A 549,877-nucleotide genomic window follows, 5' to 3' on the forward strand; every position below is an offset into this window, starting at 1 on the left:
ACAATTTTATCACATATATGGCTTCATGTAACTACCACCACAATCAAGAGATGGAATTTTACTGTTACCATAGGACTCCTTGGTCTACTCTTTTATAGCCATACCTGCTTCCTGTTCCACCCACCCGCATCCCAACACCTGGTAAACACTAGTCTGCTCTCCGTCTCCATAATGTTATTATTTCAAGAATGTTATATAAATGGAATCAGATAACATCTAGGCTTCTTAGATTGCTTTTTCAAAACACGGCACAATGCCCTTAAGATTCATCCAAGTTGTTGCATTATCAATAGTTTGTCTTATATGTGAGTAGTATTCCAGAGTATGGCGATTCCTCAGTTTGTTTAACTATTTACCTTTGTGTAGTTTCTAGTTTTTCCATTATGAATAAAGCTGCTATGAACATTCTTGTACAAACTTCTGCATGAATGAAAGAACATATAGTCTCTAGGATATATGTCCAAGGATTCAATTGCTGGGTTGTATGGTTAGTCTGATCTTAGTTTTAAAAGGAATGGTGAAACTATTCAGCAGAATAGTTGAATCATTTTACATTTCTACCAGCAATGTATAAATGACACCGTTTCTCTGCCTCCTTGCCAGCGTTTGGTGTTGTCACTATTTTTACTTACACATTTTGATAGGTGTGTTTTGATAGCTCATTATAGTCCTAATTTGCATTCACTTAATGGCTAATGATAGTGAACATTTTTTCATGTGCTTATTTGCCAGCAATAAGTATATACTATTTGGTGAAACAGCTCTTCGTTTTTTCCTTGATTTTCTAATTGGATTGATTGGGTGGAGTATTTCTTCATCCCCCCCTCCCCATTTTCTAATTGGATCATTTGTTTCCTGTTGAATGTTAAGATTTCCTATATGGAATGCTTGTATATTGTTTGTTGGTGGGAGTGTAAATTAGTTCAACCATTGTGAAAGTGCAGCGATCCCTAAAAGAACTAAAAACAGAAATACCATTCAACCCAGCAATTCCATTATGGGGTGCATACCCAAAGGAATATAAATTGTTCTATCATAAAGACACATGCATGCATATGTTCATTGCAATACTATGGTATCAACCTAAATGTCCATCAGTGATAGACTGGATAAAGAAAATGTGGTACATATATACCATGGAATACCATGCAGTCATAAGAAGACAGAGATTATGTTCTTTTCAGGAACATGGATGGAGCTGGAAGACATTATCCTTAGTAAACGAATGTAAGAACAGAAAACCAAATACCACATGTTCTCACTCATAGGAGGGAGGTAAATGATGAGAAGACATGGACACAGAGGGGGACCACACACACTGGGGCCTATTGGAGGGTAGAGAGGGGAGGAGGAAGAGGTTCAGGAAAAATAACTAATGGGTACTAATAGCTTAATAGTTGGGTGATGAAATACTCTGTATAACAAGCCCCCATGTCACAAGTTTACCTGTATGATAATCCTGCACATGTACCCCTGAACTTAAAAGCTAAAAAAAGAGTTCCTTGTGTATTTGAAATACAAGTCTTTGTCAGTTACAGAATATAAAAATATTTTTTTTTCCAGGATGTAGTTTGTCTTTTTATCCTCTTAATAGGGTCTTTCATGAAACAAACATTTAAAATTATAATGAGGTCCAACTTATAAATTTTTCTTTTTGCTTACCTTTTATTCAACAAATCATTATTGAATACCAACAATTTATCAAGACACTGCTCCAGGCACCCTGTAGAGATCAAAGATGTGACATAGCTTTAACTTCAAGGTACTTCAAGTCTAATAGGGGAGACTGGAGAGCTATGCAAATAACTAGTACTACATAGCAAGTGCTAAGCAACACGGAAGAGGTCCAGATACATTTTTGGCTAATAAGGAGGTAGTGAGTGAAAGTTTTATTTCACCACTTTTATGCCAGAAATGTCACAAAATAGCATACAATCTTCTTTTATAAACTCATTTTCCAGGTTGAAAATGATAGTTTTAAAATAAGTAACATATAATAAATCTCATGTGCAAAATGATTCCACATACATTGTATCAACGAATAACAATCTTATGGGGTGGTACAGAGGATTAAAACATATTTCATATTTGGAAAAATCTTGGGTTCAGCTAAGTTAAGTCACTTTCCCAAGGTCATGCAGCCAGGAAGTGGTGAGCTCAGACTGGTACCTCAGTATTGTGCTTAGTGTTCTTTTAATTCTACCCAGAATCCTCCGGAGACATGTCCTTTTCTTGCTAGTATAAACTCATCAATCTTCTGGCTAAGAAATGAACTGTCTGATTCGAATTTTAAAAGAAGATGGGGTACAAGTTCCTTGTGCACACAAATGTCAAAGAGCTCTTATTGACAAAGGAATAATCCATTAAAACTCTTACAGTGGTCATGATCATGCAGAAATGGAAAAACAAGCCCTGCCTGTGCGTTATGAGGTGATGCTATGGCTGGATTCAACAACATTTTACCAGCTGACTGCTCAGGATGGGGGAATTGAAAACATGCTACTTTAGGTCATCTTGTGCCAGGCACACTGTTACCCAAAATCATCTTCAGATGCCAGAACTTTCACAGGGAACATTAAAAAGCAGTCAGTATTAGCTCTGGTGACGAATGAAAGGTGGACCTCTTTTGAACCCAAAGGACTACCTACCAATAGGAAACTGGGGCTTTTCTTCATTCCTCTGTCTCTGGATTTCCAGCTGTACTTTCTTCCTGCCTTATTTGTGACTTTGCTCAACTCATTTAACTATTCTGCATTTGTTTGTCCTTCTTTTAAAGTGTTTATAACTTAGGTAAGATGTTAGGACTTCGATTCTGAGTGTCTGTAAAGAAGTGGATTTACTAAGTAAGTCAGCTTTGCAAACATCTGCATAATGCCAGAAGAACTTTGAACCCAGCCCCCAGACATGTCATGATGCAGCCCCTGTGGGGCCCATGTGGAAAGTAACCCTCTGACATTCTACATTCAAACATTTATCCTGTTGGCCTGGCATCCAGCTGAAAAAGCTGAAATCTTCACTGGATCTGGACAGAAATGAATTCCAGCATTTATATGTGGCTTACCATGTATCAGTCAGGAGGCACATGTAGGAAGTATGTGAGCTGTGGTAAACTTTTCAGCTGAGTTACTCCAACCTCTGTGTCTATCTTTACCATCTTTGCTACTCAGAAACGTAACACCCTAGTCTTTACACTTCTCAAGGGCTGGACTTATGATTGGAGCAAGACAAATGAGTTTTTATGGGCAACTTAATGTGCACTGTGGAAGGGAAGATTAGCCTCATCCTTAGGTCCTGGCAACTGAGTAGAAGATAATTCTGGAGCTGTCACATGCCACTGCATGAAGTTAATGAAACCCAAGGGAGAAAGCAGAGGGAAGTAGTGGAGAGAGAGGGAAAAGAGAGAGAGGGAAAGAGAGAGAGCAAACAAGATAGAGAGAGGCTGAAACTGTAGTTCTACTTCTACTGACATCACCTGAACCCCTGAATCCAGAGCTGCCTGACATTAGACCGACATCTAGACTTTGCATTTAAATGAGGCTATGTATTTCTTTTCATGCCTAAGTCTTCTAGGGTTGGGCTTCTGCCATTTGTAACTAAGAGTTCTTGAGACCTTTTAAATAAGTTATAATAAATCCTATTCAGTAGAATATCATATAGCTGGGGAAAAAAAGAAAGGAAGGCGGGAAGGAAGAAGGAAGGGAGGGAGTAAGGAAGGATGGAGGGAGGGAGGGAGGGATGAAGGAAAAAAGGAAAGAAGGAAGGAAGGAAGGAACAAACGAACGAAGGGAGGGGGACTCCCTGTAATGATAGGGAATGATTATATGATACATTGTTTAAGGGAAAGGCCAATCGATTTGTTACTATAATTTGCACTTGTTGATTGCAACAATTCAGAACAATAAACATCACTTAACATAAGTTTGTTTTGTCTGTCCAGGTGAATTATCAATTCCTGAACATTCTTGTACTATTTTTTCTCCCCTCCACAGCAATCAACAGGCTGACAGTACTGTTTTTTGTTTGTTTGTTTGTTTGTTTTAAATTGGACACTGCTCCCTGAGGTAAATCATACTGAAAACCTAGTTTCAAACAAACATTTTTATGAAATTTGTCACTGGCAGGACTTAGTTTCACAATTAAGAACCTATTGGTCTGACAAAAGTAAACCAAAAAAATGGGCAAAGGATATGAAGATAGAGCTTAAAAGGAAAGACAAGTGGCAAAATGTAAGGTGTGCCTGTTTCTAACCCACAAGACTGCCTTCCAAGAGGAAATGGGGCTCTTCATTCCTCTGTCTCTGGATTTCCATGAGACTACCTCACTTTTCATAAGACAAATGCAAGTCAAGCTACTGCGACCATTTTTCATAATTGGCAAAGATCTGCAAGGTGGATAACATACCGTGTGAAGGAGTGTGTCAGTGAATCAGAAAAGGACCTGTCAGGTACAACTAGAAAAACAGAAACCACTTGGAATATTTAAAATAGGGGGAATTTAAAACATAGAGTTGGTTACACAGAGGATGTGAGAGGCTGAAAGACTCCCAGGAAACAGTGAGACCACCAAAGTTTAGCAACCGTAGGATATCCTGTTACTTCCAGGCCCACGGGACAAGAGGGGAAGGTGTTGCCAGAACCTAGAGAGCTGGGCACATAGGGAGCCTGTCCTACCAGACTTGGGATCACCCAGGAGGAGCAGCTGCTGCCCCATACACCCTTCTATTCCCACCACCCAGGCAGAAAAGGAAGAATGGGAAATACCCTGGCTTCTCCCCTTCTCCGTCTTATTCTCCTACTGCTGAGTCCCATTGGCCAGTTGATAGGGGAGTCCGGGAAATGAAGCCCCCACGAAGCAAGAGTCGGAAAGTCTACGAAAGGATGTGAGGGATAACAGGCTCAGAACCATCAGAGGGATGGGTGTGTGAAATATGCAAACACATACCTTATGTGAGATCATGAGTTTATATATCTGTGAAGGGCATTTGACATGATCCAAATTATAAATGCACATCACCTTTGAGCCCACGATCCAACTGCTCGAATTTATTCTTTCTTAAAGGTTTTGTTTTGTTTTTGTTTGTCTGTTGTTTTCCTGCTGTGGACTGATCAGCAAACAAGCCGTTTATTTCTACTGCGCAAATTTACACGGAGAGAACAGCCTCAACCCACCGGCTTGAGAGGATTTCCAGGGATTTGGAAATGCGCAGCGCAACTCCACAAACGCTTCATTTTCATGGAGCGACTTCCACCCTGCAGCTAAAATGGACAATGTGTTTTCACAGCGGAGTTGCTGGGTTGATTCCCGGCTTGATGGACGCAAACGCGCAGTGAAGTCCCGGCCTGGAGCGGAACCCTTCAACCCCCCCGTCCTTCTCCAGAACCGGGAACTCCCGGCCCGAGCCCGAGCGCGCTCCTCACTTGCCCAGTCTTGGGGCGTTCTCCCGGCAGCGCGGGCTCCGAACCCGCGGCTCCGCAGCGGTGGGGAGTGTGTGTGTGGGGGGGTCTGAGAGGCTCGGGCGGGCGCGCAGCAGCCTGCACAGCTCCCCGAGCGCCGACCCTTCCTGCGTGTTGAATGAATGAACTTGCGTCGCCCGCGTAGTAAACTCGTGGGAGGATGAAAGCAATGCAGACCCGGGCGCCGCGGCGACTCTGACCGCTCGGGGACTGCGCGGTGGGAAGAGCCGCGGTTGAGGCGCCGCGCCGGGGCCGGAGTCGGGAGGACCCGGATCCTGGAGACCCGTCACTCTGCGGTCACGGAGGGTCCGGGCCCGGCACTCGGGCCGGGGACAGAAGCCCGACAGAAGCCCGACAGACTCGGGCAGGACCGAGAGTCGCACCCGGGGGTCCGGACCCGCGGCCCCAACACCGCACTGCGCCGCAGGGAAGGGCCGCGGGTCCCCGCCCCGCGCGCGCAGCCCCGCCCGCCTCCCCCCGTGCGCCCCGCCCCCCGCGCGTGCCGCCCGCGCGCCGGAGGTGCTCCCTCGGGAGGAACCGGCCCGCCCGGCCCCCGGCCCCGGCGCACGCGCGCTCGCCCCACACGCGCCCCCGCCCCGCCCCCGCCGACCCCGCCCCGGGCGCCGCTGATTGGCTGTCGGCCGAGCCCGCGGGTGGCGGCGGCGGCGGCTGAGGCGCGGCTGAGGCCCGGCCGGCCCTGGCGTCTCCCTGTCAGCCGCCGCCGCCGCCGCCGCGCTCCCGCCTCCTGTCGGTGGGTTCTCGGCTCCCGCTGCGCTGCGGTTCTGGCAGCCGAGCCCCCGCGGTGCCGCAGCCCGGCCCGAGCGCGCAGACCGACCCGCGCGGCTTCCTCGCCGCCCGCAGCGTCCGGTCCACGCGCCGCGCTGCGGCAGGTGCCCGGGCGTCCTGAGGCGCGGTGGCCCGAGCCCGGCCGCCATCGAGGATTCGGCGCGGACCTGCCGGAGGCCGGCCACCCCGCGTGAGTACCATCCGCTGCCCCCGCTCCCCGCGGGCGGATTTGCGCCGCTCCCCCCGCCGCGGTGCCGCAACTTCAGGGGTGGGTGTGTGCGGCTGTGGGGGCGTCGCTCGGGCTCCCCCGCGCCCTGAGCGTCCGAGCCGGGAACCCGAGGCGCGGCCGGTCCGCCTCTGCGGGGGGCGGGGGCCTGGAACTTGCTTCGGGGTCCCGGCGGAGTCGGAGCCGCCGCTTTCCCTCGCCGCCGGGGCTCGCCTCTGCGTTTCGCTCGCGTTTCCCGGTCGCGGCTGGCCGCGTAGCGCCCGGACTGCGGCTCACCGCGAACCCACTGCGCTGCGGGCGCGCGGGCGAGAGCCTCGAACCACCGGGGAGCGCCCCGCGGCGGACCCGACGCCGAATTTCTTCCAAACTCTTAATGTCTGCGAAGCGGGGCTAGTCAGGGGCTCGCTCAAGGTCACGCTGGCGCTGAGCGTGAGAACCCGGGAGGACTGCGCCCGGCCCCCGCCCCGGGCCGCCTGGGAGGGCGCGCTGTCGGCCGCGAGGTCCCCTCGGCTTCAGCCCGGGTCCTCCTCGGGCTCCTTTCCCCGCAGCCGCCGGACTGGAGGAGACAGGCAGCCAATCCCGGGGGGTCTACACGGATTTGGAGGTAACGGCGGGGGATCTTCCTCGTGGGCGCGTGGGGCGGAAGGATTCCGTGGGGGGAACCCCAAGACCTGCGGCGTTTCGGAGCACTTGCTCCCCTTATTGTTCCTGAATTGACGGACGTCTCAGCAGGGTGGGGGAATTTGTTCTTAGATCCGTCCTGCTGCTCCTCTTTTTCCAAATGAGCGCCGTACCCGAGGTTAAGTACCTATCCCAAAACTCTTAAACACACACACCGGTCTGGGCCTCGGGACTTCCTAAGAGAAGCGAGTGAGCTGTGGGCTGGGTTCGCTAGCGTGAGCTCCTGTCTGCTCCTAGAAAACGCTTTGATTTGAGTCTGGCTTTCATGTCCATGCTCTCCATCTCCCTGACCGTGATCTTCGTTTCTTCATTTTCTTGACACTTTCTCAGGGGAGGAAGACTGAGACTGAGCTGGCCAGTCTCGGGGAGGTAAATGATGTCGGATGTGATTCTTTTACTCCAGGTCCTTTGAGGCAGCTACATTGCGGCTGCCTGTGGTCCTGTGGGTGCTTCTCAGAGCTCTGGGCTGGGGAGAGGGTCGCCTAGCCTCTCTTGCCATTATGTCCTTGTCCCTTCGACTCAGCCTCCCCCACCCCAACTCTGAAACTCAACCGTGAGATCACTACTTAGTTTTGTGATGACTGACCAGCATCTTTGAACCTGAACTTTTTCATTTATAAAATGGAATAATCCCCGCGTTTCAATCTTCCCAAGGAACTTGGAGTTCAGAGGATATGATAAATGTGAAAACGCACTGGGGTTTTATTAAAAAGTCGGAGTAAGATGGTTCAAGGCATCTGGGGCTATGGGTGGAAATGGAAGTAATTTAAATTTTTTTTACTGCAACATCTGGGACCCTATTCGCAGATCTCAAAATCTTCTTTTTAGAGAAATTTAGTTTGCCAAGACTTTGAAGATAGATACTGCTTTCCATCTTCCTGCTCATGTTCCTTTGCCTGGCCATGGGCAGCTGCATCTCTCGTAATTACCCACCCCTACCTCCATCTGCGAGCTGCCTCTGTGGGCCAGAAGCTGTGTCTGTGGGGACCGTTCCTGGAGAGTAGGGGGAGGCTGTGTATGTGTGTTGTCTCTGAGGAGTCACAGTGTGTCTCTGCAGAGATGGCGTGTATCTCTTTGCGGCGCGAGTCTCTGTGTTGTCTGGGTTTCATTTGTCTGCGTGTATGGTGGGAGAAGGGGGAGTTGTCTGGCTGCAGAATTTGTTCACTTTTGAGAAAGTGAAGGGTTAGCCATACTCAGCTCAGTCATTTAAACTAGCAGCAGTATAGATTATGTCCTGTCTCCTTTCTCCCTGCCCGGAGGGATTCCCGATGGCTAAAAAATATCCCATAGAAAACAAGAACAAGGCTTCCCCCGATTTTACCTTCCAAGTTATTATTGTATATGCACAGACTCTTGTCTAAAAGGCAAGTTAAAGGGAGATGACTGATCAGACCTTAGTGAATTTAACAGTCTATTGAAGTATAATTCCAGAAAATAGTGCAGTTCTGAAGGATACACTCAGTTTCACAAACTGAGCACACCTGTGAAACCAGTGGCCCTGATTAAGACCTAGAATATTTTCAATCTTCCCATTACTCCTACAGGCAATATCCTCCAAGGATACTCATCATCCTGCTTAGTTTTAGCTGTTATTTTAATTTTGATTACTATTATTATTTTATCATTTTATTTCTTAAACTAGAATGAAACTTCTTGATGATTTTCTATCTCCTTTTTAATAAATGCAAATCAAGAGTTTGGCCTTACAATCTGGGCTGAGAATGAGTTGGTTGTCCCACCACACCCTGATCATTAGTTCTGTGGTGGTGTAACAAACCCCATCCCAGATGTAACAGAGCTGACATTGGTCAGTGGAGGCTGGTTTGTTCCCTTAAGAGCTTTTTCATAGAGTGAATTCAAGTAATGCAAATATGAAATTATGTGATATTAAAGTATGAATGAAAAACAATAAAAGGATTCTCATTTGATACATAAAAATGAAATATTTTGAATTCCTCAAAGATAAGAATTTGATGGAGAGTCACAGAATTTCAAAGTTTACTGATTTATGAACTGTTGGTGTTGCCACGTGGTGGCGCCAGGTTGGCTGGAGAACTGAAATACCTACCGTCTTTTCCCAAGCTCTCAGAAAGGAATCCCAGGAATAAAATCCAACAACTCAGTATCTTCAAACATGACTTCCAACTACTGTTTTTCATATCCTGGCAGGTCAATCTCTTGGGTGGCCCCTACTGCTAAATCCATGGGTAGAACTCTATCCCAGCTCTTTATGAAGATGCCCTGTGGAATGGGGGCAGGTGCCTGTTGGAGGGAGCTAGAGGTGAGACAGTTGCCGTTCCCTCAGCAAGATGGAGTTAAGGTGGTGTGTCCTTGTGACTTTAAAGAGGGTTAACTGATAAGCTTAGGTCACCACATCCTATCCCAGAATCTCTTTGGAGGTTTGAGGGAAGGAGTTCTCATTCCAAAGGCTGGTATCTCTTTTCACAAAGCCCTGTCCATGCTGAACCTGGAAAAATACATAGACAGAGCTGTAGCCACGTTATGATTGCTGGAAGACATGTCCCAACATTCCACAGAGTGCACCCAAGTTACCCAGGAAATGTGGGAACGTTGTATCCAGATATGGAGAAGCCTAAGTGGACCCAACTGATGCCCTTCTCCCACCCATCACCTTTTGTTTTTATTTTCAGTATGACTGAGATGCTGTTTAGAAGATTATTCATTTGGTGGCTTCCATGCCCATAATCACCAATAGTGTTGAGTGTTTGCCATGTGCTGGACACAATAATTATATTTTACTCTTCACAATAGGAAGCGGATGATATTCCCATTCTGTAGATAAAGGAACTGCACCTTGAAAGTTACACACTTTAAGTTTACACACTATGCAAGCCAGAGTGAGGGTTAAGAGCCAAGTCCCTGAGACAACTTCCCTAGCTGAGTTGTACTCTTCTGCAGGGGCCAGGAGGTGGAGGAGAGTCTTCTATATAACCCTTTTGTCCTCCCTGGCACCTACTGTAGCACTTTACATGTAGCCACTTAAGTGTAAGTATGGAATTGCTGAAAATTGAAAATTCTGTCATAAGCAAGAAGAACAGTGGAAGATGAGAACTTGGGGTCAAGTCCATACAACCTGCAATTCTGGGACTCAGTGTGCCTACTAGAGTGTGTAGTTTTACTATGTGTTTAAAACACCATGTTAGGAACACCTGTCTTACCTATTTTTGTGATTTTTTTTCACCTAACATTTTTGACATGTATTGATAACATGTTAATCATTGTAAATCTGGTTGATTCATTTTAGCTTACCATTTCTTTGCTATGCCAGAGTTTATCTACTGATGGATAAAATATTTTTCTACCTTTTGCTAATATAAAATATATTCCAAGGAATATCCTTGACAAGATCTTGCAGAAAGGTACAAGAGTGTGTCTTGGACATATATCCCCAGAAGGTGAATAACTGTGTAGTAGGATATGTGTGCTTAAATCAGCATTCATCTGTTACTCTGGCTCTCCTAGGATTGGCAGATCACCCTCCCACTGCATTGTGTTGGAGTTCCTTGTATTCCCAAGTCTTTGGCTGTGACTGGTATTAATCTGATGTTTTAATTTTGGCTAATCTGAGAAACATGAAATGTATTTCACTGCTCTTTTGCTTTGCATTTCCCTTAGAGATTATCTTTTAAATGTAGTTTGGTTTTCAAGTTTTCTTTTCTGTGTATTGCCTTTTTTTTTTTTTTAAACTGACAAAATTTTGGTTTTCATAGTTAGGTCTTTGAACTCCTTTGAAATTTATATATCTATGTTGTTGCAGGGGTATAATTGTTTTCCATATTGAAAACCATTAACTCCATTGTCATTTAATGAGTAGTTTATTATTTTCTCATTTATTTTGTCGCCATCTCTGACATTTGCTAATTTCTGTTATATTCTGGGATCTGTCTCTTGACTTTCTGTACATCTTTTTGTGATTCCTGAGCTAATATCATTTCATTTAATTATTAAAGCTTTATAATAAATATTCTCTTCTTACCCTTTTTCCTTAAAACTGTCTTGGCTATTCTTGATGCTTTAGACTTCAACATGAACTTTAGGATCTATCCCTTTTTGTTATAATTTATGTCAGAAATTCCTGTTATAATTTACATTGAATTTAAAGGTTAATTAGAGGAGGCTTTTTATCTTTTCACTATTGATATGTTCCTTTCATGGACATGGCCTATCCCTATACATCATCTTTTAGGTCATTCTAAAAGGCTTTGTAATATTCTCCATAAAGGTCTGAAACTTGTATTAGGTACCTTACAGGTTTTGATTGTCATTTTTCAGTTAACAGCTCTATTGAGGTATAAATCACATACTATCCAATTCACCCATTCGAAGTTTACAATTCATTGTTTTTAGTAAATTCACAGGATGTGCACCATCAACACAATCTAATTTTAGAATATTTTTGAATGCTGCAAAATAAACCCTGTACCCATTAGCAGTCATTTCTCAATTCTCTTCCCTCCACACACCCTGCCACACACCCAGCCCTAGGCAGCCTTACCAATCTACTATCTAAGTCTATACATTTGCCCATTCTGGATATTTCATATAAATGGAATCATACAATAATACTGTAGGTGGCATTTCATGTCTGGCTTCTTTCACTTAGTGTAATGTTTTCAAGGTTATCTATGTTGCAAAATGTATTATTGCTTAATTCCTTTTTACTGGTGTATTTCATCCTATATATATATATCACATCTTAGTATCCCTTCATTAGTCTTCAGAAGTTTTATTGCTCTTGTGAATGGGATCATCTCTCCTCTAGCTACATTTTTAAAATTGGGCATTGCCAGTATGTAGTAAGGGGGCTGGTTTTTTGTATTCTAATTTTCTGTTTAGCATCTTTGTTGGTTTGTAGATTCTCTGGATATTCTGTAGAAAGCCATCGATACTACAAATAATGGTGATTTTGTTTCTTCTGTTTTAAAACTGTGTGTGTGTATATATATATATATATATATAATTTTTTTTTCTTGGCATATTACACTGCCTAGGCTCACTGGCATGATAAAGAGTAGTAGTGGTGATAGTGGATTTCCCAGTCTGGTATCTGATTTTCTAATGATTTTAAATATTCACCAAGAGTATGATGGTTGCTTTAGGTTTATGGTAGATATGGTTTAACATGTTAAGACATTTTATGCTTTTGGTATTCTAATAGTGCTTTTTTTTTCAATTATGCTTATGTTAATTTTTATCATATTTCTTTTTTTATATCTTCTTTAACAAAGTTGAATTATTATTAGCTGTATCAGTTCATTTTGTTTTCTTCCAAAGTCTATGTTATGAGAACATTATATATATTCAAATATAAAATTATATTTTAATATTGAATTTACTTTTTCAAATTATACTGACACCCTATCCTGAGAGTAAGCTCCCTTTTTAGAGAGGGATTTTTGTTTCTTCTCTTACTTGAGGATCAGTGTCTTGAGGACAGATCAGACTGACAGAAGAGTTTACAAGGTCTAATAAATATGAAGTACTCTGAACAGTGCCTGGCACATAAGTATTAATCATAATTATACAATGCAGTTAGTAATAAATTATCAGCAAGCATCGATTTGGAGTCCTGAGGAGGAGGCTTCACTAGGGGGAGGCCTCCCAGAATGGAGTGTTTCATGGAGAATGTAGGATTTGACCTGGCATTTGAAATTAAATTAAATTAAATGTGTTAATATAAAACATAATAATTATGGGAATATAGGCAAACAGAAGAAGGTAAAAATCACCTATATTCCCACCACTCAGTTGCTTTTGAAATTTTTATATATTTTTCCCAGAGGTCATTTGATATTATATACATAAATATAAACCTTATAAAATACTGATTTTCTGAATCTCATAAGTTATTAAGGCTTCATAATAATAGCAACCTTCATATCATCACATGAAAACATTCATTAATGAACTGTCCACTTACAGGTAGATCCCCATTCTGATGTCTTAATATAGCACTAATGAGTGTCTGGCTACCTAAGCATCATTTTCTTTATGGGCCAATTGCTCCTCAGTTATATAGGATTTCATTGGACATGATAGTGCAAATTAATTGTAGAGTAGAATTGCAAATCTTGCAGAAGATGGAGAACTTCATGAAATTGATGAAACTGGGTTGACAATCTGCAGAAAACACTTGCTCATTGTTGAACACATTGATTGCTGACAGCCTTAAATCTGGTAAGGACTGAAAAAGAGAAACAGTATCTGCATGCTCCAGAAGAGAATGAGTTGAATTACAAAATAGAGGTCCTTTTGATGCCCATCCTCAAGTAATTTTGCACAAAAGTGATACTCTTTCTGAGCTTGTCAAAAACGTCAAATGCTCATTGAAGGATGTTTTGTGCTGTTCTTTAAGTTCGCTGGGAAATTTATGCCCCAAATATGAAAACATGATTTATTTTAAGGTAGCATTTTCCAGCAGAAATATAATGTTAGAAATACATGTAGTTTAAAATCTTCTAATTGACACATTTAAAAAGTTTTTAAAAATCATGAAACTAATTTTAATAATATATTTAATTTATTTCATATATCCAATATACTTTTGTATACATTTCAAGATATAATCAGTATAAAGTTATCAATGGAATATTTGGCATTCTTTTTTCTATACTAAGTTTTTGGAATCTAGAATATATTTTATATCCACAACACATTTCAACTGGAGTAGTCACATTTCAAGTGTTCAGTAGCCACATGTATTGGATAGTGTGTTTCTGAGAAATAGTGTAAAGTTGTATATCAAAATTTGGTAGAACATTAAATAAAATGTATCTTCTTGTTTTCTTCCCTTAAAATATAATGCTAATCAAAACTTTTTATTTCCCACTATTTACTGTGATATTTCGAGTGGATTCACTTTTGCTGACTTTTTTCTGGTAACAAGTATCCTTGAAATAATAAGGACAATATGAATAGTATCTTTTAAACAAAAATAAAGTGACACTTTAAGAAACTTAACAACATAAAAGCAACTTTAATGCCAGTAATTAATTATTCCTCTGTCATTATTTTCATCCACCTAATAATCTGTTTAATCTATGTACCATAATTTGTTTAATTAAAGCATTCTTTTAAGACATTAGGCACTTTAGACTCTTTACTGTTGAACTTCCGTTTCGTCGACATTATTTTCTTGAGTTGAAGTACTTTTTCAAAGTTTACTTTAAGCTTTTGATATATATTTTCAAATAAACCTGCAGAAAAATTTATAAATTTATCTTGCCATTAGTAGTGTTATGAGTATGCCAGATTCCTATGCCTTGCCCTTGCTATTTTGATATGATTATTCAATAACCATGCTAGTTTTTTGGGCAAAAAGAAGAACCCCAGAATCTTGCTTTTTATTTCAACTTTCTTTACTGGTGAGGCAGAATATACTTGCATATTTACTGGCTCTTCATGGCCGACTTCACTATAGAGTTATCCATGGAAGTTGCTTTTTATTTCCTGTGGATTCTGTAACTTGCATTTATTACTTGGTGTTTTTGAAACAATTGTTAAGTTGTTTTACCCAGATCATGTTCATATTTTTAACTACTAAATACCATTCTATCACATGAAATAACATGTTTTGTTAATATGTTTTTCCATGATAGACTTTTGATTATTTCTGTATTTTTTTTTGGCTTTTACACAGATGCATTCAGTAAATATCCTTAAAATGTATTTATGTACGTGTACAAAAATTCTTAAAGATATATGCCTAGAAGTGGAATTGTAGGGTCATATTTTATGTAAACTTTGAATTTGACCATTTGATGCCAAATTACTCCCCAAAGTGGCAATACTAATTTAAATTTCTATAGCAATATAGATGGATAGTATCTGTCACATGAAATAAATAATACTACGGAAGGAAGAACAAAGATGTTAAAGGAGAAAATATATAGGTATATATTTTTGTGCACATATAAATATCCCAAAGTTCAATTAGAAAGCTCAGAAGTTTTTGACCTTTTCATTTTGAACATTGCATCATATAAATGATTGTATATAAATATGTCGCAAACCTCATATAAATATTTACCAGCTGGGAACAGTGGCTCATGCCTGTAATTCCAGTGCTTTGGGAGGCTGAGGTGGGTGGATCACCTGAGGTCAGGGCTTCCAGACCAGCCTGACCAACAGGGTGAAACCCCGTCTCCACTAAATATAAAAAATTAGCTGGATGTGGTGGCACATGCCTGTAATCCCAGCTACTTGGGAGTCTGAGGCAGGAGAATCACTTGAACCCAGGAGGCAGAGGTTGCAGTGAGCCAAGATTATGCCATTGCACTACAGCCTGGGCAACAGGAGTGAAACTGTCTCAACCAACCAACCCAAAAAACCTAGCAGGGGAGAACCGGTAAGAGTTTAAATGGTCAGCTATTTTGTACTGCCTTTAATGAGGACAGACTGCACGAGAAAGTAAGCACTTACTGGGGAGAACCAGGAAAGCACCTCTGTCCAGCTCTGCCCCGTCTCACCCATCCTAGGGTGTATTGTTCCTTTTTATCTTCTCTTCTGTTAAAATTTGGAAGACTTTAGTTGGGGTAACTCGAAAGTAACGCTGTGATATTAACACCCTAATTTGAATGAACTTATGTGATGAATTGCTAGTGACAGGAAGATCAGAACAGTAAGCATGACACCACCAGAGGGTTAATGAGGAAATGGCTGAGAGGTGGACTTGGTTGGGGATGCGCTGGGTGATTTACTAAAAGAAACCTCACCCACTTCCAACTTACACTGAGGATGAATTATGCATTTCTCTAGGGAAAGTAAAAAGAACTTTATGAAACTGTGTGCCTAAAGGCTTTCAGAAATTGTTTTTGGTTTTTTATTCAACCATTACCTTCCCTAGATAATTATGAGTTAAATTTTCTGTATATATTTATATGTCATCAGCTGGGACAAGAAAAGCACTGTGTGGAATTCCATTTTGTGGCTATGATTTACGATGTGATACCACTGATGAGACAGATGTGTGATCTGCAGCTGAGATACAGAAATCCATGCCGTAGGCTGACAGTTTAATCTTACTGAGCTGACACTGGGTAAGAGAACGCAAGACGTGCATGCTCCAGGAAGGGTGAGTGCCTGGAAAACAGAGGTGCCTGTGACCTGGGGATCTAATGTGGCCATTTCCCAAAGGCTTCAAATAATCTTGACACTGAATCCTGGTGGCTCACGTAACAATGTCCTGTGATATGGTTCCCTCTTTTTGGTGTGAAATGTAACTATCTCAAGTGTGTTGGGTCATTTTCTAGGCTGGCAAGGGTTCTGGTGAAACCATTGGGGAAAAGAAAAATACTCAAGTCTCTTTACATGATGGGTGGGTTTTTGGTTTTTGTTTGTTTGTTTGTTTTGTATTTTTTTATTTGTTTTTTTCCTGAAGAGATCCCAATCTATGTAAGCAGTGCTTCCAGTTCCTAAAACCTCTTTCTGACTTCCTCTTGAAAACCTCTCTCTCCAGCATCATTTTACTTTATCAGTGTAGCTCTAGCCTCAGGAAATATGGCAGGTGTTAACTTTTGTATTCGTGTCATATAAATGTGGTTTCGTTGTTTTCGTCCTTCTGCAAAATAATTTATTAATCATTAGGGATTTTGATTTACAGTGATATGTAAATAGTATTATATTTGAGATTAGTGTCTTTCTTTTACAGCTAATTATAAGAAAAATCAGAAATGTTGTTTTAATTGTTTCAATCTTTGTTCAAAGTCTTTTAGAAACCCAGCAATCAATTTTTCAGCTCTGTGGTCCAGTGGATGTCAAGTGCCTCTTCCAGAACTGCAGATCTTGCAGTCTGGTCCTGGAATGTTGCTGAGAACCTCTAGAGGCTCCTTCATGCTTCCAGGTCTGAATACTTCCTTCTGGAGGTTCCAGGTACCTGATGCTTGTTCTTCCCACTGCCTCTACCACCATTCTCTTCCTGTTTGAGTTCCTCTTCCCTCATGCTGCTGCTGATGGTAGATGGCGATGCAATGCTGACATTTCCTGCTTCTCCTTTATAAATGATTCAAAAGCAACAAAGAGAATGAAAAACAGAAGACAAAACATTTTTGGCAAATATGAAAGATGGTTAAAATTGTTTCCTAAAAATGTGGAAATGTTGCCAGAAGAAGCGGCATCATGGAATGCATGGGAGGTACATGGAAGAAGGCAGAGGGAGGTGCTCTGTATGTTCTGAAAGAGCACTTGAACGTGAGGTTTCTTATTGGAGTGCAACACCCAAGTCCCTTGCAGGTAGTGGGAAAAGGAAGCCTGCAGAGGCAGTGAACACTTACTGCTGTCCACCACTGTCCACCCCGAGTCCCTGCGCCAGCCCACCCTGACAGTGCCACCTTTGCCTCTTAGTCTCAGCAGAGTTTTTACTGGTTCTTTTCAGAATTCCAGAGGACTAACTTTTGGCTTTGTTATCTCTATCCTGTCATTATTTCTATTTATTAATCTCTGTTCTCATCTTTATTATAATTTCTTTCCTACTACTTCTTGGGTTTTTTTTTTCCTAATCTCTTAAATTTACATGATTAATTCATTAACTTACAGTTTTGCTTCTTTCCTATATATGCATTTAGGACTATAAATTTTTCTTTAAGTATTGCTTTAGCAATGTTTATTTTTTCCTCACAAGTTTTGATGTATAGTGTTTTTGTTATTGTTCACATGTAAGTTTTTACAATTTTTATTATAATTTATTCTTTGACTTACGACTTATTTATATGTTTTTTTCCTAGAACTTAAAATTTTTTTTTTCTATTTTAATTCATGGTGACCAGAGAACATGGTCTACATTATTCCAGTTCTTTGAAATTTGTTGTGCTTGTTTTGTGGCCTGGTACATAGTCATTCATAAATGTTCCATAACTTCTTGAAAAGGAAGTTATTGGTTGCAGAGATTTATATCTCTTTATTAGCTTAGGTAAGCTAATTATGCTATTCAAATATTCCATTTTTTACTGATTTTTTTGAAGTTTGGTTATTCAGTTATTGAAGGAGAAGTATATGAAGGCAAATTTATTAATTTCATCTTGTGCTTTCAGTTTTGTTTTGTATATTTTGAAGGTGCATTTTAGTTTAAGTGTATGCCATTCTGAGAAACCCTCTTTGTCTCTAGAAATGCCTCTTGTTTTTAAGGCTGTGTTTAATAGAGCTATACTATATTATATTTTACCTTTAACTTGACATATAATAATTATACATATTTATGATATGTAGTGACATTTCAATGTATATAGTGTATAGTGAGCAGTCAGAGTAATTAGCATGTCCATCACTTCAAACATTTATCATTTCTTTTTGTTAGGAACATTCAGTGTCATACTTCTAGCTATTTGGAAACTCTATAACAAGCTTGTCTGCAGCCCAGAATGGCTTTGAATGTGGCCCAACACAAATTCGTAAACTTTCTTAAAACATTATGATATTGTTTTGCAATTTTTTTCTTTCTCTCTCTCTCTCTCTTTCTTTCTTTCTTTTTAAGCTCATCAGCTCTCATTAATGTTAGTGTGTTTTATGTGTGGCCCAAGACAATTATTCTTCCAGTGTGGTCCCAGGAAGCCAAAAAGATTGGACACCTCTGCTTTATAGCATATTATTATTAACTATATCCATCCTGTAATGCTATAGAACACTAGAATTTGTTTCTCTTATGTAGCTGTAATTTTGTATCCTTAACAAATTTCTCCCTTTCCCTACTCTTCCCAGCTTCTAGTATCCTCTGTTCTACTTTCATTTGTGTGAGGTCATCTTGTTTTAGCTTCCGCAAAGGAGTGAGAACATGCAGTGTTTAACTTTTTGTTCCTGGCTTATTTCATCTAACATGATGTTCTTCAGTTCCATTCATGTTTCCACAAATGACAGGATTTGATTCTATTTTTTTTTAATGGCCAAATAGTATTTCATAGTGTGTATATATACACCACATTTTATTTATCCATTAATTGGATGTTGGACACCTGGGTTGATTCCATGTCTTGGGTGTTGTGAATAGTGCTGCAATAAACATGGGAGTGCAGATGTCTTCTCTCTCTCTCTTTCTCTTTCTCTCTCTCTCTCTCTCTCTCTGTCTCTTTTTCTTTCTTCTCTTTCTCTCTTCCCTTTTTTTTCTTCTTCTTTTTAGACAGAGTCTCTGTCACCCAGGCTGTAGTGCAATGGTATGATCTCAGCTCACTGCAACCTCCACCTCTCAGGTTCAAGTGATTCTCCTGCCTCAGACTCCCGAGTAGCTGGGATTACAGGCACCCACCACCATGCCTGGCAAATTTTTGTGTTTTTAGTAGAGATGGGGTTTTGCCATGTTGGCCAGGCTGGTCTCCTGACCTCAAGTGATCTGCCTGCCTCTGCCTCCCAAAGTGTTGGAGTTACAGGTGTGAGTCGCCGCACCTGGCCAGATGTCTTTTCAATACACTGATTTTTTTTTTTTTTCAAATAAATGCCTAGTAATGGGATTGCTGGATGATATGATAGTTATACTTGTAGCTTTTTGAGGAACTTTCATGCTGTCCTCTATAGTGGCTGTCCTATTTTAGACTCCAACCAACAGTATATAAGTGTATTCTTTCCTCTACATCCTTGCCAGCATTTGTTATTTTTTGTCTTTTTGATAATAGCCATCCTAACTGGGGTAAGATGAAGCCTCACTGTGGTTTTGATTTGCATTTTCCTGATGATTAGTGATGTTGAACATTATAAATATATTTGTTGGACATTTATATGTCTACTCTTGAGAAATGTTTACTTATTATTTGCCTTCTTTTTAATGGAGTTTTTTTTTTTCTGTTGAATGTTTGACTTCATTTTGTATTCTGGATATTAATTCCCTGTAAGAGAAATAGTTTGCAAATATTTTTTTTCCCATTCTGTAGGTTGTCTTTTCACTCTATTATTTATTGTTTCCTTTTCTTTGGGGAAGCTTTTTAGCTTGATATAGTCCCTTTGTTTATTTTTACTTTTGTTACTATGCTTTTAAAGTTTTATTCATAAAATTCTTCCACATCAGTGTCCTGAAGTATTTCCCCTATGTTTTTCTCCAGTAGTTTAATAGTTTTGTGTCTTACATTTAGATCTTTAATCCATTTTGCATTGAATTTTGTTGAAGGTGAGAAGTGAAGGTATACTTTTCATTCTTCTGCATATGGACAACATTTTCTCAGCACCATAATTGAAGAGATTATCCTTTCCTTGGTGAATGCTCTTGGTGCCTTTGTCAAAAATCAGTTGGTTGCAGATATGTGGATTAATTTCTGGGTTCCTTAGTCTATTCTACTTGTTTATTGTTTTTTAATGGCAGTATTATGCTGTTTTGGTTATTACAGCTTTGCAGTATATTTTTAAGTCCGGTAGTGTGATGCCTTCAGCTTTGTTCTTTTTGCTCTGGATTGCTTTGGCTACTTGGGGCCTTTGGGGTTATATATAGTTTTGGATTTTGTTTTCTATTTTTGTGAAGAATGCCATTGGTATTTTGGTAGGGATTATTTCATTGAATCTGTAGGTTGCTTTGGGTAGTATGGCCATTTTAATGATATTTATTCTTTTTACCCTTGAGTATGTGATATTTTTCCATGTGTGTTCTCTTCAATTTCTTTTTATCTGTGTTTTTTAGTTTGCTTTGTAGAGGTCCTTCACCTCCTTGGTTACATTTATTTCTAAGAATTAGGTATTTTGTTTTATTTTTTTGTAGCCATTGTAAATGGGATTGCCTTCTTGATTTCTTTTTCAGCTAGTCTGTTGTTTGCACGAATTAATCCTACTAATCCTACTCATCGTTTTTTTTTGTTTGTTTGTTTGTTTGTTTTAAGAGACAGTGTCTCACTCTGTTGCTCTGGATAGAGTGTAGTGGCAAGATCATAGCTCACTGCAGCCTCAAACTCCTGGGCTTAAGCAGTTCTCTTGCTTCAGCATGCCAGGTAGTTGGGACTATAGGCATATGCCACCACATCTGGCTAATTTTAAAAAAATTTTTTATAGAGACAAGGTTCAACTATGTGGCCCAGGCTAGTCTCAAACTCCTGGCCTCAAGAGATCCTTCCACCTTGCCTTCTAAGGTGCTAGGATCACAGGCATGAGTCACTGTGCCCAGCCAGTGCTACTGACTCTTGCATGTCAATTTTGTATCCTGCAACTTTGTTGAATTTGTTTATCAGTTCTAAGAGCTTTTTGGTAGAGTATTTTGATTTTTCTCTATATAAGATTATGTCACCTGCAGAGACAATTTGACTTTGTTCTTTTCTATTTGGATGCCCATTTTTTCTTTCTCTTGTCTAATTATTCTTACTAGACTTCCAGTACTATGTTGAATAAAAGTGGTGATAGTGGACATCTTCATCTTGCACTAGTTCTTTGAGAAAAAGCTTTTGGCTTTTTCCCATTCAGTATGATGTTAGCTGTGGGCTATTCATATATGGCTTTATTTTGTTCAGGTACTTTCCTTTTATACCTAATTTATTGAGGGTTTTTATCATGAAGGGATGTTGGATTTTATTAAATTTTTTCTCTGCATCTATTCAGATGATCATATGTTCTGGATTTTGTCCTTCATTCTGTTAATGTGATATGTTGCATTTATTAATTTGCATATGTTGAACCATTGCTGCATCCTTGAGATAAAACCCACTTGGGTTTTTTGTTTGTTAAGGATTTCTGCATCTATATTTATCAGAGATATTAGCCTGTATATATTTTTTGTTATTGTTTTTCTGATCTGGTTTTGATATCAGGGCTATGATGGCCTGGCAATTGAGTTAGAAAGAATTCCTTATGCTTCAATTCCTTTGAATAGTTTGAGAATAGTTGATATTAATTATCCTTTAACAGTTTGATAGAATTTAGTGGTGAAACCATCTGATCCTGGGATTTTCTTTTTTGGGAGGCTTTTTACTACTGATTCAATAAGGTTACTTTTTATTGGTCTGATCAGGTTGTCTATTTCTTCTTGATTCAATCTTGGTAGGTTATATGTGCCCAGGAATTTTTATTGGTGTATAGTTGTTTATAATAGTCTCTGATGGGCCTTTGCATTTCAGTGATATCCATTATGACATCTTTTTCGTTTCTGATTTTATTTATTTAGGTTGTCTCTCTTTTTTTCCTTAGTCTAGCTGATGGTTTGTCAACTTTATGCTTTTTTAAAAACAACTTTTTTGTTGATCTATTGTATTTTTTTAGTCTCAATTTTGCCTGTTTCTGCTCTGATCTTTATTATTATTTTCTTTCTACTAATTTTGAGTTTGGTTTGTTCTTGCTCTTCTAGTTTTTTGCGATACATTATTAGGCTGTTTATTTGAGATCTGTCTACTTTATTGACATGAGCATTTATTGCTATAAACTCGAGTCTCAATACTGCATTTGCTGTATCACATAGGTTTTGATATGTTGTGTTTCTGTTTTCATTTGTTTCAAATAATTTTTAAATTTTCTTCTCAGTTTCTTTCTTTATCCATTGATTGTTTAGGAACATGTTTAATTTCTATATATTTGTATAGTTTTGAATATTCTTCTTATTAATTTCCTGTTTCATTCCATTGTGCTCAGATAATGTATTTAATGTGATTTAGGTTTTTAAAAATTTTTTGGGACTTGTTTTATGTGCTAACTTATGGTCAGCCCTTAAGAGTGTTACATGCACTGATTAAAAGAATATGTATTCTGCAGTTGTTGGGTGAATAAGTATTTATTAGGTCCATTTGGTCTGGGGTGCAGTTTAAATCTTTGTTGATACTCTGTTTAAATGATCTGTCCGATGCTGAGAGTGGGGAACTGACATCCTCAGTGATTACTGTATTGAGGTTTATTTCTCCCATTTGATCGAATAATATTTGCTTTATATATTTGGATCCTCCAGGATTGGGTGCATATATATTTGCAATTATGTTATTTTGTTAAATTGATTGGTCCCTTTATTATTATATAATGTTCTTCTTTTTCTATAGTTTTGGTTAAAGTCTGTGTTACTGATATTATATCAGGCAATACATAGAGATAAAGCTACTCCTGTTCTCTTTTGGTTTCCATTCCCAAAAGGGATATCTTTTTTCATTCCTTTACTTTCAGTCTATAGCTGTCTTTACAGGTAAGGTAAGTTTATTGTAGACAGCATATAATAGTGTTTTGTATTTTAATTTTTAATTTTTTAGATGTTTTTAGAGACAAGGTCTGGCTCTGCTGCCCAGGCTGGAGTGCAATGGCATAATCATAGCTCACTCTAGCCTCAAACTGTTGAACTTAAGCAATCCTCCCACCTCAGTCTCCTCACTAGCTAAGAGTATAGGTATGTGCCACCATGCCCAGCTTTTTAAAAAAAAATTTTTGTAGAGATAGGGTCTTACTGTTTTCCCTAGGTGGTCTCAAAGTCTTAGGCTCAAGTGATCCTCCTATCTTGGCCTCCCTAGATGCTCAGATTATAGGCATGAGCCACCACATCAGGCCAGGTCTTACTTTGTTAATCCATTCAGCCAATCTATATATTTTAATTGAGAAATTTAATCTGTTTATATTCAAATTATTAAATAAGTGAGAACTCACTCCTATCATTGTATTGGTTGTTTTCTTAATTGTTTTATATATTTTTTATTCTTTACTTCCTCTGTTATTATTTTTGTTGTTGGTTGGTTTTCTATAGCAGTGAGGATTGATTCCTTTTTTTTTTTCTTTTTTGTGCATTGCTTTTACTAGTGACTTTTGTAATTTCATATTTTCATGGTAGTGGTTACTGTCTTTTCACTTCTCCATATGAGACTCCTTCGAGCATTTTTTGTAAGGCTTGTCTAGTGATGATCAATTCCCTGTGTTTTTGTCTGTGAAAGATTTTATTTCTCCTCCAATTCTGAAGGATAGCTTTACTGAGTATAATATTCTTGATTGGCAGTTTTTTTTTCTTTCAGTACTTTGAATATATCATTTCATTCTCTCCTGGCCTGTAGAATTTCTGTTGAAAAATCTGCTCTTAGTCTCATGGGGATTCCCTTGTATATTACTTGATGCTTTTCTCTTGCTATGTTTAGAATTCTTAGTCTTTTTTTTTTTTTTATTGCATTTTAGGTTTTGGCGTACATGTGAAGAACATGCAAGATTGTTGCATAGATACACTCGTGGCAGTCTTAGACTTTTGACAGTTTGGCTATAACTTGCCTTGGAGAGGCCCTATTTGTTTGTCTATTTGGGGTTCTTTGAGCTTCCTAGATCTGGACATCTGTCTGTCTTCCAAGGACTTACAAAGCTTTCAGCTATTATTTTATTAAATATATTTTCCATATGCTGCTGATTTTCTTCTTCTGGAATACCCATAATGTGACTATTTATTTGCTTAGTGGTGGCGCATAAATCCTGTAGGCTTTCTCCATCCTTTTAAATTCTTTTCTCTCTCTCTCTCTCTCTCTTTTTTTTTTTTGGTCTGCCTGACTTATTTTTAAAAACTTATCTTTAAGTTCAGAAATTCTTTCTTTTGCCTTCTGTTGTTGAGCCTCCATATTTTTTTTTTAATTTCATTAATTATATTTTTCTGTTCTAAGATTTCTGTTTGTTTCTTTTGTTATGATGTCTGCCTCTGCTTAATTTCTCTTTTAAATTATGAATTTTTTATTAGTCTTGTACTGTCTTGTATCTTACTGAGTTTTCTTAGGATCATGATTTTGAATTTTTTCTGGCAATTTATATATATATATGTAACATATTTTTAAAATTTTATTTTTCCAGAAGTTATTGGGGTACAGATGGTATTTGGTTATATGAGTAAGTTTTTTAGTGGAGATTTGTGAGAAGCTGGTGCATCCATCACCCAAGCAGTATACACTGTACCATATTCTTTGTCTTTTATCCCTTACCCCTTCCATCTCCTTCCCACAAGTCCCCAAAGTCTATTACATCATTCTTATGCCTTTGCATCCTCATGACTTAGCTCCCACATATCAGTGAGAACATACGATGTCTGGTTTCTGAGTTATTTCACTTAGAATAGTAGTCTCTAATCTCATCCAGGCCACTGCAATTGCTGTTAATTCATTCCTTTTCATGGCTGAGTTTATAATATTGCTTTATTTTAGGGATCTGGAACCAAGCTCACAATATCTCTGAGGTATGCCAAGTTGTGAATGCAATTGTACATGTACAGGATCTTTCCACCATCCTGGCCTCTCAGTTCTTTACCTTTTCTGCTCAGATTTTCTCTCCTCCACCTGGCCCTGTCACTCACTTCCACAGTTGTAACCTAGGCTTTTTCATTCCTAGCAACTACCAGCTTCACAGGCTGTTTCCTGCTTATGTTCTCTGACAGCCAATCTTCAATTTCTAAGCCTCTCTCTCTGACTTCAACTCTATAAGTTCCTCAGTGTCTCTGACGTTTGGTGTCTGGCCCCTTGCACTTGAGGTTCTCTCCTTTTGCCTTTTTTCAGTTTCTATTTTGTTGCCTACTCTATAGTAAAACCTTTATACACCTTCACTTCACTTATCTCTTTAGGGCAATATTCTACTCTCTTGGATGAACCACATCACTGGTTAAATCCTAATCTTTACCTACTCCATACCTGTGTTTGGGATGCTGAATGTGGCTGGAGAAAAACTCAGTTAACTGTTCTCACATGACCGTGAACCTCAGGTGGATCCTCATTGCTGCCTGATAGTTCGCTAGTCCTTGTACTGTCTTGTTCTCTTCATTGATTGTCTCACATTTTAGCCTGTCTCCTCAAACATCTATACCTCCTCACCATCCTCACTCTTAAACATTGTCCCAGTTTCCTCTCTCACTGAGAAAAGCAAAGCCATTGTGGGGAACTTTCACAGGCCTGCACCACTGTCTGCTCACCTGCCCGTATCTGCTGCCCTTTGTTCTGTGACAAACATGAAATGTTGCTCCCCTCTTTAACCCTGGAGCCCACCTTCTTCAAATATTCAAACATATCACTCTAGTAATTTTTTTCTCTATCCTCTGAATTATCACTTTTCCTCTCTCTACCATTATTTCTCATGGTCTTACAAATGTGTTGTTATTTTTCCTTACTTGGAAAAAACTTCCTTCCTCTTCAACTTCCACTCCTAGCTATGGTTCCCATTTCATTGCTTTCCTGTATAAAAAAGAAAACACTGCTAAAAAAGAGTTGTCTAGACTAGCTATATGCAAATAATCTCCCATTCTTTCTTAAACCCATCCCTGCAGATTGCCAGCCCAGTTTTATCAACTTCCCAGGAAACTTTTAAGATTACAAATGATACCACCTTACAGAAGACAATGTTAATTCTTAATACTCATGATTCATAAAACATTAGCAGCCTTTGAAGCAGCCAGTCTGTTACTCCTACTTGATGCACTTTCTTCACCAGGTCCCAAGGATACACTGCTGCTTTACCTTTTAAATTTCTAGTAGTTTTTTCTCATTTCCTGCTTGACCTCTTCGTGTTGGACTGCCCAGGAATCATTCTTTAATTTTCTTTACCTGTTTATCTTGCTTCCTGTAGTCTCATCTTGTTTCATGGTTTTAAATACCATCTATGCCAATGATCTTCAAATCTATCTATTTAGGCTGGACCTCTCTACTGAACTCCCTGAATGAACTACTTGACATCTACCCCAGGATGTGCAATAAATATTTCCAAATTAGCCTTTTGAAAGCTGCTCTTCCTTGCAAAACTGTTCCATTAGCATTTTTCGCATCTTAGTTGCTTAGGTCCCAATCAATAGAATCATTATTTTCCTGTGAAAACAATACATTCATTTATGGCTTGAAACATTTTCTTAATATAAAATTATTAATGCCATATTTTACCTTCTTTTTAATACTTATTTTTTGAAATCTGGTACTTATTTTTCAATCACGATACATGTCAATTTAGATAAAAATTTTTGTAACAATTACTTGATTTATATCTATATTTCATGAAATATACAGTTGAAAAAGTAAATCTGTATAACTAAGTAATTCTACATGTATTTAAAAGTTTTCTAATAGCTGAATTGAATGTCACTGGAAATTTTAAAATTAATTAAAAATTCAGTTTAGTTGTATTAGCTATATTTTACACACTCAGCAGCCACTTATGGCTGGTAGCTCTCATACTGGGCAGTGCTGGTAGGACCATCTTGTGGGATGATTTATGTTTATAAGTTTTTGGGTTTTTTTTTTTTTTTTTTTTTTTTTTGAGACGGAGTTTCGCTCTTGTTACCCAGGCTGGAGTGCAATGGCACGATCTCGGCTCACCGCAACCTCCGCCTCCTGAGTTCAGGCAATTCTCCTGCCTCAGCCTCCTGAGTAGCTGGGATTACAGGCACGCGCCACCATGCCCAGCTAATTTTTTATATTTTTAGTAGAGACAGGGTTTCACCATGTTGACCAGGATGGTCTCGATCTCTTGACCTCGTGATCCACCCGCCTCGGCCTCCCAAAGTGCTGGGATTACAGGCTTGAGCCACCACGCCCGGTCAAGTTTTTGGGTTTTATATGTATGTGAAGAAATTTTTGATGCCACAGAAAATGTTATTTGAAGATGAGAAAATAACATGCTGTTTGTGAAGGCACACTATAACTAATTAAGGTTTTTTAAAATTATTATACTTTAAGTTCTGGGAAACGTGCAAAATGTGAAGATTTGTTACATAGGTATACATGTGCCATCTTGGTTTGCTGCACCCATCAACCCATCACACATTAGGTATTTCTCCTAATGAGATCCCTTCCCTTGTTCCCTAACCTTCAACAGGCCCCAGTGTGTGATATTCCCCTTCCTGTGCCCATATGTTCTCATTGTTCAACTCCCACTTATGAGTGAGAACATGTGGTGTTTAGTTTTCTGTTCCTGTATTAGTTTGCTGAGAATGATGGTTTCCAGCTTCATCCATGTCCCTGCAAAGGACATGAACACCTTCTTTTTAATGGCTGCATAGTATTCCATGGTGTGTGTGTGTGTGTGTGTGTGTGTGTGTGTGTGTGTATGCCATATTTTCTTTATCTATTCTATCATTAATGGGCATTTGAGTTAGTTCCAAATCTTTGCTATTGTGAACAGTGCTGCAATAAAAATGCATGGGCACATGTCTTTATAATAGAATGATTTATAATCCTTTGGGTGTATACCCAGGGAGATTGCTGGGTCAAATGGTATTTCTGATTCTAGATCCTTGAGGAATTGCCACAGTGTCTTCCACAATGGTTGAACTAATTTACACTCCTACTAACAGTGGCTTTTAGTGTTCCTATTTCCTCACATCCTCTCTACCATCTGTTGTTTCCTGACTTTTTAATGATCACCATTCTAATGCATGAGATGGGATCTCATTGTGGTTTTGATTTGCATTTCTCTAATGACCAGTGATGAAGAGCTTTCTTTCATATGTTTTTTTGGCCACATAAATGTCTTCTTTTGAGAAGTGTCTGCTCATATCCTTCACCACTTTTTGATGGGATTTTTTTTTTTTCTTGTACATTTGTTTAAGTTCCTCATAGATTCTGGATATTAGCCCTTTGTCAAATGGATAGATTGCAAACATTTTCTCCCATTCTGTAGGTTGCCTGTTCACTCTGATGATAATTTCTTTTGCTGTGCAGAAGTTATTTAGTTTAATTAGATCCCATTTATCAATTTTGGCTTTTGTTGCCATTGCTTTTGGTGTTTTAGTCATGAAGTCTTTGCCCATGCCTGTGTTCTGAATGGAATTGCCTAGGTTTTCTTCTAGGGTTTTTATGGTTTTAGGTGTTACATTTAAGTCTTTAATCCATCTTGAGTTAATTTTTGAATAAGGTGTAAAAAAGGGGTCCAGTTTCAGTTTCCTGCATATGGTTAGCCAGTTTTTCCAACACCATTTATTAAATAGGGAATCCTTTTCCCATTGCTTGTTTTTGTCAGGGTTGTCACAGATTAGATGGTTGTAGATGTACGGTGTTATTTTTGAGACCTCTGTTCTGTTCCGTGGGTCTATACATCTGTTTTGGTTTCAGTACCATGCTGTTTTGGTTACGGTAGCCTTGTAGTATAGTTTGAAATCAGGTAGCATGATGCTTCCAGCTTTGTTCTTTTTGCTTAGGGTTGTCTTGGATACATGGGCTCTTTTTTGGTTCCATATGAAAGCTAGTATTTTTTTTCTCATTCTGTAAAGAAAGCCAATGGGAATAACACTGAATCTATAAATTACTTTGGGCAATATGGCCATTTTCATGATATTGATTCTTTATATCGATGAACATGGAATGTTTTTCCATTTGCTTGTGTACGCTCTTATTTTCTTGAGCAGTGGTTTGTAGTTTTCCTTGAAGAGGTCCTTCATATTCCTTGTAAGTTGTATTTCTAGGTATTTTATTCTCTTGTAGCAGTTGTGAATGGGAGTTCACTCATGATTTGGCTCTCTATTTTTGGCTTGTAATTTTTATACATTAATTTTGTATCCTGAGACTTTGCTGAAGTTGCTTATCGGCTTAAGGAGTTTTTGGGCTGAGACAATGGTTTTTAGAAAACCCCTGAATATACAGTCATGTCATCTGTAAACAGAGATAATTTGACTTTCTCTCTTCCTATTTTAATACCTTTGTTTATTTCTTTTGCCTGATTGCCCTGGCCAGAACTTCCAATACTATGTTGAATAGGAGTGCTGAGAGAGTGCATTCTTGTGCAGGTTTTGAAAGGGAACGCTTCCAGCTTTTGCCCATTCAGTCTGATACTGGCTGTGGGTTTGTCATAAATCGCTCTTACTATTTTGAGATGCGTTCCATTAATACCGAGTTTATTGAGTGATTTTAGCATGAAAGGGTGTTGAATTTTATTGAAGGCCTTTTCTACATCTATTGAGATAATCATGTGGTTTTTGTCATTGGTTCTGTTTATTATGTGATGGATTACGCTTATTGATTTGTGTGTATTAAAACAGCTTTGTATCCCAGGGTTGAAGCCAATTGATCCTAGTGGATAAGCTTTTTAATGTGCTGCTGGATTCGGTTTGCCAGTATTTTGTGGAGGAGTTTTGAATTGATGTTCATCAGGGATATTGGCCTGAAATTTTCTTTTTTTGTTGTGTTTCTTCCAGGTTTGGGCATCAGGGTGATGCTTGTCTCATAAAATGAGTTAGGGTGGAGTCCTTCTTTTTCTGTTGTTTGGAATAGATTTAGAAGGAATGGTACCAGCTCCTCTTTGTACCTCTAGTAGAATTTGGCTGTGAATCCGTCTAGTCCTTGGATTTTTTTCTGGTTGGTAGGCTATTACTGCCTCAATTTCATAACTTGTTATTGCTTATTCAGGGATTCAGTTTCTTCCTTGTTTAGTTTTGGGAGGGTGTATATGTCCAGGAATTTATTCATTTCTTCTAGATTTTCTAGTTTATCGGCATAGAGATGTTTATGGTATTATCTGATGGTAGTTTGTATTTCTGTGGGATGAGTGGAGGTATCACCTTTATGATCTTTTATTGTGTCTATTTAATTCTTCTATCTTTTATTCTCTATTAGTCTGCCTAGTGGTCTATTTTGTTAACTTTTTCAGAAAACCAGCTCCTGGATTCATGGATTTTTTAAGGGTTTTTTTGATTTTGGTGTTTCTATCTCTTTCAGTTTTGCTCTGATCTTAGTTATTTGTCATCTTCTGCTAGCTTTTGAATGTGTTTGCTCTTGCTTCTCTAGTTCTTTTCTTTTCCTTTTTTTTGACGGAGTCCCACTCTTTTCACCCAGGTTGGAGTGCTGTGGTGTGATCTCGACTTACTGCAACCTCCACCTCCCAGGTTCAAGAGATTCTCCTGCCTCAGCCTCCTGAGTAGCTGGGGTTACAGGTAACTGCCACCACACCCAGCTAATTTTTGTACTTTTAGTAGCGATGGGGTTTCACTATGTTGGCTGGGCTGGGCTCAAACTCCTGACCTTAGGTGATCTGCCCACCTCAGCCTTCCAAAGTTCTGGGATTACAGTCGTGAGCCACTAACACCCGGCCTCTAGTTCTTTTAATTGTGATATCAGGGTGTCAATTTTAGTTCTTTCCTGCTTTCTCCTGTGGGCATTTAGTACTGTAAAGTTTCATCTAAATACTACTTTAGCTGTATTTCAGAGATTCTGGTACATTGTATCTTTGTTCTCATTGGTTCCAAAGCACTTATTTATTTCTGCCTTAATATTATTATTTACCCAGTAGTCATTCAGGGTAACTGAACTACATGTTCAGTTTCCATGTAGTTGTGTGTTTTTGAGTGAGTTTCTTAATCCTGAGTTCTAATTTGATTGTATTGTGGTCTGAGAGACTGTTCATTATGGTTTCCATGCCTTTACATTTGCTGAGGAGTGTTTTACTTCCAATTATATGGTCAGTTTTAGAATAAGTGCTATGTGGTGCTGAAAAGAATGTATATTCTGTTGATTTGGGGTGGAGAGTTCTGTAGATTAGGTCTGCTTGGTCCAGAGCTGAGTTCATGTCTATTAGGTCTGCTTGGTCCAGAGCTGAGTTCATGTCCTGAATATCTTTGTTAATATTCTGTCTCATTGATCTGTCTAATATTGACAGTGGGCTGTTAAAGTCTCCCACCATTATTATGTGGCAGTCTAAGTCTCTTTGTAGGTCTCTAAGAACTTGCTTTATGAATCTGGGTTCTTCTTTATTGGGTGCATATGTATTTAAGATAGTTAGCTCTTCTTGTTTCATTGATCCGTTTACCATTATGTAATGCCTTTCTTTGTCTTTTTTTTGATATTTGCTGGTTTAAAGTCTGTTTTATCAGAGACTAGGATTGTAACCCCTGCTTTTTTTTTTTTCTTTTCAGTTGCTTGGCAAATCTTCCTCTATCCATTGATTCTGAACCATTGATTGTATCTTTGCACATGAGATGTGTCTCCTGAATACAGCAGACCGAAATTTGCCAGTCTGTGTCTTTTAATTGGGGAATTTAGCCAATTTCCATTTAAGGTTAATATTGTTATGTGTGAATTTATTACTGTCATTATGATGCTAGCTGGTTATTTTACCCGTTAGTTGATGCAGTTTCTTCTTAATGTTGATAGTCTTTATATTTTGATATGTTTTTGCAGTGGCTAGTACTGATTTTTCCATTCCATATTTAGTACTTCCTTCAGGAGCTCTTGTAAGGCCGGCCTGATGGTAACAAAATCGTTCAGCATTTGCTTGTTTGTAAAGGATTTTATTTTTCCTTCACTTATGAAGCTTAGTTTGGCTGGATATGAAATTCTGGGTTGAAAATTCTGTTTTTTAACAATGTTGAATAATGGCCCTACTTTCTTCTGGCTTGTAGGGTTTCTGCCAAGAGATCTGCTGTTAGTCTGATGGGCCTCCCTTTGTGGGTAACCTGACCGTCTCTTTGGCTGCTCTTAACATTTTTTTCCTTCATTTTAATCTTGATGAATCTGACAATTATGTGTCTTGGGGTTGCTCTTCTTGAGGAATATCTTTGTGGTGTTCCATATTTCCCAAATTTGAATGTTGGCCTGTCTTACTAGGTTGAGGAAGTACTCCTGGATAATATCCTGAAGTGTGTTTTCCAACTTGGTTCCACTCTACCCATCACTTTCAGGTATACCAATCAAACATAGGTTTGATTTTTTTTCACATAGTCTCATATTTCTTGGAGACTTTTTTTCATTTGTTTTCATTCTTTTTTCTCTAATCTTGTTTTCATGCTTTATTTCATCAATCTCCAATATCCTTTCTTTTGCTTCATCAATTTGGCTATTGAGACTTGTGTATGCTTCACGAAGTTCTCATGCTGTGTTTTTCAGCTCCATCAGATCATTTATGTTCCTCTCTAAACTGGTTATTCTAGTTAGCAGTTCCTGTAACCTTTGATCAATGTTCTTAACTTCCTTGCATTGAGTTAGAATATATACTCCTTTAGCTCAGAGGGGTTTGTTATTATCCATCTTCTGAAGCTTACTTCTGTCAATTCATCAACTTGTTCTCCATCCAGTTTTGTTCCCTTGCTGGCGAGGAGTTGTGATCCTTTGGAGGAGTAGAAGCATTCTGGTTTTTGGAATTTTCAGGCTTTTTGTGCTTGTTTTTCCTCATCTTTGTGGATTTATTTACCTTTCGTTTTTGATGTTGGTGACCTTCTAATGGGGTTTTTGCTGTGGAGGTCCTTTTTCTTGATGTTGATGCTGTTGCTTTCTGTTTGTTAATTTTCCTTCTAACAGTCAGGCCCTTCTGCAGGTCTGCTGGAGTTTGCTGGAGGTCTACTCCAGACCCTGTTTGCCTGGGTATTACCAGCAGAAGCTGCAGAACAGCAAAGATTGCTGCCTGCTTCTTCCTCTGGAAGCTTTGTTCCAGAGGGGCACTCTTCAGATATCAGCCAGAGCTCTCCTGTATGAGTTGTCTGTCATCCCCTGCTGGGAGGTGTCTTCCCATCAGGAGGCACAGGGATCAGAGACCCACTTGTTGAAGCAGTCTGTCTCAGCAGAGCTCAAGAGCTGTGCTGGGAGATCCACTGCTCTCTTCAGAGCTAGCAGGCAAGAACATTTAAGCCTGCTGAAGCTGCACCCACAGCCGCCCCTTTCTCCAGGTGCTCTGTCCCAGGGAGATGGGAGTTTTATCTACAAGCCCCTGACTGGGGCTGCTGCCTTCATTTCAGAGATGCCCTGCCCAGAGAGGAGGAATTTAGATAGGCAGTCTGGCTACAGAGGCTTTGCCAGGATGTAGTGGGTTCTGCATCCAGTTCAAACTTCCAGGTGACTTTGTTTACACTCTGAGGGGAAAACCACCTACTCAAACCTCAGTAATGGCAGACGCCTCTTCCCTCACCAGACCGAAGCTGCCCAGGTTGACTTCAGACTGCCGTGGTGGTAGTCAGAATTTCAAGCCAGTGGATCTTAGCTTGCTGGGCTCTGTGAGGGTATGATTCGCTAAGCAAGAACACCGGGCACTTGGCTTCAGCCCCCTTTCCAGGGCAGTGAATGGTTCTGTCTCACTGACGTTTCAGGTGCCACTGGGGTATGAAAACAGACTCCTGCAGCTAGCTTGGTTAGCAAACTTGGCTGCCCAGTTTGGTTCTTGAAACCCAGGGCCCTGGTGGTGTAGGCACCCAAGGGAATCTCCTTGTGTACAGGTTGCAGAGACCATAGGAAAAGTATAGTATCTTGACTGAAATGCATTGTCCTTCATGGCACAGTCTCTCAAGGCTTCCCTTGGCTTGGGGATGGAGTTCCCCGATCCCTTGCACTTCCCAGGTGAGGCAATGCCTGGACATGCTTCTGCTCGCACTCCATGGGCTACACTCACTGTCTAAACAGTCCCAGGGAGATGAATTGGGTACCTCAGTTGGAAATGCAGAAATCACCTGCCTTTTGCGTTGGTTTCGCTGGGAGCTGCAGGCCGGAGCTGTTCCCATTTGGCCATCTTGCCAGCCTCCTCCAATGATTCTTGTCTGTAGAATTCTGTAGCACACATTTAATTATTTTTGAAGTGGCTAACTTTAATTAAAGTTTGTGTCTGAGCCTCCTGCTGGTGGAGCATGAATTACCAGAGTATAGCTGGGTTTGTGAAACCCGCAGTGGATCAGGCAAGGTTAAAGATTATTTAAAAATTTCCCTCCCTTCATGATACTGAATTGGAGGCTCCTTTTTCTTATTACTTAAAGCAGTTTTACACTCCTCTTTGTTATCTATCTAAAAGGATATTATCTAGGGTCAAATTTCTTTATAATGTTATTGCTTATATATGCTTGAATATAGTTACAGTTTGAAAGACTGAGCTGAGCCCAGTAATTTATTGTAAGCTTTTATATTTGAAACTATTTTCCTTTTGAAATGCACACTCCAGTCTAGTTCAAACATTTATTTCAACTTTCACTATATTGAGGCTTCAAACAAAGATAAGAAAGAAAAAGGAAAAAAGAAACTTATTTATTGCATTTGTGCCTTGGGTCACTGAAGAAATCATAGCATAAAAAAGGATCAGATTAGAGAGGTGCTTTGAAAATATCTTGTCCAGAAGGAGCAAACTGGTGGATCCAAAATTATCAGTAGGCCAGTCTACCATTTCACCAAGTGAGATGTTAACATTGGTGAGACTAGTGCATTTCATGGATATGAGTCCATGGCCAAATTGCTGTAAAATGAGTTCCTTGGTTAGTGGGAGGAAACTGACAAGTACTCTCAAGTGATGGATAACAGTGCAAACAGGAGCATTACAGGCAGAGATGGCAAATCCTGCCTAAGTGTCTATTCCTGGGAGAAATCACTGCCCCTCTCTATATCAGGAAGGGGCGTAGTATAATCAATCACTCTTCCCTCATGGGATTGACTGGTTTCCTGCCCTCTACACCCAATAGTGCTAGCCTCTACTATTGGAAAGATAGATCCTCAGCAGTGGTGATAGATTAGGTCAGGAGAGGGGAGCTCCATGAAGTTAGATGCATGCATAGCCATGTTTTTGGCCTCCTAGGAACAGGCTACCATGTCGATTTTGTATGAAGACTCATTGAGCAAGCACTGGGGAAGAGGCTGAGAGACCTCCACAAATGTCATCTTGTCTACTTGATTATTGAGACCTTCCTCTGAAGAGTGTTTGAGCTTCTGCATAGGCGTTCGAATATCACCACATTGATATCCATTCTGAAATGTCCATCCACATGTCTCTTCCCCCGACCTTCTTACCCCCGTCTTCCAGTCCTGTTATTTCCCATTTACCAGTGTTAGCTGCTCCTCACAAATTGGTGTAGGTCCATTTTAGGTATCTCTCAGTCCAGACAATGTGGAAATTTAATATACTGCTGGAAATTCTGCCCCCGCAGAAGGAATTCCCTTTACTGCTATCCTGCAGAGCTACCCTGAGTGGGACTGTCATGCTACAGCTGCCCACTTCTGGTTGGTGTCAGTTATATCTCACAGAATCACTCATAAATCAGACATGAGGTTTCCCTGCTTATATTGGTTGATTATGAGGAATTTCCCATGAAGACACAGGTGTGAATTGAGGAAGAGGAGACAAAGCAGCAAGCATAGGAGGCATAGGTGTCTGAATGCCTGCCCATGCAACTGATATCTTCTGGAACTGCTTGGGCTTGATTCCTTATAGGCCATTACCACTTGACAGTGGGTACCTACTGTAAACACTTAGCATCAGGAGAAGCAGAAACAAAGGCCACATGGTCACTTGATGTCCCATAGTCAGGGGTTCAATGCCAGGGCCTTGTAGCAAGCATGAGCTGTTTCTCAAAAGAACAGTTATCTGTAGAAGAGCATATGGCTCTGTTCTGAAACCCTACGAGCATTTGTGGTACTTGTTCCTACAACTTTGCAAAGGTCCAGCATAGCATCTCTATTTGTTACAGACACATTGCAAATCACTGGATCCGTTGCACTATGCATACCCTCAGGGACAGAGCAGTTTACTCTGCCACTTGGACTTGCTACCCAGCCTTTTCTTGCTTCGGGCGCCACTCAAAACTGATTGCCTTACAGTTTACTTAGTAAATGAATGAGAGCAGGATACTCATAATGTGCTGTGTGTAATCTCCAAAATCCAAAAGAGCCTATTAAGCATCAAGCCTCTTTATTGACTGAAAGGCTAAATGATGATTATAACAACAACAGCAATGAAAGCAACAGACCTAAACTGTCTAGGACAATCCGTTAGAGAAACAGTAGACTCTACTCTGGTGGTTGTGACTGAAGTTGCAGCTGGGGAGGTAGTGTGCTATCACTGTCTCATTGCAGGGCGTGGATGGGCTGCTGCTGGACTGATTTGGACATTTACTTTGGGCACAGATGTATGCCTTGGGATGGTTGGTGTGAAGTTCAGTGGTAGCTGGTTTGGAATTTGACTTTTGATCACATATTTTGAAAATACCCCTAATTTGGGAATTTACTATACATTTTATTTTCTCATGTTTAAGATTATCTATATTTCTGTCTTCTTTTCACTTATGGAAAGCTATAGTTGGGGCATTTTTTTTTCTATTTAGATATATAATGTATCCTTCAGTTTCAAAGTCATATATTGAGTATTAGACACTTTTCAAGTACTTTATGTATCTTATTTGATACAGAATAGTTGATACTGTATTGTTTTAGTAATTTCCATGAGAATCCCAGGTCTCCTAGATCACCCTGCGTTCCCTTGGACTCTGATCCCCACTCTCCTGTGTATACTCCCTCATCTGACCCTGTCTACCATCTTTCCATTTTTCTCTAAGGGCAGTGAAGGTCAGTCATCAGCAGTACCCCCTGGATCATCTTCCCTGATGTGCATTTTATTTCCTTTCCTGTCTGTCTCCCAAGTAGGTACTGTTTCTGTCTGGCTACCACTGGGCCTGTAGAAGTTAGAGGTGCCCTCCTTGTTCCTTATTGTTGCTTTGAGGTTGTTCAGGCTGCCACCTCTATATAGCAAAACAAAAACTATGTCATCAGACTCTGGTATCTCCTATCATCCATTATTGCACTTCCCTGCTGATCTCTAAGTCCTTTCCTCTAATTCTGTTAAGATTGGTGTTAAGGTCTCCAGAGAAACAGAACCAATATGATATGCGTATTAATAGAAATAGATTTATTTTGAAGACTTGCATCCCATGATTATTGAGGCTGGTGAGTCCAAAATATGCAGTGTGGGCAAGCAGCTTCAGACTCAGGAAAGCTGATGGTAAAGTCCCTGTTGGAAGGCTGGCAGGTGGACACCCAGGAGATCCAATGGTGCAGCTGAAGACTGAAGGTGGTTCCCTCTTGCTTGGGGAGGAGAATTCTCTCTTGCTCAGGGAGGTCAGTCTTTTTGTTCTATCCAGGCCCTCCACCAATCGAGTGAGGTCCATTCGCATTATGCAGGGCAATCTGTTTTAACTCAAATTTTAATGCCAATGTCATCCAAAAACACTCTCCAAGTTGACACAAAATTAATAATCATAAATCCATCCTTTATCAACTTGGTAACCATATGCATCTCCTTAACCCATACTTAGTCTCCAAATAAAGACAATAACAAGGTCATACTTCCACATTTTATGATAAAGTTTGCATGCAACTGAAAACTCACTAACATTTTCCCCAGAAGAGGATGCAAAGTCTTGGATGATGTTTACTCTACTCTTATGTATCCCATGACTTTAAATACTGTTATATAAAGTGAACACTACTTAAGTGCTGTGCTATAAAGTCAGTACATGATGAGATAAGAGAGAGAAGAAAACAAAGATATTTGCTGCACACACATATTAATATTAAAATAAGGAGGAAATATGATAGTTACACTTCTTGTTTCTAGAACTGGTTGTATAGTCATAGCTGGTACCCATAACTACCCTCTTCCACTAGCAAGCCATATGCCCTTTGCCCTCAGTGAGTACCTCAACAGGTCATGGTTCTTTACCTTCTTTTCTTGATGACACTGCTTCTGGGTTAGTTCTCAGTGATTTTTATACCCACAGAGATGATCCTTCTAAGGCCCAAGCCTCTTGGCTCCCTGGCCTCCTCTTTCCAGTAGCATTGTCCTCATCTACTGTATTTCTGGAAATTCATTCCTCCTTTTGTATGAATGCTTCCATACATGCTCTCCCTGGGCCTCTCTGGCTGCAGTGCATAGTAGTGTTTTCCGCCTTAGTAATTTCTGTGCAGGACCATGTTCTCTGTTATCCCCTACCCCTCAAAGATTTCCCAGAGTCCCACAGTCTTTCTCTGAGTCTTTCTCTATGTTTAGGAGCAAATCCAGGCATGATGAGGGCTGCATCAATCACACAGCTCTCAGAAGAACTGCTCTGGCTGATACTCATGCTAAGCACCTTCCTACCCTCCAAAGTTGTAATACCACTGAAGGCTAGAGGGTACTGCAAGAGCTTCCTCCAACCTGCTGGTGGGGTTGGGAGTGGAGAAGAACAAATGAGCAGCCTTCTAGTGTTGTAGATGCCAGACTGTGAGTCCCAGCTGAGCCTCACTTCTCTGCAGTGTTGGAGCCACATAGTGTAATGTTGTATCCTGCCTTCCCACTCAGCATTATTTAAATGTTTCCTCATGCTATTGCAGATGCTCATCATAGATGTTCTTAATGGCTGCTTCGTATGTTGTTGAATAATTGTACTGCATTTGCATAAACTTGGAAAAGTATTTTTAATTTTTTTTAAATAAAAGAGAATAAGAACCTTATATTTCAATCATTTATCAAAATACAAGGTTCTGTGTTCCCCTTTAATAAGTTACACTCATTTTTAAGAAAGAAAGTAGAATATTAAATAGTTTCCCTTTGCTTATTTTGACTTTTTACTTTTTCTGCTATTTCAGTGGAGAGGCCTTGCCTTTCCCCTGCAAGGGAAGTTCTACTAATTATTGTTCATACAGAGTAACATGACATTGCTAAGAACATCTGTATGACACAAGTAAGAAAGGAGGCTAAGCTACTTAAGAGCTCTCATGGGTATGTACTTTCAGATGGCAAATATTTAAGGGTGAAATAAAAGTGAGGTATATCAGAAGTCCACGTCAGACATGTAAACATACACTTGAGATTCTTTTGCTATCCTTCAAAATCATCAGTATTTTGATTAATACTTTTAATTACTTTTGAAGGCAAATACATGAAACTTGTAATTTTCAGTTAAGATGACCTCTTCCATAAAAGTATTGCTACATTTTTATGCCAGAGAGAGGGAAGCATTGTGAGTTTTAATAATTTATAGCTCTGTGGTCAGAAGGAGTTGGAAAAAAAAGGGCAGACCTAGGAAAAATATGCCATAGCATGTTCAGACCTGTGTATCAAATGTGCACAGGAGTAATGTATTTTGAAATAAGGGAATTAATTCATTTTAATGTATTCTTCCAGTTCTGTGAGTTTCTGGGAGAATTTTTTATTCTATTGAACACTAGGATGTAGAGAGAACATCTGTCTAACCACAGCATCAAAGTAGGAGCAGACAAAGGACCCAAAGTGATTTGCTACAACTTGCCTCATTCTCTTTCCACAACCACACTGTCCACTGTAATCCTAAAGTGGGTTCCCATATTCCAGTACCAATGGATGGAGGGAGAAGGAAAGAGAAAAAAGATTGTCTCAGGATGCTTTGGGTAGTCAGAAGTTGAATACAAATAGATAAAGCCACCTCTGTACTTCTCATTTATTTCTGAGTCTAATACTGAAACCATCAAAACAACTACATTTTTATGAAGTCGTTTTAACCATTCAGTGTAAGAATTGTGCCAGGGTAATACTGGCAAGTGGTTTTCTCCAGTGCACAGAATATGATGGTTGGCCTGAGGAGACAGAGGTCCAGTCTTTCCAGAGCAGAGATGGTGACAGGTTCTCAGAAGCTACAGGCATGTCATGGTGATCACGCTGATAACTTGTAAGTTATAAATGTGAACTTGTGAGTTGTCTATTAGTTACGTAAGTTTGTCAAAAGGAGGATTTTTGGAGACAGTAAATTGGAGATTTTGTATGCTTGGCAGTTGCTGGTCCTTGGGTTTTCTATAGCTTGATGTCATCTAAGTCAGACGAGAGTTTCTTCTACAATGTAGAGAGAATGGCTCTCCCACAAATAAAACTGAGCTTTAAGGCTCTACGGGGAAAGAGAAAGCCTGAATCTTTTGACTCTTAAGTGTGGACAGGATTAGTGATTCCCAAGAACAAAAAAATTTTCAGCTACCTGTTCCTAAAATGTCCTTCCTCTAACAAATGACTAAGATACAACTTTAAAAATTCAGGTTTGTAACTTAGACATTATCAGGGTGGTCATCATGACACACCTGTACCTACTGCGAGCGAAGGCACAGAGGTTTATGGTGTGTGTTCTGATGCTTCTGTTCTTGGAGTGGGACATCAGAGGGTAAGAGTATGTGTCTCACAGGGAGTCTAATAGAAGACTAGTCTAGGGGAAACTGCAAACCTCTCCAGGAAGCCCTATTGGTAACCACATGTTCTGCAGCCCAAGAACAGCTGTAGATCATTGACGGGGAAGCTGTCTATCAGGTTTCTACCAAGCATTCTCTGGCTTCTGGCCTTCTGCCTCTGTGGGTCAGCCCACATACCCTCAGGGCACCAGCCCACTCTTCTGGTAGTCATTATCACAGGGTCTGCTGGTCCTTTCTTTCTAGCTGTCCTGAGCTCTATTCTAAAAGTGAAAATGCAAAGGAACAGAATTTATCCTGGGTCCTGGGATTAAGTTCCACCATTTGTGACTAGGAGAACCCTCTGAGGTTTGCATATGAAAACGGAGGTTCTGCAGCTGTTATTTGCTTACACTGTAATTGTAGTGTTTACATATAAATTGATACCTCTAAGTAAGTACCTGATAGTAATTTGCTGTCTTTGGAATGTAAATATTCTCCTTTTAAAAAAATCTATTAGTTGTCTTAATCCCTTTATTTTGACAACAAATGAAACAGTAAATTTGAGCCTACTGTGTTTGATCACAAATTCAGAATTGGTGAGGTCTAAGTTAGTGAAGTTTTAATGCATATTTTTTCATGATCTTGCATTCTTTAGTATAATTATGTGGTCTAATTTCAAATGTAGCCAGCTGCCAGCTCTTATATTGACATACTTTTATTACAGACAGAAGAAATGTACCAGACTTTTATATAGTAGCGGGAGCAAAGAGGATCATTATCCAGTTGAAACTGAAAGGGAAATTCTCAGTGGGCTGAAGAGCTGTGTATTTTTATCAAGTGTTCATTAGTGGTTGGTACAGGGGATCCATATTAAAATACCCAAAGAATGTGAAGCAGACAGAGGAAAAAACCCAAAAGGCAGGAGAGACTTCTACTCTGTCCAGACAATCAGGAAACAAAAAGTTGGGGATTGCAGGCATTTCTCTAATGTCAAGATGACAGGGAGATGTTCTGGGCTCTGATACAAACATTGGCCTTTATTGTTTGTTTGTTGTTTTCTCTAAGACCAGTCATTGCAGATAAAGCCAGAAAAAAATGAATCAAGATTCAGAAGCCAGGTTATTTAGTTGCCAAAAATCTATGATGTATGTATGTATGTGTGTGATTTGAGAGCCCAGAATCTCTGCAGTGATGCTGGTCCCTGCAGAGTGACAGCAATGGAGTCTCTTTACCTCCTGGGAGCTAGTAGCACGCCCCCAGTTGCGACCAGATATTTCTCCAGACATGGTTAAATGTCTCCTTTAAGACAGTAGAGTTCCTGGCTGAGAATCACTGGTTTAGACCATAGTTCTCAGGGAAGTCACAACTCCTGCTCTCTTGCCCCACTCCCACACTCCTGCTAACTCTAACTACTTTTTTTTTCTCAGAGTGTGTGTGTGGGTCCCCCATCTAATGCCATTAAAAGTGATTTTGCAGGACCTTCTGTCACCAAGTATGGCCAGCAGAGGCCATGGAAGCTATTCTTGCACCTTTACCATGTTCATGTTCAATTCTGAATAAGGTTCTACCAGGATCTAATAGAAAATACAATAAAAGTTTACAATAAAATGAGATCTCCCCCACCAGTTTCCAACTTCCAGACATGTTCTCATTTGTCAGAAATAAAATCATAGTGTCACTTCTGTTTGATGGAAAAGGAAGTTTTGCCTAAGACAGCATGAACTTGGACCCTCATGGGGCATCAGGAGAGGCAATGGTTCAGAGATCAAAGGGCCTGTAGGAGCTGATGCCTGGTAGTTTTGGGGTGATAGCATTTACACTGTAGAAATGAAGCTTCTCTGCATAGCTAGACTTGGAGCTGGTCAGGCTTCTTCTGCATTGCAGTGATCCTTGGTAGAATGTAGCTCTACAGAGAGTGACTGAGGAGAGCCATTTGCGGGCTAGAGAGCCCCTGGAGCCAGAGGGGACCTCTTTGTTCCTTCTTTCATGTATTTAGCAATCAACAATTTAGCCCCCATGTACCATGAACCAAGCATTAGACAAAGTCATGAGAATTGAACATTTATGGAGACAGATTTGCGAAACAGGAAAAAACCAAAACCAGGGAGCCTGGTCAGTGATCCCAGCCAACCTTGCAGCATAGCTAGCAGCCCTGCCGAATTGTGGAGTCCAGTCTGCAGTTCTGCCCAACTGTGGGACACAGCACACAGCCTCACCTGACTTGGGAGACTAGTAACAACCTGATGGGCTGCTGAGTACATTTTTAGTCCCACCCGGGCAGGGAGTACAACCAGACCCTGCTCAATGACAGGGCTCAGCCTGTGGCCCTGCCTAATTTGGTTTTATTTTCAATATAAAATAAACAAATTTGTGGAACAGGTAGTGTTTGGTTACATGGATAAGTTCTTTAATGATAATTTTTGAGATTTTTGGTGTATCTGTCACCCAAGCAGTGTATACTATACCCAGTGTGTAGTCTTTTATCCCTCACCCGACTCCCGCCTTCCCCCTGAGTCTCCAAAATCCTTTATATAATTCTTATGCCTTTGTGTCCTCATAATCTAGCTCTCACTTACAAGTGAGAACATACAATATTTGGATTTTGATTTCTGAGTTACTTCAGGTGGAATAATGGTCTTCAACTCCATCCAGGTTGCTGCTAATGCCATTGTTTCTTTTTTTTTTTTTGAGTTGGAGTCTCACTCTGTTGCCCAGGCTGGAGTGCAGTAGCATGATCTTGGGTCACTGCAACCTCTGCCTCCCAGGTTCAAGTGAGTCTCCTGTCTCAGCCTCCTGAGTAGCTGGGATTACAGACCTGCACCACCACACCCAGCTAATTTTTTATATTTTTGGTAGAGATGGGGTTTTACCATGTTGGTCAGGCTGATCTTGAACTCCTGACCTCAAGTAATCTGCCCACCTCGGCCTCCCAAAGTACCAGAATTACAGGCATGAGTCACTGTGTCCAGCCTATTTCATTTCTTTTTGTGGCTGAGAAGTATTTCATGGTGTATATATACTACATTTTCTTTGCTCACTCATTGGTTGATGAGCATTTAGGCTGGTTCCATATTTCTGCAATTGTGAATTATGCTGCTATAAACATACATATCAAGTGTCTTTTTAATATAATGATTTCTTTTTCTCTGCGTAGATACCCAGTAGTGGGATTGTTTGATCAAACGGTAGTTCTGCCTTTAATTCTTTAAGGAATCTCCGTACTGTTTTCCATAGTGGCTGCACTAGTTTAAATTCCCACCAACAAGGTAAAAGTGTTGCCTTTTTACCACATTCACTACAGCATCTAATATTTTTTGATTTTTTGATTATGACCATTCTTACAGAAGTAAGGTGATATCTCACTGTAGTTTTAATTTGCATTTCCCTGATCATTAGTGATGCTGAGCATTTTTTCATGTTTGTTGGCCATTTGTATATCTTCTTTTGAGAAATGTCTATTCATGTCCTTAGCCCGTTTTTTTGATGTGATTATTTGTTTTTTTTCTTGATGGTTTGAGTTCCTTGTAGATTCTGGATATTAGTTTTTTGTTAGATGCATGGCTTGCAAATATTTTCTCCTATTCTGTGATTCTCTGTTTATTCTGCTGATTATTTCTTTTGCTTTCTAGTTTAATTGGGTCCTGTCTATTTATTTTTGTTTCTGTTGCATTTGCTTTTGCATTCTTGGTCATGATCTCTTTGCATAAGTCAATGTCCAGAAGAATTTTTCCAATGTTATCTTCTATAGTTTTTATGGCATTTTGTCTTAGATGTAAGTCTTTGATCCATCTTGAGTTGATTTTTGTATAAAGAGATAGATGAGGATCAGTTTTACTCTTCTCCATGTGTTTTACCAGTCATCCCAGCATCTTTTGTTGAATAGGGTGTCCTTTCCCCACTTTGTTTTTTGTTTGCTTTGTTGAAGATCAGTTGACTGTAAGTATTTGGTTTTATTTTTGGGCGCTATATTATGTTCCATTTGTCTACATGCCTATTTTTATAGCAATACCATGCTGTTTTGGTAACTATAGGCTTGTAGTATAGTTTAAAGTCAGGTAATATAATGCCTCCAGATGTTCTTCTTGTTTAGTCTTGAATTGGCTATATGGGATCTTTTTTGGTTTCATATGGATTTTAGAATTTTTTTTAGTTGTGTGAAGAATGATGATGGTACTTTGAGAATTGCATTGTATCTGTAGATTGCTTTTGGCAGTATGGTCATTTTCACAATATTGATTCTACTCATCCATGAGTGTGGGACCTATTGCCATTTATTTGTGTCATCAGTGATTTCTTTCAGCAGTGTTTTGTGGTTTTCCTTGTAGAGATCTTTCACTTCTTGCTTAGATGTATTCCTAAGTATTTTTTTTTTTTTTACTTTTTTGCTGTAGTTGAAAAAAGGGATTCAGTTCTTGATTTGTTTCTCAGCTTGGTCATTATTGGTGTATAACAGGCTACTAATTTGTGAACACTGATTTTTGTATGCTGAAACTTTACTGAATTTGTTTATCAGATCTAGAAGCTTTTTGGATGAGTCTTTAAGGTTTTCTAGGTATATGATTATATCATCAGCCAACAGCCATAGTTGGACACCCTCTTTACTGATTTGGATGCCCTTTATTTCTTTCTCTTTTCTGATTGCTCTGGCTAGAACTTTCAGTAGTAGTATGTTGAACAGAAGTGGTGAAAGTGGACATTATTGTCTTGTTCCATTTCTCAGGAAAATGCTTTCAACTTTTCCTCATTCAGTACAATGTTGGCTGTGGGTTTGTCATAGACAGTTTTTATTACTTTGAGGTATGTCCTTTCTATGTCAATTTTGCTGAGGGTTTTATGGGGATTCCGGATTTTGTCAAATGCTTTTCTGCGTCTATTGAGATAATCATGATTTTTGTTTTTAATTTTATGTGATGTAAATGGAAGACTTGCATATCTTCCATTCCTGCATCCCCGGTATGACACCCATTTGATTATGTTGGTTTATCTTTTTGATAGGCTGTCAGATTCAGTTAGCTAGTATTTTATTGAGGACTTTTGCATCTATGTTCATCAGGGATATTGGTTTGTAGTTTTCTTTTTTCACTACATCCTTCCCTGGTTTTGGAATCAGGGGAATACTGGCTTCATAAAATGAAGGAGGATTCCTTCCTTCTCTATCTTTTGGAATAGTTTCAGTAAGATTGGTACCATTTCTTCTTTGAATGTCTGAAAGAATTCAGCTGTGGAGTTATCTGGTCCTGGACTTTGTTTTTTTCTTGGTAATTTTTCTTATTACTGTTTCAATCTCACTACCTATTACTGGTGTGTTCAGAGTTTCTATTTCTTCCTGATTTAATCTGGGAGGGTTCTGTATTTCCAGCAATTTATTCATCTCCTCTAGATTTTTTGGTTTGTACACATAAAGGTGCTTATAGCCTTGCGTAGTCTTTTGTATTTCTGTGGTATCAGTTGTAGTATCTCTCATTTCTTTTCTAACTGGCCTTATTTAGATTTTCTCTCTTTTTTTCTTGGTTAGTCTTGCTAATAATGGGCTATAAATTTTGTATATCTTTTCAAAGAATCAGCTTTTTGTTTCATTCATTTTTTATATTTTTTTGTATCAATTTCATTTAGTTCTGCTCTGATCTTTGTTATTTCTTTTCTTCTGTTAGGTTTGCATTTGGTTTGTTCTTGTTTTCCTAGTTCCTTGAGGTGTGACCTTAGATTGTCTGTTTGTGCTCTTTAAGACTTTTTGATATAGGCAATTAATGCTATGAGTTTTCTTTTTTTTTTCTTTTTTTTTTTTTACGTTGGACCTTCTTATTCTATTCATGTCTTTTATTGCTTCTGTACCAGCAAGCTTTTGCTGTGTAACAAATCACCCAACATTTACAAGCTTACAATAACAACTATTTATTTAGCTCATCATTCTGTGGATCATTGATTCGGGCTAGACTCAGCTGGGTGTTTCTTCCAGTTTTGGCTGGTTGGCTGGGGTTGCTCATGCATACACAGGCAGCTTCCAGGCCAGCGGGGAGTTGCTGGTCTAGGATGGCGTCAGTTGAAATTTTCTTTTCTTTTCTTTTTTTTTTTTTTTTTTGAGAAAAAGAATAAAGAAGAGGAAGAAGGAGAAAGAGGAAGAAGGAGAGAGAATGGGGGTCTTGCTTTGCTGCCCGGGCTAGAATGCAGTCTAAATATGGGTATGCCTATAATTGTCCTTAATAATGGAGACATGAAAGAAAATGAGGGAAGAGAGTAACAAACAAGGAGCCAACCAACATTTCGTTTAAACTTCTAAGTTGATATGATGTGGTACTGATAAGAGTGTATATTTTGTGTAAAGTGGAGAGTTCTATAAATGTTAATTACATTTACTTGTTCCAGATCTGAGTTCAAGTCCTGGATATCGTTAATTTTCTGTCTCATTGATCTGTCTAATATTAATGTTGAAGTCTCCCACTATTATTGTGTGGGAGTCTAAGTCTCTTTATAAGTCTTGTATGTCTGGGTATTCCTGTATTGGGTGCGTGTATATTTAGGACCTTTAACTCTTCTTGTTGTTGCATTAATTCTTTTATCATTATATAATGTCCTTCTTTGCTTCTTTTGATCTTTGTTGCTTTAAATACTATTTTATCAGAGACAAAAATTGTAACTTCCGCTTATTTATTTATTTATTTTTGCTCTCTGGTTGGTTGGTAAGTCTCTCTCCATCCTTTGTTTTGAGTCTTTGTGTATCCTTGAATGTGAGATGGGTCTGGATGCAGCATACAGTTTTAGTTTTTTGTCCAAATTGCCTGTCTTTGAATTGAGGAATTTAGTCAATTTAAATTTAGAATTAATAATGATATATGTGAGTTTAATACTGTCATTTAATATTAGCTGGCTATTTTGCCCATTAGTTGATGTAAATTCTTCATTATATTGATGTTTTTTACTTTTTGGTATTTTTTAGAAAGGCTGATACTGTTTGTTCCTTTCTATGTGTAGTAGTTCTTTCAGAAGCTCTTGTAAAGCAGGCCTGGTGGTGATGAATTCTCTGAGTGCTTGCTTGTTCACAAAAAACTTTATTTTTCCTTCACTTATGAAACTTAGTTTGGCTGGATGTAAAATTCTTGGTTGAAAGTTCTTTTCTTTAAGGATGTTGAATATTGGTCCCCACTCTCTTCTGGCTTGTAGGGTTTCTGCTGAGAGATCTGCTGTGAGTCTGATAGGCTTCCCTTTGTGGGTAACCTGACCTTTCTCTCTGGCTGCCCTTAGTATTTTCTCCTTCATTTCAACCCTGGTGAATCTGACGATTATGTGCCTTGGAGTTGCTCTTCTTGAGGAATATCTTTGTGGTGTTCTCTGTATTACCTGGAGCTGAATATTATCCTGCCTTACTAAGTTGGGAAAATTTTCCTGAATAATATCCTGAAGCGTATTTTCCAGCTTGGATTCATTCTCTTCGTCACATTCAGGTACACCTATCAAGCGTAGATTAGGTCTTTTCACGTAGTCCCATATTTCTTGGAGACTTTGCTCATTCCTTTTTATCCTTTTTTCTCTAATCTTGTCTTCTTGTTTTATTTCATTGAGTTGGTCTTCGACCTCTGATATCCTTTCTTCTGCTTGATCAATTCGGCTGTTAAAACTTGTGCATACTTCACGTAGTTCTCGTATTGTGTTTTTCAGTTCCATCAATTCACTTATTTTCCTCTCTAAATTTTGTATTCTTGTTGACATTTCGTCAAACCTTTTTTCAAAGTTCTTAGTTTCTTTAGATTGTGTTAGCACAAGTTCTTTTAATTCACAGAAGTTTCTTATTATCCACGTTTTGAAGCCTGCTTCTGTAATTGGAACACACTCGTTCTCCATCAAGCCTTGTTTCGTTGCTGATGAGGAACTGGGATCCCCTGCTGAGGGAGAGGCGTTCTGATCTTGGGTATTCTCAGCCTTTTTTGGCTGTTTTCTTCCCTTCGTTGTAGATTTATCCATCTGTGGTCTTTATAATTACCGTCTTTGTAACTGGGTTTCTGAGTGGACGTCCAACTTACTGATTCTCAGCGCCGAAATCTGAGCAACCCACTGCGCCGACCAAATCAGCGGCGTTAAGATTGATGGTGCTTTTCTGACTCTGCACCAGGAACCGACGCTCCGAGGCACCGCAAAACCGCCTCACCGGTCACAAGAGTCGCGCTGGCGACCCGTGGGGCTCCTCCGCTGGGAATCTCCTGGTGCGTGAGCAACAAGAATTCATGTGAAGGTGTGGCATCCTCTTGTTCTTTGCGTTTTCAGTGGGAGCTACAATCCCGAGCTGCTAGTGATCAGCCATCTTGGATCTCTCTCTCGTCAGTTCGCTATGAGTTTTCCTCTTAGCACTGCTTTTGTTGTATCCCAGAGGTTTTGATAAGTTGCATCACTATTATCATTCAGTTCAAAGAATTTTTTAGTTTCCATATTGATTTTACTGTTGATCCAAAGATCATCCAAGAGCAGATTATTTAATTTCCATGTGTTGGTATAGTTTTGAAGGTTCCTTTTGTAGTTGATTTACAGTTTTATTTCACTATGATATGAGAGGATACTTGATATAATTTTGATTTACTTAAATTTATTGAGACTTGTTTTGTGACCTATCATATGGTCTATCTTAAAGAATGCTTTACGTGCTAATGAATAGAATGTGTATTCTGCAGTTGTTGGGTAGAATGTTCTGTAAATATCTGTTAATTGTTTTAGGGTATAGTTTAAGTCCACTGTTTCTTTGTTGATTTTCTGTATTGATGACCTGTCTAGTGCTGTCAGTGGAGTATTGAAGTCTACTGCTATTATTGTGTTGTCATCTATCATTTCTTAGGTCTAGTAGTAATTGTTTTATAAATTTGGAAACTGAAGAGTTAAGTACATGCATATTTAGGATTGGTATTTTTCCTTTTGTAGTAATCTTTTTATTATTATATAATGTTCCTCTTTGTCTTTTTAAAAATTTACTGTTGTTGCCTTAAAATCTGTTTTGTCTGATATAAGAATAGTTATTCCTGCTCATTTTTGGTTTCCATTTGCATGGAATATCTTTTTCCACCCCTTTACCTTAAGTTTATGTTAGTCCTTGTGTGTTAGGTGAGTCTCTTGAAGATAGCAGATATTTGGTTCATGGATTTTTTAAATCTCTTCTGCCGTTCTGTGTCTTTTAAGTGGGGTGTTTAGTCCATTTGTATTCAATGTTAGTATTGAGATGTGAGGTACTGTTGTATTCATCAGGTTACTCGTTGCTTTTTATTCCTCCATTCTGTTGTTTTATAGGCCCTGTGAGATTTATGTTTTAAGGAGGCTCCATTTTGGTGTATTTTAAGGATTTGTTTCAAGATTTTGAACTCCATTTAGGATTTCTTGAAGTGCTGGTTTAGTAGTGGCAAATCCCCTCAGCACTTGTTTGTCTGAAAAAGACTATCTCTACTTCATTTATAGAGCTTAGTTTTGCTGGATACAATATTCTTGGCTGATAATTATTTTGTTTTAGGAGGCTAACAATAGGGCTCCATTTCCTTCTGGCCTGTAAGGTTTTTGCTGAGAAGTTTTCTGATAATCTGATAGGTTTTCCTTTATAAGTTATCTGATGCTTTGGTCTCATAGCTTCTTTCCTTCATCTGACACAAGAACAGAAAATCAAACACTGCATGTTCTCACTCATAGGTGGATGTTGAACAATGAGAACACATGGACACAGCAAGGGAAGCATCACATACTGGAGTCTGTTGGGAGAACTAAGTGAGGGACAGTGGAGGGTAGGGAGGTGGGGTAGGGATAACATGGGGAGAAATGCCAGATATAGGTGACAGGGGGATGGAGACAGCAAACCACATTGCCACGCGTGTACCTATGCAACAATTCTGCATGATCTGCACATGTACCCCAGAACCTAAAATACAATAAAAATATATATATTTAAAAAAATAACCTGATTACTGCATGCCTAGATGATAATCTTTTTGCAATGAATTTCCCAGGTATTCTTTGAGCTTCTTGTATTTGGATGTCTAGATCTCTAGTAAGGCCAGAAAAGTTTTCTTCAGTTGTTCCCTCAAAAAGTTTTTCAAACTTTTAGATTTCTTTTCTTCCTCAGGAACACCAGTTATTCTTAGGTTTGGTCTTTTAGCATAATCCCAAATTTGTTGGAGGCTTTGTTAATTTTTTAAATTTTTTTCTTTGTGTTTGTCTGATTGGGTTAATTCAGAAGCCTTGTCTTCAGGCTCTAAAGTTCTTTTTTCTTGTTTTAGTCTATTGTTGATACTTTTCAGTGCATTTTGTATTTTTCTAAGTGTGTCTTTCATTTCCAGAAGTTGTGATGGTTTTTTCTTTATGCCATCTGTTTCTCTGGAGCATTTTTTATCCATATTCTGTATTGTTTTTTTAAAAAATTTTAAGTTGGTTTTCTTCTTTCTCTGCTATCTCCTTGACTAGCTTAATAATCAACTTTCTGAATTCTTTATCTGGCAATTCAGAGATTTCTTCTTTGTTTGGGATCCATTGCTGGGGAGCTGGTGCAATCTTTTGGGATACTATAGAACCCTCTTTTGTCATGTTACCAGAATTACTTTTCTGGTTCCTTCTCATTTGGGTAGACTGTTTCAGTGGTGAGGTCTTAATCTCAAGGCCTGCTGCTCAGATTTTTTTGTCTTATTGGGTGATCTCTTGGCTTTCCCCCTTCTCCTTGGGGTGGGGTTTCCTGAGAACTCAACTGCAGTGATTGTTATTGCTCTTCTGGGTCTAGCAACCCAGAGGGGCAACCAGCCTCTGGGCTGGTGCTGAGGGAATGTTTGCAAAGACCTATGTGATGTGATTTATCTTCAGGTCTCCCAGCCATGGATACCAGCATCTGCTCTAATAGAGGTGTTAGGGAAATGGATTAGACTCCATGAGAGTCCTTGATTATAGGTATATGTACTATGCCAATTTTCTTGAATTTTGTTTATGCTAGCAGTGAAGTTGTCACATGGATACATTCAAAATTTCTGGTTAGCCAAGCTGTTGCAGTTAGGGAAATTAGGTGTTGTCTTCTTCCTGAAGTCAAGTTTATTCTGTCATGATTTGCACTAATGGCCTAAGTTGGTTATCTTCCAGCCAGGAGGTAGTGTTTTCAAGAGAGCACTAGCTGCAGTAGTAGTAGGGAAATCTAAGTTTTCCTAAAATGGCCAGGGTAATTATTTTTATATCTCAGGTGATGGGCAGGACTGTAAAGCTCCCAAGAGTTTCTACATTTTGTGTTTGGCTACCAGGACATGTAGAGAAATACCATCAGGTAGGGGCAGGGGTAGGCAACACTGGGCTCAGACTCTCCTTGGATGGGGCTTCCTGTGGCCACTATGAGGTGTGAGGAATTGATTCTTAAGCCAATGGGATTGTGTTCCAGAGGGGATCATGGCTGCTTCTGCTGTGTCATATAGATTGCCAGGGAAGTGGGGGATAGCTGGTAGCAAGAGGCTTCACGCAGCTCCTATGCAATTGGAAAGACTGTTCTCACTCCCACAGTGCCCCATTCAGACCTGGTCCTGGGTTATGAGCTACCCCACTGAGAAAGCAAGCATGGCTTTTGGACCTCACCCTCCCTGTCTTCCCACTCTGTTGGCAGCTCCTGCACTCCTGCACTTGTGTCTGCAGCAGCTCCCACTTCAACCCAAGACTCTGCTCAAAAAAATTTGTGCCCAATAAAAACCACTACCAATTTCAAATGGGAGATTTTTTATTCTGCAACCCCTCTTCAATTCTGCTGGCTGCCTTCCCAAGGCCACCTGTGAGATATAGTCAGAAATGGCTTCCTAGAGCTTGAGCTGGAGACTGGGAGTGTCTTCAAAGTACTTCCTGCTGCTATTTCTACTACTGTATTTTGTACAACTCTTTAAATTCATTTTATCTCTAGGTAAATTTACATTTACATTTAATGCTATTCCTATCAAACTACCAATGACATTATTCACAGAATTAGAAAAAGCTATTTTAAAATTCATACGGAACCAAGAAAAAAAAAAAAAAACCAAAATAGCCAAGGCAATCCTAAGCAAAAAGAACAAAGCTGGAGACATCATATTACCCAACTTTAAACCAAAGATACAGTAACCAAAACAGCATAGTACAAAACAGATACATAGACCATTGGAATGGAATAAAGAGCCCATACATAATGCCATACACTTATAATCATCTGATCTTTGACAAAGTTAACAAAAGCAAGCCATGGAAAAAGTACTCCCTATTCAGTAAATAGTGTTGGGATAACTGGCTAACCATATGCAGAATATTGAAGGTGGTCCCCTTATTTATGCTATATACAAAAATCAGCTCAAGGTAGATTAAAGACTTAAATGTAAAACCTAAAACTATAAAAACCCTAGAAGACAACCTAGGAAATACCATTCTGGATATAGAACCTGGCAAAGATTTTATGATAAAGATGCTAAAAGCACTTGCAACAGAAACAAAAATTGACAAATGGGACCAAATTATACTAAAGAGCTTCTACCCAACAACAGAAACTATCAACAGAGTAAACAAACAACCCACAGAATGGGAAAAAAAAATTGCAAACTATGTATTTGACAATGTTCTAAAATCCAGCATCTCTAAGGAACTGTTAACAAGCAAAAAAAAAAAAAAAAAAAAAAAAAAAAAAAAAAAAAAAAATTCCATGAAAGGTAAGTAAAGGATATTAACAGAAACTTTCCAAAAGAAGACATACACATGGTCAACAAGCATATGAAAAAATGCTCTTCATCACTTATCATTAGAGAAATGCAAATCAAAACTGCAGTGAGATACCATCTCACACCAGTCAGGATGGCTATTTAAAAAGTCCAAAAATAATAAATGCTGGTGAGGTTGCAGAGCAAGGGGAACACTTATATACTGCCGGTGGGAATGTATATTAATTCTGCTATTGTGGAAAGCAGTGTGGTTATTTCTCAGACAACTTAAAACAGAAATACCATTTGACTCATTAATTCCATTATTGGGTATATACCCAATGGAATATAAATCATTCTACTATAAAGACATATGCAGGCATATGTTCATTGCAGTACTGTTCACAATAGCAAAGTCATGGAATCGACCTAAATGCCCATCAGTGGTAGACTAGATAAAGAAAATGTGGTAAATATACACCTTGGAGTAATATACAGGCATAAAAATGAATGTGATTGTGTCCCTCGTAGCAACATTGATGTAGCTAGAGGCCATTATCCTAAGCAAACTAACATATTAATAGAAAACCAAATACCTCATGTTCTCAGTTAACAATAGGAGCTGTACATTGAGTACATATGGACACAAAGATGGGAACAACAGATACCAGGGCCTACTTGAGGGTAGGGAGGGTAGAATGGAGATTAGGAATAAACAAACAAACAAACCAACAAGCAAACCTGTCAAGTACTATGCTGATTGCCTGGGTGGTGAAATAATCTGTACACCAAACCCCCATGAACCACAATTGATCTGTATAACAAACCTGTACATATACCCCTGAACCTAAAATAAAGGTTAAAAAATAAGTGAATTCAGCAAACCTGCAGGGTAAAAAATTGATGTACAAAAATCAGTTATATTTCTATATCATAACAACAAACAGTTAAACAAAACAAGCCCATTTACAATAGTGTCAAAAATAATAAAATACTTAGAAATAAATTTGCCCATGGTGGTAAAAGATCTGTACATTGAAAATCAAAAGACATGGATGGAAGAAACTGAAAACAAATACAGGGAAATATTTCCTGTGTTCATGGATTGGAAGAATTAATGTTGTTAAAATATGTATACTACCAAAAGCATTCTATAGATTCATTGTAACCCCATCAAAATTCTAATGGTGTTTTTGTAGAAATAGAGAAAAGCTTTTAAACATTTATGTAGAACCACAAAAGCCTCCAAATAGCCAAGGCAATTTTGAACAAAAAGAACAAAGTTAGAGGCATCATACTTCCTGATGTCAAACTATATTACAAAGCTGTAGTAATCAAACAGTATAGTACTGACATAAAAACCAGTATGTAGGCCAGTGGAACAAAATTGAGAGCTCAGAGATAAACCCATGCATATATAGATAATTAATTCTTAACAGTGAAACCAAGCATTCACAGTGGGCAAAGGATAGTTTCTTCAATAAGTGGTGTTGAGAAAACTGGATATCACATGCCCAAAAATAAAATTGGGCCTCTATCTTACACTACTTAGAAAAATTAACTCAAGGTGGATTAAAATTAACTCAAGGTGGATTAAAGGTTTAAGTGTAGTACCTGAAACCATAAAACTCCTGGGAGAAAACATAAGGAAAAAGCTCCTTGATGTTGGTTTTAGCAATGAGTTGTTTTTTTTTTTCCCCCCCCCCCGCAAAAGCACAAGCCACAAAAACAAAAATAAACATGTTGGACTACATTAAACTAAAAGGCTTCCGCATAGCAAAAGAAACAGTCAACAAAGTGAAGAGGCATCCTACAGAATAGGAGAAAATATGTGCAAACTACATATATATCTAATAAGATGTTAATATCAAAAAATATAAGGAACTTATATAATGTAATAGCAAAAAAAAAACCTCACAAATAATCTCATTTAAAAAATGGACAAATGACAAATAGACATACAAATGGCCTATAGGTACATGAAAACGTGCTCAACATCACACATCATCACAGAAATGCAAACAAAACCATATTGAGATATCATGTGACTCCTATTAGGATGACCATTATCATGAAACAAGATAACAGGTGTTTGTGAGGATGTAGAGAAAAGGGAATTCTTGTGCACTGTTAGTAGAAATGTAAATTGGTACAGCCATTATGGAAAACAGTTTGGAATCTCCTTAAAAATTTAAACATAGGACTGCCATATGATCCAGTAATCTTTCTACTGGGTATATATCTAAAAGAAACAACATCAGTATCTCAAAGAGATATCTACACCTCCATGTTTATTGCAGCATTATTCACAATACCCAAGATATAGAAACAACCTCAGCATCCATCAGTAGATTAATGGATGAAGAAAAGGTGAGATTGATATAGAATACATTATATTATACAATAATACAATAAAATATTCAGTCACAAAAATGAGGGGGAGTCTTGTCTCTCACTGTCTTTCTGTGTGTGTGTATGTATGTCCACACCCACATAAAAATGTGTAGTTCAGGGGAACACTTCAAGGTGAGGAGGGACCCTAGGACCATGAAGTAACATGTATTCTTGGGCCCTGCTTTCTGGTGGGCTGAGGTCAGTCACAGAGGATGGTGCCTAAGCATGGGAGGTAGAAAGCAGTGGCTCTGTCCTGCTTCTTTGAAAACTGGGCCAAAGCAACAGGCAAAAAATTTGCAATTGTGGTAGTTCTTGTGCTAGGAACCTCCTTGGATATTGTATGTTCTTTATAATGCTGTGTCCATTTGACTTTTTATGGGTATTGAGGTCCCCAAAAGGTAAATTGTGAGGCCATCCCCAGAGGCAGTTTGTGTGGGTTTCACTGGGTTTTCCTTCTCTCCTGTAACACCAACCAAGTGCTCTTCTTGGCTCTGTTGAATAAGGGACTGAGCTCCTGAGATTCAGAGTTCTTTGTGTTCTGCTTGGGAGTTCTGCCCTGGCTACTTCTCCAAACCCTTGACATTTATTGAGCACCAGTTATATGATAGGTAATATGCTTTATCTGGGAGTTTAAAATGCCAAAATAGAGAGTATTAACCATATATTTTATTTCCTGTATTCTGATCCTTTGACATCTGGGGACTTGCTGACTCTAAAGCAGGCATCCCCAAACTACGGCATGGGGGCCGCATGCAGCCCCCTGAGGCCATTTAATCCGGCCCCCAGCCGCACTTCAGGAAGGGGCACCTCTTTCATTGGTGATCAGTGAGAGGAGCACAGTATGTGGCGGCCCTCCAATGGTCTGAGGGACAGTGAACTGGCCCCCTGTGTAAAAAGTTTGGGGACACCTGCTCTAAAGGTCTGCTCCTCCAAGAATTTGCCAGTTCCTAGAGATAATAAACAACTAGTCCAGGGAGTATACCTTTTAAATGCAAACCAACCAATCCAAAGCTCACACCCCAGACACCTCCTTTAGTGAGCTCTCACACTGAAGTGTAAGTCTTTTTAGGTATAAAATTCTTGGTTTATAGTCTTTTTCTTTTATTTCTTTGAATATGTCAACTCACTACCTTCTGTCCCCGTGATTTATTGTAAGAGATCAGCTGTTAATTTTATTGAAGAGCACTTGTATGTGATGCGCCACTTTTTTTCTTGTTGAAAAGACAGAATTGAAAATATTCTGTGTTTTCTTTGTTTTCTGACAGTTTGACTGTGATGTGCCTAATCTTTTTAAGTTTATCCTACCTGGAGTTCTTTTAGCTTTCTGGATGTGTGGTTTAATACTTTTCATCAAATTTGAGAAACTCTCTACATTATTTATTCAGATCATCTTACATCCCTTTCTAAGATCACGCCTGTTTTCTGAGTCTTCCATTAGAAATATTTTGGTATGCTTAATGAACTTCCTCAAATTTCTGAGTCTCTCTTCATTCTTTTTGCATTCTTTTTTTTTTAAATGTACCTAAGAATAATCTGAATTGATTTATCTTCAAGTTCCCTGATTCTTTCTGCTTGTGCAGATATGCTGTTGAGCCCTGCTAGTGATTTTTTAAAAATCCGTTTACTGTACTTTTCAACTCCAGAATTTTTATTCTGTTCTTTTTCATAATTTCTATCTCTCTATTGATATTGTGTGGTGAGGCATCATTCTCATACTTTCCTTTAAGTCTTTAGACATGATTTCTTTTATTTCTTTGCTCATATCTATAGTAACTTATTTAAAGCCTTTGCCTAGTAAATCCCATTTATGGTCTTCCTCAGAGTCAGTCTGTTATTGACTACTTTTCCTCCCTATGTATGAATCATACTTTTCTATTTTTTTACATGTCTCATAATTTTTTATTGAAAACTGGATATTAAATAATATAATGTGGCAACTCTAAAAATCAGATTTTATCTTCTTTTGTGTTTGTTATTTCTCTGTGTGTTTGGGAATTTTTCTGAACTAATTCTATAAAGTCTATGTTCTTTGTCATGTGCAGCCTCTGAAGTTCAGCTTAGTTGACTTACTGGTCAGCTGATTGCACAGATATTTTCTTAGCATATTGAATCAATAAGTCTCCCAGCCTTTACCAAAGAGCTCTATGTCTGTGTTGGAATATGTTTTTAATGCTGTGGTAGGCAGTTTACACCTCTGTTTTAACTTTCAATTCCTGCTTGCTTTGTGTCTGAAGGTTCATGGTGAGGTGAGAAATTAGGACACTTTCAACTCTTTTCTAAGCATATACACAGCCTTGCATATGTACACAGCCTGGTGCATGCATGTTGCCTTGTAGATTTCCAGAAATTTTGTTAGAGCTTTCAAAGTCTTACATGGACATCTCTTTCCCCAGTTTTTCCTTTTAAGGTTGCCATGACTGGAATGCAGTCACACCCAGGGCAAGGGCAGGGGCATAGCAGAGGTCATTCAGATAGGAATGGCTTAATATCACAAGACAGGAAGTTTGGTCTTTTCTTATTGCTGGGAAACCTCTTTAGCTAATGACAGTACTTCTAGACATCCTCACCCTGCCCAGAAAGAGGAAAGAAGGAGAGATCCGACACACACTGAATAATGTGCGGGGATGTGAGTACCAGGAAGAACTGTTGTAGGTTGCAGCAGGCACCATTGTTCCAATTTGTTCTATTCTTCCAAATTGACAGGTGTCATGGCAGAGATTTCTCAAATGATACAAATAGATTAATATTTTCATTTAGCCAGAGCTAAGCCTGAGTTTAATAATTGATATTTTCTTCTGGCCACAGAACTGGCTTAAGGTTAATAAAGATTTTTCTTTTATTTTGGAAATACTTCTCTAAAAGGGCATTTTCACTTGGCATTCATATGTTTTTCCCATCTCCTGTAAATGAGGGAAGCCAAAGGAAGTCAAAATATAAACTTGGATGCAAAATCAGATTTAAATTTCTGGATTAAAAAAATCACCCTTTTTGCCCCCTCCAAATACAACCAGGCATTATTTATGAGCTTAATCTCAGCAGATGTTTTATTATTCCTTGTGCAAAGGGAAATGTGATCACAGGGCTTTCTTTGGGTCTCAGCAGCAACTTAAACTAACTTATACTATAGTTCATGACATACTGACTGATAGGTCATTCAGTATGGAATGAATGATGTCATGTCTTCGGGTTTTCTGATCTTAATTCCTGCCAGAGAAAAGATGAAGTGTATATACTAGCAGAGGATATTATTCTTTCCAGTCAATTTTCCCTTGTAGGTGGGCTGTCAGACCAGCTGGAGATTTACTATGATTTAATGACACACACCTCTGGGACCTTTCATTTATCTGTAGCTCCATCCTATGCTAGAAGGCAGTGAGGGTTAGATCTTTTGGTTTAGCCAAGGACTTCAAGTGTATAGAACTGTTTGCAATTTAGTATGTCACTTAAAATTTAAATAAATGTGGGCTTGTGAATTGAGTTCAAGTTTGAAAACAGCATGGACTTTAGGACTATCCTTTAAAAGTAATTTTTGTATGCATGGAGGAAAATCTTTGGTCAGCATGAGTTCTTAAAATCAAGCTTTGAACAGCAGAGTGGGATGGCAAACAGGTTAGGAGCATAAATTCAGGAGCCAAACATCCTCAACCCATAGCCATTTACTTGCCCAGAGTCAGTGGTCAACTTTTGTAACTAACTTTTGCCTCAATTTTTCTCAATGAAAGAAGAGGAAATATAATAACTATAAAAGGGTTCTTGAGAGACTTTAGAGCAGAATCTGCCAAAATAATGCATTTCACAAAAAAATGATAGCTACTGTCATTATTATTGATTATCATCAGCAATATCACTGAGACCTGCATGGTTGGCTAATGGAGATAGTCTTTTCAGAGGTTGTAATGATGTGTAGAAATTATGTCTGAGTTATCTAGAATTATTTTTTAATTTTTAAAAACAATTTCAAGTGTTGCTAGCATGAAGAGAATAATAATAAACAGTGCTTCTAAGTGCCAAGCATTATTTATATGTGCTATAATATATGCAAAATACGTAGCAAAAACTTAACCCACTACAGTTTGTTGTATATCTTGAAAAGGTGACTGCAGCTGTCATACACCATGGACACTTGAAGCTATTATGTAAGATATTTTTGTATCTCTGTATACTTAGGCCTGGAGCTTCATTTATGAAATAAAGACAACTGATTAATTTTTTCTCATGTTTCAGCTTTATTTTTCAGAAATCATATTTTTCATTTGCTTTTTTCTCCTAATATGAATAGTATAAATAGTGCTTCTGGTTATAACATTAATGAACTTACATAGAGAAATGTAAAAAATATTACTGTCTTAATAATTCCAATGGTCTCTATGTACTTCAGATCTGATTTTTCAACAGTATGTACCTGGTACTTTTCAGAAGGTGCTGAGTGAACATTTTTGAAAATGTAAGTGTATATATATCTATATCTATACATATATATGTATAAACATAGGCATATATATATATATATATATATATATATATATATTGCTTCTGTTTACTCAAATGCAAATAATAGTTTCAGTTCCTTAGGTCTATGACAATGAAACAGATTGATATACATAAATTTGTATTTTTTGTAGCAAATTGACTTTGATACAAATACTGCAATTTCTTTTAAAATATTATTTGATATGTTTTTTTGTATTTTATTCTTTGAGTTCTTTTGTTTTAAATATGAAGAACATAAAGCAGTTGTTATCCTTTCTTAATCCAGCTTGAGAGTCATTTTGGGGGAAATGTTCTTATTTTATTTATATTATAGCTCTTACAAATTACCTGTTGGTCTGATTTTTTTGTCTACTTTTTTCCTGCAAATCCCAACATCTGGGTATTTCTCTTGACCTTGGGTGACTTTTTTTTCTCTTTCTTTACATGTCTAGCAATTGTTGATTGTATATTGGACATTGTGGAGGATATAGAACAGAGACTGGTTTCTGTAGTTTTCTTTCTTCTAAAGAGTTTTGAGTTTTCTTTTTTAAGGCAGTTAAATCATCTTAATTTTATAGAGCCTCATTTTACATTTTGTTAGAAAGGAGCTCCTTCAGGTTTTGTCCTTAGAGTTATGGTGAATATGTTACACCTGGGACATAGTCTGTACTCATAAACTCCTGTTTCATAGGAAAGCTCGAGATATTTATTAAGACCTTCTAACTTGTTAGGCCTCAACACCATACTCTTCTTTCCTGTGAAGGGCAGCAGCTGAAATCTCTGCTCAGATTTTTCACTGTTCACTGGCCTCCTTGACATTTCTCTCACACATACACAGGTCTGGGGTCAGACAAGATTTTGAAGGAAATTTGCAGGTAGACTTTTGAGCTCTCCTCTGACTCCTTTCTTTCTGTGTCCCCACCACCACCTCAATTTCCAGTTACCCTGGCAACCCTGAACTCCATTCTCTGATACTTCATGAGTTCTAGTTACATAGACTGGTGACTGTTTTCATGGAGAAGCATTGTAAATATGGATCTTACCCAGTGCATATGTTTCCCCCTTTTTAAGAGTCAAATTTCTCAAACATCTGTCTTCTTTTGGCTTCTCTCTAGTGCCTTCGAGTACTCATTATATATTTTTTCATAGTTTATAATTGTTATCTCTAGAAGGGCTAATATAATGCAATCTAGTTTTCTATTACTGGAACTCACTTGGAATAACTCATTTTAAAGCTCCATTTGAAACTTTGTTGATGTTTTATTTAAAAATGATAAAAGCTGCGTAATTTTCTAAGGAGTAGGCATTCTCAAATTTATTCAGCCATTCTTCATTGAGGAAAAATTTGACTTTGTTTTTATATTTGTTTCCAGTGAAAACAATGCTGATGCTAAGACGCCTCCCCTGGAACCAAACAGCTCAGCTCATTTCGTATTACTATCTCCTATTTCATAAATGTGTTTGCTTTAACGAGTTACTTAGTGGTTTTTTGTTTGTTTGTTTGTTGTTTTTTTTTTTTGATTCCATTTACTTATCTGCAAATAATAGTTGTTTCTAGCTCCTTAGGTCTGTGACAGTTAAATGGATCAATACACATAAATATTTAAGAAGTTCTTTACCCATAGAATGCAATAAATGGTAGCATATTTTGTTGTTATTATTTATCCCAGGTGTTCTGAAATTTTCTTTGATATATCTTGATGTCATATTTAATTCATTGCATTGGAGACTCAGTGGATTCTTTTAATCTGGAAATCAATATTTCTCAGTTTGAGGAATTTTTGCATAATTTAAAAAATAATTTATTCTTCTCAATCCTCTCTGTTATCCCTTTCTATATTTCTTAACTTTCTTCTTTTAACCACCTATTTTCTCTTTGTTTGTTTTTGGGATTGTTGCCTCAATTTAATCTTCCAAGCTTTTATTGAATTATTTATTGTCGTTACGTTTTCAACTTCCATAAGTATATTCTTGTTCAATACCTAAATATTTGTTTTTCAGTTTAGTTTCCTGTTTCTTTTTCATGGATAAAATCAGTATCTTCTGATATATCTAGACAGCAGGTTTTTTTTTAGGTCTTCTTCAACTCTGAGAATTATACCCATTTCTTCTGTTATCCTGTTTTGTTAGTTTTGTTCTTTGTCTTTCAAGTTGGAGGTTTCCTCAAATATCTAATAATCTTGGGCTGTTTACTCATATTTAAGAATAAGCAATAAAATGCTAATTGGAGGCATGTTAATGAGTGGGGAGGTCGGGATTCATCGTGGAATAAAGCAAGCTGTTTTCTGGCTACTCCCTAGTTGGGAAAATTTCCAAAGTTAGTATCTCCAGGGCTTTCATTTAAACATATCAGGTTTTTTTGTTGTTGTTGTTAAAGAAATGTTTTAGTCTGCTGCTCAAGCGTAACCTAACTAAATGCCACTATCTTGGGAAACAAGTATGGGCAGTGAGTCAGAGACCTCAATGTTCTTGATGTAGATTTTTAATGAATCTTCCTATTTTTAGTGTGACACTACACTGCTCAGCTATGCCTGGTGTCTTTGAATCCAGAGCTTCTCTAGACCAGTCTCTCCTGAGAAGAAGTAATCTTTCTATTTCACTCTTTATCTTCATTTTTGGAGGACCCTGGTGACTCTTTTTTTTTTTTTTTTTTTACCCTTTTAGCTCTTGTGAAACAGATAGCCACTATTTTGTTGCCTTTCCACTCTGTGCAAACTTAGATTTTAGTTTTTTTCATTCTACCAAGTCAGTTTTCCTTAATCTGTGTTCTTCCAGCTTTTAAAATTTTGTTGACATTATTCTTCTTGTCTTTTTCTCTCTGTTTCTTTTTCCCCAAGGGTTTTTTTAAAATAACTTTTGAGAGTTTTTTCCATATTTTTTCATAGAGTTTTGAGAGATAGCATAGGAAATGAATGTTTTAATCCAGCACATTTTACTATAAGTATTTTTGTTAAAATTAATCCTTAGAATTTTATAATATTTAATGATTTATGAGTATTAAACCTGATATCCAAACATGCTGCTTTTCTTGTTAGCTTTTTTTCAGTGAGCTGTAATATCATGAGTGACACAATGAAGTGATCCTTTGCAATTTGAAGACCCATGGGTTCATGCTCATGAAAGGTGGAAGTGGTTGGTGCATTGCATGTTAATTCTTTTCCCTGTGGCCTAGATTCAGTTTAGATATTCAGAGCAGATTTGATCCTCTCCAAAATATCTTTCCCTTTTGCATCTCATAAAAGGATATATTAGGCTTGTGCATTGGGCAACTTCGCATGTCCAGCTGGATACAAATCTTTTCTCCAGGCTTAAGATAGTTTGCAAAGGTGGGTATCAAAATAGAGATTAAGAACCCATAAATGACATTTAAATTATTTTAAATATTATTTTAATTTTTCTATTTTTGTTAGAAGACAATTATGTATCATTTCTGGCTGGCTGATTAATATGATTTTGAGTAATTTTAACTAGGTCTAGTTTTCCTTGATGGTTAAGGTTATGGTCTTTGAAGGTAGTTAAGTTGGATGATCTTGGGTATGTTATTTACTTTCTCATGGCTTCAGTTTTCTTCTTTGTAAAAGAAGATTAATAATAGTACCTGCTTCCTAATGTTATGAGGACTATGTTAGGTTAAATATGCAAAGTTCTTAAAACAGTGTGTGGCTTCTAATAAATATGGTATGTTTGCTATTATATACACTGAATTAGGAATATAGGGTTGGACAATCCAAGGACCATAATCATATAACCCTCCCCACTCTACCTGCCCCCCCCATTAATATAGCAGAAGAGTATGTCTATTAATGGCAGATCAGACAATTGGGATATCCTTCCACTGAGGACATCTTATAAAAGGTGAATAAACTATGAGAGAAAAATAATAAGATACGTCTCTTTAAAGCCATTATAGAGATAAAAAGATACTGAAGAGTCATTGGGCCAGAGCCCATTATGGGGCACAGTGGTCCAAGAAGGTGAGAATAGCATTTGAGGCCAGTTTTTTTCCTGGGGCACTTGCCACCTCGTGAAGCAGAACAGCACTTTTGACAGTTCCTTGGAGATAGTGAGATAGGAATTAGAGGCATTACAAGGGGAGGAATCCTATTGAAAAACGCTTTGAGTTGGAATCTCAAAAAGTCTTACCTATTAAGAGTGAACTGGAGGCTGGGCGCGGTGGCTCAAGCTTGTAATCCCAGCACTTTGGGAGGCCGAGGCGGGCGGATCACGAGGTCGAGAGATCTAGACCATCCTGGTCAACATGGTGAAACCCCGTCTCTACTAAAAATACAAAAAATTAGCTGGGCATGGTGGTGCGTGCCTGTAATCCCAGCTACTCAGGAGGCTGAGGCAGGAGAATTGCCTGAACCCAGGAGGCGGAGGTTGCGGTGAGCCGAGAACGCGCCATTGCACTCCAGCCTGGGTAACAAGAGCAAAACTCCGTTTAAAAAAAAAAAGAGTGAACTGGATATAGAAAGCCTGTGTAGGACTTGCAGCTTAGCTTCAAATTGTCCCAGTCCTGTAATTGCTAATGCATGCAAGCTTGCTGATACTGTAGGCACCTGACAGAAACAAACGTACATCCTTGCTAGAGGAAAATAACTGTGTACAAGTGTAGATGAGAAGAAATAAATATAAAAGAACAGAAGAAATGGAAAACATAAACAGACCTACAGAGTCCCGATACTGAGTTATCAGATACAGATTTAAAAATAACTACATGTTACTACATTTAGGAGATAAAGGAAAAGATTAGGAATTTAGGCAGAAAAACCAGGACCACTGAAAAATGGTAAAACAGAAAATATATCATATGACAGACCTGCACATCTATCCCCCCGGGTCTTAAATAAAAGTTGAAATTACATAAAAGAAAATTTACAATTGAAAAATGCAGTTACAAAATTTAAAAGACTTAAATATGTGTTTAATGACAGATTTAATATACACAATGAGAAAAGAAATTGAAAAAAGCATTTCTGATCTAGGTCAGAAAAATACCCAGAATGAAGTATGAGAAAACAAAAGGATGTAAAGCCAGAAGAGAGAATATCTGACTTGAACAATACAGTAAGAAGGTCTAACTAATGTGTGTCATTATAGTCACAGGAAGAAACAGAGGTTCAAAAAGATGTGTTATTTGAAGAGAAGGTACCTGAGAATTTTCCAAAGCTAATGTAAGTTTATGAAGTCTACAGATTCAAGATGCTTTCTCTATAAACTCGGTACAAAGCAGGACAAAAATATAAAACAAAACAAATTCCAGTCACATTATATTAAAACTGAAAATCAAACCAGAATCCTTAAAAGCAACCAGAGAACAAAAGACAGACAATGGATTGTAGCTGAAATCTGACTAGAAACTAGAATATCTGGAAGACCATGGAATACTATCCTAAAGTGCTGAAAGGAAACAGCATCTACTTAGAATTTCAGAACCAGCGAAACCACCCTTAAGAAATGAGAGGAAGAGACCACAATTCAGACAAGATGGCATGGACTTGTCCCTCCTGGTTCCTCCCTGCTTCATAAAGTTACAAACCCAAGAAAGAAAACACAGTTGTGCTGGTTAATGTTTTGTGTTAAGATGGCTGGGCCACAGTGCTCAGGTATGTGGCTAAACATGATTTTGGATATTCTATGAGGGTGCTTTTTGGATAAGATTAACACTTAATAGTTGGACTTTGAGTAAAGCAGATTACTCTCCACAATGTGTATGGGCCCCATCCAGTTAGTTGAGGGCCTTAATATAAAACATTGACCTCACAGAAGCAAGAAGTTCTGCCAGCTGACTGCCTCTGAACTCAAACTGCAAGTGTGTGTATATAATAGAAAGATGTATTTTGTTTATCCTGTTTTATCCAAATGATAACTTACTAAACCTATTTTTCTGCATCTTGCTTTTTGTACTTAACCCTTTAAATACAAAAATTGTTGAAGAACTTTCTATATTAGCTCATAAATAATTTTTCTTCCTTTTTTCCGTTAACAGCTACATATTTTTCTATTGTATGGTTATACAATTTTTTTTTTTTTTTTTGCGTGAATGTAAGTGTACTGTCTTTGTAGGATAAGTTCCTAGAGGTGGAACTGCTAAAAATAAAAAATAAAAAATAAAAAATTCCCCCCACCTTCTGTCTCCCTATCATATTGATAGATATTGACAAATTGCTCTCCATAGAGGTCATATAAATTTACATTCCTAACAGTAATGTATGAAAGTGCCTATTTCCTCACAGACTTACCAGCACAATGTGATACAAGCTTTTCAATCTTTTCAAAGCCAGTAGGTTAAATAACAAAAAGTCTTTATGTGTATGATCCCTTGTATAATTGTCACTGTGTCTTTTTGGGAAACAAACTGGGTTTTTTTTGAGCCAGCTGATCAACCCCTCCTGTTTCAAACAAGTGCTGGCACCTCAGGTGCTGTCCCTTGCCTTGGAGAAGGGTAGATTTGCTGGTGTTTGCTGATGTCTGCAGCTGCGCAAGCTTTCTCTGTAGCTTTTTATCTCCTCTTCCTCCCACTCCACTTCCACTATTTTAGGTGACTTTCCACATATATTTGGTCTTTGTTGTTTTTTTATTGTCTCCTGGTTTAGCTGAAACGGAATTTACATTTTTGTTTCTTATTTTTCCGGTTGCTTTTTAAACAATTTTCAATGTAAGGGAGAAATACTGACTTTTACCCTTCCAGGTTCAAGCAAGAAATGAGCCTAGGATTTTTTTAAGCTGCCTAAAGGTAATGCATATTTAATTTTAAGTGTTAAGTAGTATGAAGAAAATTTTCATAATCTTCTCTTTCCTTATTCTAAACTGCCTTCTTGAAATATCCAATATTAACATTTGACATGTTTCCATTAACAACTTTCTCTATTTTATGCAAGGTATACAAAGGCATGCATATCCACAAATATAGGCTTCATTGTATATAAAGTTTGTGGTATTCATATTGCTCAGATATTTTTTCTTTTAACTGTGTATAATGAGCATCCCCTCTGTATTAGCAAAAATCCATCTAATTCTTTATAGTATCTGCATAATATTCTAGGGAATAGATGTACCACATTTAATTTAATCATTATCTATTGAAGACTTTCAGATTATTTCCAGGTATTTGCAACCCTAAAAAATGGGGTAGCAAACATTGATTACACATGCTTGTTTTTCTAAGATCACCTTCCAAAATTAGTATTGCTGGATCAATGGTATTTAACTTAAATACATTACAGTCTACTTTTTGAAAAGTTGTATCAGTTCATCTCTCTACTAAATGGAAGAGCTAATTTCCTCATATCTTTCCTCCTGAAATTACCAATCTTATTGCATCTTACTAATTCAGGGTGGAAATATTCTATCTCATCAATAGGGTAACACAAATAAGAATACCTCTTTTTATTATCCTTTGTCAATTTTTAAATTGTCATTTTCTTGTTATTTTGTACAGATTCTTTTAAATTTTAGGACCACTAACCATTTTTCTTGTGTTACACATACCTTTTCTGTTTTTTTTTTCCTTTGAACTTTATTTATGATGACTTTGACTTTGTTGACTTTATGATGTCTTTTATTACTTCAAATTTTTATATAGACAAATACATCTCTTGTTGCATTTGTGGATTTTCTGTCTTCCTCTAGAAAGCTTCTTGTATCTTAAAGTTATAAACATGTTAATAAAATAATTTCACTATTTTTATTTTAAAAAATTTAGATCTTCAATCTGCTTTATATGTGGAGGGAGATCATTACTCTGGCTCTAGGAGTAATGACAATAGGGTGAGGATTTTGAATATAAGATAATCGGGTCATTCTTGCCTAGCCCAAGTGAAAACTGGTGAGAACCTGAAATCAGGTAGAAGTTGTGGGATGGAGATGAGTAGAGATGGCATATTGAAGCATAGAGGTGGAATCTTTTAGGAATTAAAGACTGACTTCCAGTGTGTGGTTGAGTGAGAGGAAGGAAAGTGAGGTCATCTTGGAAATTGGATGACCAAAGTTGCTAGTCTCTAAGGCAGGGGCCCTAGGAGTTAAGCACGTATGGGTTCAGTTGTGGACTAGGTTGAGGACTGAAAAGATAATTGTATATGAGCACATTCCTATAAATTTAGATTTTTATGTTTATATAACTTAAAAATTATGTAAATTAATTTTAGCCCTAACTCTTGCCTGGTGAGTGAACAGACTGCTTCACAGTATGATTTTTTTTCTATTAAGTTAGAGAAGTACATTGTATCATGATTTGAAAGTTGAATAATCAAATTTGAAGAATGATCATTTGACTAACATTAAAAGTAAGTTTTAAATTGTAAAATCAATATAATGATATCATAGAGAACTGGGAAAACGTAAGAAAAGCTACTCATGAATGACTGTTCCTAAACATCTACCACTTCATAATAACCTACTTTCTGCTTTGGTTTTTGGGATGGAAGGTATAGATAACTTTCTGCAGCACTTGCAATAAAATGCCTCTCACACAGTGTCTCTTAGGTGTTCATGTAAATAATTGTGGTCAGCACACTGCTTTTCTTTTTGTCACCTGACAAAACTTTAAAGGGACACATCCCTTTTGTGTTTTAAAAGCTTCTTGCAAGCCAAGTGTGCTAAGAGTTTGTTTTGGTTCCTGTCTCAGCAAATGTTATCAAACCTGACCAAGTGGGTTGTATGGCCTTATAAATGAAACCCAAAAATTCTTTTGTAGAAGGTTTTCTGTCTTCCAGAATTTTGTGAATTGTGCAGTTTACATAAGGCCTGAGGCTGAACTTTGCCCAATTTGTGAGATTCACCTATACGGTTACACGTTGTTGGAGTTTGTCTTTGTTTATTGCTGTGTAGTGTTCCAGTGGGTGAATATACCACAGTTTGTTTTTCTGTTGATGTATACTTGCATAGACAGGTTCATTTGAGTCTACTTTAATAGTGTTGCTGTATACTTTCTTGTATTAACATATTATTTTGGTAAACTGCATGCTCTATTTTTCATCTGACTTTTTACCTTAATATGTCATAAGTTCCTTTTCTTTAAATACATTTATATTGACATAAAATATTCCATTGTATGATTGTACCACAACTTAACCTATCCTACTTTGGGACTTTCAGTTTATTTATAGTATTTTTCTGTAATAAACAACACTGAAGTGAACATTGTGGTATAAACATCTTTGCACATTTTTTCAATTTCTTGAAGAAAATTCTTACACAGATTGAAATGGCTGGGTCAGTATTTAAGGATATTTGATGATTACTGCCAGATTGCCGTCTAAACACTTATACTTACTTATAGTCCCTCTACTAATGTATATGAGTGCCCGTGTTCCCAGAATCATATTAAATGAAAAATTGCAACTATAATTAGCAGCATTTGGTTATTAGTGATATGTGATATTTTATTAAACTGTGTTGGACATACATGGTTGACAAATTGCTTTTTCTCATGAGCTTTGTCATTTTATCTTTTAGAGAGTTCTCTATTTTTCTTATATTTTACAAGGGTGCTTTAATATATTAGGATAATTATCTTTCTTGGTTTTCCCTAGATTGTTGCTTGACTTTTAATTTTATCCATATTGGTTTGTTTTTGTTTGTCTGTTTTCTTCTTGCTCTGCAATCCTTTTATGCAGTAAAAATTTGGGTGTTATTTTTAGTTTATTTCTGAAGTTTTCATAAACTTCTACCAAATCTCAATTCCTTTATGAGAAGAATTAATATTGTAAAGATGGCAATTCTTTCTTAAATCAACTGACACATTTCTCAATCTATAAAAAATTCATTTGGATTTTTACTGCTACTTTGGTAAAATGATTTTAAAGTTCATCTGGGTACATAAATGGACAATATCAAAAAGTCAGACAGTTTTGAAAAATAAAAATGATGAGAGCTTATTTGCAGTAGGCCTTAGATCAACTACTAAGTTACCAGCTTAGAATAGGTCAGGCCAGAAAGTCCTGAGTAAAACCTGTGTGTGTGTGTGTGTGTGTGTGTGTGTGTGTGTGTGTACGCGCACACACGTGCGCATGTGTGCGTGTGCATGCCTATCTATCCCATGCATGGGTCAGATAGATTGATCAATAAATGGTGTTAGGATAGTTGGCCAACCATGCCAGCTCTGTGAGGATCATTTGTTAGTGACTTAAAGAAACTAAAGTGATAAATGGAAACAAAAAACAAAATGGAAAATGTATTTCAGTAATAAAAGGTGCTATTCTCACGCAGGAGAGAAATAGAACACCAAGACTAACATACCCTCACTGAATGTCAAATATCAAATTATCAGGACAGAGGTTCTGACATTTAGCATAAGTCAAGTGGCACCCCTGGTCCAATCAGCTGTGCCCCTGTGGCATGACCCTGTCTGCTCTGGGCCCACTCCTGTGCATAGGTTACAGGTGAATTTCAGAGAAGGGCCAGTTCATGGTAGGGTAACACCCTCAAAGGTGAAAGAATGAAGATCAGCGAGCCATACAGTTCAAGCTCTACTTGCTGCAAAGAACAGTCACAGTGAAAGCACATCTCTCATTATTAGTGTTGTTTTTGTTCTTCACAGGCCAAGTTCATTTTATCCCCTGTCCCTTGAGTGTGAGAGTCTTAATATTTAGGTTTCTCTATAGCTGTAAGAAATCTTTTTTCAGTTCTAACCCAAACCCACTCTGGTCAAAGAGCAAAGCCCCAGGAACATTTACCCTTTATCACTCTTAGAACTTTATAGTTTTACTATAAAGTTCTTTATAGTAGGTGCATTATCACACATGCAAAAATGTACTGTGGGTTTATGAAAATCTCATTCAAGCATTTGTCCTTGACCCTTCTATTTAGGTACTTTTATAGGCTGTCACTTACGTAGACATTGACCTTTTGTGATAAACAAAAGGTCATTATGTATTAAGTATTCCTATAATTTCTCTCTTTTCTTTTTTCATTGTTGTGTTAACCAGTGCCTGTAGACACACATCTGTGCCCTTCCTCATGTTAGTTCTTTTGGACAGGAATAGTGTGGACAATTCTGCCTTTGTTTTAGTCTCCTAGCTTTAAAGTTGCATCCATCATCAGCTTCTTCTAAAGCTCATCTAACTCTGTGCTTCTTATGATAATTAAATTTGAAAAATAGCTAAGTCAATTCAGTAACTATGTTGGAATAGCTACTGGAGTTTGTCATCATTGCTTTGACTTAGTGTAGAGTTTACCGTTTCTTCGAATGTGAAAAGGTAGATGTTATCAAAGAAAGAGGTACCTGCAGACATGAGAAACATCGAGAATGTTTCTCATGTCTGAGAAACATGTTTGAGAAACACAGAGTTAAGCAAAAGCAAACTGATTCTATACTGACAAACTTCTTAGAAGCTCTGATAAGCTAATTTGTCTTGTGTAGCCCCACAAAAGCAATATAATTTGAAATATTTTTCATATTTATTTCACCTCAGAGTCTCTTTTTCGAACTGCTTGTGGGAACAATAACCTGAGAAACACACTTAGGGAAGTGGTGATATAATTAAATGTTGACATATTAATTTTCTCATTAGCAAATTTTAAAACATATCCTCTCTTTTGCCATCTTGGTTGGCTATAAACCAGAGAAATCAATGGGTGGGGGCACAGGTCTGGAAGGGAGGAGCATCTAAACTGGCTAGGTATCTTTGGGAAACTGATTCTCTCTCCTGGGACTGATTGTACTTTCTCATCCTTAAATGACATTGTTATACATACATGACCTCTTATTCATGGACGTGAGACTTGTCCAGCTCTGAGATGCTATTTTATTTGTTGCACAGGGACTCTGATGGTGTTTATTGTAGGAAAAGGAAGAAGCTTTTACCAATTTACAGAAAGTTTTCTCAGTCTCTGACTTGTCCATTTAGAGCTATTTATTTCTTTACAAAACAAATCCTGATGATTTTTTTTAGATTTGATATGATCAAAGCTGCCACTTCAGTCTTTTACTAACTGGGCGTCTTAGAATCTGCTTTAGAATTCTCAGAAACCAAAAGCCAGTGAAATAAAGTGAAAGGAACAGAAATGTCACCTTCCAGGAAACTCAAAAATGCCATTAACACCTTTAATGAGGCTTTTTTAAAAAAGGAAGAATAAGTCTGCATTTTCAGTGGGCCCTTTAGTCTGTTTCTTTCTGCTCATCAGGAAGCTAGAAGATGGCAGCCCATGAGCTTCTTTTCTTGCCTTTGCAGCCTGTGGGTGGGATGTTACTTCTGATTGACTTCTTACTTCTAATTGACTTAACTGAAACCTACTGGAAGTACACTAGGTTTCTTCCTGCCCTCAACCCTAACACCACTTTGGCAAAGTGGACTGATGATTTATTTTTGACAAATAACATTGCTGGAGTAAAAAATGCTTAAAAAAAAAAAGATAGTTGGAATTCCTGTTGTGATTTGTTGGTTAAATCTTGAGATTAGTTTGTATTATGCAGTCATAAGGTTTTAAATCATTTAGCAAAAGATTTCTGGGGATTGAGCTGTTCCCTTCTCTATGTTTACTACGATTATTTATAAATGAAAAGGGCGGATTAGCTTATTTTAAATAGTAACCAACTTTGGGGTCTTCTATTCTTAATCATTACATGCAAGACAAAGAGGGCAGGGAACTCTGGACCTCAGGTTTTAAAATCTTTGGTCCAGAGTTCCCTCTGCCTTTTTCAGAAGACATTTACATGACATTAATGCATGGACTCTGAGTCAGACCAAGACACAGTCAAATCCCAGGTTACCATTGTCTTAGACAGAATATATAATTGTACACTTGTTTTCTAATTTGTAAATGGTGGTGGTAGTGACTGTCAATAGGTTTTATGGGAATGTATAAATTTACATATATATTAATGTAGTTTATATGTATATATAAAATAGAGCGTCTGGAACACAGTAGATATCCAATCAAATAGCGATAGATCTATTATAATCATTATTATTTTTATTGTAATCATAAGTATATTCCTTAAACAATGCTTCAAATATTTGCTTTAGTTATTATTTTTATATATTATATTATTTTATTTAGTTTTAGGTTTATTTTATGCTTATGAAAGATAACCTTGCAGACAATAGTATACTTGACTTCAGTCCTTCAATAGGAAGATGAAGCAATAGCAGCAATACTGTGTCTCTCTAATGAGCTGGAATATTACTGATCACTTTGAAGCCCCTATGTGATTATTCCCAATGAAATCCTTTCTCTTTTTCTAAGAAGTACCACATTTCATTTTGGTTTTACTACACTAATTCCTAGAAAATAGTTTTTTGACTTTCTATGTTTTTGACCCTTATGATCTTAAAAACAAAACAAACCTATATGCATGCTATACATGTATTCTGTACATGTGTTGCGCTTCTCTGTCTCAACATTGTGTTAAGATTTATCCATGTTGATGAATGTACCTAATCTATGTTCTTTGTCACTGTATAAAACAAATATGCCCTATTTTTTTAAATCCTTCCTCATGTTTATGGATGTTTAGTATTTTTCCAGTTTTATTTATTTTATTTTTTGCTATTTTGAATGTGACTACTGTTAATATTCTCCTGTTAGGCTGACTTACGTGAAATTGCCATTTTTATAGGTCAATGATCCAAACTAAAAATTTCATACGATTCAACCCAATTTATGTCTGGTGTGTATTTTTAAGATTATATCTGAAGCATATACCTAAGTGTGGCAGAAATGCTGGTTTATAGAGTATATGAATTTTCAGCTTTTAAAATGAAACTTGATTGTATTACCAAGAGATTATACCAGTTTATACCCCCTAAATGAAAATTGTCAGTGTCCCATTTCCCACCAACATTTGATATACATTTTTACTTTGGTGGATGTAAAATATAGTTTTAATTTGCGGTTCTGTAATTACCATTGAAATTAAGCATCATTCTATATGCTTATTTGCCATTTCTGTTTTTTTGAGATGGAGTATTGCTCTGTCACCCAGGCTGGAGTACAGTGGTATAATATCTGTTCAATGCAACCTCTGCCTCCTGGATTCAAGCAATTCTCCTGCCTCAGCCTCCTGAGTAGCTGGGACTGCAGGTGCTGCTCACCATGCCCAGCTAATTTTTGGATTTGTAGTAGAGGTGGGGTTTCATCATATTGGCCAGACTGGTCTCAAACTCCTGATGTCAGGTGATCCACCCACCTCCACCTCCCAAAGTGCTGGGATTACAGGCCTGAGCCACTGTGCCCAGCCAAAAATTATTTTTAAAAATAGAGTTTCCCATAATTTTTAGGTATGTACTGCTGAGACGTGTTTCCCTACAATACCATTTTTCTGCTGCTGAGAAAATGGCAAAATAAGATTATTTAACTATGTTTTTATCCTTTTGAAAAAGAGGGTTTATTGATTTCTAGTTTGTATTTTATAGTCATATAGTTAAAATTTTAAGGGATGTAGTATACATAAAATATTACTTTTTTTAAAAGTATTAGAATTATTTTATCTTTATAAAAATATTATGTTTTTATTTTTATAAATGATTTTATAATTATTTTATTTGTATTTAATTTTGCAATTACATATAATACTTAACATTTAGAACTTCAAAGCAAGAAAGTTTAGAATTTTTAGATATTGCATTTTGGCATTTGTGGAAAGCCATACTAAGTCTTATGTGTGGTTCATTTTGCTACAAATAATAATTTTCTTATTAATTTAAGAATTGGGATGATGAAACTAGCAGATGACCCATTATTTTCTCTCTTTCTCTGCAGCCTTGCTGAGGTCATTTGTAAATATTTGCTAAGTCCATAGAAAGATACTACCTTACATAAACACTTACATATAAACACTATATTTAACTCTGTTTTAATAACAAAATATATTGATTTTGTCCATGTAGAGCTTTTATCTTGTTCTCAATTTGTGGTCTTTCATTTTGGTTTCCTAGGTCTCATTTTATCATCTGTGTTGAGTATTAAACCATGGGGAGGAAGCTGGACCTGTCTGGTTTGACTGATGATGAAACAGAGCATGTTCTTCAGGTGGTTCAGAGAGACTTCAATCTTCGCAAAAAAGAAGAAGAGCGACTAAGGTGAGATGCCTGTGTTGCCCAACAGGGCACAGCAAACCACATGTGGACTAGTGAAACAGGTTTCCTAAAGGTATTCCCCCCTGCTAGCCCTGAGTTTGGACACACACCTATGTTTGCCAGAAGAATGTCTTGTCCTTTGTAGAAAGGTTTGCCAGTTTCAGAAATGTCAGTTTAGAAATGTGTTGCTCACAATCCAATCAGGGATTTATTGGGGCTGCTAACCCTGTAAGTTACTATTAGCTATAGAATGAGTGGAGCTTGTGGTGAACACGCTGTCTTGAGCTTCCACTTAACCTTAGTTTTTTGTTGGCAGGTGTTATGGAAGGAAAACCAAAGTGTTAACTGAACAGTTCTTGTGAGAATTAGTCTCATCCAAGTACAATGTTCTGTTTGAACTCTTAGCTCTGTGGCGCAGGAAAAGAGCTTTGAAGATCAGATGCAAGGAAACCGACCACCAGGCTGGGCTGGGATCACCTGGCTTAGCTCCACTTCCCTCATTTTATAGAAGAAGAAACTGAAGCCCAAAGAGGTAGTCTCCTGACTCCTCTGCAGTTGATATTTCCCCATGAAATGTTCTTGGGAATACTATGGCAGGTCAATTGGGAAATACTGTGGCAGATAAGTTCCAACTATGCCTAAGTTGGAAGAAGAGTGATAGAAATGAGGTCATGCATTAGGCCTAATGTGTTGAAACCCAGTGGTAGGTCAGTATTAGGCTCCCTCATCTATACACCTATTATTCCTTGGAGTTCCATGGGTTTATTCACAGCACCATCTTCTTCCTTACACACTAAGCAAATACCTGTTTTCTCACTTTGATTATCCAACAGCTAGAACAGTGCCTAGCACATAGTTTTAAAAATCAGTTATTAACAGATTTCTTGTCTTTCATCAAACAAGAATATATTTAATATATTCTATACGTGAGACCAAAAAATGTGGAAATAAAGATGATTACACTAAGGTGCTTATAGCCTAGCAAGAGAGATAACATTGCCAAGAAGTATAAAGTCTGAGGTACTCCAAGGTAGAAGGAAAACAATCCCTTTTTGGTAGTAGGAAAGATGTACCAGTTTAAAGCTGAGTGAGAAAGGGCATGAGTAGAGCTTTGGCATAATCCTGCATTTCTGTGTTTACATCGGGCATATAAAGAAGAACACAGTCAAGTACGTCCCCAAGCTTCTTTGGCTTAGGAAACTGGAAGAATGAAGTTGTCATTCACTGAACATGAAGACAGAGGAGCAGGGTAGTTGGTAGCCAGGTTAAGTTGAGAGCTCTGTCTCAGGTATCTTCAATTTGAGATGAATATTGGACCTCCAAAGGAGATGCCAACTTGGCATTTATGTATTTACAACTAGGAATCAAGTGAGAGGTCCAAGCTGGAAATTAAAATGTCATGGAAAAGGTCACCAGAACAATAGGAGAGTAGATGGAGCAGGGAAACTAGTACCCTTGCTTGGCAGCGCTAAGGCCTGGTCACTATTCTACATTGAGACCGGTTTCCACATGGTAGTGCTTTCCCTGGATTCTTTCATTTTCTTTCCTCTACTGTACCACTGGAAAGAACCATGTCTTGCTGAGTTTTGTGCCCCAATCTCTGGGCGCAGGGCCTGGTACACAGTGGGTGTGCCCTGAAGATTCATGGAATGAATGGATAAATGTAGATTGCTTGCCAGTCCATATGACTAACTTCATGTGTGGTTTGAAGAATCGATCTTAGTATTTCCCTTAAATCATGAAGACTATCTGTGTGTCATGCTGTATCTCCTGGAAAGCATTTTTTCAGATTCTCTTTATTATATAGATTGGGTTAAACCATTTCAAACCATTTCATATATGGGTAAGCCAGAACCTTGTTTTATGTCCTTTTCTGACTGTGGAGACTTGCCTTAGCACCACTACAGAGTCAGGTGCCAGTTCATGTGTAAGAGCAGCTTTAGGGCTTAGTTTGAGGAGGAAAATTTTAAAGAAAGAGCAGCTGTCACTGTAGTAGACCTGACAAAGTGGGCACCATCTTTCTCATGAGAGAGGTAGTCTTAGGGGACGGCAGTCAATAGCCTACTGTAATTCTGTGAAAATGCGTGGTGGTGGGAATCTGCTTGTGCTGGGGGAGATGATGCTTGAAATCATCAGTGACCACAGAGGAGTGACTGCTTGTCGTGGCACCTCTTGTGGTACTGGAACTGGACATTTTTTTCTATGAAGACTGTTGTTGCTGGTGTCCTTCTGCCTGTGACCAGGGACATGCCTCGACAGGTAACCTAGCAAACTGGGATGAAACTCTGAATGATTTCAGCAAAGAATCTTACTATCAAATAAAAAGAGACGATGACACTGCAAAACCACTGAAATTGCCAAATGTTTGTATCACTTTTTCATATTGCTTAAATTTTAGTATGTGAAAGAATCTAGGATTATTAGTATTATTGAACTGAACTTCAGAAGTATTTTATGATTATAGAAAGTATTTTCCTTTAATAAATGTAAAATTCAGAAGTTTTTTTTATTATTATTTTACAGTCTTGAATTAGTTGCCTTTTCCCCCAACCAGCTGTTCTTTATTTAGTTAGTTTCTCCAGCTAGGTTTTGTGAGGGTGGGTCTTGAGTGTAGTAGAGCTTATCTGGTGTTTATAATGATCTGTTCTTCAGTGCAGACATTAAGTATAGTAATAACTAGGAGGTGGAAGTGTGATTTAAGTGTCCTCAGAACATATTATGGTAATATAAAGAGGGATAATAGGGATAAAGAATTCATGCAAAGAGAACTAGAAGGTATAAAGCAGTCAGTGTGAACTAGCACTGTCCTGAGTACTGCACAATTCACCTTATTGATTCCTCACCAAGTCACTATAATATTAGTACCAATTTACATGGGGGTACCCAAGAACAGAGATTACAAAGCTTGCCCAGAATCACACAGTTAATCAGAGTAGGGCCAGTATTTTGTTTTTTCAGGTTCTCTTTATTATGTAGATTGGGTTAAACAATTTCAAAACTGTTTTACTCTCCTTCCCTCCTTAAAATAATTCCTTAGTATCATCTAATGTCCAGTAAATTTATCCCACTGTCTTACATCTACAGTATATTCAAATCAGAATCCAAACAGGGTTCACTCATTAGTCTGGTTGTTTTGAATCTTAAACCTCTTAATTTTGTCATTATTTTTTGACTTAATTCAGGAGGCAACCATGGTATTGGGTGGCTCTGGGAATATTTTCCTTTTTTAATTTGTCATTTTATGGTTAGGCTGATTAGAAGTGGAGCTTAGATTTGTTGTAATTTTCTTCCCTTTTAATAAGGTCCTTTCATTACAATTTAGGTCTCTTCCCAATTCTGCCATTTAAATTAAAAAAAATCAGCTAAGTGTTGGTGTTTTTTGTTTGTTTCTTTTGGGGGAGAGATGGAGCCTTGCTGTGTCATTCAAGCTGGAGTGCAGCGGCACAATCTCAGCTCACTGCAGCCTGTCTCCCAGGTTCAAGTGATTCTCCTGCCTCAGCTTCCTGAGTAGCTGAGATGACAGGTGCAAGGGTCCATGCCTGGCTAATTTTTTGTATTTTAGAAGAGATGGGATTTCACCATGTTACCCAGGTGGATCTTGAACTGCTGACCTCAGGCAATCCACCCACCTTGGCATCCCAGAGTGCTGGGATTACAGGCATGAGCCACTGCACCCAGTCGTGTTATTTCCCAAAAGCATGTATTTAGAATGGATATGATATTTGTACCCATGTGGAAGGGGCAGTGTGACTGTCCTGGCTTTGGCAGGTGAGTGGAGCAGGACACCATGGGGAAAGCTACAGCCCTCATTCTTTACAGGCCTCCTACTGTCCCCCAATCCCTGCTACAGCTCACAGTGAGCAGAGGCACTTCGTGGTTGGTGTGTAGATATCAGCTGCTATGTGTAGGCAGTCACAGGCCTTACTGTGTAAATGATTCTGTCAACCCCTTGTCAGTAAGATGAGACACTTTCTCAGCACTGGAGATGTGATGCATTGAATTTGTAATGTCATTAAAGCTGAGTGTTTATCGCAGGACTGTTGGGGGAAGATAGAGAATTGATGGGCCTGAGAATAGCAGGCATGCAATACCAGATACTGGAGGTGGGGACTTATTTACAAATTCAGTAAAGTGAGTGTTGATTCCATTTCTCCAAGACACACAACAGCATTAACACTATGGATGGAGGATGCTGGGGGACAAAAGGCATGGTGACTTCTGCTCCCATCTCAATTACTCAGAGGCTTTGGGTTTCATCTAGATTACTCAGGTAAATGTATCAAAAAGTTCATATTGTCCTTGGTTAATTTTATTTTTTGCTTTTCTTTTTTATCGATGATTTCAGGCAAATAGTGAAATTATGCAAATGGCAAAGAAGACCTTATAATGAAAAACCTAAGTCCTCTGCTCCATATTTAGTTCTTTGTTCTTTAGGCCTCCTGGAATGACCTTCATAAATCTGAACATGTGCATTTTTTACTATATTTCAATGTATCAGTATTAGACATTTTTTCAACTTTCTGCTCTGAAATTGGTGACTTAGCTCACTTACATATACTACCCTTGTCTTTTGTTTCTTGATGATTATATTATTATTTTTGGCTTGGTTTTCTACTGGTCCTCTTTCAAACTTAAATAATAGATGGAAACCTCTGAGTCTTGTTCTGTCAGCATTCACGATTCTTTTTCGATTCTGACAGTGCAATGTTTAAATAGTGTCCCTGCCCTTACCTCCTTCTGCCCTGTGTTCCAGTTTTCCCTATACTACCTTTACTCTCACACATACAAGGTTGGGGCATTCACCTGCTGTTCCGAAAACATATTTGAGTCTCCAGTTTTGTTCATAGGATGATCCTAACTGTTGAAAACCAATTAAGTAGCCACTACATAGTAATGATTAAAAACATTAATATTGTTTACTGCTCCCTGTTCCTCATTTTCACAGCTTTATTGAAATCAGTAGGCATCTGATTGTTCTCTTCCTTTTGTCTTTACCATTATGAATTAATTATGCTTTTATTTCTTTGCTGTCATTGGAAAGGAGTCTTGAGAGGGAGCAGAGGCTGTTAAGTGTTTGCTTTGTCTGTCATCTGGAACCTAAATGCCACAGTAACTTGCTTACTAGTCAAGGTTGTGTGAGGATCCTGGGGAGAATGCAGAGGTGGAAAGCACTCCCAATGTATAGCATGTGCACCGAGCATGCTTTGGGGTCAAACAGATATGGGTGTGAGTCCTTCTATCATGATTATATTGGGCTGGTTTTCAACATAATCAGAAGTCAAAATGAATCCAGAAAAGGCTGGCTCATTGCTGCACATTAACCATGTCCCATTTGTAGGAAAGTTGACATTTCTGGAAACTTCACCCTGACTACTACTTCACCTCTGTTGATAGAGCCACCTAGGGGTGAGGAAGACCATGCAATGGGCTCTGTTCCATCTGTAACAGCTCTACCCCCAGGTTCTATGAATCTAGGCACTGGTGTAGCCCACTGAGAACATACCTTTTCATGAACTTTCAGGTTTCTACACTTTACTTTGATTGCCCTCTCTGCTTCTAGTGTTCTAGGAGAGTATGGCCTAACATATTGAGTGCCTAAACAGAATTCACTGGAAGTAATAAATTAGTTAGCATAACAACACAGTATCTTCAGCTTTGTTTATAGTAGTCGTGCTTTCCCAGAAATGAAATATATCATAAGACGTTTCTCCATATCTTTTTTCTCTCAATTATGTAACTCTTGAGAAATTTTCAAATAGTAGGGGGAAAAAAGCTGGCATATATGCCACATTTAATTCTATGATGTTCAAAAGCCTTACCCAATCCACTAGATTTCTAATAGAATTTGAATGGGAATGGGTGCCCTCAGCTGGGATTTATACCTGCAGCAGGTACCGTTGGGCCGCTTTTGTTCAAGCATGTTTATGATGACATTGTTCATGGCACAATAAAGTCTTAGAGAAGAGAAGAGGCCCTGACTGGAGGAAGAAATGCAAAATACAGCTTTCTAGGCCATCAACAGACTAGCAGGCAGACCGTTGAGGTTCAGTGTGATTAGGGGTTGGAGAGGTTAAGACTTGTTTTCCTCTGTTGGACCTCAGTGCTTCCTGTGTGACTCAGACAAAGGAGGCCTAGCATCAAAGTGAGTACATTGGTCTCCCCATGGTAACTCCTGGGCTTTGATTTCCACATCGTCCCTACTCCTGAGTACCCCATGTGTCTGCTTGGGCATTGGGCATTTGGTTTAGTGTTCATCCTCAAAAGCCATGTTCCCTCTTCTCCACCTGTCTTCCTGTGTATCTGGCAGACATAATTTTAAGAACTATTTTTTCACATCTGCAGTGTAGCATATCATGATGTTTTGTTAGTATAAAAATATATAGATTAAATTATCAAAATAAAATAGAATGTCACCTGTGTGGTGGAGACAAATAGTGCTCACCAAATATCTTGTGTGCTCATGCACATTCCCAGTGCCCCCTGCAGTTAGGTTGCAGCCATGTGACTAGGTCTGGATAATCGTCTGTGAGAGGAATTGCCTGTATTACTGCCAGGTCAAGGCATTTAAGAGTTGGTGTGACTCTGCTACCTCTCCCCTCACCTTCTGTGGTAGCCTTGGAGGCCTTGTGTGGAAACATGGCACCACGTGACAGAGAGAGCCTATCCCTTTGACACTGGATGGAGGAGAGTGTCTGATGATCAGCAGGGGACTTTGTGTGGGTTTATTGGGTTGAGTCATTGAGGCCTTGGGGTTTATTTCTTAAAGCAACATAGCCTAGTATTACTCTAATATAGTTTTTGAGAGCTAAAAGAGAGCCAAATATTTATCATGCCTCAGCCTTTGACTTTGTAGATGAAGGAGCATGCTCAGAGGGTACAGAGGGAGTTAGTGGTAAAGTCTGGATGGGACCCAAGTTTCCTGATGCCAGGGCTCCCTGTCTTCTACCATCAGGCCTGTCAGGTAGTAGAAGACACCTGTAGCAAGATCTCCAGACTTAAACTGAAATCACAGTTTATACCCTATGATTTTATATCATCAGGCACATTACAAAGTGGTTTTAAAATGACTGTTAACTGCACAATCCTCTGGTGTTCAATTTGAGTCTCGGAGTCATTGATGAGATAGCCACAGGCTTTACAATTTCTCATTTAGTATGTGCTTGCCAAAAGCTAGTTAGCATTTGGATAACTTCCAAAAGTTGCTGGTGCTCTAATGGACGTGGTTTGTGGAGTAGCAGAGGTTAGATTGGATGTTTCTGTAACTGCGACTGGCGCCTAGGCTGGGCTAGGGGAAGGAAGGGAGGGGAGAGGGCCGTGAGTGTGAGATAGCACTTCCTGCTGTCTCTCTCAGGCGTAGCTGCCACAGCCCAGCAGCTGTGCTGTGTCAGTTCCTCCTCTGGCCTGTGTTAAGGAAGGAGAAATAAATGCCTTGGAGACCTGTTTCTGTTGCTGTGATGGTACCAATCACTCACTCGCAGATGTGGCCCTCATCTTCCTTGTCACCTCCGGGGGTAATCTTCCATCCCCCATTGGTCAGGTCTAAGTGTTGTGAGAAAATAAATAAGAGCTACCAGGTTGTGTGTGAGGCCCACTGTGAAGAATCAAAGCCCTTCTCAAAAATTAGAAATAATTTGTCAGTTACACAGAGACTCCTTTGTGGATTAATCACCGTTTTTTAAAGTAGAAAGAACATGGTACTTTAATAAAATGAGTTAGTCATCTTTCTTCATTTAAGATTTATTTTCATTTTAAACAAACAAAAATTTTATTGTAAGAACTTACTAGAAACTCAAAAAGTTTCTGTTTCAAACAGTAACATTTCTTTGTTTTTACTGTCTTTTGTTTTGGACACTTAAACTGAGCTAATGAATTAGCAAATACTTCTGATTATATCCTTCTCTGATGCTGGAAGTCAGATCGCCTTGTATGCAGAAAAAATATGCCTTATGGTTTGTGAAATAACTGTGTATGCATAGAGTCCATTTACCTGAGGTCTCTTCAGGGCCTTTTGTAGCTCTTTGAGAGTCTGCAGTAACATGGTGGCACTAACCTGTCCAGTTAATGAATCTGCTGTCTCAGTGGGGATGCTTCAGGGTAGTTCTTTCTATGGGATTGGTAGATCAAATCAGAGTTGGGATCACGTGCATTTAATGGTGTGATGGGAGGAAGGACACAGCTCTGGTTGAGTTCATTTTGTGATGGGGAAAGGCTCAAGAGGAGACAGAACTGGGAGAGCAGGGGAGAGAGCCTGTAGACTCATGGAGGGTAGGTATGTGTGCTGCAGAAAGTAGGGTGGAGAGGACCAATCTTAAAGCTAGAAGGTATCTCACAAGATTTTTTTTTTAAATTTCTGTTTTACTTAGTATTGGTATTTTTGTTAATAATGGAAGGCCAATATTAATTAAAAGCTGTTGGGTATTCATTAATTTGCTTCAAAATCATATTTTGAATGTCAGGAGCCTTCTGGGAAAATATGAAGGGGGTGGAAGGGCAGCAGTAGGGGGCTCACAAATTTAGTAAGGTTCTTAGCCCTTGAAGAAAAGCCCGAAAGACAAACTAAGTCCTGTATGAGTAACTAGGATACAATAGAGGGTGAGAAATAAAGATATTAAGGCAGACTCATGGGAATACATCTGTCTTGGAGGAGGGGGCTATGAAAAGGAAAAGACTTCCTGAAGACTTGTTTCCCTCTGTTGGACCCAAGTGCTTCCTGTGTGACTCAGATAGAGGAGGCCTGACATCAAATTTGATGTGTGTTTGATTTGACCCTTGAAGAAGGACTGGAGTTTTTAGTGGTTTGACACGTAGGTCTGTGCAGCAGGGAGCATCCTGGGTAAAGTAATATGGACAGAAAAGGAAACATGTTTTCACAACCCCAAGTTGAGACCTGTGGTGGGGCAGGGGAGGAAGAGACTGTTTTACAGATAATTTTACTTCATTGTTGCTAATAGCATTGAATAGAACGTGGTGTCCAGGAATGTCATCTCCTGTTATCCCAACATCCCTGGGAAAAGCACATTCTTATCTATTTGCAAAATGGGAGAACCAAGGCTCTAAAAATGTGTTAAACAATTTGCTCAGGTTGTACAGAGTAAGAGGTGAATTCAAACTCAGGCAGAGCAGACCTGGAGTTGAGACCAGTAAGCAGGGCAGCACACTGCCCTTGGTACTGAAAACAAGGACATCCAGGTGCCATGGGATAGAATAGAAAAGATTAGGACCATCTTGCGAAATCCGGCGCCTGTGCTTGCTAAAATCTGGGATGTGTTCAGGGATGGGAAAGGAGTAGGGTTTAAGTCAGCATATGAGAAGTGTGCAGTTGGGACAATACAGTAGCCAGCTAGCCATATGTGGCATTCCGCACTTTGAATATGTCTTGTCCCCACTGAGGTGCAGTCTAAGTGTAAAATAAATGCTGGATTTCAAAGATCAAGTATAAAAAAAGAATGTGAAATAGCTCAATAATTTTTATTATTGATTATACATTGGAATGTTTCTAAAATCACATCTTAAATATATTTTTAAAGTTAATTTCACCTTTTTTTACTTTTTAAAATGTGTCTACTAGAAAGTTTTTAATTATGTATGGGGCTCACATTATATATTTTTTTGGACAGTGCTGGTCTGAAATGTAAGATTAAGCAGTTTGGGATTTATAAAAAAGTAAGCTTTCTTTCCCAATTTTGTTTAGGATTATTCCTTTTTTATATGTGGTTTTTAGGTGTAAGAGCAAGCTAAAGTTTTAGCTAATTAGTCAGATATAGGCCTTTACTATCAAATATTATTGTCTCTGCACATGAAGGTGGTCACTGAGTCATGCCTCAGTGTTGGCTTTATTACACAGCATAAAAGAAAAGCATTGTGTGTTCATGCCATATTCATGACAGAGAGTTTATGCATCTCAGGACAGAATGACTCTTTCATGTTTCCCTGAAGTTAATGGTTGACCAAATATATCACGACTTTTGAAATAACACATGGCTTTAGAAAGGCCCCCATTCCCAATTTATATCACATCATTGGCACCATAAAGTTATCAGACATTCACCTGTGGGGTCTACCTTTAGAAATGGTCAGGAGAGTTTGATGTTACAAGTGTGTTTGTAATGTAGAAAAAAGGGAATCATGCTGATGCTCTTATTTGCTTTTTAACTTGTGGCCCTTCAAAGATGTACAGTTATTAATTTGGAGATTCGAATATGTTCTCCCCATAATCCCATTTTCTTTAATAACAATTTTTTGCTAGATTGCTTTTATGATTCCAATTTCCTTATCTTATTTACTTTTCCACTGCAAATGTCAGAGGCTCAACTTCTGGGCCCTGATAAAGCTTTTGTGGCGTTAATTCTTGACCTGACCTTCATTCCTCAGACTTCTGGCTGAAGAAAGCATTACTTTGGCATTACATGTGCATAGAATTCAGGACTTGAAAGGGGGCAAGGAGGAAAGTTTCCACAGCAATTTGTAAAGGTAGCTTTCTTTAACTACAGTAATTCAGGTATGTACAAAATCTTTTAGCCAGAAATGTCCTGAGAATGCAGAGGAGGTAAGAACAGATGAGCAGCCTGGAAATCAGTTTTTTCTTCGCTCCTTACTGTGCTGGTGGAATGACAACTTACTTATTCTCTTGGGTTCCTTCAGTGCCTGGGAGCAGGCTCCTGCCTCAGGGTTAAGGAGCTGCCTTCCCCTCCTTACTCAGCTTCTGAAGCCAACAGTTCCACCTCCTGGTCCATTTCCAAGGCTGATACCTAGATAAGGAAATTCATCAACAATCTTTCCCTGTCAGGGTGATTTATAATGAGCCTCTTCTACCAGATGGGGAGATTCTTGTCCTAGCCCAGAGACTTTTTTTGCTGGAAACCAGACTGAAGCCTTCAGTCGCCAGGAGAGACAGCCTCCCTGGCCTGGTCCCAGCCCTCTGTGCTCACCTTCCCCCTGCTGGTTTGACTCACAGGCTCCCATTCTGTGTCAGCTTCTCCTTTATCGGTGGGTGTGGGCCTAAGACTCAGGACTCCTTCCCTGCTAATTCTTATGCCTCAGGCTGGAAGGGCCCAGCTCCTGCATGTCCAGCTGGATCTGGCTCTCCAGATATGGTGATGTGCCCAGTAGGTTGGCAGGATCTTTGTTTCTGACCCCCTGTGGAATTAGTACTAGAATGATATGAAAACAGAAGACACCAAATATCTCAGTGATAAAAGTTACAAAAACTGCTAAAGGCAGTACCTAATCAGTTATGGTCAAAGCCTTCCACTGATGTTGGAAAGATTATCTTAGCTGCTGCAATCAAAATTCAAATACATCTATCAAAACCTCTTCCAAACCTTAAGCAATACCCTTTGAAACCAGAAACTTTAGAAGGAATAAGACCTATGGTTTTAGACTATAGAACAAAAGGCTTCATTATTCCCTGTACATAACAGGTAGTGTATATAACACTTACCCTTCGCATAAGAAAACCAAATGGTAGAGGATGGAGCAGGCGTCCCCAAACTACAGCTCAGGGGCCGCATGTGGCCCTCTGAGGCCATTTATCTGGCCCCCCGCCGCACTTCAGGAAGGGGCACCTCTTTCATTGGTGGTCAGTGAGAGGAGCACAGTATGTGGCGGACCTCCAACAGTCTGAGGGACAGTGAACTGGCCCCCTGTGTAAAAAGTTTGGGGATGCCTGGGATGGAGTGTTGTGCAAGAACTGAGATAAATTAACAATATTCCTCACCATCTGGTAGTGCCAAATCCCCATATGTTGTTGATTGTAGTATCAAAAAGTTAAATTCTTGGCCAGGCATGGTGGTTCACGCCTGTAATCCCAGTCCTTTGGGAGGCCAAGGCAGGCAGATCACCTAAGGTCAGGAGTTTCAGATCAGCCTGGCCAACATGGCAAAACCCTGTCTCTGCTAAAAATGCAAAAATTAGCTGGGTATGGTGGTGCACACCTGTAATCCCAGCTACTCAGGAGACTGAGACAAGAGAATCTCTTGAACCCAGGAGGCGGAGGTTGCAGTGAGCTGAGATGGCACCACTGCACTCCAGCCTGGACAACAGAGCAAGACTTTATCTAAAAAAGAAAAAAAGGCAAATTATTTACTGTGATAAATTTATATAATACATTCTTCAGTATTCAGGTAAATAAAGATAATTTCTCTTTTCCTTCACTTGGGAAGACAGAAATACACATGGAGAGTCATGCCTCAGGGAAACTCTGAGAGCCCCACTTACTTTTCACAAATATGAAAAGCAGGTCTCTCAGATGTTGACTTCTGTAAGAAATCTATTTTAATACAACACATAGATGATTTGCTTCTCTGCTCAGAGGATAGGCAAACCTCTATAGAGGATGAGATTCACTTGTTATAACAGCCCTAAAGGGACACAAGCTCTCAAGAAAAACAAAAACATTAGTTTTGTCACACAAAGATATTTGGGTAATTTAATATCAAAGGAAGGTCATTTTATCCACCTAGACAGTATATTGGCCCTCCCTACCCCCAAAACTATAAAACAACTAAAAAGATTTCTGAGAGTGACCAGATACTATCAGAATTAAATTTCAAACTTTTCCCTAAAAACCTAGCCTTTATATACTCTTCTAAACAAGATAAACCAGAACCCCTGAAATGGAATACAAAAAATCAGTTAACACTAAAATGGTTAAAAAGAGTGTTATAAATGCCTCAGCTTTGGGGCATCCACATTACGATATTCCATTTTCATTGTTTGTTCATGAAAATATTAAAAATGTCTTGGGGCATTCTGACATAAAAACATGGAGACCAAAATAGATCTGAAGGATACAAGACTGCGGCTAAGAAATGGCTGCCTCGCATGAGGACAGTAACTGCCACTGCTGTATTAGTAAGAACAATCAAAGAAATAGTGATGGGCTTTCCAATCACTGTCTTTGTTCCACATTCTGTGGAAGCACTTGTGAATTCATAGCACACTCAACATTGTTCTATCAGCAGATTTGCTTCCTGTGAAGTTCCTCTTCTTTCTATACCTCATATTACAATCTCTAGGTGCAATCATCTACACCCTGCCACTCTTCTGCCTCTACCTTCAGATGACATGCTGCATGGTTGCATAATCTTAAGCAACCAACTTTGCTGTTCTAGAACAGATCTACAAGAGATTCCTCTTAGTAACACTGATGTTATGTGGCTTACAGATAAATATTACTTAAAATTAAATCTGGGACTTCTTGTACAGTACAGTATCTTTAACTGAAAAACAAGAAGTACTTACCTTCCAGAGGCCACCTTGGCTCAATAAATAAGATTGATAACATTAGGCTGGGTGCTGTGGTTCATGCCTGTAATCCCAGCACTTTGGGAGGCCGAGGCAGGTGAATAATGAGGTCAGAAGTTCAAGACCAGCCTGGCCACGATAGTGAAACCCCGTCTCTACTGAAATACAAAAATTAGCCAGGTGTGGTGACAGGCACCTGTAATCCCAGCTACTTGGGAGGCTAAGGCAGAGAATTGCTTGAACTCTGTAGGCGGAGTTTGCAGTGAGCTGAGATTGTGCCACTGTTCCCCAGCCTGGGTGGATCGAGGCCACAAAAAAAAAAAGATTGATAACATTAAGTAGGGCCTGTTAACTGACCAAAAAAGTCTACTAATATACATGTAGACAGCAGAGATACTTTCAGAATAGCTCAAAATTTTTAAATGCTAGGTTTTAACCTCTTCTGATCAGTCCATTTAAAAAAGATACCTTAGTATGAAATTGAGAAAAGCCATATTATTACCAAAATGTCTGGTCATTATTAAAATCCCAATTCATTCCAAATCAGATACTCCAAAAAACAAACAGAAATCACTAGCCAATAATATAGCACCAAGGGGAAAAAAAAAAAAGGCTGCTGTTTCTGCACAGCAAAAGAAACTATCAATAGAGTGAATCAGCAACTAACAGAATGGGAAAAAATTTTTGCAATCTTCCCATCTGACAAAGGGCTACTATCCAGAGTCTATGGAGAACTTAAACAAATTTACAAGAAAAAAACAACCCCAGCAAAAAGTAGGCAAAGGAAATGAACAGACACTTTTCAAAAGAGGGCATTTATGCAGCCAAAAAATATATATATGAAAAAAACCTCATCATTACTGGTCTTTAGAGATATGCAAATCAAAACCACATTGAGATACCACCTCACACCAGTTAGAATGGCAATCATTAAAATATCAGGAGGCAACAGATGCTGGAGAGGATGTAGAGAAATAGGAATGCTTTTACACTGTTGGTGGGAGTGTAAATTAACCATTTTGTGGAAGACACTGTAGTGCTTCCTCAAGGATCTAGAAATAGAAATATTATTTGACCCAGAAATCCGATTACTGAATATATACCCAAAGGATCATAAATCATCCTATTATAAAGGCACATGCACACATGTTTACTGTGGCACTGTTCACAATAGCAAAGACTTGGAACCAACCCTAATGCCCATCAATGATAGACTGGATTTAAGAAAATGTGGCACATATACATCATGGAATACTATGCAGCCATAAAAAGGATGAGTTCATGCCCTTTTCAGGGACATGGATGAAACTGGAAACCATCACTCTCAGAAAATTGATACAAGAACAGAAAACCAAACACCACATGTTCTCACTCACAAGTGAGTGTTGAACAATGAGAACACAGGGACACAGGGAAGGGAACATCACACACTGGGGCCTGGGGGTGGGGGGCTAGGAGAGGAATAGCAGCGGGTAGGGGGACTGGGGAGGGATAACATTAGTAGAAATATCTAATGGAGATGACGGAGCGTTGGATGCAGCAAACCACCACCATGGCACATGTATACCTATGTAACAAACCTGCACTATCTGCACATGTACCCCAGAACTGAAAGTGTAATTTTTAAAAAGCTGCTATTAACTTCTAAACAATCTATATTAACTTCAATCTGTATTAACTTCTAACATCAATGATCTAAAGAACATTAAATTTGATGTGAAACTTTTTAAGTAAAGAACTCCAAAATCCAAACAAACAAAAAAAGCAAAAAGCTAAACAGGAGAAAGCACATATTCTCCCAAAGATAAGGTATGATATGGGCCAAACAATATGCCTCTGCTTCCTGCTAAATTTCAGTCATCATTTGTAAACTTACATATATGATTAAACTCACCAGAGTCCTGATAACATAATTGAGAAAAACAGTATTTCTAAAACACTTTTCCAGCCATAGATCATAGGATATATAATGACATCACATTGGCCCAAAATGTAATACAAAAAATTTAGTTTCCAAAGACATTTTCCCCTTTCTAAAGGCCCCTTTGGAGCATGACACTTAGATTTTATTCAGCTACCACCATCACAAGAATGTGAATATGTTCTAGTGATGATACACATATATTGTTATTGAGTCATAACATTTATATACAGAAGAACAGTGGCCTTCACAGTAAGTAAAATTATCTTTAAAAAATTATTCTAACTTGAAGAATTCCCTTGGAACTTCTTAGCAACAGAGGCACTTGCTTTACTAGACAGATAATTCAATCAGTAAAATCAGTATATAAAATCTGACTCATCCTCCAACATCCATTATACTTATTATTTCCATTCATCTGGTTAATAAAACACACAAACTAAATAATAAAACTCATTTGACAAAATTAACCGAGGCTTTAAAAATTCCTTGGCCAAAAGGTCTTCCATTGAGTTTGTATAACCTGAGATCAATCCCTTTTAATAGACATTACTTGTCTCCATTTATAATTGTAACAGATAAACCTATAAAATTCACTCAAAAAATTATACATCTCTAATATTAAAGGGAGACATATGCAACTATTACAATGGCAGCTAACTAAAAATTATAACTTTTTAGTGAAAAATTATTTTCATGGTGAGTTCCTGAGAGACAAAAATTTAAAGACCATGAATTTCAACCATTTTTTTTTTTGAGATGTAGTCTCACTCTGTCACCCAGGCTGGAGTGCAATGGCACGATCTCAGCTCACTGCAACCTCCACCTCCCTGGTTCAAGCGATTCTCCTGCCTCAGCCTCTTGAGTAGCTGAGATTACAGGCGCATGCCACTGTGTCTGGCTAATTTTTGTATTTTTAGTAGAGATGAGGTTTCACCATCTTGGCCAGGCTTGTCTCGAACTCCTGGCCTCATGACCCACCCGCCTCAGCCTCTGAAAGTGCTGGGATTACAGGCGTGAGCCACTGCGCCAGACCAAAGCAGTATCATTTTAAAAGACTCTCTCCAACCAAAGTAAAAGGGATCTTATTAGGTAATTCTTACTAGTAACTGTTGTGCTGCAGAATTAGAAGACATAGACTCTTAGATTCATATATCTTATCTCCTAAATAGTTGATTTCACCAGAAGGTAATCTTCACTGTTAGATAGGTCAATGCTGGGCCGAAAAAAAAAAAAAAGATGACATCTGAGACAGTCAATCTTCCCAAGACACTAGACCAGGCCAAAATCTAAATAAATTCTTGTTATTAATAATCGTTAGTAGATGAAAAATATTTTCTAAGTTCCTATTGAATTTATTTCTTTTCACCTCTCCCATAATTATTATGTTTTAATGCCACTCTTACCAGCTGTTATCCATAAAACAATCTCTTCTTACAGTGGGCACAAGACTATGCTAATAGACTACAAAAAGACACTTGCTGGGTGTGTGACCTCATGCCTTTTCTGGAGGTTCTGTCCTACCATGATAGATATCTCCTCTCCAAAGACTAAATAAAATAGCAAAAATATATCTGTGTTTTTCAAGAGCAGTTACTGGTACTTAGCACTAATATGACTAAAGATAATATATGTCACTCATCTGTTAATGAAACCTTGCAATATAAAAGACATTAAACATTTTTCAATAAAAACTCTGATTCATTAGCTTTAACAGTGGCACTGCTCCAAGAGATAAGACAGTAACAGTGTCCCAACTAAAAGATAAGACAGCTCAATTTCAAGATGATACAACACAGTTATGAACAATTTTATCTGGTTTACCTGCTCCTCTGGTCAGCTTAGTCAGCTTGCCCCTTTATATTGAGAACAGAAAAAATCACACCAAAGATACCTGGCCAAGTAACACACAAAAAATAAAATAGATACTCCCCAAACAGTATATTCATGCCATTATATTACAAAGTATGGATTGACATGCCACTAAATAGACACAATGACCAAGAATTTTATGGTTAGCTCCAAAAAGAACAGCTTGGCTGTGTGATGCCAATATATGGCCATAGTTACCTCTAAGATGGTTAGGGTAGTGTTCTTTGTGTTATGGGTTATACTTGGACATAAGCATATTAAAGCATATCCTTTCAAACCCCCACATACCTTCCTCATTTGTAATCTTACTAGGTTTATTCTAAATTCAGTTGATTAAATCATTTAGCTTTCATCTTTGTGCCAAAACTAGATATTAAAAATGTCATTTAATATAGAGTCCCTAACCAAATATACAAAAAGGCCCTAAATGATAGCCACATGGATATCTTATTATTAAACAATAAAGTACCTGTGAAAAAGGCTGTATTACAGAACCTTATGACTTTAGACATACTACAGTCCAAGGGAGAACATGCACTATCGTAAATATCAGTACCCCAAATCAAATAATATTATTAAATTAATGGCTGATATAAAAACCCAAATAAATAATCGTTTAAATCCAAAACTCTCCCTGAGCAATTGTCTAAGCAACTAGTTTAAGTCTTGGGAAACTTGGTGACAAAAGTTATTACATATTCTAAAATTCTAATCATATATTTTATCCTGTTTTTGTCTTCACTTCTACAACATTTATTTACAATAGAGTCAACATATGATTTAAAAGACTAAAATGATGGTTAGTCATAAAGATTACATTAATTAGAAATACAGCCATTTAGCCTGACCCCAGTAACAAAGTCACTTCCTTCACATTACTTTAAATTCAGCCTGTACTCCATCAGCTTTATAACTTATCCAATTATTCATTGCCAGGTGCATGACATTCTAGAAACGAGCCTTCATAGCAAAGTAGAACTAAAGTCATAAACATAAAAAGAGTAAAATCTACTGGGTTCATCTAGGATACTCTCTTTGAAAAATCTTGATATAAAGGGGGAAATAGGAAAAGAAAAAAATTAAAAGCTGTTGAAACTTCCAAAACACTTTAAGCCTTGAGGGAGATGTGACTGTGATCTGAGTCACATAACATGTAGTTGCAACTTCTGCTTTTTAGATTGTAAATTAACTCTCTCATTGTTCTTATTCTATAAATGACTAAGAGAGATCAGAGGCTAGACCTCCTGCCCTTCAAATCACAGACCTTTATCATAGATTACCAGCCTCCTTTATTGTCCTACACTTAACTCAGACCAGGTGATGCCCAAAACCTCAAGTCTGTTACATCTTTATCATAAAATGTTAAATATACCTTTCTCAGAAAAAGATCTTCTCGACCAACTGGATCATTATAACTAAATTATTAAAAAGTGTTAAGAATCTATTCACTTTTCTACTTTATATAAATAACCTCCAAAACTTCTCCACTTTGGATTACTGGCTTCCATTCTTTAAAAATCTATATTCCCAGGAAGCCAGCATCAAACTTTGGGCGCAGATAATATCTATATTTAATCATATTTTCTAAACCTCATTATTTAAAGTCAGTAATGACACATTGTTATAAATCAGTGCCTTAGTCTCTGTCAGAGGACCCCCACCCCTGAATGCTCATGTGTGGTCAGTCCCTGAAGCTGTGACAGTTACCCCTAGTCATCCATTTTGAAATGCCTAACTTGTTTTTTTGTATCTGCAAGGCTGAGTATCCTGCATTCCCCATCCTTCCTAATGAGGCCTGAGCTGTGACTTTGCTTCATTCTATGTGTAGGGGCTGAGGGAAAATTTCCCCTTTATCCTCTGTAGGTTTGCTGAAAATCAGCTAACAAAAGACAGATTAATAGGGGAAATGGCATACAAATTTATTAATGTGCATGAAAGTCTTAAAAGATCTCAAGGAAAGATAAGATGGTTGATGCTTTTATACCATCTTGAGATTACAAAAGAATCAAGACTCAGAGCATGACCAAAAAACAGATTACGGTGGTTAGTGAGGTTATGGTGTCAAGATAGGTTACAGGAGGGAGAGGAGAGGAGGGCTGGCTAGCAAAGGTGGTCTACTTATGCAGACTAAACTGCAGCTTTAGCAGCCCTCAGGTAGATGGTAGATGTTTCTTTCAGACTTTTAAAGTGTCAGACTCTCAGTTAATCTTTCTTAGACTTGGACCAGGGAGGACCTCAGAGAAAGCATGGCTGCATCAATGCAGATTTTCTCTATAGATGCAAATCTCTCCCACAAAAGACAGCTTCTCAGCTATGCCTGTATTTTCAGCCCTTCTGAAAAGCAATCTCTAAATGTATCAAAGACATGTATTTTTAGGTGAAATATTTTGGTTTTCTTCATGTGCCAGAAATAGTACCTGAAGTCTGGGCTTCCTCACTTCCCAGGCTGGTCTTGGTCCTGGTTTGGACCAAGGGACACGGTTTTGATTGCACTCAGAATTCCATCTACCCTCTACCTGCTGCCTTATTTATCAGGCTGGACCCTACCTGAGTGCCCCTGCCAGGTTTCCCTCTCCTGCTCTAAAGCCCAAGGCACAGGCAAGGGCCTAGCCATAGACCAATAGCTTTGACTTGTCTCCCTTCTCGTGTAGTATCTCTAAGTGCTAAGAAGAGGTGGTAGGGGCCATCAATCTGCATTTCTCCAGGCCCAGGCTTTTGCTGTGTGGCCTTGACTTGCCCTGTCTGTCTGCCACTCGCACTTCGCTTCCTGCCTTCTCCTTTGTCCCCTCCTGGGTTGGCTTCTCTGGTACCAGGCTTCTCCAATTGTGTGGGTCTAGAATCAGATTTAAGAGCTTACATTTCTATGACAATATAAACAAATTTGTATGGTCCTGAAGTAGGCCTGTAATGGCCCATACTCTGCCATTTTTGGGGGTATGTGTGGTATGTGTGTGTGAGAGAAAGGCAAATTCATTGATGACTGTATTTTTAATCCTCCTTCCTCTGTATACTATTTGTTCATTTTACATGAACTTCAAAGCAGAGGCACAGCGCTGGTATTTAATGCCAGACCCTTTATCGCTTTATCTGTGTTACTGAAAATGTAAGAGGTCAGGGGTTCATTGATGCTAGTTTGTTCTCTAGCTAGAGGATCCTTACCTGACTTGTGACCTTGGGCAGGTTCCTTCATTTTTGTGTGCCTTCACCTTTCTCACCATACAAGAAAGATGATGGGGCACCTTACTGGAGTGTTGTGAGGATTAAATGTCTTTGCCCTCATTTAAAATGAAAGCCCTTTGGGCAGCACCTGGAACATACTCGGTGCTCATAAGAACCTGGGGTAAAAACTCTTACTGGTGTAATCCTGACTGGTTGATCTAGTCCATGAATTCCATAATTACAGATACCTTTAAATTTTTATATCTGTTTAGTAAATTCAAATGTTTTCTATGGTTTGGCTTTTCTTAAGGGAAGGTATATGATTATTATGAGATGATTCTCTACAAGCAGAAAGAAATGCTAGTGTTTGTTTTACAACTGATGTTTAATTGTTTAGACCGTAGATGTTTCTCTTTATTTTGTATATTCTCTCATGTACCAACTTGTGGCTAGAGAGGATTCTTAGCTGCCAAGACATTTTGTTTTTCATTGTAGTTAGAGTATCAGATGTCTTTTATTTAGGGAGTTTTTCATACATTTTCTGTTTCCCTGCATACCTTCTGCAGGAACTGTACAGTGCCTTCTGCTTTGTTTTCTGATTAAAGAAACAAAGCATTTCTATATGAAGTCAAGAATGAGTCAGTGGGCAAATGAGAAAACAATAGTTTCTGCTTTGATTGCTTAAATACACAGGAAGCTTTTTCAGCATGAAGTGGAAGCTTTGCAGCTACTGAGAATGTTTGTTTTCTGCTGGAGAAATATTTCTGTCTTAAAGGTGGTTTCCAAAGCAGTGTGCATCCCAGCTCCATAGTGAGGGAGAGTCTCCCTCCTGGCCTGGTTCTTCATGAGTCACAAGGGCCAGTCCTCCTACACCAGCCCCATCACTTTGAAGCCGTTCTGCTCTGCTGTGTCATTAGAGGCTTCAGTATTGTTGATGTGCTCAAAAGATCACTGGATGTAGAGATGATTCTGGTCAACTGTTGTCATTTTTGGGAATGACAAAGGATGCCTCTGGCAGTAAAATTTTACTTGAAATTTTTGCCTCCCCTTTAGCTGTGGGAAGGCTGTCACTAAAATTAATATTATCAGACCTTAGTTTCCTTTGTGAGGCAGAGAGAATATTCAGGAATAAATGATGGAATTTGAGGGCTAAAGTGGAATTTAGAAATCAGTCCTGAATTTAGGTAAAAATAACGTGCTCATTTTATAAATGTGGATTCTTGGTCCCTAGAATTAAGCATGTTGCAAAAATCACTGGCGAACTCTTCCTGTTTCCGCAACTGTGACAGTAGGTCTTTTGCTAAGTTTCTGTCTTCCAGTGTTCATAGTAGACAGTTAAGTGACAGGAGCTCTACCCCAGTCCCCTGTTGTCAAGGGAATATTTAAACTCACCGTGTTGCCTAAGTATAAACAATCATCATTTAAACCATTTGTTTTTTTTTTTTTTTTTTTGCGGAAGTTGAATCTTGAAAACTGAGAAGTGAATTTGCCGCTTGTGTTATGAAATTGGCACATATTCAGGTGGGAAATTATAGCCCAATTCTAGGTACATTGTAAAAATGTTGACAGCTGGCCAGGTACGATGGCTCATGCCTGTTATCTCCACACTTGGAGAGGCTGAGGCGGGTGGATCACTGCAGGTCAGGAGTTCGAGACCAGCCTGGTCAACATGGTGAAACCCCATCTCTACTAAAAATACAAAAATTAGCCAAGCATGGTGGCATGTGCCTGCAGTCCCAACTACTTGAGGAGCTGAAGCAGGAGAATTGCTTGAACCCAGGAGGCAGAGATTTCAGTGAGCTGAGATCATGTTGCTGCACTCCAGCCTGGGCCACAGAGCAAGACTCTGTCAAAAAAAAAAAAAAAAAAAAAAAAAAAAAGTGGTTGACAGCTGTCTGACTTCTGACTTGTCCTTCTGGGAATGTGCAGTAAATGTACTCTTTTTCCCATTCTTCCCATTAAGTGTAACTAAAAATGCTGAGGGCTCACCATATCTGAGACAAACATAAGAAGACTATGAACAGTGGAAAGAAGGTAGACTGGCTGTGTTCCTTGGGTACTGAGGAGTGGCATGTTGAGTTCCCTGAGGTGTTTTTTATTTTGTTTTGTTTTTGCCTCATATATTTGAGTCTTGAAGGTGAAAAGTTGGCAACCTGGAAATACCAGTTATTATAGATGAAAATGTTCCCATCTTCAAAGCCAACAAAAGCCAAAGGACTAGGAAAAGGGCAGCCAAACAAGACAGACAATTTTTACATGATAAGCGTTCCACTCCAACCAAACAACACATAAAATCTGTGGCCTCCACCACTACCTGGAAAAAGCCAAGCAGGAAGCTGAGACTTTTATCCTTAATGGTCAGTAATGAGCCCTTCACCTCTCTTGTGGTGTAAGGGGGGCCACTTGGAGAACCAGACCAACATGTACCTGGAAGAAACAAGGAAGCTCCCCTCCCAGCCAGTGTGGTGTCAGAGAGGGCCTAGTGGAGAGTAAAAATATTCACCACTGCCCAGCAGAAATGAGGCTACCTCCACTGTAGAGTCAGCAGAGAGCTTGTGGGGACGGAATTTCCACCCAGCAGCAACAAAGAGCTCTCTCCTCAAGTGTCAACAGAGGTCAGAGGAGGACCGTGGACTTCTGCCTCTCTTTGGCAGCAATAAATCCAGAGTGTTGTCAGAGAAAGCCAGTGAAAATGGAGGTTTAAATAAGATTCAGAGTCTCAGAACATAATACAGTAATGCACAAGCATTAATACAGATTTGCTTATCATTTCAAGAACCTGGAATGTCTCAAAGTGAATGAAAAAAACAATCAATATATGCCAAGACTGAGAGGGCAGAGGTGATGGAATTATCAGGCAAAGATTTTAAAGCAGCCATGATAAAAAAAAATATTTCAATGAGCAATTTCAAACATACTAGAAACAAGTTTTATTTAAAAAAACAAACAAACCCTTAACAAGGAAGTACAAAGTATCTGCAAAGGCATAAAGAAGAACCAGGCAGAAATCTTAGATGTGAAAAATGCAATAAATGACGCTCAACAGCAGAATAGAAGAACAGGAGAAAAAAATCAGTGAGCTGGAAGATAGAACGATAGAAATTACCTAGTGTGAACAACAGAGAGAAAGTAGAATGGATTGAAAGTGAATAAAGCGGCTGGGCACAGTGGCTCACACTTGTAATCCCAGCACTTTGGAAGGCCAAGGCAGGCAGATCACCTGAGGTCAGTAGTTCGAGACCAACCTAGCCAACATGGTGAAACCCCATCTCTAAAAATTAAAAAAAAACAAAAAAACAAAAAAAAAACTAATTAGTTTTAAAAAAAGAAAGTGAATAAATCCTCAGGAAACTGTGGGACTATAATACAAGATCTAACTTTATATTATTAGAGTTACAGAAGGAAAGGAGAAAGAGAGTTGAAAAACTACTTGAAGAAATAATGGCTGAACACTCCCCAAATTCGACAATAGACACACACAAACAAAAAGCTGAGTGAATACCAAACAGGATGAACCCAAAGAAGTCCACACCGAGACACATCATAACCAAACTCTTGAAAACTAAATTTAAAACAGCCAGAGAAAAATGATACTATACCTGCAGAGGGAAAACAATGAGAATGACAGTAGATTTCTCAATAGAAATTATACAGGTGAGAACAAAAAATGGCAAGTGTTTTCAGGTGCTGAAAGGGCAAATCTGTCAACTCAGAATGCTATATTTTGTGAAAATTTCTTTAGGAATGAAGAGGAAATCAAGACATTCTCAGTTGAAGAAAAATTAAGAATCTGCTCTCAGGAGACCTTTGCTAAGGAAGTGATAATAGAAGAAATCTTAGGATATCAAGAAGGAAGAAAACATGGTGTATATGTGCCACATTTTCTTTATCCAGTCTACCATTGATGGACATTTGGGTTGATTACAAGTCTTTGCTATTGTAAACAGTGCCACAATAAACATATGTGTGCATGTGTCTTTATAATAGAATGATTTATAATCCTTTGGGTATAAACCCAGTAATGGGATTGCTGGGTATTATGCAGCCATAAAAAAGGATGAGTTCATGTGCTTTGCGGAGACTTGGAGGAAGCTGGAAAGCATCATTTTCAGCAAACAGACACAAGAACAGAAAACCAAACACCACATGTTCTCACTGATAAGTGGGTGTTGATTAATGAAAACATATGGACGCAGGGAGGGGAACATCACACACCAGGGCCTTTCAGGGGGAGGGAAGACTAGGGGAGGAATAGCAGGGAGTGGGGGGATTGGGGAGGGATAACATTAGGAGAAATACCTAATATAGATGACGGGGGGATGGATGCAGCAAACCACCACAGCACATGTATACCTATATAACAAACCTCCATGTTCTGCACATGTACCCCAGAACTTAAAAGTATAATAATAATGATAAAGAAAAGAACATAGCAAGCAAAAATACTGATAAATACTATGGGCTTTCTTTATCCATTTCTAAATGTATTTTTAAAATTATGTTTCATAGTTGAAGCATAAATTATAATACTGTTTGATATGGTTCTAAATGCCTGTAGAAGAAATATTTAAGACAATTATATTGTGAATGGGTGAAGGAAAGTAAGTTTACTATACTTCACTTGAACTGCTAAAATGAGTATACTAGTAGAGTGTGATAAATGTTATAAAATGTCATACCTACCAACCACTAAAAAAAGCTATACAAAGAGATATATTCTAAAATAGTCTACGTAAATCAAAATGAAATTCTAAAAAATGTTCAAGTCATCTACAGGAAAGTAGGACAAAGCAAACAATTTAAAAATAGTAAAAAAATTTCATATTTAAGCCCTCACATATCAATAATGACATTAAATGTAAATGGTCTAAATATACCAATTGAAAATACAGATTTGCAGAGTGGATTTAAAAACTTAACCTTGTCATATGCTATTTACAAGAAACTCACCTAAAATATAATGACATAGATAGATTGAAAGTAAAAGTATAGTAATATATATATCATGCCAAAATTAATTTTAAAAAGCAGGAGTATCTGAATATCCTGCTTCATTTGAGAGCTCTGTTTCAGAGCAAAGAAAATAACCATAAACAGAGAGGAGCATTACATAATAATATGCAGGTTGATCAATGAAGAAGGCATAGTAATTTTAAATGTGTATGCACCAAACAACAAAGCTTGAAAATATGTAAAATTTAAGTTGGTAGAACTAACACTGAAAATAGATAAGCCAACAATTAGAGATGGAGACTTCAACAACCTTTCCCAACAAGCGATATTAACAACGGGCTAATCAGCAAGGATGTTGAAAAAAAATCAGTACCACAGTTAAGCAACAAGATTTAATGGACATTTATATAACACTTCCCCCAACAACAGCAGAACACACATTATTTTCAAATGGCAACAGGACATATATTGAGACCATATTCTGGGCTATAAAATAAAATTAACAAATTTAAAAGTTGTGAAATGATAGAGCATGTTCTCTAACTACGGTATAATCAAACTAGAAATCAGTAACAGAAAAATAAACAGGAAAAATCTACAAACACACTGAAACTAAATAACACACTTCTAAATATTCCATAGGTCAAAGAGGAAGTCTTAAAGGAAATAAAAATCCATTTAACTGAATTAAAATGAAAATACAGTATTTCAAAATTTATTGTTAAAACAAACGCTCTGGATAAAGAGACCCGCCCCCCCACCCCCAAAACAGGCTTTGTGTGAGCACCATGGCTGTTTATTCACTCAGGTGCAGCTGGGCTGTCTGAAAAGAGAGTCAGTGAAGGATGGTGGGATAAGAGGTGGTTTTATAGGTTTGGGGTAAACAGTGGAAAGTTACAGAAGTTACGGTTTAGGATGGGTTTTTGCAAGCTGTGAGGGGGTCATACAGTGTGGAGCCATGAGGTTGACCAAGGTCGTTACAGAGTCCAATGGCCTTGTCAACTGAGACTGGAATAAGGAAAAATAGAAGAATGTCTCAGGTTAGTTAGGGCCCACAGGGTTTGATAGTTCTTCTGTTTTTCATGATCTTCCAGCTACTTCAGGTTTTCTAATTCTGGAAGGCCCTCCAGAGGTGTATGTGTGAGTCACCAGGGTTGCCATGCTGTCCACAGTGTGGTCAGACCTTACATTTATGGGAAACTGCTAAAGCAGTCCATACAAGAAAATTTTTAGTACTAAATGCATACATTGAAAAAGAGGAATCATCTCAAACCAATAATTAGGCTCTCACCATAAGAACTCAGAAAAAAAAGCAAAATAAACCCAAAGCAAGCAGAAAGAAGGAAATGATAAGGATCAGAACTGAAATCAATTAGGTTATAAAGAGAAAAACAATAAAAATAAATGAAAAAAAGGCTGGTTCCTCAAAATGATTTAAAAATCTTTAGCAAGATTGCCAAAAAAAAAGAGAGAAAACACAAATTGTCAATATCACCAAAGACAGAGACAATATCAGTATAGACCCTGTCTACATCAAAAAAATAATAAAGTGAATACAATGAATATTTCTTTTTTCATAATATTCTTTTTAAAGGGTGTGTAGTATTCTATGATGTATGTATACCACATTTTCTTTATTTAATCCACCCTTGATGGGTGCCTACGTTGATTCCATGTCTTTGCTATTGTGAATAGTGCTGCAATGAGCATATGAGTGCATGTTTGTTTTTTTGTTTGTTTGTTTTTGTTTTTGTTTTTGTTTTTTTCCAGAACAACTTATTTTCCTTAGGTATATACCCAGTAATGGGATGGCTGGCCTGAATCGTAGTTCTGTTTTCAGTTCTTTGAGAAATCTCCAAACTGTTATCCACAGTGGCTGAACTAATTTACACCCTCACCAACAGTGTCTGAGTGTTCTCTCTGTACTCCACAACCTCACCAACACCTGTTATTTTTTGTCTTTTTAATAATGGCCATTCTGACTGGTATGAGATGGTATCTCATAGTGGTTTTGATTTGTATTTCTCTGATGGTGAGTGACATTGAGTATTTTTTATATGCTTGTTGGTTGCTTATATGTCTTCTTTTGAAGTGTCTATTCATGTCCTTTGCCCACTTTTTGATGGTTTTTTTTTTTTTTTTTTTTTTTTTTGCTTGTTTAAGTTCCTTACAGATTCTGGATATTAGACCTTTGTTAGATACATAGTTTATAAATATTTTCTCCCATTCTGTGTTGATGGTTTCTTTTGCAGTACAAAAACTGTTTAGTTTAATTAGGTCCTACTTGTCAATTTTTGTTTTTGTTGCAATTGCTTTTGGGGACTTAGTCATAAATTCCTTGCCAAGGGCAATGTCCAGAATGGTCTTTCCCAGGTTTTCTTCTAGAACTTTTATAGTTTGAGGTCTTATACTAAAATATTTAATCCATTCTGAGTTAATTTTTATATATGGTTAAAGATAGGGATCCAGTTTCATTCTTCTGCATATGGTTAGGCAGATATTCCAGCATCATGTATTAAATGAGTCCTGTCTTCATTGCTTATTTTTGTCAACTTTGTCAAAGATCAGATGGTTGTAGGTGTGAGGCTCTATGTCTGGGTTTTCTGTTCTATTTTATTGGTCTATTTATCTGTTTTTGTACCAGTACCATGCTGTTTTGGTTATTGTAGCCTTGCCATATAGTTCGAAATTAGGCAATGCAGTGCCTTTGTTTTTTTGCTTAGGGTTGCTTTGGCTATTTGGGCTATTTTTTGGGTTCCATAATAATTTTAGAACACTTTTTCTAATTCTGTTAAAACGTGTTGGTAGTTTGGTAGGAGTAGTGTTGAGCCTATAGATTGCTTTGAGCAGTATGGCCATTTTAACAATGTTAATTCTTCCAATCTATGAACATGGAATGTTTTTTCATTTGTTTATGTCATCTGTAATTTCTTTCAGTAGAGTTTTATAGTTATCCTTGAGAGATCTTTCACCTCCTTGGTTGGAAATATTCCTAGGTGTGTGTGTATTGTAAATGTGATTGCTTTCTTGATTTGGCTCCCAGCTTGAACATTATTGGTGTGCAGAAATGCTACCAATTTTTCTGCATTGATTTTATATCCTGAAACGTAACTGAAATTATTTATCAGGTCTAGGAGCCTTTTGGTGGATATTTCATGGTTTTTTAGGTATAGAATCATTGTCAGTGAAGAAACATAATTTGACTTCATCTTTTCCTATTTGGATGACTTTTATTTCTTTCTCTTGCCTGATTGCTCTGGCTAGGGCTTCTAGTACTATCTTGAATAGGACTGATGACAGAATGAGCATCCTTCTTCTTTGTGTTCTTAAAAGGAATGCTTCTAGTTTTTTTCTCTTCAGTATGATGTTGACTGTGTTAGATAAATTCCTGGAAATGCACAACCTCCCAAAATTGAATCAGGAAGATTTGAAACTCTGAACAGAGTAATATCAAGTTTCAAAATGGAATCAATCATTAAAAACCTACCAACCAAAAAAATCCCTGGACCAGATGGAGTCACAGAATTCAACTGGACATACAAAGAAGAGCTGGTACCATACTGAAACTATTCCAAAAACCAAGGAGAAGGAACTTCTCCCTAACTCATTCTACAAAGTCAGCTTCACCTTGATACCAAAACTTGGCAAAGAAACAGCAAAAAAGAAAACTACAGGCCAGTCTCTCTGATGCACAGATGCAAAAATCCTCAACAGAATACTGTTAAACCAGCAGCACATCAAAACTTTAATTTACCGCAATCAGGTTGGCTTTATTTGTGGGATGCATGGTTGATTCAACATATATAAACCAATAAATATGATTCACCATATAAACAGGATTAAAAATAAAAACCATGTGATTATCTCATAAACATAGATAAAGCATTTGATAAAATCCAGCATCTCTTTACAATAAACACCCTCAACAAACTAGGCATTGAAAGTACGTACCTCAAAATAATAAGAGCTATCTACACATACAAATTTGACAACTTAGATCAAGTTAGAGAATTTCAGTTTCTTGAAAGTATGTTACCAAAACTCAGTACAAAATAGATCTTTTCAATAGCCCTGTAACTATTAAAGAAATTGAAAAATTAGACCCAGCCCCCCAAAATAAATCTCCAGATCCACTGGTTTCACTGCAAAATTCTAACAAATGGATAAAGAAGAATTAAAATCAATTTACATAATCTTGCAGAAAATATAGAAGGAGGGACTACTTCTCAATTCATTATATAAAGCTAACATTACCTTGATGCCAAAGAAACAAAGACAGTACAGAAAAAAAAAAAAAAGATTAAGGGAGAAAATTACAAACCAATATGCCTCCTGAATATAGATGTAAAAATCTTATGCAAAATATTAACAAATAAAATTTAGCAATATATATACTATGAATAAGTGAGGTTTATTTCAGAGATGGCAAAGCTGGTTCGGTATTAGAAAACAATCAATGTAATTTACCTTATTAAAAGACTACTAAGAAAAATTACATGATTATATTAACCAATGCAAAAAAGCATTTGACAAAATTCAACACACATTACTTTTGATTACTTTTTGATAAAAAATTATCAAAAAATAGGAACAGAAGTAACTTCCTCAACTCTGCAAAGAGCATGTACAAAAAACTTACATCTACTACTGTACTTACTGGTGGAGGACTGAATGCTTTCAGAATATCTACATGTCAAGGATATCTACTCTATCTGCTCTTAATCAGCTTGGTCCTAGAGGTTCTAATTTATGCAATAGATGAGAAAAAGAAAGAAAATGTGTATAGTTTGGAAAGCATGATGCAAGCTACTCTTATTTGCAGAAGTCATGATGGTCTACATAGGAAATCCCAAGGAATCACCAGAAAACCCCTAGAACTAAAAGGAAGTTTTACAAGGTGAAAAGATCCAAGATAAACCTACAAAAATTAATAGTCTATATGTATGTGGTCTGTGTGTGTTTGTGTGTGTCTGTACACACTAGAAACAAACATATGAACACATATGGATACTGTAATAAATTGTATCCAATAACATATGATACTATTTAGAGTCACTTAAAAACAAATGAAATATTTAGATGTAAATCTATCAAAACAGATACCAGACTTACATGCTGAAAGAAACTAAAGAAGACCTAAATAAATGGAAAGACATACAGTGTTCATGGATTGGGAGACTCAACATATTAAAGATCTCAATTCCACCCAAATTTATATGTAAATGTAATATAATTTCTATCAAAATCTTGGCAAGAAATATTAGATATTAACAGATTATTCTTTAATTTATAGTGAGAAGTAAAGAATTAGATAGCTAAAACAATTTTGAAAAAGAATAAAATGTGACCAATAGGTCTAATACATTTTAAGACATTGTATACCTACAGTAATCACAATTGTATTGGCAGAGTGGTAGATACATTTGTTAATGGAACAGAATAGAATCCAGAAATAGGCTCATACAAATATTCCCAAGTATATTTTTAATTGAAGTAAAATTTACATAGCACAAAAGTCATCCTTTTAAAGTGTCAAATTCAGTGGTTTTTCGTATATTTACAGGGTTGTGCAACTATCACCTCTGTCTAATTTTAGAAAAGTTTCATCACTCCAAAAAGAAGCTCCATTCTCTCAACCTCTAGCAATCACTAGTATGCTTTTTTCCCCCTATGGATTTGACTATTCTGGACACGTTATGTGTCCAGATGGAATCATACAACGTGTTGCCTTTTGTGTCAGGCTTTTTCAACTTAGCATGTTTTCAAGGTCCATCCATGTTAAGCATCTATCAGTATTTCATCCACTTTTATGAATGAATAATATTTTCTTTTTTTTTTTTTTTGTTTACTCATTCATCAGTTGATGACCTGAGTTATCATCATGACCACTTTGGCTATTATCAATGATGCTATTATGAACATTCATTAACAAGTTTTTGTGCAGATATGTTTCACCTCTCTTGGGTATATACCTAAGAATAGAATTACTAGTTCACATGGTACTTCTGGTTAACCTTTTGAGAAATCACCAAACTGTTTTCAAAAAAGGCTGCATCATTTTACATTCCCGCGAGCAATGTGTAAGGGTTCCAGCTTCTTCACATCTTCATCAATATTCATCATTACCTGTCTTTTTGAGCATAGCCATCCTAGTGAGCATTATCATTGTAGTTTTGATTTGTATTTTCTTGATGGTTAATGATGTTGAGCATCTTTCCACAGTCTTATTGGCCATTTGTTTATCTGCTTTAGAGAAATGTCTATTCAAATCCTCTACTCACTTTTATTTGGGCTGCTTATCTTTTCATTACTATGTTGTAAGCATTTTTTATATGTTATGAATACAGTTCACTTACTCTGTATGTGATTTGGGAGCATTTTCTCCCATTCTCTGGGTTGTGTTTTCACTTTATTAATAATATCCTTTGAAGCAGAAAAATATTTAATTTTAATTTATCTATTTTTGTCTGGTTGCTTATACTTGAGTTATCAAGTATAAGAAACTATTGCCTAGGAGGGAGAGATCCAAATGGCTGTTTAGGAACAGCTCAGGATTGCAGCTCCAAGTGAACGTACAGAGGGTGAGTGGAGGCCACATTTCCAGATGGATTTTTATTGCCCACAGACCAGGAGATTCCCAGGCGGAGGAGCCCCATGGGTTACCAGCACGGCTGTTTTGGCAGGCATGGCTGTTTTGGCCCACGTGGGTGTTTTGGCTGGCGCGGTGGCGCCCCGGCGCAGCAGTTCTCCATACAAAATACACTGGTCTGGGTGCCCTTTTAGCTGGCAATAGGAGCCCTGGAAGGCATCTGATTAAAAAGCGGACTGAAATAGGGAGCCAGGCCAGGAGATTTCTGGGCAAAAAAAAGCCCCACGAATCTCAGTGCCACTGTTTCAGCTGGGGCAGTGAGTCACCACACGGGAAATTAAACAGATCCTGGCGTCTTTTCAACAAGTGACTGGAACACCTGGGAGAGAGACGACCATTCAACTACCAAAAAAAAAAAAAAATGTTCAGGGGCGGGGAGCCAGGTGATCAGGCTTGGCTGGTCCCACCTCCACAAAAAAAAAAAAAAAAAAAAAAAAAAAAAAAAAAAACACCAGCAATTGGAAATGCTCTGGGTTGAGAGTTTCACAGCAAGGAGAGCTGAACCCGGGACAGTCCAGCTCTGTGGGGGAGTGGTGTCCGCCATTACCGAGGCACTCCACCATTATGGAGGTAGTCCGCCATTGCTGAGACAGCCAGCCATTGTGAGGCAACCCGCCGTTACCAAGGCAACCTGCCATTACAGAGAGAATCCGCCATTACAGAGGTGGGCCACCACTGCTGAGGCAGTTCTTACTAAATCCATAGAAACAGGACTGCAGGGAAGTTCACACAGCAGCTGGGCAGATCCCATAGCAGCTCAGCAAAGCCTCTGCAGGCAGATAGTAACTAGGCTGCCTCCTTGCTGGGCAGGACAGCCCTGAAAAAAAGGCAGCAGCACAAGGGAAACTCATAAATAAAGCCCTAACTCCCTGGGACAGAGCACCTGGGGAAAAAAAGGTGTTTATGAGTTCTGCTGCAGCAGAACTAAACATACCTGCCCAGCAGCCCTTAATGAACAACGGAGCTCACAGCTCAGCACTTGAGCTCCTATAAAGGACAGACTGTCTCCTCAAGTAGCTCCCTGACCCCGTATATCAAAAGAGTCACCTCATAAAGGAGAGATAAGACTGACATTTGGTGGGTATCCTTCTGGGACAAAGATAGCAGAAGAAGAAACTGGTAGCAACCCTTACTGTTCTGCAGCTGCTGCAGGTGATCCCCAGGCAAGTGGGGCCTGGAGTGGACCTCAGCAGCCCTACAGCAAAGGGGCCAGACTGTTAGAAGGAAAACTAAGAAACAGAAGGAAATAACTTCATCATCAACAAACTGGATGTCCACTCAGAGACCCAATCTGAAAGTCAACAACTACAAAGATGACAGGTGGATAAATCCACAAAGATGGGAAGAAACCAGCGCAAAAAGGATGAAAGCACCCAAAACCAGAACACCTCTCCTTCTCCAAGGGATCACAACTCCTCACCAGCAAGGGAACAAAGCTGGATGGAGAATGAGTGTGATGAAATGACAGAATCAGGCTTCAGAAGGTGGGTAATAAGAAACTTCTGTGAGCTAAAAGAACACGTTCTAACCCAATGCAAAGAACCTAAGAACATTGAAAAAAGATTTGATGAAATGCCAACAAGAATGGACAACTTAGAGAGAAATATAAGTGAATTGATGGAGCTGAAAAACAACACGAGAACTTCACAAAGCATGCACAAGTTTCAGCAGCCAAATTGACTAAGCAGAAGAATGGGTATCAGATGTCGAAGATCAAATCAATGAAATAAAACAAGAAGGCAAGATTAGAAAAAAAAGGGTTAAAAGGAATGAACAAAGTCTCCAAGAAATGTGGGACTATGTCAAAAGACCTAATCTACATTTGATAGGTGTACCTGAATGTGATGGAGAGAATGAATCCAAGCTGGAAAATACTCTTCAGGATATCATCCAGGAAAACTTCCCCAACCTAGCAAGGCAGGCCAATATTCAAGTCCAGGAAATACGGAGAACACCACAAAGATATTGCTCAAGAAGAGCAACCCCAAGGCACATAATCATCAGATTCACCAGGGTTGAAATGAAGGAGAAAATGCTAAGGGCAGCCAGAGAGAAGGATCGGGTTACCCACAAAGGGAAGCCCATCAGACTCCCAGCAGATTTCTCAGCAGAAACCCTACAAGCCAGAAGAGAGTGGGGGCCAATATTCAATATGTTTAAAGAAAAGATCTTTCACCCCAGAATTTCATATCCAGCCAAACTAAGCTTCATAAGTGAAGGAAAAATAAAATCCTTTGCGAACAAGCAAGTACTCAGAGATTTCATCACCACCGGGCCTGCTTTGCAAGAGTTCCTAAAAGAGGCTCTACACATAGAAAGGAACAACCGGTACCAGCCACTCCAAAAACATACCAAAGGGTAAAGAGCATCAACACGATGAAGAATATGCATCAACTAACAGGCAGGAGATCCAGCTAGCATCAAAATGGCAGTATCAACTTTACACATAACAATATTAACCCTAAATGTAAATGGACTAAATGTCCCAATCAAAAGACACAGACTGGCAAACTGGATAAAAAACCAAAACCCATCAGTGTGCTGTATCCAGGACACCGATCTCACATCCAAGGATACACAAAGGCTCAAAATAAAGGGATGGAGGAAGATTTACCAAGCAAATGGAGAGCAAAAAAAAGCAGGAGTTGCAATTCTTGTCTCTGGTAAAATAGACTTTAAAGCAACAAAGATCAAAGGAGACACAGAAGGACGTTACATATTGGTAAAAGGATCAATGCAACAAGAAGAGCTAACGATCCTAAATATATACGCACCTAATACAGGAGCACCCAGATGCATAAGGCAAGTTCTTAATGACTTACAAAGAGACTTAGACTCCCACACAATAATAGTGGGATACTTTAACACCCCATTGTCAATATTAGACAGATCAACCAGACAGAAAATTAACAAGGATATCCAGGACGAGCTCAGACCTGGAACTAGCAAACCTAACAGACATTTTCAGAACTCTCCACCCCAAATCCACAGAATATACATTCTTCTCAGCACCACATCACACCTACTCTAAAATTGACCACATAAGTGGAAGTAAATCACTCCTCAGCAAATGCAAAAGAACAGAAATCATAACAAAAGTTTCTCAGACCACAGTGCAATCAAGTTAGAACTCAGGATTGAGAAACTAACTCAGAACCTTACAGCTTCATGGAAACTGAACAACTGGCTCTTGAATGTTGACTGGATAAACAATAAAAGAAGGCAGAAATAAAGATGTTCTTCAAAACCAACGAGAATGAAGACACAACATACCAGAATCTCTGGGACACATTTAAAGCAGTCTCTAGAAGAATATATATAGCAATAAGTGCCCACATGAGAAGAAAGGAGAGATCTAATATTGACACTCTATCGTCAAAATTGAAAGAGCTAGAGGTTCAAGATAAAAAAAAAAAACTCAAAACCTAGCAGAAGACAAGAAATAACTAAGATCATATCAGAACTGAAGAAAATAGAGACACAAAAAATGCTTCAAAAAATCAATAAATCCAGGAGCTGGTTTTTTGAAAAGATCAACAAAATAGACCACTAGCCAGATTAATAAAAGAGAAAAGAGAGAATAACCAAATTGATGCAATAAAAAAACGATAAAGGGATTATCACCACAGATTCTACAGAAATACAAACCATCATCAGATATTGTTACAAGAAACTCTATGCACATAAACCAGTAAACTTGGAAGAAATTGATTAATTCTTGGACACATGCCTCCTCCCAAGCCTAAACCAGGAAGAAGTCGAAACCCTGAATAGACAAACAAGGCCTGAAGTTGAGTGAGGCAGCAATTAAGAGCCTACCACCCAAATAAAGCCCAGGTCCAGACAGGTTCACAGCCAAATTCTACCAGACATACAAAGAGGAGCTGGTACCATTCCTTCAGAAACTATTCCAAATAATTCAAAAAGAGGGAATCCTTCCCAAATTTTTTATGAGACCAACATCATCCTGATACTAAAACCCGGCAGAGACTCAGCAAGAAACGAAAACTTCAGGCCAATATCCATGATGAACATAGATGCAAAAATCTTCAATAAAATATTGACAAGCCAATTGCAACAGCACATCCAAAAGCTTATCCATCACAATCAAGTAGGATTCATCCCCGGGGATGCAAGGCTGGTTCAACATACGCAAGTCTATAAACGTAAGTCACCACTTAAACAGAACCAAAGACAAAAACCACATGATTATCTCAACTGATGCGGAGAAGGCCTTTGACAAAATTCAACAGCCCTTTGTGCTAAAAACCCTCAATAAACTAGGTATTGATGGAACGTATCTCAAAAGAATAAAAGCTATTTACCACAAACCAACAGTCAATATCATACTCAAGGAACAAAAACTGGAAGCATTCCCTTTGAAATCTGGCACTAGACAAGGATGCCCTCTCTTACCACTCCTATTCAATATTGTATTGGAAGTTCTAGCTAGAGTGATCAGGCAAGAAAAAGAAATAAAGTGTATCCAATTAGGAAAGGAGGAAGTCAAATTGTCTCTATTTGCAGACAACATGATTGTATATCTAGAAGACCCCATTGTCTCAGTCCAAAATCTCCTGAAACTGATAAGCAACTTCAGCAAAGTCTCAGGATACAAAATCAATGTGCAAAAATCACAAGCATTCCTATGCACCAATAACAGACTTAAAGAGAGCCAAATCAAGAACGAACTGCCATTTACAATTGCTACAAAGAGAATAAAATACCTAGGAATACAACTAACAAGGTTCATAAAGGACCTCTTCACGGAGAACTACAAACTACTGCTCAACGAAATAAGACAGGGCACAAACAAATGGAGAAACATTCCATGTTCATGGTTAGGAAGAATCAATATCGTGAAAATGGCCATACTGCCCAAAGTAATTTACCGATTCAACGCTATCCCCATCAAGCTACCAATGACCTTCTTCACAGAACTGGAAAAAAACACCTTAAACTTCGAATGGAACCAAAAGAGAGCCCGCATAGCCAAGTTAATTCCAAGCAAAAAGAACAAAGTGGGAGGCATCACACTACGTAACTTCAAACTATACTGAAAGGGTACAGTAATCAAAACAGCATGGTACTAGTACCAAAACAGAGATATAGACCAATGGAACAGAACAGAGGCCTCGGAGGCAACACCACACATTTACAACCATCCAATCTTTGACAAACCTGACAAAAACAAGCAATGGGGAAAGGATTTTCTGTTTAATAAATGGTGTTGGGAAAACTGGCTAGCCATGTGCAGAAAGCAGAAACTGGACCCCTTCTTGACACCTTACACTAAAATTAACTCCAGATGGATTAAAGATTTAAACATAAGACCTAACATCATAAAAACCCTAGAAGAAAATCTAGGCAAAACCATTCGGGACATAGGCGTAGGCAAGGACTTCATGATCAAAACGCCAAAAGCATTGGCAACAAAAGCCAAAATAGACAAATGGGACCTAATCAAACTCCACAGCTTCTGCATGGCAAAAGAAACAGTCAGTAGAGTGAATTGGCAACCAACAGAATGGGAAAAAATTTTTGCAGTCTACCCATCTGACAAGGGGCTGATACCCAGAATTTACAAAGAACTAAAACAGATGTACAAGAAAAAAACAAACAAGCCCATTCAAAAGTGGACAAAGGATATGAACAGACACTTTGTCAGAGAAGACATACATGAGGCCAACAAACATATGAAAAAATGCTTATCATCCCTGGTCATTAGAGAAATGCAAATCAAAACCACATTGTGATACCATCTCATGTCAGTTAGAATGGCGATCATTAAAAAATCTGGAGACAGCAGATGCTGGAGAGGATCTGGAGAAATAGGAACACTTTTACACTGTTGGTGGGAGTGTAAATTAGTTCAACCCTTGTGAAATACTGTGGTGATTCCTCAAGGACCTAGAAATAGAAATTCCATTTGACCCAGCAATCCCATTACTGGGTATATATCCAATGGATTATAAGTCGTTCTACTATAAGGACACATGCACACAAATGTTCATTGCAGCACAGCTTACAATAGCAAAGACTTGGAACCAACGCAAATGCCCATCGATAATAGACTGGACAAGGAAAATGTGGCACATGTACACCATGGAATATTACGCAGGCATCAAAAACGATGAGTTCGTGTCCTTTGTAGGCACATGGATGAACCTGGAAACCATCATTCTCAGCAAACTGACACAAGAGCAGAAAAGCAAACACTGCATGTTCTCACTTATAGGTGGATGTTGAGCAATGAGAACACATAGACACAGGGAGGGCACCATCACACACTCGGGTCTGTTGGGGGGAAATAGGGGAGGGGCAGCTGGGGGTGGGGAGTTGAGGGGAATAGCATGGGGAGAAATGCCTGATATAGGTGAAGGGGAGGAAGGCAGCAAATCACACTGCCGTGTGTGTACCTATACAACAATCTTGCATGTTCTTCACATGTACCCCAACACCTAAAATGCAATAAAAAAAAAAACCTGTTGCCTAAGGTGGTAAAGATTTACAACTATATTTTCCTCTAGGAATTTTATAAATTTTTCTCTTAAATTGAGGTCTTTGGTCCATTTTGATTTAGTTTTTGTATATGAAGTGAAATAGGACTCCAACTTCATTCTTTTGCATGTGGATGTCCAGCTGCCTCAACACCAATTATTCAAAAGACTGCTGTTTCCTTATTTAATTGTCTGGGTGTCCTTGTCTATAACCAATTCACCTTAAATTTAATGGATTATTTCTGGATTTAATTTCATTCTATTGAACTGTGTTTATTCTATGGCAGTACAATACTTGTTTTGGTTATTTTAACTTTGTAGGAAGTTTTGAAATTGTGATATGGAGTCCTCCAGCTTAGTTTTTATTTTTAAAGATTATTTTGGCCATTCTTTCCTTTGTATTTCTTTATGAATTTTAGGATTAGCTTGTCCATTTATGCAAAAATCAATAACAAGAAGAAAACAGCTGGAATTTTGATGGAGATTGTATCGAATCTGTAGATCGGTTTGGAGAGTACAGTACTGCCATTTTATTATTGAATAGTAAGTCATTTAATCCACAAACATGGGATTTATTTGCATCTTTAATTTCTTTCAATGATGTTTGTAGTTTTCCATATACAAGTCTTGTAATTTTTTTGTTAAATTTGTACCCAGGTTTTTTTTTCTTCCAATGATATCGTAAGTGGAATTTTTAAAGTTTCCGTTTTGGATTGTGGTAGTATATGTTTTTTTTAATGTTGATCTTTTATACTGAAACCTTCCTGAATTCATTTATTAATTCTGATAATTTTTATGGACTCCTTAGGATTTTCAGTATACTAGATCATGTCATCTGTGCATGGAGACAGTTTACTTCTTTTCTTCTCTTAATTACTTTTTTTCCTTCTTCTTCCCTGTCTAGAACCTCCAGTACAATGTTGAATAGAAGTGGTGAGAGATCTTTGTATTGTTATTGCTCTTGGGGGAAAGCCTTCAGTCTTTAATAATGAATCATGATTTTAACTGTGAGTTTTTCATATATGTTCTCTATCAGGTTGAGGAAGTTCCTTTGTATCCTTAGTTTGTGTTTTATTATGAAACAGTGTTGGATTTTGTCAAATATTTTTTCTGCATCTATTGACATGACCATATGGTCTTTCTTCTTTAGTCCATTAATATAGTGTACAATTCAGATAGATTTTTAAATGTTATACCAATTTTGCATTCCTGGAATAAATCCTAATTGGTCATAGTATTTGATTATTTTTATGTTGCTGTATTTGATTTGCTAATATTCCATTGAGGATTTTTGCATCTATATTAATAAGGAATATTTGTCTGTACTTTTCTTGTGATATCTTTATCTGCTTTTGGTATCAGGTTACTGCTGCCCATAGAATTAGTTATAACTTATATCCTGAGTTGCATAGTTCTCTAATATTTACTAAGCTGTGTTCCATAGCCTTTGTTCTGTTTATGGCCCCATGCTGGTCCTCACTAGCCCTCCATTGAATGCCAGACACTCCAGAAGAGTGTGTCACAAGATAGGATTGTGGTTTCTAGCCCTGGAAGAACCATTCCAAAACTCCTGTCTTACCTGATGATGGAGAGGGCGGTAGGATACTGTTTAAGGAAGCTTGCACCAATGTTTAAAGAGCTGTCAAAGAAAAGAACAGGAGCTTGGAAGATGCCTCCAAAATGGAAACTGGTCGGTTGATCTATCTGTCTGTCTGTCTATCTATTTATTTATTTTACCTTAACTTCTGGGGTACATGTGCAGGTCGTGCAGGTTTGTTACATAGGTATACACATGCCACGGTAATGGTTTGCTGCATTCATCGCCCCATCATTTACATTAGGTATTTCTCCTAATGCTGTCACTCCCCAATCCCCCCACTCCCTGCTATTCCTCCCCTAGCACCCCACCCCGAGGCCCCAGTGTGTGATGTTCCCCTCCCTGTGTCTGTGTGTTCTCATTGTTCGACACCCACTTATGAGCGAGAACATGCAGTGTTTGGTTTTCTCTTCTTGTGTCAGTTTTCTGAGAATGATGGTTTCCAGTTTCATCCATGTCCCTGCAAAGGACATGAACTCATCTTTTTTATAGTTGCATAGTATTCCATGATGTATATGTGCCACATTTACTTTATCCAGTCTATCACTGATGGGCATTTGGGTTGGTTCTAAGGAAACTGGTCATTCTGTGAGTCAGTTTTGCACCCATAAAATGAGTCTTATCTCTCCCTTCCAGTGTTCATAGACCTGGTCTGTACCGGGCCAGAATTGGTCAGAGAGATCGTTAGTCAAGAATTTTGAGAGTTCATTCAGTCTCACCTCTACTTTTGTAGCCTAATAGCATTGAGGCTGCTCTCCGCCTTTAGGTTTATGACTTAGACATTGGTAGTGCCTAGTGTCAGAGACCAGGAGCCTCACTTCTTAGGGATATGCTTAAACTTTCCCTGGAGCATTGGCATAGCCTCTGAATTAGATATTTTAAAGTAATCATTATTTGGATATAATCTTTAAAGGCATATTTGTTACTGAATGTTGTTAACTCTAATAATGAGTAGACCAGAATTTAAGCAAGGACAGAATGCATACATTTCTAGGACTGCTCTAGAATAAGGGATCTTCTGACAATCTAGATGTAGCAAAATGGGCAAAAGTCTCATGCATTTTGATCTGATTTATTTATTCATGATTGCAAAGTTTGTAGCTAAGCATTAAGAGCCTTCTCGTGTAGGGGTTGGCAAGATACACACTCATGGGTCAAATCTGGGCCACCACCTGTTTTTGTAAATAAAGTTTTATTGAAACACAGCCCCACCACTTGTTTTTGTTTTATCTGTGGCTGCCTCAGTGCTACAAAAGCATAGCTGAGTAGTTATGATAGTAACTGGCCCAAAAAGCCAAAGTATTTACTATCTGGAATTGTACAGAAAATGTTTGCCAACATCTGTTTTAGAATCACAGAATCACTCAAAATATTTCTAACTCACCAAAGAAATCATATGGTTGTGTTCTGCATTTCACTGTCTAAAACTTTGAGGGTACTCGCTGAGAAGAAGCTACCTAATTCTGAATCCCATTCTATAGCAAAAGTTGTTATGCAAAACTCCCATACGTCTTTACTTTTGAATTTTAAAATGACAGCTCATAAACTTGACCTTCAAGAAATATATTCAGGGTTTCAGGCAAGAAAATACCAAACTTTGCAAAATATTATTTAACTTGTTTTAAGACTAGGGAAAGGCATAAGATATACTATTTTGAGAACTTCTGTGTACCAGGCATTGTGCTGGAGACTTTACATTCATTTATTGTTGTTCTCCTTTTGTATATTTTATAGATAGAGAAACTGACGTTCAAGATTAAATGACGTGCCCACCACTAGGTCTGTCTGGTTCTCAAAAGTAGGCTGCTTTTATTACCTCAGTGGTTCTTAAAGGAAGGCTCCTAGAAAACAACACCAGCACTGCCTGGAAACTTGTTAGAAAAGTAAATTCTCGTGCTTTAGACCTGTTGAATTAGAAACTCTGGAGGTGGCATTCAGCAATGTGTGCTCAAGTGAGGCCTCCATAAAAGTCTGAGAACCACTGGATTATTCTATCCTATTATGCACTGGCTAATGTGATATGATAGTACTTAGTACTTTTGTCTTCTCTGGAGAATTTTGGGTATAGTTCAACCGATATAACTTGATGCTGTACCTATGCACTGATTCCTTGCTGTGTCTAAAAGTACAGGCTATGATGTTTCAGGACGTGAGCTCTGAAAGCCTGGGGCTAAGTAGGGCAGAAGAAGCAGATGCAATAGTCTTTGTTTTCCATGCCTACACCCAGGACCTTTTTCTTTAGGGAGGACCCAAGATCACACTTGAGATATGGGCTTCAGGAAGCAAGATGAACAAATGTCATCCCAGCTGGCAGAGACGAGTCTTGGACCCAGGCTGGGAGCTGGAGGAGAGCCAAACCAGCATGCTATGCAAGCAGAATCATGGCAGAACAGGCAAGAGTAACCAGCTCAGGAAAAGAGAAGAACAAGGCCCAAAGGGAACAAACAAGCGTTACCTTCCTTCTTTAGTTTTACATACTTCAGTCTGCTGGACTTCAGGCACACTAAAGGATGCAAAGCTTCCAAGAGAGGCTGGGCATCTGAAGAGAAGCTTTAGGATGTGCACAGTCTGGCTTTGGAGTCCAGCTGGAGAAGAAACAGACAGCAGCAGTGACTGAGTTATTCTTTCTAAAAATTAACGTTCTCATAGATGAGAAATGTCATCAGTATACAGTGAGGCATCCTGACAGGAATTGAGGGTGACAGGAAAGGTTAGAATAATCTGTTGTTCAGGTGTGTTTGAAGACTTCATCTGTTAGACTATAGACAGATAAAATTTAAAGGAAGATGGGCAGTGGACAAAGCACAAAGCAGATGGAAACTGCCTCCCCTCTAACCTCAGCTGTGCTTCCTTCTCGGTGATCCCATGTCCTCCCGTGACATGGTGACATCTTCTTTCATTCAGTTGCCTTACATGTCAGTGACAGCTTCCCTCCCTTGACTGGAGTTGCTTTCTCATGAATTAACTCAGATAAGAGTCCTGGGGCTGATCTGCCCTTGGCATTCAGCTTCCTCCCTGGAAATCACACACCTTGAGTTCAAGTGATGCTTTTTGTGCCTGGGTACAAACACGGACTACACTATTGTTTAAAATTCTTTAATTGTGCTTCTGCAGGGTTCAGGGGTAGGGCACATAAAGAAAAAGTGAAGGTTGTGGAACTGGAAAGTCTCAAGTGTGGTTGTGTTCAGTTGGGGGAGGGTGACTGTCAGTTTTGAAGGTCATGGAAACACTGGGACGCAAGGCAGGCAGGGGTTCTGTAAAGCATGACGGTGCTCAGGGAACAATAGAATTGAAGAGTCAAGTATATTCATGAACTGAGTGGGTTATCAGACAGGTCAGCAATTATGAGGTCAGGAACTCTATAGCTTCAAGGGGAAGTGAATCAGAAAGTCAGGACCATACTTCTATAGGAAGCAAGAGGAAAGCTAGAAGTCTGGCATTCCGCTGAAGACCTTGGCCCATGTTTCCATATGGGAATTTCTTCCCAGCATTATGTTGGAAATTTGCACACTTTCCCAAATCCTAAATCCCAAGAAAAATCAGAAGAAACATCATAAAAATAAGGATAAGTATTATAATTTTTTCTGTGAGCAATATGGTTTTGCAGTCAATGCAGAGATGTTAACTGGTTTAAAGGAATTCACTGACGTCAAGGACAAGTAGGAACAGGAAATGCTGATGCATGGAGTTGAAGATGAAGGTCAGCATTTCTAGCAATCAGGACAGGAGCACTTGGGAGAGGAATGGCCACTATTGCCATCCTGTAAGTGTGTGTTTCTAGCCTCCTTTGCTGCTAACATGAGTCATTTATGCAAAAATCTACAAATATAGGCATTAATATACTTTATACAAATCTTACAAATGATGTTTTGACATATAAAAATTTAAAAAAACAAAGTAAGTATTTAAATTGGCAATTTCAAAACCTACATCTGTGTAATACTGTTAACCTTGCTAGGAGATTCAAATATTACATTATTCAAATTCTATCAAATAATGTTCATCCCCATTTTCCTGTGTTCGGATATTCACTGTAGGCTGAAGTTCTTTGTAAATACTAGTAATCCAAGTATTTCTTCTTGTTAAAGACATTTTTAGGTATCTGCAATAATGATGAAGAGTATACAGATTGTTGGACATGTTTAAGAATTTATGACTTTGGGATTTCCCAAAAATTCTCAGAAATTCTGATTTCTTTCTGAATCCTCAAGATTAATATTTGTGGTGAATTTAGAAACACTAGCCTTGGCTATAGTCCCTTCAACAGAGGAGCCAGAACCATTGTGGCTAGTGCAGCCTTCACAGGGGAGTGATGGGGGATTTATGGGGCTAGAGCAGGCGTCCCCAGACTTTTTACACAGGGGGCCAGTTTATTGTCTCTGAGACCGTTGGAGGGCCGCCACATACTGTGCTCCTCTCACTGACCACCAATGAAAGAGATGCCTCTTCCTGAAGTGTGGCAGGGGGCTGGATAAATGGCCTCAGGGGGCCGCATGCGGCCCGCGGGCTGTAGTTTGGGGACGCCTGGGCTAGAGGAAGCAGGAATGGGAGAAGGGAACATGAAGGCCAACTCCATGGCTCAGATGTGTACTCACAAGAGCCCCAGTATCTCCAAGCAGCAAACAAGATGTGGTAGGGTGGACTGTCAGTTATGGAATAATGATGCCTCTCTGAGAACAGTCACCTTGGCCTCTGCTGAGTTGCACAGCCACATGAGCTGTGGTGAGACTCAGGGAGACACTGTCACAGAAAGAATCAGAAGGCAGAGCATGCAACTGCAGCATGCAGAAATATGCTTACATCGTAATACACAGAGACTCCCTGACACGGAGCTTGCAGTTCTTGGTTCCTTCAAGCTGGCAGATTCTGCCCAGGGCTCTGATTACTCTCTTGAACACTTGTGACCTATATTTAATTTTAAAATGTATATGTGTGTATCTCTGTTGCACTGAAGCCAGCTTGTCATTCTCCAGGTCCTTAAATGTGAAACCCACTGTCTTTGTGATCTGGCTTAGTTTAGTGTCTTATGGAACTTGGTTTAACTTAGTCTTCACATTAATTGTTATCCTCAATAACAATTAATCATTTCCATTGAAACAAAGGTTCCATGAGGTATGTCACTGATCCAAAGTCATCCAGCATGGCAGTGACAGAACAGGCATCCATGCCCAGATCTGCCTGCCCTCCATACACATGGCCATTGTGCTCTATCCCAGATTAAATCATTTAGTGCTTCCAGTCCAGGTCTCTTGCTGTAAGAGCCTTCAAGTGACCATGGATGGCCCATCCCCTGCCTTCCTACGGGCAGGATGTTGTAATCTCTCTATTAGGGATGAGCTGTCTGATATATTAGCTTTATGCGCCTGCCTCACACAAGGTCAAATAGTAAAAGGTGAAAGATAAAATAGAGTCATGAGGGTTTTCCTGTCAAACTGTGTTGTTCTTTTTTTTTTTTTGGCTTTTAACTTTCGCCATTAAGAATGGCTAGTTCATTAAATATTGGACCAGGACATTCTGAACAGCATCTCAGGCTGGGGAAAACCTCTGGACATGGATGCGGACACAGTCATACTTTTTACTCTGACTAGTCTCTGTCTGTGATGTGGCTACTGGGTCCTTGTATATTTGAGGCCAGTCATCCATCAGAGGAACTGGAATTTGCCCAGTAACATATAATGTGGCCTTTGTTTGGGCTTGACTTTCATTTATTGGCCCAAACAAGAAGGGAGCTTGTAAAAGGGACTCAAAGAAGAGCTACGAAATGACCAGAGACCCAGAAGACATGATAATAAGAAAAATATAAACAGCTAATGACAGGTTAACTGCTAAATTATGGCTACTGCTGACTTTAACTTTCATAACAATAGTGAATTTTGTTTAGTGGCACTAAGAGCTTTTAGTGTCCTTGAATTCTAACCAGGGAAGAATGAACTCTCCATTGATGTATACTATATATGATAGCTATATGCTTTGCAGAGGAAGAAGCATAATTTAGAACTATAATGAATTAAATCATAGGTAGAATTACAAAGAGAGAGAAAGTAAAATTCAAATGAGAAGAGGAAGGAGAGAGAAGTAGGGATGAGGGTCCAGAAAAATAGCTTTCAACCATCTTTGGCTAAACTGTGGTCCACCAGGAGACAGCAGGAAGCTTGGCATCTCCCACGAAACTGAAGTTGAAATATTCCTGTGTAACCAGCACACAGATCAAGAAGTGGGAACTGTCTGACTTTCATAAGTCACCCTGTGCTCCCTTTTAATCACTGTTCACCAAGCATAATGCCAATCTTGACTTCTAGTGATGTGAATTAATTTTGCCTATTTTTGAAATTTATATAAATGGAATCATACAATATATCCTCTTTTGAGTCTGCTTTCCCTTGTTCAGTCATGTTTGTAAGATTCACCCGCATGTTGCATGTTGTACAGATTATTCTCTTTGCTCTGTATTGCTGTAGTATTCAATGTATTAATCTGTTCTTCTGTCTGCGGGCATTTGGGTAGTTTCCAGTTTGGATCAACAGATACTTCTGCCATGGGCATTCTGTCTTCTTGTGACTGCTATGTATATACCCTACAGCTGTATTTCTGCTATGTATGTACCCAAAGATGGAATTGCTGGATAACAGAGAATGCATGCATTAGTTAGAGCAGATATTGCCAAATAGTTTTCCTAAGCAGTTGTACCAGCTTATACTCCACCAGTAGCATATAAGGCTTCTGATTATTCCATATCATCACTAAAACCCATTATTTTCTATTTTAATTTTATCTTTCTATTTTTAAAAACATTTAAAATGTTTTTGTAGGGACAGGGTCTCACTATATTGCCCAGGCTGGTCTTGAACTCCTGGCCTCAAGAGAGCCTCCTGCCTCAGACTCCCAGAGTGCTGGAATTATAGGTGTGTGCCACTGTGCCTGGCCCTTCTGTTTTCATTTTATCCATTCTGGTGGTTAATAGGTGCTAGTATAACAGATGAAAAAGCTAAGGCATGGAGAGGTGCCTAACATTCTACATCTCACAAGTGGCAAAGCAGGAGTTTGAGCCCTCTTGGCCGGGCACCAGGGCCATGCTCTTCCTACCTCGTTATCCTCCCTTCTTCATAGAAGATGCTTCATTTCCTGAGTGATGACCCACATCAGTTTACTGTAAGTATCAGCCAGCTCTGGCCAGCCGACAACAGTGTGAAAGCACAATTGGCTTCTGTGGACCCTTGTGTTGAGTCAACTTTAGAATGTCATTTCCAGACCTTAAAAAACCTCAGACTGCCACCAAATCTTACTTTGGCTTCAAATTCAAACTTTCCAATTCCATTAATGAATTTCCTAATGAGCCACAAACTCAGCTCACTTTCGGTTTATCTCTTTGTCTTCTCTAGCCAACCTCTAAGGCAAGAGGCCAATTCCATGAGACGGCTCAAGAAAGAGCCAGTTTAAAGCAGAGCTTTTCAGCAGGAAAACAGCCAGAATAGGCAACATTCTAGAGTGATCTGGCCCTTTCTGTAGCTCTTGAAAACGTTGCACATAACAACTGTGTAGCTACGTGGGAAAAGTTTCATGCAGTTAAAAAAGTAAAGCAAGACAAAAAATATTTTCACTGAAATTACATGTCGTAAAACACGCATGTGTCTACCTGCACATGTGTGTAAGAAAGAAAAAACAAGACCTGATAGTGATTGCCTTAGGCCGATAGGATAATGAGTGTGCTCTGCAAAATTTTTGTATTTGCAGAATTTTTGCAAAGTGCTCATTAGTTTTATAAAGAAAAAAGTCTAAATTTGTAACTTCTAAAAAGATAATTTTTTCTTTCATGTTTTTCCTGCCTATATCTAGGAAAATAACTTAGAATTGTAATTATTTTGAAGCTCTGGAATTACTATGTTCAAAACTCACAGAAACAAAATGTAAAGATTAATGACAGGATAATCTGATGAAGTGAGTAACAGCAGCCAATGTTCCAATGAGGAAATGATTCTGAATCAATAAATAGAATCTGTTCCAGAACTAGAACTAAGAGTATCATTTCCGGGTGTGTATAATTAAAGGGCATGTATGTGTGCATGTGTATGTGTAGATATACACATACATGTTATTTGTCAGTCTGTTTATCCTGATTCTTATTATACACCTGTTTGTAAGATGAGTAGAGGTGCTAAAGAACTGCAAAGTAAAATATGCTTAATGGTTTTCTAATAGTAGATACTGGTCAATAAAACATATGTTAAAGTACATATTTTTGTATATGTGTGTATATTTTAACATACTTGAATCATACATAAATCTGCATGGAAATACGCAAAATGATATCATTAGCTATTTTTTGGTGCATGCATTCTGAATCGTTTTCCTTTATACTTCATTGTATTTGGAGAATTTTTAATAATGAACATACGTTTGTGTTTGAGTGAAAACTGTCAAATGGTGCCAGGTAATGTCTGAAACATTGGCTGCCCCCTTGTACGATGGGTAAAGATACTGGAAAGGAAAAGGAAGTGTGGTAGAAACATGGTGCTATTTTCTATTTTCCAAAGGGACATTGGATTATATTATTCAAACCTCAATTCTTTTTGCTGTTAAGTAGCTAGTGTAGTGGAAGAATTTTGAATGTTTTACTAGATCTTTTGCTAATAATGGGAGTATGTTCTTAGCTTTGTTTGCTTTTCAGTGGTATGTTTTATTTTCTGTAAAATTTATGGGTTTAATAGCTTCTATTTCTTAACAGAGAAAAAAATAATTATTTTATTTTTTAATGGTACATAATTTCTTCTTATTGCTTAAATGTTTCACTGTACTTGGATGGATGGTGAGGCATTATTCATTGTTTGCACTTAATATTAAAGCAAACAATAGAATAAAATGCATATGAAAGCAAATAAACATAATTTGGTTTTTAAAAATTCATTTCTTTAAAAATGCTTTCTTGTTATAAATATATGACAATATAGACAACTAGGAAAAGGACATAGAAGTTTAAAGAACATAAAAGCTATATCTAATTTCACACCTTAGAAATAACCACTATAAAACATTGGTAATTTTCCTTCTTACATATTCAGCATTTTATTACCAGTTACTACTTTTAATGGATATTTATTGAGCACCATGGTATGCATTGCTGTACTTTGTAAAAAACTGAATGAAAAAGGTAAACAGGATCCTGCCCCACATCATTTACTGCCTGGCTGGGTTCACTATATATGTGTATGTGAGGGAGTCTACAAGAAGAAGGAGAGAGAATGGAAGGCAAAATAGAAGTACCTTGGCAGTTTAATGTAAGAAATTCCATTATAGGGGCATATTAGACCATCTGCATTGCTAAAAAGGAATGCAAATACAAATTATTTGAGGCTGGGTAATTTGAAAAGAAAAGAGGCTTATTTGGCTCATGATCCTTGAGGCTGTTCAAGCATCTGCTCAGCTTCTGGTAACACCTCAGGAGGCTTTTACTCATGAGTGAATGAGGGAGAGAGATGTCAGGCTCTTTTAGGAACCAGCTCTTGTATGAACTAACAGAGTGAGAACTCACTCATTTCTGTGGGGAGGGCACGAAATCATTCATGAGAGCCATCTCCATGACCAAAACACCTCCTACTGTGCCCACCTCCAACACTGGGAATCACATTTTAACATGAGATTTGGAGAAGACAGACATCCAAACTATATCAGGAGGAAATGTAGTCTTTTAAAAATGTATATGTGTGCATGTGTGTGATTTTTAAACACACAGTAGATTGATTTTTAAGCAAATTGGCATTCTTTACATTCTATATAGTTTTCCCTCACTTATATTAAACAGTATTCTATACCATTAGATATGGCAGCATTAGATTATATTATAAAATCATATCATAGCATACATTACATCACATCACATTATACCATATCATATGAATACATTTCAGTCCATTAGTTATTCCTTGATTGCTGGATATTTGGGTTACGATTTTTATAACATAAATAATGCTGCAATGAACATCCTCATATATTATAAAATTTTATCTTCTCCAATTGATTTTCCTTAAAATTTATTTCTAAAAGTAGAATTACTAGCTTACATGTGAAAAATAAAACTTCCAGGCTACTGAGACACACCAGCAAGTTGGTTTTTACAGAGTCATATTGGTTACCCATTTAATGTTTACTCACTGGAGAAACATTTTATGTGTGACCCTTTTGAAACTTCCTTCGATAAAACGTTGTGGACAGCATCCAAGAACACACCCTGTGTCGAGTTCTATATGGCAAGTGCTGTTTGGCAACGGTTCTTTAGTTATTGTAAATTAAGCAAATAGAGCTGAGTTTTATGCTTACCATAACAATCTTAGCAACAACTCTGTGGCCTTAATACCTCTCTGTGCATTCAGACTAGGAAATGTGTGTTCAGTGCAGGTCAGAATAACAAAACAGGGCCATGTCACTACAGTTTCCTTAGATCTTATTGTATGTAAGGCATGGAAAGCAGAAAAGACCACCAATAACTATCTAAGAAACAAATAAGCTCTAGAGACTTTGTGCCAAAATAAAAATGTTGTATGAACCTTGCTGCAACCCGTATTTTATATATGTCCTAAGCATTGATCTTTTAGGTCTGACAGGACTGAATTTTGGATTTTATATAAATAGGAATTAGCAAATTATCCTTCTATTTTAGGTATATGAATTTAATCAATGAAGACACATAGGTTTTTTTTCCTTTTCTCAAACTTTACTTTTTACTGATATGTAACAGCTGTGTATATTTTTGGGATAAATGTAGTATTTTGATACATTCATATGTGTAACAATCAAATCATGGTAACCGAGATATTGATCTCCTTAAACATTTATCTTTATGCTGGGAACATTCAAATTATTTTCTCACTATTTTGAAATATGCAATAGATTATTGTTAACTATAGTCATCCTATTTTTTCTATAGAAGACTAGGTTTTACTTTTTCTGTCTAACCATATATTTGTACGTTAATCAACCTCTCTTCATCTCTCCCTCTACTCTCTTCTTCCCAGCTCTGGTAATTACCAATCTATTCTCTATCTTTATGAAATTCCCTTTTTAAACTCCCACATATGGTATGAGTGAGCGCATGTGACATTTATTTTCCTGTGCGTGGCTTATTTCACTTAACACAATGACCTTCACTTTGAAAAAATTAAATGAGGTAGTTGTTTTCTCTGAAGCAGTTTCCAGTTGTGGACATGGTGATGATAAAGTGTGACATGAGCACACTTTTAGTTCTGATGACTTCGACTCTTGTGTTCTGTAGACTTATCTGGGGCACCTATGACTGAGGCCAGGTTGGAGAATATGAAGTGATCTTAATGATCTAGAAATTTTCTCTTTCTAATTGGGAAGAGCTGCATGCAGCTCATTAAACTTTTGGACATAAATGCTTTGATGGCTAACCATAATTTATGACAACATGCTCTTTTGTTCTATAGTTTTTAAACACTATTTAATATTATTTAGTTCTATTTAATATTATTAAAGTTTTTTGGTGACCCATCCAATGAGGAAAAACAAATGGAAGACAACTTGCTATTGTTCCATGTCCTTATTCTCATGTAATGGTCCTGATCTTAGAGCAGGTTCTTAGGATTAAAGTGGAAGTGAACATCCCTGTGCTTTAGGAAAGAATGCTGAGCTGATGATAGTTGACCCAGGGTGGGCTTGGGGTGTCATGACTCTGTATGTTATGGTGCCTCTGCCCTGTGCTTGAGTTTTGATTGCTTTCCTGTCTCTTTTCCTTAAGTTATCCAGTAGAGAAACACTGTTCTGAGATCAGTACATCCCTCTCTTAATTAACTTTACTGGTGCTTAGTCATCAAAAGCCCTATTTAATATTTAGGCAGTGTGAAAAAGAGCTAGAAGGGATTTCTTTTATTAGCAATAAGATACAGACCCTTGGAGCCCTATTAAATCAGTTCTCGTTAGATGTTGATCATAGGACCAAGAGTTCACCAGCTTTCTGTTGCTGTTATGTTGTAGTTTGTATTTAAACAGGCTTTGTAGAGACACTCAAACTTAACAGATTTTGGAGCCTAATCATTTCAGTATGTCCTAAATTTATGAAGCTTCATAACAGTAGGGTGTGTTTTGCAGTAGTCATGTGATTTGAGAAAGAGAGATAAACCGAGATAGTTTGGGACATAAAACAGGGTCCATTTGACTCTTCACACTCTAATTCCGCACAAGTCCACAAAACTAATCAAAAAAGAAAATCATAGGAATTTGAAAGTACCATGTGGTATACCTTGGAACTATTAAAAAAATCATACTATTGTAGGCTCATACATTACTCGGTGGGTGTTTAAACTGTTATTCCATTTATGGAGAGCAATGTGGCTATAACTCAAAATTACAAGTGTCTATAGTCCATAACCTCTAGTGAGTTTGTCCTCAGGAATTACCCTACAGATGTACTTCACAGACCTGAAATGGTATATATTTGAGGTTAATTGTAACAGTGTGTAAAATGTACACCTATACAATACTGAAAAAACATACTATGGTATATCCAGATAATGTAATACCATGTTGTTATAAAAAAACAAATAAGAAGTACTCTATACAGATGTACAATGATCTCCAAGATATGATAAGTGAAAATCAAGGCTCAGGAGAGTTTTGTTCATTTTGGGAGGAAAAAAAAGGGAGAACAGGAGAAGGGGAGGGATATTCACATACAGAGAGATATTCTGTATATGCACAAAATACCTCTAGAAGCATATCTGTGAAATACACACTTTGACTTGGGGGAAGGGAATTGGGTAGCTAGAGGACAGAATTTAAGCGGAAAACTTTTTGTTGTAAAATTCTTATACTTTTCTAAATTTTGAACTATGCTATTGTAAAATCTAGTCAAAACATTTGCAAATGGAAGCTAAAAAATGCTTGTGTGATATTGTTAGATTAATACTATGAGTTCATCAAAAGTTTATTTTTTTCTTAGACTTTAAAATAACACAAATGTGTGTACAATTGCAAGAAGTATTGTTTATGAGTTTCTACTTTTTATTCTAAGGGTACCAAGAGAAATATTCATTTTTACATTTTCTGCCTATCACTATATGACCCTAAACTATAAACATACATAAGTAGACTTCATTAAAATATTACTGGAATTTAATCCTTCTGCTTTTATGGGATGGATAGTATGTTGATAAAATATTGATTTTTGTATTAGTTTTCTGAGGTCTTGACTGGGACATCTGGAAAGAGTGTCAGAGATTGTTTGGTCAAATGTCTTGCTGAATTGGACTCAGTACTCCATCTATATCAATCCCTTGTCTATAATAAATGAAGTTTGATGTAAATTGATTTTAAGTTGTAACTCAGCCACTTACTGTGTGACTTTGAACATAATACACTCAATGTTGAAGTGCCTCATTTTTTTCGTCTATATCATGGTAATAAAATTATATATTAATAACTTATTGAGGTGTTAGGACTAAAAAGAAAAAATATCTTAGAAACATTTGCTACATAAAATGTCACACACAAATCATTATCTGTCAGTGATTTCTAACTTGTTAGAATCTTTTTCCCTTCAAGTGCTCATTCATCACCTGTTTCATTAACTTTCTTTCCAGAATTTTATTGGCATTGATTTTAAGCAGAACCCAGTTTTCTCTTTTGAAACGTGGAATGACATTGATCTGACTTTGAGCTCTTAGAGCCTATCCTCAGATGGTTTGCTATCATATTTGGAAGTTATTTCTGGGCCCTGGGTATGATCTGACACAATTGGCAACTTGGAGTCAGTATAAAGCACCTGTGTGCTTTTTTGTTTTAGTTTTATTTATCTCTTGCCTTGGGTTCCAGTTTCTTATTTTAACTGGAAAATTGTCTCTTATACAGAGAAGGTGGAAGAAAAAAGATGTTGAAGAGGTCTGATTTTTCCACTAGCATCTGTTATCTAGCATTATACCATCTGCCCCAAGCAATGTTGTTGTTTGTTTGTATTGCCCTGGAACATAATTTCAGACAGCATTTTTGAATGTCTTTTATAATTATGAGCTTTTCTGTATATGTTCTTATAGATCTCTGCCATTTAATTTTTTTTTGTCTTTAGGATAGGCTTTTCAAAAATATGAATTCTTCCATCTTTAGTTTGTGCTTTTTACTACATATATAGCCTCATTAGAGGACAGTACTTTGCACATGACAGCCATTCCATGTTTGTATGTTTATAAGAGTGATTGCACAGATGAATGAAATAGAATTTTCCATATAGCCATACTGGTGACTTAAGATGTCTTTCCTTTTCCCTTTTATTAAGGTCATTCACAATTATATTATCAATTGCTTTTCATTTATACATTCTAATCCTTTTGAAGTTGTATTCCATCATGAATTTGACCTTTTGATCATGCATACATTTTTCCACATTTTAGAAAAATAGGCTTTCCCGAAATCCTTTTCTCCATCTGATTATGACCAGCTTTTCATTCCTTCAGTGTTATGAATTCTGAGATACCGCTTTCTCTAAAGTCTCTGTCACTTCAGTGTCAAAGTGACTCTTATTTTTGGTGTCTGATCTTGTGGGGACAGCTAGGATGACTGGATTTCTCTTTCCATTTGTTCTTTTATCCTGAGCTGCTTCATAGTGTGATGGCCTTTGGATTCCAAGAAGAACATGAGTAGAAGCTGCAAGGAATGTTGAAGTCAAGGCTCAAGGTTAGGCTGATAGACTCCAACTCGATAAGGGGTGCTACAAAGAGCTGGTAGCCACATTTAACTTATAACATATGCTATTTGTTACTCATTTTCACGTACCTTTTCAATAGTTGTTGATTGTACTGTGCTATGTGATCTAGAAACCTACGATAAGTAAGAGCAGTGGAATAATCAACATTTTAGCACTCTTTTATTTTCAATTACACCTTTTTGTATTCAGGTTTAGTGCTCTTAGCAGAAATCCTCCTTCTGGTAGTCATTTGGCACGGAGAAACTGGTTATTAGTGATAAACTCAGTTAATATATTTTGGAAACAATGACTGAGAAACAGTGGCCACATGGGTCCCTTCTCTTCAGGAGACAGAACAACAAAGTAGTTCTGTCGCATATAAGCTAATTACACCTGACAGTGGTTTCGATAACTGTTCTAAATTTGTTTTACTTACTAATTTTCAAACCTTGATGTGATTTCAGTGTATTAAAATAAAACTCAACCCCTGCCCCCCCGGCTTTAGCTCCGTGGATGATCCAGAACAGGGATTCCTAATCCTGACTGGACATTGAAACCACCTATAGAGCTTTTAAAAAACTACACTGTCCAAGATTGTCATGTAGTTGGGTGGGTTAAGGGGAAGGAGATTGGTGGAATTCATTTGGGAGTGTTATTTTTCAAGCTTCGAAGTAAATCTAAAGTGAATTCAGAATAGAGAAGCACTACTTTAAACAGGGGTTTGAAAATTTTTTCTACAAAGGGCCAGAAAGTAAATATCTTAGACGTTGCAAATCATGAGCTTTCTGCTGTAAGTACTCAACTTTGTAGTACAAAAGCAGCCATAAGTCTTAGGTAAACTAATGAGTATGGCTATCTTTCAATAAACTTTGTTTATGAACATTAAATTTTAGTTTTATATATGTAATTTTCACATTATGAAATATTATTCTTTTGGGGTTTTTTTCCCCAACCATTAAAATATAAAATGATTCCCAGCTAACAGACCATACAAAAACAGGTGATGGGCCTGATTTGGCCCACAGGTTCATAGTTTGCTGACCCCTATTCTAGATAACTCTGACTAAAGGTCTCTCTGCTTTCACTAAAATGTTTCTCTCAGAGACAGGGAAGAGGTTTTCATCATCTTTAAAAAACTGTTACTTTTCAGTCACTATGATCTTTTTCTTTGTAAACAGCTTTATTATGATACCATGTACATGCCATAGATTTAACCTATTTTAAATGTACAATTCTATGATTTCTAATAAATTTATAGAATTCTGCAGTCATTACCACAATCAGATTTAGAATACTTTCACTCTCCTCAAAAGTTCCCTTTTGACCATTTGCATTCAGTCTCTTCCCACCATGGCCCCAGGTCTCCACTACTCTACCTCTTTCCTCTGTAGATTTGCCTTATCTGGACATTTCTTATGCATGTGATATAATACATCATCTTTTGCCCATGGCTTCTTTCATTTAACCTACTGTTTTTTAGTTTATCCATGTTGTACTATGCATGAGTCATTTATTCCCTTTCATTGCCACATAGTATTCTATCGTATGGATATACCTCATTTTGCTTATCCATTTACTCAATGGATTGTTTTCACTCCCTAGGTATTATTGAATAATACTGCTGTGAAGAAATTCCTTTCCATTCCATTTGTTGAGAAGTTTTATGAAGTCGTGTAGGATTTTGTGATATGCTTTTTTCCGTGTCTATTAAAATGATGATATGGTTTTTACCCTTTTTTTCACTAATATGGTATATTACATTAATTAGTTTTTAAATGTTACAAATCCCACTTAATCATGGTGTATAATTTGTGTTTCTGGATTTGTTTTGTAATATTTTTAAAGATTTTGTGTCTGTATTCCTGACAGTCTCTAATTTTCTTTAATTGTGACATGTTTGTTTAGCTTTATATCAGGTTAATATTGCCTCATAGAATGAAGTAGGAAGTGTTTTTTTCTAAACTCTGTTTCCTCAATAAGGAAACAGAAGGATTGTGAAGGATTGGTAGTAATGAATTTTCCCCCTCTTAATTTATCTTGGAATGCCTTTGTTTTGCCCTTATTTTTGAAAGATAGTTTTGCTGGGGATTACATTATTGGTTGATAGGAAAGCGGGAATAGCTAGGGACTTTGCAGTTGCCACTGAGTATGTCTGCAGCCTCCCGCATATGTACAGCCTCCCAGACCACCAGGGATATATAGGAGCTTATCAGGGTTCATACAGCTGTCTCATTGCCCAGATCTCCTTGTTACATTTCTGGCTTGTCTGCATGTTAGTTGTCCCAAATAGGATCACAGCCTCATTGTCTTCCCCTATTCTTTTGCCTCTGGAATTGCTGCTGTTTCTGACAATGCCCTGGGGCATGAGGTTTTGCTGTGCTCTGTTCCAAATCAATCTGGGTTCATTCTGTAGCAGAAACTGCAGGTTTTCATGGCTTGTCTCACTCTTGTAGAACTACCAGCTGGCAGGTATTGGGGAAGTGTTAGAGGTGATAAGGTAATAGGAGCAGTCCCAACTAAAATTCCACAGACTTCTACTGAGGTTCAATAGTTTTACTTGAATAAATGCTTCTCAACTTGTTACATGCCTTTGGTCTGTTGTTTCCAAGGTCCTGAAATAGTTGTTTTTGACAGTTTTTTCTAGTTTTAAAAATCATTGCTTTTTGGAGAAAATTTGCAGAGTATTTTGCTCTGCCATTTCAGATATCCTGCATTACAGTGTTTTTAATTCCTTGATTAATGCTTTCATTGTTAGGCAACTTATGGAAAACCAACTCTTTTTCGGTTGCTATCAACAAAATCTGTAGCAGGTTTATCAGCTTTAGTAAACCTACTGCATTTTAGTTTATAATATTTAAAAGCAACACTAAAACAGCAAATGGATTGTATAGAAGAATGAAAATTTTAAGTATTAATGCAGTATAACTAAATGTTGTATAATATATGTTGAATAACTGAGAGCAGAGTTCAATAGATTCATATCCGAAATAGGTTTTCTTCTGAATGGCAGTGCTCCCATCTAGCACCATGGTGTCAGTGGTTCCTTATCAACTTAGTGTCCCCCTTGTGAGCAGACTGAATTGAGCACTTGCAATATCAGGTACAAAACAGGTAGGAAAATGACTTTGTGATGTATAGCAGACAAAGAAGGAACTGGCATCAGCTTCCTGAGCCTTCATGCATCTCCCATTCCCAGTCTTAAAGAAGGCCTTTCTCTTGGTCCTGGCCTATCTCTGGGAATGAGTAGGATCAGCAGTAGATGTGGCAGTGACTTGTTGCTCCAGTTTCCATCACTGGCTTAGGGAACATCAAAAGAGCCAGTGGGTTTGAGTCTTAGAAATAGGTGAGCAGTGAAACCCACTAGTCCCATCTCTTGCATTCAGTTCAGTCTGTTTATCATGTCACTCTTTTCCCCCCATTCTTTCCTGTACCTCTCCAGAGGCCACTATATCCAAAGTGGGAATCAATTCTCACTGAGCGTTTATTCCTGAGACTTTTTTGTAAAAAGTATGAGTCCTATTAATAGCAAAATTATTTAATTTTACTTAGGGAGGCAAAGTTTAATAATAGCATGCAGTCAACTTTTTGCTAATGATTATGAGTGGTTTTTTTCCCTTTTTTTTTTTCCTAATCATAGGGAAAAATGTAGTTTATTAGCAAGTTGACCTGCTGTCTTGTTTTCATTCACCAAACAGAAATCTAAAGAATTCATGCACCTTTGCAGAGGAACAATATTAAGACAGCACTATTTCTGTAGTTAAACTAGCATGACTAGCTTATAAATCAAAGCAACACTATTGGCACCACATATATGTGTTGTGTATTTCTTTTGGCAAAGTTATAACTTTAAAGAATTGACATTTTGGATCACCATGTGGTAGTTCAGCCATAACAGGTTACTAATGAGGGAATCAAGACAGAGGCAGATGTTTCCTTAAATGTGAGCTTACATAAGCCACTTTAGTCAGTTCTGGTTTTAAACAATTGCATTTCTTAGGGAGCAAGTTGTACACTGGATCTTCCTTCTGAAAATCAGTGCCTCCCCCTCATGAGCGGTATGCTGTGCAGACAGGAACCTCATGGTGAGAAAAAGTGTAACTTTGATTGTTGCTGCTCTTTTAATGTCATGCTAAATGGAATGGCACTTCGCAATCTCTCAACCGCAGCAGTTTCCTCTTCTCGTTCAAATCTAAGATACAAGCATTTCCCTAACTACTGTTTGAATCCAAAATGTTTATTTGGCAGACTAGTGCAAGTTGAATTCTGGAAGGAAATCTAGTTTTAAAAATGTCTTAGGACATTATGTTCAGGGTTAAAGTCAAGGACCATATTTCCCACACATGTTTTCCAGGCAATTTTCTTTGAATTTTTTGCAGAAGAAACCAGGATGGTGCTTATAGGTGGAAGGGAGATGGTGGCAGCAGACCCAGAGAGCAAAGAGACCCACACGCATTTCCCTGATTATTACTTTATTTATTTATACTTCCTTCTTACTTCGGAAACTATTTGAGATGGCTTACTGATGTAACCACAGTTCTAGTAGAAGAGATAAGGCCAAAGGAAAGAGATCAACCCATGTTACTCTAAACTGAATCACTTACAGTCCCCACCATTTGCGAATCCCATTTTCCTCTCATGTTCTGGGAGTCCAACCAGGAAAGGAATATGTTGAGTCTGGATTGTTGAGGCCCATGAGTAAGGCACTGGATTTGAAGGACAGTATCAGCCACACTGCCCTTCCTTCCTGATCTCGCTCTCTGGGAGACCCCAGATTTGGATTTTGGAATAACCCATTTCTAGTTGAGATCTCTAATGTCGGAAGACCACAAAACTTCATCTTTTAGTCCTATTTCATTATGTCTACTCTTGAAATTAGCTGCCTCAACATGATACATTTTCCTATTTTGGTTTGGGATATCTGCTTCTCATTCTAGCATCAGCCACATGTCTTACATTAGGATCTTTAAGTCAACAAGTTGGAGATTAAAGGGAATTAAAGGCAAGCATTTCAGGTAGGCCCAGGGAATAAGGGCATTAGGTGGCAGTTAGTTGGATGGTTCAGCAGGGTTAAAATTATCCTTCCATAATTCTGTTTCATGAACGGAAGATTAATGGACTTTCTTAAAATATTTTACAAGGCCAGTTAAGAGCAGCATGGTACAGCATGGTAATTGACCCCCTTGTCTAATTAATTCATCTGGGTTCAAACTGGAGATTAGCCATTTTTTAGCTGAATGATCTTGAACAAGTGGCTTAACTTCTCAGAGCCTGTTTGCCCATCTGTAGGATGGTTATAACAATACCACCTATCTCCAGATTGTTATGAAGGTCAAGTAAAATTATGCACATAAAAATTCAGGCATCACTTGAACACATGGTAATTCCTCAGTAAATGTCAGTGGTTATTGTATCTAAAACCCTCAACCTGTTGTCATTGTAACTCTGCAACTTCATTGTTTAAGGAACTGAGTGATTATTAGGAGGAATTAAATTCCCTGTTAATCTGCTGGGAAATAATTTGCAGATAGATAAGGACCCCAAAGCACTAATGGTTATAAGTTCTCTGGGCTACAGTTTTTTTACTTGTTCAATGAACAGATGGGAATTGAGGATCTGTAAAGTTCATTCTCGTGTGAAAATTCTCTCTGGGTGAAAGGATGCTTCTTTGCTTGTCTAGAGATATATATTTCCTCTGAGAAGGGCCTCAATTGCATTGCAAAATGAAGAGATTAAAGGGCTGTTGTACAGTTACTTCTACAGAAGACATTAGCCCATAGTGTCCTTCCACCCAGGGCTTTCCAATCCTTGGATGAGGGAGTAAAGGCATCCCTCGGTCTTGGAGAATCAGGGCCTCATGTTTTAGAGCCCTAAGTTGCTGAGTGTGGCTGTGACTTAGAATCGCTGTGTAGGAAGGTGAAAGAAAATCTGCCAGCCCATTCTTGGCCAAGAGGCTAGATTTGGAAGCCAAGATTTACTTGACTTGCAAACAGTTTGTGTGTTAGAGTGGTAGAATTATGGATGATTGATTTTTTTCAATTCAGTTTTATATTTTCAAGTTCTCATACATCAGTATTATGAGAGAACATACACATAACACAAAGCAACAGTAAATTAATAAAATTATTTGCAAATAATTGAATAAGCTCATGTATGAGAAGTGCCTCATATCATCTAGATGTTATAGAAATGTAAACAGAAAAGGCACACACTTTGGACTACAAAGGGTATGGATTTGAATCAGGTATCAGCACTTTCCAAGTGACCCAGTGTCAGGGCATGTGTTCTTGTTTTCTGTAAAATGGGGAATGCTTACCTGATTCAGCAGCTGTGCAGATTAAATGAGATGATGTGAGTGAACAGCCTTGCAAGGTCAGTTTCTGTTTCTTCTCTCTGTCGGGGGAGTATTTGATGGTGTGAGAAATGAGCTGTGCACAATTCATCAGGACTGATATTTAAAGTGAGGATAACTCACTTTGTTGTCAATTAAGCCTATCCCCTTTTTTCTCATCCATCCATCATGTTATTTATTTATACGTGCATGCATGCATTCATTCACTTATTACTTTATCCCTGTTATATTGCATGTCCTATAGTGTACAAGATGCTATTGATGCAGAGATGAATAAAATAGGTGACTTTGCTTGGAACTTGTGAATTCATATGCCGATACAGGGATGCCCCCCTGCTCCTTAAACACTATCTTGTGTTGGCATTTAAATACAAAAACATGATCACAGTAAAAACATAAAGATTAGTCCTTGAATTAAAGATACTAGAAGTTTGATATTCTACGTGTCCAAAGTTGACAATATTTATGTATATGTGAACATGCATATATTTCTAATATATATCTGTATTAAAAGCAAAAGCAATATTTTTATGTTTTTGCAGGTTATTTTACTAATATAGTGACATATTGATATATATTAGAAATCTACATTTGCAAAGATCAGCTAAGTTTATGTTTGAGAGTAGTCTCGAAGGATTGTGTCTAGGCAATTACATTTTTATTCTTAATTTTAAAACTCAGTATTAAAATAGTTCACTGTCTTCTATTTTCTGTATACTATCTGGGGCAGTATGTGGTGCTGAGTGACTTAATAGTTTAGGTTTCTTTAGCTGTACATTTAAATTCCTTTCTTCTTTTAGTGCCTGGCATTTCACCCAAGAATGTTACCTGATGCATTTAAAATGGGAAAATATTCATTTTCATCTTCTTTAGCTTTCTTATCTTTAATTTTTAGCTCTTAATTACTATTATGAGCAACGTGGATTCTATTTTGTTTCACTTCAGAAAAAACTTTGCTTTCTACTATTTCTGAAGTGTTATAAGCAGTATGAAGAATTTTAAGTGGTATGCCTGATACTATAGCAGGTAAAGAATTGCTGGCATGAATTTCAAACCTAGGAACAATAAGACGTTGTGCAGGGGACCACTGATAAAGAGGTGGCAGCATGGGGCTCCTCACAATTGTGTTAGTTATTAGAGCCTGAACGTGAGAAGAAATCACTCTCTGCTCTCTACCAGCCTTTTCTATTTATTAGGTTACTATGGATAAATTCTTAACACCTATCCAAGGTCTTGATTCCTCTCTTTCAAAACTGGGTGCAAGTCGATTTTTGTTAATGACATAGTCTTGTTTTGGTGTTAAACTCGTTGCAGAATCAGTCTGAGGTCTGGCTACAGTGTTGTTTATAAAATTCTTGCTTCAGGATCAGGCTGCAAGTAAAAACATCATTTAGAAGAGCTTTTGGCCCTTCACAAAATTGTCATGAACCTTTGAAGAAGAACTTGGAATTATATACTGCTTTGGAGAATACTGCAGTAGAATTTCATGATTGTTTTTATGTGCCATGACAATTTTTGAAGGTGCTTTTTTCTTGTAATCTTCATTTAATATGTGTATTCATCTGATCATTATAACTGCTCGGAGAATCATTGGAAGTGTAAATATCTTGGGTCATTTTGATACAGACATTTTCTAGTTGTGAAAGGAAAAGGGACTGGCATTGAGTAATAGTTTGATAAAGTATTAAATGTGCAAGTATAGAGCAGTAATAATTCTTTGTAATTTTTTCTCCATGTCTTTCCATGAATTTTCTAAGTGAACATGTTACATGTTAAATTGATTAATATTATGACCCAATTGGATTTTACCTTCTTTATGTACCTATCTGTAGATCCACAAAGCCTCCAAGTATACTGATTTGGATGAATTTATATACGTTCCTTAGGACCATTTTCTGGTAGCAATATAACTCTGAATTGCATTAAAGGAAAAAGTAAACCATGTTGTAGAACTGTGATTTTTCTCAATTTAAACCCTATATTCTTCCTATTTGGAGCTACTTAATGATTTGCTGTGTCATTTCCACTCCTGAGTCAGTACAGCTTTGTTTTTTACTTAATTATCATAATTAAGATTATAATTTAAAATCTCAACTCTTTGATCTTCCTAATAGATATTTTTATTGGTCAGTGTCAAACAGATCGAGAACCTGTAGGAGAATATGTATTAGGGGATTTATTGCAAGGAATTGGCTTATGTAATTTTGGGAACTGACTAGGCTTGGCCATAATCCCTGAGGCAGGTCGTCCGGAAGGGTAGGTTGGAACCCTCAGGCATGAACTTCCACTGACTTAATCAGGCTTGTTCAGATTATCCAGGATAAGTCTTCTTACTTTAAAATCAACTGATTGTTGGCTATAGTTATAGCCACAAAATAGCTTTACAGGCACACTTAGGTTAATGAATACCTGGCCAAGTTCACACATAAAATTGACGATCACAAAATTTAAATGCAAAATTTCAAATTTAGCAAAATAATATAGATTTATGCATAATTATATATGTTTGATGTTGAAACTAGTTGTTCCTTTCGTGGTTGCAATGAAATGCACATTGTGAAAGTGAATGTTCAAGTCCCTCGAATGTTGGGCAAGGGAAAGAGCATGAGCAAGATGATGTAGGCAGCCGCCCATGAGATTCTATTCCCATGGCTAAGCCACACAGGTGATTATTCTAAGATCTCGAGGTAAGTACACCCCAGCCTGTTCAGTCTTCTCTCTTGCTTCTCAGACCTAGGCTTTCTGAAGGGCTCTGTCCAATAAGTGGAGAGGGATTTCCTTGGCTGTTTAGAGTGTGTCTGTTGCCGAATAATGATCAGAAGCAGCCAGACTTAAGCCCAGAAGCTTTGGAAGCCAAGAGAGGGCACTCTGAGTTTTACCAAGAATGCTGATGATATTAAAAAAGAGGTTCTCCAATGGTTACCAGAAAACAGGTCACAGAAAATACACATCTGAAAACTCTGAATGACCACTATATTTTCTTGCTTCTGCTCCAACTTCAAGGATAAAAGCTTCTTAAAAGCACAGATTATATATACTCAGAACATGTCATAGTGAATAGCATAGATGTCAGTTAGTGTCCAAGCAAGAAATAGTACACTCAATAAGGTGAGGAGGATTTAACTAAAAGTTTTGTTTAAAAAGACGTGGGCCACCTCCTGAGAACCCCCAAATGATAGTGTAGTACTCTACAGTCATTATCATCCTCAGTCTTGGGGGGTAGGAAGGGAGAGATTACTGAAAGCATAAAGAGGAAGTCTAGGACTGAGAGCTACTACCCTCATAGGTACTATGACCTTTGCTGAAGCAATGTAATTAGTACTCTGGAGAGGGAACCAAAGAAGAAGAAATACAGTACTCTGATTCTGAAAATCCACCTCACTCTCTCACTGTAATCACCTGCCAGGGTTTCCAAATGTCTGAACCCACAAAATATCAGAGGGCCAATGGTCCACCAATGTGATCCTTCAAAATCAGCCATCTGAGGCTACAATGGAGAGTGGGTCCAGAGGGGCACACAAAAGATAGGAGGCCCTCCACTCACGTTATACAGCAGCTCCAAGCATGTGAACATAAATAAGCTGTGTCATTTCTCTGAGTCTCAGTTTTCTCACTTTATAATAATGTAATAATAGTTATCTGGCTGGGTTATTTAGGGGCAGACAGTACATGTAAATGTAAATTACTCTTTGTTTAAACTTTTATTTTAGGTTTGGCATATATGTGAAGGTTTGTCACAGGGAATTGTAGAGATTGTTTTGTCATGCAGGTATTAAGCCCAGTACCCAATAGTTATCTTTCTGCTCTTCTCCCTCCTCTGATCCTCCCCGCTCAAGTAGACCCCAGTGTCTGTCGTTTCTTTCTTTGTGTTCAAAAGTTCTTATCACTTAGCTCCCATTCATAAGTGAGAACAGGTGGTATTTGGTTTTCTGTTCTTGCATTAGTTTGCTAAAGGTAATGGCCTCCGGCTCCATCCATGCAAAAGACAGGATCTTATTCATGTTTATGGCTGCATAGTATTTCATGGTATATATGTACCACATTTTCTTTATCCAGTCTGTCACTGATGGGCATTTAGGTGGATTGAAGTCTTTGCTATTGTGAATAATGCTTTAGTAAACATTTGCATGTGTGTCTTTAAGGTAGAATGGTTTATATTCCTCTGGGTATATACCCAGTAATGAGATTGCTGGGTTGAATGGTAGTTCTGCTTTTAGCTCTTTGAGATATTAACATACTGCTTTCCATAATGGTTGAACTAATTTACACTCCCACTAACAGTGTATAACTCCCATTTCTCTGCAACCTTGCCAGCATCTGTTAATATTTGACTTTTTAATAATAGCAATTCTGATTGGTGTGAGATGGTATTTCATTGTGGTTTTGATTTGCATTTCTCTAATGATCAGTGATAGTGAGCTTTTTATCATATGCTTGTTGGCCAAATGTATATCTTCTTTTGAAAAGTGTCTGCTCATGTCCTCTGCCCACTTTTTAGTGGGTTTATTTGTTTTTCTCTTGTAAATGTGTTTAAGTTCCTTGTAGATGCTGACCATTAAACCTTTGTCAGATGCATAGTTTGCAAATTTTCTCCCATTCTGTAGGTTGTGTTTACTTTGTTGACGGCTCTTTTTCTATGCAGAAGCTCTTAAGTTTAATTAGATCACACATGATTTTTGCTTTTGTTGCAATTTTTTTTGGTGTCTTTGCCATGAAACCTTTGCCCATTCCTATGTCCAGGATGGTATTGCCTAGGTTGTCTTCCAGGATTGTTATGCTTTTGGGTTTCACATTTAACCATTTAACTCATTATCATTATTATTATTATTATTATTTGAGATACAGTGGCATGATCTCAGCTAACTTCAACCTCCACCTCCTGGTCTCATGCCTCAACCTCCCAAGTAGCTGGGACTACAGGCATGTGTCACCACACCAGACTAATTTTTTTTTGTAAAGATGGGGTTTCACTGTGTTGGCCAGGCTGGTCTCAAACTTTTGGCCTCAAGTGATCCACCAGCCTCAGCCTCCCAAAGTACTGGGAATACGAGTGTGAGCCACCATGCCTGGCCACATTTAAACCTTTAATCCATCTTGAGTTGATTTTTGCATATGGTGTAAGGAAGGGTCCACCTTCAGTCTTCTGCATGTCGCTAGCCAGTTATTCTAACACCACTTACTGAATAGATAGTCTTTTATCCATAGCTTGTTTTTGTCAGCTTTCTTGAAGATCAGATGATCGTAGGTGTACAGCCTTATTTCTGGGCTCTCTATTCTGTCTCATTGTTCCGTGTACCTGTTTTTTGTTTCAGTACCATGCTGTTTTGGTTACTGAAGCCTTGTAGTATAGTTTAAAGTTGAGTAACATGATACCTCCAGCTTTGTTCATTTTGCTTAGGATTGCCTTGGCTATTCAAGCACTTTTTTTGGTTCCATATGAATTTTTAAATAATTCTTTTCTAGTTCTGTGAAGAACGTCATTGATAGTTTGATGAGAATAGCATTGAATCTGTAAATTGCTTTGGGCAGTATAACCATATTAATGATATTGATTCTTCCCTATCCATGAACATGGGATGTTTTTCCATTAGTTTGCATCTTCTCTGATTTCTTCGAGCAGTGTTTTGTAATGCTCATTGTAGAGATCTTTCACCTCCCTGGTTAGTTGTGTTCCTAGGTATTTTATTCTTTGTGTGGCAGTTGTAAATGGGCTTGCCTTTCTGATTTGGCTCTTGGTTTTATTGCTGGTGTATAGGAATGCTAGTGATTTTTGAACATTGATTTGATATTCTGCAACTTTGCTGAAGTTGTTTATCAGCTGGAGGAATTTTGGGGCCAAGACTATGGCATTTTCTAGATATAAAATCATGTTGTCTGCAAACAGATAGTTTGAACTCCTCTTTTCCTATTTGGATGCCCTTTATTTCTTACTCCTTCCTGATCGCTCTGGCTAGGACTTCCAATACTGTGCTGAATAGGAGTGGTGAGAGAGGGCATCCTTGTCATGTGCTACTTTTCAAGGGAAATGCTTCCAGCTTTTGCCCAGTCAGTATAATGTTGTCTGTGGGTTGTCATAGATGGCTCTTATTATTTTGAGGTATATTCCTTCAATAAGTGATTTATTGAGAGTTTTTAACATGAAGGGGTATTGAATTTTATTGAAAGGCTTTATGTGTCTATTGAGATAAACATGTGGTTCTGTCTTCAGTTCTGTTTATGTGGTGAATCACATATATTGATTTGCATATGTTAAACCAACCTTGCGCCTTGTGGATGAAGCCTACATGATCATGGTGGATTAGCTTTTTGTTGTGCTGCTGGATTCCGTTTGCAAGTATTTTGTTGAGGATTTTTGAATCAATGTTTATTATCAAAGACATTGGCCTGAAGTTTTCCTTTTCTGCTGCGTCTCTGTCAGGTTTTGGTATCAAGATGATGCTGGCCTAATAGAATGAGTTGGGGAGGAGTCCCTCCTCAGTTTTTTGGAATGATTTCTGTAGGAATGATACCAACTCTTCTTTGTACATCTGGTAGAATTTTGGCTGTGAATCCATCAGATCCCAGGCTTTTTTTTTGGTTGGTAGGCTGTTTATTACTGATCCAATTTTGGAGCTTGTTGTTAGTCTGTTCAGGGAATCAGTTTCTTCCTGGCTCAATCTTTGGAGAGTGTATGTGTCCAATAATTCATCTGTCTCTTTTAGGTTTCCTAGCTTGTGTGCATTCATTACTCTTAACAATAAATGGAACTTTGCAAAGTAGCAATTGTTGTAGCCAATGAGGTTTATCTGAGGCACAATTATTGCTAATTGAAAACTTTTCCCAGTACCTCTCTGTGACGACTTGCAATATAGTTGGCATTGGCAATTTTGACAGTCTCCACAGAGACTAAATTAAAAAATACATAATAGATAGCTTTCAGCGTAATAGCTGCTACTGTTACAATTGTCATCACTGTTGTTACCTCAACTAATTCATAAAATAGATATGAAGTTCATTTGACAGCAGGAAAGAGGTAAGAGATTCATGAGACACTTTGAACTGTGTTAGAGTAACTGTAGCATCTTACATAGGTATATGTGTTAACCTAAACTCTGATCATAAGACAAAACCCCCATTTCCTCTCAATGCTCCTAGTGATCATACATTTCTACTTTTTCCCACTTATTTTCCAGAGATAAAAATAAAATTTGTAAACTATCCCAGTTTGAATTTCCCTCTTGCCTACCTCATGGTGGAGAATTTCATGTCGGATAAAATGGCCAAAAGATTTGAGATTGGGGGGAGAAACTGAGACTAATGCACATTGTCTGACTTCATATTTACTACAATGCAATTTGATAAAAACTGTATTGGGCAGATAATAACATTGTGATTTAGTAATTGTGTCTACATCTGTAATTTCTTTTCTCTGTGGTATTTAGGATTACAAAGTAGGATTTATAGATATGTAGGGGAAAAGGTAATTTTTTGCTTAACCTTCATATGTTCTTAGTTGAAACAGACTCTTGTAACAACAGCAACAATAACAAAAAAGCAAGAGAAATAATTAACAAGAGAAAAACAGAAGTTTGCTAATGTGTATATTTCCTACATACATGGGAGGTACCTAGAGAAGGAGTAATTATCAAAGAGGTTACTCTGAGTTCTACTTTATATAATATCTTGAACAAAAAGCAGTAAATTTTTGGAGAAGTGACAAAACAAAGGAAATGGACTTTGAGTCTCCAGAGCCAGCAACTTGTGGGAAGGTAAACAAAGGCTAGTTAGTAAAGCTTGTTATTGTAGATTCCTCTGATGCCATCTCCAGGCCCATAAGGGTCTAAAGTTGTTTTCAGTAATTAGCTTTTGTTCTTCCTGGTAAAAAGGGGAGACAGGATATATTATTTCTTTGTAAATTTATGTCCTGATTTTAGACAAATGGAGGGCAGAGAGCTCTCATGTATCTGCTTCTTTCTTGACTTCAGCTCAGCAATCCTGTCAAAAATGTGTATTTGGGGGTGGCATATTATGGCCTCTCACACTTAAAACAGTATAGATAATAGTGTATATATTAATAGTCTAGATTACTGTGCTTTACTTATAAGTACAATTTAGATCGTAAGTCAAATAAAAAGCCAGATGGAAACATTTTAAGAATTTATCTTGGAGAAGGTTCAAAAGGTGTCTGTTGTCCTCGCACGAAAGAAATCTGTACCTTCAAGGTCCTGGGGACACCAGCAGTGGCACACTGATTTAGCATAAGACTGACCATGTGCCGACTGGGAACAGGACTTCTTAGAGATCACCAAGAAATTACTTCATTCTTCAGCCTTTGTCACATAATTAAATTTGAGTCTAATGCTCTAATCTTTAGATGTTTTTGAGTGAAATTCTTATTTATTCCTTATGACAAGTACTCTGTTCTGTCTTCATAGATGAGACTCCTAGCTGTGAATAAAACCAGGTCGGAGGTTTTGCTACAGTTGATCATATTATACCTATGAATGATTCATGTGCCATCTGTTGATCATAAATCCAATTAAGGAATTCTAATAAATGTATGATTTTTACTTCCTAGAGTAAAGCAGAATTGGCATTTACAACCTTCCTGAGCAATAAAATGCCAGTAAAAATTTAATTGACACTTACGGGTCTTTGCTATTCCTAAGCATTAATCACCTTAAAACACAGTATCAGGTGTCTGTATTTCCATGACTATTAGCTACAAAATGTTGGCAACATGTTAAATTTCAATTACTTTTTATAATATCTTTTATTCACATGAGCAAGATTTAATGACTCACAAAGACAGTTTGGAATAAATACAGATATTCACCCTGGATTTTTCTCTTTCAATGGGAATAATTATTAACACTGGTTTCTTCTCTGAGGTTGTAATTTTTGGTAGTTTAGTTCTTATTCAGAATGCACTGACAATGTGATTGTGATTAGTATCTCTGTCTTTCCCAGCATGCAATTATTTGCATATTAATTTAACTTTGATTTTGGGTGAAAATAGCACCATATCAGCAGAGGGATATGATTTTAAAGTATCCGTGACATAAAATAATTTTAATGTGGACGTAACTTTGCTATAATTCTAAATTTACTTTTAAAAATAATAAATATTGCTTTTTATGACTCTGGATTATGCTGCACAAACTAAGGGAATAAGTCTACCCTAAGAAGTATAAAACCTCAATGCTGTATCTGTTATTTTGACATTTTTTATTTGAATATTTACTCTCAGGATTTTTTGACATGGGGACATGTTCTGATTATGCTTCTGCAGATGAAAATGGTAACACATGGGAAGGTCATACAGCTGGACTAGGAAATAGAAACAGATGTTGCATTCACTTGCCATTTGTTTCTTTTTCCCCTTTCAGTTTTCTCTTCTAAAATAAGAGAATGAGTCCTTTTCATATTGGCAGTGAAGCTAGAGTACATTGATGGGGTTCTTCCTTGGACTGAAAAATAGTCCATGCCCTGCAAATGTTGATCGTATCTCTTGGTGCAATTGATGAGTAATGTAACTCTTTATCATACTGTCTTTGTGTTTTGGAAGTAGAAATAATAAAATGCAATGTACATTATGTGTGTTCATATTGATTTTTAAAAGATCTGGAGGGAATATTCATAAATATTAAAAATAATTGTGTTTTTGTTTTCTCTTTTGCACTTTATATTCTAAATTTACTGTAATCATAAAAATAGTTTTTCCAAAAAAGGTATAATAAGTAAGTAAAACTGCTCACTTTCCTCCTCACGTTATCCACTAAGGAATACCTTCAAAGAAAACATTATAGAAGTGAGAGAGGAGGTGTGCATTAAGGGGGAATCCATGCTGAAGACTAGGAGGGAATGAGAGGGGCAAGTCTTCAGTCCAGGCTGAGTCTGAGTCAGCACACTCAGAGCAGATTTCTTGGGAGAAAATGGGAGGATTCACCTGAATCAGCTTCCAGAAACTGACAGGAAAGTCAGACGCCCCCCAGTTGACAATGGGATTGTTACCACCTTTGGAAAAGGATGCTCTTGTTGACATGACCAGTGTATTCTCTGATGCTTGTTTAGTGCCCACAGAGCCAGAGCAAGACTCACTCCTACTGCTTTTGGCATCCACCTCCAACAGGACAGATGTACTGTCTCTAGTAAAAGTGTTTGGCATGGTAACTTTGGGTTAAACACAATTGGGTGGAAGCTAGTCTTGTGAAATGGAGATCTGCATAAAACTTGAAGAGGCAGAACAAACAAGGATCAAATAGAGTCAAATCCATAAACCTTGAGGCTATTTAATTTCTAGGTCAACATTTATTCTTCTATGTACCTTCTGCCCTCCTCCTTTGTAATTTCCTTAGACCCAACCTTCCAGGCCCCTCATATAAAAATATTTCTCTCCTTTTCCCCAGATGGTCAGTGGTGTTCACTACCTTGCAATGTAAGGTTCAGCTTTATTCAAGAAATCATTCAGTGTCTGTGGAGCCCCTATTATATATGTCTGACTTCATGATTAGGGTAAATGTTGTCAAATATCCATACAAATAACCTCCATTTATTAACAAAAAAAGACTTTTCAACCTTATCTCAACAGGACCCTGATATATGAATTCACTATGTAGTTAGATAAAATACCTAGGAATACAACTATCAAAAGACATGAAGGACTTTTTTAAGGAGAACTACAAGCCACTGCTCAAGGAAATAAGAGAGGACACAAACAGATGGAAAAACATTCCGTGCTTATGGTTAGGAAGAATCAATATCATGAAAATGGCCATGCTACCCAAGGTAATTTGTAGATTCAACACTATCCCCATCAAGCTACCAATTACCTTCTTCACAGAACTGGAAAAAAACACCTTAAACTTCATATGGAACCAAAAATGAGCCCGCAGAGCCAAGACAATCCTAAGTAAAAAGAACAAAACTGCAGGCATCATGCTACCTGCCTTCAAACGATACTACAAGGCTGCAGTAATCAAAACAGCAAGGTACTGGTACCAAAACAGATATATAGACCAATGGAACAGAACAGAGGCCTCAGAAATAATGCCACACATCTACAACCATCTGATCTTTGACAAACCTGACAAAAACAAGCAATGGGGAAATGATTCCCTGTTTAATAAATGGTGTTGGGAAAACTGGCTAGCCATGTGCAGAAAGCTGAAACAGGACCCCTTCCTTACACCTTACACTAAAATTAACTTCAGATGGATTAAAAATTTAAACATAAGACCTAACACCATAAAAACCCTAGAAGAAAACCTAGGCAGAACCATTCAGGACATAGGCTTAGGCAAGGACTTCATGACTAAAACACCAAAAGCATTGGCAACAAAAGCCAAAACAGACAAATGGGATCTAATTCAATGCAAGAGCTTCTGCACAGTAAAAGAAGCAATCATTAGAGTGAACCGGTAACCAACAGAATGGGAAAAAATTTTTGCAATCTACCCATCTGACAAAGAGCTAATATCCAGAATCTACAAATAACTAAAATTTACAAGAAAAAAGCAAACAACCCCATCAAAAAGTGGGCAAAGGAAATGAACAGACACTTTCAAAAGAAGACATATATGAGGCCAACAAACATGAAAAAATGCTCATCATCACTGGTCATTAGAGAAATGCAAATCAAAACCACATTGAGATACCATCTCATGTCAGTTAGAATGGTGGTCATTAAAAAATCTGGAGACAGCAGATGCTGGAGAGGATATGGAGAAATAGAAACGCTTTTACACCGTTGGTGGGAGTATAAATTAGTTCAACCATCGTGGAAGACAGTGTGGTGATTCCTCAAGGATCTAGAAATAGAAATACCATTTGACCTAGCAATCCCATTATTGGGTATATACCCAAAGGATTATAAATCGTTCTATTATAAAGACGTGCACATGTATGTTCATTGTGGCACTGTTTACAATAGCAAAGACTTGGAACCAACCCAAATGCCCATCAATGATAGACTGGATAAAGAAAATATGGCACATATACACCATGGAGTACTATGCAGCCATAAAAAAGGATGAGTTCACATTCTTTGCAGGGACATGAATGAAGCTGGAAAGCATCACTCTCAGCAAACTGACACAAGAACAAAAACTAAAAACCGCATGTTCTCACTCATAAGACAGTGTTGAACAGTGAGAATACATGGACACAGGGAGGGGTACATCACATACTGGAGTCTGTTGCGGGGGTGGGAGGACTAGGGGAGGGGTAGCAGAGAGTGGGGAGATTGGGGAGGGATAACATTAAGAGACATACCTAATGTAGGTAATGGGGGGAATGGATGCAGCAAACCACCATGGCATTTGTATACCTATGTAACAATCCTGCCCAATCTGCACATGTACCCCAGAACTTAAAGTGAAAAAAAAAAAAAACAAAAAACAAAACTGCAAACTTTAGTTCGTCTAGTGTGGTTCTAAATCCAGACATATTACCATGTTGCTACTGATGAGGACTAGTCTTAACTGATGCCCTTGCATTGAGACTGGTGTGGCATACAATGCATTCATAGAAATTAGCAATGGTTATCCTAGTCCTCAAGAGAAACTTAGACAATCTGTATTCATTGCATTCACATATAGCAGACTCATGTTACACTGGAGATTTTATTTTGCCTGGATAAAGTTACTGAACAAGTAGCATCTCAGTTTGAGACACTAAGTTTGCCAGCGGGTTATGAGCACTGTGGACATGAGCCATCTACCCAGTGGAGTGTGGTCGGTAGAGTGTGGCAGTGTTTCCCATAGCAGTCTCTCTTGTCTGCCTGTCATTAGGGGATCTTGAGGCTGTGCAAAGTGAGTTATACAGCCGCTCCCTGATTAAATGCATCCTGTCTCTCTTACATTGTAAAAACAATTGTGGACTCTGTTCCTCCTAGGATTATAATTCCTCAGTGCCATATGTTTGTGTTGACATAGTCTTCCCAGAAATTTGGCACAAGCCTGACCATGTGCTGATTGGGAGTGAGACTTCTTAGAGATTATCAAGAAGTCAATTCATTCTTCAGCTTAGGGCACTAAACCCAAATTTAGTGCCCTAATCTTTAGATGAGTACCTCCATGATCTTGTTAAAGACATTTGTTTGCAAGGAAAGTGCTTCACAGTTTATCTGTGTATTTTACTGGACTTTATATATATTTTTAAAAACTGTCACCAGAATATATCACTTATGTCTCCGGTCTCCTTTATCTTCTAACTTGTAGCATTTTTTTCACTTTCAACATGATATTTGATGTAAGATTTGCTTATTACCCCCACTTTTGAAAAATAGTATAAATTAAGAGGAAATTACATAGAAGGTGGAGAAGCCCATCTGTAGAAATGCTGATGGCTTCATTGTACAATAGTGTTGACTCTCGAATGAAAATGAAAAGCTCATAGCTGTGGAATGCCTAAGTCCTAAAGTTTTTCATTCAGCAGAGCTCTGCGAAGCACCAACCCAGATTTTTTTTTTTTTTTTTTGAGATGGACTCTTGCTGTTGCTCAGGCTGGCTTTGTTTGAACTCCTGGACTCAAGCAATCATCCTCAGCCTCCTGAATAGCTGGGATATACAGACACATGCCACCATGCTTAGTTTAGGATATTCAATGTTTGGTAATTAAAACTAAGCAGCTGACTTGGCAGATGTGGTCAAAGGAACGACCTTTTTTTATGCGTTCACTGTGAGATGCAGGCAACGTTTGATTTCACGGCATTTAATAGGTAATTTTAAAATGGCAAGTAAATTGGCAATTGATTATATTTTCAAATAAACGCAACCATCACATAAATACTTTGTCACCTTTACACAGCATGAACATGATGCTTTTTAATGAAAAATAAAGGCAGTACGGAAAAGACTTTTACAAGATCTGTTTTAAATCATTCACTGGTTGGTGTTCAGGAAGGAAAGGTGAGCACAGGAGCTTACATGCCAATGGGGAGGCAGAAATTACTCAAAGAATCACAGAAATCAGTGCAAAATTACAGCTGTAACACAGGGTATGAAGGAGAAAGATCACAATGCTGCCTAGGTCGGGTTTTCTAAAAGCAAAGCCTGAGACAGGGGTTCAGGTAAATATGATTTATTGTAAGAATGCTCTCCAGGGGAAAGGTAGTGTCCAAATCTGAGGCAGGGGAAGTGTGTGGTCTCAGATGAATGGAGCTTAAGCCTGGCTCCTTGGGAGCTCAGGAGCATGAATTGCACCACAGAGTTGTCCCACCTTAAGACAAGTGGCTGGCCTTTCATAGCTGTTCTCCCATGCAAACCAGGCATGAACCAGAGTTAACCAGTGGTGGGCATGGCCCTTGGGCAGAGGAACTCCCATAAGGCCAAAGGCAGTTTTCAAAAGAAGGGGGACAGCAACAGAGAAAATGAGTGCATCAAGTTTAAGGCACTCTAAGTGTAGCACCATCAGCATCCACCACAGATGCTAAGAAAACATACAATACAATGTTCTTGGTTCAAAATCCTCCAAAGGCCTCCTCTGTCACTCAGAGTCAGACCCAAAAGCCTAAAAATATCTGCAAAGACCAGAGGGATGTGGTGCCTCCTCTCACTCCATATCATACATGCCTCTGAATTAAAAGGCTCATTGCTCTATATGATACTCATTGTTGCTCTAGTTACCTTGTACTGGCTGGATTTTCAGTTACCTTATCTGTTTAAACAATGCATATTTAAGACATGTTTCACATCTGATCAGTGTATGTTGAGGCACCCACTTTTATTTTCTTACATTTAGAAATACCTATATCTATAAGTGCCTAGAGTAATCAAAAATCATAAAGACAGAAAGTAGGATGGTAGTTGCCAGGGGCTGGGAGGAAATGGGAATTGGAGAGTTATTATTTAATGGGTATAGAGTTTAGTTTTACAAGATGAAGAGAAATTACAGAGATGGATGGTGGTGATGGACGTGTAACAATATAAATGTCCTTCATGTCACAGGACTGTACATTATATATTTTACCACAGTTAAAATAACATCTATAAGTGTCATGGAATTTTGCTTTAAGTTAAAGCTTCATATATGGCATATGACTTTTCTGGCTCCAGAGAAATCTTTCGCCTTTACCAAACATAATCAGAACTAGTATCTGCATTTGAAATTGGCCCAGAGTTGAAGATAAATGAAAAGAGATTCTTTGAGGCCAATTTAGTTTGTTAATTTTACAAAAAAAAAAAAAAAAAAAAAAAAAAAAAAAAAAAAAAAAAAAAAAATTGGCAGGTACAGTGGACTTCCTTATCTGGGTTGTATTCTTCCCTGTTACATCTGCCCTTCTTTCTATATTTAGGTCTGTGTCTTAGATCTCTGCTGTCTGGGCTCTTTTTATGGTTTTTTTTAAAAAATACTAATACTTCTGCTATTTTATATCTATTAATTGTTTCCCTCCTTGCATTCTTCACCTTTTTTGAGTTATATTTTAGCACTTGGTTTCCATTATATAGCAAATGTGGGGAGGTCATCAAAATCTGGCTCTGTCAAAATAGTAGCTCCCTTCTGCATTGCCTGGTACTTTGGAAGACCATTACTCCCTTTCATGTTGTTGGGGTCCTGGTGCAGAATTTCCCAGCTGTGAGTCTTCCTTTGAGATGTTTTGAGTCATTTTCATTGTTAGTCTGGCTGCTGGATTGGAAACACTGCCAAGTTCCTGAAAAGACAATTTTATCTAACAAATTTCTTCCAGTTGCAGGAACATATGTTATGTGTAAGACATAAGCTAAGAGCCAATTTAACATTGGAGGTTAGCACATATCATTAGATGTTTATGGAGGGCCCACTGTATGCCAGTCTCTGGGGAGGCCTTAGGCACATGGGAGGAACTCAGGAAATATAAATAGGTTAAATGAAAGTGAAAATATTGGATTGAAGAACACATACACTCAAAGCCAAACATAGTTTTAAAGAACTCAAAGTACTAAAAGAGGACGTGGACCTGCAAACACATGACTACAGTAAACTGTAATATGCCTCAATTTCCTCAACTGTAAATTAAAGACAACTCTGTCTTATTAATGATTTCCAAGATCATTCAAATATATGTAAAGTACTTCACAAAATGGCAGACAGAGCAAAGTTAGAGTGCTACTTAGTATCAAGATACACCCAACAGGAAGAAGTAATGGGCTCTGTAGAGAGTAGTAGGTGGGTAAGTTTATCCAAGTCAACTTAATAGAGTTGGTAACAGAGTTGAACAGGGCTTTGTGGATGTAGCCATCCTTTCCGTCTGTGGCAACAGAAGCCTCCATATGTCTTGGCAGCACCATAAACGTGTACGTACGATGAGAAATCAGACCCCTATTTATTGGTTTGATCTTCTGACATTGCTTGAAATTTTCATTAATGGAAAATGTCAGTTTTCCAGTTTTCTTGCCAAAGGAAATTACCAAATGAACCACTTAAAAGCTACTGTTAAACATTATTTATAAATACTCAATGACTTTGATTTTTGTTAAATAACAGTAATTGCTAATCATTCTGTTTCCGAAGCCTGAGGCCTGCCAAGTCTTTTGGGAACTACACAAGATTTTTTATAACAAATCTAGTAATTTCAACATCATAAAATATCTAGTAGGAAAAGCTAACCAGTAAATATTTTTATTCCTTAAAAACAATTTCTAGTGGAAGAGGTTCCTTTTAAAAATCTCTCTATGGTTAGTTTGTTATTGTTATTGCTTAAATCACGGTCCTAATTACCATGCCTTGTTTCCCCTGCAAACAGAATTTTGAAAACACTTTCTGATTTCTAAGGCAGGACTATATTGTGGTGCATTATCAAAAAACTTCTCAGGATTATTTACCCAGTAATGTCAAACTCGCAGATAAAAGGATATGTCAACAGTATTTTCCATAAATTTCAGTTGTGTAGAATATTAGTTGTGACCTATCATAAAAAGGATTTATTGTGATAGTAGGTGGGTATTAAGTGTTTAACCAAAGATTAGAAATATTTAAAATCTAAAGCAATCATAGAAACTTCTTCAGAAACCTTTTTGAAATTTACTTTTGATGAGGCTTAATCCATAACCAAATACTATGGCCAAATATAAACTTGAAATACAGGTTTCTGATATTTGAAAAGGTGGGCCTGGATTACATTTCAGCCTTTCTGTGGCCCAGTTCCTTTATCCCTGCCAGTGGCTGTGCAGTATATGGAACACTGAGTAAAACCATCAAGTCAGGAAAATAGGGAAAGCAAATCTAAAACAACACAAAAGGCAGTATTTGTTTACTTGGTCAAGCATTCTCCTTTGCATATCATGTATACATTCATATTATGTGCTATATAACATAATTTTTAACCCTAAAGTTTGAGTAATATGAGTTACTGGTTAGAAATACTCTCCATCACAAATTAGGTTTTATTATTATCCTGGACAATTTTGACCCTGATAATATTGGTTACTAAATCCTCTCCTGGCACACTACATCACCATGATGCTTGATCTATTATTCTGTTTACTTATTTATTCAACAAATAGCCTGCCACTGGACCCCAGGAGAGGGCTGGAGGTGCAGTGGTGAGCCACATAGACAAAGCCTCTGCCCTTGTGAAATTGACATTCCAGTGGAGGAGAAAATTGGCAAGTGAACAAATGAATAGATATACAGAGTCACCATTATGGATTATAAGGACCAGGAAGGGAATAAATAGAGCTCTAAGAAAGATACTAGTAGGGACATACTGTTTATAAAATACTTGAGAACATTCACCTTCATGTTACTTGATTCCTCAGTATAAACACCCACATGATAAATTTAATCTAGAATTAAGTGTCAGGAAATACTACCTCCTGTTATTATTAACTAGTGAGTTTCCTTTCTTCTTTGTGAAAATGAAAATTAAATAATTTACCATATTTTCCTTTTTTTGCTCTGGCTGACAGAAAGCTTGGAAAAAATTTTGATGCCCAGTGAAAGCATTAAATTATCTCTTCTGGTTAGTATATTGGTGCAGCAGATGCCCGAAACACGAGCCTGGCCCCTGCTTCCCAATCTGAGTTGAAATAGTAAGTGGTTGCAGGGCAGGCCAGGCCAACTTAGACAGACTAGGAAAAAGACTCTTCAGTCCAGGGCAGAGAGGTTGTAAGGAAAGTTTTTAAAACAGAAGTCTTTCAGTGTGATGTGCAATATTACTCACACCTCTATTTCTGCGCAAATTGATATTACTATTACTTGCTAGTGTTAGGTGGGAATTGGGCTCGTATTTTTGGTGGATATCCGAGCATTAAGGCTGACCTGAAACTGTTTATAGAGTCAGAACACGTGTCTCCAAAGGGCTAACCTCATTCTGGTTACACTTGGTTCCTGCTACTTTTATCTCTTTTCCTCATTTCTTCTTTTCCTAGTTCATTGATTTTGATGTATTTTTACATTTATATATGAGAACATTGGCAATAACTACAAACATCTCTCTCCCTCTCCCCCGCCCTTTCTCTTCCTTTCCCCCTTCCCCCCACTTTCTCTCACCTTTCCTAAGAGCATAAGGTGTTAAAGGCAAACATACCTGGGTTTGAAGTCTTGCTGTGACATTTACCAGCAGTACCTTGGAAGGGTATTCCACAGTGGATGCTGTGGTGCCATGCCCATTTTCCTTTCCAGTCCAGTGCACCCATATCCCATATCTCTGAGTGAACCGATTGGTCCCTAATGGCTTGCAACAACTCCTATCTCTGGAGAGCTTTCCTTGATAGAGATTATAACCCCCATGGGTATGGGGTGGAGTGGCTTCCTGCAGACAAGACTTGCTAATTCAGGGGCACAAAAGTATATCTTCTTTTCTCAAGGTGGGAGCAACTCTGTAGGACAAAGAAAGTTCCAGAGCTCTCATGGGGTCTAACCAAAGCAGACTCCAGCTGAGGCCATATCTCTACTTGTCTCTTCTCTCTTGTATTCTGCTTTCTTTGCTCCCCTTCTTCTGAGGCCGCTCTTACAGTAAATCATTCGAACAAGATGTGTGGTATTATTTCTGAGGTCTCTATTCTGTTCCATTGGTCTATATGTCTGTTTTGGTACTAGTACTGCATTGTTTTGGTTACAGTAGCCTTGTACTATAACTTGAAGTCAGGTAGCATGATGCTTCCAGCTTTTTTCTTTTTGCTTAGGATTGTCTTGGCTAGACAGGCTTTTTGGGGTGGGGGGGGTGGGGAGGGAGTTTCTGTATGAAATATAAAGTAGTTTTCTCTAATTCTGTGAAGAATGTCAATGGTAGCTTGATGGGAATACCATTGAATGTATAAATTACTTGGGGTAGTATGGTCATTTCATGATATTTATTTTTCCTGTCCATGAGAATGGAATGTTTTTCCATTTGCTTGTATACTCTCTTATTTCCTTGAGCAGTGGTTTGTAGTTCACCTTGAAGAGGTCCTTCACATCCCTGTTAGCTGTATTCCTGGGTATTTTATTCTCTTTGTAGCAATTGTGAATGGGAGTTTATCTATGATTGGGCTCTCTGCTTGTCAGTTGTTGGTGTATAGGAACACTTACACTTTTTGTGCATTGATTTTGTGTCCTGAGACTTTGCTGAAGTTGCTTAGGGGGTTTTTGGGATGATATGATGGGATTTTCTAAATATGGAATCATGTCATCTGCAAACAGAAACAATTTGACTTCCTCTTTTACTATTTGAATACTTTATTTCTTTCTCTTCACTCCTATGTTGAATAGGAGTGGTGAGAGAAGGCATCCTTGTCTTGTGCCAGTTTTCAAAGAGAATGCTTCCAGCTCTTTCCTCTTCGGTATTCTGACTGTGGCTTTGTAATAACTAGCTCTTGTTATTTTGAGATACGTTCCATCAATACCTATTTTACTGAGAGTTTTTAACATGAAAGGATGTTGAAGTTATCCAAGACCTTTCTGCAGCTATTGAGATGATCATGTGGTTTTGGTCATGGGTTCTGTTTATGTGATAGATTATGTTTATTTATTTGTGTATGTTGAACCAGCCTTGCATTCCAGGATAAAGCTTGATCCTGGTGGATAAACTTTTTGATATGCTGCTGGATTCAGTTTGCCAGTATTTTATTAAGGATTTTTGCATTAATGTTCATTAGGCTTATTGACCTGAAGTTTTCTTTTTTTTGTTGTGCCTCTGCCAGGTTTTGTCATCAGTGATGTTGGCCTCATAAAATGAGTTAGCGGGGAGTCTCTTCTTTTCAGTTGTTTGGAATAGTTTCAGAAGGAATGGTACTAGTTCCTCTTTGTATGTCTGGGAGAATGCAGCTGTGAATCTGTCTGGTCCTAAGCTTTTTTTGGTTGGTAGTCTATTAATTACTGCCTCAATTTCAGAACTTGTTATTGGTCTATTCAAGGATTCAACTTCTTCCCGGTTTAGTCTTGGGAGGGTGTATGCAACCAGGAATTTATCCATTTCTTCTAGATTTTCTAGGTTATTTGCATAGAGGTGTTTATAATATTCTCTGACGGTGGTTTGTATTTCTGTGGGGTCAGTGATGATATCCCCTTTATCATTTTATATTGTATCTATTTGATACTTCTCTCTTTTCTTCTTTATTAGTCTAGCTAGTGGTATATATTTTTTGTTAATTTTTTTTTGTAAAAACAGCTCCTGGATCCACTGATTTTTTTGAAGGGTTTTTTGTGTCTCTATCCTTTTCAGTTCTGCTCTGATCTTAGTTATTTCTTGTCTTCTGCTAGCTTTTAGATTTGTTTGCTCTTGCTTCTCTAGCTATTTTAATTGTGATGTTAGGGTGTCAACTTGAGATCTTTCCAGGTTTCTGATGTGGGCATTTAGTGCTATAAATTTCCCTCTATACACTGCTTTATCTGTGGCCCAGAGATTCTGGTACATTGCCTCTTTTTTCTCATTGGTTTCAAATAACTTCTTGATTTCTACCTTAATTTTATTATTTACCCAGAAGTCATTCAGGAGCAGCTTATTCAATTTCCACATGGTTGTGTGGTTTTGAGCGAATTTCTTAATCATGAGTTCTAATTTGATTGCACCATGGTCTGGAAGACTGTTAATATTTCAGTTCTTTTCCCTTTGCTAAGAGGTATCTTACTTCCAATTATGTGGTCAATTTTAGAATAAGTGCCATACGGCACCGAGAAGAATGTATATCCTGTGGATTTGGGATGGAGAGTTCTGTAGATATCTATTAGGTCCAGTTGATCCAGAGCTGAGTTGAAGTTCTGAGTATCCTTGTTAATTTTCTATCTCATTCATCTGTCTAATATTGACAGTGGGGTGTTAAAGTCGCCCACTATTATTGTGTGGGAGTCTAGTCTCTTTTTAGGTCTCTAAGAACTTGTTTTCTGAATCTGGGTGCTCCTGTATTGGGAGCATATATATTTAGGACAGCTAGCTCTTCTTTTTTTTTTTTTTTTTTTTTTTTTTTGAGACGGAGTTTCGCTCTTGTTACCCAGGCTGGAGTGCAATGGCGCGAGCTCGGCTCACCGCAACCTCCACCTCCTGGGTTCAGGCAATTCTCCTGCCTCAGCCTCCTGAGTAGCTGGGATTACAGGCACGTGCCACCATGCCCAGCTCATTTTTTGTATTTTTAGTAGAGACGGGGTTTCACCATGTTGACCAGGATGGTCTCGATCTCTTGACCTCGTGATCCACCCGCCTCGGCCTCCCAAAGTGCTGGGATTACAGGCTTGAGCCACCGCGCCCGGCCAGCTCTTCTTGTTTAATTGATCCTTTTACCATTATGTAATGCCCTTCTTTGTTTTTTTCAGTCTTTGTTGATTTAAAGTCTGTTTTGTCAGAGACTAGGATTGTAACCCCTGCTTTTTTTGTTGTTGTTGTTGCTTTCCATTTGTTTGGTAAATCTTCCTCCATCCCTTTATTTTGAGCCTATGTGTGTCTTTGCATGTGAGATGCGTCTCCTGAATACAGCACACCAATAGGTCTTGACTCTTTATCCAATTTTCCATTCTGTATCTTTTAACTGAGGCAATTTGCTCATTTACATTTAAGGTTAATATTGTTATGTATGAATTTGATCTTGTCATCATTGATGCTATCTGATTATTTTTGCACAGTAGTTGATGCAGTTTCTTCATAGTGTCATTTATCTTTATATTTTGGTGTGTTTTTGTAGTGGCTATTACTGGTTGTTCCTTTCCATATTTAGTGCTTCCTTCAGGAGCTCTTATAAGGCAGGCCTGGTGGTGACAAAATCCCTCAGCATTTGCTTGTCTGTAAAGTATTTTATTTCTCCTTCACTTAATTTTGCTGGATATAAAATTCTAGGTTAAATTTTTCTTTTAACTAATGTTGAATGTTGACTCCTACTCTCTTCTGACTTGTAGTGTTTCTGCTGAGAGATCTGCCATTAGTCTGATGGGCTTCCATTTGTAGGTGACCTGCTCTTTCTTTCTGGCTGCCGTTAACATTTTTTTCTTCATTTTTACCTTGAAGAATCTGATGATATTTGTTTTGGGGTTGACCTTCTCATGGAATATCTTCGTGGTATTCTCTGTATTTCCTGAATTTGAATGTCAGCCTGTCTTGCTAGTTTGGGGAAGTTCTCCTGGGCAATATCCTTAAGTGTGTTTTCCAGTTTGATTCTATTCTCGCCATCTCTTTCAGGTACTCTAATCAATCTTAGGTTCAGTCTTTTTACATAATCCCATATTTCTTAGAGTTTTGATCGTTCCTTTTCATTCTTTTTTTCTCTAATCTTGTCTGCATGCTTCATTTCAGCAAGATGGTCTTCAAACTCTGATATTCTTTCTTCTGCTTGGCCAATTCAACTATTGATACTTGTGTATGCTTCACGAAGTATGTTTTTCAGCTCTATAAGGTCATTTATGTTCCTCTCTAAACAGATTATTCTAGTTAGCAGCCCCTGCAACCTTTTATCCAGGTTCTTAGCTTCTTTGCATTGTGTTAGAACATGCTTTGTTAGCTCAGCGGAGTGTGTTATTACCCACCTTCTGAAGCCTACTTCTGTTAATTTCTCCATCTCATCTTTCATCCAGTTCTGTGCCCTTGCTGGAGAGGCATTGTGATCATCTGGAGGAAAAGAGGCACTGTGGCCTTTTAGGTTTTTCGTATTCTTTTTCATTGATTCTTTCTCATCTTCATGAGTTTGTCTAGTATGATCTTTGAGGCTGCTGACCCTTGGATGGGGTTTTTGTGGGAACTTATTGTTGATGCTGTTGTTGTTGCTTTCTGTTTGTTTTTCTTGCAATGGTCAGGTCCCTCTTCTGTAGGGAGGCTGTGGTTTTCTGGGGTTTCACTTCACGCCCTATTCATCCAGTTCATTCCCATGCCTGGAGATGCCACACGAGGAAGCTGGAGGACAGCAAAGATGGGTGCCTGCTTCTTCCTCTGGGATCTCAGACCCAACTGATGTCAGTAGGAATGCTCCTGTATAGGGTATCTGACAACCTCTGTTGGAGGGTTTCACCCAGTTGGGTGGCAAGGGGAGCAGAACCCATTTAATGAAGCACTTTGTCCCTTGGTGGAGGAGGTATGCTTCACTGGGGGGAAACCCACTCATCTGGGCTCCCTTAATTCCTTAGAACTAGCAGGAGGAAAGACTAAGTCTGCTGGTCTGTGGAGACTGCAGCCACCCCTCCTGCTAGGGGCTCAGGCCCAAGGAGATCAGAATTCTGTCTCTGAGCCTATGGCTGAAGTTGTTGGAGTTCCAGTAGGGAGGCCCTGCCTTGATGGTTCAAGGTCAGGCCTGAAGAGGCACTCTGTCTGCAGTCTGCCACAGCCAGTGTATTGAACTGTCAGAGATACCTCTTGGGACCAAGCCATCTAGCCTCCCCAGCTCCAGCAAGGGAAAAGTGTGACCTGGAGCCATAGGCTGCTGCCCTTCCCCTGCCCTGGGAGCATAGTGTGTTAGGTGGCTGTCAGTCCCAGTGTCAGCTGTCACCCCTCTGCCAAGGAGCACAGCCAGCTTAGACAGCAGGCAACTGCAACTGTGATGCTGGTCACTCTCTCCCAGGGGCTCAGCAGATTTCACTAGAGGGCAGCCCTGATGTTCCCAGAACAGTTCATAGAACACAGTGAGGGCTCTGTAAGTATATATTAGATTAAATAACCTTCCAAAATAAGCTTGTCACCAGTGGAAAAACCACTTCCTTCAATGTAGAAGTGTAACTCTCTGAAGGCTGAGGAGAGATTGAACAAATAAAGACCAGACCACTGCTGCCTTAACACTGCATAACACCAAATATTGGCATCACAATTAATCCAAGAAACTGGTCACAAGTAGGAGTTTGTCATTAGAACTCCTAATCTACTATCTTCTACAGTGCCTCCAGGACCCATCCTACCAAGCCCCTCATTTCCATAAAGCCAAGTCTCTTTCATCCCTGGACTCTTTCCCCATGCAATGGAGTTCGGCTTCTATTCTGCTAACTCTGCTTCCACCACCTTGAGCCCCCAAACTCTGCCCTCTAGAGCTCACTGTCATCATGAGCAGGGCTTTCTGTCCAGATCTCTGAAAATGGCCATCATTGTTTTTGCCTGAAGTCTGCCTCTTCCCCAAGGGTACAGATACCTTGCAGGTTTTTCAAATAGTGACTGTTTATTCTCTTTCCTATTTTAACTCTGGACTTATTCCAGACCAGAACTCCAGGTCCTTTGAAGTGCTTGCCATCTGAATGTACTATCCACCATGATCCTTGCCCCAGCCACCTTTCAGCCTTGTAGCCAGACCGCCTCATTCACAGAACACTTTATTACCTGGGTCACTGATGTGGTCTTGCCCACTAGTCCTATGAATTTCTACTTTGGTGACTCAGCATCCCTTCAGTGACCTATCCAACATCCTAGTCTCTCAACTTTCTGCTTTCTGCTAATCTTGTTGTCCATGGTTCTTTTCTAGTCTTTGTCATTCTCAATAATACCAAGCCTCCAAATTCTTGACCTTAGGCACTCCAGTCTCTGACCTCCACTTCTCATCTTTCTATGGTTCCATTTCAATAATTCTTTATTCCTGTAATCTAGGAAATTTCACTTTTTATTGTCAGGGATTCCTTCTTGTTCTGACTTCTTTCTTATTTAGTTTAGACTCTGTAGTCCATCAGGATATTCATTTATTTGTGTCTCAGCCCATTTTGTGCTGCTGTAACAGAATACCACAGGCTGGGTTATTTATAATGAACAGACACTTATTGGCTCACAATTCTGGAGTATGGCCTGTCTAAGACTGAGGGGTCAGCATCTGGTGAGGGCATTCTTGCTGTGCCATTCCATGAGAGAAAGGCAAAAGGAAGACAAGAGAGAGAGGCAAAAGGGCCGAACCTGTCCTTTATAATGAACCCACTCCTATGATAATGAGCCCACTCCTGAGATAACAGCATTAATCCATCCTCATGGTCTAATCATTTCTTAGAAGTCCCACTCTTAATACTGTTACAATGATGATTGAGTTTCCAACACAGACTTTTTGGGAACTATATCAAACCATAGTAGCTTGCATTCACCTTTAGTCCTTTTGCCCTTTCAGCTCCTTCAGCCATACTCACCTGACAAAACCCCATCCCCGGTTAACCTCTGATCACCCTCAGTGCCTCCCCTGTACCTGAGCAGCTGAGTATGTATGGAGGAAAAAGTACCACCATGTTGGATTATTCTACATTTTTTACTACAACTCAGTGGGTCTTTAGCCCTGCCTGGCAATCTTAAATTATTTTTCTAGTCAATTCACTCATCAGTGTCTATTATTAATGTCTTCTCTCTCCTCAGTTTTTCTCATCCTTGTTACCTCTTCATTCTCAGATAATTATAACTTTTTTAATTCACTGAGAAAAGTATTCAGAAACAAATTGCTTTTTCTTTTCAATACTGAACCTACTTATCTGTCTTCCCCCTTTAAGGCAGATCACTAGATGTTACACATGAGTAGTGATGACCAATCTGTGAGTAGATGCAGTAATTCCCTGTGTTTCAGGGTCTGCAAGGGAAGGATGGGCACCGCAGGTTTGGCTGCCATGGGTTATAAGACTTTCACTGTGGTGTATCCCTTCCTAACCTTCAAAGACTGTCAACCTTCTCATTACTCTCTTTACCATGATTTTAAACAGTGGCATCATTTTCAATCATGTTTCCACTGCTTTTACTCTGCCTGCTAAATAATGTAAAGTATTAACACTTATTTTCAAACAAAGGGGGGGAGGTCCCAGAGTCACAGAACTTATAAATGTATAAAGAACTTTTAAATACAGATTAATAAATGTTATAAATAAATGTATATACCTTGATTATGGCAGTTTGAGTTATTGTCACAATATCATTAACATGAAGACACTTCTGAGTGTTTCCAGGCAAGTTCCTCTCAACATTTCCCTCCAGCAGCACCATTAGGAAGAGTGTAGAGGTCACGTTGCAAACAGCATCTGTTCTTCCTACGAAATGTTTCTTCCCACATCATGGCTGATTTGTGTCTTAAGTTCTAAAGTCAGAATGTCAAGCCAAAAACCCATACAGAATGGCTTTGAAAATCCTTCAATTACTCATAAAGAACTGTACATGTCTTAAAATGTCCAGAGCTGGCAACGGCCATGTCATGGGAAGACATACCCTATATCTTTACACAACTGTGCCTGGAAGGTACTTAAGGGACTTGATGATTTGTGACTTGCTTTCTTTTATTTCCTTAATTTTTTGTGAGTCTTAATTGCATGAGATGAAAGGAGACTACAAGCCAAGAAAGCTGAGACTGACATAAAGCTTCCCCTGCAACCCTTCCTCATGGGCTGGTTATTCTGACAGATGGCCCTGGGAAGCCCATAGCCACCAAGACTCTAGTATTCTGTGAGGTTTAATAGATAGAAGTTATACACACTCGTTCACTTTTCCTAACAATGATCTTAAATTAGAACCATACTAGGTTACCTTCTCCTTTCTCCTACCCTGGATTTGAGTACCTTGGAAAACATGTTTTCTTCCGCATTTCAATGATAACTCTATAAATTATTTGTAGTGGTGTTTCCCAAAGTGTGGCAGTGGACTGCCAGCAGGTAGACCAGATGAATGTGGATGGTGCACTGCTGATTTGATTTTTTTGATTTTTTTTTTTTTTTTTTTTTTTTGAGACAGAATCTTGCTCTGTTGCCAGGCGCCAGGCTGGAGTGCAGTGGCACAATCTGGGCTCACTGCAATCTCTGCCTCCTGGGGTCAAGGAATTCTTCTGTCTCAGCCTCCCAAGTAGCTGAGACTACAGGCACACGCCACCACGCCCAGCTAATTTTTGTATTTTTTAGTAGAGACAGAGTTTCACCATGTTGGCCAGGATGGTCTCGATCTCTTGACCTCGTGATCCGCCCACCTCGGCCTCCCAAAGTGCTGGGATTACAGGCGTGAGCCACCACGCCCAGCTCATTTTTTGATATTAATAGTTATATTTTTGTTTTAATACATATTAGAAAAATTTAACAAACATCTATCCCAATACTTTATGGATATAAATTGCTTAGAATTAGTCAAAATCATGATATTCAAGATTTTTAGGTGAAATCAAAAGAAGAGATATTAAGAAAATTAGTAATAAAGTTGATATATACATTTGGCAAAAATAGTGAAAGCAGTTGCCTGCAGACTTTCAAATGGGGAAGTGTGCGCTCAATGAACAGAGCCATCAGACACAGAGTTTCTTAAATGGCAAAAGATGTGGAAACTTTTGGAGACAATTCTATAAAACAAGAGACAGCTCAGCATGCTCCATATGGAAAAATTTTCTTCTCGGGCTCTCAAGTTTCCCTCACTGGTACATACAGTTGCTGGTGATACTGAGACAGGGTGGGGATTATCTTACTGTTCTTATGCAGCTCTGTCTCATAAAGAAATGGTAGGAATCATTCAGTCTTTCACCTTTTGAGTTAGAGAACAACCACATAATAACTGAATTTCATCAGTTAATCAACAATCACTTCAAAGCACCACTGAATGTCAGGCACTGGGCCGGGTACTGGGATTAGAGGGGTGTGAAGGCCATACACTGCAAGGGTATAAGCCTGCAAGTGAATTAGCATTCTTGAAAGATCATCCTGGAGGTCCCTGTGACTGGACTGGACCAGAGAAAAGCTGATTGCAGTAAGAGGTGATGGTGACTTGAACTGGGATAGTGATGGTGGCAATGGAGAGAATCAGGCAGATGCAAAAGATATTTCAGGATAAATCCATTAGGCTCTGTTGACTGGTTGAATATCATGGGTGAGAGAAAGAGAGGAATCAGCAGAATGCTAGGTTTCTGGTTTCAGAAGCACCATGGAAGGTGATACCAGGTCCTCAGAATTCACACAAATATTGCTGGGGATCACAGTCTTACACTCTAGAAGCACTGCAGTTTGTGGCTGGCATGTCAGGTCCCTCAAGAGTGCAAGTTGTGCCTTATCCTTTTGGTGTGAGGTCAAGCATGCAGAAGGCCTTTGATCAATGTTGACTAAAAGACTAGTTGAGAACTTGAGGTATACGAACACATGGGAAATTAACTCATGATGTAAAGCAGTCTCTCTTCCTTATTTTAAATTTCATTTTAAAAGAGTCATATTGAGGCTGGGCATGGTGACTCGCACCTGTAATTCTAGCACTTTGGGAGGCCAAGATGGGCAGATCACCTGAGGCCAGGAATTTGAAACCAGTCTGGCCAACATGGCGAAACCCCATCTCTACTAAAAATACAAAAATTGGCCAGTTGTGATGGCATGTGCCTGTAATCCCAGCTACTCAGGAGGCTGAGGTAGGAGAATCACTTGAACTTGGGAGGCAGAGGTTGTAGTGACTGAGATCACACCATTGCACTACTCCAGCCTGGGTAAGAAGAATGAGACTCTATCTGAAAATAAAAGAGAGAAGAGAAGGAAAAGAAAGAAAAGAAAAGAATAGAGAAAAAGAAAAGAGAAAAAATAAAAGAAAGAGAAGAAAAGAAAAGAAGTCACATCAAGACAAGACTCCTATAACTCTGCCACTCCCAAGAAAGAAAAGAAAAGAAAAGAAAGAGAAGAAAAGAGTCACATCAAGACCAGACTCTATAACTCTGCCACTCCCAAGACCTGCTCATAAACACAACATAGCTCCACCTTTCTGCCCTGGGGGCATAAGGATGTGCTCAGTGACAGGCAGAGCTAAATCAGATGAGCAGCTTGAGGTAAAATTAAGGACAATAGAGGGAGACTAAAGTTAGTAATCACACACAGACATACACATGCTGTTAAAATGTACATATAGATATAAATATTGACAGATATGTAGGTATTGCTGTATCTATAGTTTGAGTATATATATACACAATCTTTATACAGTATATAAATGTGTATATCTAAAGCTTTAGATAGATGTATGCATATATAGATATCTATAGCTATGTGTTTATCTAAAGTTATATCTATATATATCATCTATATATATCTAGACATCTATAGATATAAATACAGACAGATATAAATACATATATAGATATCTATATATCTAGACATCTATAGATGTAAATACAGATAGATGTAAATACATATTTAGATATCTATACATATCTACATTTATAGATATAAACACATATATAGATATCTATATATAAGTATATCTGTATTTTTATCTATAGATGTCTAGATATATATGGATATAGCTTTAGATATGATATATCATATTTTAAGATATCTACAAATATAAATACATATATACAAAATATAGGCTGAATTTTCCCATTAATCCATGTAAGTCACCCAGATGACTTGCTTACTTGAATCTTAAGTGATTTATCATGACTTCAGGCAGGTAAATGGCATTTTGAAGCTGAAGAATGTGTAGGAAGAGCAGACTGAGGAAGAGGATGGTAAATGGAAATGAGACAGAAGATTTGAGAAAGAAACAATGATTACAACAATGGTTTAGGACTACTCATTAGGATATAAAACAAGCCAGCCATCTGTACCAGCACTCTTGGCTGACTCTGTGTGGGAATCCGTGGCCTCTCTCTGAGTGGCACCCTCTGAGGTGTCTTCAAGGGATTTTTAGGGAGTGAACATGCTCAGGTAAGAGTGGAGCATTAGAAAGAAAACAGGTTTGTGAGTAAGACCCCTGTTGGGGATTCCCAGAAATGAAGGAACACTAAAGACCTACTTGTATGTGGGTTGAGTCTTATGAAATAGGATTTCACTGGTTCAGAACATTAGAGCTGGAGACCAGAGTTGAGAAATTGGCCAGCTGCAGATATTAGAAATTTAATAGACTGGAAAGGGCATACCTACAATGACAGTTTGGATGAAGCATTTTAGGGTGAGAAGACAATGATCAGCTTCCCTTAATGCACCTTTTCTCCATTGCAATTTTTAGAGATTCTATAATTCTGTGGATAGCTGTATATATATTCTTTCTCCTCAAGTCTTTCAGCACTCTAAACATGAATGAAGATGCTTCACCAACCAGTTCATATCCACATTCATTTAGTATTGGGATTGTTGTATTTTTGCTTTTGTTTCTATTTGTTGTATTTTTGCTTTTGCTTTTGTTTCTAAAAAGCTCATACTATTACCTCTGGCCGCATAGTATAACTCATACTGTTTTCCCAACACCCAGCTAAGACTCTCAGAGGTTTATATCTGAATAATTTGCTCAGAGCCAGATAAGTGCTACACAGCAAGTTCAGCCCGAGCCTATCTGTCAAGTTTATGAATTTCCTGCTATGCCCACCAGCCACCTACACAAGTTCAGAGAGTTGATAGATCTCCTGGGTCCCTGCCCTTTGAAAATTCTAGGTGTGCATGAACATATTTCAGTCTAATAGATTTCAGCACAGGCATGTCTGACTGAGTTCCTGAACCTTCTACTAAACACCCTGATGTCTTCTCTTCCAAACAACAATTAAAACATTACATTTTTTTTACCTTTACCTGAGGGGCTTACACTAGTTAAATTCAGCTTCAAAATGCCATTTTGATAGAACTTACGAGTCACAAGGCAGAAACCTTGCCAGAAAGAAATCTGTGATGCCCAGGAAGGGTTTCCACCCTCTGCTGTGATGCTGAGGCAGAACAAAAGTGGGGCTGTGCAATGGGGACAGTGATCAGATGTGGGTCATTGAGCCTGGACCATACCATGTCAGGCCCACTCAGGTAGTTCACATCCTGCTCCTTCCTAATTTCCACTTTGTATTTTTCATTTTTTATTTTTATTTTCATAGGTTTTGGGGGAACAAGTGGCATTTGGTTATGTGAATTAGTTTTTTAGTAGTGATTTCTGAGATTTTGGTGCACGTGTCACTCGAGTAGTATACACTGTACCCTACTACAGTCTTTTATCCCTTACCCACTTCCCACATTTTTTTCCAAGTCTCCAAAGTCCATTGTATTATTCTTATGCATTTGCATTCTCATAGCTTAGCTCCCATTTACTAGTGAGAAGATGTTTGGTTTTCCATTCCTGAGTGACTTCACTTAGAACAATGGTCTCCAGTTCCATCCAGGTCTCTGTGATTGCCATTCTCAAGAGATACATGTGCAGGTTTGTTACAAGGGTATATTGTGTGATGCTGAAGTTTGGGTTTCTATTGATTCCATCACCCAGTTAGTAAACATAATACCTGATAGGAAGTTTTTCAACCCTTGCCCCTCTCCCTCCTATCCCACTTTTGGAGTCCCCAGTGTCCCATCTTCATGTCCATACTTAATGTATAGCTCCCACTTACTAGTGACAACATGCCATATTTAGTTTTCTGTTTCTGCCTTAATTTGCTTAGAATAATGGCCTCCAGCTGCATCCAGGTTGCTGCAAAGGACGTGATTTCATTCTTTTTTACGGTTGCATAGTATTCTGTGGTGTATAGGCACCACATTTACTTTATCCAGTCCACCATTGATGGGCACCTAGGTTGATTTCATGTCTTGGCTATTGCCTAATTTCCATGTTTTGTGTGTCTTGTGTTCCCTGCTCCTACATATCATAGGCTCCTGTCTTACTAACTCACCTTTGTACTCATAGTACCTGACAGAGTACTGTGAGAAAGTCAGTTCTAAGTCAATACTTGTTAAATGTATGAAATAACGCATGTGTATGTCTCTGGTCTAGATATGCCATCAGGCATTATTTCTACAATTAATTAGGTTCATTCTCTGGCTTTATGGGCCATTATACTTCTATCACTTATTCCAAGGTAAAAGTGTATGCACAAAATTAATAAGCCAAAACATTCATGGTTTTCAAATTAATGCAGATGAAAGTATCGAGACATGGAAAATAGATTTCATAGGCAGATGATTTGAAACAATGCAGTTTGAGTTCATGGGCACCAAATGGAAATATTTAGTAATGGAAGTATCAGCTGTGTTGCTTCTCGTGGATAACAACCTTCCTTTTAGCATACCAGTTGTATTGGACCCATGTCATGCTCATCTTTTGAGTATCCTGTCCATACTGTATTTTGTAACACCATATGTATAATATGTAGTAATATCTTCTTTGTAATTGGGTCTATAATGAGGAAAATACATCAAATAAAATATGCAAGATACATAATGCACGTACACGTACACACACACACACACACACACACAAACACACAAACACACAAACACACATATATAATTAGAAATTACAAAAGTCTATTAAGGAGAAAAACTGGAGTCTGTGAAAGCATATTAAGCAGGTGGGTGACCCCATCAAATTTCATTCATGAAAGGTCCTTCTTGCTGTAGTTTAGAGGAGGAAAATTGGAGAAGAGAGGGTAGTACAGTCCCAGCTTAGAAAAAGGCTGTTGTGGTGGCCCCCAGGGCAGTGAGGTGGTATTGAACTAGAGGAGTAACAGCAATGACGGATTCCAGATCTGTTATATTTAGGGGCTAGAATATGTAGACCTGAAGGACTATGACAGGTAAGAAGGCATAATCAAGAAAATGTCCTGTTTCTGGCCTGAGCAGATGAGTGCTAAAGGGGCCATTTACTGAGCCTCTGATGCCTATGTTCTCACTTCAGGAATCTGTGAAAATGTCTCTTCCCAGGAGTTTTCATATTAAATGTTGATCATGCTGCCCTGTAATTATAAAGACTAATGCTTATTCCAGAAAATTCCGTATTTGCAGCATTCATCTTCTAACATTTGCACTTACTTTGACCACTGTTAAGACACAAAATTAGTTGCTGAGTTGAATGGAAAACTGCTGTGAATGTGCTCCCTTAAACAGCTAAATTAAATGGGATGTATTGTTGTGAAGGCCTATTTTTTTTAAGAGTCTGGGTTTTACTCTGTTTTCCTGGCTGGCATGCAGTGGCACAATCATGGCACCATAGTCTCGAGCTGCTGGGCTCAGGCAAATCCTTCTATCTCAGCCTCCAGAGCAGCTACAACAGGCATGCACTACCATGCCCAGCTAAGTGATCATTGCATGTGTGCGATGGCCTCAGCAAATGCTGGGGGAAAATGTCTTTACTTGAAGAAATAACTGATATTAGTTTAGTCTTTGGAGAAGTAACTGATAGTGATTTCATCTTCCGTGTCACTTGAAGACAGACACAGCCTCTTCTTTGTCAGAATTCTGTACAGACTAATGCATCCAGCCATGGCGAAAGCAGTTTCAAAGCAGACCTGATCAGTTGTCAGAGGACCATTCATGTCCTATGACTTGGCCATTATGGTTCTCCTATGAGCTATAGAGCAGGCTGTCCTCTGATTTTTCGTTTGTTTAAATACATGTATATAAACTTGCATGGAGGATCCTTTCTAAAACAGTGATCCAGTGAGGAAGTTATGGGAGGAAAAGGAATAGAAACGCTAACATACCTGAATGCTCCTGGCCTTAGCTCAGGTGTGCTCTCCTCATGAGTGCACCCAGTCTTGATTCAGACTCCCTCCATTCCTCACGGACATTGTGATGAGACAACATGGACTTAACCTCCATGAACCTCAGTTTCTTCTTTTGCATATGCTGGTAATGTGTGTAGAGTATCTAGTATGTCTCCTGGTCCAGAGCAGGCCACAGTGGTTTCTCCAGAGAAAGAAAACCACTAGGATGTGTGTATGTGTGTGCAAAATTGATTGATTTTGAGGAGTTGGCTTAGGTAATTATGAGAACTGTCATATCAAAATCTGCAGAGTGGCCATAAGGCTTGAGAGCTAGGGAAGGGTTGCATTTCCAGTCCACAGGCAGTCTGCTGGCAGAATTCCCTCTTCTTCAGGGAGGTGTCTTTTCCTTAAGTCCTTTGATTGGATAAGGCTCATCTACATTATGCAGGGTGATCTGCTTTACTCGAAGACTGTAAGGTTAAATGTTAATCTTGTCTAAAAAATACTTTGACATGAATACCCAGACTTTTCTGCCCACATCTCTGGGTACTTTGGCCTAGCCAAATTGACATACAAAATTAATCATCACGCAGATTCTCTAAAAATGCCTTGCAGACATGCTCCTGTGTCTTTTGCTGCGTTCAGTTGCTGAGTTCAGAGTCCTCCCAGGTGCTCTGGGGGGACCCTGGGGTAGACTTCATGCTCCATAGCACTTGATTCCCATGGTTATGTGGTTTTTTGTTTGTTTGTTTTTTGTTTTTTTTTTGGCTCTGAACTTCTCTGCACTCAGAATATTGTATGTTATAAGATAGCTTTTTCATATAGGTTTATTTAATAAAGGACCACATAAATTATGTAGGATACATTTAAACAAGCAAAAGACAGAAATTTCAATAAGCTATGTATTTATTTATTTATTCAGTATGAATTTTAAAGCAATGGATAAATTTGGCTATAAGCTTCAGGACAGACTTTTAACATATTTTTAAATGAAGGCTGTTAAACTAATGCTATCCTTCTTTCCAAAATGGTCTTTTCTGTGTTAAACTTTAGACTATTTCTCTGGCTTAGCCAGGCAGTAAGTCTCTGCTTTGTCCCAGTTTTCTCTCCAGGGAAATGGGAGAGTATGGTAGAAGGAAGAGAGTATATTGCAGTCACTCTGTGATTCCAGAATCAAGAGCCAGCTCAGACACAGGGGTACATGAACTGGAGACACAGCTGAGGGGGAGCAGCACTTCAGCGATGCTGGTAATTACAGCAAGACCCTGCGGGACTCCTAACATCACAGTCTCCACACGGCCACTCAACCTCAAGAAGCCTGATAGTTCCTGAACCAGAAAATACACTTATTTCAATCAGCCCCCCAGAGTGATATTGCTAAAAGAACAAATCAAAAGAATTTCAGATTCCCTGCAGTCAGATTTGCCTCTTGTCTTTTCATTTCCTCGTGCCCAGACAGGACCCAGGTAGCCTTAGGGATGCAGACACTGTGTGATGTTTCCAGCAGGTGCACCACTGAGTCCATCTGCTCCTTGTGTGCTTTGTATTTCCTTGCTCAAAGCTTCTCCTGCCTGCCCTTGCTCCAGGCCTGAGGTTGGGGCATCAGGACTTACTGTCATAGAAGCCAAGATAAATGGACGGGCAGGGGAGGAAGAGAAATAGCAATACAGGGTGTTCCCTGAAGTGAGACTTCCAGCAAGGATGGGGTTGTGACAGCAGCAGGGAGAACAGAGCTGTAACGGCTGTAAGTGGAGACTGCTAGACCCTGCCACTGCTGGTGCCGTCTTAGGCATGGTCACTGCAGTGAAGGGATGACCAACTGCTACTTTTTAAGGTGGAGGCTCAGGACTTCCTTAGCAGCCCTGCTGAAAAGCAATCTGAGATGAGTTTCAAGGGCATACATGTCTTCTGGATAAACAGAGCTGCCTCCTGGAATCAGAAACCCTTCACCTTCCTGGGATGCTATGTGCTAGAGAGAGGCTTCATTTCCCAGTGGTTTCATTAAATGGTCACTCTGATGCTATTACTAATGCAATGATAAAACAGTGATTTTATCCCATGCCTATGATGTGTAGGTACTGGGAATGCATACTTTATTTCTACTACCTCCAGCAATTCTACAAAGTAGGCGTTATTGGTCTCATATTGCAGACATGGCAACTGAGGCCAGAGAGTTGAAATAACTTGCCAGGTCTTTTTGTTGCCAAAGCCTGTGTTCTTCATGCAACATTGTCTCAATAAAGATGATTTTCCTTTCTCCTCCAAGGAATGATGAGCCTAGAGAGAAGTTGCTGTCCTGGGAACTCAGAAGAAAATACAGTGAATGAGAGGGTCCTAGGCAGTTGCCCAGTCATTCAAGGGCAAGCCAAGGTGGGAGCTGTATATGCAGGCAGAATATCTGGGGTGCCTGAGGGAATGGAGGCAGAAGGAATGCAGCCAGAAGGAGTGGAACAACACTGCTTGTTCTGAAGCACAGAGCCAGGAGATTTCTGGGAATTTACTAGATAGAAAGGCCAAGAAGAAAGCATTGCCAACACTTGAAGAGTTAGAGCCACATGGAAAGCCTCTGAGAGTAGCAGGTAAGGGGACAGCAGAGCTTCCTGTGCCTCTCAGTGCCTAGAAGAAAGAGGAAAGAGCAGAGGAGCCCTGGTTACCCCAGATATTCTGGAGGAGACAGCCACAGAGGTGACAGGTACCAATAACTGTTTCTAAACCCTACAGGCTTATGAAATGAGAGTTCTTTATTGACTTACTTGCTCCCTCTTGTTTCCAAGAACAGAACAGTACAGCCCATCATAAACCCGTGAGGCTTGGTGGCTTCAGAAGTCCATGTAAACAAAGATGCCTTAAAATAGGGTTGTTTTTAGACGTACCTCAGGGTCCACCTCATTCCAGATACTTTCAGAATGTTTCTACATGCTCTACTATGCTTTGCACTGGTTTTCCAGCCAGTAATGGTTGCTCTAAGCTGCCATACCTCCCCTGCCCCTACTATACATTTAAGGAACCTAAGGGATGTCAGAAATCTCTTGGGATGCCTGGTCCTGGTTCTGGTCCTGGACTTCTTATGCCATCCTACTTTCCTTTCACTGCCATCTTGCTCTGAATCTTGCCTCTCTCTGCTGCCTTATTCCAACTTTATTGCATTCTTGGTGTACTTGACCTTGGCCTGCTCTCCTGTCTCAAAGTTAGTTTGATCTGCATATACATGAATAACACATTTCTCTTTTACATTAAAAAAAAAAAATCAGGGGTGGGTTTAGGACTAGTGGAGTAGTTCCCCCATGTCATTGAGAACCCAAGCTCCTATATTTCTGATCTACACAGCCTCTCAAGGTCAATTCATAGATCAAGATGGCAGCTGGAGATCGAGCCAACATGGACAAAGAGCAAGATGGGAGAGAAAAGGCAGAAGGACAAAATGGTGGCCCTCCTTGCTGAATGAGCTCCTTCTAAGCATCTTATGCTCCATGCATCACAGCCACTTGTATCTCATAGGTCAGGACCTAGTCACATGGCCACACCTAGCTGCAAGCGGTGCTAGGGAGCACAGTCTTTAGTCTGGGAAGCAATGACCCACCTAGAAATCAAGATTCTGTCATTAAGGAAGAAGAGAAGAAGGGTACTTCCCTTCCCTCTTTCTTTTCCTTCTTTCCTTGAGTGACCTAGACTCACCCTTAGTCATGGTTTGGGCTTTTCTTCTGGGTTCAGTGTCTCAGACTGCCAAGTATGGAAGAAAACTAACACACATCTAACCTTAACTTAGTACCAACATCATAGCCAGCCTTTGAGCTTCATCTTTTTCTGCACAGTGTTACTCACCACTGTTTTCCCAAGCCTGTTGCATTGACATAGACACCTGCCTTGTTGTGATTAAGCTCATGCAAAGCACTATAGCAGCTGAAGGCAAATACAGTTTCTGTCCTGAATCCTTTCGCTCTTTTTTTAGTTTAATGAACCAATTTTACAGATAGAATTAGAACAGGAAAGTAGAGTTCCTGGGGCATACAAAAAGTAAATAATCCCTACTTCAACTTTAGAAATTCTTTCAGGAAATGAAATAGTAAGTAAATACACAAAATGAAAAAGCTCAAAAGCTACAGCCTCAAGCTATCCTAGTTTAGTGATTTTCAATCTAATTAGAGGAATCAATTTTAAAAATCTCAGGCTGATTTCCAATATATAAAAGATATAGAATGCTGTTTTAGTTCCACAAATTTGCTTATACATTATAATATATATTTACTTATAAATACTACCAATTAAATGAAATGAAGCTATATTAAAAAGTATAACTATTTGAAACCTGGATTTATAGATGTGGTCTTACAGCAATGTTAATATCAGTTTATTTTTGTGGGTTTTTTGTTGTTGTTTATTTCATAATATCATGGAGATCTGGATATAGAAAGATAAGTAGTTCTAGATGGTAATGCTTTTTACAGTTTATCTCATAGCTTCAGTAATGTTCTTCAGTCTAGTTTAGATGACAAGGGCAGTTTTCTTCTGAACCCACCTAGTACAGAGTGGTAAATGACCCTGGCAGCTCCAGATAACCCACTGGTGGCTTCAAAATATTACAATTCAATACATGATGTGTTTAAATGTGCATGTTTTTTATATTTCAACATTATAAATAGGTATATTAAAATGAAATTAAACCCAATAGTTATGGAACCCCTGGAATACTGGCGTCCATGGAGACATCTCCAAGTGTTATATCTTAGGTTTTTGTCTCACCAAAGTTGCCTGTTGTGGTTAATCTTATGTGAACTTTACTGGGCCCCAGGGTGCTCAAGTTAAACATGATTTCTGAATGTGTCTCTGAGGAAGTTTCTGAGTCAGATTAGCATTTGAATAGGTGGACTCAGTGAAGCAGATCATCTTCCCCAGTTGTTAATGGACATCATCCAACCCATTGAGGGCCTGGATAGAGCAAGAGGCAGAGGAAGGAAGAATTTGCCCCCTTTCACCCTGCCTCATGGACTAAGCTAGAACATCTCATTTCATCTTATTCTACCCTTGGATTGGGATTTATGCCATTGACTTCCCTGGTTCGCAGGCTGGAACTGAATTACCCCACTGACTTCCCTGGGGTTCCAGCTTGCAGGCAGCAGGTCATGGGACTTCTCAGCCCCCATAATTGCACATCTCTACATATAAACACATACACTCTCTCTCCCCTATTGGTTCAATTTCTCTGGAAAACCCACATCACACCTGCATCCCACTCCCTTTCTTCCCCTGCCCTGCCAGCTCCCGTCAAGAAGTGTCGGATCTGCACATACTGAGGGAGGAATCACACTTCTCCCGTTTCCTGCTGATACTGTTGCTATTTGCTGCAAGCCCCCTTTCTGTTTTTCAGCCTATACAGCTTCTCTCCGGTTGCCCCATGTCTTCCTCCTCACACCTTTCTCCATTGTGTGTCTTTGGTGAGGGAGGTCTGGGTGAGACAAGCAGGACATGGGATTAATAGAGCAAATCACGTTTTTGCACTTCCATTTATGACTCTGTGTCAATCCTGGAGAAGTAAGAACCTTAACAGTACCTTGCTTCTGTGATGTGTGGGAGAAGTGAGTGTGCAGAGTGGTCTCTGCTGGAAGACAGAAACCTTTTATTCCTGTGGAAGGAAAAAGGTCATGGAAGTGTCTTACAAAATGCAGCACCCAGATTTGAGGAGCCCAATCCGTGCATGCACTGTGCTGGTTCAGAACAGAAGGAGTCTTATTTGTGTCTGAAACTTTTCCCCAAGATCAGAACATGTGTCTTTATCTAGCACCAACATCATGGAAACAGGAAACCTCTGTTGTTGTCTGTGGAATCTCACCAGCTATGGAAGTCATCTGCTGTGGAAAAGAGAACCTGGGGCTTCAGGATGGGGCTTGGATTCCAGCTTGGGCTTCACACTCTTTAGCTTTGTGAGCCTGAGTTAGTTTTATAACCTCTCTATGCCTTGGTTTCCTGACCTGTAAAATGGAGGGATAATGGCTGCCTGCCTCTACCACACTGTGCAACTAAATGGAATCAGCATCTGCAAAAGTTCTTGGTGTTTGCAGACTGTCATTTTAGCCAGCTCGGGCATATCTGAGAGCCAGTGAGCAGCTTATTTATTTAAAACATAAAGGATGCATAATTTCTCTCTTCTGTTCTCATCCTCTCTGGTTCATATTCTAAACACAGCTCCTGTTGTATTTGGTACCAGCACCAGAGGCACTAAAATATATTGATGTACCATAAGCATTAAATTTATTCATAAGCATAACTTCATTTTCATAAGGAGGAAGAAACATAGATCTCTCATAGGGTGGCATTCTGCATGCTTGATGTTAGGAGGATATTTATAAGGAGGCAGTATTTTGCATTTGCTTTCCTGTGAAACTGTGTGATTATTTAAGATTATTTAATTAAATGTGTGTTTTGCCATTTTTACCCGTATGAGCAAAATTATGAGTGATTTGTAAACATTTCCAGAATTCCCAAGATCAAAATCTTAAAAGGCTTCTTTGGTGTAATTTATTTGAATTTTATCCCTGTGCCAAATAAATCTTAAGAAATAATAAGCAAATTTTTTAATGTGAAAGTTTGTACAATTTACAAAATAATGGTTTTATGTTTCTTTGACTCCCACCGTGCATATTTTCCTGCAAACATCCAGACAGTCAGCAGAACATCCCCAGGATGTTGGGATGAGAGCAATTACCCCCATTAGCATTCTGAGGATGTCATGGAGCAGTGGGAAGAGCCTGGCCCTGTACATGGGACATTCGGACACATACCAGAGTCCACTCTTCCCTGGGCAGCCATCCCTCCCCTGTGCCTCAGTTTCCTCACAGGTACAATGAGGACACCAAGCCTCTCTTCCTACATTCCTGTTCCTGCCACCATTGTGGTCTATGGTAGTTTCTCTCTCTCTGGAAAGGTTTTACATGTTGAGTCATTTTATAATAAGGCTCAAAGGCTGGTGACTTGGGAAACCTGTCCTAGTTACATACATTTTGTTTGATCTGTGTACATGTTTTGAATCTGGAAACTTTGCATAAATATTTATTGAGAAACTAGAGGATTTGCAGTGCTGGGCTTATATTACGTTCTTGTCTGGGCTTGGGTTACCTCTGGCATTTCATTAAGTCAGAAGGTCTGGGCTCTCCTGCTCCCCAACATACCCTGGTCTTTTGCACTAATCTCACCTGTCCAAGCCCTATGCCCAGGGGAGTTTGGTGACCTTTTGGCAGAGTCCATTCTATTTGCCTTTCCTAGTGGGGCAAGGCAGTTAGTGGAAGTGTCTCTAAGAATGAGAAATGACCTCAACTTTTAATGGATCTCTTTCATTAAGCACAAGTTAAGAGGATGCCTGTTTTTCAATGTTGCATTTTCTTCTTGCTGGTTCATCATAGCACAGTGCTATGAGCAATCTGAGTTCTAATTGGCTTATGTGATTACATCTGGAAATAATTAGGTTAGTTCTAAAAAAATATGGCTGCCAGGTGAGTGAGAGTTCAGTTACGAATTTCTTTGGGTTTGTTGTAGGCCTCTGTCCTCCACCTGAGAGCTCCAGGGAGCAAGGGCCAAGTGGACAGCCAGTCAGAGTACTGCAAAGACAAATGAGAGAGGCTTTGATCAGGGTGGAGACGTGACCCCAAGTTACTCTTCGGGCTCACCTTTCACAGAGGCGGCAGTAGCATTCCAAGAATGTCTCCCTCACAGACATGGATTCAGGGGCCAGCAGGGTCATGGCAGGGCCATGCCAGAGAAGGGGAGCTCTAGGGGTTCTTGCATCTCCCTCTACAAGGGAGCCAGATCCTGCACTAGGGTTGGGTACCACAGGCTAGCTCAGTAGCATGGCCTGGTAAGTCCCTTAGCCAGGACAGCCAGGCAAGTTGTCACCATCTGTTGTTCCTCCGTCAGCCCTCAGTCTGTATCTGCAACAGGGGCTTCTGTGCATGCTTGCACTTGGCAAGTGATTTTATTTGGTACTCTGTGTCTTTTAAAGACATTATTATGATAATAATGTTGATAAAACTGAACAACACCTATAACCTACCATCATGTCTATTTTGAAATTTAGTAAATAAGAGAGTTTATTTCACAAACCACTCTTAATTGCAGTCTAGTTTCTATATACTCACCACTTCACTGAACCACTCTTCCTAGTGGTTTTAGTGACTCTAGTGGACACACTGTGGTCCTCGTATTGCTTGACCTCTTTTTGGCATTGAGCAAAGGTGAACATGCTCTCCTTGAAAAATTCCTGTCACACTCTCCTGGTTTCCTCCTACTCTGTCTACTGCCCTCATGGGTGGGCAGTTCGCTTGGTCCTAGACTCCCTTCTTCCTTCTGTCCTCTCTCCTTGGATAATTGCATCCACTCCCATCTCTATGCTGGCGACTCCTGCATTTTTATCTTCTGCCCAGATTTCTCCTTTGGGTCTCAGACCTGTGTTTCCTCTTCCCTATTCCACATCTCTGCTTTGATATTTTAGTTGGTGCCTTATCCAGATCTCATTCACTGCCGGTGTGCCCATCCCCCAGGGCTGTGAGGGTGGGGCAGCTGTGAGCCCTTAGCAGCCCTTTCAACCAGTCTTCCTCCACCAAACAGGATCTGCCTTCTTCAAGCCTTTACCCAACTTGGAGGCAAGATCTCTGCCAATGACCAGCCGATGTGGGATGCAAAAAGCCCAGCCCTCTTGCTTCGGGTAGGATAACTCTGTGCTGTAATCCATGCTCCAGAGCTCCCTGTGGAGTCAGACTGAAGCCTACCACAGCCAAGACCACAGCCTTGCTCAGTGGGTTCTCCTGCCCCATGCTGTTTTTCTCACTTCTCCCCCTCTGAGGGAATTCCTTTCAACACAGTCCCCATCTCAGGCACTGCCTCCTGAATCTGATACCTTTTTTTTTTTTTCTTGTCTGAAGGTGAGCAGTATTAGACAAGGAAGTGACTTACTCTGGAAATTCCAGTTGTACCTAAGATGCCTGGTAGTGCCAGACTGTGAGTTTTTGGAAAAAGGAATCAATTCGGTTTTCAGTTTAGCAGGATAAATGTATATTTTTAATGTGAAGCCTTTTCCTCTTTTCACTATTTAGCCTAATGAGTAATCAGCATGTTGAAATTTTATTCCTTTGTCTTTTGTTAATTTGTGACTGGGTGTTATGTGCATTTTCATTGTGAACAGACAGAAGTGACCTTTTTTTTCATGCAAAGTGAAAGAATTGAGACCTCTATGAACTTTAAACTAGAAGTTGTCTCTTTTCCTTACGAAATGTGTCAGTCATAGTCCAGCAAGATGTACATTAATTACTGTTGCCTATCCCTCTTTTGTAGGCACCTCCTTCTTTGGGTGCCATAGTGCTTCATTCTCCTGGTCTCTGTCTCAACACTCATAGATTTCTTGGTTTCACCATTGCTTTTGTATTCTTTTGCTCCCTAACTATTGGTAATTTCCACTGTTTATCTTCAATACCTTCTCTTTGCTCTTTTACCATAAGAAATTAACTCACAGTTTCAGTTCCCACTTTTTTTTTTTTTTTTTTTTTTAGTAAATGGTAGCTATTATTATCAACTTAGGTTATACATCAATCTCTTTTTTTTTAAATTGCATTTTAGATTTTGGGGTACATATGAAGAACATGTAAGATTGTTGCATAGGTACACACATGGCAGTGTGATTTGCTGCCTTCCTCCCCATCACCTATATCTGGCATTTCTCCCCATGCTGTCTCTCCCCAACTCCCCACCCACTGCTGTCCCTCCTCTGTTTCCCCCCAACAGACCCCTGTGTGTGATGCTCTCCTCCCTGTGTCCAGGTTTTCTCACTGTTCAACACCCACCTATGAGTAAGAACATGTGGTGTTTGATTTTCTGTTCTTGTGTCAGTTTGCTGAGAATGATGGTTTCCAGGTTCATCCATGTCCCTAAAAAAGACATGAACTCATCATTTTTGATGGCTGCATAATATTCCATGGTGTATATGTGCCACATTTTCCCTGTCCAGTCTATCATCGATGGGCATTTGGGTTGGTTCCAGGTCTTTGTTATTGTAAACAGTGCTGCAATGAACATTTGTATGCATGTGTCCTTATAGTAGAACAATTTATAATCCTCTGGATATATACCCAGTAATGGGATAGCTGGGTCAAATGGAATTTCTATTTCTAGGTCCTTGAGGAATCGCCACACTATCTTCCACAGTGGTTGAACGGATTTACACTCCCACCAACAGTGTAAAAGTGTTCCTATTTCTCCACATCCTCTCCAGCATCTGTTGTCTCTGGATTTTTTAATAATTACCATTCTAACTGGCATGAGATGGTATCTCAATGTAGTTTTTATTTGCATTTCTCTAATGACCAGTGATGATGAGCATTTTTTCATATGTTTGTTGGCCTCCTGTATATCTTCTTTTGTAAAGTGTCTGTTCATATCCTTCTCCCACTTTTGAATGGGCTTGTCCTTTTTTTTCTTGTAAATCTGTTATAGTTCTTTGTAAATTCTGGATATCAGCCCTTTGTCAGATGAGTAGATTGCAAAAATTTTTTTCCCATTCTGTTGGTTGCCGATTCACTCTAATGACTTTCTTTTGCTGTGCAGAAGCTGTGGAGTTTGATTAGGTCCCATTTGTCTATTTTGGCTTTCGTTGCCAATGGTTTTGGTGTTTTGGTCATGAAGTCCTTACCTACACCTATGTCCTGAATGGTTTTGCCTAGATTTTCTTCTAGGGTTTTTATGGTGTTAGGTCTTATGTTTAAGTCTTTAAGCCATTTGGAGTTACTTTTAGTGTAAGGTGTCAAGAAGGGGTCCATTTTCTGCTTTCTGCACATGGCTAGCCAGTGTTCCCAACACCATTTATTAAACAGGGAATCCTTTCCCCATTGCTTGTTTTTGTCAGGTTTGTCAAAGATCGGATGGTTGTAGATATGTTGTGTTGCCTCCGAGGCCTCTGTTCTGTTCCATTGGTCTAGATCTCTGTTTTGGTACCAGTACCATGCTGTTTTGATTACTGTAGCCATGTAGTACAATTTGAAGTCCGATAGTGTGATGCCCACCGCTTTGTTCTTTTTGCCTAGAATTAACTTGGCTATGCAGGCTCTCTTTTGGTTCTATATGTAGTTTAAGGTGGTTTTTTCCAGTTCTGTGAAGAAGGTCATTGGTAACTTGATGGAGATAGTGTTGAATCTGTAAATTACTTTGGGCAGTTTGGCCATTTTCATGATATTGATTCTTCCTAACCATGAACATGGAATGTTTCTCCATTTGTTTGTGTCCTCTCTTATTTCATTGAGCAGTGGCTTGTAGTTCTCCTTGAAGAGGTCCTTTAGGTTCCTTGTTAGTTATATTCCTAGGTATTTTATTCTCTTTGTAGCAATTGTAAATGGCAGTTTGTTCTTGATTTGGCTCTCTGTAAGTCTGTTTTTGGTGTATAGGAATGCTTGTGATTTTTGCACATGGATGTTGTATCCTGAGACTTTGCTGAAGTTGCTTATCAGTTTCAGGAGATTTTGTGCTGAGACAATGGGGTCTTCTAGATACACAATCATGTCATCTGCAAATAGAGACAATTTGACTTCCTCCTTTCCTATTTGAATACCCTTTATTTCTTTTTCTTGCCTGATTGCTCTGGCTAGAACTTCCAGTACTATATTGAATAGGAGGGTGAGAGAGGGCATCCTTGTATAGTGCCAGATTTCAAAGGGAGTGCTTCCAGTTTTTGCCCATTCAGTATGATATTGGCTGTTGGTTTGTCGTAAATAGCTTTCATTATTTTGAGATACGTTCCGTCAATACCTAGTTTATAGAGAGTTTTTAGCATAAAGGGCTGTTGAATTTTGTCAAAGGCCTTCTCTGCATCAATTGAGATAATCATGTGGTTTTTTTTGTCTTTGGTTCTGTTTATGTGGTGAATTATGTTTATAGACTTGCATATGTTGAACCAGCCTTGCATCTCTGGGATGAAGCCTACTTGATCATGGTGGATAAGCTTTTTGATGTGCTGTTGCAGTCAGCTTGCCAGTATTTTATTGAAGATTTTTGTATCTACGTTCATCATGGATATTGGCCTGAAGTTTTCTTTCCTTGCTGAGTCTCTACCGGGTTTTAGTATCAGGATGATGTTGGTCTCATAAAATAATCTGGGAAGGATTCCCTCTTTTTGGATTATTTGGAATAGTTTCAGAAGGAATGGCACCAGCTCCTCTTTGTATGTCTGGTAGAATTTGGCTGTGAACCCGTCTGGACCTGGGCTTTTTTTGGGTGGTAGGCTCTTAATTGCTGCCTCAACTTCAGCCCTTGTTATTGGTCTATTCAGGGTTTTGACTTCTTCCTGGTTTAGGCTTAGGAGGATGCAAGTGTCCAGGAATTTATCCATTTCTTCCAGATTTACTAGTTTATGTGCATAGAGTTGTTTTTAATAATCTCTGATGGTGGTTTGAATATCTGTGGAGTCTGTGGTGATATCCCCTTTATCTTTTTTTTATTGCATTTATTTGATTATTCTCTCTTTTCTTTTTTATTAATCTGGCTAGTGGTCTGTCTATTTTATTGATCTTTTCAAAAAACCAGCTCCTGGATTTATTGATTTTTTGAAGCATTTTTTGTGTGTCTGTCTCCTTCAGTTCTGCTCTGATCTTAGTTACGTCTTGTCTTCTGCTATGTTTTGAGGTTTTTTGATCTTACTCCTCCTCTAGCTCTCTCAATTTTGACAATAGGGTGTCAATTTAGATCTCTCCTTGCTTTTCATGTGGGCATTTATTGCTATATGTTTTTCCTCTAGAGACTGCTTTAAATGTGTCCCAGAGATTCTGGTATGTTGTGTCTTCATTCTTGTTGGTTTTGAAGAACATCTTTATTTCTGCCTTCATTTCATTGTTTATCCAGTCAACATTCAAGAGCCAGTTGCTCACTTTCCATGAAGCTGTGTGCTTCTGAGTTAGTTTCTCAATTCTCAGTTCTAACTTGATTGCACTGTGGTCTGAGAGACTGTTTGTTATCATTTCTGTTCTTTTGCTTTGCTGAGGAGTGATTTACTTCCACTTACGTGGTCAATTTTAGAGTCGGTGTGATGTGGTGCTAAGAAGAATGTATATTCTGTGGATTTGGGGTGGAGAGTTCTGTAAATGTCTATTAGGTTTGCTTGGTTCAGGTCTGAGCTCAAGTCCTGGATATCCTTGTTAATTTTCTGTCTGGTTGATCTGTCTAATACTGACAATGGGGTGTTAAAGTCCCTGTATTATTGTGTGGGAGTCTAAGTCTCTTTGTAAGTCATTAAGAACTTGCCTTATGTATCTGGGTGCTCCTGTATTGGGTATATATTTGGGATCATTAGCTCTTCTTGTTGTATTGATCCTTTTACTATTGTTACGTCGTTCTTTGTCTCTTTCGATCTTTGTTGGTTTAAAGTCTATTTTATCAGAGATGAGAATTGCAACTCCTGGTTTTTTTTTTGTTTTTTTTTTTGTTTGTTTGTTTGTTTTTTGTTTTTTGTTTTTTTTGTTTTGTTTTGTTTTGTTTTGTTTTGTTTTGTTTTTTGCTCTTTTGCTTGGTAAATCTTCCTGCATTCCTTTATTTTGAGCCTTGTTGTATCCTTGCTTGTGAGATGGGTTTCCTGGATGCAGCACACCAATAGGTTTGGCTTTTTATCCAATTTGCCATCTGTGTATTTTGATTGGGGCATTTAGCTCATTTACATTTAGGGTTAATATTGTTATGTGTGAATTTGATCCTGCCATTTTGATGCTCGCTGGCTGTTTTGCCCATTAGTTGATGCAGTTTCTTCATTGTGTTGATCTGCTTTACCCTTTGGTATGTTTTTGGAGTGGCTGGTACCGGTTGTTCCTTTCTATGTGTAGAGCCTCTTTCAGGAGCTCTTGTAAAGCAGTCCTGGTGGTGATGAAATCTCTGAGTACTTGCTTGTACAAAGGATTTTATTTTTCCTTCACTTATGAAGCTTAGTTTAGCTGGATATGAAATTCTGGGGTGAAAGTTCTTTTCTTTAAGGATGTTGAATATTGGCCCCCACTCTCTTCTGGCCCGTAGGATTTCTGCTGAGAAATCTGCTGAAAGTCTGATGGGCTTCCCTTTGTGGGTAACCCAACCTTTCTCTCTGGCTGCCCTTAGCATTTTCTCCTTCATTTCAACCCTGGTGAATCTGATGATTATGTGCCTTGGGGTTGCTCTTCTTGAGCAATATCTTTGTGGTGTTCTCTGTATTTCCTGGACTTGAATATTGGCCTGCCTTGCTAGGTTGGGGCAGTTTTCCTGGATGATATCCTGAAGAGTATTTTCCAGCTTGGATTCATTCTCTCCGTCACATTCACGTACACCTGTCAAACGTAGATTAGGTCTTTTGACATAGTCCCACATTTCTTGGAGACTTTGTTCATTCCTTTTAACCCTTTTTTCTCTAATCTTGCCTTCTCGTTTTATTTCATTGAGTTGATCTTCGACATCTGATACCCATTCTTCTGCTTAGTCAATTTGGCTGCTGAAACTTGTGCATGCTTTGTGAAGTTCTCGTGTTGTTTTTCAGCTCCATCAATTCACTTATATTCCTCTCTAAGTTGTCCATTCTTGTTGGCATTTCTTCAAATCTTTTTTCAGTGTTCTTAGGTTCTTTGCATTGGGTTAGAACGTGTTCTTTTAGCTCACAGAAGTTTCTTATTACCCACCTTCTGAAGCCTGATTCTGTCTTTTCATCACACTCATTCTCCATCCAGCTTTGTTCCCTTGCTGGTGAGGAGTTGTGATCCCTTGGAGAAGGAGAGGTGTTCTGGTTTTGGGTGCTTTCATCCTTTTTGCGCTGGTTTCTTCCCATCTCTGTGGATTTATCCACCGGTCGTCTTTGTAGTTGTTGACTTTCAGATTGTGTCTCTGAGTGGACAATCCAGTTTGTGGATGATGAAGTTATTTATTTCTGTTTCTTAGTTTTCCTTCTAGCAGTCTGGCCCCTCTGCTATAGGACTGCTAAGGTCCACTGCAGGCCCTGCTTGCCTGGGGATCACCTGCAGCAGCTGCAGAACAGTAAGGATTGCTACCAGTTTCTTCTTCTGCTATCTTTGTCTCAGAAGGATACCTGCCAAATGTCAGTCTTACCTCTCCTTTATGAGATGACTCTTTGGATATATGGGGGTCAGGGAGCTGCTTGAGGAGACAGTCTATTCTTTATAGGAGCTCAAGAGTTAAGCTGTGAGCTCCATTGTTCATTTAGAGCTGCTGGGTCAGGTCCCTTTAAGTCTGCTGCAGCAGAACTCGTAATCCCCTTTTTTTCCCCCAGGTGCTCTGTCCAAGGGAGTTAGGGCTTATTTATGAGTTTCCGTTGTGCTGCTGCCTTTTTTTCAGGGCTGCCCTGCCCAGCGAGGAAGCAGCCTAGTCACTGTCTGCCTGCAGAGGCTTTGCTGAGCTGCTGTGGGCTCTGCCCAGCTGCTGTGTGAACTTCCCTGCAGTCCTGTTTATACGGGTATAATTAGAACTGCCTCGGCAATGGTGGCCCACCTCGGTAATAGCAGACTCTCTCTGTAATGGCAGGTTGCCTTGGCAATGGCGGGCTGCCACAGCAATGGTGGACTACCTCCGTAGTGGTGGAGTGCCTCAGTAATGGCGGACGCCCCTCCCGCACAGAGCTGGACCTCCCTGGGTTCAGCTGTGCTTGCTGTGAAACTCTTAACCCAGAGCGTTTCCAATTGCTGTTTTTTTGTGGGGGTGGGACCAGCCAAGCCTGATCACCTGGTTCCCTGCCTCAGAGCCTTTTTTTTTTTTTTTAGTTGAGCAGTTGACTCTCTCCCAGGTGTTCCAGTCACCTGTTGAAAAGGCACCAGGATCTGTGTGATTTCCCTGTGCAGCGACCTACTGCACTGGCTGAAACAGCAGCGCTAAGATTCGTGGCGCTTTTCTGCCCGGGAATCTCCTGGCCTGGCTCCCTATTTCAGTCCCTTTTTAATCAGAGGAATGGGCAACTCTGTCTTCCCGGAGCTCCAGTCGCCACCTAATATGGCACCCATACCTGTGTATTTTGTACGGAGAACTGCCATGCTGGGGCGCCGGCAAAACAGCCACGCTGGCCAAACCAGCCACACTGGCAACCCGTGGGGCTCCTCTGCCTGGGAATCTCCTGGTCTGTGGGCAATAAAAATCTGTCTGGAAATGCAGCGTCCACTCACCCTCTGCACTTTCACTGGGAGCTGCAATCCTGAGCTGCTCCTAATCGGCCATCTTGGATCTACATCCTCAGCTCCCACTTTTACAGGGACAATGCCATGATATAAATTGAGTGCTTGTCTCTCTCTCTCTCTCTCCAGATACCCAGTCTGCTTTCCTATCTCCCAGTAAACATGTTCGCTTTGCTTTCATGAATGAGACCTAAATGCACAGTTTGCTAGCCCAGTCCTCATTCTGACTTCTTCCTTTCCACAATGTGATCGATCCCCTTATCATATGGGTTATGCAGACTAAAGACATCAGTGGTCTTTGGATCCCTCATTTTCTGTATTCTGCCATCCCAGGCCTCACATCCTCTCAAATGTTTTATCACCATGTCACTCATGCCCATGTCACCTTTCCTGCTTCCACTGCCACCTCCCTGATCCAGACTTTGCCAGCATTGGTCCTTGTCCCCTTCCTCTCACAGCTTCTGTCTTTCCCATAGGCCCAGTAATTATAGAAATCCAGGGACTCCAAAAGGGATCACTTCCATAGGCAATGCTTCTAACATTATGGACAACTAAATTAATAAACTAGTCACAAAAATAAATAAGCATGAGAAAAATCCTGGAAAGAATTTAGCCCAAATAATAATGCACATCACCTATCTTAAGAGCCCATACCAGAAACCCCACTGGCATTCCCAGCTTCTTACTCTGTCTTATCATTTTTAAGAGATTAAAAATCTCTTATTCATTACTTTCTCTTCATTTCATTACCTGGTCTTCCCTGATGCTCTCAGCCTTTGTAACCATCATTGTTACAAATGTTGTAACCAGTGTCTCTCCTCTGATCCTGCTAGCACCTTCTAATCTATTCTCTTGTGTCAGAGGTTCCTCTTTTTAAAATAGATCGATAGTTTCATTGCCCATCATTGCTCAATGAATTTGTCTTCTTGTCCCATTTACTTTAAAAAATGTTTATTCTTTGGAGTGGCATGCAAGTCCACCTTAGGACCAACCACAAACTTCACCTGCTCCTCAGCTTTTCCTCACCATTTCTGACTCCACCTACTGAACCAACCACTCATCCCTTCTCAAACACACCACATTTAGTTATGTACCTGCACTTTTGTAAAAGATGTCTTCTCTCCCTTCAGTATCCTCCTCCATTCTCCTGCTAGTGAATTCCTGTACATCCTTCCTGGCCTAGTGCACACAGCAATGCTTCTATAAACTGCACCCCACCTCCCTGACTGCCCACCTCTGCTGCCTCTTTTCAGGCCTATTGATGTAGCTGCCTCTTGCACCTCAGATTTTGTTCTGTGGGTATGCTTTTACCTTTGTCTAATCCCTTAGGCCATGAAGTATGATTTATTTTATGTCCCCAACACCTGGCAAAGAGCCAGGCACAAATAGGAGCTTCAAGTCTTGGGTGAATAAATGAATGTTCCAAGAATAAGGGAACCAATTCAATCCCACCCAACTTTTTTTTTTCTTTTTTTTTGGTTAGAGAACATATAATATACCATTACCATCAGCATTGTAAATCATTCAAATTAATGAGAGATACTCTACTTTGGAAAGAAAACTTTTTAAGCATTTGAATGGACTTACTGAACACAGTATCTGCAAGATGATAAGGATACATGTTTTGAACTGACATATTTTAGGATTGTTTTTAAGTTCCTTCTGTATTTGAATCTGCATTTTAAAAAATAACTTCAACTTTTATTTTAGATTCAAGGGATACAAGTGCAGGATTGTTACATGGGTATATTGCATGATGCTGAGATTTGTGGTACATATAATCCCCATTACTCAGATAGTGAGCATAGTACCCGATAGGTAGTTTTTCAGCACACAACTGCCCTCTCTTCTGCCTCTAGTACTCCCCAGTGTCTGTTATTCCTGTCTTTATGCTCATGTGTGCTCAATGTTTACCTCCAACTTGCAAGTGGCAACATGTGGTATTTGGTTTGCTGTTCTTGCATTAAGAATTAGTATCTGTTTGATTCCAATTTATTCTTACCTATTATTACATAAGTTTTAGATGTGTCATAGTCAACAAATAGTTGCAGCTGTTTAAATTACTCAATTGTATTTATTTCTAGAAATAGAATTTGTACATCATTACTTACACCTTCTGAGTTTTGTGCCTTGGTGTTGCATATGCTCTAACGCTCTGGCTGTTTGACAAGTTTTACCAGACAGTGCTTAAATTTCAAGTGAAGAAGAACATTCAAGACAGGAACAGTTAAGTGACCACCCTGTGTGAAATAACATGTGAATAACCACATGTTATTTTGGGGCCTGCTAAACTGTCTATGGGCTGAGGAGGACTGCACTAGGAAGTCATAAGATTTTTCTTGAGCTCAGACATATGGGTACAGGATATCAATTGCAAGGATGGTAGATGCACCCAGGAAGAGGTGTAAGTGTAGCAAATGACAGACTTTATAGGTAAGGCATATAGTCACTTTTTTGGGCCCCTGTGATTTTTCTAATTTACAGTTTTGATATTTGTATCTTATGTTCTTAAACTTGTTGCCCAGTATACCTCTCCAGCATCATTGTAGTTAACACATTGATATCAAGTGCTCATATGAAGAAGCTTCAGTTCTGGAGGCTGTGCAAGTGCTTGGATTCCACCAGGCCCTCAGGTGCACATCATTCCAATATGGGGTATAGCCATGCATGAGCATTTTCCAGAGATCAAGCAGAGTAAAGCGTGGATGCCCCTCTTCTCTACCTCAAAAGATCTTGTAGGGATTAATTCTGCCAAATGCCTCACACACACTAGCATTCCATAAAGGTAATTCCCTTTCCTTTTAATAAAAGCATGACTAAGGCAAAGAAGCCTTTACCTCCCTTTGCTCTGGTAAGGGAGATGTCAAAGAAATGTAATATTTTACAGATGCTTTTAAAAAACATTCTGTAAGATTTTTTGATAGTTTTCTTTTGAACACAAATCTAGGAAGGTGGTTCACTATACAGTAATAAAGGAATTTTCAGTTAGGAGGATCAGCTATAGACAGACATCAAAGGGGTAGCTGGCTTAGCAGCTAGAGGGCATCACCAGTGAGACTTGGCATCTCTCCACAAACTGACATTTACCTTTACAAATATTCTCTTCTAGATGGATAAATCAAATATTAATAAAATTAAAGTAGGAGTTCACATACAATGCATGATGCATTAAATGTCAGAAAATGTGTGATGAGCTGAGCTGTAGATATCCTCTGAGTCTGTGTTCATCCTAGGTGAGTGACAGAATGAAGTCTGGAACATTTCTATCTTGTTTACAACAACCAAGAGAGTGATGACAGTTTCATTTCTCTTGGGAGATAGTTTTTTTGATCAAGGTCAGATCTACATCAGTATGCCCAACAACAGGAAGAAAATACTCTAGGGCAAAAATATCTATTTCTGTGAACACCATGTGATATAGGTTTTGACCAACTCTGGAGGAGTGCTTGTACTCAGCCAAAGGCTTGATTTATTTGTATATATTACTATGCAAATAAGGAATGTAAACATTTTAAATTCTGATATATTGTACTTATCTTTTATTCAGAAATAAAAAATAAGAATCCTATCCCTTAGTGGCACTGAAGATGTGAGAACCACTTGTCATTATATGTGTCTTAATATTATTTAAGCTTTTCTATGGTGCTTAGTTTCAGGTAGATTGAAAGCAGACAAAAAGCAGAAAGTTTTGCCCTATGCATGATGCAGATTCGCAGATGCAAAGGAAGAGTTGCTTGAATGTTTAGTTGTTTTGCCTGCATATTTTTTATAGTGTTAGCAGCCTAAGCAGTTAATCCTTAAGAAATTTTCATTTTATCTGTCCAGTGCTTATGCTTTATCATAATCCGTTACCCATTGGTTGAACTTGTATTTGGGAAGAAAGGGCATGTGCACCCAGCTACATGATTCAGGGCAATCCTCCTGTAGTAGGGACAAAAGTAGCCATCCCTGTCCTCCTCTTCAAGGAGTTCATTGTCCTGTCAAAGGTATATAAAGGATTAAAATTCAGGGTGGTATAGGCTATAATCAAGTTAGGTACAAAGCACTGGTTATACATGACAGAACTAGATACTTGGTAGACAAGGTGACATTTGAAATGTGAGTCTTGGAGGAAAAAGAGGAGAAATTTGTCAGTAAGGCAAGGAGGGAATGGCACAGCATGTGGAGGAAAGGTCATAGGCATGCACAGGGATAGAGAGCTCTTTACAGCTCAAGGGATCAGCACACAGTTAGGAGTCATTGTCATATGGGTCCAAGTAGTCATAGCGGCATTATTTTTGACACTTATTTTGAGGCAGATAACTCTGCCTCTGGTCGTTAACGGCAGCTTGGAGTAGTCTAGTGTGCAATGCAGGTCGGGAATGTAGAGGGTCCAAGCTAAGGTAGTGGCAGAGCAGGAGCAGGGAAGGTGCCTTTAAGGGTATTTTAGTGCATAATGAATAGGATTTGGTGCAAAATTAAAAGCAGAAGTAAAAGAGGACAGGGAAGTAGAGAACGACTCTTTGGTTTCCAGAAGAATCTTTGGATAGAAGTTATGTTCTTTAGGAAAAATTACAGGAGTAGAAATAATAAATATAATACTAGATATTTTGAGTATTTTAGGTGTTTTGAGTTCAGTTCCGCATAAGGTCATGATCTGGAAAAGAGATTGGCAGTTACAGATCCTAGGAAGAAATTCCAGGCAATGACGATTTCTAGGAGAAAATGTGAGTCTGAAGACATGAGAACCACTGGCACATTAACAGTAGTTTATGACACACATATGGATTACATTCCTTGATGGGGGAATATAGAAAAAGGAAAGAAGAGGTCTAAGGAACAAACTCTGGGAAAGAAAGGATGAAACGTGAATTAATCTGAAGAGAAAGCCAGGTGGCTCTGAGGGAGTCACTGGTATCAGGAGAACAGAATGGTCACAAGTACAGATGTCAAGGAGTCCCTGTGGAAAGTGGACTTTAAAAAAAAATCTGGATTTGACAGTATGTGACTTCAGCTCTGATGCATCAGCCAGGGTTCCATCAAGAAAACAGAAACCCTCTAAATATTTCATACAGAGTTTTGATTTGGGAAATTGCTTACAAGAGTATTAGAAGAGTTGGAAAAGCAACAGGAACAACATTGTGTTGCCCAGAGATTAGCAACCATGCAGGCTGCCCCTGCCTTAGCACTAGAAGAGAAGAAGCAAAGAGTGTAAGTAGGATCCCACAAGCTTGCACTCACTCGATGGCATCACTGCTGCTACCATTCATTCTTGCTACTGATGGGGCCCCCACTGCAAAAAGGAACCAAGTCACATTCACCCACAGTCTCCTGCTTCTGCTGGAACATAAAGCAGAAAAATGATGTCTCCCTTCCACCTCCAGTCTCACACAAATGCCTTCCATTGGCAGAGCCCAACCAACAGCAGCAGGCAAAAGAGTCTAGGAAATGTGGTTTCCAAGCTTCCAGCCCCCTGTGCTACACAGAGGAGACCGTGGAAATGGAAATGGAAGCAAGAGGCTTGGTCCCAACAGTCAGTATCTCAGACAAGGCACTAAGGCAGTTGTTTTTTATATCCTAGATACTGTTCTTTCTGCTTTTTCAAAATGATGAGATGTAGCATGTGCCCATTTTCACAGGACGTAACAGGGTGTCATGGGTTTATCAGTGATTCATAGGTTTTGTGACATTTTTATTTTGACAGTAAAGATTTAGGGCACAGTTTTCTCTACGATTAATGTGGCCTATGTGAGACTAAACACAAAGAAGAATTGGGCTATACATAAGAAAGTGGGTGGTGAAGGAAATAGGGGACTTGCTCTTGCCAAGGACGTGTGGAACCTGACTTTACGGGAAAGGAAGCTTCCTCTACTTGTATATGAAATATTCTCTATCAACCTCCTTTCATTTTGCCCCTCACATCTCCATTCTTCTTGGGCTACTGCTCAAATGAAGTCATTCATAGCTCTTAAATGAAGGATCCTGGTCTGTTGTACACACAGTGGCTGATTTGAGAAGGTGGGAAATAAGATTGACCTTTCTACTTTCAGAGCTGTGTGGAGCCTGCTCTGAGCTACCATGAGGTTAGGGAAGCAGAGATAGCTGGAGATGATTCAGTGGTGGGAGGTGCAGGAAGGCCATGGTGCTGGAGGGCAGGTACAGAGAGAGCTGGGACAGTCATCTTCAGGTAGTGATATCTCCTTCACATGTTTCCACTGGATCTGATGAGCCTATAGACTTGGAAGTGTGTCCCCTCTTGTAGGCTCGATGCTTTTTTTTTTTTTTTAACATGTTCCTGACCAAAGTCTGGGTTTATGATGAAGCGCTGGTATGCTGTGGTATTAATATGAGCGCACAATGTGATGATCCAGCTTTCTCGCAGCCGTTCCCTCATTGCTCTTTTCAAGGAAATACTTGTAATGCCCTTAAGGTACCGTCACTGGTTATTAGAGAGCTTTTCACCTGCTCAATTTGGCCAATAGCCAAAATATACCTGATTTCACTCTCTGGCTATTGGCCAAATATTCCAGGTGATCCAGTGGAGAGATGGGAGCCTTTTCTGAGCACTTGCTGTGGAGCGGAATCTTAGCTGGTTTGAACTGAAATAATTTCAGATATTTGGGGGATTGCTTTTACTTTTTGGTTCCTGCTGTACAATTCTGGTACATTTTCTCATTTATTTCTGCAACAAGCATTTCAGGATGCTGCTGATATCCTTCTTTGCCAAAAAAAGAAACCAAAGTTTAGAAGACTGAGCAGCTCAGAGCTGTGAAGAGCAGAGCTGGAGCCCTCAGCCTCTCCCGGCATCCATGTTGACTGAGCTACTCGGTGAACCTGAGGCTCGTGAGGTTCCTGTATTCTTATCAGACAGTGCTCATGTGGGATGAGCGGGGCATAGCAAGTGCTCCAGCTCCCAGGGCTAAAGGGACTGTCCAGGTTCTGGATTAAAATGGTCTCTTGAATTTACAGCTGGTAACCACACAGCGTATTATTGTGTGTCATTAACATTTGGAGGGAATATTTAAATTTGATTTTCTTTTCTCATAAATCTGTGGTATCAAGGGCTCTGTTAGCCTTGGCTAACTTTTTTTTAATAACACCATCAGGGGGCAGCAAAATGATTCTGTCTGAAAGTACTCAGTGGAAGACTAATATTACCCATGACAAACTAAATGCAAAGCATACTTTTAAATTATCATGAACACTGTCAATATTATTATACTCTAAGGTGGGTTTGCCCTTTGGAGCCCAGCTCTTGAAAGCATTTATAGCATTGCTGGAAGAAGTTAAGTATTCCATGAGGTATCTGCTACCTCACTTCACGTTCACTCTTCATTCCACAGAAGTCTGGCTCCTGCCCAGCTTCCACCACTGCAATTTCCTTTCTCAGGGTTACTGCTGACCCCCGTGGAGCCAAATCCAGTAGATACATCTCTATCCTCACAGCAAACAGTCATCCACTCTCCCCTTCTTGAAATACCCTCTTGTTCTAGCTCCTCCTCAGTCCTTCTGTCTGGCTTCCCCTCTTCAGCCTTTCTGCCTGTGTGTTGAAATGTTTGGGAGTTTCTTTTGGCTTGTTCCTAGACCCTCTTTTCCACTTTTCTGTCCTGTCCTCCTAAGGTGGCTCATCCATTCCCCTACATGTGAAAACATTTATGAAGATGACTTCCCAGCTCACTTAGCTGGCCCAGCCCTTCCTCTGAGCTGCTGAAACTCGCATCCAGGTGTCCTCTTGCATTGCTCTTCCGATGCCTCACAGATTTCACTGAAACTTGCTCCTGCCCATTCTAGTCTTCTCTCTTTCCATGAACAGCTTCACTCCCCACGTGGTTACATAAGCCAGAATCTGGTTCGCTCTCTCTCCTGGCCCTCAACAGATGCAACAGGTCTCAGCCCACTTTACTGTACTCTCTGATGACTCCTGCCCAGCCCAAACCTGTCACCCTCCCCAAGATGACTGCAGTACTCTCCACGCTTCACACATGCAAGGTCCTGTAAGAACTGGGCTTTCCCTGACGGTGGCTGATAGTGCCCTGCTCGCATCTTCAATAACTTCCGCCTTGCACTTAGAAAAAAGTTGACCTTTTCAGAGCCTTTGTCTTGTGGTCCTCCCATCCTTCCCCAATACTAAGCTCTTTTTCTTTGCTGCTCTCTCTGTCTGGGATACTATGTCTTCCATTGGGCTAGCTCCTTCTCATCTTCATGTTTTAACTGAAATGCCACTTCCCCAGAGTAGCCCTCTCTTGCCACCAATCTAAAGTAGGTCCTAATGTTATTCTCAGTCTCAGTGTCCTACTTATTCTATAACATAATGCCTCATAATTTATAGTTACTTTGTTTTGCTTTGTTTTTCATCATGTGAATTCCTACATTAATGTACATTTTATGAAGAGAGGGGCTATGTCATTTTTTAAAAATTCCTAGTACCTGGACTAATAGGTGACTACTAAGTGTGAATTGAGTGAATGATTGACAGTCTAAGCAATGCCCATGGCCATCAAGGAGTGGCAAGAAGGGCTGAGTCAAGAGGACACCTAGATGCAGGTTTCAGCAGCTTAGAGGAGGGGCAGGGCCAACCAAGTGAGTTTAGAAGTCAATTTCATAAACATCTTCGCACATATGGGAATGGAGGAGCCACCCTAGGGGGAGATGGCAGCAAGGGGGAAAAAGAGGGCCAAGCTCACAGCTGTAGTTCAAAATTACCCTCTCTTGGTAACTGAGTTGAAGGATAGCAAACAAGTGATGTATATGCCATCACTTCCTGCTATGCCCATGACAGACACTGCTACCTCATCATGACACCCAACTCCATTGAGCCTGTGTGTATTCTTTCATCACAGAGTGCTTCATCCTCTAACAGCCTGTTAGCTGGCATGGTGACAGACAAAGAGATCATGAAATGTTAATAGGCTTTTAAGATGCCTGTTGTAGGACCAGGATGAGACTAGACCAGATGTAAGAAGATATTGCTAAAGATCAAACTAAGCATATTCAACATCTTTAAGAAAATGCAAATAAAAGCCACAGTGAGCTACCATTTTACACCCCCTGTTACCCAGTGCTCACAGATGCTATTGCAGAAACCTTCTTGACATATAGCCAAATATGTTCAAATGTTAAAGATACTTAGATCACTGAATTTCTTGCTAATCTAGTGGAATGACTAGTATTTGCTTTTGTTGCTTTGCTCATTTAAAACTTCTAGCAACCCTGTGAAGTAGGAATTATAAGTGCCACTCAGAAAAACAGAGCCTCAAAAAGGTTGGGGAACTTTTTGGTAAGTGATGAGCCCAACTAAGCACACTGACTTCTGACATTAAACCCATCACTCTTTCCCACCTAGATGACCATTTGAAGTCCTGGTCCTTCTCAAGATATTTCAAAGCAGGTAGACTGTCTTGTGTGATTCTTGGTTGATCTTTAACCAGTATAAGTCATCCTATACAATTCTGCCCAATGACTTCTTCCATGAGAGCAGGGCAATAGAATCTAATAAGTAAGAGGTGGTCTGAAGAATGGCACTCCATTCCTCCACTGAACCTGAAGTTCATACCACCTCATTTTCTCGGATAAACTCTAGACGGCTTGGTACAGTTATTACTAAACACCAGTGAGCTTTAAAATGCCATTGGAATTTACAGTCCTATGTGTCAGTAAACAAAACTCATAAAACTCAAGTTATCTTATGGATAGAGTTCACAAAGCTTTATGATCCCCAAATAATTTCCTTTCTGGATGTTTTATCCCATTTAATTTAGTATCTCTGAAATATCAATATAAGCCAGTCAATTTGAGGCTCTTCTCATACTGTTGAGAGATGTCAGAACTGTCAGTGAACTTAGCACATCTTCTACCTTCAGTCTAAGGGACTGAATAACATCTTCCTTCCTTGAAAATATCCCCTCTGTTCTGTCTCCCTATAAACATTTTATTCACCCAAGTGTATGTACATGACATTTTACCCTATAGAATTATTAGCTGGTCTGACACAGTCTTCCCTTACAATTCTGGATTCAGCCTCCCTTTATTATACAATCAATAATCAAGCAACAAATAAGTACTGGGCACTTTTGTGCAGAGCAATGAGCCCTGCTAATGTGTTAGAGGATATGTGAGCCAGCTAAGGGTGCCCAAGAGCTAAAGCTGCAAAGATTCTGAATTGTTATGAACAGATGTTTATGATATATTAAGTAAAAAAAGAAGTTGTAAAACCATACATAGATTTCCAAATCCAGTAGCAGAGTAAGATGAGCTGGTGTGATGCTTTCTTTTACTAAAATGAAATAAAAATACTAATAAAATGTAAAGTTGAATATAAGAAAGGGAAAATATTTGGAAATTATGTATCTGATAAGGGTCTTGTATCTAGAATATATAAAGAACTTGGCCAGGCACAGTGACTCACACCTGTAATCCCAGCACTTTGGGAGGCCAAGGTGGGCGGATCACCTGAGGTTGAGAGTTTGAGACCAGCCTGATCAACATGGAGAAACCCTGTCTCTACCAAAAAATACAAAAATTAGCCTTCCTGTAATCCCTGCTAATTGGGAGGCTAAGGCAGGAGAGTCACTTGAACCCAGAGGCGGAAGTTGCAGTGAGCCGAGATTGCACAGTTGCACACCAGCCTGGGAAACAAGAGTGAAATTCTGTCTGGGGGGGAAAAAAAAAAAAACAGTAAAGGACAAATAATCTAGTTGAGAAATGGGCCAGCTGGGCCTGGTGGCTCATGCCTGTAATCCCAGTGCTTGGGGAAGCGGAGATCACTTGAAGCTAGTAATTTGAGACCAGCCTGGGCAGGAACAAAGCAAGACCCTGTCTATATAAAAAATTATTTTTAAAAATTAGCCAGGTGTGCTGGCACATGTCTGTAGTCCCGCTACTTGAGAGGCTGAGGTGGGAGAATCACTTGAGCCCAGGAGTCCAAGGCTGCAGTGAGCTATGATGCCACCACTGCATTCCACCATGGATGACAGAGCAAGACCCTATCTCTACAAAGAGAGAGAGAGAGAGAGAGTGAGAGAGAGAAATGGGCTAAAAATTTGAATGAACTTTTCTCCAAGGAGATGTACAAATGGCCGATAAGCGCATAAAAAGATGTTCAGCCTCATTGATCATTAGGGAAATGCAAGTCAAAAGCATGAGATACCACCTCACACCCCCTAAGGTAGCTGTAATTTTTTAAAATGCAGACAATTACAAGTATTGGGGAGGATGTGGAGAAATTAGAACTCACATCATAATGGTAGGAATGTAAAATGGTACAGACATTTAGAAAACAAACAGTCTGGCGGTTTCTCAAAAAGTTAAAGTGTTACTATATGACCTAGCAATTCCACTTCTATAGCTGAAAATACATGTCCACACAAAAACTTGTATATGAATGTGTATGTCAGCATTCATCATAACCAAAAATTAGAAACCACCTAAATGTTCATAGTGGGTGAATGGATAAATAACATATTGTATATCCATAAATGGAATATTATTTAGCAGTAAAAGGAAATGAAATGCTGATGCATGCCACAACATGGATAAACCTTGACCATACTATGCAAAGTGAAAGAAGCCAGACACAGAAAGCCCTGTATGACAGTATTTCATTTATATGAAATGTTCAGAATAGGCAAATTCATAGAAACAGAAAGTAGATTAGTGGTTAGCAGAGGCCAAGGGCAGGGGAGAATGAGGGGTGACTACTTCATGAATACTGAATTTCTTTTTGATACGATGAAAATGTTACAGAGTTAGACAGTAGCAGTGGTTGCATAACTCTGTGAATATACTAAAAACCATTGAATTGTATACTTAAGAGGAGTGAATTTACTATGTGGATTGTATCTTAATTTTTTCAAAGTCTGGGGAGGGGAGTAAGAAAGGGAAATTCCTAGAGGGTATGTCTCAGTCCATTTGGCCACTGTAACAAAATATCATAAACTGGGTGGCTAATAATTAAAAGAAATATATTTCTCACAGTTTGGGAGGCTGGTAGGTCCAAGACCAAGATGGTAGCAGATTTGGTATCTGTCCACTTCCTGGTTTGTAGATGATGTCTTCTCTCTGTGTCCTCACATGGTGGAAGGGCAGGGCAGCTCCCTGGGGTCCCATTTATAATGGTACTAGTCTCTTCATGAGGATTTTACTCTCCTGACCTAATCACCTCCCAATAGCCCCACCTCCTAAAACCATCACAATGGAGGTTAGTTTGCAATTAAAGAATTTGGGGGTTGACAAAATCATTCAGACCACAGCAGGGTAGAAGTGAAAGAAGGAATTTAAAACCAGAGTGGTCTGCCTAATCCGGTGGGAAACACAGGGTTCTAGGTTCTGATGGCTAGAGGCTGCAATGCTAATTTCTTCATGGGGCAGGAGATGTGGTCTTGAGCCTTTGCAAGACAAGCAGCTAAAAATGAGATGCCCGCTTAGAGTTTGGTCTTGAAGGACTGTATTCGCAGTGAAAGGGGCCCTAGAAAATGTTTACCCATTGGCTTAGGGGATCTGCAGAAAAAGTTTATCTTTACCTCGACCCCTGGGTGAGAGAAATGAAGTTTCCCATAAGAAATCAAAACCTCAAAACCCCCAGCCTCTACCACAACAGAGTATTGAAAACTAAAATTGTATAAATCATGTAGTAATGGATTTCCCAAGATGAGAAACAAATGTGAAGCTGTGACAGAATTGAGGGCTTCTTGGTGATGACTCATGAAAAGATGCACTTACATAAAAAGCAGTCTTGACTGGAGATAATCTTAATCAAAATGACAAACCATGAAAACAAAGGATCTACCTGGAACAAGAGTTAATAGATGCAACCAATAGGAGGATTAGTGCCACCTCTAAGAACTGAATATAAGAATCAGGAAGTGGGGTATAAAAGAAGTATATTTAAAATTATTTTTAAAAGAAAGTATAGGAACTAAGGAATGAATGGCATAAAGAAGAAAAGGACAGGCAGGTTTAAATAGAAAGAAATCATTACAGCTTTTGGAAATGTAAAAATCAGTAAAATTTCCATTAAAATTAGGAAGAAGTTGTAAAAGAAGTATATTTAAATAATTTTTAAAAGAAGGTATTAGGAACCAAGGAATGAATGGCACATGAGTGGGACAGGCATATTTAAATGGAAACAAATCATTAGAACTTCTAGAAATATGAAACTCAGTAAAATGTCGAAAGGATTACATAGTAGAGGAAATGCAAAGAATTATGCAAAGAAAAACAAAGAATTATTAAAATAGAAGCTAGAACTGAGGTACTTTTTCACAATGTGGAATACAGAGAAATACAAAGAATGAAGAAAAAAAGATTAGGAGACATGGAAGAACAGAAAAGTTTTGATACGTAATCATAATTCCGATAGGCGAAAATAGAGCAGGAGACAACATTCAAAGTAAAAATGGCTATAGAATGCTTTAGAATTAACGAAAGTTTTAAAAAATGACTAAGAGACTCAAGCAAAATGAATGCAAAAAAAAATCCAAACTTAGTTACTTCATAGTGAAACTGAAGAACACTAAAGACAAATTTAAAATTTTTTTAAACTAACCAGTGAGAAAAGTTAGAGTCTTCTACAGAGGAAGAATTATGCTGACAGACTTCCCATTGCAACATCTGATACCAGAAGAAAAAAAAAGAATAATACCTTTATTCAGTACTTTTAGAAATTAGCTGTCAACTTGGAATTCTGAAGCCTTCTAAACTATCTTTGAAATGTAAGGGTTAAATAGAGGCTGTTGAAGTTGCCCTTGTTGAAAGAATTACCAGAAGAGGTGAAGCAATACAGAAAATTAACAGAAGAAGGAAAATTAGATGCAAGAAGCAATAATGGGCAAAGAAATAGATAAATGTGTATAAATCTATACAAAATTTAAAATCACAAGAGTTCTGCAATTGATAATGGCTGAGTAAGCTTCTATTGACCCAACACTCCTGCAGACAAAAAATACACTTTCTGGAGGAAGTACATAGTGCCCTATAACACCTATTTGCAACCACATGCATGAGATGCTGGAGAGACATTGACACTTAGATGAAGGAAATGGCACTAGTTTCCTATATTCAGGGCTTTCAGCCTCAGGGTAGGCCCTAGTCATCTTCATGTGGATGGCTAAAACCTCAGCCAAACAATATGAAGCATAATTTTTGCAGTTACAAGCCAACATTAAATCAGTAGCCATGTGGAACACCAGAGGAAATTAAAATTTGTGTTGTTGATGAGGAGACATCTGTTAACTTTATACATTAGTCCAAATTTGCATGTTAATATGTTAAAGCTAACCACTAAAAGAAATGAAACGTAAAATGCCGAATCATAATGAGAAAACAAACAGAGTGTGAAGAAAACTAGTCAATCTGATAGAAAGTAGGAGGAAACAGAAAAGGCATGGTAAATAGAAGAATACCCAAATCTATTAGTAATTTCAATATAAATATATTTGTCTCACTCTCAGTGAATCTGCATTTTTGCATAAGATTAAATAATCATGGAGTACAGAAAGCAGTCAGATACACATTTGTCTCAGGTGAGCCAAGGGATGACTTTTAATTCTGTCCTTTGTCCCGTGCCTGTGAAGATAAGATGTTAATTTACACTGTCAGGGTAAAATTGAACAGAACTAAAGGTCCTTCCTTGTGAGCAAATTGTAAGGGAGGTATGTAGCCTTTTATCTTGTAGCTGCCCATTTAGGAACAAAGGGAGGCAGGTTTGTATGGCCTAATTCCCCGCTTGACTTTTCCCTTTGGCTTAGTGGCTTTGTGGTCTGGGGACTTTATGTTCCTCTTAAAACACATATTCCTTGTGAGCCACCAAATCTTTCAGGATACATATGCCCCTATAAACTAGTCCTAAAACTGAGTTCTGTTGAATCTCACCTGACAAGGTCAATTACCAGCTTATCGTCACAGGTACAGGACAAAGACAAGACCAGAAATCATCCTCCTGCCTACCCTGAGATGGATGCACAACTGACTTTTCCCTATACTTGCTCTTTTCACATGTGCAATATAGGTTTGTGAATGCTACTCAGAGCCTTGCAAGTATGTAACCATTTACCTCATTGCCTACCCTCCCTTCCTGTTTTCTCTCTGGCTCACATTTTCCCCTTTAAATACTGAAGTTCCCAAAAACCTCTTTGGAAAAAACTCAGGTTACAGATGCTCCCGTGACATGTTTTTCCTGGAAGTGTCCTCAACCTTGGCTAAATGAACCTCTATCCATCGAGACCTGCCTCAGTTTTTGGTTAACATGTTGTTATCAGTTGGCAGAGAATAAATTTTCTTTTCAAATACACATGGGGCTTGACACAAATTGGCTATGAACCTATAATGAAAGTCTCAATGAATACCAAAGAATTAATTTTTTGAGCCTCTCTGATCAAAATGTTAAAAGTCAATAACAAAAGCCACATTTGGAAAATTTTAAACCTGAGAATTATAAAATATGTAAGGCTAAATGACTATAAAAATTTTCTTATTTAACACCTGCAAGGTACAATGAAAGTGATGTGTCGAGACAGTTTTATAGCCTTAAATTCATAGATTAGGAAAGAGTAAATGTTAAAAATGAGTTTACTTTTAAAATTTTTACTTTTTAAAGGTTAGAGAAAGAATAAACTCAAACCAATAGAAGAAAGAAATAATAAAGATGAGACTGGATTTTATTGCAATAGAGAGCAAATAAACAATGTAGACGACCATCAGCCTAATGAAAAGCTAGTTATCCTTAAAACGAATGAAATGAGTAAGCCTCTGAACTTACTGATCAAGGGCCAAATAAACAATATTCTGAAAGAAAAGAGGAACATAATGATAGATGTAGCAGAGATCTTATAATCATTAGAGAAATCTGTGAATCACTTTATACCAATACACTTGAAAACCTAAACAAAAATAGACCATTTTTGGGGTTTCATAATTAAAACATTATAAATAATACCATTCTTTTTATTTAAAAATGTGGGGACAGGGGAATGAGAGAGAGGGAACAGGGGGATAGGGGAGAGAAAGAAACATAATTCTCATGATCTTCCTACTTGCTTATCTGTGTCCTGATTCATTTACTCCCATGCTTTGTGAGTCAGACAAGGGTGACCCCTACATATACAGCCATATTTTACCAGTTAGGTCACAGCTTTGGAGAATTTTCCTCTTATCACCCATGAAGGGCCCTGGATCAAAAGAAGAGAGGGGACGTGTGGAAACCTGGATGGGCAAAGATGGCATAGCAACATGTCCAGTGACAGGGCCTTGGAAGAAATCCCAGAGGTAGTGGCTGAGGACTTTAACTGCAGTGTGCCCACATGAAATGGCTTTCTGTTTTGCCTGGAGCTGGGTTCCTCTTCCATCACCTTCCACTACCCTTTAACTGCAGTGTGCCCACATGAAATGGCTTTCTGTTTTGCCTGGAGCTGGGTTCCTCTTCCATCACCTTCCACTACCCTTAAACCATTGGTAATAAATGTCCATAACCCACCATACCTTAGAGGCTGTTGCTTGGATGAACTGAAAAGAAGGGATTTGTCCATGCTTGAGGAAAGCTGAAGTGAGAAAGGCTACTATTCACATAGACCATGCCTCAAACCATCTATTCAGTAACAGGTTAACATTAATGTTGAAAATAATTTTCATTAGTGAATTAGTATTTTATCATGCCTTAAAAAATCTTGTCTAACATTTAAAAAGTCAGAATAGTAGGAACAGATAACTTGCAAAGGAATTGGAAAAGGGCTGAGGAAAATAAGAGTAACACGAGGAAGGGAAAAGAATATTTCAAAAATGGAAGAATAATCAGGTAAGACAAAGCCTAGAAAGTCCCTTTGGATCTTGCAACATGAAGATCAATGGGGGATCTCAAGTGGAGTTTTTGTTTTCTTTAAGAAAAAGAACAAAAGGCCCATTGGAGTGAACTCAGGAGTAAGTGGGAATAATGAACATATACTGACCATCAGGAATTTTAACTAGAAGAGGTTAGGACTATTAGAGAGTGGTAACTGGATGAGGATATAGTGTTGAGGAAAGTTTATATTTACTGTTTACCTTAAAAAAAAGAAAAGTAGGCTCATACCTGTAATCCTAGCACTTTGGGAGGCCAAGGCAGGCAGATTACGAGGTCAGGAGTTCAAGACCAGCCTGGCCAACATGGTGAAACCCTGTCTCTACTAAAATACAACAAAATTAGCTGAGCTTGGTGGCACGTGCCTGTAATCCTAGCTACTCTGGAGGCTAAGGCCAGAGAATTGCTTGAACCGGGACCCTAGAGGTGGGGATTGCAGTGAGCCAAGATCGCGCCACTGCACTCCAGCCTAGGCTACAGAGTGAGACTCCGTCTCAAAAAAAAGAAAAGTAGAAACTATGTTAGTTTCCTAAGGCTGCTGTAAGAAATTACTACAAACAGGTGGCTTACAACAACAAAAACTTATTGTCTCCCTCTTCAGAGGTCAAAAGTCTGGCCAGGCTCCCTCCCAAGGGTTGAGAGAGAATGTCCCCATGCCTGTTTCCTAGTTTTTGGTGGCTGCTGGCAAACCTTGGCAATACTTGGATTGCAGCCACAGCACTCTAATCTCTGCCTTTGTCTTCACATTGCCTTCTCTGTGTGTCATTGGATTTAGAGCTCACCCAGATAATGCAGGATAACTATATCTCAAGTTTTTTAACTTGTATGACCCCTTTTTCAAATAAGGTAATAGTTACAGATTCCAGTGATTTGGGGCGTGGGCATATCATTTAAGACAGTCAACCTTCAACCTACTGCAGGGGCTAATTGACTATGTATACAAACTGATGGTGTGGTCTCGGCCTTCCCAAGCAATACGCAAAGCCCAGTGTCCATGAAAGAAAAACCTGACAGATTTAACTACAGAAAAAATAAGCATTTCTAAATGAGAATAAACACTGTAAACATAAAAAGACAAGGGCAGAACAGGAGAAAAGATTGGCCGCATACATCATAAATATATCCAGTATGAACTACATAGTCACAACTGGGTACAGAAAAATAGTTATAGTAGTAAAGGATAGTAAATAGCAGTAGTAAAAATAAAAACAGTAGCAAAGATAAAAGGTAATAAAATAGTTATAAAGTAAAATAGTAGTAAAACAATAGTAGCAGTAAATAATCGTAAAATGCTATCAAGTATTATCATAGTAAAATGCTGTAGTAAAATAAAATATAGATGCTTCTTGATTTACAGTGGGATTGTGTCCTAGTAAACCCATCGTAAGGTAAAACTATCACAAGTTGAAAATGCATTCAATACTCCAAATCTACAGAACGTCATAGCTTAACCCAGCAGACTTAAATGTGCCCAGAACACTTACATGAGCCTGCAGCTAGGCAAAGTCATCTGACAACACAGTGAAACATACTACACAGCAGAATATCTCCCCCATGATCTCATGGCTGACTGGGAGCTGTGGCTCACTGCTGCTATGCTTAGCATCCTGAGTATCACTTTCTGCTGCTTTTTAATGAATCCGTATAGTTTCTGCATCATCAGAAAGTTGAAAAATCCTAAGTTGAACCATTATAAGTGGGGGGCTGTTTATGTTTTACTATTATAATGATAGTGTGCAATAGGAGGAAAATAGTAAAAGTAGTAGTCTTCTAGTAAAATCATAAAAACTATAGTCTAGTATTATAGTAATTGCAAAATAGTAGTAAAAATAATCATTTTTCTACTGTTCTTTAGAGGCCCCCATTTTCGTAGCAGGAAAAACAATTCAAACCTGCTGATGCAGAATAATTTGATTTGTTTTTCATTTTTCCCCCAGGTTACTCAGTCTGTTCGCAGTGTATTTTTCTTCTCACTGAGCAGAGAGGAGTGTATGCACCTTCATGTTTTGCATTAATGTGGCTGGCTGTGTGCCCAGTGATCAGGAGATTTTTAGAAGAAGATAATTATTCTTTTATCCAACTCTGAATCACCAGTGCCTCAATCTGCCCATCACCCATAGACTCTTTATTGACTCATATTGATTTGAAAGCTTTTAAAATCCCTGGGTACTTCAGTTTCCAGGGATGTTAAATAAGGCCAGGACTGCATTTATCATATTCCCAGCAGGGCTGAGTGAGGATTAGTGTTTTATCATAAGTGATCTCCTGTTCCTTTAAAAAGGCATTAATTAAGTTAAATGTTTTATTTTTCAAGGATGTGCCTATAAGTTTTTAAATAACTTGTATCTCATCGTAGTCTCTGACATGTAAGTAATAAAGTTTTCATGCTTTCTCATAGAAAATCTGACATACACAAAACTAATCCACAATTAATGTTCTTCTGTGGACATAGTTTTGAGCAGTTGATCTTTCCGAGCTCTCTTGTTCTCCAGGAAGGTCCTACATGGTAGTTTGGCCTAAGGAAGGGACAGTATGGGTGCTTTGGGGAGACTGCTCCTGACCTGGTGTTCTGTTTCTTTTCTCTTCCCCTTTCCCCTACCCTGGTTTTTCAGTGAGCTAAAGCAGAAGCTGGATGAGGAAGGCAGCAAGTGCAGCATCCTCTCGAAGCACCAGCAGTTCGTGGAGCACTGCTGCATGCGCTGCTGCTCGCCCTTCACCTTCCTTGTCAACACCAAGCGCCAGTGTGGAGATTGCAAGTTCAATGTCTGCAAGAGCTGCTGCTCCTACCAGAAGCACGAAAAGGCCTGGCTCTGCTGCGTCTGCCAGCAAGCGAGGTGAGTGGCTGGTGCATTCCCAGGGTCTGCGCTGGTGATTCAGAGATAATCACCTGCCAGCCCTTCATTCAGGTAGGACCAGCTGTGATTGGTAGATCAACACAGAGTATTGATCAAAGTAAATAGCTTGCTGAAGAGAGATGCATGGATAAGGAAACCTGTTGATCTTTATAGAGAGGATGAGAGGGGCCACCAAGAAGCACCTGGGTGTGAATAGAAAAGGGCTTTCTTGGGATTGAAGATGCAGTTCCTACATGTGTTGTTCATCTTTTTGGAATGTCTCAACTGGTCTCATCCTTTCATTCATTCATTCCACAAGCGTGTGTTGGATTCTTAGGAATAATACTGGGTGCAGGAAACATGATGGTGAATTAGACCAATTACGAGTGACTTAGTGGCATAGCGGATGGTGGGATATATAAGTGCTGGCCTCTTATACGTGGAGATACATGCCCTGACTAATTTGTCTATTGGCTGTAAGGGCACTGAGCGAGGAGAGACTAGCCCTGGGGCTTGGAGAAGGCTTCATGGAGGACAAGAAATAAAAGCAAGATTGTAAAAGATAAAAAAGAGTCAATTCTGTGAAAGGGGGGATGAAGACAACCTTGTGAAGGAAATAACAAATATGGCATTTCACATCCTCCCTCAGTGACCAGCAGAGCGCTTCTTTGATCTGTTGAGTATTTGGAAACTGATGAGTTTGATAAACCAGTGTTTGGTATTTGTCTGTGCTGATCCTAGCATCTGTGGTGTACATTATGATTTGTATTTGCTGCATGCTTCCAAAATGCCTGTTACAGTAAGCAAGGCAGCAAGGAGCCGGTCCTGGGAGCACACGCTCAGAAGCCCGTGCCTCCCATGCCCTTTCTTGTTTCCTCCTTTCTCCTCCCCTTGCCCTCTTTACTCACTTGTATCCTTTAATGCATCAAGACCTAGAATTTCCCATAGAGCTAGTTAATGGGGACAGCTGCCAAGTTTCCTTGGGGCCACCAAGGAATCAGTCTCTGGGCTACCAAAAAAAAAAAAAAAAAAAAAAAAGATTCCAGAGACACAAACTGAAACAAAAAGTGGTTTGTTGAACACCCAGTATCCAAGGCTGGGGGCTGCACAGGTCCTGTGCCTGACTTTGTCAGAGCAAGAAGCCCATCTGGGTCTCGCACAGCAGCCTGAAAGGAGGAGAAAAGCGCTGCAATAATGAAGGGAAGGAGGAGACTGGGATTGTAGATGAGCATACATCTGAGAGTGATCAACAGAGAGAGGTTCATCCATGCCTTCTGTTTCTCAGTCAAGGTGGGGGATGGTGAAGCACTTAGAGCGAGACAGCTGGATGCTGGAAGAAAGAAGAGTAGAACTCAATAGGCATTACAGGAGTTGGAGATGCAGACATTCGATCCATGTTCCTGTGTGAATGTCTAACGATGAATCTGTTTTCTTTCAATCTTCCCACAGATTGGTAGTTTTTGTGGGGCTTGGGACAGGTCAGAGGCTAACGGAGTTTAGGATACTGGACAGTGAAGAATGTAAAGACAATCTGGTTAGTACAGGGAGAAAACGAAAGGGTCAGTCAACTAGCAGTATCTGGTGAAGTCAAAGAACTGTCACAGTGGGAGTACTTAAAAAAGAAAATTGGAAAAAATGAAAATTCTATATAGAGAAAAAGAATAATTGTGATTTCTAAAGTATACCAGTTGAGTGGTGACCATGAGAAGATGAGACAAAGTCTAGAATAAGAAGTTAAGGGACCAAAATACCAGTGCCCATACGACTGGAAAAAAAAAAAACCAGGATAGTGGCCACAGTATGGAGGTGAAGAATGAGCCAGGTGACAAGTTTTTCTTAAATGAGAAAAAGGAACTAGGAGGACAGGATGTGAGAGACATAAGAAGTTGGAAAGGGTGAGATGACTACATGTTATGATTCTGTACCTACCAAGTCGGGCAAGTCCTATGTAGCATTTGACTCAAACATATCCCATGGTAACGTTTGTTACCGACTGGTGGTAAACACTGCCAGGAGAGGGACACTGTCTTCTTCAACTTCATTTGTAGCACCAGAGCCTGGCTCATAGAAAGCACATGTATCTTTGTGAGCCAAATAGAACAAGGCAATGTTCAATAGCAGCCAGATACATAGTATGAAATGAGGCTTTAGGAATTTTAGAGGAAAGGACTGAGAGTGTTAGATGTCCTCAAGGGGTTTCATGGAAGAGGAGGACATCCTAGATGGAACTCAGTTGGAGAGGAGGAATCACTAGACACTCTCAGACAAGGTGTGGCATGAGCAAACAAAACAGAGTCCCCCAAGGCATGTGGAGGGCCTGAAGCTGACCACTATTGCAGTGGGATGATGGCAAGTGATTGGGTCAGTTGGTATGAAGAATTGGGGTTTGATCTTTAAGGAGTGGTGAAATCATTGGAATATCAAACCCTAGCAGTTATTAAACTATACTATTCTTTATTGTGCTTCAACATATTCCCCCCACAAATAAAAGGAAATATCAGTACCTACACAATTTTATTTCTTTCAATGTTTCCCTGTTCCTCTTCTCTCCGGGAAAGAAAAATCTCCAAATTTACTAAACCGTAGCAATAAAAGGCAGTCACAGCCTCTCAACCCCACATTCACCATGACTTGTATGCAGGGGTCTATTATCAGTTACAATTAAATGACACATTGCATTTATCCAATACCATTAGTGCTGAGTGGTTCCTGTACCACCTCAGAATCACATCACTTATAAATTGAAGAACCTTGCCTCCCAAAAGCGAGATCTTCTGATTCCAACCATTTGCTATTTCTCTTACACAATATTGTCAAAAGAAATTGTCAAGATATTGAAAAATAAGTTGTAAAAAAGGCAGCAATGGCTGCCAAGACTATGTTTTAAATTTCCATTTCATATTTCTAGCAACTTAATGAGGAGGCAGGAGGCTTAGGTAATCCCATTTCACTTAATCTTGCGTCATGTCCGTGTCAACATTGCACGACAGCTCCTAAGCCTCAGAAGTTGAGCATTAGAAAATAAACAACCATTTATAGAAGGATACCTGCAAAGACATGCAACAGCCAGTGTACCCTTGTTCCATTTTTTTAAATAAGTGAAGGGTTACTGAGGAGTTTTCTACATTCAGTGTGTCTAGCTCAAACAGAAAACACCCACACTTGTCTAATCAAAGCTGGCAGAACGGGGATGCTGAGAAAAAAATTGGAAATGTTGCTGCTTTAATCTTGTATTATGTCTTGAGATTATTATTGGCTGAAACCCAAAGGGATGGAGAAGTTTAAATCATTCCCTATTTTTCTATATTGCTCCAGTCAATCACAGGAACCTGTCTAGGAAAGAAATCCATGAAATATGTGACACGTTTTTGCATCCTGAAATGTCTCTAAGGTCCAGTTTGACGGAGAAGTATGTCTTTCAAAGTACCAACAGATGTATGGCTGATGAGCTGACGTCTTTTATGTTGTAACTGGATCACATTCATATTTTTTGAAGGACACCTTAGAAGAGTTAATTTTATTTATATAGCAACAAGCTGTGTAGCCCTTCAACATTACACAAGAGCCAGAGCCGAATCCATCATGTAACACATTTAAGGATTACGTGACTTGAACACTGTGGCAACGTGGACACTCAGCGATGCTTATCTACTTTGTCCAGTAGCTCCTCTGCCCTTCATTCAATCTGAAACTCCCTTCTCAGTTAGACCTGATTTACTTTAGACATTAGTCTTTGGAACATTCTTTTAGAATTTTCATCTCCAAGCAAGTGGGTTTTTAAAACATTGTATGTAAGATTCTATGAAGAGCACATTTTGTGTTTGTATTCGAAATCTCAATAGTTGATAGTAGATGTGTGAGGTTGCACAGATGACCACTTTTGTGAGGCCACTTTCAGACCCATATTCACTCCCTGCTACCCATGAGGTACTATTCATTTCTGTATGTAGATAAAACCATTTTGCTACATTGGTTTAGTTTCTAGCCATTTATCCAGTGGCTACCACATGCATATGTATTTTGAGATACTATGGGCTATGAATAATTATACTAATAAAAATTCTTGTCCACAAAAAATTAAGGAGCTAGGAATTAAAGGTAGACATTCATCTTACAATATGAATAGCCTCAGAAATAACTGTATCAAATACCTGGGGCTGTCTGTTGTGCAGCTCTAAATGAGAGAGTCGGATTAAAAACATGGCATTCATCAGGAGAGAACCCAGACGATGCCAAGTCCCTAAGCAAAAGGTGGTAACCTGTAACTTTAACTTTCTTCTTTCCATCTCAATGAAAAACAGTCTATATGTCCTACTGTTCTATTAGATTTAGTTCAGTAAAATCATTTTGAGAATTTTAAAGTTGTAATTACAATCATATGGTTCTTTATTAGTCATTTTGCTTTATATATTTTGCATTAAAATGTATTTCTGTTATCAGTGTTAGTCTAAAATGTTTAGCTTTGGGAGATTAAAAAGTTAAATAAATGTATTATAGAATGAATGATGAACTTATTTTGGAAGTTCTGTAGAAAGTGAAATATAGAATGAATGATGAACTTGTTTTGGAAGTTCTATAGAAAGTGAAATATTACTGAATCATCCCCTTTGTCATTTTTTTTTGTTATATACAGATTTATCTTCTTGACAGTTTATTGTATGGATTAATTCCAACATTATGAATAAATATATATAGTGCTTGTATTTTAAGGTCTTCAGGAAGCAAAACCTTTCAGAGTGAGCCCAGACCATACATATCAGTCATAATCATTTTTGGTCTAATTGGTTTGGGAATAACATTCCTACTTTCCCTGGAAACAGATCAGCTTTCTAGCTCTTTGTTTCATTATAAAAGTTGTTCACTCTAATTTTTGTCATTTTGTGCTGTCGTAGGCATATCTCATTTATTTTACTTTGCTTCACAGATACTACATTTTTTACAAATTGAAGGTTTGTGGCAACCCTGCATTGAGCAAGAATGTTGAGGCCACTTTTTCCAATAGCATATGCTCACTTTGTGTCTCTGTATCACATTTTGGTAATTCTCACAGTACTTCAGACTTTTCCATTATGTATCAAACTTTCTTATTATTATTGTTATGGTCATCTGTGATCAGTGATCTTTGATTTTACTATTATAATTGTTTGAGGGCACCACAAACCACACCCATATAAGGCAGGACAAGCTTAATCTATCAGTATTGTGTGTGTTCTGACTGCTCCAGTGACTGGTGGTTCTCTCCTCTTCTCCCTTTCCCCAGGCCTCCTTATTCCCTGAGATGCAACAATATTAAATTTGGTCAATTAATGGTCGTATAATGGCTTCTATGTGTTCAAAAAATAGGAGGACTTGCACACCTCTCACTTTAAATCAAAGTTAGAAATGATTAAGCTTAGTGAAGAAGGCATGTTGAGAGCCAAGACAGGCCAGAAGCTAAGTTTCTTGAGCCAGACATTTAGCCGAGTTATAAATGCAAAGGAAAAGTTATTGAAGAAAGTTAAAAGTGCTACTCAAGTGAAAACATGAATGATAAAATGGAACAGCCTTAATGGTGATGGGGAGAAAATTTGAGTGGTCTGGATAGAAGATCAGACTTGCCACAACATTCCCTTAAGCCAAAGCCAAATACAGAGCAAGGCCCTGACTCTTCCATTCCATGAAGACTGAGAGAGGTGAGGTAGCTGCAGTGGAAAAGTTTGAAGCTAGTAGAGGTTGGTTGACATGAAGACCCTCAACCAACAAAAATATTACAACTTGCTGAAGGCTCAGATTATTTTTAGTATTTCTTTAGCGATAGTTTAATTAGCTATGTACATTTTTTGGGCACAATGCTGTTGCATAGTTAAAAGAATAAAAATAAACATAACTTTTATGTGCACAACATTTCATAGACTATGGTATAGTCTATCTAACTTATATATGCACTGGGAAACAATAAATTTGTGTGGCTCACCTTTTGGTGGTACTTGCTTTATTATGGTGGTCTGGATTGAACCCACAATATGTCCAAGGTGTGCCTATATTACTTTTAACATAGAACAGTTTGGAAAATTGTTTTCAGGAAATGGGAGAAAAATTATTCTTGGAACTGAAATCAAAACACAGCTCATTATGTTTGTGGCATTTGCTTTGGTTTTTCTAAGAAAACTTAAGGCTTCATTTCCTTTCCCTTGGAATTGAGTATTCTTTACTTCTGTTTGGTCACTTATTACTTGGTATTCACGCCACCCACATACTTCATAAATTAGCATCCTGTCCTTTTGAAATAAACTCCACAGTATGATTTACTTATTTATTTATTTATTTTTATTGCTATATCTTAGTTGTATGTATTCTGAGGGCATGTGTGACATTTTGATACCTGTATACCATGTGTCATGATCAAATCAGGGTAACTGGGATATCCATTACCTCAAAGATTTATCTTTTCTTTGTGTTGAGAATGTTACAATTCTTCTCTTCTAGCTATTTTGAGATATACAATAAATTATTGTTAATTATAATTTCCCTACTATATATATACTATTGAATACTATAACTTTTTCCTTCCATTTAACTGTATTTTTGTACCCCTTTAGCCAACTTGTCTTCATCCCTTTCTCCTCACTTCCCTTCCCAGCTTCTGGTAACCACCATTCTACTCTCTATCTCCATAAGGTCCACTTTTTCAGCACCTACATGTGAATGAAAACATGTAATATTTGTCTTTCTGTGCCTGACTTATTTCATTTAACGTAATGACCTCCAATTTTATCCATGTTGCTCCTGGTGACAGGGTTTTATTCCACAGTATGCTTTAGAGACACTCCAATGTATTTGTAATATCCTTGGTAAAAATATATTAAACAATCATCACTGTGGGCTAAGAATATGCACAAGTTAAGAAATAAATGGGAAAATATTGAACCTCATTAGAAATCAAGAGAATAGAGGTTTGTGCTTCAAGTAGTTTTTAAAATTAAATTGGTAGTTTTTAAAAAGATCACTCTGATCAGTGTTGACGAGTAGACTAAAAGTGGCACTCTTTGCCATTGCTGGGGAAGTATAAATGGCCACAACCTTTTACCATCATGTATCAAGAGCCTTTAGCATGTCCAAGCACTCTTTTCCTGGTAATTTTATGTTTCAAACCTATAACTGATGATGTAAGAGAATATTTTTTAAATGTTGTACAAAAATGAGTTATACTGAATTATTTGTAATATAAAAAATGTTCATAATATAAATGCTCAACAGCAAAATGGTAGAAGTAAGTTAGGACACATTCAACTTGACATAATATGATAAAGCCTTTAAAATAATGTATGTATTTTGTTAACATGGGTAAACTCTTATATTAAAATGTTAGATTGAAAACTGCAATGCAAAATGTACATATAGTCACTGTGTAATAAGGAAAACAGAAAAAAGAAAAGGAAGTACACAATTGATGATGTTAAGAGTAATCATTCTTTAGCAGCTAGGCTTGTGGATTATTTTTTTCTTACCTCTGTTTTTCATTTAGTTTCCAAGTTTTCCACATTTTACATGCATACTTTTATAACCAGGGATAAATAAAACGTAAAGAGATGTAGGACTTGCTCCCTCCTCTCCTCCTCATTCCAAAATCCTCTCCTTCATCGCCCCAGTATTGCCCTTCCCCTCTGCTTTAAGCCACAGGGCTGATAACATCTAGCTTCTCAGGGATAATGGAGCCATTGAAGGGGACATGTATTTTGAAGTCCTAATTAATGGGCAATTTAGGTTAAGATACCACCATGTCTAAATCAGATTTCTGTAGAGACTGTAACCACAGTGCTCAATCTGAATCATTGTCAAAGTGACCCTACGTGAGACTGTGAGATGGATGGGAACTCTTTAAAATTTAAATTGCCCTCAGTGAAAGACAAACATATTTTCCATTGACTAGTTCTTTAATATCAATAGATAAAGAATAAATGTATCAAAAGGACTTGTTATGGATATGGGATTGAATTTGCCTTTACAGATGAGTTGTTTCATTTAATCCTTATAAGAACTCTGGGAAGGGCAAGTGATAAACCACATGTAGGGAAATCTGAAACTTGGAATGATTACGTGGTTGTCCCAAGGTTACCTTGTTAGTCCCAAGTTTAGCAGTACCCTTACAATATCCTCAGGAAAACAGTCTGAACCTCTGGGTCCCCTGCCTTCAAGTGTTCAACAGGCCTCCTTACTCAACTAGGCCCTGCACCCTATTTTAAGTCTACAGAGCAATGGCCAGCCTGTGCTCCCTTACCTCAAAAAGAATGGTGGTGATTTCTGCTTCCTCTTTAAGGCACTTGTATCTGCAAGGCACTTAACTTCACGCTTGCATTTCCTGTGCAGCTGTAGTAGTGAGAGCAGACCTGAACAGGGGAGTAACCATCAAGGAACACAGCTCCGACACAGTATAGTGGCCTCACAGCCCATGGGTATAGCATTGGCACTCCTCCCAACTGTTTTGGCACTCTGGCTGCCTTACAGTCCCTCTCACCTGAGGCCTTTCAGCTCTAACATTTATCCTATCTGGACCACAGTGGATGAGTTGGTGGTATCCATTGAATGATTGAATCCTTAGAAGTCTGTGTTCTTAGTGAAAGTACATACCGTGACATTGCACACTAGGGCATGAATTAAATCTAAGTTATTTTGGAAACCCATTGGCCTTCTAATTCATCTTTTAATAGGATTTAAAAGAAGAAAAATGAAGCTTTACCTTGGTATACAAAGTTTGACAGGCTTGTTATTAAATCTGTAATGTCCACAATATCTGAGCATTTAAGATACATTTATAGCCGGATCACCATAGATTTTATTAACATGAGTTTGTTTGCATAAGGGACTATGATGGTTAATTTTATGTGTCAACTTGGCTAGGTCATATCACTTAGGTATTGAGTCAAACACTAGTCTGGATATTACTGTGAAAGTACTTTTTAGATAAATGAATTTAAATCAATAGACTTTGAGTAAAGCAGATTGTCCTTCATAATGTGGGTGAGCCTCATCCAATCCACTAAAGGCCTTAAGAGAAAAAAGACTGACTTTCTCAGAAAAGAGGGAATTCCTCCAGTAGTCTGTCTTCAAACTCAAGCTACAAGATCCACTCTTCCCTGGGTCTCCAGCCTGCCATCCACCCTACAAAGTGTGGACTTGCTGGCCGCCACAATCTCATAAGCCAATTCCTTAAAATAAATGTCTGTCTCCGACACTTTAGCTAGATGTTAGCTAGGATGAAGGGGGAGTGGATGCCTTGGCAACCGTCATTGTCTGCCACAAGGCATATTTTGAAGTTACCGGGGATTTTAGCAACTGACAAAACATCACACTGGCCAAGAGCATAGTTCTTGTTAACTGACTACAAATTTGTGGACCAAGGAACACCACTGAGAGGGCCACATTTTTTGGCCTTGGAGCAATTAGGGTACTTAAGAAATCATGGGTTCTTAAGCTCCGTTTTAACAGTCACCAGTATAGCAGATGGCATCATTGACTTTGCTCATTTACATGGTAGGGAAAAAAATGCCAAATTTTTAACTGCTTTCAACTCTGATATTTAAATTTCGTACCCAGTCTTGAGGCCTTTAGGCATTTCCTAAGCCCTACCTTTTTAGTATATAATCAATCAAGTACATAACCACCAACCACATTAGTGCTTGATAGATCTTAGTGACATTATGATGAAAACTACTTCTGAAAATATAATAAGCTGCAGTCTTAGATATGCCACAATGTGCTTTAAGGTTTTAGGTAAAAAATAAAATAGGAAAGTTTATCTTTTGTTCAAGTGCCAATATAAAAAGGCTATCAAATAGAAAACAAACTGCCATCATAGCAAATGTTCCTCATTTAGTCCCTAATTGATAATAATTAAGAGAGAAAATCAATAGAAAATGTTCTTTAAAATTGAGGCAACAGTTGAACAGCTTGTCACCAGCTGAGGGGGAAAAATGCCAAAAACACAAAAAGCACCTGTGACTCAGATGTTTGATGACTTCTGGAGAAAGAATATGCCCATCTCTCTGGCTTGCTTCTCATTACCCAGCCATACCATACCAAGGACATGAGGAGGCCTTACAACAGATAATCCCCATTATAATAATGCTTCACCTGTCCATAGCACTTTACTGTTTCAAATGTTTTGGTTGAGGAGTTACATACAGGTCAAACAAACCTTGTGACAATGCCTTTTACCATGGAACATAGCTCCTCTACTCTGGCCGGTCTTGGACCAGGGTCTAGACAGCAAGTATAAGCTGACAGCCCCAGAATAGATTCTAATTTTAACATGAGCTGGAGGTTTTCTTTAACTAGTTAATAACAAAATAAGAGAATTCATTGAGAATGACTAAATCCATGCCATGAACTAAACTATATATGATTATTAGCATTCACATAAATATCATTGTAATTCAACAAATATTAAATAGTGTATAGAGGGATTTTGATGTTAAAATCTAATTCCTCCCCACTAAGGAAGTGGTAAAAGCTCAGCCAGGAGGTGTGAGAGGCTCCTTGGCTCTTTAGAGAGCTTGTGTGGTTCTTTGAAGATCATCAGCATGCTCTGGGAACTATGTCTGGGCATTCTTTCTGTTCCCTGGTGTGTAATTAAACAAGAAGCTAGTTAGGCCAACAGGGTACTACCTTTGATGCCACCACCACACATATCTTGTGATTCAGTTCCCTCCTAACAGTGTTTATTCTACAGCTTACAACTTTACTGTCAGTTTTCCTGATTGAGAACATGGGAGAACTTATGGGCTTGGTTTTCAGTTAAGTACTTGCTGACTTTAGACCTTTGGCCTCAAGCTGGAGGCCTGCATCCCACTTCTTGACAACCCTAAGCACAGCAAATATACTCTTTTAATCTTTCTTCAGAGTCTTTCCTACACCACAGCTTCTCTAGGCTCATGGTTTTCTTTTCTGGACAAATATGGCTGTTTCCCAGCTGCTGTAGGGGCAAGCTTTAATTAGAGAGAATTTTATTTAAAAACCACTGCGTGCTAGGCACTGCTCTAGGAGCATTATAAATATTCTTTAAATATTCATAATTATACTAGGAGGTAGGTACTATTATTTTCTCCATTATATTTATAGAGAAACTTAGGCATGAAGAAGCTAAATAACTTACGTTAATTAATAGATTAGATTTCACTAAACAGCTTTAGTTTAAAAGATGGGATTGGATTAACTAAAAAACTGTAGCACATTATAAAATGAAGCAGGTTGGGTACCTTCCTGAACTAGTCAGTCTGTGATGTATGTTGGAATTACAGACTCTGGAATTACATACTTGAATTGAAAGTCACCATTCACTATGCAAACGGTAGGGGTAGCAATGCCCACCCCTTCGAGTTGTTGTGAGAATTAAGTTGAAATTTGCTTCAGTACCTGACATCTATGTGTTTAGTGAATATCAGTTACTTTTGTTAAGTACTGTTGTTGATGTGATAATTACAGTGTTGCTGGCTTCTCTAGGAGCCCTAACAAACAGCCCCTTAGCAACTGCGGACCATGCTGGAATGAACCTCCACACTCCCACCGCCTTCCACACCTCCTCTTCTCTCCTCACTCCACCCTCATGCTTGGTTCTCTACCTACTGGATTCTGATAGTCTCCAGATGCACAAAAAGAACCTCAATTAAGATTCTGAAGAAGCCTGAACAGTCCTATGTCAAAGGCTGCCAAGAGCCAGGGCGTTCTTCACATTTTCCCGTAGCCTGACTCATCAAAACAGGCTTGTTACTGGGATTGCATTTGGGGACTAAGGCAGCTGGTGTTTCAAAGAGGCTGAAGTTAAAAGAAGAAGAATTTAAAAATGTCTATTTTCTGACACATCAGAGCCCTTGAATGGATTAGAATAGCAATTAGAAGCTAATGTGTTAATCTACACAACCTCCATATGTCATGAGCTAGTTGGTGAGAAGAATGATGCTGACCTATAAGGACAGGCACCATATTCCTTGGTAACTCCCATCAAGTCCTGCTCCAAGGTCCCAGTGGCTCTTCACAGACCATCCCTATCCCAGAACTCATGCTTTCTCTGGCATAGTGGTGCACACGTGGAGTGATGGAGCCTAAAATATTATCAAAAAGGTAATGATCTGCACTAGAAACTTGTGTTTTGGGGTGGCCAGAATTTTGCTGTTAGCAGTATCTTCCAGAGGAAGGGATCAGGCTTTACTTTCTTTGGGGGTTCTTTTCCATCCTGTATCCATTCATTAGGTTCATGTACTCTGCATCAGACAGATTAATGGATTTGAATGCTGGTTTAGCCACTTACTTGCTGTGTGATCCTGGTCAAGTTATTCAACCCTTCTGAGTTTGGGAATAACAATACTTTCCTCAAAAGATTACTGTACTGTAGAGGAAAAGAGGGATACAGCATATAAATCAATTAGCAATGCCTTAACTGCAATGACTCAGAGCCATTTCTATGTTGTTTTCATTTTAAAGTTGCTGCATGGGTATTTCCTTTACTTTATAAAATATTTAGCACAATATTATTGCTTATGATCATGAAGCCATTTTCTCAATGTGTAGTACTTCTTTTTTAGTACAGCAAACATAATTTAATTTCTGTAATTAATTCTCACATTTCTCCCAGCATTGACCTAAGGCAGTTAAAGACACCACCACTTGGGAATTGATGAATGAGGAGACTTAGGTACCTTCTGAAAGACTTCATAGGATCATACAGTGAAGGATACTAAGACTCAAGTCATCATTTAATAAACTAAAATGTATATTACTTTAAGTTTTAAAGTCGCTAGAAACTAAGAAAATACGTGTAGAAGACTAGCTCCAAGACAAACATTAAATGAAAACCATTTGTACTGTATTTCAATAGGTATTTCATTTTTTTCTGCTCAAATAAAAATTTTAATCATCAAGCTAAGTCAATATTATATAGCTAACATTTTTTAACTTGACAACATGAATGTCTTCTTTAATGTACAATTTTTTTAAATTTGCTATGTAATATTATAGTTATACCAAGAGAATTAAGAATGATCTAACAAGTACTTATGGCTTCTTTGCCCAGATTATGAACTAAAACATTATTCATGCTATGGAAGCCCCTGAGTCCTCTTTATTGTTGTTGTTTTTTTTTTTGGAGACAGAGTCTCACTCTGTCACCTGGCCTGGAGTGCAGTGATGGGATCTCAGCTCACTGCAGCCTCCGCCTCCTGGGTTCAAGTGATTCTCCTGCCTCAGCCTCCTGAGTAGCTGGGACTGCAGGTACGTGCTACCATGTCCAGCTAATTTTTGTATTTTTAGTAGAGATCAGGTTTCACCATGTTGGCCAGGATGATCTTGATCTCCTTACCTTGTGATCCCTCTGACTCAGCATCCCAAAGTGCTGGGATCGTAGGCATGAGCCACTGTGCCCACCCGAGTCCTCTTTTTTAATTGAATTTTCTTCCCTTCCCCCAGAGGTAATCACCATTTTGAACATGGTACTTGTGTTGTATTCACTAATGGCTTCATACTTTTAATATGACTGTACAGATTCTTAAACAGTACATAGTATTTGGCCTGTTTGTTACCTTCATATAATTGATATTATAATTGGTATTATGATCTATACATGATTGTGCAACTTGAATCGTTACTCAACTTTGTCATATTTATCCACGTTGATATGCATAATTAATTTATGTGGTAGTGCTCCCTTTATTTTTCAGCCTACTTTGCAGATGGATGAAACTATATGATTGGTTATAGACAATAGACTCTGAGCAGAAGTATCACATTCATGTTAAAGCTGAGGCAGTTAACCAAGGTACCTTCTCTCTCTCTTCTCTTTGATGGCTACGTAAAAGGCTTTGTGTTCAGATTGTTCAGCTATAAGATGGTGAAGTCTTCTTTAGCCTTGGTTTCTGGGTGACTGCATGGAACAAAGCCTCCTGCCAACCCACATTGAACATGTAATACAAGCAAAAAAAATAAACTTGTGGTTTTAAGCTGCATGTGATTTGGAGGTTATTATAGTAAAACCTGTTCTACCCTGAATAATGCAGCTGTCTGCATTTCTTTATAGTATTCCATTGTCTAACTCCATCACTATTTCCCTTTTCTTGTTAATGGATGGTTTAGATTGTTTCTCATTTTTGGCTGTTACAGAACAATACTAACAAAACATTCATTCTCACACATTTCTCTTATATTCACATGCAAGAGATTTTGGGGATACATAGCTAAGACTGATTTTTAAGTTGTAGGATATACACATATTTCATTATTAAGTGCAGCCCAACTATTCTCTGACAGGACCATAGCAGTTTAAATTTCCACAATCAGTACAAGAGTTCTCATAGTGTCATGTCCTTGCTAACAGTTGGTACTACAATGTACTTTTATTTTTTGCAAATTTGAAAGATATAAAATAATGCTTTTAGTTTCATTTAATATATAATACAAGTTGAGGTCTGATTTATATTTTGTTTTACAAGTGAACTTATACATCTTATATGTTTCTCAGCCGTTTACATTTCTTCTTTGATGAATTTCCTGTCCATAAACTTTGCTCATTTTTCTATTTTTTATTTTTCCTAATAAAAAGTAGAAGTTCTTTTTATATTATAAATACTTACTCTTTTTTCTGGTATTTGAATCTTCTTTTTTTTTTACATTTTTTAATTATACTTTAAAAAAGCTTATCTTTATATTTAGGTTGCATACATCCTTTCCTATAGTCTCTTTTACTTTTTTTTTAATAAACAGGTTTTAAGTTTTAATGTAGTCAATTTTTTTTATTTTTTACATTAGAATTTTTGTGCATTTTTAAAGTGATATTTCCATACTCTTAAGTGTAGATAGAGCCTTCTACATTTTCTTCTAGAAGTTTTAAAGATTTGCTTTCTATGTAATTCTTTAACTCACCCGAAATTAATTTAAGACTATGATTTGAGGTAATGTGTCAATCACAGCTCAGTGGCAGATAAAAGAGGCCAATCTATCTAGTTTGAGAAGAAAGGTTTTTAATACAGAGAATTAGGTGCTTACAAATTGTTGAAAGGGCTGAAGGAGCAGACACCAGGCTGTTTCCATGAAGGACTCCCAGAACAACCTAGAGAAACTAACCCAGCAAAGAAATGCTTCCTCTACTAAGACCAAGAAGTAGGAAACTTTCAGGAGGCCACCGAAATCAGGAATCTTCTTCCCAATTAAAGCTAATAGATGACCCACCTCAGCCATGGCTCCTGCCAACAAGGTAAAGATCCCACACAGCCACCTCCTGGCACCATGAAGTGAGAGACCAGATACCGGGACCTCTGTCACTACTGCCATGGAAAAGTGAGGTACATGCTTGCCAGCTAGAGGGAAACAGCACGGTTATTAGTTTTCATCCTCTATGTAAATAGAATTGGTGTTTCCTGTCAATCATTTTAACATATTTATCCATTCCTGAGGTCATTATTTTGACCTTGAATCTTTTGGTTCATTGGTTTTAGTTTTTTTTTTCTTTTTTCAAGAAAAATTAAAAACTTGTTAGTGTATAAAATCCATGCTCACCTTTTCTTCTTAGACCTTTATAAATATTGTTTGTGGTAGACATTATCACTGCTCACCATTATTTCCAGCTCTCCCTTCCTAGCACATGGGGAGGTGGCTCTTCATCTTCCTGAGATTAGATGTCACCATATGACTTATTGTGGCTGATAAAATATGAGTGTAAGTGATGATCCACATGTTACTTCTGGATGGAAGCATCCAGTTGTCCTTTCAAGACTCTCCAGAGTTCTTCTCCCTTGTCTTGACGGTTGTGGAATCATGTGCTGGTATGTGGAGGTGTGATACTGAAACTTAACATGAAAGGCTGGAGAGGCTTATGGGCCAGTAGTAGATTTAACATGATCAGGAAATAGATTTTAGGACCAAAACCACTGAGTTGAGGGTCGTTTGCACCAATAGCTAAACGATTCTGACAGACACATGGCTCCACCACAACCTGGCGCTGAATTTGCCCTATTCTTTTAGCCAAAACTTTTCTGTCAGTCTCTCTTGTTGGCTGGATTCTGTTGTTCAATAGTTGTGTTTTTCTCCAAAAGATTTATGGGTACCTCATTTGGTTCTTTTGGACTTGAGAAGGTCTGCCTGATGCCTTTGTATACTATTAATGACAACCTATCTGATGGTGTTTTTTTTTTGTCTGTTTTGTATTACATAAATTTAAGTTGTACAAAACATTATGATATTTTGATATACATAGTGAAGTGAATACTATAGTCAAGCAAATTAAAACATATATCATCTCACATATTTACTTCTGTTTTGTGTGCGTTTGTGGTAAGAGTACCTAAAAATCTACTCTTATAACAAATTTCCAGTACACAACGCAGTAATATTAACTATAGACCTCATGTGTTGGATCACACTTTCTTCCCCTTAGAACACCACAGATGCTGCCCTATGAGTGGCATTGAATGTTTCTTTGGAAAGTAAGTGTCCAAGCCAGACTTACTTTTCCCCCAATTAATTCTCAAATATGTTTCTCTGTGGTTGCCTAAGGAGTTCTGTCCGTATGCGTGAAGTTATAACTCAACCACCATAAGTCTCAATGTGGTAATAATAGTTTTGATTGAAATAGGTTGTTCCTTTTCCATATACAAACTCGATTTCTGATTCAAGAAATGTTCTGCTATTATTACACTGAATATATTTTGGTTCCATTTGTTGCTCACTTGACTTCATAAACAGCAGATATCCTTGTGTTGAATACTTTCTGCTTATCTTAAATATCTTTTATATTATCTTTAATTTTTAAAGCCACTTTTTCTTTTTCCTATGCTTTCACTCTGATTATTTTATGGCTTTTGGTTATGCCCAGTTTTTCACCCTTATTCACTCTGTTTCTTAGTATTTCTAATTATTTTTGTAGTTCTATGATAATGGTGTTTTATTTTCAGGTTGTTTCTTTGATTGGTGACCTGTCTTTTCAAAGACACTTTGTCTTTGAGTTCCTGAGCCCTTGCCTTATTGAGTTCATGTTTCTATTAAGTTTTCCATAGTACAAAATCCTCGAGGAATTTTTTATTTTCCCTTGATTCTCTTAACTTCTAGACTGGGTTTTTCATCTCCTTTTTAGATTATATTTTCTCCTTTTCTACCTTTTGTCTATATGTTTATAATCTTTTCTTTCATTCTTTTTTGTGTTTTGCTTCCTTTCTTTTCTTTTTCTTTGCTATTTGTATTTGCAATTATAATCCTGATCCTTTTTACCATGATTAGGCTTAACATGGGCAGTTCTACCTGGATCTTCTGTTTGATCTAATGCAGTGTTCCTTGACACTCCCCACATACACTTTGTCTGATACTAGCCTGTCTTCCCCTCTATGCTAGAGTTTGAGGCTGGAGTATTGCAGGTGCATTTCTATGGTTAGAGAGCATAGAAGCAGGTTCAGGGGGAGAGGAGCATCTCACAAGGCTCTTCTCATCTTGACTGATCAGCCTGTCTGTTGAGCTTTCAGTTCACTTTCCTGTTCCAGGTGTGTTTCTTCCTAGAGAGCAGTATATCTTTTTCTGATGGTGGAGAGAGGGGAATATTCTAGATCTTATCCTATATCTTACACAGATCTCTGAACAGTGATGGGCCCTGATAAATCTTGTAGTGATGGAGGTGATCAAGGAAACTATATGATCACAAGAAGCAGTAACACACAAGCTTTACTGGGCAGCACTTGGACAGAGTTGCATGAGAGGGAAAGTCCCTCACAGCAAGAGTCTGTCCAGAGGCTACCTCAGTGGGTACTCAGAAGGGGAGGAAGCAGGGAAATCTCAGGGTAAAGAAAGATTGGATAGGGGACTTGTGTGTTTAGATGATGTTGCTCAGCAATGCAGAGGACAGTCTCTGGATCAAAGAATTCCAAAAAGTTGTAGAATCTGGAGGCTTCTAACCAAAAGCTGCGTCTTATCAATGACCAGCAGATGTGGGGTAAAGTTTTGTGAGGTATGCAAAACAGGCAGGGTGTAAATGGCCCAAAATCTGTTTGGTTGGGCTATTTTAAAAATAACTGAATGTGTAAAATTTTGAGTATTGTGCTGGTGAGTTTTTTTTTCTTTTTTATTGCATTTTAGGTTTTGGGGTACATGTGAAGAACATGCAAGATTGTTGCATAGGTACACACATGGCAGTGTGGTTTGCTGCCTTCCTTCCCCTCACCTGTATCTGTCATTTCTCCCCATGCTATCTCTTCCCACCTCCCCACCCCCCATCCCTCCCCCATTTCCCCCCAACAGACCCCAGTGTGTAGTGCTTCCCTCCCTGTGTCCATGTGTTCTCATTGTTCAACACCCACCTATGAGTGAGAACATGCGGTGTTTGATTTTCTGCTCTTGTGTCAGTTTGCTGAGAATGATGGTTTCCAGGTTCATCTATGTCCCTGCAAAGGACACTAACTCATCGTTTTTGATGGCTGCATAATATTTCATGGTGTATATGTGCCACATTTTCCCTTCCAGTCTATCATTGATGGGCATTTGGGTTGGTTCCAGGTCTTTGCTATTGTAAACTGTGCTGCAATGAACATTCGTGTGCATGTGTCCTTATAGTAGAATGATTTATAATCCTTTGGATATATATCCAGTAATAGGATTGCTGGGTCAAATGGGATTTCTATTTTTAGGTCATTGAGGAATCGCCACACTGTCTTCGTTTTTAAGCTGATAAGTCTCAGCTGCAATAAAGAAGTAAACAACCCAAAGGCCCATACACAGAAGCCTTCTGTGGCTCATTTACATAACACCTTGGTTCACTAAGATTTTGAAATTCTTTTGTCATAATGGAGACTTTTCCCCAGACTGCCCATCTAGTGAATACTAATACAGTTAATATTAAAGTTGAGGATTCCGTGCATATTTAAATCAGTTTATTATCAACATTTACTTGGGATGTCATTGTTTCTTCACTTGGGGCCTCAATTGTCTTTTCTCCAAGAATGGGTCTGTAAGTCAATAAATTTATTGAGCAACTAATACATGTCAGGGACTCAGGGACACTGAGGGTATAAAAATGAACAAAACAGACCAAGTCCTAACTCTCATAGATTTTTACACCCTAATAAAGGACAATGAACAAATACAAATACATTTCCGGTGGATAACTTCAATAAAGAAAAATAGAGCAGAACATGGTGGCAGGGGATGGGGTGGGAGAAGGATACTGTTTTAAATAGGGGTCAGGGAAGACATTCCTGAAAAGGTACTCTGATTGATCTGCAGGATACTTTGTAGCTCTGTGAGTGTTTCAGGCTGCTGGCTTGAGTTTCACACTCCCTATTCATGCACGCACTTGTTTGGGGCTGACAATGAAAAGTGACGTGTTGGAAAGCGTAGTCTAGCAGAACAAAGACCTAAGAAAAGCTAGCTAGCTCCTACTACAAAGTAAGATTGTTAGTAATATCCAAAGTGTTAACATATATTTTTAAAGAGTGACATGATGTGAGGGGAAAAGAACTAGGTTTTGCATCACTGATTGTGGCTTTGAGACATGGTTCTTCATTTGCTTGGATTAAAAAAAAAGGGGGGGGGGATCTCTTTTTCTTTTCTTTTGTTATACTTCTCCTTGTTCCCTATCATCAAATGCTGCAGTGGGAAACATGAAGCCAGCCTGATTTTCTTTCTGCCGTTACAGGTGTCTTCATTTTTATTTTTGTCTTATTGTTTTGGACCTGGATATATGTCTTAACATGTATAGATAGATAGATAGATGTCAAGACATATATATATAAATATGTCTTGGTGTTGATTGTTCGGTACTAGATTTTCTTAAACTTCAGTTTGTCATTTAAGCTACAATTTTGTTTTTGGGAAAACTTTTTCTTATTATAGTGAATCTCAAACTTGAGTAAGCATGAGCATCACCTAGATAGCTTGTTAAAACACACATTGCTGGGCTTGAACCAGAGTTTCTAATTTAGTCGGTCTTGAGAGGGACTCTAAAATTTACATTTCTAGTAAATTTCCAGTTGATGATGTTGGGCCAAAGATTCCACTTTGTAGACCAATTCTAAAATATCATTAAACATTCATTTTTCTATTGCTTTAATTTTTCTCTTTCTCAGGGGCACCAATTATGCAAATATGAGGCCTCCTTGATCTTTCTCATCTACCACCCTGTCTCTAGTCCTCTCTAACTCCTTGTTCCTCTCCTTTTCACATTACTTTATTTTCTCAACCCCATCCTCTGTCTCTTTGACAGGAGTTTTCAGCAGTGTCTCTTCTTTTTTTTTTTTTGCCACTAATGCAGCTTTCATTTATGAATTGTGCTTTTTTTTTTCATCTATTTCCTGAATTCTGCCATTTTACTTTTTATCTGTTTCTGTTGTTTCATATTGTCTTTAGAACTTTTTTCTCCCTGTCTGAATTTTTTGGCTGTTTTCATTCTTTTTGTCTTGAGGTATCCTTGAAAAAAATTAAGGTTTCTTTAGGATATTTTACATTTTCAAAAATGATGGTTTCTTTAGGATATTTTACATTTTTGGATAGAGAGCGTTCTTCCTGGATCTCTCCTTTTAGTAATGTTTATGTGGGAAGGGGCCTGAAAAGTCTAGATGGAGTAGCAGTTAGCATGAAATTCTGGTCTGCTACCACGGAACACTTTCTCCAGGGCTAACAAGAACTTCCGCATCGTTATAGTGAGCCCTGAATGCTGCACTGTGGGTGTGTGTGTGAGAGAGAGAGAATGAGATTGAGAGAGAGAGAGAGAGAGTTGTCAACCTTTACTTTTCTAAGAACAGAGTCTCTGGGACATTGATCACCTGTACTTTCCCTCCATCCCGCTGCAGTGACTCCCTGTCATTTGGCCTCTTCTAAACATCATAGATCCCTATGTGTGATCTTGTTCAGCTGCCTCTATCTTACCAATTAAAAAAAAAAATTAAAAGTTCTTGGAGATTCTCATACCTTGGTCTTGCTGGTCTAAGCCATGTGTTTTGTGGTTGCCCTGTGAAGGGCCAGATCAACATTCCATCCAAAATTAGTTTGCATGTTGAGATGATGACTCCAAACCCACTAAGAGGATATAAAAAAGTTCATTAATCACATGATGTGACTTTGTGAGGCAAACTGGAATGCTCACAGCAGTCCTGGTAACAAGCAAGGCAGAAAGAATGGATTGGCCTCTTACAGTGACTAGAGAATGGAACGGGATAAGGCTTTCTGAATGTGGTGTGGGACTCGGGTTGAATGTGTGGGCTTTCTTACCACCTTGCCCAGATACAGGACAAAAGCAGGAGAAAGAAAAAAAAGAGATAGGGCTTCAAAGCTGTCAACTGCCAAACATCAAAAGTTGAGTCTTTTTAAAAGAAATGTTATAAGGTGTCATTAATTTTGTCCCTCAGGAGTAACCCCTGCTTTGGGAAACCCTGTGCTCTGATCATTTTGCCTGAGAACTGTGAGTTCTTCTTGGATGGCTTCAGAGAGGAGAGCAAAGTAGTGATGCTTTTACTCTATCATTTTTAACCAGAAACCTTCTGTCTAAATGCCTGTTTATAAATGATACTGATAAACCAAGAGGGTTCTGCCACTTTTAGTTTGTGGACTGTTTTGCCTGAACTCAGATTTTTTTTTTCTTATTTCAAGGGAAAAACGCTGACAAAAAAAAAGCAGCATATAGTCTGTTGATGATTAGGATTGACATGTGCATGGTTATATTTGAATATTTTAGAGGGCCGTGGTTACATCTTGGAAAACTAAGGATTTGGTTATTAGATTTTTATATTAAGCAAAATAAAAATGTATAGGCTTACATAATTGAATTAGATGTGCTTTCATTATAATTCAACAGGATAGGCATATTGATGTTGTTATTGATGTATTTGATTAAAAACTTTATTATGCTTGTTTTGTTTTGTCTGACGAAGAAAACTTTTTTTCTCCTTTATTTATGTGGCATCCCCACTCCTGTTCAGAGGATGTTGGCAACGTTTTTGCTTAAGGTAGAATTGAGGTTGTAGATGATACTGGTTTCAATGCTTCAATAACAATTTTAATCTATTACTTAAAACTCCTGACAGAAGTGAAAAGCTTGATTCTCTTAAGGTTGTACCTCTAGTTTGAATGAATGTCAGATTAATGAATCATATATCCTGGTTGAATTTGTTCTTTAATTAACGAGTTGAAAATTCTAAAATTTAATGAATGGACTCTGATTACATAGAAGGTTCTGTATTCCAAGTAATTTACAGTTAATATAGTCTGCTCACTTGGATAAGGCTTCAGGTTATGTTATAGGAGCAAATGAATGATTAAAATATAAGTTGTGTAGTATATCTTCAGCAGTTCACATTCCTGCTTCCTTGTGTTTAGTACATTTCTACCGACTATCCCTCTATACCACAATATTAATGAAAATATATTACGTGTATGAGTGACATATTTGTGGATATATGTTTAAATTTTAAAACTGATATTTCTTCATGTAGAAGGCAACTTTTGTGTCCTTTTTGCTTTTCTGTAGTTTCCAAAGCTTCTATGATCAATACTTACTACATATAGAATCAGGAAAACAATGACTGTTATTCATAAACCTATAATGACTTTTCAGAAAACAATTCTTAAAACTAGGCCACAAATAAGCATTTACTATTGATTATCAGAGATTATTAAAGTTGAGAATAGTAAAGAATGATTCTGTCTCTAGACTTCCCAAAAGAGAACTAGACTCACATCTGCAATGAGAAATGATGTGAACTAAGCAAGCATTCGGGAAGAAATGAATCATTTACCCATGAATGGATTTGAGCAAAGGCTCTGTGCCAGTTGTAAAGCAAGACTGGATTCTGCGAGGGAGATAGACTCAGTGGTTTTCAGGGGCTCAATATCGTTGTCTAGAGGGCGTTCAGAAATATCTGTTGTACAAGCATTTTGATTATCACAATGATTGGGCTTACTACTGACCTCTGTCAAAAAAAACTGTATTTATTAATCCTTTCACCAACTTATGGAGGAAGATATAAAATGGAATCAAACACATATAAATCAAGGATAGGACATTCAAGTTATGCAGAACACAAAGGAACAGAACCCCCTAATCTCAGCCCTCTTGGACTACATTGATTCAATGAGCCAGAGAAGTAAACAAGAGGAAAAGATGTGTCATCTCTGGCTTCAGTTCTAAACCATGTGATAGTTTTTCTTTTATGTCTTAGCATGTTGTCTTTACATGTTTCCATGGAGAGCACTGTTCAAGCTTGTATTGACAGTCGCAGGGCAGAACATTCACATCTACTCTGGTGCTGTGGGGCCAGGCATCCTGTGGTAGGTGGGCTAATCACAGGCCAAGAAGAGCTTTCTCCCCCAAAATACCAGGAGGATTCTGTTGAGCAGCAACAATAGACTCTACTGAGTGGGGTTTCCGTGATCATAGAGGAGAGTGAAGATCTCCCGAGTCAAGCTAGGTATTGTACTCAGAATGAAGGATAGGCCTTATTTCTACCCAGAGAGAGCTAGTTAGCTTTTCCACTGATGTGGAAGGAGCTAGTCCACATGAAAGCTAACTTCTTCTCTTTCTAGTATGCACAAGATACCCTGAAAAGAGGCCTAAGAGATGGTGGTAACATTTTCAGTGCTAACAGTTATGAGGTGCTTATCAGATGCCAGGCATTGTGAATAATCACCCAAGATCCTATCATCTTAATAGGCACAGCCCCCATCTTTACCCACCCCCTTACTATATTAAAAAACAAAACACCTCTGAGAAATAAAGCCTTGCCCTGTGCTTCTAAATAAGTAGTAGCATGGTCCTGTCTTTCTAAATAAATGAGCAGATTGGTAGCTGGTACCCATGGGACAAAAGGATTATAGTCTGAGAAGTGGGTTCAGTAACACTACTCCATTGGGAGAGAAACATGTCACCACATGTTTTGGGGATGTACCTGCATGTCTCATCTTCCCCCATATCCCAGCAGTGGTTGTACAGAAGCTATGGACCACCACCTGCTTTTTATCTTTACTGTCATTGTATTTACTCTGACTCTTCAGGTACTTTTCATGTGGTCATTTCATCTAAAACAAAAATTCACAACATTCTAATCCAACATACCTCAAGGCCAAATCTTACAAGATCCACTTTTTTGCTTCTTAAAATGTTATATACATTACATAAAACTTAATATTTTAACCATTATTAAACGTACAGCTCAGTGGCATTAAGTGCCTTCACATTGTGCAGCCATCACCATTCATCTCCAAAAGTTTGTCATCATTCCAAACTGAAGCTCTATGCCCATTAAATAGTAACTCCCCATTCCTTTCCTCCCCCCAGCCCCTAGAAACTACCTCTTTACTTTCTGTCTCTGAATTTGACTACTCTAGGTACCTCATATAAATGGAATCATATAGTAGTTTGCCTTTTATGTCTTACAACAGTGGCCTTCAACCTTTTTGGCACCAGGGACCAGTTTTGTGGAAGACAATTTTTCCACTTATGGTGTTGGGGGAGAGATGGTTTCAGAATGAAACTGTTCCACCTAAGATCATCAGGTTTAGGGTCTCATAAGGAGAACACAACCTAGATCCCTCCCATATGTGATTCACAATCAGGTTCATGCTCCTGTGAGAATCCAATGCTATCACTGAGCTTTTGTGGAGCCCATCCATGGCCTGAAGGTTGAGGACCCCTGTCTTACCAAATACATTTTAAACATTTAAATTTTATGCCAGCTTATGCTGAAAGTGGTTTGCAGTATCTTGCCAAAAGACTTCACTAACTTTGAAGATACATAGAAATAAAACTTTAAATAGAAATAGAAAAATATAAACTAAGTGTAATGCAAAAATGCACCCTGCTGTGAACAACACAATTCCAGACACTGGACCACACATTTATATCTGGGTTCCTTAATGGCCAAGGCAGAATTACATAATTCTGATAGATAAAATAATGACTTCCAAGCAAAGCAGATATTTCAGGGTACTTTAATTCTGAAAGATTTTTCTCCCTTTCATTCTTTGCAGGGGAACATTAATGTGGGGGACTGTATCCTTGATGATAGCCTCCTAGTATTTCACAGGACTGCTCCTCAAAACGTGTAACTCCACAAGAGCTCTGAAAAAGGCCTTGAGAGTGAAGCCAAAGAAGCATGGCTCATGTTGACATTGTTTATCTATGCCAGGCGTCCCCAAACTACGGCCCGCGGGCTGTATGCGGCCCCCCGAGGCCATTTATCCGACCCCCCGCCACACTTCAGGAAGGGGCACCTCTTTCGTTGGTGGTCAGTGAGAGGAGCACAGTATGTGGCGGCCCTCCAACGGTCTGAGGGACAGTGAACTGGCCCCCTGTGTAAAAAGTCTGGGGACGTCTGAAATCTGTACAGTCATTTAACAACAGTTCACCAAGTCACCTGTGAGCATGGATTACAAAGGCAAATGAGATGCAATTCTTATCCTCAGTAAGACTACAAATCATAGCCTAGTGCTTTGGATCAAGGGCCTCAAATCCCCAGACTGATACCAGACCAATACTGGTCCGCGACCTGTTAGGAACCAGGCTGGTTCCTAACAAATCAGTGGCAGCATTAGATTCACGTAGGAGCGTGAACCCTATTGTGGATTGCATGTGTGAGGGATCTGGGGTACCTGCTCCTTATGAGAATCTAATGCCTGGTCCCAAAAATATCCACCTCCTTACCAGTTCATGGAACAGTTCATGGAAAAGTTGTCTTCCACAAAACTAGTCCCTGGTACCAAAAACGTTGGGGACTGGTACTTTTGATGATCGGTCTAGATTCAGGAACAAGAAATCTAGGCTCCATGTCCTTTAACATCCTTACATATCATTTTCTCCAGGCCAGCTTCTGAGAGATGTTGGGCATCTAAAAGCTGTCTTCCCTGGCAAGGATATTATATGTGGTAGATTATTGTGAGCTCCACAAACCTTAAAGCACAAACCAACAAACTGGTGGCTCCCTCTGCCCGAGTGAGACCTCCCACAGGGAGCAAGTCATAAAAGATGTCAGGCAAAGCCAAAGACAGATGCATTTGCCTTTTGACATAAGAATCTGTGGTAAGGGAAGAAGCATGGGAAGAAGTCATTTTGACATTCTCATCTGCAGTAGGAGCCACCTCCCAGCTTTTCTGACCTGACTTGTTCCCAACTGTAATCTCCTGAATATAGAAGTCCCTCAGGCTCCTAGGGAAACTAAGGATCTTGTTGGGGTTGGAGTCAGAATGTGAGCCCTCAGAGAAATGGCTGGATCAGGGACTCGGACAATTATGTGGGGTGCACTAGTTGGTGGTTGGGAGGGATGGCAGGTCAGAAATGAAGACAGGCAAGCTGATAGTCCATCCTGATAGCTCTTCTCAGGAGTTTGACCATAGAAAATGGAGTAAAAGCTGGGGAAGTGGTGGGATCAAGGAAAGGTTGTCAGTTTATTTACCCTGAGTGACTTTAGAACATGTGTGATGATTCAGTAGGAAGGGAGAAATTGATGATTGGGGCACAAGGGTAAACTCCAGGTGTGAGGCTCTTAGGAATCTAAGGAGCTGGGACTCACTCAGAGCAGGAGTGAGCATGAGCGGCTGGCTTCTGATGGAAGGGAATGTCCCAGTCTTTTCAGAGGTTTGGGAGCAGGTTGTAGATGCTGAGGAGGCTGGGATGGAGAGATGAGGCACTTGCACTTGGTGCCTCATTTCTCATAGAGGGTGGTTTGGAAGTTTGAGAAGACAGGACATGAAAGAATTGTGTCAGGAAACAAGAATTTTATTGGTCATTTATTGGTATTTTTTGGTTATTTGCTTTGGAGTGTGGCATGGTGAAATCACTTCTTGCTTTTCACAGGGTATAGCACCTGCAGGGTCACCAGGGAGCTTGCCAGTTCTCTGGTTAGGATACCTAAATCTGAACTGGGAGTAGAAACCAGGGCCAGACTCTCTGCTGGACAAACACAAAGGAATCTCTGGTTAGAATGGCATGTCCATTCAAAATCTATGGCACTTTTTTAATGGGAAACCAGCCGGTTTGGTTGTGCGATTTTTCTGTAGCATATTCAGTGGCATGGGGGCCACATGCAGAAAGTGGGCTGTCAGGCTTGCCTGGGGCAAGCATTAAGATAGGTGCTCAGTGCACTAAGTTTTAACCTTTATTGCTGTATTATGTGCATTTTATTTATTTTAGATTTATTATTTTTTGAGTGGGAGACATTCTCACTCTGTCACCCAGCCTGGAGTGCAGTGTTTTGATCTTGGCTCACTGCAACCTCTGCTTCTTGGGTTCAAGCAATTCTCATGTTTCAGCCTTCCGAGTAGCTGGGACTACAGGTGCACACTACGACACCCAGCTAACTTGTTGTATTTTAGTAGAGATGGGGTTTCACCATGTTGCCCAGACTGGTCTCAAACCCCTGACCTCAGACAATTCATCCACCTTGGCTACGATTACAGGCATGAGCCACCATGCCCAGCCTGCATTTTAAAGAATAAGTTTTTGCTACATCTATATATTTTTATGTGTAATATTTTTATTGTCATTCAATTCAAAATATATTCAGATTTCTTTCGTGATTTCTTTAACTTGTGTGTTATTTAGAAGTGTGTTTTTAGCATTTCCAAGCATGTCGAGATATCTTAGTTATATTTCTTTTTTTTTTTTTTTTTTTGAGACGGAGTTTCGCTCTTGTTACCCAGGCTGGAGTGCAATGGCGCGATCTCGGCTCACTGCAACCTCCGCCTCCTGGGTTCAGGCAATTCTCCTGCCTCAGCCTCCCGAGTAGCTGGGATTACAGGCACACGCCACCATGCCTAGCTAATTTTTTGTATTTTTATTAGAGACAGGGGTTCACCATGTTGACCAGGATGGTCTCAATCTCTTGACCTCATGATCCACCCGCCTCAGCCTCCCAAAGTGCTGGGATTACAGGCTTGAGCCACCACACCCGGCCATCTTGGTTATATTTCTATTACGGATTTCTAACTTAATTGAATAGATAACAGAGAACTCTTCTGTATTATTTGAATCCTGTGAAGTGTTTTGAGACTTGCTGTGTGGTCCAGTTTATGGCTAATTCTTGTAAACATGGTGTGTTATTTTTTTTTAATGTACATTGTATAGTTGTTGGATATAGCGACAATATAGAGGGAGATACAGATATCCTTCCACAGGCAAGGTTCATTAATGATATTAAACTTTCCTATATTCTTTATGATCTTTTAATTTACTGGTTGTATCCTTTTTATAAAAGGTATGTTAAAAATATTCATATTTTGAGTTCCAGGGCTGGGACCTGCTTTCTCATTTGGTATTTTGACAGAATGTACAAGAGACATTAGAACTTTTTGCTGGGAAAATTCTGACTGGTTACAAATTGCAGGAGAAGCTAAAATCCTGACTCTCACAAAAACATGAGTTGGTAGGTTTTAAAAACTGAGACTCGACCTAATGTTACCAGAAGTATGAGGGTTCTGTGTTCTTGTCTTCTTGGAGAAAAGAATTCCACCAAGAGACCAATTAGTAAAGTCGGCAAAAGGTTCATGAAGGAAATAGGAGTACACACCAGGAGAAGAGCAGGATGGCCTGGCTGGGAGCAGTCCCAGTTCTGGGTTGTGGGTTTTTATTAAGTTGGATTCTTCCTGCCTCTGTCTCAAGTCTCTGCCTTTGTCTTACCTAGTTTCCCACTTCTGTCTTAAGTCTCCACCTTTGTCCCCACCTAGTTCCCACCCAGGTTTGTGGGCTTCTGCCTTACTCTCAGTTGATGCACATGTGCAGGGCCCAATGATCAGTAGGAATCCTATCTAATGGCAGCATTGCCCATTACCACCATCCCTGGAAGGTTCTGTAGCAGCCAAATCTATATTTATTACCTCTGCATATCTCTTAGAAATTTCCCTTTGCCCTTCTTATCAGCATGTAGCTACATTCTGACAGGTTACAGAGTAACTGATTACTGGGCATCTTAAGGGATGTTGCAGGGCATTCCTTTCTGCATAGGTACTTTCCTGCCTCTCTGCTCATATCTAGTAGCATGTTTTGGTTGTTTTCTGAGGCCTGAGATTTTCTAGAGGTTTCTCCCCCAGAGGCTCCCCCTCCTGCTCATGTCTAGCTATATGCCTACTCTAACACTAAGGACCTTTCAATTCTACTCTTTAACTTTATAGATCTGAGGTCCGAAGAAGAGCATGACAATCACAGTTGTCGATAGAAATCTGGAATTAGAACTCAATACTCTTTCCATTCTTGTACTCCTTTAGCAACTAGTAGTTTACTATGTAGCATGTTTTAAGATTGAAATATTTCCACTTGAATATTTAGAAACTCTTGCCTATGCATTCTTATGTCAAAGAAGAACTCGCAATGAAGTTTGTGGAATTTTTAAGAAATAGAGAAAATTTAAATGGTACATATTAAAATTAAAATATAGAGCACACCTAAATCTATCCTTTGAGGAAATTTTATAGTATTAAATTTATGTAATTGAATATAAAAGAAGAAGGAAAATTGGGCTAGGCCTCTAACTTAGTAACTAGTAACTTCAAAGAGTAACAGTAAAATAAATCCAAGGAAAGCAGAAAGAATGAAATAAAAGATGAAAGCAGAAATTAATTAATTTAAACGGAAAAGCTCAAGAGAATGAGAAGACAGGCCACAAACTGGGAGAAAAATATTTACAAAACATACATCTGATAAAGGACTTACCCAAGATATACAAAGAACTCTTAAAACTCAACCATAAGAAAATAAACAACCAAATTTAAAAGAGCAAAGACCTTCATAAACACCTCACCAAAGAAGATATATAGATGTCAAATAAGCATATGAAAAGATATTTCACATCATATGTTACCAGGAAAACACAAATTAAAACTCTTTTCCATTGCATGTGATACAAATTCAAAGAGCTAGCTTCCTCAAATTGTAAGTTAATACAAAACAAAGATACTAAAATAGAGAAAGAACATGTGAAACAAGTAGCTTACAGTCAAGGAAATAGCTGTGAATCACAAGAAAAGATGTTTATGTTATAACTGAAACAATACAACTCAAAATGAAAAATCATTTTTCATCTATAAAATTAACAAAACACTTAAGTTTAATGAGACCCAGTATTGATACATGTGTATGGGAAAACAGGCAATCTATCACATAATTACTGGAAATATAAGTGGTGCAAACTTGTAGAGGACAGTTTACAGATACTTTCCCTTTCTAAATATTGACTAAACTTGACCAACTTACAAAAGAGTGGCAAAGATACAAATAAGTACAGTGGTACTTATTAAAGCATTGTTTCTAATGCCCAAGAAAAACTGGAAACTATATAAATGTTCATTAATCAAGGACTAGTTTTAAAAATTAAGATATCCATTCCATGAAATACTGAAATAGATCCATCTGATCTGATGGCAGAGGGGTGAAAGCATGGCTTTGGAGCCAAACCTCCTGGGTGCAAATCCCAGCCTTGCCATTTACTAGCTGTGTGATATGAGGCAAGTTATTCAGTCTCTCTATGCCTCAATCCTCTTGTGTAAAATGTGTGTAGTAGTACCCATCTCAGAGTATTATTGTTAGGTTTAAATAATAAAATGTTTAGAACGGTACCACCACAGAATAATCTTTCAGTAAATATTATTATACATTATTATTAAGTGGCACAAATGCAGGACATAGACCAGGGTGTAATATGGTCTCTTCTGTGGAAGAAAGGGGATGGAGTAAATGAGGGAATGAGGAGACAGAGAGGGAGGGTGGGAGAAAAGCATGGAAATGCTTAAATGTAGAGGGGAAGAGACTTAACCATCTTCAAGTTTTACACTTGTCTGTATTCCTTGAATTGCCTAACTGTATTGTCAGGAAAGCTAATCTGTGATAGCAAAGAAAATCCAAAGGCTGGGCATGTTCACACCTGTAATCCCAGCAATCTGGGAAGCCAAGACATGTGGGTCACTTGAGCCCAGGAGTTCAAGACCAGACTGGCCAACATGGTAAACCTCATCTCTACAAAAAATACAAAAATTAGCCAGACATAGTGGTGCATACGTGTAGTCTCAGCCACTCGGGAGGGTGAGGTAGGAGGATCACTTGAGCCTGGGAGGTTGAGGCTGCAGTGAGCTGTGACTGCACCACTGCTTTCCAGTTTCGCTCCGACACCAGAACAAGACCCTGTCTCAAAAAAATAAAGATAAAAAATTCCCAAAATGTAATGATTTCAAGAACAAAAAGTAATTATCTTTCTCAGGGAAGTCCAAGGAGAGTGTTCCAGGTTGGCCAGTGTGTATGTATATGTTTCATGCAGTCAGTCAAGGCTTCACAGCTCTGTTATCCCCTAGGAGTAATAGTTTTTTCACTTGACTGCATATTAGAATCCTCGGCAGAGCTTTGGAAAAAAATCACATTGCCCATCCACAAACAATATCAATTAAATCAGAATGACTGGGGCAGGCCCTAGGCATTAATGTTTACTCCAAAGGATTCCTGTGCAGCCAAATGCCCTAGGGCTTTATCATCTAATTGTGGATCCTCAGGCCATCTATGATTTAAGCCCTGAGAAGTGGGGCAGAGCATGGAGGAGGACCACCTTCTTTATAAAGGGCCTGGCCCAAAAAAGGCACACATCATTTGTGCTTCCATTCCACTGTCAAGAGCATAATCACACTCTCATGCTCAGCCCGAAGGGGGACTGGCAGCACCTGGCTAAAATTCTCTTTCTAGAAAAGAAGGGTAGATGGGATTTTGGTGGTCAGCTAGCAGGCTCTATGGCATAAACCAAGTGAGAGTGCTACCTTACCTTCCCACACAAAAAATTACAACACCAGAGGGTAGGATTACAGACTAACTTTTTCTTTATATTTCTGTATTTCAGAACTATACTGTTATTTTTTATGTTAGAAAAAGGAAACATAGTTAACCTTTTTTCACTGCATGTGACAGCTTACAATATACTGTTGTATGACTTTCTCATTTCAATTAGAGGATAAAACCATGAGCCCTTTGAATAGTGACTTTGGTACCACATTTAAAATGTGGTTTAGAAATTTGAGTGTACTTACCCCAAAACACTGCTGAATTCAAGATTCTCTTCCTCCCGAAGTTTATATATGGACAAGCCTCCTGCAGGATCCTCCTCAACTGCTGGTAAGAGAAACTCTAGTGGTCTCCTCTCCTTTCCTCACCCCCAAGCCTCCCAGATTAGCACTTGTAAAATCACTTCTTATGCTGCAGAAGGTAGGTTGTTCTGCCAGGAATTGGCTTATGCTTTGGAGAAAAGAGCCCTATTTTAAGAGACGCCACAGACTGCCCGTTCTGCTGAAGGAGACATGGGGGTGCTGGGACTTCCACCTGTCAAAACATGATTTGGAGTTCTTTTGGAAAGTGGAATATGCTCAGAGACCACAAAACCCACTCCCTCCAGCACCTCTTCATTCTCCAGTCAGTTTCACTTCATTTCCCCATCATTTGGAACTCCTTAATCCTGAAGGTGAGGCCAGGTAACGTGATGGATGTTAGAATGGGAAAAGGCTGGATTTCCTAATTTAGCAGTGAAAACCCCAGAAAGAAGAAACAGAAGCTGTTGTCAGTAGAGATGAAGGGATTTAAAATGTGTTACCTAGAAGTTGATTATTCAAAGATCACATGGTTTAGCATTTAAGCCTTCTTAGACATTTGAGAGTAAAAGGTAGTACTCTTCATTACACCGGACTGATAGCCACACCAAGGCTGTCCTGGGCAAGTGGGCTACGTGGTGTCTTACCAGTTAGGTGGCCCCTTTCATTCACAGACAAGCCATCTTTGGTCTATATTTCTAACTTTTTAGTGTCCAATGGGCCTGTGACCTACACATTTATTATGCTGAATCGGGGAAATGCAGCTTCTTCAGGGACAGTTGCCATTAAATCCACTGGGCCAAGGAATCCTGTTGGCAGCTCACACCTCTGTCAGAGACAGCCCAGACCTTAACCTTAGAATAGGTACATTTAGCTTTCAGAGCACATATGAGTGCTAAAACAATCAGGACCTGCCGGGTGCGGTGACTCACACTTGTAATTCCAGCACTTTGGGAGGCCGAGGCAGGCAGATCATGAGGTCCAGAGATCTAGACCATCCTGGCTAACATGGTGAAACCCTGTCTCTACTAAAAATAAAAAAAAATTAGCCAGGTGTGGTGGAACACGCCTGTAGTCCCAGCTACTCAGGAGGCTGAGGCAGGAGAATTGCTTGAACCCAGGAGGCGAAGGTTACAGTGAGCTGAGATCGTGCCACTACCTCCAGCCTTGGCAACAGAGTGAGACTCCGTTTCAAAAAAAAAAAAAAAAAAAAAAAAATCAGGACTTTTCCGGGTTGTACATAAGAAAGAACAACGGATGCCCAAGTTCCGTGCATTTGCTAAGTGCACTCTTTTTGAGGGGCAGGGATTCTAGAACATTTCATTCCAAGAGCCTTTGCAAAAACCAATACAGGATCTGAGAATGCATTTGTGCATGTGTGCTGGCTAAACTGTGGTATAAACTCATACCAGTTTGCCACGCTCAGCAGGCTGGGGACAAGGGAGCTAGAAATATAACATTTTTCACAGCATTGCATGACAGAAGATAGTCAATTTCCATTGCAATACGAAATAACTTTGACTATCTGTGAAGCATATGAGATTCCTTTTAAAAAATTAATTCTAATCATATACAAATTTTTCAAGGTTTTCTAAGAAACTAATTTTACCATATTAAAACAATTTTATTTCTTCCTTTCTTATATGTTTCTTTTCTTTCTCTTGTTTTATTGCCCTGGTTAAAAATCTCCAGTGAAAGCTCTAACATGTTAATCATCACTAACCACCTAGGAAAGTTCCTGATATTAAGGGAAATGCTGTTGCCATTTCACTAGTTTATGTGGGAGTGGCTATAGGGAGTTTTTAAAAGCTCCTTTCCAGAATCTAGAAGTTCCTTTTTATTCCTACATTGCCAAGAGATTTTAACGTGAGTGGGTAGTTTTCCTTCCCCCTTAATGTGGCAAATTACATTAATTAGCTTTCTAAAAATTATACTAACTTGCATTCCTGGCACAAACTCAGCTTGGTTGTGTATTGTGTTTTTATACTCTGCTTGTATTTATTATTATTTTTGTGCCTATATTCACAGGTGAGCTTGGGCTATAATTTTCGAATCTGTTGCTCTTCTTGGTCAGGTTTTAGTTTTTGGTACTAATGTTACACTATCTTCATAAATTGAGTAAGGCACTATGCCTTCTTTTGTTATTTTCTTAAAAAATAAAAAGTATATAAAATTAGATTAGTTGTTCCTTAATTTGTGGTAGAACTTACTTCCTTGAGACTGTTTCTTTAATGAATGTAGAATTATTCATGTTTTCTATTTTATTTTGAGTAGGTTTCTAGTAAGGAACAGATTCTAGACGTTTGTTTATTGCGTCTAACTTTCCAATTAATTTGCAAACTTACTTACAATATTACCTTATTCTCTAAGTCTGTGTGCATCTCTCTGCATCTCTAGTATCATGCCTATTAGTATTTTGTACCTAAAAAAAGATAACCCCCATCTTTCTTTTTTAAGATGGGGGTTATCTTTTTTTACTTTGCAAAAAACCGATGTTTGACTTGTTAGATTTTCTCTACTGAGTATTTGTTTTCTATTCTAACTTACTTTTTTTTTTTTCTTCCATCTACTTTCTTTGGGCTTTTTCTACTCCGTCTAGTTTCTGATGATAGAGGCTTTGCTTATTTATTTTCAGACTTTCTTTTTTTCTCATTAAATGCTTCCCTATATATCATAGTAACTAGATATGTAGTAATTTTATCATCATTCAATTCTCAGTATTCTAAATATCTAGTTTGATTTTTTTCTTTGACCCAGGTGTTATCTAAAAACACATTTTTAAATTAACAAAATATGAGGTTTCTCTAATTGTCTTTTTGCTATTGTTTTCAAACTTAATTGCATTGTGCTTAGAGACAGTTCCTGTATTATACCACTCCTTTGAAATTTATTTAGACTTACCTGCCCATATTATGGTCAGCTTTCCTAAGTATTTTACAGGTTTTTGAAGAGAATATATATTCATGAATTTTTGAGTACAGTGTCTTATGTATGATCTTTATATCAAGCTTGATATTGTGCTACTCAAATCTTCTCATTTTTTGCTTGCTTGTTATATCAATTAGTAAGAGAGGCATTTCAAAATCTGCCACAACAATGGATTCTTCTATTTCCCTTTGCAATTTTGTCTGTTTATGCTTTATACATTTTGAGGTCAAGTTATTAGGTACCTACAAGTTCGGAATTGCTATATATTTCTTTTTCACTTGGCTTTCTGCACTGCATTTTGAAACATTTATTTGCGTCTGTCCTTCATTTTATTAATTCTCTGTCAAGTTGTGTTTAATCTGCTATATAACCTACCCTATGTGGTTTTTGCCATTACTTTTAATGGCAATCTAGCAATGTGATGTTATCACATATGTACACAATGAAAAATAATTAAATGAAGCTAATTAGTATATCACCTCATATATTTACCATTTTTTGTGGTGAGAACATTTGAAATTTATGCTCTTAGAAATTTTGAAATACACAATATATTATTAGCCGTAGTCAACATGTTGTGTGATAGATCTCAGAAATGTATTCCCTCTGTCTAACTGAAACCGTGTACCCTTTGACCAACATTTCTGCTTCTGCTCTCTGCTTCTCTGAGGTCTACTGTTTTATATTCCATGTTTGAGCAAGGTCATGTAGTATTTGTCTTTCTGTGCTGACTTCTTTCACTTAGCATGACTTCCTCCAGGATCATCCATGTTGTTGCATATGACAGAATTTTCTTCTTTTTTAAGGCTGAATAGCATTCATTATGTATATGTATCACATTATCTTTATCATGGCCATTATCAAAAAGACAAAAGAAAACAAGTGTTGGCAAGGATGTGGAAGAAAGAGAACCCTTGTACACTGTTGGTAGGAATGTAATTTAGTATAGCCATTATGGAAAATTATATGGAGGTTTCTGAAAAAACTAAAAATAGAACTACCATGTGATCAAGCAATTCCACATCTGGATATATATCCAAGGGATTTGAAATTGGTGTGTCAAAGAGATACCTGCACTCTCATGTTCATCACAGCATTACTCACAAGAGCCAAGATATGGAATCAGCCTGGCATTTATGAACCTCACCACTGCAGGAGCTGGTGGCTGAAATCCATGCTCCCTGTCAGTCTGAGAAGTCTACATTCAATTGATCACATTCAAATTTCACACACCTGTTTTTTTAATGTATTGTTTTTCATTAATGGCTTAGTCAATTTATATTTAATTGCCCAAAATGATGAACTCCAAGATTATTTATTTTCTGGGCTAGAAATCAACAATTAATCTCTCTAGCATTTAGTGTTCTGTGTGCTTTTTCTGTGATCATTAGGCATAGAACTCAGGAACTTTACAATTCTAATTAGAGCCTAGTTAGCAGATTATTTAAAGCATAAATCTTATTGCTAATTGCAATGGCTGAGGAAAAACAAAAACAGAAACTTTTTCACCATCTTGAAACTGGCCTCCTAATCATGAAGGAAATGGCATGTGTAATGGATACATTTTTCATTTTGATGCTCAGGAAGTCAACTGCATTTCTTTTGCAGGTAAATTTTGGGAAATGGTCCCATAACTCTTTCTATAATAAGATATTTCATAAGATAAAATCAGATTAAAATCAAGGCTTCTATCCATAAAATAGTCCAGAATAATACTGGATCATTCAAGTGGGGACCCCAATTTAAAGAAGCTGAGCATTACTTTACATTTAATAGACGTTTGCGTTTAGCCAAGATTAGAAAACAAAATCTCTTGCTAGCTCATTAGGGAGCTCACAGGAATGTCGTCATTCGTTCAACACCTATTTAATGAGAGGCTGCTGTGTACTAGGTTCCAGCATTAGGAAGTCAGACATGAACAGAACAGGCATAACTCCATGTCTGTAGAGCTCATGGCCTAGAAAAGGAGCAAAGAGATTATTGTGTGATTCCACTCAGGGAACGCTGAAAAGGTCCAGTGCTGTGAGTGGGTCTTCATTCAAACAGTAGGGATGACAGATGTGGCATTACAGTTCTTCTTGAAGGAGTGGGGAGCTGGTTAGGCAAAGTTGGATTTGTCACTGTTGAAGGCCAGAAGGAAAGCAGCACAGTCCTAGAGGCCCTGTTTGGCTAAGATTGCTTCCTTCCTTATTCCTCCTCCTTCCTCTTTTCCCTTCTCTTCATCTTAATTTCCATCTTCTGTAATAGTAAAGCATAGTATAGGTGGTAAGAGGCAAAGAGAAGAATATTGACTTATCAGAAAAGAGTCTCTGCCTTTTAGACTCCCTAGATACCAGACCTGGTACACAACATAGAAAACCGTATACATTCAGACCTGTACCAAGACAAATAATAATAAATGTCTGAAAACTAAAGAAAAAAGCTGGGCGCAGTGGCTCACACCTGTAATCCCAGCACTTTGGGAGGCCGAGGCGGGTGGATCACGAGGTCAAGAGAGTGAGACCATCCTGGTCAACATAGTGAAACCCCGTCTCTACTAAAAATACAAAAAAAAAAAAAAAAAAAAAAAAAAAAAAATTAGCTGGGCATGGTGTCGCGTGCCTGTAATCCCAGCTACTCAGGAGGCTGAGGCAGGAGAATTGCCTGAACCCAGGAGGCAGAGGTTGTGGTGAGCCGAGATCGCGCCATTGCACTCCAGCCTGGGTAACAAGGGCGAAACTCGGTCTCAAAAAAAGACTAAAGGAAAAAAATTGAAAGCACATGGGAACAATTTATTACTTACAGGGAAAGATCAATGAGGGTGACAGCAAAGTTCTTTATCTCAAACCATGGAGGCCATAAGGAAGTAGAACAGTATTTTTTAAGTACCGAAAGAAAAGCATGGTCAACTGTGAATTCCTTATCTAGGGGAACATTTCTTCTGGAACGAAAGAGAAATCAAAACATTCTCAAAGGAAGGAAAACTTAAAAGTTTGCCATTGGAAAATATATTACATGTATGTGTAATATATATTAAAATATATATATATATATATATATATATATATATATATATATATATACTTACACACACACACACACATATATGTATATATTTTGGGATGGAGTCTCACTCTGTCACCCAGTGGCATGATCTCAGCTCACTGCAACCTCTGCCTCCCAGGCTCAGGTGATTCTCCTGCCTCAGCCTCCCAAGTAGCTGGGATCACAGGAGCTCACTAATGCACCTGGGTAATTTTTGTATTTTTAGTAGATACAGGGTTTCACCATATTGGCCATCCTGACCTCAGGTGATCCCCTGCCTCAGCCTCCCAAAGTGCTGGGATTACAGGCATGAGTCACCATGCCCAGCCAACAGATAAATTTTTTTAAAGTAGCTAAAGAACTTCGTCAGGGAGGAAATGGTAAAGAAGGAGTCTTGGATCAGAGCAGCCCCAGCAAGGGAGTACTTAGGAATTAGTGGGTAAGGAAAGAATTGAAAAGACTTATAATGTCCTCAAGAAGGAAGAAGAAAGGAAGGAAGGAAGAAGTAGCAATGGAAAGAGTAAAAATAAAGGTACATACGATAGACTCTCTCTCTCCTCATGAGTTTTATAAATCATATTTGGTGACTGAAAATTATAACACCATGTGACATTCAAGACAATTGTATGGAAAAGTGGGAAGTCAAAGGAACCTAAATGAAAATAAGGTGTCCATACTTCACTTGAAGTGGAAAGATGTGCACACAGTAGACTGTGATAAGGGACAGATATATGTTATAATAACAAGGGCAACCACTACAAGAACCCTGTGAGTAAATTAGGATGGGATCCCAAAACATGTTTAAGCCTTAGGAAGGCAAGGAAGAGAGAAACAAAGGAATGAGAACCAGAAGAAACAATAGCAAAAGAAACTGCTGAAGAATTTTCAAAATCTGGGAAAATTCTTACAAATTTTTGGAAAGTGTTCCTTCTTCTCAGCAGAGCCCCAGTCCAGACTCCATGACAATAATTTCTCACTTATGGATATGATTCCATAAGTGACCTGAGCTACTCTCGGCAGCCACCTTAAAGCATAAAGAACTTTGCTTTTCCCTCTGTAGAGGCTGCCTTCGGAGATTTGGGAAGACTGTGGTACAGAGGGTTTTGCACATTAGACAGGCTCTCCCAACACAGGAGGGGCTTAGCCTAGGAGTCCAAGTGACAGCCACCAGGGTGGATCTTTGTGCTCTGGGGCAGGTGCCAGGACATGCAGTGTGAGTTGGCTTCCCTGGCTGCTTAGACGCCTGCCTTCTGCCTCACACTCATGACCTTTGGTGTTGCAGAAAGAATGCCAAACCTGTCATCAGAATGCCAGGCTCAAATCTGGCTCAGTCCCTTACTAACTTTCTGCCTTCCAGTTCCACTGTCCATCAGAGATAATGCTGGTTCAGAGAGATGCTAGGAGGAATAAATGAGGTACATCAGTACCTATTGCAGGGGACTTCTGATGAATGGTGGGTGCTTCTGATTTCCAGATCTAGATTCAGAGAAATGGTTTTGACAGCTGTGGCCCCCTACGTTCCAGCAGGTAGTACATAGCAGCAAGTGGATCTTGGGGTGGACACTGAAGCTGGTTGGCATTCAGAGCTCTGTGGTAGGAACAGGGAAAGCCAGTGCCATGCCCTATGACCAAGACAATGCTGAGGGTGATTGGGGAATTCAAAATATGCCAGAAGGCATTATCAATTAACTCCTCACATGCCATTGCTACATGGATGAACATATTACCACAGCAGCTATTGCTGGACGTGCACGAAGATATGACTGTCCCCTTGGAGATAGGTCCCAAGAATAAGTGCGGCAAGCAACCCAGTGTGGCTGTGATGAGGAGGTGGTATGGCTGAGTTAGTACAGATTCTGACACCAGCCCCAGCTGCCCATGGACAAAGCTCCAAAGTCACACTTTCTCCTCAGTCAGATGAGTGTAACAGTCCCAGCCTCATAGTGCTGTGGATGAAATTCAGTGAGAGGCACGTGTGAGGGGCTCAGTCCTGTGCCTGGAAAGGACGCAGCACTGGCAGACGCTACCTATTTGATTGCTGTCGTTGTTATTGTTATCACTAGGAAGTGAGATGGGTGAGTAGATCGACAGAACAAAGAATACATACTGCAATGTCTGCTTCAAGAAGGGAGCGTGTTATGAGAAACCAGGCTTTAGTCCTATTACAGAGGGCATTTGTCTGGTGGGAATGTGATAGGTTAAAGAGCCAAAGCAAGAGGGCTGGTCTGTGATCAGTGGCATGCTAGCCAATGTTTAACTCGCTCTCACGGGGAAAAGAAAGTTTTGATTTGTAGTGTGTGCCAGTTTCCACAATGTAAATACTTCTACCTTGTACATTGTTAAGCTTCTAACATGCCATTACTGAATGCAGAGTTGGGGAAAAATGCACACAGAGAGTCTCTGGATCCAGAACAAGCCTGGCAACCACTGACTAGGGTGGAGCAGAGTGTTTCCAAGAAACAATAGGAAAATTCAGATTGGAGACTGTGCTAGGGATTATCACTTTTTCTGTGACCAGCTGGCAAATGGGGATGCCTCTGCTGAGGCATAAAGATGCCTGTGCCTCACTACACTATTGTCTTGTGTTTGTCTGTAAGTGGGGACAGACAGGAAGCCCTATGCTATAAAAGGGAGGGGGATCAAGACCCAGCCACCAGGGAAGGAGGCTGGCAGAAGTGCCAGGCTCTGTGCAGAAAAAGTTAGGCAGCCACAAAGAATGAGACCCAAGCCAAGGGCTGGTTGACCTGGGAGCCAGTAAGCAAGCAGTGATGCTGTGGGAAGACAGCAGGGGTCCCCAAGGCTTTTAGCACCTGCTTTGGTTGTCAGCAAGTAGGGGTAGGAGGGGAGGGGAGACGTGTTGGAACTCATCAGTCTTTATTAGTCTCCAAAACTCAGAATTTTTTTCTCAGTTATTCAGATGGTTATGGTTCTTGGGAAACTGTACTCCTTGTTTTAGTCAGAACTGGCTCAGAACCTAGAGCAGGACTGGAGCTCAGAACATAAGCTGAAGGATCAATCAACACAACTATAAGGAACAGAGTTGGGGATCATTCAGTTACTGGAAAATCAGGAATCGGGCCAATATCAGCTGGATGAATGAATAAAAACTGGTTAACATTCAGGATATGTTAGGATAACAATTCCTGGCTTTCCAGTAACTGAGTGAGTTAAAGACACAGCCCTGAACAAATGAGGCTCCTACTCTTCAGAACATCTGAGTCTAGTATGGGAGACAGAAAACTATCAGCCCCAACCCTACAGAGCTAGTGCTGGTGCTGGGAGGGTATCCGGCAGGCAGTGCAGAGGCCCTTGTGTATGTGAGCCAGGAAACCAAGGCTGGTCTCTATGACTAGAGCCTGTAGCTGGGAAGGAGTGTAGGGTCCAGCCCCAGAGGGCTTTCTCAGCCCTGGTAGTGAATAGGATTATCTTGAGAACAAAGGATAGCCATTAGATGGTTTTGGCAGAGGCTGGCAGATTCATGTTTTTTTGTTTTTCAGTTATACTTTAAGTTCCGGGGTACATGTGCAGAACGTGCAGGTTTGTTAACGTGTGGTTTGCTGCATCCATCCCCCCGTCATCTACATTAGGTATTTCTCCTGTTAGCCCTCCCCAATCCCCCTGCCCCCTGCTATCCCTTCCTTAGCCCCCCAATCCCAAAGGGTGTTGAACAGTGAGAACACATGGACACAAGGAGATTCATGTTTTTAAGACAATGGCTCTGGCTGCTGCATGGAGGCAGGAAGTCAGGAAGGAGGCCACCTAGCGATCCATGGAAGGGTATGAGGACTTGGACTTGGTGGTAACCAGAGGAACCGTAAGACACAGACAGATCTGAGAGAGCTAGGCATGTGGAGGCGTTGGGGAGAGAGGAGTCAGGAGTGACTGCAGCTTGAGCATCTGCATAGATGCCAGTGTCACTCCCAGGGAGTCAGCCCCAGAAAGTAGTGGTTTGTAGGGCAGGTAATGCATGAGTGTGAGGGCCTGGGAGCCCTCTGCTGTACACCACATCTAGGAGTCCAGTTTTTTTGCTATGTGACTACTCGCTTGTGACAGGAGGAAGGGTGGGATGGGGAAAGTAGGCATCTGACTGTCAGATTAATCCCAAACTGGGCTCTGAGTTATTAAGAAGCATTCAGTCTTTCCTTATTAAGCACTTAAGTTTAAGAAGCATTTTTGCTTGCATTATGTTGTTTTAAACTTTCAACTATCCATTAGATGTGTGAAGCCATTATTTCAGTTTTGTACCTGAAGAAATTGATGCTTACAGAGGTTGTTAGAACACCATCCTTTTTCACTTGCAGCCCTTGAAGCCATCTGTAAGCTTGGTGACTTTCCCTGCATGTTCTTCCAGGCATGAGACAGGAGAGTAGTCACATAGCAGTGGAGTGGGATTCCTAGATATGCGGTGCCTAAATGCTAGACCTGTTTATTGGCTTTCTCTGGGGCTCAAAAAAATCAATTCAAATAAGAGCCAAAAGCAAACAAAGGCAAAAAGGAGACATGAGGCTTTATAAAATGTTTTTCTAAAATTTTCAGGAACATAATCATTAACATAAAGCTTTTATATGTTAGTTCCAAGGGAAGTGCCTCTCTCTGTTGGATGTTGCTGGCTTATGATAGAATAATGGCCTTGGTAATGGATCGTTCATGCAGAATTACATTTGCTTTTCTAAAAACCGTTTACTCTACATTTCTATTTTTTTCTTCAAAATTGCGTACATGGCCTTTAGGCCAAGGTAAATGTGGATATGCAAAAGCCTGTGAGTCTGTTTCAGTGGGAAAAGGTCAAGCAAAGTCACACCCTGCACTGCATCTACCTCTACGAATAATATAAAAGTGCTTCTCTCAATTCTCTTATTTTTGACCTTGGGAAAGTCTCTCTTACGAGTTACTGTATCTAGTATGGTGTTACTGGATGCTGAAAAACACTCCATGAGTACTTGTTGCATTCAAAATATCATTAAGAATAATCAACATGTTCAGTTTTATTTCTGATCAGATATTTTTCTTGCATGGTGAGCTTTGAGACCTTGTGCAAAATCCCTCATCTTTCTGGGCCTCACCTGTGAAGATGGCACATTCCTCAGAGGTCCAGGTGCTGGCTGGTGAGGAGCTGGACAGGTGCTCTGTGCTGAGATTCACCAAAGTTGTGAAGGGTATGACTGTGTTCAGGCATTTCCATGCCCTTGGAATTGGAAAGCATCGGGACTCCTTAAGGCAGCTGGGGAAAAGAGGAAAGGAAGGGCCAGTGGGAGACTTTGCCTTTGCATATGACAACTGACCCATCTGGTGTGGGGTGTGAGGCTGAAGTCCTTGAAGGACTTTTTGGCCAGCTGGATTTTCACCCATCACCATTTCTGCTGAAGGATGTCTACTTAGCCTCCAAGGGCAAGTCAGCTGGAAGTATTACAGCATAGGGTTCAGTTTTAAGAAAGGAAACCCTAACTCAGATGACCAGCTTCATTCATTTTTAACCAGTTGTCTGACAGACCTCCTGGCTTATGCATTTCTCTGCCAAGGGCTATTTCAGAATATCTTTCAGAAATAAAAAGCCAATAAAAGCTGACATTTTATGCCACATGTGTTTCTGTGCCTTCCTTCCCTCAGTAGTAGTGTCCTACTTCTACTTGGTGTATGTTTTCTGCATGGCTATTGAGGACATGCAGTGTTGAGTTGTACTGTAGTATGGTGGGCTATGGATCCTTAAGTAGACTGTCTCCTCCAACATGCAGGTGGAACAGAGATGAATCTTCAAGAAGCAGAGGATCCCTTTTCTTTCTTTCAGTCATGGTTTCTTGGGTGTGGACTTGCAGAGGTCTGTATGTGTGCTTCCAGGTAAGCGAGCACATATGGCACCTGCCATAGAAAGGCAGCACCCCTCAGCAGGAAGCAGGCCTCTGCACATCAGAGAGCTGGGCCAGCCAAAGTCCCACTCTGTGTTCGCCACTACTCTGTGGCTCTGGAGCCTCAATTACAGCCTTGGTTGGGTCCACTGACCTGTTCCCCTGGGGATATACCCGCTGTGCCACTCAGGGGGTCAACTATTAACTGAGAGGTTAGGGTAGAAGAGGATCTAGCTATGATGATGAGATGCACATTTTGGGCTTCCTGGCCAGATGCTTCACCTCTGTATAACCTTTCCTTATAGTATTAGCCAATTTTTCTAATTAAAGAATATGGTGTTTCTCTGCAATAGTGAATTTAATGGTCATATGGCAAATCACAAACACCCCAGACCTCCTATTGTCTAATCAAAGTCACTAAGCACACTTTGCAGACACTTGCTGAGTATATTCTTAGCTGGCTTGTGTTTTATCTGAAATACTAGACAGGAATGATTTAATGAGTATTCGCATCATGGCAATAGGGCGTTTTGCTTGTCACTTCTAATTCTCACATCTAATAATGCATCTGATCTACCAATTAGACCACAGGATTCTTGTCCAAGCTGAATCAGGGGCCGGGTGGGTTGAGGGAGAATTCAAAGAAGATAAATGTCCTGTCTCAATTATCTCTTTCTCTTCCCAGAACCTCCCAGAAGGAGCATTTCTGTACTAAAATTGCCCAAAGAAGTCTTCATTTTCCACTCCCTGGTAATGGTGCCAAGTATTGAATTTGCATGGAAAGAGATGATATTGCAAAGAGACACATTAGAATGCATTTCACAAGCTATAAATTGCTTGTCAGAGGATCTGTAAGCCTTGAAATGGACTGTGTCCTGAAGTATCTCTTCTGCAATGTGTGTTTACCTTGTTTTTCCCCACCTGCCAGTCTGTGCTTGTTCTGAAGAAACAGAGCCCCTCAGACTGGAAGACTGTGAAGGGAGGTACGTCTGGAGCTCCAAGTCAGCCCTTGAGCTTTTGAAACTGCCCCTTACTCTTAATTCAGAGACCCTGCGTAAAGTTTTTGCTGTTTGTTCATGGTCAGCACCCTAAAGCCCCCAAGGTGTCTCCCTGGCTGTTCTGCATGCTCCCTGGGCTCCCTCCCTTTTCCCTGATAACAACAGCAACTGCCAGGAAGGGCTGGGAAAGGCATTCACCCACACTGTAAGGAATAGCTATGCCTCCTTAAATCCCTCACCCAGGTGAACATGGTCTTCACCAGGCAAGCCCTTAAGCTGACGGATGAGCATTCAGAAGTCCAGGGCTTTCCTCTGAGATGGTTTGGGCAGTGCTTGGGGCTATCTAGGGTCCCTCTTTTAACATGTGGCTCAGGTTGGTCATCCACAGCCCTGTGAAGGGAAGGCAAAGGTTTTTAAAGTTACGGTACACTTCCTGGGTGCCAAGTATATTGTATACATTAGTTCAACAAATCCCCATAAAGCCGGCAAGGTAGGCGTTGGCCCCCATTTACATGGTAGGAGATGAGCTGAGGGAAGTTTTTGCCTGCTGCAAGTTAAACAGCTAATAAAGCGCTGAGCTTGGATTTGAAACAGTTAATTTGGCTCTGAAATCCAAAATCTTTTCTACCATCTCACTCCGATTACCTGGGAACTTGAGGTTACCACCACCAGCTTCCAGAAGCTAGTCTGTCTTGGGTGCTCCCATCACAGGAGTTTAGTCTGCTGATGGGCTTCATATTCCAGGAGCTCCAGAATCTTTGGTAGATCACAGATTTGTACTCAGTAATGACTCTCTCCCAGAATCTCCCAGGGAGCTGAAGCCGAGGGCTGGTACCTCTGGCCCTGTTGTGCTGGACCCCTCCCTGTTAACCTCAGAAGGGAAGGCACCAGGTTCAAGAGGCCAAAGAAGAGACCCAGAGCCAGCAAACAAGCATGGGGTTTTATTGGGGCTGTTTATGATTCCTCCCCATTTCTCAGGGCCCCTCAGGGAAGACTGCCAGGTCTGGCACTGTAAACAGATCATGGCATCCTTCTTCCTTAAGCAAAGAGGGTGAGTCCACTTCTAGCTGCTGCCTTCACAGGTTTTGCTGCCCTGAGAACCCTCAGCTAATGTGTGACTGGCACATCCAGGTTAGAGTCAGACTTCCAGACACTCAGAGCCTACAAGGCTCGCCCTGAAAAGAGGGGCAGGACCCTAGGGGAGGGTCCTGATCCTCTGTCTTCACACTCTGAGAAGCCAGCCTTGTTTTATAGGCAGTCAGAGGGCGGGGGCAGGGAAGAACTTCCCAAAGCCCCTATTGATGCTTCTCCAGGGAGCTCAGGGAGGTTTCTGAGAAATGTGTGGGTGGGGCTGTGTGCACTTCTCTGGCCTCTACACAGCCACCGCACACACAGAAGCACTATATGCAGACCTGCACTCACACACGGCCAGCACTCACTAACATTGCCATCTCTCTCCCCCTCAATTCTGCCCTTCCTCCCTCTCTCGTCTCCGTCTTTCACGCTGTATGCCCTCACACACGTCTTTCCTGCATCCTGCACAGACCCTCTTCTCTCCTCCTCCTTCCTCCCTCTGCTCTCTCCCACCTGTCCTCCCCTCCTTCTCTTTCTCCTACCACCTCAGTGCCTTTCCTCTCCCCATCCTTTTTTCTCACACACACATCCCCGTTTCTGTCAAATACACATCTGTGATATAGCCAGTCTCTCTCACTCGCACACACTCACCCTTCACACTCCGTACCATAGCATTCCACCATCTCCCCCTCCCCCAGGCTCCAGCACCCACTCCCCCAACCCTGAGCCTTCTGACCATATCTGACTGCTGTTCCTTCAAAGTTTGGCCTTTGTAGGTTTTCTCAGGCCATTCTACCTCTAGATATACCCCACATGGCAGTCAAATCCTAAACCGGTGTTCCATCCTTAAAGAGCAGTCTTGCGCTCTCATAGAGTGCCTCAGATGAGAGGGCTGTGGTCAAAAAAAGGGAGCGACCTGGGCACAGTCACACAGCCACTGCGATAGCGGTGGGGATGAGACCTGGCTCTCTGGACCTGTGGGGCAGTATTTTCTCATGTCTCTCTTCTCACTTGAAGTGCATCTCACACGTTCTGAATCCTCACCATGTAGCAGCAGAAGTGTTGTGAGGATAAAGTCAAATTCAGCATGTGACAAAGGTAACCTCATAAATCAATGTAGGGACCTGTGTGTGCGGGTAATTTTGAGTACATGAGTTTGACTCCCTACAACCACAGCAAAATGACCAAAGAAGTAGATTTTTTTTTTTTTTTGAGACAGAGTTTCGCTCTTGTTACCCAGGCTGGAGTGCAATGGCACAATCTCGGCTCACCGCAACCTCTGCCTCCTGGGTTCAGACAATTCTCCTGCCTCAGCCTCCTGAGTAGCTGGGATTACAGGCACGTGCCACCATGCCCAGCTAATTTTTTTTTTATTTTTAGTAGAGACGGGGTTTCACCATGTTGACCGGGATGGTCTCGATCTCTTGACTTCGTGATCCACCCGCCTCGGCCTCCCAAAGTGCTGGGATTACAGGCTTGAGCCACCGCGCCCGGCCCAGAAGTAGATCATTTTTAATGGATCTGTTTCGGCTCTGGATACAGGAATGGCCGTCCCAGACCAGAATTCCTGCATGATCTTATGCAGAGCACTCCATGGAAGGATACCTAGACCAGTCTCAGAGGCACTGCTATGAGAGCAGCCCAAGCAGTGGGGTCTAGCCTGGCAGATTCCCCAGGGAATCTCAGAGCAGCATGGATCACAATGTGGCATTGGGCAAAGGCATCAGCATCTTTGAAATAATGAAAACTTTCTTTACCAGGCAAAATAACAACTGTAAGAAAAATCTGGGCACTCTGAGATGTAGCTTGGCAAAGCTTGTGCTGCTTGGCAAAGCCCCTAGTTTACTGTTTGGGTGAAGCAAAACGCTCCGCCCATGGGTCCTAACTCCTCGCCTTCTGCATCAGCTTGCCTGGCTATCAGCAGCCCTGCCAACAACCGAGAAAAAGGCTCCTCTGTTGCCATGGAGGCTTTTGACTTCTTCAGTGAACACTAGGCCTTGACTCACTACCTTTTCAAATGAAACCAACCACAACTGAAAAAAAAAAAAAAAGAAAAGAAAAGCTTATGGAAATAGGAAATTAATTGCTTTTCTGAATAACAACTAAAATTACTGAGAGCCAACTCCTATACTGTTCAAAGCACTTAGCTACCCTCACAACAACTCCATGAGGCACATATACTTTACCCATTTTACAAAGGCAGAAACTAAGGAAAGAGAGATCAAGTAACTTGCCCATGATCTCACAGCAAGGAGGTCAGAGTCAGGATTCATATCCAAGTATGCTGGCTCCAAGATTGGCATTTTTATCCTCTGAACTACAGTGCCCTCAAAAAGAGTTCAAAAATCTGTGGGCTTTCCAAAGAGTGGGTTCTAAGGTGCTCAGTTGAATCTTGGTCAGTGTTTTAAATTTTGTTAGGAAAAAAAAAAAAAAAAGTCCCCTCTAAAAGCAATTTATTCAAGCCTTCTCTTGGGAGATATTTCTGGCTACATACAGATGGAGTAGATCTTTCTATTCAAAGCCCTAAAGTCCACCATGGTGGGTAATGTTAAAATTAAAACACACCCCCATCCACCCACACGCACGAGATCTTTGGCCAGGCTCCCACTCTGGAGGTGGGGATTGGGAACAAATGTGCACGATTTCCATTCCTGAGGAAGTGTCCCATAGGGTGGTACCAGAGCTCAGCATCTCTTGAGTGTCTCTGTAGGCAGAAATCTCCAGAGGCATGGAAATGCTGCAGAACCCATTTGGTCGTCCAGTTCGTTCAAGCTATTTGGACACTGGAAGGGGTACTTGAGATCCCCCATTGACAAAATGGACAGCAGGGGTGGAAAATGAGCTCAGTGACTTAACAAGAATGAAGTGTTGCTTACAGGAATTCAGCTAAAAGAGTGTTAGAGACATCTGGTGTTCCTCATCTGCTCCTCTGTGTCAAAGCAACCCCGGATACTCTGATCCAGGTTTAGTACTGCACTCCCTTGTAAATCAGAGTCATTAGCACTTTCACCATCAAAATGAAAAGTCAAAATGGATTAGCGGGTTGGGTGACCTGTGCTGGGCCTCATCAGAGACCATTCCATGATTTCAACTTGTTCTTCAAGTCAAACAACAATAGCCTTTTTGATATTTATATTTAAGTAGGAGTGCATTAACATTGTGTTTTATTTGCTGAATATAAATTCCTTTAGATTTTTTTTAAGAAGTAAGTCATTGATTTTTGCCTGAAAAGGAATGAGGCATTCACCTTTTCCAAGTTTTCGTGTATATCCTGCATATGTGGTAAGAACCCATTTGTAATGTAATACATTCCATGAAATTGTGAGCAGAATTTTGCATGTGTGCATTTGTCTGGAAAAGAGGGACTGTTTGGTAGTGGCTGTAGTTAGTTGGCAGTGGGCAAGAAAGGGCTGATTTTTTTCTTCCCTCTTTAACAGTCTCTGTTTATCTGCAGATCCCTTTCTATCTAAGTTTTACGTAAACAGTGTTGCTCCGTAAGCAAAGTGCCCTGGGTCTGCATGAATATTCTGAATCATGCATTCATATTCACAGAGGAAAGCTAGTGCTGCCAACCTCTTCACAATAAAGGCATGTGCTTATTCTTTCTGATCAAATGTTCTGTGCCTTTTCTTTCTCAATTTTTCTAATCAAATATTCTGTCCCTTTCTCTTCTGGATGTGGGTATCTCTGTCTCTCTCACTCGTGTGTGTGTGTGTGTGTGTGTGTGTGTGTGTGTGTGCATGTGTGTGCGTGTCTGTCTGTCTGTCTTAGATCAGAGGCAAAATGACCTATAGCAGTATCTGGGATTATTATTGACATTTTACAATCATTTGCAAAAATGCAAAACAAACATCTGTCTCCAGGCATGTATTATAAAGAGAGGGAGAGAGAGAGAGAGAGAGAGTCTGTGTGTGTGTGTGTGTGTGTGTGTGTGTGTACATTTGATTAGGAATTTCAAGTCAAGATCTCATGTTTGTTTCATTCAGCACCAGAATGAAATTTTATCTGAAAAATCTATCTGGTTTTGGATAGAAAACAGATTGGCGCAGCTGAGAACTGGCATTTGGAACTGCACTAGACAATCAACCAGCTTTTCCTGTACAACTTTCTTTCTGGTGACCACCTGATTTTGCCCTGCCTATGTAGAAGGGAGGGGGACCCACCTCAGAAGAGGATGGGTGTCACAGGAAGCACATTTCAAGAAAGTGCCTATGTTTACAAAAACTAATGTGTTTCTTCCTATTCTGAGATAGTTTCTTCATGATTTAAGTGGTCTGAGAAAAACATTACGCATATTAATAATAGTACTTTGCAGATGAGAGGGCACTAATATTTGAGCACTATAATATGCAAAGCATTATAATCTGACGGAGTACCAGCATGATGTCTTTAGGCCCTTTCAACAAATTTATGAAATCAGGATGAAGGTGAGAATGATAGCCATTAAAACAAATAAAGATATTGAGGTTCATAGAAGCAAAATAATTAGCCTGTGGTCATAGGGCTAGGAAGTGGTCACATACTCTCCATCACAGTACATGTTTACACATGCACCAGAGTCAACATGAATGGGGCCAAACACATATATACACACACTCTTGAGCTTTTCTTATACCATGGGGAGTGCACTAATTTGCCCTGCCCAGAAAAAATCCTCTGAAACTTCTCTTTCAATTGTTCCCTTCCCTCTGTCCAGTCTCTTGCTGCTCTTTGAAGCATGTTTGTGTTAAGAACATTTATCCAAAGCAAACCTCATAGTCTGTGACTGACAAAGCACATGATAAAACCATGTCTTTGGTTTTTCCATATCATAGGATCTTGAATTTACAAAGCAAGAAAGTGAAAAAAAAAAAAAAGTAAAAATTCATGTATCATTTCCCCTACATATCATATTAAACCGGGCAGCTTTAAATGAGCTTTGGTGCCTCTCCCTTCCTGTTGCACATGTGTTGACGGGTTTTTCTCAGCGTGGTTGTCTGAGATTTCACAGCTCTCTGTCACCTCCCTTCTGAAGCTGGTAATAGAAACAAGCCATTCCTTCACTCTGGTATTGCTCTTCACCCAGAGCCCTGTGTCTTTTCCTAAGAAGACTACCTGGCTTATCCTCTGTCTTTGGGCTTTTCTGGCCATGAGGACATGGAGTAAAGATTTTGGAGCTCTATCCCCTGTGTCCTGGCATTTAATTATTTCTCAAGACATGTGAGCTAAATCTGAGTGGAAGAGCTTGGCAGAAAGAAAGCCATCGGTCACGGTAATTTTAATAATTAAGCAACGTTGACTTGTCCTTTATTTCAAAATTTGCTATTATTGATTAGGTACTATAATCTTTCGTTATACATTGTCTGATTGTTTTCATTGATGTTTTGCAACAGAACTAAGTCAACTTTGTCCTATTTTGTGCATTTTTTAGCATTTTGCTTATGAATATCTGTGCAAACATTAAGAAATAAATCATAAAGGAAGAACATTTTAAACTGTTGGCTCTGTTTCAACAATATAGGTGGAGAAAGTATTTCTCCTCTCTTATTGACTGCTTTACAAAAACAGGTAGAATTTTATTCTTTAATTGATAAAACAGAAACCTGCTGTGGTAAGGGTTGTAGCTGTGGCTGCCTTCACTGCAGATGTGCTATCTCTGAAGCTGGGGCTGAGCTTCTTAGTTTATTCCAGCAGGGAGGGGGAAAGTCATGGGTGAGCTTAAGAACATTGACTTACTTGAAGCTAACCCAACATACATGTTTTTTGAGCAGCAACTGATGAGACATATATGTTCTAGGAAATTTTACTGTGTAAGCTTGGATTTCACAAAGAGTCCACAGCATGATACTATATCCATTACCCAGGAGGGACATTACAAGATTTCTTAGGGTCCTGAAAGATCCAAGGACTTCATTCTTGCTTACTTAATTGTATTTTAATTCAAGTCATGAATTTATAGACTTTAAAACATCGAATAATCCTCTTGATTTAGTGAAAAGAAAAAATAGCCCCTCACCCCATTCCACCCCATCTTTGCTTCTTATATACCACTTTCAGCTTTTAGTTTCTTTCAATATCTACCTCCAGATTTCTAAGTGGTATTCTAACCTTTTTGTTCTTAGAGTTTATACCTTTATTTTCTTCTATGAAAAGCTTTTGTTTTCAGTACCTCCATCCTCTTCAACATATTCACATCCCCCTTTCCTCCATTCTCCCAGTATATCTGCAATGTAGTCTTCGTTACATCAGTTTTCAGTGTTTTATTATTATAAGCATAAAAGGCAGCTTTCTGCTGTTGCTATTGAGTCATTCTGATATTTGATCCTTGTATGTGGCTTTTTCCCCTCTTTGAAAGTTTCTGGGATCTTTCCTTTGGCCTCAATATTATAAAATTTCACCAGTGTGCTTTCCTTTGGGTCTTTATTTCTGACACTGTACGTGAGCTCTTGGAGACCCATTTCATTTTGGATAGCTTTTCGGGCTTGAGAAACTTTCTTCAATTACATCTTTGATTATTTTCTTTCTTCCATTTCTTTGTTTCTTCCTAAGATATTAAACCTCCCAGATTAATTCTCTCGTTTTCTTTTTTCATCTTTTTTCCTCTCTTTGTCCTGTTTTCTGGGAAATATTCTCAATTTTATCATCAATCCTATCAAGTGTTTAATTTACACAATAATTTTGATTTCTGAGAGTTATTTTTGTTTCTCTATTCCCTTTACTATGAAATGCTATTGCCTCATACCTGCAGTATATTATCTACTTAATATATTTTGAAGTTTTTTTCTCCTTTGACTCTCTTTATTCTGTTTGTTTTGGTATTTATCTTCAACTATAGCAACTTTGCTCAAGAATCTGATGACCCAGGACTGGCAGTTTATCTTTAAGAGTGGTGTACTGAAAGCTGATTTGAGGGTCAGTGGGCCTTAGTAGAGCTTATTGACTGCTTGGCTTCAGCCTAGGATCATCTGGCTGGACTGTTTACTGGGAGAACTGTCACCAGGTCTTTTTCTTTAGAGTTGGTTAGTTTCCCCAGAGAGGAATGCTCCAGTCTCCTACTGGGAATGTAGGTCCACTAGTTCAGGGGCACCCAGTGACAGATGGGGGCCAAGGCCAAACCCAGTACTTACTTACACGTTTCCTGTGGGTGTCCCAGCCCTTGATGTGCCTGAAGCCCTGGTCTCAGAGTCCCTTTATGCTAACCTTTCTAAGGAGTAAACCTCAAGTCTTCTGCTGAGATGAGTGAGGGAAGTCTCCTGCCTAAACACAAAATAAAAGGTGACCTGGAGGCCAAATATTTCATCTACCTGCATTCCCACTTCCAAAGGTAACTAATGCTTGTAATTCTTGAGCCTTGATGGGGCTCTGATAGATGAATCAGGCTTCCCACTGCAACATTAGGATTTAGCTTCTTCAGGGTGTTGAGTTATTTACTTATGCTTCACCTGCTTTCCAGCTTCCCAGATGTTATTGCTGTGGCCCTATAAGAGTTTTGACTTTTGTATCTTATTTGTATTTTAATGAGATTTAGGAGAGAACATAGTTAAATGTGTGGATTTAATTTGCCTTGTTCAAGTAGAATCCAATCATTTACTCCTGGTTCCAGTGGTGGCATTTGGGCCAGTTGAGGATGTCCCTGGGAAACTGCAACAACAATGTCAGGTTGTAGAAGTGGTACAAGACGTGATTTCTCTCTAGCAGCCAAGAGGGTTACCTCTGGCATCTCAGAGTTAGGCGTGTACACCCTGGAGAAGGATGGTGCTGAGTGAGGCCTGATAGGGGATTCAGCAATGGATCGCAAACTTATTTTGACCCACATTAAGAAGTTCCATTTAATCTCACAATCAAAGAGGCAGATACCTACACACTCCTACAAATGAAACTGTACAGAAAAGCAAAAGTTTGGCAAAACAGTACTAACCCCTTCTACAGGCTAAGCAATCAGGTATTTGTATTTAAGTTGTTTGTGTGTTTTCAATGATGGTCTTGACCCACTACTGTGTCACAAGCAGAAGATTGAAAATCAGTGTCACTTGAGGTGACATCCAGAAACCTACAGTATATCACTGTTGTCATCTTTCTGCTCTAAAACTTTCCAGGATTCTCCATCAACCTCTGAATATTACATTCAAGGCCTTCAGCATCTGGCTCCAACTTGCCTGTCAAACCACTTCCCACAATGTGCCCACCTTTTCATAGCAGTGGTTCTGGCATGCTTTCTGCCTTCCTCCCTGCCTGTAATTCAAGCTCACCAAGCCTTTTAAGATAGCATTTTCTCTGCCTGGGCACCCTTGCTCCACTGCCTGCCTCGAGAGAGTTCTACATACACTTTAAGACCCAGATGGAATGGCAGAACACCTGTGAACTTTCTCTAATGTACACACTCAGAATCTTGGGAACCTTGGGGCCAGAAAGGGCGTGAATGTTTTTCATTTGTATTGTGAAGATAAACTCTGGCCACAGAAGAACAGGTAGTAAATTAGGAAAACACCAAGGAGAAAATTTTGATATAAAATTGGGTTATTAATTGGCAGGAATTATCTAGTAACTTTTTCTACAGGGCAATGTTTTCATGTAAAAATAATTTCTAGAATGTTTATAGTATGCCATTGTAATATATGGTAAAGATATATTTTAAGTCTTATTAAGCCATACCCTATTATTAGATATATAATTTTATAACTACTTTTATGACTCACTGTGAAGAACTGCTTTGTGCACATCTTTGTATATAAGTCTAAATACCTGTAAGTACTTTGATTGGATTCTTGATGCATACCACCAAGTCTCTCTCCTGAAAGAAAAGATCAGTTCAAACCCCATGTGCAGGAGAATGCCTGTTGGGCTACATAGTGGCCACTTCTAGGTATTGTCATTTTTTAAATATCGTGTCTCTGGTAGTTTTAAATTTTAGTAAGATAATATATCTCAATGTTTATTTTATGGTTCCTACTTTTAGTGTCATACTTAGAAAGAACTTCCAGAAACTCAAAACATAAACCATTTTTTGCTAGAATTTAAAGTCACCCCAAATAATATTCTCGATTTTCTCAATGAGAAGATGAACAAAAGTAGAATTCTTATGTCTATCTTTGATACCTAAACTTTTAGAGGTATAGGTGAAGTAATCAATGTCTACTAATACAGTGACAGACACACTTCTAAAATCACTCATTATGTATAATCATATATTAATTGAAAACTATTGTCATTTTTCTTTTCTCGTTTCATGAACCAGTTTTACTCAAACTCTTGGTTTATATCTTCAGTGTCAACATTCTCATCGTCATCAGACCCACTCTGAGTCATGTAACACAGTTTTCCTGGCACAGCAGGTGCATTTCTGTCTGAGTTATTTTTAATGTACACATACATAATTCTGTCAGTGAGATTTTTAATCCAAGTCATAAATAGATGGTCTTATAACATTAGTTTCTAAACTTGTCTTGAATGCGTATATTGTTCTTGATAATAAGACAACTTATACTGTGCTTTATTTTTACATTGTTATATTTACTAAATATATATTTGCACAGTGCTTAAGGAGTCACTTGTTTTTTTTAAAAAAAAAAAAAAAGTCTTTCAACTTTTTTACATTTTCTTTTTCTTCTCTTTTTTTCATCCCTCTTCTCTCAGCCCAACCCCACCATCCAAAACCATTTTAACTCTTTCACTGATTTTCATGACAACATTTTCCTCTATGTAGGTACAAGATGTATATCTATGTATGTTGCCTGTATTGTTGCTTGTTAATTATTTAGTTTTAGGCATTATCTGTTATACAAGAATTTGGCCTCTTCCACCTCATCCTCCCTCACTTTCCACTCCCATACCTTTCAGTAAAGCCACATTTACGTTGTTATATCTGTATAAATGCTATTATATCTATATAAATGCTTCCCAACTGAGCCAGCTACTAAATGTGGTTAATATTTTTCTACCTTAAAGTAAACTTTTTAAGTTGTTAAATAAGTCCATTCTTGCATTGCTGTAGAGAAATACCTTAGACTGAGTAATTGATAAAGAAAAGAGATTTAATTGGCTCATGGTTCTGCCGGCTGTACAGGAAGTATGGTGGCATCTGCTTCTGGGGAGGCCTCAGGGAGCTTTTACTCATGGCGGAAGGCAAAGCTGGAGTAGACATCTTACCTGGCAAGAGCAGGACTGAGAGAGAGAGAAGAGGTACCACACACTTGTAAACAACCACATCTTGTGAGAACTCCCTCACTATGCAGTACTGTATTAGTCCATTCTCACACTGCTATAAAGAAATACCCAAGACTGGGTAATTTATAAAGGAAAGAGATTTAATTGACTCACAGTTCTTCATGGCTGGGGAGACCTTAGGAAACTTACAATCATGGCGGAAGGCAAAGGGGAAGCAAGGACCTTTGCATGGCAGCAGAGAGAGACCAGTGAGGTGTGAAGGGGCAAGAGCCCTTTATAAAACCGTCAGATTTTGTGAGAACTCACTGTCAAAAGAACCCCATGGGGGAAACTGCCTCCATGATCCAATCACCTCCCACCAGGTCTCTCCCTAGACATGTGGGGATTATGGGGATTACAATTCAAGATGAGATTTGGGTGAGTACACAGCCAAGCCATATCAAGTACCAAGGGGAATGATACTAAACCATTTATGAGAACTTTACCCCATGATCCAGTCACCTCCCACCAGGCCCCACCTCCAGTTCTGGGGATTACAGCTGAACATGAGATTTGGGTGGGGACACAGATCCAAACTATATCACATACCAGAGAGTATATAATATGTATTTGTATAGCTTAAGTAACAATAATAAAGTGAATATCCAGGTTAACAAAACAATTAGCACAGACACATCCCTCTTCCCTTCCTCAGGCTCCCGAGACCAGTCTCACCTACATGTGAAAAGAATACAAAATTGTAGGAAACTCAACAGCATAATTAGATCTGTTATTTCTTCTTGGACAGCAGCGTTATTTAAGAATAATTTTTGGCCGGGCACGGTGGCTCACGCCTATAATCCCAGCACTTTGGGAGGCCGAGACGGGCGGATCACGAGGTCAAGAGATCGAGACCATCCTGGTCAACATTGTGAAACCCCGTCTCTACTAAAAATACAAAAAATTAGCTGGGCATGGTGGCGCGTGCCTGTAATCCCAGCTACTCGGGAGGCTGAGGCAGGAGAATCGCCTGAACCCAGGAGGCGGAGGTTGCGGTGAGCCGGGATCGTGCCATTGCACTCCAGCCTGGGTAACAAGAGCGAAACTCCGTCTCAAAAAAAAAAAAAAGAGAATAATTTTTGTTTTGTGGGTATGGAGATCTGATGTGCAAGTCATTTGAATTTGTATGTTTATGTGTTTGTTAATAATGCCAACTTTTGTACAGTCAGAGAATTTTGCCTAAATAGTATTTTTTGTTTGCTTGTTTATGGCTGCTGGGATGTGATTCATTTTTCTAAATCTTTCTTGCATATTTGGGAGAAAATGTGCCCTTTCTGTTTCAGAGATATTGAATTTTATACATTCTTTCATAGGTATTTCAATCAAGCTAACAGTATCCTCTTTCTTTCTGTGCTTATTTAAAATTATGTGTTTGGTCCATCAAAGAGTGAGAGAGCTTTTAAAGTCCCCCACTATGTTTTTTTTTTAATTTATCTTTGTTTTTCAAACAGATTTTATTATATATGTAAATTTATTCAGCCTATTATATTTTTAATTTTATATTATTCCTTTTTATCACTAGAAACATAAACATCCATGTTATTTGATGGGTTTTTCCTGAATCTTGTTTTGTCTGATTTGCCCTCCTTTTTTCTTTGTGTTTACTTGATGCTCTCTGGTCTTGTTTTCATTTTTAATTTTCTCTATGACTTTTTTGATATGCTCTTATCAACAACACATATTTGGATATTGACTTCACTATTTTTCAAGCATCTGTCTATTAACTAGAAGCTAGATCTATTGACATATAAGATGATAATTGATATGTCTGCCACTCTGTATGTGCTTTATCCATAGATTATGCTACTATTGCAACCTGTGCACTCAACTTTTTAAAAACTTGAATGGTGAGGGCAGCCAGTTATGATGCCTGCATATTACCCTATTCATAAGTTCTGCAAATAGTTATTGAAAACCTGCTGGGGACCAGGCACCAGGCCAGGCACTGGGACTATAAAAGAGAACATGACAGTCCCTGTCTTGTAAGTAGGGCCAGCTTCATGGGATTGCAGTCATTTGATGGCCTTGAGTGTGGTTTAATACTCTGCTGTTGTTGTCTTGAGACTCTAATTTTCAACAAGGGACCCTGAATTTAATTTTTCACTGGGCCCTATAGATTATGCTACTGGTCTTGCCATAAAGTTGTATAAAAAACAGAAAACAGGAAATTTCAGTATGGCCTCATAAATACCTTAATAGGAATCAGCAGCGGAGACTATGAGAGCATAGAGGCGGCTGATCTTCGAGGTCTTATTGACACAGCTCAGCACTAGGCTGAATTAGATAAGGAGTAGGAGTTGGGCTGACTGAAAGAGGGAAGCAGAAGAAACAGCAGGTGTAAGGCCCGTGGTCTTTAGACCTAATGATGTCTCTGGCCAGAGCAAAAATTATAGGTATTCCTGAACAAAGCTAACTGAAAGCATCAAGGCCAGTAGAATTACAATCCAAAGTAATGTTAGGGGCAAGGATTAAAAAAAATTCCAGATATCTGTACAAGATGCTAAACTAACTGACTGCCTTTTAAGTCATGCTGACAAGCTCCTTCCAGAATTGACAGATACTTTATACAAGGTCTAATGCCAAGGTAATGGGAGATGAGGCTAAGGGAGAAACACAAATTACAGACTCAGAAGGGAATGCCACCACAAAACATTCTGCCGTTATCCCAAGTTAATGGGGAGTCATCTTTCTAAAATGCAAAACCAATTGCATCAGTGTCCCATGTTTGAGAATGGCCATTCTGACGTTAGCAGAGAGATAGAAACCTTTTTGTAGTGATCCAAGTGTTAGCAGAGGATATGAAGTGTTAGCAGAGGACATGAAGTCATAGCTTAGTTTCAGCCAACATGCAGGAGAGAAAAGCTGCAGCACTGAGTTTTGAGTAGCAGTGTTGGAGAGAAAGAAAGGGTGAGTCAAAGATGGCAGTCACTCAAGTGCGGGATGAAGGACTACAACCGGCTTGTGTGAAAAAAGACAGTTTATAATTTGAGGCATGTTGTGTGGGAGCTGGGAGACAGAAGCGGGAGTATCCAATGAGCAGGGCTGATGGAGTCTCTAGGGGTCTTGCAGAGAAGAGATGTCAGCCGACACCACAGGCATGACCCTGGGGTCACTCTACTCCTTGTATTGTGCAACTGCAGATATGCGGGTCTGGGAGTGCTGATATTCAACAGATGGGCAGAGGAAGAGGAGTCTTTACAAAAGGCTGAAATGGAGAAGGAACAGTGAGGGACAGAAGGGAAACCATCATTATGGAAGTCAGTGCATTGTGGCAGCCAAAGGAAGAAGCACACTTCAGAAACAACGAGGAGGCTGAACACCTAAAACCGTGGGCTGAAACAATGAAGAAACTAAGACCAGGAAAGCGACCCTTTGATTTAGAAGGTCTTGGGAAGAGCAATTTCAGAGGATTGAACAATGGATTATTGAGGAGGGAGTGGGAAGTACAGAAGTTAAAGTTGCAATTGTGAGCAATAAGATTGTCCTGGTTTCTGCAGTCCATGCTTTGACTTGCTGCCCTGGAGAGACTACCAATTCCTAGAGATAGTAAATGGCTCACGTATGGGTATGCCTTTCAAATGCAAACCAACCCGTCCAGAGCCCACACCCCACCACTTTCTCCATGGAGCACTCACATTCAAGGCCATTGTTCCCTTGCCCTAATCACCCCAGGGCTGGGTACCAGATAGTTAGAGACAACCCTTTACCCCAGAGCCTACTGAAATTATTCAAACTAAGTCAGTTTCCCCTTTCTCATCTATTCCTTCCCATTGAAACCACAAAAAAGATTATTACCCACTTTTTCCCCTCACTCTGTCTCTTGACCAAGGCTGGTGCTTCCCCATGTAGCCCTGTGTGGCACAGTGTGGCCCTTTCTATTGGGATCTGTGAGTAATGAACTATCTTTTCAACAGCAATCATCTTCTGATCTATTGGCCTCACCACACCTGAATAATAATCAAACCTACACCTTAAAGCAAGAGGGAAATACAGTGAGTGAGAGAGGATTGAGGCTTTTGTATGTTCATTTTTAACTGATGAGAGACTTAGTCAAGTTCATGATAATGAGAAGGTGCCAGTTGAGAGGGTGGAGTCAACAATGTAAGACAGAGGGGGAGGAATTTGGGGCAAAATCCTGTAGAGATGGGAACAGATAAGCCCAGAGCCATCGCCTTTCAAGGAGGAGGCAGAGCTGTACACGGTGGTTCACTCCTGTAATCCCAGCCACTCGGGAGGCTGAGGCAGAAGGATTGTTTGGGGCCAGGAGTTTGAGAAGGAGAAGGCAGGCTCAGGCTAGGGAAGGTCGCTGTTGGGAGGCATATGCTCCCAAATATGCAGAGGAGGCCCCATTTCAGAATAAACTCTGTGTCCACATCTTCTTGGCATTACTGCTAAGCCAGACCATGATCCCTAACCTCCTTCCTCTATAGTCTCATAGACTCTTCTGGACCAGCCAGTAATGACCACTGCACGCTCCCCTAGGACTTGGCCTGAGCCATGCATTTGACACTGATAAATCTTGCTGTGGGTTGTCTTTATGGATGATGAAATGCTACAAGGAGGTAGTCTTAGTCATGCCCCTGCTGTCTTAGCTGTGTCCCCAGTGCCCAGCATTGAGTTGAAGAGGACACAATTCCTGCCTATGGAGCTCCTGCAGGAGTAGCAAGCAGATATGTGTAGGGACAAAGAGCAATTATAAGTGCAACTGGAACTGACTGCCTGATGCCGACTGACTGCCTGATGCCGACTGACTGCCTGAACTGACTGCATGGGCCCCAGAGCCTGTTACCTCATTCCTTAACTACTTCTGCCCGCCAGTGGGCCTTTTGGAACAAAGCCCTGCCACACTCACTGGGAATAGAGCCTCAGCCAGGAACGGAGAGGGAGAAGGCCCTGAGAAGCCAGGGAATTTTTACTTTGAAAAGCCCTTTTATCTCTGGCTGTGTCCTTGGAAAGGGCACATTTGCATTCATTTGCAGGTTACCTTGCTCAGAAGCAAACCTGTTTTTATGAACATAATAAAAAGCATTGCCCTTGTAGAAAAAATAGCCTTTCCAGCCTATGAAGAAATGTTCAATTTAAAGCAAGTCTAGTTTAGAGGCAAGAGGCCAAGGCTAAAAGAAGTAACCTCAGAGGATCAGTTACGTGAATAAGAAAAATAAAGAGTAAAAGTAATGTTGATTTCTAACCTCAAAGATGCTCAAGACACTGAGGTTGAAGAGGAATGAGTGACTCTGTTTAACCTGCTCAGCCTGCTGCAGCTGAGGTCAGAAGCCAGGGCATGCGTGGGGATACAACACTTCCCTTTCCAGACACCTGAGGCTTCTCCTGCCAACCACAGGAGGCCTGGGCACCCTGTGTCCTCTGAACCCTCTCAACAGCCCCTCTTTTCACAGACCCACATACATGTCCATGGCTGGGACATGGTGTCAGCTTCCTTTATCACTCCACAGCTTTATTGCATCAACATAGGCCACTGCTGTCCTCTCTTCCTGACTTCCCTGTTCTAATCTCAGCTTCAGTTCTCTCTCTGCAGTTATTCTCAAATAACCACAAATGTCTTTATCTTACCCTGCAGTTCATGAAGGCGTGTGTGTGTGTGTGTGTGTGTGTGTGTGTGCATGTGCGCATGTGTAATGTACTCATCTAGTTTTGAATACAAACAGATCAGTTGTGCATCTTAATTTCCAGATAGACATTTTTGATACTTCTAACAAAGAGAATACCCAGGATATTGAGTCAAAGCATGGAAAACCTTCAGTCTGATACTTGAGAATGGCAAAGTTAGAACCCAGCGTTCCATAGAAGGCAGTTCTTTGCACTTAGGTTGCAGAGTTCCTAGGACATTGCTGGTGGTCAGAGCCACAGAACAGCCCCCTCCTCATCATTACCTGCTCAGGATGGTTCACAAGAAGGAAAGGAGGCAGTTGTTTAGCATAATGGCTGCCTACATGATTTTCTGGTAGCTTTGAGACCAGGTCATCTGTAGACAAGTTAATTTCCCTGGAGTAGAAAACAAAATCCCATCTCTTGATCAGCTTCTTCAACAAATGGTACTTGAAAAATGTTTAAAATGCATTAAACTCCAAAAAGCAATTCTGCTTGACTCGGAGATGGGATCTTCTTTATGTTCACCTAGAAACTGTACAGACTAAACCTTTACAGTCTCAAGGGAAAACAAGATTAAAGACTCATATTTCTAGTATATCCACACTAAGGTTTTGGGATATAAAAGAAATTGTAGAGTTGATGGGTGGGGGCAGTATGTTGATGGGACTGTTGAATCATGAAGGATGTTGAAGGTGGCCAGGGACTGTGTACAGTGCAGGAATCCCAGAGGTTTTTTTAGGGTCTTCCCAGGCCTGGCTTGTGGGCTCTGAGTCCCTAGTCCACACCTCCATAGGATGGTTCAGCTTTTATTTGACATATTGGAGTTCCCTGTAGATTTCATATAAAGGACATTTGGGGAAAAAAATAAAGTTACCCAATTATGTGGTACACTAAGTAATTGACGAATTGCTGTGTTAAAAAGGCAGGCAGATAGTTTTTGTTTCCAGGAGTTGAAGAGAAAGTATACTATGATGAAAGTGAGCCCTAGGCTGGCAGCTAGCGGATTTCCTGGTCTTGCTAACTGGTTGTATGTGCATGAATTAACCACTTTCCCTATCTGATTAGGCTTGGTGATACCAAATGTTCCTTCCTGATCTAAAACTCTGTGATTTTTGTATGTTTGTTACTTATTATTAAGTGTCGATGGCTTCGTTCACAGACTATAGTGGTGAGGATTTAAGAGATTTAAGGTCCTCAGATGAGCCGGGCGTTGGATGGCTGAGTTGTTCCCTGCGGTGCTTCTGTGCACCCTGGGTTCTTAACACAGTCTGGACTAGAGATGGAAAAGCTGGAATCCATCTGCGTTGGTCCCACCACATTTATGCCAGCCCGGATTTCATATGTTTCAGACCAGGCTCAAGTGAAAGGAGGGAATTTAGTGGATTAAGGCCGGAACACACACACATATACCCATAGAATTCTGTAGAAATAGAGAAATTAATATCTCATGGGAGGGATTGGGGGTGGAGGAGAGAAGAAGAGCAAAGGCGGGGAACAGGGGAAGGAGAGGGAAAGAAGAAAGGAGGAAGGGACAAATGAGCAGACACATTGGCCCTAACAGTGTTTGACTCACACTGGTCCTCAGTAAATGTGAGAACTATGGAAGGAATGCATTATTGAACTGAGCCAATTCTCAATCAGCAAATTCTAATTTCTACTCTAGTAGCAGCAAACTAAGAATGGGTTTAGCCCATCACTTCCTAAAGCTGATAGGAGCCATTACCAACCCACTGCATTTTTGAGGAGTTCTAATATTTCATCAAGTTCCGGCCGTTAGTGAGCCTGAACTCCCATGATCCAAGGTCACTGTGGCGTGTGGAAACCCAGAGAAGTCACAGATGTTAGAGAAGAGGGTAGACATACTGGCACATTCATCCCTCCCAGGTCCAAACTTTTGTGCCTCCATAAGTATTTTTCATCTAGTAAGGTAAATGCTAGAAATGTGAACCAGGCTGATGGTCAGAAAGTTCTGTGTGGTAAACAGGCTGCCCTTTCTGTTTCTGAGCAGGTGGCCTCACGATCCACAGGCCACTTTTGTGACTATTGTATAAGCCTGAGAGCAGATGTTTTCCTCTGAAATCAAGTATTAGTAGCCACCCTATCAGATACTGTATTAAAATATATTATAAAACTCAGTCATTAAAACAGTTTGGTTCTGATACAAGAATGGGCCTTCAGAACAATGGAAAAGAAAAGAAAGTTTTTTTAAAAGACTTCAATCTATGGGGAGATTTAGTAAATGAAGTGACATCTCAGAGCCATATGGGATAGTTATTTAATAAATAATGCTGAGACAACTGGTTACCCATTTGGAAACAATGAAGTTAAATCCCAGTTTACATTAAAATAAATTCACAATGGCCCAAAGATTAAAATGTTAAAAAGTAAAAATATGAAAGTATTAGAAGAATATATGGGAGAATTTACTTTTATAATCTTAGTGTGGAAGCAGCCTTTCTGGGAAACACATAAAGCCCACAAAACTTAAAGAAAATAATAATCATTTTGACAACATAAAACATAATTTTCTGCAACACAAATTATAGTCATTCACCACATAACAACATTTCAGTGAACAACGTACTGCATATACAACAGTAGTACTATAGTAATATCATATTTCTACTGTACCTTTTCTATGCCTGGATATGTTTAGGTATACAAATACTTACCATTGTGTTACAGTTGCCTACATTATTCACTATAGTAACATGCTGTTCAGGTTTGTAGCCTAGGAGCAGTCAGTCATACCGTGTAGCCTAGCTGTTGAGGTAGGCTATGCCATATAGGTTTGTGTAGGTACATTTATGATGTTCTCACAATGACAAAATTACCTAACAATGCATTTCTCATAATGTGCCTTCATTATTTAGTGATAATGACTGTATACCATAGCTAACATCAAAAGACAAATAGTAAAATAAAAGCGGGTGGCATTTACAGTCTTACAAATATGGGCTGGCATGTTTATCACAAAGTACTAGTTTCCTTGTTAAAAATTTTCATAAATCAATGGCAACAAGCCAAGAAAGAAAAAAGGAGCAAAGTTCAGAGAAAAAGAAACCTCTGAAAAGGTGTTTAAGTTCCCTAATAAGTAAATGCAAATTAAAAGAACAAAGTATTAAATTTTTTCAGATTAGCCAATATCAGGAGCTTTGGTAGTTCTGTGTTAACAGGAAGGAGGAAGCAGTGCTTGAATGTGCTTTCAGTGGGATGTAAATCAATACAGCTCCTTGCTTGGGAAGACCATTTAGCAATAGCTATCAAAATTACAAATGCACATGACCTTTGAGCTAATCATTTGATTTCTAGAAATACATGATATAGAAATGCACACATGTGCCCAAAAATATTAACTCCAATATTGTTTGTAATAACAAAATAGGAAACTCTCTAAATGTCTTTCATTTAGTAGCATGAATAAACTGTGATACATTCCCATAGAAGAATATTCTATAGTGAGGGAAAAAAGAATGAAGTATTTCTGTATGTCTGATATGAAGTATCGGTATTACAATATATCTGTGCTTAAAAATTTGAGAAATATTCAAGAAAAAGTTGCTCCTGGTATGAGATTGGTCATCTAAAAAAGACAAATGTCTCATTCCTACTCTCTGTGTGTCTATATTACATTATTAGTTTAAAATAAGATTAGTATTTTAACTAAGTGTATTAGTTTGTTCTCACACTGCTATGAAGAAATACCTGGGAACTGGGTAAGTTATAAAGAAAAAAGGTTTAATTGGTTCACCGTTCCACATGGCTGGGGAGGCCTCAGGAGACTTATAATCATGGTGGAAGGCACCTCTTCACAGGGTGGCAGGAGATAGAATGAGTGCAAGCAGAGGAAATGCCAGACCCTTATAAAACCATCAGATCTCATGAGCACTCACTGTCATGAGAACAGCATGGGGAAGCCACTCCCATGATTCATTTATCTCCACCTGGTCCCACCTTTGACCCAAGAGGATTATTACAATTCAAGGTGAGATTTGGGTGAGGACACAGAGCCAAACCATATCACTAAGGATCCAGAGTTAGAATCTAAGAACTGAGCTGAAATCAACCTTAAAAATCTTGTATTTCTATTCTCTTAGTTTACAGAAGAGAAACCTGAGATTTTCAAAATCCAAGGTGATTCAAAAAGCTAGACTCAGGAACAAATTTGGAGTGAGAGTCCCAGTCCCTGGTTCATGGTTCCTTTTTTTATGTGATGCTGTTTGCTGTAGAATTTGTGTCACTATTTTATTACAGAGTATCAGTCTCTCTAAGTGGGCTTCCACAAAAAGTAACGTATAAAACACCAAAACTAGGCTCTGAGGTCCACACCCTCAAAGGTGAGGTCCCAAAGGTGGGACCAGGTGGAGATAACTGAATCATGGGAGTGGTTTCCCCATGCCGTTCTCATGATAGTGAGTGCTCATGAGATCTGATGGTTTTATAAGGGTCTGGCATTTCCTCTGCTTGCACTCATTCTCTCTCCCGCCACCCTGTGAAGAGGTCCTGCCCCTCACTCTTACATGGAGACAGCTCATGCCAATGCAGGTAATGACAACTGCACAGCACAAACAAGGCTGAGTAGAACAGGTGTAGAAATTGGCATGGACTGGCGAAGAATCTGATTCCCAAATGTCATTCAAGAAGTGAGCTGTAATGCTCCTTGGCTCACAGGCTCCCTGGGGCTGACCATCCTTCTGGGTCTCCAGCTTTCATCTTTTGCTTGATCCCTGGATGGGGAAACAGTCACATCCCTGTGACGTACATTGTTTTGCCCCTGATGCTGATACCCCTGGCACCTTACCTTCAGCCAGCTTTAGCCTAGCAGAAGCATTGGTACCTCTTCTGTGCCATGTGTAGGCCTTAGGAAAGTTGGAGGTGGTCTCGTTTCCCAAGGAACAACTTACATTGCCCCCAACACACACACCTGACAACATAAGACACATCTCTGATACTGTCATCTTCAGAAACTTCTAAATGAAAAACATCCCCCTACTGTAAGTAACTCACCCTTCACCACCTATTTATTTATTTCTCTCTCTTTTATTTTCCCTTGCCCCTGAGAGTAGAGTAAGGAAAGGGCTCATTGCTTCAACACTTGGTTTTCTCTGAATTCAGCAATCTTTAACCTCAGCACAATTTAGTCTGGCCCAATTTTGACAAGCATGGGCCTGTCTGTTTGTACTTTTGCCTTGTGCTGAGAGGCACACATGTTGAGCCCGAAGTTTAGAACATGGCATCTTTGTTTTTGAAAGACTGTTAAAGATATGTACAGGGCTGAAGAACTGAATAGAACATCCCTTGTGGCACTGCAGATTCTTAGCCACAAATTAATACACAAAAACCGTTTTAGGTGCATCCCAAAAACCGTTAAAATGGCTTGTTGATGTGGAGAAGTAAAAGCAGGCGTCCCCAAACTTTTTACACAGGGGGCCATTTCACTGTCCCTCAGACTGTTGGAGGGCCGCCACATACCGTGCTCCTCTCACTGACCACCAATGAAAGAGGTGCAGCAGGGGGACGGATAAATGGCCTCAGGGGGCCGCAGTTTGGGGGCGCCTGAGTAAAAGCATTTCTCTACAGTCTCATAACACTATTGATTTTGCTATGAAGCTCTTTTCTCATGAGTCATTTCAAACTATTTTTCAAGCAATTCCCCTTCCATAGTTTCATAAGTTTGGAATGGGTGGAGGCCCAGCCTCTGTGAATCGTTCTCTTGTGTGTTCTCCTTTCTCTCCTGTGAGACTGTCAGTCTCACAGTCTCACACACCTGGCTGCACCGCCGGCTAAAGCTTGTTTGCAGTTTGCTGCCAATGTGACTGGAGCATCAGATGAGGCCACATCTGCCTTTCAGTCCCCCTGCCTCAACATTGTAAAATAAAGCTTTGTTATTTGACATTTTTTTTTAGCTCACTGCACCACCCTTTGGTGGTCAGTTTAGAAAACTTTGATAATTAATGAAGATGTCATGTACTGGTTTGTAAAAGCAGAATGGGGATAACAACAAAGACCCTGTGGCCTGAAAATCAGGAACAGAACCGAGACCCTCAAATTACAAAGTGTATTTCATCAAAGCTACATGGTAGCTTTTGTGTTTGTGTAAACTAGTTTTACTACATTGTGTCATAACCTCCCAAAAGCTCTTCCCCTCTGTAGGTTGAGGCAACCTTCTGCCCATCTATGTTCCCTTCTTTCCAGGTTATTCACACTTCTGCATGCTTAGCTGTTGTGTTTTCAAACTGAAATATTTTATTTACTACTCATGTCCAGTGTCCTCACTTACCTTGGCATCATTTCGTCCCTCAAGAGTAATACTGGCACAACTAAGAAAATATCATCATCCAGTATCATCAGCAGAGCACATTGATGTTGACACAGTCCATCAGTGTAGAGGCAGATGAGCAACAGCAGCCTTTAGGATGGGGTGGACGTAAAGGCAGCTTTATAGCCAGACCTCAGTTCAAATCTTGGCTCCATCTAGAAAAAATAAATAAATCTGGACTCTTACCCTCTACTTGACATTGAAATTAGTTTCCTTCAGAGCAAAGACTTCAGCATAAAAAAAAACCCAAATAAAAAGAAGAAATGATGGGAGTCCTTACTAAGTATGGCCCCAAACCAGAAGCTCTGTAAAAATAAAAACATCTCTTCAGCACGAAAACCACCATTAATGAAGACAAAAAGCAAATGGCAAACTAGGCTAATTGTTTGTAATTTAAATTGGAAAAACTAATTTGTCTTTTTTTTTTTTTTTTTTTTTTGCAATGAAGAGATATGCATAGCTGTAGAATTAGACAGCTGACTCAGTTTAGATGATCCCAGTTTTGTTGGCAACATCCAAAGCATCGTAATCAGGAGCCAGTCAAACACACGCCTTCTTCTCTCCATCAGGCCCAGTCAGGGTGTTGCCCTTGGCCACATCCATGCCCTAGAGCTTCTTCACAGCCTGTTTGATCTGGCGCTTGTTGGCTTTAACATCCACAGTGAACACAAGTGTGTTGTTGTCTTCTATCTTCTTCATGGCAGACTCAGTGGTCAGTGGAAACTTGATGATAGCATAGTGGTCAAGTTTGTTTCTCCTGGGGGCGCTTTTCCAAGGATATTTGGGCTGCCTCCGGAGTCACAGTGTCTTGGGCCGCTGGAAGGTGGGTGACCCGCGGATCTTCTTTTTTTGTGTGGCTGTGGACACCTTTCAACACCGCCTTCTTGGCCTTTAAAGCCTTCGCTTTGGCTTTGGCTTTAAGAGGGGCAGGAGCTTCCTTCTTTGCTTTTGGCGCCATCTTGTGAAAAGGGTCCAAAAACTAATCTTTCTAACATACTCCTATTAATCTAAAACAAAAAGCCCAAAACATAATAGATAAAGGGACAAGAAAAGTAAAAAGAATTTTTAGAAAATGGAACACAAATGGCTCCTTAAACAAATGAAACAGTGCTTAGCCTTTCTCATAATATGACAAATGTAAATTAAAACTATAATGGTGTACCCATGTTCACCAATTGGATTGGCAAAGATCGAAAAACTTGATAATACTATACGTTGGCAAAGAGGCTCATATATTGCCATGGGACTATAAATTGGGATAACTCAACTGGAAATTTTGCAGTGTCTGCAAAATACCTGCCGCATATATCTTTTCAACCCTGCTATGTCATCTGTAGGAATTTTCTTGCAGATATATTTGCCTGTATGCAAAGGGACAGGTGTAAAGACCATTCCCCACAGCACTGATGTAATAACAAATTAGGAAACAATCTAGATGCTAATCAATAGGGCACTGGTTACATTTATTATGAAATGTTCATAAAGTGAACCACTTGCATACCCCTAAACAGGAATGAGGAAACTTTTTATTTACTGATAAGAAATATCTGCAGAATGTGTGCTTATAAAAAGAGCAAGTAGAGCAGTGTGCAATGGCCTGTTGATATATGTGTAGAAAAAGGGTGAAAGGCATTTTTTTAGTATTTTCTTATGTGTGTATAAGTGCACAAGTAACTGATAATATCATTTGCCTCTGGAGATGGGAACTGGAGGGATGGTGAACAGATGAGCAGGAGACTTAAATTTTAAATCCTATGGCCTATCTATTATTTTTATCTTTAAAAGCTAATAGACAAAAAGAGAGGATATTGGCTTCACCATTAACCAGCTATATTTGTTTTCACACAATAATACCTATCTCATAGTTTGGTTTTGATGACTAAAAGGACCCAGCTCAATGGCAAGCTTGTCATAAACATTCAGCAAGTGGCAGATCTTACTAATGAATTACACTGCAACCAACAACTTCAAGCTAAGTATTTTATTGTGAACAAATGGTGAAGTTTTATCCTATTTTTAGCCTAATACAGCAAAATCCCTGCCTTTTAATTTTCACAGTAAACTGAAACACTGTGTGTCTATTATAGCTAAAGTCCAGAATTGCTTAATATTAACAGTAATCAGATCATCTTCTTGTTTCAACAACTAGCTAGGAGCTTAATTTGAAAGGAAGATACCTCACTATATAACTTAACGTTACTGTTAGTCAAACAGAGGAATAAACCAAAAAGGAAATTGTACACATTTTTGGTAGGAATGTAAAGATGTTATCCGAGAAAAACAGGCTCACATCAGTGTGTCAGGACATCAGTGAGGCAGCATTCGATGTAACCCTATGTGTCCCTAGAAATTTGGTTGGAGGAAGATGGGATCATTTATATTCTGAGGATGATGGAGGTGAGATGCATAAAGGTAAATTGATGACTGCAAGACCACACGTTGACTGATATGATTGAGGAAAGAATCTGTATGTCCTGGCTGTTCTTTGCTATCTCAGTTCCCAGATCACACAGATTAGCAGAGGAAAGACACAAGATTGTCCTTCTGGGCCAGCTTAGCTCAGAGTACAAATTTTTGCAGCTACAGCAAGAATAGCAGCTATCCAAATAAACACAGTAAATTCTCTTATTCACTTCAAGCCAATTCTGACAAATAAAGAAGTAAGCTCAATCAGCTTTATAAATAAAAATGCTAAAGAAAGGTTATATTCAAGTGATCTTTATTCCTTCCTCCAAACAACTGAAGCTAAATTGAAACCATTTCATTCCCCATCTCCCAGGCCTGACAACCATTTGGTTGAATGTGAGTCAAGCTCACTGAACCATACAGAGAGGAATTAATGAAGTGTGAGGGTGAAGCCAAGAGCCATGGAGACCAGCTGATAGATGGAGAAGTTCAGGGCAAGGTCATTGCCAGTGGCCTCAAGTCTAGAGCAGGCCTCTTGAGAGCCAGATAGAGACAGCTGGGGAGGTTCCACAGGGGACAGAGTGGCTGCAGAGAGGATGTGCTGCTGTGTCCACATCATGGCAATAGCACCAAGCAGAGTCCTAGTAGGTACCCTCACACACCCACCTCCAAATCAGTTCAGAAACATATGCTCCTATAGACCTATCTTGGGTAATGAAGTTTCATTGGTTTTTATCCCTATTCATACAGGAACCTGTTAATATAAGACCCTGGCCTCCTGCAAAGCTCTTTTCCCACCCCTTTCTGGCAAGAATCTTGACAAACATCTAAGGCAAGCATCTTAACAACTAACTGTGGCATCTGTGGATTTTTTTTTCACTTTTCTTCTTCTGCTGTCCCATCCCAAGAACAATCTGGGCACTATGCGTCCATTCGCCACATCCATTCCCCTGGGTACCACCACTGGATTCTTCAGGTGCCCCCTCTCCTCCTGAGGTCCTCTGCTCCACTAGGCACTATGTCCTTTGCATTGGCACAGCTGCCTTCTACCAGGTGCCCCACTGGTACAAACCCAGCACTGCCCTGTCAGGGACAGGCTGAAGGTGAAGCAAGCAAGGCACTCCCCAGGCAGGCTTGTCACAGGCATTCAGCAAGTGGCAGATCTTATTAGGGAAATATATGTCCCCAATAGTATATGTTTGTGTGTATTTTTAAGGGTTAATTTTTCTAGAATATTAAAATGTCTGAAAGATATTGAAAAAAAAGTAGCTATATTAAACTCACAACATTGTTTTACATTTAAATGTATAATTTATAGTGAAACCAGAATGTTACTTTTTTGGCCTAAAATAGAAGCAAATGAATAATATGGGGTATATGTGATATTTTGATATAAGTATATAATACGTAATAAATAAATGCCATGTTGGTAAAAACATGGCATGCCTTATGCTTTGTACACTAGATAGATTATTTTTGTGTAGTCCTTAAAACCACAATAAAGTAGATTTTTTTTAACTTTTAAAAAACTCAGTAGAGACAGTATTTTAACATAGTATTTTTTTAAAACAAAAATTGATGCAAAAAATTCATAATGAACTAAATTTAAAACTTTTAAGTAAAAACAACTTTCTAATAATGTCATGCTGAGCCATATTAGAGACTGAGACGCAAAGAAATATATGTCCTCAACAGTATATGTTTGTAAGTATTTTTAAGGGTTAACTTTTCTAGAATATTAAAATGTCTGAAAAATATTGAAAAACAGGTAGCTACATTAAACTTACAACATTGTTTTACATTTACATATTTATGGTGAAACCAGAATTTATTGTAATATTATTTTCCTGGCCTAAAATGGAAGCAAATTCATCAATAATATTTTCAAAATTTACTCTTTGCTTGTCTCATTTTCAGTTGAGAGTTTTGAATTCTAATAAATGAGTGATGGTAACTCTCAAAGTGTGATGCACATAAAACTTTTTTTTTTTTTTTTTTTTGAGACGGAGTTTCGCTCTTGTTGCCCAGGCTGGAGTGCAATGGCGCCATCTCGGCTCACCACAACCTCTGCCTCCTGGGTTCAAGCAATTCTCCTGCCTCAGCCTCCTGAGTAGCTGGGATTACAGGCACGTGCCACCATGCCCAGCTAATTTTTTTTTTGTATTTTTAGTAGAGACGGGGTTTCACCATGTTGACCAGGATGGTCTCGATCTCTTGACCTCGTGGTCCACCCGCCTCGGCCTCCCAAAGTGCTGGGATTACAGGCTTGAGCCACCGTGCCCGGCTGATGCACATAAAACTTTAACAAGAGATATGACTATACCTCCTGAATTTGAGAGTGAATGAAAAAGAAACTGGACATGTACGAATTATTGCGTGAGAGTATCAGTTATTACAGGGAAAGTACATACCAATAGAAATTAAGGAGATTATGGATGTCCCAATTTTACATGTGAAGTGGAAATATGAGAAATAAAAGGCCCTTATACATTTAAAATTTTTATTTTTAATAAATATAAATTTATTTTTACGCATTCATTCATGTCTTGTAGAAAATATACAAATACATGTAAATCAAAAGAAAAAATAATCCAGATTGTCTTAAAGATGATCATCTTACTATTTTGTTGTACTTTTTCTACACATTTTTGTCTATATATACATAATGCATAGACAAGAAAGGGGGAGAATTGGGTTGGTGCAAGGCAGCCTGGAGAATTGCCTTGTTCTCAGGGCGTTCAAATAGAGTGCTCCAGGCATCCTGGAATGGAAATGCAAGACTTCTTATGTTAATCTCCTTTGGCAACACCCTCACAGACACAGCCCTGCACACAAACCCTCACCTGACTTAGCCTCAGAAATCCCAGAACCTCACTTGTGCTGTATTCTAGTAAATGAACAACTCACCAAGACCAGCACAGGTTCAAGAGGAGCGGGAACTTAGACTTCACCTCTCTGAGGGAAGCGTAGCAACGAATTTGTGGCCATCTTTTATCTGCCCCATCCCAATGGAAAGACACTTCCGTCAAAGCTCTACTTCAAAGCATCCAGAAGCCCAGAGCTCTGAGTCCCAAACACAGACAAAGCCAAATCACAGACTCACTTGGGCCAGGATTCCCCACTACTCCAAAGGCCCCTTTTGAGTGCTTTCTGTGACATCAAGATCTTTTGATCTTGACAGGCATGAAAGGCTCTGTCTGAGGAAGAAGGAGATTTCACACTTGGTTAGCCCATTAGGAGAAAGATCAGGACTAGTCAGCCTTGTGGCCAGGGCTGGTGTGCTTGGTGACATGGAGGGACAGGAGGGCCAGTTCAGCGGTGACTGGAACCCTGCCTCCCCATGCATCTGTGCCAACTCACACCTTTCTCTCAATGTTTGTTTTTGTTTCTCTATTTAAGGCTTCTTAGGGAGGCTTCTCCTGGAAAGAAAGGCTGGCTTTTCAAGGTGAGTATTTAGGATTTGGTGTACCCCTGGCAGCGGTATTGTTGCAGAGTTATGGGTATGAAGGAAATTGATTGGATCCAGAGAGGGTGAATGCACTGAGACCAGCAGAATGCAGCTGGGAAGAAGGGCAGCTGGGGTCTGCACACAAACCCCCACCTGACTTGGCCTCTGAGGTGTGGCCACTATGCCAGCAGGCATTCTTAAGTATGCTAGCTTGTCATCTCCTCACATCTGCCTGGCTCTGTTTTTTTTCTTTTTTCAATCACCTCCCTCCTATAGAAGAGGTCATACAGTGGTGATGGATTCTGCCTCTTACTGGTCATATATCCTCAGGCAGGTTATGGAACTTCAGGTTTCTCCTCTATGAATAAAGTGCTTACCCCATAGGGTTTTTGCGAGGATTGAATGAGTTGATCATATAAGGCTTTTAGAACCAGGCCTGGCACGCATACCCATGGTACATGTGATCCAGTGGAGGCATGGGGCTTTGCAGGCAGATGGAGCTCAGATCCCAGCCCTGTCACTGACTAGCTTGTATTATTAGTGAGGGTTCTCTAAAGGGACAGAACTAATAAAATAGATCTATAAAGGAGTTTATCAAGTATTAACTTACACGATCCCAAGGTCCCACAACAGAATGTCTGCAAGCTTGGAAGAGCAAGAAGGGCCAGTCTGAGTCTCAAAACTGAAGAACGTGGAGTCTGATGTTCAAGGGCAGGAAGCATCCAGCGCAGGAGAAAGATGTAGGCTGGGAGCCTAGGCCAATCTCTCCTTTTTACATTTTTCTGCCTGCTTTATATTCACTGGCCTCTGATTAGACGGTGCCCACCAGATTAAGGGTGGGTCTGCCTTTCATCCAGACTCAAATGTTAATCTCCTTTGGCAACATCCTCACAGACACAGCCAGGATCAATATTTTGTATCCTTCAATCCAATCAAGTTGACACTCAGTATTAACCATCGCACTAGCTATGTGACCTTGGGCATCTTATACCTCCTTCAGTCTCATTTTCCTTCTCTGTCTCCCTCTAATTGCCGTAGAGATCAAAGAAATTGCGCATAGAGGGCCTGCAAGCAGCTGCTGGTAAATCACGCGCACATCTCCTCTTCTCTTCCAGGCTTTTCTTTCTTCTCGCTTTTTGTCAGTTCCGGCATCTTACCCTTAGCAAGACGCTTCACATTAATGACAGTTGTCATTTATCAACTGAACACGACACTTCCAGCCTCTGAGCCATGTCTGTCTACAGATTCCCAGTTACATACTCAGGGGTCCCAGCGTGAGGGCTGTTCCCTTTCATCCAGACTCAGCTTCTCGTGACTTTTCAAAACTGATTGCTCTGACTCTGTGCTCAAGGGCCTTCCTGCTGTCAGGGCTGAAGGATTCTTACCTTTCAAGCACCTGGATGGCATTCTGTTGTTTTCTTCACAGCACTGAATCAGCACTACCTTCTCATGGGCTCTTTAGGACCTGCCCTATCTACCTCAAACTTCGTGGTTCTTAAAGTGCGATCCGTGGACTTGCAGCATCATGTCACCAGAGAAGCTATCTGAAATGCCAGTTCCCAGACCCCACCCACACCTCCTGAATTGGAAACTCTGCGGTGGGGCCCAGCAAACTAGCTTTAATAAGTCTTCCAAGAGATCCTGATGCATATTCAAGTTTAAGAACTGCTAAAGGTTAAGAAACACCTGAGCCCCCAAATCTAGCGTTTTGGTTAAGATAAAATGTAAGAATCAAACACATTTCCTGCCAAGTCTGTTTTTCCTATTAATTGACTGATTACACCTACATCCTTTCAAAAAGGAGTGAATGAGGGCTTAGGATCAAACAATGATGTTGATGATAACAAAAAAAATAGCATGTATTGAAAAGTTACCTTGGTGAGGCACTGTGCTGAGTAAGTCCCATGTGTTCGTGTCATTTAACCTTTATAAAAATCTGATGAAATATTTATTCTCTTCATTTGCATCTGAGGAAATAAAATTTCTTCAAGGTTAAATACATTGCCTATAACCAAATTTGAAGGAGAAAAAAACTGTTTTTTGTTCTTGGGGTTTTTGTTTTGTTTTGTTTTTTGCAAACTGTGTCACTGTACCGTGAGTTTATTTGAAGATCCCTGTATCCAAGGAACTATTTAGAAATAATAATTCCTAAGAGTTGAGTCTCACTAAGCAGAATAGGAGCGAGTGATGCCAGTAGCAAGGCCATCGCTGGGGCCTCTCCTCAATGCTGAGTAGTCAGTTGGGTGAGCTGCCGACGGCAGGTGACAGACCCAGTTGGAACGTTCCATGCAGACCTCAGCAGGCGGGAGACAGTGCACACGGTCATTGAGGGAAACTGTGCCTGCACAGCTTTACTCTACAAAAACATGTAACAAACATCTGAGTCCCAAATAGATGTCAGTTACTGGCCCTAATGAGTAGTAAACCAAGGTCCTCCTACTGCCCCTATATGGTGGTCCATATAAAAGAGCTTTTATTTTTACTTCATTAGAAAAAAAAAAAGAGCTCTTCTGTTTTACTTCTTTAGAAGAAAACACCTTATAATATGACTTAAATCTAATGAATGTTTTGTTTTTTCTCAGATTAAATGGCTGCCATTTTCTTAGTGCTTAGCTACATTCAGGTTCTGTAGTAGATGCTTAAGCATATTAGGTCAATGATGCCTCATAAAACTCCACCAGATAAAGATTAGCATCTCCATTTTTGCAGGTAAGGAACAGGCACCCGGAGAGGTTAGCGACTTGCTTTTGGTCACTCAGGCAGTAAATAGTGAAGTGCAGTCTGACACCCAGCCCAAGTTCTGGAGGCACCGGGATGCTTTTCACAGGCTGCAAACGGATCCCAGATATAGTTCCTTTCTTCCCTTCTTGTAGGCAAGTGGGTCACAATTCTACAGACTTAGATCTCTACTGGAAATGAAGGCCACTTGCTATAATCTATGAAGTGAGTTTTTAGGGTTACTGAGATCTAGTGCTCATAAGCTAACATCGGTATAGGTGCTAGGCATTTCCCACTTTTTCCTTTCCCCTGCTCTGCTCTGTGTTCCTGGAATTGGACGGTGGGGGTTACGGTGCTGACCCTCACAGGCTGTGCTACACAGACTCCCTTCTCAGCTTGGCCAGTATCAGGCTATGCAAGGAGGTGGGAGAGCAGAAGGAAGACAGCAGACAGGGTACAGCATATTTCCTGTCTCTCTGCCTAAGGCAGCATCTCTAGAAGCAGCTGTACCTTCTCTGTGGCCCCAACTCCCGGCTCTAGGTTACTACTCCTGATAACACTGCCTGTTCCCTCATCCCTCTGGCCTTGAGTTGGGAGAAACTTCCCTATTCCTAGTCTCTGAGATGCCTCACCATTCTCTCCCAGGAGCCTTAGCTGTTTCATCGTCTGTATAACCAATCATCTATATTAGAGTCCCTCTGAAAGGCCTAGAATGCTTTCTCTTTCACTGCTGTTGAGTGTGTTATCAGTGGTTGCTGAATCTTCTCATTCTGTATTCTTAACCCCTGTTAACCTCAGTAATGAAGGCACCAGGTTCAAGAGACCAAAGAAAAGACCAGAGCCAGCAAGCAAGACATGGGATTTTATTAGGGGCTTACATACAGGGGAGACAGTCCAGTGGCAGCAGGCTGGACAGGGGAACTGACTTATATACAGAAACAGTCCAGTGGTAGCAGGCTAGACAACATATCCACCTTCCTATAGTCCAGTGGTGGCGGCCTGGACAACATAGTTGCACAGCTCAGTAGCCACAGGCTGGGCAGGAAAACCACAACCACTTCCAAACAGCATGTAGTTTACGTAACATTTTCACTTAACACCCTCCCCTTAGCGACCTCCACCTAGGAGCCTTCATTTAACCAAAACTCAGGGCCTCAATCCCCAATATGGCATGTGTTCTACAAGACAGGCCAGGGGTTGAGATGTATATCAAAGATAAAGAATGAATCTCCAGGTTAGCAACACCTGGATTCCCCAGCTTGGAACACACATTCATGTGCATCTGCCATACAGGGACATTCTAAGGGGTTGCTTCAATTACTGCCATCAGGTGCATTTGCCCTGCATGCACAAACCAAAGCACAGCTCACAGATCACATGTTTACCATTGTCAGGAGGTATACTTCATTTTTCACACATCATCAAGGTCATTTTAAATTGGTCATGGATTTTAATTGCTGCTGTGCTTAGTTTTTTACCAACAAAAAATGTTAGTTTCACCTCTTCATTCTCAATTTAGTGTGTCACAGATTCCTTGGTGGACCTTCTAAGTAGAATGATTTGAATTTGTCTCAATAGTATTATTAGCATTGTATTTTCTTATAACTATTGTTTCTGAATTTAGGAGTAGTATTTTAATTATTCACTTCTTTAAAACTTTTTATAACCTCGTTCAGTTCTTTTTCCTTAACAAAAAATGACAAGGAGAGAAACAAGTTAACTATCTCTTGTCCTACTAAGTGGATTTTGGTCAAAATTTTAAAGAAAAAAAATTATGGCCAGGCGCAGTGACTCACTCCTGTAATTCCAGCACTTTGGGAGGCTGAGGCAGGTGGATCACTTGAACTCAGGAGTTCGAGACCAGCCTGGCCAGCATGGTGAAATCCCTGTCTCTACTGAAAATACAAAAACAATAAAATTAGCAGGGTGTGATGGTAGGCACCTGTAATCTCAGCTACTCAGGAGGCTGAGGCAGGAGAATCGCTTAAACCCAGGAGGTGGAGGTTGCAGTGAGCCAAGAAAGCACCACTACCCTCCAGCCTGGGCGACAGAGTGAGACTCCATCTCAAAAAAAAAAAGAAAAAAAATCATGTCACCTCCGAAAACACCCAGCTAATTTTGCTACACATGGGAATCTTGCTAAAATGCAGATTCTGATTCAGCAGGTCTCAGTGTGAGTGTGGAGGTCTCAGATTACGCTTTTCTATCTAGCTTCCAGGCTGTGCCCACGCTGCTGGTCCTAGAACCACACTGGGAGTAGCAAGATCTTCAGGATCTCACAAAGTCTCTCCCGTGTAAACTCTTAGTTTGCACAGTGCCCTACTGTGCTGGGGAAAAAGGCCTAGGAATGCCTTGCCTCTTCACTGGCAGCCAGGGCCTGAGCCATGTTTCATGTAGGCTGTCCCCTCCTTCTCATAACTGTATTGTTTTAGTCTAATGAGCCGAAATCAGTCTGGCATTCCTAGGTGAAACTTTAAGGTGATTGTAATTTCAGTGCTGTTCTGTGTGATTCCAGTCTATCTTCTAATGAGAATACACATGTTTATTGATTTACTTGTGTCATAGAAAAAGAAATTGGAAAACTGCTTTCACAACAAGTTCCTGGAAGTAATTAGTATTCGCAGTATGATTTTAAGTAGGTTTTTTTAGGGAAACAACGCAATGATATTAGATTTTATTGTGACTCTTTGATGCATGCAGCTTTCTGTTTGCTTGGACTCTGAAGCAAAAGACCCAATTTGCAATAAGAACACTACTAGGATTTCTGGAAGAAAAACAACCTGATCAGATGTCAAGGCACTGACCCAAGAATGATGTCTACAGTCTGTTCCCAGATTTGCTTCCAGTTTAGTCAGTGACATATCAGCAAATTACTTGTTTGCATTTTTCTTAGTAAAATAAGGATAGTTATCATTTATACCTCCGATATACCCATTACTGGCTTAATACTACCTGTGTACCAAGGAGGTCCTAAATCTATATTTCTAGTCCAAATTTCTACCCTCCTAAGAATATATATATTATACATATATATGTATATATATCCAGGCTGGTATATCCAAATGCTCACCAGGTCTTACTTAGTACCTGAGAATGTGATGGGCACCCCAAATATAATTGTCCTACCTAAATTTTCTGCCTTCCCTCCAAACCTGATCCTCTTCCTATAGTCCTATCCTGGCTAGTTACGTGACCATCACAACCCATTCATCCAAGCCCAGGAGCATCACTTCCTGTTACACCGTGAGCTCACTGGGGCAGCACTTGGTCTTAGCCTCCTTCATAACCCCTGTATTTTGAACTAGACTTGGCACAGCAAAATGCTCAAGAAACATGCCTGTTTAGAACTAAACTCCTTAAAGATGGATGGTCCATACAGACCTAGAAGTTATTTATGAGAATTATGAAGAATTGCCGTTGCGAAAAATTGCAACACTTCCACCTGCCCCCATTCTAAAAAAAAAAAAAAATGGGAATACAGTTTTTCTGTTAGTGATTTCTTTGCCAGGGTATAGTGAACTCCCATGAATCTAAAATCCATATAAGCAAAGTTTGGTAGTGTTTTAATTCTTATTTTTATATTCTGTACTAACTCTTATCTAGATTTATCTCTGTATTTGTTGATGGCTTTTTCTTACCATATTTGTTGTAGCCTGTCACCCTCACTCTCCCATGCATTCCTGCTATGTACCAGTATCGTAATAGGTACTTTGTGACATTGTCTTTAATTTCACAGCCTGTGAGGTAGATTTTATAAACATCATTTTTAAGTGTGAAGCAGGTTCAAAGGGAGTACATGACTCTCCCAATATCACAGACAAGTAAGTGAGGAGGGTAGAGCTTCCATCTTATTCTCTCTGTGGCTACAGGCCTTCCTAATACACTTTAGGGCATATCATCTTCCTTCCTCTTACTTAGAAAGTTTCATCAAAGTTGTAGTATCTTTCTTCTCTGTTCATAAAATAGTATATATTTATGCAATTTGAAAAATTAAAGTTACCCGTAATACCCCATTCAGAGATATCAGCAGTTACATTTTGGTACATTATCTTTCAGAGTTTTCTTTTTCTATTTATAGCTATGTTTTTAAACATACCACACTGTTTTAATTATTATATATTTGTAATATATCTTAACATCTGATAGAATAAGTTTCCCCCTTTCCCATATTTTCTCTTCTCCAAAACTTTTCTTAGCTAGAAAAATATCTAATTTTTTTCAATGAGAGCTTCTCTTCATCTTCTTCTACCTCATGGGAAGGGCCCCTTCTGAATGTCTAGATATACAAGCAAGGGTTCTCTCCATGTAGAAAAGACTTCTTTTGAAGTAGCTTGGGTTGGGAAGGCTGTCAATAAATGATAGCAAAATGAGTCTAAAATGTGTTTATATAATTTTTTAAGGAATCATTTTTTTTAATGCTTAATCAATATTCTTCTGAATTCCTTCCCTGAGCTGGGAATTAGGAAGGGCATTGAGACACCAAGTAATGAGGTAAGGCTGAGAGGAGTCAAAAAAGAGACTTAAAGGATTTAGAAAATCTGCTGTTGTCTCTACAGCTGCAGAAGAGGAGCCTCACTTTTTTTAAAAATTAGAATTTAGTTACAGAAGAGAGCTTTACTCCAAAGCATGTCACCCACCAGTTGCCACCTAAGAAGTTCTCAAATAAATGTTCTTTCCTCATCTTAACTGCAAGCCCAGCAGATAAGCCTGTAGCTGTGAAACAAAAGACTGCTTTTGCTACCTGCCCACCTGTAGCTCCTAAAAACAATGTTGTCACATTTTCCTTCCTCAAGAGCTGGGCTGTTCAGTGGCTAGGCAATTCTCTAGAAGCCCAAGAGCTCTGGGAGTGAAGTGTGAGGCCAAATTTGTATATTTTTCTGGGCCAGGGCCCTGAGCTAGACTAGGCAGGGGCCCTGGGTTCCTCTAGGATTTTGTCCTCTCAGTGACTCTGATATAAGATGAGAGTCTTTGGGAAGCCCCACCCTGGGGGCATGAGAGTACTGCCCAGCCTTCCCTTTTCAGCTTGGACATTGGCCACCCAGAGAAGAGATCAACTATTTGAGGGAAGGAGGAAGTTAGTCTCCTTAATCTGTGAAGATGCTTATTTCTGATGGGAGGGAGCATGCAGTCATTCCTCCTGCTGTTTGTTCAATGTGCAACAGTGCTTCTCACCTCTGCCTCCCAGACCCCACATCCATGTTAAACCCAGCTCTCTTCACCTATTCCCTTAGACACTCTCAGAGAGGGACACCTGATCCTCCCCATCTACATACACTTCCTCTAAAGCATTCTTGACAGTGGTGAAGATAGTGATTGGTTTTATTGTGTCAGAGATAAGTATTTTACTTGGATTCTTCTGTCAACTACTCACAGAACCCAGTGGTGCCATTAGTAGCCCTGTATTACAGGTGAGAAAATGGTGGCAGAGAAAAGTTAAGTGATTGACCCAAAGTCACACCAGTTAAGAGGTGGCAGAGCAGGGACTAGAACCCAGGCTCAGAGCCTGTGCTAATAATGGTGCTACTGATAATATGTACTTCCGACTGCACAGTGTTTTGTGCTAGACTTTGCAATATACTTTATATTCTACCTGTCATTTAATCTCAACAACCAAATTGTAGGAGTAGGAGCTATTGTCGTTTCCCTTTGATGGAGTTCAAGGCACCAAGAGCTAGAATAACTTGGCTGACACAGCACTTTCAGACAGAGAGAGCTCCAGAATTTGAATTCTTTTCTCCCTGGCCCCGGAGCATTGTCGTTATCCATAGTACTGCACTTTTCCAGTGTAATTCCAAGGGACTTGCCCAGCCTGTCCTGGAACACATCACTCACTCATTCCTTCCTTCAAGGGCAGCGTCAAAAGTGAGATGGCCACATCCCAGCCTCTTACCTCTGGCCTTTAGGGCATTCTCTTATCCTGACAACAGTATGAGCTCTTGCAGGACAGATCTGGTCATACATCTATGTTATAAATTTATTTACATTATTTGAGCAGCAGTCTGTCACCCTCAGCCTTGCTTTGTGTCCCATCAGTAAGATGCTTCATTACAATCATTCTCCCTAGGGAAATGGAGTCAAGTGGAAAGACAGGTCACCATAGAACCTCCAAGAACATGTGTGTTTGGGGAAAAACACTTCCTCCAAGAAATGATGCTTTTGCCCACATTGGGGCACATGTACCCTCCTGAGAATAACTCATTTGCAGTATTTGATACAGGACAGATGCACAGAGGTCAGGCAGGAAAGGTGTGTTCACTCACATTCACACTCTGCTCGCACCCTCAGTGGGTACCAAGGGTCTGGCCTTTCTCTGAGAGCTCTCAGTTGAGCTGTCTAATTCTTCCTGTGGCCCTGTAAGGTACAACTTATCCATTTTGCAGATGAGAAAACTGTAGCTCTAAGAACTTAAAGTAATCAATTCTAACTGTGTTGTCATTGGTAAATTTTGAAGGTTTGCTGTTGATTTTTTTCTAAAAGACCATATTAAATTTTTCAATTTTTAGAGGAATTATACCATACCAAAAGATTAAAATCAAGAAATGTTTAAACTTTTTAATAAGCTAGTTCTTAGAAACCATGCCATCTTTCTGTTTCTCTGAGAAATCTTAAGATAGTTAGCGTTTCCCCTTAGTTAATAGAAGTTATAAATTTCCATGCCTTTCTTCTGACATTGAGGTTTTTTATTGACAGGTAATAATGTTACATATTTATGGAGTACACAGTGATGTTTTGATACATATCAGGTGTAGTGATCAGAGCAGAGTAATTAGCATAGCTATCATCTGAAACATCTATCACTTCTTTGTATTCGGAACATTCAATACTCTCCTTCTAGCTATTTGAAACTGTATTATATATTATCATTAACTATAGTCATTAACTATAGTCATCTTCTGGTATAGAACACTAGAACTTATTCCTCCTATCTAGCTGAAATTTTGTATCTTTTAGTAAGTCTCTTCCTGTCACCTTATTCCCCCTACCCTTCCCAGCTTCTAGTATCCTTTGCTCTACTTTTTACTTCTATGAAATCAATTTCCTTAGCTTTCATGTTTGAGTGAGAACATGCTGTGTTTAGCTTTCTCTTCCTGGCTTATTTCACTTAACATAATGTCCTCCAGTTCTAGCTATGTTGCCCTAAATGACAGAACTTCATTCTTTTTTATGACTGAATGGTATTTCATGGCATATATAGACTACATTTTTATATTACACCATCTGTATTTTAAAATTATTCTTTTTGGGGGTTAAACCTTATTGAAGTATAATTTACAAAGAGTATGTTGCATCCATTTTAAGTGTACAGTTCAACGGGTTTTGACAAATATATACAAACATATAATGACAGTACACTCAAGATATAGAACATTTCCAACTTCTTAAAAAGTTTCCTTGTACCCCTTTGCTGTCAGTCCCACGGCTGGCTCCATGTAACCAATGATCTGCTTTTTGTCAGTGTAGATTAGTTTTGCTTTAAAGCCTTATATAAGTGGAATAATACAGTTGTAATTTTTATTTAAGTATTCTTTTATTTAGTGTAATGTTTTTGAGGTTCATTCATGTCATTTATATCAGCAGTTCCTTTTTCCCTTTTTGAGACAGGGTCCTCTTCTGTTGCCCAGGCTGTTGTGCAGTGGTACAATAATAGCCCACTTCCACTTCGAACTCCTGGTCTCAAGCAATCCTCTTGCTTCAGCCTCCCAAGTAGCTCGGACTACAGTCGCCTGCCACCATGCCCAGTTAATTTTTGTATTTTTAGTAGAGGTGAGTTTTTGCCATGTTGCTCAGGCTGGTCTTGAACTCCTGGATTCAAGAGATCCACCCACCACAGCCTACCAAAGTGCTGGAATTACAGACGTGAGCCACAGTGTCCTGCCAGCAGTTCCTTTTTTTTTTTTTTTTTTTTGAGACGGAGTTTCGCTCTTGTTACCCAGGCTGGAGTGCAATGGTGCGATCTCGGCTCACCGCAATCTCCGCCTCCTGGGTTCAGGCAATTCTCCTGCCTCAGCCTCCGGAGTAGCTGGGATTACAGGCACGTGCCACCATGTCCAGCTAATTTTTTGCACCTTTAGTAGAGACGGGGTTTCACAATGTTGACCAGGATGGTCTCGATCTCTTGACCTCGTGATCCACCCGCCTCGGCCTCCCAAAGTGCTGGGATTACAGGCTTGAGCCACCGCGCCCGGCTAGCAGTTCCTTTTTATTGTTGATTAACAGTTCGTTTGTGCATACAGTTTAATTTGTTTATCCATTCACCTGCTGATGGGCATTTAATTGGTTTCTATTTTTTTGGCTGTTATGAATAAAATTGCTATAAGTGTTCTTCTTTTCATTTTTCTTAGAAATATTTCATAGGGACTTGCAAACAGAAGCCATTGTCTGTGTCTTGGGCAGTGGTGAGACAAGATAGTAGATCTCTATGCCCCATGTACAAGTCTTGGTTTAGAAATATCATTTCTGTTGAGTTCTATACCTGACAAATTACTGTATTTTATAGTAATCATTATATATTTAAACTTATAAGAACTCACCAAACTCTTTTCTACTAGCAACATAGGAGAGATCCAGTTACTCCACATCATTACCAGCACTGTGTATTGTCAGTCTTTTCAATATTAGCCATTCTTATATATACCATATCTTTCATCCCTTCATCCGTTGTTAGACACCTAGGTTAATTCTGTATCTTGGCTGCTATGAATACCGCTGCATTAAACATGGGGTGCAGATATCTCTTTGGTATAATGATTTCCTTTCGTTTGGATAAATTCCCAGTAGTGGAATTGCTGAATCACATTTGTAGTTTTGTGAAGGACCTCCACACTGTTCCCCATAGTGGCTGTGCTAATTACAGTCCCACCAGCAGTGCGTAAGAGTCCCCTTTTCTCTGCATCCTCACCAGCATTTGTTATTTTTTGTTCTTTTGATAATAGCCATGCTAATTAGGGTGAGATGCTACCTCATTGTGGTTTTGATTTGCATTTCTCTAACGATTAGTAATTTGAGTATTTTTTCACATATTTGTTGGCCATGTGTGTATGTCTTTTTTTAAATGTTTTATTTTTGTGGATACATAGTAAGTGTACGTATTTGTGGTGCACATGAGATATTTTGATACAGGCATGCAATGCATAATAATCATGTCATGAAAAATGGAGATCCATCCCCTCAAGCATTTATCATCAAAATTAGATTGTGTTACCATCTTAATTTTATGATTTAAATTATTTTAAAATTACAATTAAATTAGTATTGACCATAGTCTCCCTGTTGTGCTATCAAATGCTGGGTCATATTCATTCTAATGATTTTTTGTACTCATTAACCATCTTTATCTCCCTCCTCACCTCCCACTACCCTTCCTTCTTAGCCTCTAGTAACCATCCTTCTAACTCTCTGTCTCCACGAGTCCAACTGTTTTGATTTTTAGATCCCACAAATAAGTGAGAACATACAATGTTTGTCTTTCTGTGCCTGGCTTATTCATAATGGAGTACTTTTCAGCTCTGAAAAAGAATGAGATCCAGTCATTTGTATGTCTTTAAAAAAAAATGTGTTTTCAGATCATTTTCCCATTTTTTAATTGGATTGTTTGGTTTTTTACTGTTGCTTCCATTCCTTGTATATTCTGAATATCAACTCATTGTCCATTTAATAGTTTGCAAATATGTTCTCCCATTCTGTAGGTTGTCTTTTCACTCTGTCAGTTGTTTCCTTTGTGGTGCAGAAACTGTTAATTTAATTTCATTTGTTTATTTTTGTTTCTATTGCCTGTGCCTTTGAGGTCTTATTTATAAAATTCTTATGCAGACCAATGTCCAGAAGCATTTCCCTATTTTTTTTTCCTAGCAATTTTATCACTTTAGGTCTCATGTTTAGGTCTTTGATCCATTTTAAGGTGATTTTTGTGTAAGGTAAGAGGTGGAAGTCTAGTTTCGTACTTCTGTATATAGATATTCAGTGTTCTCAGCACCATTTGTGGAAGAGACTCTCATTTCCTCAGTGAGTGTTCTTGGTACCTTTATCAAAAATCAGTTAGCTGTAGATACATGGATTAATGTTGGGGTTTTCTACTCTGCTTCATTGGTTTCTGTGTCTGTTTTTATGCCAGTACCATGCTGTTTTGGTTACAACAGCTTTGTAGTATATTTTGAAGTCTGATAGTCTAATGCCTCCAGCTTTGTTCTTTTTGATCAGGATTGCTTTGGCTATTTGAGATCATTTGTGATTCTATACAAATCTTGGGAATTTCTTTCTTTTTCAATGAAGAATTTTATTGGTATTTTGGTAGGCATTGCATTGAACCTGTAGACTGCTTTGGGTAGTATGCTGCTGATTTTTTAAAAGCTTTTGCATTTTAAGAGATTATCATGCTTAAGGTTGTGAAACTACACAGAGCTAAGAGTCTTTGTGTGATCATCCTCGAGGATGTCAGAGATAACTTGGAATCAATCTTTCCTTCCTTCCTTTCTTCCTTCCTTTCTTCCTTCCTTCCTTCCTTCCTTCCTTCCTTCTTCCTTCCTTCCTTCCTTATTCCTTCCTTCCTTCTTTCTTTCCTCCCTCCCTCCCTTTCTTTCTTTGTTTTTTTTTTTTTTTGTTTTTTTTTTGTTTTTTTTTTTTGAGATAGGGTCTGGCTTCATCGCCCAGGCTGGAGTGCAATGGTACAATTTTGGCTCCTTGCAACCTCTGCATCCTGAGCTCAATCTGTCCTCCCTCCTCAGCCTCTGGAGTAGCTGGGACTACAGGCATGCACCACCATGCCTAATTTTTGTATTTTTTGTAGAGATGGGGTTTTGCCATGTTGCCCAATCCAGTCTCAAACTCTTGGGCTCAGCAACCTGCCTGCCTCGGCCTCCCAAACTGCTGGGATTATAGGCATGAGCCGCTGCATCCAGCCAACTTGGAATCTTGTAAAAAATAAGTCAGGGAAATCAAGCATGGACAACTCTGGACAGTTCACATTGGAAAGCTTTTCCCTATAAATCTCATCATGAGGAGAGCATCTCCCTTCCTTCCTAAGCCACTTCTCCTACCCACCTACTGAAGCTGAGAAGCAGCAGCTTGATGAGAGAAAATGCCTGGGAAAGAAAGCAGGTAGATTTTGATTTCTCACCCATTTGTGAGAATGATCCAGAACCCAAGACCTGTGGGACACTGATAGTCCAGCCATGCCCAAGATGCCATTGGCCTGGCTTTCCAAACCATCCTTTCCTCACCTTGCACTCTTTGAACAGATTAGTCTGGCAGCACTGTTGGCAAGGGCCCTGGTCTGTTTTGTAATCCTTATACGTCTAACACAGTGCCTGGCACATAGTGGGCCCTCAGTACATAGTGAAAGAATGAAAGAATGAATGAGTGAACAAATGAATGAGTCCATGTGCAGATGCAAGATTCCATTCTGTCTTCTATTTCAGCAGGATGCTGACACAAAGGTTTTTCTCACGTAGCCTTGCCTGCAGTTGTGCATGTTTAGCTGGAAACCAGACACCTGAGCATGGGCCAGGGAGCAGTACAATCAGCCAGTCCACCCTGGGTGCTCAGGTCCTCCCAGCCCTCTCCCCACACCTCTGCCCCATGGACCACATGCATCCTGTGAGTTTCCTCTGAGCCGTGAGTTTTTAAATAAGTGAAATAAAATCACTAATATCAAATGAGGATGATAATAACTGCGCCTTCCCTGGAAGCTCCAGGGAAGACCTTCCAGAAAACCTCTCTACGTTAACTCTAAGTCATATCATAATCTAAAACACATTACTACTTTTTCCTGGCAAAAAGTAAATTTAGTTTTAAAATTGACAATAATTGTGTATATTTATGGGGCACAAAGTGATATTTTGATATATATACATTATGCAGTAATTAAATCAAGCTAGTTAACATGTATGTCTCACACAGACTTATTTTTGTGTGTAACATAAAGCACCTTACTTTTAAGGAAAAGTTTTCTGCTCTCTAAATTGACCTGTGGTTTTGCAGGTCATTCCCCAAGGATTCACTGTTGTCTTCCACCTCCCTGCAGCCCCAGGCTGGTGCCCTGATTCTGCTCTGAGACTTGAGCAAGCTGAGGCATTCTATTTTAAGTTCATTAAAATGCTTCAGAATGCTGTAGAGTTTTGGTATAAGCAGTGAATGGAGAACTCATGTGATAATGCACTTGAAGTCCTCCTAGGCTGTCTAGAACTTAGAACACGGTATTAGGACTCTTGGTTGCAAATAATAAAAACTCAACTCAAAAAGACTTGAAAAAAGCAAGAGAATCTGTTGGCTCATGTAATGGGAAGGTCCATTGATTGACTTCAGGCTTGAGTAGATACAGGTGTTCTAAGTATAACAACAGAATCCTGTCCCACCCCACTGTCAGATCTGCTTTTGCACCTCTAAGCTTTCATTCTGCCATGGAGCCAGCCCTGCAGAAAGGGAGCATCTATTACCAAGATCTCCAGTAGAAACTCCCAGTTCAAGCCCAAAGGTGGGCCTGAGTCATGAAACTACCGCCAGTAGTGCCAGGAGTAGTGCCCACCCTTCCAGAACTACATAGACTAGGTTGGAGAGGGAGGGAGGAGTGTCCCAAAAGGAAAAGAAATGTCCCTTTCTGAACAGTGAGGGAGACAGTAACAACTCTCTTCCACTGATACCATGTGGACCCTTGGAACTGCAGAGCTGAGCCTTTCTGGTGGCCAGTTGCTCAGAGAGCAGGGAAGTATGTGGAAGAGGGACCCTGGAGAGCATTTCTCTTCTGCAGTTGCATTTCTTTTGGGCTTTGAAAGATGTAAAATAAATCATAAGCCCAGAGGACATGATTTCCAGAAGCAAGGCTTTCTCTATTTCCTTTCTTTTCTGTTATATTATTCTAAATTCTGAAAATAGCTTTATCAGTGCTTTTTAGTAAAAATGACAGATGCTTCTTGTAATAAATTAAAATTCTATAAAAAAATAAATTGGAGAGAGAGCACGAGAGCGAGCCTCTGTTCATGCTGGGTGCCTGTGAATAGTACTTGCGCATGGTTGCAAGCTCCCAGTTTTTAATCCCTGCTCAAGTGGTTGCTCCTTTGAGCAAGGAACTCACTCTGATTCTGCATGTTGATTTATGCATCTATGAAAAGAGGATCATTTTAGAGCTATTAGAAGAAATTATCAAGCCCTTTTCTGATGCCAGGCACCTTACTGTTTATGTTATTTAATCTCCAAAACAGCCTGATAAAGTGGTTACTGTCATCATCCCTGTCTTATAATGAAGAAACCAAGGCTTAGAGGGATTAAGTAATGTGCTCAGGACCACACTTGTAGTAAAAGCCAGGGCCTGGGACACCACCGCCAGCACCGCACCCGTGTGCCTACCACTGCACTGTTCCCTGCGAAAATTAAATAGGATGATGCAAGGAAAACTTTTGGCACAGTGCCTCAGGCACAGCAAGCACTCAAAAAATTGTGTTTATTTTTTCTTAATAGTGATACTAACGATATAATGAAGTTTTATGTGAAAGAAATTATGGATTTACTATATTGTGTTCGATAGCTGCTTTTTCTCCCTCCGTAAGGAAGACAAACCTCTCAATTCCATTTTTTCTGTAGAACCAAAGGGGAGAAGATAATGCTTGCCTTCTGTCCTTTCATTCTCCTTCCTAAGCTACATTTGGGGACCAGAAGCGGGCTTTGCTGTGGACCAGTTGGCGACTCTTTCAGGGGTTTCTCTTTAATGTGAGGCCACCTTGAGAGGGACTTTAGAATCTCACACCATGGGTGGGAAGTGTACATTGGTGCAAGCTTCCTGAAAGAGTCACCTCTTTGAACCTGGCTGCTTTACTTCTAGGATCCACAATTGTGGATATGTGAAATCATTTGGCTGGCAGCATATGTGTCACAGAACCATTTTTAATGCAGAAGAAATGGGAAGGATTCAAGGTTCAAAGATTGGAGATCAGTTACGTAAAGCTTGCTGTATCTATACTATGGAGAACTCTGAGGTGGCTGAAGATGTCGTAAGAGAAGATTGTTCAACAACGTTGCAGTCATTCAGGAATACTAAGTGGAAAAAACAAGTTATAAAACAATGTCTATCCATCATGTGCTGTATTTTATTGAGTGTCTACTAGGTACACTTTAGTGGTCTAGGCACATCGGATACAGGAGTGGGGGAAAAAATTCTCTCTTCCTTGAGCTTATGTTCTACCTAAGAGGCTAAATAGATAACAAACAAATTAATAATTAACTGTTAATTAATATGTAGATATAGTGATTATTGTTATAATTACTTAATCATAGACAATTATATATCACTAAAGAGCAGGTACAAAGAAGTATTCTATAAAAATATGAGGAATAAAAATCAGAGTAAGAGGACAGACACGTTGGCATGATGGTGGTGTTTTAGCAAGTGTGATCAGGGAAGGCCTCCGAAGGGAAGTGATATTTGCACAGAGACCTGAATGAAGTGATGGGTTGAGCCTATCTGAGACTATCTATGGAGAATTGTGTTATAGGCAGAGGGAAGAGCAAGATCAAAGCCTGTTTGTTAAAAGATAGTGTGAACGCTGTGTGTACTGAAACACACATGTGCTCAGGAAAACCCATTTGTGGCCTTTTCTCTTCATTGAAGTCACTGTTTAAAAGGGGCACCTCCCCACTGCCACCATCACTGTTTCCTGGCCACTCCAGGTGGCTGCCCTGCTGCTGCCCCACAGCCCCTGTCTGCAAAACTTTGTGGGAAGAGGGAACACATCCTCCTTGTTGCAAAACTCAGTCTCTCAGAGCCACACTGGCCCTGGCGCCCCTTCAGCACCAACCAGCTTTAGACTGACTTCTTGGTCCCTGCCTTCTCGGTCCCTGCCTTCTCCCTGTGCCTGCATGAATGCACACACACAAATACACACACATATACACATGCATGCACACAAATACACATGAGCACATGCACATTTGCATACACACACACACACACACACTCCCATTGAGTTCCAGGACCCCTCCCAATCTTTATGTAAGCTGATTACAAACACTTTGCATGGAAGTCTGAAAGAACACTCATCTAATGCCAGGTTCCGGTAGTTTTCTAAATCTTTTTTTGCTTGTTTTTGTTTCAGTGTTTTACAGGAATACATGTACTTTGTTAAAAGAAATTCAGACAGTAAAAGATATTAAATTAAAAGGATTTTATGTCCCCAACTTTTTGCCAAGTCCCAGTCCCCCAAAGAATCACATTCAAACATTTCTGGGGGCTACCACTATACTCCTAAATAATATGTTTATCTTGCCATTTATTGATTAGTCTTCAGACTTTCATGAATAGTTTACTTTTTCCTATCTCCTTACCTTCCCCTTGAAGTTTTATTAAAATTTTAATTATATGCTGGTGAACTCTATGGCTTTAATAGCATATTAAAACCATTGTGTTTGATATATATACCTTACACAGTCTGTCTTGACTGCATTCTGTAAAATTTTGACTCCATTCTGCAAGATGGGAAAATTAGCATCTCTGAACTGCCCTCGTCATTCTCTTTCTCTCTACATCCAGGTTTCTATCAGGCTATCAATGATTTTTAATTTTTCTTTCAATAACATCCAAATATCTTGACAGTATGCTCCTTTTATGCTTTCTGTAAATAGGGTGAAAATTAAACAGTTTCTAAATTATACAAATATTATTTTCTAGAGACCAAAGTCATGACTTAAAATTCATAAAGAGAAAAAAAGCCTGTTATTCTTGGCTGTAACACTTGGGCTACTGGAAGAAAAATGGATCATCATCTTTCTTCTTCGACTCAATTAGTTTATAAAATCTTACAACTTTTAATTTGCTTCATAGAGCATATTTTCTTGAGCTGTTTTTGGTTTTGGTTTTGGTTTTCCCAAAGTTTCTAATGGCTTCTCTTTAATCTTGTTGGCAAAAGAAAGTTGTGGCTCCTTCTTCACCAATTCTCTTCATCCATGTAGATTCTTAATTATACACTTATTGAATAGCCCATTTGGGCCTACCTTCCAGATCTGCTGCACAATCCCAGGACTTCCCTTCACTGTACTCCTGGGAGTTTCCTTCTTTTTAGAGTCCCAAGATCCTCTTTCTTGGATGGCCTTTGGTTGTCCTGGAATATACCTTGAGAATTTTCTTTTCCGGAAAGCAATCTTACATATCTGAAAATATCTTCATTTTGCCCTCTTGGGATGATGGTTTACCTGAACATAGAAGTCTAAGTTCACATCATTTATTCTTAGAAAATCTATGCTATACTGCCTTCCAGCATTCATTGTTATTGATTAAAAATTTTAGCATCATTATTTTTGTCCATTTGCAAAATATTTTTTTCTGTCTGAAGCCTCTAAGTTCTCCTTATCTTTGAGGATCTGAATTTTCATGAAGATGTAGCAAGGTAGGTTTGTCTGCTTTATTTTATGTTTCATTTATTGTTTGAGCAAATTGGTAGGCCCTCTTAACCGAAAGACTTTTCCCTTTCTTAGCTTGGGGAAATTTTCTTCTATCTGTCTTCGATTTTTTTCCCTCTCTTTCCTTTTCTGTTTTCTCCCTTTTCAAAATTCTGTTAGATGCTGAATCTCCTGAGTTGATCCCCCATGTCTCTTTTCTTTCATATATTCCATGTTTTTTGCTTTCTTATTCTACATTCCAGAAAATTTATGTTTATTTTAACTTTTAGGTCTTCTATTAAATTTTTTATTGATCCTGTTTTCTATTTCCAATAAGTCGTTGCCTGTCTTCTACTTATATTTCACATCACCCTTGCCTGTTACATGGATGCCGTATCTTTTAAAATCATTATGGATAGTAATCAGAATTTAAGTTACTTTCAATACTCTGAGTTACCTTTCTTTGCCCTTTGTTAATTGTTGTTTATGTCAGCTCTTTCTTCTTATGCCATTTTATTGTTGCAAATGTCTGGTGATTTCTGGTCATCTATTCATATTTTTGAACAAAGGACTTAGTTGGTGAATAAAGGTAACCAACATGGGCCTCCTCTGCCATTGGACAGGTAAGTATTCCCAAAAGGGGTTTGGGACTGAAAGGTGAGGGTGCTTACTGAGAGCTCCAAATTTGTGAGTTAGGCAGTCAGTTGTCAGGCTTTGCTCTGTTGTACAGGGATGGCATCTGAGGGCAGGCATGTAGGGGTTTCCCCAGTGCTGAACAATACGGGCTTCTGTATTAGTCAATTTGTGTTGCTAGGAAGGAATACCTGAGTCAGGGCAATTGATAAAGAAAAGAGGTTTATTTGGCTCATGATTCCATAGGCAGTACAAGAAGGTGCCAGCGTCGGCTTCTGGTCAAAACCTCAGGAACCTTTTACTTACAGCAGAAGGCAAGGGGAGCCTGTGTGTCACATGGCAAGAGAGGGAGCAAGAGAGAGGGAGGGTTGTCACACTCTTTTCAACAACCAGCTCTTTAGTGAACTAATAGAGCGAGAACTCATTACCACAGGCAGGACGCCAAGCCATTCATGAGGGATAAGCCTCAAAAGCCCAAACACCTTCCACCAGGCCCAGCTTCATTCCTGGAGATCACATTTCAACATGAGATTTGCAACTGGGACAAATAGCCAAACTACATCAGCTTCACTGTATGGTGTTAATCTCCATACTGACGTCCTAAATCTAAAGTAGATTGTTCAGCTTCAGTAGAGAACCACTTTATCTTTTGGGCCTAAGACAAGTCATCCTTGAACCAACTGCCCATTTGTTTGGGAGTAGGTCTGTTTGGGACCAAGAGGCCTCACTATTATCTACACAACCATTAAATTACCTGAGTTCTGCCATAATCCAAACCTGCTCTCTGAATCAACCAACTCAAAATTTGGCCTTCCAGCTAGAGTCCAAGTTCTTTGATCTGTTCTGAAGGACACTGTTCTTTGTTATCTTTATGCTATCATTGTCAAAATCTCTGATTTTGCTCTCACCCCCATTCTTCCTTTGTATAGATTGTTTTTTACCTTTGGGTATCTTCTCATATTTCACTGGGGTCTGGAAAAGAAGAGCAACTAAATGTGGGCTTGTTCTTCCATCAAGCTAGAAGCTTTTATGTTCCTGCTGCTTTTCTGAATTTTCTAAAATAAGTGTGTATTATTATATTTGTAATAAGAAAAATGAGAAAAACAGCTGTTTTTTAAATGGAAAGGCTTTAGAGATTTGTTCTCAACTGGCATAAAAGAGAATAATCTTGCCTTTTTTTTTTTTTTTTTTTTTTTTTGAGATGCAGTCTCACTCTGTCTCCCAAGCTGGAGTACAGTGGTGCTGTCTTGGCTCACTGCAACTTCTGCCTACCAGGTTCATGCGATTCTCTACCTCAGCCTCCCAAGTAGCTGGGATCACAGGCGTGAGCCACCACACCTGGCTAGTTTTCATATTTTTAGTGGAGATGGGGTTTTGCCATGCTGGCCAGGCCGATCTTAAACTCCTGACCTCAAGTGGCCCACCTGCCTTGGCCTCCCAAAGTGCTGAGATTACAGATGTGAGCCACAGTGCCCAGCATGAACCTTACCAGTGTATCAACCATGATAGCATTAACCTGGAAACTATTTTTCCACAGTGCTTCAATCTGAATGAGAAAGAGGCTGGAGAATTTTGCTGTCTTCCTTGTGCTTTTTATTTTTCCAAACTGAATTAGAAATGTTGTTAATACAGTAAGAATATTAAATATAAAGTCTACTATTAAATGGCCAGAAACTTTGTGGTTTAAAATGGCAAGCATTTATTGGCTTGCTCTTTGGAGTTACTTGGTGGATGGTTCTGCTGGTCACACCTAAGGTCACTCATATGTCCCCAGTCAAACTCGTGGCCGATGGCTTCTTTCACCTGTCTGGTAGTTGGATAGCTATTGGCTGGGGCAAGAGGGATGATAGGGCCAAGTGTGTCTCATCACACAACAGGCTAGCTTGGGCTCACTCATGTGGTAAAGGTTGTGGGATTCCCAAGAGCTGCAACAGAGGAAACTGCAGGGCTCAGAATTCCACACACCACTTTCACTATTTTCCATGGTCAGAGAAAGTCACAGGACCAGCCCAGAATCAAGGGGTAGAGAAAGAAACTTCACATCTTGATGGATGGAGCTGTGAAGAATTGTAGCGGTTTTACAATTCACCATTTAATAATTCTAATTTTCTGTTGTCTATTTCTGTTTTCTTCAGGCTTCTGAGGGCCCAGTCTCTGGAATGGTTCTATAATAATGTGAAGAGCCGCTTCAAGCGCTTTGGCAGTGCCAAGGTTCTGAAGAACCTGTACAGGAAGCACCGGCTGGAGAGTGGTGTGTGCTTCGACATTCTAGGTACTCTCACTGCCTGCTGCTCTTGGAGTCTTTGGTGGGCTGGTGGGTGGAAGGCCTGGCTCAAAGGCCCTGAACACTGGAGCACACTAACCTGGAACAGAGAAATTTGCTTAAATATCTGGCACTACTGAGAAGCAGAAATAGAAGGATGGATGCCAGAGAGTCTGCTAAGTTTTGACTCTTTTGGTTCCTGCATCCCCACTGGGCTAGAGCTTACAAGTTAGAAGCTGCGAAGACCTAAGTACTTCTACATATTGTTACTATTTTAATCTCAGATCCAAAATTAGGTATTCCTGATCATCAGCCCTTAATGATTAAAACATTGTAAAGTTATTTGCCCTTGGCTACAGAGAGACTACCTCTATGCCTGGCAGGCATGCCCTCCACCTTCCTTTCTTCCTACTCCAAAATTCTGTTTGTATGGCCCAGAAGATGATGTAATGGGAGAGTTAGAAAAGTGTCAGCTTCCTCCCCAGAAACTTGGAGGATGAATTTTACCTATGCTGTTTTTATACAGTTAAGACAACCAAGTTAATTGGAATGAGAAATTATATTCTTTAGTCCTATTAGATCAGACAGTAGAAAAGAATGGTAGTCAGAATATGGACAACATGACTTCCAAAAAGGCTGTTACTTTCTATCTAGTGGCAGTTATTTTTTTTTCATCACTTGGCTAACACAGGTAAATGCTTTCTGTCCATGAGAAACAGGGAAGAAAAAAAACAACTCATCCATCTTATTGGGAGCCTTTTCACCATCATTATTTTACATTGTTGTTTTCTCAATAAAGTTTTCTTGTGCCTTATCTAAAAATATGCCAGCCACTTAGAAAATGGGGAAAATCGAATGGAAGCACTAAACATTAAACATGGAAAATCATTAGGGCATTCTGTTGTCATTAGAATCTCTGTCTTTCAGACTGCCCGGGAAAGCTATAGCTAAGAGAGCAGTGCTGGAGTTTTCTACATATTATGTTTATCACCATTTCACCAATTTTTCTAAAAACTCTTTCTGTAGAAATTGAGGCAAAAAAGAAATAAAGCTTAAAAATCATACTGTTAGCAGTTTTTCAACCCAGAAAGATATCTCAAGAAGGTTCATGAATAGAATCGGCTCACTCATTTGCATCCCATCCTCTTTTCCTCTCTTGTACATCCTCAGCTGTGCTGTATGTGCCCCTTTAAATATCACCAAATTCAGATCTTATAGGTGTTCTTTACTACTTAATGCACATTGGGGAATGAAGCAAACATGTGGAAAACCCTGTAGAATAGAGCAGAATTTTTATTTCTTTCCCTTTCTCTCTAAGTCTCCACAAGTAGAGAAAGCAGGCATGAATCCCAAGTGGGGTAGTGCAGGGCTTTGACATTTACAAGGATTGCTTTCAAAGGAGAATTCTTTGCTAAGAATAAATATCTTCCCTGATTGAAGCAGCTTTAGGTTCTAGGCCCTCTGTGATTCAGTGCTTCATTCATCTGAGCCTCAATCACAGCACTTATCACGTATCACATTGCATTCAGGATTACACAGCTGCCTCTCCTGCCAGCCCGTTATATGCAGGTGGTATCTTGTTTATCTGTGTTCTCAAAGTGTGGCTCAGGGCCTGGAATGTCTTATATCCCCATTATTGCACTAGTTCAATCTTAAAAGCATTTTATGGGGCCAGGCATGGTGGCTCACACATGTAATCCCAATACTTTGGGAGGCTGAGTCAGGAGGATCACTTGAGACCAGGAGTTCAAGACCAGCCTGGGCAGCATAGCACAATTTTGCCTCTAGGAAAAAAAAAAAAAATTAAATTAGCCATATGTGGTGACATGCACCTATCCTTTGAGCTACTTGGGAGACTGAGGTGGGAAGATCACTTGAGCCCAGGAGGTTGAGACTGCAGTGAGCCATGATTGTGCCATTGCACTGTAGCCTGGGTGACAGAGCAAGACCCTGTCCAAAAAAATTTTATGAATACCGAGACACTTCATAGAAATATGAGAATCTGTTGCTTTCATGTATTTGTGTATCCATTTAAGTCAAGATTTCCTTTGGAGAAACATGAAGACAAGCAGACAGGGAACAGTTGATGAGATGGTAGTCAAACATATAAAGCCATGGTCATAAAACCACGAGATCTATTCTACAAGCTACATAGGAAATTTAGTTACACTTAGAGTATGGAGAAATCATCCAGGGCCTCAGTGGCCTCCTGGCTGTGTGAGATGACTCAAGAGCCATTCATTAGCTTTTGCCTGTCACCCAATACCCTTTGTAGGTTTGTCATCTGCCATCCTCCATTCGTGACTACACATAAGAATTGCTGAGGCCATTTTGAAAAAAACCTCCGAATGCCCCAAATCATTGTCCACCACCCCCCCATTAATTACCACTGAGTCTCTCTGGAGGTGGGATCCAGTATATACATATATACATATATATATATATATATATATATATAATTTTAAAGCTGCCTGTATTATTCCAAGGTACTGCCAAGACTGAGAGCGAGAGCCTCAGCTAGAACTCAGAGTAATTAGTTCAGCAGTGTTCTTCCAACTCTATCTAACGGTACTTATTTTCAGATTTTTGACTGTCAGAACATGATATGCAAAATCTGCAGTGCACAACGCATGTGCTGTGTTCTAGGACTCTCAGTGTAAAACTCCTTTCACCTACAAAACATCTTCACTACGCGGACCTCTGTGGTTTACCATAAAAGCACTCAGTTCACAGAAGATTCCTTCAATCCAGAGTCTCACATTATCACCCATCACATATGCACCTTGTAGTGCCAGCAGTTGCTCAGCAGTGCTCCCTAGCTAACCTTACTCCTTCTCCTGCAGCTCACAGCGGGTGACCAGATTAGGCCTCAAAGAAGACCCATTAGTTTTATCAGATAAACCTAAGATGTATTGAACACCTACTTATGTGCCCATCTGGCTTGAGTTGTGGGGTGATGAAATGAGTAAGACCTTGCCATTTCTCAGAGCCAGAACTCTAGTGGAGAAAGTCATGCTCACATGGCTTCTCTGATAGACCCAGCATGACATTTTTTAAAATTTAAGTTCCAGGTTACATCTGCAGGATGTGCAGGTTTATCACATAAGTAAATGTGTGCCATGGTGGTTTCCTGTACCTATCAACCCATCACCTAGGTATTAAGCCCCACATGGATTAGCTGTTTATCTGATGCTCTCCCTCTCCCTGCACCCTTAACAGGCCCCAGTATGCATTCTTCCCACTGCTGTGTCCATGTGTTCTCATTCTTCCGCTCCTACTTATAAGTAAGAACACAGCATGACATTTTTTTTTTTTTTTGAGACGGAGTTTCGCTCTTGTTACCCAGGCTGGAGTGCAATGGCGCGATCTCGGCTCACTGCAACCTCCGCCTCCTGGGTTCAGGCAATTCTCCTGCCTCAGCCTCCTGAGTAGCTCGGATTACAGGCACGCGCCACCATGCCCAGCTAATTTTTTGTATTTTTAGTAGAGACGGGGTTTCACCATGTTGACCACGTTGGTCTCGATCTCTTGACCTCGTGATCCACCCGCCTCAGCCTCCCAAAGTGCTGGGATTACAGGCTTGAGCCACCGCGCCCGGCCAACAGCATGACATTTTTAACAGTTATCCTAAAAGAAGTACTACATAAAAAAGGTAAAAGTTGCCATTATTAATATATGTAGTCTTCAGACAATTGGATAAAGAATATATGCTTTTATTTAGTAGTGTTAGATAAATAAATGGGAAACATAAACCTTGCTTTTATTAATCTATATCTAATTTTGACATGATTCTTGAAAAGATCTATTACTTCATCTGTGATTTGATGGACAAATGTGGTCTTTTAAAAATGCTGAGCTATGTAAAATTAGAGTTTCCGCCAACTCATGAAAAATAGTGGTTTCATGTCATCTGGATGCTTAGCTCATGCTTTTCAGAACAATTCAGTCCCTTTCTGCTCTTGAAAAAAAATCACACCATCCTGAATGACACTGACGCTCCCACCTCCGAATTTAAAAGGGAAACAGAGAGGTGTTTTACTAGATTTAAAGTCATGCAAAACCAGGGCTTGTCCTCCGGTGAGGTCAGTCTCCCAAAGACCTTTTCATATCTCCCCTCTCCTCATTGTTTCTCACAACCCTCCCCATCCTTTCAGCAGGCACCCTCAAATCCTCCTTCCCATGACCAACGGGGCATGCCAGGCAGGGACATGCCCCTGTGTGCAGCTGCGGTGGGGGCACCATCTCCCTTCTCTGTTGCCTATCCCTCCTCCTGGTCTTGCATCTTATCCCTCTCACCTTTCAGGAAAGTCTCAAGATCACTTCTTGCTCATTCAATCTCTGTCTTTACTGAGATTTGTAAACACTCCTGTTTTCTAAAACCCTCCCTGACTGTCCTGCCATCTTCTTTTCCATCACAGGTAAACTTAAGAAAGTGAGCTGCATTCAGGGCTTCCATTGTCTGCCCTTCCTCACTACACACTCACCTTCTCCCCATTTCAAGCTGTTCTCTACCCAGCAGCCACAGTACACTTTTAGAGACATCAGTCTTACCAGGTCATCTCTGTGAAACTTCACGTGGCTTTGGGATGAAGATCTAAACACTGATGTGGCCACCATGACCTGCATGGCCTGTGTCCCCAAGTCACCTCACCAGAACTGCTTTTTGTGTCTGCAGCCCTGCCATGCTGCCTCTCATTTAGGCCTTCAGACACACCCTTTCTCCACGGACCAGTCTGCAAGGTGCTTGCTATACCCTTCATGTTCTCCCACTCCATACACCTGTTGGCTGATGCTTCACTGCCTCGGTCTGTCTTTTCTGATGAACAGTTTCACTGTGCTGTAGACCATCCCATCAAAGCACTTAACCTATCTCTAATTTTATATATATTTATACGAGTATTTGATTAATGAATTTCCCACATGGAACTCTATGCTTATCAGAGTGGGCTGGTGGCAGGTTTAGCTTTGCTCATCAGTGTACCCTTAATACCTGGGCTGAAGCCAGGTACCTACTGGTGCTCATGGACGATTTGCTGGATGAATGAATTAATTCTAGATGCAGCCATGCCAAGCCACACAACTAGTAATTTGCAGGTCCAGGAATAGACCTCACATCTCTCAGACTTTAGTCTATTGTTCTGCCGTTGACTCCATATTGCCTGCAAAGAAGGTATGAGAAGAAAGTTGGGGTTGGCAGTGATACTGCACCAGGAATCAGTATGAGAGGAAAAAAGCAATGGGTCAAAAATGTTAGCATTATTGTGGGACCTCATGAGCCCTAAACCTATTTTCAAGGTTAACAATTCAAGCGTGTAATAGTGGTCTGTCAGTTCAGTGGCAGAGTGCGTCAGTGTTCACTGAAGACCTTTGATAATCATATTTATTCTCTTCTCCCATCTCTACCCTGCCAGGAGGAAGCGTTTTTGAGTCAAACCTGGAGAATGAAGGAAGCATTTCTGGCAGTGATTCAGCATTTTATAGGCAGTCAGAAGGTAAAGTTGCTTAAAAGTTTACAGCTACTGGGAAGTTGGAGGAATAGAAACACCTACAGGTATAGGTACTGCCAGGGATCCCCAGCTACACTGTTACCCCAGATGCAACTATCTACTACTATGTGTGAGTCTTTCTAGGTCACTTATTACTGCCAGTGTATGAATCCATCATGAAAATAGGTGAGTATATCCAAAGTGTGGCCAAGAGAACAGCATTCATTACCCAACCATGGATACTTTACAGTCAACTAGTAAATATTCTTCTGGAGTTGGAACATATCAATCCACTCATGCATCTCATATTAAAATATTCCTGTAATGAATGTATCATTTACTGATTAACTTCTACTTTTTTATACCAATATAATCCTCTTAGAGCCGTGGTTAAAAGCAAAACAAACTTCTAATTTCAAATAAAACTTTATCCATCACTTCAGTTCTTTCTCTGAAGTACTGAACATTGATAATCAGTGCTCCCTGAATTGCCTTCCTTTTGCGACCACCACAGCTCATCTGCACCCTCTCCTTTCTCTTTGGGAGCTATGATAGTTAATTTTATGCATCAACTTAACTGGGCTAAGGGATGCCCAGATAGCTGATGCGCCTTTTTTCTGGGTGTGTCTGTGAAGATATTTCTGGAAGAAAATAGCATTTGAATCATAGACTGAGAAAAGAAGATCCACCCTCATCACTGTGAGCAGGTGTCATCCAATCCATCGAAAGCCCAGATAGAACAAACAGGTAGAGGAGGGGTGAATTTACTCTCCCTCTTCTGGAGCTGGGACATCCATCTTCATTTGTCCTCACACATCAGATCTTCTGATTCTTGGGTCTTCGGACTCAGGACTTAAACCAGCAGATCCCCCATTCCTCAGGCCTTCACACTTGGTCTGAATTATACCACTGCTCTTACGGATCTCCAGCTTGCACACAGCATATTATGGAACTTCTCGGCCTCCTTCATCACAAGAGCCGATTCCCATAATAGATCTCCTATTTTATATCTATGTATATCCTATTGGTTCTGTTTCTCTGAAGAATCCTAATACAGGTGCCTTCTTATGAAAAGTGTGTCCTCTGTTATTTTTACTACCTGCAGCTTTTCCATAGGTTACCACACACCATTGTATGACTTCAACTGCACTTCCATTTGCTGCTGAGCCAGAAATGCCCAGCCTTGATTTCATTCCAGAGTTCTAGACTCAGATTTCTAACACTTGGCCATTAGCGCCTGAAGATTCCATAGGATTCTTAACCCCAGCTTGTCCTAGTCAAGCTCTTTAGGCACTTAGGTCCACCAGCAACAGATATGTTTCCTTTAGCCTCTCTCCATTTCCTCCCAGCTACCTAAGTACCTGTCAGTCTGTTTTCAATCTTACGCTTTTCTTTCCATTCTGCAGCCCATATCCTGTATACCTCTCTGCTTGAAACTCTCCCGTATTAGTGTTAATTTTAGTGACCATCTATATCAGAAAGGTTCTGCAATACACTGAATATATGTATGTACATGCACACACACACAGATTCCTTTTAAGGAATTGGCTCATGCAGTTGCAGGGCACAGGATTGCAGGGGACTGGCCAGCCCAATACATACAGGGTAGGCCAGCAGGTTGAAAACTCAGGCAAGAGTTGATGCTGAATTTCTCCTCTAGGAAACTTCAGTTTTTGCTCTTAAGGGCTTTCAATGGATTGAATGAGATATACCCACATTGTGGGGCAACCCTTACATGAAGTCAACTGATTGTAGATGTTAACCACATCTAAAGAATACCTTCACGGTAATACCTGGACTAGAGTTTGATTAAATAACTGGGTAATATAGCCTAGTCATGTTGACACATTGACCATCCTACCATCTTGCTGGTCTTCTGAACCTTGGCCACCTTGCCTTCTTAATCTTCTCCACACCCTTGTCAGCCTTTCTGTCCAAAACACTGACCTGAGACTTCACTTTTTACCCAGTGTACCACATCACTTTCATCCGAGAATTATAATCACGGCATCCAAAGCCTTTCTAGTTACAGCTCCAGGTGCCTGCCTCCCAGGGGTCCATGGAACTTGGTGACTGTCTCTATCACGTGGATAGTTGCGCATGCCTCGTAGTGGTTACTTTTGTGTCTAGTCTTCCAATAGCTCGAAAGGCACATGAGAGCATGGACTCAGCTTGTCCACCAGGTTATCACTGGGGCCATCACAGAGCCTAGCACACAAAAGGCACTCAGTAAACATTTGTTTGAGTCAATGAAAATTTGTAGACCTGTTCTTTGAAAAATACATTGGTGGCTGTCTTGAAGAAGAGAGAAGGGAGATACAGTGTCTGCTACCAGGGAGCTCTTAGTGTGATGACAGCTTAGATCAGTCATCCCCAAACTACAGCCCGTGGGCCGCATGCGGCCCCCTGAGGCCATTTATCTGACCCCCCCGCCGCACTTCAGGAAGGGGCACCTCTTTCATTGGTGGTCAGTGAGAGGAGCACAGTATGTGGCGGCCCTCCAATGGTCTGAGGGACAGTGTACTGGCCCCCTGTGTAAAAAGTTTGGGGATGCCTGGCTTAGATCGTGTAGGCTCTGTTATCAAAACATTGGAAAGACTGTGTGTTCAGCCAGCCACCTGGTGGTGTGCAGAGCCTGGGCTGGGCTGCCCTATGTGGCTCTATCATGACTGTCATAGCTGACTTGTGACATACTCATCAGCCAGCTAGATCACTTTGATGCTAAGTGGGTTGTTTAGAGACTTTATTATGTTTGCAAGTGATATTTTCTGTCTATATTTGTGTCCTTAAGGGTCTAAGAAGCTTGAATTATTTTAATTGAGTGAGTAATTAAAGAATTGATGTATTCACACCCTGTCTCATTCCACAGAGCATTTTCAGCAGCTTACAAGAGATTTACATGTGTTAAATAATATGAGTAGGAGATTATAAATGGAAACAAGAGGTTGAAATTGGGGAAAAGGAGACCCAGGCACCCAACCTTTGCTGACCTACATTCTTGCACATGATGTGACTTGGACTTCGGAGGCAAACTAAGAGTAGGATGATAGAAATTCTCATAAGTAAGAAGCTAAAATCTAGGATCTCAAGGGAAACAGAACTTTTCCCAGCAATTAGCTCCAAAAAGAACTTTGTCACCTGGGAAGTCCTTTACTTTCTCCCATTTGTTGCCATGTCTTAAAAAAAAATAATGTTCACTAAAAATATGATAATACTATATTTTTAAATCATGTTAGCTTGTATTCATCTCAATTTTGTGGTTAAAATGAGGGCTTTGGATTCAAAGGAATGGAATCCAAATTCAAAAATCAAATTTGGAATCACACTGGATTCAAATCTTAGCCTTCTTACTATCTTGCTGTGTAACCTTGGGTGAGTTATTTAACCACTCTGTGCTTCAAATTTACCAACTGCAAAACAGTACCTGTATGGCACCTACTTACCACTGGATTTTTGTCAGAATTAACTGTGATCATGTATGTGAAACTCTTGCCCAGGGCCTGCCATGTGGCTGAGTTCTGGGAGGTTGGCCAGTGTTGTTAGTATTGGTTGATAGTCTAAAAAAATTATACATAGAGTATATATTTGCTTTAAGTCATATGCACAGCCCAATTAGTATATTTAATGACATTTTCCCCATAATCACAATAATATATGTGCAAAATAAAGCATAATCTTTATCTGAGAAAGTAGATGAAGAACCATTATTTCTTTTGTTCAGTCATCTTTAAGCCATTCTGTGTGCTTAGACCAGTGCTTCATGTCAGGATACAACAATGAAGATGATCAATTCTTGCTCTCTGAAAATGACCTGTGGGAAAGGACAGGGGCACTTAGCCTTTTTAGCTGATTAAAGCAAGCCCAGAACCTGAGACAGACCTCCAGCAAAGGGCAGGGCTGAAGGAATCTGAGAAGATTTGTTAGAGGAGTAATTTTGGGCCAAGCCTTGGGGTCCGTGGGAACCAGCCCAGTTAAGGAGCAGGAGACTAAGAGGGAGGGGGAATGAGATGACAGGTCTGAAAGAATCAAATCATTTGTTGCATCTGAGGCACAGGATGTGAATGGTGTGTGGAAGGCAGTAGTGATGCAGGTGGGAAAGGTCAGGGCTTTGTGTGCGACAGTAAGCAGCTTAGAACTTATCCCAGAGCCCCTGAAAAGTTTAAGCAGAAGAGCTTGACCCATCCTTTGACTCATCATTCTCTTTTAGAAATGCTCTTTGTTCTATTTCCTCTCTAGGACATAGTGTGATGGACACCTTGGCTGTGGCCCTCCGGGTGGCTGAAGAGGCCATTGAGGAAGCGATTTCCAAAGCAGAAGCGTATGGGGACAGCCTGGTAGGGCCCCTCCTGCTCCTCTCTGCCTGGGGAGGTGTGGGTCGGGGTCCTGGCTGCCAGGAGAAAGTGCAGGTGTCAGGAAAGCAATGTCCCAGCAGCCCTGACTAGAGCAGGGCCCAACTTCCCTCTGCTTTTGTGGTCGAGACTCTCCTGGGAAAGTAACTGATCGCCAAGTCACCCCTAACCCACCCACAACACACAGCCTTTCTCTTCCCTCCGCAGGACAAGCAGAATGAGGCCAGTTACCTGCGGGACCACAAGGAGGAGCTAACTGAGGAGCTGGCCACGACAATCCTGCAGAAGGTGGGTGGCCCCAGCAGCGGGAAGGCTGTAGTTTCCTGGCTGGGCCGGGAGCAGGGACTCTGGCAAGTAGCAGGTGAAACACGCGGAGTGTGTCTGGCACTGCACCTTCTGTGCCTTCTCACTTTAGCCTTTTGTGCCTTGGGGACCCACACAGAGGGAATGCATCACACTACTCTGCAGTCTCTCCTGCTAGCTCCATGTCCTACACTGTTCCTTGCAAACCAACAACCCCAAAATTCTGGCTTTTGAAAAGGACCTTTCTGTCTTCCACAGCCAATTCTCCAACACCAACTGAGAAGTGAAATTCCATTCTGATACTAACTTCTTCCTGGATTTAGTGCAGACCCCGCAAGTTAAGGGCTTAGTCCCACAAGACTGCCCCCACTTCAGACACTAGCCACAAGTTTCACATATCCCCAAGTCAACACACTTTTCCCTAGCCTGCTACAATTTCAGGAGTTTCCATGACCCTGGACCCTCAATTCAGTGATTTGCTAGAACTCACAGAACTCAGGAAAGTGCTTTACTTACCATTACCAGTTTAATATAAAGGGTACAGGTGCATAGCCACATGAAGAGACACTTAGGGCAGTAGGGTCTGGGGCCTGGGTGTACAGAGCTCCCACGCCTTCTCTGTGAATGCCACTCCCCCAACACATCTATGTATGCACCAACCAGGAAGCTTTCTGTGCCTTGTTGCTTCTGAGATTTTCGCCAGGTTTCACTATCTAGGCATGACTGATGAAATGAGTGATTACCTGACTGAACACACTCTCTAGTCTTTCTGCTCCCAGCCCTCTAATCATGTACTGTAGTTGGTTTTTCTGGCAACCAGCCCCTATCCTAAAGTTACCTAAGGGCCTCCCCTTGAATCACCTTGTTAGTGTAGCAAAGATACTCCTATCACTCAAATAATTCCAAGGGTTTTTGAAACTCTGCCAGAAACTGGGGGACAAAAACCAAATACAGATGCTCCTGAACTTACAGTGGATGGGATTAAGTCCAGATAGTAACCCCATCCTAAGTTGAAAGTATCATAAGTCAAAATGCATTTAATACACCTAAACTACTCTTAATATATCATAGCTTAGCCTAGCCTATCGTAAACGTACTCAGAACTTGCATTAGCCTATACCTGGGCAGAATCATCAAACCCAAAGCATGTTTTATAATGCTGTTTAACAGCTAATATAATTTGTGGAATGCTGTACTGTAGACACACCGCTCTCCCACCCCTTAAGTCAAGGACTATCTGAATATATGTTTTGTTGCACCGCAATTTCTTTCTTGCTCATACGTCTGTAGTGGCTGCGTCTGTAGTGGCTGCATTTCTGGCTGTGGGTTGGGACAAAGTCAGCTGCAGCATGTTCATTCTGGGACCCAACTGAAGGCACATCAGCTGCAGGTGGCCATGACAGGAGCACAAGCCAGCAAGAGGAAGTACACACTGCCTATTAAGGCTGAAGCTTAGCCCTGGCATGTGGCCACTGACTCCCTCTTCACATGTCATTGACCAGTGCAAGTCACACATCAAGCCCAAAGCAGATTCTCTCTCTACTGGGAGGGTCTACAGAGTCACTCAACAAAGTGCCGTATGCAGGAAGTGTTGAAAAACTTCAGTCTTCCCTTTTGGTCACAATAACTCACATCCCTTGCATATGTCAAGTAGACTCACCACACCCAAAGACCCTCATGTCTCATCCAATCATGGTTCAAAGTACATTTGATGCAGTTTCAGCTCCTTTTTTGCTGGAGATCTGTAAACAAAGAAAACAAATGATCTCCCCCCATATACTCCCATACAATGTTGAAAGAGAGACAGGGAGACAGCACTGGCCCCATCCACCTGCAGAGGAAAGACTGGGAGAGACGGGGGTGGGTGTCACTGGTCCTCAGCAATTCTGAAATCCTGCTGGGCAAAGTGGCTGGGTCCCCACCCTGCCATGGGAGATGGCACCTCAGTTCATTGTTCTCTGGGCTCTAAGCCTTCTTTTTATCTGCCTGTCTGGCCTAAAGGAACACTGAAGAACATGCCCATCTTGGTGGCTCAGCACAGTTCTTGGCTGCTTCCTAGGAGCTGAATGGGAACCTGAGAGCCCAGAGGCCCTAGTACAGATGGACTCACTAGATCCAAATGGTTGTGCAGATGAGCTGGATCTGGAGCCATTCCTGATGACTCTTGCTGTCTACCCCCCTGATAGGGCTTCCTTCCAGACGCCTCCTAAAGTCGGGACTTACAGCCAGAGGCTCTGGGTTTGAGATTCAGTGCCATGATTTATGAGCTGTGTGGCCGTAACTAATAACTTAGTCTCTCTGAGCCTGTTTCCTCATCTATAAAATGGTAAGAATTATAGTATGTACCCTCTAGAATTAAGTGAGGTGAAGCCTACGCAATACCTAATGAGGTCTGACACATGCTAGGCACTCAATAAATAGAAGAAACTGTTAACATCATGAAAGGATTGTTTGTAAACTGTGAAATGCTTAGAATGCTCAAGGCTATCGTTGTGCTTGTTTCTCATAAAGCAGGTCTGAAACAGCCTGGTGTTCTGTTGAAATTAATCTTGTAAGTGGCTGAAAAAATTCCAAAGATGGTCCCAGTTACTCCACGTAGCATCAGGAGGGCTTTCCAATAACTTGCCCCTTTTTCGTCCTCTGCTCCCCAGATTATACGAAAACAGAAGAGCAAAAGTGAGCAGCAAGTGGAAGAGGAGCCAAGATGGCCACATCCGCAGAGTTGCAGCACAAAGGTGGCAGATGAGGGGACCTCGGCATCTGCTGGAGGCCACCATGCTCCCACTGCCGTCTGGGTGAGTCCCCAAGAAGTACTGGCCTACCCTCCACATGTACAGGTTTGGAGCACACATTCAACCCTCTGTCATTGAGTCAGGTAGCCACTGGCCTGGGTAAAAATTTCAAAAGGATGGGGAGAGAAATTGAGAGAGAAAGTGAGTGTCAGTGGGGGGCCAGGAGGGGTAAGAGAGGAGAGAAAAACACAGTCTATTGATGATTACAGAGGTAAGTTTTACACAGACCAATTTAGGAAAAACACAAACGCTGATAGGCTTCATTTTTTTATTCACTCTGAAAAAGAATTGTACTAAGTCCAGTGGGGAAATAGCTTTGTGAGGATCAGGTGTATTCTTAGCACCTAGATCGCTTGCTTTACTGAAACTGAAAAGCGGCAGTGAGAAAATTGCCACTGCTGTTTGAACCACCAAAATGGTCACATCTGGACACAGTCAGGAAGTCACAGTGTGGAGCCAACCTTTCTGTCTGTCACCTTGAGTCGGAGCTCAGTGGTCTTCCCACGGCCCAAGGGTTTGGTGCTGTTCCTGTCTGCAGTAAAGTTCACTGAGCCTGTAACATTCTTTGTTATTTGTTTGATTAAACCCAGTTGAGGATATGCAAAGTGCTGGGGAAGGAGCTGAGTGGGGCAGGTTCCACAAGAAACCGAGGGACTGGCAGTAGGGCTCTAGTTCTGCTTGATATTGGTGCCCACAGTCTGAGACAGGGCAGCACACAGATGCAGTTCAAAACTAGAAAGTCAGCCACGGGAAAGGCAAGACCAGGGGCTTACTGCATCCCCACTAGGGGTCTAGTGGCATTCATCCCTGCATGAGCGGATTAAAATGAGGGTGTGCAAACCAGCACATAGTAGTCTTGCAGTCCACAAGGAATAAGCATAGGTCACCTACAGAAACTCCCTCCTCCTCACCAACCGCCAGATGCACAGGGTTACAAAGAGTATCTTTATGGCTTCATCAGAGGTTAAATTTCATTGATTTATCGGCAGAAGCTTTCCTTGTCAACATACTGTCAGCTTGTTTTACTGCTGCTGTCATGCATGCACTCAGCACCAAGGAGAACAAAACAAGTAGAAGACTCCATGCCCACCCTCCAGAGCTTTATAATCTGGTTAGCAAGGCAGGAGGGGACACGGGTAAGGCTGGTAAAAAAAGAGGTAATGGGAGACAGTTCATAACTGGGTGCTGAGTTGAAAGATTGAGAATGAAAATGGATTTGGAATTCAGACAAGGGAGGAGCCTTTCCAGCAGGGAGTGGAAAAGGATCCTACAGGATGGAGCAGGGCAGCAGAAGTCCAAAGAGCCTGTCACTCAGACCGGTCACAAAATCAGAGCTGCAGTTCCTGGGCTCACGCTGCAGGCATGACATCACCTTGCATTTTGGGTGTTTCTGAAGTATCTTCTTCAAACTCAAAGTGTCAAGTCTTGGGGACCTCCAGAAAATAGAAATCCCTACAGCATCCAGACTCAACCATGAGTCAATGAGTCAGAGGCAAGAACAGAGAGCTTGGGCTCTGTCTCTGCCACACCTGGGATAGGATTCTGGACTTGCCCTTGACTACTATGTATGTAACCTTGAACAACAGTTTAGTTTCCTGTCCATAACATGGAGATCATAAGGCCTTCCCTAAAGTATGGCTCTGAAGATTCCTTGTGTGGCCAATACAGTCTTTATTGAGCTTCCCCTATGTGCAAGGGACTGTGCTAGGTGCTTGTATCAGTTTGTTCTCACACTGCTAATTAAGACAAACCAAAGACTGGGTAATTTATAAAGGAAAGAGGTTTGACTTACAGTTTCACATGGCTGGGGAGGCCACACAGTCATGGTGGAAAGTGAAGGAGGAGCAAAGTCATATCTTACATGGTGGCAGGCAAGAGAGCGTGTGCAGGGGAACTCCCCTTTATAGAACCATCAGATCTCATGAGATTTATTCACTACCAGGAGAACAGCATGGGAAAGATCCGCCCCCATGAATCAGTTATGTTCCAGCAGGCCCCTCCTACAATATGAGGGAATTATGGGAGCCACAATTCAAGATGAGATTTGGGTGGGGACACAGCCAGACCATGTCAGTGCTACAGAGACAGTGGTCTCTGCAGATACAGCAGACTCCACCATCTGATGGTGAAACATGCCATAAACAAGTAAATAACAACAACAAACGCAGGGGTACACATTTCAGTAATTGTCACCAAGAGGATGGAGAGGAGGGAGTGCTGGGGACAGGTAGATGTTTGGTTATGGAGGTGTCAGGGAAAACCATTTTTAGGAGATGACGTGAAACCAAGACTTGAAAGATGAGAGATCTGGAGCAGTAAGAGGAAGAGCACTCCTACAGGGGGAACGGAGGCCTGGAGGCTTCAAGCAGGAAGGAACTTGGCATGTTCAAGAAATAGAATAGTGGTTATGTGGCTAGAAAATCAGATAAGGGGCACAGTGGCAACAGTGGCAGGTGACTGAGATGCAGACATAGTTATTGCTCTATTATTACCGTATTTCTACGTTTTGAAATAAGGGTCACTGTATCCTCAAGGATAGAGTGAGTTATGAGTTATGAGCTGTACTTCACTGTGTTTTGGTCAGCTAGGCTCCAGGCCCAGAGAGCAGAGCTGTTGGCATGTCACATACCCACCTGCTCCAGTTCCCTGGCCACCTGCTGCCACCAGCCCAACCCCACTATGGGTCCTCACTAGTGCCCTCTCCCCTTCCTTCCCACACACAGCCAGATGGCATCAGCTTGCTTCTCTTCAAAGACCTCAGCTCACCCACTAGAATATTTCTGTCTACTCACTGCATCTGGGGGCTGTCTCATTCTTCCTTTATCAGAAGTTTAAAACTCTTTCTCTGCCCCTGTCTCATTTCCCATTGCACTAAAGAGACCTCACTTTCCAGAAACAGACCTTTCCTGATTTTTCCTATACGCATCAGCTGACTGCAGCTCTGCACAGTAACTAAAATTCTAATGTAAATCCCGTGAACAGAGAGGCCTGGGGGTTGGGGGTGGGTCATCATAGAAAGCTTGAGTAGTCATGTTAATAATGGAGTGATGGTCAGACATGTATAGTAATAACACAGGACCAATACCTCTTCTTTACATAAATTTTATATGCAAAGGGCTTTCATGCATTGTTTCCTTAGCCCCACATGAGAGCACCCTGCATTATCCCCATTTTACAAAGGAGTATACTGAGTCCAAGCTACTCCAAGCCACTGGAACTAAGTGGATGCTGGACTGAAATGAAGGTCTCCTGGTTCTGAGCATTTCCTGCACTCTGTTGTCTCCTGTGCCCGTGGCAATCTTTGCCGATGGAATGCCTGCTTCCCCACCAGAGGGCCGCTGGATCTCCTTGTTGTGCATATGGTTAAAGCTGGAGATAGTGTCCCTCCCACCTCCTAGAGACCAGAGACGCTCTGTGTGTCATTAGAGATGTGGGAGGGGGGTCTGGTACCATAAGCCAAAACGGTGGGCACAACAGTGATGACAGCCAATAGTGTTCCCGTCCCAGCAGCAGGACGGCACTGGCTGAAAGCAGCTGCATGTAGACAACACGATGCCCTTCCCAAGGGGCATCTCCCGCTTACCACATCATCTCACTAGAACGAATTCAGTCCACCCAGGACACAGGCGTGGCCCCAGGCTGTTTTCACTGAGGAAGACAGAGGCACAAGCCAGAGTCTCATGGGATTTCCCTTTGGTTTACTAAAACAAATACCTCCCAGGATTTTATTTGTTTCGTCAGGAAAAAATCTGCCTTGCCAAACACCTGCCTCCTGCACAGCGTAACTCATGGCTATACTTTGACATCAATGTAAAGAGAACTTAAGCATTTCTTACTTTTTTTGAAGCAAATAGTAGAATATGATTTATTTCTAGATTATTATATAAAAATAGGGCTTAATGGAAGCCCTTCCCTGAATGTAACATATATTTTGAATTTTCGAAAAGCAACACTTCACAAGATACATCCACCTTCCCACAGCTTGAATCCACCTTTGTGGGAATGAGTTGGGAGAGAACCATGCAGCTGTAGTTTGGGAAAGCCGCATCAAGGATGCTGACACATACCCTTGGGGGAGCACCTCTCCCTCTCCTGGCATATAAGTGTAACCACCCAGATCATATGCCTGGCAGGGGTGCAGGCACCTTACAAGAGGAACAAGGTCATCAGCTGGCTCTTTGTTACTGCAGCCTTCACCTTTATCTTAGACATTTGATCAAGAAGGTCCCCTCCTGCCCTCTCCCTGTGAGTTCACACCATCCCAGGATTTTCAATACGTAAACAAAATACTTTTGTCAGGAATATTAGGAAGGAAGAAGCATATGTTCTGTCTTCCCCCAATTTATACTTACACTCTTTGCTTGGGGGAGCTGCCCCAAGCAGAGAAGCCTGAATCTGAGAATAAAGAAAAATCTGTTATGCATCCAGCTAGGTCCCTGACACAACTTGTCCCTTTGAGAAGCCACTATTTATGATTGTCAGTGGTCACGTGTGTTCTGGATTTTCCACAGCTCAGCACTGGGTGTGTAATAGGCATCCTGCAGTACAGGTCCATGGCCAATTGGTGGCAGAACAAGTCAATTAGTGGGGCTTTAATTGAGACTAGACTTGAAACTTTCCCTTCAAGCTTCCAGGATACCTGTGAAGGAGGAAAAGTGTACTGATTAAGGTCCCAGCAAAAACACTGGGATCCATACACTCATAAATGACCATTTTTAGCTCCTGACATGGTTTAAAGACAAGCCCTGTGATTAGAGCTTTTTAAAAATGTTATCAAGACGGAGAACTTGCACCATCCCAGCTGTGGTAGTAAGAATGCGTTGAGTCTTGATTAGTTGGCTCGTTTAGAGAGGCCTATACAAAGTCCTAGCCTGAACACCACCAATGCTTGAAATGGTGAAATAGTTACTCATCTGTCCCCATTGGGCTTCAGCCATCTACATTTAACAGGGCAAGCTAAGGTCAACTACAGAGCCCACACCAGCCAGCCCAGGAAGATGAGCAATAGATACCCCAACAGCAATGACAGGAAATGACCTTCTCTTCATCCCTTCCTCCATTTATCCTTGTCTCTGTCCTGCTACCCTCCTTTCCCACCCTCAGACTCCCATTAGGTGTGGTTCCCGAGGTCTTGCCCCCCAATGGCACTGGCCTGACTTCCTTTGGGCAGGAAGCCTCTCACCAGCACCATAGAAGGGCCCACCTGGTGCCCCCCAGGCATGACACATATGGTAGACAGGGTCAGCTTTCTCAAATGCTGCATAAGTGTGGCTGGGCACACTCATGTAGGCAAAGCCATGGCTTCACCTGGCCCAAATGCCCTGTGATGAAGAAGCCTAGGCCAGGACAGTGAACCCAAATTTCAGACCACTGGTCTAGGGTTTAAGTCCAAGAGTTAATTTCAGGTACAAGAGTTAGGACCCAAAAGGGATTGACCCTGGCCAAAGCCACGATGTGGCACACCTCTGGGACCCCCCGTTCATATGGAATACAATGCTGGGAGTGCCCCTGGAGATGTGCAGCTACTGCTGAGGTGAGGACTGTGGGGACAACCATTGGTTGAGGACCACGCACTGTGTTTGCAAATCACCTGTGACTTCTTTTACTCCTGACCACAACATAAGGACATATATTATTACCCCAATTTTATAGGGGTGGGAACCGAGGCTAAAGCATTAACATAACTTGCCAAAAGTCATACAGGTAGTGATCAGTGGGGTTAGAATTTGAATATCTCGTTCCTGCTCCAAAACTGTTGATCAAGCTTCTTCCTCTGTAAAATGAGATCAGTGGCTCAGTGATCGCCAAGGTCCCTTTCAGCTGAGAGGTTCTGAGGCTGCACCGTTCAGTGTGGCAGCCATAGGTCACAAGTGACTATTTTAATTTACATTAAATGAAACTAAAACTCTAGTTCTTTGGTCACACTGGCCGCATTTCAGGTGCTCAGTAGCACCAGTGCCTGGTGGGGACTATGTTGGACAGTGCAGAACATTCCATCATCCATCAAGTTGTATTTGCACAGCACTGGTCTAGGGATTTAGATAAAAAAGAGATGAAGAAATGGCATAAAAGCAGAAATACAAGGCCAGGTATGGTGGCTCATGCCTGTAATCCTAGCACTTTTGGAGGCCAAGGTGGGAGGATCATTTGAGGCCAGGAGTTTGAACCAGCCTGGGCAATACAATGAGATCCCATCTCTATAAAAAAAAAAAAAAGAATTAAAAAGTAGCTGGACATGGTAGCACATGCCTGAGGAGAATGAGGTGAGAGGATCCCTTGAGCCCAGGAAGTCTAGGCTGCAGTGAACTATGATTGTGCCACTGTACTCCGGCCTGGGCTAACAGAGCAAGACCCTGTCTTAAAAAAAGTCAGAAATACACATGGACACTGGCCAGAGCCAGGACACAAACCAATGGGCTGAGTTTCAGTTCTTGGATACTTCAGAGTACGTAGCTCTCTTCCCTTTCCTCAAGCTGTTCTCACCGTGGACATGCGTCTGCGTCACCTGCCTAAGCCCTGCTTGATGCAAGGGGTCAGGGGTGGAGCCAGGTCTTCCATATTACTAGAAGCTGCTGGGTGATACTGACATGATGCCAGGCTTAAGGATGTGTCTTTATAATATCTTGAACAGAATCCTGACCTACAGGCTGTGGAGAGCCCTAAGCCTATGACCTCCTGATAGATCTTCTCCTTTTTATTCAATTCTCCAATGACCCAGACACCTTTGGCTTAAGAAATAACCATGCAGAATCCCTAAACCCCACCAGCACCACCGCTTGGGCTTGATCGCAATACCCAAACTTAATTCATCTCCATCCAGATGGGATTTCTCATCTCTTCTCTTGAAAGAAGATTCCGTGTGAATGCTCCCTTTTTAATTTCCTCCCTCATTGTGTGCTCTCTGCCGGTATGGAGGTCAGCGCGACCTGACTTTCAAAACCTTAAGATGCAATATCCTAGAAGAGAGCAGTATGGGTGTTATAATTCATTTCATGCCTCTTTGGGTGCATGCATATAAAAAGACCTCTCTGTAATAATATCATGATGTTATTGGCAATAATGATGATGACACCGTGGACCAAACGCTTACCGTATGCCCAGTGACAAAGATGAATCTTTGTTTGGTTTTCTCTGTTATTCTGTCTTTTTTCCCTTCCTATTTTCTCAGCCTTTGTCTCTCATTTTCTTCCTCACATCCCCTCTCTCTCTTTTGAATGGCCGTTGTATAGAACTAAAGTGTATTTTTTCGTTGCTATAATTATCGAATTTACTTTAGTACTTACGTCTGACCCTTAAAACACAAAGCAAAGCCATGTCTCCATTATGTATGCATGTGACCACTCTTCTTGATTTGCCCTCGAATTTTTGATACTAAAAACATTCTCTCCCTGTTTTTTACTGTGAGCTCTTTGAGAGCAAAGACTATTTTAAAGCCGCGGTTGGTGCCACAGGGAGCCTGTCCTGTTGGTGATGATGATAATCATAGCAATCATAGCAGCAATCTATGGTTCCAAGGGATGTAAGTAGAACACGTTGCTGCAGCCCACACAGGAGATGCAGCTACTGCAAAGGAAGGTGTAGCAAAAGTAACAGATGATCACACTGGCTGTTTTGCCCAGAGGTTCAGGACCACTTGGTTTAGATGGCAAGTCCTGCTGGGCTTGGACGCGTTAACCACGAGTGCATTGTTCCCAGGCTTGCAGCAAAGGCTGTCAGGCACACACCAAGAGAGCATGGAGGAGCATCAACTTGGAATCTGACAGACCCAAGCTAAACACTTGCCTTACCCTTGGCCATCCATATGCTTTGGACAAGTTATTCCACCCTGACTCGGTTTACTGATGTGCACTCAATCAAATTGAATGAGAGAATAGATATGTCACATCAGCTCAGTGGCAACATTTAATAAATGCTCTTATTAGGCTGATATTTATTGAGTGCTTTCTCTGTGCTATGCATGATACTGATCCCTTAACATGAGGAAGCTAAGGTTTAGAACACTTGAAGTTTCTCTAAGATCCCACACAGCAAGAGGAGTCGCTGGTATTACCCACTACCTAATGTATCACCCTTAAGTTAGTGCCCAAGAAGTAAAGGGGAAGGCCTGTCTGAAAGCTCAAATTCTCTAGTTCATCAATGCAAGGATTGCTGATGTGCTAACATTCCTGAATCCATGGACTCCCCCTGCAGCTCCCTTGCACAGATGTTCAGACACAGGATAACTCAGACCTGCCCTTCCATTCACCACCCCTGCATCTTCTGTGTACCCTAGGATAAGTAAGACAAGCAGAGGTTGTGGGTAGGAAAGAAAAGTGGGCACAGAGGGCTCCGCCAGGGTTATAAGCCAGTGTAATAAGCAAATAGATTACTCACCAACTAGTTCAGCCAGAGGCTGAAGTAGAACTAGCTGGGGAGTAAAAGCATTGTTCTGGTGCCCTCTGCTGGGCACGTGTTGCTTGTAATGAATTTATGGCAGAACCAGGCCTGGGTCTCAGAACTGTCTTTTCCACCCTGGCTGGAGACTGCAGGCCGCCAGTGTCTTGGGACCTGTTGGAGACAGCGCTGTTGGGCCTTTTGTGATGGTCAGGGTGTCAGTTTTTTCTAGTGTGGAACGATTTGCCTGAAATAGAGTCTTTTTATAGCCTGGCATCCCCTACTCTCCACTACTGGGACCAGAGAGGGACTTTTTATTTGTTAGTCTTGGCTTTTGTAGGGAAGGAATGGGGGAGAATTTTCATCCCATAAAAAATGGACCGCAGCCACCACATATACACACAAGTCTAAGCCACTGCAAAATTAAATATTAAATATTGTTTCTCCTTTTTAAACTTGTATTCGGTGATTTCCGGTGAGAAGCTTGTAGATATTTTTTTTAAGGCCAGATACAGTAAATGGCTTCTATGAGGCTGCAATAATACTGCATCTGGCAACGAGGCTGTCAGCTTCATAAGGCCCAGCACTGTGTCTCACAGCCTAAAAATTCAGTCACAGATATGCCACCAGGCTGACACACAAAAGGCCATCCCTGCCCTCATGGAGTTCACTGTGTGGAAGACACAGCAAGTCAGTGCACATCTGTAGGCAGAGCTGTATGACCACACAGGAGGGGAGGCCTTGCCAAGCCCCGAGGTACAGCAGTGCCAAGGGTGTGTCCCTCTTGATACGTGGAGGTTTGCCATAAAATGTTTTCCTTCACTTTTAATAACTTCACTTGCCAGTTGACCCCCATCCTCAATCTCTGTCCTCTCTGAAAGCTGCTCATTTTCTGTCCAATATTTAGCAAAATTGCAGAATGGCTCTGAATACCTAGCCCTGTGAAAACCTTCAGTGTCATCAACCTGCGTGATCCAAATGGCTCTGAACACTCGGGATAGGGTCCATGCTTGCTGTGCCCTCACAATGAAGGAGGTGACACTGAGCCGAAAGCCACTTCACATGTGTGTTGGCTTGGCTCTCCTCCAGGTAAAACCTTGCTCTCCAGGATGTAAGTGTAGATGATAGTGAGCTCCTTTTTATTTCTTTCTCTTACTTTTCAATTTTTGTCTAAGAAGTTGGAAAAAAAATAGGCACTTTGAAAACCCATTTCGTAACCATTCACTCAACAGCAAACATTCATGATTTCCAATTCTGTACCAGTGACTGTGCCAGGGGCTACAGATGTCACTGCTAAAACAAATTACCCTCAGTTGCTCCACAGTCTAGTGGGGAGCCCAGCTCAGAAAAGAGATGTTTGCAAGAATGCAGTAAAACATAAGTGTAGAAGAATCCCAGGACCCCCAGCCCAGCCTGGAGAAGGGGGCAGTTGGTAGATTTCCCATAGGCCATGGCCTGCTTGAATATTTGACAAACGGAGGCTATGAGTAGGAAACCTTACCAACACACGGTGTCTTGAGGAATTGGTAAGATGGGGAGAGCTCATCACCGCTGGTTGCATTAACCTATGACCATTGCATCAGAAGGCAAGTCTGGAGGCCCATCACGCTCTATCCTCTATATTTGAAGGGATGGAAGCAGGTTGTTAACACTTGGTCACAGCTTTGGGGGTTCCATATTTGTTCTGTATGCCCACCTTCCTCCTAGATAACCCCAAGGTCTCCTGGGGCAAGTAGAGGTTTCCTGTGACTCTTTCTGAATCTTAACTGGTCTGCACCACCATTCTCCAACAGAGTGTACCAGACGCCCTGTATGTGAGGGCTCCTGGGCCCTAGCCTGACCTGTTAAAATGGGATGCTGGGTTTTGATCTTCCTCAGTCTCTGTCTTTCCTCAGACTGGTTCAGAGCCCTTGGGAGCCAAGCCCACTGAGTGCCTCTTCCTCTTCCCAACCCCTCATCTTAAAGCTCAGTGTTGCCACCCAAGTATCCTGTGCTCATTTCTGCTGTCTTTATTTGTTATTCTCTCATACCTTTTTTTTTTTTTTTGGCTGCCATTTATCATGCAGTTTACTGTGAGTGCAGGGCAAGGCTAAGTTTCCACATCTCTCTAGGTAAATTCAGTCACTTGGCCAAGGTAATATAGCCAAGGTGGTCGGGGAGCCCAGGCACAGCTGACCCCGGGGTCCAGCTCCACAGCACCCCGTGGCCCTGCCCACAGCTCTTCTCTAGAGAGCTTGCCTAGGTGCCTGAGGGAAAGAGTAAGTGAGGAAATGAGCACATTTTGCACTGGGACAGAAGGGAGTAGGGGTTGCTGGTGCTGACATAAGCCAGCAGGTGGAAGCCCACTGCAAAGGGGCCTGAGTTTCAGATCAGGACTTTAACACTGTGATCGTAGATGCTTTTGGTAGCTTTGTGAATATGCCCTTTCCCTTCTAAGATTACCAATGTAAAAAGAACACAATAAATAACCAGTAAAATATAATTCCTTCATTAAATGGCAAAGGAAAACTTTAATCTCTTTCTGTTTGATAAAATTCTCTATACAACATTTGAGCTTCACAATACAACATTATACATATAATGTATATATATAAATTATATATATATATATATATAATGCAATTCAAATGTGTTCCTGTCAGTCATTTGAATTTCCATTTCTGCCACTTTTTCTTAGGTTAGAGTTTGCTTTTCTTCCTTTAGTTCAGGGGCTACATGAGAAGATGTTGCAGTAGTCCTTTGCTGTGGACAGATCATCCTAGCTCACTTCTCTATTACAGCATGTACATTGTGCTATAACTGTATCAACACTGTGGGAACTCTTCAGGTTTGGAGGTCTTTGAGGAGAAGATGCTTTCCATTTTGCATGCCCTAGAGTAACTCATCATGCACAGTTGGCCCTGAGAAATATTGGCCACGAAAGTGGTGGATACGAAAGAGCCACATGAGAGCTGGCCCTATAAGATTCCACTACATCTCATTCTTTCTACTAGGCCAGGCTGACTTACAAGGGAAAAAAATTTGTGTCATTACATGGCATTATATTCCGATTTGCAGTTTTTAAGGCTCACATGAGAAGAGCCATTACCATTAAACATGTTTTCTCCGTACTCTACAGTGCCTGCCCCCAAAAGCTGAAGGCACACCTCCCAGGCACTGTGCCTTATGAGCTCATTCCTCCCTTTTCTTTCCACAGCGGTCCCAGTCTGCCTTCTCAGTCACTGGAGAAGATGCCCTGAAGACTCCTCCAGTGGAGGCTGCATCAAGGCAGCCAAGGGACCGAGGCCAACACCCGAGAGCCGAGTCCGCTCTGCCCAGCTGGAAGAGCGTGGACAGACTGGGTGAAACAAGTAACTGTTTTAAGTAGCATCTGGTTGGTCTGTGGGTTTCAGAAGTGTGGTCTAGAGGCTTCTCAGCTATTGCATGGCCACTCAGCTCTTCTTCCCATACGTCTGAACTGGTGTGTGTCCCTCTGGGCCACCAAGTCATGAGGCCTCAAGCACAACACACAGTGTATACACTGTGGTCATGTTCCCCATCCAGGCAGTTTTCTTAGCTGCTCTGGCAAAACGAAGGCTCTTAGGGTGTCATCATATTCTATGGTCTGTGCTGAGACCTATGGGAGGGGGGTGGGAGGCTCCTGGACAAGTATGTTCAAATTACTCCACTGCACACCCCACTTCAGCTGCCTGTTCTCTGTGGACTAGGAGAATGTGTCTTATGTAGGCCAGGAGCATTAAACCAATCTCTCATAGCATTTCAACTTTCAAAGGAATCTGGGTCCTAGCATAGGTCTGGTTTTATGGATGTCCTTTCTGAAACTGGATAAGTTAGGTAGGGTGGCATATGCACTATAGCAAGTAAACTGAATATGTAAGTGGCTTAATGCAATTATTTTCTTTTTCATCATACCACAGTGCAGTACAAGTACCCCTGGCAGGTGGGAGGCCTTCAGATGCCAAGGTACAAGGTTCCCACCTTGTGGCTCTGTCATCTTCCAGGGCCTCTGAGTCTTTTGTGGGCTTATCCACATTCAGATAGCAGTTGGAGGAAGGGAGAATGGAAAAGACAGGCACCTGCTTCTTAACCATCTCGGCAGGGAGAGCTCATGCCACTTTCACTCCCAGCCTTTGAACAGGAACTTGTCGTATGGCCCCACCTCAATGCAGGAGGCCCTGAGAAACGGCATCCTGGCTGGGCAGATGCATACCAGTAACACGGCTGGGCCATGAAAGAGTCTTTGGGGGACAGTTGTCTATCCCCGGCTGAGGGACATCCTGAGGATGGCATTGCTGTTCGCTGGCACCTCTGCTCTTGCTGCTTCCTCCCCATAAAATGTCCTGCCTCTACATGGGGCAAGTCAGCTGCCTCTTTAGAGACTCTTCAACGTGTATGACGTGGTCCTTTATAAAGCTGTTGACTCACGTAATCCCTGAAAATGAAGAGGCTCAAATGAACTGAGTCATTTTCCTAAAGTCTCACATCAGAAGACCCTGAGATGCTTGGACCCATCACCACAGGTGACAGCTGAGGGCCATGAAACCCCGGTGCTCAGGGGGCCTCTTGGTCTACATGAATGTCAGAGTAAATCTTCCCCCAACCCCTGCACAGGTGTACTCCTTTCTACCTGTGTCCTGCATACACACGCTGTGAAGGGAGGCCAGGCATAATTGTCTTCACATGAAGAAACCATAAACAGTATTCTCATCCCATGTCATATCAGATCTACACCCCTTTCCTGCACAACAGAAAAGATTAACAGCAGCTTAGCCATCCCAGTAATAAGCTATTAAAGATTCTGCTATTATTTCTACTCTAAAAGGGAAAAGATCTACGATTAGAGAAACAAAACCCATTGTTATCACAGTGCAAAGTATCAGAAAACATTAAATATCTTTTAACTGTCATTCTAAAGATTTACCAAAAGAGATTATTTTTATATTAACCTTTTAGTACCTATCAGTAGAACCTGCAGGGCCATGACACTGCAGAAATTCTGCAGCACGTGAATGTTTCTTTACAAACGTATATGGTGTTTGTTTTGAGGGTTTTTTTTTTTTTTTTTTTTTTTTGAGACGGAGTTTCGCTCTTGTTGCCCAGGCTGGAGTGCAATGGCGCGATCTCAGCTCACCGCAACCTCCGCCTCCTGGGTTCAGGCAATTCTCCTGCCTCAGCTTCCTGAGTAGCTGGGATTACAGGCACGTGCCACCATGCCCAGCTAATTTTTTGTATTTTTAGTAGAGACGGGGTTTCACCATGTTGACCGGGATGGCCTCGATCTCTTGACCTCGTGATCCACCCGCCTCAGCCTCCCAAAGTGCTGGGATTACAGGCTCGAGCCACCGCGCTCGGCTTGTTTTGAGGTTTTAAGGGCATTTTTCTTTTCTAGATAAGTCTTTCTTTCCTCCCTCCACCCTCCCAGTCTATTCATATTCATATTCATATTCATCCATTAATTCATATTCTCTCTCTCTGTCTTTTCCCTCATTTTCTCACTTCTCTTTCCTTCTCTATGGATTGCAAATGCACAGAGAGAAGGGACTGTTAGATTCCACAGAGCACATGAGAGAATACCACATAATAGAATTTCAATACACAATACCTAGCTTTTAAAAATCACTTTAAAGCATACAGATTCCATATGTAGGCACTATTTTATTTTTTCCTCCAACAGCATTGCTAGACACAGTCATTGTTTGGTTTTGCAGGTAAGAATATTGATGGACAGTGAAGTTAAGTGACTTGTTCAAGACCCCACAGCCAATGTAGGCAGAGCTGGTCCTCAAATCCAACCATCAAGACTCCAATTTGTAGGCTTTCAACTCTTGCATTTTAAGTGTCTCTCTACCATACAAATAAACAAAAACCATCATTTCAAAATCCAGACTTGCAAAGTGATAAATGTGTAGAATATTATACAAACAACTACAAGATGCTCTATTTCACAAAATAGTTTCCAAGTGGATTATAAACATTCATAATAAATTTGCAAAGGAATTTTGTTTTCAAAACATGATTTTGTACATAATCTTCTGTAAAATTAGATACTCATAGGTAATTTTTCAGTTGTATATAAACATAAAACTTAGTTCCACAGCATGACACACCCAAAAAAAGACTTCACATTCTGCTCAAAAATCCATGCATCTCTCAGGATAAAGATTTAAATTTTTTAAAAAAGGACTTGGGTGGAAAACTTCTGGTTTTTCTGAGGAATTTTTAGCCCTTGACATGCCAAACTGTCCATGCCAGCCTCAGAGGTCTTGAGGGATGTCTGAAACGTTTAGCAGGAAGCAGATTATTCCTACAGGCATTGCTCAGTCTCAGTTGAGCAGGAACATCAAACAGAGGAGTCCCGGGGGTGGAGGTCATCTTAGAAAGTGAATGCCCACTGGGCTATATGTAGCAGCTGTGTTTATGCCTCCGGAGAAGGGTTGATTCAGGAGCCTGCTAGTGCACAGCTGGGGTCTGTCTTAGGGACACTGTGGTTTGGGTAAACCATAGTAACTCTGCTTTCAGTCTTGAGAGTGCCTATAGCAGCTAATGGGTTTCCCCCAAATGCATTTTCACTTTGTAAACCTTGTTTGAGCATCTACTGTATACACTGCATATGCTCAGTGTTGGGGAAATAAAGATTGGAGAATTGTCACTGCTCTGGGGCCACTCACTTAACGTTAGTTGTCTGCACAATAATGGAAGAGCAGGAATTTGGAGAAAGAAGAGGGTTGGGGAGCAAGATCCCCGACGGGTGTTCCTGATGGACCAAGAGACTGTGGCATTGGAGCGCAGGTGCAACTTTGATGACGTAGATCAACAACCACTGAAGTTTTCACATGGTTGGGTATTCAGGGAGCCATCTTTGTTTTTGCTAAGAAGGCTGAATTTCTGCAGAGGTAAAAGCTGGCCAACTTCTAGCTTCCACAGAGGCACAAGGCAACCTAGGGTTGTAAAACATAGGAGAAAGGGAGCTGGCAAAGGGCTGAATTCCATCGCCAAATATGGTGGGTGCTAGAGCCCAGGGACCACATTTACAACAGGGTCAACCCTGGAGCCAGGTGCTGAGTGGCATTACTGAGGGATTTCCTTCTTTGGATTCTTCCAAGGGCCCCGGGAGAAGCTGTAGACAGCAAGGCTCATTGAGAGCTGCACGTCAAGAGCCCCTTTGTCCCTGCAGCCTTTAATGCCTATTTTCATTAACAAGTAGCCTTCGTGTTCCCAGGATGGGACACAATGCTGGCCATAGGGGCGCGGCAGTGAAGAAGACTTGGCTCTGCCCTCCAGGAGCTGATGGTCAGGATTGAGGGGTGGGGTAGACAACTGAGAAAATAAACTATAATATAGTTTAAGTGTTAAGCAATAAAAGATGTTGGCAAAGCTCAGAGAGCAGAATAGCCAGCTCCTTGAGGAAGGAAGTCCAAGCACATGCAGCTGACGAGCAACACGTGAGTTGTCTTGAAGACAGTCCAGGTAGCAGCCTCAGTGACAGATTAGAAGGCCCAGAGGACTTTGCCTTTCTTCTCAGAGTGAGCACTCAGCAGCCACGCTCGGAGCCTGCTTTGCATCATGTGGGTGTTTTGGTTTGACTTCCACCAGAAGCAGACCCTAATATCCTAATATAAGAATCTGAAGACCTACAGTTTATTTGGGAGGTGAGCCCAGAAAACACACAGAAAGGAGTAGAAATGTGAGACAAGGAAAGAAAATCAGGTAATAAATGAGTTGTTACTAAGCAGATGGCCACTGTGGGTGGCTGGAGCTTGACCCCACTGGGGACTCTGGGAGCCAGTATAGAAAACTCACCTGCCTGACAGGCAAGAGAGCTGGGATGCTTAGCCACCAGCCCCTACTCACTGGCTGAGGGCTGCTCCCAGGAGGTGATGAATCCTGGGTACTTCCACCTTGCCCCTGGGGCAGGCGTCGCAGGCTCTAGTCACCTGAGCAAGCCTCAAGTGAAGACTTGCAAGTGCTGGCAATTGGAAGTCCAGCTGGCATACACTGAAGTGCTGAGGGCCAAGGTTTAGGCTAGGGCACCCACAGAGCCTGATACAGGAGAATTCAGTATAACTACTTACTAGTCACGCACAGCCTCACTAGCATTCCTGAGGAACCCTTACCCTGACTAACACTCTCCGGACACAGCATTAGGAGAATGCCAGCAAACAGAAATACTTTTCTCAAGAGACCTATTACCAGCACCACAAGCAGAGCCCGATAATAAATGGTAATAATAACCCTAGTAAGCCACTCTTCTGAATAATTCCATTGCCAATGAAAATCGTGTCACTGTATAGATATTAATATGTAATACCGAATAGTGCCTATCAGATATGTATCTCTTTTCTATATACATACATATAGAGTGCATGGGTGTTAATTCATAACCAGGTGTTAAGTACTAATGCTAAATCCAATTAAACAGATATAAGATAAAAATAGCTCAGGGCCCTAAGTATAGCAGGCACTAGGATTGATGCTTTACATGTGTTATCTCAAAATAATCCTAATGACAGCCAAAGATGGGTCACACTGACCCCACTGTTGGGCAAGAAAGTAGACCCGAGCTGCTCTCTAACCAGAGTCACCTACTAGTAAATTCAGTAGCTGAGGATCAGCCCTGCACCTGCTTGAATCCAAAGCTGTTCTTTGCCCTACACTAAAGCAGCCTCCTTCATTTATAGATAAGGGGAAAGGAGCCATCAGGAATTAATCCTGTTTCTGAGCAGGCATGTGTAACACACTCATGAGCATCCCCTCGTGCAGTCCTCTGACAACCCATTAAGATATTAGCTATACCCTTTTCACCAGTCAGAGGACCGAGGCACACAGGATCACATCACTGCCAGGTTACTGAGTAGGGCTTCCTCTCGGCTGACTTCGAGGCCACTGGTCTTTCCAGTGCAAAACCTGGCTCTAGGACAGAGCAGGCTAATTTCCTCTGAGGATGAAGAGATGCCCGAGATTCAGGCCCTGCCTCAGGGATTTTGTCCTCGTGCTCAGCAGTTGTGTTGACAGCCAGAACACATGGAAGAACGTGGAATGAGCCAGCCAGGCCCTCACACCAGGAGAGCTCAGAGAGGAGAGGCCATGTCCAGCAGGGAGATGAGAATACACTCCAGGAAAAGGCCATTCTCACCAGTGGGATGAGGTGTTGTAGGATCTCTAGGGCCTTACTACATGGAAATGGTGGAGGGGGACACTGAAGGCAGGAGCAGCAGGAGAAAGGCCGGTGTGTGGTCTCAGCTTCTTGGAGGCCCCTGCTTACGTCAGCCCACTGCTGGGGCCCAGCATCCTCCTCGTCAGAGAAAGCCCCACTTCCTGACTCTCAAAATAAAAAGAACTCGATGTCCTGCCAATCTGAGCTGCAGTCAGGCAGTGGAAATGGAACTGGGTCACTGTTGAAAACATATGTTCCACCAACATCTGAATTCCCCCAAGGCTGTGGTTCTGAAACAGGCTTAGCAGGTACAATGCTCTGTGGGCAGCACTGTGAAATACTGATAGGTTTCATTTCATTATGTGGAGCAGTGGCAGTTTAACTGGTAGAAAAGCTGTGTGTTTTAAATAACATGAAGGAGGACTCTGCCTCAAGGTCCTACTGCAGCAGAGTTTTAGCTGCTACAGGACTTCAGCCCCGAAGCAGATGCCCACACCAACTTGGGGAGCAGTTTCTTCAAAGCCCAGAGGTCCTCATCACTGCCCCCAGGCAGCCCTGCAACAGTCCTGGTTAAAAAAAAAAAAAAAAAAAAAAAAAAAGACAGCTCCTGCTGGCAACTGCTGTGCCTGAGGCCTCAGTCCTGGGCCAAGTACCCATAGCTAGAGGAACGGCATGTCATCTTATTCCCACCCCACAGACACTTGGGAAGAAAGCATTTTCCTGTTCGCCTTAAACAAGACAAAACCATTTTTTACCAATCCACCCTCGGCATGGAGATCAATCCTTGGGAACATGCTCTGGGCAGACCTGAGCCCAGTTTAGACCACTCCAGACCATAGTCAGGTAGAGGATACACCTCAAACTCACTCTACAAGTTAGCAGCTCTGTGACCTTTGACAAGTCACTTAACTTCGCTCACCTTCATTTCCTCATCTGTAAAATGAGATTGGAAATACCAAAGCTTTTTGACCTCAAGTTCTTTCCACAGTAAGGCATGTTCCTTGAGTTAAAAGGAGTTAAAAGGCTCCTGCCTATCTCAGGAGCTTGTTATGAAGCAGGATCTGTGAAAGTGCCAAGAGCAGATGCGTTAACCTCTGCGGTATGCCAGGGCAGGTGGTGGAGTTGTTTCCCATCAGTGAGGGGAAACTGAGGATCCAAGAGACAAAATTGTAGCCCCAGGTCAAAGAGCCAGAAGCTGGTGCTGCCAACTGTATCCCTGTCCCCTCCCCTTCCAAGTGAGCCCAGGGCAGGAACGGGGCCGTGCTGAGGAGACTGAAGTGGCATCAACCCAGGTGGACTGAAACGGGAGCCAGATCTCTGAGTTTCTCTCCATCTGTGATGCACTGGGACCCTGTGAGCTTTCAGGGGATTCCGTAGGGACCTTTGAACTCTGCCCACCAATTGGGTTTGCCCTCCTGGGCTTCCTAAAGGCAGCTGCTCTCCAGCACCCCCACAAGCCACTCGGGGACATGACAAGTGGCAGCCTCACCTTGCATTAAAGTGATAACGGCCCCTCTCTGCTTTCTCTATCCTCTCCACCCACAGACCTGGCCCCAGTTTTGCAGAGCTCCGACGGGAACTGGGTGGCCCTGAAGGACGGTGCTCCACCCCCCACCCGCCTACTGGCCAAGCCTAAGAGTGGGACATTTCAAGCCCTGGAGGTGGCCTCCAGTGTGGCATCTGCCTATGATGAGATGGGCTCCGACAGCGAGGAAGACTTTGACTGGAGTGAGGCCTTGAGCAAGCTGTGTCCCAGGCCCCAGGGCCTGCCCAGGAACCCCCAGCCTCCGCCCACACAGGCCCAGAGCTCTGACCAAGGCCCCATGGCTGCCTCCCCAATCTCTGCAATCTCCCCCAACCCTGAGGCCATGTGCTCTGACTCGGAGACCTCCTCCGCAGGCTCTTCCCGAGAAGTTGGGCACCAGGCCAGACTGTTCTGGTTACAGAGGAAGGCCCCCAGGAACCCTGCAGCAGAGAAGATGCGCCTGCAGGGAGAACTGGACGTGAACTTCAACCCCCAGGCGGCTAGCGGGGAGACCTCGGATAGCAGCGAGCCGGAGGAGGCCCCCCACACCACAGACCGGCGGGCCAGGAGGTGGAGAAGAGCCCGACTGGGCTCAGAAGAGCCGAGCAAAGAGCCATCCTCCCCCAGCGCCCAGCACCGGGATCTGGACACGCGTCAGGTAATGGAAATGCATGTGTGCAAATGCACACACACTCTTTAGGTAGGATGTGCCCTCCTCCAAGGACGAGTGGCATAGAGAGTCCTGGGTTTGGAATCCACAGACCCAGATTCTCATCTTGGTTTTGCTGCTAAGTAGCTGAGTGACTCCAGACAGGTCACATCAACTCTTTAGGACTCCAGTCCTCTTGGGAGATGACAGCCTAGAATTTAAAGTGTGGTTTGTGAAGTGTGGCCCCCAGACCAGCAGCATCAGCCCCACCAGGAAACTCATTAGAAACCTGCAGAATTGGAGATTCTGGGCATGGGGCCTAGCTGTGTCTGTTAGAATAAGGCCTGCTGTCGACTGTACCGTGCACTCAAGTTTGAGGGCCACCAGCCTTAGGTGTAGGGTGAGGGATCCAGAGTCAGGCTGCCTGGGTTCAGATCCAACTGTGTAGCCTAGGGCAAGGCATCTCTCTAGTTCTCAGTTTCCTCATCTGCAAATGAAGATGATATTAGAACCCACCTCAAAGGATTTTTGTGACAAGTGAAAGAGACATTTATAAAGAGCTAAGCTGTGTCTGAGTGGTGACACTAGGACTCAGTAAACATTATTTCAATATTCTGTGATTCTTTAGTCCACAGCAGACCCCTTCTCTGGATCCTTGGTGGTTCTGTCCACATGGTTTAGTTCATGAAAAATGTGATCAAAGGCATGAATTCAGTATCTTTACAAATGCACTTGTACATACATACATACACACGCACACACACACACACACACACACACACACACACACGGTTTGGTTGCAATTTCAAATAATTCGTGGGCTCCCAACAAGACTAACTTCATATTCTCTAAACACACCCTCATCCCCAGCCTGTGTCTTTATGCTGTGCCCTTGCCCTTTCCCCACCTCTTCAGGTGAAGACTGCGCATCACTGCCCACCCAATACTAAACTGTGTGGGGCCCATTTGCCATGCCCTGTACCCTTAGTTTGGCCAGAAACCGTCCCCTGTGGCTGCAGACAACTCATGCAGGTCCAAAGATACGTACCAAGATTTCACGAGTGTCTTCTACAAGATGTTCTATGAATGCCTCAGACACATCCCTGGTCCTGAGACCCCATGAAGATGACTGTGGACTCAGGTCCTCAAGTCACAGAATGTGGCATCACTCCTGACTGATCTGCTAATATATTGCCTAGCAGGGTCTTTTACTTAGTCCAAGCCTTCATTTTCTCCTCTATAAAACAAGATCATTAAAAAGCTATCTCATGGGGTTGTTATGATCATAGAATATTTGTTTTTTTCATAAAAGTTTTGGTTCAAGTGCGAATCATTACTGTCTAGCTCAAGTGGACACTGTAGTCCAGAAATGTGGAATGACTCGCCTCAAGGGATGTTTTTGAAGGTTTGTCTGCGTGATTCATTTGCAGGCGTAAAATGCCACATCTCCACCTCAACTAGATACCTGAAGCTTTCTGTTTATTCTGAAGTGGCTTAAAATTGGTCTTCTAGTGCTAATCTTTGCCAAGGCATTGATAAGAGAAAATACACTGCCTCTGCCTCCTGGGGAGTGACCTTGAGCTAATGGCAGTATCCACTGCTCTCCACTAGGTGGGGATGGTGCTGCAATTCCAGAGACATCAGAACCCTGATGTGCTTTTAATTGTTAATTATTATGATTTTTTAAATGCAGGGTCTCACTGTATTGCCCAGGCTCGTCTCAAGCTCCTGGGCTCAAGCAGTCCTTCCACCTCAACCTCCCATAGTGTTAGGATTACAGGCGTGAGTCACTACACCAGGCCCTCACCTTTCTAATTCTCCCTTCAATTTCATTTACTAGGGCAGTTTTCTTCTCCAAAATTATGCATTTAAATTATGTGCTTTTTAATTACATAAATTGAATAAAAACAAATATAATATAATGTTAAAAATATATATTTAAAATATACTGATGCAGTTCCCCTTGACCAAAACCCTAAATCCCTGTCATCTCCACCAAAATGACTGCAAGTGCATTGGGTGTGAATCTGCACATCTTGTGCATTCATACAGAAAGTACATTTGGAAATACAGTTCAGTGACTGCGTCTGTGTTTTAGCAAAATTGGCAGCATGCCATCCCTGTGCTTCCACCGCTTTCTATTAACGGTGAGAGAGGTGTCACTGAGGCATCACTGACTTACCCACAACAAATGAGTTCAAAAACAGTCCAATGACCACAACCAAGGAGGAACTAAGGAGGGAATTTTATTGCCTGCAACAAATAAGGAGGACAGTGGGGATAGCTCCTCAAAGCAGCGCCCTCCTGAACAGTGGTGTTAACGGGGCTTTTCTTGGGCTGGTTAGCTGAGTCCTTGTATATAGAAGTGGAGCAGAAGTAGCACTGGTGCTGTCGCCCATCATGCTTCTACATAGTAGCCCGTATAGAAAATGGGGAATAAACTCCTCCCTGGGAGGAAAGTGCACCAAAGTTCATCTCCAACTGTGGCATCTCTGGATCCAACCAGTTTTTGTTTTTTCCTGGACTGAGCTTTTTCCTGGAACTTTTTGAAACAATAAGAACTGAAGGTGGAATAGTAACAAGTGGGTACTTTTTTTTTCCACAGTGCATACCCAAAACCCCCAGGACCCAAAGTTACAAGGCACACAGACCTAGGCATTCAACCTCAAAAAGATTTCATCAGGATGGTGTATCAAAGGGGGACTGTGGGGGTTGAAGAAGTCTATCCAGGTGTGAAATAAGGGATGCGTTGTCTGCAGAAAAGGTTAAAACAATAACAGATCAAATAAAAGTCAGTCTTATTTTCACCTTGCATCATATCCAGGCAATTCTAAGCAATGCCAGTGATAACATATTCTTCCCACCTGGGTCCGTGGCTGCCAACACCCAACTCCTTGACTGCCTTGGTCCACCACTGTTCCATAATGCTGGGGATTTAAAGACTTTTTCAGTGTCTTGATTTTACAAACAATACCACAGAGAATAGGATATTTAAAGAGTTTTCCAATGTTTTGATTTTATAAATGATACCGCAGAGAGTATTGAAGCACAAACCTCTTTATACAAGAAGTGGAACTGCTGACTTGAGGAGTATATGGGTCTTTAGTTTTAAAATAGACTTGCAAATTAAGATTTCACCAGTGTCCAAAACTTCCTAGCAATTTACATAGCCATAACAGTGTGTGAGCATGTTCTCTCATGTTGTCAACAATAGTGTTGTCAGTCTGCTAAATTTTTGCCAATTTTATGTGAAGGCAAAAAACATTCTCTTTGACTAACGTTTTTGTAATTGCTACTGAAATTGAGCATTTTTCCTGTGTTTAAAGCTACTTGCACTCTTCTTTCATGCATCCCACTATACTTGATATGCAATTTACATTTATGTTTTCATCTATTATTTTACTGGACTATTTGTCTTTTTCTTGATTTTTAGGAATTAGTTTTGTTTTCTGATTATATAATAGATTTTAGTTCTTCGATGGTTACACGTGAAACCATTCTCTTGTCTGTCATTTTTGCCTTAAGTATATTTTACATACAAAATTTGTTAATAATTTATCAAGTATTTTTTGTTATCAGTGATTTCCTTTATTGTTTTGTATTTGGTGCCTTTAAAAGGCCTTAAATTTGCAAGGTTATAAGGACTATTTTCCCATTTTTTCCTAATCCTTTGTAGTTTTCTATTTTCAATTTAGCCCTTTAGACCATCTGTACTTTACCTTTCTGGGTGATAGGGGATAAGATCTAACCTTCAAATTAAGCATTTGTCACAAAATTATTACTAAATAATCTGTCATTTATCTGATAGTTTCAGATGCCCCTTTAGTATATTTTAACCTCCTTTTATTTCTGTGAGCCAGTTTGTTTACTTTCTATTTTGTTCCATTGATCTAGAAGCCCTATTCCTGTACAAATACTATTTCATTTTAATTATAATAACTTTAGAATATATGTTGCTATCTGATGGATGGTGTTCACCATCATGGATTTTGTTGATGATGATATCATTTTCTAAAAGTTTTTTTACTTTTCTCAGTCCTTCACATGAATGATTTGTTAAAACCTACTTAAGTTGCAGAAAAGTCTTTTAAGTTTTGACTGCAATTGCATCAAATGTATGTTTCTACTTGAGAATAATTTGTATCTCTGTAATATTAAGCCTTTCCTGTCAAGAATGTGGTACTTATTCCCATTTATTTACTTTCAGTGAAGTTTTATGGATTTTTTTCAGGCTCTTATACTTTTTGTCAAGTAATTTTTAATTATCTTTTACATTGTGTTGATAAGATTCTCTTTATTACATGTTCTAGTTGCTTTTTGCTGGTGTATAGAAATTGTTGATTTCACGTTTACGTCTTATAACTTAGTTCCCTAAGGGATTACTCTTCTCAGTTCTAGTAGTCTTTCAGGTGAACATCACAGCTGTTCCAGATAGATAATCACATTGCCCACAATTAATGACACTTATCTTTTCCTTTCCATCATGTATACTTATTTCTCTTTCTTGTTTTATTGCACTGGTGACAACTTATGCTATACTGTGACATTGTAAGGACATCCGGCATCCTGCCTTTGTTTTGCTGCTGCCCTTAGCAACCTGCTTTCAGTGTTCCACTGTTAAGTGTGATGTTAAGTTTATTAGATATTATAAAGAATATCTAATAGAGATATAGATATCAGTATCTAAAGAATAGAGAAATTATCTATTTCTAGCTTACTAAACAGTTTAGATCAGGAATGTGACTGCTTTTTGGCAGTAGATGATCGTAGGCTTTTTCTCTTTTTATTTTTATTTCATTTTATTTTATTTTTGAGACAGTGTTTTGCTCTGTCACCCACGCTGGAGTGCAGTGGCATAACCACGGCTCACTGCAGCCTTGACCTTCTGTGCTCAAGCAATCCTCCAGCTTCATTCTCCCAAGTAGCTGAGACTGTAGGAATTCATCACCATGCCTGGCTGGGTTTTTTTATTATTTTTTTTTTTCTCTAGAAACAGTGTCTTGCAATGTTGTCCAGGCTGGTTTTGAACTTCTGAGCTTAAGCAATCCTCTACCTCAGCAGCTTTTTCTTCTATAGTCTGTTAAATGACATTAATCAACTTCTCAATTCTGCATCATCTTTTCATTTGTTGCATAAATTTTACTTGATTATGATTTTTTAATAAAAACTAGATTGCGGCCGGGCGCGGTGGCTCAAGCCTGTAATCCCAGCACTTTGGGAGGCCGAGGCGGGTGGATCACGAGGTCGAGAGATCGAGACCATCCTGGTCAACATGGTGAAACCCCGTCTCTACTAAAAATACAAAAAATTAGCTGGGCATGGTGGCGCGTGCCTGTAATCCCAGCTACTCAGGAGGCTGAGGCAGAAGAATTGCCTGAACCCAGGAGGCAGAGGTTGCGGTGAGCCGAGATCGAGCCATTGCACTCCAGCCTGGGTAACAAGAGCGAAACTCCGTCTCAAAAAAAAAAAAAAAAAAAAAAAACTAGATTGCATTTGCTGGTTTCCATTTTTATGCTATCTTGTTCAGTTTGGTATCAGATTATTCTAATAACATGCAAGAATTCTCTATTTTGCATTATTTTTGAACACTTTATATGACATAATAATTTTCTGAAAGTTTGGGAGAATTAATCTATTAACCTATCCAGGCCTGCTGCATCTTTATAGGGGCAGGTCTTTTACTTTCTTTATAGCTTTCTTCTTTGGTTGTTAAAATATTTAGATTTTGTAACTCTTCTTAAATTCACTTTAGTAATTTACATTTTCATAGGCAATCATCTAACTCATCTAGATTTTCAAATGTGTTGACATAATGTTATACCTAATATTCTTATCATGTCTGAAAAAATTTTCTCTGCACTATAGTTCTGCATCCTCTGGTTTTTATAGATTTTTCTCTCTCTCTCTCTTGTTCTCATTCTTATTCTCTCTCTCTATCATCATCTCTTTTCTTACTTGAATTTATCAGTCTTATTTTTTTTGCTGGTGTTCTTGAAGAACCAGCTGTTACTTTCATTCATTTATCCAGGGATTTTTTTTTTTTTTTTTTTTTTGCTTCCTAGTCTGTTCATTTCTACTTTTATATTTATTAACGTCCTCTTTTTACTTTCTTGTTTTCATATATATTTTTCTATATATTCTGATATGTATATTATGATATATATTTCTAATATAGCTAATGAATTTTCCCTCAAATTCAGTTTTGCTTCCTTCCTACTAGCCTTGATATGCAATGTACCCATTTTCAAACTTTTTCGAGTAATTAATCATTTCCAGCGTAATTCTCATTTTAATCAAATTAATTTAGTGAGATGGATAACACTTTGCTTTGTTTTTGCATTTTGTTTTGGTTTGTCACTGATTTTTAGTACGCATTATGAATAATGAATATGGCTTATATGGTTGCTAATGTTGGGAATTTGTTGAGATTGCCTTTATGATTGAATAAATGGTTGGTTTTTCTGAATGTTTTATGTGTGTTTGGAAGGAACACTGTTGTCTGCTTTTTGGAGACAAAACTGCATATGTATGTATGCACTGTTCTGGGCTTTACGAGACGAGGTCTTGTCTCTTGAAGCTCACATTCGTTTCCCTTCATTTCTCTAATTTGCTACACTTATTTATGGTGTCTTTATCGTTCTGTGGTTTTCTGAATTCCTATCTTTTTAGAGTCTTGTGAGGGACTCATTTTAGGAGATGCAAAAGTACATCTGTCATGTCACTCCCTGCTAGATGCTTCACCTCACGAGCCAGGATTAGCAGCCAAAGCCAGCTGAGAGCAGGAGTCCCTTCCCGCAGTCTCTACCTCATCCCTGGCCTCACTCACTGGACACATACTTTTGCACACCTCGCCTCCATGCTAGGGGTCCCCAACCTTTTTGGCACCAGGGATCAGTTTAGTGGAAGACAGTTTTTCTATGGATTGCGGCAGGTGCAGGGAGGTGAGGGATGGTTTCAGGATGAAACTGTTCCACCTCAGATTATCAGGCGTTAGTTAGATTCTCATGATGAGCACACAACTCTCATCTCTCACGTGTGTAGTTCACAATAGAGTTCATGCTACTGTGAGAATCTAATGCCACCCCTGATCTGACAGGAGGCGGAACTCAGGCGGTGATGCTGGCTCGCCCGCCACCTACCTCCTGATGTGTGGCCTGGTTCCTAACAGGCCACTGACTAATAACAGTCTGTGGCCCCGTGGTTGGGGACCCCTGCTTTATGCAATCCATAATCATAAACTGCTGAACACACTCTTCTGTCCTCCTAAACCCAACCCCCTGATGGACTTAGATGGGATAAAACCCCATCTCTTTTGAATATTAATTCTGTCTTTGCAGAATTAATGCAACTGTAATTCTGCAAGTCCAGACTTCAAATGCAAGTCTGTGTCTGCTTCTGTGTTTTCCGTTTTTCTGTAGTCTTTTGTCTTATCTCCCCATTTCACCTTATCCTGTAGTCTTTTAGTGTAAGTGCTTCAATCTTATAGCTTTTTACACTGCTTAATTGAAAATCTGTATTCTTCAGTGAGAATGCAAAACTGCTATTAGACATCGTGTCCTAGTTCTTAGTAAAATTCACATGATGTCGTCAGGCTAACTAGTTTCCTTTTCTCTGCAATATTTTTCCATGGGTTCCACGTTAACTTTTCCTGTTAGCAGTTCTTACATGAAGATAACGCTTTCCCACCCTCATTGTTTGCCAGTATCTAATGCTCTCAAGTCATTTCTACTCTGCTAGCTTAAGATAGGGGATTTTAGTTCTACTCTTACTGCCTCATGTTGTGTTTCTCTGATCAGATGGCTAAGAACCTAGCCACAGTATGGAATATACACACAATGAATGAATGAATTAGAAGCAGCAGACACCGTCATACACTTTGCATGGTTTTTGGAGTCTCTGCCCCAAGGCTTATACTTCATCACTGCACCACCCAGCATGCAACATGGTACCATGACTAGCTCTTCTTCCTACCCACCTAAATATTTTAGGGTAAATACGCTTTTACAGTAGCTATAAAACAGGGAGGCACTGAGGGGAGTTGGAAGTGAGCTTATCCTCTGATGCTTAAAAAGTCCTACTGCCACCATAGAAAGTTCAACCGTGGTGTTTTTGTTTGTTTCGTGTTTGTGTTGCTTTATTTTATGGTGAGCATTTATCTTAATATTCCTGGACCAAGATTTGAGGTGGAAAGAATACTGGAAGGAGGGTCAACAATTATTCTGACTACTTAGAAAAGGGAGAGAGTGAATTGATCTCCAGATGCACTTGTGAGCCTTGTATTTAATTTAAAAAATGTCCCATTCATTTACTGGCAGCAAGCGGCCTTCCACTGCTTTCTAGTGTTGTGGGTTTTCATCTTTTTCTGTATCTTCCCACACAATTTTGGTGGAAATTTTACTTGAAAGGTGTTTGCCAGATACCATTTTAAAATGGAAACCTGATGATTAATTTTTTGTTGATTGTGACTTCAGGATTGCAGGAGGTTGCTATTTTAATTTCCTCCAATATTTCATTTTTGGTTGTACTTATTAGTGAAACTTGTTATCTTGGGGTAAATTTTCTCCCGTCTAGCATTCTAGGTTCTAATTAGTCTTTAAAAATGTGTTCAGATCTTGCCCTAGTGAAAAACTATCAGTTCTTTATCACTAATCATCTGTAAATATTCCTTTATTGAATAAATGTATACCTGCCTTGCTCCAGAAATAATTTGAGGTGGCTTACATAAATATGAAAAGGAGAAAACAAAATAAAATATAATGATAAAAAGGTGGACAAAGGGAAAACCAGAGTAGGAAAGATAAGATGAAGCTAGGAGTAATGTTAGTTCACAAAATGGATGCAATGAATCTTAAAAGATACCAAAAATTTGTCTCTGAGTTTCTGGAAGACAATAGAAGGAGAGTGAGTGACATGAGCAGTTTCCCGAGTCATAGAAGCACTAGCAGAACAATGAGTCCATTCCTTAAAAAATGCTGCTCTTGGACCTAAAATCCAAGAGAAACTCATCCTGTGGATCCTTTTGGAGAGGATATAGACTACAGCAACCCCTGCTATAAACTGTTTCCACAGGATTCACACTTTGAAAGCTGTTTCTCATAATGTCATTCAGTGTTGACCAATACATCATAGCAGGTACAGTTCAATTAAGTCAGGCTGATGAGGGGCCAAAATGCACTAACCTCTGCTGTCCAGGCGTCTCCAGGATTAAGTGTGGGGGTATGGAGAGCAATGGAAGGCTCCCTCCCTATTGGAAATAGATGCTTGGTGCCACAAAGAAAAATTAGCACTGAGACAAAGGATGTTTCAGCAACACAATTTTTACTTTCTGGACTGCAGGAAGGGTACCCTTGCTAGTCATTGTGCCACAAGAGTACAATGAACAAAAGAAAACACACAAATTTATTCCTTATACATTTGGCGGCGTCCTTACTGCTGTGTCTGATCTCCATTGGCTGGAGCCAGACCTTACAATTTAAACTAAAACCCGATTGGCTAATAACTGAAAACTATTCTAAACAGGTAAAAGCAATGGAGAGCTGAGACATGCCTGTGAGCACGTCCAGCACAGATATCTTGGTTAAAGTACAAGGACATAGAATGTACTATGTGGCTGTAAGCATGGCATGTCTAATAGCAACATAGGATAGGGCTTAACAAAGTTATTAGCGCACTTATTCTTTAACAAGAAAGGAAACTTTAAAAAGGAACTTTTCTACTTCCACACTCCCCATGGCTCCCCTTCCTGTTTTGTGAGTCTCGTGGAGCTCTGCATTCGAGGGGATGCTTTCTGACAAGTGCTTGTGAGACATGCGTGTTGGCAGTAAGCTGAGTTGGAGGTAGTAGTGACACTCCCCTGTGAACACTGGGGCTCCCGGAAGGTTTGCCTGCCTCTGAAGTGTGCCAGGAGAAAATCTCCAGGCAAGACCTTAAAATCTATTCAGAACTGTATTGGAATTGTTTCCAGTACACAGACCAAAGGGTGATCATTCCCCTCTGCCTTTCAGTTCTCCACCCTGATTTTCAGATCATTTTAGGCACACAGCCTTCCCTTAAATGAAGTCTCGAGGGAAGACAGGGGAGTGCACTTTCACTTATACCAAAGGTTGTATCTCCCACGAAAAAATAAAAATACTTCTATTTGTAAAAATAAAAATTAAAAAATGCTTTTATTTTACAAATCATCATCTGGCTGAAGGCAGAGCTGCTCTAACTGAGGCGCAGTTGTTCCTGCGTTCCTCCTGCTTACCCCATGTCTGCAGCAGCCCAGCAGGAACAAACAGTAGTGTGGAAGGACTTTAGACCAAATACCCTCAGAAGAAAATCTTCATCACATGTCTGTCACCTGATTTCCGGGGAGCATGACAGTTGTTAGGAGTGCCTTCCAAGATACACTGCTTGCAGAGAACATGTCTAGAAAATGAGACACTTGCTAAAAAACAGTGCTTCTTTTTTTATTTTTTATTTTTTATTTTTTTATTTTTTTGGTCATAGGCCCTTTTGAAGACCTAATGAGTACTCCAGGTCAGGGTGTCCAGCCTTTTGGCTTCCCTGGGCCACACTGGAAGAAGAATTGTCTTGGGCCACACATAATATACTAATGCTAATGATAGCTGATGAGCTACAAAAAAAAAATCGCAAAAAAATGTGTAATGTTTTAAGAAAGTTTATGAATTTGTGTTGAGCTCAATTCAGAGTCGTCCTGGGCTACGGGTTGAACAAGCTTGCTCTAGGTCTTCTCTCTAGGGAGGAAAAAAATGTGCATAAATGCAGTAAAATTTTATGTTCAATCTTGGGGAATATTGGGAGCTTGTCTGGAGCCTTTCTCTATAGGATTTTTACATAGGAGTCTGTTGGATATTAAGGCTTATCCACTGAAAATGATCACTTTAGTGTAGCAATAAATTATTCGGGGCCTTCTTTTAGGTAGATATTAAATAGCACATCTAAATGGTATCAACTAAGGCTTTTACTTATATGTAGCAATAAAACCATATCAACTCCATGAAAGGAAGTGTTGAGTTCTGTATTCTATATGGCAGGGACCCAAGCCCAGCTCATCCAAATGGATGGCAAGTCATCCAAATGGATGGCATCCACTCATTCAAATGGATGGCCAAGCAGAGAAAGGGGTCTAGAGCACACTCAGTCCCTTCACCCCAACCCTTACCCTGCATGTCATCACGTGATTGCCAGGAAACCCTCCTGCTGACCCTGACTCTCGCACTGCATTATGGCCCAGGTTCTGAATCACCACCAAGATCCATGGATCACAGAACTTCCTCTGTGCCTATCACAATCCTGAGTCAAAGATAAACGAAGGTGAAGACCACTGTTAGGGCGGCTTTATTCCTAACGAATTTCTCCACAAAGTGATAGAACAGTTGTGGCCAGTATGAAAATAATTGTCTTAATTATGCCAAGTGTTCCATTATTGGAACATTAAGCATGTGGGAGTTATCCTGCTGCTCAAGGTCATCACCAAGGTCTGATTGCAAAAATTCAAAAAATTGCAACCTCTGGCATAAATGGGTTAAATTCACCTGCTTTTCAGGTGAATGTTACATGAGGAATGGGCAAATTTAACCCATTTATGGGTAGCAATTTTCCAGATATTTTATATGGACTTGCTATAATTCTGGGGAATAAGTGGTTGCCCCTTCAACAAATAGTCTAGTCTAACTCCGTCAGATAGGAGATTAGCAATGAAAAACCACACAGAGGAAGGGCAGACACTAACAGTCAGGGGGTTTTGGTTTCTAAAGTGGGAGATGTGCCCCAGATTAGATTCAGACGTTGTTAGTTGTTTAAATCAATGTAATAATATGAAGGACTCAGAAATCATGGAATCTGTACATCAAGGCAACTGAGCTGTAATAATAAAAGCTAAAAAATAAGCCTTCCAGATGGCATCCTGGTGCTAAGATTCCATAACATCCTTCACCAAATTAATCACCAAGTAGTTAGTCCCCATACCTTCCATGCAATTCCACCAACCAGGCAGGTCCTTCCACATGATGGGTTCTTCGTGAGAGAACCTTATCTCTCCTTGAGAGACTGTCTTTGAGGCAATATGAAATGTATTTTAATATGAATTTCTATAAGATCCCAGATGGTATCTTTCCATTTCCACTGTGTGAAGCTGACCAAGGGTTTGGTGTATATTTGTGTATGTGTCTGGCTGCTCTTATCACACCAATTATAAGGAAAGCAAATGCATTATTCAGAGCATGTGAATAAAACTAGTTTTAGGTGAACAGCAATGCACCAGAAGAGGGACCTTAGGCACCAGGGACAGAAACGCTCCAACTCCTCTGGGAGAGACAGATCAGCAGCAGAGTCCAGCAGCCCCAGGACTCATCCGCTCTCTCCAGCCTCCGGACAGCTGTGCCACAGGATTGGCAAGGAAAGCTGTGTACATTTGTCACACTGAGTGCCCTAGAGTCATTTAACCTGTAAGCTGGAGATTTTCTCTGAAGTCCACTGAAATAAAATCTAAAAGCAAGCCGCAGAAACTTTGTTTTTTAGGTCAGGTTCAGTATCTTTCATCAACAGAAATGAGGAGAGCCACCAGGACACAAGGATATATTCAACAAAGGTTAACACGTGACTGTAGAAAGTTATCCTTTATCTGGACTCTTTTTAAAAGGTAGAGAAAGCCCAAAGCCTTGTCTGCCCTTTGCCTCCTGAAACAACCTAGCAGGTGAAAGACAGCCTCTATGAAAAACTTTTTCCCAGACTGGGGTTGCTTTTTATGGGGAAGATGATGAAGCTAAATAGGAGAAAAAAAAAATTAATTGCAGTAGGCTGGATTTCAGTGTGCACAGATCAGTGGGGTTACTGAGGTAAAGACAGTCTTCTAAGGTAATCTCAGGGTAGTCATCTCCAGGAAGAATTCTAGAAAAATTATCTTCTCCTTTAAGCATTCCCTTTTGTGAAACAAGAGGTTAAACATCTTGCCTCTTGGGTGTTCTCCCTGCTTCATGGTTCTGCTGTTTTCCTTTTAAAGAGCACAGTTTAATTTGGGGCATCCAGCCTTGTCTTGGCATAAGAGAAGAGCTTGGCCTTCAGGGTCAGGTCACCTTCAGCTCAGCCGCCCATTTGTGTGACCCTGGAGAGCACACTCAGCCTTTGTCCTCATCAACACAGCAGGAACTGCTGGGATGCCTGACTGCCATACCTGGTGCACAGAGCCCCGCATAGCATGCACCCACGCAGCGTACTCAGCAGTGAGAAACGTCCCGTACCTTCTTCCCCCACTACTCACATTCCCATCCCCTCCATTTATTTCTATCCCTGTTTCTCAAGCTGAAGAATTCAATAAATTCCTCAAGAATTTTTAGAAGACCTCCAGTTGGAGAAAGTATACATTAAATTTTAAATACTGTCAATTTAAGAAAAATGTTAGCACCACCCTAAATATAAATACAGATACAAGAATGGAAATCTTACACATGTGGCAGCACCCAGCTGTGGGGCCAAGGCCCAGGTCATCCAGAACATGCCTCTTTTTTAGGTGATCAATGAAATGAAAACCAAAATTTAAGGTGAACTTGCAGACCACTGAAAACATACTAGAAATCTCTTGTTTAAGAAACTATACTGGCTTATCTTAAATGTATCCCATTGTTAGGTGTTTAAAGATATGCATTTCTGTTTAGCCAGGGTCTCCAAGTTCCACATACAAGATTTTTTTTTTTTTTTTTTTTTTTTTTTTTTTTTTTTTGAGACTGAGTCTCACTCTTGTCGCCCAGGCTGGAGTGCAGTGACATGTTCTCAGCTCACTGCAACCTCCATCTCCTGGGTTCAAGCAAGCACATCTGGATAATTTTTGTATTTTTAGCAGAGACAGGGTTTCGCCATGTTGCTCAGGCTGGCCTCAAACTCCTGACCTCAAATGATTGACCTGCATCAGTCTCCCAAAGTGCTGGCAAGAGCCACCACACCTCGCCACACACTACATTTAAGTGTGCAAGGAAGAGGCAACTTTTTGTTCTTCAGTAACTGCATTAAACCTCCCCAGTAACCTCCCCATTTTCACTAGCTAGGAATGTAAATCAACCACTTCAAAGAACACTTGGCCTCTTGTGATTTAAATGATTTCCCTTTTTCTTTCCATTTATACCTGCCTTTCTTAGGTAAATAATTGGTCCTGCAACCCATCCACTTTTTCTCCCTTCACTGTCTTAGAGAGCCTATTGGGGGACTTCCAGGGTCCTTGTGGCTGCAGGGACATCTTAGAGCTGGACAGTGTCCTCTGGGTCCTTGCAGGACTCTGCAGTGAAGGGGACCCTGCTCATCAGGTCATTCCCCTGCCTCACTGGCATCTGCTGCTGATGTCTAAGATCTGGGAACCTTGGTCTGTTGCCTGTCTGCTCCATCAGAAGCCAGCACCCCTTCCACAGGCCCCAGCTTGGCTCTCACACTTGTCAGCTCCCTGGCCCTGGCTGTCCAACCCCAGGACAGCTACTTTATTGCAGTGTCACCAGCAATCTTCTATGACCTATGACCCTGCTTCTGGATGCCCTCCATGCCACACAGGAGCCGGGAGGGAGCCTGGAACTCCCTTTGGCCTCCCTCGGAAGCCCCTCATCAGGGATGATTGCCCTCTGATTCTGCTGACCCGTATCGTCATGAGGCGGGGGGTCAGAGGTTATAGGCATCCCATGAAGCTGCTTTTCTCTGAATTTCAGTAGAAGGAGACATGACATTTGGCTTTTGAACAGATTCATCTCTAGAAACTCTCTCTCCATGTTCACAAAATCTGTCTTTTGAGCCTTTTGTTACCCTAAAGAGCAAATAGAGTAAACTGATCAATTATCTTTTGGTTCTGGATCTACATTGACCTTCCCTGGGGTAAAATGCTTATGGTTTAGCCTAAGAAATGAAGACACAAGGGGATGCAGTTTTAATGGGAAATGAAAAGCATTACATTCTTATTTTCAAAATAATGTCCCATTACACATACGAATACCGATTTATAAAGCGGGGAGTTTTGAGAATACCACACCAGTGGGCAAGCAACTCTGATTTTCATATTACTTAAAATATTTTGTGCCCAGAGACAGACATTGCTCATAGTTGCCCACTAAGGAATTTCATTCTTTTTTTCCCTGGCCCCTGCAAAAGCTTCTCAGGATTCTCCACTGAGATCCTATTCTCAGTGATCTGCTTACGTCCCTCCCTGTCCAACACAATGAGTATGTTTGGTGTTTGGCTGAAGTTGTGAAAATCAGGATCCCTTTGAAGAAGAAGAGCATTTTTTGGCTTCAGACTCAGCAGCACCCTTATCTTCTTAAATTCTGGTTTTAAAAACTGAATTTAAAAACCAACCTCCTTACTGCTCTTTTCATCAGTATTTCTTAGCCTTTTAGGGGCACAGAGCCCTGTGCAAATCTAACAAAAACTAGTAATGGTCACCCTAGAAAAGTGTCCATGCATACCAAAGTTTGTGAACAATATCAGGGGTCCTCAGAGGCCCATCCATGCACTCCATGTCAGCCAAGATCCCAACTTGGCATTTATTGTCTCAGCTTTCACGCAAATTAAAATCAGCTCATAAGAAAAAAAAAATGTGTAAGTTTATAAGATAGGGCAGGGATTGCTTAACCCTTTGCAGGCTAAAAACAACTATTTTTCTCTGAAGATGTAAATATTTGTTAATCTACTTGATGAATATCATATGGCCAAATAATACTTTTTTTTAAGTTCTTGTGTCTTTTGATAATGATGCTTCTAGTTATGCTTATGGTATCACATCTGGGCATCTGATTTGTGTGCACATGATTAGTCTTTCTGTGAACTCTAGAACCATCACTTAGGAGTATGATACTTGCTACTCCCATAAAACTTGAGATTTGTCTTGATAATCTTCAGGATTCCATTCTTTAAGATTTGCTCAGTTATCATCTATCTAATTCCCCTTCCTGACAGTGTCCACCTCAACCAACCAGATGAGGGCTTTTCCTCTGAGTCTTGTCAAACCCTTACATGTGCGTATGCTGTTCCCCAGTGTGTTACAATTATCTGGTTCAATGTTCCTCTGTCCACCACACCATCAACTCCAGTAGGGCAGGAACTCTCACCTTTGAGCTCCAGTAAAGCACAGTGATCAGCACATAGTAGGTGCTCAACAGGTGTTTGCTGGATGTGGACTGAATCACAGTAATTCTTCATAATTTCTCGTGTGATAAATAGACATGAAACGTGGATAGACCATGTTAAGCAGGCTTCATCTTTTGGGTTAACTGTTTAGCCTTGTAAATTAGTCTTTCATGATCTGTATATTCAAGCAATAATTAGGCCAAAGCTAAATATTACTAAAAGTAAACTGGAGTTAAGATGAACTGACAGTTCCATGTATTACAAATCTGTTGAGTAGAGTGATAAGAGAGGGTCACCAGGGCTAAATTTGTAACCAGTTGCTAACTTCATGGCTAATTCAGTGCATACCACAACAGTAGCAGAAGATCTATTTGATAGGCAAAGCCCTATTCCTTAGACTGGTGTTTAACTCTCTGCAGACTGACCCAGACCTGGTCTCTCCATACCACCCGCTCCCCACTCACCACTTCTGAGCCTTGTCCCTCTAACTGTGCAAGCAGCTTCATGCTCCCTGGTCCTGTTGGTCCTGCTGCTTCTACATCAAGAATGCCTGTCCCAGCCAGGTGCAATGGCTCATACCTGTAATCCCAGCACTTTGGGAGGCCGAGGAGGGTGGATCACGAGGTCAGGAGTTCAACACCAGCCCTGGTCAAGACGGTGAAACCCCCGCCTCTACTATAAGTACAAAAAATTAGCCAGGTGTGGTGATGGATGCCTGTAATCCCAGCTACTCAGGAGGCTGAGGCAGAGAATTGCTTGAACCCAGGAGGCGGAGGTTGCAGTGAGCCAAGATCATGCCAGTGCACTCCAGTCTGGGTGACAAAGCAAGACTTCATCCCCCCTTAAAAAAAGGCCTGTCCCCTGACGACATACTAAAATGTTCCTCATCCTTTGAGAACCTACTCAGAGGCCATTCTTCCTGTGAGCCATCCCCATATAGCAGGCAAAGGAATTTCCCCTTCCTAAGCATGCTAGGAGCACAGGTTACTTCACATAAGTCCCTCATCATTGATTCTCACTTGGGACCAGAAAAGAAAGAGTCACTTCCAGTAGACATTTTTCTCTTAATTATTCAGTAATGTTTTTTATTTCTATGTCATCTTCTAATCACCTTTGGATAGATATCTGCCTTTAGAGTTTATCCAGTTACAAACTGTCTCAAGTAAAATTGATACACAAATAAAAGATGAAAGAACCTGTCACACATCTTTTTAAAAAAACAAGATATTCAGATTCTTGTTGCAAAATGTGTGATGAAGTCCTTCCTGTTGAATGAGTAACTGGATGAAAAGCCCATACTTCTTTTTCATCCTTATTAATATTGTTCATAATATTTACTCATCAATTCTTGAGCTTGAGAAAATTCACCTAGGACACGATCATCTGAAGGTCCTTGGTCTGAGATTTCAAGAATATAATCAATTTCACCATCATTATTATTATCCAGAGAGCTGCTGTCCTCTTTGGATTCATCTTCTGAGTCATCTAATAACTGTGAAATGTTGTTCTCTGTCAGTTTTTGGAATTTTCAGTTGTATGCAGTGAAAGCTAAAAGCACATTCAAAATAGTGATGATTTATGTTTCTATTAAATCATCCTTCTAGTCAATTTCAATATTCCATTTATTATTTAGTCTTTTTTTAGCATAATTGGGAATAATTGGTGACTAATGATGAAAAATAATTCCCTGGATGATAAAATAGCAAAATGTTTCAAAAGATGGGAAAAATAAGATCACAAAGATCCCATTATATATCATAGATTTATAAAAAGGTCCAGTGAGCCCATATGGTAATTGCAAAATATTGAGTTATATTTTATTTTAAAAATAAGTAAATTTTCTTCTTGTTCTTCAGAAGCCCTCTAATAGAATAAAAGTTATAAAATATCAAACCCTACAAATAGATAGAAGAACTCCGAGAGGAAACTTAAAAAGTAAAATTGGGTTCGGTGACCCTGATGGTATGTCACTTTATGTATATATGAATACTTCAGTACACATCTGTCTAACTGAAGACAAGAATAGAGTAAGAGTCACACTCTCTATGTCTTCCTGGAGTTTCCCAGGCCTGGTAAGGGCTTTACTCACAGAAGGACTTTAGGAGATACTCAGCAATTGGAGAGTTGGAGCAGAAGATATAATTATTAAGGGAATGTCAAACAATATTTCTTACATATATATGTGCAAGGTCCTTGCACTATCTCAAAATCTTGGCCCTTTTCCTGGAATGTTGTTCTTCCCTCTCCTGCTTTTAGCTGGTGACTGTTAACTTTGAATCTCAACTCAAGAGTCCTTTCTGCAGGGAACCCTTCCCTAATCCCCAAACCCTCCCATCAAGTGCTTATTTATGAGCCGTGAAAATCCCTTCCCTTCCCCACATCCCAGCCACACACATCATCTTCTCTGCACTGAACCACCATGAAAAGTTAGTACTCATCAGCCAACCTCTCCTCCTCTCCATTTCCACCCTATTGGTTACTGGTTACAAAAATACAGTTAGATAGAAGGAATGGGTTCCAGTGTTAGATAGCACAGGAGGAGGACTGTAGTTAACAATAATCTATAGTATATTTGGGCCAGGCATCGTGGCATGTGTCTGTAGTCCCAGCTACTTGGAAAGCTGAGGCAAGGAGAACTGCTTCAGCCCGGGAGCTCTGGGCTGTGGTGCGCTGTGCTGCTTGGTTGTCCACACTAAGTTTGGCATCAATGTGGTGACCTCTTGGGAGCCAGATTGCCTGAGGAGGGGTGAAGCAGCCCAGACTGGAAACAGAGCAGGCCAAGCCCCCATGCTAATGAGTGATGGGATTATGTCTGTGACTAGTTAGTGCACTCCAGCTTGGGCAATACGGTAAGACCCTATCTCGAAAAATAATAGTTTATTGTATATCTGGAATGTTTTCAACACAAAGAAATGATAAATGTTTGAGGTGATGGATATCTTAATTATCCTGATTTGATCATTATACAATCTAGGCATGTATCATTCGTCACATGTACCCCAGATTGATACCTGTACAATTATCAGGTATCAATCTTTAAAAATGAAAATAGGAAGTCTGAGTGTGTCTCCTTCATTACAGGGCTGGCCCAACAAGGGCTGGTCGGCTTCTCCCAGCATCCTCTGTACCAGCACAAGGCTGCCCATGGTGGGAGCTCAAAGAGTAGTCCCTGAATGGAAAAAAAAAAAAAAAAAAATGAATTCAGACTCCTTTCTGAGTAAGGAAGCTTACCTTCTCAAATTCATGCATTTGAGAAAGTAAAGGTAAAAAGTAAAAGTCCATCTGAGGAGAGAGCAGACCAGGTAAGAAAGCTGTTACTTTCCTGGACTGCATGTCCCAGTGTTCCTTTATTCAGGGGTTACTGGGAACAAGAAGTAACATGACTGCGGCAGAGGGCTCCTCGACTCATGAGTCCGCTTTCATTTAGGTGTCGGGTGATTTATCAGAGACAGACATCAGCAATGAGGCTCAGGACCCTCGGACTCCCACAGACACCACAGAGGAGAAACGGAGAAACAGGCTGTACGAGTTAGCAATGAAAATGAGTGAAAAGGAGACTTCTTCAGGGGAAGACCAGGAGTCTGAGCCCAAGACGGAATCTGAGAACCAGAAGGAAAGTCTGTCCTCTGAAGAGAACAACCAGAGCGTCCAGGAAGAGCTGAAGAAGGTAAGGGCTGTGAAGCCACCTGCAGACAGCTCAAGCTTCTGCAGTGGAGTATTGGAGAAAGATTCTATATTGGTGCAGGGATGTGCTGGGTCCCCAAAGAGCTGTCTAAAATGCCATCCCTATGCACTGAGGAGAGCCTAAGAGAACCCTTCTTAATTTGCACTGGGTAGTACAATCAGGAAAACAGCACCATGGAAGTTTCCCAAGAACTCTTGGCTTCTACTATCTTTCATCAAGACAATCCCTTGGCTTTGAGTCTGTGATTGAGTACCCCTTATCCCTCTCGCTGGTTAAAAAAAAAAAAAAAACAGTGTTATTTCCTGCTCTACCCTCTTTCTGAAGAATTTTCCCCATGGATTGAGGTCATCTAGCCAACCCCTCTTTTAATCAATGATGAAACTCTGTTCCGTGCTATGGAGCCTTTGTGATCAAAGTGGCCTTCTGGATTGTTTCTCTCTGCAGTTTTCAGATTTTGGTTTGTTTGTTGTTTGTTTTAGCCTCGAAATCCTTTTCCAAACTTTACGTGGAATCCCAGTGTTTCACGCAGATAAAAGTATTGCCGTCTTAGGGTCCCCAAAACCCTAGCCACTTGATTTTTCAGATCCACACTCCTCCTCCCCTTTTCCTACCCCCAGGAGGCCCCTGAGTTCCAAAGGACACAGTTTGAAAACCACAAAAGATAAACCCAACCTCTGGCAAAAAAAGAATCCCACACTCCCTCCCCATAGTCAGTGCTCTGCCCACTGTCCTCCAACACTGGGGTTCCCTCTACAGCTTCTCAAAGCACATTTATGCTAGACTCACCACGTTAGAGGCAGGATATCCCTGCCCGCCTCCAGTGGAAGAGAACATACTGATGTTCGTTGAGTGTCTCTCTGTGCATGTGCCTGTACACATGTTCATTAGGGCCTTAAATAACCCTTTGAAATAGAAGCAACCTATTTTTCAGAAGAGGAAACAGGCTGGGTCATTGAAGTCCTTACCCAAAGCCCACCGCTAGTAAGCTTCAGAGCGAGGCTGCATCACAAACCTGCTTGGCCTTAAATCACAGGCCCCTTCCTTTACAATGAGCCAAAGATTCTATTTTATCTTCAGAGTGATGATTCTGTTAACAAAAGCCTTCCCGGGTGTTTTCTGTGCCCTGAGTGTGTACTGTGTAAACTAACAAGTTGCTAGTATTGCACATGCATGGGTGGAGGATCTGTCTTCATCTGCTCAGCAGCTGAGCTGGGGTCCTGCAGAGGAGTAAGTGGGGACCATCACCCATGGCTGAGCCCCTGAACCCCCCGACACCTCAGACTCTTGTTTTTCACTTTTCTCATCCCACCCTCCATAACTGTCAGGTCCTTACCCATAAATCTTCCCTTGGCTTGTCTGTGAGTTGGAAAGTGGAGCTTGGTCTCCACAAGGAGCCCCTCACTGGGATATGGACTCCAACCTATTGCAAATGGTAAAGGGCTCTGATCCTCTCTGTTACTTGAACTGATGCCGCATATTCAGATTTGTATGCTGGACCTTAGAGCCAGATGGTAACCGGAGAATATCACATTCTTTCTTACAATGGCTCTGTCTCCTACTAGCTTTGCTGCCCCAAAGCTCTAAAAACTCTCACTGTACCAGTGGCATGTAAGGCTGTGAGTCATGCACCCTCACTCTTCATCAGCCTGCAAGGAGAAACCTCCTGGAGGCACAGCCACCAATCTCCGCCATTCTCCCCTGGGCAGAATGTAAGCAGAGAAAGGAGGAGCTAATGGGGGGACATCCTGGGGACTTGGACAAGTACCCCCATCTTGGCCCTACCCTCATCAGACAGGAATAAAGAGGGCTGACTTTATTCAGGTTCCCAAATGTGTCAGCTTCTCAAAGTTCAAGTCTTGCCTTCCTAGTCTACCATGAATTAATGAATTAAATATTCAAATATATATCATCCGTCTGCAGGTAAAAGACCACATAGCCATATATATATGTGTGTGTGTGTGTGTGTGTGTGTGTGTGTGTGTGTGTGTGTGTGTATTTCCCCATCAGGCAGGTACTACTGTAGCTAAGGATAAACAGAAAAGTAGGGTGAAATATTGAATATTATTTAAAAACAGAAAAGTGTTGAGATAGGTTTTAGGATTAGACTGAGTTTAAAGCATAACCAGCCAGGGGCAGTGGCTTGTGCCCATAATCCCAGCAGTTTGGGAGACCAAGGCAGGTAGATTGCTTGAGCCCAGGAGTTTCAGACCAGCCTGGGCAACATGGCAAAAACCCATCTTTACTAAAAATACAAAAAATTATCCAGGCTTGGTGATATGCACCTGTAGTCTCAGCTACTTAGGAGGCTGAAGTGGGAGGATCGCTTGAGTCCAGGAGATTGAGGCTCATCACTGCACTCAAGCCTGGGTGACAGAGTGAGACCCTGTCTCAAGTAAATAAATAAATAAATAAACAAACAAACAAACAAACAAACAAACATGTCAGCCAGGCATGGTGGCTCAGGTCTGTGTTCCCAGCTACTTGAGAGGCTGAGGTGAGAGGATGACTTGAACTCAGGAGGTCGAGGCTGCAATGAGCCATTTTTGTGCCACAGCACTCCAGCATGGGCAACAACAGAGCAAAGCCCTGTCTCAAAAAAAAAGAAAAAGAAACACAACCATGCAGTTTGCAAACTCTGTGGCCCTGGTTAACGGCTTAACTCACTGCTACTACTTAGAACATGAGAGTTCATTTCTGCCTACTTACTCTACCTCACCTCCTAACTGGTCTCCTGACCCGCCAGGCCTGTCTTGGCCCTTCCAGTTCTTTCTCCACTCAGTGGCCTGCACTTGCTCATAGCCTGACGATAGGCCCAAGTCTGTCTTGTTTTTCAGTTGATCCCTAGGACCCAGTCCAGGTTTTCATTGTTGATTGAATAAACACATCTTGGCCTCGTTTGTAAAACGGGGATAATCATACTCCCTAAGAGGGCTGTAAGGAATGAATTATGTAGTGTAGGGTTTAGCACATAGCAGGAGCCCAGCAAATCTTAATTATTGTAGTTTAAGGAAAGTAAACTTCACTGTCATGAAATACCATCCATCTGCTGGTACTGAAGGAACAGCTCAGTGCTGATTTCCAATCAGCACCTGCAGTGTCAAGCTGTGGGTCTGTAACTACATTTGGTGCTCCTTGATTCTGTGCAGAGTGTAAGTATAGAAATCACCACATCAGGCCCCTAGGTTACCATCTTCAAGATCAGAGTTAATTGTGATGGCCCCATGACCCCCAACACCACTAGTTTGAACAGCACACACACACACACACACACACACACACACACACACACCCCACACACACACACCCTGTTTGGGGATTAGATGTAGAGTAACATGACTATTCCAGAAGCTGGCACTGTTCCACCCTGGTTTCTTAACCATGGTAGTGCACACTGGCCCAAAGACCAATACCCAAGGGCATTCTCTGAGTAGCAGGAGTTCCCCTTCTTGTGCAGAAGACTAGCTTGAAGTGCCACAGAAATACCACTCCCAGGAGTGGCACTAACCAGTGACTGATGAGAAGGGTGTAAATATCCCAGCTCCCTTGCTTTGGTTGGGATGGTGACTCTGAGGCTTGAGCCATGCACTGACTCCATCAGCATATGTAGCTCAAGGCACCCACAGTGATAAACTACTTGTTAAACTACAGGATAAGTCAGTCTTCTCTATTGACTCTCTTTCCTTTCCTGTCTCACTTCCCCACTCCTCTGCCACTGTTTTTTGGGATAGCCTCCCACATAAGCCATGTGCACCCCAATTTTTATCTCAGTGTCATCATCTGGGGGAGCCAAACAGAAGAAAATGCAGCATCCCCAAATCACAGATACTCACTTTGGTATTGTGAATAAGCAGTGAGGAAGTCTGACCACCAAACTGGCTGCTGATAGGCCTTATCTCACCAAGAGGAGGCTTGCCTCATACAGAAGGGGAGCTCAGCCAAGACCTCCACCACTGCCCCTGCTGTTTGGGAACCAAAGCAGAGGAATGTGCATATGCCCATGGACACGGTGACATCAGTGGCAGATCAGTGTCCTCAGTATAACATCCCATCTAATTGGAGCTACAGAATCCTGTCTAGGAGCAGCAGACCATTTTAAAAACATAGTTTTCCTGATGGGATTCAAACCTTTGCTGTAGGCAAACATATCCCTACAGTTGGATTAAATGTCTTCCTTTGGCTAGATGCTGGGGCCCAGATGGGCACTGCCACCTGAATTTAACCAGCTGAAGAATGAGCCTGGGGCCAGATCAAAACTTCTTAGGAACTGGATTCCCAAAGGGTTGTTTCTTCTCTAAGTAATAACTTGGTTCCACCAGACCTCAGTGGTCAGCCTTCCAAACCACGTGGTCCTCACAGCCTGGGAATGAGCACTTGTTTCTCCCCATCCACTGAGCAGCCACACCAATGGCACTAGCCATGCCAGTGGTTCTGGAAGAAAGTCCTGGCTAACGTGGTTCCTTTTTTTGCCTCCAGAGACGCAGCTGATGCCCTCCTAAAGAGGGATGCAAAGGAGGACTAAGGACTCCTGGCCTGAGTTTGGAGACTACATTTGGGGCCAGGTCTCCCCTAAAACACCTAATTTTTCCAGGCCTGGAGCAGCAGTCCCCATGGTCCATTCTGGCTCCAAAATTCTGAAGTTCTAGATATGCAGTAGAATAATAGGTTTTTGCTTCTTTTTTTTTAATTACTGCATTTCAGGTTTTGGGGTACATGTGAAGAACATGCAAGATTGTTGCATAGGTACACACATGGCAGTGTGATTTGCTGCCTTCCTCATCACCTATATCTGGCATTTCTCCCCATGCTATCTCTCCCCAACTCCCCACCCCCCACTGTCCCTCCCCTATTTCCCCCCAACAGACCCCAGTGTGTAGTGCTCCCCTCCCTGTGTCCATGTGTTCTCATTGTTCAACACCCACCTATGAGTAAGAACATGTGGTGTCTGATTTTCTGTTCTTGTGTCAGTTTGCTGAGAATGATGGCCTCCAGGTTCATTCACGTCCCTACAAAGTACACGAAATCACCGTTTTTTATGGCTGCATAGTATTCCATGGTATATATGTGCCACATTTTCCCTGTCCAGTCTATCATCGATGGACATTTGGGTTGGTTCTAGGTCTTTGCTATTGTAAACAGTGCTGCAATGAACATTTGTGTGCATGTGTCCTTATAGTAGAATGATTTATAATCCTTTGGATATATAACCAGTAATGGGATTGCTGGGTCAAATGGAATTTCTATGTCTAGGTCCTTGAGGAATTGCCACACTATCTTCCACAATAGTTTAACTAATTTACACTCCCACCAACATTGTAAAAGTGTTCCTATTTCTCCACATCCTCTCCAGCATCTGTTGTCTCCAGATTTTTTAATGATCGCCATTCTAACTGGCATGAGATGGTATCTCAATGTAGTTTTGATTTGCATTTCTCTGATGACCAGTGATGATGAGCATTTTTTCATGTTTGTTGGCCTCATGTATGTCTTCTTTTGTAAAGTCTGTCTGTTCATATCCTTCACCCACTTTTGAATGGGATTGTTTGTTTTTTTCTTGTAAATCTGTTATAGTTCTTTACAGATTCAGGATATTAGCCCTTTGTCAGATGGGTAGATTGCAAAAATTTTTTCCCATTCTGTTGGTTGCTGATTCGCTTTAACGACTGTTTCTTTTGCTGTGCAGAAGCTGTGGAGTTTGATTAGGTCCCATTTCTCTATTTTGGCTTTTGTTACCAATGTTTTTGGTGTTTTGGTCATGAAGTTCTTGCCTATGCCTATGTCCTTATTGGCTTTGCCTAGATTTTCTTCTAGGGTTTTTATGGTGTTAGGTCTGATGTTTAAGTCTTTAATCCACCTGGAGTTAATTTTAGTGTAAGGTGTCAGGAAGGGGTCCAGTTTCTGCTTTCTGCACATGGCTAGCCAGTTTTCCCAACACCATTTATTAAACAGGGAATCCTTTCCCCATTGCTTGCTTTTGTCAGGTTTGTCAAAGATCAGATGGTTGTAGATGTGTGGCGTTGCCTCTGAGGCCTCTGTTCTGTTCCAATGGTCTATATCTCTGTTTTGGTACCAGTACCATGCTGTTTTGATTACTGTAGCCTTGTAATATAGTTTGAAGTCCAGTAGTGTGATGTCTCCCGCTTTGTTCTTTTTGCTTAGAATTGACTTGGCCATGCAGGCTCCCTTTTGGTTCCATATGAATTTTAAGGGGATTTGTTCCAGATCTGTGAAGAAGGTCATTGGTAGCTTTATGGGGATAGCATTGTATCTGTAAATTACTTTGGGCAGTATGGCCATTTTCACGATATTGATTCTTCCTAACCACAAACATGGAATGTTTCTCCATCTGTTTGTGTCCTCTCTTATTTTGTTGAGCAGTGGTTTGTAGTTCTCCTTGAGAAGTTCCTTTACATTCTTTGTTAGTTGTATTCCTGGTTTTTGCTTCTTTTTTTTTTTTTTTTTGAGATGGAGTTTCGCTCTTGTTACCCAGGCTGGAGTGCAATGGCACAATCTCGGCTCACCGCAACCTCCGCCTCCTGGGTTCAGGCAATTCTCCTGCCTCAGCCTCCTGAGTAGCTGGGATTACAGGCACGTGCCACCATGCCCAGCTAATTTTTTGTATTTTTAGTAGAGATGGGGTTTCGCCATGTTGACCAGGATGGTCTCGATCTCTTGACCTCGTGATCTGCCCGCCTCAGCCTCCCAAAGTGCTGGGATTACAGGCTTGACCGCACCTGGCCTGCTTCTTAACATAAGTATCATTTGCAATATTGTATATAAGAAAAGATGTCCTATGTGTCAATCTTTGGGACATGAGCATTTATTAAAGGCCTAAATTAGGAAAATCTTGCACTGTAGTCAAATTTGTACATTTAGTGTCCTTAAAGCATTTTTATTGAGAGTCTTTGTTTTTTAATTATCACGAGTAGCTGAGCCATTGTGCTTTATTTTCACAGGGGAGTCACCAACCAGCAGACGTCTTTGCTGGAATTCAAACTGACTCTATAGTTTCACTTTTTAAAGTGAAACTACATTTATAGTTTCATAGAATAATTTTCATTTTTTTCAATTTTGAAAAGAATTTTATTTATATTTATAGTTTCATACAATAATTTTCATCAAAGTACTGAGATTTCCCTAAACTAATATATGTCTTTCTCCCCCAATTAAGAGAATAATTTGCACATCTTCTTATGGCTGTCCCCCAAGTACTAAGGCCAAGACATGGAAACGCAATCCTGGTCAATGGTGAAGGAAGCAGATTTACTGACTGTTGTCTAAGAAAACACAGAAACTTGGATTTCTCAAGTTGAATGTGCGTGTAAAAAAATGTTGTTGATGTCATGGTGTTAACATAAAATCAAGTATCGTCCATATATGCCGGACTTTCATAAAATTACTTACCATTTATATGAGGCTATAGCACCCTTCAACTCAGGGAACATTTTATTTTAGAAGAGTGCCTCATCTTCACTTGGTGCTAGAGTGAATATAGTATGAGATACTGACTCACAACTTCCAAACTACACTGATTTCAATCGGTCTTATGCCTATAGAGGAGTTAACACCTCTTTCCCAACTTTCTATTTAACTGCTGCCCTAGGAAAAAAGAGAAGCTTTAGCTGTCCACTTAGAGCTACAGCTCTTATCTACAGTGCTTGAACAGGCAAGGTTTCATTCTACTCATGCTCATCTGCACCATTCATTCCCACAACTGTGTCCTGGGGAAGGGCTAGCCAGGCCAGGAAGGTAGAGTTCTAGGTTCTCTTGTGGATCTTCAAAAGAAAGAGGCAGAATATCTTCCTCTCTCGGCAAAAACGGACTGGGCACTAGAGAAAGATTGCCCAGAACTCCAATGCAGACATACCTTCAAGCGTCTAAAATGCAGGTGTTACCTGGAAGGCCAGGATAAGGATATCACCCCAGCCACAGCAGTAGTGAGATGCTGAGCAGATATGGTTTGAAGAAAGAAAGGCAGAGTTACTCCAGAAGGTTGTAAGTAGAAAGGCCTGGCAAGCAAGGCACTGGTTCCAAACGCTCACCCACAGACACCCAAAAGTAAGATACCCTGGGGAGTGGGAAGCAGAAGCAAAGCTGTTATAAATCTGAAGTTCTGTAGAATAAGCAAGATTGTTTTCTTGGAAAACATCTCTGGGTAGAAAATATAAAAACTAAAGAAGGGAAAAACATGTATACCAGTTTCTCCTATAAACAGAAATGCCAAAATCCTAAAGAAAATACTAGCAAACTGAATTCTACAACATTAAGAGATTCACATACCATAACTCATATCTTTTATTCCAAGAATGCAAAATAAAGTGAATAGCAGGAAACCCCACTGTTATACCCATTTAGTAAGTACTGTCTTTTAAAAGCACATCATAATCTCAGCTGATGCCAAAATGTCTTTTGGAAACATTCAACACAAATTCCACTGGGGGAAAAAAGCCTCTCAGTGGAATAGAAAGATAATTCTGTAACATGATGAAGAAAATCCACTTCAAAGCACCAGAAGCCCTGTATTTTTTTTATTGATGAAAGCTCATTTTAAATATCAAAACATCAGGAACATTACATTTTACTACTGTTCCAAACACACACACACACACACACACACACACACACACACACACACACGACAAAGAGATGAATTTGTAAATGCTTTTACGTAAATGTGTATTTTGTTAATCATATAGCCTGTACATACGTGTAAAAAATGTATGTAGCCTTAAGATTTGTTTTAAATTACAGGTGAATATTTGTAGTTATTTAGCAAATATGTATTGTTGCTAAGAAGTAAATGAGCACAACTGACTCCAGAAGGGTTACAAAACCTGGACAGACCATGGAAGAAATTGGCAAAGTGGTCAAAGAATTATTTCTCAGAAAGAAGCTAGTGTCTGGTATCTTTGACGATAAAATCCATCAAATGTTCATGGTGCTAATTACCTTTATACTAATGGAACTGTTCTTGAGCAATTAGAAAAATGGAAACCATTACAGTTCATTTTATTGAATTAAAGCCCCTGAATTTCACACACACACACAAATCACACACCACCAAAAATTTACAAATTATTCACAAGTGAATAAACATTCAAAAATTCTCAATGTATTAGCAAATAGTTTCTAACTATGTATTAAAATAATAATTTATAATGGCCAGACAGGGTATAGTCTAGGAATGTAATAATGTTAATTTTAGGACTCTGTTAACATTTTTGTTATATTTACAGTAAAGGGAGAAAAACATGATTATTTTAATAAATTCTTACCTTGATGTTTGACATAGTAGGAAATTCATAAATACTCATAAATGCTGAATGAAGAATGAATTCCAAAATAACAGCTGATAAAGTTGAGCAACCATTTCTGCTAAAGTATGAACATAAAAACTCAACAGCAGTGACTGGTAGCCTTTTGGGGATTGCAGACCTTTTTATGAATTTCATGAACATTGTGAATTCCCGCTCCATAAAGCATAAAAAAGTGAAATTGATTTTGATCAAATTGGAAAGTCACAGATTGCATGAAGCCCATCCATAAAACCCAAGCCTAAAAATTACTATTAATGACAGAAAGAAAACAAAGATGCCTTCTACTTTTATTATTCAACATTGGTCCAGCATTCTCTCCAGTGCAATAAGAAATAAAAGTTAGCAACATTAGAGAGCAGAAAACAAAGCTATGATGATGACTTTAGATTTCTGAGTTACGATAATAAAATCAGCTGAAAAGATTATTAGAAATAAGTTTGGCAGGGTGAGCTATCACAAAAGAGTAATACATAAGCAAAAATTTCATATATATAGCAATAGCCTCTCAGAAAATATAAAGAAAAAATTGTATTTGCAGTAGCAGCAGAAGTACACACAGCACTGAACATATACTTGGCATTCAACCCAACAATTTGCTCCTAAGTATTACCAAAGAGAAATAAAGACCTATGTCTACACATAGAGACAAACACACAAAACATTCATGATCACCAAAAACTGGAAACAACCCAGCTGTCCACAGCCTACCAGCTGGTGAATAAATATAAGTGCACCAATGTCAGCGAATCTTAAGAGCATTATGCTGAGGGAAAAAAGACTCAAAAAAGTTACGTATTTCTCACTTATATGACATTCTCGAGAAGGTAAAACTATAGGGACAAAACTTGTATCAGTGGTTGCAAGAGAATGGGGTGAGGGGAAGGTTGACATAAAGAGACATATGGGATTTTTTGGCCTGATGGAAATATTCTATATCTTTATTTGGTGGTAGCTACACAACTGCATGCTTTTGTCAAAATTCAGACAACTATATGCCTTTAAAGGCTGAATTTTACTGTATGCAATACACATACATAAACACGTACACATTTACATATATATACATAGTGTCCTTGTATAACTTAACTAGAAATGCATGAAACTCATCTGAATAAAATTAACCAGCTTTGCTAGGAGACATAAAGACTGAATAAGTGTGGAAGCATACTCTGTGTATAGATGGGAAAACTTCACAATTTTATAGAAGTCAGTTTTCCCCAATTCCAGATTCCAGTCAACTAAATGAGATTTTTTGCAAACTTGATGAAGTTATTCTAAAGTTCATCTGGAAAAGTAGTGCATAAAATAGAGCCAAGAAAATGTCCACTGTAATTGTAGCAGTGGTGCTAACACTGGAATAAGCAAATAGATTAATGAAACACAATGGAAAATACAGAAATATAATATGGCATGACAATGGTACATGTAATATCAAAGAAAGATTCTTGCCGGGCGCGGTGGCTCAAGCCTGTAATCCCAGCACTTTGGGAGGCTGAGGCGGGTGGATCACGAGGTCAAGAGATCAAGACCATTCTGGTCAACATGGTGAAACCCCATCTCTACTAAAAATACAAAAAAATTAGCTGGGTATGGTGGCACATGCCTGTAATCCCAGCTATTCAGGAGGCTGAGGCAGGAGAATTGCCTGAACCCAGGAGGCGGAGGTTGCGGTGAGCCGAGATCGCGCCATTGCACTCCAGCCTGGGTAACAAGAGCGAAACTCCGTCTCAAAAAAAAAAAAAAAAAAAGTAATATTCTTTAAGGAATATTATATCAACAAATTATGTAGCACAAGCTGGTTAATCATTTAAGAAAAAACTAAATTAGATTCATACATCACACTATATACGAGAACAAATTCTCAACGGGCAGGAGTTTAAAAGGTTAAGTAAAAGAAGCTATGCAATTACTAGAGTAAATTATAGATGAATATTTTGTAACATTAGGACAACAAAGGCCAGAAACCTTAAAAGCCTGAAACATAGGCCTGATGCGGTGGCTCGTGCCTGTAATCCCAGCATTTTGGGAGGCTGAGGCGGATGGATCACGAGGTCAGGAGTTCAAAACCAGCCTGACCAACCTGGTGAAACCCCGTCTCTACTGAAAATACAAAAATTAGCCGGGCATGCTGGTGGGCAACTGTAATCCCAGCTACTCAGGAGGCTGAGGCAAGAGAATTGCTTGAACCCAGGGGACAGAGGTTGCAGTGAGCCAAAATCACAACACTGCACTCCATCCTAGCAACAGAGAGAGATTCTATCTCAAAAAAAAAAAAGCCTGAAATATATTATTGCATAAACATTAAGGACTTAGGTTCATAAAAACCATAAAATTAAAAGGAAAAGAATAGTTAAGAAGACATAGTGCTTAAATATATAATGGGTGAAGAATTAATATCTTTATAACTCTGTATTACTTCATTCCCACACTGCTGTAAAGAAATACCTTAAGTGTTACAGCTCTTTTAGAATTTGTCTAGCAGCCTTTCTGGGTTTTGCCGGAAAGCCCCCCTACCCCAAAAAAAATAAAATAATAAAAGAAATAAATAAAAGAAATACCTTAGACTGGGTAATCTATAAAGAAAAGAGGTTAATGGGTGTGCAGTTCTGCAGGCTGTTCAGGAAGCATAGCTAGGGAGGCCTCAGGAAGCTTACAGTCACGGCAGAAGGGGAAGCAGGCAAGGCTTATGTGGCTGGAGCAGGTAGAAGAGAGTCAGGAGGAGGTGCCACACACAAGCAAGAGAGTCATCAAAAAAAAAGAGAGAGAAACTATAAATGGCCAATAAGCATATGAAAAAATATTCAGCTTTAATCGTATTACAATTTTTTTTCTCCTGGCCTGCTCTGCATGTAACAATTTTTATTTAATATAACACCTTGCCCAGAACTTGCCATATGGTTAGTACATTCTTTTTTTTTTTTTTTTTTTTTGAGACAGAGTTTCGTTCTTGTTACCCAGGCTGGAGTGCAATGGCGCAATCTCGGCTCACCGCAACCTCCGCCTCCTGGATTCAGGCAATTCTCCTGCCTCAGCCTCCTGAGTAGCTGGGATTACAGGCACGTGCCACCATGCCCAGCTAATGTTTTGTATTTTTAGTAGAGACGGGGTTTCACCGTGTTGACCAGAATGGTCTCAATCTCCTGACCTCGTGATCCACCCGCCTCAGCCTCCCAAAGTGCTGGGATTACAGACTTGAGCCACCGTGCCTGGCTATTTTTTTTTCTTAGTAAATGTTAGTTGAGTGTCTCAATGTGCCTGGCACTATTGAAGCACAGAGAAAATGATCATGAACAAGGCAGAGTTTACCATTTGCTCAGACAATCAGTAAGGATGCAAATTAAAGTATTGAGATGTCACTTTTGCCTAATAAATTAGATGGTTAAAAAGAAGGATAATTGGCTCACTCTTATAATCCCAACACTTTAGAAGGCCAAGGTGAGCAGATTGCTTGGGCCTAGGAGTTGGAGACCAGCTTGGGTGATGTAGCAAGACCCCTCTCTACAAAAAATACAAAAATCAGCCAGTCATGGTGGTGAGCACTGTGGTCCCAGAGGTGGGAGGATTACTTAAGCCGGGGAGGTGGAGGTTGCAGTAAGCCAATATTGTGCACGGCACTCCAGCCTGGGTGACAAAGTGAGACTCTGTAACAAGAAACAAAAAAAAAAAAAGAACGACATTCAGTGTTGATAAGAGTTCAGGAAAACAGGCAAGTCTGCCACCATAAAGTAGTGGGAGCACATATTAGAGTTTGATAACTTGGTAATCCAAAGGAATCAAAGTGTGTATACCCTTTGGTCTGGCAATTGTACTTTCAATTATTTATCCAAAGAAAAACTTAGGTAAGCAGCCAGGGGTATATTACAATGTAGTTCATCAAGCATTGTGTTTTTATTGTAGGCAAACGACAACCTAAATGCCCAACAATAAGGGATTCTTGGAGATACGGGGAGATGGGGTTCAGATGACAGATGGGGCATGGACACTGGAACAGCAAAGATAGATTGGTCCAGATACAAGTGATACAGGGCAAGTGAGCCCGAAATTGGGGCTTAACCCAGGAGGGTTCTTGGCCTTGCCCAGGAAAGAATTCCAGGGTGAGTGGAGGGTGCTAAACAGAAACTATGATGGAAGCAGCAGTGTACAGCAGCGGCAGAGGTACTGCTTTTTGCAGAGCAGGGCTACCCTGTAGGCAGTATGCCCAGAATAGCAGCTCAGAGGCACTTCTGTAGTCATACTTATACTTCCAATTTCAATAATCAAAAGTAATTCTACTTTTAATTACATGTAAATTAAGGGGCAGTTTATGAAGCAATTTATAAGATGAAAGTGGTTACTTGTCAGGTTTTGCTATGAAAAGGGGTAACCTCCGGATGTTGCCATGGCAGTGGTAAACTGACATAGCACACTGATGGGGTGTCTTATGGAAAGCTGCTTCTATCCTGGCCCTGATTTAACTAGTCCTCAATTTGGTCCAATGTCTGAGCCCAGCCTCCAGAGTTGAGTCCTACCTCCTATCTCACAATTAAGTGGGTCAGTTTCATGTCAGGAAGTTGAGGAGGTTTTGTTTAATGTTCCATGTGTTTATTACCTCTCTCTTCCCCTAACCCCCGCCTCTCTCCCCATCTGTCTTTCAGAGGCAAATTCATCTTCTGAAAGTGAGGTCATGGTGGAATTGGAGGTTCAGCATTGTAGAGAGGGTTTAAAATAGCTACTGCATCAAATGCAAATAAAACAATGTGGAGATACATTCCCAGGCAACACTGAAAGTACAGATGAGGTCAGATCATGAACATTTACCTGATGTATGAGAGCCTGTAAAAGAATATAGCAATCTTGAACACAATTAAATGCAAAATTAAAAATCCATTCTATTCAAAGAAAATGTCTATTCCTAGCAGATCTATTCATAAACCCACATCATTTAGCCTAATTACACAGTATGGTTCAAGTGGTTCCGAGATTTACAGTGGAACTTCCCATATCAGAGGTTTCTAGCTTAGCCATTAATCTTCCCTGAACTAAACTTCAAACCATTTAGGGGATGGGGCATAGAATGGAAACTCCATCCACAATAACAGCAAAAAAAACATGAAGTTACAACTTTAAAAGAAAACTACAGATCTCCAAGAAATCTAGCAATTCAATGGAAGAAAGATGGTGTAAAGATAAATTCTTCCAAAATTAGGTTAGAGGTTTAATGCAATTCAAATCAAAATCTGAACCAGACATCTTTTAACTTTTCAAAGTGAGTCTAAAAATCAAAACCATCTGATAGAATAAACAGTCAAAAATAGTTTAGAAATGTTTCAAAAAAAATAAAAGAGGCATGAAGAGAATCTGTCTATTAAGATATTACTTACATGTTTTAAAGGCACAGTAATTTGTGAGCTACAGTTTCTAATTACAATTTCTAATTGTAGCTCACAAATTACTGTGCCTTTAAAACATATAAGTAATATCTTGAATACAAGATGTTACAGAATAGTCCAGAAGAACAGCCTAAAATATATTAAATTTAAATCACCATTTATCTCATGATTCCCACTCACTTTCCACACCAAGTCAGACAAAGATGGCTTTTTAATAAATGATGTTTGGACAATTGTTAGCTTGTTCTTTTGGGAGGGGAATAGGGATGTAAGAAAAGAAAGGTCCTTAATTTTCACCCCAATGAAGGTATGAATGAATCCTCCTGGTTTGCAGCAATAGATAAGAGACAATATTTAAGAGGAGACAGAGAGAGATGTTCAACTTTTCTTGTACGAGGTTGTAGCACAAGCTCTGGAGTTGGAATCCCTGCTCATTCCCCACTTCTTCAACAATGACTGAGCTGTTCAAGGAGCTGCAGTGCAGTATGGGTAAGAGAAAAAAGCTCCCTGCGCTGATGGAACTTACCTTCTGTTGGAGGAGACAGTGGTAAACATGTAGACACACGAAGGGAAAGATGCACAACAGTGATTAAGTGCTAAAAAGAAGATTAAGTAGGGCAGAGTCCTTGATAGCGGGGAACTCTCTGAACAAGGGTCTTGAACTAAGACCCAAATGGCAAGCAGGAAAATGATCTAAAGGAAGGGCTTTCCAGGCAGAGGAACAGATGCAAGTCCTTAAGCTAGAAATGACTTTGACAAATCCAAGGGACAGATAAAGAGCCAAGGTGGCTGGAGCAACATGGCCAAGGGAAGAGTGTCGAGAGAGGTGAGGGCAGGGACAGAGCAAGCAGGGCAGGGTGGGCCATGCAGAAAGCTTCAGTCTATATTCTGGTGAGGTAGAAAGCCCCTGGAAAGGTTTAAGTGAACAGGCGACAAGGAGGATTCTACATTATGAAGATCACCCCGGCTGCCATGTGTCACCTTCTTTCCCAGCAAATGTGGAAGGTGATTTCAGGTCTCACTGGACTTCTTCAGAGCCAAGCGCATGTTCTGATTCCTGCCAGTCACCACAAACGTTTCCAATCAATATTAGGAACTATTAACTGAGGAACTGAGGAACAGTCAGTATAAGAAAGCAAAAAAAAAAAAAAAAAAAGATAAATGGCTATGATTACTTCTTAGACCAAGAAAGGAACTCCTCCTGCCTGCTCTACACCTGCCAAGGGAGGTTTGGTCAAAGGTAATGGATCCATTTCCCTTGTTTCCCTCTCCAGGCACCGATGTTGCCAACATCAGACAACAGTGGGTACCTCCAAAGAAGAAGAAAATGACCTCAGGGAAGCATAGAGATCACTGGAACTACACTACAAATGATATACCTTTAAAATTTAGTATTTAGTCACCCTGAAAAAAGGAAAATATTTATTTTATAGATGGCCTTGACCATCAGGACCTGTATGACTTAAGAACCCAAACTTTCCTAGAGGTCAGTTCTCTTCTAATCCCTGTGATGTGTAATCACTTCGGTTCATTACATATGCTAATTTATTAAGTTCATGTTCCAATTTCTTTCCACAGTTCTGTGCCACCCTCTTGCATCAAGTCACTCTTCAGGCACATGAGTCTGTTCATGGAGAATGTATTTTGACGGGTTTTAGCGGCATTGCCGGAGTGCCTTATGTTTCATGAGAACTGAAATATATTAGCATTGAATTTTTCTAGCAGATTTCTGTCAAATATTTAGAAGGACATATGGAGTTTCTTTCCTACCATTGAAAAGGAGAAAAATACATGAAATCAAGGCATTTGGACAAACTTCCTTGCTTGCTCTGGTAGTTTCATGGAAGCATTTCATAAAGCCAAGACAGCCCCTGTAATACGGGACAGAGAGTAATGAGCAGACTGAGAATCTGGATTACACTTGGAACAGGTTTTCTTACGGAGCACATCCTTTCCCACTCTGTGGGTCATTGGCAGCTCAGGTCTAGGTGGGCTCTGGAAGCCTCAGTGGGTCATTGGCACCTCAGGTCTAGGTGGGCTCTGGAAGCCTCAGATGGGCACTTGTGCTGAACAGATCTCCAGCTCTGTGGTGTGGCTTGGTCTTTGGCTTGCCAAATCAATGCCCTTATTCTGGTTGGCATCCATTAGTAGAGGCCTGAGGACTCCTTGTTGTTAGACTTCTCTCTTCCTGACCTGTTGTTGACTGGTCTGATTGTGCACTCAGATTCTGTTTCAGCATCACTTCCCACAGTCCACTGGGTCAAGGGAATTACGCACGTGGAAGAAGTGGTGGTGTGACTGGTGGGAGGAGCATGGGTTTGAGAAACCACTGTCTCTAGGCTCAAATCCCAGCTCCACATCTTCTTCACTGAGCCACAGTTTCTTTGTCTCTGAAGGTGGAATTAAAATAACCATGTCAGGTTGCTGTCAGGGCTAAATGAAATAATGAGAAGCCTGGAGTCATACCTGGCGCAGGATGGACCCACATTAACTATGAGCTGCTTCCCTCCTTGCTGCTGCTCTTCCCTCCAGAGTCTCTCGGGAAAAACATTCAGCAAGGGGAGAAGGCATAGCCCCATGTTTATTTTATGCTATTTGACTGCTAAAAGGCTTTTCTCCTCTGCCTGTAATTCCTGTCTTCACCCCTTTGTGTTCAAGCATGTCTTTACATGATCCCCGTTAAGATTTCCTGTTACCTGGGATGTCCAGTGTCCCTAATAGCTCCCCATAAGGAGCATTCATAAGTTACAGGGCTGAAAAGAGGCCTGAAGGGCCCCACGCTGTCACCGGCTCCTCCATGGTACCAAAGCCAGTTATGAAGACTATAGCCCTTCACCCCTCCCTCAGGAAACTTGACACCAAAAGTAACGAATTTAAAAGAAGAATTGAACAAGTGACTCAGATGCTATTCCACCTGGGCATTTGGTAGTCACCCACTCTCATGATGTGTGAGAAACGGAGCTCTGAAATGTTATATTTTCTTCATTTCAATAACCTAATGAACCCTTCCTTCCCTCCTGGTATTTAAATCTTTATCCATTTCTTCCAGATCCCCCAGCCGGAGAGCACAGCAGCACCTTGCCAGCTCCCTCTTCACTGCAGCCACCACATTATCTCAGCTCTCTCCAGAATATTGCGCCTTTTATGCTTTTGTCCCTGCTATAGCTGCCCCACCTCAGGTCCTTGCAACCTTGGATTAGAGCTGCAGTTACTGTTTCCTATACTCGCTTTCTGCCTCCAATTCTCCCCAGCCCTGGTCTTCCTGTGGCAGTCAGAATTACCTTTCTGAAGCACAGGTCTCTCCTGCCAGCATGGTAAAAGCCTGGGCTTTGAAACCAGGCAGACACGAATACTAATCCCGGCTCCTTAAGGGGAATCCTCGTCACCTCTCTTAAGCCTCAGTTCCTCATCTGCCGGATGGAGTGGTCATAGCACCTGCATCCTCTGGTGGTCAGGAGGGTTAAATGAAGCAAGGCAAATGCTGCACACAGTGAGCGCTCAGTAAGTGAGTTACTGTTAACAACAGCAGCAAGAACTTGCAGTGACACCTCGTTGCCAGCAATACAAACCCCAGACGCCTGAGGCTGGCATTCGGGGCACTGTAAGACCTGGCCCCTGCCTCCCTTTTCCCACCTGTCTCCCACAGCCTGCCCCAGGCTACAGTGCCACTGACTCAGCAGCTTTCTTGTACTTCCAGACCTTACCCCAAGGTAACGTGCTAGCGGGACTTGGTTGTTCCCTCTGCAGGTGCATAGACTGTTGCTCACAGTGCGGTCAGGCCTTACCTTCCGACGCGCTGTTGCGTGCTGACTGCTTCCCCTCTGCTCTCTGAGGGCAGGGACCATGGCTTGCTTGTTTCTGCATCCCCTCCAGCGCCCAATACAATGCCTTGGCATAGAGTGGATGCTTTCGGAAGGAGTTAAATTAGTGATGGGAGGAAATCACTGATGATGTTTGAGGGCCTTGTCTTTTCAGGGTCCCTGCAAGGCCCTGACATACCTTGTTTTCATTGCATATCAGCATGTATGGTTTGGTCTGCTCCCAGTAAAGGGAAAACAGCAGAATGACAAGCTGGGAAACAACAGAATGATGGAAATGAACCTCTCTCAATCTCTCTCTCTCTCTTCTCTCATTCTCTGTGTGTGTGTGTGTGTGTGTGTGTGTGTGTGTGTGTGTGTGTGTGTGTCAGTGTTAGGTTGCTTACTCTGATTTCTTAGACTACTCTGTATTCTCATATTATTACTCCCTTTTTGGTGGTATGATCCCATCTTTATGAAATTGTGGTGGTAGGCAATAATAAATTATAGTGATTTTTTTTTCTTTTTAAAATATTATTTGGCAAAAGAAAAAAAAACAAAAAGCAGCAAAGTTTAACTTTTTGGAATAATGGTAAAAGGCAGTCTTTGAAATATGAAATAGAGAAAAATGTTTCAAGACTATAGTACATAGTAGCAGGCAGCTAAACTACCAGGGGCTCACCAGTGTACCCACCTCCCACCAGAAAGCCAGCCTGCAGAGCAGGTAGGAGGTGCTTGAGGAGGGGCGCACAACTGTGGATCCAGACACTGGGCAGACACCTGACACATGCCATCTAATTTAATCTTAAAAGCCTCGTGAGCTAGGTGACATTATCTCAGTTTTACAGTGGAGGCTCAGAGGGATTAAGTATTTGCCCAAAGTCACAGAGACAGGGTAAGCTGAATTTCCTGGGCCTCATGGGTCTACATGTGCAAACGAGGAGATTTCATTAGCATCAGTCCATAGTAGAAGACCACAGCCCCCCCCCCGCTGTCTCCCTCCATTATTTTGGGGAGTCTTGGAGGAGGGGCCTGCCATGTATTCATGAACAGTCCTGTTGGAGATGCCCACTCAGGGCTCCCATGGATGTCTGGAGCTGGCACCTCACCAGGCCACAGCTGCGCAGGCACTGTGGCAGCCAGGCCCTGCCCAGGTGCCTTTTCACAGAGGGGCTCCAGATCCACGAGACAAGGGCCATGGGTGACTTTGCCAGGCACAGGCACTTTCGCCCTCATGGGCCCTTTCCTCCATAAAACACATTTTAAAATCATATTTTACAACTGTATTGGTATAAATATACCAATATATTAAAACATGCTCCTGGTGCAAAGATTCATTCTTTTTCTCATAATTTTAAAAGAAATTAAAATATTTTCATGGCCCCCTAAAGAAATGATGGACCCTAGACCTATCCCTAATGGGTAAGGAGGCCCTTCACAAGACACTAAAGTGGCAGGCCCCTCGCCACTGCCTCTGTGTTTCTTGGCTGACCGTGAACCCCAATCAGACTGTATGCTTCCCTCCGCTCAAAAGTGCAAGTGCCAGTGTCCCTTCAACTTCTGTCTGTTGTGCCTTTTTTCTCTTGTTCTTGTGATAGATGTCAGAACAGCCCGTGAGGTGGAGCTAGGAAAATCTTTCTTCTCCTCCAGGCACATGTACACATCCTCAAAGCCTTTCTGCCCACCTTATATTACATCAAGACTTATATCCAGTCACATAAATAGATACCAGGCCCTGTGGCACAGATTTCGGCTCAGCTCTCAGCCCAGCTGAGACAGACACATAGACACACATGTTCCAGGGTCAAGCTGTGGCTGGAATCCCCTCTTTCATTCCTAAGTGGTCTCTCTCCACAAAGCCAGACGTCCGATTATTAGAACACACTCTTGCTGGTCACACATGCACAAGAGTGAGATATTCTGGTAAAGAGCATTCCTGATTATTCTAGCTTGAAATGAGTTTGCATTTTTCTGTGCAACACAAAGCTTAGAAATGAATAATGATAGGCCGGGCACGGTGGCTCAAGCCTGTAATCCCAGCACTTTGGGAGGCCGAGGCGGGTGGATCACGAGGTCAAGAGATCGAGACCATCCTGGTCAACATGGTGAAACCCCGTCTCTACTAAAAATACAAAAAATTAGCTGGGCGTGGTGGCGCGTGCCTATAATCCCAGCTACTCAGGAGGCTGAGGCAGGAGAATTGCCTGAACCCAGGAGGCGGAGGTTGCGGTGAGCCGAGATCGCGCCATTGCACTCCAGCCTGGGTAACAAGAGCGAAACTCCGTCTCAAAAAAAAAAAAAAAAAAGAAATGAATAATGATACTGGGAAAAGTCTCAGGAGAATTTACAAAGATTGCTAATGAGCAGATACATCTAGTGTTTATAATGAAAATATTTTCTCCTTTAGAATTCTACAGGCTCAGATCTCCCCTGGCAACAACTTGCATTCTCTATGTCTTTGGAAAACAGTTGATAAGGAATAGTACATAGAGTAGAAATTTTGTTTATAGCAACATGTTTTATATGGTGAGAAAGCATATAGGCACAGGACAGAGAGATCGCTAAGGTCAAGGGTGTTTGGGTCCTGAGACAAAAAATACAAGTCTTACTCTGCCTACAGTCCTAGAGAAAAGAAATGATCAGTAGAGATAAATTGTGCAGGTCCCGACTTGGTCATCTTTACTGGGGCCATTGAAACGGCCATTGTCAGGGCTGCAACCTTGATGGTAAAAGACTGTCTTCAAGGCCTGCTGCAGTACTGTGTCATTTGTGAGGGGCTAGGAGCCGGAATCTTCACAGAGGTTGACAATAGGTTCAGTACCTCGTTAATGAGCAGTTGAGGAAGCTCCATCTCAGGCCAAAAGGAGTCAGATCTTACCTTCTTGTCCCTCTGCCCTCGTGGCTGTGTGGGGGCTCGCAACACCAGTGTGTTTCTTCTCACCTTCTGTGCCCCAAGTGGTGGACTGTTTCAGCCCCGGTGGTTGTGAAGCTGACGTAGATTTGGTGTTCCGCCTGGGGCTGTGACACAGACTGAACCCTAGAAGTGGACACTTGGGCTCTCAGAGGTGAGCATCAGTCAGCAGGACACCAGGAGTGTGGATGCCTCAGAGCACAGACCTACATCCTACTGTGGGTCAACAGCTCAAAGTTCAACACATGCTACCTGCACTAGGGCATACTGCCATACACTTGGCATTTTTTTTTTTTTTTTTTTTTTTTTTTGAGACGGAGTTTTGCTCTTGTTACCCAGGCTGGAGTGCAATGGCGCGATCTCGGCTCACCGCAACCTCCGCCTCCTGGGTTCAGGCAATTCTCCTGCCTCAGCCTCCTAAGTAGCTGGGATTACAGGCACGCGCCACCATGTCCAGCTAGTTTTTTGTATTTTTAGTAGAGACGGGGTTTCACCATGTTGACCAGGATGGTCTTGATCTCTCGACCTCGTGATCCACCCGCCTCGGCCTCCCAAAGTGCTGGGATTACAGGCTTGAGCCACCGCGCCCGGCCACACTTGGCATTTTAAAGAGCATTGTGCCTGTATCTGGCACTTAATAACTGTTATTGAATTTGTATTTCATTGCTCACTAGAAGGTTGAATTTTGTTACATGGGTTTACCAGCCATTTTCATTCCATCATCTGAGTCCCTTAGCTGCAGGTGTCTTTGAGACCCACCTTCCTGTTCTGCAAAGCGTGTTGTGTCAGCTGACTTTCTCCATCCTTTCACTTCCCCCTCATTTGCTACCATAAAACCCATATTTGATCTGTCTTACAATGAATATCTGCAGGAAGTCAGCTGCCACAGGGGAGTGCTCCGTCTGGGCTCTCAACTCATGCTTTGTGCCACTCACCTCATCCCTCTGGGGCTGTAAGCAATAGAAAACAATGGGATCCTTTAGCTTTTCATTTCTCCCACATACAGGGCTCCCTGTCAGCCACCTCTGAATCTCCACCAGCTTTTCATATGATCAAACCTCCATCCAGTGCTAAATATAGCTTTTTAAACATAGTTGTAGGAGGTGCTTTTCACTTTTCTCTAGACTCGGGAGGGAACAGGACATTTACATGACAAGTCAGTGTTAGCCCTGTAGGAAAGCTATCTTTCACTGGCCAATGAGCACAGTAAGGAACAGGGAGGTTAGGTGCCCTGCCTCTGTCATGTAGCTATTGAAATCCAAGTTATCTCAACTTCCAGTAGGTGCATGGTCCACCCCCACCCCAGGTCCAAGCTATTCCAAGGGAACAGACAAGAAACACTTGATTCCCTGCAGGTGGGAAACTGCTGTGGATTCCAGTTTGCATTTCCCAGTGGAGAGCAAAATAGAAACACCAACCAAACCAATGAAGCAATCTTGTCCAGTTTTCTTATAATTTTTGTTCAGTCACTTTTTTTTTCTTTTAGACAGAAGTTCTCTCTTGTTGTCCAGGATGGAGTGCAATGGCACGATCTTGGCTCACTGCAACCTCCACGCCCAGGTTCAAGTGATTCTCCTGCTTCAGCCTCCAGAGTAGCTGGGATTACAGGCATGTGCCACCATGCCTAGCTAATTTTTGTATTTTTAGTAGAGATGGGGTTTTACCATGTTGGCCAGGCTAGTCTCAAACTCCTGACCTCAGCCTCCCGAAGTGCTGGGATTACAGGTGTGAGCCACTGCACCAGGCCCATTCAGTCTCTTCTGCCAGCTGGAAGCTGGTTCCCTTATGAAGTGGCCCAGGTCTTTAACCAGACCACAGATATTCCAAGTGAAGCCGTGGTGTTCTCCTCAGACCAGCTGCCTGGGACTCCTCACTCTAACTTAAGGGAAAATGCAAATGCCTCAGGGGCCTGGACAGGAAGTCAGCGTGACAAGTGGATGGGGTGGGGCCCAAGGCATGTGTGATGGCAGGAACTACATTCCTCTTGTTCTCTGCTTTATGCCAGCACCTGGAACAGAGCTAGCATACCGTAGGGTCCCAATGAAGTATGTAGAATGAACGGAGGGAAGTGTAGAAAACTGGGAAGTGCACATCTCACAGGTGGTATTCTAGGCCAAAAAGCATGGCAAATATTTGGCTTTGAGCTTGCAACTCTCATGACTGAATAAACAGGGCTGTTTATAGACGGAATAAAACAATGATGGTCCAACAGTATTGATGGCTGACTTGTCCCTTCGATTGTATGTTCAGTTGGAGTCAGGATACAGATCACTCTTTCTGTTTAAGCATCTCTTAAGTCCTTCCCATTAATACCTTGACCTTTAATGCCCTGTGCTGTTTGGAAATATGTGTAAATTTTTACTTTACCTTCCCTCATGCTATGGTCTAAATTTTTCTGAACCCCTTGGTCATATATCTTTATTTTCAAAAGATGTACAAGGGCACTGTGTCTATCAAATAAGGGGCAACCTTTCTAAACACGTTTTATTCCTAACAAAATGGTAACAAATCCACTTCATGCATACAACGTTGCCCTTTCTAAAATGGACTTAAGCAAACAGTGGTAGCTGGTTCTTGCCAAAATTATTTTGAGCCCAATTTGTCTCCAGAATCTGCCACATCAAGCTACCGTGTCCTGAAGAGTCGGGTACATCCTCTACACATTTTTCCTAAGGTGAAGAGTTGGCTCTGGCTGTCCTCTTGGACAATTCCGTCATTCTGGTGGGTCTGCCTCACCTTCCTTCTATCTCATTCCCCTAGGACTTCAGATCCAACCTTTCTGGTATGTAGCAAAGCCCCTCCAACCAACCGAAACAGAGCTATTGGGTCAGTCAGCTGTTGTGGAACAGACAGGCTAAGGCTAAAGAGAAGCCCTCTGGCACAGGTGCCCTCACCCCAGGGTGGCTTGACAGGTGTGAGACCACGTGCCTCAGTGTAGAAGCCCAGAGCCAGCTTCTGGACTGCAGACTCAGCCACTAATTTGTCATTTAACCCCTTTGCCATCAGAAACCTCCTCTAGTGAGACAAAACCTAAAATAGAATCCATTCAGAGAAACAAATTTTGCAAATCAAGTCATAGGTATCATTAATATTTTGGTCAAGTTTATATGGGTCAGATAGGTACCTTACGAAGGTGTATCTTACCAAATGTTTTACTGGTTTACTTCTTCTTTTTTTTTTTTTTTAATGAAAGAAAGAAAGAGAAAGAAAGGGGGAGAGAGAATAGGAGTCTTGCTCTATTTCCCAGGCTGGAATGCAATCTGAAAACAGGTATTAGGCCAGGCGCGGTGGCTCAAGCCTGTAATCCCAGCACTTTGGGAGGCCGAGGTGGGTGGATCACAAGGTCAAGAGATCGAGACCATCCTGGTCAACATGGTGAAACTCCGTCTCTACTAAAAATACAAAAAATTAGCTGGGCATGGTGGTGCGTGCCTGTAATCCCAGCTACCCAGGAGGCTGAGGCAAGAGAATTACCTGAACCCAGGAGGCAGAGGTTGCGGTGAGCAGAGATCGCGCCATTGCACTCTAGCTTGGGTAACGAGCGAAACTCCGTCTCAAAAAAAAAAACCCTAGGTATTAAAAACCTCTTTTATGGCGATAATTGTACTTAACAGTGGAGACAGGAAGGAATAAGGGAAGAAAATAACAAACAGCCAACCAATATTTCATTTAAATCTGTGAAATGTTATGCAAATGCTGAAGAGTGATTTACTTCCATTTATGTGGTCACTTTCAAATAGGTGTAATGTGATACTGAAAAAAATGTATGTTCTGTGGACCTGGGGTGAAGAATTCTATACATATTCACTGAGTTTACTTGTTCCAGGTCTGAGTTCAAATCATAAATGACCCTGTTAATTTTTTTTTTTTTTTTTTTTTTTTTTTTTGAGGTGGAGTTTCATTCTTGTTACCCAGGCTGGAGTGGTGCAATGGCGCAATCTCAGCTCACCGTAACCTCTGCCTCCTGGGTTCAGGCAATTCTCCTGACTCAGCCTCCTGAGTAGCTGGGACTACAAGCCACGCTACCATGCCCAGCTAATTTTTTGTATTTTTAGTAGAGACAGGGTTTCACCATGTTGACCAGGATGGTCTCAATCTCTTGACCTCGTGATCCACCTGCCTCGGCCTCCCAAAGTGCTGGGATTACAGGCATGAGCCACCGCGCCCAGCCCCTGTTAATTTTCTATCTATCTCGTTGATCTGTCGAATATTAACAATGTGGTGTCAGTCTTTGTTACTATTAAAGTCTATTTTGTCACAGACGAAAGTTAAAACTCCTGTGTTGTTTTTTGTTGTTGTTCTTTTTTTTGTGCTCCATTTGGTTGGTGAGTCTTCCTCGAACCTTTTGTTTTGAGTCTTTGTGTGTCGTTGCTTATGAGATGGATCTGGATACAGCATGCTGATGGGCTTTGACTTTTTATTCAATTTGAGTGTCTGTGTCTTTGGTTGGGGCGTTTAATCCATTTAAATTTAGGATTAATATTGATATTTGTGAGTTTAATATTGTCATTTAATGCTAGCTGGCTATTTTGCCCATTTGTTGATAAAGATTCTTCATTATGAAGATACTCTTTACCTTTTGGTAAGTTTTTGGGATGACTGATACTGGTTGTTCCTTTCTGTGTATAGTGCTTCTTTCAGAAGCTCTTGTAAAGCAGGCCTGGTGGTGATGAAATCTCTGAGTGCTTGCTTGTTCGTGAAAAATTTTATTTTTCTTCATTTATGAAGCTTAGTTTGGCTGGATATGAGATTCTGGGTTGAAAATTCTTTTCTTTGAGGATATTGAATATTGATCCCCACTGTCTTCTAGTTTGTAGGGTTTCTGCTGAGAGATCTGCTGTGAGTCTGATAGATTTCCCTTTATGGGTAACGTGACCTTTCTCTCTAGCTGCCCTTAGAATTTTCTCCTTTATTTCAACCCTGGTGAATCTGACGATTATGTGTCTTGGGGTTGCTCTACTTGAGGAATATCTTTGTGGTGTTCTCTGTATTACCTAGAGTTGAGTATTGTCCTGCCTTACTAGGTTAGGAAAGTTTTCCTGAATAATATCCTGAAGAATATTTTCCAGCTTGGATTCATTCTCTTCATGACATTCAGGTACACCTATCAAACGTAAATTAGGTCTTTTCACGTAGTCCCATATTTCTTGGAGACTTTGCTCATTCCTTTTTACTTTTTCTTCTCTAATCTTGTCTTCTCATTTCATTTCATTAAGTTGGTCTTCAACCTCTGATATCCTTTCTTCTGCTTGATCAATTCGAGTGTTACAACCTGTGCATACTTTGCAGAGTTCTCGTATTGTATTCTTCAGTTCCATTAATTCAGTTATATTCCTCTCTAAATTGTCTGTTCTCGTTAGGATTTCGTCAAACCTTTTTTCAAGGTTCTTAGTTTCTTTACATTGGGCTAGAACATGTTCTTTTAACTCACAGAAGTTTCTTATTATCCACCTTCTGAAGCCTAATTCTGTTATTGGAATGCAGTCATTCTCTATCAGGCCTTGTTCCCTTGTTGAGGAACTGTGATCCCCTGTAGAGGGAGAGGCATTCTGATTTTGAGTATTCTCAGTCTTTTTACGCTGGTTTCTTCCCATCATTGTAAATTTATCCACCTGTCATCTTTGTAATTACCGACTTTCTAATTAGGTCTCTGAGTGGATGTCCAACTTGTTGATTCCCAGCGCCGGAATCTGAGCAACCCACTGCACCGGCCAAAACAACGGCGTTAAGATTGATGGTGCTTTTCTGCCCAGGAATCTCCGGTCTGGCTTCCCTCTTGAGTCCCTTTTTCAGGGACTCAAGTCACTGAATGGGCGACTCTGCCTTCCCAGAGCTCCAAACGTCGACCCAAAGGGGACCCAGTCCGATTTACTCTGCACTGAGAACTGCCACTCCAGGGCTCTGGCAAAACCACCGCACCGGCCACAAGAGTCGCACTGGCGACCCATGGGGCTCCTCCGCTGGGAATCTCCTGGTCCCTGAGCAACAAAAATTCATCTGCAAGTGTGGCGTCCTCTCGTTCTCTGCACTTTCACTGGGAGCTACAATCCTGAGCTGCTAGTAATCGGCCATCTTGGATCTCTCTCCCCTGGTTTACTTCTTTAAACATTTTACTGGTCACGTGAAACATGATGTGATGACATAAACAAAACTGTTTGTAGATGGAAACCATGACTGCCAAGCAACAGTGATCTCCAGCTTATTGCATGGTGCTATATGTTCAGATAAACTCAAAATGCAGATGATTCTCTGAGGTTGAAGGACCTCTGCTCCATTAATAATGTTGGCCCAAATCTGGATTGATTGTAATTTTGAGCCATGAACATAAAAGTTGGAAGTGACCTGTGTCAGTCAAGAATATGTTCAGCCACAGATAACAGAAAGCCTGGCCAACAGTGGCTTCAACAGATAGGGGATCTTTTTTTTCACATGATAGTCAGAGGCAGATGGCAACTCCCAGTGGTTCACCCAATCCAATGTTGTCTGAGTCCAGGCTCTTTCAGCCTTTCTGTTCCATGTCACTTGGAGGTTTAGCATTCATCTTCAATCCTGTTGGCTCATAAGCTGCATCATAAGCTGCATGTCTATTTTTAAGGCAGAAACAAGTGAAGAGGAAGAGAGGGGCATTGGATGCACCAGTTCCCCTGATTAGGAAAACAAAAGCTTATCTAGAAATTCCTCAGGCTTTCCCTATGGACTCTAGTCAAAATGATGTCACATGACTATGCCTAGCTGCAAAGGAAGCAGGAAAATGAATATTTTCCTGTTCACCTCCATGGTGGAAGAAAGCAAGAGAGAATGAGCTTGAAAATAGATGTGTGAGCTAATACATTGTCTATCAAGAAACAGCATAGAAATTCTTTCTAGTACTCTTATTGTACAAATGGCAAAAATGAGTTCCAGAAATGGAAAATAACTTGGCCAAGTTCTCATAATTGGGTGAATTTAGAGCCAAAACTGGAGCCCAGGTCTCTTAAATGGCAGTCCAGAAAGCTATCCACTGGACCACACTTCAGTCTGAAACTGAAGTTTTGCTGAGGAAGTAGAATATTATTCAGCAAATAAGGTAAGAGATATTAAACTACCAGCAGTGGGCAGAGGACATAACAGCTTCCACTCTAGCCCACTTTCCTCCTTCCCTCCCCAAGAATCTGAAATAATTTATTGGGAGTCATAGAAACTAGGTGAAGTCAAATCAGGCCTCCCCTCAGTTCTCTTCTGCTGTGTCTAGTTTTATCTTCTCATTCTTCAGCACATTGGTGTTTGTGTGTGGAATTACAGAATCAACCTCATGATGATGAGTGTCATGACAACATAAAATTTCTGTGTCATTGTTAATGTGCTGTTCTTGTCTTCTGCCCCCTTCTGTTATCGGACCAAACAGAAGTTTTCTGCTGTTTCTCTCTGCAACATCTCCACAGAAGTCCTGAAAGTCATCAATGCCACAGAGGAGTTGATAGCAGAATCTACAGGGCCCTGGGAGTCCCCTCAAGTCCCTCCTGACAGAGAGAAGGGGACATTTCCTCGTGGGACAGACCAAGTGAGACTGGACGAGCAGCTGACTTCCCTGGAAGAAAATGTAAGAGGGGGTGGAGGTGCCCTGTCTAGGGTGAATGTGTGTGAAGAAGCAACTGATGAAGTTGTAGCTTATCATGAAGAGTACAAGGACACACACACACACACCACCACCACCATAGCAAATACATTCTCAGGAAGGGTCTTAGGTTGAATGCCCCAGAAGCAGATCCTGAGATGAGGACTTGTGTGCATGTGACTTATTAGGAAATGCTCGCAAGGGAAGCTGGTGAGAAAATGGGGAAAGTAAGGGAAAGGGAAGAAACCGAGCAAGGACATGATCTTACACAAAGAGTAGCTTCAGAGTGATCCTGCAGGGAGCTCTGGAGTAGCAGTTGCATTTCAAAGTTGTCCTGACCTAAGGCGAAAGAACTGGCCCTTCCTACAATCAGTAGGCACTTCAGGCTCTGCACGCAGGCAGTGTCTCCAGTAGCCCAAAGGCAGTCCTCTGTGTAGATATGGGCTGCTGGGAACAAAAGCACACGGAGGCTTGGTGGGCAGGGAGAGGAGTATAGAGAAACTATAAAAGAAATCCAAGGAGATCCAGGTGGGAGCATCGCCAGTGCCACTCCAGGGGATGAGGCAGTTGCCAAAAGAACTGAAGTTACTACAACTAGTCTTCTCTGCTTCCCGAATGTAAGATACGAACACGATCATATATAATTTATGTTTCCAACGAATCACCAAGCCTCCTGTGGCATTAGCAACAAGAAGCCCACTGCCTTTCTTCTGAGTCTACCTCACTACCCCAGAATTGTCCAAGCACTCTGGGAACTGAGTAAGACTTTATTGCATTACCTTGTGACCACATCTAGACAGACTGCCATCACTTCCCCTCCCCCATTCCTATGCTCCCCACTAGGATGCTAACCAGCCATTGCTAGTGGATCTGCCAATCAAGAGGAAATGCCTAACATCAACTATATTTACAATTACATTTCTTCTTTGAAAATAAAACATTTAGCATAATGCTTGGCAAAAAGTACACAATAAATGCTGGCTCTTCTTATTAGTATTTGGAAGGCATGTCATCAGCCAACTCCTAAAATGATCCTGTTAAAATTCACTAAACAATCAGTTGTTAAAAGTGGTTCTAACTTTAATAACACACACTCTTAGCTCTTTCTCTCATCCTGGGACAAGTATGCATTTGCTGCTTTCAAGAGAAAGACACAGAAAGAAAGGAAATCAAACAAGTCCTATTGGTGATTTTGCTTTATTGAAAAAGCATCCATTTTTACTGAAGTGTAGGCAGAGTGGCCCAGAAGACTCATCTGCCTCATTCATCTTGTGTTTACTTGCTGCTTCTTCTGAGGACCCTGACTTAGGTAGCTGGGCTTTCCCTGGTGTCAGGTCCTTTTTTGCCTGAAGGAAGCCATGCCTGAGAGTCAGGGTCACAGGGAAAGGGAGTGAGATCTGCCAGATGTCTGGAAAAGAGGAAGGGGATGAAGGGGAAGCTGCTTATAATCCATTTCAACATTTAGAAGGGTTAAAGACCATCAGCCAAGTCAGCTGGTTCCCTGTGGAAACTTACCAATGTACTCGGGGGAGGGAGGAGAAGACAGTGCTTACATTTACCTTTCTTCAGATTCAATTCCATTTAGTTTGTACTCCTAAAAGGTATTTGCAAGTATAATTATAGTCATGTGCTGCATAATAAGGTTTTGGTCAATGGCAAATCGCATATATAACAGTGATGGTCCCATAAGATTATAATGCTGGATTTTTACTGTACCTTTTCTATGTTTAGATATATAAATAATTACCATGGTGTTACAGTTTCCTATAGTATTCAGTACAGTAATATGCTGTAGCCTAGTAGCAACAGGCTAGGTGTGAAGTAGGCTATACCATCTAGGTTTGCGTTAAGTACACTCTGTGATGTTTACACAATTATGCATTTCTCATAATATATCGTCATTGTTTGACAAACCATGACTATGTTTAGGTTAAAGGATTTTGTAATTTCCCCCTTCCTAAGAGAATAAAAAATTCTTGGCTGTCAAGGAAGAGTCTAGGTGGCCTGCAGGTGGGGTGTGTGTGACTGATGACGACGCTGGAGTTCAGGAACGCTCTCACTGCCCCTTGAGGAATTGCGTGTTTGGTTTGGCATAACAGGTATATTTGCTAGTAATGGATTTTTCAGTCCTTTTGATTTGTGGTGAAGAAAAAACAATGTAATAAATTCTTACAGGTAAATATTCATGATCACTGTTGAGTATTTCCGGAAATAGCTGATAAGAATTTTCCAATATTGCTCTAATGAATGCTGCTCCCAGAAATCAGGAATTGTTATTACAGGATTTTTTTTTTTTTTTTAAGGAGAGATGGGTTCTTGCTCTGTTGCTCCAATTGATCTAGAACTCCTGCCCTGTCAAGTGATCCTCCTGCCTTGGCCTCCCACAGTACTGGGATTACAGACAAGAGCCATTGTGCCCAACCTGAAGTATTTTTTGATAAAAGTTGAAACAACAACAACAAATAAAAATTTTTTAAATGCAGGCTAGGTGTGATGGCACACGCCTGTAATCCCAGCACTTTGGGAAACCAAGAAAGGAGGATTGCTTGAGGCCAGGAGTTCAAGACCAGCCTGGTCAACATGGTGAGATCCTATCCCTATCAATAAATTTACATATATATGCACTAATGCTTGTTTCACTTTAAAAGTTGAAGATTCTCTCCCTTGGGGCTCCCATAAAGCCTATGCATGTATCTGTCTGATCACTTTTCATACTTTGCATATTTTCTGTTCCCTCATCCATCTCCCATTAGGCTGGCACTATTAACATTTGGGTTAGATAATTCTTTGCTGTCCTGTGCGTAGTAGGATACTTAGCAGCACCCCTGGTCTCTACCTACTAGCTGCCAGTAGCAGCATCCTCCCAGTGTGACAGTCAAAATGTCTCCAGACACTGTCAAATGTTAGGGGTTTGGAACAGGGCAAAATCATCCCCAGATTGGGAAAAAGATATATAAATTCCTGCAAAACAGGGTTTACCACCTTTTATGTCTGTAGCCTAGCCCCAGTCCACCACCCAGAGCCTGACACAGAGGAAGCACTTAGTGAATGATTAGCTGATGTATGACTACGCCAGAGGAATGATGTCCTTTTTTAAAAGAACTGCTTGACTTCTCATGTGCACAGTCTCTGTTGTTTAAATGTGTCTCTAACACAGCTAAGTCCTGAGATGTCCCTGATCCTGGACACACTGAATTGAAAATGTTAAAGACATGGTTCACTAGCAAATGAATGTATTTTTTACAAAGTATAGTATCAAAAAACAGTGTGTGAAATATCTGGTTTAAATGACAATGGTCAGTTCTCATGGCATGCTTAAATCAAAGATACCCTGCCCTTTTATTTTTACCTCCAAGGAGCATATTGAAAAGAATGCAATGGCCTTATTGGAGTTTTCATCTTGTAAGATCCTTTAATTGTAAGTTACGTGTTTTTTTTTTTTTTTCCTTGGGTTCATTGACAGTTTCAATTTAAAATGCATCCACTTACAGACTGAAGATGTCAGAAGCCCCAGAGGGACGGCGGCTGGAAGGCCCAGTCTGTAGGTGATTGTTCCCCTGTCCTGCAACCCTCATGCTTCTCCTGTTCCCAAAGAGTTAACTGCCTTGTTCCTCTTCCCTTCCTCCAGCCTTCAGCTTTTTAAATTTCACCTCAGAAGAAACTCCATCCACATTCTTTTGAATTCTATGGGCTTTTGAGTCAGGGAAGGGATGACTCTTCGTCTCTTTAATTCAACAGATCACAGAGCCATGGGCACGTTGCCTCTCTCTGCTGCTCCCGGATGGAATTCAGCTGAGAAGCCAGGGCGGCTCTTAAACTGTCCTCTGGGTGCAGCTGATCTCATTAAATCATGGCTTTTGTTGGTCTGCAGAATCAAGAGCAGTCCTGCACTCCTCCACTGTTCTCCTTTGTGCTGGGGAACCTAGGGACTGTTAGAAATAGCAACGGTGACACTATTCTCGCCTCCTGAACATTGGTTACCGCAGGACAGGACTCGGGGGGGGAAAAAAGAACATTTGGTTGAGGATGTTCACTTTTAAAAATACTTCCAAAGACTCCCAGCTCTGCCAGTTACACTAGGCTTCACTGGTGTTGCTTTTGTAACAGGGAGGGAGAGAAAGGATGTCCTCAGGACCTCGGATTGGTCTTAACTGTGGCCTCTCTTTCCAGGCTCGGATGGGTCCTGAGCAAAATGGAAGTGACTAAACCTTCCTAGAGCATAAAATAGTCTCATCTTGAACGTGATGATGTTAATAGTATCTACCTCGAGGGTTGCTATGAACATAAATAAGTCAACTTAAAGCCCGTGGCTCAGCCACTGGCTCCATAACCTAATTGCCATCATCACCTTCATTCCCACCATCATCATCATTGCCCTCCTCCAGTCCTTCAGGCACCATCGCTTTGGCTGTAAATTCCTGTTCAGCCGGTATCAGTGCCAAACCACTGAATCTCTCCTTCCTCCTGGTGCCAGGAAAGAAGGCTTTTAGCAAACACAGAGTAAAAGATAAACATTCTAGCCTTGCTGAGGGCTTGGAGTTTTTTCATCTTGCTTTGACTTGGCAGGAAAAAAAAAAGGAGCATTAGCAAATGAACATGCTGAAGATGTAAACAGCAATCAGGTTGATACACATCCCAGGGTGTGATGACATTGAGTCTTGCATGTTTCTGCTAAAATCAAGGTTCTAATCTAAGACCTTAGTTATGTCAAGTTATGTTTAACCATTGCCATGTTTAATTATTTCATTTAAATCACTCCAAAATTTGTTTCATTGTGAAAACTGTATATTTATATTTTAAATTGGCTTATTACAATAAATTGACTTTTTTTGGTGTAGATAGGGAAAAGTATTAAAAAAGTATAATAAACTTAAAACTGCTCTGGCTCCTCCTGCCTCTCTCTCTCTCTCTCTCTCTCTCTGTCTCTCTCTCTCTCTCTTTCTCCCCCTTTTCCCCACCCCTAGTTTTTTTTTTGTTTTTTTTTTTTTAACCCTCTGAAGGGAAGTTTTTCAACTTCAGAAATTTGGAGATACATGTTTGAATAATTTCTTCACACAAATACCTTTGAAATACTCATCATGTATTTCATATGACAATAAAGAACCCTTTCTTGCTTTAAAAACAAAAATAAATGGCTATGATTAAATTGTAAAGAGCTCTAAGAATTTCTCTGTATAAAACAGAATTACATGATCAACATCTGATAAAGGAATAGAAAACAAAAGATAAACTGAAGTTTGGCAATTCCCAACAGAGATTTGATTCACGGCCCCTGTATGACTGGTGAATCATTGGATGTGACATCTTCTGTACCAGTCACTGCTGAAGGCTCCCACAGCCCAGGTAATTATGCCTGGTGATGGTGCACAGTCAAATTTGCTTTCATCAGACCTGTACCTGCCTTTGTTCCACCTTAGAATGTTTTGTAAAATTGCCAGTTTTAAAACAGATGAATTAATCATGCCAAGGAATTGACAGAGTGGGAACATCCTCAGGCTTCCTTTCCTCACCAGCACAGCATCAAGAAGTGGAAGGAAAAAAAAAAAAGCACATGACTTGTGTACCTAAGCTCTTGACTTGTCTTCAGCTCTGCTATATTTTTAACTCAAGTTAAAGAAACTGTTGGCTGGGCTCGGTGGCTCACACCTGTAATCCCAGCACTTTGGGAGGCTGAGGCAGGTGGATCACTTAAGGTCAGGAGTTCGAAACCAGCCTGTCCAACATGGCAAAACCCTGTCTTAAAAAAAAACACTGTTAAAGTCTTGGCCATGTGTTTCATTCAAATCAACTCTAAATTGCTGTGATTACACGTTTAGGATTTTATATACGTTGATTAAACCTCAAGAACCTCTCTTTAAGTAATTCCTTCTTTAGATACATCTCATTCCGGGTGGTGTTGGTTGCGTCATCACATTACTGATTAGGGTGAGCGGACATTTGTTTCATTCACCCTGGTCCACATCCCTTAGTCTGAATTATTTCAAGGATTTTACCTTGCTCACTTCTATGGGGATAACCTTATAAACTTATCAGCCCAAAATGTTTCTTTTTCTTAAATTTCTTTCCTTATCAGGCTTGCTCTCTTATTTTTAATAGCTCTCAAAAAAAACTGTCCTAATTGACAGATAAATAGATTGGACATGCTTCTCTTAATATCACACTATTTTCTAAGAATTTAAGTATTTTTCTCCTGTGAATTTCAGATTTATTTTAATTCCCTTAACCTCATTCAAGCATGCAGAAACTAATTAATCAAAGAGAATTCACTCAAAATTTGTAATTATTTATTTTATATATATATTTTATTGCGTTTTAGGTTTTAGGGTACATGTGAAGAACATGCAGGATTGTTGCATAGGTACATACATGGCAATGTGGTTTGCTGCCTTCCTCCCCATCACCTATATCTGGCATTTCTCCTCATGTTATCCCTCCCCAACTCCCGATATCCTACTATCCCTCCCCTAGTTCCCCGCTACAGACCTCAGTGTGTGATGCTCCCCTCCCTGTGTCCATGTGTTCTCATTGTGCAATACCCGCCTATGAGTGAGAACATGCAGTGTTTGATTTTCTGTTCTGTGTCAGTTTGCTGAGAATGATGGTTTCCAGGTTCATCCGTGTCCCTACAAAGGATGCGAACTCATCATTTTTTATGGCTGCATAGTATTCCATGGTATATATTTGCCACATTTTCCCTGTCCAGTCTATCATTGATGGGCATTTGGGTTGGTTCCAAGTCTTTGCTATTGTAAACAGTGCTGCAATGAACATTCTTGTGCATGTGTCCTTATAATAGAATGATTTATAATCCTTTGGATATATACCCAGTAATGGGATATGAAGTCAAATGGAATTTCTATGTCTAGGTCCTTGAGGAATCGCCACACTGTCTTCCACAATGGTCGAACTAATTTACACTCCCACCAACAGTGTAAAAGTGTTCCTATTTCTCCACATCCTCTCCAGCATCTGTTGTCTCCAGACTTTTTAATGATCACCATTCTAACTGGCGTGAGATGGTATCTCAATGTAGTTTTGATTTGCATTTTTCTAATGACCTTTATCGAGATGATGAGCATTTTTTCATATGTTTGTTGGCCTCATATATGTCTTCTTTTGAAAATTGTCTGTTCATATCCTTCACCCACTTTTGAATGGGATTGTTTGTTTTTTTCTTGTAAATCTGTTATAGTTCTTTACAGATTCTGGATATTAGCCCTTTGTCAGATGGATAGATTGCAAAAAATTTTTCCCACTCTTTTGGTTGCCAGTTCACTCTAATGGTTGTTTAGTTTGCTGTACAGAAGCTCTGGAGTTTAATTAGATCCCATTTGTCTATTTTGGCTTTTGTTGCCAATGCTTTGGGTGTTTTAATTATGAAGTCCTTGCTTATACCCATGTCCTGAATGGTTTTACCTAGGTTTTTTTCTAGGGTTTTTATGGTGTTAGGTCTTATGTTTAAGTCTTTAATCCATCTGGGGTTAATTTTAGTGTAAGGTGTCAGGAAGGGGTCCGTTTCTGGTTTCTGCGCATGGCTAACCAGTTTTCCTAATACCATTTATTAAACAGGGAATCCTTTCCCCATTGCTTGCTTTTGTGAGGTTTGTCAAAGATCAGATGGTTGTAGATGTGGCATTGCCTCCGAGCCCTCTGTTCTGTTCCACTGGTCTATATTTCTGTTTTGGTACCAGTACCATGCTGTTTTGATTACTGTAGCCTTGTAGTATAGTTTGAAGTCAGGTAGCATGATGCCCACAGCTTTGTTCTTTTTGCTTAGAATTGACTTGGCTCTGCCGGCTCTCTTTTGGTTCCATATAAAGTTTAAGGTGTTTTTTTCCAGATCTGTGAAGAAGGTCATTGGTAGCTTGATGGGGATGTAATCATTTCAAATTACTTCCCCTCTTTCATGTTTTCTGAATTTTTTCTGTTACTAAATGCCAACCAAAAGTCTTATTGGCAAAACTCCATCATGAGTTTTTCTCTTTGTTTCTTCTTGATAGTCATTTTTTTAGTCACTGGACCAGTATACAATTTGCATAGCTGATGTCATGTATTTTGTACTATTTGAACAAATGCCACTTTAAAATGCTTTTTCTTACAGCAAAGTTGGTGGGGGAGGGAAGGTGTGGTTGACAGTGAGGGGTTTCAAAACCTCACACTACCATGTAAGTGTGAAGAATGTTTATAAACGTTATAAAAATAACATTCCCCCTGCAATGTTAAGCCTAGTTCTCAGTCTCCTGAATTGCCAGCATCTCCTCAAGGGACTCCAGCCTGTCCCAGGTCTGCAGACATGAACTCAAATGCAGCACTCTCTCGACAGGTGTACCTGGCAGCAGGCACTGTGTATGGTCTGGAGAGCCAGCTGACTGAGCTGGAAGATGCCGCACGTTCCATCCACAGTGGCACTGAGGAGACCCATCTGGCAGATCTGGAGGACCAGGTGGCCACGGCTGCAGCTCAGGTTCACCATGCGGAACTCCAGGTGAGAACTCTCCTCTCTGCCCACATGGGGTCCTGCAGGGTTAAAGAGGGAGCCCCATGTTCCACAAGAATCATTTTAAAGCCATTGTATCTGCCAGCTCTCATCATCTCCACCATGCTTGCATGGATGGTCCTTCCAGATGGACTCTACCAAATTCTCCTTTTAAAAGTATAGTCTTCTTCTGTCCCAAATTAAAGCCTTGATAATATATATTGGACTGCCCTTTAAAACCTTATGCCAGTTTCCTCTTTGAGAAATTTCCTGACCCATACATAGGTCTCTCTACTATACAGGTTTCCATTCCACTTCAAGACCATCCTTTTCTGATCCTTATCACACTGTTGATTACTGAAGTCAGTGCCAATATTCCCCAGTATAGGCTGAAAGCTCCGTGAGAATAGAACTGCAGCTGTGTGGCTTAACATGTAACTCCAGTGCCTAGCACATGTGTGGCTTAACATGTAACTCCAGTGCCTAGCACATGTGTGGCTTAACATGTAACTCCAGTGCCTAGCACATGTGTGGCTTAACATGTAACTCCAGTGCCTAGCACGTGTGGCTTAACATGTAACTCCAGTGTCTAGCACAATACCTGGCACAGATTTAGCACACAATAAAAATGGGGTGAATAAATGAAGGAAATTGGAAGCATATAGATTTCTAAGGACAATATTTTTCATGAGGAGCAGGCAGGATTTAGACACGGCTATTTAAAACTGATTGACATAGTCTCAATAACTTTGTGAAGATGGCTGTTTGAAGTTTTCATTGATATTCCCTTAGCCTTTGACTCTGTAAATCTAAACTGACCATGGATTAAGCCACTGATTTTCAAACTGGGGTCTGCCGATATATTCTCAGGACCCATAACAATATTTTTTCTTTAAAAGGGATCCATGTGTTAATCAAGTTTGAGAGACACTGGTCTCTGCAGCTTCAGTTCAGTATAGACCCCTGGTTTGCTGATATTTCTATGGCTCCTGCATCTTAAAATTGAATCATTGGGAGAATTGTGGCCAATAGAAACCATATCCGAATAGAGACATAAATCAAACAAAATGACTGAAGTGAGTCTTAGTCATTTTAGAGGGGTTGTTGTTGTTGTTGTTGTTGTTGTTTGCCAAGATGGAGGATGCACACAGAAAAAAAGAGAAATCACAGTATGATCTGTGGCTCATAATTTTTCCTAACAGGATTTTGAGGGTTTCAATATTTAAAGGGGAACAGTGGGCAGGAGTGGAAAGGGGAGGGAGAGTTTGGTCACATTCTTGTGAATCTGCAGGTTGCACATGAAAAGGAGGGATAAAGGGAATGGTCAATTACGTATTCACCTTGCGGTCAGTAAATCTGTGCTTTGCATAAGATAAAGTAAAAGTAATAGAGAGCAGAGGAAGCAGTCAAATATCTACTCGTTTTCAGGTGAGTGAGGGACAACTTCTAGTTTCCTCCTGTCCTGTACACATGAAAATAAGCTGTTAATTGTCAGGGTGACAGAGGCCCCCTGTGAAGACATGTGGCCTTCTATCTGTAATTATCAGTTTAGAAACAAAAGGAAAGGCAGGGTTTTCTCTTATTTTTGCGGAGGATGGGGAGGCGTTTGTGACTCAGCTTCCAGACTTAGCTTCTCCATCTTGGTATCATGAATTGGGGGTCCCGAGATTTTATTTTTGTTTCACAGGTAGGATGACAATCTTAGCTGATAATTATTTTAAAAGTAAATATTTTCTCTTTATTGAGTCAAAAATACAACTCCTGACATCATTAACCACTCTAGAGAATGAAAGGGCACAGTTCCCCACTCTGGATGGGTTAATGCTGTGAACTAGAAATAAGCCCATCAGACAGATGACTCCATTGACTATTATCAGTAAGAATGGCTGAACAGCAGTTCTTCTCAAAAGAAATTATTTCCCATAAATTTCACCCAAGACTTAATCAATTTATTGTCAAAGTTATATGAAGTAGAATCAGACCACTTATTTTCTGTTACACTGCATAGCAAATACTTTTTTTTTTTTTTTTTTGAGACGGAGTTTCGCTCTTGTTACCCAGGCTGGAGTGCAATGGCGCGATCTCGGCTCACTGCAACCTCCGCCTCCTGGGTTCAAGCAATTCTCCTGCCTCAGCCTCCGGAGTAGCTGGGATTACAGGCACGTGCCACCATGCCCAACTAATTTATTTTTTGTATTTTTAGTAGAGATGGGGTTTCACCATGTTGACCAGGATGGTCTCGATCTCTCGACCTCTTGATCCACCCATCTCGGCCTCCCAAAGTGCTGGGATTACAGGCTTGAGCCACCACGCCCGGCCGCAAATACTTCTTGAATGACTGCAGGAAGTAATATTTATGGGTGTTTGGGAGGATTTTATTGGATAACTAGTTATTCCTCCTTCCACATTTTTATAGACTTAAATTATTGAACCATGTTTTATGGCAGAAAACTCTGGAGTTCCAAATGTCCATTTTCTATGTGCTTAAATGTGCCTATTAATTTATCATTTATTTTTAAATATTACAATAATGTTATCAGTAATTCCCAATGCTCTGTGAGCATTATTTTGTACCAGGTATTTATCCTTACACTTCACATTATTGTATTTATTTTTTTCAGCAACCCCATAAGGGAGCTACTGCTACTATTCTCCTTTTATATCTGAGGAAACTTACCCAAGGTCAAATACCTAGAAAGTGATAAAACCTGAATTTTAACACAAATTTTGTGACCTTATAGCCCATGATTTTTCTTTTTTGAGATGGAGTCTCTGTCGCCTAGGCTGGAGTGCAATGGTGTAATCTCGGCTCACTACAACCTCCACCACCCTGGTTCAAGCAGTTCTCCTGCCTCAGCCTCCCAAGTAGCTGGGATTACAGGCGTGCGCCATCAAGCCCACTAATTTTTGTATTTTTAATAGAGACAAGGTTTCACCATATTGGCCAGGCTGGTCTCAAACTTCTGACTTCAAGTGATCCACTAGCCTAGGCCTCCGAAAGTGCTGGGATTACAGGTGTAAGCCACCGCACCAAACAGCCCACATTCCTAACCAGTCTGTGCTGTGCAATTTCCTGGGAAATGTGTTGGTCCTGCCCTCAGGCATACATGTACTTGCCTAGGTGTCCTTAATTTGCATGGGAGGCTGTTGACCCTGCCCTCAGCTTTGCAGATTATCTCAACTGCACTTCCAGGCATGCGGAAATTCTCCCCACCTGGCCAACTGGTGCCAGAGAGTGAAGCCTCCAACTCCCTGTTGTCTGTTCTCATGCAAAGTCCAGCATCACAGAGGATTTCTTGCAGGATGGTAGGAGGGTCCCTATTGAGGAGGATACATATGCTAAATTGTGTTCTTGGGTTAGGGCAGATTCTAAGGATGCTATCAATTTATGGTTTACCTTTGAGACAGAGTGCCATTGCCCACTACTGAAGAGACTGCAGACCGGCCCTTAGGAAGCAGGCTAACGGTGCTGTCCACTGCATTATGCAAGGTTGTGTCTATGAGAATTCCTGGAGAAAGCCTCTCTTAACTCTTAGTGTCGGGACAGGCTGCTCTTCTGAGTACCTGGTCTCTAATCCTGTGGACATGGAGTTGTTGGCTTAGGCTCCCAGGAAACTCAGAGCTGAATTGGTCATCCCCTTCTAGCAAAGCATGGCTCCTTGGACTTGCAGTTCTAGAAGTGGGACATAATTATATAGCAACATCACTGAAGTGGGACATAATCACAGAGACAAGATACAGGCAAAGTCAGCCCTTGGTAGTCTCCTGCTTCTTTGTCCTTTGTCCTGTCGACTGAAACTTGAAAAATTAAGCCTTTCTTATTCCAGAACCTGACAGTCCACAAATGAAGAGGTCAGCAGCTTGCTTTCCCATTGACCTTGTCTCTCCCAGGGCATTCTGAGCAAGGCCCTCCATCCAAACTGCTTCTAGGGAAGAATGTGAGCATCTAATCCACACCAGTTGCTAAAGACTGGTAAAAACTTAGCCTGCAACTTTCCTCAGAGGCTTGTGCAGTTTATTGGTTCATAAACCAAAGAATGTAGTTCTTAATGTGAAATGTGAAGATTCAAAACAGAAAGGCATCTGGGGACCAGGAAGGGCAGGGCTCAAATGGCACTTCTGGGGCTGGCTACTGAGTAGCTTGTGTTGTCTTACCAGCTGCCACAGACTTGGCCTTCACCCATCTCTCCTCCTTTTCTGACCATGACTGCCACCCCTCAGGGATAGGGGAAGCACCTCCCAAATTTGCTGACCCTTCAGTCTTTTTGTGCACCTCCTATAGCTCCTACCCCAGTAGACTTTGTTCAAAGAAGCCCTGAATAAATGACAGCAGAATTCCAATTTGTCTTGAGTAGCACAGAATTGTGGAGGGCTGGGAGGCAATGGAGGTTTCATGCGTGGAGCACACACACATTGGCTGGGGTCTAGCATAAGGTTATTCTTTGATGCCCTAGCAACATCAGAATGTACCACCTCAGTAGAATCTTGACCTCTTCCCTTGACTTTGCTAGCCTTTCCCTGCCTTTTCCAGTGTCCCCCATGCTAGGCCTTGGCACATCCTCTGAGACTGTGGCAATGTGACAAGAGCATGGCCACTGACATGAATTCCATGCACTGCCCAGATTGGCTGTGAGATGATGGGAGTATCACTTATCCCTTTGAGCCACAGTTCCTTTATCTGTGAAGCCAAGATAATGGTACTTACTTCATAGAATTGTCTTGAGACATGAATGAGCTTATGTATTTAAAACACATAGCATGGTGCCTGGCACATCATAATTACCTTTTCTAAGAGCAGGGACTGTATCTTTTTCTCTGGGCATTAAGTGGGTCCTTACTTTCTATTTCTGCATTCAGACTCTGCTGAAAGGAAATCTAAGTTCTCTCTTGACCTTCCCATGTTGTAAATTAGGAAAATGATGCCCAGAGAGGGAAGAGGGTTTCTCAGGGCTGGTTGGCTGCTTAATGGAGGAGACGGACTTGAACCAGGGGTTGCTAGGCCTCCCTTCTAAAACCTGGTGCTGTGGTTTTAGATTCATGAAATTACAGAAGAAGGAAGCAGGACATGTAAATCATAACTTATCCTTCAAATGTTACCTTCTTTCACTTCCCTGACCACTCCAACCCTATGCTGAGACAGGTGGCCCTGGGCCAGGGTCCCCCATTGTGCCCCCAGGCTTTCATTTATCCCTAGGCATACCCTGACAGGGTTGTTGACATGCTCTAGAGCTAACAAACTAGAAATTTAAATTTATAAAGAAAGACCTGTGTTTTATTTTCTTCCTACACACTAGATAGAGGAGTGCTTGGTAGAAGTTGAATGAATGAATGAATGAGCATACATCAAAGCAGATTTGTCTTTATAAATTCCTAACACTTTTAACAAATATTTTCTCTTCTGTATTTTCTCCCTGCCAATCCTGTCTTTCTGTTGCTTTAAGATTTCTGACATTGAGAGCCGGATTTCAGCCCTGACCATTGCAGGTTTAAACATAGCACCATGTGTGAGCCTCACAAGAAGACGGAATCAGAAGCAAAGGACCCAGGTGTGTTTGTCCCTTTCTCCTTCTGTTGCAGTGTTACATGGCTTGGAAAATTTAGACGATAAATTATCTTTCACTCTACAAAGGTATATTGTTCACTGTGTTCTGTCTGTAGGTACAAACCATAGACACATCCAGGCAGCAAAGGAGGAAACTGCCTGCTCCACCAGTGACAGGTATGCTAAATTAAAACCAAAACGCTACCAAAGAATTAAGCCTGGATCATTTACTTTGGGTAACTCAGGGACCTGAGTTTGAGAATTAGATCTAATGGAAGGTTCTCACACAGAATTGCTCTTGTCTATCATGACTTGGGTCCCCCCTAGGAGTAAACCCTGGGACAAGGATAGGAGCAAAAGTAGCTTGTTTGGGAGGTGATTCCAGGGAACGCTGGTGGAGAAGAAGAGAAAGGAGTCACAGAAAGAAATTAAGTCAATCAATACAGGCTACTTGAATTAGGGGTTACTTCTTTGGCCAAATAAGCCTAAGTCCTCCTGGTGACCTCTGGGTGACAATGTTGGCTGCACCTTTTGAGTTTTCTGCCCAAAGGGCAGGGAGATGGGGTATTTGTTCTTAAACTCCCATCCATCCCTGGCTGAGAGTTACTTCTGGGGGCAGTAACTTCCTGGTACTTCTAACCTGCCCCATGCATGAACCAAGACACAGTGGCGGTACTCGCAATAGGATCTGTTGGAATGTGCTGGAGTGGTGACTGTCAGGGAGAAGTGAACAGAACACCAATAGTATCTGCCACAGTGCCCAACCTGGAAAGGATTCCAGCAATGCCAGTCACATCACCTTTATCTAATGGACACTTCTCAGCCAATGCCCTGGGCTCAGAGGCCACATAAGGATGATGCCAAACTAGAAATTTAGATTTACAAATTACAAAACTAAGAAAACAAACAAACAAACAAACAAAAGATTTACAAATTACAGGAGCAAAAGTCCAAAGATGTGCATTTGAGCCTTGGTTCTGCATTGATCACTTAACAAACATTTACTGATCTGTAAAACTGTATGCTGCCAGGCGCGGTGGCTCAAGCCTGTAATCCCAGCACTTTGGGAGGCCGAGGCGGGTGGATCACAAGGTCAAGAGATCGAGACCATCCTGGTCAATATGGTGAAACCCCCTCTCTACTAAAAATACAAAAAATCAGCTGGACATGGTGGCGCATGCCTGTAATCCCAGCTACTCGGGAGACTGAGGCAGGAGAATTGCCTGAACCCAGGAGGCGGAGGTTGCGGTGAGCCGAGATCGTGCCATTGCACTCCAGCCTGGGTAACAAGAGCAAAACTCCGTTTCAAAAAATAAATAAATAAATAAACAACAAAAAAAAACTGTATGCAGTTAAAATTTATCACAGATCCACAATCCCTTATTTGAAACCCTTGGGTCCATATGTGCTTCATAATTTCTTGGGCATTAGAAAGGTAATATACTCCCTGTGCTTTATATGTCTTAACACCCCCCATGGCATCTGGGCAGCATCTGAAAATCAAACACATGAATATCCTACAGCAGAGTATAAGAACATTTGCACTCTGTGAGATGGACAAGGACAATAAATGGCCTCATGTCAGTTCAGGCCAGGTTGTGAAATCAGACTATTTTGGCCCCAAAGTTGTAAAAAAAAAATTGCAAGTTTTAGAACTTTTCTATTTCAGGACTGCACATCAGTATGTTTGAACTGTCCTGGGTTGTCTCTGAGCTATTGTTTCCCAGAAAGCTTTCAACAATGCCCCCAACTTATTTGTCCATCATAAAAATAAACACAAAACAAAAAGATCCCATAGTCAAACCCAGTTCAGGAATGAGATGGCAAGTCTAGAACAAAAGTCTGAGTAATCTGGCCACCTCGTTTTTTCCTTAACAATTGGTCCATCTTCTGGGTAACATTTTTTCCCATTTATTTCCTTTTAGCTGAAAAAATTGAGACATCTTCCGTGACCACCATTAAAACATTTAACCGCAACTTCATTCTCCAAGGCTCCTCAAAAAACAGGACTAAAGAAAGGAAAATCACCACCAAGGATTTGATGGTAAATGTCATCTCTGTCTTCATGTTCATCCCTTTCACTATTGACGGTACTTCCATTCTGCAACCTTTCCTTCTGTAGCTCCCCCATCAGCACCCCAAAAAGTATACTTCCTCCATGGTCTTATGATCTGTTGGATTTGACTGCGGGGGTAGATTTAGCAGTAAACCGAGAGCAGAGTGCTTGGTTGAATAAGGCCGTGAAGCATGCACACACCGCCCATCACCCTCCTCAAATGGTACCCTAAAAATCACTATTACTAATAACTTTCTACTCATAGAGAGAGAAGTCATAACATGATAAGTGTACTGGAAAATGCACTTGGACAAACCAAAGTGTAACTTAACCCAAAGCATCTTGCTTACACCCAGAAGATTTCATCATTATCTGATCACTTGGAGCCAACTCCAGCCCCAAATCTCACTGAAAATATTATCAAACTATCTTAAACAAACCGTTTACCTTAGACAAAAGTACAGGCGATAGAAAATTTTACCCTGGCGCAATAGACATAATACCATAAGCGAAAGATGAAGGAACTGTATCGAGCACTAAAAAGCAAAGACAAGCCCTTATACCTTCTGCACAATTGATTAACTAGAAATAACTTTACACAGAGAACTATAGCCAAGTCCCCTGAAACCAGGTGAGCCACCCAGGAACAGCTGAAAGAGCACACTCACCGGTGTGGCAAAATGGTGGGAAGATTCATGGGTAGCAGTGACAAGCCTACTGAGCCTGGTGATAGCTGGTGTCCAAGACAGAATCTTAGTTCCATTTTAAATTTACCCACAGAATTACTTAATCTCCCTGTAAGTTTAAACTGTTAGTCTAAAGATGGTCAGCTCTTTAGACCCCAGGGAACAACCTTCCTACAGAGAGTAAAAAATATTGCTACCATAGTTGGCCCAAAAGCACCCACCAATTTAAAAAAGTGTTTAAGCTCAACATCTAACTATCTTAAATTCTAATCACGCTCCTGAACTCTTAATATCACATTGGACTAATCTATTACCTAATAGAAGCAATAGTGTCCACATAAGTAACATGAAGACATTCTTCATTGCATAAGCTTACATCCGACCCGAGTAACCCACTGACAGTTCAAAGCTTAACATTAATAAATGATATAACAAGCACCCTATTATTTACACTGTTAACCTAACACAGGTGTTCTCTAAGGAGAGATTACTAAAAGTAAAAGGAACTCAGCAAATCATACCCCACCTGTTTACCAAAAACACCACCTCTAGCATTGCCGGTATTAGAAGCACTGCCTGCCCAGTGACGTACTCAATGGCCGCAGCATCCTGACTGCAAAGGTTGCATCTTCACTTGTTCCCTAAATAGGGACTTGTGTGAACAGCCACACGAGCGTTCAGCTGTATCTTACTTTTAATCGGTGAATGGACCTATCCGTGAATAGGTGGATATAAATAAGACAAGAAGACCCTATGGAGCGTTAATTTGTTCATGCAAATAAAAACTCAAGCATACAGGCTCTAGCCTATTCTCCCTGCATTAAAAATTTTGGTTGGGTGACCTCGGAGCATAATTCAATCTCCAAACAACCTAAACTAATACCACACTAGTCTAAGCAAGTTAATACACGCTGACCCAATAATTTGATCAATGGAATAAGTTACCCTAGTGATAACAGCACAATCCTATTCCAGAGTCCATGTCCATAATAGGGTTTACAACCTCGATGTTGGATCAGGACATCCTAGTGGTGTAACTGCTATTAACTGTTCGTTTAGCAGTAAGGAAGGGGTTCTAAAACTAAGTAACATCCCGCCTCGTATATGTGAGTGTACTCAACTATCTCCAGCTCCTTGTAGAAAGCAGGTTTAATGTAAGAGAAATAAAAACATGTAAATAGGAGATTAAGATTTGGTTGAGGTGTAAGAGTTTTTATTCTGTTTTCAATCCGTATTCACTCTTCCTTAAGTTTCTTATTAGCCATTAATGCTGTGTTCCTGAAAAAAGTCAGCAGCTACTCCTAAATGTAGCAAAGGAAGAGAAAGCAAATAATTTGCATGAACTCTAGAAATTATACAGAGAAATCTGTTGGATCTTTTGCTTAAAAACTGTCAGTCGAGAAAAATGAGACAAGTCTTAATCATTTTACAAGGTTTATTTGCCAAAGTTAAGGATGCACCTGCAGAAGACAGGTGTATGCCTTACTCCAAAGATGATTTTAAGGGCTCCAAATTTAAAGGGGAAAAGGCAGGATATTGAAAAGTACACAATTTTCACGTAAGAGAAGGGTAGAGAAAAATAGTCATTCGTGCCTTTGTCCGGCTCAGTGAATCTGCCCCCCCCCCCTTTTTTTTTTTTTAACATCAAATGACATAGACAAATGGGGCAGAGGGAAAGGGCAGAGAATCTGTATCTTTATGTAAGATAGCACAGACAAAATGCGGCAGGGGGACAACCAGATGTGCATTTGTGTCTGGTGGGCAGGGGGCGACTGCACCTATAAAGGTAAGCTATCAATTTAAATTGCCATGGTGAAATTTTAACAGAGACACCTTAGAGTAAAGATCTTGGAGCTCACTAGGAATTTCCATGTGGGCAAAATGTGGGGGAGGCATGTAGCTTTTCATCTTGTAGCCATCTCATTTAGGAATCAAAAGGGGAGGCAGGTTTGAATGACCCAGTTCCCAGCTTGACTTTTCCCTTTAGGTTAGTGATTTGGGGAACCCCCAGGTTTGTTCTTTCACAAAACCAACATACATGTCAAAATTCTGGCAAGTGCTTGATGCTGCTACAGAACAAATGACCATCTAACTAAGCTGTCTCTGTGACACCAGTTACGCAGACGCCAGATCATGTCTCAGATGACAAGAAGGAAGCAAGGACAAATTCATTCTGTTTTCTTTTATCCTCCACCCATTCCTCACTACCTTTTCCTCCCCATCATTGTCCCTGTCTCGTGAGCACAGAAGCACCAGGTAATGGCATAATGGTGGACACATCCTTTTGAATTACAGGTGACTCTTGGGCATTATGTGGCAACAGCGCTCCCCACTGCCTTCTCTTCACTGGTCAGCCATTAACCCTGACCTTGCAAAGTCTAATTCCCTTGCTTCTGACCATTATTTCACAGAGCGGAAAAAGAGGCATTATCACACTAAAAGGGCAGACCACTAGGGTCAGGGAAGGAATTGGTTATAAATAAGAAAGTTAAAAAAAAATTGTCTTTCATAGAGACAGACATAGATTGGTGGCTGCTGGAGCTTGTGGGAAAGGGGAATGGGAAGAAACTCCTTAATGAATAAGGGGTTTTACTTCAGAGCAACAGAAATTTATTGAAACTAGATAGAGGTGGTAGTTGTACAACCTTGTGAGCATTCTAAATGCCACCAAATTGTTCACTTTAGAATGGTTTATTTTGTGTGGCTTTCACCTCAATAAGTTTAATAAAAATAAATTAACTTAAAGTAACACAGAGAGGTTAAAAACAAAAGAATAGACAATATTTTTTTCCTTTTCTTTTTTTTCTTTTTTCTTTTTTTTTTTGAGATGGAGTCTCACTCTGTCGCCCAGACTGGAGTGCAGTGGTGTGATCTCGGCTCACTGCAACCTCCACCTCTGGGGTTCAAGCGATTCTCCTGCCTCAGCCTCCCAAGTAGCTGGGACTACAGGCGTGTGCTATCACACCCAGCTAATTTTTTGTATTTTTAGTAGAGACAAAGTTTCACCATTTTAGCCAGGATGGTCTCAATCTCCTGACCTTGTGATCCACCCGCCTCGGCCTCCCAAAGTCCTGGGATCGCAGGCTTGAGCCACCACACCCCAGCAACAATATTTGCTAAACAAATAAAAGCAAAATGGGGCAGAAATAATTACTTTCAAAGAGAGGAGAATTCTAGATAAAAAGCATTGAGAGAAAACAAGAAGGGATAATATATTTTAATTTTGATAAATAAACTAAGTCATGAGCCTTTCTTGATTTGGCAGATAATAGAGCAACAATTTATGGTGCAATGGTTGGTAACTTTAAAACTGTCTTATCAGCCTTTGGCAGCCCAAGTACCCCATAAAATACATAAAAATTAGAGAATTGAATAGGGTAACTGTTAAGATGTTTATCTAACTTTACACTTTATAGATTATTCACTCTCTTTCCAGGCATCATGGACCATTTGTAAAAACTGATTTTAGGCCGGGCGCGGTGGCTCAAGCCTGTAATCCCAGCACTTTGGGAGGCCGAGGCGGGTGGATCACGAGGTCGAGAGATCGAGACCATCCTGGTCAACATGGTGAAACCCCGTCTCTACTAAAAATACAAAAAAAATTAGCTGGGCATGGTGGCACGTGCCTGTAATCCCAGCTACTCAGGTGGCTGAGGCAGGAGAATTGGCTGAACCCAGGAGGCAGACGTTGCGGTGAGCCGAGATTGCACCATTGCACTCCAGCCTGGGTAACAAAAGCAAAACTCCATCTCAAAAAAAAAAAACTGATTTTACACAAATCACAAAGAATACCTCAATAAATTGCAAGAAGTAAGCCCTCTGTGATCACAATGCCGAACATGATCTCGAGCAGTGCCGTCTAGTGTAACTGTGTAATCAGGGCAGTGGTCCGTATCTGCAGTGACCATTCCAGTGGCCACTACCCATATATGGCTACTGAGCACTTGAAATGTGCCTACTGCATTGGGGGAACTGATTTTTAAATTTTAGTTAATCTGACTGTAAATAGCCACATGTGGCTAGTGGCTACCATGCTGGACAGGGCCAATGTAGAAAATTAGAACAAAAGTTAAAAAACAGAAACCCTACTTAGAAGTTGAAAACCACTTGTTTTCTCACATACACACAACTACCCACATACACAACGGTCCATACACACACACATGCACATGCACACTCACACACACACACAGACACATACACACTTCAAAGTAACTACTGAATTGGAGAGAAAAATCCACAGGGCACTTACAAAATGAAAACATTACATATATCAAAGCAAATAAGATACATATAAAACTACACTGCATCAAATTTATAGTATTAAATATTTTATTCCTTGTTTAAAAAGAAAACAAATTAACTCGACATTGAATTGCAGACATCAAAACTAAACGCAAAAAACATTTCATGAAGACCCGAAACTACAGAAATGTTCTCTCTAGATCTACATCTAGGAGTTGATTATTTGGAAGAAAAAGAAATGTTTTGTAAGTCACATGAAGAAAAAAATTGAAAATAAAACAAAAGATGATATAAAAAGATGTCAATTTTTTATAAAAATATACAATCCGATGTAAAACCGTTCTCATAAATTTAGAATCAATACTAGTCAAATCAGAATCAAATCAGAAAAATAGCAAAAACTTAAGAAATAAAAAGAAACTTAAAATTTATTAAACCTTTCAAAAAGATTCTGTGGCCAAATGATTTTGCTGATAAATTTATTAAAGAACAGTTGGGCCGGGCACGGTGGCTCAAGCCTGTAATCCCAGCACTTTGGGAGGCCGAGATGGGTGGATCACGAGGTCAAGAGATCGAGACCATTCTGGTCAACATGGTGAAACCCTGTCTCTAATAAAAATACAAAAAAGTAGCTGGGCATGGTGGCACATGCCTGTAATCCGAGCTACTCAGGAGGCTGAGGCAGGAGAATTGCCTGAACCCAGGAGGCGGAGGTTGCGGTGAGCCGAGATCGCGCCATTGCACTCCAGCCTGGGTAACAAGAGCAAAACTCCGTCTCAAAAAAAAAAAAAAAAAAAAAAAAAAAAGTTAATTCCCATACCATATAAAATATTCCAGGTCATCAAAAAATTGAAAATGAAAAGATTCACATTGTGAAGCTGTCATAACCCCAATCATGAAGGCCTGATCCATGGCTGGCAAGTATGTATACATGTTCTGTGCCCGTCACACACAGGCACGCACAGACACACAAAAATTGTTACACCAGTTGTACTTCTTCAGAGATAAAGAATGTGAAATAAAATAGTAGCCAGTTAAAGAGCAGGGAATTCAATAATTATAGTAGGCTAAGCGAGGTGGCTCACACCTATCATTTCAGCACTTTGGGAGACCAAGGTGGGTGGATCACTTGAGGCCACGAGTTCAAGACCAGCCTAAGCAACATAGTGAGACCTGTCTTTACAAAAAATAAAAAATTAGCCAGTCTTGGTGGCATGTGCCTGTAGTCCCAGCTACTGGAGAGGTAAGGGGAGGATCCCTTGAGCCGAGGAGTTTGAGGTTGCAGTCAGCTATGATCGCACCACTGTACTCCAACCTGAGCAATAGAATGAGACCCTGTCTCTAAGAATGAATGAATAAATAAACAACAGGTAGATTTTGTGGGAATGCAAGGATAGCTTAAATATTTTTATGTCTATTACCCCTTTTGTGCTGGAGGTTGCAGCTTTTTGAATTTTTGCATGAGTAAAATATCAGACTTTGATGATGACCTTGAGCAGTAGGACATAACTCCACATGCTTAGTGTTCCAATAATGGAACGCTAGGCATAAGTGGATTTTAATAAATCACATCAACAGTTCAATAAGAAAAGTCATTTCTTTCCAAATTAATTTGTAGCTTAATTAATTCTCATTAAAAAACTCAGTGAAATTTTCCTTGAATTAAAGTTCATATAATAATAAATCAGGCCGGGCGCGGTGGCTCATGCCCGTAATCCCAGCACTTTGGGAGGCCGAGGTGGATGGATCACAAGGTCAAGAGATTGAGACCATCCTGGTCAACATGGTGAAACCCCGTCTCTACTAAAAATACAAAAAAAAATACAAAAAATTAGCTGGGCATGGTGGCGCGTGCCTGTAATCCCAGCTACTCAGGAGGCTGAGGTAGGAGAATTGCCTGAACCCAGGAGGTGGAGGTTGCGGTGAGCCGAGATCGTGCCATTGCACTCCAGCCTGGGTAACAAGAGCGAAACTCCGTCTCAAATAATAATAATAATAATAATAAATCAGAAAAAATAAACAAAAGCACTTTACAAAATTAGAGATTTTCCTCCCAGATTTTAAAACAAAAGCTGAAATGAAACTGACCATTAATGAAATAAAATAGCCCAGAAATAGATACAGCACATATAAGAATGTGTTATATTATCTTTGTAAAAGATTTAGAAACTAGTAAAGAGGATATGATTATTAAACACGAACACTGTGCTTGGGATACTGGACATTAGGATGGTAGTGGGAAAGAAGGCACATTTGATAATTACCTTATTCCAAATACCAAAATTAATTTCAGGTGGATTAAGAAGTATGCATTTAAAAATGACATCAGTTTTTAAATGTTGTGAAATACCTAACCGGTCAATAAGCATGAATAGCTTTTGGTATAAAAAGCAGTAAACATTATTTTTCATTGCTTCTTCCCAAGTGGCTGATGAGAGTATGTTCAATGTCTCACCTCAGGAGCCTGCTCTGGAGTCAGCTGTGATGTACTGATGCCATGGAACTCCACTGCCAGTGACCCACTGCCTCCGGCCGTACACGACAGTGCCTTGACCCAACAGCCATCCAGTACTGTATGGATTTCCACCTGAGGAGAAGGCCTGGGGAGGCCACAGTGCACCGTTGCACAGGACTGTCCTGATACCTCACCCAGAAAGCCGTCTCAGACTTCAGCATTGCGGTCTTGCCCACTCTGCCTTAGGCTCCCAGGGGAATCCAAGACAGAAAACCAAGACACTGGCTTCCAACAGCAGAGCTCCATGTTTAAGCTACGTATTTTCCCTGTTTGCTTTGCTACTATATGTTGCCTTTAATATCTTTTTTTTTTTAAGCCCTTTGATTCAGCTAGTATTCCATGTCAACAATTTGTCCAAAAGAAAACTGTTGGAGGTGGGTAGAGGGAGGAAGGTGGGGATTATTATTTAATACAGCATTAATGCTTATTAATCTCTCAGAAGCATCTTCATCTTGCAAATCCTAAGGGAAAAGCGAGTCCCTGCAGTGAGCACTAGGGACAGTCTAATTTTGGGATTGCTCAACCATCAAGTCTGCAGGTCTCCCTTTGGCCACCTCCTTCCTGCGAAGCTCTTAGCCTGCCACACTACCAGTCACTCCCATTGCTTTGCAATCACAAGCCACAGGATGAGTTCTGACTCACCCATGCCATGCCCAGGTCTATCTGAAACAATGTCTCATTAAGAATTTAGAGTTCTTCCATGGGCTTACTGACAGTTTCCCACCCCGAAGGAGAAAGGGGCTTAAGAAAGACCACCACAGGCTCAACTTTAGAGCACTGTCAGAATCAGCATGATGTGGTTTAGCAGTGATCACATCTAAATGGAGTTCAGGTAAATGAATCACTGCAGAGAAAAACCACGAGAACATTTTTTGTCCTCCAAAATTTATTTCCCAGTAAATATTCAGCAAAGTAGCAAAATGACCTTAAAGATAAAAAATGATTAGGGAATAGTCTTAGAAAATTTATAGGTATAAAAAATTAAACGACAGACTGTGCGTTTAATGGACACAAGAGTTGACTCTCCATGTCTGTGATTTTTTTGAGCCCATATCAAATGCATGACCATTTAGAGTGCGTTTATAAAAGCAAATGGAACTGGACTTTAACAGCCTTCTTTTATGTTTGTTCCTGGTGTATTCTGAACCTTAGGAGGAAGGTAAAAGGAGGCGAGAGAATAGTGATGATGAATGTGCATTAAGTGCCTGCTCTGAAGGAGGCAATGTTCTCGTAACCTCACGGCAACCTTATTCAACAGGTGTTCTCATAGTTCAGATTTAATAACTGAGGGCCAGAGAGATTAATTTGCCAAAGCCACACCTTTACGCTAATTATTATTGGAATGCATCACGAAAGCCTAACTCTGTGTTGTTTTCAACCTCTAAGTTATTTTGTTGCTATGTGCATTTCTAGATCTGAGTTTGCTGCTGATTTGTGTGCTATGATCCACTCCTGATGGGGGTCTACGTTATCTTCCAATAATACTCCTTGCTGATGCTGTGTTCTGTGTCATCTAACAGAAATGACTCCTTTGAAATAAGTAAATCTTCGGCTTTTTGTACTGTTGGTGTGATTCAAAGCAAAACAAACAAAAACAAATTTTAAAAACACAACAAAAAAAGATCTGACTTCCAAATAGAACGTTTTTCTTTAAGAGGCATGAAAAGCAACTATTGTTGTGTTGCAGTGTTAAAAATATTCAGTTTTCTTTGACAAAAATGTGTACTGTGTAAGCCTTGCAAACAAAAAACAACAAAAAAGCAGCAGCAGCAGCCTGCTGTGTGGCATTTGAACTTTTATAAAGGTTTCCTTGTGCCAAATAAGTGCAAAGATTTAATTTACTATTAAAAACCATAAGCATATGTTATAGTTCCAGAAGAATTATTTTGTCATCAAGTGATTTTGATCTTTAGTGTCAATATTTATATTTAGATTAATTTTTATAAATGAAAATATTTTAATGGTTTAAGAAAATGAGGACAACAGGATAATATCTTTGATGACTTCTGAAAGTTATGCTTCCCTTCATGATACATGCACATTGCCAAGAATTAATGTCAAGAGAAATGATAAAGAAGTAAAAGTCATTTATGAAAATAAAGATTGTGTGTGTACAATTTTTTGGTAAAGGGAGACTAGGAGTGAGTAGGGGATAGGGAAAGAAGTCACGTAACTGGAGGGGCCAAGATGCAAAGCCTTCCTTCCAGTTACACTGCTCTCCCCTCCCTGGCAAGTTGTCCTGACAACAGGATTTCCCAGTGTCCGCCTCCACTCAAGTGGTCACCCAACTAAGACCAGCAGTTCTCAAAGGGAGGTATAGTGTGATTTGCCCCCCAGCGAATATCTGACAATGTCTGGAGACATTTTTTACTGTAACAACCAAGGGTGTGCTACCCTGGCATCTAGTGGGCACAAAACAGGGATACTGCGAAACATCCCACAATGCACAGCCCGTGTTAGTCCACTCGGTGTTGCTATAACAGAAGAATACAGACTGGGTGATTTATAAAGAAAAAACAATTTCCTATAGTTCTAGAAACTGGGAAGTCTAAGTTCAAAGGACCTGCATCTGGCAAGGGCCTTCTTGCTATGTCATCCCATGGCAGAAGGCAGAAGGGTAGGAAAGCAAGCATGAGAGAGAGCAAGAGAAGCCCAAGCTCACTTTCATAACAAACCCACTCTTGCAAAAATGAACGTACTCCTATAACAACAATGTTAATCCATTCAAAAGGGCAGAGCCCTCATGACCTAAATTCTCTTAAAATTCTCACCTTCCAATACTATTGCATTGGGGATTAAGTTTCTAACACATGAACTTTGGGTGTCATTCAAACCATAGCAGCCCCCTACAACAAAGATTAACCCAAAATGTCAATGGTGGTGAGGTTGAGAACCCTGGGTTAGATCCTAGAGGTTAACCTGGACATCAGTGGAGAAGCCCCTGTCGACCTCTAGGGGGACTGTGCCGCTGAGCAGAAAGCAGTGACTTTCTCAGTCTTTTGCAGGTTCAGTGGAGGTTGTTACATCTCTGAGGCTGGCATGCCCAGAAAACTCAAGCCCACACTGACCCCTGTCATTCTCAATAGGAATATGAACCTTCCACTACCCTAAAATAAATGAGTATGTGAAAATACTAATAGAAGCTAAGAGCCTTCTCTGCCTGGTGGCTTTATGCAGTAAAGCCAGTACCCGAACATGAGTGTGCACCAGAATCATCTTCCCAGAGATTCTAATAGAAGGAATCTCGGGAACAACAAACATTCCAACTTGTTGAAAGACAGACTGCTGGGCTCCACCTCAGTGTTTCTGTTCTGATTTGTTTTGTTTGAGATAGTGTCTCTCTCTGTCACCCAGGCTGGAGTGCAGTGACGCATACTTTTTTCAAGTATGGAGTAAGTTGAGAACAGTCTACAGCTCGGGCTGTAGACACTGCTGCCAGGCAGCTGCGTGGAATGGAGACACAGAGCATGTGGGCAGCACTAACGCCCATGCGGCTTGGCAGATGAAGACACATGGCAGGAAAACAGTATCCATCACAAGCACCAAGGACAGCTGGGGCACTAAGATTTGTGGTTCAAACTAGAGGCCCAGGAAAAGCTGGGAAAACAGCCCCATCTGGCAACAGGGAAAGGGAGGAAGGGCAGTCTCCATCATTAGATGCCTGCCATGTGCCACGCACTACTGAGTCCTTATATATCAATTAAGCTTTACAATCTCTGAGGGAGTTCACAGCAACCCCACTTTATACCCAAGAAAATTAGGCCCTAAATGAAATTGGTGAATAGGGCAGCATTTTCTAGAACCAAAGTTTCCCTAAACAAATAGTAACACTGGATCACATCTGGTTAAAATGAGACTTTTCCTAACATAATTTAATATAAAGAAAACACCTAAGCCAGGCACGGTGGCTCACGCCTGTAATCCTAGCACTTTGGGAGGCTGAGGTGGGTGGATCGCCTGAGGTCAGGAGTTCAAAACCAGCCTGGCCAACATGGTGAAACCCCATCTTATAAAAAAAAAAAAAAAAAAGGAAGAAAGAAAGAAAATACCTGAGGTTATTAAAACAAAACAAACACAGTTTTAGTGGTTGTCCACAAAAAGGAACACTGCTGGCTGGTGACAAGGACTCCCTCCTTGACCAAACTAGTCAGGCTTCTCTGAGTCCCCGTCTCAACCAGGCCTTGTCCTTAGCCTGCCAACACCAGTTTAGTAAGAACCCCCACCTTTAATATCTAATCAAGTTCCTCTGAGTAGTTTTCTATCCACTGACTTCATCACCCAGTCCATTGGCTAAAAATCCCCAGCGATCCTTGCTATATTCAGAGTTGACTTCAGTTATGTGCTGAAGTCTCTCCTCCCTACTGCAGTAGCTCAAATAAAATCTGTCTGGCTATTTTTAAAAAGTATCCAGTGCAATTTCTCTTTGACAGTGGCTTAAGGTGAAAGGGAAATTTGTCACCATAGACCATTTTGTGCCTTTGAGTCTAAAAACATACTGCCTATTTAAAATAAACAAGAAAAGGGGTAAATTTATTCTTGATCCTCAGCAACCAATCTGTGAAGGAGTGAGTAAATATATAGCAGCTGCAGCCGTTAAAGTATCTCCACTTAAGGAAAAAAAGATGCGTTACACTGGATGAGGAAGCCACCATTTGCATAAAATCATTACTATACTAACCACACATCATTCCTATCTATAAAAGCCAGTCTTGTGAGGCTCTCAGAAAGACAGTGTATCTGACTAGTCTGACTCCTCCACCATTAATCTGAATGAAATTTGTGTGGGATTGCAGACCGAGATTTTCATACACACATAGGCCCGCAACCTGTCCTTCACAGCATAAAACTGAAATGCAAAGCTTCTCAGGCAAGAAACATTGGTAAGAATGAGTTTGAATTCCACCTTCGGTTTGGAGTTGAATTGTATTTTTGTTTGTTCGGCTTTCTCTCCTAAGCTGTATTCTCAGAAAGAAAAACAAAAAAGTTCAATATGGTCAGGAATATTTGCTGTTTGTCACAGATGAAACCTGATAAGAAGATATTTGGGGAGGATTTTTTTAAGGAACTCTATGGCCAGAAATCAATCGGAAGCTAATATTCAGGCTATGCGTACACTTTTTAAGGCCGTCCTGTTGTCTCTATTAAATCTTGCTTCTCCTGTGGGAATGTCTTAGTCAACTGAAATTGCTTTTCTAAAAGCCCTGCGAACTTCATCTGCTCGGCCTCTGTCCACTTTCTTCCTTGTTGGTGTGATTTTTGACTATTTGAATATAAAGCAAATGAAAAATGTGGAAGATCTTTTCTACAACTGGGCATGGTGGCTCACGCCTGTAATCCCAGCACTTTGGGAAGCTGAGGTGGGCGGATCACCTGAGGTTAGGAGTTTGAGATCAGCCTGACCAATAAGGTAAAACCCAGTCATCAAAAAAAAAAAAAAAAGATATTTTCTACAAATATTAAAGGCTTTTTATTCAAATTGACTGAGAGATAAATGAGTATATCTGAAATTCCGAGAAATATAGGAACTCACCTAAATGCTTTTCAGGTTTACATGACTTGAATAAATCTTTAATAACTAAGACTAGTTTAAAATTGTCAGTCTAATCAGAACATTGGTGTCTTCTGAGTTGTCAGCAATACTCATGTACTTAACTGTAGGGTTCTTGCTTTGTCACGACTGCCTGACATACATGTGCCGTCAAAATGGATAATAACAAAATAGCTTGAGATGATGGCAGCTTTGTCTTATGTCTCATGTAATTTTCACGAGTGTTCCAAGCATAATTGTTAAGAATGAGTGAATAGGCTGGGCGCGGTGGCTCACACCTGTAATCCCAAACCTTTGGGAGGCCGAGGTGGGCAGATCACAAGGCCAAGAGATCAAGACCATCCTGGCCAACATGGTGAAACCCCATCTCTAGTAAAATACAAAAATTAGCTGGCCGTGATGGTATGTGCCTTTAGTCCCAGCTACTTAGGAGGCTGAGGCAGGAGAATTGCTTGAACCCGGGAGGCAGAGGTTGCAGTGAGCTGAGATCGCGCCACTGCACTCCAGCCTGGCACCTGGCAACGGAGCGAGACTCTGTCTCAAAAAAAAAAAAAAAAAAAAAAAAAAAAAAAAAAAAAAAAGGAATGAATTAAATAGATGTAACTGAAATAAAAGTTTACAAATGTACTTTTTAACAATAATTATATTTTATAATATGTCCGCTTTTAACAGAGTCCCAAATCTCTTTGGTAACCATACCCTTAGAGTTTTTCTAAGTTAAATTTTAAATCTAGATCATTTCCAAGAAAGGCAAAATACTGAAACATTAATTGTTGAACATAAATTTTAAAGTATATACACTTCAGCATCTCATTTTTATCCCATATCAAAAAGCTAAACATATTTGAGTCTTTTAGTGTATAAAGCAGCAATCCAGATAAGCCACTTGCTCAAGGACACTTGCCTGACACCAACTGTCTCCACCAAAAAGCTAATGCCAACTCCTGCAGCAAGCCCCGCATAACTAATGGTCCTTGTTTCAAAACAGCTTATGTGGACTTTTCCTTTGTGTCTTAAAAGCTTTCCCTTTTCCCTAAACCCCCTGAATGTACCTATGATCCGTCATAGCATGTATATCTTCATAGCACGCATATCTTGGATTGCAATCTCCCGCTATTCCCAAACAAACTCTCTGCTTTGGAAAGTCAGTCTCTCGATTGCTCATTTTATGCTGACAACTACCATTAGTGTGCCTGGCACAATAATGTTTGCTAAACATTAACAGCAAACAAGCTAACATTTAAATGGTCAAACAGATCAGTAGTGGGAGGTTAAAGAGAACAACATCAGTAGACCATGTGAAATCCTCTCCAGGCAGGCATTTCCTAGCCAGATTTCTGGTTTCCTCATCTTCCCACCCACACCCCATTCCCATCAGATGACAAGAAATGTAAGACAGTAAAGACAGTTCAGCTACTTCCAAGTTACGTGTATTCATCTTTCACAAAGGACACTCTTATCATTGAAATTTTGATAACACACACTGAAGTACAGGAGACATTTGGTGTGTTTCTTTAAAAATAACTTCTTACATGACAGCTGCTCTATTTTTCTCCCAGGGAAAGTACTTCCCATATAAAATTTGCATTTTACAGAACAGTTGGCTGTGTGAGCCTTCTGTCTCTACAATTGAGTTGTAATTAGGATAAAGTACAGGTAAACGGAGTTGCATTTTAAATAGCTTTCTTAGGGCTGGAAAACGTTAGTATGCACTTCAAACACTAGAAACCTCAAAAAAGTTTTCAGAAGTATCCAGCTTAGTGGAACCAAGTCTAAAATAGTTTTTTAAAAATGTTTTATGTCAAAATTGTTATGTTTGTAAAGACCTAAGATTTAAGGCGGCGTTTCTCAAACTTTAACGTGCAAACAACATCTGATTCAGCAGGTCTGGGTGCGGCCTGATGCTGCACTTCTGACAAGCTCCCAGGCGGTGCCAATGTTGCCAGCCACACTTTGAGCAGGAAGGTTCAATAGGGTCCCTCAAGGGGCCCCCTGAAGAATGGAGGCCCAGTTACACACAGTGGCAGCCTGTTTATTGATGCCTCTTTTGCTGCTTTTCCTGCCTTCCTTCTTTCACTTCACCCACCCTCAGTATTTTACCTAGGATTGCTTCCCAATTGAACAACTCAACTCAGAGTGTGCTTTGGGAGAAAACCCAAACTAAGACATCCCCTGCTCTCCTTGTGTATTTGTGTATCTTTCTCCTGCACTGGCCCAAGAGCTTCTTGAGGAACTGGGTTCCATTTTTCCCACACAGACTGCCACGGAGCAGGTGCTGAAATGAGTTTGGTTCACCAAGGGTGGCTGTGGTTACCTGTGTCCATGTGACTGAACTGCAGGAAGGTCATGCACAGCAGGAGAACAGTCTCTCTCATGTCTATCCTGAAATTGGGGGCGAGGATCCCCCAATACCCGTTGAACACTTGTGAAAATCACATGAGACATAAGACAAAGCTGCCATCATCTCAAACTATTGTGTTATTATCCATTTTGACGGCACATGCATGTCAGGCAGTCGTGACAAAGCAAGAACCCTACAGTTAAGTACATGAGTATTACTGACAACTCAGAAGACACCAATGTTCTCATTAGACCGACAATTTTAAACTAGTCTTAGTTATTAAAGATTTATTCGAGTCATGCAGTGTGGGAGGAATTCCAACACCAAGATGAAGGATTAGGAGGCTCCATCCACCTCTCCTTTACCTTCGCTCCTCTTTAAGAGAGGGTGATATAAGCCCAGGTAGTAATGAGTGGTCCAGGAACCTGCTCCCCAGAGTCTGGTACAAGCCCATGTATTTCCAGACTCTCATGACCCATGAGGCCCAACGAGACACAGCGCCAACTTTGGTTTAATCAAGCCTTGCCATTTTAGATGCCATCTCTGGGCTGAGCGAGAGTTAACATAGAGTTCATGAATACCATTGCCTTCTACCCCCATCACTGGCAAACCAAGGTAGAGCTTGCAGTGCTCATTCTTTTTATGGATTTATCTGAACATAGCTCCTGTGTGCAGTCATGATCCCCTTCTTTCTCTGAGCGGATCCCTCCCCTTCCTCCTTTACCAACAAAGAGCCAGAACTTGTGGAACCCAAAGGTTAGAGCGGTTTTCCAAAGCGGAGTCTAGACTACACATGGGGTAGAGAAGATGGTCAATTAGGAGCAAGTAAAAGAAAATACCAGAACTTTTATTTGTTTTAATCTGAAAGATTTACCAATAATAAAAAATGTGGATAGCTGAGAGTAGGTACATGTAAATAAATAATAAATAAATATACATATTTTGGGAGTACATTGTCAAACAGTTTTTACTGATGGGGTATGTGGCTTAAAAGGTTTGAAGGCCATCTAACAGAAAAGCTAGCAAGCTTCTGATGACTCCCATTCCCCCTCCAGCTTGTTCTTATCCCTACCCCTGTACGGGGTCGTGCTAAATCTTTAGACCGGACTCAGCATGTAAAGGGCAGACAGAAGAAGGGCAGAGGCGGGGAGGTAATCCAGAGAGCTCCTAGCCACTGGTGACCCTCAAAAGAGAGTTAGGTGCTGATGTGTGCTGCGTCAATCCTTTCGTGAAAACGTTCGGTCGATCTTGTGTCTTCCCCCAGGCCAGGGAGAGAATGTCTCCTTACTATCCAGCTACTTTAACTTCAGTCCTAAAGGACAGCAGCTTATCACTGCCTAGAAATAAACCAATGGGTCACCTTGAGGTTTGGGCTTTCTGATCAAGTGTATCTGTGAAATGGGCAAGGTGAAATCTGCTAACAGAGGTAAGAGCCACGTGGCATTGTGAGGCAGGCGAACGGGGCAACAGACCCCTCCTCTATCCAGCTCTACCTGTCTCTGTGTTTATAGTGTTCAAAGTTAGCCAGGCAGGGGTGGCAGCAGCCCAGCAACCCAAGAACCTCCGTGAAGTCTACTTGTGCAGGAAAACTGCACTGAATGTCTGTACATCTGTTAATTATTAAGGCCTTCCACGGGTCCAGAGAGTCTGTAGCCCACCACAATTAGGAAAATTTGGCATGCCCCTGGCATTTCCCAGATGGCTCCTTCAAGTGTGCCAAGTACTCAGCCTTGTACTGTTCAGGGAGGTGTGGGGAAACAAGGCTGAGCGCCTAAGGGCCTCGGAGCTGTGAAAGCCACCTTCTCTATGTGCTATCCCACACGACAAGGAACACTGCTGGCCTAGAGCCACAACCATGGTGGTGAGGAAGCATGGTGGTGAGGCGACAGGGTGATAAGGCATGTAACCGCTGTCCTCATTCACTGGCACTGTGGTAATTACTTAATTGAAGATAAGAGGGCTACTCTCGGGCAGTGGTCGTGGTAAACGTTTTCTACTGTACTTCCATCTTCAACGTGCCCTTTTCTGTTTCCTAGTAATGACAATAATGTGCAATTTCAGAGCCTGTCCTTTCTGATTTATTCTTCTCTACTATTGCATTCACTTCAGGACAAATCCACTGGGCACTCGGAAAGACTTTTAAAGACAGTCTTTAAAATGGGAAGGCAAGCATGCTTTGCTTGATAAACATAGGCTACGTGTAAAGCATGCTCCGCTGTGGACAGACTCTATGAATGAGCATTTTTACCCTATTTGTAATTTGGGTCTTTGTAGAGACACCCTGGTGATGAATGGGATGTTCGTTTAGGTCCACTGGGCTGAGGTTCCTCTTTGTCTTTAAACGACTCGGTTATTCCCTTTCCTGTGTCCAAGCTCATCACTTTGAGCTGTTGAAATGCTGACTGTCTGGACACAACAGCTTCTGCTGATGTCACTCGGCTACATCAGCTTGGTGCCCATTGATTACTGAACTGTCTGATGACAAAGGAGTAAGTCACCCCTTTAGACTCGGAACAGTCAGGATTCTCCTTCCCTCGGCCCCCACTCTTCCGTGATTGCAGGGGAAACGGAATTCTTGGCTAACACTAAAAAGGCAAATCTAAATGTGGTTGGAAAGCCTGTTCCAGGCATTGTCAGAGCTGTACTGTAACCCTACAGAAATTTTGGATCAGAGTTCCTGGCAGGTCCCAATTTGTCCTCTAAGGGTCACGGACTTTTCAAGCTAAGACCTTTTTAAACTCTGTATCTTACGACATTACTTTCAGTCTCTTGGAATACCTCCCTGTGATACCGAAAATCCTACCCAATTCTTCAGGAATGCTCAGCTCAAAATGTTACCTCTGTGATGTCCCTAACCCCTTCCTAGCCCAGGATAATCCTGGCATAACCCAGATGACTGAGATGGGTAGGCTTCATGGCACATAAAATCTAGGTTCAAACCTACACTTGGTTCAAACCCCTAATTCTATTTTCCGTGAAGCCCAAAGCCCTTCCAAAAAGCCTATGAATTTACACTTAGAGATCAATGGTTTCTGGTCTTTGCTTCTTGTTGCAGCCTCTGTCTTGTACCATATAAATCCACACGGGAAACTGAAACCATTCACCATTTTCACTTACTGCAACAACAAGCAAAACAATCAACTTTCCCTAATAGTAGACCTCAATGAAGGACAGACAGGAAGAGCTGGAAGAAGCAGAGGAGGGGGCACACACAGCATGTTTGAGTCTCTTCCTGCTGCTATGCAGAATGCCTTAGGCTGGGTGATTTACAATTAATACAAATTCTGGAGGCTGGGAAGTCCAAGATCAAGGCATGTCTGCTAAGGGCTCACTCTCTGCTTCCAAGATGGTACTTTCTCCCTGTGTCCTCACATGGCAGAAGGGCATGAAGGGGCACACAGACTCCCTCAGGCCCTTTTATAAGGGCACTAATCCCATTCAGGAGGGCAGAGTCCTCATAACCCAGCCACCTTCTAAACACCCTGTTAATATTATTGCATTGGCAATTAAGTTTCCATATGAATTTTGGAAGGAGACATTTAGACCACAGCATTCCACTCCTAGCCCCTCAAATTTATGTCATTCTCACATACAAAATACACTCATTCCATTTCAACAGCCCCAGAAGTTTTAACTATTTCCGGCACCACTCAAAAGTCTAAAGCCCAGACTCTGATCTAAATCAGATACGGGTGAGATGCAATCCATCCTCAGGCAAACTGCTCTCCAGCTGGGAGCCTGTAAAATCAAACAAGTTATGCACTTCTAAAATACAATGGTGGGCAGGCATAGGACAGACATTCCCGTTCCAAAAGAGGAAAACAGGAAGAAAAGAGAACTGGTCCCAAGTAAATTCAATTCCCAAAAGGGAAAAATAACATTAAGTCCTAGTGCTCTAGAAATATCTTTTTTTTTTTTTTTAATTTTTGAATTGCATTTTAGGTTTTGGGGTACATGTGAAGAACATGCAAGACTGTTGCATTGGCACACACGTGGCAGTGTGATTTGCTGCCTTCCTCCCCTTCACCTATATCTGGCATTTCTTCCCATGCTATCTCACCCCACCTCCCCACCCCTCGTCCCTCCCCCATTTCCCCCCCACGGACCGCAGTGTGTAGTGCTCCCCTCCCTGTGTCCCTGTGTTCTCATTGTTCAACACCCGCCTATGAGTGAGAACATGCGGTGTTTGATTTTCTGCTCTTGTGTCAGTTTGCTGAGAATGATGGCTTCCAGGTTCATCCATGTCCCTACAAAGGACACGAACTCATCGTTTTTGATGGCTGCATAATATTCCATGGTGTATATGTACCACATTTTCCCTGTCCAGTCTAGAATAATCTTCTTGAACTCCATGTCCCAACTCCTGGGCACACTGGACTTGGGCCCCCAAGGCTCCAGGCAACGCCACCCCCACAGCCCAGCTGCAGCCACACCACAGCTCTCACACGTTAGAGTCCCACGCCTGCAGCTCTCCCAGACTGGAGGTGCACACTGGTGACTACGGTTCTGGGGTTTCAGGGGTGGCCCTGCTTCCATGGCACCACTAAGCACTCCCCTAGTGGAGCTACCTGTCATGGCCGCACCCCTATGGCAGTTCTCTGCCTGAGACTCCTGGCTCTTCAGGGTAGCCATCGAAATCCAGGTATAGGCAGCCATGTGCCCACATCTCATACTCTCTGTGTATCTATAGCGTTAGTACCACATGGACGCCTGTGCCTTCCAGAGAGGTGGCCTGAGCCACACCTAGGCCCACTGTAGCCACACCTGGGGGGACCAAAGAGTGTTGCAACTGAATGTGGGCAAAAGAGGCCTGAGGCAGCCCCGGGCAGCAAGCCCCGAAGCCCCACTCCTCTTCCACGTTTCTAGTACTTCATTCCGGCTTGGTCTCTAACCACCTCCTAACCCAAGCCCAGGGCAAGAGTGAGGCTGAAAGTAGGTGTGGGAATTGGAGGCAGACTCAGAGACTAAGCAGAGTGTGAAGAGGCCCCAGGTTTCCTCCAGGACTGTAGGATCAGTGGCAGCTCCTTCGCTAACAGAGTAGAATAGATTTGGGGAAGAGTAATTAGTTTGTTTTGCTCTGAAATTTGCTCAAAATGTTGCTTGAACTAATTTTGGAATCTCCATACTTTTTAATTAGGTGACTTAAAGATACCTAAAATTATCATCCTTAGTAATTAAAAGAGATCATGGACTGGTTGTGCCACTATGTATGTCTTAGCATCCCAGCTATACAACATGGTGCCTGAATTTATGGTTGACCACGTGTAACTTTATAACATCCTAGCTCAGTCGTAAAGACAAATCTCATTCCTTATGTTTTCTTCTGCTAATGGATCAGTGATATCCCCACAGTTAATTATAGCAATTACACAGAAAATAATGTGTTTACTTTAAAAAGTCAGAGTTGGTTTTTGTAACTGGTAGCTTTGATAAATACACAGCTGCTTCTAAGAGGGTAAAGGTCGCCTGTAATCCCAGCACTTTGGGAGGCCGAGGCGGGTGGATCACGAGGTCAAGAGATCGAGACCATCCTGGTCAACATGGTGAAACCCCGTCTCGACTAAAAATACAAAAAATTAGCTGGGCATAGTGGCACGTGCCTGTAATCCCAGCTACTCAGGAGGCTGAGGCAGGAGAATTGCCTGAACCCAGGAGGCGGAGGTTGCGGTGAGCAGAGATCGCGCCATTGCACTCCAGCCTGGGTAACAAGAGTGAAACTCCGTCTCAAAAAAAAAAAAAAAAAAAAGAGGGTAAAGGTCTTCACTCTTTATTACCTTAAGAAAAAGGTCCATGAAATCCCTTTCTGCAATTATCATAAAAAATTCTACTGAAGACAGTGTCTATTACATTGCTTGGGATCCTTTATTTTGGAATTATACTCCAAAAAGCAATGACATTGCCCTCCAAACTCATTATTATTCCTGATAGCTCCACAAATTCTCTTACTTCTATTAAGGAGTGTTATTATTTTAAAAGCCTAAAATTCACAATTAGGCAAGAGAAAAAAATAAGAGGCATCCAAATAGGAAATGAGGAATTATCAAGTCAAATTATCTCTCCTCACTGATAGTATGATTCTATACCTAGAAAACCCTAAAGACTCCTCCAAAATGTTCCTAGACCTGATAAACTACTTCAGCAAAATTTCAGGACACAGAATCAGTAGGATTTCTGTACATCAGTAACGTTCAAGCTGAGAGCCAACTCAAGACCACCACCCCAGGTGTAATAGCCACACCAAAAACCAAAACCAAAACAAAACCCTGAGGACATAAAGAGTGCTGCAAAGAGAACTACAATACACTGCTTTAAAAATCAGAGATAATATTATCAAACGGAAAATATTCCACGCTTATGGTTTGGGAAAACCCACGTTGTTGAAATGTCCATGCTGCACAAAGAAATCAATAGATATAACGGCATTCCTATCAAATTGCCAATGTCATTCCAATCATTAGAAAAAAAACTGTGCAAAAATTAATTCAGAACCAAAAAGAACCCAAAATCGTCTGTTTTCTCACCCTGTCTCCATGAAGTGTTCATTCCTAAATGAAGTACATGTTATTTATTCCCATAATTGTAAACAACTGTATTTACGTAATTGTCCTCCTTTGCTTCCCTTACTCAAAAATGTTTTGCTGCAGAATAGCTTCCTTAGCATTTTTTTTTTTTTAACTCAAGGGGAAGTTCAAATGCATTTCCTTCTTGCTGGTGGCTTACTGCCTCTGAGGCAAGACAAACAGAAATGATCTGAGATTCTCCTTGGTCTCATCAGTATTTGGAACTAGCTTCCTCCTCCACGTTGGCTCTATCCCCCTCATCCTGACATCATGATGTCACTGAGTACAACTCTGAGGTTGTCAGTCCACTGTGTTCAACTGTCCTCCGCTGGTGACGGCCCCTCCCAAACCCAGTCTCTAGGACGCACACTTCCTTCCCTTGGCTTCCAAGAAACCACCATCTCACGGCTTACCTCCTGCCTCAGTGATCGCACTGGAAGTGGCTGAGCAGCCAGCAAAGGACCTGTAAATCATGTGAGCAACGATATGAAGGGAAACCAAGAGAGGGTCCTATCATAGAAGCCAAGAGGGAAGAGTTCACTTTGTCAAACACTGTGGAAAGGGTCCAGTAAAATAGTGACAGTGAAACGGCACCGGATTGGCAATATGGAGATCAAGTCGACTTGGGTAAGAACAAGCTCAGTGCAGCCGTGGAGACAGAAGCCTGCTTGGTGGGGCGGAGGAAAGGTGGGTCACAAGCACTGTCTAGAGGCAGTGACTGCAGACAACTCTGGAAGAAGGACAGAGAAATGGGACCTGGAAATGAAAGGGTATAAGGTGAAGGGAAGTTGTGGCTTTTGTTAAGATGCAAGATTCCAGAAAATATCTGCCTCCTCATGGAGCTAATACTATAGAGAGAGGGACATTGTACATACAGGAGGGAGAAGGGATAGTCACAGGAGTAATATCCTTGAGAGGGCAGAAGAGGAAAACAGGGACCCTTCGTCCATTGCAACAAGTCACAAGGCAGAGAGTGGGGGTACAAATGTGGGGAAATTTGGGGATCTGGTGGCTGAATGATGTTTGTTTCTAAGTGATTGTTTCTATTTTCTCAACAAAGTATGGGCAAGGTCACCAGCTGAGAGTAAACATGGGGGGAAAGTTGAGTTTTGAAGAGAGAAATGTATGCAATCATCACTGTGGAGAGTAAGAGAAAGGACATCCCGGCCGGGCGCGGTGGCTCAAGCCTGTAATCCCAGCACTTTGGGAGGCCGAGGCGGGTGGATCACGAGGTCGAGAGATCGAGACCATCCTGGTCAACATGGTGAAACCCCATCTCTACTAAAAGTACAAAAAATTAGCTGGGCATGGTGGCACGTGCCTGTAATCCCAGCTACTCAGGAGGCTGAGGCAGGAGAATTGCCTGAACCCAGGAAGCGGAGGTTGTGGTGAGCCGAGATCGCGCCATTGCACTCCAGCCTGGGTAACAAGAGCGAAACTCCGTCTCAAAAAAAAAAAGAAAGACAAAAAAAAGGACATCCTAGGAGGTGTGTTAGGAAGTACGGCACTGACGTCCACGTCCGGGCTTTGGGTTCGTCACGTGCACAGCTGTGGAGGTGGATGCAGCCATGAATGCAAGACCACACGAAGTGAGGGAAGAGCTGTGGAACCAAAGAGAGCTAAAATAAAAAATTTAAAAATTTTTTCAAAAAAAAAAAGTATGGCACTGACGTCCCACTTGAGATTTGTGGTCCTGAATTTCAAATGAGGCTAGATGATAATGGAAATGCTGCATGTAACGCACTTAACCTGATCTGGTACGTGGCGCATGCTCACCAAATGCAAGCTCTCACTGCTCTGCCACATGAATGTTTATTGTTTGCTTAGATGAGATCCAATCCTTTAAAAAAAAAAAAAAAAAAAAAAAGAGCCTGAATCTCAGGTGAGGTTGTTTCACCAGCATTGTAAATCCATTATGTACAGAAATTGTTTCCAATAAAGTAAGAAGGTGAAATGTAAAAGTCTGGCAAACGTATACCCAGCGGCATAAGAAACTGATGAAATATGAAGTCAATTCAGTAAAATTCTATGAGGACACAGCACCAAGGTTTACATCTCAATATAGCTGTTGTCAGACCTTCCCACAGCCCTGTAAGGTAAGGGCATGGTTGGCTTGGAATTACACACCATGATGGAAAGACTACGATGTGGGTATATTGTATTTAAAAAAGATGGTTCAGGCTGGGCGCAGTGGCTCACGCCTGTAATCCCTGCACTTTGGGAGGCCGAGGCGGGTGGATCACGAGGTCAAGAGATCGAGACCATCCTGGTCAACATGGTAGAAACCCTATCTCTACTAAAAATACAAAAAATTAGCTGGGCATGGTGGCGCATGCCTGTAATCCCAGCTACTCAGGAGGCTGAGGCAGGAGAATTGCCTGAACCCAGGAGGCGGAGGTTGCGGTGAGCCGAGATCGCGCCACTGCACTCCAGCCTGGGTAACAAGAGCGAAACTCCGTCTCAAAAAAAAAAAAAAGATGCCTCAGTTAATAGAGCAATAGAATCAATAAAGTAGCTCTTACATTAAAGTGAGCTAAGAAAAGAATTCAGAAAAACTATTATTACATTCCAAATATCAGCATAAATTTAGGACTTGGAAAGGTCACTCCTCTATCCCCAAAATGAGAGGTAAAAACTTCTGTGTCAGCCCATTTCCAGAAATGGTATAAGATAACATAAAATGAAGCCTTAATTCCCACACTGTGGTCGCTGGCCCTTCCCTCACTGTGGAAAAAACAAAACAGGTGTCCTTGGAGAAGAGAACCAGGTAATCAATTAAAATCAAATGCTTTTGTGCATGTATTGAGATGACAGAGCTGTGTCATCTAGTTACCCGTGTACTGGGGGAGGAATGGATCGGTCTCTTTGGAATATAATGGTGCTTCATGTCTGTAATTACTACAGAAAAGTCTCAACAAAATGACACCATGTGACTTCTAAATGTACGTTATCAGTACACCATTCAAAGAGCTTTTGGGAAGTTAGCTGGCTATTGACTAGGATGTCTGCTTTTCTTTGACACACTGACTGTCAAGGAGTCTCACCTGCACATGAGAGATGCAAGGTCTCCATTTCCCTTCTGAGAATCTCAAGGCCCTTCCAACCATATTGACTCAATGGCAACTCTTGAAAATGACTGTGGTTGTACTAGGGTTTTAAAAGTTGTCATTTTAAGCTGGGCACCATAGCTCACGCATGTAACCCCAACACTTTGGGAGGCCAAGGTGGGAGGATCACTTGAAGCCAGGAGTCTGAGACCAGCCTGGGCAACATGTAGAGACCATATCTCTACAAAAAATTTAAAAATTAGCCAAGCATGGCAGCACGCTCCTGTAGTCCCAGCTCCTTGGAAGGCTGAGGCAGGAGGATTGCTTGAGCCCAGGATCCTGAAGCCACAGGGAGCTGTTATTACACTACTGCACTCCAGCCTGGGTGACAGAGCAAAACCCTGTCTCTCATACAAATTAATTAAAAAAGAAACCTGTCATTTTGATGTGCAAGGATTTGGGATGTGCAGGGTTATGCAGCTCCTGGTTGGTGAACGCTGTCAGGCCTCCAAGTGCAAGCCCAGACCCAGAAAGTCTAAAGCCCTGCCTGCCAGGGCTGATCACCCCACCCCCACCTGCATTTGCCATTATCGCTGATCACCCAGCAGAGCTTCCCCGACATCAACTCGCCCAGCCATCTTAACTGCTATTACAATAATGTGAATACTCCTCACCCCACCCTGCCATCTTAACTGGTTTTTTGTTTTGTTTTACTTTTTTTGAGACGGGGTCTCGCTATGTTGCCCAGGCCAGAGTACCTTGGCTATTCACAGGCCCGATCCCACTACTGATCAGCACGGGAGTTTCCACCTGCTCCGTTTCCGACCTGGGCCAGTCCACCCCTCCTTAGGCAACCTGGTGGTCCCTCGCTCCCGGGAGGTCACCATATTGATGCCCAACTTAGTGCGGATACCCCATCGACATAGCGCACTGCAGCCCCGAACTCCTGGACTCAAGCAATCCTCCCACCTCAGCCTCCTGAGTAGCTGGGACTACAGGCACCACGCCTGCCTTAACTGTTCTTAAGATAATGTGAACACTCCTCACCCAACCCTGCCATCTTAACTACTCTTAGGCCTTACCCCACCCACCACTGCAACTGAACTTACAGTAATGTATCCTCCCTGCCCCTACCCCCACCACTGTAACTGATCTGACTCCTTAATGCCCTGCCCCTCCCCTAAAGATTTGCCCCAACCTATAAACCCAACTCCTATCCCACTGCCCTTCGCTAATGCCCGTTTCGGCCTTAGCACACCTGCACCCAGGTGAATAAACAGTCACGTTGCTCACACAAAGCCTGTTTGGGGGTCTCTTCATTCAATGCGCGCGTTTTAACAAACACTTCTCTCCTTTGTTCCTCCAAAATAGCAGAATCCTTATGTTTAAATTCTTACATATTAAATTCCAAATCTTTTACCTCCAATTATACTAACATGGTTACTTATGATCAGTTATCCTAGTATTTCTAGGTTAATAATATTATTATTATTATTTTAATGACGGGGTTTCACCATGTTGGTCAGGCTGGTCTTGAACTCCCAACCTCAGGTGATCCGCATGCCTTGGCCTCCAAAGTGCTTGGATTACAGGCATGAGCCACCGCACCCAGCCGATATTATTTTAATACACGGCTGATTTATCAATAAAAGATATTAAAGTAAAAGTAAAAATAAAATTTAATATGTTGATAGGTAATAACTGAAACTGGGTTTTAGCCTTTTGGTTTACTTTTTCTAACAGTTTTATTGAGATATAATTCACATACTATATAATTTACTCATTTTAAGTGTAGAATACAATAGTTTTTAGTATATTCAGAGAGTTGTATAACCAGTTGGAGAACATTCTTATCACTCCCAAAAGACTACGAACCATTAGCAGTCATTCCCCATTTCCCTGAAACGCATCCCCAACCCTACACAATCACTCATCTCTCTTCTGTCTCAATATATTGGACAATTTTGGACAATTCATATAAATGGAATCATATAGTATGTAATCTTTTGTGATCAGATTCTTTCACACTTAGTATAGTGTTTTTCAAAAGTCATTCATGTTGTAGCATGCATCAGCTCTTCATTCCTTTTTATGAATGAATAATTTCATTGTATGTACATAGTACATTTGCTTTATCCAAACTGATGGACATTTTGGCCATTTCCATTTCTGGCTATTATAAATAATATTGTTATAAACATTCATATACAAGTTTTTGTGAGCACCAAGTTTTCATTTCTATTGGGTGATGAGTCATATGATAAATCTGTTTAACCTTTTGAGGGTTAAAAGACCAGATGGTCTTCGAAAATGGCTATAGCATTTTACATTCATACCATTAGCATATGAATGTTTCACTTTTTCTACATCCTCACCAACACTTGTTATTTTCTGTCTCTGACTGTAGCCCCCCTACTGGGTGTGAAGTGGCATATCATTGTGATTTTAGTTTGTATTTCCCTGAGAGCTAATGATGAGCATCTTTTCGTTTGCTTGTTGGTTATTGTATATCTTCTTCGGAGAAATGCCTATTCAAATCTTTTGCCTAATTTTTACTTTTTTTTTTTTTTTTTTTTTTTAAAGACGGGGTTTCACCATGTTGGTCAGGCTGGTTTTGAACTCCTGACCTCAGGTGATCCACCCGCCTTGGCCTCCAAAGTGCTTGGATTACAGGCGTGAGCCACCATGCCTGGCCTTGCCTATTTTTTAATTGGGCTATTTTTTATTATTGAGTTGTAAGAGTTCTTTTTGTATACTAGGTACAACTCTGTTATCAGATACGTGATTTGCAGATATTTCTTCACATTCTGTGGGTTCTTTTAACTTTCTTGATGATATCCATTGAAGCATAAAATTTTTAATTTTGATATACAATTATCTACTTTTTTCTTTTATTGATTATACTTTGGTGAACTATGCAAGGAACTACTGCCTATTCTAAGGTCATGAAGATTTATGCCTATATTTTTTCTTCTTCATCTTTTTTTCTTTTTCTGAGATGGGGTGTTACTCTGTCACCCAGACTGGAGTGCAATGGTGCAATCTTGGCTCACTGCACCTCCACCTCCGAGTTCAAGCCATTCTCCTGCCTCAGCCTCCCAAGTAGCTGGCACTACAGGCACGTGCCACCATGCCTAGTTAATGTTTGAATTTTTAGTACAGATGGGATTTCACCATGTTGGCCAGGCTGGTCTCGAACTCCTGACCTCAAGTGATCCTCCTACCTTAGACTCTCAAAGTACTGGGACTACAGGTGTCAGCCACCTATGCCTATGCTTTTTCTAAGATTTTTATAGTTTTGGCTCTTACATTTAGGTCTATAATTCATTTGAATTATTCTTTGCATCTGGTGTGAGATAGTGGTTCAACTTCATTCTTTTGGATGTTAATTTTCAATTGAGCACCACTGGTTGAAAAAATTATTCTTTCCCCTACTGAATCCTCTTGTCATTCTTGTCGAAAGTCAAATAAGCGTTTCTGGACCCTCAGTTCTATTCCATTGACCTAGATGTCTATCCTTATTCCAGTACCACATTCTTGACTAATGTAGCTTTGTAGTAAGTTTTGAAATCAGGAAGTGTGAATATAACAATTTAGCTCTTCTTCTGTCTATTTTGGGTCTCTCACATTTCCATATAAATTTTAGAATCAGCTTGTCAGTTCTGCAAAGAAGCTAACTGGAATTTTAATAGGGATTGTGTTGAATAGGTAGGTCAATTTGGATAACACTGCAATCTTAACAATAGTGAGTCTTCTAACCCATGAACATGGGATGTGTTTCCATTTATTTATTTGATCCATTTGTTTAATTTCAAGAACGTTTTGTAGTTTTATGAGTTTTACAATTATTCTGCTAAATTTATTCCTAAGTATTCACTATTTTGATGCTATTGCAAACTTATTTCTTTTTTGTCATATTTGCTTTCAGCACTATTAAATACGTTAGAAAGCTTTCCATCTTTTTCTATGCTTTAGAACATTTTATTTACGTACAAGACTTAGTGTTTGGTAAATGTGACTGTAAAACTATTTGGGCCAGGCCGGGTGCGGTGGCTCAAGCCTGTAATCCCAGCACTTTGGGAGGCCGAGGCGGGCAGATCACAAGGTCAAGAGATCGAGACCATCCTGGTCAACATGGTGAAACCCTGTCTCTACTAAAATTACAAAAAATTAGCTGGGCATGGTGGGGCGTGCCTGTAATCCCAGCTACTTGGGAGGCTGAGGCAGGAGAATTGCCTGAACCCAAGAGGCAGAGGTTGCGGTGAGCCGAGATGGTATCATTGCACTCCAGCCTGGGTAACAAGAGCGACACTCCGTCTCAAAAAAAAAAAACTATTTGGGCCTGATTCCTTTTTTAGGAAAGAATATTTTTCTACCTTCTACCTCATAAATTAATTATAGGAGTTTATAGAAAATCATCCTTTGCATCTAGGTTTTTAAACTGATCCCTGTAAAGAATTATAATTTTTAAAAAGTCATTTGTATCTAGAGATATGTCCCCTTTTTATTATCAAGGTTATATTTACAAGCCTTCTCTTTTTTTTTTTTTTTTTTTTTTTTGAGATGTAGTTTTGCTCTTGTTACCCAGGCTGGAGTGCAATGATGCGATCTCGGCTCACCGCAACCTCTGCCTCCTGGGTTCAGGCAATTCCCCTGCCTCAGCCTCCTGAGTAGCTGGGATTACAGGCACGCACCACCATGCCCAGCTAATTTTTTGTATTTTTTAGTAGAGACGGGTTTTCACCATGTTGACCAGGATGGTCTCAATCTCTCGACCTCGTGATCCACCCGCCTCGGCCTCCCAAAGTGCTGGGATTATAGGCTTGAGCCACCATGCCTGGTACGAGCCTTCTCTTTTTTCCTAATCACAATTTCCAAAAGCTTATCTATTTTAACAGTATTTTAAAAGAACAAAATTTGCTTTTTTAACTTATCAACAAATTATTTTTCATGTTTTCTCAAAAGTACAAGTAATCCTACAAATTTTCCCCTAATGCTGCTTTGGCTGCATCCATATGTTTTGATATGCAGTCCTTTCATTTTTAAACTAAATTCTTAATATGGTTTATTATTTCAATTTTGATTTGTCATTTAATATAATAATTGCTTAGAAGTTGTTATGCTCACATTTTTTTCATATTTGCTTTTAGCATTATTTAATAAGCTGAAAAGCTTTCCATCTTTTACTATGCTTTGAAACATTTTACATAATGAAGAATCCCTGATGCTTGATAAACTTGATGGTAAAACAATTAGTCCAGGTTCCTTTCTTCAGATTAAATTTTTTTTTTTTTTTTTTTTTTTTTTGAGATGGAGTTTCGCTCTTGTTACCCAGGCTGGAGTGCAATGGAGCGATCTCAGCTCACCGCAACCTCCGCCTCCTGGGTTCAGGCAATTCTCCTGCCTCAGCCTCCTGAGTAGCTGGGATTACAGGCACGCAACACCATGCCCAGCTAATGTTTTGTATTTTTAGTACAGACGGGGTTTCACCATGTTGACCAGGATGGTCTCGCTCTCTTGACCTCGTGATCCACCCGCCTCGGCCTCCCAGAGTGCTGGGATTACAGGCTTGAGCCACCGCGCCCGGCCAGAAATATTTTTTAAATTTAAAATTTTTAAATTTTCCAAGTAAATATTTTCCTGTAGATACAATTTTTTTTTTTTTTTTTTGGATAGGGTCTTGCTCTGTTGCTGAGGCTGGAATGTAGTGGTATGAAGTCTGCTCACTGCAACATACACCTCCCAGGTTCAAGCAATTTTCCTGCCTCAGCCTCCTGAGTAGCTGGGATCACAGGTGTGCACCACCACGCCTGGTTAACTTTTCTATTTTTAGTAGAGATGGAGTTTCACTGTGTTGCCAAGCTGGTCTTGAACTCCTGACCTCAAGTGATCTGCCTGCCTCAGCCTCCCAAAGCGCTAGGATTATTGGTGTGAGCCACCATGCCCAGCCTCTCTGTAGCTACCTTTTAAAATTAATAACTAATTTATTAAATTCTGGTGAGAGACTATGTTCTATGTGATTTCTATATTTTAAATTTTGTGGAAGTTTCCCTTTATAAAATAATTATGTCATGGTTGTTTGAAAACAACTGGTATGTTTTGCACTGGGTACAAAGTTTTATATATGCCTATTGGAACAAACATGTTTACCATATTACTTTTTTAAATCAGTATATTAATTTTTTTTTTTTTACTATAGCTGTCCCTTTCTGAAACAGGTGTTATTGTACCCCATGGTAATTACAAATTCCTTGATTTCTCCCCATTACGTTTTATGTATAACAACTCTAATGAGTTGTTAGGAATAAAAAAGGTTATAATTCATATTCTTGGGGTAGTATGACTTTAATCCATATGAATTCTTCTTCTTTGTTCTATTTAATGCTATTGTCCTTGAATTCATTTTTTTGATAATATTGTCATGCCCTCCTTTACAAAAGCAGTTGATTGGCATAACTTTTCAATCCCTCTTTCAGTCATGCTGTTACTTGACTTTGGCATGTCTTGTAAATAGCAGTGAGGTGAAGTTCTGACATAGTTTTAACCTAAACCAAAGGTTGCCTTTTAATGCAAAATACATAACACATTTACATGTTTTGTGGTTACTGATAGTTGTAAACTTTTAACTTTTTCATTATAATTTAATATTTTTAACTTACTATGGTTTATGGTTGCTCGTTTCCTCTTCATTCCTTTTGTTGGGATAGAAAATACATAATTTCTATTCTTCCAGAAATTACCAGTAAAATATTTCACTCTTATATTAAAGTTGCCAGAATCAAAATGGATTCACTCATATTAAAAACCTTGACAAATAAAGCCAGGGAAAGCCATGAAGCAGGGACAGCAGGGGTCTCATATACAAATGCTTGATAATAAGAACTATCACAAAAGAAGACAAAAACTACAACCTTACACAACAGTCGTCACAACCTTACACACACACACAAATGCTTTTGAAAGGGTATCTGCCCAGCAACTGCCTCTCCAATCTCTGACTGATGCCACCCTTGTTACTAATTTTTGTAGACAAAAGATCTCAAAACAATTATTTAATCCTTCTCACCTTTCCATTAAAAACTTTTGTCTTCCTTTGCCTCCCTGAATGTAAACATACTTTACTATGGTATGTGAATTTCCTTGCAATGCCCATTCCCAGATTTAGAGAGCCTCTCTCTGGTTATTTCAGATGACACTCATTACATAACAATATGATTTAGATACAACCACAATTTTTACCAATTTCTTCATATACCTATATGTCTTTTATCTCATGCCTTCCTCTTCCTTGGATTTATATTTTATTTTCCTGGAGTTTTCTGTGGAAGTAACTTTCTGAGTTGTTGCATATTTTGAAAATGCCTTTATTTTACCTCCTTATTTTATTTTTTTTTAAAGATGGGATTTCACCATGATGGCAAGGCTGGTCTTGAACTCCTGACCTCAGGTGATCCACCCACCTCAGCCTCCGAAAGTGCTAGGATTACAGACGTGAGCCACTGCGCACGGCTATTTTGCCTCCTTCTTACACATTAGTTTGCCTGGATGTAGAATTTCAGGTTCAAAATCATCTTCCTTCAGAATTTTAAAGCTTTTTTTTTTTTTTTTTTTTTTTTTTTGAGACAGAGTTTCACTCTTGTTACCCAGGCTGGAGTGCAATGGCACGATCTCGGCTCACCACAACCTCCGCCTCCTGGGTTCAGGCAATTCTCCTGCCTCAGCCTCCTGAGTAGCTGGGATTACAGGCACACACCACCATGCCCAGCTAATTTTTTGTATTTTTAGTAGAGACGGGGTTTCACCATGTTGACCAGGATGGTCTCGATCTCTTGACCTTGTGATCCACCCGCCTCGGCCTCCCAGAGTGCTGGGATTACAGGCTTGAGCCACCGCGCCCAGCCAGAATTTTAAAGCTATTATACCATGATCTTCAATAATCCAGTGTTGTCAGTGTTTAGGAATGTGGATTCGGAGAGATCCAAGATGGCTGATCACTAACAGCTCGGGATTGTAGCTCCCACTGAAAGCGCAAAGAATGAGAGGACGCCATACCTTCACATGAATTCTTGTTGCTCACGCACCAGGAAATTCCCAGCGGAGGAGCCCCACGGGTCGCCAGTGCGACTCTTGTGACCGGCGAGGCGGTTTTGCCGGCGCCTTGGAGCGACGGTTCTTGGTGCAGAGTCGGAAAAGCACCATTAATCTTAACGCCGCTGATTTGGTCGGTGCAGTGGGTTGCTCAGATTTCGGCGCTGAGAATCAGTAAGTTGGACGTCCACTCAGAAAACCTAATTACAAAGACGGTGAATTCAAAGACCACAGATGGATAAATTTATAACGAAGGGAAGAAAACGGCCAAAAAAGGCTGAGAATGCCCAAGATCAGAACGCCTCTCCCTCAGCGGGGGATCACAGTTCCTCATCAGCAACGGAACAAGGCTTGATGGAGAACGAGTGTGTTCCAATTACAGAAGCAGGCTTCAAAATGTGGATAATGAGAAACTTCTGTGAATTAAAAGAACTTGTTTTAACCCAATCTAAAGCAACTAAGAACTTTGAAAAAAGATTTGACGAAATGTTAACAAGAATACACAATTTAGAGAGGAATATAAGTGAATTGATGGAGCTGAAAAACACAATAGGAGAACTTCGTGAAGTATGCACAAGTTTTAACAGCCGAATTGATCAAGCAGAAGAAAGGATATCAGAGGTCGAAGACCAACTCAATGAAATAAAACAAGAAGACAAGATTAGAGAAAAAAGGATACAAAGGAACGAGCAGTCTCCAAGAAATATGGGACTATGTGAAAAGACCTAATCTACGCTTGATAGGTGTACCTGAATGTGACAAAGAGAATGAATCCAAGCTGGAAAATACGCTTCAGGACATTATTCAGGAAAATTTTCCCAGCCTAGTAAGGCAGGATAATATTCAACTCCAGGTAATACAGAGAACACCACAGAGATATTCCTCAAGAAGAGCAACTCCAAGGCACATAATCGTCAGATTCACCAGGGTTGAAATGAAGGAGAAAATACTAAGGGCAGCCAGAGAGAAAGGTCAGGTTACCCACAAAGGGAAGCCTATCAGACTTACAGCAGATCTCTCAGCAGAAACCCTACAAGCCAGAAGAGAGTGGGGGCCAATATTCAACATCCTTAAAGAAAAGAACTTTCAACCCAGAATTTCACATCCAGCCAAACTAAGCTTCACATGTGAAGGAAAAATAAAGTTTTTTGTGAATAAGCAAGCACTCAGAGATTTCATCACCACCAGGCCTGCTTTACAAGAGCTTCTGAAAGAACCACTACACATATGAAAGGAACAAACAGTATCAGCCTTTCTAAAAAAAATTATCAAAAAGAGCATCAATATAATGAAGAATTTACATCAACTAATGGACAAAATAGCCAGCTAATGGCAGTATTAAACTCACATATATTATTATTAATTCTAAATTTAAATTGACTAAATCCCCCAATCCAAAGACAGGCAATTTGAATAAAAAACTAAAACCCATCAGTATGCTGCATCCAGATCCATCTCACATTCGAGGATACACAAAGACTCCAAACAAGGGATGGAGAAAGATTTACCAACCAACCAGAGAGCTAAAATAAATAAACAAAAAGCAGAAGTTACAATTAAGCAACAAAGATCAAAAGAAGCAAAGAAGGACATTATATAATGATAAAAGGATCAATGCAACAACAAGAAGAGCTAAAGATCCTAAATATATACGCACCCAATACAGGAATACGCAGACATACAAGACTTATAAAGAGACTTAGACTCCCACATAATAATAGTGGGAGACTTCAACATTAATATTAGACAGATCAAGGAGACAGAAAATTAACAACGATATTCAGGACTTGAACTCAGATCTGGAACAAGTAAATGTAATTAACATTTATAGAACTCTGCACTTTAAATATACAAAATATACACTCTTATCAGTACCACATCATATCAACTTAGAAGTTTAAAAGAAATCTTGGTTGGCTCCTTGTTTGCTATTCTCTTCCCTCATTTTCTTTCATGTCTCCATTATTAAGGACAATTATAGGCATACCCATATTTAGACTGCATTCTAGCCCGGGCAATAAAGCAATACCCCCATCTTCTCTCCCTCTTCCTCTTTCTCTTTCTTCCTCTTCTTTACTCTTTTTTTTTTTTAAAAAAAACGAAAAGAAAAAAAAAAACAGATAGACAATCCCATAGTGAGTTTCTCAGTTCTCTGCAAGGAGTCGGGAGTCTTGAGTCATAGAAGCCTGACAGGGCCGATTCTGTAAGTCCCAGGGTGGGAAAGAAAAAAAAAAAAAGAGTCAGAAATGAGAAGAATGCTTAAAATCTACACTTTTGTCTGGGTTACGTGAAGGAGACTCTCAGTTTCAGAGAAGTTACTTGGCTATGACTAGCCCGTGTCAATACGCAAATGGTAGGCAGACCCTGTTCCAGTGGAGGAAATAATAGAAGCTTCTGTGCTTCTCTGGAAGCTGCCACTTGCCACTATCCCTGGTAGCCAAAGCAGGTCAGGGGAGAGGAGGTGTCCCAATTTGCAAAAGGTTTTGTTTTGTTTTTTTGTTTGTTTTTATAACGGGGAATCCATATTTCACCAACATTTCTTCCTAAGATTCAAAATTGTGGAGAGCATTTGGGTTGGATAGATACAACGTCAACAAAAGCTTAGGAAAAGGAACATCACTGAATTCTCTAACATGAAATCATCTTTTGAGCAATGAAAGCTTGGTTACCGAGCATAAGTTCTAGAGTCAGACACTGGGGTCTACTCCTACTTCCAGTATTTATCATTTTTGAGATTTTTTTTTTTTTTTTTTTTTTTTTTTTTTTGAGACAGAGTCTCGCTTTGTCGCCCAGGCTGGAGTGCAGTGGCGCGATCTTGGCTCACTGCAACCTCTGCCTCCTGGGTTCAAGCAATTCTCCTGCCTTAACCTCCCAGGTGGCTGGGACTACAGACACCCACCACCACGCCTGGCTAATTTTTTGTATTTTTAGTAGAGATGGGATTTCACTGTGTTAGCCAGGATAGTCTTGATCTAAAAAAAAAAAAAAAAAAAAAGGAATGTGGATTCTTCCACTGATTGATTTCCACCTGTGTTTTTCTTCTAGAAGACAGAAATTTCTGATTTACTGATAATATATCCATAAAAGCAGTCGTCCAGCACTGACTTTATTCCTTCCAAAAATATATCTTTTCTGACATTATTGGGAATATCTACGGTGAAGATGTTTAGCTTGCCCTCTTCGGCCAATCACCATCTCTTCTCTTTAAAGATACTATCGGCCTTTACTGTCATCCTTACTTTTAATGATCTACCATTCAAGTTCTCAATGCAGGTCGTTAGGTTTCTGGGAATAGGGTTATACTTTTGGTCTATGCAAACATTCATAACAGTTTTGTTGTCAAAGAATTCTACTCTGTTTAATGTTATAAATACAAGGATTAAGTCCCTCTTACCTTATAATTTTCTAAGTATGTCATTTATATCACACAATCCTAATATAAAGCATGAATACAACAATCAAGTCTCATGAGAACATGTTGAGATTTTTACCGGCACTTTCTAACTGACTTGGATACCACAGTGTCCAAAAGGTCTGGATACATAAGTAGCACATTTATTGTACTTTTTCAGAATAAAAAATTAGACCTTTGCCTTCTGAGGTACTTCACCTGAAAAGTTTCTGGAGATCAGAAGTAATCTTAAGGACTATATTATTTTAAAATGTAATTAATATACTTTCAAAAATGAGACTGTCCCTGTATGTCTTGACTTGTGAGACATCCAGTGTATCAACTACATGCTCGAGCTCTGTGAATCATTTAGGTATACTAAGCCAATCTGTTATCTAGAGAGTCTGAGCTGTAGTCACTAAGGCGTTTAGCATCAGAAGCCCTAGATTCCTGTCTCAGCCCGACTACTTGCTACAACCCTTATAAGACTCAATAAGATTTTTAATCCCTGTCAGCCTCAGCTTCCTTTTCTGTAAAATTAAAATCATAACATGTGCCTTGCTTACATTCACTATATAAAATAATACCTATATAAGCACTAGGAAGACTTTCAGCAAAAAGATTATGTTTGGATAACACTATCAGAGGTCTTAAGTGTCAGAAGCTGAAATTCACATATAGTTTCAGGGAAAAATGAGTACTTCTGCTTAGGGGCCATTATGTTGCCAGGTCAACCATCACATGTTTCAACTTATATATAATTGGAACCAAGTTTATTTATGAAACTAGAATCTGGAAAGGCTGTTACTTATCATTTGAGAAAAGGCAACTCATGCTCAAGACAATAAAGCTCAATTAGCCTTTCTATATCACAAACCACTCCAGCGAAGCTGAAAATCTGGAATACCCGTCATCATAAACAAAGGAAAATCAGGAGGAACTCTAAGGAAACACTTTCCCCACAGTGTATCAAATGTAAATAAAACCTAGTAGCAAAACCACGTATTCTAACAGCATTTTGCTGTTTCCTAAAAGGGCTTTCACATACATTATTTCATCTGATCTTCCTGGCAGGTAGGTTTAGCAAATGTTATTTTCTTCACAACTTACAGATGAAACTCAGTTTCAGAGAAGTGATGGTACATTCCTAAAGTCATACATCTGGATGGCAGAGCTGGTCCCTGGCCTTTGATTACTAATATTAATCTGCTCTCAGAGAAGCTGTCATAAAGGACCTCCACTAACCAACTGTCTAAACTAATCAACATCTTCCATTCCTTCTCTAGAACATCACCTGCCCCACGTGCTGCTGCCACATTTGGTCCTTACATCACTGTGAAATACTCGCTTACCAGGAGTCTGTTGCGTCTGCTCCTAAAGATGTTATTTATTTATTTAGAGATAGAATTTAGCCCAAGCTGGAGTGCAGTGGCAGGATCTTGGCTCACTGCAACCTCTGCCTCCTGGGTTCAAGCAATTCTCCTGCCTCAGCCTCCTGAGTAGCTGGGATTACAGGTGCATGCCACCATGCCTAGCTAATTTTTGTATTTTTAGTAGAGATGGGGTTTCACTGTGTTGGTCAGGCAGGTCTCAAACTCCTGACCTCAGGTGACCTGCCCACCTCAGTCTCCCGAAGTGCTGGGATTATAGGCATGAGCCACCGTGCCTCGTGGAATCCATCTATCAACAGAAGGAGAAAATGGAAGGAAAAGCCCAGACTATATAGCACTTTGGAATGTTCAGATTACAGGTTTATGAAAATTATAAAGAACCGACTCTTTCTGTGTTTATTAAAAGGCTAATTAGGACAAAGCCTGCAAAAACATTCGTTGTATCTCCCTTAGAATTAAAAGCAAAGTTTCCAAATTTAACTGTGCAATGCCTTGACTGTGCTGAAGTGTTTATTTCTAAAAATATGGTAATAAAAGAAAGAGCTTATATGTCTGTGAACGTATGAATTCAAAGAGAATATTCTCTTCAGTTAGTTACTGTTTTCATTCCAGAGCTTTTAAAACTGAGTATCATAATTATTACTAGTATAATTGTGATAAGTTAATATTGGAATTCCACTAAGGAAAAAACTGCAAAATGTTTACATATTTAGGTTTCTTTAATCAAGGGCTTTGAATTTTTTCATAATTTCATCGAAATGTGATATGATTTAATTTATTTATTCTCTGCCTCATTCCAGAATAGATATAAATCTACTTACAAAAACAAGAAGGAAAAACTAGACACAAAGAGATCTGTAAGGTTAAAAGAGAACAGCTTCTCAAGAATAATACAATTGTTCTTACTTCCAAAAGCAGGCGTTTCTCTGAGGATCCTTATAAACAGACATCACGATATAAAAAAACACATCTTTGACAACATCTCTCTGAGTCATTTGTGCTGTTTCCCTCCCTGTCTCTCAGCCCAGGCTGCCGACTGCACAGACTGATGGCATCACATTGTCATGCTGATTGCATGACAATTCAGCAAGACCAGTTCTCAAAGGGATAAGAGGGTAGCAGAGGCTAATTGAAATGCAATACACATTCTCAGCTTCTCTGTGGATCTGATTTGATCCTGGGGAACTATAAACTGCCTGGAGCCATATCCCCTATACACTGTTTCAATCAAACTATGGCACTATAAACCAAAAATAAAATGTGAAGGCTGCACAACCACTGGAATAGACTTCCTCCTCTAGACCAGGGCCCTCTCAATTTAACCTGAAGACTGGTTCAGGCCATGATGCGGGGTGGGGGCTGGGGGGGAGGGGATCAGTCATGCCTCATTATGTTCTCCTCCCCTTAGGAATTCAGGAAAAGCCAACCAGCATTTAACATTATCTGGGACCTTAAGTCTGATAAACGTTTACAATGTATTCTCTCTGAAGCCTGCTACCTGGAAGCTTCATCTATGTGATTAAAACTTTAATCTCCACAACTTCTTATCTTACCCAGATATGCCTTTCATTGACAATAACTTTTTCAACCAACTGCCAATCCAAAACATTTTAAATCTGCCTAAAACTTAAAAGCCCCACTCTCATCCCACACCCCACCTCCACTTCGAGTTGCCCTGCCTTTCTGGACCAAACCAGTGTATATCTTAAGTGTATTTGATTGATGTCTCCCCAAGATGTATAAAACCAAGCTACACCTAGACCACTTTGGAAACATGTTCTCTGTAAGGTCTTTTAGGCCGACTGAGGGCACCATGGATGCCATGTTAACCTCCCTCATCTGCGTGGACATTCCAGATGAGTTCCTGGAAAATCTGAAGTAAGTGGAAGACCACGAAAAGAGGAAGAAATGATCAACCCCTGACCTCAGTCAACCTTGTGACGCCATACCCTACGACCCCCTCCCAGCTTGCAAACCACCACCCTAAACTGTAACTTCTGAAACTTCCCACTGCCACCCCAAACCTATAAAACCAACTCCTATCCCACTGCCCTTCACCGACGCTTTTTGGACTCAGCCCGTCCACCTCCGGGTGAATAAACAGCCATGTTGCTCACACAAAGCCTATTTGGGGGGATCTCTTCATTCAGAGATTTAACAATCGGTGCTCAAACCTGGGATGGGGGAACTCCGAGGGGAGACCAAAGCCCCTGTCCCTGTTCTCCTCGAGCCCCCTCTGTGAAGAGACCCACCAGCCCTGGCGCCCACCAGCCCCCTCGGATCAGGTCAGCGTTTTGCCTCAACTCTCCTCTTCAGCCCTTCTCCCTGCCTGTCAGCCTCCTTCACCTTTCAGCAGAGACAAGAAAGACAGGACTTTCTGTGAGGTTCATGACCAGAAAAAGTCCCACACGGGTCATGGAACCGGGAGCAGTCTTCCCTCGTTGACTGATCGCTGCGGAGACGTCTGCTCCGGTCACTCACTCGCACTCACAGGTGGCGGATCAATGCCGGGGACACCCCCTGGGACTGACTCACCCCAGGTTCAGCCCGAGGTTCAGCCTGGGCCGCCTGCTAAGCTGCTCGGCCACGCTGTCTCCGCGGCTCTTCTTAAACTCTGGGCAACCTCCCACCCTGTCCCTCCCTCCTCTCCCTCAGCCTGCATTCTGAAAAATCTCAAACCCCTCCAGCTACCACCTGGCCTAAACCCTAAGCATCTTCTTTCCTTCTGCAATACTGCTTGGCCACAATGTAAATTGGACAATGGCTCTAAATGGCCAGAAAACAGTGTATTCGATTTTTCTATCCTGTAGAATCTAGACAACTTTTGTCATAAAATGGGAAAATGGTCTGAAATTCCCTAGGTCCACGCGTATTTTACACATCAATCCCTCCCTAATCTCTGCTCCTTCTCTTCCTTCAGTCCACCCCTCCTGCCTCCGTCAGTTGCCTGGAATCTTCGTCCATCGACGGTTCCGACCTCTCCTCCCCGCCTGTCCGAACCAGGCCCCAGCCAGGCCTTAATCCCTCCCCTCAGAGCCTCCCTCCTCCTCTGCCCACAACCCACCTCCTTATGCCCCTCCTGCCACCCCCCACCTCGTACCCAGTCCGGCTTACAGTTTACTTCCGTGGCGACCTCCTCGCCCCTGCCCAGCAATTCCCCTTTGGAGAGGTGGCTGGAGCCGAAGGCACAGTTAGGATGCACGTTCCTTTTTTTTTTTTTTTTTTTTTTTTTTTTGAGACGGAGTTTCACTCTTGTTACCCAGGCTGGAGTGCAATGGCGCGATCTCGGCTCACCGCAACCTCCGCCTCCTGGGTTCGGGCAATTCTCCTGCCTCAGCCTCCTGAGTAGCTGGGATTACAGGCATGCACCACCATGCCCAGCTAATTTTTTGTATTTTAGTAGAGACGGGGTTTCACCATGTTGACCAGGTTGGTCTCGATCTCTCGACCTTGTGATCCACCCGCCTCGGCCTCCCAAAGTGCTGGGATTACAGGCTTGAGCCACCGCGCCCCGCACGTTCCTTTCTCTTTATCCAACCTTTCCCAAATCGGCCAACTGTTAGGCTCCTTTTCGTCAGATTCTACTAAATATATACGAGAGTTCCAATGCTTAACCCAGGCCGATGACCTCACCTGGAGTGACTTACATGTCATCCCTCCACTCTCACCCCTGAAGAGTGCATTTTATCACCCAATCAGCCCCTGACATTGAAAAGCTCCAGAAATTAGAAACTGGCCCTCAAACCCAACAGGAATTAATCAACCTCGCCTTAAGGTGTTCAATAATAGGGAAAAAGCTGCCCGTGGCAGCACATCTCAGAACTACAGATGCTGGGATCTGCTGTGAGACAAACCCCAGCCACACCCCCGGCTCACAAAGACTTCAAAGCGCCCAGACTGTGGCGTCCAGTCACCCCTCCCAGACCTGGCTTCAAGTGTCGGAAACCTGGCCACTGGGCCAAGGAACGCCTGCAGCCTGGGATTCCTCCTAAGCCCTGCCCCGTCCGTGCGGCTCCCACGGAAAGTCGGACCGTTTGACTCACGTTGCTGCTCCCAGAGCTCCTGGACCGAATCCTGCCCAGACCTCCTCGGCTCGGCGGCTGAAAACTGACGCTGCCAAAACATCTTGGAGGCCCCCTGGACCAGGCGTCCCCAAACTTTTTACACAGGGGGCCAGTTCACTGTCCCTCAGACCGTTGGAGGGCCGCCACATACTGTGCTCCTCTCACTGACCACCAATGAAAGAGGTGCCCCTTCCTGAGGTGCGGCAGGGGGCCGGGTAAATGGCCTCAGGGGGCCGCATGTGGCCTGCACCGTAGTTTGGGGACGCCCGCCTTGGACCATCACGAACAGAGCTCTGGGTAACTCTTACGTGGAGGGTAAGTCCACCCCCTTCTTAATCAACACGAACTCCCCACATCTGGTGTCAATTAGGCCAGCACTCCTTTCCACATCACTTCCTAATCATCCCCACGTGTCCAGTTCCCCGTTAGGCTGAGAGATCCTAGCAAAATGGTCTATTCCTGGGCTACAGCCACACCTCACTGCTTCCCTATTCCCCAAACCCGCGCCTCCTTTGATAGCTCCCCTTGTGTCCCCCTACCTTAACCTTAGGGAGTGAGACACCTCCTCACCATTCATTGCTACAAGTCACTCACCCCTCCACATCCCCTTAAAACCTAACCACCTTTACCCGCCCCCAGCTTACCCCTTCCCACAACAGGCTTTAAAAGGCCTAAGGCTTGTTACCACTCATCTATCGCAACATGGCCTTTTAATTCCTACAAGCTCTCCTTACAATTCCCCATCCTACCTGTCCAAAAACCAGACAAATTCTACAGACTAGTCCAAGACCTTTGCCTCATCGATCAGATTGCACTTCCCATCCACCTGGTTGTACCAACCCCCTACACCTCCTATCTTTCATACCCCCTTCCATAACCCACTATTCTGTTCTTGACCTCAAAAACGCTTTTTCTGAAGCCCAAATTTCTTCCCCATCCGTTACCTATCTCGGCAGAATCCTTCCCAAGCATATGTTGGGGGAAGCAGCAAAGGAGAAAGGACTTACACTGGTTATAAACAAGGAACACCACACTGCAGAAGGCCGCAGGAGACCTCTCCCCGCCTCATGTTCCAGTGCAGGGTGACCTACGTTCTGTTACCATAAACACTGTGCTCAAGGACGTAAAACTCCTTCATAGCACTGTGACCTAGCCAGACTTGTAGGCTTCTTGTAAGGCCCGAGTTCCACCAGCTGCACACAGATAATAGGCTCAAGATAACCACATGTTCTTGTTTTGTGAAAGTCCCAAACCACCACTGTTAATCAGTCCTTAGAATGACACACCAGTTCTGGTCACTGATTCACTTCCAGCTCACTGATTCACTTCACCATCACTCCACCCCAACCCTATACATCAAAGTAATTGTAACGAGTAAACAGAGTGGATGATCAGAGCTTGGGGCCTTCACTGTCCCCTCCAAAGTAATAAAGTGATGGTCCCCTGGTCCCACTTTCTCCCTTAATCTGCCTTTTCTCTCATTCCTTTGTCCCACTGAACTCAGGGTACCCCTGGGTGATGTAGGGCTGGCTACAGTTCTTAACCTCAAAAATGCTTTTTTCTAAAGCCCAAATTTCCTTCCCATCCATTACCTATCTCGGTAGAATCCTCTGCAAGCATATACGAGCCCTCCCTGCCAATCATATCCAGTTAATTTCTGAAATCCCAACCCCATCCACTAAACAGCAGCTTCTCTCCTTCCTAGGCATTGCAGGATACTTTCGCCTCTGGATACCAGGTTTTGCCCTCCTAACCAAACCACTTTATGAACTTACAAAAGGAAACTTAGCTGACTCCATAGACCAAAAATCCTTCCCCCATTCTTTCTTCCATTCTTTAAAAAAGGCCTTAGCGACTGCTCCTACCTTAGCGCTCCGCAACTCCTCTCAAACCTTCTCTCTCTACACAGCAGAAATAAAAGGCTGTGCCATCGGAATTCCTACACAGGAGCCAGGCCCACGGCCTGTAGCCTTTTTATCCAAACAACTTAACCTCACAGTCCTGGGCTGGTCCTCATGCCTACGTGCAGCAGCAGCTGCCACCCTGATACTCCTAGAATTCCTTAAAATTACAGGCTATGCCCCACCGACCCTCTACAGCTCTCACAACCTCCCAAGTTTCGTTTGCTCTTCACACCTCACACACACACTTTCCTAGTCCACACAGCAGCCTCCCCATTTCCTCGTTTCTCTTTTTCCTATTCCAGACCCAGACCACACATGGCTTACTGACAGCAGTTCCTCCAAGCTCAGCTGGCTGGCACTGGCCAAAGCTGGCTCTGCTGTTGTATCCCGCCCATCTGTTATTGAGATGCCACACTCCGCTCTTCCACTTCGCAGCAAGCTGAACTCATTGCCCCAACCCGTGCTCTTACTCTTGCCAAAGGACTGCATGTTAATATTTATACCCCTTCCACAGCCTACAGCACCATACTGCCATATGGACAGAAAGAGGTTTTCTCACTACATAAAGACCCTCTATTATCTTTTTTTTTTTTTTTAAGATGGGTTTCCACCACGATGGCCAGGCTGGTCTTAAGCTCCTGACCTCAAGTGATCCACCCACCTCAGCCTCCCAAAGTGCTAGGATTACAGCTGTGAGCCACCGCGCCCGGCCAGGACCCTCTATTATCAATGTCCCCTTGATAAAGGTCCTCCTTAAGGCCGCTCTCCTCCCAGCCGAGGCCAGAGTTATCCACTGCAGAGAATTTGGGATTTGAGCCACTCCTAAAGAACCCACAGGGTACGGCCCCTTTGAACTCCTATATGGCCGCACCGTTCTGCTCAGGTCTAACCTTATTGCAGACGCCAGTTCTCTTGGCAACTACCTTCCAGTCCTCCAATATGAAATCCACCAGACTGCTAATTTCCTCTTACCCACTCCAGATACCCGGCCATGTGAAGACACCCCAGCCAGAAGGTCAGTCCTAGTTAAAAGCCTAACCCTTCAGTCTCTGCAACCTTGGTGGACAGGACCCTTCCTGGTCTTCTATAGCATCCCAATGGCTGTCCATCTACAAGACCCCTCCCAGTGGGTCCGTCATTCCAGGACAAAGCTGTGTCCATCCGACAATCGGCCTGACTCCTCCGCCTCCTCCTGAAAGTCGCAAGTACTCTTCCCCACTTATCTTAAACTCACCCGTATCCATGAAGTGAAAGAGTAACCCTCTATAAACCTAACATACTTTTTTTTTTTTCTTTTTGAGACAGAGTTTCGCTCTTGTTACCCAGGCTGGAGTGCAATGGCGCGATCTCGGCTCACCGCAACCTCCGCCTCCTGGGTTCAGGCAATTCTCCTGCCTCGGCCTCCTGAGTAGCTTGGATTACAGGCACGTGCCACCATGCCCAGCTACTTTAACCTAACATACTTTTTACCTTCATCAGGCATCTTTTTCCTAACGCCGCTATTTAACACAGTCATCTATTATCTTCTGTCCTCTTCTCTTCTGTTATACTCACTCTTAAGCTCACTCCCATTCTCTGCTCAGACCCATTCCTGTTCATGAAAGTCAGTGTTTAATTATAGATATCAAACGCTTTCTCATACACCATGAAAACAAAAGCTCTCCCCCTACAGTTACCCTACCAAACCCCACTATAACCTTTCACAGCTGCAGCCCTTGCTGGTTTCCTTAGTATCTGGGTACAAGACCCCAGCGCCCCCTGCAGAACACTTTCTCATCTTTTCAGTTTACACTTCCAGTTCTGTCTAAGCCAAAGACTTTTTTCCTCCGTGGTCTTCTTCTTACATCTGCCTTCCTACCAACTGGACAGGCACTTGTATCTGAGTTTTCCTTACTTCCAAAATTCAGTTTGCCAACAGAAACAAAATGGGATCTCCCCTTGAGGTCCTGGCACAACACCAGCGGGTCATTCCACGGATCCCCTTACTTGTGGGGTTAGGAATTACTTCTACGCTCAGCACAGGCATAGCAGGCCTTACCACTTCAGTCGTCACCTTCCGTAGCCTCTCGAATGATTTCTCTGCTAGCACTGCAGAATTAACTCCATCACTATCCCTTCCTCAAGCTCAAGTAAGTTCTCTGGCTGCAGTTGTCCTCCAAAACTGCAGAGGTCTTGATTTACTGACTGCTGAAAAAAGAGGTCTTTGCCTATTCCTAAATAAAGAATGTTGCTTTTATGTAAACCAGTCCGGCCTTGTATATCATGCCATCAATAGATTAAAAGACAGAGCCCCAAAATTCGCTAATCAGGCAAATGGTTATTCTGGACCTGGCTGGACTGGCTGGTCACTCTCTAACTGGGAGTCATGGCTTCTTCCAACGCTTAGTCCTCTGATACTTATCTTTCTCCTTCTCTTATTTGGATCCTGTGTTTCCCGATTAATCTCTCAATTCCTACAAAATAATATGCCAGTGATAATAGTCAATATGACAAAGGCTCCTTCCAACAACCCCACAATATCACTTCCTGCCCCGAGATCTCCCGCAGTCTAGATTCCTTCCCATCTTTAGGTTTCTGTGCTGCCCCAGTCCCACTCCAGGAAGCCCCGAGAAATATCACCCCATCAGCCCTCTTTGCCAGCCTTCTTGATATTCCACTGCCCTCTACTCTTCTTTTTCTTTTACATTACTAACATACAAAGGAATGTAAGGTCTTCCAGGCTGACTGACAGTGCCATGGATGCATGTTAACCTCTGTGGCCTGCATGGATACTCCAGATGAGTTCCTGGAAAATCTGAAGCAACTGGAAGGCCATGAAGAGAGGAAGAAATGATCAACCCCTGCGGTACCTACTGTGTTCTCTATCTCTATCATTCCTTATTCCCCCCCCAACTGATAAAGCCAATGGACTTTGTTGTTTTTTTTTTTTTTTTTTTTTTTGAGACGGAGTTTCGCTCTTGTTACCCAGGCTGGAGTGCAATGGCGCGATCTCAGCTCACCGCAACCTCCACCTCCTGCGTTCAGGCAATTCTCCTGCCTCAGCCTCCTGAGTAGCTGGGATTACAGGCACACGTCACCATGCCCAGCTGATTTTTTGTATTTTTAGTAGAGACGGGCTTTCACCATGTCGACCAGGATGGTCTCGAACTCTCGACCTCGTGATCCACCCGCCTCGGCCTCCCAAAGTGCTGGGATTACAGGCTTGAGCCACCGCGCCCGGCAAGCCATTGGACTTTGTAACCTACTTTGGTCAACCTTGTGACTCCACAACCTACAATCCCCTCCCAGCTTGCAAAACACCACCCTAAACTGTAACTTCTGTAACTTCCCACTGCCCACCCCAAACCTATCAAACGAACTCCTATGCCACTGCCCTTCACCAGCTCTCTTTGCGGACTTAGCCCGTCCACCTCCGGGTAAATAAACAGCCATGTTGCTCATACAAAGCCTGTTTCGGGAGGTTTCTTCATTCAGAGGGTGCATTTTAACATTCTCAGGATATCCTGAGAGCTGAGTCATGGGCCATGGTCACTCATATTTGGCTCAGTTTAAATCTCTTCAAATATTTCATAGAGTTCGACTCTTTTTGTCAACAACACCATGGGTTCAAATGCCTAACTTTGCAAATGGGTAGTGACTAAATCCAGGAAGGTGTCTCCTATCGAGCACTCACCTCTTACTTGCTGGTTCACGTAGGGGTCTAGAAGGCCCAAAGGGAGGAGCCTGGTGTCAGGGAGGTTGAGAAATAGCTACGTTGGAAACAGGTTTACAACATTGGGAAGAATCCACACCGAGACAACGGATCACTCAGCAAGGCTGGTCTACTTCCTGCAGGGAGGGTGCAGCTCCCCGACAGTCTTGCCACGAGAGCACACCTGACAAAGGAGACAGGGACGTCTGTAACTTCCATAACCTGATGCCATCTCCCTACTGCTGTGTCCAGTTTCCATTGGCCGGAACGGGACCTCACATTCTACGCTTGACCCGACTGGCTAAAAACTTGGAAATTTTCTAAAGTGGTAAAGGCAGAGGAGAACAAAGGAAAAGAAGAAGTCACTTGAGAATGCTTAGAGAGGCGAGAACATTTCCACATAAGGAAGGGGAATAAGCTATGACCTGAGACTTGCCTGGGCTTGTCCAGACATGTCAGGGCGGAATGTCTAGGTTAAAGTGTAAGAACTAAGAACACGGGATGCATTTATCTCTTTACTATGACTAAAAGCTTTAAAGTAGCCGGGCGTGGTGGCTCAAGCCTGTAATCCCAGCACTTTGGGAGGCCGAGGCGGGTGGATCACGAGGTCGAGAGATTGAGACCATCCTGGTCAACATGGTGAAACCCCGTCTCCACTAAAAATACAAAAAATTAACTGGGCATGGTGGCGCGTGCCTGTAGTCCCAGCTACTCAGGAGGCTGAGGCAGGAGAATTGCTTGAACCCAGAAGGCGGAGGTTGCGGTGAGCCGAGATAGCGCCATTACACTCCAGCCTGGGTAACAAGAGCGACACTCTGTCTCAAACAAAAAAAAAAAAAAAAAAAAAAAGAAGCTTTAAAGTAAATTAACCTTTGAAGAAACTATTATTTATTCATAAGGAACTAGGAGGAAAGCTTTGAAGAGGAACCTTTTATTCTTATTTCCTATAAGCTATTTCCCAACCAGTATGAAATTATTTTAATAATAGAACAGCTGGTATGGATTCGGTCATATATGCCAGCTGATGTCAACTCTCCAGCACCTAACCAAATTACAAAAAAAAAAAAAAAAATTATCGTTTGAGGCTTTTAAAACTTGAGCTTCAGGAACTCTACTGCTAGTTTTATGCTAAAAATCCAGGTGCACTGTTTGCAAGGCAAACAATAAACAATGCAAAATCTGACCAAGTCTTCCCTTTAATGCTCCTGTAGAGCGCTATCTGTCTCTGTTGTTGTTTATGAAAGAGATGTGATAAGCCCAAGATAGTTAAGGGACATCTGCCATGCCACGTGGCCTCTGAATGCTGAGAAGACACATGCATCCTCCGACACCCCACCCTGAACTAGCCCGACTCTCTGGAATCAAGGTTAGGGTAGGGAGTGTGATCCAAGCCACACACCCGTCCAACACAGCACCCTACGAGAGTGCTTATCCAGCCACTCAGTGTCCTCGGGTTGCATTCAGACAACAGCACTCTTTAGGCTAGGGTCAGGTTCAACTTCATTTAATTGAAAATTAAAAAGAGAAGAGGTTTAAACACATGGGGTTTCTTCTCTCACATATAACAAGTCGACAAACAAGCAGTCCTGAGCCCCAGGTTCCATCTGTTATTCTGCCCCACCAGCTGCAGCACATCGATACGGCAACGTTATGGTCCAAGTCAGCTGTCAGACTTCCAGCATTGTGTCGGCATTCCGGGAAGCAGGAAGGAATAAGAAAGAAGAGCAAAACAGGCACTTGTCCCAACTGAGTCAGCTTCCTCTAAGCAATTGCTATGGTTTTAATACTTTTTTGTCCCCTCCAAAACTCCTGTTAAAACTTAATCTCCAATGTGGCAGTACTGAGAGGTGGGGCTTTTAAGAGGTGACTGGGCCATGGGAGGTCTGCCCTCATGAATGGGTTAATCTATTCATGGAGTTAAGAATTGATGGGATAATGGATTAATAGATTATCATGGGATGGGACTGGTGGCTTTATTTAAAAAAGGAAGAAAAACCTGAGCCAGCGTATTCAGTTCGGTCACCATGTGATGCCCTGCGCCACCTCAGGACCCTTCAGAGAGTCCCTACCAGCAAGAAGACCCTCGCCAGATGTGGCCCCTTGACCTTGGACTTCTCAGCCTCTATAACTGTCAGAAATAAATTCCTTCTCTTGGTAAACCACCAAGATTCCAGTATTCTGTTATAAAAAAAAACAGAAAATGAAGTAACAGCAATCTGTTTGGAAAACCCATTCAACACTTCTGCCTACATCCCATTGGCCACACCTAGCAAGGAAAGCGGTGAAACACAGTATAGTCTTTTAGCTGGGCACACTGCGGCCCAGAATAAAATCAGGATTCTGTTTTACTAAGAAAAAAGGAGAGAATGGATGTTAGATAGCAACCCGCAATCTCCACCAGAAACTAATTCCGGTGAATCAAATAGCAGAACAACAAAGAATGACAACGACATGATTTATTATTTATGCTGAACTAACCCAAGTCAGAAGATCAACGAAAGTTCTGCAGCACCAGATCTCTCTTGAGAAATAAATTTAACTTTTTTTTTTTGAGATGGAGTTCTGCTCTTGTTACCCAGGCTGGAGTGCAATGGCGCGATCTCGGCTCACCGTAACCTCCACCTCCTGGGTTCAGGCAAATCTCCTGCCTCAGCCTCCTGAGTAGCTGGGATTACAGGCACGCACCACCACGCCCAGCTAATTTTTTGTATTTTTAGTAGAGACGGGGTTTCACCATGTTGACCAGGATGGTCTCGATCTCTTGACCTCGTGATCCACCCGCCTCGGCCTCCCAAAGTGCTGGGATTACAGGCTTGATCCACCACGCCTGACCTGGTAAATTTAACTTTTAAAAATAAAATGCAAAGTATGTCCTTGATGACTTCACCCTTTGACTTAGCACAAACTATTCCCAAAATGTCCCCTAAGGTGGAACAATCTAGATCACATAAGGCTCCACCTTTACTATTTTCTTAATTCTTTGATAGTTTTTCTCACCATAATTTCATTACATAAGGAGAGAATCCCACAGCCTCGGTAATCAGAAGTGAAGTCTCTATAAGTCAGCCTTGACAAGAAAGAGAATAAGCTAGGAAGCTGGGCTCAGTGGCTTACACCTATAATACCAGCACTTTGGGAGGGTAAGGCAGGAGGATCGTTTGAGGCCAGAGTTTGAGACCAGCTTGAGCAACATAGTGAGATCCCATCTCTAAAGAAAAAAGTAACCAGACATGGTGACACACACCAGTAGTTCTAGCTGCTCAGGAGGCAAAGGTGGAAGAATCACTTGAGCCCAGGAGTTCAAGGTTACAGTGAGCTATTATTGCACCACTGCACTCCAGCTTGGATGGTAGAGTGAGACCTATCTCTCTCTATATATATGTATACACACACATATATATACAAGCTAGAAATTTAGATTTTTCTTAAAACAGAAATCTGGATTTTCATATGAAATATGACAGCTAGTATACTTTTGTAGGAAATAAGAATAAATAAAAAGTCCCTCTTCAAAGCTTTCCTCCTAGTTCATTACAAATAATTAACAGTTTCTTCAAAGGTTAATTTACCTTAAAGCTTTTGCTAATAATCTTAAAGTGGCTGTTAGTCATAATAAAGAAATAAGTGCATTCCGTGTTCTTACACTTTAACCTAGACATTCGCCCTGACATGTCTGGACAAGCCCAGGCAAGTCTCAGGTCATAGCTTATTCCCCTTCCTTATGTGGAAATGTTCTCGCCTCTCTAAGCATTCTCAAGTGACTTCTTCTTTTCCTTTGTTCTCCTCTGCCTTTACCACTTTAGAAAATTTCCAAGTTTTTAGCCAATCGGGTCAAGCGTAGAATGTGAGTTTCCGTTCTGGCCAATGGAAACTGGACACAGCAGTAGGGAGATGGCATCAGGTTATGGAAGTTACAGACGTCCCTGTCTCCTTTGTCAGGTGTGCTCTCGTGGCAAGACTGTCGGGGAGCTGCACGCTCCCTGCAGGAAGTAGACCAGCCTTGCTGAGTGATCCATTGTCTCGGTGTGGATTCTTCCCAATGTTGTAAACCCATTTCCAACAGCTTTTTAAAAAAACAATGTGTGAGCCTCTATTTGACCAAGACCTAAACGCTACTGAGTTAACTGTTCACTATGCTCTTGATTTTCCTTGTCTTTGTTGTCATGGGGATGCAATTCTTTCCACAGAAAATCTTTCCTGCCTTTTTCTCTCTGTTCTTTCTCCCCTTTTTCTCCCTTTGCTTTCCATTTCTCTGTTCTTTCTTTCACCTATCTTTACCAAGATAATTAATTTTCTTTCTACTGATCTTGTTACCCATTCCTTCTTCCATACACTTCTTTTCTGAAATCCTCCTCTGATCAATACTTCCCTTTCAACATCTAGTTTTATTATCCAACTATAGATTCTCTTCCAGAGTCGGTCTTATGTTCTATAATCCATTTATTTCTTTTCTCAAGAAATTATGTTCTACAATCCATTTATTTCTTTTCCCCCTTAACTCTCAAGAAATTCTGAGATGAACAAAATGCATTAAAAGCATCAATAATCCCTTCTCTCTTGGCTATGAACCAAATGCCATCAGCAGTTAGGCAATATTCTTGATAATCGACAGTGACAATTGCAATGACAATTCATATTTAGTTTACGTGTCAAATAGCCAATGATACATAGTACATATTGTGACAAATTGTGACAAATTCAAGAACCCATCCCTTATCTAAGGTAGAGCAATTGCTACCAGCTCCTCTTAATTTTTTAAAGATAAGCTGGAAGCCGGTGCAGTGGCTCAAGCCTGTAATCCCAGCACTTTGGGAGGCCGAGGCGGGTGGATCACGAGGTCAAGAGATCCAGACCATCCTGGTCAACATGGTGAAACCCCGCCTCTACTAAAAATACAAAACATTAGCTGGGCGTGGTGGCGCCTGCCTGTAATCCCAGCTACTCAGGAGGCTGAGGCGGGAGAATTGCCTGAACCCAGGAGGCAGAGGTTGCCGTGAGTGGAGATTGCGCCATTGCACTCCAGCCTGGGTAACAAGAGCGAAACTCCGTCTCAAAATAAAATAAAATAAAATAAAATAAAGATAAGCTGGAAAATTAGATTTTTTTTTCTTAAAAAAGAAATAGGCCAGGCGTGGTGGCTCAAACCTGTAATCCCAGCACTTTGGGAGGCCAAGGTGGGCGGATCACGAGGTCAAGAGATCGAGACCATCCTGGCCAATATGGTGAAACCCTGTCTCTACTAAATATACAAAAACTAGCTGGGTGTGGTGGCGTGCACCTGTAGTCCCAGCTACTCGGGAGGCTGAGGCAGGAGAATTGCTTGAACCTGGGAGGCAGAGGTTGCAGTGAGCCGAGATTGTGCCACTGCACTCCAGCCTGGCGCCTGGTGACAGAATAAGACTCTGTCTCAAAAAAGAAAAAAGAAACCCAAATTTTTATATAAAACATACAACTAATTCACCTTTCTAAAAACAATGGGTAGACCTGTATTTTCAACCTTTGATCTATAGCACATATTTAATTATTTTCTAACCAATTCAAACACATAAACCTCATCACCGCACTTGGAAGAATGCTAAGCACATTGCAGGCCCTCAATAAAAGCTGATTGAAGTTGTAACTTAGTCAATGGACTTATTCATACTCTTCACTTAGGGAGGAATTTCTGGACTGTTTCAGTGCTTGGGTAAGGTTAAGGAATACTACCTTGACTATGATGAAAATAAGGGAGATGCAATCACTTTTTTCTTTCTAGTCAATTGAATCACTATGATTTGATACTTTGTTATGAACTAAACTCTATGATTATGATAAATTAGCCTTAGTATACTGCACACAAGATTTAGTGACTTCTTTTCATGAGTGACTATAGGCCTTTAATCAGTAATCACTGAAATTGTATTTTACTGGTCCATGTCTTGTATGTTACTAACTGACCAGACTTACTCATTCTTTCCCTGTGAAAACACCACTAAATGTAATGACTCAAATGGTACGCTTTACCTCCATAAGGGAATTATAACATGAGGGAAAAAAACATGAAATTTGGAGGCAGACATACCTGAGTTCAAATCCTAGTGATGACCCTTGCTGTATATTCCTAAGCAAGTAGTAAACTTCTTGGGTGTCTCATTTTTCTCATCTGTAAAATGGGACAATGAACTCTACTTACAAAATTGTTATGAAAAGTAAATAAATAATATAAAATGCTTGGAACTTTTCCTGGCCCACAGTGGAGAATATAAAATATTAGTAGCAATTCCCCTCGCTTACTTAGTGTATATCTCAGTTCAGAATGTTTCCCCTTTTTAGCTATAAAGTGGGTCAACTCATATTTACCTAGTATTCATAGTATTTTAACTTTGTATGTAGTACTTGGAAATACTAAGAAAATTTGCCAGGTTTCAATTACAAACATGAATACCCAGGCAAACTAATATAATAACACAATTACACAATTTACAGGTTGGTTCATTTCCTAGCCATAAAACAATACAAATATTTCTTGCTATAAAACAACACTGATACACATTTCTAAAAGTGTTCTAAAGTGAAGGTTTTTAGCACCATAACAAATTTACACCTCTGGTAGGTAAAAAATTTGCACAGATGGGTGTGTGCATGGACAGACACACCATTGATAGATAAAGGGTCATCACTCTAAAAAAGTTAATTTTTTCCCTAAGTATCTGATATATTCATAATTCAAGGTTTAACTTCATGATCGATGCCAAAGAGAAATTTATTCTTACACTGAAAGTACATTTATTGAAACTTTGCGTTCAACCAAGATGAAGTAATGGACTGAATTTACTCTTCCACCTAAAACAACCAAATCGCAGGACAAAATATGAGAAACAACAGGTTTTCAAGATTCCACACGAAACAAAGAAGGACAGTGATTGCTGAGCAATGAGAAACAGTTAAGGTGAGCCCTGCAATAGGCCCATCTTTCTACCTTTAAAGAGTGTCCCAGGCCGGAGCACAGAACAGGTGTCTTAGTCTGTTTTGTGTTACTACAACAGAATACCACAAACGGGGTAATTAATTTATAAAGAAATTCGTTTCTCACAGTTCTGGATGTTGGGAAGTCCAAGGGCTTGCATATGATGAGGACTTTTTTGCTGCATCATCCCACAGTAGAAGGCAGAAAGGCAAGACAGAATGTATACAGCCTTTAAATTATAAATTCCGTCTTTAAATTATCTCTTTCCTGTCTTATTTTACTGTAAGAGGTCAAAAGTAGCCATGTGCAGCATGGAGGACTTGCTGTTTAGAGATTTCTTTTACTAGATATCCTAGTTCCTCACTCTTAAATTGCACTTTTCATAAAGCCTTTGGGCAGGGACAGGGCTCATCCCAGTTATTTGCTACTTTGTAACAAGGATTGCCTTTGCTCTAGTTTCCAATACCTTGTTCTTCAGTTCCATCTGAGACCTCATCAGAATGGCCTTTACTGTCCATATTTCTGTCATTATTCTGGTCAAAACCACCTAAGCAATCTCTAAGAAGCTCCAGACTTTTGCTAGTCTTCTGTTTTTGAGCCCTCACTAGAATTGCCCTTAATATACCACTCACAGCAATCCAAGTTTTTTCTACCTTGCTACACAAATTCTTCCAGCCTCTATCCAATATCCAGTTCCTAAGCCACTTCCACATTTGCAGGTAGTATTTGTTATAGCCACAGCCCTACTTCTCAGTGCCAGTTTTCTTAGTCCATTTTATGTTGCTATAACTGAATACAACAGATTGAACAATTTATAAACAAAAGAAATTTATTGGCCAGGCATGGTGGCTCATGCCTGTAATCCTAGCACTTTGGGAGGCCGAGGTGGGTGGATCACCTGAGGTCAGGAGTTCAAGACCAGCCTGGCCATCATGGTGAAACCCCATCTTTAAAAAAAGAAAGAAAGAAAGAAATTTATTTCTCATAGTTCTGGAAACTAGGAAGTCCAAGGTCAAGAAGAGTGCATCTCGTGAGGGCCTTGATGCTGTGCCATTCCATGGTAGTGAAGAGGTAGACTCGGCATCTTAGATCAACTTCCCTTTTCCTAAGACTATAAGCTTCTCCTTTTCATTCCTAAGACTGTAAACCAAAGCCCTTTTCATATGTAATTCCTAAGACTGTAAACCGAAGCCCTTTTCATATGTAATTCCTAAGACTGTAAACTGAGACCCCTTTCATATGTAATTCCTAAGACTATAAACTGAGACCCTTTTCATATGTAATTCCTAAGACTGTAAACTGAAGCCCTTTTCCTATGTAATTCCTAAAACTGTAAACTGAGACCCTTTTCCTATGTAATTCCTAAGACTGTAAACTGAGACACTTTTCATATGTAATTCCTAAGACTGTAAACTGAGACCCTTTTCATATGTAATTCCTAAGACTGTAAACTGAAGCCCTTTTCCTATGTAATTCCTAAGACTGTAAACTGAGACCCTTTTCATATGTAATTCCTAAGACTGCAAACCCAAACGCTTTTCATATGTAATTCCTAAGACTGTAAACTAAAGCCCTTTCCATATGTAATTCCTAAGACTGTAAACCCAAACCCTTTTCATATGTAATTCCTAAGACTGTAAACTGAGACCCTTTTCATATGTTAAGCTATGAACATAAGATTCTTCCACATCTAAAGTATAAGCCTATATAAAGAAGGAACCTTCCTTTGTTAGGCGAGCTTGGATATTATGCAAATATGCCACCTGGCTCCCAGCCGAATAAACTCTTTCCTCCAATATTCGGTGTCTGAGAGATGTTTCCTGTGGCCACTCCTGAAACAGTAGAAGGCAGAAGGGCAAGAGCGCACACAGGGGAAGGGAGCAAAGCTCATCCTCTTTCATCAGGAACTTGCTCCTGCAATAACCCACTCCTATAACAACAACATTTATTCTTTCATGAGGGCAAAGCCCTCATGACTAATCAACCCTTGGAAGTCCCAACTCTCAGTATTGTTACCCTGGAGATTAAGCTTCTAACACAAACTTTGGGGAACACATTCAAGCCACAGCAGAGAGGGAACATAGGCAGACCCCCCGCATATTCCCTACGTAGAAAAAGTAGAGTGCAAAAATACCAGGGCAGCTGGAGTTTGGAAACAGAATATTAGAGAGGAGAGGTTCACAGAGAGGAAATGCTGGAAAGCTCTTTAGTCCTCCCCATGTATTCAGCAGAATACTAATGTAAGGAATAAATGTAAGGAAACTGTGAAGCCTAGATAATAACCACCCAAAACATTAAGGGGAAACTGTATGCAGCATACACACAGTCTGGGAATAGTACCTCTGTATATTTCGCACTGTCCTGCTTCTCCAGTTGAGCACATATATACATACTTAAAGAAACTTGCTGGCCGGGTGCAGTGGCTCAAGCCTGTTATCCCAGCACTTTAGGAGGCTGAGGTGGGTGGATCACGAGGTCAAGAGATCGAGACCATCCTGGTCAACATGGTGAAACCCCGTCTCTACTAAAAATACAAAACATTAGCTGGGAATGGTGGCGTGTGCCTGTAATCCCAGCTACTCAGGAGGCTGAGGCAGGAGAATTGCCTGAACCCAGGAGGCAGAGGTTGCGGTGAGCCGAGATCGCGCCATTGCACTCCAGCCTGGGTAACAAGAGCAAAACTCTGTCTCAAAAAAAAAGAACCTTGTTACAGGGAATTGGCTTATGCAGTTATTAGGCCTGGTTAAGCAGCTTCCGTAAGGCTGTGTCTCTGCATCTGATATGGAGTCCATAGGGAAGGAAGTCAGCAAGGCAAGGAAATGTCAAGAAAAGACCATCACAAACAAGCTGAAACCCTGTAATCACGAGGTAGGACTCCATGAGGATAGACTGAAATCCATGTCCTTGTTTGCTGCGTCTGACCTTGGTGCAATGGTATTCTGCAGAGGCAGGCGCTTTTTTTTTTTTTTTTTTTTTTTTTTTTTTTTTTTTTGAGACAGTCTCTGGTTCTGTCAATCAGGCTAGAGTACAGTGGTACTCATCTTGGCTCAGTGCAGCCTCCACCTCCCAGACTCAAAGATAGCCTCCCACCTCAGCCTCCTGAGTAGCTGGGACTACTGGCAATGCCACCATGCCTGGCTAATTTTTTGTATTTTTTATAGATCAGGGTTTCACCATGTTGACCAGCCTGGTCTCAAACTCCTGAGCTCAAGTGATCTGCCCACCTCAGCCACCCAAAGTGCTGAGATGACAGGTGTGAGCCACCATGCCTGGCCAGGGCTCTTTATTATGGAACTAAAAACATACCTGGCTCATGAATAAAGAAAAAGTGAAGAAAAATCGAGAGAAGGTACCACAATTGTAGGCTCAGACACTGTTCATGCCATTGCGGTGAGTCAGCTACAAAAGTGCTTCTTTCCCTCCCGTTTCCAAATTGTGAAAGAATAGGTCTGTGACCCACCCAACCTGTAGACACACAAGAAAGGAAGTTCTGTGAAATGTAGTTCAGCCTACTCAAGTTTTTACATTATAAAGCCATCCCATAGAGAGAGAGAAAAGAAGAAAAAAAGAGCATCAATGAACAGTGAACAAGTAACCTTAAACATGTGTAACAGGAGTCTCCAAAATAGAGAAGGGTGAGACAGAAAAAAATGCTAAGTAAAAATGGAGAAAAATTTTCAAAATCTGATGAATATTATAACTCTGAGAGCCAATGTAGGAAATAAGAATAAATAAAAGGTGGCCGGGCGCGGTGGCTCAAGCCTGTAATCCCAGCACTTTGGGAGGCCGAGGCGGGTGGATCACCAGGTCAAGAGATCGAGACCATCCTGGTCAACATGGTGAAACCCCGTCTCTCCTAAAAATACAAAAAATTAGCTGGGCATGGTGGCGCATGCCTGTAATCCCAGCTACTCAGGAGGCTGAGGCAGGAGAATTGCCTAACCCAGGAGGCGGAGGTTGCGGTGAGCCGAGATCGCGCCATTGCACTCCAGCCTGGGTAACAAGAGAGAAACTCCGTCTCAAAAAAAAAAAAAAAAAAAAAAAAAAGAATAAATAAAAGGTTCCTCTTCAAAGCTTTCCTCCTAGTTTATTACAAATAAATTTCTTCAAAGGTTAATTTACTTTAAAGCTTTTGCTAATAATCTTAAAGTGGCTGTTAGTCATAATAAAGAAATAAGTGCATGGCCGGGAGTGGTGGCTCATGCCTGTAATCTAAGCACTTTGGAGGCCAAGATGGGTGGATAACCTGAGGTCGGGAGTTCAAGACCAGCCCGACCAACATGGTGAAACCCCGTCTTAAAACAAACAAACAAACAAAAAGAAGTAAGTGCATTCCGTGTTCTTACATTTTAACCTAGATATTTGCCCTGACATGTCTGGACAAGCCCAGGCAAATCTCAGGTTATAGCTTATTCCCCTTCCTTATGTGGAAATGTTATTGCCTCTCTAAGCATTCTCAAGTGACTTCCTCTTTTCCTTTGTTCTCCTCTGCCCTTACCTCTTTAGAAAATTTCCAAGTTTTTAGCCATCTGGGTCAAGCGTAGAATGTGAGGTCCCATTCCAGCCAATGGAAACTGGACACAGCAGTAGGGAGATGGCGTCAGGTTATGAAAGTTACAAACGTCCCTGTCTCCTTTGTCAAGGTGTGCTCTCGTGGCAAGACTGTCGGGGAGCTGCACCCTCCCTGCAGGAAGGAAGACCAGCCTTGCTGAGTGATCCATTGTCTCGGTGTGGATTCTTCCCAACGTTATAAACCCATTTCCAACATCCAACAAGCTTAATGACCCTTAAACACAGGAAACTTAATAAAATCTCTATACCAAGGCATGTAATAATCAAATTGCTCAAACTGCTCAAAACTAGTGATGAAGGCAAAAACTTAAAAGCAGTCAGAGAAAAAAAAATTTACATACAAGGGACCAAAGATACAATGACAGCAGATTTCTCATTGTTTTTAAGACAGTGGAGCCACAACTTCAAAGTTCTGAAAGAAAAAAAAATAGGCCAGGCATGGTGGTATAAGCCTCTAATCCCAACACTTTGGGAGGCCAACAGGGGAGGATCGCTGGAGCCCAGAGTTTGAGACCAGCCTGGGCAACCTAGCACGCCCCGTCTCTATTAGAAAGACAACAATAATTGTCAGCATAGAATCATATACCCAACAAAAACAGTCTTTGGAAAATGAAGGTTAAATAAAAATATTTCAGACACACAAAAATGAAGAATTCATCACGTTCAGATCCACACAACAAAAAATAACAAAGGAAGTTCTGCCAGCAGAAATAAAATAATACCAGACAAAAACATGGATCTATGCAAAAAGAAATGGTAACTTTTTGGGTAAATACATATGAATTTTTCTTATTAAATCTCTTTAAAAGATAACCATTTTTAGGCTGGGCACAGTGGCTCACATCTGTAATCCCAGCATTTTGGGAGGCCAAAGCAGGTGGATTACCAGAGGCCAGGAGTTCGAGACCAGCCTGAACAACATGGAGAAACCTGTCTCTACTTGAAAAATACAAAATTAGGTGTGGTGATGCACACCTGTAATCCCAGCTACTCAGGAGGCTGAGTCAAGAGAATCGCTTGACCTGGGAGGCAGAGGCTGTGGTGAGCCGAGATCTCGTCATTGCACACCAGCCCAGGCAACAAGAGCAAAACTCTGTCTCAAAAAAAAAAAAAAAGAAGAACATGAAGATAATTAACCATTTTAAACAAAATAAGAATGAAGTAGTACAAAGTAAAATGTATAATAACACAAAGGCTGGGAGGAAAGAAGCAAATGTACATGGTTGTCAAGCGCTAATACTATATGTAAAGTGGTACAAAATGTGTGTACCAAACATCCTATGAACAGATATATTTTTTTTTTTTTTTGAGACGGAGTTTCACTCTTGTTACCCAGGCTGGAGTGCAATGGCACGATCTCGGCTCACCGCAACCTCCGCCTCCTGGGTTCAGGCAATTCTCCTGCCTCAGCCTCCTGAGTACCTGGGATTATAGGCACGTGCCACCATGCCCAGCTAATTTTTTGTATTTTTAGTAGAGATGGGGTTTCACCATGTTGACCAGGATGGTCTCGATCTTTTGACCTCGTGATCCATCCGCCCCGGCCTCCCAAAGTGCTGGGATTACAGGCTTGAGCCACCGCGCCCGGCCATGAACAGGTATTTTGAGGCCCTACTTGCAATGATGAAAACAATTTACCCTCTCTCCTTGAGGTATTTACCTCCTCCTGTGCTCTCAGGAAGCTTAATCAGCTTTTAAACTGAGCAGAAAAACTGTGTGACAAGACCTCTTGTTTAAAGTGACCTTTTAGATATGTAAGTCCTTCACTGGCAATGCATTATGGAGCAAATGACATACGATGCAGACACTATTTGAATGTTAAAGAAATTATGCCTGTAGATAAGCTATATTGTTATATACTACCATTAAAGCTCATTCTAGGGTCACAAGAAAGGACTGAAAGTTCCACCTCCAGGTCAACTGAGATTACAACCAACATCTAACCAAAAGTCCTCAGGTTCATTCACAATAAATCTTCACAATTAATAATATTCAAACACATTTTTTAAACTTATTCCAGTAAGAAAGATGGAAATTACTCCCATTTAAACAGATGTGATTCTAAGAATATCTATTTTTAGGACTTGCATAAATTGCCAGAAATGGATCTGGCAATGTCAAGGTTACGTCTCACTGAAAAACAGACACAGTTGAACCTTTGAGGGGGGAAATGTGTCCTCCTGCTAGGTCTACCCTGGAGCAGATGGATATGTGAGCATGGATGGAGAGAGTGGGAATGGGCATGCCTGTTTGCTTCAAGCACCCACCATGCACATACTTGCCCTTTCCTAAGTGGGGAATATATTTAATCTTGTGGTAGCAAAGGGGTTTTGTTTGTGTTATTTATTCTGTATCCACCTTTCCTGGACTATTCCACTGAAATCAAGTTGTATAAATCGACTGACACCATTCCAATAAAAATTTTATTGTATGAACTAAAGTGACCAGGGCTGTGATGACATTTCACAGGAGCACAGGATCACAGGAAATGAAAAGGGAAACAGCATATATATTCTGTAGAAAAATGTATGATGTTCTAGAACTTGCCCCAACCTCACATCAGAATCAACTCCAAGCATTCTCATTGTACAACTCCTGGAAAAGGTTTTGAACAAATAAAGCTTCATCTTCCATGCCATACATTATAGTAAGTGCTTATAATACATTTTTCTGATGCATTTATTACAAAATCCTATGAGGTATAAATTAAGAAGTCCTTTTCGCCGGGCGCGGTGGCTCAAGCCTGTAATCCCAGCACTTTGGGAGGCCGAGGCGGGTGGATCACGAGGTCGAGAGATCAAGACCATCCTGGTCAACATGGTGAAACCCCGTCTCTACTAAAAATACAAAAAAAAAAAAAAAAAAAAAAATTAGCTAGGCATGGTGGCTCGTGCCTGTAATCCCAGCTACTCAGGAGGCTGAGGCAGGAGAACTGGCTGAACCCAGGAGGCGGAGGTGGCGGTGAGCCGAGATCGCGCCATTGCACTCCAGCCTGGGTTAACAAGAGCGAAACTCCGCCTCAAAAAAAAAAAAAAAAAAAAAAAAGAAGTCCTTTTCACAGAAGACTGAGACTTAGAGAGGTAAAATTTTCACAGCTATTAATGGTTAGACAAAAATATGATGCCAGATCTAACCCTTAAGCCTAGACCCTTACATTCTATTCTACAGCATAAATACACCACTGGATTCAGGTATATTCAAATCATACATTGGACCATAAGCCACTACTGCCCCAGAAGACCACAGGAAGATAAATTTTCAAGTGTCAGGGGTGAAGGAAAGAAAAATACCATGCTTTAGGCCAAGCTTACAACGGAAACCCCAATGCAGAGCTGTTAGGAAGGCTGGGCTGGAACATAAAGCCAAGGACTGGAGGCCTCTGAAGCCAAATCCCTCCCCTAACCCTAACTTAACTCATAGGACCAGCTGGCTCTATGGGAGATGGGAAACTGAAGAGATGAGAGAGCTCCAAGACATAGGAGAGAAAAGGGAGAAAAGAAGGTGGTTAGGTCTCCCCTACTGAACTTCCAGGCATTTGAGAAAAAAGGATAAGTGAGATACATTTACGTACATGCCTTGTCAACATACATTAGCTTTGTTCTCTAGTAAATATGCCCAGTCAAATGTCCCAAGAGCTTACCCCTCTGATTATCAACACTCGATCATGAACGGTGAATAAGCAGTTTTTGGGAGAGGTAATTCACCATGGGCCTTGAGGGTACTTGCATGTTCTTATTGGTTTTGCCAAGAATGCAAGGCCTGGACCCCATTATACCTTGGCCTTTTCTCAGGGTTGTGTTTGCAGGGAGCAGTCCTGAGGGATAAAGTAATACTGACCCCCCAATACAGGCTTGTTACTGCTTATAATAAAAGCAACAGACTCCGAAAATACGGTGTTCCTCTCCTGTAATACAACTCCCTGCATGTGCAGGCATCAATCAAGACCCACCTGTGTTGGACTTGGGTCCAATCCATGGGTCTTAGATTTGTGGGCATGGGAAACCAGCATTAACACTAGGCTCTGGCTACTGCTTTTACCATGAGTACTAAAGGCCTGTCTCTAATGTAAGAGTCTCAGTTTCAGTACTCATGAAACTGTGGCAAGGTAATCTGCTAGCTTGCAAGTAGGGTCAAATCTCAGACCCTTCATAGTTCTTGATACCAGGAGGATAGAATGAAAGGGAAGAAACTTGAGTGCAATCCTGCCCCTTTCTTGTGACTAAAAGTGGTGTGACATAAAAGTTGTGGAATGTATACACATTCTCTCCTAATTAAGATCACCAGCGGACAGTTGCCATGTCAGGGAAATTTCCTTGTATTTCTTGAGTTAACTCTATTTAGTCTTCAAACTTGTAGGTCCTTGAAACTTTCTTATTCTGATATTTGCTTAATAATTAAATGTGGGCCGGGCGCGGTGGCTCAAGCCTGTAATCCCAGCACTTTGGGAGGCCGAGGCAGGTGGATCACAAGGTTGAGAGATCGAGACCAACCTGGTCAACATGGTGAAACCCCGTCTCTACTAAAAATACAAAAAATTAGCTGGGCATGGTGGTGTGTGCCTATAATCCCAGCTACTCAGGAGGCTGAGGCAGGAGAATTGCCTGAACCCAGGAGGCGGAGGTTGCGGTGAGCCGAGATCGCGCCATTGCACTCCAGCCTGGGTAACAAGAGTGAAACTCCGTCTCAAAAAAAAAAAAAAAATAATAATAATAATAATAATTAAATGTGGCTTGGTTTAACTCTCCTTTTAAGTTCAAAAGCTCTCTGAAAATAAGAAAAACTATTGACTCTAACACATGCATAATTTTTGTTTCTGCTCAATATTATACTCTGTGGATACTCCACATATAATGTGCTAATTATAATCATGTTGCTCATCATCACTATTAACAAACACACAGCCCATTCACCCACCTTCCTTACTCTTCTCCCAGGAAAATGGGAGAGTGTAAAGCATATGATATTAGGAAACAGGCCTAGCTCATGACTTTCTCTTCTGTGGTTTGCTGCATCCATCCCCCCATCACCTACATCAGGCATTTCTCCCAATGTTATCCCTCCCAGTGCCGCTATGAACATACGTGTGCATGTGTCTTTATAATAGATTGATATATAATCCTTTGGGTATATACCCAGTAATGGGATTCCTGGGTCAAATGGAATTTCTATTTCTAAATCCTTGAGGAATCGCCACACCGTCTTCCACAATGGTTGAACTAATTTACACTCTCACCAACAGTGTAAAAGTGTTCCTGTTTCTCCACATCCTCTTCAGCATCTGTTGTCTCCAGATTTTTTAATGATTGCCATTCGAACTGGAGTGAGATGGTATCTTAATGTGGTTTTCATTTGCATTTCTCTAACGACCAGTAATGATGAGCATTTTTTCATGTTTGTTGGCCTCATAAATGTCTTCTGAAAAGTATCTGTTCATACCCTTTGTCCATTTTTGAATAGGTTTGGTTTTTTCTTGTAAATTCGCTTTAGTTCTGTGTAGATTCTGCATATCCAGGTATTCTTTTTTTTTTTTTTTTTGAGACGGAGTTTCGCTCTTGTTACCCAGGCTGGAGTGCAATGGCGCGATCTCCGCTCACCGCAACCTCCGCCTCCTGGGTTCAGGCAATTCTCCTGCCTCAGCCTCCTGAGTAGCTGGGATTACAGGCACGCGCCACCATGCCCAGCTAATTTTTTGTATATATATATATTTTTTTTTTTGAGACGGAGTTTCGCTCCTGTTAACCCAGGCTGGAGTGCAATGGCGCAATCTCGGCTCAACGCAACCTCCGCCTCCTGGGTTCAGGCAATTCTCCTGCCTCAGTCTCCCGAGTAACTGGGATTACAGGCACGCGCCACCATGCCCAGCTAATTTTTTGTATTTTTAGTAGAGACGGGGTTTCACCATGTTGACCAGGATGGTTTCGATCCACCCTCGTGATCCACCCGCCTCGGCCTCCCAAAGTGCTGGGATTACAGGCTTGAGCCACCACACCCGGCAATTTTTTGTATTTTTAATATAGACGGGGTTTCATCATGTTGACCAGGATGGTCTCGATATCTGGACCTCGTGATCCACCCGCCTCGGCCTCCCAAAGTGCTGGGATTACAGGCTTGAGCCACCGCGCCCAGCTTGTTAGTGTATTAATAAAGATACATGTTATGTATGTATTTTTTAATTTTAATATAATTGGTTTCCTTTGTAATCCTATGAACTTTATGAACTTAAAGCTTAAACAACTTCTCATTATTCATAGAAGGGGTTCAGCAGCTTCACAGGACTGCCATGGCACACATAAGAGTTAAGAATGCCTAAATTTTAGTCTGTCTCTTTGCTTCCAGAAAGCCAACCAAGTGTGACAATCGAACACCTGCCTGAGTGAGCCAATTCCCAAAGTCTCGGGTTTATTTCTTTCCTTGTGCGTGACTTGATGGGAAAATATTCCGGTTTCGTACATGACTCCATCAATTAACCTATTTGCTGAGCTCACCTTCAGCTTACACCTGGCATCTTTCCTGAATTCTGTGTTGGGCCTTATGAGGCACACAAAATGAACTGAGAAGCTGATTTTCTGGTATGTTCTGTTCACACACACCTGGCCCCCAGTAGATGCCAGGCACATGATGAAGCTGGGCAGTGATTCTCAAGCCTGATCCCAGACCAGCAAGCAGGATCAGCATCACCAAGGAGCTTATGAGAATTGCAGATTTTCAGGTCACACCCTAGACTTCCTGAAACGGAAACTCTGGCGTCTATCAGTGTTTTCTCAAGCCCCCCAGAGACGCACGCTGAGTCTGAGATCCACTGTGCTGGGGAATCGGAGGTGCGCCCAATCCTGGAGGGAGGTTCCCATCTCCATCCTCGGTGGAGACTAACACCGCTCCCGCAACTGGGCTGGAATTTCAATGCAGGTGGTGCTGAGCGGCGGCCAAAGAGTCGAAAGCCGGAACAAGGGGACTCGCTTTCTTCCTGCACCCCGATTTTACTTACATTACCCGGGGCCTCGAGGGTGACTGATAGAGATTAGCCCTGAGCGCCGGCCCCTCGGCGTCGCGACTGCAAGGCGAGAGAAGGGGAGTCAAGGGAGACGCCTGATTCCTTTGACCGTCCCCCTCTGCGAGCTCCTGGGGTGCACAGCCCCAGACCAGCAAACTCTGGGCAGCCCGGCAGCCGTCGGAACCCTTCCCAGGTCTTCCGCCCGGAGCTAGAGGGCGCACTCCCTGACGGGAATTGCGGTCTCGGCAGCCCGCGGGCCTCAGGCTTTCCGGGCTCTGCTGCCTCCGGAAAACTACAAGTCCCAGGATGCCCGGCGCGGGAGGGTCACGTGGGAGGAGCGGCGGGCGCTGCTAAATAGTCTCCATCGGCCATTTTGTGGGAGAAGCCGCAGCGCCGCCTCTTCTCTCGCGTCCTCGCATCCGTCGCCGCCGCCTCTTCCTCCGCCTCCTCCTTCGCCTCTTCCTGCCTCCTCCCGGCTTCCGCCGCCGCCACTCCAGCCGCATCCCAGCCCCGGAGCGAACCGTTTCCGTATTTATTTCCGTCTTCTCGCCACTGCAGCGTCCTGACACTGTGATCCGGGCGGGCCCCGCAGAAATTTTATCCCCTCACCGGCCTCACACTAGTATCGCATGTCCACTATCCAGAACCTCCAATCTTTCGGTAAGATCCCGTCGCCGCCGCCCTCCTCCCTTCCTCGCGCGCCCCTCCGCCTGCCGCCCGCCGGGACTGCCGCCCCCAGAGCCCGCGTTGGCCCTCCCCGCGCCCCGACTGTGGCTTTGTCTCGGCGCCCAGAAAATGGCGACGGGGCCCCTGGCGACCCCCTCCCCGAGGACAGCGCCGGACGGCGAGCCCTCCCCTTGGAGCCCCGGCCGCGGGCCTGCCCTCCCCCGCCCCGTCCCCGGCCCCGTCCTTGACCCGGCTCCCGCCCCTGCCTCTGCCCCCTGACACTTCGGCGACCGTATTTCGTGGACTCCGGGATTTGCCCTGCTGCTTGCAAAGGGGATGCCGGGCCCGGGGGATTGGGGATCGCCGTCCGCTCTCCGCAGCTCCGGGGGTACTGGGGGAAGGGTGCGGACGCAGGCCTCGCATCTGTCACCGGGCAGGGGTTCAGTCTTCTCTGCTTGCGTAGCGATTTGTAAAATTACGCCTTTTGAGATATGTATTTAATCTGCTCTTTTTTTGGCAAGGCACAGTTACGGTTAAATGATTGGGGTGGGCATATTCGAATGTTTATGTTTTGATCAGAACGTAATCGAGATGACGCACGTTTTTATAGCGGCTGTAAAATTAAGGTTTTCCAAATCTCCTTTCTCTCTAATTAGAGGACCATGTTCAACGATAACATGTATCTGTAACAGACATAGGTTTTTCTACAACGGACATAGGTGTTCAAATGTTCTTCTCTTTTTCTGAGAGTACCTTGGGGGTTTTATTAATACTCCACCCTCATCTTCATTCCTACCCGCAAAAACAGCAAAGGCACTAGAACCTTCATTGATGACGATCTGGATTGGTACTGTAACATATTTCTGGAAAGTGCTTCCTAAAAATTATTTTTCTACTTTGGCTGCTTCTTTGTATCCATTTGCAGACCCCTTTGCTGATGCAACTAAGGGTGACGACTTACTCCCGGCAGGGACTGAGGATTACATTCATATAAGAATCCAGCAACGGAACGGCAGAAAGACACTGACTACTGTTCAGGGCATTGCAGATGATTATGACAAAAAGAAACTTGTGAAAGCTTTCAAAAAGGTAAAAGGATTAGGAAAAAAGGATTAGAATAGAGTTACTGAGGCGTACCTCTGAACCGGATTATGATTCACACCTTTATATCAGCGGATGAAAATGACTAGACCAAAAAGTTCTTCTCATTTTTGTAATTAACACGTAAATATTTAGTTATTCTCCCGGTGTCATCTCTCATTTTAAAAGAAGATTCTTGTGGCTTTCGTGTAAATTTAAATGTGAAATATTTAGTTCTTGATGCTACACATAAAATCCTTTCCTGATTTGCAAATTAATTTGGAAGAATTGTGGATTGTAGAAGACAAAATCTGTTTCTCTAAATTAAATCAAGCTTACTGAAATGGTAAATTCTGTTCTTTTGGTGAAATAAAACCTCATAGTAGTTGACTAAATTTTGTTGTATATTTATGCACTTTTCCAGAAATTTGCCTGTAATGGTACTGTGATTGAACATCCTGAATACGGAGAGGTTATTCAGCTTCAAGGTGACCAAAGAAAAAACATTTGCCAGTTTCTCTTGGAGGTGAGTGATTGGGTGCCTTTTGTGTAACCTTGAGATTGCTTTTAAAATTGTATTTAAAGGCAACATGGTTTGTTTTCTACTAAGTAAAAATCATAGGAATGAAGTAAATTAGTTGAAATAATTTATTTATTGATACAGTACTTCGTGGGAAAGCAAAGACCTTTATCTGGTTTATTTTGTCATTAGAGTATTCTGATCATGTCTGTATGTACACACAGGATATTTCTTGGCATGTAAAGTATTCAAATATATGTTGAATTGTTGGCTATCAACAGTGCATGCCACACATAACAGTGTTGCAATAAGCTGTTAATAGTGATTCTTTTTAATTACTCTTCCATGTCTTCTTAATGAATTTATATAATTCTCAGGGTTATTTTGCTAAGTTAAATTTTATTTTACAGGTTGGCATTGTCAAGGAGGAACAGCTTAAGGTTCATGGATTCTAAAATGAACCTAAATACGTGGAGAATTTCTTGAATAGTTGTGTTCTCTAAACTCAGTTTGGCTGCTTTGTGAAATGATTCCCTGCAGTAAACGGACTTCTCATTTATTTAATCATTCAAACTTCCATTCACATCTGCATGATTACAGAAAACATGGGGTATGTAGGCTAGTAACACATAAGAAAATTGCAGTAAGATGGTAACGAAACCTCATATTCGCCTTTACATGTTTCCAATGGAAAATGTTTTGAGTGTTTATTGTTTGGTTTATTACGTTTCACTTGATTAAATGTTTTTTTGTTGTTGTATTAAACCATGTATGTTGCAGCTTAACAATAAAAAAAAAAAAAATCTATGAATCCTTGTGAGCAGTTATGCTCCCAAATCTAAGCAAGTAAAATACACATTTTGTCTTTCTTAATTGGAGTTATTCTGCAAATATTCTTTCTGATTAGCTTCAGCTGTTATACCCAGACCTAGAGGAGAACCCTTTGTTATATGTAGCTTGTGTTTTTCATTTACTGATAGAAGAATAGAGGCAGGAGTAGAAATTCAGCCAGAGCCACTGTTCTTGGCAAAACCAGTAAAAGTTGACAAGGAATTTATCATACTGTAATATTAAATGTTGTAAACGAGTATGAAGTTGAACAGTATTAGCACAGAGTTCTTTTCTGTGTTCTTATCAGTTGTTACTGAGTTGCCAACATAAGCCTATCCCTAAGGACTAGATATTGTAATAGTCTTGTGACATAAAGTATATTTAGTCACAGGCACTTCCCTGCAGGGGTAGGTTGATGGTATCACTGTCTTACAGATGGAAAACATTGGGCCTCAAGTTAATTTCCCAAGAGTGCTAGAAAGTGACAGGGTGTCAGCCCAGAGATACCAGCCAGGAAATTTATTTCACTACATCATGGTTTTGGTATGTGTTTTACCAAAGGGAACCAGAGCCACGAATGACAATGATCAGAGGTGTGGTAGCGGTGTAAGAAATAATCGGACGAGGAACAGTGGCTCACACCTGTAATCCCGACACTTTGGGAGGCCAAGGTGAGCGGATCACTTGAGGGTGGGAGTTTGAGACCAGCCAGGCCAACCTGGTGAAACCCCATGTCTACTAAAATGCAAAAAATTAGCCAGTGCGCACCATAGTCTCAGCTGCTCAAAGCTGAGGCCCCAGAATCACTTGAAACAGGGAGGTTGAGGTTCACTGAGTCAAGGTGGCACCACTGTACTCCAGCCTGGGCAATAGAGCAAGACTATTAAAAAAAAATAAATATAATTTGCAGTTCTTAGAGATTTCTGCAGCTCATCCTCTTGAGTTCCAGGCTCCTTTCTATTAAGTAGTAGTTATTTACTTGGTTCTAGAGGCTATGCCACTAAAACCATTTAGCCAATGCAAAGAAATGCATCTATAAGGGCAAACTTTTTAGCTTACTACAGTTGGATAAGGATGGTATGGGAAAAAAGTCTTGTTTTGGGCCAGTGAGCCCTAATGAGCCCTGGCCTGTATTTTGATGATAATGTTTTTGGGAAAACAAAATCAGCCCCCTCAAAGTTTGCCTCTTAAAGACATTAATAATAGGTTTATTATTTTCTCACCCTATTCTGCCTCCAATACACTAAGACAGACCAGAGGTAAGAGGTATATACCAGAATATAGTCCCAAATTTGATAAGTTCATTTCTGGAAAACATCAATATAGTTTGATGAAGAAGGTCAAGAGGTTTGGAAGAATTTTCCAAGTTTTTAAGAACCTACTTTTTCATCTGTAGTATTGTAAAATAGCACCCTATTGAGGGGTGCTATGGAAATAGTAAAGCAGAAACATACTAGCAGCCACATTCAAGTGCTGCCGAAATAAATAAATCTGGTGAGAGCTGAGCTACTGCCAAGAAGATAATGTATCTTGGGAAAGAATGCACCCCTCACGCTGGGACCCATAGACAAGCTCTGTAGTAATCACTTCCTGTGTCAGTCCAAAGTGGGTGGGATTAAATGGCTTGAGGAAAACTTCCTTCTGAATTTTGTGGAGAGCACCCTTCCTAACCCTTCCCTTCAGCCTGTGAGCTCCAGACACCTGATTGGACGTTGAAATTGGAGGGCAGTCCCAATCTTCAGAGCAAGAAAGAGACTAGGAGGCATTGTGTAACTGGAGGGAAGATGACATTTCTTACTGGCGGCAGCCAAACTGCCTTCCGTGCTGGAAGGTCTTGATCTGCAGTTTCTTGAGTGGTTTATACTTGAGGTTGCACAATGCATAATACCAAGTAGAGGACAAATAGATTTATCACTGGACTTTTAAACCTGGCGAAACCCTTAGGAAGTTAAAACCTCTGGTTGAATCACAGCCTGGAGTGAAGTGCTGCTGGCAGCAACGTCCTCTGCCTTTCAGTGCTGGTCCTGAGGCAGAGGAAACCCCATGGAAGCAGTGTGATCAACCTGCTTAGGAACCCGGGTAACTCGGGAACTGTTGTCTTAACCATTCTAGAAAGGGGGTGGCTCTGATCATAGGGAAGGGGCAGTCTAGTTCAGTCATGATGGAAGTTAACCAAAATAACTTGAGGAATATGGAGTGGTAATGGAGGCTTCTGTGTGCCACATAATGCCGCCAGCGTGGCTCCACTTAAAGGAATAGATAATGACAGCTTGGGAAAAGGCAATTTCATTCAATCACCCACACACACCAGTTGCACTGGGTTTCTGAGGACTCCCCTTACCAAGCCGAAGGTCTGTTTGGGAGAGAAACAGGCATAACTAAAGCCAAGGGAGTCCTCAATTGTGGACTGATCCCTTGACAGGCAAGAGGTAGCCAGGTGACATTGTGCTTGTCTGGGATCAAAGGGCCAAGTGAATCCACTAGAACTAAGCAGGAGCAAAATTATATAAGGAGACTCAGCATGGAAGCCTCTTCATGTAGTCATGTCGGCACTTAACTCCTTTTTATCTAGATAATGGAAGCATGGGGGGCGGGGCGGGGAATCGTAAATCACGAGGAATGGCTGTATTTCCTCCCTCCTGGAAAACGATTCAAAGTGGAATTAATAGTGATGAGAGAATTGTGTTCGATGACTTTAAGGATTCTCTGAGCTACACAGGAGAACTTAAAATGGCAATTTAAATTCAGCATTGGCTCGTGAAGATGCCATCATGGGTCAGGTGGCTTATCTGGTAAGCCATCCATGTGATTCTGAACCTAACAAGGGCAGCAGTAGATCTACTGTGGTCTATAGATAGCTCTGCACCCCGTGACCTGAAGGTCCTGATGCTGCATGATCTGGGTCTAAGTGCCCTCACCTCTAACCAGTGAACAGCCTACAGACATTTTTCATGCAGACAGCATGTAGATGGCTGCCATTCATTCATGGCACAAAAGAAGTTTAAAGCCCCCCACAGGGAATCTAAGTGATCTCAGCCCTCATGCTGGCCTTCTTGTTCTAGCCTAGAGGGTTTTGAAGGGCCTCGGGTCTATGGAATGGTCGGTAAGGAGGCTAGCTTTAACCCCAGAGTTTGTCTCCATGTGTTCTTTTACCATTTTTACCAGAACCCCAGACCCCACCTCCTGAGTCCAGTGGGCAAGGAACAACTTACTCTGGAAGTGGAGATAAAACTTTTTAAAAATGTTTTAATTTTTATTTTTCATTTATTTATTTTTGAGGCAGTTTTGCTCTTGTTGCCCAGGCTGGAGTGCAATGGTGCTATCTTGGCTCACCACAGTCTCAGGCCCCAGGTTCAAGCGATTTTCCTGCCTCAGCCTCCCAAGTAGCTGAGATTACACACACCCAGCTAATTTTGTATTTTTAGTAGAGACAGGGTTTCTTCATGTTGGTCAGGCTGGTCTTGAACTCACGACCTCAGGTGATCCATCCGCATCAGCCTCCCGAAGTGCTGGGATTACAGGTGTGAGCCACCATGCCTGGCATTTTTATTTTTAAATTTATTTTTCCCTTTTATTTTCAATTGACATGTAATATACGTTTGTGGGATACAGAATGATACTGCAATACATGTACACAATATAATTATCAGGGTAGATTAGCATACCCATCACTTCAAATATTTGTCATTTCCTTGTGAATATCTTAAATCCTCTTTTCTAGGTTATCCATATCACTCGACAAATTCTGTGGGAACACATCACCAGACAAGGATTTGGTGGAAGGTATAATTCCTTAAAGTAAGAAAAGGCAAACCTGGGGGCGGTGGTTCACACCTGTAATCCCAGCACTTTGGGATGCCAAGGCAGGCGGATCACCTGAGGTCAGGAGTTCCAGACCAGTCTGGCCAACATCGTGAAATGCCGTCTGTATTTAAAAATACAAAAATTAGCCAGGCATGGTGGCGCACTCGGGAGGCTGAGGCAGAGCAAATCGGTTAAACGAGGGAGGCGGAGGTTGTCGTGAGCCGAGATCACATCACATCATCCGGCCTGGGTGACAGAGCTAGACTCTATCTCAAAATAAAAATAAAAATAAAAAAAAGCCAGACACGGTGGCTCAAGCCTGTAATCCCAGCACTTTGGGAGGCCGAGGTGGGTGGATCACGAGGTCAAGAGATCAAGACCATCCTGGTCAACATGGTGAAACCCCCTCTCTACTAAAAATACAAAAAATTAGCTGGGTATGGTGGCGCGTGCCTGTAATCCCAGCTACTCCAGAGGCTGAGACAGGGGAATTGCCTGAACCCAGGAGGCGGAGGTTGCGGTGAGCCGAGATCGCGCCATTGCACTCCAGCCTGGGTAACGAGAGCGAAACTCCGTCTCAAAAAAAAAAAAAAAAAAAAGTTCCACCCCCCACCCACCGGTAGTCACAAACTCCACTCCTAGTGCATCACTGCCGTTGGCTTGTTAAAACGAAGGAAACCGGAGCCCAATACTAGCATCAGGAAGAAGAGTAAATGTGTGGCCACACTGAATGGGAACCAGTAACAGCCCACTCGGTAGATGAAACGTGTGGGAATGAAATATAGCGTACCCGGTAAATGATGCCATTTCAGAAGAAACAAGGGGCCGATTCCTGCAAGTATGCAGTCCTTTGTCACCCCCTTGTGGCCACTTAGACAACTGGCAGGCTCCTGGCAGTTTACAGAAATGATGGATTAAGTTGTCGCAGTCATCATTAAAGCACCAGCTGGTGCCGGGCGCGGTGGCTCAAGCCTGTAATCCCAGCACATTGGGAGGCCGAGGCGGGTGGATCATGAGGTCAAGAGATCGAGACCATCCTGGTCAACAGCATGGTGAAACCCCGTCTCTACTAAAAAAATACAAAACATTAGCTGGGCATGGTGGCGCGTGCCTGTAATCCCAGCTACTCAGGAGGCTGAGGCAGGAGAATTGCCTGAACCCAGGAGGCGGAGGCTACGGTGAGCCGAGATCGCGCCATCGCACTCCAGCCTGGGTAACAAGAGCGAAACTCCGTCTCAAAAAAAAACAAAAAAACAACAAAAAAAAACCAAAACAAAGCACCAGCTGACAGGTTTGATTTTGTCATCACTCAAATGTGATTCCGAAATTAGCCAATAATTTATTATTATTATAATTCATAAAAATCAATTGCAATTTTTCTTGACCTGGGAGAAGCAATAACGTTTTCATGATCTTGCCCCGGGGATATATAAAGCACCTAAGCTGCTATCTACCACAGTGTTGTTAGGAGGAGTTTAATTTAAATGTAAACAGAGACCTCTGTTTATAGCGTCCAGGGAATGCATGATTAAGCTAGAAAACAATCAAGACTCCTAAATTGTTGCTTGTTGAGAAACACAATCTGGAATTTGGACACACACACACATACCCTAAACATTCAGTGCTCTCAATCTAAACCTCTGCCTTAGGCCAATACACAGGTTTATGTGCCTTTCACTCACAAGGTTGCCTAAAGACTTTTGTCTGGGAAAAGTAGTGACGGAATTCCTAAAAACTCCTTAATGCCACAATATGTGATACCATTCCAATAGACCTGAAGAACCCAGAACAGGACTCATTTGGAAAACTAATCATTAGTAACAGACTCACTTGCAGAGCCTCTGGCAGATCTCACCTTCACAGGTAGGGGAGGGCTCATTAGAGCTCAGTAGTAACCTGGAAATGGGGCTCTAGGGATTTGATCCTACAGGGTCAACAGCAGCATCACCAGATGGGCCCCTGGTTAGATCCCCACAAGAGGTGTTAAGAGGTATTACTTTGGAAAATTTACTGTCTCTTTAACAGCAGATCTTTTGGGCCTTTTTACGTTTGTTATCAAGCATTACCTCTCATTTTCTCACTTCTCTTGTATTGATAATAAAAACAGCTAATTCCTTTTCAACGCTTACATTGTGGGTCCTGCTCTGAGAATTCTACGAGCATCAGCTCATATAATTATCTTCACAGACATCGTGACCCAGCATAGATTCCCCGGCTTACCATCACAATCACACTCCTTACAAATATAATCTCCCCTTGATCCTTTTTTTCTTTTATTCAATTGACAAAACTTCAATTCAATCCTTGTTCAACCTAACCACCTGACTGCTCCACAATGGCCCATAACACCTGGAGATAGCTGGGGGCAGGGGGCGGGGGGCGGGGGGCAGGGGGGGGACGATGGCTTTTCTTTCTTCCTTTCCCTTTACCAGCCCCTCCATCCTCCACTGAGCAACATGAAGGTTTTGTCTCATCCATCACTGAGATATTTGACTGTCTTCATTTTTCCACCTCCAAATCTACCCTTTGGAGGCAATGTTGCATGCTCTCTCTCGTCTTCTTTCCTGTGCAATGCATGAAGTATACTCGCCCCACCCCATCAAAACAAACCCCTCCATTTGTGTCCTGGATACCATCTTCTTTTCTCCATAAATTACCATTGTAATTACCTCCTTTCTTCTGAATCATCAATTTCTTCCTCTCTATGGGATCATTTTCATCAGATGGAAACATTCTCCAGTACTGCCCATCTTTCAAATAAAAGAAGAAAACCATCCATCTCACATCCCCTTCAGCAAAGAAAGAGCCTGCCTGACATCCCTTTGGATGTGTAAGAGGCATCTTAAAATGAACATGGCTGAAGTAGAAATATTACTTCATCCTCCACCCCCAAACTCTTTCCCCAGTCTGCCTCGTCTAAATAAATGGCACTACCATCCATAGAAGAGCTTAAACTTAAAACTTTATCTTTCAGTCTTCCCTTGCTTTACTGCCCCTACCCTGATCTAATGGGGTCTTCTTTTTTTTTTTTTTTTCTTTTTTTTTTTTGAGTCGGAATTTCGCTCTTGTTGCCCAGGCTGGAGTGCAATGGCGCGATCTCGGCTCACCGCAACCTCCGCCTCCTGGGTTCAGGCAATTCTCCTGCCTCAGCCTCCTGAGTAGCTGGGATTACAGGCACGCACCACCATGCCCAGCTAATTTTTAGTATTTTTAGTAGAGACGGGGTTTCACCATGTTGACCAGGATGGTCTCGATCTCTTGACCTCGTGATCCACCCGCCTCGGCCTCCCAAAGTGCTGGGATTACAGGCGTGAGCCACCGCGCCAGGCCTAATAGGGTCTTATTGTTTCTACTTGCAAAATGTATCCTATCCACCCTTTTCCCTACCCCCGACTTCTGACCAGTGCCCCTGACATGCGCTGTTGTTCTGCATCTGGATGACCACAGTAGCTCTCCAGCTGCTCTCACATCCATGCACAACACGGAAGCCTGGGGTCTGTTCCATTCAAGTGAGCTTACATCAGTTCTCTGCATGAAATCTGAAGGCTCCTCACTGCACTTAACATTGACTCCAAACACATTACAGTGGCTTAGGGATGCCACGTCGCCCGTTCCCTGCCTACCCCTTGTTTTTGCCGTCTGCTCTCTGACTCTGTGCTACACTACCAGACCCACTGGTCTTCAACCTTAAAGCATTTACACTCCACGTTCAGTTGGTCCGGGACGCTCTGCCCAGCTCTCCCTCTCCCTCTCGTCCCTCAATTTCAGTTCAAACCTCATCTGAAGGAGGCCATCTCTGATCACCCAATCTAAATAAGCCCATCACCACCCATCCCTGACACAGCAGCCTGTATTTCGTTTTCTTTGTAATTCTTATCTTTATTGGAAAGCATCTTGCCCATTGTTTTGCTAGTTTACCTTGCACCTCCCTACCACTAACATGTGAGGTATACGAGAGATGCTGGTACCTCACCCATATCGCCTGGTGCCCACCCTCCCCACACATGTGCACGGGCTGCTCTAAATGCAAGCATCTCTGTCCCACTGCAACCGTTGCTTGAGGGCATTCCCTGGCCACAGGAGCATGCAAGGGATGGAAATACCAGGGAGTTAACACCTGCTCCCTGCACCCCTTACACCAGCAACCTTCAACCAAAGGCAGGTGGAAATTGCTATGTAAGTATCCCAGCTCCCTTTCCCTCAGGTAAGAAAAGCATGGAAGCATGTTTTACACTGACTCCCAGGGTTTCCCAGCAAGATTGGACCTCAGTTGCCAGTAATGGTAATCCGTCAATAGAGTATCATTTATTGGCTCCCTTCCCTTCTCTGTCCCATTTTCCCATACCTCTACCCATGCTTTCTGAGATTACCTCCCAAATAAACTGCCAGCACTTACATCCTTATCACAGCCTTCTGGGACAATCAGAACTCAAGATATCTTTGTATCTCCCACCCCAGTGTTTAGCTCAGGGTCTGGAATACAACAGGTGCTCAATATTTCTTGAACAAGTGACTGAATCTCCCTCCCTGTGAGCACCACTCACCCTGTGGAAAATTCCAGTCTTACGGTTACACAGAACGTATCTGTGGATCATTTTCCGTTTTGAAGACATTTGGAGCCTGCACAGCTCTGAAATGGGAAGGGGCAGGATTTTCGTAATAGGACTGCTTGAACACAGTTGTTTCTGTTAAGCCATCTCCTCACTGTTTTTTCATTCTTCTCCCCAGGAATAGGGGGAGAAGAAGGGAGTTCAGTTCCAGGAGAAAGGAAGTGCGCAGAACGAATGCCTAGCAGGGACGTATTCTACGAGGAAAGCCTTGGGTTCCAGGCCCCTTTGCCCTTTGCTGACCTTTCCCGTGGCCTAGCTTGACCAGATGCTGGGTGAGACTTACTTATGTTCTTATCACAGTCATTCTACATATGCAAGAAGTATCCATGGGGAAAAGGGTGGCTTATTTAGTTGAAGGTGTTAGCAAATTTGGCTAAATGAAGGAAAAGTTTCGTCCCTACTCTATACCACAAACACTGGTGGGTTACAGATGGATTAAAGACCTAACTGTGAACGACAAAACTAAGAAGGTCATGAAAGAAACCCAGAAATATATGTTGTGACCGGGACAAAAAATAAGAGTTTTTTACTTGGTAAAATAAGCTGGTGCAGTGGCTCACACCTGTAATCCCAGTGCTTCAGAAGGCAGAGGTGAGGAGACGGCTTAAGGCCAGGAGTTCAAGGCCAGCCTGTGCAACAAAGCAAGACCCAGTCTCTACAAAAAAACTTTTAAAAATTAGCCAAGCATAGTGGCATAGACTTGTGGTCCCAGCTATTGGGAAGCTGAGGCAGGAGGCTCACTTGAGCCCAGGAGTTTGAAACTGTGGTAAGCTATTATCATGCCACTGCGCTCCAGCCTGGGTGATAGAGTGAGACCCTGTCTAAAAAAAATTAATTATGGTAAAATATATATAACGTAAAATTTATCATCGACTTTTTTATTGCACATCGCTCCTTTATTATACTAAAGTGGAAAAAAAATGTAGTACAGTTATTCTGAAAAAGAGTTCTGTGACCATGTGACAGGGCAAAGCCACTAGAACATGAGTAGGAAATCAGGCACAATGAAAGACACATGCTCAAGGGGCATTTCACTGCCACAAGGCAAGGCGGGGGAAGGATTCTAAATTAGGGAATGCACGTCCACCTTTAGAAGCCAAAAGGCACAGCCCATGCTGGTGTGAGGAATGGCTTACCTTCTGATGACCATATGTGGGACTGGCTATTTCAACTGCCACTAGAAACCCCAAAGTGCTTGTGTGTGTGTGTGTGTGTGTGTGTGTAGATATGTATATATATTGCGTATATATACAGTGTATATATTCATGTATATATACACTAATATGTACACAGTATATTATATACTATATACACTATATTAGTGTATAAATGGATGCATACACACATATACATATATAGACGAAATTTATGTGCTGAATTATGTGTTAAGTTTATGTGTTGCATTTACTTTTACAGATACGTATATATATATACATGTGTTGCATTTACTTTTATATATATAAAACATTTTAATATATAAAAATAGATACATATTTATTGGCTCCCTTTTATTTTTATAAATATATAATATATATTAAATAAACAATATATTATATAATACATCTCTTATATAATATATATAATATTCCCTTTTATTATATATTATATATCTATTCCCTTTTATTATATATTATATAATATTCCCTTTTATTAGATAATAAAATATATTAAAAGGGAATAACATTATATTAATAAAATATTACATTAATAGAATATATTAAAAAAGGAATAATATTCCCTCCCTTTCATTTATATAAATATAAATATTAAATATGTTAAATATGTATATAAATATAAATATATATGTTAAATATGTATATAAATATAAATAGTAAATATGTTACATATGTATATAAATATAAATATATTTAATATATTTAATATATAAATTATACATATAAAATACATATTACATAATATATGTATTATATATATTTATATGTAATTTGTAAATGCAATACATAAACTTAATTGAGGATTAATCAGCTTCTAAAACCAGTTCCTCTGGCGTCAAGGAGGAAACGGTTGATTATTTTTACATTATTATGTAGGTTACATTCATCTTCCACTGAAATGACTGACCCCTCTCCCAAGTCAGTGACGTAACCACAGAAGGGCATGGGTCTGACTCCTGGGGGCAAATCGGTGCTCCTGCTTCTCCTCATTGGTCATGCCTTAGCATGGTTCCTCCCTATTCCCTTCTCCAGCTGGTCCCTGGTAAACATAGCACTGGCAAAAACCAGAGTTACTACCTCTGAACTGTCTTGGCTAAGAGGAGCCTTCCCTCAGTGTGGACTGCGAACCCGTGCCCCCGAGGTGCTGTTCTAACTCAACTGTATGAAGGGAGTGGGTGTGGGAGACACGATGGCTAAAGGGAAAATGGGAGCCACCGGGTCCCCACGTGCAGCTGCAACTTAAGATGACGACGGCCGGGTGCGGTGGGTGGCTCACACCTGGAATCCCAGCACTTTGGGAGGCTGAGGAGGGTGGATCACCTGAGGTCACGAGTTTGAGACCAGCCTGGCCAACATGGAAAAACCCTGTCTCTACCAAAAATACAAAAATTAGCCAGGCCTGGTGTCGCGTGCCTATTATCCCAGCTACTCAGGAGACTGAAGAGGGAAGATCACTTGAACCTGGGAGGAGGAGGTTGCAGTTAGCTGAGGTTGCAGCCAGCTGCACTGGCTGACAGAGTGAGACCCAGTCTCAAAAAAAAAAAAAAGACTCTGAAGGGGTCAGTGTGACTAGGCAGAGGTGTGGAGGCAGTGGGGGCAGGAGGCGTGTTCCTCGGGACAGTGATCTGCCTGCTGGCCTGGCTCCCAGCAGCCGCAGCTTCCACAGCTTCATCACAGCCTCTTTAACCCCTCCCCTCCCCCGGGAACTATGTGGGCTTGGTGGGCTTCAAGTTCTTGTCCTATCTATAGACAATGGGAATACCAGTCAGCGGGTCCAGCTCCATGACAGCGTCCTTGAAGAGACCCTCCAGGTTGCTTGACAATGCCCCGAAGGCTACTGCCATCAGCTACAGTCAGTGCCCATTCCTCCTCCTCCATCTAGGAAACGGCAGAGCTAAGGCAGTCGTGTCCTTCGGACTTTCACCCCACGGTGGCACCCATTCCAAGTCCTCGTTACAGGCAGCCACATCTGGTCAATGGCATCCAACACCATGCAGAGGGTCCAGATGGCTTTTTCTTCCACTGCCCAAGCCGCCGCTCCTCACAGAAAAGTGTCAGGCTGATCATGGTCTCACAGGCCTGGATCCAGACCATTGCCGCAGGGTCTTTTTAAACTGCTTTATTCAGATGTAATTCACGTAGCATAAAACTCACCTATTTAGGCCGGGCGTGGTGGCTCACGCCTGTGATCCCAGCACTTTGGGCGGCCTAGGTGGGTGGATCACGAGGTCAAGAGATCGAGACCATCCTGGTCAACATGGTGAAACCCCGTCTCTACTAAAAGTACAAAACATTAGCTGGGCATCGTGGCACGTGCCTGTAGTCCCAGCTACTAGGGAGGCTGAGGCAGGAGAATTGCTTGAACCCTGGAGGCAGAGGTTGCAGTGAGCCGAGATCGCGCCATTACACTCCAGCCTGGGTAACAAGAGTGAAACTCCGTCTCAAAAACAAACAAACAAACAAACAAACAAACAAAAAAACTCACCTATTTAAAGTATACAGCTCAGTGTGGTTTTAGTATATTCCCAAAGCTGTACAACATCACTACAATCAGGTGTGGAATATTTTCATCACTCCCCCAAAAAACCTTGTACCCATTAGCAGTCATTCCCCATTCAGGCGTTTTCTTCTAGGAATGTATGGTTTAGCTCCTACATTTAAGTCTTTGGTTCAGTCTCAATTAAACTTCTGTGTATTGGTATAAGGTAGGAATCCAAATTCATTCTTGTACATGTAGATAACCAGTTATTCCAGCACCATTTGTTAAAAAGACTAGTCTTTCATTCGTTGAATTATCCTAGCACCTTTATTGAAAATCAATTGGCCATAGATGAGAGTTTATTTCTGGACTCGCAATTCTATTCCATTGATCTGTTTATGTGTCTTTATGCCAAAATCACACTGTCTTCATGACTGCAGCTTTGTAGTGAGTTTGAAATTGGGAATGTGAGTCCTCTAACTCTGTTCTTTCTAAGGTTGTTTTGGCTTGTCTATGTCTCTTCCAATTCAGCTAGTTACAAAGTAGTATTTTTCCTCTCATGTGAGGCTGTGTCCTGTATATAGGTCTCTCTCAGGAACCTTATCTGGAGGTCTTGCATCAGGGGTGACTGAATGCCCTAGCCATCTTCCCAGCTCATGGTATCCCAATTTCATCTTTATACCAACAGTATAAACTACCTAGCCCAACCTTGCCACTCAACCTGGCTCCTAAAATCCCAGCCTGAACCAGAGTCCTAAAATCCCAGCCTGAACCAGAGTCCTTCTCCCCGAATGCCTGAGGGCAGAGGAGCTCCGAGATAAAACCCAAGTAAGCTGTGTGTGTGTCTGCAGAGTCTCACGATGATTGGGTTTTTCTCTTCTAGGAAAAGAGAGAAAGAATTTTAACATATACAAACATAATTGACATGTACTTTGAAAATGTTTTCTTTTGCTTGTTTTTCTTGAGAGGGGTTTCTATTAAATCTAAATTATTATGAGAAGCCTAGAAGAAAGCCTAGAAAATACCACTCTGGACATAGGCCTTAGAAAACAATTTATGACAAAGTCCTCACAAGCAATTGCAACAAAAATAAAAATTCATAAACGAGAGGTAATTAAAGGGCTTCTGCACAGCAGAGGAAACTGATCAGCAGAGTAAACAGACAACCTACAGAATGGGAGAAAATATTTGCAAACTGTGCATCCAACAAAAGGTCTAATATCCAGAATCCATAAGAAACTTAATTCAACACACACACACACACACACACACACACCCCCCATTAAAAAACAGGCAAAAGACATGAGAAGCGGGCCGGGCGCGGTGGCTCAAGCCTGTAATCCCAGCACTTTGGGAGGCCGAGGCGGGTGGATCACGAGGTCGAGAGATCGAGACCATCCCGGTCAACATAGTGAAACCCCGTCTCTACTAAAAATACAAAAAATTAGATGGGCATAGTGGCACGTGCCTGTAATCCCAGCTACTCGGGAGGCTGAGGCAGGAGAATTGCCTGAACCCAGGAGGCGGAGGTTGCGGTGAGCCGAGATCGCGCCATTGCACTCCAGCCTGGGTAACAAGAGCGAAACTGTGTCTCAAAAAAAAAAAAAAAAAAAAAAAAAAAAAAAAAAAAAACACACACACACACAAAAGACATGAGAAGGTACGTTTCTTTTTTTTTTTTTTTTAAAGACGGGGTTTCACCATGTTGGTCAGGCTGGTCTTGAACTCCCAACCTCAGGTGATCTGCCTGCCTTGGCCTCCAAAGTGCTTGGATTACAGGCGTGAGCCACTACGCCCGGCTAGAGAAGGCACGTTTCTAAAGAAGACATACAAACAGCCAACAAACATGACAAAATGCTTGTCATCACTAATCATAAGAGAAACGCAAATCAAAACCACAGTGAGATACGCTCTCACAGCACTCACAGTGGCCATTATTAAAAAGCCAGAAAACAACAGATGTTGGTGAGGCTGTGGAGAAAAGGGAACACTTATACAGCCGGTGGGAATGTGAATTAGTTCAGCCAATGTGGAAGGCAGTTTGGAGATTTCTCAAAGAACTTAGAACTACCATTTGACCCAGCAATCCCATTACTGTATATTCATCCAAAAGCAAACAAATCATTCTTTTTTTCTTTTTCTTTTCTTTTTTTTTTTTGAGACGGAATTTTACTCTTGTTGCCCAGGCTGGAGTGCAATGTGCCATCTCGGCTCACCACAACCTCTGCCTCCCGGGTTCAAGTGATTCTCCTGCCTTAGCCTCCCAAGCAGCTGGGATTACAGGCATATGCCACCACACCCAGCTAATTTTGTATTTTTAGTAGAGACGGAGTTTCTCCATGTTGGTCAGGCTGATCTCGAACTCCCAACCTCAGGTGATCCACCCACCTCAGCCTCCCAAAGGGCTGGGAGTACAGGTGTGAGCCACTGCACCCAGCCCAGCAAACAAATAATTCTACCAAAAAGACACCTGCACTCACACCTTCATCACAGCACTATTCACAGTAGCAAAGTCATGGAATCAACCTAGGTGCCCATCAACAGTGGATTGGACAAAGAAAATGTGGCATATATACACCGTGGAATATTATGCAGTCATATAAAAGAATTAAATCATGTCCTTTGCAACAACATGTATGCAGCTGGAGGCTATTATCCTAAGAAAATTAAAACAGGAACAGAAAACCAAATACTACATGTTCTCACGTGTAAGTGGGAGCTAAGCATCAGGTCCTCATGGCATAATGATGGCAACAATGGACACTGGGGGCTACTAGAGTAGGGAGGAAGGGAGGAGGGCGAGGGCCAAAAACCTCACTGTTAGGTACTATGCTCAGCACCTGAGTGACAGAATTATTTATACCCCAAACTCCAGCACTGCACAATATACCCAGCTCAAAAATCTGCCCTTGTACCCGCTGAATCAAAAATAAAAGTTGAAAAGGAGAAAGTAAAATGAAGTTCTGTAATGATACGTTAACACAAACTTTTTCTGTAAATATCAATAGCAAGTATTTTAGGCTCACAGGTTGTATGGTCTCTGCTGCAATGACTCAACTCTGCCATTGAAGTAAGAAGCTGCCATAGAGTATATGAATGAATGAGTGTGGTTGTGTTCCAATAAAACTTTATTTAAGGATGCTGAAATTACAATTTTACATAATTTTCAGATGTCACAAAATACTATTCATCTTTTGATTTTTTTCACCAACCATTTAAAAGCCGGCGGAAATTTTCTTTCTTGACTATCGTTAACTACACTTTTGGGAACACATGAAAACAATAGGTACACAGATTTAGTCTGAGGTCCATAGTTTGTGAACCCTGGATTTAATGTGACACAGTAATCATGGCACCTGAAGGAACCCCACATTGCACCAAGAACCTTTGATTAAGCAGCTCATTCCAATTAAAATAGCATTTGCAGCATCACAGTTGGCCTCAGGTTTTATCCTGAAGCCCCCAAAAGTACAAGCACCAGTGGACAAAAACCTATTTAGACATTTCCAAAGCAGGCCAGGGACAGCCCTGAGTTAGAGGCTGCTTGACCTCCAGGTCCTTGAATATTTTCCCCAGGTGATCAGGGCCATGTTAGCGTCTGCGTCCAAGGACCAAAATTGCCTCCATGGATTCCAGAGTTGCAAAGCACATCCCTGTTCAATTTAGAGAGGGAGAGAAAAAAATAAAACATCCTCCAAAATTGCCTTTCTGGCACAGGCAGTGCCGGGGGCATGAGGACTTTTTGTCAAAAGACCTGGGTTCTGTCCTGGCTCACTGTCTGCTCCCTCTGTGGTCAGGAGACGCTCTAAGCCCTGACTGCTCAAAGTCCTGGTGCTGTTGGTTTCCAGCTGTGTTGTGTTAGAAATCAACAAAACAACAGAGATATCTCCACTTCCACATCTATTAAGTGGAGCTCCCAAGCCTTAGTTTCCAGATCTATAAAGTGGGGATAATGATGACAGCCCCAGGGACTCATTGTGGGATTTCACTGCGTAGTACTTTGCACATAATATGCATTTAACAAACATCAGCTTTTTATTATTACATATCAAGGAAGAAAACATTGCTCATGCTAACTTCATGGAAACCAAAGAGGAAAAGGATGTGAAAACGTGTAAGGGTGAGATCTAATGTGGAATTTCAATTGTCTTTTTACAAGCAGACAGGTGGAACCCTGGAACTAATCCTTTGTAGTTATGGCTCCCGCCCCCCTCCCCACCTTTTTTGGGGGCAATTTTTCCCTTTTTTTCTTGATCAATGTTGCCAGAGAATTATCAGTTTTTATTCTTTCATCTTTTCAAAAAACCAACCTCTAGCTTTCGTGGTTCTTCCTATTGCATGCTTATTTTCTGTTTAATTAATTTCTTCCCTTATAATTATGAGTTTTCTTCCTCCTCCTTTCTTTGAATATTCCTTTTGTAACTTCTCAAGTTAGTTACTTAGCCCATTAACCTTTAACTTCTTTTCGATTGTAAGCACTTAAGGATGTAAAGTTCCCTGCGGAGCCCACAGGTTTTCCTATTTAGTATTTTTTGTTAATATTCCTGTAGAAACATTTTCTAATCCCTGTTCAATAAGCTCCTCCCACTCCTTGGGGAGCTCTGTGGTCTGTGCACCCTGCTCAGAATCATCAGAAATATGCTCTGCTCTTGGCATCCTCCTCAACCTGGTTCCTTTTCACTACTTGTAGCAAACTTGATTCAAATATTGCATGTGGATATAATCAGGTGTTAACTGAGTTCCTTGAAGACAGCATTTCCTTTCTACTTTCTCATTCTTTTGGGTGTTTCTATGCCTCCAGTGTGGCAGGGATTGTTTTGTTTTGTTTTGTTAGATCTGTTGCTAGGCTGGAGGGCAGTGATGCTATCTTGGCTCACTGCAACCTCTGCCTCCTGCCGTTAAGTGATTCTCGTGCCTCAGCCTCCTGAGTAGCTGGGATTACAGGAGCCTGCCAGCCCACCACCATGCCTACCTAATTTTTGTATTTTTAGTACAGATGGGGTTTCACCACGTTGGCCAGGATGGTCTCGATCTCCAGATCTCGTGATCCATCCACCACGGCCTCCCAAGATGCTGGGATTGCAGGTGTGAACCACCTCGCCCTGCCAGCAGGGACATTTTTACTTTGCTTTCGTTAACCGCAAGTCCACAGGTGTATTTTATTCAGCTTTAGTTACCCACAAGTCCACAGGTGTATTTTATTCTGCTTTAGTTAACCACAAGTCCACAGGTGTATTTTATTCTGCTGTAGTTACCACAGGTGAACTTTCACTAGCTGAAAACTGGTAGATGCAATACTCACACATGGCCGAAAGACGGTGCTATTGACCCACGTAGGGCCAGTCCTGACGTTTGGTATACTGTTGTCCTCTAATCTGCTTGCTTCCTTGTCTTTGAGTTTTTTCAGAGAAAAGGCCCAAAGTCAGAAGAGTCGAGAGGTTATGTGGTACTGGCTAAACTATCAGATCATCCAGGCACTCAAGAAAAAAACATAACAAATAAAAACTCATTGTAAAGATGCAGAGAAATGTCCGGCAATGCACCCTCAGGGGCCTCTCATTCCAGAAGTCCCAGGAGAAAGCAGCACTTTCTTTCCCGTGTCCCCATGTTTGGGAGCTGGTCAGCCAGGTCCTGCAGAGGCTTCTCCTGGCGCCGTCTCTTGGCTGACATTTTGGATCACATGTGAGCAGTCCACACACGACTCAATTTCAAGAATTAAAAAATCTTAGCCTTTAGTAGGGAACAATTTTCCACCAAATAGGCTGTGTAAGTGATGCTATCTGAAGGAGGACATGTTGCCTCTGAACTTTTAGACCTTTCCAAGCTACACATATTCCTGTGTGTACAAGCACACACACACACACACGCACACACACAGGCACATACACGCACACACAGGCACATACACACACACATACACACAGGCACACACACACACACACACAAAATTCCCCTTTGTCTCTCTCTCAAGTGACCCGTGCTTCAATCCCTCCGCAGCTTCCTGAGGGCTTCTTATCCTTTAATATGAATGAGAGTCACCAGGCAAGTTTATTAAAATGCAGATTTGACTCAGGAGGCCTGGAGGTGGCCCGAGGTTCTGCATTTTTAACCAGCTCCCAGGAGATGCTGGCCACGTGGGTTTGCCAACCACATTCTGAGGAGTAGGGGTTGGTGGCTGTGCAGAGTGGCATCGTGACGGCGTCGATGTGGGCTTCAGAGATGCCCCAGTGTTCCCAGACCAAGGGCTGCCTATCTGAATGCCCAATAACAAGATGCAGGGAGCTGGGAAAGAAGAGTGTTTATTTCTGTAACGCGGTGCAGGGAGAGAAGCTGGAAAATATCACCAGACCAACCTAAAACTACAAAGCTTTCTGGAGCTTATATACCTTCTAAGCTGTATGTCTACGTGTAAATGTGCCTTCATCTAAAGGTGTAAGTGTTTAACTTTTTCCAATATAACTAAGGTCTGAGTTCTGAAGACCTTTCTCTGGAGCCTCAGTAAATTTACTTAATCTAGGTGGGTCCAGGTGACGGGGTGATTACCCTTACCATGTCTCCAGCTAAGTCATGGAGGTTTGGGGAGTTCCTTTAGACTCCTGATAAAATTTGTTTGTGGAGGTCTGGGGGGTTTCTTCAGACCCCCAGTAAAACTTGTTTAATCCTACACGGGTCCTGTTAAGAATTCATTCATTATCGTGTCATGCTTCAAGGCCCAGGAAATGCCTGGGCAGAACTCTTGGTGGGCTTTGTTACATTCTAGGCTTCGTATGAGGACACTGGCTCTATCAGCTTTTAATGTTTAACCTAACCACTCAGTCAGTGCTGACACAGATGTCACGGAGGCCTGCCTGTTCTGCTGTCAGTGGGACCTGGCCTGCCACGCCAGGACTCAGAAACCTTGGATTCAGATTCAGGCTCCACCACTTCCCAGCTCTGTGGCCTGATCAAGCCAAAACCAGCCAGTCTCTCATAGTCTCAGTTTCCTCAGCAGCAACTTAAGGATAACTGTGCTTAGGATCACAATGGCTATTCTCAGCACAAAATCGGATGATGTGTATGGCATCAAATCAGTGCCTTGACATGGAAAGTGCTTGGTGAAACATGGCGATGTGAATCCTGGAGGTGAGCGCCTGGGCTGCCCCTCATGGACATGGCCTGTGGAATCACTGTCTAAACTTCCCTGACCGTTAAAATCACCAGGACACTGTGAAAAACACAAACTCTTGAGACCTGTCATCTCCCAGATCCTGAAGCCGAATCTCTGTGGAGGAGACAGGCTTACATTTATAACAAGTGCTCAGAAGGATTCTTGAGATCAGACAAGTTTGAAACACTGGCCTACAGAATATAAAAATAGGAAAAAACCTGCCTTCATTCTGGAAACAGGAGAAAGGTACCCTCTCTCTCTCTGAAACAGCAGCATTTTTCTGTGACCTATCATAAAGATGGGACCCAAGGCAGCCTAGAAAGACAGCCCCAACACTCCAGTGCAGGATGGAAGGAGGAGAAAGTGGGGCACACCAGTGGCCAGAGAGATGCCCCCAAAGCCCTTGACTCAGAGGGCTGCAGGCAGGTACAGAGGGGCTGCCAGGCTTCCATCTGAGGGGTCTCCGCACTCCTGGAAGGAAGGGAGTAGGGCGTCCTGCTTGGCATCACGGGAACCACATGCTCTCAAACCCTCGTCTGGGGTCTGCTGCTCCTGGGAGGATGAATATAGGGAGGAAAATCAGGATCATGAAGACATCACAATTTTGTGCGCACCAAAATCTAACGTAAGAATTCCCTTCCCCCTAGCAATTTCACTTCTGGGAATTTATGCCAAGGAAAGAATGAAGTCGTGGGACAAAAGTGAATGCATTCAGATGTTCAATGCACTGTTGTTTACAACCCTGAACATTCTGAAACACCAGGAAAATGGTTACATCAATGAGAACCGAAAAGGATTTAGGCAGGCAGAGAGTGGGAGGTGGAAGCTTCAGAAGGAGGGCTCGGCAAACGCGAATTCTTCCCGTGAGAAAGCAGCAGACCGGTGTGATTGGAGCACAGGATGGCGGGGAGGTTGGCATGAGGGAAGTGGAGGTGAGAGCTGAGCAGTTAGGCAGGGCCTCACAGACCACGGCCAGAAGCGTGAATGCCACTGCAGGGCTCTGATGAGTTCCACGCATGGGAGCAGAACAGCTGGATTCATTCTAGAAAGCTGATTACGGCTGCTCTGCAGAAGGAGGAGTGCACGGGAAGCAGGAGCAAGGCAGGGAGGCCAGCGAGGGCCTGGGCGATGGCGCAGGCGGCACAACGTGGTCACGGTGGGGAAGCGGGTAGACCAGAGACTCACCAGGAGACGGAACCAACCGGACTTGATGTTTGATGTTGTGTTGGCCATAAGGAAAAGACAACCTCCAGGATTCAATCTTCAGAAACTGGGTGGCCAGGAGTGACTACTAAAATGAGGGAGGCTGGGGTAGAAAGACAGGACTGCGCAGTGGAAACAAGAATTCCATTTTGAACATGTCGAGTCTTTCTTTTTTTTTTTTTTAAATAGAGACAGGGTCCTCCGCCCTCGCCCTCCCGAAGTGCTGGGATTACAGGCCTGAGCCACCATGCCTGCCCCAGACATGTTAAGTTTTAAATGCGTAAGAGTCATCCAATCATGGATGTTAAGCAAGTAGTTGTATTTGTAAGTCTGGAACTTAGAGAAGACATAAATTCAGGAGGTGTCAGCCCACAGAATATTTTTAAAGCCATGAATGAATGAGTTTCTTTAGGAATGCATAGAGAAGAGGGGCCCAGAAGAAATCCATATGGAACATTAAAAATGCTAGTTTTAAAGAAGTATATCTGTCTTGACATCATTTTGTTTAAAAAACAAAGCCCCAAAATTCCATCATAACATATACACAGAAGATATCTGCATAAGCAAATATTTATCTAACTGTTTATGGTGCGTATCTCTGGATAGTCAGGGGCACAATGCTCATTGACACCGGTGAGCACAGGCCTGTGCCCAAAAACCCTTTTCCACCCCGTCTTCCCAGACGGTTGCTTCCCAGATGGTTATCGTTTTAAGATAACCATTTGGCCTCGGCCCATGAACCCTATAAAAGCCCCCAACTCAGCTGGGTCCAGCCATCCCGTATCCCCATGACATCTTTGAGGGGGCTGACATGTCAGGAACGAGGAATGCATGGGACACCAAATGACCACTGACCATTCCCTACCTCGGGCCTGCACCGTGGCCTGCAGAACTCCACGGAGTGAGTACTTCTGAGCCCAAGGCTGCAGGGACGTTTCTTTTTCCCAAGCCCAGTTTCTGGATGAGTACACGTGAGATGGCCAGGTGGCCGAGACCACCCTGAAAGACCAGGCCTCCTTGCGTGGTTGAGAGGAGAACATCAGAGACGGGGACCATGCTGAAATGCTCCAACCTTTAGTAACTGGGTTTGGTACCACGGCATGTCCCCCCACTCCACCCCAACCACCAGAATAGAAATGTATTATTAGACTCTAACAGAGGCCGACTCACCCTGAAACAAACACACTGGACTTTCTGGGGCCTCACGTGCCCAGGTCTCCTCCTTGCCCTGAGCTTAGCATTGCGTTCATGCATATGTTTTTATTCCTTTCTTAAAGGAGTGTCTCTAAAACTGCATCAGTCTCAGGTCCCAGCAGTCTGGGACATTCTTGCTTTCAGAAATTTGAGATGAGAAATAAGGAAAGAATCATGCCGTTGGTAGTAAGAGTTGCAGCTGTCTGAAAGGAGGCATCATGAGGACCCCTGGGGAGAGCAGAGCAATGAGCAAGCCCGAGATTCGTTTCAGCTGCCTTGTGGGAAATCACGAGGCCCGGAGCGTGAAAAGGAAGGTGCAGGAGGCGGCAGGGCTGTGGTGTCGTGGGGAGGAGTGAACGAGGGACAGTGAGGACGAGAAACTGCCTGAGCATGCGCTGTGCGTGGCGAGTGCCTGATGAACTTTCTGGGTATAGTTGTTGTTAGCACTGCTGATGTTACTGTGAAGGTCCGAGCACTCCATTAGCTATGCACCCTGCGCAGTGAGTGCCTGATGCACTTTCTGGGTCTAGCATTGCTGATGTTACTGTGAAAGTCCAAGCACTCCACTTGCTGGGGTCCTTGGAGCCTGGCTCTGCTCTGGATGAACTGGCTGGGGAAGTAGCTCTGAGTACACCCCGGAGGGAGACAGAGCTGCAGAAATTGACCCTCCTCCACTTCACACTTATACTGCAACAGGGAGACCACGGTACAAAATGCTCATTGACACCCATGAAAGTCAGGTCTGTGCCCAAGAACCCTTTTCCACCTGGTCTTTCCCAGACGGCTGCTTGAGGAGCCCAGGAGGAGGGGCCTGCAGGTCGTGGTGCCGATTTGATGGCGAATCTGTGAGAGGCCACTTGCTACCCCGGGGCCGCCTACATTGGCATTCTTAGTTTCCACTGCTAGTTTACAACGTCTTTTTATTCTATTGCAAGGGGGGAAAAAAAGGTGTTCCACAAAACTGCCCAAGAGGACATAGCTGGGGAGAGTCTGACAGTAACAGGGATCTTTAAGCTGCCCTTTCAAACCCTCGCCTCACCAATTACCCAGCAGGAGACAGCCGGCTCCACCATATTGGAGTTTCACCTTTAATTAAACTTTAATTCACTCATGCCTCGTCCTTGTGGCCACATGCTGCTGGGAATCGGTGCCACAGCAACCTGGACTCTGGCCAGGGCCTTGCAGAAGAACACCCAGAGGCCTCACCAAGTAAAAATAGACCTTCCTGACTATTCAATCCAACGCTGTACTCAGGGAACCAGTGAGAGTGCTCCCAAGGAAAGCTGTGATCTGCCTACAGGCAGAGAAGCTGTGATTTCAGTAAACCCGGCCCCCCCACCCCACCAAACCTAGCATTCTCTGAGATGGGGGCAGAAGTACATGGCAGGCTCAAGCAAAGAATCTCGAAAGTAACCCAAGGCAGAGCAGCTCATTTAAAGAAAAAAAAATTAGCTGGGCATGGTAGCTCACTCCTGTAATCCCAGCACTTTGGAAGGCCAAGGCAGGTGAATCAGGGAGACTCAGACAAACCAGGATTATACAATTACTCATTTAAATTCATCTCATTTCCGGTAGGAAGTCATCACGGTGAGCATGAGAAAACCAAGAACTTCCAACCACTCACGTACATGAAGTACCAGGCCCAGTGGGGAAATGAGATGAAATCAGCTTTCTGCAGACACTGTCAGGGCCCCACCCACTGTGCCCCTTGCAGTCACCTGCAGCTCCCACAGGCCCACCACCTCCTGCCCTATACATCTGCTTGGCTCTGACAGGCCCTTCTCCGGCTGCGGGCGTGTGTGGGAAGTGAGCAGGACTGCCCAGAAGTGCCAGGGAGTTCATGCCGGGGAGGGCTTCCAGTGAGGAACAGGAGCTGGTGCACAAACACCCCAGCTTCTTCAACTACTGGTTCTACTTGGAGTCTCAGAAGGTCCCCCAGGAGGGAGCCCCAGGTGCCTGCCCCAGCCTGCGGCTCATGAATTCACCCTGAATTTTCTTTCATTCTTCTCTGACTCACTTCCTTTCTCTCTCGCCAAGCTTTTAGGAATCACTTTTTAAACAAACTGCTTGCACCCAGTCCCAGTCTCAGTGTCTGCTCTTGGAGGAACTCTAACAAAGACACAATTTTAGTCTTAAAAACCTTGATGAAAATGACACTTACAAGTTAACTTTAATAAAAACGAGGGTCTAAAACTCAAATATCCATAAGACAAAAGCCAATGTGATTAAATATCTACAGGCGAAACTGAAGTGGAGCCTGAGGGGCCCCGGAGAGCAGGCATCCTCTGTGGGAGGCAGCCCCTGGCCTACCCGAGAGGATGTTTCCGCACAAGAACGTGGGGCCAGGATTGCTAGAGCTTCCATTTTTTAAAGAGGGGCTGGAATTCTGCATTTTTATATGGGTTTTCCCAGTTTTTAAATGTCAAAATCGAACATTTGAAAGCACTATGAAGCCCAAGAGAAATCCATCCATGGACAAGAGCACACCCAAACTCAGTTTGTGACCTCTGGTTCCACTGGATTTAATAATCCGACAGCCACTGTTGACCCTTCCCAGAGAAGTTTAAATTGAGTAGTGAGGCCAGAAGGCATGTTGTGGAGAGCGGAGGAAACAATCGGAAGTGAGAAAATAGAGAAAGCCCGTGTAGATGATTCCTTCCAGAACAGAGATAGAGTAGTAGCTATTGAGGTCAAGTAAGTATTTTAATTCTTAAAGTTTGGGCACTCAAAAATACTTTTAAGCAAGAGAAATATGAAGGATCAAAGAAGAGGTTGAAGACAGTGGAGAGACAGGAGGAACTGACTGAGTCAGGTCCCTCAGTGAAGGCAAGAGCGGGCGTGCTCCTGTGGATCGGCCTTCAATGGGGGAAAGCCTGGCATCCTCTGAGATGGGGGCAGAAGTACATGACACGCTCAAGCAAAGAATCTCAAAAGTATCCCAAGGCAGAGCAGCTCATTTAAAGAAAAAAAAAAAAAATTGATCGGGCGTAGTAGCTCACTGCTATAATCCCAGCACTTTGGAAGGCCAAGGCAGGTGAATCACTTGAGGTCAGGAGTTTGAGACCAGCCGGGCTAACATGGTGAGACCCCATCTCTACTAAAAATACAAAAATTAGCTGGGCATGGTGGCACACGCCTTGTGAGGCTGAGGCAGGAGAATCGCTTGAACCCGAGAGGCAGAGGTTGCAGTGAGCCGAGATTGTACCCCTGCACTCCAGCCTAGGCCACAGAGTGAGACTCTATCTCAAAACAGATTGACTAGGTATTTTAATTTTATTTTTTAGTATCTAATTATAAAATGAATACATGTTTATTTTGGAAATGTTGGAAAAAATAGAAAATAATAAAGATGAAATTAAACATTTCCTGTTATTCCACATCCTGCTGGAAAAGGGATATTGATTCCAGACCCCAGGAGAGGGTTCTTGGATCTCACACAGGGACGAACTCAAGGCACATTGCAGAGTACAGTGAGAAGAGAGAGTTTACTGAAAGCTACTCAGTTACAGAGCAGGGCATCCTCAGGAAGCCAGAGGAAAACTGCCTTGCCTTTGTTTTAAAGGTTTTTTTATATGAGGTCTAGTTTACATAAAAGCTAAGCAATGTGCATGTGCAGGTGGGCTGACAGCATGACAAAACGTATCGTTCTGTTGACTTAAAGCTGTCCTTCTATAATCCCAGCACTGGTAGGCCAAGGCAGGAGGATTGCTTGAACCCAGGAGTTTGAGACCAGCCTGGGCAACATAGTGAGACCCTGTCTTAAAAGAAAAAAAAAAAAGGAAAAATAAAAAATAAAGAAAACGATCCTTGACATTTTGGTGTGTATCAAAGCATAACTGTAATTATCTTGAAAGCATATATTGTCATGGGTTTTGGGACATCTGGACTTTCCCTTGTTGTGGGAGTGTGTCCTTGCAGGTATCTTTAAACTGTTTCCTCAGCTGTAAACATCGTAGGACTGTGTGTCATGACCCACAGGAATGTGTCTTGTTAGTTTCAAGAAGGAGCTGATATTAAAATGACGTTACTGTGGCTCTCCTGGGCTCCTGTTTCCCTAACGGAACCATTGTTAGCATTTGTGACTACACCCTTTTCATTCAAACTGGGATTCTACTACAGGTACTGCTTTGTAAACTGTTTTTTTTTTTTTTAATTTTATAAGATACAATGGACATTTTCCCACACCATTAGATATCCTTTTAAGATATGACTAGTTACAGTCACCCTGTATTTTCTAAAGATGCCCACGCCCACATATCTTCCATCCACATGCTCTCCTTCCAGTGGGACCTTCATATGCTTCCATCAAGAAGTGAGGTCTTTGTTTCCTCCCTTTGAACCCGCCCAGACTTTTGTAACCACCACAGTGAATAGCATGTGGCATAAGTTATGCTGTGTGACTTCCAAGACCAGTTCATAAAGGCAATATGGCTCTGGTTTTTGTTTTTTACCCTTGGAACCAAACCACATTTGTGAGGAATGTGGTTTGGGGTCTCTATGGAAAGGCCATCTGTGAATGTTCCGGGTGACGGGCCCACCTGGGCCTCTAGATATGTGGCCTCATACCAGCATCTGCCAATATGTGAGCAAACGAGTCTTCCAAGATAGCAGTCTTTAGGGCTTCTAGTTAAAGCTCCAGGCACTACAGAGTAGAAATATGCCATCCCCACTGCCTCCTGCCTGAGCTCCCGACCACAGATGCCACGAGAGAGGGTAAGTGGCCACTGCTAGAGAACAAAAGCGGATATACCACAGTATTGCCCTTCAGGGTGGCCTTAGGTTGTCTCCAATTTTCTGCCATCATAAATAACACTGAATGAGACTCCATGTAGCTGATTCTTTGTCTAATTAACATCTCTTTCCTAAGAATAAATGTATAGAAGAGCAATAAGTAGGTCAAAGGATATGATCATTTTAAAGGCTTTGGAAACGCATCGCTAAATTGCTTTCTAGAATTGTCGAATCAATTTACCTTCTCACAATTGGTGTATGAGAGTGTGTGAACGCATTCAGTGAGTTATTCTTAGTCACTGGCCTCTGACAACTCTACTTTTCCTCTCCCCACACTGTCATCCCCACCCTACGCTGGTTACTTTTTGAGGCATGTGATTCTGAAGATAGGCAACAAATTAGTGGATAGCATGTTGGGAGTTGCTCAGGGCAAGGAATAGATGGAATCTGCTGGTGGTGGGGCGTGGGGCCAGGCAGCTTTGCTCAGAACAGGGGTCCAAGGAGGGCTACCAAGATTGATCACCCCACAAACCAGAGGCTCCTGCTACCTGGATTGGATGGCTCCTGAGACAGAAGCTCCAGTGGCACCACTAAGCCCAGGAAACACACCTGTCCCTGCCTTACTCCTTAAGAGGGTTGATAATAGAGGCAGGGATGTCCTTTCTTGTCATTTGTTGTTTTTGTTGAGATAAAATTCACATTTCATAACATGAGCCATTTAAAGGAAACAGTTCAGTAGCATTTAATTGTCACAATATTGTACAACCACCACATCTATCTAGTTTCAAAACATTTTCATTACCCCAAAGGGAAACCCCATACTCGTTAGGCATTTATTCCCCATGCCCTTCCCTCCAGCCCCTAGCAACCACCAATCTGTTTTCTGTCTCTATGAACTGATCTATTCTGAGTATTTCACATAAATAGAATCAGGCAGTATGTGACCTTCTGTGCCTGGCTTTTGAGGTTCATCCACATTGTGCATGCATACCTCCTTCCTTTCTCCTCTTACTGCTGGATACACCACAATTTGTTTATCCAGTCATCACCATTTATGAACATTTAGGTCGTTTTTTTCTTGTATTTTTTAACCAAAACATATGTATTGGAACTTTCCCCTGGATAGCCATTTTGGTCACTTTTCTGGTCAAATCTTCACAATAAGTTCTTAGCTCTATTATTATCATTATCATTATTATTATTATTTGAGATGGTGTCTTGCTCTGTCACCCACGCTGAAGTGCAGTGGTGCAATCTCAGCTCACTGTAACCTCTGCCTCCTGGGTTCAAGCAATTCTCCTGCCTCAGCCTCTCGAGTAGCTGGGACTACAGGCACGCACCACCACACTCGGCCAATTTTTGTATTTTTAGTAGAGATGGAGTTTCACCATGTTAACCAGGATGGTCTTGATCTCTTGACCTCGTGATCCACCTGCCTCGGCCTCCCAAAGTGCTGGGATTATAGGAGTGAGCCACTGCACCTGGCCCATTAAAGCTTTTTTATGGCCAAATCTCATTGACTAATTCTAGGTTTTTATGTTTTGGGGGTGATTTTCTTGATCTATTTAACAATTTAAACCAAATCTACCTGAGCACATTCAATGTAACTCCTACTTCTTTTTCTCGAAGGTAAACATGAGAAAGGTTGCTTTTGATTCTGTGCAGTATTTTCTGGTCCCAGAGGCTAAGCAGAATGATCTGGATGAGGGGTTTTCAGGTACTGATCAAAGATGCAGATATCATCAGAAAAGATGCCTGAAGACATGTACCGTCCCCTGTGTAAGTATCTCTCATTTGGAGGGAAAAATCAGGTTTCATAGGTAAGCCATCGTCTCTCCTCCTCAGCTGTTTGGGATGTAGGCTGTTAATTTCAGGGACGGGGTAGGTTGAATAAGAAAATATTTTGTGATGTAGACAGAAGCATGTATTACTAGTCCGGGCTGTTTTGGTCGCATGTACCAGAAACACAACACTAATTAATGTAAGCATAACAAGACAGTATATATGTTCACTGAACTAAAGATTCAGTTCTAGCTGTCTTCAGTCACACCTGAATCTAGGAGCTCACACGATCCCGTCAGCTCCGCCTTCCTCGGTGTTTTCTTCATTGTTAGGCAGAGACTGGGGTAAGGTCAGCCCCAGCTGAACCAAAAGACAGAGGGCTGGTTGCCCAGAGTAAAAGCTAAAATTTGAGGATAGACAAAAACCAGATTCTATTACAAAAGGTCCTGTCTTGTGCTTCTTTATAAAAGTGACTCCATAAAGCTTGCCCTGAGATATCACATTGCCTGACCTCATGATGTCTCTTGCTGTAGACTGAATGCTTGTGTCCCCCCATCCCAGAATTCATACGCTGAAATCCTAATTCCCAACATGATAATATTAGGAGGTGGGGGCCTTTGAGGAGTGATTAGGTCACGAGGGTGGAACCCTTACAAATGGGAATGGCACCCTTAGAAAGGATTCTGGAAGGCTCCCATATCCCTTTCTGCCATGTCGGGACACGGTGAGAAGGGATCATCTATGAATCAAGACACCAGCCCTCACCAGATCATCCAAAATCTGCCAGCACCTTGATCTTGGACTTCTAGCTTCCAGAACTGTGAGAAATGAACTTCTGTTCTTTATAAGCCACCCAGTCTATGGTGATTTGTTATAGCAGCCTGAACTAAGACACCTCTTGAGCATCTATTATGTGCCATGCATTGTGCTAAGTGCTGAGTGCCAGGATCACTGACGAGCAAAACAGATGCTCTCCCTGCCCTCATAGAGTTTGCATTTTAAGGGCAGTATACTTTTTTTGTGATTCCATTAGTCCCTGTCTTCTTCATGAATTCCCATGCAACAGTTGGTGGGGGAAATGTCACAGGCCAGATTGCCTCCACGTGGAGACTGAGATGACAAGAATTAGATCCATATGATTTATGGAGGGATTGTTCTTATAAGAAAGGTGAGGAAAAGAAAGAGGATGGAGGGTGGAGAGCTATGTGAGAAACTGGTCTGAGCTGGTGGCAGCCTCTGCTTATCTCATGGGAATTTCTGAGCATGAATTATACTACAGGGTTAGTCGAAGCAAGAGGATAGACCTTATATGCTCCCATGCCAGTCACTCAATGGCTGTGGGCCTCCCTGGGTAGGCTGGGTGAAATATTCCAGGCCAGATGGCTCCTGTTCTGCCAGAGCAATTCTGTGAAGGCGGCAGCTGTGAGCCATTAGTCACCAACACTCCCAGCAGCTGGGGTGAGCCCACTTCCCTTTCGGGAAGGCATTTCGGTGGGACATCACAGTCTCCCTACAGAGAACATGATGCTGGACACATTTTCCATTAGGTAATGTGTAATTTCTATCCAGGTATTGAATAACAGCTTTTACTCAATTAGTTTTTCAGTTATTCAATTAGTTAAGTGATAGGATCAGAAAACAAAATAATACCAATTATAGTAATGTAGGGAGATGAATTTAAACTCCCTTTAAGACTTCCCAAGGCCATGGTGGCTTGTAATGCCAGCACTTTGGGAGGCCAAGGCGGGTGAGTCATTTGCGGTCAGCAGTTCAATACCAGATTTGCCACCATGGTGAGACCCCATCTCTACTAAAAATACAAAATGTAGCTGGGCGTGGTGGTGTGTGCCTATAATCCAAGCTACTACAGAGGCTGAGGCAGGACAACCACTTGAACCCGGGAGGTGGAGGTTGCAGTGAGCCGAGGTCATGCCACGCATACTGCACTCCAGCCTGGGTGACAGAGCAAGACTCTAACTAAAAAAAAAAAAAAAAAAAAAGAGACTTCCCTAATACCTTGGTGACCAGTTTAGGCCAAAAAAACAAATAATAATAATACTATTATTATAATAAATTAAAGCCACATTGTAAGCTGAATCTTTCTCAACAATGCCTGGGGTTTGTCAGAAAAATTGGAAGAATGAACTGAATGCTGTAAATTGTGCTTAGCAACGGAGAGCGCCACGTCTACCAGGAAATCTTTGCTTCCTGAAAACGGAAATATTATCTGGTGAAATCAGGATAATTACAGCCACTAATCATTTGTAACCGAAAGCCTGTAGCTGAATAAAATAGGAGTTGAAAGCCCCAAATGTGATTTGTCCGTAATTGACAAAAGATTATGTCTGTTAGGAGACCCATTACAGATAAACAACGAGCAGCATTGCTCAAAGTCTTATGCTTTCTTCTATTTTAAGATGACATTGTTTATGGGGAATTGCAGTTTCGTTGACCTCAATAACTTCACAAAAATTAAGATGTGAAACATCAACTACTCATGTAGGAAGGAAAGAACTGGGAGCCTTGGGACCCAGAGTCAGCATTTACACTGAAGTCAGGGCCAGAGGCTGGAGGTCTGCATCCACTGTGAGGAATGGCCCAGCTAGGTTTTGTGTTGAGGAACTGAAATGATACCCATACACATGTGCATGAACACACACACACACACGCACGCACACACACACAGAGCTTACTGTCTACACTAACATGACATTGCTTTTCTATCATATTCATTGGCATAACTTTGCCATGCTACAAGATTCTAGCTCAGGAAAATAACTTGAAAGTTCATCATCCTGAAAAATACATCATAAGAAGCATCAACAGATAGCTTACTCCCTAAGATTCTCCAATCCCATCATCTCAAAATCCTTACCATGCTGTTTCCACCAATTGTAAACCATTATGTCATGATTCTTATCCAATCCTAATCAAGTATCATCTCATTGAAAGACCAGATTTGTTTATTTGTTTATTTGTTTTGAGACAGGGTCTCATTCTGTCTCCCAGGCTGGAGTGTAGTGGTGCAATCTCGGCTCACTGCAACCTCCGCCTCCTGGGCTCAAGTGATTCTCGTGCCTCAGCCTCCCAAGTTGTAAGAATTACAGGGCCCTCCACCATGCCTGGCTAATTTCTATATCTTTAGTAGAGATGGAATTTTGCCATGTTGGCCAGCTGGTCTCATACTCCTGACCTCAGTTGATCCACTCACCTCGGCCTCTCAAAGTGCTGGGATTGCAGGCGTGAGCCACCACACTTGGCTATGATTTGAGTGAAACCCAATTCTCAATAACATCCAACTTTGCCTCTGCTCCTTGAAGACAGCTGAAGCTCTGCTGCAGTGGTGTTCTTCCTTACCACAGCACACAAGCTAGTCACAACTGTCTCATCAATGGTTGTCACCCCCCTGGTGACATGGGGGGCTTGCATTCAGTGCTGTTTAAGGCTGTAGCTCTTCTCAGGCATAAATCTTAGTGCTTGCTTCCCAGCATCCTAGTCTCTTACTCCAGGGCCATTTATTGAGTCCCTGCTTGTTTTGTTTTCCATTACTTTAAGTTCACTCAAAGAATACCCAAAGGGACATAAATAAATTTTAATAGTAGGTAGAAAATTTGTATGTGAAACTTTATGTACCTAACTTTAAAGTTTTGAAATATAAAAAACAAAATTGATAGGTACGCAAAAAACTAATAGATGAATCTAGAAATCTCTGTAAGAAAATGTAGGCCGGGCGCGGTGGCTCAGCCTGTAATCCCAGCACTTTGGGAGGCCGAGGCGGGTGGATCACGAGGTCGAGAGATCGAGACCATCCTGGTCAACATAGTGAAACCCAGTCTCTACTAAAAATACAAAAAACTAGCTGGGCGTGGTGGCGCGTGCCTGTAATCCCAGCTACTTAGGAGGCTGAGGCAGGAGAATTGCCTGAGCCCAGGAGGCGGAGGTTGCGGTGAGCCGAGATCGCGCCATTGCACTCCAGCCTAGGTAACGAGAGCGAAACTCCGTCTCAAAAAAAAAAAAAAAAAAAAAAAAAAAAAAAAAAGAAAATGTAAAGCATCAGAAATTGACGGGTAGGCTGTTCTCCCTATGGAATTGCCATTCTTTTATTCTTTTGCTTTTTTTTTTTTTTTTTTTTTTTTTTGGGACGGAGTTTCGCTCTTGTTACCCAGGCTGGAGTGCAATGGCACGATCTCGGCTCACCGCAACCTCCGCATCCTGGGTTCAAGCAATTCTCCTGTCTCAGCCTCCTGAGTAGCTGGGATTACAGGCACGTGCCACCATGCCCAGCTAATTTTTTTTATTTTTAGTAGAGACGGGGTTTCACCATGTTGACCAGGGTGGTCTTGATCTCTCGACCTCGTAATCCACCCGCCTCGGCCTCCCGAAGTGCTGGGATTACAGGCTTGAGCCACCGCGCCCGGCCCTTTTGCTTTCTTAACAAACTTGTTTTCACTTTACTCTGTGGACTCACCCCAAATTCTTTCCTGCACAAGATCCAAGAACCCTCTTTCAGGGTCTGGACTGGGCCTCTTTTCTGGTAACATCTTCCTGGCAAACCATGAAGGGACTACACTGAGGAGACCTCTGACCCAAAGGAAAGAGACTGTAGCGCCATTTGGCCAACTTTGGGTAAGTGGTGGAATACATTTTACCTGGCTAAAGGATGGGATTGTGTGAAAGGCACAACTGAAGGGAGTTAAGAGTCTCTCCTAAGGCAGAGTGGGTTAAAGCCCCCTCCCCCCCAACACACACCTTTTTTGGGACAGAACCTTGCTCTATTGCCCAGGCTGGAGTGCAGTGGTGCAATCTCTCCTCACTGCAACATCTGTCTCCCGGGCATAAGTGATTCCCCACTTCAGCCTCCTAAGTAGCTGGTATGATGGGTGTGCGCCATCACACCCAGCTAATTTTTTGTATTTTTAAAAGAGACAGGATTTCACTATGTCGGCCAGGATGTTCTCAGACTCGTGACCTCAAGTGATCCCCACCTTGGCCTCTGAAAGTACGAAGTTTACAGGCATGAGCCACTGGGCCGGCCAGAGGACCCTCTTAATAAGAAGCAAGGAGGCTTTACCGAACTTGGGTTGAAGGCCCAACTTAGGAAGGTCACAGTCATACCTAAGTTTAAGGGGTTAGAGGCCCCTCTCAATACAGTCCCTCTTGGTAAAAAATGGATTTGGCATGATGGGATGTTAACTATTCTCTTTCAATTAATCTGCTTTGCACTCTTTGCTGATGGCTGTGGGTGACAGGATTAGACATGTAGATGATCACGGGACCTTTTTCCTCCCGAAAAAGGGGAAACTTGAGAGCTGATGGGACTGGTGGAAAAGATCCCTTTGTGACAGAAAAGCAGCTACCTCAGCTTTTGATTCGGTGTTGCTGGGATGGGCGGGTCCTTCTCCGGCCTCCCTGAGCTCCTCGCCTTCCCCATCCCGCTTCAGGCAGTGCTGTTCTCCCTTCCCTTTCCCCTCTTTCTCTGTGCAAGCACGTTGTACAAATGGTAAAACTGTTGATCTCCCCCGAAAAGTATTTTTTTTAATACTACAAGTTTTATAAGTATATATGTATATATATGAATTGATAAAGGACATTTGCATAGTATGTATGTATACACACATTGGAAAATGCAGATTTATGTAAACATTCCCCATTGTTGGCTGTTCAAGTTAACTGCCAGTGTTAAACCTAAAATGCAATTAAAAAAAAAAAAAGAAAGAAAAAAAAGAAAAGTTTCAATTAATGGGGAAAAAAGGATTTGTGAGGCTAGCCTTAATCTACAGCTAATCTGATGTGCTTTGTGTGTCTTTCTGTATCGTTCTGTCATATTGTTCTATAATATCTTAGGATAGAACACCAGCTTAGGATCCCATAAGCTCATTGTTGGAGCCAGCCCAACAGACTGCTCAGTAACAGACTTTGCTGCAGGTCCCTGAGACAAATGAAATTGATTGAAGTTTCTCTCATTTTGTTCTATGTCCTTGGGAGTTTGACCTTGTAGCCCACATGGTGGTACTTTCTCTTGGTCTCTGTCATCCAGAGGACAGGAATTTTGGAGTTCATGTCATAGCCTTAAAAATTATCTCAAGCAGTTAAAAAGCCTTTGCAAGCTCAAAATTGACTGTTTTCGACTCCTTCTGGGAAGAGCAATGGACCTGGGCTTAATTTTCAGCTTAGGGAATGAGTCCTTTCTGACTTGGTATCTGTGGACTTTTGCCATTTGTTTCTTCTCATGCCCTCCATGAACAACTTCTGACTTCCCTTCTCGAGCCTTCCTTTCTCTGAGCACCTGTGAGGTTACTTTGGGTAAAGTTCAAAAGCCAGAAATATTGGCAGTTTGGCCTGGCCGAAGTCGGGTAATAAGAGATTTGATTAAAAGTCACCTTAATTAAAAGTGAATATCCAAACTATACATATATTTAAAAGGCCTTGGGCCAGGCACGGTGGCTCAAGCCTGTAATCCCAGCACTTTGGGAGGCCGAGGCGGGTGGATCACGAGGTCAAGAGATCGAGACCATCCTGGTCAACATGGTGAAACCCCGTCTCTACTAAAAATACAAAAAATTAGCTGGGCATGGTGGCGCGTGCCTGTAATCCCAGCTACTCAGGAGGCTGAGGCAGGAGAATTGCCTGAACCCAGGAGGCGGAGGTTGCGGTGAGCCAAGATTGCGCCATTGCACTCCAGCCTGGGGCAACAAGAGCAGAACTCCGTCTCAAAAAAAAAAAAAAAAAAAAAAAAAAAAGAAGGCCTTTATGTTTTTTTTCCCCTTCTTAAATCTTATTTTTCTGAAGAAAAATTTCTTTCTCTTCTCAGCGGACTGAACTTTCTCCATTTTGTCTTCTTGCCACTCTTTGTCCACACATGAGAAGACCTAAGAAAAGTTCTAACAGCTTGGGACTTCTTGGGAAAAACAGAGGAGGCACACGGACCCCATTTCGGGAAAAACCTTTGTTTTCCTCATGAGACTCCAGGAATTGAAAGTGGATAGATTCCTCTCAAAATCTAAGGCCCTGTTCTGTTTTGCATTGCATTATCTGACGTCTTTGAATTTTGGGTGTATGAGGAATTATTTCACATTATGAGAGAGTTTTGGTGTGTAATAACTAGGTAGGAAATATACTTTGGAGATAGCTAATGGACGTTACGGGGGATACATGGCTCTGCCCATTGGATCAGAGAAGCTTGCTTCTTGGCCGCCTAGAATTTATGGAAATGTCCCTACCCGCTACTGAGACATAAGACTCCCATGGGAGATGGGCTGATTCCCTCTTTTGGGGATCCGGGATCTCATATAAAAATTGGACTCTTAGCCGGGCGCGGTGGCTCAAGTCTGTAATCCCAGTACTTTGGGAGGCTGAGGTGGGTGGATCACAAGGTCAAGAGATCGAGACCATCCTGGTCAACATGGTGAAACCCCGTCTCTACTAAAAATACAAAAAATTAGCTGGGCATGGTGGCTCGTGCCTGTAATCCCAGCTACTCAGGAGGCTGAGGCAGGAGAATTGCCTGAACCCAGGAGGCGGAGGTTGCGGTGAGCCGAGATCGCGCCATTGCACTCCAGCCTGGGTAACAAGAGCGAAACTCCATCTCAAAAAAAAAAAAAAAAAATTGGACCCTTAATTTTGGGGGAATTTGTGTTGCCTTCCAACTGTACCTGCTAATTAGGCCCTAGAAACGGGATGCTTTAAAGAGAAACTTAAAGCCTAAAACTGGCAAATGAAAAGCCTTACAACTACTGATCTTCCGTCTTTCTGTATATTTGTTTATTTATTCTTTTTTATTTTAATTACTACACTATGTTGATGTAATTTCTGTATATTTATATTGTGTATGATATTTATATATGAAAGAGCTCTGATTAATCAGCTTAAAAGTAATAAGCCCTTACATCAAATATTTTGTCAGAAAAATGAAAACTGTAATGCTGCAATGTTTATGTGACTTTGGTGATCTTTTCCCAAAGACAGTTTTACAGATATTCTTGGTAAAATAAAGACATTTGGTCTAAATTATGTAGGTCAGGTATTAGGTTTGCTAAGTGAGTTAAGGTCATAAACTGCTTCATTGACTTTTGAAAATTGTTCAGCTTGCCTGCCTTGGAGCCATTAGATTCTAGATAAGGCCTGGGAACATGTGGAGTTATCTAAGCCCCGTGGCTATGCTGGAAAGAGTCACACCTTGTCTGCACTTCTGTCTGTTGTCTTAAGCTCCATACCTGGTACATAATTAGAATCACTTACTCACCAGGTTTTTCACCAAAAATAAAAATTGCTAAGAGTTAACATCGTAACATGTAATTGAGACTACTGAAGAAACGGTTTTACACAAAAGGTGTGTAAGGAAAGTAAAACTGTGTTTTGGTAAAAGATAAGAAAGCATGGGAATGTGGAGTTTTTGGCCTAGATTAAAAGGTTAAAGGATTGTTTTAAGTTAGGTAGGATAAAGCTGAAGATTTGAGCAAGTTGTGAAAAGTTTGTGAAAGATTAATCTTATACAAGAAATCCTCTGTGTGAACATACTGACTAAATTTAGAGTGGCATTATTCTGTTTTTCCACAAATGGAACATTGGAATAAAAGCACAAGAGGGTATTCTTAGAGCACTGATCTGCTCTTTAACAGAAAATTGTAAAGGGTCATAAAAGGTTTATGAGAATTTTACCTTATAGTCAAACCGATTAAGATTGGATGTATTTGTCTAGATGGTTGTATTATGAACAGGGTTTGACATCAATAGTGCAATAATGCAAAGGTGAAATTTAGACTTTCTCTTTTGAGTGAGATTTTCAAGTAATATTAAAACAATGAATTTTTGTTGGCCTTTAAAATAAACTGTAAGAAAAAAAAAAAAGGGAAAGATAAAAGATTGTTTAGAAAACTAAGCCTTCTAAGCCGGGCGCGGTGGCTCAAGCCTGTAATCCCAGCACTTTGGGAGGCCAAGGCGGGTGGATCACGAGGTCAAGAGATCGAGACCATCCTGGTCAACATGGTGAAACCCCGTCTCTACTAAAAATACTAAAAATTAGCTGGGCATGGTGGCGCGTGCCTGTAATCCCAGCTACTCAGGAGGCTGAGGTAGGAGAATTGCCTGAACCCAGGAGGCGGAGGTTGCGGTGAGCCAAGATCGCGCCATTGCACTCCAGCCTGGGTAACAAGAGCAAAACTCTGTCTCAAAAAAAAAAAAAAAAGAAAAAAAAAAAAGAAAACTAAGGCTTCTATTAATAAGTAAAAGTTTTTGCTTTTTAAAATCTTTGAGTTATCACTTGGCCAAATAAATGACGTATGGTGACCTGGGATTTAATTTTATAATAACAAGTGTTTTAAATGTTTAATATTTGACAAACTTTCCAAAATGAAATTATAAATTGTGTCTTTTCTGACCTAATTAATCCTTTAGATGTTAGGTCCCCGAAAGTCAAAAAAAGATATATTTGACTTATTTGGTATAAAAATCATACAGGAAGCATTGTCAAGTATGAAATGGTGCTTGGCTATCTTTGGGCTGTATCTATATAAATATGTTACTAATATGTGTTCCAAAATACATGAAACTTCTATAATTCTGATAAGACTTAGTATATGTTATTAATAATTATAATTGTCATGTAAAATGGTTGTATGCCACAGAAGTAACAAAAATTCCTAATCAATTACATTGTTAATAGTGGCTGTCCTAAGACTTGTCATCCACAGACAATTGTCATCTGGTTTTGATCCTCTTCAAAGGTGGTTTATAATCAGCTATAGAACTTTGACAGGTGCCCTTCTGTGCAGGTTTCTGATAACTTTGGAGATTGTGACATTAGAATAGAGGAAAAAATTTTCAGGCCTCTCATGGAGAGCTAAAATGTTCATGAATGTCAGGGTGGGCACAGTGACTCACGCCTGTCATACCAGCACTCTGGGAGGCCAAGGCAGGTGGATCACCTGAGGTCAGGAGTTCAAGACCAGCTGGACCAACATGGTGAAACCTCATCTCTATTAAAAATAAAAAAATTAGCTGGGCATGGTGATACACACCTATAATCTCACCTACTTAGAGGCTGAGGCATAAGAATCGCTTGAACCTGGAAGGTGGAAGTTATAGTGAGCCAAGATTGCACCACTACACTTCAACCTGGGCAACGGAGTGAGACTCTGTCTCATAAATAAATAAAATTTTTTTAAAAAGTTCATGAAGTCAAATAGAACAGTAGTTAACTGCATCAACTGAACTAATAGGAGATTGAAGTAATCTTTTTGACTTTTTGCTTAAGACATTGCTAATCCTTTGTTTTGTTTTTCAGAACATAGAAAGCTTTTATTCTGAGCTATTTACAGCTTTTTAAAATTTTATTTTATTTATTTATTTATTTTTAAATTGCATTTTAGGTTTGGGGGTACATGTGAAGAACATGCAAGATTGTTGCATAGGTACACACATGGCAGTGTGGTTTGCTGCCTTCCTTCCCCTCACCTGTATCTGTCATTTCTGCCCATGCTACCTCTTCCCACCTCCCCACCTCCCTGTCCCACACCCATTTCCCCCCAACGGACCCCAGCGTGTAGTGCTCCCCTCCCTGTGTCCATGTGTTCTCATTTACACTGTTGGTGGGAGTGTAAATTAATTCAACCATTGTGGAAGACAGTGTGGCGATTCCTCAATGACCTAAAAATAGAAATCCCATTTGACCCAGCAATCCCATTACTGGGTATATATCCAAAGGATTATAAATCATTCTACTATAAGGACACATGCACACGAATGTTCATTGCAGCACTGTTTACAATAGCAAAGACCTGGTACCAACCCAAATGCCCATCGACAGTAGACTGGATAGGGAAATGTGGTACATATACACCATGTAATATTACGCAGCCATCAAAAACGATGAGTTTGCGTCCTTTGTAGGGACATGGATGAACCTGGAAACCATCATTCTTAGCAAACTGACACAAGAGCAGAAAATCAAACACCGCGTGTTCTCACTCATAGGTGGGTGTTGAACAATATTTACAGCTTTTAACGATTGAGTAAAGTATACTCCTGTGAACAAAATTCGGAGCATATTTGTTCCTCTCTACCTGATTTCTCCTCAATTTGGAAACTATTAGTGAGTATTCTTAATTTATGACAGTATGGCTATTTGCATAAGTGCAATAAGAATGTTTTCTTTTGCAACAGGACACAATTGGAGAAACTGGTTAGTTTACCAAGGCTTTGACTGGAATAGTTTTCTTTCCTTTAAGGTATCAAACTTGACTCATAGAGCCAGTAAAAGCCCCTTGGGAAAACTGGCCTCATACCTTGTCTACATAATCCCTGTGCAGGGTTCCTGACCTGTGATAAGTAAAGGATGTAACTTTCTAACAGGCCGAAGAGTCCCAAGTTATCTTGAGATCTCAAGAGAAGAGAAATTTACACAACTCACAAGTATTTGACACTACAAACCCATGACTGGGCTCAGCTTTTAGCAAAGTCTTATCTGAGATTCCTTTTATGGAACAAAGTTCTGCCAAAGCCAATTTTAAAAGGCTATGTGAGAAATAATTATTCTTGCTGTACTTTATACAACTAATCAGACCAAGTATAATAAACCAAATTGGTCTTACCATGATTTGTCATTAGTAAAAATGGGAGACTGGAAAAAGGAAAAAATATGTTTCAAAAACTGTGGTACATTTAGTGGGTTTTTGCTTTTTTTTTTTTTTTTTTTTTTGAGACGGAGTTTCGCTCTTGTTACCCAGGCTGGAGTGCAATGGCGCGATCTCGGCTCACCGCAACCTCCGCCTCCTGGGTTCAAGCAATTCTCCTACCTCAGCCTCCTGAGTAGCTGGGATTACAGGCACGTGCCACCATGCCCAGCTAATTTTTTGTATTTTAGTAGAGACGGAGTTTCACCATGTTGACCTGGATGGTCTCGATCTCTTGACCTCGTGATCCACCCGCCTCGGCTTCCCAATGTGCTGGGATTACAGGCTTGAGCCACCGCGCCCGGCTTGCTTTTTGTTTTTTTGAGATGGAGTTTCACTCTTGTTGCCTAGGCTGGAGTGCAATTGTGCGATTTCACTCACCACAACCTCCGCCTCCTGTGTTCAAGTGATTTTCCTATCTCAGTCTCCTGAGTAGCTGGAAATATAGGCATGTGCCACAATGCCCAGCTAATTTTTTGTATTTTTAGTAGAGACAAGATTTCTCCACGTTGGTCAGGCTGGTCTCGAACTTCCAACCTCAGGTGATCCACCTGCCTCGGTCTCCCAAAGTGCTAAAATTATAGGTGTGAGCTACCTCGCCTGGCCAGTACACTTGTTATTAAATTCTAGTCTCATCGGTTGTTTTTGAGTTTTTTCTTCAATTTAGATGAACCCTGCTTATTCCTGTAAATCAACCAGTGATCTCTGGCTGCAGCTCAGAGTACACAAGAGGGATGAGTAATCTAAAAGTCTGGATCAGTGTTCTAATTCTGGGCACATGCTGGAATTGGCTAGCAACCCCATATCAGCTTGGTTCCAACAGTTGTGCAGTGCATGGAAAGCCTTCTTAGTTTACTTGAGATAATTTTACTTATTTTGTTTTACTGTTGTGGAATATATTGCTGTTGTACCCTTTGTGAGGAATGCAGGATAAGTTACTGAATGTTTTCTAAAATTAAACACTAATCCTCCAGATATCACCTTTTGTCAAACTTATGAATGGTCCTCACTGTACTGATGCTTTCTGACTGAGCTCCTCTCTACCCTGAATACAAGAGACCCTAACATTTAGACAGGAGTGTTCTCACCCCTATTCCGCCTAAAGAAGCTACAGAAGACAGATCTTCGTCCCTCTACAATCCTTAGGATTAAGGGCTCCCTTGTAAAAAGAAGGGGGAAAATATGTTAGAGGTGTTTGAACCAGAGAGACTCCATCTAGAATAGGGTCTGGGTAAAGTGAGGTTGACACCTACTTGACTGCACTCCCAGAAAGTTAAGCATTCTTAATTACAGGTTGAGATAGGAGGTTGGCACAAGGTACAGGTCATAAAGACCTTGCTGATGAAACAGTATGTGGCAAAGAAGCTGGCCAAAACCCATCAAAACCATGACGGTGATGAGAATGACTTCTGATCATCCTCACTGCTCATCATATGCTAATTATAATACATTAGCATGCTAAAAGACACTCCTACCAGTGCTGTGACAGTTTACAAATGCCATGGCAATGTCAGGAAGTTACCATATATGGCCTAAAAAGGGGCGGGGACCCTCAGTTCCAGGAATTGCCTACCCCTTTCCTGGAAAACTCATGAATAATCCACCCCTTGTTTAGCACACAATCAAGAAGTAACTGTAAGTATAATCAGTTGAGTAGCACATGCCACTGCTCTACCTATGTAATAGTCATTCTTTTATTATTTTTTTACTTTCTTAATAAACTTGCTTTCACTTTACTCTAAAAAAAGGAAGCAATTGACAAGAGTAGAAACAAATAAGAATATAGAAGATTCGAATAACAATAAAAATATCCAATATGGCTGGGGATGGTGGCTCATACCTGTAATCCCAGAACTTTGGGAGGACAAGGCAGGCAAATTTCTTTTTTTTTTTTTTTTTTTTTTTGAGACGGAGTTTCACTCTTGTTACCCAGGCTGGAGTGCAATGGCGCAATCTCGGCTCACCGCAACCTCCGCCTCCTGGGTTCAGGCAATTCTCCTGCCTCAGCCTCCTGAGTAGCTGGAATTACAGGCACGCACCACCATGCCCAGCTAATTTTTAGTATTTTTAGTAGAGACGGGGTTTCACCATGTTGACCAGGATGGTCTCGATCTCTTGACCTCGTGATCCACCCGCCTCAGCCTCCCAAAGTGCTGGGATTACAGGCGTGAGCCACCGCGCCCGGCCCAAGGCAGGCGAATTTCTTGAGCTCAGGAGTTCGAGACCAACCTGGGCAACATGATGAAACCCCATCTCTACAAAAACTACAAAAAATTAACCAGGCATGGTGGTGAGCGCCTGTAGTCCCAGCCAGTCAGGAGGCTAAGGTGGGAGAATTGCTTGAGCCCAGGAGACAGATGTTGCAGTGAGCCAAGATCACACCATTGCACTCCAGCCTGAGTGACAGAGTGAAACACTGTCTCAGAACAAACAACACAACAAAATCAAATGCTGTGCCCTCAAAACAAATAATACGTTCTTTCTCCTTGATTTGTTTTCTACCCTTAGCCGCCATGACCCCATCCTCTCAGCTTTCTTCTCACTTCCTTGTCTCTTTCTCTGTCCTCTCCCAGCTCCTCTCATTCTTCCAGACTTATCATGTGTGTTTCCCAAAGCTTAGTCCTGGGCTCTTCTCTCCCCTGTCTATATAGTCAGCCCTTAGTATCCATGGACTTGGCATCTATGATTCAACCAAATGCAGATTGAAAGTATTTGTGGAAAAACAATTAAAAATAACAATACAACAATAGGCCAGTTATGGTGGTTTACGCCTGTAAATCTTCCTAAATAATTCCTAGTCTAAGAACTAAAAAAGGAAACTATAGCACTTTGGGAGGCTGAGGCAGGTGGATCACCTGAGGTCAGGAGTTTGAGACCAGCCTGGCCAACATGGTGAAACCCCATCTCTATTAAAAGTACAAAAATTAGGGAGTGTGGTGGTGGGTGCCTGTAATCCCAGCTACTCAGGAGGCTGAGGCAGGAGAATCACTTGAACCCAGGAGGTGGAGGTTGCAGTTAGCCAAGATCATGCCACTGCACTCCAGCCTAGGTGACAGAGTAAGACTCTGTCTCGGCCAGGGGCAGTGGCTCACGCTTGTAATCCCAGCACTTTGGGAGGCTGAGGCAGGCAGATCACGAGGTCAAGAGATCAAGACCATTCTGGCCAACATGGTGAAACCTTGTCTCTACTAAAAATACAAAAATTAGCTGGGTGTGATGGCATGTGCCTGTAATCCCAGCTACTGGGGTAGCTGAAGCAGGAGAATCACTTGAACCTGGGAGGTGGAGGTTGCGGTGAGCCAAGATTGTGCCACTGCACTCCAGCCTGGGCGACAGAGCAAGATTCCATCTCAAAAAAAAAAAAAAAAAAAAAAAAAAAAAAAAAAAAAAGACTCTGTCTTAAAAATTAAGACAAAATAATAAAAATTCAACAATAAAAATAATACAAATAAAAACCATTCTAGTATACTAACTGGCAGTCATGCCAAGAGCCCAAGCCTAGGGACCTGACTGAGTTTTCCACTGGCTGTGAGCACTGGTCCATCTCTGCAAGTTGGTTATGTGGTCCATGTGTCTCTTTCAAGAGCAGTTGTGACCATGGGACTCACATATCTGATGCTCACCATCTTCTCTTTCATTTTACTTTACTTTTTGAACTTTTTAAATCAAAATGTAGCATATATTCAGAAACATGATCAAATCATAAGTGAATAGCTCTCTATGGACTGAATTGTGCTCCCCTCCAAATGTTTATGTTGAAGCCCTAATCCCCAGTGTGACTGTGTTTGGAGACAGGGCCTGTGAGGAGATGATACAGATTAAATGAAGTCATAAGGGTCGAGTCCTAATCTGATAGAACTGGTGCCCTTAAGAGAAGAGGAAGAGACACTAGAACTCTCTCTCTTTGCCATGTGAGGTCACAAGGAGAAGGCAGCCATCTGCAAGCCAGAAAGAGAACCCTCCCCTGGGAATCAAGTTGGCGGACACATTGATCTTGGGCTTCCAGCCTAGAAAACAGCGAGCAAATAAACTTTCATTGTTTAAGCCACCCAGTGTATGATATTTTGCTCTGGCAGCCTGAGAAGACTAATATAAGCTCAGTGAATTCTCACACAGAAGGCGCACCATGTAATTACCATCAGGGTCAAGATCTAGGATACTACCAGCATCCCAGAGTCCTCACTATTTCTCACCCCCAACCCCCTCCTCCCAAAGTTAGCCAACTTCGGACACCAAAAGCAAGCTTTGCCTATTTTTGGATTTTTAATAAATAAAATACGTAGGAAAAAATAAAAATCTTTCTAAATAATTCCTCATCTAAGAATCAAAAAAAGAAAACCACAGATTATTATCGTATAAATCAAATCATGATATATAAAAACATCTGTGGTACAATCTGCAATATAGTGGCACTAAGAAGAAAATTTTTGGCTTTACATTAATTTATTAGAATAAAGAATGGGCCGGGCATGGTGGCTCAAGCCTGTAATCCCAGCACTTTGGGAGGCCGAGGAGGGTGGATCACAAGGTCAAGCGATCAAGACCATCCTGGTCAACATGGTGAAACCCTGTGTCTGCTAAAAATACAAAAAAATAGCTGGGCATGGTGGCGCATGCCTGTAATCCCAGCTGCTCAGGAGGCTGAGGCAGGAGAATTGCCTGAACCCAGGAGGCGGAGGTTGCAGTGAGCCGAGACCGCACCATTGCACTCCAGCCTGGGTAACAAGAGCGAAACTCTGCCTCAAAAAAAAAAAAAAAAAAAAAAAAAAAAAACAGAATAAAGAATGAAAAAGAATTTACAAAAAAAAAAAAAAAAAAACAAGTAAAACTGAAGAAATTAGTACAAAGAATTAATAAAGGCCAAAAACTATAATAGAAAAATTAGCATAGATCAATAAAATCAAACTGGTGTTCTGTTTTTTTCTTAATTGTGGACAGTCTTGCTCTGTCACCCAGGCTAGGTAGAGTGCAGTGCTGCAATCTTGGCTCACTGCTGCCTTGACCTCCCAGGCTCAAGCAATCCTCCCAGCTCAGCCTCCCCCATAGCTGGAATTACAGACATGCATCATCATGCCCAGCTTTTTTTTTTTTTTTTTTTTTTTTTTCGTAGAAACAAGGTCTCAATATATGGCCCAGGCTGGATCTCAGACTCCTGGGCTCAAGTGATCCTCCTGCCTAGCCATCCCAAAATGCTGGGATGACAGGTTTGAGCCACTGCACCTGGCCAAACCTGTGTTCTCTAGAAGGACAACATGCACTGAGCATCTTCCATTTGTTTCTCCAAAGAACACAGAGTAAGCTGGAGAAGGGCAAAGACGGTGGAGGTCTTCAGGACACTGAAGTCCCCCCAGCATTTTTGCCCTTCTCCACCTGGCTCTGGTCCCGGGAGACTGACCTTTATATACTATATCCAGAGGTGCCAGTTGTTTGGCAAGAGGGGAACACCAGCTGGAGTTATGAGGGAGAGGAGAGTCATGTTAGAATGTTTATTTCTTTAGCCTGATCTCTGCAGGCATCTGCCTGTGTCTCTCATTGGCAGATCTGAGCTCCTCTCAAGGAGGCTCGTCCATGACCCACTTCTTTCGGCTTCTGGTCCCTGCTGCCTCCGTCCACCAACTCATGTCTAGGAGTGATAATGCCCCTCATGACTAGCCCCTTGCATTTCCCTGTACCCTGCCCACATCTGTGTAAAGAGTCCTTTATTAAACTCTCTTCAAATTATTCAATGTGGGTGTGCTTAAGGTTTCCTGACTGCAGCAACTTCAAAAAATTAAAAAAGAAAAAAGAAATTAAATTTTAAAAGCATTTTAGAAGGTCTCACAAAGAGAACACACACACACACACACACACACACACAACTACAACAACATTAGGAACAGAAAAGGAGAAGCAATAGCAAATATGGAAGAGTTTTTTTAAGGATCAATCAATTATATGCAACTTTATATTAAGGGAATGGATAATTGTTTAGGGCAAGATAAATGATCAAAATTGGTTTAAGAAAATAATCAGAAAAGCAGAGGCAGTCAGGGATTTACCCTAAATGAGGTACCTGAGGTTAAATGATTAAATAAGACCAAAGAATTTTTATGTTACATAAGTTGTTCTACAGCACAGAAAAAGATTAACATTTCCCCAATCCCTTTATGAACCTGTCATAAACCTGATACCAAAATTAGTCAATTAGAAGAAAATGATTGGTCAATTCCACTTAGGAATATAGATGAAAAAATATCCTAATAAAACTCTTGCGAATTTGGTTCAGCAATGGTTTAAAAGAGAAACATATAATGGATTTATTCTAAAAAGGGAAAGATGATTTAACAATATCTATTACTGAATTCAATGCATTAAGGGATTAAAGGGTAAAAGCTATACAGTATAACCACTTGATACAATTCAACACCCATTCCTATATTAATTTTTTAAAGTATCTTCTAGCAAAACAACAATTAACAGAAACTGCAGTATCTTGATGATGGTATCTTACCGAAATCTGCAGCCAACACAAAGGGAAGGAAGAATTAGTCATAGCATGGACCTCAAAGAACCAGGGATTTTTTTAAGTCGCATGCTTCAAAATCCAAAAGACATGACAGAGTCTAGATGAAAAATCTTTCTCCCAGCCTATCGTCCGGTGACTCAGCTGCCCTCTCAAGAGACAATATTATTAGTTTCTTGGTTATCCTTCTGGGGCCAGTCTATGCATTTGCAAGCAAATTTGTAAATCTGTATATTTTTCACACAATGGTAATAAACACTAGTTCTCCTTAGCAAAATATTGTTCTATATCAGTGCATAACGAGATCCATCATTCTTTTTTTCTGGCCAAAAAACATCACTTTTGATAAATACAGATTTGTGCAACTCCTCCTCTGCTGTGAGATGGGTTGTTTCAAAGCTTTTGCTATGACAAAGCGGCACTTAAAAAGCTTTATGTGTTGGGCCGGGCGCTGTGGCTCAAGCCTGTAATCCCAGCACTTTGGGAGGCCGAGGCGGGTGGATCACAAGGTCAAGAGATTGAGACCATCCTGGTCAACATGGTGAAACCCCGTCTCTACTAAAAATACAAAAAAGTAGCTGGGCATGGTGGCATATGCCTGTAATCCCAGCTACTCGGGAGGCTGAGGCAGGAGAATTGCCTGAGCCCAGGAGGCGGAGGTTGCGGTGAGCCGAGATCGTGCCATTGCACTCCAGCCTGGGTAACAAGAGCGAAACTCTGTCTCAAAAAAAAAAAAAAGCTTTATGTGCTTATCATTTTGTACATGTGTGAATGTATACTCAGGATTGTGTAGTAAACAATTTGATCTTGCCCAAAAAGAAGTTCTGACTTTTGCCTTTGGCTTCTAAAAGGTATTTTATGTCATACTTGATAGTTGATAGGAGGATCTTTGTTTAAGGTGGAGACTAGCCACACCAGATCTTAGGGCAGAGTTATTCATATCCAGCAGCCTAGTGTCAGGGTTGACCATGTCAGAAAGACCATGTGACTCAGGGTAGAGAGTTTGGGTCATGCATATCATTCAATCATGTGGGGAATCAAATTAATAAGTCACACCTATATAAGGGAGCCTGAGTAAAATCTCTGAAACACTGAGGCTTGGATAAGCCTCCCTCGTTAGCAATACACATGTGTACTGTCACACATTGGCACGGGGGCAGTAACACATGCTGACTCCCTGCGGAGAGGACGACGGAAGCTTGAATTTAGAGCCTTCCTGGATTCTGTCCTACACTTCCCTTCCTTTGTCTCATCTTAAGCTCTGTCCTTTCCCTGTAAAAACTCTATCCTCTCCCTGTAACAAGCCATCACCATCAAGTATAACAGGTTTTGGTGAATTCTATGAGCCCTTTAGTGAATTATCAAACCTGAGGGTAGGATCCCTGAAACTTTGTGTCAGAAATGATGATCATCTTGTGTGAAGGCTGTACCCTCCAACCTGTAGTTGGCCATAAGCTCCTTGTGTGGATAAAACCAGGGAAGTAGAATTTTTTTGGTAGAGGTATGTGCATTTGCAAATTTGGTAAATATGAACAAAATGTCCTTCATAGAGATTGTGCCAGATTGTATTCCCACGAGCAACAGAGCAGAGGTTTTAACAAAAGGGTGGGGTGACAGCATAATAATCACTTCCCCACCCTGGATAGTGAGAAAGTCAAGTCGCTTCTTGGGAGGACTATAGACATGAGGGGGAACGCAGAGTTTAAAGGCAAGGAGGCAGGGAGAATATTCCCAGATGTGACTGAGGCAGGAGACATACACGGGGTTTGGGCGAGTTGAGAAGAATGGGCCCTGCATCAAGGACAAAGAAGAGAATATGCAGCTCAGTGGGGAAGCAGGTAGCCACCTTCAGCCGCGGCACTCATGCTCCGGGGTGAGCCGACGGCTTTGTGAGAGCAGGCAGGATTCCACATCCTCAACGTCCTTGTGTACCCTTTCCTAAATGACTCTGTCTGAGAAGGTGCTTGCGATCTTCCGTTTCTCCTTCTGCCCTTGTACCAAGAAAAGACTCATGTTTCACACACTCTGGAGTTTCCAAAGGGAATTGTCTTGGGACATCAACACCTCTGGGACATCCCAAAAAACGACAAGTAGAAAACACATTGCTCCTGAGGGAGGCTGTGTCCCTTCCTTTTCTGTACAGTAAGGCGGCTGTCAAGAAGCAGATAGAGCATATTTATTTTATTTTTAAAATGCAGTCAGACTTCTTCTGAGAATAAGCAAGTCTGATTTGGTGGATAGTTTGGACCATTAGGACTGGCATTGCCAATTAGATTGTATGGCAGATATTTCCATAAATTAGATAAGCAAAACCTGCAGCCATAATGTTTTGACAAAAACGTATTTAAGGCTCACATGTTTGAGGTCAAAACCCTACCATGTTAAAAAAAAAAAAAAAAACTTACCGTATTAATAAAAGTATTCAGTTGCTTGAAAAGACAAAAAAAATATTTTTTTCAGTGTATGTGTACACTGAAATTATATCTTTTGCAATTATTTACTCTCAAGATGAAAAAGTAAACAACTTAAAATGGGTGAAAAGATGCATCGTTTTACAATATTCTGTAGGTACAAGAGGTTCAAAAGGTCTGCAGTAGAAGTCTGGGGAGGTGGGAAGCAACTAAAGAAGTTAGAGATTGTGATGATCTCCTGTAGGGTGGGAGTGGGTGCTGAGCTGGGGGGCTTGATTCATCTGAATGAGAGAACCAGGAACCCTGGACTCTACAGGTGTTGGGGATGGAAGAGGTAGGATTAATGGCGGACAAAAAGATCATCTTGTTATTCCAGGCTGGGCATGGTGGCTCACGCCTGTAATCCCAGCACTTTGAAAGGTCACGGCAGATGGACCATCTGAGGTCAAGAGTTCAAGACCAGCCTGGTCAACATGGCAAAATCCCGTCTCTACTAAAAATACAAAAATTAGCCGGGCGTGGTGGCGCGTGCCGTAATCCCAGCTACTCGGGAGGCTGAGGCAGGAGAACAGCCTGAATCCAGGAGGATTCTTGAAGCCAAGATGGTGCCATTGCACTCCAGCTTGGGTGACAGAAACTCCATCTCCAAAAATATATATCATCATATTATTCCTTTGAAATTTCACTCGTATCTCTAAAGCATGTCAGCATGTCTTTTTTTGTTGTTGAAATTTTTGATTTTTAATTTAATGATAAAATTATTTTTTCCAGAAAAACTTTTATTCAACAGTGATATTTATCAGTGGTTCCAGGAATCATGACATTCTATTGACTTTCCACAAGAATTGCTTCATTGTATTGAGAGTGAATTTCCAGAGCCTTACTATGAAGTCTTTGTCATTGCTGTTGTTGTAACTATAAAAGAGTTGTAGAACATCAGTGTCTATGGCTGGTTTACACCTTTAATAATCTATTGCATGGACCACAAGCAGGTTGAAAGGTGATTTTTATCTCATTTCCATAAATACTGGCGAAGCTCTGGGCCAGCTGCTTAATTTCACTGGGCCCCAGTAGGAAAGATCACTTCTAGGAAAGCTCCCAGCTCCGGAATGTATGATGCCATCAAGTTCTCCAGTTAGTTGGCAACACAAAAAATAATGCAGGGCAACTTTTCTGTCTGTCTTACTCACCCTCTTTACAGTTCCTGAGCATAGCCCAGCACTGGCACGTGGTAGACACCATGGCAGACCTTGACAGACTACCTGGAACCTCCTTTGTGATGAACATGGCAAATGACATGGCCATCATGGAGTTATAGGGACTGGACTTCTCATGCCTCTCTCTGCAATAAAACCGGGCATTCGAGATGCTGTTCTTCTCCTCACTCCTTTCCTTGGACTCCTCTATCTACCAAGTATCATGCTTGAGAATGAATCCTGAGTCCTGAGGGAAAGTGTTTACTAAATACTATATGAAACACACGGTGATTAATAACAAGCTAAGCTGCCCAAAATTTCCTCTCGTCTTTATCAATATCTGTAATTGACTTTTAGTTAAACCAGCAGCCAAAATCCCATTAGCTCCAGAAGAAGGGATTTTATCACATTTAAGGGCACACGATTTGGCTTGTAGCCAGCATACTTCCATTCTAAAAATGGCAGCAAATACAAGAAAATTAAAATCTGGGACTTGCACTTCTGAGAAAGAAAGGGGAGTTATAAGAATTGCAAATTTCTTGATTTTTAATTTAATGATAGAATTATTTTTTCCAGAAAAACTTTTATTCAACAGTGATATTTATCAATGGTTCCAGGAATCATGACATTCTACTTTCCACAAGAATTGCTTCATTGTATTGAGAGTGAATTTATTTTATTAGACTGTAAGAACTATGTCTCAGCAGATTTCCTTCTTGCTTCAACTTTTTGGAAACTATTTTTATAAAACAATATAAACAAATCATCTTATTATTTCATTCACCCATGTGCCAAAGATGAGTTTTTATTACTATCATGTTTTATCCTTGGAGCAATACACAATACAACCAAAAAGCTGTTGGTTGCTTTTACGGAGGGAAAGTCGGTGGTGGGAAACAGGGAATAAGGCCGGATTTTTATTATACCACTTAAATTTTGAAACATGTAAAAAGACTTTCTATTGGAAAAAATTAATAATGAAACAATACAGGCACATTACTTAAAAATTAATAGTATTAAAAGACAGTTCTCTGCCCCACCTATCACGATTTCCCTACTTCTTTAGAGGCACCTGCTTTCAACTCTTTCCCCAGCTTCTCATACTTAGCCTCACATTTCTAAATAGGAGGCTCTTACTGCTACTTCCAAATTTGTCAGTTTGAGAGAGTGTGTTAATTTCCAATCACAGCACTGGAAAGTTTACTCCTTTTATACATCATGACAACTAGCTTCCCCTGTGTCATCTCTGCGATCTGGTTGTATCACAGTTTCTAGTTTAACAAACAGCCAATGTTAAGTATTATATCCTGGTGAATTAAGTTGCTCTACAATTTTCTTCCTTCCTCTTACGGTTTTCTACTTTCCCTCTGTTTTTATTTGCTTAATTTTCTGTGATTTTTTTTCTCAAGTGATTCAATAGATCTGTTACATGTCCAATTTTTCCAAATGCTCAAATGCATACATCACATTTCCCTCAGAATTTTTTTAAGAATTCTGGTTATCCTGAAATTATCAACTCCGGTTATCAACTACAGCACTCACGGTTACTGACTCCATTCTTAGCAGCCTCCTTTGTTCACACTAACTTTTCACTGCAACTCTGTTTCTGTACAGTTCTACTTGGAAAAAGGTAAATTAAATTCTATTTCCCCAAGGGACATGCCCTCCTCTCCAGGGCTGCCAAAACACCCTGACTATTCTTTTCTTGAACTCCCTCTCTTGACAACGTAAGTGAGGGCTGAAGGTATAAATAAGCTTCATTCATGACCAAAACACGTTTTAACGTAGCGAGCTCGTGTATCAGTAGACAAGTGTTTGTTTATACGCCCAGCATCACAGTGGATGCGAAGTAGCAGACATGTTCCCCAATGTCAAAGACTTGACAATCTGGCTCATGTAAGCTAGGAATGAAACAGAACTAACAATTAATCAACACTTTCTATCTCTGATTATAGTTCTTCTACACCTTAAATGTAGTCATCTTTGTAAAATTCTCTTTTTTGCCCTTTTCTTCTGCCTTATTACTCTCTTACCCTGTATGCTAGCTATGACACTAACGTCTCACTGCATAATCATTGTATTTTTATAATTTTTGGAAACTGTCACATTTTGCCTCCAAAGCTGACCTTCTACAAGTTACTTAATCTTTTTGCATCTCACTTCTTCATATGTAAAATGGGAATACATTTCACTTCTTCATATGTAAAATGGGAATAATAATGTTACCTTATACATTTGTTGTGAGCATTAAATAAGATCAATATGATGAATTTAGCCCCGTTCCTGACACTTGATAAAATAGTCAATAGATAGTAACTATTGTTTGTATATTGGAATTATTTGTTATTATCATCATTTTATTTGGTCGTAGGAGGGAATCTTAAAGCAACATTTCACTATCTTCTAGTAGTCAGTGTTACTATTAAGAAGTCTGTGCTAATTTCATTTCCATTCCTTGTAAGTTACCTTTTCTCTTTCTCTCTCTCACTGCCCTCTCCCTGTCTCATTTTCCCTTCCTCCTCTCCCTTCTCTCCATCATCAATGGTTTAAAAATTCACAATGGCATGTTTTTATTTAGCACTTTTAATCTGGACATTTATTTCATTTTTATTTTTTGGTTTTTTTTTTTTTTTTTTTTGAGATGGAGTCTCACTCTGTCGCCCAGGCTGGAGTGCAATGGCACAATCTCGGCTCACTGCAAACTCCGCCTCCTGGGTTCAAGCGATTTTCTTGCCTTCGCCTCCCAAGTAGCTGGGATTACAGGCGCCTGCCACGATGCCTGGCTAATTTTCTGTATTTTAGTAGAGACGAGGTTTCACTGTGTTGCCCAGGCTGGTCTTGAACTCCTGACCTTGTGATCTGCCCACCTCAGCCTCCCAAAGTCCTGGGATTGCAGGCGTGAGCCACCGCGCCCAGCCTAATCTGGACATTTCTTTTCTCCAATTCTGGAAATTTTTGTTCTACTTCTTTGATAATTTCTTCCCTCCATTTTCTCTGCTCTATTTTGGTAACTTCTTAAAACTGCCAATTTTCTTTTATTTCCATTATTCATGGTCTGATTTATTTTTGGTATTGAGTTCATGCTAATATCTGCAGCTGTCAGTGTAATTGCCATTGTCATCTTAGTGTGATGGTTCTAGAGCTTGAAATTGCTATATTTAAAAACATTATACTTCACAATTAAAACTGAAAACTTAAGTTGGAAGTGTAGGCTAGCAGCCTACGTATCACATCTTTTGACTTTGCTCTGGAGTAATTTTTAAGTAACACTATTCAAAGGAATACATTTTGCTCTGTTCTCCTCTATTACCTGTAAATAGTTAATAGCAGAGGAATTTAAAAATGAAAGAACACAAGAAAGGCCTTAAGGATGAAATGCGTTTCATCCATCTCTGAATTTTATCTTCTTTTCATCAGCTGGGCTACTGGATGGACCTAAAGAATTGTAGTTCTCTCTTATCAACATGTGACATAGCTAGCATTCCTGACTGTATCTAAACCCATCTGAGCTATTTTAAGACCTTTGTATATCTTCAGCATTCTTCCCACTCAGAGTCTTGTCAAAACTTTTAAAATGCACTTATGTCACAAATAATATTGTCCCAGGCACTGTTGTAAGATGTCGGTATACATTATTGAACAAAACTAAGACCCTTACCCTTGTTAAGAACCTTACTCTTGTGGAGCCTTTATTCTATATAATTTATATTCAACTAAGGAAGAGTCAGGTTGAATTGAGTTGAGTATAATTAAATAGCTGGCATGTTATGTTAGGTAGACACGTAAGTTAATAATATGTCAGGTTAGTCTAGACTACACTGAGGGAAGAAACAATCCCCCAGATCTCAGCAGCTTAGTGTAATGCAAGTTTATTTCTGGCTTACTACATGTGCATTGCAGTTTAGAGGGGCTCTGCTTCATAAATACAGTCACTGGGAAACCAGACTTCAGAAGGCATCACTGTCTTATAGCTGCACCAAAGAGTACATACGACCTCTCCAGTATCCACAACTGGGAAGGAGTAAGATGGACAGTCCTGCATTGACTTTTAAATGTTTTGTGGTAGAAGTGACAAGGGCCACTTCCAGTCACACCCAAAGGCCAGAACCAGCCTCAGGCCCTGCCTAACTGCAAGGAGATGGGAAAATGTGGGAAAGTCTGGGAATATTCATGGGTAGGAAATATCTCCACAATAAAGCTTACTTTAATACTTATTTATTTCATTCTGAGGTTTTTCTTTGATATGTTAATGTTTTCAAGTCTCAAATATTTGCATGAGGAACTCATAGGCAGTAAGCATTGTTCCTACGATTAGAATAGTTTGTATTCTATTTACTGAAAGGTTATTACATGCAGGAATTGATTTAGGTGCTTTCTATGAGTATGTAAATGTGTTGCTCATTCACTCTTCTCAGCAATGCTGTGACACATGTGCTGTTCCTATCCTCATTCCACCGATGAGGAAATAGACACAGAGAAAGGATAAGTCACCTGTGCAAGTCACAAAACTAGTGAATGACTATGCCTGAGCTTGTGCCACCTAGTCACACTGCCTTTAGGACATGAAGGATAAACAGCCTGTGGGACAGGCAGCATTTATCTTTTCTGCCTGTACCAACGCTTATGGTCACAATAATGAAAGAGAAAAGAAAAGAAAGAGGAAAAGAGAGACTTCTGTCCAGTTTGAGACCAGTAGTGAGCAGTTCTCATTTTCTTTTGGGTGTGTTTCTAGGCAGAACAGTACTATGATGAGACAGGAACAACAGGAGATGGCCTTCATCCTTGAAAAGCTTGAGGCTGCAATACCCACTACAGCCTGCATGCTGGAAAAATGGGTTACAGCAGCTACCTAGCCAGTGCTATCCTAACGGAGTTTATTTTGCCTTCAAATGAGCATCCAGTGTCATTAAAGAATGGAAGTTATTATACAAAGTTTACCAAGGGCTTTCTTTCCATTTTTGTGTATGAAATAAATGTAAATGTAGCCAATTCACTCAAGATGTTGTCTTACCCTAAACCTTGCAATTAGAGATTGTAGAACATTCATGACTCAGCATGTCTATTCACAGTGCATACTGTTTATTTCTGGTTTTGTATTCAGTGTGTCACCAAAAAGGACAAGCAAGACTCAGCAGCATGCAAGCCTGCATGAACATGCACATGCCCCGTAAACGTAAACTAAGAAGCTACACTAGACCAAGAGTACATGCTGCGCAATCTCATTCGTACAGAGTTCAGCAACAGGCACCAACCAAGAATTTCATATCCTGCCAAACTAAGCATTATAAGCAGATGAGAAATAAAATATTTTCCAGACAAACAAGTGCTAAGGTAAGGTAAGGCAAGTGGTTGTTACCACTATACCAGCCCAAGAGATTCTTAAGGGAGTTCTAAACATGGAAGCAGAAGAATAGCACCTGCTACCACAAAAACACACTTAAGCATACAGCCTGCAGACCCTAGAAAGCAACCACACAATAGATACTGCAAAGCACCAGCTAACAGCTCCACAACAGAATCAAACCCCACATATCAATATTAACCTTGAAATATGTAAATGGCATCATTGCTCCCACTTGAAAGGCACAGAATGGCAAGTTGGATAAAAACAAACAAGATCTATCTGTCTGCTATTTTCAAGAGACCAATCTCACACATAATGATACCCGTAAGCTCAAAGTCAAAGGTTGGAGAAAAATCTACCATGTAAACAGAAAACAGAATGGGGCTTGCTATTATTATATCATATAAAGCAGACTTTAAACAAACAACAGTGTAAAAAAGGACCAAAAGGGCATTACATAATGGTAAAAGGTTCAATTCAACAAGAAGACTTAACTATCCTAAATATATATGCACCCACATTAGAGTAGCCAGATTCATAAAACAAGTATTTCTATCTCTATGGAAAGACTTAGACAGCCGCACAATAATAGTGGGGGACTTCAGCACTTCACTGACAGCATTAGACAGATCATCAAGGCAGAAAACTAACAAAGAAATTCTGGACTTAAATTCAACACTTGACCTATTGGACCTAATGTACATCTACAGAATATTCCACCTGTCAACCACAGAATATACATTCTTTTCATCTGCACATGGAGCATACTCTAAGATTTACCACATGCTTGAACATAAAGCAAGTTTTAATAAATTAAAAACAAAAAACAAAATCATAGCCGGGTGCGGTGGCTCAAGCCTGTAATCCCAGCACTTTGGGAGGCCGAGGCGGGTGGATCACGAGGTCAAGAGATCGAGACCATCCTGGTCAACATGTTGAAACCCCGTCTCTACTAAAAATACAAAAAAATTAGCTGGGCATGATGGCACATGCCTGTAATCCCAGCTACTAAGGAGGCTGAGACAGGAGAACTGCCTGAACCCAGAAGGCGGAGGTTGCGGTGAGCCGAGATCGCGCCATTGCACTCCAGCCTGGGTAACAAGAGCAAAACTCCGTCTCAAAAACAAAAAAACAAAAAAACAAAAAAACAAAATCATATCAACCATACTGGGTCATTGTGGAATGAAAACAGAAGTCAATGCCAAGAAGATCTCTCAAAACACAAATTACATGGAAATTAAACAACTTGCTCCCGAATGACTTTTGGGTGAACAAAATCAAGGAAAATTTAAAAAAAATCTTTAAAATAAATGAAAACAGAGACACAACATAACAAAATCTCTGGGATGCAGCAAAAGCAGTGTTAAGAGGAAAGTTTGTAGCACAAAATGCCTACCTCAAAAAGTTAGAAAGATCTCAAATTAACAATCTAACATCATATCTAGAGGAACTAGAGAAACAAGAACAAATTAAGCTCAAAGCTAGGAGAAGAAAAGAAATAACAAAAATCAGAGCTGAATTGAAAAAAGGTGAGACCCAGAAAATTATATTAAGAATCAACAAAACTAACAGTTGGTTTTTTGTAAGGATAAACAATATTGATAGACACTCACTACATAAAAAAATGAAAGGTCCAAATAAGCACAATCAGAAACAGCAAAGGTAACGTTACAATTGATTTCCCCAGAAACATAAAGATTCTCAGAGACTACTATGAACATCTCTACACACACAAACTAGAAAATCTGGAGGAAACAGATGAATTCCTAGAAACATACCATCTCCCAAGATTGAATCAGGAAGAAATTGAAACAGTGAAAAGACCAATATTGAATTCTGAAATCAAATCAGTAATAAGAAACCTACCGGGGAATGCTGGGAAGATGGCCGCCTAAGAACAGCTCAGGACTTCAGCTCCCAGTGAAAGTGCAGAGGGTGAGTGGACGCCGCATTTCCAGACGAACTCTTATTGCCCACAGACCAGGAGATACCCAGGCAGAGGGGTCGCCAGTGTCGCAGTCCCAGCCGGTGTGGCTGTTTTGGCCCCTGTAGGGCTGATTCCGCCTGCGTGGCTGCTGTGACCACTCCCTGTTGCTGCGGTTCTCCGTACAAAAGCCACTGGTCTGGGAGCCCTCTTAGCTGGCGAGCAGAGCCCTGAGACGGCAGAGTGGGCCATTCATCTGAAATAGCGAGTCAGGCCAGGAGATTCCTAGGCAAAAAATCCGCCAGGAGCTGGCGCCGCAGTTCGAGCCAACTCCGTGAGTCGCAGTACGGGAGATCCCGGCGCCTTTTCAACAAGAGACCGGAACTCGGGGTCGTTCAACTTAAAAGAAAAGACTCTGAGTCAGGGAGCCAGGTGATCAGGCTCGGTTGGTCCCAGCCTTCCACCCCCAACAACAACGAAAACAAAAACAGTAATTGGAAACCCTCTGGGTTGAGCCCTTCAAACCAAGCACAGCTGAACCTGGACGGCCAAGCTCGGTGGGGGAGGGGCTTCCGCCATTACTGAAACTCTCCACCGCTACAGAGGCAGGCCCCCGTTGCCGAGGCAACCCGCCGTTGCCGAGGCAACCTCCCACAACAGAGAGAGTCCCCCATAACAGAGGCGGGGCCACCGTTGCCGAGACAGTTCTAACTACGCCCATATAAAAAGGACTACAGGGAAGAGCTCAGGGCAGCTGGGCGGAGCCCACAGCAGCTCAGCAAAGCCCCTGCGGGCAGGCAGTGGCTAGGCGTGCTGCTAGCTGGGCGGGTCAGACCTGAAAGAAAACTCAAAAAAGGCAGTAGTGCAACGGAAACTCATAAAGCTCCAACTCCCTGGGACAGAGACAGACAACAGGTGGATAAACCCACAAAAATGGGAAGAAACCAGCGTAAAAAGGATGAAAACTCCCGAAACCAGAACACCTCTCCTCCTAAAAGGGATCACAACTCCTCACCAGCAAGGGAACCAGACTGGATGGAGAAGGAGAGTGATGAAATGACAGAATCAGACTTCAGAAGGTGGGTAGTAAGAAACTACAGCGAGCTAAAAGAACATGTTCTAACCGCACGCAAAGAAAATAGGAACCTTGAAAAAAGATGGGACGAACTGCTGACGAGAATGGACAGCATAGAGAGGAGTATAAGTGAATTGATGGAGCTGAAAAACGCAACGCGAGAACTTCGTGAAGCATGCACAAGCTTCAACAGCCGAATTGACCAAGCAGAAGAAAGGATATCAGAGGTCGAAGATCAACTCAATGAAATAAAAAGAGAAGGCAAGAACAGAGAAAAAAGCGCAAAAAGGAATGAACAAAATCTTCAAGAAATGTGGGACTATGTGAAAAGACCTAATCTACGTCTGATAGGTGTACCTGAATGTGATGAAGAGAATGAATCCAAGCTGGAAAATACTCTTCAGGATATTATCCAGGAAAACTTCCCCAACCTAGCAAGACAGACCAATATTCAAATCCAGGAAATACAGAGAACACCGCAAAGATATTCCGCAAGAAGAGCAACCCCAAGGCACATAATCGTCAGATTCACCAAGGTTGAAATGAAAGAGAAAATGCTAAGGGCAGGCAGAGAGAAAGGTCGGGTTACCCACAAAGGGAAGCCCATTAGACTCACAGCAGATCTCTCAGCAGAAACCCTACAAGCCAGAAGAGATTGGGGGCCAATATTCAACATCCTTAAAGAAAAGAACTTTCAACCCAGAATCTCCTATCCAGCCAAACTAAGCTTTATAAGCGAAGGAAAAATAAAATCCTTTGTGAACAAGCAAGCGCTCAGAGATTTCATCACCACCAAACCCGCTCTACAAGAACTCCTGAAAGAGGCTCTACACTTATAAAGGAACAACCAGTACCAGCCACTCCAAAAACACACCAAATGGTAAAAGAGCATCATCACAATCAAGAATCTGCATCAACTAACCAACAAAACAGCCAGGTAGCATCAAAATGACAGTATCAAAATCACACATAACAATACTATCCCTAAATGTCAATGGACTAAATGCCCCAATCAAAAGACACAGACTGGCAAACTGGATAAAAAGCCAAAACCCATCAGTGTGCTGTATCCAGGAAACCCATCTTACATGCAAGGATACACAAAGGCTCAAAATAAAGGGATGGAGGAAGATCTACCAAGCAAATGGAGAGCAAAAAAAGGCAGGAGTTGCAATTCTCATCGCTGATAAAATAGACTTTAAAGCAACAAAGATCAAGAGAGACAAAGAAGGACATTACATAATGGTAAAAGGATCACTGCAACAAGAAGAGCTAACGATCCTAAATATATACGCACCCAATACAGGAGCACCCAGATACATAAGGCAAGTTCTTAATGACCTACAAAGAGACTTAGACTCCCACACAATAATAGTGGGAGACTTTAACACCCCACTGTCAATATTAGACAGATCATCCAGACAGAAAATCAACAAGGATATCCAGGACCTGAATACAGACCTGGAACAAGCAAACCTAATAGACATTTACAGAACTCTCCACCCCAAATCCACAGAATATACATTCTTCTCAGCACCACATCACACCTACTCTAAAATTGACCACATAATTGGCAATAAATCACTCCTCAGCAAATGCAAAAGAACAGAAATCATAACAAACAGTCTATCAGACCACAGTGCAATCGAGTTAGAACTCAGAATGCAGAAACTAACTCAGAATCACACAGCTTCATGGAAACTGAACAACTTGCTCTTGAATGTTGACTGGATAAACAATGAAATGAAGGCAGAAATAAAGATGTTCTTAGAAACCAATGAGAATGAAGACACAACATACCAGAATCTGTGGGACACATTTAAAGCAGTCTCTAGAGGAAAATATATAGCAATGAGTGCCCACATGAGAAGAAAGGAGAGGTCGAAAATTGACACCCTATCATCAAAATTGAAAGAGCTAGAGGAGCAAGATCAAAAAAAACTCAAAACCTAGCAGAAGACAGGAAATATCTAAGATCAGAGCAGAACTGAAGGAAATAGAGACACAAAAAACTCTTCAAAAAATCAATAAATCCAGGAGCTGGTTTTTTGAAAAGATCAACAAAATAGACAGACCACTAGCCAGATTAATAAAAAAGAAAAGAGAGAATAACCAAATTGATGCAATAAAAAACGATAAAGGGGATATCACCACAGATTCCACAGAAATCCAAACCATCATCAGAGATTATTACAAACAACTCTATGCACATAAATTAGTAAACCTGGAAGAAATGGATAAATTCCTGGACACCTGCATCCTCCCAAGCCTAAACCTGGAAGAAGCCGAAACCCTGAATAGACCAATAACATGGTCTGAAGTCGAGGCAGCAATAAAGAGCCTACCACCCAAAAAAAGCCCAGGTCCAGATGGGTTCACAGCTGAATTCTACCAGACATACAAAGAGGAGCTGATACCATTCCTTCTGAAACTATTCCAGACAATCCAAAAAGAGGGAATCCTTCCCAAATCATTTTACGAGACAAACATCATCCTGATACCAAAACCCGGCAGAGACTCAACAAGAAAAGAAAATTTCAGGCCAATATCCATAATGAACATAGATGCAAAAATCTTCAATAAAATACTGGCAAACCGATTGCAACAGCATATCAAAAAGCTCATCCACCATGATCAAGTAGGATTCATCCCGGGGATGCAAGGCTGGTTCAACATACGCAAGTCCATAAACGTAATTCACCGCATAAACAGAACCAAAGACAAAAACCACATGATTATCTCAATTGATGCAGAGAAGGCTTTTGACAAAATTCAACAACCCTTTATGCTAAAAACCCTCAATAAACTAGGTATTGATGGAACGTATCTCAAAACAATAAAAGCTATTTACGACAAACCAACAGCCAATATTATACTGAATGGGCAAAAACTGGAAGCATTCCCTTTGAAATCTGGCACTAGACAAGGATGCCCTCTCTCACCACTCCTATTCAATATAGTACTGGAAGTTCTAGCCAGAGCAATCAGGCAAGAAAAAGAAATAAAGGGTATTCAAATTGGAAAGGAGGAAATCAAATTGTCTCTATTTGCAGATGACATGATTGTATATCTGGAAGACCCCATCATCTCAGCCCAAAATCTCCTGAAACTGATAAACAACTTCAGCAAAGTCTCAGGATACAAAATCAACGTGCAAAAATCACAAGCATTCCTGTACACCAGTAATAGACTTCAAGAGAGCCAAATCAAGAACAAACTGCCATTCACAATTGCTACAAAGAGAATAAAGTACCTAGGAATACAACTAACAAGGAACGTAAAGGACCTCTTCAAGGAGAACTACAAGCCATTGCTCAATGAAATAAGAGAGGATACAAACAGATGGAGAAACATTCCATGTTCATGGTTAGGAAGAATCAACATTGTGAAAATGGCCATACTGCCCAAAGTAATTTACAGATTCAACGCTATTCCCATCAAGCTACCAATGACCTTCTTCACAGAACTGGAGAAAAACACCTTAAACTTCATATGGAACCAAAAGAGAGCCCGCATAGCCAAGTCAACTCTAAGCAAAAAGAACAAAGCAGGAGGCATCACACTACCGGACTTCAAACTATACTACAAGGCTACAGTAATCAAAACAGCATGGTACTGGTACCAAAACAGAGATATAGACCAATGGAACAGAACAGAGGCCTCAGAGGAAATACAACATACCCACAACCATCTGATCTTCGACAAACCTGACAAAAACAAGCAATGGGGAAAGGACTCCCTGTTTAATAAATGGTGTTGGGAAAACTGGCTAGCCATGTGCAGAAAGCAGAAACAGGACCCCTTCCTGACACCTTACACCAAAATTAACTCCAGATGGATTAAAGACTTAAACATCAGACCTAACACCATAAAAACCTTAGAGGAAAATCTAGGCAAAACCATTCAGGACATAGGTGTAGGCAAGGACTTCATGACCAAAACGCCAAAAGCAATGGCAACAAAAGCCAAAATAGACAAATGGGACCTAATCAAACTCCACAGCTTCTGCACGCCAAAAGAAACAGTCAGTAGAGTGAATCGGCAACCAACAGAATGGGAAAAAAATTTTTGCAGCCTACCCATCTGACAAGGGGCTGATATCCAGAATCTACAAAGAACTAAAGCAGATCTACAAGAAAAAAACAAACAAGCCCATTCAAAAATGGGCAAAGGACATGAACAGATACTTTACAAAAGAAGACATACAGGAGGCCAACAAACATATGAAAAAATGCTCATCATCACTGGTCATCAGAGAAATGCAAATCAAAACCACACTGAGATACCATCTCACACCAGTTAGAATGGCGATCATTAAAAAATCGGGAAACAACAGATGCTGGAGAGGATGTGGAGAAATAGGAACACTTCTACACTGTTGGTGGGAATGTAAATTAATTCAACCATTGTGGAAGACAGTGTGGCGATTCCTCAAGGACCTAAAAATAGAAATCCCATTTGACCCAGCAATCCCATTACTGGGTATATATCCAAAGGATTATAAATCATTCTACTACAAGGACACGTGCACACGAATGTTCATTGCAGCACTGTTTACAATAGCAAAGACCTGGAACCAACCCAAATGCCCAACGATGATAGACTGGATAGGGAAAATGTGGTACATATACACCATGGAATATTACGCAGCCATCAAAAAGGATGAGTTCACGTCCTTTGTAGGAACATGGATGAACCTGGAAACCATCATTCTCAGTAAACTGACACAAGAGCAGAAAATCAAACACCGTATATTCTCACTCATAGGCGGGTGTTGAACAATGAGAACACAAGGACACAGGGAGGGGAGCACTACACACTGGGGTCTGTTGGGGGGAAATGGGGGAGGGGTGGGGGGTGGGGAAGTGGGAAGAGATAGCATGGGGAGAAATGACAGATACAGGTGAGGGGACGGAAGGCAGCAAACCACACTGCCATGTGTGTACCTATGCAACAATCTTGCATGTTCATCACATGTACCCCGAAACCTAAAATGCAATAAAATAAAATAAAATAAAATAAAATAAAATAAATAAAAAAGAAAAAAAAAAAAAAAGAAACCTACCAAACAAAATAGCCCCAGACCAAATGGATTCACAGGTAAATTCTACCAGACATACAAAGAAGAACTAGTACTAATACTACTGAAATTATTTCAAAAAATTGAGAAGTAGGAACTCCTTCCTAACTCATTCTATGAGGCCAGCATCATCCTGATATCAAAACTGGGCAAAGACACAAAAACAATAGCAAACAACTACAGATCAATATCCCTGATAAACATAGACACAAAAATCCTCAAAAAAACACTAGCAAACCAAATTCAACAGCATATCAAAAAGTTAGTTAACTCACTATAAACAATAGGCTTCATTCCTAGGATACAAGTTTGGTTTGACATAGGCAACTTAATAGATGTGATTCACCACATAAACAGAATTAAAAACAGAAGACATATGTGTTAGTTCGTTTTCACACTGCTGTAAAGAACTACCTGAGACTGAGTAGTTTATAAAGAAAATAAATTTAACAGACTCAGTTCCACATGGCTGGGGAGGCCTCAGAAAACTTACAATCATGGCAGAAGGCTAAGGGGAAGCAAGGCACATCTTTCCAAGGTGAAGCATGTGGGGATTACAATTCGAGATGATTTGAGTGAGGACACAGAGCCAAATCATATCACCATAGCATCATCTCAATAGACACAGAAAAAGCTTTTGATACAATCAAGTATCCTTTCATGATAAAAACTAGGCATTGAAAGACCATACCTCAAAATAATAAGAGCCATCTATGGCAAACACACAGCCAACATCATACTGAGCAGGCAAAAACTGGAAGCTTTCCTCTTGAGAACTGAAACAAAACAAGGGTGCCCACTCTCACTCCTATTCAACATAATTCTGGAAGTCTAGCCCAAGCAAGCAGGCAAGATAAAGAAATAGAAGGCATCCAAATAGAAAAAGAGGAAGTCAAATTCTTTCTCTTCCCTGATGACATGATTCCAAACTTAAGAAACTCTAAAGACTCTACCAAAAAGCTATTAGAACTGATAATCTTAGCAAACTTCCAGGATACAAAGTCAACGTACAAAAATCAGTAGCATTTCTATGCACCAATAATATTCAAGCCAACAGCCAGATCAAGAATGCAGTTCCATTTACAATAGCCTCAGAAACATAAAATACCTAGGAATACACCTAACCAAGGAGGCGAAAGATCTCTACAAGGAGAACTACAAAACACTGCTGAAAGAAATCATAGATTACACCGACAAATGGAAAAACATTCCTTGTTTATGGATTGGAAGAATTAATATCATTTAAATGACCATACTGCTCAAAGCAATCTACCAATCTAATGCCATTCCTATCAAGCTACCAACATCATTTTTGGTAAAAATGAAAAATCTCACCAAGGAGAATTTTGAAGAATTGGGGGGAAAAACTGTGCTAAAATTCATATGGAACAACAACAACAAAAAGAGCTCAAATAGCCAAAGCAATTCCAAGCAAAAAGAGCAAAGCTGGGGACATCACACGACCTTACTTCAAACTATACTATAAAACTACAATAACCAAATCAGCATGGTACTGGTATAAAACCAGACACCCAGACACATAGACCAATGGAACAGAATAGAGAATCCAAAAATAAAGTCACACACCTACAGCCATCTGATCTTTAACAAAGTTGACAAAAATAAACAATGGAGAAAGGACTCCCTATTCAACAAATGGTGCTAGGATAGCTCTCTAGCCACATGCAAAAGGATAAACTGGACCCCTACCTTTCACTATACGTATAAATTAACTCAAAATAGATTAAAGACTTAAATGTAAGCCTCAAACTGCAAGAATCCTAAAAGAAAACCCAGGAAACACCATTCTGGAAATGGGCCTTGGGAAATAATTTATGACTAAGTCCTCAAAAGCAATTTCAACAAAGACAAAAATTGACAAGTCGGACCTAATTAAACTAAAGAGCTTCTGCACAGCAAAAGAAACTATCAATAGAGTAAATGGACAACTTATAAAATGGGAGAAAATAGTCACAAACTATGCATCACACAAAGGTCTAATATCCAGAATCTGTAAGGAACTTAAGTAATTGAACAAGCAAAAAGCAAGTAACCCCATTTTAAAATGGACAAAAGACATGAGCAGATACTTCTCAAAAAAAGACATACAAATGGCCAACGAATATGAGAAAATGCTGATCATCACTAATCATTAGAGAACTGCAAATCTAAACTACAACAAGATACTGTCCCACACCAGTCAGGATAGTTCTTATTCAAAAGTCAAATAACTGATGCAGGCAAGACTGTGGAGAAAAAGGAATGCTTTTACGCTGTTGGTGGGAATGTAAATTAGTTCAGCCACAGTGTAAAGTTGTTTGGAGATTTCTTGAAGAACTAAAAATAGAACTACCATTGATCCAGCAATCCCATTACTGGGTGTATATCTAAAAGCAAAAACTCATTTTACCAAAAAGACACACCTAGGTGGCACAGGCAATATTTTTGGGGATAAAATCTGAGAAGTTTTCAAAGTTAAGGTATAAATTTTCAGATAAAAGGATTATGCAGAATCCAAAGGGGGAATTAAAACAAATTATTAATTCATTATAGTGAAAGGAGAGATCAAAAACAATGAGAAAACTTTAAAGAGATCCAAAAAGAAAACAGATGATCTCAAACGGAACTGCAATTCAGCTGATAGCACCTATTATCAGCACCAAATAAATGCCAAGAGACAATTTAATATCTTCAAAGTGCTCAAGGCAAATAACCGCGGGTGTTGAATCCTGTTCCAATGAGCTTCTTAGTCAAGAGTGAGAATAAAATGAAATGTACCAGTTTGGGTTGAACCAGATAAGGAGAACCAGCAGGAGATGAGAGAAGAGAGAGAGAGAGAGAGAGAGAGAGAGAGAGAGACAGAGAGAGAGAGAGAGATTGGCAGAAATAATTGGTTTGTGCAACTGTGAGGGCTGGGAGGAACACAGGCTGGAACTTCATGGGCAGGTTCTGAACCTTATTGTCCACAGACAACAATCAGGAAATGGAGATCCAGGGAGAAGGGGGAGCCATCGCAGACCCATCACTGTTTGGAGTCTCCCACACAGGGAATGGCCTTCCAAATGACGTCTTCGCAGCAGTACCCAAGTTAGTTTACTTGAATAATTGAGGGAAGGTGTGTGTATTACAGCACAGCTACTCTCTCTTCCATCCTCCAGCTCTGGGGGAGAATATTCCTTGCAGCCCACCGTAACTGGAAACATACAGTGAAGGAGATTCTGGGGATTGTAGTTCAGCCTAGCCAAGTTGACACCTCAGAAACCATAGAATGGCATTTTAGGGTAAGGACTCATGGTGCATGCCATTCCTACAGTCGAATAAGTACTGAAGGAAGTGTTTCTTTAAGAAAAATACTGAATTCTGAAGGAAGGGAATGGCCTGCAGGCAGCAATGGTGAGATTGCCGTCTCTAAAGCCTGTCTCACTAAACGCCAACCAGAGCTTCTTAGAGAAATGACTAATTTCAAGTCTGGGGCAGAAGGGAAGCTGATGAACTTGGGACATTTGATCAGCCTGAAAGGAAAGAAGCTCTGTGTGGTAGCTAGCCTCCGGTACAGCCCCCAGGGATCGTCACCTCCCAGTGTCAACAGACTTGTGTCACTCCCTCCCATACTGTCATGGTTGGTCTGTGTGGCCAACAGAGTATGGCAGAAATGGGCATGTGACTTCCAAAACTAAATTATGAAGGATATTATTGCTTCTACCTTTTTTCTTTCACTGCTCACTCTGGAGGAAGCAAATCACTGTACTATGAGGATACTCAAGCAGCCCTGTGAAGACCCAGCACCGACTTGCTAACATGTGAGTGAGCCAACTTAGAGGTAGATCTTCCAGCCCCAATCAAGCCTTCAAATAACTTCAGTACCAATTAACACTTTGATTGCAACCTCAAGAGACCATGAGCATAACTGCCTGGCTAAACCACTCCCAAATTCCTGACCCATGGAAATTGTGAGACATATATATCGTTGAGAGAGAAATATTGTCATTTTTTGAAGTAGTTGTGTTACACAGCAATAGATGTTTAAAACACTAATGGAGTTAAGTCAAAAGGGTGTAAGAACCCACCTGAAGAGACTGCCACCGGCCTAATATAGAACAATTCAAACATTAAGAATGAATAAGACTGCAAATGATGGAAACACAGTTTGCCAGTGAAATGACAGGATATCTGAGATTTGCTTTTAAACGCTGCAAAAAAAAAAGAATGCTGGCTAGGGGAGTATAAAAGTAGATAGATAGACAAGTAGAGAAATAAAAAGCAATATCATATATCCTGCCTCACCTGTATAAATGATATTTCAGGGTAACCAAATAGTTGATGAGAGAAAGTTCTTGTTTATAAAGAAAAATTCAGCTAATAAATCCTAGAAATCATAGGATTAGCAGCAAACCATTTTGAAATCCCTGATGAAATAGTGGATCTCAGAAATCATCATCAAAGGTCGCTGGAACCGTTAAGTTAGTGGCTCATGGGGAATCTGTATGATGGAAGAATCAGGCTGACACTTGAACCCACTGCCCAATCGTAGCATTTCTAAAAACAGGAAGACGACCAGAGATTATTCACCTTGTGAAGTAGTATAATAAAGAGTAAGTCTACATAACCACTTATAAAGAATTATTCCGCAAAACAAGTGAACTTGAGTCCAAACAAGCTTCTAGATGTAACCATTAATTTACAGGAGGATGATACTGCAAGAAAGCAATCTGCTGAATCCAGAATGTGGGACAGTCTAGAAGACCAATGGCCAAGTTTGTCTAGTAAATCAATTACATATACAAGGAGAAAAGAGTAGGGAGGGACTGCTAATAGAATTTTAAGAGATACTTAGGAGATATAACAAGTATATGGAACATATGAACATTGTTTAGATTCTGATTCACACAAACCCAACTATAAAAAGATAACTATTATGTGATACTGTTACTGTTTTGTTTTGTTTGAGACAGAGTCTCTGTTGCCCAGGCTGGAGTGCTATCTCAGCTCACTACAACCTCTGTCTCCCTATTCAAGCAATTCTCCTGCCCTAGCTTCCCAAGCAGCTGGGACTACAGGCACATGCCACCATGCCTGGCTAATTTTAGTATTTTTAGTAAAGACGGGGTTTCATCATGTTGGCCAGGCTGGTCTTGAACTTCTGACCTCAAGTGATCCACCTGTCTTGGCCTCCTGTGCTGGGATTATTGGTGTGAGCCACTGTGCCTGGCCATATGATACTATTACTGTTAACTCTGTTATGTGGAGGGAATGGGAGTTGTTTTTTTAATGTTCTTGTCAGTTTACTAGTGAAATGACAGGATATCTGAGATTTGCTTTTACATGCTGCAAAATAAAAAAAAAAAAAAGCTGGCTAGGCGAGTATAAAAGAAACAAGATTGACAATGTGTTAATTGCAGTAGAATAGCTTTGGAGAATTATTGGAGAATAGCTAGATATTGTTAAAAATGTCCGTAATAAAAAAATTTTAAAAGAAGCAATAGAAAGCAAAGAGATTGGCAAACATAACAATTGAATGTAACAATAAATCTCCTGTATGGAAGAATTTTAAATAACTTATATAGGTTCTCTACCCTCAAGGCTAGGGAATTATGCTTCATAATTCCCTACCTTAAGTGTGGGACTTCCCTCTGAAAACTATGGATCGGAAAAGGAGAGCGAAAGATTAACTTTGCAGTGGAGGACCCTGATAAACGTGACTTCAGCCAGGGATGAAGGTCAGCACCATCGGTGACCAGTGATGTTGGTAGCATGTGAGGAGAATGGCACTTCACCTATGGGGTCTTTATTCCCAAAACTCATAACTCTTGTCTAACCACAAGAAAAACATAGATGAGCCCAAATTAAAGGACACTTTACAAAATATCTGACCAGTGTTTCTCAAACTTGTCAAGGTCATCGAAAACAAGGAATATCTGAGAAACTAACACAGTCTAGAGGAGCCCAGTGAGATATGATAATTAAATGTAATGTCGTATCTTGAATGAGATCCTGGGACAAAGAAAAGGACATTAGGTAAAAACTAAAGAAATCTGAATAAATCTAGACTTTAATAAATAATGTTATGTTGATATTGATTTATCGATTGTGATAAATGTACCATAGTGATGTCATTAATAAGGAAAACTAGGCACAGAGTATACAGCAATGCTCTGTCATATTTTAGCCATTTTCTGTAAAATTAAAACTATTCTGAAATGAAAGCTTATTTAAAAAATAAATGAGGCCGGGCGCGGTGGCTCAAGCTTGTAATCCCAGCACTTTGGGAGGCCGAGGCGGGTGGATCACAAGGTCGAGAGATCGAGACCATCCTGGTCAACATGGTGAAACCCCGTCTCTACTAAAAAAATACAAAAAATTAGCTGGGCATGGTGGCACGTGCCTGTAATCCCAGCTACTCAGGAGGCTGAGGCAGGAGAATTGCCTGAACCCAGGAGGCGGAGGTTGCGGTGAGCCGAGATCGCGCCATTGCACTCCAGCCTGGGTAACAAGAGCGAAACTCCGTCTCAAAAAAATAAATGATTACTTCTGAAAAAGTAAAAAAAATACAAAGTAAAGTATCTCCAGATCATTTAGATCACTGCGTGTGGATATCAGGTGTATTTATTTTCTTATATTGCTGGAGGTAGAAGGAGAGAAAGAGAGAGAAATACAGAGATGTTATAAACTAAGTCGTGTATCCTCAAAATTTATGTGTTCGAGCCATAATTCCCAATGAGACCGTATTTGAAGAAGATAGGGCCGTTAGAGGAATGATTAAGGTTAAATGAGGTTATAAGGGTAGTTTCCTAATCTGATAAAGATCATAGCCTTCTAAAAAGAGGAAGCTCTCTTGCGTTCTCTCCCCACACACACAGATCTCTTGCGTTCTCTCCCCACACGCACATGGATCTTTTGTGTTCTCTCTCCACACACACATACATCTCTTGCCTCTTATTGCGGGGCACATGAGAAGACAGTCTTCTGTACACCAGGAAAAGCGGCCTCACCAGAAGCAACCCTGATGGCACCTTAATCTTGGACTTCTGTCTCTAGAGCTCTAAGAACATAAATTCCTCTTGTTTAAGCTACTCAGTCTGTGGTGATTCATTTCGGCAGCCCCAGCAGACTACCACAGTATGGCAGCAAAAGCTGAAAATGGGAAAGGAGAGCGCAGTGCATTCTATAGACCATGTGTTCCTGGAGAGTAAAATTAAGATACTGATTAGCCTTATCAAGCATACATTTTAAACCTTTGTTATATCAAGCATACACGTTTAAAAAAGGGTAACCAATAAAGGAGTACAAGTAGAATGCACACATTCAAAACTAATGAATAAAGAAAACTCAAAATCAATTCCAGTGGGAGGCAGGAAAGAAGGGAAAAAAGCAAAGAAAAAGATAAAGCACAGTAAATACAAGTCGCTAAAAAAGTTGCTAGAAAAATAAATGAAATATCAGTGATCACAAATTCAACATAAAATTGGAAATAGATTGAGGCGCATAAGACTAGTGACGTGCAAGGTTGGAGGGGTGAAAGGATGAAAAAAATCTACCATGCGGATGAGTCTGGGACTTAGAATCAGAGCAGATGGTTCCAAAGACTTTAGGAACAACCTGCCGAAGGAGGCAGGATTATGGCAATAAAACAGGGATGAGAAACAGAGAGAAGCTGTTGCCACTCTCGGGCCAGAAGGGACGAGGGGAAGAACAGTTTTGCCAGAGCTCAGGGAATGCTAGAACTCTGGAGAAGTGCTTTGGTCGGGAGCCGCCGTCATGGAGGAACAGGCCTCCTGCCAGACAGTGCAGCTCAGAGCAGGCAGGGAGGGGCTACAGGCAATTAACCTCTCTTCTCTACCCCTCCATCTCCTGCCTCCCATTGGCAATCCAACCGCAAGGCAGTTGGCAAGAGTGCTTGGGTGACGCAGTTTGTGGGCCAGAGCAGGGAGAGAAGGGTGGAGAATGTATCTCATGCACAAAGGACACAGCAGCATTGATGTCTGATAAAAAGACTTCAAGATCAAAGCATTATTAGTAGTGAAAAGGGGCATTGCTAATGATAAAAGGAGGAGTTCACGAAGAAGATATAGCAATACTGTACCTATACAAATCTAACAAAATGAGCTTTGATATTTAAAGAAAACATCACAGGAGTTATAAGGAAACACCCACAAATATATTATCATAGTAGGAAGTTATAACAAAAATCTCCCAGAGTGATGGATCCAAACGGCAAGAACTTTCTGCCTATAGAAAATATAAACAACACAGTAAGCTTCATATAGTGAACATGATTAGAATTCTACTCCCAATAATTAGGGACATACAGTGTAACTGAAAACCATCCAAATGTCCTTCAGCTGGTGAATGGATAAACAAACTAAATACCATTCGGCAATAAAAAGTAAACGAATTGTTGATACATGCAACAAAACGAATGAATCTCAAATGCATTATGCCGAGTGAAAGAAGCCAGACTCAAAAGGTCACAAATTATATGTTCCATTTACATACTATCTGAAGGAGACAAAATTAAAGAAATAGAAAACAGATCAGTGGTTTCCAGGAGGGTAGAGAAGGGGTTGACTACAAAAGAGCAGGACAAGGGAATCTGGCTGGGGGAGAGGGCATTGAAAATGTTTTGCCAGCCTGGGTAATCTGGCAAAAAAAAAGAAAAAAAAAATTAGCCGGGTGTGGTAGCATACACCTGTAGTTCCAGCCACTCTGGAGGCTAAGGTGGGAGAATCATCTGAGCCCCAGAAGTCAAGGCTGCAGTAAGCCAAGATCATGCTGCTACACTCCAGCCTGGGTGACAGGCGTGAGACTCCTCTGTCTAAGAAAAAAAAAAAAAAAAAAAAAAAGATGTTCTGTATCTTGATTGTGGTGGTGGGGTGGTGGTTACATGACTATGCATCTGCGAAAATTCACAGAACTGTACACCAAAAAACAGAATTTTTCTGCATAGAAACACATTTTTAAATTAAATATTAAAAATTCTTTTCAAGCTCAATAAAATAACTACAAAATTGACCCAGAATATGATCACAAAGGATGTCTTAAGAACTATCAAATGTCAAAACCCCAAACCCCAAATTTTCTAACTATGGCACAATAAAACTCCCAATATCAGCTATAAAAATTTAGTTCTTGAATTTTATACTTTTGGAAACAAACAACAACAACAACAAAAAAAAACACTTTTAAATAATTCAAGATGCCCAGGCACTGTGGCTCATTCCTGTAATCCCAGCACTTTGGGAAGCCGAGTCGGGCAGATCACCTGAAGTCAGGAGTTCAAGACCAGCCTGCCTAACATGACGAAATCCCGTCTCTACTAAAAACACAAAAAATTAGCCGGGAGTGGTGGCGGATGCCTGTAATCCTAACTACTAGGGTGGCTGAGGCAGGAGAATCTCTTGAACTTGGAAGGTGGAGGTTGCAGTGAGCAGAGATTGCACCATTGCACTCCAGCCTAGGCAACAGAGAGAAACTCCAAAAAAAAAATTGTTTAAAATAAAAAAATTCAAAAAGAAATCACAATAGAAATCATCAAATATTTAGGACTGAATAATAACAAAAGTATTAAATATAAAAATTTGTTAAGCATAGCTAAAGCAGCACTTGGACTAAACAGTAGAGTCTTAGATGAGTATGTGAAAGACAGAAATTTAAAAAATAATAAGCCAAGTGTTTTGCTCAAGAAGTTAGAGAAAGGATAACAAAAGTATTTTTAAAAATAGAAGAAAATAATACAAGTAAAGAATAAAATTACCCATAATTGCAAACGAAGGCACAACATAGAGAGGACTGGTAATAAAATGACAGTAGAAATGTGGCTGAGAGCCAGACAAAAAACCGTGAAAATAACACGGAATCCAGCCAGGTGGAAAGAGATCAACTGAAGCCAGAGAAGGAAATTAGGCACATTCTAGCTAGGAGTACAGAATTGCATTTCCCCAAATCAGGTGACAAAAACTGGAGAGTAATTACAATGAAAATTGGTGCTCAGGGAACATGTGAGGCACTGGTTTATAAACTCAATCCCACTGAAGGGCTTTGACTGGACCTGCCCACGCCTGCTTGGTCCCTGGCACAGACAGAGTCCAGTTCTTAAAAGGGGCTTAGTGTGTGCCCATCTGTGCTTAGGTAGAAATTGGCTTAATACAGAAGTACTCAGGAACCCCAAAAGTGTTTATCTGCATAAATAGTTCTCAATATTTAATGCATTAGAATTAAAAACTTTATTTATTCATTTAAAAATAAAAATAATGAAACCAATACAACATCATTTGCAAACAATGCAAAAATGAGAACAATCAAAATATCCACAAATAGGGAAAAGCATTAGTGAACTGTGGTTTATTTATATAATTGAATACTAGGCAGCCTATTTAAAACGAAATCTATAAATATTGACATGGATAAATCTCAGGAAAAAAACACTTTGAATGAAAAAGACACGTGGCCGAAAAATGGAATATGCAATATCATTTATGTAAATGTTTTAAAGCAGAAAAAAATTAATTGGTAAAAACAGATCTCTAAATGCCAGGCTGCCTTTTAATTTATTCCAGTAGGCAGTAAGAGATCACTGTTAAATGAATGAGTCATAAAAAGAGTTTGAGCAGGAAACCCACACATCTTGATCTTTGCCGTAAGGAGAGCAGTCCTTCAGGGTTCTTAGCCTGAGGGCCACATAGAGAATTCAGGGGGTTGTGTCCTCCGATGGGAAAAAAATACATTTTTATTTATAGAAAATGTAATGTTTCCTTCAATTATGAACACAGATAATGAAGCACAATATTAGCAGGACCTATGTCATTATCTTCATTAGAAATCTCACATATTCTCATGTCGCATTATGTTTGTGATGGATGTCTTTAAAAATTCTTTATGTTCATCACACTTTAAAATGAGAGTGAAGGTTACAGCGGTTCTCGATCTCATTATGTAATGAGTTAATAAAGAAGCACATATATATATGTTAAACCACAAATTTGATTTTTGATGACTGTGTCCCCACCCAAATCTTATCTTGAACTGTAGCTCCCCTAATCCCCATCTGCCGTGGGAGGGACCCAATGGGAGATAATTGAATCATGGAGGTGGGTTTTCCCATGCTGTTCTCATAATAGTGAATAAATCTCGTGAGATCTGATGGTTCTATAAAGGGGCATTCCCCTGCACATGCTCTCTTGCCTGCTGCCATGGAAGATGTGACTTTGCTCCTCTTTCACCTTCAGTCAGGATTGCAAGGCCTCCACAGCTGTGTGGAACTGTGAGTCCATTAAACCTCTTCCTTTTTTTTTTTTTTTTTTTTTTTTTTTGAGACGGAGTTTTGCTCTTGTTACCCAGGCTGGAGTGCAATGGCGCAATCTCGGCTCACCACAACCTCCGCCTCCTGGGCTCAGGCAATTCTCCTGCCTCAGCCTCCTAAGTAGCTGGGATTACAGGCATGCGCCACCACGCCCAGCTAGTTTTTTGTATTTTTAGTAGAGACGGGGTTTCACCGTGTTGACCAGGATGGTCTCGATCTCTCGGCCTCGTGATCCACGCACCTCGGCCTCCCGAAGTGCTGGGATTACAAGCTTGAGCCACCGTGCCCGGCCTCTTTTTTTTTTTTTTAAATAAATTACCCAGACATCTTGGGTATGTCTTTATTAGCAGAATGAGAACAGACTAATAAAATTTTAAAAACATTTTGAAATGCATTTAATATAAAGAATTTCTTTGTAATTCTGTTTCATTTTATATATTTAATTATATGTTTCTGAGAATATCCATCAGCTTCACCAGATTGCTAAAGGGGTCTATTGCACAAATACGGCAAAATCTAAATAAAATGTCTAAGAATAGGAAGAAGCCTGAACAGACCAATAACAAGTAACAAGATTGAATAATAAAAAGTTTTCCATCAAAGAAAAGTCCAGGACCTGATGGTTTTACTGCTAAATTCTACCAAACATTTAAAGAAATAATACCAATTCTTTTCAAACTATTACAAAAAAATTAGAGACAGAATTCTTCCAAACTCATTCTATGAGGCCAGCATTACCCTGATATGAAAACCAGAGTGAAACGACAACAAAAAAGAAAACTACGAGCCAGTATCTCTGATGAACATCGATGTTAAAATTTTCAACAAAACGCTGGCAAACCAATTCAATATCACATTTAAAAGCTCATTGACCATGATCGAGGAGGATTCCACTCAGGCAAGACCTGAATCTAGGGCCACAATCAAAATTTCTTTCAAAAGCAATTGGATTTGATGATGGTTAATTTTATGTGTCAAGTTGACTAGACTGAGACAGAGGCAAGATATTTGGTTGAACATTATCGTGAGTGTGTCTGTATTGGTGTTTCTGGGTGAGATTAACATTTGAATCAGTGGCTTGGGTAAAGCAGTTTGCCCACTATGATGTGGGTACACCTCATCCAATCCTATGAGGGTTTGGATAGAACAAAAAGGCAGAATAGACCAGGTACAGTGGCTCACATCTGTAATCCCAGTGCTCTGGGAGGCTGAGGTGGGAGGGTTGCTTGAGGCCAGGGGTTCAGGGCCAGCCTGGGCAACATAGCAAGAGTGCAGCACTACAAAAAAATTTTTTTTTAATTAGCTGGGCGTAGTGGTACACACTTGTAGTTCCAGCTACTCAGGAGGCTGAGGGAGAAGGCCAGGAATTTGAGCCCAAAAGTTCAAGGCTGCAGTGAGCTATGATTGTGCCACTGCACTCCAGCCTGGGCAAGAGAGTGAGACTCTGTCTCTAAAAAATACATAATTTTTTCAAAACCTAAAATACAATAAAAAATAAATAAAAATTTAAAAATACATAATTTTTAAAAGGTGGAATAAGCGAGAATTCACTGTCTTTGCCTGTTGTCTTCTAGCTGTCATCTCCTGCCTTTCAGCTTAGACTAGGATTGAAACTTCTGCCATCAGCTCTCCTCGTTTTCAGGCATTCAAGCTCAAACTAGAACTATATCATGGGCTCTCCTGGGTTTCCAGTTTGCCGAATGCAGATTCTGGGACTTTTCGGTCTCCATAACCATGTAAGCCAATTTCTTATAATAAATCTATTTACATATATACGGTTCAGTTTCTCTACAGAACTCAGACTTACACAATTTTTTTGGGAAATTTTAGTTGGACACAATTTCTTTGTCTACAACTCTTCATCCACAAAAACGTTACCAGATCACACATTTAGAGCAAAGTTGTTTGTTCCTTGTGTTGGTTAAATTTGCTGGACCAACAAGATGCATCAAGAAAAATGAAGAAAGTAATAAATTTCAGAAGAATTTAAGTCTGGTGAAAATGGGGAGGGTGAGGTCTGCTTTGGAGGGGACAGAGTGAGGGTTGTGTGGGACACGCGCCCACATGTGCCCACACATACACACGACACACTTGCTTCATTTCCTCCTCATCTTCTCTTCATGACTTCTGGCAGTCTAACTTCCATCCCAAGGTCCACTCTTAGCCCTTTACTCCTGTTCATCTCTACTTTCTCCCCAAACTCTAACTATTCCCATTGTGCTAATGATACTTATCTCTACCCTTGAGCTTTCAAAAATGATGGAATCACAGGCTGTCTGATTCATCTAATGGCTTCCTTTCACAGGTGAGAAAAATGAGGATCCTAGAGGTCTATGGATCTGTCCAGGATTGCACACCTGCTGGTAATCAGCAGAGTTGAGAGTAAAAGCCAGGTTTCTTAACTACCAGTATAACATTCTCTGATAAGCTGGTTGTCCTTCTGGTCTATAGTTAGCTATGAAGTATCTCCAATACTGCACACCTCAACATGCAATCAGAGAGACAGCAGTCACTTGTAAAATGCTGAGTCTTAAATAGAAAACTGGAGAAAAGTATTTATCATATAAGGTAGTAAAAGGGTTAATATTTTTAATCTATAAAAGAGCATCCTAGTCATTCAACACATATTTACTGAGTGCTCACTAGGTGGTTGACTGTGCTAGGCACTGAGAATGCAAAAGTGATCTAAGAAAAGCATGATTTCTGCTTGTGTACAGTTTACTGTCTAGCGGACAGAGAAAGACAAATGAGAGAATTCATGTTGTGAAAGTCAGTTGTGCACAGCTTCTCGCCCCTTGCATGATCACATAAGAGTGGCCTTGGGTTGGCCAGGTGTGATGGCTCACGCCTGTAATCCCTGCACTCTGGGAGGCTGAGGCAGGTGGATCACCTGAGAGGTCAGGAGTTCAAGACCAGCCTGGCCAACATGATGAAACCCTGTCTCTACTAAAAATACAAAAAAATTAGCTGGGCATGATGGCATGTGCCTGTAATCCCAGCTACTCAGGAGGCTGAGGCAGGAGAATCGCTTGAACCCGGGAGGCAGAGGCTGCAGTGAGCCGAGATTGCGCCACTGCGCTCCAGCCTGGGCAACAAAAGTGAAACTCCATCTCAAAAAAAAAAAAAAAAAAAAAAAAAAAAGAGAGAGAGAGTGGCCTTGGGCCTGGAACATTTTGTTGCGGAGATGAAAAGTCCTCACAGCCTGTACTAGGCACATCTCTTCTTTTGTAGTATCTTTCCTTGTTCCGGGTTTCATGTGTACTTCTTTGTTCTTCAGTGCATGGGTCAATGGCCGTCAAGTACACCTCCAGCTTTCTATAGTTCTGGCCCTGTGGGGATGGGTTGAGGGTCTTCACCTGCAGCAATGGTCCATCTTCCTGCAACAGCTGGAGGGTAAGCCCTGCTGCCATGGGGACAGACATTCATCACCGAAGCTAACCTTGTCCTGTCTCTTCTCTATCTGAGTCAAGTGTTTTCCATCTAGTACCTGAATCATCCTTTTTGGTGACAGGGACACCTGCAAACCATACAGTAGGTTAACATCCTGGGACTGCTGCTTTGGTGATAGGCAGCAGGGGTCATTTGCTCAACAATGACTGTAATGAAACACTAGCTGAAAGAAAGAAATGCCCGCTTTAAAAGCATGTAATCGAGGGACTTGACCCAGGGTAGATGTATGATCCAGATTAGGGGATGGCGGGGAAGTAACAATGAAATGACTGAGGTGAGAAAAAAATACAAACAAGTGCTAATTAGGAAAACAATGTACAAAGGTCCAATGGCAGGAGCAAACACGATAAATTTAAAAAACTGAAAGAAGGCTGGTTTGTCCTCGGAGCATGAGGCAAGTAGCATGGGCTGACAGAGACTGGAAAGAGAGAGAATAGACCTTGCGGGCCTTCTAGGTCACGTTGACAATTCACTTGTGTATCCACTAAGAAATGGACAGCACAGAAGAGTGTTTTACAGAGAGCTTTGACAGAGAGAGATCTGGGTTTTCAAAAGATGGGGCCTGGTGGCTTGGGAAAAAATGGAAGAGAAAAGAAGAAAGTGGACAGAGAGATTTGTGAGACTGTTGCCAAGATCCAGGAGAGAGAGCATGGTAGCTTAGACCAGTGGTTCTCACCAGGGAAATTTTACCCTCTGAGGACATTGGCAATGTTTAGAGGCATTCTTGGTTGTCACACTGTGTGGGGGAGGATGTTACTGGCAACTTGTAGAGAAAGGTCAAGGATGCTACTTAACATCCCACAATACACAGGGCAGCTCCCTCAGCAATTATCTGACCTGAACTATCAACAGTGCTCCAACTGAGAAATCCTAGCTCAGACCATGACGGTGGCAGAGAGAGAGGGAAGTACATACTGGAGAGACAATTAAGAGGTTAAAGTCAGCAGTAAGTAGTGACTGGTCGACGGTGAGGAATGGGGGAGATCATGCAAGGCAACGCTCAGGTTTCTGGCTTGCTCACCTAGATGAGTGGGGAGTGCCGAGATGAGAAATGCTTGAGGACTTGGTGGGGGAAGGCAAGGAGCTTGTTTGAAACTCTGTAAATATGAGGCGCCTGTACGACACTTGAAAGACGAAAAACACATCTAGGTCTACAGATCAAGAGGGGAAGCCTGAGCCTTGTATTTGAGAGCTTCTGTGAATAAAGCAGAAGACATAGGCATGGATGAGATTACCTTGGAAGGGAATACAGAATGAGAAGGAAACAACTCTGACGACTGAGTCTTGAGAAACTCCCAGGAAAGGAGCAGGAACCAGCGCTAGTGTCTAGAGAAATGGGAAGACATGGCACACATCAGATACTTCAAGAGGGCCTGTTTCCTGGCACCTTCTCCAGCACAAGCACCACTGAATTTTTCTTTTTTCTTTTCTTTTCTTTTTTTCTTTTTTTTTTTTTTTTTTTTGAGACAGGGTCTTGCTCTGAGGCCAAGGCTGGAGTGCAGTGGCGTGATCTTAACGCCTCGGCTCAGTGCAGCCTCTGCCTTGCAGATGCAAGTGATTCTCGTGCCTCAGCCTCCCAAGTAGCTGGGACAGGAATGTGCCACTGCACCTGGCTAATTTTTGTATTTTTTGATAGAAATGGGGTTTCATCATGTTGGCCAGGCTGGTCTTAAAACTCCTGACCTCAGGTGATCCGCCCGCCTCGCTTCCCAGAGTGCTGGGATTACAGGCGTGAGCCCCTACAACTGGCCTAGATCTTTTTAAACTTTGCCAAGCCCACCAGTTTTTTTAAAAAAATCTTGTTTAAAGATACCAAAATTTTAGTTGACAATTTTTGGTAAATAATGAGATTAAGAATCTTTGCCATGTTTGTCAGACATTCATTTCTTTTGTAAATTGGCCAGTGCATGTGACTTGGCCATTTTCTATTTCAGATATTCATATTTTTCTATAGACTTCAGTATATATTATGGTTTTAAACTCTTTGCTGTCACATTCATAGGTATTTCCTGAGAATTTTTTTTTTTTTTTTTTTTTTTTTTTTTTTTTTTTTTTTTTTTTTTAGTGGGGAGAGTAGTGTCTTTCTATTCAGTTGTTTTTCATTTTCATGGATTCAAATTTGTTGACTTTATTTCTCTACCTGCTTTGACCACATGGTAGAAGAAACTATTCTTTCCCAAGGATGATAAAAATGTTCTTCTACATTTTCTTAGGACATTAAATTCTTTTATACATTTAAATTTTTAAACCACCTAAAATCTATTTTGGTGATTTAAAATAGAATTGGATGATGAGTGATTAGAATTCTTTTCCAAATGAGTCAGTAGTTTCAATACCAGTTATTGAAAAACATGTTTTTTCAATTCTTCCTTATTTTACAATCCTATATACAATAGTCTGTTACGGCTTATCTTTTTCGTTCTTTAGATCTCTCAGTATATTCCTGTGCCCAAGTCAGGCTGTTTTTATTGCTGTAGCTTTATGATATGTTTTGATAGCTGGTAAGACAAATCTGTATCATTTTAGAATCAGGAAAACCCACAAAGGTGTGTGTGTGTGCTCTTGCATGTGGAAGGTCGATGATGAAATGCCTTCGAATGACTAGGTCTACTTTGGGAGCTACCAAGGAGTTTGACACAGTGCCTGGAGCACACAGTTTCCAGAAAAGTTTGGAAAAATAAAAGGAGAATTAGAGACTACAGGGCTCTCAAAGGAGGCTGATGCTCACACTTAGAAGGTCTGTAGGCTGATGCAAGCAGAGAGGAAAGCTGGCATGGACTAATCTCTGTTATTTTTAGATGCTAGCACTAACTGCCTTTCAAGGCCCATTAGGCCTGGGAACATTTTCCCAGCCCCTGGGAAGTCACTAGGGATGCTAAGGTTAGTCATTCACCCACTGGAGCTGATCTTACTGACCTCAGGTCTGGGTGCACTGCACAGGCTGTGTGTACTTACAGCCCCCTGGGTACAGAGGGATCCTCAGCTCTCAGCCATATACCTTATGTTTCATTGACCCACAGCTTTCAAAGAAAACAAGTCTTTTAATTCTGCAAGTATTAACTGAATGTCTGACACCCCCAGTGCAGACCCTGTCCCAATCCCCCAACGGAGTCTACCTCCATCCAACTCTGGGTAATTGACCATGGTGCACACACACAGACCCACACCCACACCCACACACACACGCACGGGCACACACAACATAGCTCAGGCTTGGGGCCCACCTCTTTGGGCTCAGAGGTCTCAAAGCAGGGGCATTCCTATCTTAAGGACTTCTTGTCCCAGGGGCTTGGGCCCCACCTGCACAGGACTAGAAATTAGTGGATCTCCAGGAGACAGCAGGCCATCACAGCGCACAGCCAGGGACCCAGCTCTTCCTTCCAGGCATGCAGGGACCGAAAGCAGGGACGGTTCGACAGAGCCTGCTTACACCTCTTGCTGGGATCACTCCAAGGGTCCTTGGGGTCACTCAGAGGAGCCAGGAGGCTGCCTGCTGCTGTCCCTGAGACAGACCCCAGGAGTGTTTGGATCACCGCAGCCCACATGATGCCTTTTTGTCATCTTTTCTGTTTTGTCTCTTCCAGGCTGTACTTGTCCTGAATGTTGGCCTTATGACACCCATATTA

General features: G+C 40.9%; 2 protein-coding genes, 1 long non-coding RNA gene and 3 other non-coding genes across 9 annotated transcripts; all 6 read left to right on the forward strand.

The window, feature by feature from the left end:
- The first annotated feature begins 6,107 nt into the window (after window positions 1-6,107).
- MYRIP (myosin VIIA and Rab interacting protein) lies at window positions 6,108-411,877 on the forward strand. 4 transcript variants are annotated; one of them, XM_003930880.3, is made up of 17 exons: window positions 6,108-6,429; window positions 75,235-75,378; window positions 205,563-205,784; window positions 301,499-301,635; window positions 307,038-307,118; window positions 311,349-311,446; window positions 311,669-311,749; window positions 314,416-314,559; window positions 326,126-326,279; window positions 333,629-334,266; window positions 353,786-354,025; window positions 382,819-383,013; window positions 391,352-391,513; window positions 396,946-397,050; window positions 397,163-397,223; window positions 398,972-399,090; window positions 406,494-411,877. In XM_003930880.3, exons 2-17 carry the CDS (start codon window positions 75,269-75,271, stop codon window positions 406,524-406,526), a joined length of 2,580 nt encoding a protein of 859 aa, XP_003930929.1. In that variant the 5' UTR covers window positions 6,108-6,429; window positions 75,235-75,268; the 3' UTR covers window positions 406,527-411,877. The 4 variants fall into 4 exon arrangements, with proteins under 4 accessions (XP_003930929.1, XP_010339776.1, XP_074262165.1 ...); XM_010341474.2 differs by lacking the exon at window positions 6,108-6,429 and adding an exon at window positions 6,899-7,069 and having other exon boundaries at window positions 406,494-408,040; XM_074406064.1 differs by lacking the exon at window positions 6,108-6,429 and adding an exon at window positions 27,100-30,886 and having other exon boundaries at window positions 406,494-408,040.
- Window positions 75,385-89,891, forward strand: LOC141585658 (uncharacterized). Its single transcript, XR_012519267.1, has 2 exons — window positions 75,385-77,738; window positions 79,533-89,891. It is a non-coding gene; the product is annotated as an uncharacterized LOC141585658 (long non-coding RNA).
- LOC120360861 (U4 spliceosomal RNA) lies at window positions 143,051-143,191 on the forward strand. Its single transcript, XR_005577263.1, has one exon. It is a non-coding gene; the product is annotated as a U4 spliceosomal RNA (small nuclear RNA).
- On the forward strand, window positions 365,806-365,867 carry LOC120360881 (U7 small nuclear RNA). Its single transcript, XR_005577282.1, has one exon. It is a non-coding gene; the product is annotated as a U7 small nuclear RNA (small nuclear RNA).
- LOC120360888 (small nucleolar RNA SNORA64/SNORA10 family) lies at window positions 387,081-387,210 on the forward strand. The gene has a single exon (XR_005577288.1). It is a non-coding gene; the product is annotated as a small nucleolar RNA SNORA64/SNORA10 family (small nucleolar RNA).
- A 53,567-nt stretch (window positions 411,878-465,444) lies between the features above and the next one.
- Window positions 465,445-468,204, forward strand: EIF1B (eukaryotic translation initiation factor 1B). The gene is made up of 4 exons (XM_039461948.2): window positions 465,445-465,742; window positions 466,674-466,837; window positions 467,253-467,354; window positions 467,759-468,204. The coding sequence occupies exons 1-4, from the start codon at window positions 465,712-465,714 to the stop codon at window positions 467,801-467,803; spliced, it is 342 nt and encodes a 113-aa protein (XP_039317882.1). The 5' UTR covers window positions 465,445-465,711; the 3' UTR covers window positions 467,804-468,204.
- The last annotated feature ends 81,673 nt before the right edge of the window (window positions 468,205-549,877 follow it).

The sequence above is a fragment of the Saimiri boliviensis genome, chromosome 9 (genome assembly GCF_048565385.1).
Source record: "Saimiri boliviensis isolate mSaiBol1 chromosome 9, mSaiBol1.pri, whole genome shotgun sequence".
NCBI lineage: Eukaryota > Metazoa > Chordata > Mammalia > Primates > Cebidae > Saimiri > Saimiri boliviensis.

Coding starts and splice junctions, on each gene's coding strand:
- MYRIP (XM_003930880.3), top strand. CDS start 75,269: ATGGGGAGGAAGCTGGACCTGTCTGGTTTGACTGATGATGAAACAGAG. Junction 314,560..326,125: donor ATGCTCCCACTGCCGTCTGG/GTGAGTCCCCAA, acceptor TTCTTTCCACAG/CGGTCCCAGTCTGCCTTCTC. Junction 334,267..353,785: donor GGGATCTGGACACGCGTCAG/GTAATGGAAATG, acceptor GCTTTCATTTAG/GTGTCGGGTGATTTATCAGA.
- EIF1B (XM_039461948.2), top strand. CDS start 465,712: ATGTCCACTATCCAGAACCTCCAATCTTTCG. Junction 465,743..466,673: donor CCAGAACCTCCAATCTTTCG/GTAAGATCCCGT, acceptor ATCCATTTGCAG/ACCCCTTTGCTGATGCAACT. Junction 466,838..467,252: donor TTGTGAAAGCTTTCAAAAAG/GTAAAAGGATTA, acceptor GCACTTTTCCAG/AAATTTGCCTGTAATGGTAC.